The sequence below is a fragment of the Phyllobates terribilis genome, unplaced genomic scaffold (assembly GCF_046119375.1).
Source record: "Phyllobates terribilis strain yellow unplaced genomic scaffold, ASM4611937v1 Scaffold_5__5_contigs__length_657084704, whole genome shotgun sequence".
In the NCBI taxonomy this organism is placed as follows: Eukaryota; Metazoa; Chordata; class Amphibia; order Anura; family Dendrobatidae; genus Phyllobates; species Phyllobates terribilis.
The window spans coordinates 59072199-59648914 of record NW_027362765.1 but is presented as its reverse complement, the minus strand read 5'-3'; the positions used below and the strand labels follow the sequence as shown (position 1 = coordinate 59648914).

Sequence of the window (576716 nt, the reverse complement as noted above, 5' to 3'; positions counted from 1 at the left end):
TAAAGATGACCCAACTCGTGTTATCTGTAACATTTGTCAGCAAAAGCTAAGTAGAGGCCAAAAAATACATAGTTTGAGTACTTCATGCATGAACCGGCACATGGACATGAAGCATAAGTTGCAGTGGGAAGCTCAGTGTGATACAATGCGGCCTAGCCGGCCGGGCCAACCACCGTCTGCCATATCTTGTGCATCCGCGGCCTCTTCATCCTCTGTGACTGGGGGGACAGCAGTCACACCTGTTTTGGGGCGCAGACCTGCCATCTCTTTACCCGCAACAGCCAGCGTGATTGGCAGGTCATCATTTTCTTTGGAGGTGGTAACACCAGCTGGTGTTGAGCGCTGTCCGACATCGATAGCACCACCTTTGGATCAAGGCAACCTAACATGTCCGCCTGCATCTTCCTCACAGACCGGCAGTTTGCCGGGAACACCCTTATCAACCCCGTCTAAGCACAATAGCCAGCCCTCGGTCCCTCAGATGTGGACAAGTAAAAGACCATTTCCTCCTAGCCATGAGAAAGCTAAGAGGTTGAATTTCACCATCTGCAAGCTCTTGGCTACAGAAATGCTGCCTTTCCGCCTGGTGGACACAGAGGATTTTCGAGACCTTATGTCCGTCGCAGTGCCCCAGTACCAGATGCCCAGTCGGCACTACTTCTCAAAGAAAGGTGTGCCTGCGCTCCACCAGCATGTCGCACACAACATCACCGCTTCTTTGAGAAACTCTGTGTGTGACAGGGTGCATTTCACCACAGACACTTGGACGAGTAGGCATGGACAGGGGCGTTACATGTCGCTGACTGGGCACTGGGTAACTATGGTGACAGCAGGACAAGGGGCTGCTGTCCAAGTCTTGCCGTCCCCACGAGTTGTGCCTCAATCCTCTTTATGTCAAAGTTCCTCCACTGCTTCTGCCTCCTCAACCTCCGCTCGGTCTTCCACCTGCACCCAAAGCCTGTCTGGTCATGCCACAAGCTTGTGAGTCACACAGCTGAGGAGTTGTGGTCAGCTCTGGAGAACCAATTTCATGAATGGTTGTCTCCACTAGACCTGAAACCAGGGAAGGTCGTGTGCGACAATGCTGCAAACCTGGGTGCGGCCCTTCGCCGGGGCAATGTCACACACGTGCCTTGTATGGCTCACGTGTTGAACCTGGTTGTCCAGCAATTTTTAGCCCACTAACCCAGACTAGATGGCCTTCTGCAGAGAGCACGGTCGCTGTGTGCTCACTTCCGCCGTTCGCATCCCGCAGCTCAGCGACTTACATCTCTACAGAAGTCGTTGGGCCTGCCACTTCACCGGCTAAAATGCGATGTGCCTACCCGGTGGAATTCAACTCTGCACATGTTGCAGCGACTGTGGCAGCACCGACAAGCCCTGGTGCAATACGTTCTGACGTATAGCCTGGGCCAACGAGATCCAGAGGTGGGGCAAATCACGCTGGAGGAGTGGTCTCAGATCAGGGACCTATGCACCCTTCTGCACAGTTTTGAAATGGCGACGAAGATGTTTAGTGCTGACGATGCCATTATCAGCATGACTATTCCGGTGATTTACATGCTGGAGCACATGTTAAACAGAATTCGGAGTCAGGTGGTGGCACAAGAGGAGGTGGAGGAAGTAGAGGAGGAGGAGTTGTATGTGGAAGGGCTAACATCTGCAAGGTCCAGACGGTCGGCAGCACCAAGGCGGCAGGCATGTGAGGGTGGGGGAGATGGTTTTACCAGGGCGCATGGTAGCAGCCAAACTAGTGAGGAAGGTGCAGGAGCCCAGGAAGAAGTGGAGGACGAACTGATGGAAGACTCATCAGATGAGGGAGACCTTGATCACATTTCTGTTGTGCGAGGTTGGGGGGAGAGGACAGAGGAAGGAAGCATGATTGTTACCTCGCCACCAACACAACAGGGACTTGGTGCTCCTGGATGCGCAACACACATGAGTGCCTTCTTGCTGCACTACCTGCAACATGACCCTCGAATTGTGAGAATTAGAAATAATCCTGACTACTGGGTTGCCACACTGTTAGATCCCCGGTACAAAAGTAAATTTGCAGAAATTATTCCTGCCATAGAAAGGGATGCACGCATGCAGGAGTATCAGCAGAGACTGTTGCAGAATCTTACATGTGCTTTTCCACAAAACACCAGTGGTGCACGTAGTCAATCTCACAGTTCCAACTTGCCAACCGTGGGACCGTCAAGTGTTCAGCACTCAAACCGTAACAGAACCACAGTATCTGCTGGTAACATCAATTTTGCGGAATCATTTCACCACTTTTTTAGCCCATCCTTTGCAAGGCCACAGGAGACAAGAAGTCTGACACATAGTCAACGCCTAGAGACGATGGTACAGGAGTATCTCCAAGTAAACATTGAAGCCATGACTGTGTCACTGGACCCTTGCTCTTTTTGGGCTTCCAATCTGGATAAATGGCCGGAGCTAGCCACTTACGCCTTGGAGATCTTGTCATGCCCCGCAGCCAGCGTTCTGTCTGAACGTGTGTTCAGCGCTGCTGGTGGTGTGCTGACAGATAAGCGCACGCGGCTCTCCACTGATAATGTAGACAGACTCACGTTCATAAAGATGAACAAATCATGGATCCGAAACGACTTTTCTACCCCTGTGTCATCCTGGGGAGAGTAAAAGCTTGATGATTGGTTAAAATCACCCTACCAACCGTTTTAAGCTTTCAAATTACTAATCATGTTTATCTGTATCTTGGCTGGAAAATAATTTGGGCTTTGTAGCAGTGTGCAGCACTGATTCTATTAGGCCATCTATAATAAGCTCCACCAGATTTAAAATTACTAATCATGTTTATCTGTATCTTGACTGGAAAATAATTTGGGCTTTGTAGCAGTGTGCAGCACTGATCCTATTAGGCCATCTATACTAAGCTCCACCAGATTTAAAATTAATAATAATTTTTAGCTGCATCTAGCCCGGAAAATAATTTTGGGGCTCCGAGATGCGCAAGACACATAAGTGGCTTCTTGCTGCACTACCTGCAACATGACCCTCATATTGTCAGAATTCGAAGTAATCATGACTACTGGGTTGCCACACTCTTAGATCCCCCAAACTTTTCGATCAACCTTTTCATTTTAATAAAGACCAAAAAAATGGTCATTTTTGAAATTATAAGCATTAGCAGGTTATTAGAAACTGAAATCAAACAGTTTTCAACTCAAAACTTTATTCTAGGTGATGTTACATTTTCACATAGGACCCCTTGTTCGAAAGGAGCTTCTGAACTCTCTCGTCCATTGAATTTGTCAGGTTTTGGATGGTTTCTGCTTCAATTGTTTTGCATGAGGACAGAATACCCTCCCAGAGCTGTTGCTTAGATGTGAACTGCCTCCCGCCATCATAGACACTCCTTTTGATGATGCTCCAGAGGTTCTGAATGGGGTAGAGGTCAGGGGAGCATGGGGGTCACACCATAAGTTTGTCCCCTTTTATGCCCATATCAGCCAGAGATGCAGATGTTTTATGTGCAGCATGAGATGGTGCATTATCATGCAAAAAAATGATCTTGCTGTGAAATACACGGTTCTTCTTCTTGAACCATGGCAGGAAGTGCTGTTTGAGAAAATCCACATATATTATGGAGTTCATCTTTAGCGCCTTCAGGGATCCTAAAGGGGCCGACAATCTCTCTCCCCATGATTCCAGCCCAAAACATTACTCCACCTCCTCCTTGTTGGCGCTGTAGCCGTGTTTGCGTGGGGTGTCCATCAACCAGCCATCCTCCACTCCATCCATCTGGACCATCGAGCGCTGCACGGCACTCATCCGTGAACAAAACAGTTTTGAAATCAGTCTTCATGTAATGTTTGGCCCACTGGAGCCGTTTCTGCTTGTGTGAAGTGGATAGAGGAGGTCGACAGGATGGCGTATGCACAGCTGCAAACCTCTGAAGGACCCTGCATCTTGTTGTTCGGGGGACGTTGGAGGCACCAGCAGCTTCAAAAACTTGTCTGCTGCTATGACAAGGCTTTTTTGATGCTGCTCTTTTAACCTGACGTAATTGCCTGTAGGAAAGAGTCCTCAATTTGCCCTTATCAGCACGCACACGTGTGTACTGTGAATCAGCTACATACTTCTTGATTGCCAAGACACTTCATCCTGATCATCACACAATGTTGATTGTAGTCATGCCTTGACCTAAACACTCCACAATTTGTTGCTTCTCAGCAGCCGACACATCCTTTTTCTTTCCCATTTTGGCAGAAAATGTAGGCTGCTTAATAATGTGAGACAGCCTTCTTAAGTAGTCTTGCCTTTCATTGGACACACCTGCCAAACTAATTAGCACAGGTGTCTGCAATTGCTTACAGTGATATAAAGAGCCCTGACACACATCACCATCAATGAGTTTAACTGACAAATGAACAAATTCTTCCCTTATCACTCCTAAACACTTTTTGCATAATAATTTGGAACACAGTGTACATGTGCTTTTCCACAAAACACCAGTGGTTCACGTAGTGAATCTTACAGTTCTAACTTGCCAACCGTGGTCTGTATGGAGTTGTTCAATAAAGGGCCCAAAATTAAGATAACATAGATGGGAGAGGTCTCTATGAATAGGAATTCCTAAGTATTTGATACCCTGTGAGGGCCAGGCAAAGGGAAAGTTGGACTGGATGGAATCCTATATGGATTTGGGGAGGGAGACATCGAGGGCCTCAGACTTGTTTCACCCACTGGAGCCGTTTCTGCTTGTGTGAAGTGGATAGAGGAGGTCAACAGGATGGCGTATGCACAGCTGCAAACCTCTGAAGGACCCTGCATCTTGTTGTTCGGGGGACGTTGGAGGCACCAGCAGCTTCAAAAACTTGTCTGCTGCTATGACAAGGCTTTTTTGCCGCTGCTCTTTTAACCTGACGTAATTGCCTGTAGGAAAGAGTCCTCAATTTGCCCTTATCAGCACGCACACGTGTGTACTGTGAATCAGCTACATACTTCTTGATTGCCAAGACACTTCATCCTGATCATCGCACAATGTTGATTGTAGTCATGCCTTGACCTAAACACTCCACAATTTGTTGCTTCTCAGCAGCCGACACATCCTTTTTCTTTCCCATTTTGGCAGAAAATGTAGGCTGCTTAATAATGTGAGACAGCCTTCTTAAGTAGTCTTGCCTTTCATTGGACACACCTGCCAAACTAATTAGCACAGGTGTCTGCAATTGCTTACAGTGATATAAAGAGCCCTGACACACATCACCATCAATGAGTTTAACTGACAAACGAACAAATTCTTCCCTTATCACTCCTAAACACTTTTTGCATAATAATTTGGAACACAGTGTACATGTGCTTTTCCACAAAACACCAGTGGTTCACGTAGTGAATCTTACAGTTCTAACTTGCCAACCGTGGTCTGTATGGAGTTGTTCAATAAAGGGCCCAAAATTAAGATAACATAGATGGGAGAGGTCTCTATGAATAGGAATTCCTAAGTATTTGATACCCTGTGAGGGCCAGGCAAAGGGAAAGTTGGACTGGATGGAATCCTATATGGATTTGGGGAGGGAGACATCGAGGGCCTCAGACTTCGCTGCATTGATTTTAAAATTTGACCATGTAACAAAGTGATCTATTTCAGCCATAACAGCATGGATGAATATATGTGATTGAGTGATATATACTAGGACATCATCAGCAAATAGAGAGCACTTGTACTCGGTGCCTCCCACCTCAATCCACCTAATATTGGGGTTATGGCGAATTGATGAGAGCAGGTGCTCCGTCACTAGGATGTATAAGAGAGGGGACAGAGGACATCCCTGCCTTGTCCCATTGGTGATTGTGAAAGGTGATGAAAATGTTCTGATGCACCCCCTGGGCCTTGGGACACCCGGAGCCGGACCCTTTTTGGTGGATGCTGGTGGTTGTAGTCTTCGTGGCGGCGACCCGGTTCCGTGGCTCAGGGTGGTCAAACCAGTGGCGGAACTATTTATGTGGTTTTGATGTTTAAATGTCCGACTACGCCACCCGTGGATTGCGGTCAGAGTGAACCGCCGCTGCAGGGCAGACCGCTGAGGCTGGTGTTGTGGGTGCAGCAGAGCGTAGCATAATTCCCCACGGGTGGAGTATAGCCTCAGGGCAGTGTATGCGGAGGATGGGGGTGATGGTGCAGGGCAGCAGCAGTAACGACACGGAGTCAGTGATGCAGTCCAGGGCCTTTACTCACAGTTCTTATTATCCAGACCACGTCTGCAGGTAACGGCTGCCCACGTCGTACTGTGCTCACCAGGTGAGGGGCTCAGACAACTCCCAGATAACTTTGGAGCGCTTCACAGGACCCCCTTTGTGTGTCCTTTGTCTGGCCTTTCTTACCAACCCTTCTGTCCGGCTGCCTCGGGCCTCCTCTTGGTAAACTTGGCGCCAGTTTCCCTGACCCTATGTGGTGCCTTCCTAGCGGGTGTAGCGAGGGGCTGCGCCACATAAAATGTCACAGCCTCCGGTTTCTAGCTGAGGGTCGTTTCCTGCCTCCACTAGTTTCGGGGACCGGTCTCCCCCTTTGGCCTGACCCCTCCACGCAGGTGAATTCGGGCGTGCGGTGGCGACTCGCCCGTCCGCACCCCTGGGATCCCTTCATTCCTCGTTCCTGGAGCCTTCTCCGCTCCTCTTCCTTCCTTCTCCCTCTTCCAGGCCTGGGCCTCTGTTACTAGGCCCGCCTCCGGAGCAGAGCTCATGCAGAGCCCCTGCTCCCTGCCACCTCTGCTCAGACTTCTCTGCACTGAACTAAGATGGTGCCCACCTTTTATACTCCCTTCTCAATGCACCCAGGAACTGCTTCCTCCCTGCTCCTGCACTACAGGGTTCCCCTTCCTCAGTGTTCCCTCCCCCCACTCCAGCCAGGGACAGGGACAGGGACTGTCGTGCCCATCTCAGAGGCATATTGGTCGCCCTGCCCCACGGCAATGTGGTGTAATGCATGCAGGTGTCGGGTCCTGATCCACACTCCATCCTTACCGGAGAGTGAGATATCACACCTCTGGGTGAGGTGCAATACCTCTGTAGCAACCGAGCCCTCAGGGTGCTACAGTTCCATTTATCTTCAGCCTAGGTGACGTATTGTGATACAGGGCCGTGATTTTGGCTATAAAAGGGTCCCCTAGACCCCTACCCCAAGCTTTTTAAGAGAATCATATATGGCGTGCCAGGAGACTCTATGGAATGCTTTCTCAGCATCCAACGAGAGTATCTAATTACAAATTTTTAACTGCATCTAGCCCAGGAAATACTTTGTGCCTAGTAGCAGTGTCTTCTAGTCAGCGGATTATCCCGGCTGTTAAGCAAGCTACACCACCTGTAGTTTGGACACTTAATTTTTTCAAAGGAAATGCTTCGGGACCACGGGATACTCAGTGAAGAGCATCAGGAGGCACCCCAAGGCATAGGGGCTGGGACTGGCAGTAGGATGCCTTGCGGTGGACAGCCGAGCTCGATCCTTATAAAAGCTTTTTAACTGCAGCAGCTTTAGTGGACGCTACTGGAGCTGGAATTACGCGGCTGCTGGCATGAGACTTGCCCTCCAATAGATCCTTGTAAATGGATTTAAAGTGTATTCATTCAAATTAGAGAGACAATTTAAATTAAAAAGCTTAGAGCTGCCTCCACCACAGGGGGGCTCGCTCGACCCACCAGCGGACAGGCACCAGTATTGGGAGAGGGGGGCTGGCCGTCAGGGTTCACCGCGGCTCTGGCACAAACCCGGTGACACGGAGGTGGCACGGGCAGGAGCGGACTGAACGTGTCGGCTTCTCACTTTTTGGATTTTAGAAGGGCATGACATGCCTATATCTGTGTCTCCCCCTCCTTTTACTCCTCCACCTCTTTTCTTTTCGCATGACTATATGTACTTGTCACTTTTCCATGTGTTAGTTGTGTCTTCTGAGCAGTTTGTCAGCTTTTGGACACCTTTGAAGGTGTTTTCTATGTGTTTCTATGTGTTTTTGTTTGCCTGCCATTGGTTTTAACGGTGTTCGAAGGTGTTCGACGAACAGTTCGACGAACAGTTCGGCGAACACACGGGTGTTCGACGAACCGAACCGAACTCGAACACTACGGGGGTGGCTCAACACTAGTGGTGACATCATGTGGGCTGGTCTCCAGCCTGTACATTTTTATTAAAAAAAGCTGACTTCTGCGATAACATATCGCTCATGGATCGCAGGAGCTTGCAAACTACGCCATTTTTTCCGTTATGATTTTATCTTCAGTTAGAGACCGCACATTGCATAGCTGCAGTCTGCTATTCTGGTGTTTTTGCGCTTCAGCTTTATGTAGCGTTTCTCAGCGGCAGAAAAATATCCCTATCATTCCCTGGCTGATTTTACCTCTAAAAATATAGGTCCCGTTATTGTCAGAATTATGAAACATCAGTTATTCCATATTTCATATCGGAGTCGACGTGGCTGGAGACCTCTTTGTTAAGCTCGGGAAAGCAACTTTCCCAGTTACAAGCAAATTAGTGCAATCCTGCCACTAATTGCCCCCTGCGTCTTTCAGGGACAAGATGCTCGCATTCTAAGTAGCTTGGTGGCACCTCTTGGCTGCCAGTTGTTTGTGTAAGCTCTTACTCATGGCTGTATTAATTGGGGCTTTGTGTTGGGCACAAGGGGAATGAGGGAGGGGGGTGAAGAGAGAGGCCTGAGAGAAATGGCCAACATCTATATCAGACTTTCAATATTCCTCAATATTTCCCTGACAGCCCATTTTAGTTTTTGGAGTTTGTAGCTGGGAGAGAACAGGGTGGAGATTTGGGCGCAGCGAGAAGGCAGGAGTGGGAGTGATCCAGAGAGGTTAAGAACCTGGCAGATCTGGCTCTAGTGTCTTTTTTCCTGGGGAAGCCGTGACGTCACGTGGTGTGGAAGGCATGCGTCAACCAAGAGAAGGCCCACAAGCCTCCCATGTGGCAGCCTTTCCCCTGAAAGCCAGGTTGTCCATCTGACCGGTAACTGACTCATAATAACTGCTTTATATCTTTTGTACCTGTCACGCAAGGTGTGGGAAAGACTTAGTGCAACACAAAGGGAAGAGGGAGAGGGAGCCCAGACTCTAGGGATAGGAGTGAAGTGGAGACCTCCTAGGTTGATCTAGCGTCACTCTGTCTCCCCTAACGTACCTGTATTGGCTCTTCAGAAATCGCCGCACGCGTGCCTCGCCATGTCTTTCCCTGGCATATGGCTAAAGCTAGGAAAGGGGGGAGATAAGCACTAGTCGATCTTCACAAGAAGTAATGACTATCGCCGGCACCTCCCCCTGAAACAAGGCAGGTATTTATACACCCAGGCAGGGTGTTAATTAGCCAGAGGAAGGTAGCCGCTGGCTCATAGAGACAGCCTCTAAGAAGATGTCTGTAATGCCAAACGTAGAGATCTCCTGCAACCAACTGCAGGGTAACAGTCACTTCTGACACACCTGTGACAGTACCCCTACTATTGTGTTTGCAACTCTGACCATTGTGTATGTATAATCGTTATGCATATCGTGTAATGTCAAGTGTGCCCCTAAGGCGATTAAATATATAATTTAACCTTGGGCTGCTCTTTTATCTCGATCCACGAACTCTCACGTCCGTTGTTTGGTCCAACAAGCCCGATATAAGTCTGTTATAGCTAATAAAAACTGGTGGCAGCTCTCCCAGACCGACCAGGCTCTGCTTCACTGGGGCTAGTGAAGGAGACCCTCAGTCTGTCAGGGGTGTGAGCGAGTGTGGTGCTATGTCAGTGACTTGGAGTGGTCCACCTTTTCTCACTCCCTGGTGCCTTTCTGTACCCATGTGGACAGGGGGTGTCTGTGTAGAACTGTACCAATCTGACCTTACGCGTCCTCGAGGGGGTGCGGAACGTCACATAGGTGCAGAGGGCAGATCCGTACCACGTGCTCCGTCTGACGTAATTGTGACGTCAGGCGGGGTGTGGATCCATCACAAGTGATGGCAGTGGTGGGATTCTGCGGGGTCTCTCTGTTGCCATTTCTTCACATTGGTGGCAGCAGTGAGATTCTGCGGGGTCCCTCTGGTGCCATTTCTTCACATATGGTCCATCTCATCCTGCCTTGATAAGAAGATTTCAGGACTTATCACTGCATAAGCCCTACATCGTCCCCCTGGAAACTATCCATAGTATCTCTCAGACCATTAATCTGTGCATCTGACACCTATGTCTAAACATCTGCAACAGGTCAGTTGTGTCAAAAAATAAGATGTTGTTAGTTACTAATTATTAAGTGTATAACACCAAGAAGCAAAGTATGAATTGCGGTTCCGCAATGAGCATAGGGGTCAATACATTAATCAATACAAACTGCTTGAGGCAAAAAAGAACCACTAAACTAAAGACGTAAATTACAATTTAACTCTTATTGTATTTGTTAATATTTGGGATAAAATGCATTTAATTCAAAAGCACACATGGCGAGAGGTATTCTTGCATAGGGATTACCTTATTTTTCGGACTATAAGACGCACCTTTTTCCTCCAAAATTTTGGAGGAAAATGGGGGGTGCGTCTTATAGTCCAAATGTTGGGGGGGGGGGAGCAGGGCACAGGAGGCAGCAGCCGCCCGTTGCAGCCTACACTGTCCCCGATGCTAGAGAAAATGAATATTCACTCCTCCCCATGCCCATGGGGCGTGGGGAGCACTGAATATTCATACTCCTTAATAGCGGGACACAGTGTAGCCGCGCTGCGGCTCCTGCTGCTGCCGGAATCGCCTGTGCCCGCTGTTAAAGGACATGAATATAATGGGCATGGAGAGGGGTGAAAATTCATGCCCTTTAATAAGCGGGCACACGCTATAGCCCGGCAGCAGCAGGAGCCGCAGCGCGGCTAAGCTGTGTGCTATGAAGGAGAGTGAAGTCACTGCTCCCCGTGCACACAGTCCCGGCGTGGGGAGCAGTGACTTCCGGCAGCTGATCTCTCCATGTGAGCCGCGCATGGCAGTGACGTCATGCGTGGCTCACATGGAGAGATCAATGCGGGCAGACAGGATGCGGCGCTGGAGGAGAGAGAAGAAAGGTGAGGAGTGTTTATTTTTTTTATGTGCAGCCTGATGGGGATTAGGGGGACCATGCATACTAGGGTATGGATGAGGGGGCCATACAAACCAGGGTAAGGATGAGGGGGCCATACATACCAGGGTAAGGATGAGGGGACCATACATACCAGGGTAAGGATGAGGGGGCCATACATACCAGGGTAAGGATGAGGGGGCCATACATAACAGGATAAAGATGAGGGGGCAATACATAACATGATAAAGATGAGGGGGCCATACATAACAGGATAAAGATGAGGGGGCCATGCATAACAGGATAAAGATGAGGGGGCCATGCATACCAGGATAGGGATTATGGGTGCCATGCATACCAGGATAGGGATTAGGGGTGCAATGCATACCAGGATAGGGATTAGGGGTGCCATGCATACCAGGATGGGGATTAGGAGTGCCATGCATACCAGGACGGGGATGAGGGGTGTCATGCATACCAGGACAGGGATGAGGGGTGCCATGCATACCAGGACAGGGATGAGGGGTGCCATGCATACCAGGATAGGGATGAGGGGTACCATTCATACTAGGATGGGGATTACTGTGCCATGCATACTAGGATGGGGATTGCTGTGCCATGCATACCAGGATGGGGATTGCTGTGCCATGCATATCAGGATAGGGATTAGGGGTGCCATGCATACCAGGATGGCGATTACTGTGCCATGCATACTAGGATGGGGATTACTGTGCCATGCATACCAGGATGGGGATTGCTGTGCCATGCATATCAGGATAGGGATTAGGGGTGCCATGCATACCAGGATAGGGATTAGGGGTGCCATGCATACCAGGATAGAGAAGAAAGGTGAGTAGGAGTGTTTATTTTTTTTTATGTGCAGCCTGATGGGGATTAGGGGGACCATGCATACTAGGGTATGGATGAGGGGGCCATACAAACCAGGGTAAGGATGAGGGGGCCATACATACCAGGGTAAGGATGAGGGGGCCATACATACCAGGGTAAAGATGAGGGGGCCATACATACCAGGGTAAGGATGAGGGGGCCATACACAACAGGATAAAGATGAGGGGGCCATACATACCAGGGTAAGGATGAGGGGGCCATACATAACAGGATAAAGATGAGGGGGCCATACATAACAGGATAAAGATGAGGGGGCCATGCATAACAGGATAAAGATGAGGGGGCCATGCATACCAGGATAGGGATTAGGGGTGCCATGCATACCAGGATGGGGATTAGGGGTGCCATGCATACCAGGATGGGGATTAGGAGTGCCATGCATACCAGGACAGGGATGAGGGGTGCCATGCATACCAGGACAGGGATGAAGGGTGCCATGCATACCAGGACAGGGATGAGGGGTGCCATGCATACCAGGATAGGGATGAGGGGTACCATGCATACTAGGATGGGGATTACTGTGCCATGCATACCAGGATGGGGATTGCTGTGCCATGCATATCAGGATAGGGATTAGGGGTGCCATGCATACCAGGATAGGGATTAGGGATGCCATGCATACCAGGATAGGGATTAGGGGTGCCATACTAGGATGGGGATTGCTGTGCCATGCATATCAGGATAGGGATTAGGGGTGCCATGCATACCAGGATAGGGATTAGGGGTGCCATGCATACCAGGATGGGGATTACTGTGCCATGCATACCAGGATGGGGATTGCTGTGCCATGCATATCAGGATAGGGATTAGGGGTGCCATGCATACCAGGATAGGGATTAGGGGTGCCATGCATACCAGGATAGGGATTAGGGGTGCCATGCATACCAGGATAGGGATTAGGGATGCCATGCATACCAGGACAGGGATGAGGGGTGCCATGCATACCAGGACAGGGATGAGAGGTACCATGCATACCAGGATGGAGGGGTTCCATGCATACCAGGATGGAGGGATGCCAGGCATACCAGGATGGGGATGGGGACCACGTTTAAAATGAAGGGTGGGGAAATATATACCAGGATAGTGCATATTGTCAGAATTGGGGGATATTACCCCTATACTAGTGTCAGCAGAAAACGCCTCCCCCTTAAAAGTGCATCATGAACACATTTTTTGCTTACATTTTTTTATTTTCCTCCTCTAAAACCTAGGTGTGTCTTATGGTCCAGTGCGTCTTATAGTCCGAAAAATACGGTAGTTCATCTTATTTGGAGATCTCCCCATTGATTTCCCTAGCTGAAAAATATGTAGCAACTAATTATCAGATTATTAGACCAGATGGCCGCAGACCACTATAGTATTTTTCTAATCTTTGTTGATTATACCCTATCATCGTCTATGCAATTAAAATGGAGAAGTATTAGCCTCCCCAACATGTTTCACCATACTGGCATCATCCGGGGACTGAGACTACAATGAGCTGGTCCTCTGACAACCAGTCCTTATAAACCTTTGGTTATGACCTCACTAGCTTATCAACCAGTTAGTAACCTTCTTTCTGAATAGCCAATAAAATCCCTATACCAAGGGGCCGGTCTTAACCTATCAGCGCACTCCTCTTATAATGTTCTAGTTCAGACTATCCACATTAGGCATCCCTAATATCAATCAAGCCTATCCTCCTATTGCGAGACACATCTGTCTGTCCAATAGAAGACCCATAGACGTCACGAGCCGGAAGCGTCATACCATCAATCCCTGAACAGTCACCAGACCTGAACCCAATCGAGATGGTTTGGGGTGAGCTGGACCGCAGAGTGAAGGCAAAAGGGCCAACAAGTGCTAAGCATCTCTGGGAACTCTTTCAAGATTGTTGGAAGACCATTTCCGGTGACTACCTCTTGAAGCTCATCAAGGGAATGCCAAGAGTGTGCAAAGCAGTCATCAAAGCAAAAGGTGGCTACTTTGAAGAACCTAGAATATAAGACATATTTTCAGTTGTTTCACACTTTTTTGTTAAGTATATAATTCCACATGTGTTAATTCATAGTTTTGATGCCTTCAGTGTGAATGTACAATTTTCAAAGTCAAGCAAATACAGAAAAATGTTTAAATGAGAAGGTGTGTCCAAACTTTTGGTCTGTACTGTATATAAAGCAGGCCACATCTGAGCAGGCCACACTATCTGAGCAAATAAATACTGATTGGTAATTTAGTGACAGGTGACTGATGGGTCTGGGCATAGGTTTGTTAAACAGCTGGTTAAAAGAGGGGATGGGTACATCCAACAAGAGTGGGGAAAATCAAGGTCATGGTGGAAGGGGAAATTGGCTTGGTGTTCAAGGTGTACGTGGGGTAGGTGGTAATGTTAGTCAAAGCTCTACTGAACAAACACTGTCAATTTCTATCCAAAGACAACTGACAACTTCTGTTACTGGATGTACTACTCCACTCCCTTTCTTTGGCAGCCGCACAGTGGTACGCTTTGTAGATGAGGGCCAGAAAGAGCATGTGCTCCAGTGGATGGCAAGCACTACATCAAGTGGACTCTCCTCCTCTTCCTCCACCTCAACATCACAAATAGTATAGTCCTCAGAGGTGACACCCCAATTACCTTTGTTTCCCCCCACTTCACAACTTTCGAACCACCCAACTGACTGTAGGGAACCACAGATGGGCGAGTCTACAGAGCTGTTCACACATTCTATGCCATGGCCATCAAAGGTCTGCTCCAAAGATTCACAGACTCAAGTGGAAAAAATCTTCTGCACCAATGCCCAAAATTATTTTCTTTTGGATCCGGAACAGGATGAAGTAGGGTCCGAGCAGAATCCTGACCCTCATCACCAAACGTTAACCCCCGGAAGTAGGTGATACTGACGAGATTCAGATACCTGATTCGCACGCGGACAGTACTGTGCTGTCAGGGAGCACAGAGAGGATGATGATGAGGTTGTAGATCCCATTTGGCGTGAACCCAGAGGCACGCAGCTGAGTAGCTCAGCAGAGGAGGTGGAGGAGGAGAAAGATGAGGAGGTTACATTGCGGCCACCTGCACAGACATGGAGTGATGCAATCACGACGGGCACTGCATCCTCAGCCACAACTCTGGCTGTGACCAGAAGAGGTCATGGGTCTGCAATTCGCAGGGGCGGCAAGGGTTGACGCACCTCACAATATCTGCCAACTTTGCAAAAAAAGACTGAGTGGAGGGAGAAATTGCAATAATTTGACTACTACATGCATGAACTGGCACAAGCGCGATCAACATGCGTTAGTCTGGGAATCTCACTGCGATAAAATGCGAACCAGCAGACCTCACCAACCATTGGCCGCCCTATCAACCGCATCTGCTGCTTATTTCTTCTCCGTCAGCGTGCCAAGTGTTCTCACACAGGTCTCCGGTCGCAGAATCACCAATTGCCTACCCACTCCAGTTGGGGTGAGTGAGAACCTGTCAGCTGTAACAGATGTAGATATGACTGCTGTTTTTGTTTCACCGAGCACACCAGATCTTTCTCAATCCACCATAACATCTCCAACTGCATCTCACTCACAGTCCAGCAGTTTGTTGTGTTCACCCTACTCCACCCTCTCTCAGCACAGCAGCCAGCCCTCGGTCCCACAGTTGTGGTCACGTAAAAGATTGTTTCATCCTACACATGACAAAACGAAGAGGTTAAACTCCACCATCTCCAATCCGTTGGCCTCGGAAATGCTGCCTTTCCGCCTGGTGGATAAAGACGGTTTCCGAAAGCTGATGGCCGTCACAGTCCCCCAGTACCAGTTGCCCAGTCGTCGTTACTTCTCTAAGAAAGCTGTGCCTGCGCTACACCAGCATGTCGCAGACAACATCACCCATTCCTTGAAAAATTCTATGTTTGCCAGGGTGCATTTTACCACAGACACCTGATCGAGCAAGCATGGCCAGGGGCATTACATCTCACTGACTGGGCACTGGGTGAGTCTGGTGGCTGTGGGGACAGGCCGCAGAGGGTCTGCTCCACAAGTCTTGGAATCCCCAAGGCTTGCGGGCAAACCTCTCAATGTAACACTTCCTCCACTGTTTCCGCCTCATCCCTCTCCTCTGTGCCTTACTGAGACACACGTTTCAACAGTGCAGCAAGAATCCCCCCCACCCCCATACTGGACAGCTAGGGCTCACCGCACTCAAGCAGTGTTAAAATTAATATTCCTTGGAGATCGCAGTCATACAGCTCAAGAGTTGTGAACAGCTATTCATGCCGAGTTTTAGCAATGGCTGTCTCCACTGAACCTGGAGCCAGGGAAGGCCGTGTGCGATAACGGTGTAAACCTGGTGGCGGCCCTATGCCGGGGCAACCTCATACACGTGCCTTGCATGCTCACGTCCTCAACCTGGTGGTACAGCAATTTCTCCACCACTATTCTGGTCTGGATGCGCTGCTGCAGAAAGCACAGTCACTGTGTGCTCACTTCCACCGTTCGTAACCCGCGGGTCATCAATTTGCATTGGTACAGAGTTCTTTGGCCGTACATTTTAACCAGTTGATATGCGATGTGCCAACACGGAATTCCACTCTGCACATGCTGCAGCGACTGTGGCAGCAGTGACGAGCCCTAATGCAGTATCTCATGTTGCATAGCCTGGGCCAACGCAGTACAGACGTGGTGCAAATCACGTTTGTGGAGTGGGCAAAAATTAAGGGCCTCTGCACCCTTCTGCACAGTTTCAAAATGGCTACTAAGATGGTTAGCGCTGACGATGCCATCATCAGCATCACTATTCCGGCATCTACATGCTGGACCACACTTTGAATAATCTGCGGGAGGAGGTGGTGGTCCCAGAGGAAGAGGAGGAAGCAGAGGAGGATGCGGAAAGGATAACAATGTCTCTAAGTTCCAGACTGTCGTCACACAGGCGGGTGCCAAGGGAGGGTGGATTACAGCGATCAAGGAGGGCTTGTGCTACCAGACAAACTTACAAGTGAAGGTGCAAAAACTGAGGAACAAATGGAGAAGGACGAGGAGGAAGAGGTGATGGGCAAGCAACAGTCAGGAGATGAAGAGGATAATGATCCCCTCTCTGTTGTCAGTGGTTGGCGGGAGGGGACGGAGGAAGCAAGCATCAGTGTTATCAAGCCAGCAACACACCATGGACTTGGACCTCATGGAAGAGCTTGACACATGAGCGCCTTTTTGCTGCACTATCTGCAACATGATCCCCGTATTGTTAGGGTTCGAAATAGTGCTGACTACTGGGTTGCTACTCTGTTAGATCCACGGTACAAGAGTAAATTTTGCCAGATGCTTCTTGCCCTGGAAAGGGACGCGCGCATGCTGGAGTATCAAACACGCTTTTAGACAACCTTAAGAGTGGTTTTCCCCAAGACAGCAGTGAGGCACACAGTGTGCATCGCAGCTCTAGAATTCCAACCTCGGTAACGTCAATTCATCAATGCAAAAACATTAGCAGCAGCAGCAGTGTAAGTGGCAGAAGCAATTTCTGAGAGTCATTTCACACATTTTTTAGACAAGCCTGTGCACCAGTGAGTACAAATCTGACACGTAGTGATCGACTGGAGAGGATGGTGTAGGAGAATCTTGAGCTCAATATCAATATCATCAGGGAGGGTTTGGACCTTTTTACATTTTGGTCTTCAAAAGAGTCGCTTGAGCTCACCTGTCACACCTTGGAGGCTTTATCATGCCCGGTAGCCAGTGTTCTCTCAGAACGCGTCTTCAGCACTGCTGGTGTTGTCCTGGCGGATAAGCGCATCCGGCTGTCCCCTGAAAATGTAGACCACCTAACCTTAATAAAGATGAACAAGTCATGGATCTCCAAGGACCTTTGCATCCCAATTGCAGACTAGGCAATGGTGTAGTTTTTAGTGTGCTGCATTGATCTCGCGTTATTGCAGTCTGTCATGGCTTCTGTGCCTGCTGTTGCTCCTGCTGCTTATATTACCAATAATTTTTTGAAATGTGGTGACTTCTGGTTGGGTCTCCATCTGGTGTGTCTCCTGTAGTAGAAGGGGTGTCGGTCCCCATTATACTATTTCTACTCTGGTGAAATTGATGGTGGTGTATGCCAATAATTATTTGTAATGTGGAGACTCCAAGTTGGGTCTTCTTCATGTGTGTTGCCTGAAGCAGGAGGGCTCCCAGACCGTCAGGCCTGTACTTACTTTCAGTCAACTACGAGTGTTACTATCCATTTTTTGCTGTGTACTTTAAGAGTCTTATCTTCCAACAATATGGGCCAATATTTACCGATACATTGTTTCATCAAATTCCATTGGGAATGATATTGTGTGATAATTCTAATTTTAGAATCCATGGGGCATGATATCGGGCCGTAAATAAGATCATGGCGCTTAGAGTTTTTAGCCCTATTGTATGCAAATTTAATAGAGCGGTTGCTATAGCCAAGCTCCTGAAATTGTTCCTTTACATCTGCCACCCTCCTCTCGAAAACCAGGTCAGAGGAGCAAATGCGGTGGATTCTTAGAAACTGCCTTGTGGGTACCACATTGATTACATGTGGAGGGCGTGACGATGCGGCACGAAGAACCGCATTCACAGAGGTCTCTTTGCATAAAAGATCAGTTTGTGACATACTACTTCTGTCACGCCTCACCGTTGCATCCAGAAAATCAATGCTGGTGCCACTAATCTTGTATGTAAGACACAGATTTAAGTTGTTATCAATATACCAGAAAAAAAGCTGGTGTCTCCGGTAAATCTTGTCAACTTTATTACATTCACATTAAAATCAGGTCACAAACAGGACAGTGCTCTGGTGTTGATGCATTTCGACTTTAGCAGTCTTAATCGTAACATGTCCCTTGAATATTGCTTTCTTATTTAAAACCATTAACACACTCCCCCAGCAGTGACATCACTAAAATTATTTATATGCAAACACATGTGTAGAGGATCAACAAATTCAAGTATTAAAACAAACATAATATTCAAAATGTAAAACATTGTTTCACATAGCAAACACAAGAATAAACTAAAGGCAAAAAAGAAAAAAATCAAAAAACATTTTTACATTTCTTCTCTTTCTCTCTCCTTTGTTATTTTTCCAATTTTCTGTTCGACATTCTTTATCATTTTTTTTGTTTGTCATAATCTCTTTATCTTAACCTTTCCTGAATCATATATTATTCAGAAAAACCGCAGATATCGTGAACAGATACAGATCATTTTACCACAGAGGATAACATTCAAAATGTGTCTGGGATAACGGTCAGATGTGCAAATACAGGTGGTAATCCAATAAGTATAAGCAGATGATACATAAGTCAGTTAATGTCTTCATGTTGGGAAGTGTGTGGTGCTAGCTGTTTTAAGTTTCTTCCAACATGACACACGGCATGACCTCCCTTAGAAGTGAACACTGGGTCCCAGCCTTACACGACTACTTAACCCCTTGGTCGGTCACTCCCTTTTTTGCCCCCGAGATGGTCCTATTTTCCCTCCCCATGGCTCTGGTAGCATAAACCCCGAAACCTATGATGGATCATAACTTCTCTACGGAGGGTCATAGAGCAGCGCTTTTGGCGCTATCGGATCTGGCCGGGCCCCAGTTATGCTTAGAGAACTAATATGGCTTCACTACCTGGCTTTTAGTAACCGTTCTACGTATCTCTCCACCCCGGAGTGCTAGAACAGACCCCAATGGGCGTTCAGCCCAGTTCTGCAGAGGTTTATCCTGCCAGGAAGGCCTTGGTACCAGCTAGGCTCACTTGGAGCTGTTGAAACTGGACCACCTTCTAAGCCGTTTATCCTGTCTCAGCTTCAGACTTTGAAGTAGGCCTATAATCATGGACTGGATATGATACAGTTGATGGCATGCAATTATATCCCCCATATTCTTCACAATGTGTAAAAAAATATGGTGAAAAGTTGTTAGATTTAAAAAACATTTTAATAGACAAAGGACACTGTCTTTGTCTAGAGAAAAAAGGTTCACTCTCCAGGGGCTGACATTTAGAGTGCTCCTTCGCCTTTACTGAAACTCTAGCTCTCAGCTCATGAAACGAGATGTTACCACTGACATCCATTTGTTTAGCTGGGCAGTGAAGTGACGCGCGCTCTGAAAGTCAGCACTGAAGGGAGCATGTACTATATTTTTATAGGGACTAGTTCAGTATTGAAGTCACTTTGGGGGTCCTAAATGTTGGAAACCACCCAAAAGTCATACCATCTTAAAAACTGCACCCCTCAAGGTATTTAAAATTGCTTTGCTTTCAAGTAGTTCATTAACCCTTATGGTTCTTTTCAGGAAGTAATGGGAAATGGCATGACAAGAATGAAAAAGTTTATTTTTACCACCTAAATTTTGATAACTTCTGAACAGGCCGCTATAGCCGCAAGACTCTAAGACCATTATTTGGCTATGAATTGCCAAGGCAAACATCGAGACCACATAATCAAGATCTCAGGGTGCCGATGAGGTTAAAGAGGGAGCCCCCACACTCTTTTAAACTATTTAGATTCTGTAGTCACTATTGACAACAGAATCTAAGGGGTTAAAAGTCCATGGTCGGTGCCAACACTGATCGTGGCTGATGCAGCAAGTTGTCAGCTATAATGTACAGGTGACAATTACAGGATAGTCACCTGTCAGGGAACTCTAGTCTCTTAGAACTCATTTCAGTAAAAAGACGTCTATTGGCCACTAAGGGTTAAATTACAAAAGGTATTAGTTTTTAAAGATTTATTAATTGAAATTTGCTTTTGGGTTTCGGACTAACCTTTTAAGTCTGTTGCGTTGAAAGCAAGTTTTGAGCACAGCAGATATAACTGTGATTACTAATACATCTCTGGACTGGTAGTTTGGGTGAAGGAGAAGTACAGCACAACTGACCATGCTAGGACAGGAGGAGAGCTGATTATGGAGCGTGGAACCAAAACATCATTGTTTTGTACTGATTCTCTTTATTTGTCATACAAACCAAAGTCTCAGTAACTCTCACCCAAATTGTTTGCCAGGTAGGAAGTGGTGATTCTCTTCCCAAATAGGTCTCCCATTTAATCATATATGTGTGTCAGGATGCCAGGGAATATAGGGATGAGTGAACATGCTGTCACGCAAGGTGTGGAAAAGACTAAGTGTAACAGAAAGGGAAGAGGGAAAGGGAGCCCAGACTCTAGGGAAAGGGGGGAGTGGAGACCTCCTAGGCTGGTCTACTGTCACTCTGTCTCCACTAGCAACCCTATATTGGTGTCTCCACTAACAACCCTATATTGGTTCTTCACCAATCGCTGCACGCGTACCTCGCCCTGTCTTTCTCTGGCATTTGGCTCAGGCTAGGGAAGGGAGGAGATGAGCACTATACGATCCTCACTGAACACGAAAGACAACAAGGGAGGACAAACCCGGGGAAATTGCTTAGCTTTAGATGACTCCAGACAAATGAGTATTTATACACCCAGGGCAGGGTGTTTATTAGCCAGAGGAAGGTAGGCCCTGGGTCCTAGAGACAGCCTCTAAGAAGGTGCCTATTATGCCAAATATAGACACCTCCTGCGACCAGCTGCAGGACGACTGTCTGTCACTTCTGACACACCCGTGACACATGCTCGGTGATACTCGGATATCACTCGAGTATCTTGGTGCTCAGATGTGCTCGGCACTCAACGAGCATTGGCTAGTGCTCAGATTTGAATCTCGAATCCCCTGTTACACAGCCAATAAACATGTCTATCAGTCCCTGTAATGCTGTAGCCATCTTGGTAGTGGCATTACTGCGATTCGCTGGCCGCATTACATCATCAGGGGTTATAAAAGGACAGGTACAACAACGTTCGGCTCACTGAAGCCATTGCACAGCTCAGGGACAGTTGTGATTTGATGGAGAGAGCAGTTATTCAGGCCTTTGTGTGCACAGTTTAACTAATCAGTATCAACTAGTGTTGATACTGGTGCTGATGCTGAACCATCATACTAACAGTCCTTCTGAGGGCTAATCTTGTGCTTTCCTGTTTGTATCAGATACATTCTGCATTTAGCCTAGGGAGGGACAGTTGCAGGAGCAGTGAGAATGTCAGAATACAGCCTCTAGGCAGGGCCTAGGGCTTTGCAGTCCGTTGCGAATACACTGTGTGCAGAATTATTAGGCAAATGAGTATTTTGATCACATATCTGAGAACTATGAAGCGTCTTAGTAACAGACATACCACGTTGCATAGGCACCTCCCATCAGGTAGAAGTGCCTTAAATAATTAATGTCATTGGATGGGGACACTTTAGGACAGCACCCTTTTAAGAGGATGGGACCGTGCGTGCCCTAAGCACAGTGCCCAGGGATGTGTGTGCTGTGCGCGCACCCTGAGCAGGAAGTGCTGGACGGGGGTTGCGGTGGTGAGTGAGTCGGCGTCTCTGCCGGGGGAGAGAGGCAGAAGGCAGAGGCGCTGTCACTACAGTACTCCTCTTTAACACCCCATCGTTTTCAAGCCTGCAAGAAATCTCTCCAATAGGAGAGGGGCATAGATGTTCTCCTTGGGCTCCCAGGACCTCTCCTCAGGACCAAACCCCTTTCAATCCAACAGAAATAAATTTTTTCCTCTTACCCTCTTGGTGGCCAGAATGTTCTCTACCTCGAAAATGTCTTCAGTGCTGACTGGAGCAGGAGTGGTACCAGGATCTTTAAAAAATGGACTGAGGATGACAGGCTTGAGGAGAGACACATAAAAAGAATTGGGGATCCGTAGAGGGGCCGGGAGCTTGAGCTTGTAGGCTACTGGACTAATCTGCTTCAGAAGCTCAAAAGGACCAATGAAGCGAGGACCCAGTTTATAGGAGGGTACCTTGAGACGTACATACTTAGATGACAGACCGACCTTTTCCCCAGGACGAAACAGATGCAGATCCAGACGTCTCTTGTCTGCGTGTATTTTCATTCATTCAGTGCACTTCAATAATGTGGACAAGGTGTCCTCCCAGATCTTATAAAACCCTTGACGAGGGATTCAGCAGCAGGAATATCGGAGCTAATAGAAACAGGGAATGGAATATTGGGTTGTTGACCGTACACCACAAAAAACGAAGATTATGAAGAGGATTCACTGACATGGTTGTATGAAAATTTCGCCCAATGCAGGAGTTTGGCCCAGTCACTGTATTGGGCATTGACGAAGTGCTGCAACAAGTTGGTCAGGGTCTGATTGACCTGCTCCACCTGGCCATTAGACTGGGGATAGTAGGCCGAAGAAAAATCCAGAGTGACGTTTAGTAATTTGCAGGTGGCCCTTCAGAAGCGAGAAGTAAACTTTACTCCTCTATCCAAGACAATGTGGAGTGGTGGACTATGAAGGAGGAAAATATTTAGAATAAACTTCTCTGCGAGCACTGGAGCAGATGAGAGACCGGACAGCGGAGTGAAAAGGGTCATCTTGGAGGAGCGATCTACAACCACCCAGATGACGGTATACCCGGTCGATACTGATAGATCAGTGAAAATATCTATTGCAGTATCCTGCCAGGGAGCAGATGGCATGGGTAAAAGAAGTAGCCGACCGATCGGAAGCTGTTTCAGAGTCTTGTTCTCGGAACAAGAGGGACAAGCGGATATTAAATCAGCAATATCCTAACGCAGGATCGGCCACCAATAATGTCAGTAAATGAGAAGAGACGTTTTCTTCTGTCCGGCCAACTTAGACAAGAGACCCCACAGAAAAACTCGCTTGCTGTCATATTCAGCAACATAAATCTTTCCAGAAGGGAGCCGAGACAAATCCAACGGATCAACGTAATAATAATAATTGCACAGGAGCTGAGGAGAAGGCCTGTTTCAGAGACACTTTATTCAAATATATTTAAAATCAGACCCAAAAGTGCAAAGTGCACCACATGTATAAAATATACCATGTAGTACTAAAATGGTATAATGAAATACCCAATAGGGCAAATTGTACCCAAATTTAATAGGACAAACAAAAAAACCCTATATAGGTGTGATCCTATATTATAGATGTGCCTACCTCATGAAGGTGAAAAGGTAGAGTCTTAACATAGATAAACTCCACCACCAGATTACACCAGAATTAGCATGATTCCAACGAAATAGTAGAACACAAGCAAAGCAAAATTCAATATGCAAGGTCTACTCTCTAAGTATGGCCATATGGAACCAACCAGCTAACTTAGTACATTATAGATCAGCCAAACAAATGTAGATGTTTGAGGCAATCAATATTAGTTATGGTTAAAGTCAACACATAACCACACATGAATCATTCCACCATATATTTATAGTATAAAGGAGCACCATCAATATATAATCTACTTATCTGATCCTCTATAACTGGTGGTATAAAATAGGCGGGCTCCCGACGCGTTTCCCTTTAGTCATCGGGGGAGTTCATTTGCCCAGACTTATGCCCCCATCCTCTTGGATGTATTAGAAGGCTGATGTGTTCACAGAAATGACCACAGTGCAATTTATGCATGTGCTGCACGCTAAGGCCGGTGGCGCACTTCTGGGTATGACGCAATATCCTATGCGCGGCCCATACCGTCGCCAGACATGACACAAGATCCGGTCGATGTACCGCGAGTAGCGGCCGTAATAGTTCCTCGTCTATTCTCATTCCTTCATTCCCACTTTGTCCTTCTGCCCTTTTTCCACCTTGGTCGGGTTCATGCGTGCTCAGGGACCCCTACTGCATTTCATTTGTGTTATCATATTTCTTTTGTAATGTGAGATTATACATAGGTCATCTCTATTTTCTGGACTTCAGTGATCCTTGCGTTTTTTCTGTGTATCCATTCAATTACTGTGACTAGGTACTGCACTTTACTCCGTGGTATGTGATCCCTTATGACCTCAAGCATATTGTGATTTGAGTTCCTTGGATCACATTAATATTGATGCAGATATATCAGAAGGAGCTCTGCATCCGGAGCATCACTGTGGAAGGCCTGTATTAGTTAACATGCCCCCTGCTAGCGCGTGGTATGAAGAAGGAAATCTGTGAACACATCAGCCTTCTAATACATCCAAGAGCATGGGGGCATAAGTCTGGGCAAATGAATTCCCCTGATGACTAAAGGGAAACGCACCGGGAGCCCGCCTATTTTATACCACCAGTAATAGAGGATCAGATAAGTAGATTATATATTGATGGTGCTCCTTTATACTATAAATATATGGTGGAGTGATTCATGTGTGGTTATGTGTTGAGTTTAACGATAACTAATATTGATTGCCTCAAAATCTACATTTGTTTGGCTGATCTATAATGTACTAAGTTAGCTGGTTGGTTCCATATGGCCATACTTAGAGAGTAGACCTTGCATATTAAATTTTGCTTTGCTTGTGTTCTACTATTTGGTTGGAATCATGCTAATTCTGGTGTGATCTGGTGGTGGAGTTTATCTATGTTAAGACTCTACCTTTTCACCTTCATGAGGTAGGCACATCTATAATATAGGATCACACCTATATAGGGGTTTTTGTTTGTCCCGTTAAGTTTGGGTACAATTTGCCCTATTGGGTATTTCATTATACCATTTTAGTACTACATGGTATATTTTATACATGTGGTGCACTTTGCACTTTTGGGTCTGATTTTAAATATATTTGAATAAAGTTTATTATTTTTATCCCTCTGCTATTTATCACTAAATTGGTTGGGCACCACGCTAGCTTCTTTGTTTCAGAGACACAAAGGCGTTTTTTGCTTCTGGAGTCCACACCTTAAGATTGGTCCCCTTGCGGGTCAGGGTATAAATAGGAGTGCTCTGAGAAGAGAAATGCAGAATTAATTGGCAGTAGTAATTTGCAAACCCGAGAAACCGCTGGATAGCCCTTAGACCGTCTGGACGTGGCCACTTCAAGATGGCAGATACTTTTTCGGGATCTATTTTCCAGCCGGTCTCGGAGACGATGTACCCCATAAACGGAAGAGAGATCTGCTGGAAGACTCATTTTTCATATTTGGAGCACAGACGATTCCTCCTTAACCCCTGAAGAACCTGGTAAACATCCCTCCTGTGCGTTGGCAGTTCAGGAGAGAACACCAAGATGTCATCTAGGTAAACTACCACACATGTGTAGAGGAGGTCCCGGAAGTTGTTTACCAGTTCTTGGAAGACTGCTGGGGCATTACAGAGTCCAAAAAGCATAACGCAATTCTAGTCATGGCCGTCGAGGGTGTTGAAGGCCGTCTTCCATTCGTCTCCCTGGCGAATTCGAATTAGGTTATACGTCCTTCGTAGGTCAAGTTTCATGAAGACTCTGGAACCTTTAAGGTGATCAAATAGCTCGGAGATGAGAGGCAGAGGATATTTATTCTTGATCGTGATTTGATTGAGACCCTTATAATCGATGCAAACGGGCACAGCTTATAGGCAGGCGGGCATGGGTGATATATAGGCAGGTGGGCACGGCTGATAGACAGGCAGCTATACTGGATACGAGCACTGGGACTTGAGAACCAGCAAGCGTGTTAGTAACAGACATACATTGCACAGGCACCACTCATCAGGTGGAGGTGCCTTAAATAATGAGTATCTCCCAGCCATTGGCTGGGGACACTTTTGGACGGCGCGCGCTGTCCCTTTAAGTGCACACCCTAAGCAAAGGCATCAGCAGCCGGAGCAGGGAGTGTGGGACGGGGCCGCGTCGGTGAGTCAGCATCTCTGACAGAGTAGAGAGCAAGAAGGGAGAGACGCCAGCGCTACAGATTCTAGGTCGCTTATCATTTCAAATGAATCTCATTATGGTGGCTTGTAGATATTTACATTCCCCAAGGGGTACCTTAACAGGGAGAGTCTCAAAATAGTAAATTAGCTTAGGTAAAAGGGACATTTTTCCAATAATATTTATTTAACTACATCTGGGACTGCAAGCCTCCCTGGTATTGGTTGCATACTAAAACTTGCAAAGCATTTTTGTTACATTCTGAGCACGAATATGGCTACTCCCCGGTGTGAGATCTCTGATGTTTAACAAGGTGTTGTTTTTGTTTATAACATTTCCCACATTCTTGACATGAAAATGGCTTCTCCCCTGTGTGCCTTCTCCAATGTTGAACAAGATATGATTTGTGTGTAAAACATTTCCCACACTCTGAACATGAAAATGGCTTCTCCTCTGTGTGTATTTTCTCATGTTTAGAAAGAGTTGATCTATTTGTAAAGCACTTTCCACATTGTGAACATGAAAAAGGCTTCTCCCCTGTGTGAATTCTTTGATGTCTAACAAGATCTGGTTTCCTTATAAAACATTTCCCACACTCTGAACATGAATATGGCTTTTCCCCTGTGTGACACCTCCAATGTTCAACAAGATATAGTTTTCGTGTAAAACATTTCCCACATTCTGAACAGGAATATGGCTTCTCACCTGTGTGTCTTCTCTCATGATTAACAAGCTTTGATTTCTCTGTAAAACACTTTCCACATTCTAAACATGAAAAAGGCTTCTCCCCTGTGTGTCTTCTCTCATGTGCAACAAGACTTGATTTTTGTGTAAAACATCTCCCACATTCTGAACATGGATACGGCATCTCACCTTTGTGTCTTTTCTGATGTGTAACAAGACTTGATTTAGCTGTAAAAAACTTTCCACATTCTAAACATGAAAAAGGCTTTTCCTTTGTGTGTCTTCTCTCATGAGCAACAAGATATGATTTTTGTGTAAAACATTTCCCACAGTCTGAACAGGAATATGGCTTCTCCCCTGTGTGAGTTTTCTCATGTTTAACAAGACTTGATTTAACTGTAAAACACTTTCCACATTCTAAACACGAAAAAGGGTTCTCCCCTGTGTGTCTTCTCTCATGTGCAACAAGACTTGATTTTTGTGTAAAACATTTCCCACATTCTGAACATGAATATGGCACCTTTCTTGTGTGAGCTCTTTGATGTTCATCATCAATTCTGTTATTTTCATCTTGCATACTAGTCTGTGATGAATCAGAAGATAGGAGCTGTTCAAAAGGATCAGATGGTAGATCTTTACTGTAGAGGGCTGTCGATAAATCTGGGATATGTTCATGTTCATCATATGTATCCGGTATGATAGTATGATCATGTGTGTTCAAATCTGAAAATGTAAGATTTCCCCCTGATCTGCTGGTACAGTCATCTGCCAAGAATAAAACGTAAATGTTAACATTATTCCCCACAAAAAGAAAAAAGGACATACTGGCGCTCACAAACTGTTGGTGGTTAAAGCTGCTGGTAGTTTGGCAGGCCCTGTGTGTATAAAATAATTGTAATATAACAAGAACAAAAACTACCACACAAAAAAATGAATAAAGGGTAAGTCAATACTGTGGAAAAAAATATGGTATAAAGCAGGTATGTGAATAGATCCAATAGGATGATGCTAGAGATATGCTAATAGACAGCTGATAGAGGAGATATATGTGTGACTTCACTAGACTAGTGATGGTGGGTTACACCATCAGTAATGAAAGGGCACACAACATAGAGTGGATACAGTAAATAGTAAAAAGGTTCAGCGTGCCAAACAGTTCTCGGACCAGTCACAGAGAGGATTAACAGCCAACAGATCTTTTATAGAAGTGCCGCATAGATGGTTATTATAATTGTTGTAAGTGAGGTACTTACTTAAGTGAAGAACCTGCGACATGTTTTAGTGTACCTGTCACAAAACTTTTATGAAATATAAAATATTTATTTATATTTAGTGAAATATTCGGTAAAGAATAATAGAGGTCAACCTCCCAAAAAATCCTCAAAACTATCCCAGCACATTCATTTTCCATATAACATACATAGAACCAACAAATGGAGAAATTTTTTATGTAACATTATACAGCACTTATAACAACATCGAAGTGCAGTTGAATGAACCACAGAAACGACACGTGCTAACCACTAAAAAACACAGAAAACTAGTCTGAGCCCAGAGACACAAAGGAGGTATATATACAGGGTGGGCCATTTATATGGATACACCTAAATAAAATGGGAATGGTTGGTGATATCAACTTCCTGTTTGTGGCACATTAGTATATGGGAGGGGGGAAACTTTTCCAGATGGGTGGTGACCATGGCGGCCATTTTGAAGTTGGCCATTTTGGATCCAACTTTATTTTTTTCAATGGGAAGAGGGTCATATGAAACATCAAACTTATTGAGAATTTCATAAGAAAAACAATGGTGTGCTTGGTTTTAACTTAACTTTATTCTTTCATGAGTTATTTACAAGTTTCTCTTTGTTTACAGCCATTGACATGTCGCAGAGGTTAACATGTGAGGAGCGGATAGAAATTGTGTTGATGTTTGGTGAACGCAGTACCCGGGTCATTGCAGCAGATTTCAATGCAAGACACCCTACGAGACCACCCATCTCCCATGCTACAGTTAGCAAACTGCTTGCCAAATTTTGCGAAACAGGTTCAGTGTTGGATTGGCCAAAATGTGGACGCAAGAAAACTCACTAATGAAGAAACATCAGTGGCTGTCCTAGCTTCATTCAGCAAGACCCCACAGCGTAGCACTCGCCGCATGTCACTGGAGAGTGGCATCAGTCGAACATCCCTTCGGCGGATATTAGCTACTCACAAATGGCACCCTTACAAAATCCAGCTGCTGCAGCATCTCAATGAGGATGACCCAGATCAGCGCACTGAATTTGCAGAATGGGCAAAACAAAAATTGGAACAGGACCCTCAATTTACACAGAACATTATGTTCAATGATGAGGCAAACGTTTTTGAGACTGGTGAAGTTAACACACAAAACCACCGATATTGGTCTGACACTAACCCACAGTGGAAAGATCCCTCCAAGACTGTTGGAACACAAAAATTGATGGTATGGTGTGGTATATGGGGTACAAAGATAGTGGGGCCATTCTTCATCAATGGAAACCTCAATGCTACTGGATATCTGAAATTGCTACATGATGATGTGTTGCCCTCTTTATGCACTGAAGATGGCACGTTCCCCGAGTTTTTCCAACAAGATGGTGCACCACCACATTATGGGTGTCAGGTCCAAGCATTCCTACATGAACAGTTTCCTGGAAAGTGGATTGGTCGTCGTGGGCCAGTTGAATGGCCACCAAGGTCTCCCAATCTGACCCACTTAGACTTTTATCTTTGGGGTCATCTGAAGGCAATTGTCTGTGCTGTGAAGATACGAGATGTGCAGCATCTGAAACAAGGAATACTGGAAGCCTGTGCTAGCATTTCTTCTGCGGTGTTGCTATCAGTGTGTCAAGAGTGGGAGAAGAGGGTTGCATTGACAATCCAACACAATTGGCAGCACTTTGAACACATTTTATAAGCGGTCATAAACTTGTAAATAACTCATGAAAGAATAAAGTTACGTTAAAACCAAGCACACCATTGTTTTTCTTATGAAATTCTCAATAAGTTTGATGAGTCACATGACCTTCTTCCCATTGAAAAAAATAAAGTTGGATCCAAAATGGCCAACTTCAAAATGGCCGCTGTAGTCACCACCCATCTCTCATATACTAATGTGCCACAAACAAGAAGTTGATATCACCAACCATTCCCATTTTATTTAGGTGTATCCATATAAATGGCCCACCCTGTATATAATATATATATATATATATGTATATAATATATATATATATATATATATATATATATATATATATATATAATACACACAGTGGGGAAAGTAAGTAATTCATACATTGCCGATTTTGCAAGTTTTCCCACCTACAAACAATGGAGAAATCTGTCATTTTTATCGTAGGTACACTTCAACTAGAGAGAATCTAGAAATAAAAACCTGAAAATCACATTGTATGATTTTTAAATAATTAAATTACATTTTACTGCATGAATTTACTGAATGTATTTGATCACCTACCAATCACCTACCAATCAGCATGAATTCTGGCTCTCACAGACCTGTTAGTTTTTCTTTAAGAAGCCCTCCTACTCTGCACTCATCATCTGTATTAATTGCACCTGTTTGAAATTGTTACGTGTATAAAAGACACCTGTCCACACACACAATCAATCACACTCCAACCTCTCCACCAACGACAAGACCAAAGAGCTGTCTAAGGACACCAGGGACAAAATTGTAGACCTGCACAAGGATGGGATGAGCTACAAAAAATAGGCAAGCAATTTGTTGAGAAGGCAACAACTATAGGCACAATTATTAGAAAATGTAATATGCAAATTGTCTCTTTAGAGAGAAAGAGGACTTGAACTCTATAGCACAACCGACTGGAAGCAGCAATCTACAAGTCACAATCAACCCTTTAACGAGACTTGCAATATGACTTAGGATATATAAAATGGAAGAAACAGAGGACGACGGTCAATCTTCCTCGGTCAGGGACTCCATGCAAAATGTCTCCTGGTGTGGTAAGGATGATTCCGAGAAAGGTCAGGAATCAGCCCAGAACTACACGGGAGGACTTGGTCAATGACCTGAAGAGAGCTGGGACCACAGTCTCAAACATTACCATTAGTAACACACAACGCCGTCATGGATTAAAATCCTGCAGGGCATGCAAGGTCCCCTTGCTCATGCCAGCATATGTCCAGGCCCATTTGAAGTTATCCAATGACCATCTGGATGATACAGAGGAGGGATGGGAGAAGGTGATGTGGTCAGATGAGACCAAAATAGAACTTTTTGTTATCAACTCCACTTGCCATGTTTGGAGGAAGAAGTAGGAGGAGTACTTCCCCAAGAACACCATCCCAACCATGAAGCATGGTGGGGGAACATCATACTTTGGGGGTGCTTTTCTTCAAAGGGGACAGGACGACTGCAGTGCATTGAAGGGAGGATAGATGGGGTCATGTATCAAGAGATTTTGGCTAACAACCTCCTTCCCTCCGTAAGAATATTGAAGATGGGTAGTGGCTGGGTCTTTCAGCATGGCAATGACCCGAAACACACAGCCAGGGCAACTAAGGAGTGGCTCCGTAAGAAGCATTTCAAGGTCCTGGAGTGACCAAGCCAGTCTCCAAACCCAATAGAAAATCTTTCGAGGGAGCTGAAACTCAATGTTGCCCAGCAACAGCCCCAAAACCTGAAAGATCTGGAGAAGATCTGTATTGAGGAGTGGGCCAAAATCCCTGCTCCCGTGTGTGCAAGCTTGCTCAAGAACTACAGGAAACGTCTGACTTCTGTAATTGCAAACAAAGGTTTTTGTACCAAATATTAAGTTCTGTTTTTCTATTGTATCAAATACTTATTTCATGCAATAACATGCAAATTAATTATGTAAAAATCATACAATGTGATTTTCTGTTTTTTTATTTTTAGATTCTGGTGAAGTGTACCTGCGATAAAAATTACAGACCTCTTCATTCTTTGTAGGTGGGAAAAGTTTCAAAATCAGGAGTGTATCAAATACTTATTTTCCCCATTGTACGTGTTACCAATAGCAAAGGAGCTTCTATCAGAACAGTATATTCAAAATACATCCTATAAAACCTGTTCAGAAATTAACCCCTTAAGAACGCAGCCTATATTTCATTTTCCATTTTCATTTTTTTTGCTTCTCTTTATCCAAGAGCCAACTTTTTCATTTTCCTGACAACATAGACGTTGTGAGGGCAGTTGTTTCTTTTTTTGTTTGCGGGATGAGTTTTTGTTTTGTATGACACCATTCACTTTACTATATAATTTACTGAAAAACGTGAACCTAAAGTCGGGGAAAGTCGGTAACTACACTTAATGGCAATTTTATTTGTTATTGTTCTCATCCACTACGTGTTGAGGGTTTTTATAACGTGATGTTGGCAAAAAAAAATTGTTTAATAAATAAATGTTTAATTCTTTTATGGCAATTTTCTTTTTTGCATTTTCAGTTTCAATTTATGTTTTGCATTTTCTTTCTTCTTCTCTTTGCAAGAGCCATAACTATTTTGTATTTCCATGTGATGTCTTAATTATTTTATTGAGGGACGAATTCTCATTTTAAATATTTATTTTATCATACAACATACTGGAAACCAGTAAAAATAATGTTACCATTGCTGTTTGATGATTCTCCAGTTCAGAACAATTACAGCGATGCAAAACAATTTTATTGTTTTTTACCTCGTTTATTTTCAGGAATAACAGCAATATTTTTTAGCACCTCAGGGGACTTAAACCTGCAATCACATGAGCCCTTCTTCTGTATTTTTTGTGTGGAAAAAACAACATTTCATTCAGTCAATTTAAAAGTTTGCCATCAATTTTTCTTACAGTCCAATCACACATCAATATTCTATGTTACAAAGCCTAAAAAGACTAACACATATTTCAACAATCCAGGGACTGAGGAGAATCTGTGACTTATCTACATTTAGTGGTCACTTCTCACCTGTGGGGTTATCTGTGGGAATCTCCTCTTTACACCGCTCATCACCCCTCACATATGTCTCTGTAGCATTAATATGGGTCACATCTTCACCCTGAAAGAAATATTGTAAAAGTCACAGACAGATGGGGAAGTCGTGTGAAATGATTTAGAAGAACAGAAAAGATGAAATAGTTGTAGGTCTCCTGTATAAATCCAATCTGTCAGCTCCTAATTCTAATCAGCAGTCTCCATAACCAGAAAATTGTGAGAAGATCCAGACAACATCTAATGTCTATGATAAGTGTTATCCTGTCATCTCCATACCATGAATGGTCACATTATTAGAGACACCCATCTAGCAGCACTTGGACCTCCTTTGGCTTTCAGAACCTCAGCAAATTGTTATGTTGTCAATTGTAAAGAGTGTTAACCCTGCATGACTATTGTCCCCTGGGGACAGGATAGGTTTTTACAGTTGCCACACTATAGATGCAGGTTCTGACAATTTGGAACAACTTCTTCTTACCTGTAATGCAGAGGTTCCATAGGATTAAGATCTGAACACTATAAGGGTAGGGTAAGCAAGAAAAAATGTACTGTCATGTTCCTGGAAGCAATCCATGACTATACGGCCATTGTGGCATCGAGCACTGTCCTGCCATAAGTGTCCTTCTGCCAGAAAAGGATGAATTTCGTGGATCACTGGCTACAAAGCCTACTTAAGCTCCTGTGCTGAAGAGTTCTTTATTCGGACACTTTAGTTGTAGATCCAGCATTGTATTTAGCTGCAGGACATGACTGCGCCTCGCTTCTTAGACTATCTCTTGACAAATGCCTCTGATTTCTATAATTGATGAGTTCCTTGTATTCGTAGGATCTGTTTTTGCTGAATACTTTTCTTCAATCACCAAATTCTCAGTATAATCTCACCACTATTGTATGTAATAAATGCTCATAGTCGATCAGATCACTTTATCTTCCCATTGTAATGAAGATTCACATTGCACATATCCACAGAAAACTGATCATTGGATTTCCTGCTGCACCCTGGAGTCACTGGTCACATTTCCATTCACAAAAGTTTATATTAGAAAGGTTTCAGTGTCTCTAAAAAATCTACCATTCAGTGTATAACACTTATGGATAAAACAAGACTGAACACAAGACCTTCACAGCCTTCCACATATCATTCAACCCCCCCCAACTGACCTATCTATCAACGTCAATGGCTGCCCACTCTCCCCAGTCCCTCAAGCTCGCTGCCTGGACTAACCCTGGATTCTGAACTCTCCTTCAAACCACATATCCAAGCCCTTTCCACTTCCTGCCGTCTCCAACTCAAAAATATCTCCCGGATCCGCACATTCCTCAACCATGAATCTGCAAAAACACTAGTGCACGCCCTCATCATCTCCTGCCTCGACTACTGCAACCTCCTGCTCTGTGGCCTCCCCTCTAACACTCTCGCACCCCTCCAATCTATCCGAAACTCTGCTGCTCGACTAATCAACCTGTCCCCCCGCTATTCCCCGGCCTCTCCTCTCTGTCAATCTCTTCACTGGCTCCCCATTGCTAACCATGAAATACAAAGCCATTCACAACCTGTCTCCTCTATATATCTCTGACCTAGTCTCCCGTTACATACCCGCACGCAACCTCCGATCCTCACAAGATCTCCTTCTCTACTCCCCTCTTATCTCCTCATCTCACAATCGCATACAAGATTTCTCCCGTGCTTCCCCCTACTCTGGAACTCTCTACCCCAACGTATCAGACTCTCGCCTACCGTGGAAACCTTAAAAAGGAACCTGAAGACTCATCTCTTCCGACAAGAGTACAACCTGCAGTAACCACAGCTCCACCATACCGCTGCACGACCAGCTCTACCCTCACCTACTGTATCCTCACCCATCCCTTGTAGATTGTCAGCCCTCGCCGGCAGGGTCCTCGCTCCTCCTGTACCAGTCACTGTCACATTGTGTTCAAGATTATTGTAATTGTTCTTGTATTATACCCCTTTTTTCACATGTAAAGCGTCATGGAATAAATGGCGCTATAATAATAAATAATAATAATAATTGGGAAGATTTCATAACACCTTCTCTCCATCTACCTTATGATCCTGAGGAATATTGGGATCTTCTTGTTTACAGTCCTGTGGAAGAAGAGGACGGGGACATCTCTCTGGTGTTGTCCTCTTACTGGATAGAACTGGAGGAAACACATACAGGGACTGAATTCATTCTTTACATAAAGATAATTATAGACCGTGTGTATTTAGTCCTGTCTATTACCTGGTGATGTGAGGGGCTGGGGAACATCCATCATGACGTCCTTGTACAGATCTTTGTGTCCTTCTAAATACTCCCACTCCTTCATGGAGAAATAGATGCTGATGTCCTGACACCTTATAGCAACCTGACACATACAATGATACCGTCATCACCCCGACCCCTTCATAGCGTTACTATATAATGTCCCAGCATTCCCAGCAGTGTCACCTCTCCAGTCAGCAGCTTAATCATCTTGTAGGTGAGTTCTAGGATCTTCTGGTCGTTGATGTCCTCATGTATCAGGGGGTGAGGTGGAGGCCCCGTGATTGGGCTCAGGGGTCTTCCCCATCCCTCAGACACAGGGGCCTGACAGCGCTCACTAGAGGTCTTCTTCACTACTGTGTAATCCTGGTTATGGAGAGACACATTAATAAATCTCCCTACAGACATTTCCAGAGTCCTCACCTCTCCAGTTCTGTCCATCTGTTATTCCCATAGATAAGAATGATGTAATGTGACGTCATCAGAATCTCTCACCTCTCCAGTAAGCCGGAAGAGGATCTCTAGGGTGAGGTGTAATAGCCTCTCCGCCATCTTGTCCCTGTCTCTATCCATCCTTGACGGGTCAAACAGGAAGATTCTCTTATATAGAAGATCTCCACTGAGAGGATCCGATATTGTAGGCACCTGAATGGGGAGAAGATGACGATGTAACATCATAAAGATCCCATGTAAGAAATCTCCGGAGCTGTTACCGGCTTCACATGATCACTACATCCAGTCATGGCCCCGTCCTGCCCCCGGTATAACACACAATCACATTATAGTCACATACAGAGATTTATCACAGGCTCAGCACTGAGGGGGTTAATAGTAATGGGGGATCTCCACATACCTCCACCTGCAGAGCCGCCACCACATATATGGCTGTTCTGTGCGCACAGGACCTGTGATGAGGTCACAGGAGGGGAGGAGTCAGGGGTCACATGATCAGGGGCCTCAGTGGATGCAGGACTCTGCTGTGCTGGTTGTCATGGTGCTGGATGAGGTGAAGTTTATGTGTGGGGTCAGGAGGGATTTACAGGGGGGATTTATTAATTAAAGCAAAGAAGTTGGATAAAATATAACTTTAATACAATATATAAAATGTCGCTCTCTTCGCCACACGAAGATATAATTATATATTTATAAGTATAAATAAAGAGGCATTATTATAGACAAAGGCACAGATTGAAAAGAAGACAATGAAGAAGTGTATATTCTGAGGAGGAGCTATTATCTTATTATATTTGTAGATGGTGATTTCCTTTTCTATTTCCTGTCCTGAACCTTTCCTATATAATCAATAACTCAAGTTTGGGAAAATAATACAGATGTTTAATAACAAGAAAAACAAGATAATAATAAGGCAATTCAATTAACAATTTACAATCGAACCTTTCTTCAATGTCCTCTAATTAGAGAAAATACAAATACAATTATAAGTATACTTAGCAATGATCCTTCATGGCAGAGAGAGAGAGAGAGAGAGATAGTCTTGACTCTACTTCATTTATACTAAAAATTTCACATCCACACCCACATACAACCCACGACTCCGCCCTTCTTCTCCGGTATCTTCTGTGGCAAATATCCAATCATCTTCAGGGTAGTATGAGCATTGTCATTGGCTGCATTGGTCAACACCTTCCTGCAGATGGCACTCTTGTACTTCTGGAAGAAAGTCCTTGTGTAGGTTCAACTCCATTTGGGCTGGCCCCAAGATGTTCATCAAAAGCATTGTGCACCAATATACATATCCATAGGCTGGAGACAGGATGTCTACCTCAGGAGCAATGGTATACAATTCAAATCCACAGGGGCAGTGTATATATGTAGATTACACTAGATGACAAACAGGATCTGTATTCAAGTTCACCACAGAAGGTGTGTGTACCTGTATCATCCAGGAGGCTGGAGGGCCTATACTCATTCCATATGTAGATGCAACCTTTACTTTATCACTAAAACAAAGGACATCACACAAAGAACACCTTGTACCTAGTATCTCTTGATAGAGTCCTGGAAATATCCAGCACTCAAATTTAATGCAGAGTTCAGTCATTCCTATGATATATATATATATATATATATTGTACCTGTTGGCCTCCAACATGCCCCCCTTTGTGTCTGAATGACACATAACTTTTAAGGAGCCACAAATCCGGAATCCTCTTCGCCACCATAGTTGATTCTTCTTCTTAGGGCAAGGAGTTTTTTTAACACATTCACTCATCATTTGCCAACATTTACTCCAAAAAAAAAAAAAATTAACTTTGTAATAGCTTGATTTCTAATAGGACATTGAAGGAGGCATATAAAAAAAAATACACATCAAATTGTACATATGATCGTCACATCACACAAAAAAAATCATTTAGATCAACCAACAAACAATAACATAATATAATTTCCTATAGGTTTCGCTTTGGAGTCAAACAATCTTTCTTACTGTGCCCTCTTCTGCCGCAGTTCTCACATATTATAATTTCTTCTAATTCAATGGGAATTTGTACATTTGTGTCACATGATGCAATTTTGACACTGGCTTGTTCTTTTATAGTTAAACTCTGTACCTTTTTATATAGGTAACGGGTTACACAGCACATGTATATTTGAAAAAGCGATAAAATTACAGAAACAACAAGTAATATGACAATTGGGTGGATTAAATAATTCAGTATGCCATTTGCCGCATTTGAATGACCAAATATTACCTCCCACCAATAGCCCTTGGCATTATTTTCTAATAGATGGGTAACTTCCTTTAGTTCATTTTGGTCATGATGTAATAGAATTGTGGCATTTGCCTTTTCTTGATTAAGCTTCATCAATAAATATTCATCCTTATTAAATTTTACCAACCATTCTCCAAGTTCTTTTCCCATTCCTAGGCTTAAGGCTTGCAAATTAACTGGAGTGTGATATTTCAGATCCACTGACAGATTAGCAATAGTAGGAATTGCGTAAACCCAGTTGGGTGTCTTGATTTCTGTAACCCCACTAAGAGTGCACCATGCTCCCCTGGTTACAGATGTCATTACAGAACAATGTTGTGTTGTTATAGATACATTGGTAGTATTTAGGAGGAAGAAACAAATTCTTTGATGCCCTAGATAGAAGATTGGTGCTTTGTCTTTTGAGATTGATTCCCCATCTAGAATACACGTGGATGAATTACTCCAGCATTTGTCTTCAACCAACCTAAACTGTCCTGGCGTACATAAAATATTATGATTCCTTTGTATACAAAGTGAAATGTCAACCTGTTTCCATCTTCCATTTTTCCTAATCACCTGAGGATGTTCTAATCTCGGGTGTAATAATGTAGAATCTCCAGTTAAAATACCAATTGAACTAACTCTATGCATGAGCTCTAAAGGTGACTTAGTATATGGAATAAATGAAGAAGCATAGCATTTCTCAAAGTCATAGTTGCTGCACCCAACCCACGTGTTCACCCACCATTTAGAATGTGTAAAGCTCATGAGTTCAGGTAACACAGTAATTGCTTGAGACAACCATTCAAATGGACACTGTCCATCATAAATGGACAGTACCGCTAACTTAATGTTAGTTGATAATTCCACTTGTCCTTGTGTACAGACTAGAGCCCAAGACATATTTCTACCCCTAGTCAGTGTATCTTCCATTAATTCTTTAAAGTGTTGGATAAAATCTTTCGCTACCCCGATATAAGTGTTTACATGATCTTGTTGTAAATTGTTAATTATATCATTGATTTTTCTTTGTACTTCAAAACCTTTCTTGCTATTGGTCGCTATATCTACAAGTTTTGTCCTTAAACTACTGATGTCAGCTTCGTTAATTACACCCATACCTGTTCCTAATCCTCCCAACAGTGCGCTGAAAGTATCCCTTCGCCCTCTGTCATTCCTCGAATTAAATAGTTTATGCTGGTGTTTTATCCGATTTTCTGCATTCTTAGTGGTAAACCACCGATATAGTGCATGTACATGATTTAGTGTATATCCTGCACAAATTGGATAGTAGGTCTTTATCAACCATAGAGAGATATTAACTCGCCAAGTAACAAATGCATATTGAACGTCACTAGCAATGGTTTGAGTAGAATCTAGGTTGACCTGTAAAGGGTGGCCTTCTTCTAAGTACATTGTCAGTTGATTGCTGTCAGATTCATTGGACACGCATGGTTTGATTTGATCTGGAGCAGCATCAATAATGTGCATCTCACCTATTTTATTGGTGGCTTGCCTGCTTCTTCCTTTGCCTTTGGAGCCATATTGGCAGCTGCAAAATTTAAATATTTTTGCACTTGCTCCTGTAACTGAATCAGGAATTTTTCCTTCTCTGCACTTTCTCTCATGGGAGTACTAAGTTTGGGATCTGCAGGATGGCAAAGGTTCATTACTCTACCAGTCATTAATTGATATGGGGTGATTGCTGTGCTCTTTGCATCTGTGCCCCGTATTGCCAGTAGAATTGCAGGCAGGTGACATAGCCAACTATTTCCTGATTGCAACACCATTTTCTTTAATCTCTCTTTTAAAGTCCGATTCATTCTTTCTACCATCCCAGATGATTGTGGATGATATGAGACATGAAACTTCTGTTCTACATTCAACATTTCACACATATTAGTCATGATTTTGCCAGTGAAATGGGTACCTCTGTCTGACTCAATGACTTTTGGGAATCCCCATCTTGAGAAAACTTCCCTCCATAATGCAGTTGCTGCTGCGGTAGCAGTGTCCTTCCTTATGGGCAAAGCTTCCACCCATTTGGAAAAAACATCAACTATCACTAGCAGGTACCGATAACCTCCTGGAGCACTTGGCAAGGGACCAACAAAGTCAATTTGTAATCTCTCCCATGGCCCCTCAGCCAAAGGCACCCTGGAAAGCACAGGTTTTTGTCCCCTCGGCCTAGGGTTCATTTGGGCACAGATTAAACATTCTTGGATAATTTCTGTAATAGTAGTTTTCATGTTCTCCCACCAGTATTTGGTTTGAATAAACTTTAACGTGTTGTCAACCCCCATGTGTCCTGTCAATCTATGGTTTTCTTTAGCAATATCCTTTTGGTACTGAGATGGCGCTACAAATTTAGGGCCTTCTGAAGTCTATCTAAGCAATAGCTCATCTTGCAGGATATATTTTTGGGGCTTATCTGATGATTTTTCCTTAATTTTGCATTTGATTTGATTTAAAACTGGGTCTTTTTCCTGCTCTGCCGCCAAACAAGGTGTAGGTGTTTTAACAACAGGTAAACACTCTAATTCAACCTCATCTTTGTCCTTGTCCTCAAAATCCTGTTCTTCCCAGGCTTGCTTTCCCTCTACATCATAAGAAGTCCACTTTTCTCCTATCATTGCTGCCTCTTTGGCTAATTCATCTACCTTGTTATTACCAACTGTAATTTCGTCACTGCCCTTTTGATGTGCCTTCACCTTTATTATTGCCACTCTTCGTGGTTCTGCACTAGTCCTTTCCCAAATGTTTTTCAAAACTGAACCATGTACTAGTGTCTTACCTGATGCATCACTGAATCCTCTTGTGTGCCATAAAGGCATGTATTCAGTAAGTGATCTTGTGACATATGCACTATCAGAGAAAATTGTGATAGGCCCTGCACTGAAATGCAAAATTGCTTCCCTCACAGCTTCCAGTTCAGCTCTTTGAGCTGAGAATTTCCTTGAGCATTTAATGAGAATTTGTTCATTTGTTTGAGGACACCACAGGGCATAACCTGTGTAAAATTGTCCCTCTTCCCAATACCTTGATCCATCGACCCAAATTTTTAGATCTTCTTTTCCTGTCACTAACCTAAACACTTCCTGTGTCTTGGTCATGTGTAACTCCCCGCAGTCATGTTTTTCCCCTTTGTATTGCATCAACTGTGGCAGGATGTAGTTAGTATTGTGAGTCACTGTGATGTTCCTAGGTGTTAAATCTACCAACCATCTTGCTACCCTTTGAGAAGATACACCACTGAGTGTTCGCTCCAAGAGCATTTTGATAGGAGTGTGGGGTGTTTGGAGTATGATTTTAGAAAATCCTACTATGTACTCTGTGGATAGTATTGCCCAATGCACTGCCAACAGATTCCTAACACAATCATCAAATCCTATTTCAACAGGACTTAACAACCTTGATAGGTATCCAACAGGAACCCATTTTCCTTGCCTCTCCTGCAGCAATACAGCCGTAATTGCTATCACAGAGGCATGAACCTGTAATGCAAAAGGTAGATCTGGGTTTGGATTGCTCAGAGCAGGTGCTTGAGTGAGGCTGATTTTCAACCTTACAAAAGCTCCTTCATGCTCTTCCATCCATTCAAGTGGATCAGCTTCTCCCTTATCACCTTTTAGGAGTTCATAGAGGGGTTTTGCTTTCTCAGCAAATCCCTCTATGAAATCTCTGGAAAATCCGACAAGTCCCAAGAACTGTCTCATTCCTGTTTTTGTGTTTGACCTAGGCAACTTCCTAATAGTTTCACATTTGTTGGGGTCAGGAATTCTCCCCCCTTTTGAAACTATCACTCCCAAAAATGACACAGACTCTCTCATCAGCTGGGCCTTGTTAGGATTAAGTTTGAGACCTGCCTTCTCAAGGAGTGTTAACAGCTCATTCAACAATGTGTAGTGCTGATCTTTTGTGTCAGTTTGGAGCAGAACGTCATCTACATATTGTACAATGCAATCAGGTTCTGAAAAAGATGACAAAATTTCAACCATACACTTATGAAAGTAGGTAGAACTGGACCTGAATCCTTGTGGCAACCGACAAAATGTTAATTGTTTCCCTTGAAATGTGAAAGCAAATTTGTATTGACAGTCAGGGTGTAAGGGAATGGAGAAATATCCATTTGAGATGTCTATTGATGAATATACTGTGGAGGAGGGTTTGAGTGCTGTCATCATGTCAGGCATTTTGGCAACCACATTAGTGACAGGAGGGGTACACTTGTTTAAAGCTCTGTAGTCCAATGTCGGACGCCAACCATTTGGTTTCTTAACTAGCCATAGCGGCGCATTATTGGTGGATTGGCATTCCTTGATGACATTTTGAATCAGCAAATCATCCAGTATTCTCTTAATGTAGGGGACTGACTCTGGTGGTATTTTATACTGCCTTTGGGGTGGGGGATCAGGACCCTCTACCATTACTACCATGTTGGACACTTTGCCACATTGGGTTTTTGAATTTGCCCACACACTGTTATGTTGCCACAAGATGTCAGCCAATATTTCATCATCTGTTCTCAATATCATGGCTGGATCTAAAGATTGAGCACCTTTGATGGAATCAATACCATAATTGTCAGTAACCATTTTTAAACAGCCTTTATACCATGATCCTCTCCACAACATCCAGTTGCATAAATCAAGAATAAGTCCATATTCCTTCATAACATCTGACCCAATAATGGTACCTTCATGTGTTGGTGAAAGATATAAGCCATGCTCAACACATAGATCTCCCAGGTTTATTGTCACTGGTAAAGATTGTTCTGAAGATACTAACTGTCCTCCAAACCCTCTCAGAAAAATGTGTTTACCACCAGGGTCTTTAATCAAATCCAGATTAGTCAAACTGACAGCAGCCCCTGTATCCAGTAAAATGTTTGTACGATGGCCCCCTACCGTACCCTGAATACGGGGTCTCCCGCCCTTATCCCTGCTAAGCTGACTCACTAGGGACAACACTGGGGCCTGACATCCCTATTGTTTTACATAAGGATTTGTTGGAGGTGGTGTCTTTAATTCCTCTGGCTTTTCTGCCATTGCCTTCCCAATCTTCCTCAGTTCATCCAGAAGTGGGCCATATAATGTAACTTCAGGAAGACTATGCTCTCCATCCCTTGCATTATTTGGTTCTTGTCTTTGCTTCCTATTATTAAAAGGTCTATTATTGATAACTCTTCTACTACTTCTACATTCTTTCATAGTGTGACCTGTGTAACCACATTTATAACATTTTCCAACAAACCTTACTTTGCCTTCATTTTTGACTACCTCTGATATCCTCTTTTGGGGCTTGTTGTCATGACTTGTATCCTGAATCCAATCCTTTAATATATTTACAAAGGCTTGATAGGAATTTGCATTCCTCAAGGCAACCTTTGTTGGATAATCAACAAAAGTGCATTTGTTAGCCATTGAATATAGAAAACTGCTATCATCAGGAGACATGTCAGGGCAGTTATAGGTAGAACGATATAATGTCAAATATTCACTGCAAAAAATAATTGGATCATCTCCTCTATTTAATTTTGCATTTTCTAAGGCATTAGTACCTCTCATATCTCGTCCCCCCATAACTCTCTTTAATTCCTGTACTCTGTCACTAGCATTTCCCCAATTACATTCAAGATCTGCAGATAATCCTCTGTGAGCTCCTACAGGGGGCTGCAGTTTTTCACAAAGTTGAGATGGGAGCCATACCCGAAGTAAGGCACATGCAGCTCTATTACCCAGACTGTATTGAGTCACTACTGCCTCTAACTTATTGGAAAGACTAATGGCTGAGGCACTTGTATTAAATTTTCCTAATATCTGGCATAGATTTGTCTTATCCTGTATGGATAGTGTTGTGGATTGGACTAAATTGTTGCTGTTACTAAGCAAATTGTCTCTCTTTTGTCTGCTTCCTCCTGACTCAGGAGTAAAGAGAGAGGAACTATGATCTGGGTTATCCTCAGGGTTATCAGCCGTGCACACAGGCTGCTCCTCCCCTCTTTTCCAATCTCTTTCCTTCTGATCAGCAGACTTGCACATTTGATTACAATAACAATGGTTATTCCCTCTAGTACATTCTTGTGATTTCAAGGACATAATACAATGTTCTTTTAGCTCCAATTTTACATTAGCATCATGCAACTGGTTCCTAAGTATTGTCATATCGTCATTATACTCTGCTTCCTTTCCTTCTAGCAAAGCAATACGCTGTTCCCTAAGTTTACATCTCTCCTTATACTCCTCCAGCTTATCTTCTAATTCACAATTTTGGTAATTCATATTGTCTACCTCATCCAGCACTCAAATTTAATGCAGAGTTCAGTCATTCCTATGATATATATATATATATATTGTACCTGTTGGCCTCCAACAATATTTAATGCTGTTTCCACGCTGGCGGATCCTAGACCCTGGGCCGCCACCAGGAATTTCAGGGCCCCATACTGGCAACATTTTTGGGCCCCCTTGAGACTCTGCCCAGGCTCGACCCTAGCTCTGCCTCCACCCCTCGAACCTTCTACAGTCCCACCGCTCACTCTTGGAAAAACTCCACTTCTATACCACGTCCTCACCAATCACACATTACCAGTTCCCAGTGAACACCAGATCACATACATAGCCAGCAGCTTTTGTTTTGGCCAAAAGATTTTTATAGCTGCCACCACGATAAGGTAGACTCTTGTGGCCGGGCCCCACTTTACTCTAACCTATTAAACATTTCTTAAAATATCCCATACTCTTTTTAGGTATATTTTTCTTTAAGGGAATATGTCATGTACACTTTTTAAAATGACCAGTAATACCACATACAAAGGACAAAAACCGAGACACCATGACCAGACCACATATTACCACCACATAGTGACCGAATAATATCACATACAAGGGACAAATACCGCCACACCATGACTGGACCTCATATTACCACCACATAGTGACCGAATACTACAGTACTGATCATTAATAAAAAAAAAACACAACTAATTTTACCATAAGTGCCATTATACACGGGAACTATGTACATGTTATACAGTGTATAATGTATGTGTACAGGTAATAGTGATCACCGGTGACATTATACACAGGAGCTCTGTATATAGTGTTAGTGTATAGGTAACACATTGATCACCAGTGACATTATACACAGGAGCCCTGTACATAGTATACAGTGTATAGTGTCAGTGTACATGTAATATACTGACTCACCGGTGATGTCTCTAGGTGAAGTCCTTCATCTTCGCTTTTCTCCTTCATCCAGCACAGACCAACATCACTTCTTCCAGCCAGGACTCGTCTCTGCATAAAATAACACATAGTTATCTAGAGCACATTCCCCAACTTCTACATTACACAGCTGAATACAGATGTGCACACACCATTAATATATAATTAGTCATTATGCAACCCACCATTCCAAATATAAATTGTAATCCACCACTGTGTCCCCACTAAGTGTAAATTGCCACTTCCCCACCTAATAAATATATAAATTAATTAGAACCTGTACTCTTTCCCCCAATTTATTACCAGTCACACTCTTGCATCCTCAATGCCCCCCATTCTGTGCCTCCTGCTCCCCCGATTCATTATATTTACATGCACGCTCTGCCCCAATTCATTAGGTCATGTCCGTGCTTTCCCCACCCCAACCCTCTATTCATCATCATTTACTCTCCCCCACTCCCAATTCATCATGTGCTCTCCCCACCCCCCCCACTCCCAATTCACCATGTGCTCTTCCAAACCTCCACTCCCAATTCACCATGTGCTCTTCAAAACCTCCACTCCCAGTTCCATATGTGCTCTTCCAAACCTCCACTCCCAGTTCCCCATTTGCTCTTCCCATCCTCCCTCCACTCCCAATTCCCCATATGCTCTTCCCACCCTCCCTCCACTCCCAATTCCCCATGTGCTCTTCCCACCCTCCCTCCACTCCCAATTCCCCATGTGCTCTTACCACCCTCCCTCCACTCCCAATTCCCCATGAGTCATCGCATACGCGCCTTCACCAGCGCGTCACAGGGGAGGAGGGACTCCCTTGGAGCTGCTGCACAGCCGTTCAGGGTTGAAGGCTGTGAGCGCTCCGGGGGTCCCCGCAGCAGGAGAGGTACGCGCCCCGGGGTCTCCTGACTTCTGATCAGGTGACTGCGCGTACGCGATGTCACGTGACCAGAAGTAAGGAGGAATGTGAAGGAGCTGCTGGCGCAGCTCCAGGAAGGAGCTTAGCGCCGGGGTGTGCGCCGCCGAAGGTGGCGCCCCAGCGCTCTGCTACAGAATTGGGCCCCGAGAGCAGAAGCACACGAGGGGGGGGGCCTGACTGGGCTCGGGCCACCCTCTGTACTGCTGCTAACGGGCCCCATACAGCAGTAAGGGCAGTAATGCCCTGATGGTGGCCCTGCGTGGAACCACTGTGCCACGAGACTGGCTTACCCTGGAGGGGCGAGCTAAGCAGCTACCTGATTTTCACTTGAGCCCCTGATGCTGGAGTCAGGCTTGAGCTGCAGGTAGCCACCAGGTACCACTCCAGGGCAGTCCCCGGTACTGCAGCAGCTGACCCCAAGGGTCATAGTCGCAGAAACATATTCGAAGTCACTGACAGGACTGGATCTGAAAAACGGGTAGAATAGATATTGGAGTCGGTTCAGACAGAACAGGATCGGGCTCGGATAGAAGAGGATGTTCAGACGGGTCGGACTCAGGGCTTAGGCTGGACAGGTTCTGGTTCAATGGCAGATAGTATGCAGGTACAGGTTCAGACAGGACGGGTACACGACTCGCGATCAGGTTCGGTCCAGACAGGTTCAGGGACTGGTTCAACAGACTAGTGAAACAAACACTAACTAGAAACTAAAGTTGCTGAGGTACCTCCCTACAATTGGCGGGGGACATTTCCGGAGTGCGCGCGCAGCCCCTTTAAGATGCAGGGAGCACGCTGCCGGGAGACCAGCACGACGTGCGCAGGCCCTGAGAGCAGAAAGCAGGGAAAGGAAACACCGCCGAGGGGCTGTGGTGGTGAGCATGTCTGTCAGGGGAAGGGAGAGAGACCATGCAGGGACGCCGGCATTACAGTTGTCTTATAAGGTACAGTACAGACAAAAAGTTTGGAAACACCTTTTCATTTAAAGATTTTTCTGTATTTTCATGACTATGAAAATTGTACATTCACACTGAAGGCATCAAAACTATGAATTAACACATGTGGAATTATATACTTAACAAAAAAGTGTGAAACAACTGAAAATATGCCTTATATTCTAGGTTCTTCAAAGTAGCCACCTTTTGCTTTGATGACTGCTTTGCACACTCTTGGCATTCTCTTGATGAGCTTCAAGAAGTAGTCACTGGAAATGGTTTTCACTTCACAGGTGTGCCCTGTCAGGTTTAATAAGTGGGATTTCTTGCCTTATAAATGGGGTTGGGACCATCAGTTGTGTTGTGCAGAAGTCTGGTGGATACACAGCTGATAGTCCTACTGAATAGACTGTTAGAATTTGTATTATGGCAAGAAAAAAGCAGCTAAGTAAAGAAAAACGAGTGGCCATCATTACTTTAAGAAATGAAGGTCAGTCAGTCCGAAAAATTGGGCAAACTTTGAAAGTGTCCCCAAGTGCAGTTGCAAAAAACATCAAGCGCTACAAAGAAACTGGCTCACATGAGGACCGCCCCAGGAAAGGAAGACCAAGAGTCACCTCTTCTTCTGAGGATAAGTTTATCCGAGTCACCAGCCTCAGAAATCGCAGGTTAACAGCAGCTCAGATTAGAGACCAGGTCAATGCCACACAGAGTTCTAGCAGCAGACACATCTCTTCAACAACTGTTAAGAGGAGACTTTGTGCAGTAGGCCTTCATGGTAAAATAGCTGCTAGGAAACCACTGCTAAGGACAGGCAACAAGCAGAAGAGACTTGTTTGGGCTAAAGAACACAAGGAATGGACATTAGACCAGTGGAAATCCGTGCTTTGGTCTGATGAGTCCAAATTTGAGATCTTTGGTTCCAACCAACGCGTCTTTTGTGCGACGCAGAAAAGGTGAACGGATGGACTCTACATGCCTGGTTCCCACCGTGAAGTATGGAGGAGGAGGTGTGATGGTGTGGGGGTGCTTTGCTGGTGACACTGTTGGGGATTTATTCACAATTGAAGGCATACTGAACCAGCATAGCTAACACAGCATCTTGCAGCGGCATGCTATTCCATCCGGTTTGCGTTTAGTTGGACCATCATTTATTTTTCAACAGGACAATGACCCCAAACACGCTTCCAGGCTTTGTAAGGGCTATTTGACCAAGAAGGAGAGTGATGGGGTGCTACGCCAGATGACCTGGCCTCCACAGTCACCAGACCTGAACCCAATCGAGATGGTTTGGGGTGAGCTAGACCGCAGAGTGAAGGCAAAAGGGCCAACAAGTGCTAAGCATCTCTGGGAACTCCTTCAAGATTGTTGGAAGACCATTTTCCGGTGACTACCTCTTGAAGCTCATCAAGAGAATGTCAAGAGTGTGCAAAGCAGTCATCAAAGCAAATGGTGGTTACTTTGAAGAACCTAGAATATAAGACATATTTTCAGTTGTTTCACACTTTTTTGTTAAGTATATAATTCCACATGTGTTAATTCATAGTTTTGATGCCTTCAGTGTGAATGTACAATGTCAAGAAAATACAGAAAAATCTTTAAATGAGAAGGTGTGTCCAAACTTTTGGTCTGTACTGTATATAGAGAGAAGTTATTACCTCATTACATCTAACACCAAAGAACTTGCTGTCAGACATACATCAAGTGCATATCCTCTGTTTAGTAGATAGATAGATAGATAGATAGATTTCAATCTATCTAAGTATGCAGGTGATTATGTGAGAATATCAGAAAGTATTTCTTCATCAGGAGGATATTGATTCCAAAAACCAGTTCCTTTTAAGGGTTGGGGAGGTATAAGGAAAAAGTATACATTAGAGAAAAGTTGTGAAGGTAAAACCCTCATTCAGACCAGATGGACTATTGGAGGCAAGTCTGTTAATCCATCTGGCTTCTTCTTGTAGGATAGCCCTATCCAAACTTCCCTTTCTAGGCCCCAGCTTAATGTGCCTCATGCCCCAAAATTTTATGTCTAGAGGATTGGCTACAAGAAAAGTCCTCTTATGCACAGATAATGGTGTATTAATAGAGCTGATATGTTTGGATATCCTCCTAAATTCTTGGATTGTTTTACCAACATATATTTTGGGGCAAGCGCACATAGCTGCATAGACCATCCCTTTTCAATTACAAACAATACATTCTCTAATGAATTCCAATAGGTGGCACTATAGAGTACAAGTCCTCTTTTTCTCTGAAGAGGCAATTTGCATATTAAATTTCCCAGAGGAGCATTGCATGGTGAATAAGCCTCCTTACCTTGATGTGGCAGAGCTGGTGTGTCACTCTCCATAAGGAGAAACGTTACCCCTTAGACCTTCTCTAATGAAGAAACTCTGATAGTTCAATGGGTTGGTAAGTTCCTTCACTCTAGGTAAGTATTTACAAACGGTAGATGTCACAGGAATACCGCGACAGAGAGGGACCAGAAGATCGTGACGTCTGGTTTCACGAACTCCAGCACTGATTAGAACTGCTTCACCATCTTATTAAACAGTGCAGTTTTTTTCCTTGCTGGAAGTGCAAGTGCTAATCAGTTCAGTTGATCCCATGGAGCTCTCCATCCTGGATTGCCTCAGCTGTTCAGTGCTGGCCACTCCCCTCTGCTATATATGCTCACCAATAGCACTTGGGAGTTGCCAATGATAGTTCTTACTGCATGGTTTGGAGTTGGAGGTGGAAGTTCCGTATTTGGAGTTGGTGGTTGGAAAGTTGTTCTGGAGATTTCTGTGTGGAGTTTGTTTGTGTGTTCATCCTCATCCACTCCTATTTGGTTTCACCTTCCTATACCTCCCCTGTGTTTCACTCTGTTGTTTGGTGATTGTATTTTTGATTGTAGTTTTCATTTATCCCTGTCTGTCTTCCCTTGTCTGTCTGGTTAATGTTATTCTATACACTTCAGGATCACACCTCCCTGGGTGGGGAAGGGAACAGATAAAGATTAAGATGAGAACAGCATGGTACGTGACCCCGGCGTCTCAACCTTCAGGAGTAATCCTGGGGGACAGGTATAGCCTAGAGTGCCCCTAGTTTAAGGGATTGGGTAGGTGCCTACAGTCCCTAGTCACTACGTGACACTACAATTACCACATTGGTTTGAAACCTCCTGTATCTTTGTTAGCCAATATCAAGATACTTCAGATCTCTTGTTAGGTGCAAAATTAATAAGTTGCTGTCTAAGATTTTTAACTTTGTGGTAAGTTATACTTATCACCTCTTTGATATCTGGGTGTGCTATTAAGATAGACCACTATTTAAGTAAGATGTTGTAGGTACCTGTTGCTTGTTTGTCAAAGGTGCTGATGAACCTGATTGTATTATCTGCCATTTTTCTTTGTCCTCAGTTAAGCATGGTACCCCGATTGTTTGGTTTGGTCTTCTGAGTCAACCCAAGAGTTAACTTCAGGACAATAACCTTTCGACTTGATGAGATACTGCAGACAGTGCCTGACACCAACAACTCGCTCACCTCGTACTCCCGATTCTCCTCCAAATCCACCTCAATTATGACTTGAGGACCAGGTGTCCCCGCAAACCTTTTTAAAAGAAAAGAATGGAATGATCTTCTAGACAATAGGAATTGCAACTTAAATGTTACAGGATTTAACATTTTAAGAATTTTATAAGGACCTACAAATTTAGGGTCATACTTCCTAAACGTGACCTTTAGGCATAGATTTTTTTTAAGACAACCACATAAAATCTCTCCCACCCCCAAAGATAAGAGTCGTTCTACGTCTGCGCTTAGCAGCTCTTTTGGCCCAGTCGCTGGCAACCAAAAGACCCTGTTTGACTTCCTTCCAGACTTTAATTAAACTGGAAGAAAATCTCTCCTCCTCTGGCACAGAGGACTGTAACCCTGAAAAGTTATTGCTCTACCTCTTGGTTCATTTTTTCAGTTTGTCTCGGGATGATAATTCAAGGAAAAAGACAGCTTGCTACCCAGTCTAGAGCAAAAACCCCTCTATCAGAAATTATGTCTTTGGGAACACCATGCAATTTAACGATCTGAGAAATGAACAAAGTTGCTAAGCTCTTAGGAGTTGGCAACTTTTGAAGTGGGACCAAATGAACCATTTTGCTAAAACTGTCCACCATCACTGTCAAAGTTAGGCAAATCAGTGACAAAGTCCATGGAAAAATTAGTTCAGGGCTGGAACATTGTTAAGCAAGAGATATCCCGCTGGAGCTTGACGAGAGATTTTAGCCCTGGCACAGACACAGGCGAGAAGTTTTAGCCCTGGCATTTACGAACATACTCTTTAATATTCCTATGAGCATTCTCCAGCAAAAGGACCTAGATAGAGACCTCCAAGTGACAGACGAACCCGGATGCCCAGCTAAAACAGAATCATTAAGATTTTTGCGTTAAGAGGGTGTTACATTAAGTTTGTTCCTAGGTAAACCTTTCGGCGCACTGTCCTGAGCATCCTGAATGCACTGTGTGAGATCTTCACCCAGATCACCAACCATCACTCCCTCACTAAGCATCTTGACAAGATTTTCATCCCTTAACTCTGGGAAAAAGCTAAGTGACAAAGCGTCAGCCTTGACATTCTTAGATCCAGGGATATAAGATATAAGTAACAACAAAATCAAACTGGCAAAAAAAAGGGTCCACCAAGCCTTCCTGGTGTTTAAGCACTTAGTTGTGTCAATATTAGTGTTGAGCGATACCTTCCGATATCGAGAAATATCGGATTGGATCGGACCGATACCCAAAAAGTATCGGATATCGCCGATTCCGATACCGGAAACCAATGCAAGTCAATGGGACAGAAATATCGGAATGAAAATAAACCCTTTCTTTCCTTGTAGGTTAATTCTACATGAAGGAAAACAACTAAGAATAATGTAGAATGTATTGAGGGACGTGGGGGAGACAATAAAGGCGTAGAGGTTTAGCCCAATCAAATGGAATAGCAGGAATTAATATATTTTTTAAGACGTTCTGAGTTACGGAAATATTGACTATGTTAAGTATTTTTATATTTTGTCAGATATTTATGTTTCACTACTTCCATGCTCTTCACCTTCTTTTTTACTTCTCCCACACTTTCTCCTTCATCATCCTCAGCATCAGCATCTTTTTCATCAACTTCTTCTTCACCTTCTTCACCTTCTTCTTCTTCTTCACCTTCTTCGTATTATTCTTTTTTTTACATTCTTCATATTCTTCTTATTCAACTATTATTCTTCATATTCTACTTCTTCATATTCTTCTTCTTCATCATATTCTTATTTGTGACAGGCATTCCTGTAGTTGTTATCTATAAAAGTTTGAACATTACACCTTTCGTTCTGCCCGTCACAAAAGATTTACAACAGGATTTGTCCGCGTTCAGTTTGGCCTGCAACAGCAGGTCTTTTCCAGGGGCACCACGAGGAGGAACGGACTCACCCCCATACACTGCTTAGTCATCTTCTGCTTATAATTTAGATATTATCTTTTGCTCTGATTTTTAGTCTTATGCTTAATGTTCTTCCGCTTCTTGCTCTGCAGCTTCTTGTACTTCTGCTTCTTGGTTTTCTGTCTCTTGTTCTTCTGTATCTTGGTGGTTGTCTTCTTCTTTTTTGTCCTCTTGGTCAACTTCTTCAGGGACATCTTCTTGGTCTTCTTTGGGTCGTCATCTTCAGGGTCGTCATCTTCGGGGTCCTCGTCTTCTTCGGGGTGGTCTTCAGGGTCCTCGTGTTCAGGGTCGTCGTCTTCGGGGTCCTCGTCTTCTTCGGGGTCGTCTTCAGGGTCCTCGTCTTCAGGGTCCTCATCTTCTTCGGGTTGGTCTTCAGGGTCCTCGTCTTCAGGGACCTCATCTTCGGGGTCCTCGTCTTCTTCGGGGTGGTCTTCAGGGTCCTCGTCTTCAGGGTCCTCGTCAGGGAGATCCAGAGTGATTACCAAGAACCATTTCAAAAAGCTTGAACTTGGAAATGTAGCAGAAGGTACAAGAAGGCTGAGGAACTGCCGAGAACCAGCTGATGGTACTGGAACCTGGATGGGTAGCAGAAGGTACAAGAGCCAATGGAACTACAGAGGACCAGCTGACGGTACTGGAACTCGGTTACTAAGCAGGAGGTACCTGTGCCAGAAAGCACTACCAAGGACCAGCAGACGTTGGTGGAACTTGGATATCGAGAAGGAGGCACCTAAGCCAAAGGCACTGCCGAGAACCAGCTGACGTTACTGGAACCCGGATGGGTAGCAGAAGGTACCCATGTAAAAAAAAGTTGCAAGGCCGCGAGCCGGCCGCAGTTACCGAAACCCACAGTCCTACAAGGGGTGCTTGTCTTATTGGCACTATGGAACCAGCCTTCATTGCCAGATCCCGCAGCCCATATAGGAGTCACCTAAACTGCAGGCACCATAGAGTCGGCTAACTCGACCGCAACACGACAGGACAACGCATTGGAGGTAAAGTGACGTTGACACTACCCGGAAACAGCTGGCATGCTGGAACCAGGCTGGGCAGGAAGGAGTACCCGTGTCAAAGACACTGCCGAGAACCAGCTGACGGTACTGGAACCCGGATGGGTAGTAGAAGGTACAAGAGCAAATGGAACTACCGAGGACCAGCTGACGGTACTGGAACCCAGATGGTTAGCAGAAGGTACAAGAGCCAATGGAACTACCGAGGACCAGCTGACGGTACTGGAACTCGGTTACTAAGCAGGAGGTACCTGTGCCAGAAAGCACTATCAAGGACCAGCAGACGTTGGTGGAACTTGGATACCGAGAAGGAGGCACCTAAGCCAAAGGCACTGCCGAGAACCAGCTGACGGTACTGGAACCCGGATGGGTAGCAGAAGGTACCCATGTAAAAAAAAGTTGCAAGGCCGCGAGCCGGCCGCAGTTACCGAAACCCACAGTCCTACAGGGGGTGCTTGTCTTATTGGCACTATGGAACCAGCCTTCATTGCCAGATCCCGCAGCCCACATAGGAGTCACCTAAACTGCAGGCACCATAGAGTCGGCTAACCCGACCGCAACATGACAGGACAACGCATTGGAGGCAAAGTGACGTTGACACTACCCGGAAACAGCTGGCGTGCTGGAACCAGGCTGGGCAGGAGGGAGTACCCGTGTCAAAGACACTGCCGAGAACCAGCTGACGGTACTGGAACCCGGATGGGTAGTAGAAGGTACAAGAGCAAATGGAACTACCGAGGACCAGCTGATGGTACTGGAACCCAGATGGGTAGCAGAAGGTACAAGAGCCAATGGAACTACCGAGGACCAGCTGACGGTACTGGAACTCGGTTACTAAGCAGGAGGTACCTGTGCCAGAAAGCACTATCAAGGACCAGCAGACGTTGGTGGAACTTGGATACCGAGAAGGAGGCACCTAAGCCAAAGGCACTGCCGAGAACCAGCTGACGGTACTGGAACCCGGATGGGTAGCAGAAGGTACCCATGTAAAAAAAAGTTGCAAGGCCGCGAGCCGGCCGCAGTTACCGAAACCCACAGTCCTACAGGGGGTGCTTGTCTTATTGGCACTATGGAACCAGCCTTCATTGCCAGATCCCGCAGCCCACATAGGAGTCACCTAAACTGCAGGCACCATAGAGTCGGCTAACCCGACCGCAACATGACAGGACAACGCATTGGAGGCAAAGTGACGTTGACACTACCCGGAAACAGCTGGCGTGCTGGAACCAGGCTGGGCAGGAGGGAGTACCCGTGTTAAAGACACTGCCGAGAACCAGCTGACGGTACTGGAACCCGGATGGGTAGTAGAAGGTACAAGAGCAAATGGAACTACCGAGGACCAGCTGATGGTACTGGAACCCAGATGGGTAGCAGAAGGTACAAGAGCCAATGGAACTACCGAGGACCAGCTGACGGTACTGGAACTCGGTTACTAAGCAGGAGGTACCTGTGCCAGAAAGCACTACCAAGGACCAGCAGACGTTGGTGGAACTGGGATACCGAGAAGGAGGCACCTAAGCCAAAGGCTCTGCCGAGAACCAGCTGACGGTACTGGAACCCGGATGGGTAGCAGAAGGTACCCATGTAAAAAAAAGTTGCAAGGCCGCGAGCCGGCCGCAGTTACCGAAACCCACAGTCCTACAGGGGGTGCTTGTCTTATTGGCACTATGGAACCAGCCTTCATTGCCAGATCCCGCAGCCCACATAGGAGTCACCTAAACTGCAGGCACCATAGAGTCGGCTAACCCGACCGCAACACGACAGGACAACGCATTGGAGGCAAAGTGACGTTGACACTACCCGGAAACAGCTGGCGTGCTGGAACCAGGCTGGGCAGGAGGGAGTACCCGTGTCAAAGACACTGCCGAGAACCAGCTGACGGTACTGGAACCCGGATGGGTAGTAGAAGGTACAAGAGCAAATGGAACTACCGAGGACCAGCTGATGGTACTGGAACCCAGATGGGTAGCAGAAGGTACAAGAGGCAATGGAACTACCGAGGACCAGCTGACGGTACTGGAACTCGGTTACTAAGCAGGAGGTACCTGTGCCAGAAAGCACTACCAAAGACCAGCAGACGTTGGTGGAACTTGGATACCGAGAAGGAGGCACCTAAGCCAAAGGCACTGCCGAGTACCAGCTGACGGTACTGGAACCCGGATGGGTAGCAGAAGGTACCCATGTAAAAAAAAGTTGCAAGGCCGCGAGCCAGCCGCAGTTACCGAAACCCACAGTCCTACAGGGGTGCTTGTCTTATTGGCACTATGGAACCAGCCTTCATTGCCAGTTCCTGCAGCCCACATAGGAGTCACCTAAACTGCAGGCACCATAGAGTCGGCTAACCCGACCGCAACACGACAGGACAACGCATTGGAGGCAAAGTGACGTTGACACTACCCGGAAACAGCTGACGTGCTGGAACCAGGCTGGGCAGGAGGGAGTACCCGTGCCAAAGACACTGCTGGGAAACAACTGGCGGTGCTGGAACCCAGGGTAAATACTAAAAACAGAGTGGAGCCAGAGGCGGAATTGGAGCAACTTTAAAATCTGTAGTAGTGTGAATGTGGACAGAGCAGGAGAATTTGCTGGACACACAGCTGGGGATCAGCTGACGTTACTGAACCCCAATAACACTGGAGCAAGCGTTGACAGTGCAGACGGCACTTCTGAGCAGCAACTAGCGGTATTGGAGCCCAGGGTAAATACTAAAAACAGAGGAGCCAGAGGTGTAATTGGAGCAAGTTTTAAATCAGTAGTACAGTGGATGTGGACAAAGCAGGAGAAATTGCCGGACACACAGCTGGGGATCAGCTGACGTTACTGAACCCCAATAACACTGGAGCAAGCGTTGACTGTGCAGATGGCACTTCTGAGCAGCAACTAGCGGTATTGGAGCCCAGGGTAAATACTAAAAACAGAGGAGCCAGAGGTGTAATTGGAGCAAGTTTTAAATCAGTAGTACAGTGGATGTGGACAAAGCAGGAGAATTTGCCGGACACACAGCTGGGGATCAGCTGACATTACTGAACCCCAATAACACTGGAGCAAGCGTTGACTGTGCAGACGGCACTTCTGAGCAGCAACTAGCGGTATTGGAGCCCAGGGTAAATACTAAAAACAGAGGAGCCAGAGGTGTAATTGGAGCAAGTTTTAAATCAGTAGTACAGTGGATGTGGACAAAGCAGGAGAAATTGCCGGACACACAGCTGGGGATCAGCTGACGTTACTGAACCCCAATAACACTGGAGCAAGCGTTGACTGTGCAGACGGCACTTCTGAGCAGCAACTAGCGGTATTGGAGCCCAGGGTAAATACTAAAAACAGAGGAGCCAGAGGTGTAATTAGAGCAAGTTTTAAATCAGTAGTACAGTGGATGTGGACAAAGCAGGAGAAATTGCCGGACACACAGCTGGGGATCAGCTGACGTTACTGAACCCCAATAACACTGGAGCAAGCGTTGACTGTGCAGACGGCACTTCTGAGCAGCAACTAGCGGTATTGGAGCCCAGGGTAAATACTAAAAACAGAGGAGCCAGAGGTGTAATTGGAGCAAGTTTTAAATCAGTAGTACAGTGGATGTGGACAAAGCAGGAGAATTTGCCGGACACACAGCTGGGGATCAGCTGACGTTACTGAACCCCAATAACACTGGAGCAAGCGTTGACTGTGCAGACGGCACTTCTGAGCAGCAACTAGCGGTATTGGAGCCCAGGGTAAATACTAAAAACAGAGGAGCCAGAGGTGTAATTGGAGCAACTTTAAAATCTGTAGTTGTGTGAATGTGGACAGAGCAGGAGAAATTGCCGTCCGCACAGCAGGGGAACAGCTGACGTTACTGAACCCCAATAACACGGCAGCAAGTGTTGACTGTGCAGATGTCACTTCCGAGCGCCAACTGGCGGTGTTGGAGCTCAGGGATAATACTGAAAACAGAGGAGCCAGAGGTGTAATTGGAGCAACTTTAAAATCTGTAGTATTGTGAATGTGGACAGAGCAGGAGAAATTGCCGTCCGCACAACAGGGGAACAGCTGACGTTACTGAACCCCAATAACACGGCAGCAAGTGTTGACTGTGCAGACTTCACTTCCGAGCGCCAACTGGCGGTGTTGGAGCTCAGGGATAATACTGAAAACAGAGGAGCCAGAGGTGTAATTGGAGCAAATTTAAAATCTGTAGTAGTGTGAATGTGGACAGAGCAGGAGAAATTGCCGTCCGCACAGCAGGGGAACAGCGGACGTTACTGAACCCCAATAACACGGCAGCAAGTGTTGACTGTGCAGACGTCACTTCCGAGCGCCAACTGGCGGTGTTGGAGCTCAGGGATAATACTGAAAACAGAGGAGCCAGAGGTGTAATTGGAGCAACTTTATAATCTGTAGTAGTGAGAATGTGGACAGAGCAGGAGAAATTGCCGTCCGCACAGCAGGGGAACAGCTGACGTTACTGAACCCCAATAACACGGCAGCAAGTGTTGACTGTGCAGACGTCACTTCCGAGCGCCAACTGGCGGTGTTGGAGCTCAGGGATAATACTGAAAACAGAGGAGCCAGAGGTGTAATTGGAGCAACTTTATAATCTGTAGTAGTGAGAATGTGGACAGAGCAGGAGAAATTGCTGTCCGCACAGCAGGGGAACAGCTGACGTTACTGAACCCCAATAACACGGCAGCAAGTGTTGACTGTGCAGACGTCACTTCCGAGCGCCAACTGGCGGTGTTGGAGCTCAGGAATAATACTGAAAACAGAGGAGCCAGAGGTGTAATTGGAGCAACTTTAAAATCTGTAGTAGTGAGAATGTGGACAGAGCAGGAGAAATTGCCGTCCGCACAGCAGGGGAATAGCTGATGTTACTGAACCCCAATAACAAGGCAGCAAGTGTTGACTGTGCAGACAGCACTTCTGAGCGCCAACTGGCGGTGTTGGAGCTCAGGGATTACAGTTCAGGTTGTAGAAACATGAACACAACAGGAGACCTGGATACTGTTGCCAACCAATTATTTGTTCTGGAAGAGGACTGGCAAATTCATGAGAGATCCAGGCCTTGTTCATTTTGATAAAAGTAAGCCGGTCAACGTTATCGGAGGATATTCGCATGCGACGGTCTGTTAGTACACCACCTGCGGCACTAAAGACGCGTTCCGATAATACACTAGCAGCAGGGCAAGCTAGCACCTCCAATGCATACTGGCTAAGCTCTGGCCATGTATCCAGCTTACAGACCCAAAACTTGAAGGGAGAAGAGCCGTCTGGGAGTACACTGAGAGGGCAAGACATGTAGTCTGTCACCATCTGACGGAAACGTTGCCTCCTGCTGACTGGAGCCATCTGTGATGGTGTAGACTTTTGTGGCGGCGGGGACACGAAACTTTGCCACATTTCGGCCATACTGGTCTTGCCTTGTGCTGAGGCGCTGCTTCTGCTCCCTCTTTGTGCAGAGCTTCCTCCACTGCCTCGACGCACTGAGCTGCTTTGTAAAGCACTAGCAGCACTGCTCTCGATTGGAATGGAGAACATGATGGAATGCACCAGTGCGTCTTGGTACTCCCGCATTTTACGCTCCCGGTTCAACGGTGTTATGAGGCTTTGTAAGTTGTCCCGGTAGCGAGGATCTAGGAGGGTGGACACCCAATAATCAGCCGTGTTGAGAATGTGGGCGATGCGGCGGTCGTTTCTCAGGCACTGCAGCATGAAATCAACCATGTGCTGCAGACTGCCAACTGGCCAAGAAATGCTGTCCCCTGCTTGAGGCGTGATCTCTGCCTGCTCTGCATCACCCACCCTCGCTCTAGATACTGACTACTAGAGCATTGTGTACCTCCCTCCTCTGGACAGATGTCTTCCTCCTCCATTGACTCCTCCTCATCCTCCTCACAAAGTGTCCCCTGCCTAGGCCTTTGTGAGGAACCACGTTGCGCAGACTGTAGAGAAGCAGATGGCATTTGTGACTCCTCATCCTCCACCTCTTCCAAAACCTCCTCCCTTAGTGCTTGCAGTGTTTTTTCAAGCAGGCAGATAAGGGGGATAGTCATGCTGACTAGTGCATCATCTGCACTCGCCATCCGCGTGGAATAATCGAAGGCACGCAAAACGTGGCAAATGTCATTCATAGAGGCCCACTCAGTGGTGGTGAAGTGTGAATGGCGCGCAATGCGACTTGTTTGCGCCTGCTGCAGCTGGTACTCCATTACTGCTGCCTGCTGCTCACACAACCTCTCCAACATATGTAACGTTGAATTCCACCTGGTGGGTAGGTCACATATGATGCGATGTTCCGGAAGACGTAATCGGCGCTGCAGAGCAACAAATGCGCGATCTTGCGTTGCTGGAACGCCGCAAGTGAGCGCACTCTATGCGGACCTTGTGAAGCAGTGCATCAAGATCCGGATAGTCCCTCAAAAAACTCTGCACGACCAAGTTGAGCACATGTGCCAGACATGGGATGTGAGTGAGGTTGCCTAGGCCCAGAGCTGCCACCAGATTTCGGCCATTGTCACACACTACCATGCCTGGCTGGAGATTCGCTGGCACAAACCACACGTCGCTCTGCTGCTTGATGGCATTCCAGAGCTCCTGCGCTGTGTGGCTTCGATTCCCAAAAGAAATTAATTTTAATACGGCCTGTTGACGTTTGGCCACGGCTGTGCTCATATCGGTCATCATAACAGGTAACCCGTTCACGGGTCGATGTGGAGGTAGACCGTGACGGCTCCTGCAGAGCTGATTCAGAGGAACTGGAGTATGAGGAGGAGTCAATGTGTACAGACTGGATTCCTGCAATCCTTGGAGTTGGCAGAACACGTACAGCGCCACTCTCAAGATCTGTACCCGGCTTCACAACATTTACCCAATGGGCAGTGAGGGAAAGGTATCGTCCCTGTCCATGCTTACTGATCCACGCATCGGTGGTCAGGTGGAACTTGCTACTGACGGCGTTTTGTAGCGCATGTTTAATTTTTCCCTCCACATGCTGTTGCAGGGCAGGGACGGCTTGCCTGCTGAAATAAAAGCGGCTGGGCACGTTGTATTGTGGGACTGCCAATGCCATAAAGTTACGGAAGGTGTTAGTCTCCACCAGCCTGAATGATAGCATTTCAAGGGCCAGTAGTTTAGCAATGCAAGCATTCAGAGCCTGTGCTCGGGGGTGATTTGCCGAGTATGGGCGCCTTTTCTCCCATGCCTGTGCTAACGATGGCTGTAGACTGGCCTGGGAGTGTGAGGATGACAGGGATAGTGGTGCTGTGGGTGGAATTACACTGTGTCTCTGTACAACAGTGCCAGAGATTCTTCCATGGCGATCCTGTGAGGAAGCAAAACCAGCTGTGTGTGAGCTGGAGGAAGAGGCTACAACACGAGCTGAAGAGGTGGTAGGTGGTGCTGTAGGTTGGCCTAGGTCTTCAGTGTGTTTTTGTAACTCCACCACGTGCTTGGTCCGCACATGTTTCCACATATTTGTGGTATTGAGGTTGCTGACACTTTTCCCTCTTTTCACCTTCTGATTACACAGCTTGCATTTGACAAAGCAAATGTCATCTGCAACTGTGTCAAAAAAGGACCAGGCACTGCAAGTCTTGGGATCGCCCGCTTTGGATTTTGGAAGAGCCATGCTCCTAATGGGTGCCGAAGAGGAGGCTACAGGCAACCAAGTCTGCCCCCTCCCTCCTTTTTGGGCCGTTCGGGGAATCTCTTCCTCAGAGCTGCTCCCACCACCTTACTGTCCCTCACGCCATGATGGGTCAAGGACCTCATCATCTACACCACCCTCTTCAAACAACTGCTTCTCCTGGGTAGTCTCGACAGCACAGTACGCACCAGAAAGTGGCACCTGAGTCTCATCATCAGATGCGTACTGAGGTGTGCTGCTGACCATAGGCACTTGCCCACCCGCCTCTTCAGATTCAGAGAGACAAAACGGTTGCTCATCACTGCATACTACCTCTTCTTCAAATTCTCGAATTCTGCTTGGCTGGCCCCCTCTTTCCAAGCCAAGAGATTCAGAGAACAGAAGTAGAGATGGCTCCTGTCCAGGGCTCTCTGACTGCCTGGGCAATTTGGCAGGTGGTGAAGAGACAGATGGGTGATCTTCAGTGCTCAGGACCTGAGAGGATCTGGAACTAATTGAAGTCGATGCGTTAGCTGCCATCCATCCGACAACGGCTTCAATTTGGTCCTCCCGCAGCAGTGGGGTACGGCTAGCTCCTACAAAGCTGTGCATAAGGGACTGTTCCCTGGTAAAACTGGGGGATGCTGAGTCACTGGTGCCCGCAGCAGGCACAGAATCCCCACGTCCTCTCCCTGCAGGCACAGAATCCTCACGTCCTCTCTCTGCAGAAACTCCATGCCCACGACCACGACCACGACCACATGCCTTACTCCCTGCCTTCTTCATCTTGGTAGACTGATAAAGATAGGCAAAAAAGTACTAAGGGCTTAGTGTGCTTATTCCTGAACAGCTGCTAACAGGTATAAGAAACACTAATTTTATAAAGTGTGGACTAGACTTTAATATGAGCTAATGTGGCCTACACAACTGTAAAGTGGAGTGTTTGGTGAACTTTATTTAGGTTTTTTTTGTCACAAAAAGACACTGGATGTGCCCAAAGATGTAATACCGATAGTATCACAAACTTTTTGTAGCTATTACAATGTAGGAAGGTAACCTACAATGCAATAGATGAGGCTACAAAACATAGGCTAATACTAATCTGGCTGGGGCTGCAGGGCACAATGCTGCAGAAAGGCTCCTCTAACTACTCCTATATAGTGTGTTTGGAACCAATTTAGCTGAATACGGATGGAACCACTACACTAATAGGAGATATCAGGAAAAATTATGAATTGGCAAAAAAGGACAATGTATGAGGCAGTGACACACACTGAGTGCACTACAACCAGACGTGGCTGAAGCACACACTACAGGGTGAGCTGCACTCACACACACAGACCTTGCAGACAGTGGTGAACAGTGCAGATGCAGAGCACTGTGCACTAGCGCTGCAAGACAAAAAAAATTTCTCTATCTACTCCTATATAGTGTGTTTGGAACCAATTTAGCTGAATACGGATGGAACCACCACACTAATAGGAGATATCAGGAAAAATTATGAATTGGCAAAAAAGGACAATGTATGAGGCAGTGACACACACTGAGTGCACTACAACCAGACGTGGCTGAAGCACACACTACAGGGTGAGCTGCACTCACACACACAGACCTTGCAGACAGCGGTGAACAGCACAGAGAACTGTGCACTAGCGCTGCAAGGCACAGCAATTTATAAAGTAGCTTGGGTAAAGCAGAATAGACCAAATAGGTAGCTAAAACTGTCCCTCAGAACAACAGCGTCCTATCCCTAACTGAATTCACAGCAGAGTGAGCTGAAAATGGCGGCGGCGGCTTTTATAGTGCATCATGACATCATTTCAGCAGCCAATCACAGCCATGCCATTAGTTAAGATGCCTACATGCCTAACAGGATGTGTCCACACTTCTTAGGATCCTCATTGGCTGAATAAAATGAAACTGGCTCATTGCATTATGGGAACTTCCGATTCCGGTATACGACAATGCAAAAATATCGGAATTAAGTATCGGAATTCCGATACTGAAATATCGGGTATCAGCCGATATTCGCGGTATCGGAATGCTCAACACTAGTCAATATACAATAGGTTCTTATAATCAGTTAAGACAGTCACCTTTTGTCCTGCCCGTCCAACCAATGTCTCCATTCCTCAAAGGCCCTCTTAAACGTAATAAGCTCTTGGTTACCTATATCATAATTTGGCTCAGCTTTAGAGAACTTCTAAGAAAAAAAATAAGAAGAATGAAGATACTAACTCTTTTTCTGTGAAAAAACTGCTCCCAATAGCTGACGTGTACCTTGACAAAGAAAGGCAGATCGACCTCAGGTTGGCTGAGAACAGGAGCCTTAGAAAATGCTGTCTTGAGAGCAGAAAAAAATATTTACTGCCTCAGCTGACCAAGTAGAAAAATCTGTTCCCTTCTTAGTCATGTCAGTTATGGACCACTTGCACCTTAACAGGGTCCATCTAAAACCCTGATGCAGACACCAAATGTCTGAATAACTGATTGTCACGTAGAATCTAGAGAACCGGCTAACATGTTCACGTTACTCTTCCTGAGTACACGAAAAAACCAACATGTCATCCAGATAAATTAAAAAATGCAATTTATGAAAATTTTGAAAGACCACCGCTCTGAGCAGCTGCTAATTTATCCACAAGCAGCTCCCACAATGCCCCTCACCTGATGGTTTAGTGTGCCCTATATATTTAGAAGCCCCTTAAGGGGTGCACGCGTGCCGGGTAGTTGCACGTGTCTTCTTGCGTGAAGTGTCTTCGGCGCCAAGTGTGGGCAGTTATTTCGGAGGCAGTTAGTCAGGGCAGGAGTCAGGTAACTCACACTTTAACTGCTTACTCTCTTTTAACTATGTTTCTGTTAGTTTCCACTCTTTCCCCTATAGTCCTCCACTTTCTAATAACCCCCTTAATCCCCACACCTAGTAATGAACTCTTCATCTCCCCCTCCATCATCCCCATCCATCTTACCTCCTCCTCAGAACTATTCCTCCACATTCATTCCTGTGTCTCCAAACACAGACAGCCACCCCATGCTCTCTCCTGCTCCCACCTGCTAACACTTTCTCTGCTCCTCCTCACTGCCAGCGACATCTCTCCGAATCCTGGTCCTCCTCACCATACCCCCACAGTCACTTCCACCTCCTACCCACAATCTACCACAAACTCTCGCAACCTTTCTAACCTCATACCCATTCACTCAGTCCCCACTTCCCCAGCTGCACTAACAAGAGCTCTATGGAATGCTCTGTCTGCAACAAACTTTCCTACACTCATGATCTTTTCATTACTAACAAACTTTCCTTCCTTGCCATCACTGAAACTTGGCTCACCTCCTCTGACACAGCTTCTCCAGCTGCACTTTAATACAGCGGACTCCACCTTTCCCACCCCCCCTCCCCCGCACCAAATGTGGTGGAGGAGTAGGTTTTCTCCTTCAGATACCTGTGCCTTCACTCAAATTCCACTGCCACCCTTCATTACTCTCCCCTGTTTTGAAGTGTTCACATCTTTTCCCCCTCCAACCTCCAACTGGCTGTCATTTACCACCCTCCAGGGCCAGCCACCACTTTCTTCGACCACTTCACCACCTGGCTGCTTCACTTCCTTTCTGCTGACATCCCCACTATCATTATGGGTGACTTCAACATCCCCACTGACACTTCCCTCTCGGCTGTCTCTAAGCTTCTATCCCTCACTTCCTCATTTGGCCTTGCTCAGTGGTCTTCCACAGCCACTCACAAAGATGGCCACACATTGGACCTCATTTTCACCCGCCTTTGTTCCCTATGTAACTTCTCCAACTCACCTCTCCCTCTTTCTGGCCACAACCTACTTACATTATCTGCCCTCTCCTCTCCAGGTCCACAAACCCCACTCCACAAACTTGCACACCCTCGTAGAAATCTCAAACACCTTGACCTACACTCACTCTCTGAATCCCTCCTCCCTCTTACAGAGATAAGATTCTTACACAATGCAGACACTGCTGCCACTTTATATAACACCACAACAGCTGCAGCTCTCAACTCGGTCGCCCCTCTCACACATACCAAAGCTCGCATAATCAATAGGCAACCCTGGCACACCAACCTGACTAAAGAACTGCGACGGGCCTCCAGGATTGCAGAGCACATATGGACAAGGTGCCACTCCAACGAGCACTTCATCGCATTCAAACAATCCCTCACCATTTTCAAGTCCACACTCACTGCAGCAAACAAACCTACTTCTTATCTCTCATATCCTCCCTATCTCACAACCCTAAACAGCTATTTAACACTTTCAATTCTCTCCTCCTCTCATTAATTTTGCGGAAACGCAGCAGAATGGCCGCCATTGACTTGCATTGAGACGCATATAATCCGTGTCAGTACATTTGAACACGCGGATTATATGCGTTTCAATGTGCGTATGGTACCCAGTTCTGGAGGAGAGAAGACTCTCATCCAGACCTGGGTACCATTGTACCTGTGAAAAAAAGAATAAAATAAAAAATAAAGTTTATATTCACCTTCCGACGGCTTCTCTCTACTTGCCGGCAGCGCTGAAGGACCTGAGGTGACGTCACAGTCATGTGACCGCAGGCCCTTCAGCGCTGTGTCTCGCGATATCCCGGCAGCCAGGAACGAGTGCGGCAGCACACGCCGGGGCATCGGGGGTAAGTATAGCTTTATTTTAAACATTCTTTACAGTCACACTATATAAATCCATGCCGGTTGCATGGATTTATATAGTGTGAGCTAGTTGTCAAGCACTTTCCAAGTGATGCTAATCGCCTGGAAAGCGCTTGTCAATCCGCATGCGGAAACGCATGTGGATATGTGACACCCCAGGGGTCTGGTTGCCACAGTGATAGAGATATTACGTCTGAGAGCAGGTGGGATGTCCTTTGGTCAGGGATCCTGTGCATGCCACACCTCCTGCCCAGTCTTGGGAGGGGAAGGACTTCCCCTATATAAACCCGGGGCTGAGGCAGGGTGAGTGAGAAAGAAGACAGAACAAGAGTAGAGAAGAGAAGCAGCATAGCCAGAAACATCAGGAGCTCTGTGGGGAGCAGTGTTACAACGAGTCAGGGGCTGGCAGCTGCAGAGCTCGCCCTGACTGAGAAGATTTCTTACCGGACCCGGAGTCCGAGGCTGTGGGGACTAACTCCTACCCAGCAGCAGAAACCGTCCGGCAGAGGATTTCAGGTCCTCTGGCCCAGAAGCCCGAAGGCACGGTCACACGAGTGGGACCAGCACCGCCATCGTGGAGCGGAAGCCATTAGAAGGCCCCGAGTCACCGGCCATACGGGTGAGCACCACACGGTACACTCAGGGACGTGGGCTACTTATTCCCGCCTCTAGCAAGGTAGCCAGAAGAGTACAGTTAGTTGGGAAGGCCTACAACTCCGCCTGGCCAGGGGAAATCCCATCTGCTCAAGGACTGACCAGGCCCCTATCACTAGCAAGTACTCCGGGAGGGTCTTTCTTTGTCACCAGTAAAGACCCTGAACTACACCGCACCGTCTCTGAGTGGTTCCTGCTACCCCCATCATCCACGTCGGCTGCCCTGAGGCCATACCCCTCCCGTTGGGGGTTATACCATCCACGCTGCACCATCCTTCCACCGGCCTCAGCGGTCTGCCCTGCAGCGGCAGCTCCATAGCTGCATTCAACGGGTGGCGTAGTCACCAACCATCTACTGCTAGTACATCGCCGCTCAGTTTGACTCCCTGGGCACGGACCGGGTCGCCGCCACGAGACTACAACCCTCAAGAGATCCGGCTCCGGGTAAGCTCCCGCGTGCGCATCGCAGCGCGACACAGGCCCAGGGGCGCGTCAACTTTGGCGTAGTCGGCAGGATCTCGTGCCCGCAACCACCGGGTACTGCGTGCCTGAAAAGCAAAGACTGTTCAAACTTACCAGTGGTGAAGATTCCCGCTATCCGTGGAGGTTTCCCGCCATCCGGCGCCATCTTCTACCTTCTTCCCGCCATCCGCGAAGTTTTCCCGCCATCCGGCGCCATCTTCGACCTTCTTCCCGCCATCCGTGGAGATTTCCCGCCATTGGACGCCATCTTGAGGACGCCGCGCGGGAAGAAGAGGGGCGTGGACTCCGAAAGCGCGCGAGAACTGAAGCCCCGCCTCACGTCCGGACGTTGCGTAAGGTCCTGGAAGGAGCCCAGCAGACGCCGACGTCACCGGAGCGCGACGGAAGGTCCTCAACCCTGACGATCCACTGCGGAGCCGCGGCCTACGGAACAGGATCATCGCAAGGTAGGCCACGGTCCACTAGGGGGGAGGAAGATGTCGGATACGGAGGAGAGCTTCACTGCCTCAACCCCCGCCAGCGCCACCGCTGCTGCAGTTATGCCCTTCACCATGCCCTATATCCCGGGAGCAGCTTGGCTACCCCAGTACTCAGGGGAGTCACATACCCTGCATGACTTTAGAGAAAAGCTGGATAGCCTCTTCCAGGTGTACCCCCTCACAGAAGAGCAAAAAGTGAGCATCCTGGTGGCCCAACTAACTGGGGCAGCCAAAAGGGAAGTAAAATCCTGGCCACCTGGGAGGAAGACTGTCGCAGGGATACTAACCCGGCTGAAGGACACCTTTGATACCCGCACCTCAGCTGAGATTAAGCTTAGATTCTACGGGTGCAAGCAGCGAGCGCATGAGAGTATAAGGGACTATGCACTAAACCTACAAGAGGCCCTGAGGGCCATAAAGCAGACCGACCCTGATGGGGTGGGAAACGAGGACAGGCTGTTGACTGAACAATTTATAGAGGGTTTATATTGCAATGCCCACCGAACCCAGTTGCGGGCAATGGCCTTACAGGATCCCCATCTAGACTTTGCACAGTTCAAGGACAGAGCCATCCGGGTGCTCCGAGAACCGGCACCGGGTGGCGTTGTGACCCACAGGCGCCCAGCTATCACTTACCACCAGGAGGCGGCGCCCTTGTCGGCAGGGCCTGTGGGAGCTGATGCGCAGGCTTTGGACAATGACCCGGCTCCAGGCCTACGCCATCAGGTCCAAGAGCTAGCTAAGAGCGTTGCTGCGCTAACCCGAACTGTGCAGTCTTTACAGGTTTCCACCCCAGGGAAGATCCAGTTGGCATCCGGACCGGAGGACATCCCGTGGCGTCGACCAAGGAGGACCCCACCGGCCAGAGGAAGACCCAGTGACCGATACAGCGAGGACGGACGACCCATCTGCCGCCGCTGCAATCAACCCGGACATATGGAAAGGTACTGTTCTTTAAACGGGCACAACCTGGGGTAGAGGGCCAACCCCCAGGAAAAAGATCACCAGGCCCATCGAACTGGCGCGACAGATATGTGGGAGGACGTCCAGTCTTGCCTGTGGTACTGGATGGCATTCCCATGAGTGCCCTACTGGACACCGGGTCACAGGTCACCACCATCCCGTACGTGCTCTTTAAGCAGTACTGGAATGACTCGGATATTACCCGCTACCCTGACGACGACTTGAGTATCATCGCCAGCAATGGCCAGCCCGTGCCACAAATCGGATTTAAAGAGGTGACCATCAAAATCGGTAGAGTCGAACTGGCAGCACAGGGACTGATCATTGTAGACATTGACAAACATGAGAGCCACCCAAAAATAACTCTAGGAACTAATGTAATTGAGAATTGTCTTGCAGAAGTGATTTTCCTTCTACAGCAGGTTGCCAAGAACGCCAGCTCCGGCGAGCAGCGAGTGCTCCAGAAAGAGATCCGGGCACTGATGCGACGGCAACAGGTGGAACTCTCCGGCGGTGAGATTGGTAGCGTAAGAATGTGTGACCCTTTCCCTATTGCCATGCCCCCAAAAAGTGAAATGATGATTTGGTGCCGGGCAGCTATTGGTCTGAGAGGTAGAGATTACCAGGCAATGGTAGAACCAGTTTACTCAGACAGTAGGCCCACCATTTTGACAGCACGGGGGGTGGTCAATGTACGCCATGGGAGGGTGCCCGTTCGCATAATCAATATCGGGGAGAGGGAAGTGTACCTGCCCCGGTATGCCACGCTAGCAAAATTATATACCATCAACCAAAACTCTATACAGTCTGTGGAATCCTTGCCTCCATCTCACCCGGAGGAAGGTAACGGCTCTAAGAAAGTAATGGAGGATTGGTGTCAGCAACTACACTTGGGAACTGACTCCACTCCCTCCCACCAGAAACAGGGAGTCTACCGGGTGGTTCAAGAGTATGAGAGAGTGTTTAATAAACACCCGTTAGACTTCGGGCGAGTCAAGGGGGTAGAACACCGCATCCCCACGGGAGATCATCCTCCCATAAAAGAGAGGTATCGACCCGTACCCCCTGCACATTACCAACACGCCAAGGGGATGCTTAGAGACATGAAGGAGGCTGGGCTAATCCGGGATAGCTGTAGCCCCTGGGCAGCCCCGCTAGTTTTAGTCAAAAAGAAAGACAACACCATGAGGATGTGTGTAGATTACCGGAAAATCAACCGTATCACACACAAGGATGCGTACCCCTTACCAAGGATAGAGGAGTCATTGGCTGCTTTAAGGTCTGCTAACTTCTTCTCTACCTTGGATCTCACTAGCGGGTACTGGCAGGTTCCTGTAGCAGAGGCGGACCGGGAGAAGACCGCATTCACCACCCCGATGGGACTTAGCGAGTTCACCTGCATGCCGTTCGGACTCTGCAACGCCCCAGGAACCTTCCAACGATTAATGGAGTGCTGTCTGGGCCACAGAAACTTCGAGACGGTCCTGTTGTACCTGGACGATGTCATCGTATACTCCAAAACTTATGAGGACCACCTGAAACACCTGGCGGAGGTGTTCGAAGCTCTGGCGAGTTACGGCCTAAAGGTGAAACCCTCCAAGTGTCACCTCCTGAAACCAAAGGTGCAGTACCTGGGACACGTGGTGAGCGCTGACGGAGTGGCTCCCGACCCCGATAAGATCACCGCAATTAAGGGATGGCCAAGCCCCTCCAGCGTAAAAGAAGTGCGGCAGTTCCTCGGGTTGGTAGGCTACTACCGAAGGTTTATTCCCGGTTTCACCAAAAAGGCAGCGCCTATGCAGGACCTCCTGATAGGTCAGTCCCGGAAGGCCAAGAACCAGAAGCCGCCCTTCAAATGGGAAGAGCTAGAAGAAGAGTCCTTCCGCCAGCTGAAGATGGCCCTCACGGGGGATGAAATCTTGGCGTACCCGGATTATAGCCAGCCCTTCATCCTCTACACCGACGCCAGTAACATCGGGCTAGGAGCCGTACTGTCCCAGATCCAGCAGGGGAAAGAACGAGTAATCGCCTACGCCAGCCGAAAACTGCGACCCACTGAAAGGAACCCCGAGAATTATAGCTCATTTAAGCTAGAGTTCCTGGCCGTGGTATGGGCAGTCACTGAGCGCTTTAAGCATTACCTTGCTTCTTCCCGGTTCACCGTGTACACGGATAACAACCCGTTGACACACCTGGACACGGCAAGACTCGGTGCCCTGGAGCAGAGGTGGATGGCCCGTCTGTCCAACTACGAGTTCATAATCAAATACCGGGCAGGGCGCTCCAATACTAACGCGGACGCCCTGTCCAGGATGCCCAACCTGCCGGACGAAGGAGAAGATCCGGAGGGACTGGAAGAGATTGAACTCCCTGCGTTCCACCGTCATGGGACTATCCAGTATTCCCACCGGGTAAGGAGTAAGCAGGCTGCTACGTTGAACCCCTTACCTCACTACAACTGGGCGGAAACGCAAGACAGCGACCCTGCCGTCCGACTGGTGAAGGAGATGCTGACTCGGCCGGAGGCTCGCCTTGAACCAGACGCTCCGGAGGAAGCCAAACAACTATGGGCAGAGAAGAGTCGACTGTTCCTTTACAAAGGGAAGTTGTGCCGCAGAATGGTTAACTCCCGGACGCATGAATTACTCTGGCAAGTAGTGGTGCCACGAAGAGACGCAGCCATGGTGATGGAGGCATACCACGACGGAGCTGGACACTTCGGGTGGAAGAAGCTGGAGTTCCTGCTGCGCGAGCGATTCCACTGGGTAGGCATGAGGGGAACCATTGAGAAGTGGTGCAGAGACTGTGGCCCGTGCAACCTGAGAAGGAAGGACCGCGCCAGCCAGAAGACTCCCCTGCAGTCCATCGTCACCCGGCAACCGTTGGAACTGGTAGCCTTGGATCATGTAAAACTGACCCCAAGCAGAAGTGGCTACGTCTACGCGTTAACCATCGTGGATCATTACTCCCGGTTTCTGGTTGTCGTCCCCGTCAAGGACTTAACGGCTCAAACAGCAGCTAGTGCCTTCCAGCAGCACTTTTGCCGTCCACACGGGTACCCGGACCAAGTGCTGACGGACCAGGGACCTGCCTTTGAAGCGGAGGTCTTCCAGGAATTCTGCAATCTGTATGGCTGCCGGAAGATAAGGACGACACCCTACCATCCGCAGACTAATGGACTTTGTGAAAAAATGAACCAGGTGGTAATGGATCTTCTAAAAACGTTGCCCCTGGAAGAACGCAGTCTGTGGCCTGAAAAGTTGCCCGATCTGGTGGACCTATACAACCACATCCCGGTAGGTTCCACCAACTGTACCCCGGCTTACCTAATGAGGGCAAGACCTGGTAAGTTACCTGTTGACCTGGAAATGGGAGTCCTGACACCCGAGGACACTTCACCAGAAACAGACTGGGACACAGAGAGGCAGCAGCAGTACCGGAGAGTACAGGAGAGCGTGGAGCGAAGTCTCTGTCAGGCTAGGGAAAGACAAGAGAAAACTTACAACCAGTATGCTCCCGCTGTTCCCCTGGTACCCGGAGAGCAGGTCTTGAAGAGGAAGAGACGGCTCCACAAGTTGGACGACCAGTGGGAGAAGGACCCATACACCGTACTGCCCTCAAGCCACGAAAACCCGAAGGTCTGTACCATCAGTAAAGACGGAGGGGAAACCACAGCCATTTTATCCCGGGACCACCTGAAGAAGTGTCCCGAACAACTGAGGAACCCTGAAGAGGAACAAGAAGACCATCGACCCGTAGAGGAAAGGGAAGATATGGTTAGTACCGTGCTCGGGGACTTCCCTCGGTCTTGGACTCAAGTCAATGGTGCAGTTGTGGTACCCGTACTCACCTTCCTCCAACCATCATCCCAAGAACCTACGGAGCAACCGGTAGAGCTGGAAGAACAGCCGGTCCAGGAGGCAGAAGACTCTACACAAGCAGACCCGGAAAATCAACCCTCTGCTTATAGTGAGCCTGCCATACTCCTAGTGAGCCAGAGGGCCCATAGACAGCTGCCCAGTTTACCCTTGACAGCTCCTACACCCTGTAGTTCAGGGCCAGACAGTCAGCTCCGTAGGTCCACTAGGGCCACTAGAGGCCAGCTACCCGCACGTTGGAGGATCTAAATGTTTAAGCTATCTTATAATGTTTACTTGTTTATAGTTGCTTGTGTATAATTTTGTGTTTCTAGTTCTTTTTAGGAGTCCTTGGTGGATTTACCGGGAATCCTTGTACATAGTTGGAGCGTAACCCAGGATGGACTAGAGACTGTTAAGGACTCGGGGTAGGACAGACCCCTACCTGGTTACGTCTCCCAGTTTTGGTGAAATGGACACCTTGCTTTTCAAAACTGCACCCGGTTGCGGACACGCCGTAACCATCTTATGTGTTTTTCTTATTGTATTGTTATTGCTATACCTTGTTATGTTTTTCTAAAAAATATGTTTAGTCCCGGAGTACTAAATTTCACTAGGGGGGAATGTGACACCCCAGGGGTCTGGTTGCCACAGTGATAGAGATATTACGTCTGAGAGCAGGTGGGAGGTCCTTTGGTCAGGGATCCTGTGCATGCCACACCTCCTGCCCAGTCTTGGGAGGGGAAGGACTTCCCCTATATAAACCCGGGGCTGAGGCAGGGTGAGTGAGAAAGAAGACAGAACAAGAGTAGAGAAGAGAAGCAGCATAGCCAGAAACATCAGGAGCTCTGTGGGGAGCAGTGTTACAACGAGTCAGGGGCTGGCAGCTGCAGAGCTCGCCCTGACTGAGAAGATTTCTTACCGGACCCGGAGTCCGAGGCTGTGGGGACTAACTCCTACCCAGCAGCAGAAACCGTCCGGCAGAGGATTTCAGGTCCTCTGGCCCAGAAGCCCGAAGGCACGGTCACACGCGTGGGACCAGCACCGCCATCGTGGAGCGGAAGCCATTAGAAGGCCCCGAGTCACCGGCCATACGGGTGAGCACCACACGGTACACTCAGGGACGTGGGCTACTTATTCCCGCCTCTAGCAAGGTAGCCAGAAGAGTACAGTTAGTTGGGAAGGCCTACAACTCCGCCTGGCCAGGGGAAATCCCATCTGCTCAAGGACTGACCAGGCCCCTATCACTAGCAAGTACTCCGGGAGGGTCTTTCTTTGTCACCAGTAAAGACCCTGAACTACACCGCACCGTCTCTGAGTGGTTCCTGCTACCCCCATCATCCACGTCGGCTGCCCTGAGGCCATACCCATCCCGTTGGGGGTTATACCATCCACGCTGCACCATCCTTCCACCGGCCTCAGCGGTCTGCCCTGCAGCGGCAGCTCCATAGCTGCATTCAACGGGTGGCGTAGTCACCAACCATCTACTGCTAGTACATCGCCGCTCAGTTTGACTCCCTGGGCACGGACCGGGTCGCCGCCACGAGACTACAACCCTCAAGAGATCCGGCTCCGGGTAAGCTCCCGCGTGCGCATCGCAGTGCGACACAGGCCCAGGGGCGCGTCAGATACGCATGTGAATCCGCATGTATTCCGCAGGAAAAACGCATGCACAATCTGCACGGGAGAAATTTTGTATGTGATTGTGGGAAGAGGAGATAAGAGGTGAGTAGAGACGGAGATCTTGTGAGTATCAGAGGTTACGTGTAGGTAAGTACCTGGAGACTATGTCACAGATGTATGGAGGAGACAGGTTATGGATGGCTTTGTATGCCAAGGTTAGGGTCTTGAACTTGAGTCTCTGGGTAATGGGGAACCAGTGAAGGGATTGAAAGAGGGGGGAGGCCAGGGAGTAGAGGGGGGACAGGTGGATTAGTCGGGTAGCAGAGTTTAGGATAGATTGGAGGGGTGCAAGAGTGTTAAAAGGGAGGCCACAGGGCAGGAGGTTGCAGTAGTCAAGCCGGGAAATTATGAGAGCATGCACTAGTGTTTTTGCTGAGTCTTTGCTGAGGAATGTGCAGATCCGGGAGATATTTTTGAGTTGGAGTCGGCAGGAAGTGGAAAGCGCTTGGATATGTGGTTTGAAGGCGAGTTCAGAGTCAAGGGTTATACCAAGGCAACGAGCTTGTGTTACTGGGGAGAGTGGGCAGTCATTTACTTTATTGGATAGGTCAGATGGGGGGGTTGAGTGAGGTGGAGGAAAGATGATGAATTCAGTTTTATCCATGTTAACTTTTAGAAATCTAACAGAGAAGAAGGATGAGATAGTGGACAGACATTGTGGGATTCTGGTTAGTAAGGAGTTGATGTCGGGTCCAGAAATGTAGTTCTGTGTGTCATCAGAATAGAGGTAATACTGAAAGCCGTGAGACTCTATGAGCTGTCCCAGGCCAAAGGTGTATATGGACAAGAGCAGAGGTCCTATGACTGAACCTTGGGGGACACCGACAGATAAAGGGCGAGATTAGGAGGTGGTGTGTGAGTGGGAGACGCTGAATGTCCGGTCTGTTAGGTATGAAGAGATCCAAGATAGGGCCAAGTGTGTGATGCCAAGAGAAGAGAGTGTCTGTAGTAAGAGGCAATGGTCTACTTTGTCAAAGGCAGATGACAGGTCCAGGAGGAGGAGGACAGAGTCGCTTGGATTTGGCGGTTAGTAGGTCGTTGGTGACTTTAGTCAAGACAGTTTCAGTGGAGTGATGCAGTCAGAAGCCTGATTGTAAGCGGTCAAAGAGGGAGCAGGAGGAGAGGTGGGAGGACAGTTCAAGGTGGATGTGTTGTTCCAGTAGTTATGAGGGTACATATTAGCGTGTATATTTAACCCCTTCTTGCTTATGCTTTGTTGAGCTTCTCGTGTGCTGCTATCAAAACTTGTGAATATCTGCCAGCAGATATGTGTCCGGAGACATCTGTCAAGGGTGTGTCCGAAGTGACACAGTCGCCCTGCAGTAGGTTGCAGGAGATCTCTACGTTTGGCATTACAGACATCTTCTTAGAGGCTGTCTCTAGGACCTAGCAGCTACCTTCCTCTGGCTAATTAACTCCCTGGTCTGGGTGTATAAATACCTGCTGTGTACAGAGGGAGGTGCCGGCGATATTCATTGCTCCTTGTGAGACTTCAGCAAGAGCAGTACTTACTCCTCTCTGGAGCTTGAGGACATGTGCGCATTTGTCTGGAGTCATCTAAAAGCTAAGCGATTTCCTCTGTTTGTCCTTCCTTTTTGTCTTCAGAGTTCAGTGGAGATCGACTAGTGCTCATCTCCTCCCTTCCCTAGCCTAGACAGGGCTTTCAATACGTGCGGCAATTGGTTAAGAGCTAATATAGTGTCGATAATTGAGACAGGGTGACACTAGACCAGACTAGGAGGTCTCCACTCCCCCCTTTCCCTAATGTCTAGGCTCCCTTTCACTCTTCCCTCTGTGTTGCACTAAGTCTTTCCCACACCTTACGTGACATTATCGCCAGCCAAACACATTTTGAAAATGAAAAAAAAAAACTGACACTTTGGGATTTCTTTTTCCTGTATGTATTTGGGCGTGGACCTTTTTTTTTTTCCTTTCTCCCTTGGTATGAGTTAAGTTGCAGGGCTCGCAGAGCGGCTGCACAGGCTGTCTCTGGAGGTGAATGACCTCTGCAGTTAGGTACAGCAGCAGCTACAGGTTGTCAATGTGGGGTTCTCTGCAGGTAGGCCTGTCCAGCCTGAACCCAAAGTTGCCCTCCCTGGCAGGTTTTTAGAGGGTAGGGACAAGTTTTTTGTATTCAAGGAGGCCTGCAAACTGTATTTTAAACTTCATCCTTATTCCTCCGGAAATGAGGAGCAACGGGTTGGAATAGTGATCTCTCTACTGCAGGGAGATCCTCAGTCGTGGGCGCTTTGGTTACTGCGGGACTCGGTTTGTCTCCAGTCTGTGGAGGGATTTTTCGGGGCTCTGGCCCTCATCTATGATGACCCTGATCGAGTTGCCTTGGCTGAGTCTAGGCTACGTCGCCTTCAGCAGGGGAATCGGTCAGTGGAGACGTACAGTTCGGAATTCCATAGATGGGCAACAGATTCCAAATGGAATGACTCAGCCATTAGAAGCTAATTTTGTGAGGGGCTTACTGAAAGGTTGAAAGATGCCTTGGCAGTATATGAAACCCCTCAGTCCTTGGAGGCTGCCATGTCATTGGCCATACGTCTTGATAGACGCCTTGGGGATACACGGATGAGACCACCTTCTCCGGGGCTTTCTTGCTGGGGTTGTGTACCTCTGCCGGGGGAGGGATCTTGGGGTGAGCCAGTATTTGGGGAGGTGGAGGAACCCATTCAGTTAGGAGTTGTCTCTGCATCATACATCTGCCTGGAGATTTGCAAGAAAAAAGGGGTATGTTTTTTTGTGGGAAAAAAGGACATTTTGTTGGGACCTGTCGTTCAATTCTTAAACAAAAGGAGACTCGATTAACTCTTGGTAGTGTGGAGTTGGATAAACAAGGGCTGCATTTGTGGCCAAACTGCAGTTTCCGCATTGTTCTGACAGCAAAGGTGGTGCTAGAGGGCAAAACCGAGAACATTTCTGTGTTGGTTAACAGTGGAGCCGGAGTCAGCATGGTTGATGCTGAGTTTGTGAAGACTCATGGTCTTGTTTGCTGTACTTTAGATAAACCTATATCCATTTTTGCCATAGACTTGGCGCCACTTGAACAGCAAGCATTTACTCAGATTGTATATAATGTAAAACTGAGGGTGGGGTCAGTTCATTGTTAAATAATCCCTTGCTATGTTCTGGATAATCTTCCCACACCGATTGTTTTGGGTATTCCGTGGCTTAGATGATGGTCAGCCACGCAGAAAAACCCCTTACGTGCGCTTCTGGAAGAAATGCACGTAAGGGGGTTTTCTGCGTGGCTGACCATCACCTCCCCAGGTGGGTAATTATGCAATAGTAGGCTATGGGTCTTGTCTGTGAGGGTGCTTCCTGGGAGTTTTGAAAATTGTATTGCTATAGTGGCTATTGATTTATATTACTGGTGCCTCTCAATACCTGTGATGGACTATCATTCCAGGACCCCTACCCTCCTTACCAAAACAAACAGATATGGTTGCTAAAATGAAATAAGCATATAAAAATATTCATTCCTATATTGTTGGGTTTTATTATTTAAATTAATTTTGTTATATGAGTTGCAATAAATATTGTATGTTGGATAGTATTTACTTCACACCACTAGGTGGCACCACATTTTATTAATAGAAGATATATTTGCACTAAGCACTTTATATGAATTCTATGCTCAAGTACTGTCAGAAATGTTTTAGCAAATGGTCATGTCACTTGATGCTAGTTTTTGTATCACCTCATGCTTTCTATCATGTTTTTATAATATTTTTTAATCATGCTTAATATAAATGGATTATTTTATGAATAAGGTCTCCATTTTCTATATCGGTTTATTTGTTATTTATTGGGAGATGCTTGAATAAATTGGCCTATTTATCGGTGTGTTCCATGCTTACATAGGACTATCCTAAAGCCCAACTTCCTGTTCTTGGCTGATGCAAATTCCTGGCTATTTTGGAGATTCTGAGTATGAATTGCACGCCATAAGGATTATCCATAGGCCATCCTATTTTCTTCCTTGCACCCATAGATTTCCATTGAGGAGTCTCATCCAATTTACACGTCCACTTACAGCATGCTGTGATTTTTTCCTACTCTGAATACAGCCGAGAAAACATACACTGATCTGTGTTGCCTCATTGAATAACATTGGTCTGAGTGCAATCCGATTTTTAATTAGAGTGCACTCATCTGATTTTTATGCTCATGAGAGTAAGCCCTTGGCAAGACTCTAGCATATCTTCTTTCAAAGCTTCCCTTTCTGGAAGAGAAAGGTTAAAAAACAAGTTTTAGGCATCTTAGCTCCTGGTATGAAGTCAATAGCACAATTATATGACCTATGCGGCAAAAAAAACCAACACACTCAGTTTCAGAAAAAACATAGTTGAAGTACTGAATCAATTCTGGAAGGTGAGTCTTCATGGAAGCCAAAGACCTTGACAGACATCGAGAAAGGCATGAGTCACCCCAAGACCTGATTTCTTAAGTGTCCCACTTGATTATAGGATTGTGCTTAATTAACCATGGCAGGTCTACCACTAACTTTGCAGGTAGAGAAGCAAAAACCATGAATGAAATGGATTCAATATGTAACACTCCTGCTTTTATATATACATTCTCGACTTTCAGAGTAATGTGACTTCATGAAAGAGAAGAGTTATCAATTGACAAAACTTGAATGGGAAACCTGAGAATAGAGACATCATAACCACAGTTTACAGCAAAATCATGATCAATTAGATTCAAGGCAGAAGCTGAATCCACAAATGCAGACATAAATGGAAAACTGGACTTAGTCTCCAGGGACACCTGTAATAAAAACCCAGATGCCTTAACAAGACACAATCTCAGACTCTTGGAACCTGTATCTTCACATTTTAAAGTCTCTTTTTTTCTTTCTTTTAGAAGTTCATTTTTCTATTTGAAACATTGAACCACGACGTGACCTGAACGACCACAGTATAAACAAAAACAAGCTGATGGTCCGAGATCTGTACCCCCTCTGGGACCTCTGTAAGCAACAATTTGCATAGGATCACTGGTTTCAACTGGCAGTGGGGAAGATGCCACTGAAACACCTTTAAATGTGTCTCTATCTCTCAGGCATCTATCTAAACAAACAGCAAGTGTCATAGCCTCCTCTATGGACTGTGGCCAGTAACTGTAAACTGTTAATCCTTGATGTGATCAGAAACTACCTGACAGAACTGACTTGGAAGAGCAGGGTCATTCCAGGAGGTCTCTACTGTCCAGCAGCTAAACTCTGAGCAGTAGTCCTGAGCTTTTCAGCCTCCTTGAACCAACTTATGGATCTTGTATTCAGCCACAGCGACTTTGTTGGGGTCTTCATAAATGAGGCAAAGAGCTGAGAAAAATGTGTCTACAAAGGAGAACAACAGGGAATCCTCAGGCAAAGAGAATGCTTAAGCTTGTGGATCTACACTGAGTAAGGATAAAACAATGCTAACTTGATGACTTTCGGACCCAGCGGATACAGTACATGGGCAAAAGTGTAATTTACACAAGGCAGAAAAAAACAGAAAGCATAGTTCTGTCCCCATCAAAGTAATCTGGCAACTTTACCTGGGGCTGAGCCGTGATGCTCTGTAGGCCCGAGTCCTTTGAGCTGTTGGGGTCACTTAATATTCACAATCTCAAGGAATAAAGATTGCAGTTGTGTGGCCAAGATATTTACTAGATCCATCTTGACACCACCTAAAAGGCTGGCTATAATTTTATGAACATGTTCACACTCACACCAGGGAAGCGCCACACCTACATCCACCTGTCCCTGTACAGACTAAAAAGGTCCTAGCCACACAACTGAAAAACACCACCTCATACCTGGCTCCCTAAAATCCGTTGAGAGATATCTCGTAACTCCTTAGAAACCAGAGGGGAGGCTGCAACACACTACCAACAAGGGGAAAGGAAAGTGTGAGGAGAGATACGAAAAGCCAAGGTGAGAAACTAAGGCACATTCAAATAAGGTGGAGGGGTCAAGGTTAAGGTATACCAAAAATAAAAGGAACAAGAAAAACCTCCCAAGAACCTAACAGTGGTAAAAAGAAAAGGTGCTGGGAGGGAAAGCAAATTAACTTGCAGCAAGTATACAACAGGAGTAAACCCCTAAGATAAATAGCTGTAAGTCTTAAATATACATCCATCAGGAAATATAGCCAGCAAGGAAGTGCATAGAAAGGACACTATATAAAGCACCACCTAGAACCAGATAGGGCAAACCAAAATGGATACATGGAAAGCACCTGTAAAGGAACAAAACAAGAAGGGAGAATAAGGATAATGGAAGAATCAGCATTTGGACGGGGAAGGAAAATAGGCAAAGCTGAATAGCCAACGCTGAAGCAGAAGATCTGGTTATGAAACAACAGATCACCAGATCGAATCCCCAAACCGAGCCATGACACACCATCCTTATATAATCCGCAACATCCATTAAAACTGTCACAGTTTCATATCTGACTGTTGACTAGGGCAATCTGATCCTGGGGCGTGCTTGGCTGTCAGCATTTTGATTGACAGCCCTGCTGTTTAATCTGCTTTAGCCTGCAGGCGATTCCTCAGGTGCCTCACATCCTCAAATGATTTGAAGGGTATTTAACTGGCTAGCTGTTAGTAGTCAGTGTCAGTTGAAGATTTGCTATAGTTAGGTGTTTATACTTGCTCTGTCTCTGACTTCTGATCATGCTGATGACCCTGGATTTTCTTTTGTGACTACTCTTGTGGATTATCCCTTCTGCTGTTGATGTTCTCTGACTTTAGGTATCAGATCCCGGACTTGGCCTCTGACTATGCATTTGTTGTACTCCCTGGTTTTGACGTACCCTCTCGGCATTTGACCTTAGACTTACCTTACCACACCTTTTGTCTCACCCCTCTGTACTATGAGCTCTCCTGGTATCTGAACTTGGACCTCCTGACTACCCTGTTTCGTGGCTTGGCGATGAGTAGTGACTCAGCGTCACAAAATCAATATTTCCCCCTTCATCAGATGACTTAATTATGAGTTTACTATTGTCCTGTAAATATTTTAAGGCACTCAATTCCTCTGAATTTAAATTTCCTGATTATCTTTTGGCAATATTTGCTAATTTTTTAAGGTCACTCTGGACCATGTTGACAAAAGTATCAATGTTATGATACTGAGAGAAGGGGGGGAATGTTTTTTGCTGTTTGTTTTAATACCTCTCAGTTGCAATGTGCTTTTAGATTTAGTGCACTTTATCCCTATTACTAAATGACACAATAACTGTTACATTTTTATCTAGATCTTTAGTTTAGGGGTTCTTTTTTTGCCTTAGACAATTTGTATTGATTAATTATCAATATTAAGTAAGCTAAACCTGGTGGCATAAGGTAAAGACATGTGAAACTGCCTGACTTTATAATGTTACCTGTGAATAAGTGTACCTAAGTGATGTACGATTGATAAAACTTTGACTAATACGCAGTGGAGATTGATGAAGTGAAACCCTTCAATATCTGTGAATATGTGTGAAGAACCGCACCCCGCTGCCCTGACTGACGTCATTAATATGTCGGGGGGAGTGGGACATGGGGCATGGTCTCCCCACTTTCACCAAAGTGATGGTCGGCCAATCCCTTTCTCGCCCCCGAGATGGTCCTAGTTTCCCTCCCCATGACTCTGGTAGCTGAAACTCAAAATCTTTGATGGATCATAACTTCTCTATGAAAAGTCACGGGGCAGCGGTTTTGGTGCTATCGGATCTGGCCAGGCCCCCGTTATGCTTGGAGAAGTAACATGGTTTTGCTACCTGGTTTCTACTAGCTTTTCTATGCTTCTCCTCACCTCGGGGTACTAGAACAGACCCCAGCGGGCGTTTGGCCCATTCCCGAGATCTTGAAAATGTAATCGGAATACTACAAGGATGAACAATAACTCCATAACTCCTTATGAAATTATGGCTTCCATACGTCTGGGGGAATTCTTTCAAGCAGTTAAGCAGCTTGGGCTCCTACCAGGGGTTCATCCTGCCAGGATGGCCTTGGTACCAGCCAGGCGGCTGAGGGTTTGAGTTTTTTCACTTGGAGCTGTTGAAGTTGGACCACCTGCTAAGCCAGATGTCTGAGCTTCAAATTTTGAAGTAGGCTTATAATCTTTGACCGGATATGATATAGTTGATTGGCATACAATTATATTCCCCATATTCTTCACAATGTGTAAAAAAAATATGGTGAAAAGTTGTTAGATTAAAATACCACCTTAATAGACAAAGGACACTCTTTTTGTCTATAGAAAAAGGGTTCACTCTCCAGGGGCTGACATTCAGAGCGCTCCTTCGCCCCCGTCTTTACAGCAGCTTCAGTTGCTCTCCCAGCTCATTAAACCAGCTATCATCGCTGACATCCATTTCTTTAGCTGGGCAGTGAAGTGACGAGCGCTCTGAACGTCAGCGATGAAAAGAGCATGTACTGAGCATGCGTTGGGCTTTGCAACCAACGCATGCACATTAGAAAATACAAAGTCAAGCCTATGAAATGGATGTCAGTGATGATGTCTTCTTTCATGGGCCAAGAGAACAAATGCATTACCGCCCCCTGATGATGCTTCGTTTCAGACGGCAGCTAGCAGATGACGATTTGTTTGAGTATCCCACCATGCACTGGGATTCTCAAACGAATCATCATAGGAAGTGGGTAACATAAACTGGACCCTAAGTTGCAATACAGAGTGAATGGTAGAGAATTTTGCCACGACTTAAATTGCAAAAGTTATTCATTTTTTAAAGATTTATGAATAGAAATTTTGATTTTGGGTTTCGGACTAACCCTGTAAGTCTGTTGTGCTGAAAGCAAGTTTTGAGCGCAACAGATGATATAACTGATTACTGACACATCTCTGGACAGGTACTTTGGGTGAAAGGGCAGTACAGCACAAATGACCGTGCTAGGGGAGGAGGACAGCTGATTCTGGAGTATGGAACCAGAACATCATTGTTTTATACTGGTTCTCTTTGTTATACAAATCAAAGTGTCAGTAACTCTCAGCCAAATAGTTTTGCCAGGTAGGAAGAGATAATTCTAAATAGGTCTCCCATTCAATCATATATGTGTGTTGGGATGCCAGGGAGGGTAGGAAGTAGGGATGAGTGAACGTGCTCGGTGATACTCGGATATCACTCTAGTATCTGGGTGCTCGGACGTGCTTGGCATTTGGCAATCATTGGCTGGTGCTCGGATTTGAAGCTCGAATCCCCACCTTGCATGTTTGGCGCCTGTTACACAGCCAAAAAACATACGGGATTGCCTGCCAGTCACTGTAATGTCGTAGCCATCTTGGTAGTGGCATTACTGTGATTGGCTGGCTGCAGTACATCATCGGGGGTTATAAAAGGACATTCGGCACACTGGCACCATTGCACAGGTGAGGGAGAGATCAGGTCTGTGTGTGCACAGTTTAACTAAACAGAGTTCTCTAGTGTTGATACTGGTGGTGAAGCTGAACCATTATGGGCTCGCTCTCACTTGCGATTAAATCAGATAATTGTAATCCAATAAAAAAATTCGGACCAATTTAATCCTATGATTCTTTGCTCAGTGGCGTTTTTTTTTTCCAGCTCCAATCGGATTTCGATCGGGCTGGAAAAAAAATCGCAGCATGCTGCATTCGAATCGCACGCATCCATATAAGCCTATGGGTGCATGTGAAACATCACACTGCACTCGGATATCGCCTGAGTGCAGTGCGATTCCTGCTGATGCCAGCAACAGAGGAGATGGAGAAATTGATTTCTCCATCCCCTCCGCAGCTGTGCTGCTATCTTCTCTGTGCGAGAGGATCGGAGCACACAGTACAGACATTCAGCAGAGCAGGAGACGAGTGTCATTAGCATATCGCATCCGATGCCATACGCTAGTGGGATCCCGGTCTAACAGTCCTTATAAGAGATAATCTTGTGCTTTGCTATTTGTATGAGGTACATTCTGCATTTAGCCTAGAGAGGGACATTTGCAGGAGCAGGGAGAGAGACAGAATACAGCCTCCAGGCAGGTTTTAGTGCTTTGCAGTCCGTTGCTAAATATATAGCTACTGCACGTGACCACATTCTTTGTTTGGGGGGTGAAAAAATTGACTTTTTTGTCATCCATACAATTTAATGTGCTTAGTGTTACAATATGGTCGTATATAACACTTCAGAAAAGCATTCAAAATTTTTCCTCAATTCAATTTGTTAGAGTATTACGTGCTTTGTGTTACATTTTGGTAGTACATTATCACTCCAAAAAAGCGTTCAAATTTTTTCTGCAATCAATTTGTCATCCATAGAGTATTACATGCTTTGTGTTAAAATAAAATGTTCAAATTTTTTTTCTGGATTGAATTAGTAATTAGTAATCCATACAGTGTAACATGCTTAGTGGGAGACAAAGATGGCCACATCCTGCAAGATTCCTGAGGGACCAACAGGAGGAATATCGGAACCAGACCAAGCTTTAGCAACAGAGGAGGTTGCAGGAGTCTGTGGTCCGGAACCGTCTGCTTTCCCAGAACCACCATGACCCAAACCCAGGACACAGTCTTCACCGCTGGAGTTCTTATGGACTGCGGACAGGAGAGCCAGGATCCAGTAACTGGTGAGGGGGCCTAGGTTGGTCCTAGAAGAAATGAGGCGAGCCAGGAACAGTACTGGAGACATGCTAGCGGGCACATTAGCCGCAAGGTACCGAGAGTTTGCATCCCGGGGGGAGGTCTACACTTACCACTGACAGGGGAGATGGGGGTCCATAGAAGTGTTTGGGACCCGTCATCACATCTTGTTCAATCAGCGAGCAGTAGAGACAAAACACTTGCCTCGAAGGCTGCAAGAAAGGACAGCTCGAACCAGCGTCACACTCCTCAAAATGGAGGGGCGACATCACTGGTATGCAGTGGGTGTGATTCAAGAAGAAAGATAGCAGGATTAACCCTTCTTGCAAACAGAACGGACCTGGGTGAGGCTCCTCGAGATGGGGCTACCACCACCTAGAGATTGGACTGTCCTTGGGGTTCCCCATCTCCTATTCGGGAGCAAGCGATTGTGCAGGTGACACAGGGGTCTGTTACCCATTTCTACATGTGAGGGGTTCCGCAATTACCCGAAGCAGGGTCACTTACAGCCCAGGCACCTGGGAATCAGGCTCAGGAAAGCCGGTGGAGGCAGTCCCCCGAGCCTCCTGAGGAAGAGGAAGAGGCGGACACCTGATAAGGATTTCGCTCTGTAAGGAACAGTTATGTCTGTTGCACAGGAAGGAACCACTGAGAAACTATTCAGCATTCCTGAGGGCAGGAGGCCCTAAAGTGTGCTGGGGATCCCGGTGTTGTCCAGGACGGCCAAAAGAGTTTGTTTTCTCCCTCCCAGTTTGTTTTTGTGCTTGGCTGTGTATTCTCCTGCTGGATTAAGGGACTCTGAACTCTTAAAGTGCACAACACCCTTTCTGTACCTATGGACTGTGCTATTAAAAGGATCTGTTACCAGCAAAAAGGGCAGGGGAGGAAACAAATGACTTGATGATCTAGACATGTCAGGACTCTATGGCTATTTTAATGAGGCCCACAAGTTGTTGCCTACAAGTGTCTATGGATTACTGTACTACCCTCCTTATCATTTTTGCCTGGCTTTGTACTTCATGCAAAGCCTTTATGAGTGTGGGAGTACATCAACTACACTTTCAAAATATTTGAATGAGGCTTGCTTGTTGTTGCGTTAAAGGGTCTATGGATGACTGACTGAATGACCCTCATTATATATTTTTTCTGGCTTTGCGTTGTGAGCAAAGCCTTTGAGTGTAGAAGTGCCACAACTCCACTTTCTTATTTTTTTTAAGAGGCACTCCATTTGGCGCCTTCAAAGGTGTATGGATGACCTTGTTTGTAATTTTTGGAAGGCTTTCCTCTGTGTGCAGAGCTTTTATGAGTGTAGGAGTATCACAACTACACTTTGTTCAGAATATTTGAATGAGGCACTACAGTTGGTGTCTTCAAGGGTGTATGGATGACCCTGCTTGTAATGTTTGGCAGCCTTTATGAGTCTAGGAGTACCACTACAAGACAATTTGAACATAATGTGTATGAGGCCCTTCTTTTATGTCTACTACAGGATGGATCTGATTTCCTTTTCCATCTAATTTTTGGCAGTACTTGCTTACTTCATAAATTACACTGAAATTTCCATTTTTTTATAAAATAATTACATTTTGGTTTACTGAAATTATTTTCGAAAAACCTTTTTAACTTTTGTCTCATATAAAAGTCATTATACAGGAAAGAATGTTTGTTAACATTTTTTTTCCTATAAACTCCAATTTCTATCTAGTTTGAATGTTTTATTGTCAGTCCTTAAAATGGAGTAAATGTGTGATACCATTGTTCTCAGCAGCGATATGGGAGTCAGAGATACTTGCAGGGGTCTTCTCCATGCTGTTCTCCGTCCATTCGGCACTTTTTCCATTCATTTCAACATTTTCATTGGCCCCCAGACCTCCTTGTAGGGTCTGCCAGAAAATTGCTCGGATTTCCCATTGACTCCTATTATACTCCTTACTCGAAATGAGCATTAGGAATTGCTTGGTTCGAGTAACGAGTATCCGAGCATTTTAGTGCTAGCTTATCTCTAGTAGGGAGTCATTTATCATTGAATATATTTTTAAAATTAGCCCTTTAGTAGAAGGGGATCACCAACATATCTTCTCAAAGGCGGTTAGGAGAGAGAATTGAGTAGCGTTAAAAAGGGAAAAAGAAAAATGCTTTATCTGTAATAGTGGTAACACTCTCAATCAGACAGATTAAATATCGCTTTTATAGATTCAAAAGCAGGGCTGTGGATTCCTAAAATATATAATAAAATGTTAGTTGTTCAATCCAGTATGTGCTGCAAATTTTTTTGTAAGAATTTGGGAAAGTTATGAAATTGCCTATAAATGTCTGTTCTATTTATCATCTAAGGATCTAGGCTTTTAGCTTAGATGAATCTGTGCTGCACTTTCTGTACATGCTCAATAGTGAGGCAGTGCTGTGGAATTGGAGTCGTGGAGTCAGAAGTAAGGGAAATTGAGGAGTCAAAGTCTAAGGTTTGGCTTACCGATTCCACAGCCCTGTTTGAAAGGAGAACAGACGGTTCTCATATTGGCATCAACTTTGTCTGCAATCAGAACAGTCTCACCGATGACCAAAGAATTACCACGGCTGAAGTCATGCTGTATGACAAATGTTGATGAAATAAGAAAGATATAGAGGTTAACTTGAGAACAAAGACAAGAGTCTATTACATTTTACATCTCTTTAATAGTATTGGATCCAGTAAGCCTGTTGAGGGGCAGGGGAGTGTGTTACTTGCCATAGTAACACCTCTTCCGACAAGCCTACAACCGCTATAACGCATGACCTATGCATTGTGGACCTTTATGCATGTCACTTCCGCTTCCGGCATGTGCGCCTAGACTGTGCGTTCCACCGTTGGAACGCATACCTTATGCATTGTGGTCCGCTGCCAGCTCGCGTCACTGCCAGATTCCGGTTGGCGTGTGCTGGCCGTGCGTACCATACTGGAACGCACATGGAAATCATAATTATATTCCGCTGACCACCAATAACATTATGGGATACAAATGGGCTAGAAACATCAACCTATGAATAGGTTTATACTTTAGATAATAAACTGACATCTTTTATCATTGGTCAGGGACACATACAGTTGTGCTCAAAAGTTTACATACCACGACAGAATTTTTGCTTTTTTGGCCTCGTTTCAGAGAATATGAATGATAACAAAAAAACTTTTTCTCCACTCATTGTTATTGGTTGGGTGAAGCCATTTATTGTCAAACTACTGTGTTTTCTCTTTTTAAATCTTAATGACAACCAAAAACATCCAAATGACCCTGATCAAAAGTTCACATACCCCAGTTGTTAATACCGTGTATTGCCCCCTCTAACATCAATGACAGCTTGAAGTCTTTTGTGGATGAGGTTCTTTATTTTCTCAGATGGTAAAGCTGCCAATTCTTCTTGACAAAAAGCCACCAGTTCCTGTAAATTCCTGGGCTGTCTAGCATGAACTTTGCGCTTGAGATCTCCTCAGAGTGGTTCAATGATATTGAGGTCAGGAGAACTTTCGCTTTGTTCTGCTGTAGCCATTGATAGGTCGACTTCGCCTTGTGTTCAGCTTCTGGGCTGATGAGCGCAAATTTGCCTCCAGTATTTGCTGACAACGTGCTGCATTCATCTTTCCTCCGACTTTTACCAAGTTTTCTGTGACCTCTCTCCAAATGTAACGTTTATGGTTGTGGCCAAAAAGTTCAATTTTGGTCTCATCACTCCAAATTACCTTGTTCCAGAAGTTTTCAGACTTGTCTCTGTGCTGTTTGGCATATTTAGGCGAGATAATTTGTGGCATTTGTGCAGTATGGTTTTCTTCTGGCGACTCGACCATGCAGCACATTTTTTTTCAAGTGCCTCCTTATTGCGCATCTTGAAAAAGACACACCTCTAGTTTTCAGAGAGTCCTGAATTTCAGCTGATGTTATTTGTGGGTTTTTCTTTGCATCCTGAACAATTTTCCTGGCAGTTGTGGCCGAAATTTTTGTTGGTCTACCTGACCGTGGTTTGGTTGGGGACGTACATTGACTTCATACATGACAACGATCCAAAACACGAGGCCAAGTCGAACTGTCATTGGCTACAGCAGAACAAAATGAAGGTTCTAGAGAGGCCATCTCAGTATATTCTGTATATAATACCCCTCATCACCATCTTCCCCATACTCCTTGAAAAAGCCATCAGGTGAAATGGCATTGGAGGTTGTGGGGCCTTGACCATATGGTATTTATTCCAGTCTATATTTATTTTTGTATATCATGTATTTAATGTAGCACTTCTATATATATATTTATATATCCACAGTGATTTAATTTATTATTTATCTATTTGTATTTTATATAGATTAATTGGTGTTAGCTTTATTTATTGTACTACTGCACTTTTAACATATATTCAGGACTAACCACTTATCATTTATATGCTATGCCTCACATATAAATATTTTGGGAATATTTTTTATCCCTGAATTTTCTCCTTGTTATCCTTTCCCTCCTTGTTTTTAGTCATGTGTACTAATAAAAGCTATTACATTTTACATTTGAAAATTACTTTTATGTTTATTCATTAGTTATTTGAGTAGGTTTGAGTGTATTTTGTAATAAATATTCAGCCATGTATACAAAAATTATTTTCATTGGTTGTTGAGTTGTAAACTGCATGATAATGTAACAATTGTAGTATTTTAGGACTAATTGACCCTTATAATAATAATAATAATTTTTATTTTTATAGCGTCAACATATTCCGCAGCACTTTACAATTTTAGGGGGGACTTAAACAGACAATACAGAATAAACATATCTCATATCGAAAGGAGTGAGGGCCCTGCTCACAAGCTTACAGTCTATGAGGAAATGGGGGAGACACAAAAGGTAGAATGAACATATATTGTATAATGCAGCCTTGATATACTAAATAGGATAAATAATACATAGACTGGTCTCCTGCCAGTATATGTACAGTCCTGACTGAGGCTGTTAAGTACATGGTTGGTATGAACCTGAAATTGAAGAAGATTTTAATATGGGGGAAAACTGGGACGGACAACTGGGATGGACAGATAATGTGTGAAGGCGATACGCCAGTCTAAAGAAATGGGTTTTTGGGATCCGCTTGAAACTGTGGGTATTGGGAATTAATAGAACTGTCCTGGGTAGTGCATTCCAAAGAATTGGCGCAGCATGCGAGAAATCTTGGAGACGGGAGTGGGAAGTTCGGATTATGGAGGATTTTAGTTTTAAGTCACTGGCAGAACGGAGGGCACGTGTAGGGTGGTAGACTGAGACAAAGGAGGAGATGTAGGGGGGTACTGAAGCATGGAGCGCTTTGTGGGTAAGCTTGATAAGTTTAAATTGAACTCTATATTGGATGGGTAACCAATGCAATGACTGGCACAGGGAAGAGGCATCGGTGTAGCGGTTGGCGAGGAATATGATCCTGGCTGCTGCGTTAAGGACGGATTGGAGAGGGGAGAGTTTAGTAAGAGGGAGCCCGATAAGTAGAGAGTTGCAGAAGTCCAGACAAGAATGAATAAGAGCTACAGTAAGAGTTTTTGCCGAGTCAAAGGTGAGAAAAATCCTGATTCTTGAGATGTTTTTGAGGTGTAGATGACATGAACGAGCGAGTGATTTGATGTGAGGAGTGAAGGAAAGATCTGAGTAAAAAATTACCCCAAGACAGCGGGCTTGTTGCTGGGGAGTAATGGTTGAGCCACAAACGGAAATGGCAATATCGGGCACAGGTAGGTTAGTGGAGGGAGGAAATACGAGTAGTTCAGTTTTTGACAGATTCAGTTTTAGACAGAGGGAGGACATAATGTTAGACACAGCAGAAAGACAATCACTGGTCTTTTGTAGTAATGCAGGGGTGATGTCCGGAGCAGAGGTGTATAATTGGGCGTCATCAGCATAGAGATGGTACTGAAAGCCGAATCTGCTGATTGTTTGTCTAATGGGAGCGGTGTATAAGGAGAAAAGAAGGGGGCCTAGGACTGATCCTTGAGGAACCCCGACAGTAAGGGGAAGGAGAGAGGAGGAGGAGCCGGCAAAAGACACAGAGAAGGAGCGGTCAGAGAGATAGGAGGAGAACCAGGAGAGAACAGTGTCCTTGAGGCCAATAGTGTGGAGCATAGTGAGGAGGAGCTGGTGATCCACAGTGTCGAATGCTGCAGAGAGATCAGCAGGGAATAGTGACCATTAGATTTAGCTGTTAGTAGATCATTAGAGACTTTCGTGAGGGCAGTTTCAGTAGAATGTAAAGAGCAGAAACCAGATTGTAAAGGGTCAAGAAGAGAGTTGTAGCGTATTAGACGGGAATGGACCAGGCATTCTAGGAGTTTAGAGATAAAGGGAAGATTGGAAACAGGTCTGTAGTTGGCCGTGCAGTTCTGGTCAAGGGATGGTTTTTTAAGTAATGGATGTATGCTGGCATGTTTAAAAGAAGAGGGAAAGATACCAGATGAGAGGGAGAGGTTGAAAATTTTAGTTAGGTGAGTGGTGACAGCTGGAGCAAAGGACTGAAGGAGATGTGAGGGAATAGGGTCACTAGTGCAAGTGGTAGGGCGAGAAGATGCAAGAAGCCTGATTACTTCATCTTCCGTGACTGGTTCGAACTCAGAAAGTGAGCAAGATACAATGTGGCGGGGGAGAGCATGCATAACGTTTGGGGATTGGGAGAAAATTTCCTGTCGGATATGGTCAATTTTTTCTTTGAAATAATTGGCCAGATCGTCTGCGCTGAGGTTGGTGATCAGGGCCTGTGCTGTTTGATTGAGGAGAGAATGAAACATGTCAAAGAGTCGTTTAGGATTATTGGAAAGTGAGATTATGAGGTTGTTAAAGTAGGTTTGTTTGGAGAGGTGAAGCGCAGAGTTATATGTTTTCAGCATAAATTTATAATGGAGGAAATCTTCGGGCAGATTAGATTTTCTCCACAGCCTTTCAGCACACCTGGAACACCGCTGGAGAAGACGTGTTTGAGGCATGTGACAGGGTTGTCGCCGTCTATGCCGAATTGTTCTTTGTGTAGGAGGTGCAGCTTCATCCAGGGTGCATAGCATTATTTCGCTATAATGCTTCAATGCAGAGTCAGGACATGAGAGGGAGGAGATTGGGGCCAATAATGATTGCAACTTTTTCATAAATTTCTGGGTGTTAATGGCGCGTATATTTCTATAAGTGTGGAAAGTGGGGGGGTCTTGAGTAGAGTCACAGTTCTTGACAGAGAATGAAAGAAGATTGTGGTCAGACAGTGGAAGGGGACAGTTAGTAAAGTCATGTACTGAGCAAAGCCGGGAGAAGATCATGTCCAATGTGTTCCCGTCCTCATGTGTAGGAGAATTAGCAAGCTGTGAAAGGCCGAAGGAGGAGGTTAGTGATAAAAGGTGAGCTGCAGATGGGGAAAGAGGATCGCCAATTGGGATGTTAAAATCTCCCATGATTAGAGTGGGGATGTCGCAGGATAGAAAATTTGGAAGCCAGGCAGCAAAGTGATCCAGGAACTGACGGGAGGGACCTGGAGTGCGATAGACAACCGCCACTCACAGGGAGAAGGGCTGGTAGAGTCTGACTGTGTGGGCCTCAAAAGAGGGGAAGATAAGGGAGGGTACTGGGGGGATAACCTGAAAGGTACATTTTGTTGAAAGAAGCAGACCAACACCTCCACTTGATCTGTTGTCAGGTCTCGGAGTATGAGAGAAGTGTAGGCCACCATAGGAGAGAGCTGCAGCAGCGGTGGTGTCCGACTGCTGGATCCAGGTTTCAGTGAGAGCCAGAAGGTTGAGGGAATTAGAGAGGAAAAAGTCATGGATGTAAAATAGTTTTTTACATGCTGAGCGCGCATTCCAAAGGGCACAGTTGAATGAGACAGAAGATATGCAGGGAATATTAATGAGATTAGCAGGGTTTCTGAATGTAACAGGGAAAGGGTTAGTGTTATTATTACTGGAGGGTCCTGGATTAGGAGAAATATCATCTGCGACTAAGAGAAGGAAGATACAGAGAGTGAGCAGATGGTTGAGTGATTTGTGAGAGCGTTTCCTATGTTGTATGGTGGGAATGAATGGATCTGTGTGGTATAACACTGTGAAGAGAGCATGACAGCTGTACATAGAAGAGAGGAGTGAGGGGTTAATATGGATGAAGTCTGCAGAATTTGTGGGACAACGGTGAATGTGGATGATTGTAGCAGCCAGAATATAAATGGCACAAATACAAATGGTGAATACTGTTTGCAAAACAGATGACCTGGAAGCAAGTTTGTTTAATTGTCTTGCATGTCTTACCTGTCTCCTGCCCTGTCCAACTGCCATATCTAACTGCGGAGACACTTTGATAAATTATGACACTTCGATAAAGTATGCATAAATGCTATATGCATAAATGCCCCTGCATAAATGCTGCCCCTTGACTATGTCTCAATATATAGGGACATATCTGCTTAGATCTACACAGATTTAACTCATTAGAAATCAATCAACTAGCTTAAGACAACAGGAGACCATAAAACTGCAGAAAAAAAAAACAGACTGGCAACTCTACATGGATCATAAACTGTTAAAGTAAGTGTGATGACCTTAAATTATCATGGATTAAACAACATAGAGGAATGAGAAATATATACCAGTGATTAGCTGCAAAGCATTGCAAGGAACATGGAGGTACAATGCAGTTTTCAGAATAGATAACACGTAGTAGAAGAATGAGAAATATATACCAGTGATTAGCTGCAGAGCATTGCAAGGAACATGGAGGTACAATGCAGTTTTCAGAATAGATAACACGTAGTAGAGGAATGAGAAATATATACCTGTAAGAAGAGAAGAAAGATGAATATTAGCAATGCCATATCTAACTGCGGAGACACTTTGATAAATTATGACACTTCGATAAAGTATGCATAAATGCTATATGCATTATAAGAAAGTTGTCTCGCGTGCTGCGCCAATTCTTTGGAATGCACTACCCAGGACAGTTCGATTAATTCCCAATACCCACAGTTTCAAGCGGACCCCAAAAACCCATTTCTTTAGACTGGCGTATCGCCTCCACACACACTATCTGTCCGTCCCAGTTTTCCCCCATATTAAAATCTTCATTTTCAGGTTCATACCAACCATGCACATAATAGCCTCGGTCAGGACTGCACACATACTGGCAGGCGACCAGTCCATGTATTATTTATCCTATTTAGTATATCAAGGCAGCATTACACAATATATGTTCATTCTACCTTTTGTGTCTCCCCCATTTCCTCATAGACTGTAAGCTTGTGAGCAGGGCCCTCACTCATTTCGATATGAAATATGCTTATTCTGTATTGTCTATATAAGTCCCCCCTAAAATTTGTAAAGTGCTGCGGAATATGTTGGCGCTATAAAAATAAAAAAATTATTATTATTATATTGTCCATGGAGCCAAAATAAGACAATCTCTAACCAATTAACCTATGCGAAATTTAAATGCTAACAAATGACAAACAAAAGACAGAAGACTCACACACAATGAGGAAAAAGGAGGGTGAAGTCTATAAGCATGGAGAACTTAAATTGTTAAATTGTGCCCAGAAGTAATCCCAGGAATAGGAAATAAATTCAAAACAGTCCACCCTTGCATTCAGCAGAGCCGTCAAGTATTCCACTCTGCGAACGTCAGAGATCCTGAATAACAAATCCTGATAGGAAGGTGGGTTGAAATGTTTCCAATGGAGAGCAATTATGCATCTAGCACCTGTTAAAATATGCAGTAACAATTTATGAGTTCTTTTCCATCCTTCTAGGGGTGACCTTGAAAAGATAGATTGCGAGATCCACCTCCACATCTATGGAGAGTACCTTTAGTAATAAAGTTTTCACTGACTCCCAGAATCCAACTCAGTCAACTCAGAACAAGTCCAAAAGATGTCATATTGTTTCCCGACCAACGTACACCATGCCAGCAGGCACTCGGAAGCTGGGGATTAAGCTTATGTGGGAATTCTGGGGTGTGGTACAAAAACATCAACATCTTATATTGATTCTCTTTATACCAGGTGCATATGGTAGTTTTGGCCACTTTATTCCAAATACAATGTCAAGTCTGGGGGGACAGCTTTCTCTCCATCAGGGACTCCCACTTAGTCACATAAGAGTGTTTTTTAAAGAGGTCTTATTTCTGTTAATGTTGATGATTATGTCTTACAGCCAATGAAAACACAAAAGTCATTATCTCAGTAAATTAGAATACTTTATAACAACAGCTTGAAAAAAGTATTTAAAATCCGAAATGTTGGCCTACTGACATGTATGTTCAGTAAATGCACTCAATAATTGTCAGGGCTCCTTTTGCAACAATTACTGCAGCAGAGCGGCGTGACATGGAGGCGATCAGCCTGTGGCACTGCTGAGGTGTTATGGAAGCCCAGGTTGCTTTGATAGCAGCCTTCAGCTTGTCTGCATTGTTGGGTCTGGTGTCTCTCCTCTTCCTCTTAACAATACCCCATAGATTCTCTTTGAGGTTAAGGTCAGGTGAATTTGCTGGCCAATCAAGCACAGTGATACTGTTGCTTTTAAATCAGGTATTGGTACTTTTGGCAGTGTGGACAGGTGGCAAGTCCTGCTGGAGAATGAAATTTCCATCTCCAAAAAGCTTGTCAGCAGAGGGAAGCATGAAGTGCTCTAAAATTTCCTGGTAGACGGCTGTGCTGACTTTGGTCTTGATAAAACACAGTGGACCTACACCAGCAGATGACATGGCTCCCCAAACCATCACTGATTATGGAAACTTCACACTAGACCTCAAGCAGCTTGGATTGGGTGCCTCTCCACTCTTCCTCCAGATTCTGGGACATTGATTTCCAAAAGAAATGCAAAATTTACTTTCATTTGAAAACAACACCTTGGACCACTGAGCAACAGTCCAGGTCTTTTTCTTCTTGGCCCAGGTTAGATGCTTCTGGCGTTGTCTATTGGTCATGAGTGGCTTGACACAAGGAATGCGACGCTTGTAACCCATGTCCTGGATACGTCTGTGTGTGGTGGCAGCAGTCCACTCCTTGCGAATCTCCACCAAATTTTTGAATGGCCTTTTCTTAACAATCCTTTTCAAGGTTGCGTTTATCCCGGTTGCTTGTGCACCTTTCTCCACCACACTTTTTCCTTCCACTCAGCTGTCCATTAATATGCTTGGATACAGCACTCTGTGAACAGCCAGCTTCTTTAGCAATGACCTTTTGTGGCTTACCATCCTTCTGGAGTGTGTCAATGACTGCCTTCTGGACATCTGTCAAGTCAGCAGTCTTCCCCATGATTGTGGAGCCTACTGAAACACACTAAGGGACCTTTTTAAACACTTAGGCAGCATTTGCAGGTGTTTTTTGTTAATTATTCTAATTTACTGAAATAATGACTTTTGTTTTTTCATTGGCTTTAATTCATAATCATCAACATTATCAGAAATAAACACTTGAAATTGATCACTCTCTTTGTAATGACTCTATATATAGTTGTGCTCAAAAGTTTACATACCCTGCAGAATTTTTCCTTTCTTGACCTTGTTTCAGAGAATATGAATGATAACAAAAAAAAGTTTTCTCCACTCATGGTTATTGGCTGGGTGAAGCCATGTATTGTCAAACTACTGTGTTTTCTCTTTTTAAAATCTTAATGACAACCAAAAACATCCAAATGACCCTGATCAAAAGTTCACATGCCCTGGTATTTTTGGCCTGATTTGAATGGCTACTAAAGGTAACATCCTCACCTGTGTCCTGTTTGCTTGTAACCAGTGAGTATGCATAAAAGCTGAGTGAGTTTCTAGGATCCAGACAGACTCTTGCATCTTTCATCCAGCCACTGATGTTTCAGGATTGTGAGTCATGGGGAAAGCAAAAGAATTGTCAACGGATCTACGGGAAAAGGTAGTTGAACTGTATAACACAGGAAAGGGATACAAAAACATATCCAAGGAATTAATAATGCAAGTCAGCAGCGTTCAAACTGTGATTAACAAATGGAAAATCAGGGGCTCTGTAAAAACCAAACCACGGTCAGGTAGACCAACAAAAATTTCAGCCACAACTGCCAGGAAAATTGTTCGGGATGCAAAGAAAAACCCACAAATAACATCAGCTGAAAATCAGGACTCTCTGAAAACTAGCGGTGTGGCTGTTTCAAGATGCACAATAAGGAGGCACTTGAAGAAAAATGGACTGCATGGTCGAGTCGCCAGAAGAAAGCCATTACTGCGCAAATGCCACAAAGTATCTCACCTACAGTACGCCAAACAGCACAGAGACAAGCCTCAAAACTTCTGGAACAAGGTAATTTGGAGTGATGAGACCAAAATTGAATTTTTTGGCCACAACCATAAATGTTACATTTGAAGAGAGGTCAACAAGGCCTAGGATGAAAGGAACTCCATTCCTACAGTAAAGCACTGAGGTGGATCGCTGATGTTTTGGGAATGTGTGAGCTACAAAGGCACAAGAAACTTGGTAAAAGTTGAAGGAAAGATGAATGCAGCACGTTATAAGCAAATACTGGAGGCAAATTTGCACCCATCAGCCCGGAAGCTGCGTATGGGACGTACTTGAACGTTCCAACATGACAACGATCCAAAACACAAGGCCAAGTCGACCTGTCATTGGCTACAGCAGAACAAAGTGAAGGTTCTGGAGTGGCCATCTCAGTCTCCTAACCTCAATGTCATTGAGTCACTCTGGGGAAATCTCAAGTGCGCAGCTCATGCTAGACAGCCCAGGAATTTACAGGAACTGGAGGCTTTTTGCCAAGAAGAATGGGCAGCTTTACCATCTGAGAAAATAAAGAACCTCATCCACAGCTACCACAAAAGACTTCAAGCTCTCATTGATGTCAAAGGGGGGCAATACACGGTATTAAGAACTAGGGCATGTGAACTTTTGATCAGGGTCATTTGGATGTTTTTTGGTTGTCATTAAGATTTAAAAAGAGAAAACACAGTAGTTTGACAATAAATGGCTTCACTCAAACAATAACCATGAATGGAGAAAAAGTTTTTTGTTATCATTCATATTCTCTGAAACAAAGCCAAGAAAGTAAAAAATTCTGACGAGTTATGTAAACTTTTGAGCACAACTGTAATATATGAGTTTCACTTTTTGTATTGAATAACTGAAATAAATTACATTTTTTATGGATATTCTAATTTTGTGAGAGGCGCCTCTATGTGTGTGTGTGTGTGTGTGTGTGTGTGTGTGTGTGTGTGTGTGTGTGTGTGTGTGTGTGTGTGTGTGTATATATATCAGTACAGACCAAAAGTTTGGACACACCTTCTCATTTAAAGATTTTTCTGCATTTTCATGACTATGAAAATTGTACATTCACACTGAAGGCATCAAAACTATGAATTAACACAAGTGGAATTATATACTTAACAAAAAAGTGTGAAACAACTGAAAATATGTCTTATATTCTAGGTTCTTCAAAGTAGCCACCTTTTTCTTTGATGACTGCTTTGCACACTCTTGGCATTCTCTTGATGAGCTTCAAGAGATAGTCACCGGAAATGGTCTTCCAACAATCTTGAAGGAGTTCCCAGAGATGCTTAGCACTTGTTGGCCCTTTTGCCTTCACAATGCGGTCCAGCTCACCCCAAACCATCTCGATTGGGTTCAGGTCTGGTGACTGTGGAGGCCAGGTCATCTGGCTTAGCACCCCATCACTCTCCTTCTTGGTCAAATAGCCCTTACACAGCCTGGAGGTGTGTTTGGGGTCATTGTCCTGCTGAAAAATAAATGATGGTCCAACTAAACGCGCACCGGATGGAATAGCATGCCGCTGCAAGATGCTGTAGTAGCCATGCTGGTTCAGTATGCCTTCAATTTTGAATGAATCTCCAATAGTGTCACCAGCAAAGCACCCAGACACCATCATACCTCCTCCTCCATGCTTCACGGTGGGAACCAGGCATATAGAGTCCATCCGTTCACCTTTTCTGCGTCGCCCAAAGACACGGTGGTTGGAACCAAAGATTTCAAATTTGGACTCATCAGACCAAAGCACAGATTTCCACTGGTCTAATGTCCATTCCTTGTGTTCTTTAGCCCAAACAAGTCTCTTCTGCTTGTTGCCTGGATAAACTTATCCTCAGAAGCAAAGGTGACTCTTGGTCTTCCTTTCCTGGTGCGGTCCTCACATGCGCCAGTTTCTTTGTAGCACTTGATGGTTTTTCCAACTGCACTTAGGGACACTTTCAAAGTTTTCCCAATTTTTCGGACTGACTGACCTTCATTTCTTAAAGTAATGATGGCCACTCGTTTTTCTTTAGTTAGCTGCTTTTTTCTTGCAATAATACAAATTCTAACAGTCTATTCAGTAGGACTATCAGCTGTGTATCCACCAGACTTCTGCACAACACAACTGATGATCCCAACCCCATTTATAAGGCAAGAAATCCCACTTATTAAACCTGACAGGGCACACCTGTGAAGTGAAAACCATGTCCGGTGACTACCACTTGAAGCTCATCAAGAGAATGCCAAGAGTGTGCAAAGCAGTCATCAAAGCAAAAGGTGGCTACTTTTAAAAACTTAGAATATAAGACATATTTTCAGTTGTTTCACACGTTTATGTTAAGTATATAATTCCACATGTGTTAATTCATAGTTTTGATGCCTTCAGTGTGAATGTACAATTTTCATAGTCATGAAAATACAGGAAAGGAAGATCAAGAGTCACCTCTGCTTCTGAGGATAAGTTTATCCGAGTCACCAGCCTCAGAAATCGCAGGTTAACAGCAGCTCAGATTAGAGACCAAGTCAATGCCACACAGAGTTCTAGCAGCAGACACATCTCTTCAACAACTGTTAAGAGGAAACTTTGTGCAGCATTCCTTCGAGGTAAAATAGCTGCTAGGAAACCACTGCTAAGGACAGGCAACAAGCAAAAGAGACTTGTTTAGGCTAAAGAACACAAGGAATGGACATTAGACCAGTGGAAATCTGTGCTTTGTTCATCAAGAGAATGGCAAGAGTGTGCAAAGCAGTCATCAAAGCAAAAGGTGGCTACTTTGAAGAACCTACAATATAAGACATATTTTCAGTTGTTTCACACTTTTTTGTTAAGTATATAATTCCACATGTGTTAATTCATAGTTTTGATGCCTTCAGTGTGAATGTACAATTTTCATAGTCATGAAAATACAGAAAAATCTTTAAATGAGAAGGTGTGTCCAAACTTTTGGTCTGTACTGTGTGTGTGTATATATATATATAACAAAAAAGTGTGAAACAACTGAAAATATGTCTTATATTCTAGGTTCTTCAAAGTAGCCACCTTTTGCTTTGATGACTGCTTTGCACACTCTTGGCATTCTCTTGATGAGCTTCAAGAGGTAGTCACCGGAATTGGTTTTCACTTCACAGGTGTGCCCTGTCAGGTTTAGTAAGTGGGATTTCTTGCCTTATAAATGGGGTTGGAACCATCAGTTGTGTTGTGCAGAAGTCAGGTGGATACACAGCTGATAGTCCTACTGAATAGACTGTTAGAATTTGTATTATGGAAAGAAAAAAGCAGCTAATTAAAGAAAAACGAGTGGCCATCATTACTTTAAGAAATGAAGGTCAGTCAGTCCGAAAAATTGGGAAAACTTTGAAAGTGACCCCAAGTGCAGTTGCAAAAACCATCAAGCACTGCAAAGAAACTGGCTCACATGAAGACCGCCCCAGGAAAGGAAGACCAAGAGTCACCTCTGTTTCTGAGGATAAGTTTATCCGAGTCACCAGCCTCAGAAATCACAGGTTAACAGCAGCTCAGATTAGAGACCAGGTCAATGCTACACAGAGTTCTAGCAGCAAACACATCAATTAATAATTGTTAAGAGGAGACTTTGTGCAACAGGCCTTCATGGTAAAATAGCTGCTAGGAAACCACTGCTAAGGACAGGCAACAAGCAGAAGAGACTTGTTTGGGCTAAAGAACACAAGGAATGGACATTAGACCAGTGGAAATCTGTGCTTTGGTCTGATGAGTCCAAATTTGAGATCTTTGGTTCCAACCACCGTGTCTTTGTGCGACACAGAAAAGGTGAACGGATGGACTCTACATGCCTGGTTCCCACCGTGAAGCATGGAGGAGGAGGTGTGATGGTGTGGGGGTGCTTTGCTGGTGACACTGTTGGGGATTTATTCAAAATTTAAGGCATACTGAACCAGCATGGCTACCACAGCATATTGCAGCGGCATGCTATTCCATCCAGTTTGCGTTTAGTTGGACCATCATTTATTTTTCAACAGGATAATAACCCCAAGCACACCTCCAGGCTGTGTAAGGGCTATTTGACCCAGAAGGAGAATGATGGGGTGCTACGCCAGATGACCTGGCCTCCACAGTCACCAGACCTGAACCCAATTGAGATGGTTTGGGGTGAGCTGGACGGCAGAGTGAAGGCAAAAGGGCCAACAAGTGCTAAGCATCTCTGGGAACTCCTTCAAGATTGTTGGAAGACCATTTCCGGTGACTACCTCTTGAAGCTCATCAAGAGAATGCCAAGAGTGTGCAAAGCAGTCATCAAAGCAAAAGGTGGCTACTTTGAAGAGCCTAGAATATAAGACATATTTTCAGTTGTTTCACACTTTTTTGTTAAGTATATAATTCCACATGTGTTAATTCATAGTTTTGATGCCTTCAGTGTGAATGTACAATTTTCATAGTCATGAAAATACAGAAAAATCTTTAAATGAGAAGGTGTGTCCAAACTTTTGGTCTGTACTGTATATATATATACAGTATATATATATATATATATATATACACACATATACACTGCTCAAAAAAATAAAGGGAACACTCAAATAACACATCCTACATCTGAATGAATGAAATATTCTCATTGAATACTTTGTTCTGTACAAAAATGAATGTGCTGACAACAAAATCACACAAAAATCATCAATGGAAATCAAATTTATTAACCAATGGAGGCCTGGATTTGGAGTCACCCCCAAAATTAAAGTGGAAAAACACACTACAGGCTGATCCAAGTTTGATGTAATGTCCAGTCAAAATGAGGCTCAGTATTGTGTGTGGCCTCCACGTGCCTGTATGACCTCCCTACAACGCCTGGGCATGCTCCACACCATTACTGACCCACTGTCAAACAAGTCATGCTGAAGGATGTTGCAGACAGCAGATCGCTCTCCACAGCGTCTCCAGACTCTGTCACGTCTGTCACATGTGCTCAGTATGAACCTGCTTTCATCCGTGAAGAGCACAGGGCGCCAGTGGCAATTTTTCCAATCCTGGTATTCTGTGGCAAATGCCAAATGTCCTGCACGGTGTTGGGCTGTGAGCACAACCCCCATCTGTGGACGTCGGGCCCTCATACCACCCTCATGGAGTCGGTTTCTAACCGTTTGTGCAGACACATGCACATTTGTGGCCTGCTGGAGGTCATTTTGCAGGGCTCTGGCAGTGCTCCTCCTGTTCCCCCTTGCACAAAGGCGGAGGTAGCGGTCCTGCTGCTGGGTTATTGCCCTCCTACGGCCCCCTCCACGTCTCCTGGTGTACTGGCCTGTCTCCTGGTAGCGCCTCCAGCCTCTGGACACTACACTGACAGACACAGCAAACCTTCTTGCCACAGCTCGCGTTGATATGCCATCCTGGATGAGCTGCACTACCTGAGTAACTTCTGTGGGTTGTAGAGTCTGTCTCATGCTACCACGAGTGTGAAAGCACAACCAACATTCAAAAGTGACCAAAACATCAGCCAGAAAGCATTGGTACGGAGATGTGGTCTGTGGTCCCCACCAGCAGAACAACTTCTTTATTGAGTGGGTCTTGATAATTGCCAATAATTTCCATCTACTGTCTATTCCATTTGCACAACAGCATGTGAAATTGATTGTCAATCAGTGTTGCGTCCTAAGTGGACAGTTTGATTTCACAGAAGTTTGATTTACTTGGAGTTATATTATGTTGTTTAAGTGTTCCCTTTATTTTTTGAGCAGTGTATATATAACAGGTAGAGTCTCAAAATAGTAAATTAGCTTAGGTAGAAGGCAGTTTCTCCAAATAATATTTATTTAATTACATCTGGGATAGCAAACCTCCCTGGTATTGGCTACATACTAAAACTTTTACAGCATTTTTTACATTCTGATCATGAACATGGCTACTCCCCTGTGTGAGATCTCTGATGTTTAACAAGGTGATGCTTTTGCGTATAACATTTACCACATTCTGGACATGAAAATGGCTTCTCCCTGGTGTGAATTATTCGATGTGAAACAAGATACAATTTCTTTTTAAAACATTTCTCACATTCGCAACATGAAAATGGTTTAAGTAATGAGAAAGCAAGCAAAGATGTCTCCAGCAGGACGAGGGTTGTATATATCTTGTTAAAACTTCACTTTTAATTTCAAATTATAAAAGCCAAGGATGAGTTACAGAATGAGCAATATAGCGGCTCTTAGGTACAGCACATTCCAACGCGTTTCGGCTAAACCTTATTCATGGAATAATGTGAGAACTAAGCCTACTAGCTGAAGTTAAATAAAACACACTTCTTGGTGATTGCTTCATGTGTTGGACCACAGCCCAGAGGAGAGTTAACCCATTATTGGCAGCTAAAATGAACTACAGCAAAAAAGCACAAAAACTACATAAAATTGGACATGAGATAGAATGGAATACAAAATTAGTGGAAATACAAAATGAGTGAGGGATACATGCAGAAACAAAAACAAAAAGATCTTTTATGCCGTGGAGCAGTAAAACACATAATAATGATCATAATAATCACTAAGCATCCCTTATGTCTGGTGTGCATGACTGTTTAGACACCATTAGAGTATAAATATAGTTAGTATATGTAGTCCTATAAAAAAAATTTGAAAAATTTGAAAAAAAAAAAAAAAAAATTTATGGAAAAAGGATGCAAAAGTCATGAATATAAGCATTGAACAATAAAGCAGTTAAACAGTTAGACAGTGTATTCTATTATGACCACAAAGGAAAAATATTATCGAAGTACTGTCGAACATGAATACGTGAGACTAAGTGCATTGTAAAATGAGATCCTGTCTCACATTCAGACCTTGCGGAAATCTAGTACACAAGAGAAAAATCCAGAATGGTTCTCGGTTCAGGATTTTTCTCCTGTGGTCACCACCTCTCTCCGGCTTAAAAACTTTTTCTATTGCTTTAAATCTGAAGTTATTTAGATCTCCATGGTGAACACAATATTAAAAATATCCCAGTGGGAGAAATGATCAGGTTAAAGAGGAACTCCTCAACAGAAAAGAGCTATCAAGAGGCAGCCTCCAGCACTAAAAACAGACTAGCTTTAATAGGATACTCTAAGGCATTCTAAACAGAGCAGAAAAAATAGTAGCTAATATAGACAGAAAGGATTTATTGAAAACTCGATCCAAAAAAGAACCAAGCAGATTTAAAAATACGAAAAATACGGTTGTGTTTACTACACAATTTAGCCCACAGTTCAACAGTATTGTCAATATCATAAAAAAATATATACCCATGCTAAATCAGGACCCTACTCTAGTGAAAATCATGGACAATTGCTCCATAAAATATATAGCTAAAAAAGCTCCCACCATAGGTTCACTGGTTTCTCCGAGTCTTTTTTGTACAAAAAATTCTCATTTTTCATCAGAAACCTGGCTCACTTTAAAAGGGTTTTATAATTGTGGCCATAGTAGGTGCATCTCTTGCAAATACGCACACAGAAGTGTTTCCTTTCAGTCTGAAATCACCAAAAAAATATACAAAATCAGCACCTTCTTAGACTGCAATTCAGAAGGGGTTATATACCTTGCAGAATGTATTGCTTGTAAGCTACAGTATGTAGGCTGTACCACAGGACCTTTAAAAATACGCATCAGTCATCATATGTCGGATGCATGTAATCCTAACAGCCTAAACAAATCGGCAGTTTCAAAACACTTTGCAAATGTCCACCATGGAGATCTAAATAACTTCAGATTTAAAGCAATAGAAAAGGTTTTTAAGCTGGAGAGAGGTGGTGACCACAGGAGAAAAATCCTGAACCGAGAATCATTCTGGATTTTTCTCTTGTGTACTAGATTTCCGCAAGGTCTGAATGTGAGACAGGATCTCATTTTACAATACACTTAGTCTCACGTATTCATGTTCGACAGAACTTTGATAATATATTTCCTTTGTGGTCATAATAGAATACACTGTCTAACTGTTTAACTGCTTTATTGTTCAATGCTTATATTCATGACTTTTGCATCCTTTTTCCATAAATTTATTTATTTTTTTATTTATTTATTTATTTTTTTAAATTTTTCAAATTTCTTTTTTTTTTTTATAGGACTACATATACTAACTATATTTATACTCTAATGGTGTCTAAACAGTCATGCACACCAGACATAAAGGATGCTTAGTGATTATTATGATCATTATTATGTGTTTTACTGCTCCACGGCATAAAAGATCTTTTTGTTTTTGTTTCTGCATGTATCCCTCACTCATTTTGTATTTCCACTAATTTTGTATTCCATTCTATCTCATGTCCAATTTTATGTAGTTTTTGTGCTTTTTTGCTGTAGTTAATTTTAGCTGCCAATAATGGGTTAACTCTCCTCTGGGCTGTGGTCCAACACCTGAAGCAATCACCAAGAAGTGTGTTTTATTTAACTTCAGCTAGTAGGCTTAGTTCTCACATTATTCCATGAATAAGGTTTAGCCGAAATGCGTTGGAATGTGCTGTACCTAAGAGCCGCTATATTGCTCATTCTGTAACTCATCCTTGGCTTTTACAATTTGAAATTAAAAGTGAAGTTTTAACAAGATATATACAACCCTCGTCCTGCTGGAGACATCTTTGCTTGCTTTCTCATTACTTGAACCTTGGTAGCCCATGACCTGGGCGTCTCCGCTGCAAGACTTCGTTGGGACTGGATGAGTCTGGCTATTACATGGTGAGCTGACATACGTTTTCCCTTTCCCTTTCCCCTTGTTTTTTCATGAAAATGGTTTCTCCCCTGTGTGCATTCTCTGATGTGCGACTACAGAATATTTTTGTGTAAAACATTTCCCACATTCTGAACATGAAAAAGGCTTCTCCCCTGTGTGAGTTCTCTCATGTGTAATAAGATGTGGTTTCTTTATAAAACATTTTCCACATTCTGAACATGAATATGGTTTTTCACCTGTGTGTCTTTTCTGATGATCAACAAGAGTGGATTTCTGTGTAAAACACTTTCCACATTCTGAACATGAAAAAGGTTTCTCCCCTGTGTGACTTCTCTCATGTGCAATAAGATGTGATTTCTCTGTATAACATTTCCCACATTCGGAACATGAAAATGGCTTCTGCCCTGTGTGAATTCTTCTATGTGCAACAAGATGTGATTTCTTTTTAAAACATTTCTCACATTCGGAACATGAAAATGGTTTCTCCCCTGTGTGCGTTCTCTGATGTGCGACTACAGAATTTTTTTGTGCAAAACATTTCCCACATTCTGAACATGAATATGGCTTCTCCCCTGTGTGACTTCTCCAATGTTCAACAAGATATGATTTATGTGTAAAACATTTACCACACTCTGAACATAAATATGGCTTCTCACCTGTGTGTTTTTTCTCATGTTTAACAAGACTTGATTTAAGTGTAAAACATGTTCCACATTCTGAACATGAAAAAGGCTTCTCACCTGTGTGAGTTCTCTCATGTGTACCAAGATGTGATTTCCTTGTAAAACATTTCCCACACTCTGAACATGAATATGGCTTCTCACCTGTGTGAGTTCTCTCATGCATACCAAGATGCGATTTCCTTGTAAAACATTTCCCACATTCTGAACATGAATGTGGCTTCTCACCTGTGTGCTTTTTCTGATGATTAACAAGAAATGATTTTTTTGTAAAACATTTCCCACATTCCGAACATGAATATGATTTCTTTCTTGTGTGAGCTTTTTGATGTTCACCATCAATTCTGTTATTTTTGTTTTGCATAATAGTCTGTGATGAATCAGAAGATAGGAGCTTTTCAAAAGGATCATATGGTAGATCTTTCCTGTGAAGGGCTGAAAATAAATCTGGAATATTGTCATCTTCTTCACATGTATCCGGTGTGATAGTATGTTCATGTACGATCAAGTCTGAAAATGTAAGATGTGCACCTGATCTGGTGGTACAGTCATCTGCCGATAATAAAATGGAAATTATAACAATCTTGAAATTAGATTTATAATTATAATATTTATACTTTATAACATTTCAATACAAACTGTACTAAAATTCAATTCGGTACTGATGAAGGCACTTGTGACAACTCATAGATTATTATGTTAGACCATAGTAGAATAGTGAAAAAGAGGAGCGGCAATCTTGGACCTAATTCTTACCAACAGGGAGGAAGCAAAGGTGGCTGGGAATTTAGGAGGCAACGATCATGCTGTCCTTGAATTTTAGATTACAAAAAAAGACCTGCGAGGACTCAGACTTTAAGGTTGGACTTCAGAAAGGCAGATTTTAATGGACTCGGTAGCTAAGGTCCAATGGGTGGATGTTCTAAAGGACACAAATGGTCAAGAATAATGGGAAATTTTGCTAAATGAAATTCCCACTGCACAATCAGCAGCAATCCCGAAAAGAAGGAAAGATACAAAGCATTTAAAAAAACCAGGATGGATGAACACAGAAATTAAAGACTTGATAAAAAGGAAAAAAGAAATGTATATCAAATTGAAAGATGGGGTATATCTAAAGAAGAATATAAAGCCACGCAGGCGAAACACGCGTTGAGGCGCGCTATCAGCTCCCTCCTGGCAGAGCCTGCTGTAAGGCAGCGCTTGTCATTATCCTGGGGGATACTCGCTTCGCTGCGTCAATCAACTCACATATGATACGCTTTCCGTTTTTAAACAATGCTCAGCAGTTTATTACACTTCATAAACAGCTTCTTTCCGGGTCCAACTCCGTGACCCGCCGACACACTGATAAAGTCCACAAGCCCAAGTGGCAGACCGGCCCACTTGGCTCTAATTACAGCCTTCCGCAAGGTAATACTAAAACAATGTCCATATAAATGTCCATAACACAAGAGTATTACCTTTGCCGACTTCAGCTGTTATAGTCCTCTTCATACGCCACCACTGTGGCTCTACGGCTTACCCCCACGTGGTCTCCAGCCGTCCCTCCCTTTAAGACTTACTGGCATATTACACATATCATACCCAGGCTTCACCTTCTAGGACGCTTGTGTGGCACTCCGAGGCTTACTGGCATTCCCCACACTCTCACACAGGGATCCAGGCTTCACCTCCACCGGATTCCACCAGGCCTCACACGAGCGGTGTTCCCCCCACACACAGGGAACAGCCTCGTGTCTCTCACACGGTGCCCACACAGGAGCTCTCAACACACACAGGAACTCCTACACACCGGAACACACCCACACAGGAACACACAGGGTTTATATATATTGCAGCACACACACACACCCACAGATAGGACCTTAACTGATGTCACAGTCATGTGTCCAGACCTTCTGTGTGCATAAGAACCTGTGTGATGTCACGGTCATGTGACCAGTCAGTTAAAGGGGAAGGTACATGGTCATTCAAACTACACTGAACCATTAAAGGGATGTCTGCTGCATCACATATTCCCCCCCTCTGTTCAAACTTGTGGGGTTGAACACATAATATACACAAACAGCCTATATCCCACAGTTCACACTGAGACCATGCACTTGACCCTTGCGTTGTCCAGCCCCTGGAACATTAGTCATTGACATTAGCCCACTCCTTAGGGACCTACCATCTGTCAATGTCATCAACTCCGTCAAGTCATATTTCCGGGTCGTAAACTTGTCAGACTTCCGCCGCTCCCAGCGGCTCCCCCGCTCCCAGCGGTCAGTCGTAACCTTGTCAGGTTTCCCCCGCTCCCAGCGGTCAGTCGAAACCCTACCAGGTCTCCCCCGCTCCCAGCGGTCAATACAACAGTGTGACTCCACATGGTTCCGTCCTCTATTGGGTCGATTGTATGGGCCACTCAACCCTGAGTCACTGGAGGTCTCACTACCTCCAAACCCACTCCCAGGACATCTTGAAAGGTCCCTAACCTCAGCTGCTCTGATATTTAGGGAGCCCTTTCTCTGTCTGGTCTCACACCTTCCAGACGGCTGCCATCTTCTGCTGCTCAGATGATGCTGTCTATCCACTCGCAGTCTAGCGAGATTCAACTTTTCCACCTCTCGCAGGTAGGTCACTCGGTACCCCACCAGCATGCTCATATCTGCAAGACTTTCTTCCGTTCCTACAGCGTAGAATGACACCATGCCGTCTTCATCCGGTATCCAGTCCTGACGATCACGCGGACTGCTTACTTTCACCACACCAGACTTCTTCACCATCGTCTGCATGGCTCGGCCATTTCTCTCAATGAGCTCTCTCACCAGAACATGAGGCACCCGGATGACCTCTTCCCGCAGACTGTGAGCCTTTCTCATCAGCTCCAGTTGTCTAGCGGCTTGCTCCGTCTTCAACCGGAGAAACCACTTTGTGCGAATACATCGCCAATGTATGTCACTTAGGATCGCCACCCTCTTCACCGTGACTTCGGTTGTGGACAGGACCACCAGCTGTCTAGCCTCTGAGGTTAAGTACACCTTCCAGGCTCCCACGGCCTTCTTAAACTCCTCATGCACGAACTCACGGGTGCATTCTTCCCTCAAGTCCTCGGGTACATCTACGAGGCACTTGTACCGAGACGTTTCGGTCTCACCAGCAGTTTCCAGACGATCAACCAGCTCAGGTTTCAGGGACAACTGACTTCCAGCTTCTTCACCCTGGATGCTTCCCCTGAGCTGACCCACAGCCACAACTTCACAAATTTTCGTATTGACCACCTCCACTTCACCTTTATCTTCCAACACCATACTCTTAGCTCTCCTCAGGTCCACCTTCTCATGGTCTAAGTGAGTAAGTGCAACTTGTTTCCCTTCTCCAAGGAGACCTCGTTCACCACGTGACACTTTGCTAGGCGACCTTTGAGCTCTAAAACTTCTCCTTCCAGCTCAGCTACTCGCCTCTCAGCAGCCCATCTCTGAAGCTCTTCCTGCTTCACCTGCTCTTCCAGCAGCAGAGCTCTCTCAGACCTCTCCGTCTCCAATGCGCCCACTCGGCTCTCAATAGCCAGTCTCTCACGCTTCTCTTGCGTCCACTGGGCTTGTAGCAACTCCTTGAGCTGCTTGATCTCGGCTCCGACATCCACCGAATCCTCCGAGCCCACATCACTCGAGGAGGTATCTGCTCCATACCTCCCATCAACCGGTGGTCAACTCCTGGCCCTGGTCTGTGGCTTTTCCGATGGACTCCTCCATCTTCTCTCGCTCAGCTTCCATCTTGCTGACTGTTTCCTTAAGGTACGTCTCCGCCTTCTGGAGAGTATCACAGGACATCTGTAGCTCCTTCACCTGAGCTTACAGATCTAGGGTCTTTCCCCGGAGATCATCATTCTCCTCACGGATATCTTGCAGAGTGGTCTCAACCACTTGGCACACTCGCTCTGCATCCGCCTTATCCTCCTCTAGTTTTTCCTTCACCTTGAGGAGATCCTCATAATCTCTCTTACTCTGTTGCAGTTCCCTACTGCGTTCACCACACTCCTTCCTGGAGTCACACAGCTCCTGGTTGAGCTGTTTGCGCAGTCGTTCTAGGATTTGTTCACGTCCTGAAACACCATCCTGCCGCGCCTCCTTCTCAAGCTTCAACTGCAAAACCTTTTCCTTGATTTTGCGGCGGTCCTCCTTAATTGCGTGGAACATCTCTTTCCACTGGACAACTTCCTCGTTGCTTCCCTTTAGATCTCGCTGTAAGTTCTTCACAACCTGGTATACCCTCTGCCGTTCAGACTCCAGGCTCCGCTGGTCTGAGGGCACGTTCTCCAGGTCCGTCACCTCCTCTTCTGCCTCTGAAGGAGGATCCACACTTGAAACAATGGCACACACCATTATATTTTCTTTACTTTCACTTTCAGCAAAGAGTACAGGAGCAACCTTTTTGTGGCCCCTGCGCCGTCTACGACGAGAGGTGGACTCTCTCCCCTCGTCTAACCCCTCCTGACTGACCTCTCCCTCTACTTCCGTAGTGTCACCGTCAGCTATGGGGTCTGTGTCACTCCCCATGATGTTGTGGACTACCAGGTCACCTTCCACTTTGACTTCACCCCCTTCCACTGGAGCTACCCCGTTATCAACGGTCACCTTGTCATTTTTAGGAGGTACCCACCCACAATCATCAACAATTTCTAGTTTTCTACACTCCACACTCTTGTGAAAATCCGCCCCCTTCTTAACAACCACACCTGTAAGGGAATTTTTACAAAAAACATCAGCGACAGTCTTAGGACTCAGTTCACAAGATCTCTTACCACCTCCCCGGGCACTCTGGGACAACACGGGTGCCCCCGGAGAGTTCATAGAATGGTCCACCGCCGCCATTCTATACGGTGCCCACAGCTCCTGCGGTTCCCGCACCATGTCCAGTAAGAGTTTCTCAAATACCTGCTCCGGTCCCAACCGGCCCATCAAACGCTCATTAGCTCCAGACACCTCTGTTGCTTTGCACACAGCCATATCGGTACACTGTTCACACTTGAACTTCACCGCTCTCCCCGAAAAAATTTTCGTGGCCCCGCCGAGCCACCGCAAAACAGGATTTGAGTGCAACGTCAATCTTCGCAACCCCGCCGAGTTGCAGCAAGATGCTTTGAACTTTGTGAGCCCCGCCGAGCCACAGCAAACCAGGTTTGAGTTCGACGACAACCTTCACAACCCCGTCGAGTTGCAGCAAGATGCTTTACCACACTCGTCGACCTGTGCAGTTGCTCCCAGCAACCAGACTGCAGTAGCTCCCAGCAACCAGACTGCAGTTGCTCCTAGCAACCAGACTGCAGTTGCTCCCAGCAACCAGACTGCAGTTGCTCCCAGCAACCAGACTGCAGTTGCCCGCACTCTCAAACCACATGTAAGGCAGCGCTTGTCATTATCCTGGGGGATACTCGCTTCGCTGCGTCAATTAACTCACATATGATACGCTTTCCGTTTTTAAACAATGCTCAGCAGTTTATTACACTTCATAAACAGCTTCTTTCCGGGTCCAACTCCGTGACCCGCCGACACACTGATAAAGTCCACGAGCCCAAGTGGCAGACCGGCCCACTTGGCTCTAATTACAGCCTTCCGCAAGGTAATACTAAAACAATGTCCATATAAATGTCCATAACACAAGAGTATTACCTTTGCCGACTTCAGCTGTTATAGTCCTCTTCATACGCTACCACTGTGGCTCTACGGCTTACCCCCACGTGGTCTCCAGCCGTCCCTCCCTTTAAGGCTTACTGGCATATTACACATATCATACCCAGGCTTCACCTTCTAGGACGCTTGTGTGGCACTCTGAGGCTTACTGGCATTCTCCACACTCTCACACAGGGATCAAGGCTTCACCCCCACCGGAGTCCACCAGGCCTCACCAGGCCTCACACGAGCGGTGTTCCCCCCACACACAGGGAACAGCCTCGTGTCTCTCACACGGTGCCCACACAGGAGCTCCCAACACACACAGGAACTCCTACACACCGGAACACACCCACACAGGAACACACAGGGTTTATATATATTGCAGCACACACACACACCCACAGTTAGGACCTTAACTGATGTCACAGTCATGTGTCCAGACCTTCTGTCTGCATAAGGACCTGTGTGATGTCACGGTCATGTGACCAGTCAGTTAAAGGGGAAGGTACATGGTCATTCAAACTACACTGAACCATTAAAGGGATGTCTGCTGCATCACACTGCACATTATATGCAACATGTCACAAGGTAAAAGCTACCGTTATATTTATGAATAATACTAGAGTTATATGGTTCTAGCACATGCATTTAAATATGTATTGCACAACAACTTCTTTATGATTGTCTATCCTGGATAGTTCTCTTATTAACTATACAAATGGACTTGGCACACATGCCTGCTTATCTGCAGACCGTGCTTCAAATATTGATATACCCTGTATAAACAGCATGACCATATTATAATTTACGGCTAAAGTGATCAGGATGAGATAACATCTGATTATTGGATTACTATTTTGTTTGCAATTTTTTTTTGGATATATACCGGTATTATCATATATAACTATTTGCTGATGTTGTAGTGTTCTTCTATGAGGGAGATGGTCTCCTTCATTTGGTTTTTTTCAGCTGCCTAATCTGGTTTTGCTTCTTTCACTAGCCACCACTAATATAATGTAAACTTTTTATGGTTCTTCTATTTATGAAATAATAAATATATATTTTCATTAAGAGCTTTCTCTCTGGCTCCCTTTTTTGGAAATTTGTGTTAATACAAATATAGTTGATATTTTGGATACAAATCTTTCCCCCTGTCTTTGATAAAGAATATAATGCTGTCTACAGGGAGTGCAGAGCTAAAGCCAGTAATTAAGTGAAGCTTACAAGGGAGACCAAAAGCAATAAAAAAAGATTTTTGGAGAGGAAAGTCAAAAGCAAAAGAAAAGTTGAAGATGCTATAGGATTTTTACAGGATGAAAAAGGTGAAGTGGTCAAAATGATTTTGGGTAGGCTGAACTTCCTATTTTGCATTTGGTTTCTCTAAGAAAAAAATGGAACATCAATTCATCTTCACTGTAAAATAATCCACACTATCTATAAACATAGAGGGGGGCGTGGCCTAGCCAGCGATGTGAGAGGACGAGGTCGGGAACTCTCCCGCCGACCGTAGCTGTGTGCGCTGAGCCAGGACGCCGCAAAGCTTTTGAAGTACCGCTGGATCGTGGGGGAAGGTCTCCTGTCGCCCCGGGGAGCGTTCCTGGCAAGCAGGACTGCCGCAATGACCCGCACCAGGCAGCGGGATCGTGGCCCTGGAAGAGGAGGTAGGGGCCAAGATGGCACCGTAGCTCAGGAGGAGGCAGCCAGAGAAAACACAGCGTGCTCCAGGAGGATGTTGGCTGCTGCACGCCTGGAGAGGTTTGCTAGGGTGGAAGCAAGTAATAAAAAAGCTGGACTCTCAGAGGGGGAGGCTGGGGCAGAAAATGACATGGAGGATCAGGAGAGCACAATAGGTGCAGTGGACTGTGAGGCTGATGGCTCTGGAGATGGGCAGGATAAAAATGTGGAGTCTGCTGTTGATCCTGATGTTGGGGAACCCACTTTGAAAGATGTGTTTACTGTGGTGTCGTATTGCAAACAAACGCTTACCAAGCTGTCAAAACAGGTTACTGGTGTGCAAGCAGAAATTACTAATATTAAGGCTGCCATGCAGAAAGCCGATGTCCGCACAGGAGAGGTAGAGGAAAGAGTGAGCACGGCTGAGGACACCATAATATCTGTACAAGCTGCTCAAAAAAAGCAGGACAAGCTGTTAACTGATGTTATTGCTAAAAACGACGACTTGGAAAACAGGTCGAGACGTAATAATGTCAGGATAGTGGGGGTCCCAGAGAAAGCATAAGGATCAAACCCTACAGAATTTATTGAGAATTGGTTGTTGGAAAAATTTGGAGCTGATAAACTATCCAAAGTCTTTGTTGTAGAGCGAGCTCATAGAGTCCCACTGAGACCCAAACCTCCAGGAGTAGCTCCCCGAGCCATGTTGGCTAGGATCTTAAATTATAGAGACCGAGACACTATCCTGCGTATGGCGAGAAAGACTAAGGAGTTAACAATAGATGGTCAAGATATCTCGTTTTATTCAGACTATTCACCCATGGTGCAAAAATTACGTATGAGTTACAGAGATGTAAAGAAAAAATTGAGAGACATGGGACTTGCTTATTCTATGATGTATCCGGCCAGGCTGAGACTGGTTGCACTGGGTAGAGTACACCTTTTGCAATCTCCAGAAGAAGCTCTGGAATGGATTGAAAAGAACTCTAGAAGAGTGCGGGAACACAAGGACAGCTGAAGAGAGGCAGAATATGTGTTTTGTGCATGTGTCTATACTTATCATTTGCTATCCTTTCTCAACTGCATTTAACTGTTTGTTGCAGGATACAAATTTAATTCTGGACGAAGGCGGTGTGCTGGCGATGCATACAGTTTATATACTTGTTATCTAAAATGTTTTTTCATAAGGCGGGAGAGACCTTGGGGAAGACATTCGGTTTTTTGTCTATTTGAAGTTTAGGCGGGAGGGACCATCTGGTGGAATAGGTCGGTTTCATTCACCCACTCTCGGATAGAGAGAGAGAATGGAACGACAAATTGGGAGGAGGATTGGGGATGACAGGGATGGTTAGAGGAGTTATAAGTTATTTTAGTTTTGGGTAAGGGTGGGGGGGGACGGACGACATGGGAGGCACTGTATGATGTGGTTATATATACAAATATTGATTCTGATAAACAATGGCGGGTATGGTTAAGGTATTAAGCTGGAATGTACGTGGTTTGGCGGACCGTAAGAGACGAGCCACTATTCTGCAAAATATTTTAGCTCAGGGGCCCTCCATTATCTGCCTTATGGAAACACACCTGACAAGAGACAAAATTGGTTTGTTAGCGAGGAAGTGGGTCCAAAGAGCATACCATTCTACCTATTCTACATATGCAAGGGGGGTTTCTATCCTGGTGCATGCGGGGACTCCGTTCGAGGAGGTTGAGATTAAAATAGATAAAGACGGGCAATACGTTTTTCTAGTTTGCAGACTTTATGGCAAATTATATTGTGTAGTGGCAGTGTACTTTCCACCGCCATATACTGGGACGAAACTGCTGGAGATTATAGAGCTCACGAGGCATTGGATAGGGATTCCTGTATTGCTGATTGGGGATGTTAACAACATAATGAATAAAATTTGGGACAAAACTAATAGGCATTCGGAAAGAAATGACGGAGAGGAGGAGACACCCTTTGCTAAGTATGTATCAGAGGTGGGCTTGATAGATTTGTGGAGAGTGAGACATGTGGGGGTGAGGACGTACTCCTGCTACTCTTCGACACACGGCTCTATGTCTAGAATAGACCTAGCACTTGGAAATGGGATGATTGACCAAAAAGTTATGCATATTGAGTATCTACCTAGGATACTTTCTGATCATTGTCCATTATTGGTAGAGCTGAGGTCCGGCATATGTGCGGGCGGTGGAAGGTTCACCCAGTTTGGCTGGAAACGGTGGATATTCAAAAAATAGCAGGAGAAGTGGAGGAATTCTTCCAGAATAACTTGGGAAGTACAGCCATAGGAAATGTGTGGGACACAATGAAGGCTTATGTCAGGGGTTTGCTGATCCGAGATATTTCTAGAATTAAAAACCAGAACAGAATGGAGGAGAGGGAGGCATTGGCCGCGCTGAAGAGAGCAGAGGAGGAATTGGTGCTTAACCCCACTGTAGAGGCGCAACTAGTCATGAGAGAAGCTCACAAAGGTGTGGATAAAATATTTCTAGCCAGGGGGGGGGGGGGGGGGGAGAGAGGGAATTTCAAAAAATTGCCTTTTATGAAGAAGGTGAAAAAGTTGGCCACCTGTTGTCTATTATAGCGGCAGCGCAGAGAGAACAGGGATATATATACGGTCTCCTGGATCCAACTGGCACCTTAGTCACTGAAACGCGAGATATCTTGAAGGTGTTTAGGGACTTCTATGGTGATTTATATCATTCTAAGTTAAGTAATACGGGAGATGACATAGACCAATTCTTGAGGGGAACCCAGATATCTAAACTTAGTGAGGAGGCTAGGGATATCTTGGAAGGCCCCCTGACGGCGGAGGAGATGGAGGAGGCTTTGGCTTCAATGGCAAATAATAAAGCCCCAAGAGCAGATGGCCTTCCAACAGAATTTTATAAACATCTTAGAGATATACTACTGCCAAAATTGAGGGATGTGTTTCTGGGGGCCCTGAAGGTGGGAGAATTACCGGAGTCAATGCGGGAGGCTACAGTAGTGGTTTTGCCCAAGGCAGATAAGGACCGGACACAGCCAGATTCGTATAGACCCATATCTCTACTACCGGCTGATATTAAAATTTTAGCTAAAGTATTGGCTAACCGATTAAGCCGTGTAGTTTCTAGTATTATACACTCAGATCAGTCAGGTTTTATGCCAGATAGATCAACGGCCATTAACTTGAGGCGACTATTTGTTAACATGCAATTGGCCGCTGACAATGTTGGGCATAGAGTTGTAGTCTCACTTGACACACGAAAAGCCTTTGATAGTGTGGAGTGGAACTATCTCTGGCGAGTTCTCCAGCTGATGGGATTTGGTCCGGTTTTTGTGGCCTGGGTAAAGTTATTGTATACGCTCCCTGTAGCCAGGATAAGAGTAAATGGGGAACGATCAGATAAATTTGATATGACAAGAGGAACCAGACAGGGCTGCCCCCTCTCCCCGCTGTTATTTGCCCTGGCTATAGAGCCGTTGGCTGCTGTACTGAGACAGTTAGACGTGGTGAGGGGATTCCGGTATGGAATGGTTGAGGAGAAGATAGCGTTGTACGCAGATGATATTTTATTATTCTTACAGGACCCTCAAGCATCATTATATGGAGCAATAGCTGTCATCAGTAGATTTGGCCTGTTATCTGGGTTACAAATTAATTGGGATAAATCTCATATTATGGAAATAGATACCCTGGATGGCTTAGATATTGAACAGGTGGAACGTACACAACTTAAATTAGTACGAGAGTTTAAATATCTTGGAATTATAATATCACTACCAGTAAAAGAGTACCTTCAGTTGAATGTATACCCGACGATTGGGAAATTAAAATGGAGCAAAATGCGCCTCTCGGTGGTGGGACAAACCAATCTTCTTAAAATGGTGCTGATGCCCAAATTGCTATATGTTTTACATAACTCCCCTGTGTGGATCCCTCTGTCGGTGTAACAGCGCATTAATTCAATATTTAGGGATCTGGTGTGGGGTGGAGGACAACCCAGGATAAAGCTGGAGACTCTCCAGAGGCCGAAAGAAGAGGGGGGTCTCGCCTTACCAAACCCGTGGATATACTTCCTGGCAGCACAGACCCAGCATATTAGAGGGTGGGCATTGAAGGCGGTGAAGGGAACTATCCAGGCTTTCTTGGAAGCTCAAATTAAAAAGAATCCATTGGTGGTGGGCCTAGAGTCGGGACTTTTTGGGAAGATAGGCAGGTCATACCCGACATGTGGCCTAGCCATAAACTGTGGATGAGGGTGAAGAGGATTAGAGGTATAATGGGAATGTCTATATATACTCCTATTTTGGATAACGAAAATTTAGGTGAATTTTATAAGATAGGAGAGCTGAGAGGATGGGTGGTAAGGGGTATACAGTACATTTACCAACTGATGGATAATCAAAACATCAAAACCTTAGAGATGCTGAAAGAGGAATTTCATTTATTAGACAGACACAGTTATCAGTATACACAGGTTAAGCATGCGTTTATTAAGCAAAGGAAAATCAAGAACCTGTCTGTTCAAAAGGATATTGTTATTGACTATATTTGTATGGGGGGATGAACAGCAGGCGTCATATCTAGGGTGTATGCTGATCTGCTTCACACCTTTCTATTGAACTATCCTGTTTTGGCGAAGGAAAAGTGGGAAGCAGATGTTGGTACCATTGAAGATGACAGGTGAGAATCCATTTTGGAATATATTCCTAAGTTATCTCTAAATGAACCTGCCAGAATGTCCCAGCTACTTCTTGTACATAGAGCATATAGATCACCCGATTTTTTGTTCAGGATAGGGGTACGGGAGAATTCGGACTGCCCAAGATGTGGGTCAGAAAATGCTGATATATTACATGTTATGTGGAGTTGTCCAAGGCTTGCAAACTATTGGTCTGAAGTAACAGGCCTAATTGAATGACGGTATCATTGTATAATTCCTAGGGATCCGGTAGTTTGCTTGCTGGGATATGTGGAAGAACTTGTGAGGAATGATGTCACAAAACTGGCAATTGCCAGACTCTTATATGCAGCTAGGAAAGTAATAGCTAGGTATTGGGTGCGACCAGAGCCTCCCTCTAGACAGGAGTATATAAGGCAGGTGGATTATGTGGTACGAATGGAGGAAAAAAATTATTTAAAAAGGAAAAACGCCAAACTCAGTGACAACCTATGGGCACCATGGAAGGTGTGTTAATGATAATGCTTTTGGAGGAAAGAGTCCGATGACTACATTGTATTATAAAATACATTGTAATGTTTATCAGATGTTGAAACATATGTTATATAACGATAAGGGTTTATTGTCGTCCGTAAAAGGGGAGGGAGGGTGGGCGAGGGGTTCTTTTTGATAATAAGAAAATGTGAAATTATTGTACTGAAGATGTATTTTATTATTCTATCTTTAAATGAATAAAAAATTATCTGATTAAAAAAAATCTATAAACATAGAGAAGCTAACAAATATAGAGCCAACAAACAACAATGGAGAAAATGTTTGTCACAGTATACAACACTTATAACAACATTGAAGTGCAGTTGAATGAAAGACACAAGCGACACGTGTTAAACACTAGAAAACACACACTAAAAAACACAGAAATAGTCTGAGCCTAGAGCCACAAAGGGGCTGGTGACACAGGTCAGTAAACACCAGCAGATTATTTTTTTGAGCAGTGTAGAAAGCAAAGGGAATACTTAAAGAACAGAATATAACTCTAAGTAAATCAAACTTCTGTGAAATCAAACTGTCCACTTAGGAAGCAACACTGATTGACAATCAATTTCACATGCTGTTGTGCAAATGGAATAGACAATAGATCGAAATTATTGGCAATTATCAAGACACCCTCAATAAAGGAGTGGTTCTGTAGGTGGGGACCACAGACCACATCTCAGTACCAATACTTTCTGGCTGATGTTTTGGTCACTTTTGAATGTTGGTTGTGCTTTCACACTCATGGTAGAATGAGACGGACTCTACTACCCACAGAAGTTGCTCAGGTAGTGCAGCTCATACAGGATGACACATTAATGCGAGCTGTGGCAAGAAGGTTTGCTGTGTCTGTCAGAGTAGTGTCCAGAGGCTGGAGGCGCTACCAGGAGAAAGGCCAGTACACAGGAGATGTGGAGGGGGCCGTAGGAGGGCAACAACCCAGCAGCAGGACCGCTACCTCTGCCTTTGTGCAAGGAGGAGCAGGAGGAGCACTGCCAGAGCCCTGCAAAATGACCTCCAGCAGGCCACAAATGTGCATGTGTCTGCACAAACGGTTAGAAACCGACTCCATGAGGGTGGTATGAGGGCCTGACGTCCACAGATGGGGGTTGTGCTCACAGCCCAACACCGTGTAGGACGTTTGGCATTTGCCACAGAACACCAGGATTGGCAAAGTCTCCACTGGCGCCCTGTGCTCTTCACAGATGAAAGCAGGTTCACACTGAGCACATGTGACAGGCGTGACAGAGTCTGGAGACGCTGTGGAGAGCAATCTGCTGCCTGCAACATCCTTCAGCATGACCGGTTTGGCAGTGGGTCAGTAATGGTGTGAGGTGACATTTCTTTGGAGGGAAGCACAGCCCTCCATGTGCTCGCCAGAGGTAGCCTGACTGCCACTAGGTACCGAGATGAGATCCTCAGACCCCTTGTGAGACCATATGCTGGTGCGGTTGGCCCTGGGTTCCTCATAATGCAGGACAATGCCAGACCTCATGTGGCTGGAGTGTGTCAGCAGTTCCTGCAAGATGAAGGCATTGAAGCTATGGACTGGCCTGCCCATTCCCCAGGCCTGAATCTGAGTGAGCACATCTGGGACATCATGTCCCGCTCCATCCACCAATGTCACGTTGCACCACAGACTGTCCAGGAGTTGGCGGATGCTTTAGTCCAGGTCTGGGAGGAGATCCCACAGGAGACCATCTGCAACCTCATCAGGAGCATGCCCAGGCGTTGTAGGGAGGTCATACAGGCACGTGGAGGCCACACACAATACTGAGCCTCATTTTGACTTGTTTTAAGGACATTACATCAAAGTTGGATCAGCTTGTAGTGTGTTTTTCCACTTTAATTTTGGGGGTGACTCCAAATCCAGGCCTCCATTGGTTAATAAATTTGATTTCCATTGATGATTTTTGTGTGATTTTGTTGTCAGCACATTCAACTTTGTACAGAACAAATTATTCAATGAGAATATTTCATTCATTCAGATCTAGGATGTGTTATTTTAGTGTTCCCTTTATTTTTTAGAGCAGTGTATATATGTATCCCCTTTGTGGCTCTGGGCGGCTCAGACTAGTTTTCTGTATTTTTTTAGTGATTAGCACATATGCTACTTATATATATATATATATACAGTATAGACCAAAAGTTTGGACACACCTTCTCATTTAAAGATTTTTCTGTATTTTCATGACTTTGAAAATTGTACATTCACACTGAAGGCATCAAAACTATGAATTAACACATGTGGAATTATATACTTAACAAAAAAGTGTGAAACAACTGAAAATATGTCTTATCTTCTAGGTTCTTCAAAGTAGCCACCTTTTGCTTTGATGACTGCTTTGCACACTCTTGGCATTCTCTTGATGAGCTTCAAGAGGTAGTCACCGGAAATGGTTTTCACTTCACAGGTGTGCCCTGTCAGGTTTAATAAGTGGGATTTCTTGCCATATAAATGGGGTTGGGACCGTGTAGAAGTCAGGTGGATACACAGCTGATAGTCCTACTGAATAGACAGTTAGAATTTGTATTATGGCAAGAAAAAAGCAGCTAAGTAAAGAAAAATGAGTGGCCATCATTACTTTAAGAAATGAAGGTCAGTCAGTCCGAAAAATTGGGCAAACTTTGAATGTATCCCCAAGTGCAGTTGCAAAAACCATCAAGCGTTACAAAGAAACTGGCTCACATGAGGACCGCCCCAGGAAAGGAAGACCAAGATTCACCTCTGCTTCAGAGGATAAGTTTATTCGAGTCACCAGCCTCAGAAATCGCAGGTTAACAGTAGCTCAGATTAGAGACCAGGTCAATGCCACACAGAGTTCTAGCAGCAGACACATCTCTACAACAACTGTTAAGAGGAGAGTTTGTGCAGCAGGCCTTCATGGTAAAATAACTGATGGGAAACCACTGCTAAGGACAGGCAACAAGCAGAAGAGACTTGTTTGGGCTAAAGAACACAAGGAATGGACATTAGACCAGTGGAAATCTGTGCTTTGGTCTGATGAGTCCAAATTTGAGATCTTTGGTTCCATCCACCGTGTCTTTGTGCGACGCAGAAAAGGTTAACGGATGGACTCTACATGCCTGGTTCCCACCGTGAAGCATGGAGGAGGAGGAGGTGTGATGGTGTGGGGGTGCTTTGCTGGTGACACTGTTGGGGATTTATTCAAAATTGAAGGCATACTGAACCAGCATAGCTACCACAGCATCTTGCAGCGGCATGCTATTCCATCCGGTTTGCGTTTAGTTGCACCATCATTTATTTTTCAACAGGACAATGTCCCCAAACATACCTCCAGGCTGTGTAAGGGCTATTTGACCAAGAAGGAGAGTGATGGGGTGCTACGCCAGATGACCGGGCCTCCACAGTCACCAGACCTGAACCCAATCGAGATGGTTTGGGGTGAGCTGGACCGCAGAGTGAAGGCAAAAGGGCCAAAAAGGGCTAAGCATCTCTGGGAACTCCTTCAAGATTGTTGGAAGACCATTTCCGGTGACTACCTCTTGAAGCTCATCAAGAGAATGCCAAGAGTGTGCAAAGCAGTCATCAAAGAAAAAGGTGGCTACTTTGAAGAACCTAGAATATAAGACATATTTTCAGTTGTTTCACACTTTTTTGTTAAGTATATAATTCCACTTGTGTTAATTCATAGTTTTGATGCCTTCAGTGTGAATGTACAATTTTCATAGTCATGAAAATGCAGAAAAATCTTTAAATGAGAAGGTGTGTCCAAACTTTTGGTCTGTACTGTATATCTCCAAGAGCCCATTTTTTCATTTTCATCACAACATAGACGTTATGAGGGCAGTTGTTTCTTTTTTTTTTTTGCGGCATGAGTTGCTTTGTATGACACCATTTACTTTACCATATAATTTCACAAAAAACGGGAAATAAGCCAAAAGTAGGGAAACATCGGTAACTACACATAATGGTGGATTTTTATTTCCTCAAACCATGAGAGCCCCATATATGCCCCCCATTCTGTATTGTACTCATCTACTATGTGTTGAGAATTAGAAAAAAAAAGTTGCTTAATAAGAGTTTATTTAATTCCTTCGTGGAAATTTTCTTTTTAGCATTTTGTTTCAATTTGTTTTTGCATTTTCTCTCTTGTCCTCCTGCCAAGACCCATAACTTTTTTTATATTTCCATGTGATGGTCTGATTTTTTTTTTTTAAGGAAGAATTCTCGATTTGAGTATTTATCTTACAACATATTGGAGAACAGTAAAAATAATTTAACCATTGCTGTTTGAGTTTTTAGTTAATTTAGCTGTAAAAATTACCTGGCAACTAGTGATGAGCGAGTATGTTCGATTAACCCTTTCGGCGAGTATGCGCTGGCGAGTACCGAGTATCTTCATCGTACTCGGTGATATGTTTGAATCACTACCGTGAACATGATTTGCGACCGTTTGACAGCTTTAATACATGTGAGGAATGCTTGCTTCTTGCGCATTCCTCACAAGATACTCGGTACTCACCCGAGCATACTCGCCGAAAGGGTTAATCGAAACATACTCGCTCATCACTACTGGCAACATGATTCTCCGGGTCAGGACAATTACAGCAAAGCAAAACTTGTAAGGTTGTAAAAGAAAAATTGGTATCTGTTGCCATTTATTGAGACTCATAACATTTTTTTCATAATTGGAGCTGCATGAAAGATTGTTTTTTTCCTGGATAAATTATATTTTTATTGGAAAAATTTTATTGTTTTTACCTCATTTTTTTCCAGGAGTGGCAGCAATACTTTTAACCGCTCAGGCAACCTAAACTTGCAGTCACATGAGCCCTTCTTCTGTTTTTTTTGTGTGGAAAAAACACCATTTCATTTAGTTAATTTAAAAGTTTTTTCATCCAATTTTTCTTACTGTCCAATCACACATCAATATTCTATGTTACAAACCCTAAAAAGATTAACATATATTTCTACAATCCAGTGACTGATTAGATCCTGTGGTTTCTCGGCATTTAGTGGTCACTACTCACCTGTGCTGTTATCTGTAGGAATCTCCTCTTTACACCGCTCATTACCCCTCACATATGTCTCTGTAGTATTAATATGGGGCAGATCTTTACCCTGAAATAAATATTGTAAATGTCACAGACAGATATAAAAGTCGTGTGAAATGATTTAGAAGAACAGAAAAGATGAAATAGCTGCAGGTCTCCCGTATAAATCCAACATGTCTGCTCTTAATTCTAATCAGCAGTCTCCATAACCAGAAAACTGTGAGAAGATCCAGCCAACATCTAATGTCTATGATCAGCTTTATCCTGTCATCTCCACCAAGTATAAAACATACACTGAATGGCCACATTGTGAGAAGATCCAGACAACATCTAATGTCTATGATCAGCTTTATCCTGTCATCTCCACCAAGTATAAAACATACACTGAATGGCCACATTGTGAGAAGATCCAGACAACATCTAATGTCTATGATCAGCTTTATCCTGTCATCTCTACCAAGTATAAAACATACACTGAATGGCCACATTGGGAGAAGATCCAGACAACATCTAATGTCTATGATCAGCTTTATCCTGTCATCTCCACCAAGTATAAAACATACACTGAATGGCCACATTGTGAGAAGATCCAGACAACATCTAATGTCTATGATCAGCTTTATCCTGTCATCTCCACCAAGTATAAAACATACACTGAATGGCCACATTGTGAGAAGATCCAGACAACATCTAATGTCTATGATCAGCTTTATCCTGTCACTCCACCAAGTATAAAACATACACTGAATGGCCACATTGTGAGAAGATCCAGACAACATCTAATGTCTATGATCAGCTTTATCCTGTCATCTCCACCAAGTATAAAACATACACTGAATGGCCACATTATTAGAGACAGCCATCTAGAAGAATTTGGACCTCCTTTGGTCTACAGAACCTCAGCAAATTGTTATGTTGTCAAATTCAATGAGTGTTAATCTTTCTGCATATTGTCCCCTGAGGACAGGATAGGTTTTTACAATTGCCACAATATAGAAGGAGGTTCTAATGTGCTCGTAACAACCCGTTACTTGTAAAGCAGATGTTTTATAGGACAAAGATCTGAAAACTATAAGGGCCAGGTAAGCAAGAAAAAATGTGCTGTCAGGTTTCTGTAAGCAATCCATGACTATAAGACCATTGTGGCATCGAGCATTGTCCTGCTGTAAGTGTCCTTCTGCCAGAAAAGGATGAACTTAGTTGACCAATGGCCACAAAGCCTATATAAGCTCCTGTACTAGAGTTCTTTATTCGGACACTTTAGTGTAGATCCAGTGTTGTATTCAGCGGCAGGACATGACTGTGCACCACCTGATCTTAAAACGACTCTTGACAAACACCGCTGTCTTAATTGATAATTTCCTTGCATTTATAGGACGTGTTTTTAATGGATGTTTTTCCTCAATCATAGCATTCTCAGTATAATCTAAGCACCATACTATATAATAAATATTCAAAGTCGATCAGATCACTTTATGTTTCCATTATAATGTAGATTCACTTGGCAAATGTCCACAGAAAACTGATCATTAGATTTTCTGCGGCACTCTGGAGTCACTGGTTACATTTCCATTCACAAAAGTTTATATTATAAAAGTTCCAGTGTCTTTAATAAATTGGCCGTTCAGTGTATAATACTGGTGGATAAAACAAGACTGAACACAAGACTTTCACAGCCTTCTACACATCATACCGGAGATCTCATGACACCTTCTCTCCATCTACCTGATCATCCCGAGGAACATTGGGATCTTCTTGTTTACAGTCCAGTAGAAGAAGAGGACGGGGACATCTCTCTGGTGTTGTCCTCTTACTGGATAGAACTGGAGGAAACACATACAGGGACTGAATTCATTTTGTACATACAGATAATTATAGGCCGTGAGTATTTAGCCCTATTACCTGGTGATGTGAGGGGCTGGGGAACCTCCATCATGGCGTCCTTGTACAGATCTTTGTGCCCTTCTAAATACTCCCACTCCTCCATGGAGAAATAGACGGTGACATCCTGACACCTTATAGGAACCTGACACATACAATGATACAGTCATCCCCCCGATCCCTTCATAGCGTTACTGTATAATGTCCCAGCATTCCCAGCAGTGTCACCTCTCCAGTCAGTAGCTCAATCATCTTGTAGGTGAGTTCTAGGATCTTCTGGTCATTGATGTCCTCATGTATCAGGGGGTGAGGTGGAGGCCCCGTGATTGGGCTCAGGGGTCTTCCCCATCCCTCAGACACAGGGTCCTGACAGCGATCACTAGAGGTCTTCTTCACTACTGTGTAATCCTGGTTATGGAGAGACACATTAATAAATCTCACTACAGACATTTCCAGAGTCCTCACCTCTCCAGTTCTGTCCATCTGTTATTCCCATAGATAAGAATGATGTAATGTGACGTCATCAGAATCTCTCACCTCTCCAGTAATCCGGAAGAGGATCTCTAGGGTGAGGTGTAATATCCTCTCTGCCATCTTGTCCCTGTCTCTATCCATCCTTGATGGTCAATCAGGAAAATTCTCTTATATAGAAGATCTCCACTGAGAGGATCCAATATTGTAGGGACCTGAATGGGGAGAAGATGACGATGTAACATCATAAAGATCCCATGTAAGAAATCTCCGGAGCTGTTACCGGCTTCACATGATCACTACATCCAGTCATGGCCCCGTCCTGCCCCCGGTATAATACACAATCACATACAGAGATTTATCACAGAATATCTCCAATCCAGCACCAAAAACACAGAACAAATCTAAAAGAAAAATCTAAAATATCTGAATCTTTATTAAATATTTCATAAAAACAAAACATAAAGTTATAAAGTGCCGGGAACATCCACAGAGATCGGGACGGCAGAACCGGGGACGTCAGTATCAGGTAATGATAGAACATTAATATCTCCTGATAGTGACAACATGGAGCGGGCGACGGCCATAATGGAGACTGTACAGTAACAGAGCAGCGAGCGACGTCAGGAGGGAAGTGACCCAATCTAATCCAATACAGACAGATCCTGATATAGAGACACAGACGGGAACACGTTCTGTCTCCTGGAATGTGACCGCAGCACTGAGAGGGTTAATAGTAATGGGTAATCTTCACATACCTCCACCTGCAGAGCCGCCACCACATATATGGCTGTTCTGTGCGCACAGGACCTGTGATGAGGTCACAGGAGGGGAGGAGTCAGGGGTCACATGATCAGGGGCCTCAGTGGATGCAGGACTCTGCTGTGCTGGTTGTCATGGTGCTGGATGAGGGGAAGGTTATGTGTGGGGTCAGGAGGGGTTTACAGGGGGGATTTATTATTTAAAGCAAAGAAGTTGGATAAAATATAACTTTAATACAGTATATAAAATGTCGCTCTCTTCGCCACATAAACAAAAAACCCACACAGACATTTATATAAAAAAAGAGAAATATTCCAAATTAATTATCCAGCCCCATTAATTTGTCAGGACACCGGTCAGTGGTAAACCCGTCTGCGCTGGGATAATTATATGGGATTTATTATTGTGATGAGGATAAATCTCAGATCGTTATAGTCCTATTAATGAGAGATAGGAACAATCTCACCCAAGTCCAAGAAAAGGAGGCTCAAAAATTATCCTTCAAACGATTAGGGGGGGAATTTGCCCAGTGCCCACAGTGCACCCTGGCCAGAAGGATCTCATGCCAGATTATCTCCCGATGGGTTTCCTCTATTTAGAATTTAGATTCATCAGGGGAGTTGTGCTGGTGAAGATAATATCCCTGCTGGGTAATCGGCTGATAGGATGTAAAGTTGCAGCGGCGGCTATTAGTGATACCTCCTCAATCCATCACTAACAGTGTACAGAGCGTAGCCGTAGCCATGTGTGTATGGAGCTGAGTCATGTGTGTGACGTATGCAAGCCGTACATTACCAAACACAATGCCTTTCGTCTTGTTAAGTCGTGTAATGAAGCCACTACTGGACTCTGGAGCAATGGAAACATGTTCTGTGGAGTACTGGATAACACTGCTCGATCTGCCATCTGATGGACGAGTCCAGATTTGGCAAATACCTGGAGAATGTTACCTGACTGCATTGTATCAATTGTAAGGTAAGCCTGTTAAATCCAATGAAGGGATATTTAATGGAAGTAGGAAGCCGCGGCAGAGGAAGGAGAGGGAGCCGTGGCAGTGAGCATGTCAGCTTCTCTGCCAAGGGGAAAGAAAGGGACCATGCAGAGATATCGATGTTCCAGTACCCACTTCTTTATGCTCGCAAGGAATCTCTGAAGAAGATGTGGGGCATGAATATTCTCCCTGGGCTCCACAATCTCTCTTCGGGACCAAATCCTTTCCAATCCACAATTCCAAGTTTTACCCCTCACCTTCTTCATGGCCAAGATGCTCTTAAAGATATCCTCAGAGCAGACTGGTATAGGTGTGGAACCTTGAATAAGAGGCTCAAGATTACTGGCTTGAGAGATACATGGAAACAGTCACACATAACAGTCACACGTAACAAGGCCCAAAGCTTCAACATTGATCTGCTTGATGACCTAGAAGGGACTGATAAAGCGAGGACCTAACTTGTAGGATGGAATCTTGAGACGGATGTATTTTGAGGAGAGTCACACCTTATCCCCAGGCCGAAAACATGTTGGGTCCAAGCATCTTTTATCAGAATGCCTCTTCATCTGTTCAGACGACTTCTCAAGAGTGGCTTTGGTGTCCTCCCAGATCTTAGAGAAATCTTTAGTGAGAGCATCTGCTGCAGGAACTCCAGAAGCGACCGACACCGGAAGAAAGATTCCAGGCTGCTGACCAAAGAAAAAGAAGAACGGTGAATTTGCAGAAGACTCGCTTACATGATTAATGTAGAATAACTCCACCAAGGGCAAAATCTTGACCCAGTCGTCATGGTGCAGATTTGTGAAATGCCGCAGTAAATTAGACAGAATCTGGATGACTCACTCAACCTGACCATCCAAGACCATGTTCAAAAGATTGTAAATGGCTCTCCAGAATTTGGATGTGAATTGGATGCCCCTGCCAGATACTATGTGAAGAGAAAAACCAGTGAAGGCGGAAAATGTGCTGAATAAATTTCTCAGCAAGCTCGGGAGCAGACGGAAGACCAGTCAATGGGGTAAAGTAAGCGAGAAGCAGTCAACCACCACCAAGATGACTTAGCATCCAGAGGGCACAGGGAGGTCCATAGCGATGTGCTACCAGGGAGCTGAAGGCACAGGAAGTGGTAAAAGTCGCCTGGATGGGAGTTGCCTGGGAGTCTTGTTATGAGCACAGGAAGGACAGGCTGAGACAAATTCCATAATTTCCTTTAGCATGATTGGCCACCAATAATGACATGAGATAAGTTGAGAAGTCTTTTTCTGCCCAGCATGACCAGCCACATTTGAAGAGTGCCCCACAGCAGAACTTGTCTCCATTTAGTCTCTGACACTAAAGTCTTCCCTGGATGAATCTGAGACAAGTTTACCAGAGGCACAGCAACCATCTTGGAAGACGCTATTATAAGTTGGGGTTCCTCTTCTTGATCAGTGGGTAGGAAGGACCTAGAAAACGCATCTGACTTGACGTTCTTGTCAGCCAGCAGAAAATGCAAGATGAAATGTAAGCAGGCAAGGAACAGCAACCACCCTGGTTGGCGCGGATTTAGCCTTTGTGCGGACTGTGCGGTAAGCCAAGTTCCTATGGTCAGTGTATATGATGACCGGACGAACTGCCCCTTCAAGAAGGTAACGCCACTCCTCTAAAGCCATCTTAATCGCTAATAACTCACGATCGCCAATAGACTAATTACGTTCAGGAGCAGAGAAGGCCTTGAAGAAGAAACCGCAGGTGACTATTTGGCAATAGGAAGACTCCTCCATGAGAACTGCACGAGAGGATGAAGCATCCACTTTCAGGAAGAATTGTTTCTTGATTTTGGGCCTATGTGGCACAGGAGCAGAGGAGAAGGCCTGTTTTAGGTAAAGAAATGTGTTCTCAGCCTCCAGAGTCCAAGGTTGATGAAACTAGGGCTGGAGTAGATGAAGCAGATGACGACAGGGCGTCTAAATGGGTGTTCACAGATCGCAAGTAGGACAAGATGTTATCTTGCTGGTCTCCTTGACTGGTCATCTCCTGGAACAAATACGAGAGTGGAGGTGTATTGGGATCAGTGATGGCCTGAGCAAACTGTCACACTGGTGGATTGTGGACCCATTGCACCACGGGCCGGGCTTTCCTTGGAGGAGCGTGGCTAAGCGGCTACCTAGTTTTCACTAAAACCCCTGATGGTAGAATTAGGCTTGAGCTGAAAGTAGCCACCAGGTACCACTCCAGGGCAGTACCCGGTACTGCAGCAGCTTACTCCAAGGGTCAGGGTCGCAGACACAGTCTGGGAGTCACTGGCAGGACTGGATCCGGATAACGTGCAGAATAGATACCGGAGACGGTTCAGACAGAACAGGATGGGGTTCAGACAGAAGAGGATGTTCAGACGGGTCAGACTCAGGGCTTAGGCGGGACAGGTTCTGGATCACTGGCAGATAGTATGCAGTTACAGGACTCAGGTTTAGACAGGACGAGTTCAGGAACAGGGACCTGACAACAGACTAATGAAACAAACACTAACTAGAAACTAAAGTTGCTCAGGCACCTCCCTACAGGGGAAGAAAAATATATAGCTGCACTCTAAGTTGCTAGAATGGTAAATTTAGACAATTGGAACTACATTACTGCCATGAAAATGAGATGTGTGCTACATTATGTACATGTGGAATTTTGGAAAAATGGAACCGCAATATTGCTCTAGAATAATTTACAGTAGAAGGAAGGTACTTAGCACATAAATTGGCCAATGTCTATGAGCCCAACAGCTAACATCAAAGCGTACGTTGTTGTTGGGTCCCTGTCCTGATAAGAAACCTCTCTTGGACTAAAAATATGTGGTTTGAAGGAGAGATTAGAATCCAGGGTTACCACAAGAGCTGTTCACTTTACCCTCAATAAATTTCGGCCTCTCGACCGGCCAGCTTCGAGCAGGACAACAGAAAATCATATGTAGCAATTTGAGGAGCCATGGTCACCCGAAGGTGACAGTGGGAAAGTGCAAATACTGTCGCAAGAGGTGGATAATGATGAGACACAATAGACAGAAAGTCAGGAGGAGAACCAGGGTGCGGACGTGGAAAAAAAGCGGTTGACGATGAAGTCACTTACCCAACCTGGCAAGGGAACATGTAGAGCGAGGACAGCAGCACACAGGGAGAGGGAGGCGTAGCACCACAACAGGCAGGATCAAGCAGTGTGGTGGCCACAGACACAAGGCGGGCAACTGCTCCCCGGAACACCAACACGACAGAAGTTGCCAGTACAACTGTTAGGTCTTCCCGAGTCTGGTCCAGAAACAGTATCTGCGGGTGACACCACTGCCTCTTCCGCTGCTGTGCATGCACACTACTCCCCTGTCCATGGCACATGCGAAGATGTCTCCCGCCCTGCACCTGTCATTGCAGACTTGCAACCATCACCTTCCACGTCCTTGTCCTTTTGTAGCGTTCAGTTGTCCTTACCACAGTTCTTGGAATGTAAGTGCAAGTATGCAACTAGCCACCCACCCACAGGTCGCAATACTAAACTGCCATATTTCTGGACTGCTTGTACTTGAAATGTTGCTTTTTAGGCTTGTGGAGGCGGAAGCTTTCCACAACCTCATGGCGGCGGCGGCCGAGTGTCCATACTCGGTCCCCAGCCACCACTATTTCTCCCGGTATCGTCTTCCACAAGCGCAAGTCCCAGAACATTACCTGTGCCCTCCCCAGTGCACTTAAGTGGGAAGGACCGCCTAACACGTGGACAAGTGAATGTGGCCAGGAACGGTTCATCTCACTGACGCATTCCACTGGCTTAATATTATGGAAGCCGGGACTCAGTGGGACCCTGGGACGGAACACGTCCTCTCGATGCAAAGGATTGCAGGCCCTGGGTCAATCAGGGTTACCCCTACATTCTACAGCTCCTGCACCACCTCCTCTTCAGCCTCCATCTCCATCACTTGATTCATTTCTTCAGGACATATTCCAGATTATTTACTTAAACTTCGTGTGTGGCAATAACAATAAGCAGGACTGTATGCTTAGGCGACAAACCGCACACTGTTGTAGAGATGTTGAAAGCTGTATCAGAGAACCTGGTGTCAGCTCTGAAGCTAGGCAAGCTCGCACATATACCATGCCTGGCCCATGTGCTCAACTTAGTGGTTCTGCAGTTTCTCAAAATCTACTTGAATCTGCCAGAGATGCTTGTGAAAGTACGAAGCATGTGTGCCCATTTCAGAAAGTCATCTACAGCCCTGGCAGGGCTTCAGCAGCGTTTGCAGCTTCCAGCTCACCGACTGGTGTGCGATGTGACTACGCATTGGAAATCAACGTTGCAGATGTTTGGAATGATTTTGAGCAGCAGAGAGCAGTTGTTGAGTACCAGCTTAAACACATCCTTCGGCATTCAGGTCAGCCTCCGTACATAAGAGCTGATGAGTGGGCATGGATGTCTGACTAGTGATGAGCGAGTGTATTTGTTACTATTCGCTATTCGCACGGATAGTACGGTATTCGGGTTACTCGTTATTCTGCGAGTATTTGTGTACTTGCCTCGCTATATTCGGATGTCCCGCCCTGCAGTTTTGGCGCCTTCTTTGCAGCCACTAATCGTGCTGGGCTTCTTAACCAATCACAGTAATCCCGCAGACATCTTGGTTGTGGCATTACTGTGATTGGCTGGCCGCCCAGCATCATAAGGTCTATTTAAGCCCTGCCGTCGCCATTTTGTGCACATTGCATCTGGAGCCTGCGTTGTAATAGCCTAGGGAGAAATCGTTGAGCTGCTAGGGAGAGTGTTTAGGCCTCTTGATAAAACAAAAGCCCTTTTAAGGGCTACCTGCAGTGTATCCTAGTTCTGTGTTTAAACGAGCTGCTCACTAGCTCCATAATACCACCAAAAAATAGCTCTTTTCAGAGCTGAAGGCACACAAAAAAGTCAGAGTACAGGGAGGGAGAGATTGTGTATTAGGTAGGGAGTGTATTAGGGTTCTTCCAGTGTCCATCTTAAAACAGCTCTTGTCAGAGGCAAAGCAATATTTTTCCAGCACACAGAGTAGTAGCATTTTGTGCTGCCTTTTTTTTTAGCACCAGTCTATTTTCCCTGCTGTTTTAGGGGTCAGAGCCTGGCTTCTGCTGTCCACATTTGTCCACTTAAAAAGGCGTTTAGCGCCCTACGCAAAGCAGTAGTCCAAATATTTCCTACTGCCTGCTACAAAGCAGGCACCAGGCCATTTTAACCACTATTTTAAGGTGTCAGCCTGCCTTCTGTTCATATTAGTCCACTTAAAAAAGCATTTTGTGCCCTGTACAAAGCAGTAGTCCAAACATTTCCTACTGCCTGCTACACAGCACGCACCAGCCCATTTTAACCACTATTTTGGGGTGTCAGCCTGCCTTCTGCCTTCTGTCCATATTAGTTCACTTAAAAAATCATTGAGTGCCGTGCACAAAGCAATAGTCCAAACATTTCCTACTGCCTGCTACAAAGCACGCACTAGCCCATTTTAACCACTATTTTGGGGAGTCAGCCTACATTCTGTCCATATTAGTCCACTTAAAAAATCATTGCGTGCCCTGCACAAAGCAGTTGTCCAAACATTTCCTACTGCCTGCTACAAAGCACGCACCAGCCCATTTTAATCACTATTTTGGGGTGTCAGCCTGCCTTCTGTCCATATTAGTCCACTTAAAAAATCATTGCGTGCCCTGCAAAAAGCAGTTGTCCAAACATTTCCTACTGCCTGCTACAAAGCATGCACCAGCCCATTTTAACCACTATTTTGGGGTGTCAGCCTGCCTTCTCTCCATATTAGTCCACTTAAAAAAATCAATGAGTGGCCTGCACAAAGCAGTAGTCCAAACATTTCCTACAGCCTGCTACAAAGCACGCACCAGCCCATTTTAACCACTATTTTGGGGTGTCAGCCTGCCTTCTGTCCATATTAGTCTACTTAAAAAATCACTGCGTGCCTTGCACAAAGCAGTAGTCCAAACATTTCCTACTGCCTGCTACAAAGCACGCACCAGCCCATTTTAACCACTATTTTGGGGTGTCAGCCTGCCTTCTGGCAATATTAGTCCACTTAAAAATCATTGAGTACCCTGCACAAAGCAGTAGTCCAAACATTTCTTACTGCCTGCTACAAAGCACACACTAGCCCATTTTAACCACTGTTTTGGGGTGTCAGCCTGCCTTTTGTCCATATTCGTCCACTTAAAAAATCATTGAGTGCCCTGCACAAAGCAGTGGTCCAAACATTTCCTACTGCCTGCTACAAAGCACGCACCAGGCCATTTTAACCACTATTTTGGCTGTGACAGCTAGCTTGGCTTGTGCCATCAATATCTGAAAATCTGTCAACAAAACCCAAAATGCCAAAAAAGACTGTTGTTAAGGGATGTGGACATGCTGTTGTCAGTGGTGCGCGAGAAGGCACCCAGTCTGTGTCAGGTCAGAAGAAGCTTGATGCATCCACTATGTTCCTGGAAAAATTTCACGGTCTGGAATGTAAACGTGTGTGGAAGCCAGAATAGCGAGAGCAGATTCTGTCTTGGATAGCAGGCCTCTACGCATATTGTCAAGCAGCAACAAATCTTCCATGACCACAGTCTACTGTGGATACACAGAAAGCTGGCCCCCATCTAATCCTGAAGCTGGTTCTCCTTCATCCCACCATTATCAGTCACAGGAGACATATGACCCCAAGCTTGGCCACTCCGAGGATCTGTTTGGTACGTATCTTTGGTTGACTCTGGCCTATCACCATGCAGCATTGAAGAGGGACAAGAGAAGGTGGCGTGCGTTGATGCTCAAGTATTTGAGAACCTACGGTCAGAAGAAAGCCACTCGGTGGAACGTCATTTACTGTCTCCAGAGGTGGAGGCTGATGATGATGAGACACAGTTGCCATCAGGTCAGCCACAATGTCAACTGGGAAGGAGGATGAGATGGAAGACGAGGTGGTCGATGATGAGTCCACTGATCCGACCTGAACCGTTGGCATGCATAACCATGACAGCAACACAGAGAAAGATGGATATGTAGCACCAACACAGGCACCAAGGTGTCGTGGTTTGCCCAGAGTGAGAACTGGGTCAACTGTTCCCAAGAGCACCCCCGCTGTGTGCCAAGTCAGGGCAAGAAGGTGTTCAGCTGCTGTGTGGAATTTTTTTCCTGAAAGTCCTTCAGAGAAAAACATTGTAGTCTGTAGCATCTGCCGTACCAAGTTGAGCAGAGGCCAGGGCAAAGGCAACCTAAGCACCACCAGTATGCGAAATTACATGGCAGCCAAGCACCCCAGTAGGTGGGTGGAACACCAGGGTACCAAATCTGCGTCTTCAGGTCAAACCAATGCCATGTTGCCTGGGCTATGTCCTTCAGAATCTGCTGTTCAGGAAGCAGGCGCTCATACCTTCTGCCCACAAGCTGTGGTTGCTCATACACAACAAACATCAACCACATCCACTTCCTTGTCCCAGCAAACCGTCCAATTGTCCGTGCCTGAGAGCTTGGAAAGAAAGCGTAAATACCCAGCCATGCACCCACAGGCACAAATACTAAACTCGCAGATTGCCAAATTGCTAGCTGTGGAGATGCTGCCGTTTAGGCTTGTGGGAACACAGTCTTTTCGTGATTTCTTGGCTATGGCTGTTATGTTCTGCTACCAGAGCTAAGGAAAGAGAGGAAATCTGTCCCTACGATAGAACTCAGCTGAATCCCTACGATGTAACAGGGAACCTGATCCTGCGATCAGACCTGCTAAAGTCCTAAGCTAGTCTGTACGGAGACCTATAGATGTGGGGAAGGAATCCCTACAAGTACTAAGGACTGGGAGGAAAATGGGACACCTCCTAACAGAAATAGTAGCAGACAGACAAACAAACAAAATATATAGAACACTGAGGTCCGTAGACCAAGCAAACTAACAGAGTTAGATACAGAGCACAGGCTAGCTAGAAAGTAGTTATACAATGAAGTCCAGCAAAGCCAGAAGGGCGGAGCAGGATTAAATAGGCCAACGAGGTCATGTGACCAGCAAAGGAAAAAACCTAAGAGCAAGGTTCTAACAGTACCCCCCCTTCTAAGAGGATCCTCCAGATCCCCTAGGACCAGGCTTATCAGGAAATCTCCTTTGAAACGCTCTGATAAGTCTGGATGCGGAAACATCATCTGACCTCACCCAAGAGTTATCCTCGGGTCCGAAACCTTTCCAGGCCACCAGATACTGCAAACTACCTCTATACCGTCTAGAGTTAAGGATGCGAGAAATTTCATATTCCCCGTCCTCCACCACCGGAGGAACAGAGGCAGAGGCGTCACCATCCGACACAACAGCTTTTTTTAACAGAGAGACATGAAATACCGGATTAATTCTCCAGGAGGTAGGAACCTCCAACCTAACAGCAGATTGGTTGACAACCTTGAAGCACCTTAAAGGGCCCTACAAACTTGGGACCCAATTTCTTAGAAGGAATCCTCAACCGCAGATTCCTAGAGGACAGCCAAACCATGTCACCAACAGCGAACAAAACCTCCTGTCGTTTCCTATCAAAGTAGTCTTTAGATTTTCTGTTGGCCTCCTGAAGATTACCACGCACATCCGTCCAAACTCTCTCCAAATCACCGGAAAAATTCTCCTGTGCTTTAAGAATCTCATCTTCCAAAACGGAGTCCAAAGCAGCTATCACAACACCTTCTTGTAAAATGTTCTCCTCTTTCTCAGCACCGACTATGGGAGAAAAACTGCGAGACAAGGCATCCGCCTTAACATTCTTAGTACCAGGGATGTAAGTAACGGAGAAATTAAACCGCGAGAAAAACAGTGCCCACCTAGCCTGACGGGCATTCAGGCGCTTGGCAGCATCAAGATATATCAGATTTTTATGATCCGTAAGAACCTGAATGGGAAATTCCGCACCTTCCAAGAAGTGGCGCCAGTGTTCAAATGCGAGTTTAATAGCCAATAAGTCCCGATTACCAATATCGTAATTCAGTTCAGTCTCCGAAAATTTTTTTGAAAAAAAGGCACAGGGATGTAATCCATCCCCGTTATCCTGAGACAATACTGCGCCAACCCCCACCGAAGAAGCATCAACCTCAACCAAAAACGGCTTAGTCACATCAGGCTGCATAAGGATGGTAGAAGAGGTGAACCTCTCCTTGAGATACACAAAAGCTTCAATGGCCTCAGAAGACCACTGAACCGCATCAGCACCTTTCCTGGTGAGATCGGTCAGAGGTTTGACAATACTAGAAAAATTTTTTATGAATTTTCTGTAATAATTGGCGAAACCTAAAAACCTCTGTATCGATTTCAAACCAATAGGCCTAGGCCATTCCTGTACAGCTTGAACTTTAACCGGGTCCATCTCAAAACCTTCGCTGGAGATAATGTAACCCAAAAAACTAATTCTCTGTACAGCGAACTCACATTTCTCCAGCTTAGCAAAAAGCGAATTGTCCATTAACAATTGTAATACCTCACATACGCTCCGCCAATGAGACTCCAGATCCGGCGAATAAATCAAAATGTCATCCAAATACACAACCACATTTTTGCCGATCAAAGGTCTAAGGATGTCATTAATAAGATTCTGAAAAAATGCAGGAGCATTAGTAAGACCAAAAGGCATAACCAGATTCTCAAAATGACCCACAGGAGTGTTAAAAGCAGTCTTCCATTCGTCACCCTCCTTCATGCGCAACAGATTGTATGCCCCCTTAAGGTCAATTTTAGAGAACCACTTGGCCCCCATTAACTGGTTAAACAGATCAGGAATCAATGGCAGTGGGTAAGGATTGCGTACAGTAATTTTGTTAATCTCACGAAAATCCAGACAAGGACGTAAACCGCCGTCCTTTTTTTTTTACAAAAAAAAATCCAACCTCCACAGGAGACTTAGAGGGCCTAATGTGACCGGCGGCCAAACTTGTCTGTATGTATTCATCCAAAGCCTTCCTCTCAGGAATAGTAAGGTTAAATAAACGACTTTTAGGAAGAGTCGCTCCAGGGACAAATTCAATAGAACAATCATAGTCTCTATGGGGAGGCAAAACTTGCGATTCCTTCTCAGAAAAAACTCTCCAAAAATCCTGAATAGGAACAGGCAATTCTCCCCTATCCAAAGCTGCAATACGCCCGTTACAACACTTGTCATAACATTTATGGCTCCAGGATTTAATTTCATTGGTAGACCAATCCAGTACAGGATTGTGAAATTTTAACCAGGGCAATCCCAATATTACTGGAGAAGGCAAGTTATTCAAAACTACCAAATCCAATTTCTCATGGTGAACACCATTAATAGTGAGAGGAAATTCACAGACCTTGAGAGTAATATTCTTCAAAGGGGAACCATCCACAGAAACCACAGCAATGGGGGATGATAAAGGTTCGGGTTTTAAATTGAGTCTTTCCAAGAATCCCCCATCAATTACATTCAGAGTAGATCCACAATCAACAAACACCCGAAATTCCATTAATTTTTCCTGAGCAATCGTGGAAGCAGCTAAAAATACACCCTTGGAATTTAAACAGGCAATACGGGCATGACTGACCATTTTTTTTTCTTTCTTCATACGAAGCTCACAGCCTTTAATCAAATGACCAGATTTTCCGCAATAGAAACACAAGCCTTCAGAAAATCGACGGTCTTTTTCTTGAGAGCGAGGTGCCACCGATCCAATCTCCATCGATTCACCACTGTTAGTACACACATTCTCATAACCAGAAACTGACATAGCAGAGGATTTGCTCTCATTAACCCTTGCACGCAGTCTCCTATCCACCCGTATAGCTAATTGCATAGTCTGTTGCAAATCTTCAGGTGTAGGATAAGCAATTAGCAGGTCTTTAACCCTTTCATTGAGCCCAGCAAGAAATAGACTTTTCAGAGCAGAATCGTTCCACCCTGTTTGAGTAGACCAACGACGGAAATGAGTACAATATTTTTCCACATTACCTGATCCCTGTCTCAAACGTCTTAACTCAGTCTCAGCTGATGCGACACGGTCAGGATCATAATAGTCCCAAAGCAGAAAAAAAACTATCCACTGATCTGAAGCATGTATCACTAGGTTGCAAAGAAAAGGCCCACTCCTGAGGCTCTTTGCGCAAAAGTGACATTATGAACCCTATGCGCTGGGATTCATCCCCAGAGGACTTGGGTCTCAAACGAAAATACAATAAGCAAGCATTTTTAAATGAAAAAAATTCTCGCTGTTCACCAAAAAATAAATCCGGCAAACATACCTTAGGCTCCAAGAAATGTGCTCCAGGACAGTTACTCACGTGCTGACGGAGCTCGGCCACCTCCAGAGAGAGTCCCTGCAGGCGATGAGCCAAATCCTGAACCGACACCATGATGGAACAGAAAAATCTTTCCTTAGAGAATTTGCAGGCTGGACTTACTGTTAAGTTCTGCTACCAGAGCTAAGGAAAGAGAGGAAATCTGTCCCTACGATAGAACTCAGCTGAATCCCTACGATGTAACAGGGAACCTGATCCTGCCATCAGACCTGCTAAAGTCCTAAGCTAGTCTGTACGGAGACCTATAGATGTGGGGAAGGAATCCCTACAAGTACTAAGGACTGGGAGGAAAATGGGACACCTCCTAACAGAAATAGTAGCAGACAGACAAACAAACAAAATATATAGAACACTGAGGTCCGTAGACCAAGCAAACTAACAGAGTTAGATACAGAGCACAGGCTAGCTAGAAAGTAGTTATACAATGAAGTCCAGCAAAGCCAGAAGGGCGGAGCAGGATTAAATAGGCCAACGAGGTCATGTGACCAGCAAAGGAAAAAAACCTAAGAGCAAGGTTCTAACAGTGGCTGCCCCATGATACAATGTTCCCAGCCGCCACTATTTTGCCCGGTGTGCCATCCCTGCGTTATACAAGCACGTGTTAAACAATCTGAACCGTGCTCTCACCAACGCCGTAACCGGGAAGGTCCACCTAACAACAGACACCTGGACAGGTTGTTGTGGACAGGGACGATACATTTCTGTCACGGCACACTGGTTGAACCTGGTGGAGGGTGGAAGAAAGGCGCAAACGGGAACAACACATATCCTACCCACACCAAGAATAGCGGGCCCAACTTCTGTCAGGGTTTCCGCCTCTTCATATTCCACTTCCTCATCTTGCTCCTCCTCCTCTGCTGAATTACCCTACCCATCACTGCCAAGCTGGGACCTGTGCAGCAACGCATCGGTAAAGCGGCAACACGCTCTGCTGAAGCTGATCTGTTTAGGACAGAAAGCACACACTGCAGCAGAGCTGTGGCAAGCTTTAAAACAACAGGCCGATCAGTGGCTCTCGCCGCTGCACCTCCAACCCGGTCTGGTCGTCTGCGATAATGGGCATAACCTGGTGGCAGCATTAAAGGTCAGCAAGCTGGTACAGGTGCCATGCATGGCTCACGTGCTGAACCTAGTTGTTCAGAAATTTGTGAAAACTTACCATGACTTGCCGTACCTATTTGAGAAGGTGCGTCGTATTAGCGCCCATTTCCGGCATTCCTCTACCTCTTTTGTTGCTCTTACAGCGCTGCAAAAGCGCTTGAATTTGCCAAGTCACCGACTCATTTGTGACCTACCCATGCGGTGGAACTCCACCTATCATATATTGGTGAGAATTAGTGAACAGCAGAGGGCAGTAGCTGAATACCAGTTTCAGCATGCCCGTTCGACTGAGAGTCAGCCACCACACATAACAACTGTCGAGAGGGTGTGGATCGCTAACATTTGTGAGGTTCTTAAGAACTTTGAGTACTGCACCAACCTCGTGAGCGGTGATCAGGCTATTATCAGCGTAACCATCCCGCTGCTGTGTCTCTTTAAACAATCACTGCATAATCTTAAAGAAGAAGCTTTGAGTGCCCAGCATGTTGGTATGGAGCCCAATTTCCCAATGGGTGTTACTACCCAGCCCAGCCAATATTCTGAGGCAACAATGGGTGATGAGGAGGAAGATGAGGAGGGAGAGGACTTGTTTTTCTGTGCTACCGAGAGGACTCGTAATGCTACAGAGGGGACACCCAACCCAAGCTTCATGTCTGTCCAAGCTGGATGGGCTGGAGAGGAGGACAAGGAGGTGGAGGAGGAGGGGGCGAGTCAGCGTGAGGAGAGGATGGGTACTTTTTCTACTGTTGGGGACACAGAATATTTGCCTCTTTGCTGCTTGGCCCACATGGCACAGTTTATGTGTAAGTGTCTGTGGCAAGACCCTCGCGTGATACACATTTTATCCAACAACCTATACTGGTTGGCCACCTTTCTCGATCCACAGAACAAGGAGAAATTTCCTTCTCTCCTTTTGGAGTCACCAAAGAGTTTTACAATGGAATCGTTCAAGAGGACTGTTGTAGATCAGTTGCTGAAAACATCACCCTCAGACAATGGTGGCAGAGGTACCAGCTCTTTTCAACACCAACGGATAATAGGGAAAGACACGAACACCAGCTCCAACAGAGGTGGGGGGAAAATGTGCACAAATTGGGCAATTTTCAATAAACCAGCACAACAGCAAGGGCTATCTGTGCCTGTAACAATGCCAAGGAGGGATAAGTTGCAGAACATGGTCAAGGGGTACTTAAGTGACCATACGTGCGTCCTTTCTGACGCTTCAGTTCCCTTTAATTATTTGGTGTCTAAGCTGAACCCTTGGCCCGACCTCTCCTTATATGCCTTGGAGGTGCTGGACTGCCCGGCTGCTAGTGTGGTGTCTGAGTGTGTTTTCAGTTCCGCTGGGGCAATCATCACTGATAGGCGCACACGCCTCTCCACGGAAAATGCAGACATACTTACTGTTATGCACACGCCCGACTAAGCGGCGTGTGCGTGTGATTGGTAGTGATTCCACTGGACCGTGCCGGAGAGTGAATGCCTGGAGGGGCGTGACTAAGTATTCACCCGATCCGACCAGGGTCGCACGACGGCATACGACGCCAGTGCACCAAGGAGGAACCGAGCAGAGGGACCAGGTGCTACTCCAGGACAGACCCCGGACACGGCTGTTGACCCACACAGGGAAATACAGGAACAGGCTGGTAGGCTGGCACACAGACTGGAGGGTATAGGCAGGCACGACTGGTATGCAGGCAGGCGGGTATGCAGGCAGGGGGGTAAAGGCAAGCACAGCTAGAGTGCAGACAGGGAGGCACTAGCAGGTAGGAACACAGGCGGGATAGGACCCAGTACACACCGGGACTCAGGAACAATACAGGCAGAGGGTTACAGGCAAGCACAGCTAGAGTGCAGACAAGGCTGAGCAGGGAGGACAGGGCTCTGTTCACACGGAACAGACAGGAAGGGAAAGACAGAGCCAGATACTCACACAGTACTTGCAGAAGCAACAAGCAGGAGTTAGGTACGAGTTCAGACTCTGCAGAAAAAGGAAGGGAACGGACATAGAGGCAAAACAGGTAAAGGACAGGAGAGAGTTCAGACTGGAACTGAGTGTACGGAGGAGACCGACACTGCAGCGGGATACAGGAGCGGGTCTGGGAATACGGCCCCCAGAGAGGCGGAACGAACAGGCAAGGAGCGTGTTCAGACAGGACAGACCAGAAACAGGAGCGGGTCAAGGAAATCGGCCACTAGAAGGCGGAACGAACAGGCAAGGAGCGTGTTCAGACAGGACAGACAAGAGAACACAGAAAGGACTCAGTTCAGACACGGGAACTAAAACCGCAAAGCAGGAGACATACAGGACTTAGTTCAGACACGGGAACTAATACCGCAAAGCAGGAGACATACAGGACACAGTTCAGACACGGGAACTAAAACCGCAAAGCAGGAGACATACAGGACTTAGTTCAGACACGGGAACTAATACCGCAAAGCAGGAGACATACAGGACACAGTTCAGACACGGGAGCTGATACCGCAAAGCAGGAGACATACAGGACTCAGTTCAGACACGGGAACTGATACAAAAAGCAGGAGACATACAGGACTCAGTTCAGACACGGGAACTGATACAAAAAGCAGGAGACATACAGGACTCAGTTCAGACACGGGAACTGATACAAAAAGCAGGAGACATACAGGACTAAGTTCAGACACGGGAACTAATACCGCAAAGCAGGAGAAATACAGGACTTAGTTCAGACACGGGAACTAATACCGCAAAACAGGAGACATACAGGACTAAGTTCAGACAGGCCTGGAAATACAGCCTCCAGGAAAGCCAGACAAGGAAACAAAGACGGGACCTGGCACCTTCAGAGTGCAAGCACACACTGAAGGAAAACACTATGCTCAGGCAGGGATAGAAGGGAGCTGCTGAGCTATATACCAAGTGTCAGACAGCAATAGGCTGAGGACGCACAAGGGGCGTGACCCACAGCAGGTACAAAAAGCAGGAAGTGATCGGGCGCCGCCCTTAAGCAGCAGAAACAGACACAAACAGACAGCATGGAGGGAAGCCAGAGAGACATTCTGGACAGGAGATCAAGTGCGCTCTCTTGCACAGTGGGAGATGGACCACCATGCAAGGACGCCGCCAGGTATGTTACAGTACCTCCCCCCTTACGCCCCCTCTTCTTCAGGCCTGCCAGAATCTTCCGCAGGGAATTCGAGGACCAGTCGTTCACTGGGTTGGAGGGGGACAGAGACTTGAGGGTAATCTCTGCTTCGAGGTACATCTTGTCAAGCTCACAGGAAAAAATAGACGGGTTATCAGGTACATAATGAGGAAAAGTCACTGTCTCTTTGTTATCTGGTGGTACCCCGGAGGATTCAGGAAACAACTGGAGGTCCTCCGCCGGGTCAGAAGAGTGCAGAGGCTCAGAGAAAACAACTGCTTCAGAGTACACTAGGTCGGACTCACTGGAGGAAGCAGGCGAGGTATCGGGTACCGAGTATAGGAAAGTCTCTGTCCATTCACCACCAGGTGGCACCCCGAAGGGTTCTGAACACAACTGGAGGTCCTCCGCCTGGTCGGAGGGGTGTAGAGACTCGGGAGTAACCTCTGCTTCGGAGTACACTAGGTTGGACTCACTGGAGGAAGCAGGCGAGGTATCGGGTACCGAGTATAGGAAAGTCTCTGTCCATTCACCACCAGGTGGCACCCCGAAGGGTTCTGAACACAACTGGAGGTCCTCCGCCTGGTCGGAGGGGTGTAGAGACTCGGGAGTAACCTCTGCTTCGGAGTACACTAGGTTGGACTCACTGGAGGAAGCAGGCGAGGTATCGGGTACCGAGTATAGGAAAGTCTCTGTCCATTCACCACCAGGTGGCACCCCGAAGGGTTCTGAACACAACTGGAGGTCCTCCGCCTGGTCGGAGGGGTGTAGAGACTCGGGAGTAACTTCTGCTTCGGAGTACACTAGGTTGGACTCACTGGACGAAGCGAGCGAGGTATCAGGTACAGAGTATAGGAGAGTCTCTGTCCTTTCGTTACCAGGTAGCACCCCGAAGGGTTCAGGAGACAACTGGAGATCCTCCGCCTGGTCGGAGGGGTGTAGAGACTCGGAGGTAACTACCACTTTGGGGTACCCATTGTCAGGCTCACAGGACGAAGCGGACAAAGTATTGAGTACCGGGTGTAGAGAAGTCTCTCTCCATTTGTCATCGAGTGGTATCCCGGAGGATTCAGGAGGCAACAGGGGATCCTCCGCCAGGTAGTAGAGGTGCACAGACTCAGAGGTAACCACAGCTTTGGAGCATCCTTGGACATGCACACCGGTTAAAGAGAGAGAAGCATCTGATGCCGGGTGCAGGAAGTTCTCCTGTGTGGAGTCTGGATGGGCAGAAGTCTCTTCGGGCAGGAGAACTGGTGCACTACCCACGCACATTACCCATTGGGGTTTCTCCGGGATACAGGGAGATGAAGCTTCAGTAGGGACTTCAAGGTTGGGGTCAGGAAGTCTCAGGGAGGACAGACCCTGGCGTGACGGCTTGCCTCTACGTCTAGCACGTCTGGACTGCCTCTTGAGGTTGAGAGAAGTATTCCGGAAAGCGTAGTCACCCTGTGAGGATTCTGGGTGGGCAGTAGTCTCATTGGGCTGGAGGACTATTGCGCTACCCACACACATTACCCATCGGGGCTGCTCCGGGATATTGGGAGGTGAAGCTTCAGCAGGAGCCTCCGGGTTAGGATCATCGAAGACCATTAGAAAGGCCACCAGGAAGGCCATTAGGTCCCGGAGGATCGGATCCTGTGTTTCATATAGGGGGTTGATCCATTCCAAGGCATCACCCGCCAGGTAAGACATCATAAAGGCCACTTTAGCCCAATCGGAAGGAAAGTAGAGAGGGTAGGCCTTAAAGTGTAGCATGCATTGCTCCACAAATGCACGACACTGTCTTGGATCCCCATAGTAACGTGGCGGATCCGCAGGAACGAGAGCTGATAGATCCATCTGGACGGTGCGTAATTTCGCCTGGAACTCAGCTAAGAGAAAAAAAAATTATTTATTTATTTTAATGCATATATTCGCTGGAAAACTTCTCAGAGGGCGAAGGCCGTGGGGCTCAACGGGAACCATGGCCTGAGCATGCTGTTATGCACACGCCCGACTAAGCGGCGTGTGCGTGTGATTGGTAGTGATTCCACTGGACCGTGCCGGAGAGTGAATGCCTGGAGGGGCGTGACTAAGTATTCACCCGATCCGACCAGGGTCGCACGACGGCATACGACGCCAGTGCACCAAGGAGGAACCGAGCAGAGGGACCAGGTGCTACTCCAGGACAGACCCCGGACACGGCTGTTGACCCACACAGGGAAATACAGGAACAGGCTGGTAGGCTGGCACACAGACTGGAGGGTATAGGCAGGCATGACTGGTATGCAGGCAGGCGGGTATGCAGGCAGGGGGGTAAAGGCAAGCACAGCTAGAGTGCAGACAGGGAGGCACTAGCAGGTAGGAACACAGGCGGGATAGGACCCAGTACACACCGGGACTCAGGAACAATACAGGCAGAGGGTTACAGGCAAGCACAGCTAGAGTGCAGACAAGGCTGAGCAGGGAGGACAGGGCTCTGTTCACATGGAACAGACAGGAAGGGAAAGACAGAGCCAGATACTCACACAGTACTTGCAGAAGCAACAAGCAGGAGTTAGGTACGAGTTCAGACTCTGCAGAAAAAGGAAGGGAACGGACATAGAGGCAAAACAGGTAAAGGACAGGAGAGAGTTCAGACTGGAACTGAGTGTACGGAGGAGACCGACACTGCAGCGGGATACAGGAGCGGGTCTGGGAATACGGCCCCCAGAGAGGCGGAACGAACAGGCAAGGAGCGTGTTCAGACAGGACAGACCAGAAACAGGAGCGAGTCAAGGAAATCGGCCACTAGAAGGCGGAACGAACAGGCAAGGAGCGTGTTCAGACAGGACAGACAAGAGAACACAGAAAGGACTCAGTTCAGACACGGGAACTAAAACCGCAAAGCAGGAGACATACAGGACTTAGTTCAGACACGGGAACTAATACCGCAAAGCAGGAGACATACAGGACACAGTTCAGACACGGGAGCTGATACCGCAAAGCAGGAGACATACAGGACTCAGTTCAGACACGGGAACTGATACAAAAAGCAGGAGACATACAGGACTCAGTTCAGACACGGGAACTGATACAAAAAGCAGGAGACATACAGGACTCAGTTCAGACACGGGAACTGATACAAAAAGCAGGAGACATACAGGACTAAGTTCAGACACGGGAACTAATACCGCAAAGCAGGAGAAATACAGGACTTAGTTCAGACACGGGAACTAATACCGCAAAACAGGAGACATACAGGACTAAGTTCAGACAGGCCTGGAAATACAGCCTCCAGGAAAGGCAGACAAGGAAACAAAGACGGGACCTGGCACCTTCAGAGTGCAAGCACACACTGAAGGAAAACACTCTGCTCAGGCAGGGATAGAAGGGAGCTGCTGAGCTATATACCAAGTGTCAGACAGCAATAGGCTGAGGACGCACAAGGGGCGTGACCCACAGCAGGTACAAAAAGCAGGAAGTGATCGGGCGCCGCCCTTAAGCAGCAGAAACAGACACAAACAGACAGCATGGAGGGAAGCCAGAGAGACATTCTGGACAGGAGATCAAGTGCGCTCTCTTGCACAGTGGGAGATGGACCACCATGCAAGGACGCCGCCAGGTATGTTACACTTACTCTGATTAAATTCAACAAGGACTGGATATCTCCATAGTTTGTAATCCCTCCAGATGACAGCAAGCCAACCTAAATTCACCAAAAATGCAGATTCATGCTACTGCTGTGAACGTCACCCCCTTCTCATAAAAATACGTTTCTTTCCTTGGTCAACCAAGACTCAGCCCATAGGGCTAATGTTTACAAACCCTATGCACATTGTGCAGTGCACAAACCAGGACAGTATTCCTACTCCAGCCTAACTACTATTTGTGATTGGAGGCCCTTGGGATGGTGGCTACCTATGTCAACCATGACTCAGCCCATAGGGCTAATTTTTACAAAACCTAAGCACATTGTGCAGTGGACAAACTAGGACAGTATTCCTACTCCAGCCTAACTACTATTTGTGATTGGAGGCCCTTGGGATGGTGGCTTCCTACGTCAACCATGACTCAGCCTATAGGGCTCCTTTTTACAAATCCTATGCACATTGTGCAGTGGACAAACCAGGACAGTATTCCTACTCCAACCTAACTACTATTTGTGATTGGAGGCCCTTGGGATGGTGGCTACCTACGTCAACCATGACTTAGCCCATAGGGCTCATTTTTACAAACCCTATGCACATTGTGCAGTGGACAAATCTGGAATGTACAGTGGTCTACCAAACTCATATTTGTCATTGGAGGCCCTTGTCACAGGTTGTGCCACATTGTGACTGAGATAGGGGATACATATTCAATAGAAATCAGTCACCCTATTTGGCAAAAAACATGCCTGGCTTGTGCCATAATGTGACTGAGGTTGCATTCAGAAAGTATTGGAGAGGAGACAGTTTGTGTAGAGGGAAACCGATTAGAAGAGAGTTGCACTAGTGAAAAAGAGTGACAGTAACAGTTTTTGAAGTATCAAAGGTGAGAAAAGGTCGACTTCTGGAGAAATTTTTAAGGTGCAGGTGATATGAGCGAGTGAGTGATTTTCCAAGTTGAATAAAGGAAAGTTGTGTGTCAAATATGACTCCAAGTAAGGTATAGGTAGGTTAGTAGAGGGAGGAAACCGAAGGAGTTCATTTTTGGAGATATTAAGTTCAGGCTCTTGTTGAAGAATTATAACAAAAAAAAATTCCCATCTGACAACGCTGGCAGCAGAGGTCACAGTCAGACAGTTCACTGGACAACCAAGGAGTACAAGCGAGGAAGACACAAACCAGATGTGGCAGAGGCAGGAGAACGCTGTCAAAGGTCTGGGAGAGTTTTCTCAGACCCTCCCAGTGCCCAGGCCCTGATACACGGGGTACTCTGACAAGGAGGGAAAAGTTTTGGAAGATGCAAGCTGGACACGTGGCATAAACTGTCTTTCTACACCTTGGAGGTCTTGGCCACTAGCGTTTTGTCAGAGATAGTTTTCAGTGCTGCCGGGGGCATTATAACTGATAAAACTGATAGGCGCATCCGCCTATCAACTGAAAATGCTGACAGGCTGACTCTTATAAAAATGAACAAGGGCTGAATTGGGCCAGACTTCTCAACACCACCAGATGATAGCATCAAACATATACTCAAATCCAGTGGTTATTTTTTGGGGGGTCTATTGCCATGCACCCCTTCACACCGAGATATGGGTATACCCTTCAGGAATTGTTCTATTTTATGTCGCCGTCCTCCTTCTCCTCATCCTCCACCACCATATCACCAGGGAGACCGTGATGCAACACCCACATAATTTTTTTAAGGGTGTTTCTGATTAGAGACGAGGAAATATTTCAATATTCGTTTCAGATTACAATAGCCGTTTTTGCAATATTCCCCAATGTAATTGTCGAATATTCGCCGAACATTGCCAAACGCTATTGGATTCAATGGGTGCCAAAACCAAACGTATACACAACACCTTCAAACAGGACCAAAAGCTGCCAAAACACATCAATCTAGGGGCAGTCACCAGGAAAGTGCCATCAATTGACCCAGAGTACAAGTAGTATAATTATTATTAATCATCTTTACATGTGAAAAGAAGTCACTGACTGGTACAAGAGCAGTGAGGACCCTGGCCGTGAGGGCGCACAAACAGTCTATAAGGGATGGGAGAGGATACAGTAGTTGAGGGTACAGCTGGTCGTGCAGCGGTATGGTGGAGCGAGGGTTACTGCAGGTTGTAGGCTTGTCGGAAGAGGTGGGTCTTCAGCTTTCTTTTAAAGGTTTCAACAGTAAGCGAGAGTCTGATATGTTGGGGTACACAATTCAAGAGTAGGCATGAGCGAACATTTCAATGTTTGGTTTGAAAAAGTTAGCCAAACAAATTGATATTCGCCGAATTTATTCGCCGAACATTTCCACATCCCATAGGAGTCAATGGGGGGACCAAAAAAATGCATAGACAACACCTAGAAACGGGACAAAAAGCTGCCAAACACATCAAATTAGGTGTAGACACCAGGGAAGTGCCATCAATTTACCCAGGCCTGGAGGGGCGGGACTAAGCGAGCACCAGACTGTTCACTAGAGCCTCTGATGGTGAGGTTAGACTTGGCTCCTGATGAACGCCAGGTGCCACTCCAGGACAGACCAACGGACGCGCAGCAGCTGTACCCAGTAGGAGAGACTAGATGGTGTAGCAGGCAGAGTCTGTATCAGAGTGCAGCAAGCAGAGTCTGTATCAGAGTGCAGCAGGCAGAATTTGTATCAGGAGAGCAGCAGGCAGAGTCTGTATCAGGAGAGCAGCAGGCAGAGTCTGTATCAGGAGAGCAGCAGGCAGAGTCTGTATCAGGAGAGCAGCAGGCAGAGTCTGTATCAGGAGAGCAGCAGGCAGAGTCTGTATCAGGAGAGCAGCAGGCAGAGTCTGTATCAGGAGTGCAGCAGGCAGAGTCTGTATCAGGAATGCAGCAGGCAGAGTATGTATCAGGAGTGCAGCAGGCAGAGTCTGTATCAGGAATGCAGCAGGCAGAGTATGTATCAGGAGTGCAGCAGGCAGAGTCTGTATCAGGAGTGCAGCAAGGACTGGTACACAACTTAGACTGCAGAACAGGAAGGTTCCACTACAGCCAACCCAATAGATGGAGACCCAATCAGGATTCCCCACATTTAAAAAAATTAGTGGCAGATGTCAGCAAAGTGGCATCAATTTCACTACTGCAGAAATAGTGTAAATAAGACCCACACCTCTTCCAGTACAGCCAACCCAGGAGATGGAGACCTAACCAGGAGTGTTCACATTACCCTAAATGAGGGCCTAACTCCACCAAAGTGGCATCAATGTCATCAGACTACAAGTAGTTTAACACAGACCCATACCTGTCCCACTACTGCCAACCCAGGAGATGCAGACTTAATCGGAAGTGTTTACATTTTAAAAAAATAGGGCCTAAGACCACCATTTCCGTGGCCAACAGATTGGAAATGGTGGAGTTCAACCTCTTTGCTTTGTCATGTGTAGGATGAAACAATCTTTTATGTGACCACAACAGCGGGATTGAGGGCTGGCGGTAGTGCTGAGAGAGGGCAGAGAATTGTGAAACGGACAAACCGATAGACCGTGAGTGAGGTGCAGGCGGAGATGTTATGGTGGATTGAGAAACGTGTGGTGTGCTCAGAGAAACGAACACAGCAGGCATGTCCGCTTCACTTACAGCTGACGGGCTGTCATTCAGCCTAACTGCAGCGGGTATACAGCTGGTTCCGTCGGACACCTGCGTGACACAACTTGGCATGGTAACAGAGGAGGAAGAAGCAGCAGAGGTGCTTGATGGGGCGGCTGATTGTTGTTTATTGAAAATCAATTTAGCGTTATCACGTTTGCGTACCCGTTTGAGGAGAACAATATCTGCACCAAATGCTCAATTTCACTACAGTATAACTATAGAAATGCATGGAGACCAAAACCTCTTCCACTACAGTCAATCCAATGGATGGAGACCCATTCAGGATTCCCCACATTTCCAAAAATTAGCGGCAGACGCTAGCAAAGTGTAATCAATTTCACTACAGTAGAAATTGTGAAAATGAGACCCACATCTCTTACAGTACAGACAACCCAAGAGATGGAGACTTAACCAGGAGTGTTCACATTGCCCTAAATGAGGGCCTAAGACCACCGAAGTGGCATCAATGTCATCAGACTACAAGTAGCTTAACGCAGACCCATACCTGTCCCACTACAGCCGACCCAACAGATGGAGACCCAATCATGATTCTCCACATTTCAAAAAACTAGTGGCAGACCCTAGCAATGTCTAATCAATTTCACTACAGTAGAAATAGTGTAAATAAGACCCAGACCTCTTCAAGTACAGCCAACCCAGGAGATGGAGACTTAACCAAGAGTGTTCACATTGCCCTAAATGAGGGCCTAACACTACTGAAGTGGCATCAATGTCATCAGACTACAAGTAGTTTAACACAGAACCAAACCTGTCCCACTACAGCTAACCCAATGGATGGAGACACAATCAGAATTCTCCACATTTCCCAAAATTAGGGCCTAAAACCTGCAGCAGCAGCAAGACCAGGCACAGAAGTCATATCACAGACTGCAATTTCAAAAGATCAATACAGCACACTCAAAAGGACAACATCGCCTACTCTGTACAGTCTGCAATTGGGGTGCAAAAGCCCTTGGAGATCCATGACTTGTTCATCTTGATGAAAGTTAGGTGGTCTACACTATCAGGGGACAGCCGGGTGCGCTTATCGGTCAAGACCCTACCAGCAGCCCTGAAGACACGTTCAGAGAGCACGCTAGCTGCCAGGCATGATAAAACCTCTAAGGCGTGAGAGGCGAGCTCAGGCCATTCATCCATTTTTGACGACCAAAATGTAAAAGGGTCAAAAACCTCCCTGATAATATTCATATTAAGCTCTAGATACTCTTCCACCATTCTCTCCAGTCGTTCACCACATGTCAGACTTGTACAGACTTTTGCTGGTGCAAAAAATGTGTGAAAGGACTCCCAAAAATTGCTTCTGCCACTTACTCTGCTGCTGCTGCTAATGTTTTGGCGTTGACGAACTGACGTGCTGGAGGTTGAAAGACTACAGCTGCAATGCACACTGTGTGCCTGTAACATACCTGGCGGTGTTCTTGCATAGGGCACCATCTCCCACTATGCAAGATCGCAAACTTGATCATCAGTCCAGTCTGCTAGCCTGGCTTCTTTCCATGCTGTCTGCTTGCCTCTGTTCTGGCTGCTTAGGGCGGCGGCCCGGTCATTTCCTGTTTCTTTTAGCTGCTGTGGGCACACCCCTAATGCTTCCTCAGCCTATTGCTGTCAGTCACTGGATATTTAAACCAGCTTCACCTGGAAGCTGATGCCTGAGCAACTTTATCATTCAGTGTGCTCCTTGACTCTGAATGTGCCAGGTCCTGTTCTGTTTCTCCTGCCTGTCCGCCTTCCTGGAGGCTGTATTTCCAGGCCTGTCTGAACACGCTCCTAGCCTGTTCATCCCGCCTTCTAGGGGCCGCATACCTAGATCTGTTATCTGTGTTTTGTTGCCTGTCTGTCCGCCTTCCTGGAGGCTGTATTTCCAGGCCAGTCTGAACACGCTCCTTGCCTGATCAATTCTGCCTCTGGGGGCCGTATATCCAGGCTCGTTCCTGTATTTCGCTTCAGTAACAGTTCCTGTCTGAACTGTCTCCTAACCTGTTACTTGTTTTGTCTCTATGCCCGTTTCCTCCCTTTTGCTGCAGTGTCTGAACCAGCACTTGGCTATACCTAGGCTCGTTCCTGTATTTCGTTGCAGTACAGTTCCTGTCTGAACTGTCTCCTAACCTGTTACCTGTTTTGTCTCTTTGTCCGTTTCCTCTTTTTTTCTGCAGAGTCTGAACCTGCACCTAACTCCTACTCGTTGTCGCTGTACTTCTGTTTGGAGTCCACTCGCTACTTCTTTGCAAGTACCTTGTGTGTATCTGGTTCTGCCTTTTCCTTCCAGTCTGTTCCGTGTGAACAGAGCCCTGTCCCCTCTGCTCTGTCTTTGCTCACCGCTTTGGCGGTTTATCTCTGCTTTGCCTTACTTACCACTCTGGCGGTTTCTGCCCTCTCTGCTCTGCTTTGTCCACCGCACTTGCGGTTTCGCTCTGCTCAGCTTTGTCCACCGCGCCTGCGGTTTCACTCTGCTCAGCCTTGTCCACCGCACCTGCGGTTTCGCTCTGCTCAGCCTTGTCCACCGCACCTGCGGTTTCGCTCTGCTCAGCCTTGTCCACCGCACCTGCGGTTTCGCTCTGCTCAGCCTTGTCCACCGCACCTGCGGTTTCGCTCTGCTCAGCCTTGTCCACCGCACCTGCGGTTTCGCTCTGCTCAGCCTTGTCCACCGTATCTGCGGTTTCGCTCTGCTCTGCCTTGTCCACCGTATCTGCGGTTTCGCTCTGCTCTGCCTTGTCCACCGCATCTGCGGTTTCGCTCTGCTCAGCCCTGTCCACTGCATCTGCGGTTTCGCTCTGCTCAGCCTTGTCCACCGCACCTGCGGTTTCGCTCTGCTCGGCCTTGTCCACCGCACCTGTGGTTTCGCTCTGCTCGGCCCTGTCCACCGCACCTGCGGTTTCGCTCTGCTCTGCCTTGTCCACCGCATCTGCGGTTTCGCTCTGCTCAGCCCTGTCCACTGCATCTGCGGTTTCACTCTGCTCTGACTTGTCCACCGTATCTGCTGTTTCGCTCTGCTCAGCCCTGTCCACCGCATCTGCGGTTTCGCTCTGCTCAGCCTTGTCCACCGCACCTGCGGTTTCGCTCTGCTCGGCCTTGTCCACCGCACCTGTGGTTTCGCTCTGCTCGGCCCTGTCCACCGCACCTGCGGTTTCGCTCTGCTCTGCCTTGTCCACCGCATCTGCGGTTTCGCTCTGCTCAGCCCTGTCCACTGCATCTGTGGTTTCGCTCTGCTCAGCCTTGTCCACCGCACCTGCGGTTTCGCTCTGCTCGGCCTTGTCCACCGCACCTGCGGTTTCACTCTGCTCGGCCTTGTCCACCGCACCTGCGGTTTCTGCCCGCTCTACCTTGCTCACCGCTCTGGCGTTTTCTCTCTGCTCTGCCTTGCTCACCGCTCCAGCGGTTTCTGCCTGCTTTGCCTTGCTCACCGCTCCTGCGGTTTCTGCCTGCTGTGCTTTGCTCACCGCTCCAGGCGGCCTCGCTCTGCTCTGCCTTTGCTCACCGCTCCAAGCGGTCTCGCTCTGTCCTGCCTTTGCTCACCGCTCCAGGCGGTCTCGCCATGCTCTTGCTCACCGCTCCGGCGGCCTTGCCCTGCTCTGCTCTTGTTCACCGCTCCGGCGGTCTCGCTCTGCTCTGCTTGTTTACCGCATCTGCGGTTCTGTTCCTGAGTCCCAGTCTGTACTGGACCTTATCCAGTCTGTGCTCCAACCTGCTAGTGCCTCCCTGTCAGCACTCCAGCCGTGCTTGCCAGTACTTCCTGCCTGCATACCAGTCGTGCTTACCAGTGCCGCCAGTCTGCATACCTGCCGTGCCTGCCTACACCCACCAGTCAATGTGCCAGCCTAACCTGCCTGTTCCTGTATTCTCCGGTGTGGGTCAACAGCCATGTCCGGGGTCTGCACTGCAGTGGCACCTGGTCCCTCTGCTCGGTTCCTCCCTGGTGCACTGGCGTCGTTAGCCGTCGTGCGACCTTGATCGGATCGGGTAGATACTTAGTTACGCCCCTCCAGGCACTCTCCTGTTCATGGTCCAGTGGGATCACTAAACACGCACACGCCAGTCAGTCCGGGCGTGTGCATAACAGTGCCACACTGTCATCTTGGGGAAAACCTCTATTAAGGTTGCTTAAAAGCTTGTTTTGATACTCCAACATAAGCGGGTCCCTTTCCAGGGCGGGAAGCATCTGGCAAAATTGACTCTTATAATGTGGATCTAACAGAATGGCAACCCAGTAGTCAGCATTATTTCAAATCCTAACTATTCGGGGATCATGTTGCATCAAAAAGGCACTCATGTCAGGCTCTTCCAGGAGGTCCAAAGTCAGGCTGTATTGTGGGCTGCGTAATACTGATGCTTGTTTCCTCATTCCCCTCCTGCCAATCACGTTCAAACGAGAGGTGATGATTATCCTCTTCATCCTCTGACAGCTGCTCTTCCATTAGTTCCTTGGCTCTTGCACCTTCACTAACAGTTTGCCTGGTATCACCAAACCCCCTCAATCGCTGTAATCCACCGTCACTTAGCATCCGCCTGTGTGACGACAGTCTGTAAATTTGAGACATTGGTATCCCTTCCGCATCCTCCTCTTTTTCTGGGGCCACCTCCTGCCACAGGTTATTCAAAGTTTGCTCCAGCATGTATATTACCGGAATAGTGATTCTGATGACGGCATCGTCAGCACTAACCAGTTTAGTGCTGACGATGCTGTGCAGAGGTCCTTCAAAACCGTGCAGAAGGGTGCAGAGGCCTTTAATCTGTTCCCACTCTGCAAACGTGATATCCCCCAAGTTAATACTACGTTGCCCCAAGCTATACGTCATGACATACTGCGTCAGAGCTCGTTGCTGCTGGCACAGTCGCTGCAACATGTGCAGAGTGGACTTACACCGCATCGGCACATCGCAGATCAACCTGTTGACTGGCACAAAGACCTCTGTATCGATGAAAGTCGATGACATCAGGGATGCGAACAGCAGAAGTGAGCACACAGCTTCCGTTCTTTGTGAAGCAGCTCATCCAGGCCAGGATAGTGGCGGAGAAATCGCTGTACCACCAGGTTGAGGACGTGAGCCATGCAAGGCACGTGTGCGAGCTGGCCTCGGCCTAGGGCCGATAACAGGTTCGCACAGTTATCGAACATGGCCTTCCCTGGCTCTAGGTTCAGCGGAGACAGCCATTGCTCAAACTGAGGCTGGAGAGCTGCCCACAACTCTTCACCTGTATGACATCGATCTCCAAGGCATATTAATTTGAAGACTGCCTGATTACGGTGAGCCCTGACTGTGCAGTACGGAGGTGGTATGTATTCGCTCCGCACCCTTGGAACGGGTGTGTCTCGTTAAGGCAGAGTTTGAGGGAGAAGGAGGCCCTAGAGGTGGTGGAGGATGCAGAAGCAGCAGAGGAAGTGGAAAATACAGAGGTTTCTTCTGCAAGCTTTGGGGATTCCAAGATTTGTGGAGCAGCCCCTTCCCCGCCTGCCCCCACAGCCACCAGTCACCAGTGTCCAGTCAGCGAGATGTAAAGCCCTTGGCCATGCTTTCTCGTCCAGGTGTCTGTGATGAGATCCAACCTGGCACACGTATATGTAGACAAGGAACGGTTGATGTTGTCTATGACATGCTGGTGTAGCGCAGGCACAGCTTTCTTAGGAAATAATGGTGATTGGGCAACTGGTACTGGGGGACTGCGACGGCCATCAGTTTTCGGAAACCGTCTGTATCTACCAGACGGAAAGGCAGCATTTCTGTGGCCAACAGATTGAAGATGGTGGAGTTCAACCTCTTAGCTTTGTCATGCATAGGATGAAACAATCTTTTACGTTACCACAACTGCAGGACCGAGGGCTGGATAAGGTGCTGAGTGAGGGCGGTGTATGGTTAACCAGAAAAACTGGTGAAGAGTGAGCGAGGTGCAGATGTTACGGTGGATTGAGAAACATGTGGTGTGCGTGGTGAAACAAACACAGCAGACATGTCCGCTTCCGTTACTGCTGACGGGCTGTCACTCCTGACTGGAGCGGGTAAAGAACCAGAGTTTCTGCAATGGGAGACCTGCATGACAATACTTGGCACGGTAACAGAGGAGGAAGAAGAAGCAGCGGATGTGTTTGATGGGACAGCTAATGGATGTTGAGGTGCGCTTGTCCACATTTCAGCGCGGTAAGATTCCCAGCATAAAGAATGTTGTTTGAGCATGTGAACATTCAAACATGTAATAGTCAAATTATTGCAGTTTTTCTCTCTACTGAGTTTTTTATCGCAAAGTTTGCAGATAACGTGAGTTGGCTCATCCTTTGCATTGACAAAAAAGGCTCATGCTAGGCAACCCTAGCTGCCCCTGCGAGCTGCAGACCCGTGACCGCTGCTGGCCACAGGATGCAGTGCTCCTCGTGCTTGCATGACTCTGTCTGCGCCGTTGGACGAAATGTAACCTCCTCTTCTTCCTCCTCAGATGAGCTACTCGGCTGCGTGACTCTGGGTTCACACCAGGTAGGATCTTCAACCTCGTCATCATCCAATGTGTTATCCCATTCCTCGCCCTCAGAGTAACCCCTCTCCTCTTGTTGCCCTGACAACACAGTACAGTCTGCATGAGCCTCAAGTATCTGAGTCTCATCGGGATCACCTCTCTCCCCTGCGGTTAACATCTGGTGACAAGGGTCAGGAACCTGCTCGGACCCTACTTCGTCCTGCCCCGAATCCAAGCTAAAAAAAATTTAGGCATCAGTGCAGATGCTTTCCTCCCCTTGACTCTCTGACTGTATGGAGTACACTTCTGATGCCCATGGTGTAGAATGGGTGAAGAGTTCTACAGACTCGCCCATCTGTGGTTTGCTACAGTCAGTTGGGCAGTTGTGATGCGGGGGGAAGCAAGAGTTATTGGGGTGCCACCTCTGTGGACTGCGTGTGATGTTGACGTGGAGGAAGAAGAGGAAAGGCCACTGGAAGCAGAGCTTGCCATCCACTGGAGCACCTGCTCTTTCTGGGCCTTATCAACAAGGCGTATCGCTGTGCGGCTGCTAAAGGAAGGGAGTGCAGTAGGCCATCCACTAACATAAGTTGTCAGTTGTCTTTGGATAGGACCTGTTTGTGCCGCACGTACACCTTGAACACCATGCCCTCTCTTTTACCCACTTATGTTGGTAAGATCAGTGGTAGGAGCATGCAGTTAACTAAAGAAAAATATGTTTTTTTCTGGTGCAATAGCTCAGCACACACTTGAATTTCAGCAACACTAAATGACAAGGAAATGGCCTGCCGTATAATGTTACTAACAGACAAAAGAAATTTGTTAGTGTGGATGAGGCCAATAAAACCTACGAGATATTCTCCAAAAATTTCAAACTGAGATGTCCCCTGCTGTATTACTTTAGGAACAGAAGAATTTTTTTTTTTTTTGAATGTGGATGAGGCCAGTATAACATAGAATATACAGTATGCTCCAAAATATTTCAAACTCAGATCTAGCCAGCTGTATCACTTTACTAAGAGCAAAAATTTTTTTTGGGTTACTCTGCATAAGCTCTGCGTCCAGCTGACTTTGAGCGCCACTGACGTAGTAGCTGGCTTATAGCACTGTATGACTTTTGGCACAGGAAAAAATATTTTTTGGACTGGGCGTAGCAAGAGAAAAAATGTATTTTTTACTCTGAAACCACCTGAAGTTCAACTCCACTAAAATAGTATCTGACACTAAAAACACTTTAGTGCACACAGTTTTCAATATCACAATAGCAACAGAAACAAAACTGATTTTGTGCTCAGTAATAAGCACAGCCGATTGTGCAGAGCACAATTTCAACCCCACTAAATGAAAAGGTGCACTGCGCTTGCTTGATCACATTAGCAAGTGCAAAAAAAGATTCAAGGTATACTGAGACATGGAGCTCTATACCAGCGGTGCACAGCACTATTGTATGGCATGGACCCTCTGTTTCTGTCAGAATCTCAGTGCTTGCACAAGAACACCAAAAATGTGCTGCACCAGCGGTTGCAGAGGTTCACAGGCCAGGAATTATCTACACTATCTGACTAAAACGCAAGCGCCCATCTATCTAGTGTAAGGCAGCGCTAGACATCATAATGGGGGATACTCGCTGCACCGGGTAAATCAAAGCACACCAGCAATGTCCTTCCGGTATTTCACAATGCTGCAGTTTATTGCACTTCATAAACCACAGTTCACCGGGTCCAACTCAGTGGCACGCCGACACACATATATATATATAATGTTCACGAGCCAAGTGGAAGACCGGCCCACTTGCTCCAGGTACAGCCTTCAGCAAGGTAACAACATAGCAATGTCCTTAGCAATGTCCATATAACGTAGTGTATTACCTTTGCCGGGTTTAGCTGTCTCAGTCCATTACTCCGCCACCACTGTGGCTTTGCGGCTTCCCAGGTGGGGGTCTCTAGCCGTCGTTCCCTCAAAGGCCACTGACATCCACACAGGATCCAGGCTCTGCCTTTCAGGACTCTTCATCAAGCCTCTGCCTTCCAAGGCCACTAGCATCCACACAGGATCCAGTCTCGACCTTTCAGGCACCAGGCTTCACCCGGCCTCACTCGGCCTCACACGGTCGGTGTCCCACACGCACGGGAACAGGCCTTACGCCTCTCTCACAGAATACCTGTCTCCCATCAAGCAGGGTTTATATATGAATCCCGTGCACACACACACCCACACACACTGACAGGACCTTGCTGATGTCACAGTCATGTGATCAGACAGACATTCTGTGCGCGCAGGACCTGTGCTATGTCACAGTCATGTGACCAGTCACCTGAGGGGGAAGGTACATGGTCAGGTAAAACACATCCTGGACCATTACCGTAATGCCAGTAGTCGCTGCATTACATCCCCCCCCCTCTGTTCAAACTTCTGGGGTTGAACACATAATATACACAATCACTATAACCCCCAGCTCTGTTCAAACTTGTGGGGTTGAACACATAATATACACAATGACATTATAACCCCCAGTTCACATCGAGACCATGTACTTTACAATTGTGCTACTCAGCCCCTGGAACATTAGTCAACGACATTAGCCCATTCCTTAGGGACCTACCATTTGTCACTGTCACTGACTTAGTCAGATCACCTTTCCGGGTCGTAACCTTGTCAGAGCTCTCCCGCTCCCAGTGGTCAGTTGTAACCTTGTCAGGTCTTCCCCACTCCCAGCTGTCGGACGTAACCTTGTCAGGTCTCCTCCGCTCCCAGCGGTCAGTCGTAACCTTGTCAGGTCTCCCCCGCTCCCAGAGGTCAGTCATACAGCGGTGTGACTCACATGCCCTAGTATCAAAGGTCCGGTTCGACTCCGTACTGTCCCGTCCTCTATTGGGTCGTTTGTATGGACTGCTCAAACCTGAGTTACTGGAGGTCTCACTACCTCTAAACCCATGCCCACTACTCTCAGGACATCTTGAAAGGTCCCTAACTCCAGCTATAGTTGTTCTGTTATTTAAGGGGCCCTTTCTCTGTCTGGTCTCATAATTTCTACACGGCTGCCACCTTCTGCTACTCAGATGATGCTGTCTATCCACTCGCAGTCTAGCGAGATTCAACTGTTCTACCTCTCGCAGGTAGGTCACTCGGTACTCCAACAGCATGCGCATATATCCCAGGCTTTCTTCTGTTCCTACAGCGGAGAATGATACCATGCAGTCTTCGTCTGGTACCCAGTCCTGACGATCACGTGGACTGGTTACTTTCACCACACCAGACTTCTTGACCATCATCTGCATGGCTCGACCATTTCTCCCAACGAGCTTCCTCACCAGAACATGAGGCACCCGGATGACCTCTTCACGCATACTATGAGCTTTCCTCATCAACTCCAGTTGTCTAACGGCGTGTTCCGTCTTCAACCGGAGAAACCGCTTCGTGCGAATACATCGCCAGTGCATGTCACTTAGGATAGCCACCCTCTTCACTGTGACTTCAGTCGTGGACAGGACCACCAGCTGTTTAGCTTCTGAGGTCAAGTACACTTTACAGGCTCCCACAGCCTTCTTAAACTCCTCATGCACGGACTCACTGGTGCATTCTTCCCTCAAATCCTAGGGTACATCTACGAGGCACTTGTACCGAGACGTTTCGGCCTCACCAGTGGTTTCCAGATGATCGACCAGCTCAGGTTTCAGGGACAACTGACCTCCAGCTTCTTCACCCTGTATGCTTCCCCTGAGCTGACCTACAGCTACAAATTCACGAATTTTCGTCTTGACCACTTCCATCTCATATTTATTTGTGGTTAACACTCTCTTAGCTCTCCTCAGGTCCACCTTCTCATGGTATAAGGGAGTGAGTGCAAAGTGTTCGCCCTTTTCCTTCTCCAAGAAGGCCTCGTTCACTGAGTGATACTTTGTCAGGCGACTTTTGAGCCCGGAAACTTCTTCCTCTAGCTCCACCACTCGCCTCTCAGCGGCCCGTCTCTGAAGCTCTTCCTGCTTCAACTGCTCTTCCAGCAGCAGAGCTCTCTCAGACCTCTCCGTCTCCAATGCGCCCACTCGGCTCTCAATAGCCAGTCTCTCACGTTTCTTTTGCGTCCACTGGGTTTGTAGCAACTCCTTGAGCTGCTTGATCTCGGCTCCGACATCCACCGAACCCTCCGAGCCCACATCACTCGAGGAGGTATCTGCTCCATACCTCCCATCACCAGCGGTCAACTCCTGGCCCTGGTCTGTGGCTTTTCCGATGGACTCCTCCATCCTCTCTCGCTCAGCTTCCATCTTGCTGGCTGTTTCCTTAAGGTACTTCTCCGCTTTTTGGAGAGTATCACAGGACATCTGTAGCTCCTTCACCTGAGCTTCCAGATCTAGGGTCTTTCCCCGGAGATCATCATTCTCCTCACGGGTGTCTTGCAGAGTGGTCTCAACCACTTGGCGCACTTGCTCTGCACCCGCCTTATACTCCTCTAGTTTTTCCTTCACCTTGAGGAGATCCTCATAATCTCTCTTACTCTGTTGCAGTTCCCTACTGCGTTCACCACACTCCTTCTTGGAGTCACACAGCTCCTGGTTGAGCTGTTTGCGCAGTCGTTCTAGGATTTGTTCACGTCCAGAAACACCATCCTGCCGCGCCTCCTTCTCAAGCTTCAACTGCAAAAACCTCTTCCTTGATTTTGCGGCGGTCCTCCTTAATTGCGTAGAACATTTCCTTCCACTGGTTAATTTCCGCGTGGCTTTGCTCCACATCTCGCTGCCAGTTCCTCATAAGCTGGTGTATTTTCTGCTGTTCAGACTCCAGGATCAACTGGTCTGAGGACACGCTCCCCAGGTTTTCACATAATTGCTGCACGTCACTCTGACCCTGCTGGCCGATAGGCTTCAGCTCTTGGTCGCGACTGGCCGCCTCCTCTTTCAAGGCTGTCAGATCCTTCTGACTCGGTACCGTACCGGAGGTGGCTACTGGCAACGTCACCTCCTCTTCTACCTCTAATGGAGGATCCACACTTGAAGCAAAGGCACACAGTACTACATTCTCTTTATTTTCATTTTCAGACAAGTCTACCGGAGCAACCTTTTTGTGGCCCTTGCGCCGTCTACGAGATGGGGACTTTCTCACCTCATCTAGCCCCTCCTGACTGACCTCTCCTTCTACTTTCGTAGGGTCACCGTCAGCTACGGGGTCTGTGTCACTCCCCATGGTGTTGTGGACTAACAGGTCACCTCCCACTTTGACGTCACCCCCTTCTACTGGAGCTACCTCGTTATCAACGGTCACATTGTCATTTTTAGGAGGTACCAACCCACCACCAGTAATTTTTTTTGATTTTCTATCCTCCATGCTGTTTTGAACAACCGCCCCTTTTTTAGACTCCGCCCCCTTTTTAACAACCACACCGGCAGGGGAATTTTTACACGAAAAATCAATAATAGTCTTAGGACTCAGTTCACAACAGCTCTTACCACCTCCCCGGGCACTCTGGGACAACACTGGCGCCCCCGGAGAGTTCATAGAATGGTCCACTGCCGCCATTCCATATGGTGCCCACAGCTCCTGTGGTTCCTGCACCATGTCCAGTTTCATGTCCAGTAGACGTTTCTCAAATACCTGCTCCGGTTTTAACAGGCAATTTAATCGCTCTAATCGCTCAATAGCTTCAGACTCAGTTGCTGCTCCTTTCAGAGCCATTTTTATCTGCTCCTGCATTTCCTCAGGACACTATTCACACACCACTCTCCCCGGAAAAATTTTCGTGGCCCCGTCGAGCCACAGCAAAACCGGATTTGAGTGCGACGACAACCTTCGCAACCCCGCCGAGTTGCAGCCAGATGCTTTAAACTTCGTGAGCCCCGCCGAGCCACAGCAAACCTGGTTTGAGTGCGACGACAATCTTCGCAACCCCACCGAGTTGCAGCCAGATGCTTTAATCCACACTCGTCGTCCTGTGCCGTTGCCCCTAGCAACCGGGTTGCCGTTGCCGCTAGCAACCGGGCTGCAGTTGCCCGCATTCTCGAACCATATGTAAGGCAGCGCTAGACATCATAATGGGGGATACTCGCTGCACCGGGTAAATCAAAGCACACCAGCAATGTCCTTCCAGTATTTCACAATGCTGCAGTTTATTGCACTTCATAAACCACAGTTCACCGGGTCCAACTCAGTGGCACGCCGACACACATATATATATATAATGTTCACGAGCCAAGTGGCAGACCCACTTGCTCCAGGTACAGCCTTCAGCAAGGTAACAAAATAGCAATGTCCATAGCAATGTCCATATAACGTAGTGTATTACCTTTGCCGGGTTTAGCTGTCTCAGTCCATTACTCCGCCACCACTGTGGCTTTGCGGCTTCCCAGGTGGGGGTCTCTAGCCGTCGTTCCCTCAAAGGCCACTGACATCCACACAGGATTCAGGCTCTGCCTTTCAGGACTCTTCATCAAGCCTCTGCCTTCCAAGGCCACTAGCATCCACACAGGATCCAGTCTCGACCTTTCAGGCACCAGGCTTCACTCGGCCTCACTAGGCCTCACACGGTCGGTGTCCCACGCACACGGGAACAGGCCTTACGCCTCTCTCACAGAACACCTGTCTCCCATCAAGCAGGGTTTATATATGCATCCCGTGCACACACACACCCACACACACTGACAGGACCTTGCTGATGTCAGTCATGTGATCAGACAGACATTCTGTGCGCGCAGGACCTGTGCTATGTCACAGTCATGTGACCAGTCACCTGAGGGGGAAGGTACATGGTCAGGTAAAACACATCCTGGACCATTACCGTAATGCCAGCAAGTCGCTGCATTACACTAGCTAATATCTCTCATTACACAGGAGAACACTCAGCTGCGTCTGTCTCCAGCAGTGACATGGATATAATGGCGCTGAGGGAACATGGCCGCTTTTTATATTGAGAGGACATGTGATTTCTGCAGCCAATTGCAGAGGCCCTTATGTCTGGACAGTGTAGATGCTTCCTGCACTATGATTGGCTGGCCGCGCTTTCCTCAGTTAAAGTTACCACCCACAGAAAAAAAAAAAACACGTGCACCGCTGATCTGACCTGTTCTAAGCTCTCCATGGCCCCCACACTCACCTGGCACATGTCACCGCTCATCGTACACTTGCACTATGCTAACAAAACTGTTCAAAACGCAGTGGTTGCCCTGTATTTGCGGTCCCGCGCAAATTCGTCAAACTTTTCCGATTTTAAGAAAATTTGTCAACTTTGCGATCATGAATCCGAATGTGCCATATTCATGCCGAATTTGAAACTTTAGAACATTCGCCGAACAAATGCGCTCAACACTAGTGGTAAAGCACTCGCTCAGGGAGATTAAATATGGCTTTTATAGATTTGAAGGAAAACAGACTGTTCTCATATTGGCATCGACTTTGTCTGCAAATCATAACAGTCTCACTGATGACCAAGGAAGAACCATGGATGAAGTCATACTGTATGAGAAATGTTGATGAAATCAGAAAGATATAGGAGTTTGCTTGAGGAAAAATAAAAAGTCTATTGCGCTTTACAAATACATCTTTTGTAAATTTAATTGGACCCAGTTAGTCTGTTGAGGGGAGAGGAGGGGTAGGGCAGGGGAAGGCGTTACATGTCATAGGGAGACAGAGTGAACAGGTGCGACCCACAATTTTTTTTATTTTAGTATATTTGTTGAATGAGAGGTCGGAGAAGGGATTATTCACAGGTAGATGGTCCAATAATATTTATTTAACTACATCTGGGACTGGAAACCTCCCTAGTATTGGTTACGTACTAAAACTTGCAAAGCATTATTGTTACATTCTGAACATGAATACGGCTACTCCCCTGTGTGAGATCTCTGATGTTTAACAAGGTGATATTTTTGCGTATAACATTTCCCACATTCTTGACATGAAAATGGTTTCTCCCCTGTGTGAATTGTTCGATGTGAAACAAGATGTGATTTCTTTTTAAAACATTTCTCACATTCGGAACATGAAAATGGTTTCTCCCCTGTGTGAATTCTCTGATGTGTGACAACAGAGTGTTTCTGTGTAAAACATTTCCCACATTCTGAACATGAAAAAGGCTTCTCCCCTGTGTGACTTCTTGCATGTGTAACAAGATGTGATTTCCTTGTAAAACATTTCCCACATTCTGAACATGAAAATGGCTTTTCACCTGTGTGTTTCTTTTGATGATTAACAAGACTTGATTTTTGTGTAAAACATTTCCCACATTCTGAACATGAAAATGGCCTTTCCCCTGTGTGACTTCTCCAATGTTCAACAAGATATAATTTGTGTGTAAAACATTTCCCACACTCTGAACATGAATATGGCTTCTCACCTGTGTGTCTTTTCTTATGTTTAAAGAGAGTTGATTTAAATGTAAAACACTTTCCACATTCTAAACATGAAAAAAGCTTCTCCCCTGTGTGACTTCTCTCATGTGCAACAAGATGTGATTTTTGTGTGAAACATTTCCCACACTCTGAACATGAATATGGCTTCTCACCTGTGTGTCTTTTCTCATGGTTAACAAGACTTGATTTAACTGTAAAACACTTTCCACATTTTAAGCATGAAAATGGCTTTTCCCCTGTGTGACTTCTCTCATGTGCACCAAGACTTGATTTTTGTGTAAAACATTTCCCACACTCTGAACATGAATATGGCTTCTTTTTTGTGTGATCTTGTTCATGTTCACCATCAATTCTGTTATTTTTGTTTTGCATAATAGTCTGTGATGAATCAGAAGATAGAAGCTTTTCAAAAGGATCAAATGGTAGATCTTTACTGTGAAGGGCCATGGATAAATCTGGGATATTGTCATGTTCTTCGCATGTATCCGGTGTGATAGTATGATCACATGTGGTCAAATCTGAAAATGTAAAATGTGTCCCAGATTTGCTGGTACAGTCACCTGCCAAGAATAAAACGGAAATTATACATAACCTTGAAATTAGGTTAATATTTATAATATTTTTACAATTCTATAGCATTTCAATACAAATTGTACTAAAATTCAACTAAGGATTGATGAAGGCACTGGTGACAACAATAGATATCAAAGCTGGAACTCATAGATTATGTTATACCATTAGGTTTATGCTCTTTTTGTTTATCGCTTCGTCACTTTATAGGTCAATGTTTCAGTGTACCTGTCACCAAACTTTTTTGAAATATAAAATATTTTTTATATTTAGTGAAATATTCAGTGAAGACTAATAGATGCCAACCTCCCAAAAATCATCAAAACTATCCTACCACATTCACTTTCAATATAACAAATATAGAACCAACAAACAACAATGGAGAAAATGTTTATGCAACAATATGAAACGCACAAGTGACATATGTGCTAACCACTAAAAAAATACAGAAAACTAGTCTGAGTTACACTGCACAAAAAAATTAATGGGAACACTCAAATAACACATCCTAGATCTGAATGAATGAAATATTATCATTGAATACTTTGTTCTGTACAAAGTTGAATGTGCTGACAACAAAATCACACAAAAATCATCAATGGAAATCAAATTTATTAACCAATGGAGGCCTGGATTTGGAATCACCCCCAAAATTAAAGTGGAAAAACACACTACAGGCTGATCCAACTTTGATGTAATGTCCTTAAAACAAGTCAAAATGAGACTCAGTATTGTGTGTGGCCTCCACGTGCCTGTATGACCTCCCGACAATGCCTGGGCATGCTCCTGATGAGTTTGCAGATGGTCTCCTGTGGGATCTCCTCCCAGACCTGGACTAAAGCATTCGCCAACTCCTGGACAGTCTGTGGTGCAATGTGACGTTGGTGGATGGAGTGAGACATGATGTCCCAGATGTGCTCACTTGGATTCAGGTCTGGGGAACAGGCGGGCCAGTCCATAGCTTCAATGCCTTCATCTTGCAGGAACTGCTGACACACTCCAGCCACATGAGGTCTGGCATTGTCCTGCATTAAGGGGAACCCAGGGCCAACCGCACCAGCATATGGTCTCACAAGCGGTCTGAGGATCTCATCTCGGTACCTAATGGCAGTCAGGCTACCTCTGGCGAGCACATGGAGGGCTGTGTGGCCCTCCAAAAAAATGCCACCCCACACCATTACTGACCCACTGCCAAACCGGTCATGCTGAAGGATGTTGCAGGCAGCAGATCGCTCTCCACGGCTTCTCCAGACTCTGTCACGTCTGTCACATGTGCTCAGTGTGAACCTGCTTTCATCTGTGAAGAGCACAGGGCGCCAGTGGCGACTTTACCAATCCTGGTGTTCTGTGGCAAATGCCAAGCGTCCTGCACGGTTTTTGTTGGGCTGTGAGCACAACCCCCATCTGTGGACGTCGGGCCCCCATACCACCCTCATGGAGTCGTTTTCTAACCGTTTGTGCAGACACATGCACATTTGTGGCCAGCTGGAAGTCATTTTACAGGGCTCTGGCTGTGCTCCTCCTGTTCCTCCTTGCACAAAGGCGGAGGTAGCGGTCCTGCTGCTGGGTTGTAGCCCTCTTACGGCCCCCTCCACGTCTCCTGGTTTACTGGCCTGTCTCCTGGTAGCGCCTCCAGCCTCTGGACACTACGCTGACAGACACAGCAAACCTTCTTGCCACAGCTCGCATTGATGTGCCATCCTGGATGAGCTGCACTACCTGAGCAACTTCTGTGGGTTGTAGAGTCTCTCTCATGCTACCACGAGTGTGAAAGCACAACCAACATTCAAAAGTGACCAAAACATCAGCCAGAAAGCATTAGTACTAAGATGTGGTCTGTGGTCCCCACCTGCAGAACCACTCCTTTATTGAGTGTGTCTTGATAATTGCCAATAATTTCCATCTATTGTCTATTCCATTTGCACAACAGCATGTGAAATAGATTGTCAATCAGTGTTGCTTCCTAAGTGGACAGTTTGATTTCACAGAAGTTTGATTTACTTGGAGTTATATTCTGTTGTTTAAGTGTTCCCTTTATTTTTTTGATCAGTGTATATATGTTTATTTATGTGCGTGTGTGTAAGTGTTACCAGTGGCAACAGAGGTTCTATCAGCACCAGGGCTGTGGAGTCGGAGTCGTGGAGTCGGTGCTCATTTTGGTGGAGTCGGTATAAAATGGACCGACTCCGACTCCTAAAATATATAATAAATTGGGTACAGTAGTTCAATGCAGAATGTGCTGAATATTTTTTTCATAGGAATTTGGGAAAGTTATGAAATGTCCTATAAATGGCTGTTCTATTCCTGATCTAAGGCTACATTCACACACAGTGTTTTTGCTGCGTTTTTTGAAGATACGTTTTTCAGCTGCAAAAGCAGATTAGCTTTTTAAAAAACCGCATCACCTGAAAGGTTTTTGAGCTCATAGATAATGTTTCCAATAGCAAAAGCAGATTAGAAAAACGCCGCACAAACTGACATGCTCATTCTTTGTTAGGATACGTTTTTGAGCCCAAAAACGGATCCTCACAAAACGATGTGTCTGAATGTCATATCTTGAAACCCATTGACTTTGCTGGGATCCCCAGAGTCACTGCATTTTAGTGCAAAAAACGGATCCGCAAAAATGCTGTGTGTGAATCATGGCCGTAGCCAGCGTGGGGCAGGGGGGGCAGCTGCCCCCCCCCCTGAAGCAGGGCCACGCACCTATCAAAATTCACTTGTATGCTGCAGTGCTCCCGTCCTGCACGGGCTCCAGACTGTAGGGGGCAATCTCCCCTCCTCTGTCCTGTCTTCTGCCGTCTTCACCAGAGAGAGGAGGGGGGGGGGCCTGCCCTGCACAGGATCTGATTCCTGGGCCCCAAGCTGCAGAAAGTGAGAAAGTGAAAGTACTACTGCTCATCTCTGTCACAGGAAGGTAACTAATGCTAATATTGTAGGTGATTATTATGTGCTCTCTGTAAATGTGTGAACTATATGTGCGATATGTGCAATGTACTATTTGCTGTCTGTAGCTGTCATCTGTCTATCACACTCTATATATCCCTCCATGTATTCATCTATCTATCCATCCCTCTATCTATCCCTCCATCTATCCCTCTATCTATCCATCCATCCTTTCATCTATCCCTCCAGATATCCCTCCAGCTATCCATCCATATGGCTATCTATTATCTATCTTTCTATCCATATATTTATCCATCCATCCATCCCTGTATCTATCTATCTCTCCATCTATCCATCCCTCTATTTACCTATCCATCCCTCTATTAATCTATCTATTCCTCCATCTATCCCACTATCTATCTATCCATCCCTCCATCTATCTATCCATCCCTCTATGACTTTATCTATCTATCTATCTATCTATCTATCTATCTATCTATCTATCTATCTATCTATCTATCTATCCATTTATCCATATCTGTCTATCCATATCTTATCTGTACCAAAAAGAATGAAGCTCTGACTGAGGTAGCAGTTAGGATGAGTGGCCTACAGGAGGACTGCCAGGCGCAAAAGGACTTGGGTCCTGACAGTGCTACTGCTGCCATATCTTCATCCTCATCACATGAGGAGTTTGACTTTGACAAGTATTTGGATGACATGGAGCAGGCAAATCGTTGCCGCAAGGAAAAAGATTTCACTCTGTCTCCTATAGCAAGCAGATTGACCATATTTCAGCAAAATGTTTCACTTGCTCTCAAAGAAATAGAAAAATTCAACCGTTCATCAAAACTGACTGTGCATGAGGCAATTCCTTTATACCCGGAAATTGTTAGAGATGTTGCCCATGTGGTTACGGCTTTGCCTCCAACCCAAGTTAGTGTAGAGAGGTTGTTCTCTAGCCTTAAAATTATTAGGTCAGATTTGAGGTCATATATGAAGGAGGATCTGATGGAGGCAATTCTATTTCTTAGAACAAATTCATAGACTGCACAAATGTTATTTAGTATGTTTTTGTTGAAAACTGTTTTTTGCTACTTACATAGTTTATTACATAGTGATATATATATATATAGATATATATATATACACACACACACTATATATATATATATATATATATATATATATATATATGTAATCGATATTACATAGTGTATTACATATTTACAAATTATTAGTTTTTTGTGTTCTAAAGTTGTATTCCAATAAATATATATTATGTTCTAAATATCTTGATTATCGTATCATAAAAATGATTAAATGTCTGATGTTCACATTGTACTACAATAAATTTTTCACTTAAATATAAGCAATATATGTGGGAGTCGGAGTCGTGGAGTCGGTGTAAGGGAAATTGAGGAGTCGGAGTCGCAGACTTGGCTTACCGACTCCACAGCCCTGATCAGCACCATACAGCACAAGTACAGTCCAATAAAACCTGCTCAGAAATTAACCCCTTAAAGGGGGTCTAGTTTCCAAAATGGTGTCACTTGTGCGGGGGTTTCCACTGTTTAGGCACATTAGGGGCTCCCCAAATGCGACATGGCATCTGCTAATTATTCAAACAAATTTTACATTCAAAAAGTCAAATGGAGCTCCTTCCCTTCCGAACCCTGCCGTGCGCCCAAACAGTGGTTTTCCTCCACATATGGGGTATGAACGTGTTCAGGAGAAATTGCACAACAAATTTCATGGTGCAGTTTCTCCTATTACCCTTATGATAATGCAAAATTAAGGGATGAAAAACGTTTTTGTGGGAAAAATGTGAAAATTTTATTTTTACAGTTCAATATTATAAACTTCTGTGAAGCACCTGGGGGTTCAAGGTGCTCACCACACATCTAGATAAGTTCCCTAAGGGGTCTAGTTTCCAAAATGGTGTCACTTGTGGGGGGTTTCCACTGTTTAGGCACATCAGGATCTCTCCAAACGCAACATGGCGTCCTCTAATTATTCAAACAAATTTTACATTCAAAAAGGCTAATGGCGCTCCTTCCCTTCCGAACCCTGCAAATTGTGTAGTCCATTTTTTCCTCTTACCCTTGTGAAAATAAAAAAATTGGGTCTAAAGTAACATTTTTGTGAAAAAAAGTAAAATGTTCATTGTTTTCTTCCACATTCCAAAAATTCCCGTGAAACACCTGAAGGGTTAGTAAACTTCTTGAATGTGGTTTTGAGCACCTTGAGGGGTGCAGTTTTTAGAATGGTGTCACTTTTGGGTATTTTCAGTCATGAAGGCCCCTCAAAGTCACTTCAAATAAGATGTGGTCCCTAAAAAAATGTTTTTGTAAATTTTGTTGGAAAAATGAGAAATCGTTGGTCAACTTTTAACCCTTAGAACTTCCTAACAAAAAAATGTTGGTTCCAAAATTGTGCTGATGTAAAGTAGACATGTGGGAAATGTTATTTATTAACTATTTTGTGTGACATATCTCTCTGATTTAAGGGCATGAAAATTCAAAGTTTGAAAATTGCAAAATTTTCCAAACTTTCGCCAAATTTTCGATTTTTTCACAAATAAACACAAGTGATATCGAAGAAATTTTACCACTATCATGAAGTACAATATGTCACGAAAAAAACATTCTCAGAATCAGGGGGATCCGTTGAAGCGTTCCAGAGTAATTACTTCATAAAGTGACAGTGGTCAGAATTGAAAAAATTGGCCTGGTCACGAAGGCGAAAACAGGCTCTGGCACGAAGTGGTTAAAAGATTTATTAATTGTAATACAAATTAGGTTATGTATTGCATATTTTGCAAAGAATGTAAAATAAAATACATTGGTTGCACAATACGTAAATTAAAGAAAAGGATGGCAGAACATGTTACCAACATCAAAAATAAAAATGCATCCTATTCAACATATGTTTTTATTGATCAACGGTTGGTTACCATTTGTTTTTATACCATGTATCATAAGGAATCTGTATCTCAGTGAATAAGGGCTTTTGCCAGAAACGCGTTGAGATGTATTCCCAACCTGTATGATCTTTAAAATTATTTTGTAATAAATTGAGGATTTTAACTATTTTTGGGACTCGCCAAAATTATTTTCTTGGGTGAGTCTGCAGAGCTGTTCACACATTCTATTCCATGGGCATCAGAGGTCTGCTCCAAAGTTTCACAGACTCCAAAGGAGGAAAGCATCAGCACCGAAATTTTTTTCAGTTGGATCCAGGAGGAGGTTACGTTGCGGCCTCCAGCACAGACACAGAGTGATGCAACCACAATAAGCACTGCATCCCCAGCCACAACTCTGGATGTGGCCAGCAGCAGTCCCGGGTCTGTAGTTCACAGGGGCGGCAAGGGTTGCCTAGCCTGGGCCTTTTTTGAGACTGCAAAGGATGACCCAACTCACATTATCTGCCAACTTTGTAAAAAAAAAAGTCAGTAGAGGCAAAAATTGCAATAATTGAACTACTACATGCATGAACCGGAACATACAAGATCAATATTTCTTAGTTTGGGAATATCACTTTGCTTAAATGTGGACTAGCGGGCCTCACCAAGCACCCCATCAACCGCTTCTGCAGCTTCTTGCTAATCCATCACCGTGGCAAGTATTCTCACACAGGTCTCTGGCAGCAAAATCTCCACTTGTTTACCCGCTACAGTCGGGGTGAGTGAGAGCCCATCAGCTGTTACGTAAGTGGACATGCCTGCTGTTTTTGTTTCACCAAGCACACCACATCTTTCTCAATCCACCATAACATCTCTGCCTGTATCTCACTCCCAGTCCAGCAGTTTGTCGTGTTCACCCTAATACACCCTCTCTCAGCACAGTAGACGACCCTCAATCCTGCAGTTGCTGTCAAGTAAGAGATTGTTTCCTCCTACACATACCAAAGCTAAGAGCCTGATCTTTAATATCTCCAATCTGTTGTCCACAGAAATACTGCCTTTCCACCTGGTGGATACAGACGGTTTCCGAAAGCTGAAGGCCATCACAGTCTCCCAGTAGCAGTTGCCCAATTGACATTACTTCTCTAAGAAAGCTGTGCCTGCGCTACACCAGCATGTCGCAGACAACATCACCCATTCCTTGAAAAAATCTATGTCTGACAGGGTGCATTTCACCACTGACATATGGACGAGCAAGGATGGCCAGGGGCATTACATCTCACTGACCGGGCACTGGGTGACTCAGGCTCCACAAGTCTTGGAATCCCCAAGGCTTGCAGTACAAACCTCTGTATTTAACACTTCCTCCACTGCTTCTGCCTCCTCCACCTCCTCTAGGGCCACCTGCGCCCTCAACCTCAGCCTTAATGAGACACGTGTACCAACAGTGCATAGGGAATCTCTCCCAACTCCGTACTGCATACACAGGGCTCACTGCAATCAGGCAATGTTTAAATTAATATGCCTTGGAGATTGCAGTCACACAGCTCATGAGTTGTCGATAGCTATCCAAACCAACTTTCAGCAATGGCTATCTCCACTGAACCTGTAGCCAAGGAAGGCGGTGTGCGATAACAGTGTGAACCTGGTGGCAGCCCTATGCCAGGGCAACCTCATACATGTGCCTTGCATGGCTCACGTCCTCAACCTGGTGGTACAGCAATTTCTCCGCCACTATCCCGGCCTGGATGCACTGCAGAAAGCACAGTTGCTGTGTGCTCACTTCCGCCGTTCACACCCACTGGGTCATCGACTCACATCGATACAGAGGTCTTTCGGCCTACCGGTTAACCGGTTGAAATGCGATGTGCCGACATGATGGAATTCCACTCTGCACATGTAGCAGCGACTATGCCCTGGTGCAGAATGTCATTTTGCACAGCCTGGGCCAATGCAGTCCAGGTGTGGTGCAAATGGGCACAGATTAAGGACATCTACAGTTTCGAAATTGTTACTAAGATGGTTAGCACTGACGATGACATAATCAGCATCACTATGCTGGAGCACGATTTGAATAGTCAGTGGGAGATGCTGGTGGTCCCATTGGAAGAGGTGGATGCGGAAGGGATAACAATATCTCTAAGTTCCAGACTGTCGGCGCACAGGTGGGTGCCAGCCAAACGAGGGTGGATTACAGCGATTGAGGGGGGCTCATGGTACCAGACAAACTGTTAGTGAAAGTGCAGGAGTAGAGGAACAAATGGAGGATGACGAGGAGAAAGAGGTGATGGATGAGTCAGGAGATGAAGAGGATAAGGATCCCCTCTCTGTTGTCCGCGGTTGGCGGGAGGAGACGGAGAAAGCAAGCATCTGTGTTACCCTGCCACCAACACACCATGGACTTGGACCTCATGGAAGAGCCCGACACATGAGTGCCTTCTTGCTGCACTATCTGCAACATGATGCCTATATTGTTAGGATTAGAAATAGTGCTGACTACTGGGTTGCCAAACTGTTAGATCCACGGTACAAGAAATCATTTTGCCAGATGCTTCCCCCCCGGAAAGGGATGCGCGCATGCTGGAGTATTGAAACATGCTTGTAGACAATCTAAAGAGTGGTTTTCCCCAGGACAGCTGTGAAGTACACAGTGTGCATCGCAGTTCTAGACTTCCAACCCCGGGAACGTGGAGTCATCAACACAAAAACATTAGCAGCAGCGTAAGTGGCAGAAGCAATTTCTGTGAGTCGTTTCACACATTTTTTAGACCAGCCCGTACACCTGCAAAACAGAGTACAAGTCTGACACGTAGTGAACGACTGGAGAGGATGGTTCAATATCAATGCCATCAAGGGGGGTTTGGACCCTTTTGCATTTTGGTCTTCAAAAATGGAAGAGTGGCCTGAGCTCATCTGTCACGCCTTGGAGGTTTAGTCATGCCCGGCAGCCAGCGTTCTCTCACAACCTGACTTCAGTGCTGCTGGTGGTGCCCTGACAGATAAGCGCATCCGGCTGTCCCTTGAAAGTGTAGACCGCCTAACTTTCATCAAGATGAACAAGCCATGGGTCTCCAATGACTTTTGCACCTCAGTCTCAGACTGGGCCGACTAGGCGATGGTGTAGCTTTTAGTGTGCTGAATTTATATTGCGTTATTGCAGTCTGTGACACCTTTGTCATGGCTTCTGTGCCTGCTGTTGCTACTGCTGCTGATGTTACTAACAATTTTTTTAAATCTGGAGAGTCCAAGATGGGTCTCCAGCTGGAGGGTTGCCTATAGTGGAATGGGTGTCAGAGCCTCATTATATGTCACTGGTGTGTCAGGTGTAAGAGCTCTGGATCGGGTTGTAGAAGGTAATTGTGCTTGGCATTGCAGACACCTTCTTAATCCTTCTTCCTTTAAGATCCAGTGGCGACCTCCCTTCTGCTGCTATTGACACATCCTTGGATGGGAGTTAAAAACCCTCAATTTGCTCCAGGCAATTGTCGGTGATAATTCTATCTACCTTTGTGCATGCTTGGAGCACTAGCTGTTGACTGGCTTCTTCTCTGGTGCCCTTGGAGGACAGTTGGCGTTACTCCTCTGGTGTCTGCTCAAGCTAAGTTAATCACCTTTGTTTGTCTACCTTGTTGTCTTTAATTTTTTAGTGGGGCCTGACCAGTGCTCACCCACCGCCATCCATTTCTAGGGCCAAGCTCTAGGGACATACAGGGTTTAGGGTCCTGCTCGGCAATAGGTGTGGAACCTATATATGGACAGTAGGGTAGGCAGGGTGTTATTAGATCTTCCTGGGGTCTCCACTTCCCCTTTCCCCAGTGTATGGGCTTCTTCCCCCTATTTCTTTCTATTTCACACTTAGTCTTTCCCACACCTTGCGTGACATTATACTATTTCTACTCTGGAGAAATTGATGCCACTTTAGTGGTGTCTGCCCCTAATTTTTGGAAATGTTTGCACTCCAAATTGGGTCTCCTTCATGTCTGTTGCCTGTAGCAGTAGGGATCCCAGACTCGCAGGCCTGTACTTACTTTTAGACAACTACCTGTGTTACTGTCTTTAAATTTTTCTAGCAATAGTAGTCTACAAAACTGAAATTTGTGCCACCTGAGTGTGGCTGAGCAGAAAAGTTGCTCGAGCTGTTGCATGTGGTATCATGGCTCGCAGCGCAGCAGGCCCATACCAGTCCCTCACCCACCTCATCTTAATTTGAACTTAAATTCAAAGCAGTAAATGCTGGCCCAGACTCTGATACCTCATGCATGACCCATGGCTGACTGCTGCTGTGCCATTATAACATTTTGACTCTGGGTCAATTGACATCACTTTTCCTGGTGTCTGCCCCTAATTTGAGCTCTTTTGGCAGCTTTTGGGCCCAGCTGAAGATGTTGTGCATGCATTTGGTTTTGCCTCCCATTGAATTCAATGGAGTTTGGATTTATTCGATGAAGTGTTCAATGAACGTCAGGAAGTTCGCAGATCGTGACCGAACCGAATGTTGAAAGGTTCGCTCATCTCTAATTAAGAGTGCCTATTGGTTTCGGAATGCTCAAAGTTTCTTCAAAGGAAGCAGGTATAGGACAGCTGCTCATTAAGTCATTTTGGGGATAGGAACTGCATCCTGAAAATCCATTCTGATTCCCTCCTATGGATGGTTTTATTCAGGTTTCCCCCCCTAATTTTAGGTTTAATACAACATACTAAACCAGTAAAAATAATTTTACCATTCCTGTTTGAGTTTTGAGTTCATTTTGCTGTAAAAATTACAAGACAACACGATTTTCCAGGTCACAACAATTACAGTGATGCAAAACTTGTAAGTTTGTAAAAAAAAAAAAAAATTGGTGTAAGTTGCTATTTATTGAGACTCATAAAAAAATTTCCCGTCATTGGAGCTGCATGAGGGATTGTTTTTGCTTGGTGACCTGATATTTTTATTGGAACAATATTATTGTTTTTTCAAGAATAGCAGCAAAATTTTTTAGCACCTCAAGGGACCTAAACCTGCAATCACATGAGCCCTTCTTCTGTATTTCTAGTTTGGAATAAAAGACTATTTCATTTCGTCAAATTAAAAGTTTGCCATCACATTTCTCTGCCAGTCCAATAACACATCAATATTCTATGTTACAATGCCTAAAGAGATCAACACTAGTGTTGAGCGAGCACTAAAATGCTCGGGTGGTCGAAGCTCGGGCCGAGCTCGCCGTGATACTCGGGTGCTCGACCCGAGCAACGAGCCCAATGTTAGTCTATGGGAGACCCGAGCATTTTTGCGGCGGCTCCCCCGGCAGTCTTTTAAAAGCCTAACAAGTGCCCAAAACGATAGTGACAGTGCTCAAATGACATGGGGACAGCATGGGGATCGCCCCAGGAAGCATTTCTGACCCCCAGGTCACTGCTGTCAACAACGTGGTCAGAGGTATTAATACACTTTTACAGGCTCAAAATAAAACGTTCAAAAACGAAAGTGAAAGTGCTTTCCTGTGAAATATGTTAAGGATAGTGTTGAGCGATACCTTCCGATATCAGGAAATATCGTATCGGATTGGATCGGACCGATACCCAAAAAGTATCGGATATCGCCGATTCCGATACAGGAAACCAATGCAAGTCAATGGGACACAAATATCGGAATGAAAATAAACCCTTTCTTTCCGTGTAGGTTAATTCTACATGAAGTAAAACAACTAAGAATAATGTAGAATGTATTACACGAAAAGCCGGCCATACAGCAGCGGCATACACCGGTACCCGACAATTTACAACAGAAAGAATAGAGCTTCACACATAGATTAGATAGATAGAAACATGTCAGTCACATATATAATAAGTACAGTGATAGTGTTGATTACTGTACTTGTCATTTAGTGTAAAGGATTTATTTAAAAAAATAATTGTGTTTTCATGCACTGTCTCTTTAAAAAAGCCGGCCGGCAATTCAGCATCTGTACCCGACAATTTATAACAGACAGAATAGAGCATCACACATAGATTAGATAGATAGAAACATGTCAGTCACATATATAAGAAGTACAGTGACAGTGTTGCTTACTGTACTTGTCATTTAGTGTAAAGGATTTATTTAAAAATATAATAGTGTTTTCATGCACTGTCTCTTTAAAAAAGCCGGCCGGCAATTCAGCATCTGTACCCGACAATTTAGAATAGAAGGAATAGAGTATCACACATAGATTAGATAGATAGAAACATGTCAGTCACATATATATGAAGTACAGTGACAGTGTTGATTTCTGTACTTGTCATTTAGTGTTAAAATAAAGGATTCATTTAAAAAAAAATTGGCGTGGGGTTCCCCTTAATTTTAGTCTCTAGCGGAGGTTAAGCAGACAGCTAGGGCAGATGTTTGAAGCCTGGGAAGGGGGTAATACCCACGGAGCTTCCCAGGCTACTAATATCAGCCCCCAGCTGAATACCTAGCCTTTACTAGCTATTAAAATGGGGGACCCCCTCAAAAAAATGACGTGGGGTCCCCCCTAATTTAATAGCTAGCAAAGGCTAGGCAGACAGCTGGGGGCTGATATTAATAGCCCAGGAAGGGTGCCATGAATATTGGCCCCCTCCCAGGCTAGAAACACCAGCCGTCAGCCGCCCCAGAAATGACGCATCCATAGGATGCGCCAATTCTGGCACTTAGCCTCGCTCTTCCCACTGCCCTGTAGCGGTGGCAGTGGGGTAATAGGGCTGGGGTTGATGTCAGCTTATAATGCCAGCTGACATCAAGCCCAGGTTAGTAATGGAGAGGCGTCTATAAGACACCCCCATTACTAACCCCATAGTCAAAGTTAAAAAAAACCACAAACACCCAGAATAAAGTACTTTAATTGAAATAAACACACAATTCTTTATTGTTCTAAATTAAACTATACTTACCATCACGCCCATTCCAGCTGAAGCCAACGATCTCCTGCAATAAAAGAAAAATAATAAAGCAACCTCATCCTTACCTTTCCATGGTTCCCACGACAGCTTCAGCTCAGCTACATCGAGATGACAGGCTGGACCGCAGCAGAACGCTGCCATCCAGCCTGTCATCCCGCAGACACTGAGAAGCGCAGGCTTGCTTGCGCTCCTCAGTGTCTCTCTGTGACGGCATCCAGATGAGCCGAGTTCATGTCCAATGAACTCGGCTCACCTCATGCACGTCACTGACAGCGTGGGAAAATTCTCCTGCACTCAGCGCTTCAGCGTGAGAATTTTCCCACGCTGTCAGTGACGTGCATGAGGTGAGCCAAGTTCATTGGACATGACCTCGGCTCATCTTTATGCCGTCACAGAGAGACACTGAGGAGTGCAAGCATGCCTGCGCTTCTCAGTGTCTGCGGGATGACAGGCTGGATTCCACTTCGGGGAATTAGGTGTCTAGGTGAGTATAGGTGTAGTTTTTTATTTTTTACTTTATTTTATGTGGCGATTGGCGGGGACAGGTAATGTATGAACTAATTTATTGTAGGTAACCACTGGCCACCAATGACTTGTATTTAACATTTATTGGGGACACAGTAGGGCAATTTATATAGCAGGATCAGGCTGATGGGAACTACTGCTCCCATCGAGCTGATCCTGCTGGCACGAGTGGACCGGGGACAGACATAGGCCGATGGGAGTAGTAGTGTCACATCGGCCTATGTCTGCCTGCACGCACACACCCGCAGACATCGCACAGACACCGCACAGACACCGCACACACTCGCAGACATCGCACAGACACCGCACACACTCGCAGACATCGCACAGACACCGCACACACCCGCAGACATCGCACAGACACCGCACACACTCGCAGACATCGCACAGACACCGCACACACTCGCAGACACACGCAGAGACACCCACACACACCAATCATGACGGGCTGATCGTCTGGGAGCTGACGCTGTGCGGCCAGCCAATCACTGTAATGCCCACAAACAACATGGCTGCGGCATTACAGTGACTGGCTGGCAATCCCTGCATGTTCATTGGCTCTGTAAAGAGCACCAAACATGCAGGGCGGAGACCCGAGCTCCCGCCCGAGTAACCCGGAAATGCTCGGTGCTCGCCGAACATCCTGAGTAGCGTGATGCTCGGGCGAGTACCGAGCAGTGTCGAGCATGTTCGCTCAACACTAATCAACACATATTTCTACAATCCAATGACTGAGGAGAATCTGTGATTTCTCTGCAGTTAGTGGTCACTACTCACCGATGTGGTTATCTGTAGAAATCTCCTCTTTACACCGCTCATCACCCTTCACATATGTCTCTGCAGGAGTAATATGGGTCAGATCTTCACCCTGAAAGAAATATTGTAAAAGTCAGACAGTTGAGGAAGTTATGTGAAATGATTTAGAAGAACATAAAAGATGAAATAGCTGCAGCACCAACCTGTCAGCTCCTAATTCTAACCAGCAGTCTCCATAACCAGAAATTGTGAGAAGATCCAGACAACATCTAATGCCTATTATCAGCTTTATCCTGTCATCTCCACCAAGTATAAACTGAATGGCCACTTTATCTAGTAGCGCTTTGGACCTCCTTTGGTTTTCAGAACCTCAGCAAATTGCTGTGTTGTCAATTCCAATAAGTGTTAATCCTTCTGCATGAATATTGCCCCTTAAGAACAGAATATGATTTTACAATTAATAAAACATAGGTAGAGGTTCTGATATGCTTTCAACATCCTGTTCTTACTTGTAATGCAGATGTTCTATAGGATTAAGATCTGAACACTATAAGGGCCGACAAAAGAAAAAAATGTACTGTCATGTTTCTGGAAGCAATTCATGACTATACGACCATTATGGCATAAAGCATTGTCCTGCCATAAGTGTCCTTCTGCCAGAAAAGGATGAACTTATTTGACCACTGGCCACAAATCCTAGGTAAGCTCCTGTGCTGAAGAGTTGTTTATTGGGACACTTTAGTTGTAGATCCAGCGTTGTATTCACCTGCAGTCCATGACTGTGCATCACCGGTTTTTAGAATGAGTCTTGACAAACGCCTCTGACTTCTTTCTTAGATAAGTTACTTATACTCATAGGATCTGCTTTTGCTGGATGTTTTCCCTCAATCACAACATTCTCAGTATAATCTCAACATCACTGTTTGTAATAAATGCTCAAAATCGATCAGATCACTTTATGTTCCTATTGTTATGTAGACTCATATTGCAAATGATCCACAGAAAAGAGATCACTGGATTTCCTGCTTCACTCTAGAGTCACTGGACACATTTCCACTGAGAAAAGTTTATATTAGAAAAGTTCCGGTGTCCCTAATAAATCAACTGTTCAGTGTATAATACTGGTGGATAAAACAAGACTGAGCGCAAGACCTTCACAGTCATCTACACATCGTAGGGGAGATTTCATGACACCTTCTCCCCATCTACCTGATGATCCTGAGGAACATTGGGATTTTCTTGTTTACAGTCCTGAGGAAGAAGAGGATGGGGACATCTCTCTGGTGTTGTCCTCTTACTGGATAGAACTGGAATAAAAAAAAACATACAGGGACTGAATTCATTCTTTACATACAGATAATTATAGACCGTGTGTATTTAGTTCTGTCTATTACCTGGTAATTTGAGGGGTTGGGGAACCTCCATTATGACGTTCTTGTACAGATCTTTGTGACCTTCTAAATACTCCCACTCCTCCATGGAGAAATAGACGGTGACATCCTGACACCTTATAGGAACCTGACACATACAATGATACTGTCATCCCCGCGATCCCTTCATAGCATTACTGTATAATGTCCCAGCATTCCCAGCAGTGTCACCTCTCCAGTCAGCAGCTCAATCATCTTGTAGGCGAGTTCAAGGATCTTCTGGTCATTGACGTCCTCATGTATCAGGGGGGGAGGTGGAGGCCCCGTGATTGGGCTCAGGGGTCTTCCCCATCCCTTAGACACAGGGTCCTGACAGCGCTCACTAGAGGTCTTCTTCACTACTGTGTAATCCTGGTTATGGAGAGACACATTAATAAATCTCACTACAGACATTTCCAGAGTCCTCACCTCTCCAGTTCTGTCCATCTGTTATTCCCATAGATAAGAATGATGTAATGTGACGTCATCAGGATCTCTCACCTCTCCAGTAAGCCGGAAGAGGATCTCTAGGGTGAGGTGTAATATCCTCTCCGCCATCTTGTCCCTGTCTCTATCCATCCTTGATTGGTCAATCAGGACAATTCTCTTATATAGAAGATCTCCACTGAGAGGATCCGATATTGTAGAGACCTGAATGGGGAGAAGATGACGATGTAACATCATAAAGATCCCATGTAAGAAATCTCCGGAGCTGTTACCGGCTTCACATGATCACTACATCCAGTCATGGCCCCGTCCTGCCCCCGGTATAACACACAATCACATTATAGTCACATACAGAGATTTATCACAGGCTCAGCACTGAGGGGGTTAATAGTAATGGGGGATCTCCACATACCTCCACCTGCAGAGCCGCCACCACATATATGGCTGTTCTGTGCGCACAGGACCTGTGATGAGGTCACAGGAGGGGAGGAGTCAGGGGTCACATGATCAGGGGCCTCAGTGGATGCAGGACTCTGCTGTGCTGGTTGTCATGGTGCTGGATGAGGTGAAGGTTATGTGTGGGGTCAGGAGGGGTTTACAGGGGAGATTTATTAGTTAAAGCAAAGAAGTTGTACGATCCTAAAGAAATTGCAGAAATAATGAATATTTCTCCCTAACTCCTCAGCAGTTAGCCCCCCTACAAAGATTAATCTCAATAATTCTTTTCTAAAATCACGTCGCCTCCGCGTTCTTTCCACAGAAGCAAACTTAGCCCTAAATGCAAACATTATGGAAAAAGAGATCAAAAATATTATAAAAAACCTTCCAAACAGGAAAACACCAGATCCAGATGGTCTACCCTATTTGTATTATAAAACCTTCCAAAGTGAACTTTTCCCTACTCTGATGACCCTTTTTAACTCCTTCCTGAATGGATCTTCTATTCCTGAATCTATGTTACATTCCTATATCACTTTAATACCTAAACCAGGTAAAGATAGATTAGACTGTAAGAATTACAGCCCTTCTCAATTCAGACATCAAAATATTCACTAAACTACTTGTTCTAAGTCTAAATTCATATCTACACTCACTGATCCATAAAGATCAAGCAGGTTTTATCCCTTTCAGACAGGGAGGGGATGTGAAGACCCGGGGTCTTCCGTGGACAGAACACTGCTCAGACAACACAGGGTGAGGGTAAAACAGCGTGGCAATACTTTATTGAACCATAAAGCGGACAATAAACACGTAGAACAGTCCCAGCACATACCCAAGATGGTACAACATTATACAGTCTCACCCTTCTGCTGGCCCACCGAGAATAGATCAGCTGCGACTTTGGGACTTGCGGGGCCAGCTACCTCAACCAGTGGCCCCCCGCTTTTAGCGGGCCCTCACAGAGAGGAGGTAGCGGCAAGTTTAGAAAGCTGACAGTCCATCGAGATACAAGGCCAGGAGACCCACCCTGGCCTCTCCGAGAGTTTCCATGGGGCCAGATGACCTTCTGGTTCCTGTCTGGCTTCTCAGAATGTCTCCATGGGTTCCAGGAAACCGAAGGGTCCCACCTGGCAACCCCAAACAACATATCCATGGGGCCAGGTACCTTCATTGTCCCAACCTGGTCTCCTCAAAATGTATCCATGGGTTCTCTGGTGGTCAATGGAGCAGATCTGTATCCTTCCAGTCAGGGCCGGAATCACACAGAATCCAAATCTATGTCTCTCTGGATCGAGCCATGCTACCAAGCTGATGTCCTTAAGAGTTTGACTGATCTTTCATTCTCATTGTAAAGTCTCTCTTTCAATTCTGACTGCTACAGAGGCATATGTCCCTTAAATAGTTACAATCGTCCTTTGAAATACACATTCACAGGTCAAGGATTATGGAGGGTATTATTAAACAGGGTTTAGGTCTCATTATTTGAGCATTTAATCAATTTACATAGTTAGTATACCAGGGGGCTCTGGTAAATCAACATGTAGCTGGCCTTAGTATAATATGTAATTAGCACAGTAACAAACATCATTGTTTTAAAACCAAGAGAAGTCAACATTCAGGTTTATACACATAATAGTATGTCCTTCTTGACCGGCCACAGAAATACACATTCAAAAGTCAACACAAGCACAATAGTGTATTTCTCTTGGCTTAACAAATCTAGATGTCTGCCTGATTAAGATAAGAAGCTGTTTCGTCACAGGGGACAATACTAGACGAGCAATTGATCTCATAGAAATAGCCCAAAAATCTACTCTTTCTACCCTCCTATTAAATTTGGATGCAGAAAAGGCATTTGATCACCTAAATGGGCTGCTCATGCTCAGGACTCTTGAGAGTTATGGTATGAATGGCCCTTTCTTAAGGGCTATCGAGGGCTTATATTCTAAACCTTCTGCTACAATTAGGCTCCCTCATAGTTCCCCAAATCGTTTACAATAAAAAATGGCATTATGTCACTATTCTAGGATACTGGTGTGAAGATATTCCAGGTAATCCCCTGTCGATCACTGTGCACTGCCAGGTGGGTTTTACAGAGCTCTACAAATGCAAATCTGACACCACTGCAGCTCAAGCAGAGGGGAGGGGGCTGAGAGACACAGTGAGTGACAAAAGCCCCCACTGGCAGCAACTGTGAAGCTGCTGCAGGCACGCCCTTAACCCAAACCATGTGTTCTTTGTGTAAAATACGATGATTCAACAGCGAGTTATGGGAAGACGATACGTCTCAATGATAAATCAACCAGATTTTTGGGAACCTGAGTGAACGTCACCCTAGCTTTAAACACAGTCCAGCATGCCCGGATGAAGAGATACCCAGCACAGCCTTGCAGGGGCCCTTAGGACCCCGGTGTTTGGTATCCCCGCGTAGCAGGGGCCCGGGCAGATCCGATGACACCAGAACCAGCTCCCTAGGATCGTCCAGTAAGGAAGTATAGCCCGTTTTAGTTTTTAGAGTTGTAGCTGAGAGAGACCAGGGGGAGGAGATTTTAGTCCAGTCAGAAGGCAGGAGTAGGCGGGATCGAGAGAGTTTAACAGTTTCAGCAGTCCTGGCTCCATTGTCATTTTCCTGGGGGGTCGTGACACCAAGTCATGTGGAGAAAGGCCTGCAACAAAAAGAAGGCCTACAAACCTCCCATGTGGCAGCCCTTCCCCTGAAAGCCAGATCATCCATCTAACTGGTAACTGACTTGTAATAACTGGCTTATATCTTTTGTACCCATACTTTCGTGTTTGTAACTCTGACCACTGTGTATGTGTAACCCTTATGTATATACTGTTTGTCTAGTGTGCCCTTACGGCGATTAAATATATAATTTAACCTTGGGCTGTTCTTTTATCTCAATCCACGAACCTTACGCCTGTTGTTCGGTCCATCGAACATGCTACTGGGCTGGTTTCTAGCCCGATATAAGTCTGTTATATCAAATAGAAACTAGTGGCAGCTCTCCCAGGCCAACCAGGCTCTGCTTCACTGGAGCTAGTGAACGGAGCCTCTCAACCTGTCAGGGATGTGGGTGAGTGTGGTGCCACGTCAGTGACTGAGTGGGCCTCCTCTCCTCCTTCCCTGGTGCCTTCCTATACCTGTGTGGACAAGGGGTGTCTGTGCACAACTGTACCAATCTGACCTTACGCGTCCCTCAGGGGTGTGTGAAACGTCACATTGGTGCAAAGGGCACCGTGCTTCATCTGTCATAATTGTGACGTCAAGTGGGCGGCGGGGTGTGGATTCATCATAAGTGGTGGCAACAGCGAAATTCTGTGGGGTCTCCCTGTTGCCATTTCATCACATCGGTGGAAGCTGTGTGGGATCGAGATAATAGCTTGTGTGAGTGTGAAACACATACTCACAGACACTAACAACTGCCAGTAGTGGCTTTTGCTCCTCGTGTCTTAAGACCAGCTCATCACTAGACAGAGTACAAATACTGTAAGGTGTGTGGGTGCATGAAGTTGCAGCTCGGTGTCAGTGACCGTAGAGTGCAAGGCTAGCCAGTGGCACCACGGCCAGAACCAAGGAGGTGGCTGATGCTATGGGTGGTGTTAAGGAGGTGGAAGACGAGGTCGCTCTAAAAGAAGGGGAGTCCAACCTAGGCCCCCCAGAGAGAGAGTTACCAGCGGTCGGCTCCGCAGGGGACCACCCACCAAACTGACCCGGATATCGTCATGACAAAAATGGGTCACCATGACAGCGGTCAAGCCCCCTTCCTCTGTCTGCCTCCTAAATGCTGCGATTTATATTGATCGTATCATTTAGGAGGTTGAACTGCCAGGAACGGGGCAGGCAGGCAGTGCCAGGTGTTAGCTGTCATGTCACCTGAACACCCGGCAGTGATTGCGCACACAGCTCCTGTGCCTGCAAAATCGCGTGGACGTATACATACGTTTAAGGTTGGGAAGTGCTTTCCAACCTGGACATATGGATACGTCTAAGGTCGTGAAGGGGTTAAAACTAGAGGTTAGGACCATCCTGATTTGGGTACAAGCTAGTGGGATGGCTTTTATGCTTTTTTGATCAAAAACAGTGTTTACTAAATACTTTATATGTGCTATTGCTTTACTTATTTACTTTCAGTAGGGTACATGTTCATTTTGTTTCTGTCTTAGGTTCACATTTGATATGCGCGGAGATAGGAACCTTGTCGCGCAGGCGCAGCCACGTCACTACCGAAAATCCGAAGCATTCGGTGATTAGCCAAATGACACTTTCGACTTGTGACATCTACGGGCCTTCTATTGGACACATCACAGCCATGTCTCAGGCGAAAACCGAGAAGCATTCAGAAGCATTCAGTGATTAATGGTATGACTCTCTCGGCTCGTGACATCTATGGGCCTTTTATTGGACAAACAGATGTTCATCTAAATAGGAAGATAGGCTTCATTGATATAAGGGATGCCTAATGTGGATAGTCTGCACTTGGACAATATGAGTGCGCTAATAGGTTTAGACTGACCCTTTGGTATAGGGATTTTATTGCCTATTCAGAGAGAAGGTTACTGTAACGATATTTAGGGTGCCCCTAATGGTTCCCCTTCCCCCTTCATGCAGGGATGCCGGTATACTCAGTGCCTTGGCCGCACAGCGTGGTCCCCTGGTGTGCTCCCTGCCTGTTCTGAGTCCCAGTGGAATGCCTAGTGCACGCGCTCCTCTGCTCTTAAACGCGCGCATATAGTAAAATGCCCTCAGCCTATAGCTGAGAGACATTTAGTGTAAGTGTTCACCTGCAAGGTGGCTCCCAGCCAATAGTTGGGAGGCATCTTGTTTAAAAGGCACCTTCCCCAATGGGGATGTGTCAAGCAACACAGTAAATCATTAGCTAGTGTGGAAGTCTACGAGTGAGGTTGTGAGGTTCTCTGGTCCTGGTGTGGCCAGTGTCCTGAACCTAAAGTCCCTGGTCCTAGTGCGGCAAGTCCTGAAACCAAATCCCTGGTCCCAGTGCTGCCAAACGTGAATCTGAAGTCCCTGGTCCTGGTGTGGCCAGTCCTGAATTAAAAGTCCCTGGTCCTACTGCGGCCAGTGCCTCAACCACGTCACCCGATCCGTGTGCGGCCGGTGTCCGTACCAGTACCCAAGAGCGGTGTGTCTGAATGTGAGCATATCCGAGTTTCCCATAAATGTGGATTGCTTAAACCAGTGTCCGAATCAGCCCAGTCTGAACATAGCTCAAGGGGACTGCGTAGGAATGGTACCTGGCAGCTACCTGCAGCCCAGCCTGTCTCCACCATCAGGAGCTCCAGTGAACACCAGTTAGCCGCTTAGGTAGGCCCCTTCCTAGGCAGGCCTGTGTCCCAGTCGGTCCACAAACCCTGTGCACAACCTGTGGGCGTGACAGTTACGTATTCATTGATAAGCTAGTGATGTCATAACCATATCTTTATAATGACTGGTTGTCGGAGGACCAGCCCATTATAGCCTCAGTCCCTTGATGACGCCAGTATGGCGAAACATGTTAAGGAGACTAATGGTTCTCCAATTTAATTACATAGCTGATTTATACCCAATACAAATCAGGACAATACTATAGTGGTCCGCGGTTACCTAGTCTAATAATCTGATAATTAGTTACTAAATGTTTTTCCCTCTTCCATACTGATAGTTATGCTTCACATCACTTGTCTTATCTATTGCATTATTCCTATGCCCTATTGTATATAAATATGTGACTCTTCAGATTTTGTGTTATTTTATGCCTGATGAAGAAACCTGAGTAATCTCGAAAGCTTTCAGTTTGTTAGCCATTAAAAGGTATCAACCACGAGGACTCTCAAAATTGTACTATTTTTCTATGTGCTGGCTAACATAGTAGAAAGATATATATTGTTCTGTATGTAAATGTTTAAAATTATTGTTCTGAATCCAGTCTGATCAACGTTTGGGATCAAATATCAAAGTTTGCCGTTTTGGGGAAGATTGGTTAATTCATTACGGTTTTGCCTTTAACCCTTCATTTTATTCACATATTCTTCCATTCCTCAGGTGAACTTCAGGGAGCAGCACAGCTGAGTAAGCTTTGTCACATTATAAACCCTTCAATCAGCTCTCCTCCTCTCATAGCACTGTCAGCTCTGCTCTATTGCCCCTCCGCCACACTGCCTATTTGGAGATAAATCACACTTAAGTCTGTTGTGCTGAAAGCAAGTTTTGAGCACAACAGATATAACTGTGATTACTGACATATCTCCAGAAAGGTAGTTTGGGGGAAGGGGCAGTACAGCACAACTGCTTAGAGAGGAGGAGAGCTGACTCTGGAGTGTGGAACCAGAACATCATTATTTTATACTGGTTCTCTTTATTTGTTGTACAAATCAAAGTCTCAGTAACTCTCGCCCAAATAGTTTGCCAGGTAGGAAGAGTGACTTCTCTTTCCAAGTAGGTCTCCCATTTAATCATTTACATGTGTCGGGATGCCAGGGAGCGTAGGGAGTTATTTATGATTGAGTATATTTCTGAAATTAGCCCTTTAGTAGAAGGGGACTGTCTACATACAGTAGTGTTCAAACTAATAGCAGTCCAATATGACTAACCAGATTATTAACTGTTTTTGGTATAAATGATCTTACTACATGTCAAACAATTTACCAGTTGGTGCAGTAGATTGTAAGAAAACCAATACACTCAGCATTCATGATCTGCATGTTTTTGAGTCTGTGTATTTTTATAATTAATTGAAAGGGGATGTGTTCAAAATAATAGCAGTGTGGAGTTCAATCAGTGAGGTCAATCATTCTGTTCAGAAACAGGTGTGAATCAGGTGGCCCTTATTTAAGGGTGAAGCCAGCACATGTTGTAAATGCATTTCTCCTTGAAAGCCTGGGTCGTTTAAGACATTGTTTAGAAGAACAGCGTACTTTGATTAAAAAGTTGATTGCAGAGGGTAAAACTTATAAAGTGCAAACAATGATATGCTGTTCAGCTAAAATGATCTCCAATGCTTTAAAATGGATCAAAGAATAGCCAGAATGGCAAAGGAAGGCTCAGCCAATGATCAAAGACAATCTCAAGTTACCTGTGAGTACTGTGATAGTTAGAAGATGCCTGTGTGAAGCTAATCTCTTAGCAAAATGTCCCCGCAAAGACCCACTGTTAAAAAAAAGACATGTACTGAAGCAGATACAATTTGCCAAAGAACACATCAACTGGCCTAAAGAAAAATGGAGAAACATTTTGTGGACTGGTGAAAGTAAAATTGTTCTTTTTGGGTTCAAGGGCTGCAGACAGTTCGTCAGATGACTCCCAAAGTTCGCATTCAAGCCACAGTACTCTGAAGACAGTTAAGCATGGTGGTGCAAGCATCATGAGATGGGCATGTTTCTCTTACTATGGTGTCAGACCTATTTACCGCATGCCAGGGATCATGGACCAGTTTGCATATATTAAAATACTTGAAGAGGTCATGTTGCCTTACGCTGAAGAGGATATGCCCTTGAAATGGGTGTTTCAACAAGACAACGACCCTAAACACACCAGTAAAGAACAAGATCTTGGTTCCAGTCCAACAGAATTGAGATTATGGAGTGGCTAGCCCAATCTCCAGACGTTAATCCGATAGAACACTTGTGGGGTGACATCAAAAATGTTTTTTCTGAGACAAAGCCAACAAATACCAAAATATTGTGGGATGTAGTCAAAGCATCCTGGGCTGGAATAACAGTTGACAAGTGCCAGAAGTTGATTGACTCTATGCAACATAGATGTGAAGCAGTTCTAAAAAACTGTGGGGTATACAACTAAATATTATGTTAGTGTTTCACAGGAATGCTAAATCCTCACAAAAAGAGTATTGTGAGGTTGTAAAGCCAAATGCAGCACTGCTATTTTTTAGAACAGCCCAATGTTAATTTTTTGTTATTTCCTGAAAAGTAGCTAAAAATTATATACATTTCTCTTCGTGTTTTGAATTAGAAAACAGTGTGCAATGTTCCCAATGCATGGAAATAAAAACTAGTATAAAGATTTTGTGCTTAACTCATGTTTTCGAATACACTGCTATTATTTTGAACACTACTGTATCTTCTCAAAAGTGGTGGGGAGAGAGACTTGAGTAGACTTAAAAAGGGAAAAAGCAAAATGCTTTATGTGTAATAGTGGTAACGCTCTCGCTCAGGGAGATTAAATATGGCTTTTATAGATTTGAAAGGAGAACAAACGGTTCTCATATTGGCATCAACTTTGTCTGCAAATCAAAACAGGTTCATTGATGACCAAGGAAGAACCATGGCTGAAGTCATGCTGTATGAGAAATGTTGATGAAATAACATAGATATAGGGATTTGCTTGAGGAAAAAAGTCTATTGCGTTTTACAAATACATCTTTTATGTCTGTTAAGGGGCAAGGGGGAAGGCACTGTAGGGGTTAATTGCCATTGGAGGGAGTTAAGGTGAACAGCAGCGACCCACAATTTTTATATTTCAGTTCATTTATTGAATGAGAGGCCGGAAATGGGATTCTGCATAGGTAGATGGCCAAATAATATTTATTTTACTATATCTGGGACAGCAAGCCTCCCTGGTATTGGCTATATACTAAAACTAGCAAAGCCTTTTTTACATTCTGAACACAAATATGGCTACTCTCCTGTGTGAGATCTCTGATGTTTAACAAGGCTTGATTTCACTGCATAACATTTCCCACATTCTCTACATAGAAATGGCTTTTCACCTGTGTGAATTCTATGGTGTGTAATAAGACGGGATTTCTCTTTAAAACATTTCCCACATTTTAAACATGAATATGGCTTCTCCCCTGTGTGAATTCTTTGATGCATAATGAGATGTGATTTATTTTTAAAACATTTCCCACATTCAGAACATGAATATGACTTCTCCCCAGTGTGCGTTTTTTTATGTGTAACAAGACTTGATTTCACTGTATAACATTTCCCACATTCTATACATAGAAATGGCTTTTCACCTGTGTGAGTTCTATGGTGTGTAATAAGACGAGATTTCTCTGTAAAACATTTCCCACATTTTAAACATGAATATGGCTTCTCCCCTGTGTGAATTCTTTGATGTATAACAAGATGTGATTTCTTTACAAAACATTTCTCACATTCGGAACATGAAAATGGTTTCTCCCCTGTGTGTATTCTCTGATGTATGACAACATGGTATTTCAGTGTAAAACATTTCCCACACTCTGAACATGAATATGGCTTCTCACCTGTGTGTCTTTTCTGATGTTTAACAAGACTTGGTTTCTCAGTAAAACACTTTCCACATTCTGAACATGAAAAAGGTTTCTCCCCTGTGTGACTTCTCTCATGTGTAACAAGATGTGATTTCCTTGCAAAACATTTCCCACATTCTGAACATAAATATGGCTTCTCACCTGTGTGTATTTTCAGATGATTAACAAGAGTTGATTTATCTGTAAAACACTTTACACATTCTGAACATGAAAAAGGTTTCTCCCCTGTGTGACTTCTCTCATGTGCAACAAGATGTGATTTTTGTGTAAAACATTTCCCACATTCTAAACATGAAAAAGGCTTCTCCCCTGTGTGACTTCTCTCATGTCCAACAAGATGTGATTTTTGTGTAAAACTTTTCCCACACTCTGAACATGAATATGGCTTCTTTTTTGTGAGACCTCTTTGATGTTCACCATCAATTCTGTTATTTTTGTTTTGCATAATAGTCTGTGATGAATCAGAAAATAGAAACTTTTCAAAAGGATCAGCTGGTAGATCTTTACTGTGAAGGGCTGAAGATAAATCTGGGATATGTTCACGTTTTTCACATGTATCCTGTGTGATACTATGATCATGTGTGGTCAAATCTGAAAATGTAAAATGTGCCTCTGATCTGCTGGTAAAGTCATCTGCCAAGAATAAAGCAGAAATTATAACATAATATTGAAATTAGATTAATAATTCTACAGTAATATTTATACTTTCTATAACATTTCAATACAAATTGTACTAAAATTCAATTATGAACTGATGAAGGCACTAGTGGCATCAATATATACACTGTGTGCAGAATTATTAGGCAAGTTGTATTTTAGAGGATTATTTTTACTATTGATAACAACTATGTTCTCAATCAACCCAAAAGACTCATAAATATCGAAGCTTAATATTTTTGGAAGTTGGAGTGGTTTTTTTTAGATTTGGATATCTTAGGAGGATATCTGTTTGTGCAGGTAACTATTACTGTGCAGAATTATTAGGCAACTTAATAAAAACCAAATATAATCCCATCTCACTTGTTTATTTTTACCAGGTAAACCAATATCAGTGCATAAAATTTAGAAATAAACATTTCTGACATGCAAAAACAAAAACCAAAAAAATTAGTGATCATTATAGCCACATTTCTTTATGACACTCAGCAGCCTTCCATCCATAGATTCTGTCAGTTGCTTGATCTGTTTTCGATCAACATTGCATGCAGCAGCCACCACAGCCTCCCAGACACTGTTCCGAGAGGTGTACTGTTTTCCCTCCCTGTAGATCTCACATTTTATGATGGACCACAGGTTCTCTATGGGGTTCAGATCAGGTGAACAAGGGGGCCATGTCATTATTTTTTCTTCTTTTAGACCTTTACTGGCCAGCCACGCTGTGGAGTAGTTAGATGCATGTGATGGAGCATTGTCCTGCATGAAAATCATGTTTTTCTTGAACGATACAAACTTCTCCCTGTACCACTGCTTGAAGAAGTTGTCTTCCAGAAACTGGCAGCAGGTCTGGCAGTTGAGCTTCGCTCCATCCTCAACCCGAAAAGGTCCCACAAGTTCAATCTTTGAAGATATCAGCCCATACCAGTACCCCACCTCCACCTTGCTGGCGTCTGAGTCGGAGTGGAGCTCTCTGCCCTTTACTGATCCAGCCTCTGGCCCATCCATCTGGCCCATCAAGAGTCACTCTCATTTCATCAGTCCATAAAACCTTTGAAAAATCAGTCTTAAGATATTTCTTGGCCCATTCTTGACGTTTTATCTTATGTTTCTTGTTCAAAGGTGGTCGTTTTTCAGCCTTCCTTACCTTGGCCATGTCCCTGAGTATTGCACACCTTGTGCTTTTTGATACTCCAGTATCTCTTCTGACCCATTTTGCCAAAGGAAAGGAAGTTGCCTATTAATTAAGCACACCTTATATAGGGTGTTGATGTCATTAGTCAACACCCCTCCTCATTACAGAGATGCACATCACCAGATTTACTTAATTGGTAGTTGGCTCTCAAGCCTATGCAGCTTGGAGTAGGACAACATGTGTAAAAAGTATCAAAATACTCATTTGCCTAATAATTCTGCACACAGTGTAGTTTCTGTCTCTCATTTGCAAAATTGCAAAAACTTGCAAAATTGGCACTGTATCACATACTTATGTTCCCCACTGCATGTGTATGTATGTGTGGGTATACAGTACAGTACAGACCAAAAGTTTGGACACACCTTCTCATTTAAAGATTTTCTGTATTTTTATGACTATGAAAATTGTACATTCATACTGAAGGCATCAAAACTATGAATTAACACATGTGGAATTATATACTTAACAAAAAAAGTGTGAAACAACTGAAAATATGTCTTATATTCTAGGTTCTTCAAAGTAGCCACCTTTTGCTTTGATGACTGCTTTGCACACTCTTGGCATTCTCTTGATGAGCTTCAAGAGGTGTGCTTAATTATTAGGCAATTTCCTTTCCTTTGGTAAAATGGGTCAGAAGAGAGATTTGACGGGCTCTGAAAAGTCCAAAATTGTGAGATGTGTTGCAGAGGGATGCAGCAGTCTTGAAATTTCCAAACTTTTGAAGCGTGATCACTGAACAGTCAAGCGTTTCATGGCAAATAGCCAACAGGGTCGCAAGAAGCGTGGTGGCCAAAAAAGGTGCAAAATAACTGCCCATGAATTGAGGAAAATCAAGCGTGAAGCTGCCAAGATGCCATTCGCCACCAGTTTTGCCATATTTCAGAGCTGCAACGTTACTGGAGTATCAAAAAGCACAAGGTGTGCGATACTCAGGGACATGGCCAAGGTAAGGAAGGCTGAAAAACGACGACCTTTGAACAAGAAACATAAGAAAAAATGTCAAGAATGGGCCAAGAAATATCTTAAGACTGATTTTTCAAAGGTTTTATGGACTGATGAAATGAGAGTGACCCTTGATGGGCCAGATGGATGGGCCAGAGGCTGGATCAGTAAAGGGCAGAGAGCTCCACTCCGACTCAGACGCCAGCAAGGTGGAGGTGGGGTACTGGTAAGGGCTGGTATCATCAAAGATGAACTTGTGGGACCTTTTCGGGTTGAGGATGGAGTGAAGCTCAACTCCCAGACCTACTGCCAGTTTCTGGAAGACAACTTCTTCAAGCAGTGGCACAGGAAGAAGTCGGTATCATTCAAGAAAAACATGATTTTCATGCAGGACAATGCTCCATCACATGCATCCAACTACTCCACAGCGTGGCTGGCCAGTAAAGGTCTAAAAGAAGAAAAAATAATGACATGGCCCCCTTGTTCACCTGGTCTGAACCTCATAGAGAACCTGTGGTCCATCATAAAATGTGAGATCTGCAGGGAGGGAAAACAGTACACCTCTCGGAACAGTGTCTGGGAGGCTGTGGTGGCTGCTGCACGCAATGTTGATCGAAAACAGTTCAAGAAACTGACAGAATCTATGGATGGAAGGCTGTTGAGTGTCATCATAAAGAAAGGTGGCTATATTGATCACTAATTTTTTTTGTTTTTGTTTTTGCATGTTAGAAATGTTTATTTCTAAATTTTGTGCACGGATATTGGTTTACTTTGTGAAAATAAACAAGTGAGATGGTATTATATTTGGTTTTTATTAAGTTGCCTAATAATTCTGCACAGTAATAGTTACCTGCACAAACAGATATCCTCCTAAGATAGCCAAATCTAAAAAAAAACACTCCAACTTCCAAAAATATTAAGCTTGGATATTTATGAGTCTTTTGGGTTGATTGAGAACATAGTTGATGATCAATAATAAAAATAATCCTCTAAAATACAACTTGCCTAATAATTCTGCACACAGTGTAAAAATAAATAAATGAAAATCACATTTTTACATAATTAATTTGCATTTTATTGCATGAAATAAGTATTTGATACAATAGAAAAACAGAACTTAATATTTGGTACAGAAACCTTTGTTTGCAATTACAGAGGTCAGACATTTTATGTAGTTCTTGACCAAGTTTGCACACACTGCAGCAGGGATTTTGGCCTACTCCTCCATACAGATGTTCTCCAGGTCTTTCAGGTTTCGGGCCTGTCGTTGGGCAACATTGAGTTTCAGCTCCCTCCAAGGATCTTCTATTGTGTTCAGGTCTGGAGACTGGCTAGGCCACTCCAGGACCTTGAAATGCTTCTTATGGAGCCACCCCTTAGTTGCCCTGGTTGTGTGTTTTGGGGTTATTGTCATGCTGGAAGACCCAGCCAGGACCCATCTTCAATGCTCTTACTGAGGGAAGGAGGTTGTTGGCCGCAATCTCCCAATACATGACCCCATCCATCCTCTCTTCAATACAGTGCAGTCAACCAGTCCCCTTTGCAGAAAATCAGTAAAGTATAATGTTTCCCCCACCATGCTTCATGGTCAGAATGTGTTTTTGGGGTTGTACTCATCCTTCTTCTTCCTCCAAACACAGCGGATGGAGTTGATACCAAAAAGTTATATTTTGGTCTCATCTGACCACATGACCTTCTCTCATGCCTCATCTGGATGATGCAGATGGTCATTGGCAAACTATAAATGGGCCTGGACGTGTGCAGGTGTGAGCAGGGGGACCTTGCGTGCCCTGCTGAATTTTAATCCATGACGGCGTAGTGTGTTACTAACGGTAATGTTTGACACTGTGGTCACAGCTCTCTTCAGGTCATTGACCAGGTGTAGTTCTGGGCTGATTCCTGACCTTTCTCAGAATTATCCTTAAGCCACAAGGCGAAATCTTGCATGGAGCCCCAGACCGAGGAAGATTGAGAGTCATCTTGTGTTTCTTCCTTTTTCTAATAATTGTGCCAACAGTAGTTGCCTTCTAACCAAGCTGCTTACATATTGTTTTGTAGCCCATCCCAGCCTTGTGCAGGTCTATAATTTTGTCCATGGTGTCCGTAGACAGCTGCTTGGTCTTGGCCATGGTGGAGAGGTTGGCGTGTGATTGAGTGTGTGGACAGGTGTCTTTTATACAGGTAACGAGTTATAACAGGTGCAATTAATACATTAATACAGGTAATGAGTGTAGAGTAAGAGGGCTTCTTAAAGAAAAACTAACAGGTCTGTGAGAGACAGAATTCTTGTTGATTGGTATCTGATCAAATACTTATTTCATGCAATAAAATGCAATTTAATTATTTAAAAATCATACAATGTGATTTTCTGGATTTTATTTCTAGATTCAGTCTCTCGCAGTTGAAGTGTATCCACGATAAAAATTACGGACCTCTTCATTCTTTGTAGGTGGGTAAACTTGCAAAATCGGCAGTGTATCAAATACTTATTTTCCACACTGTGTGGCAACAGAGCTTCTATCAGAACAATATTTTCAAAATACATCCTATGAAACCTGTTCCGAAATTGACCACTTAAGAACGCAGCCTATATTTCATTTTGTATTTTCATTTTTTTCCTTCTCTTTCACTAAGAGCACACTTTTTCAATTTCCTGACAACATAGACGTTATGAGGGCATTTGTTTCTTTTTTTTACGGGATAAGTTATTGTTTTGTATGACACCATTCACTTTATCATATAATTTACTGAGAAATGAGAAATAAAATGGCCAAAAGTGGGGAAAATCGGTAACTACATTTAATGGTAAATTTGTTTCCTCAAACCATGACAGCCCCCATATATGCCAACCATTCTTTATTGTACTCATCTACTATGTGTTGAGGGGTTTTATAATGTGGTGTTGGCAAAAAAGTTGCTTAATAAACCGTATTTTTCACTTTATAAGACCCACCTGATTATAAGGCGCACATAGGTTTTAGAGGAGGTAAATAAGAAAAAAATATCTTTTGAGTCGAATAGTGTGCTAAAACATTTAATAAAATGTTATCTTATGTGGGATCTGTGGAGGACACACTTATGTGTGATCTGTGGAGGACGCATTGTTATGTGGGAAATGTGGAGGATGCACTATTATGTGGGATCTGTAGAGGACACACTTATGTGGCATCCGTGGAGGACACACTTATGTGGCATCCGTGGAGGACACACTTATGTGGCATCCGTGGAGGACACACTTATGTGGCATCCGTGGAGGACACACTTATGTGGCATCCGTGGAGGACACACTTATGTGGCATCTGTGGAGGACACACTTATGTGGCATCTGTGGAGAACGCAGTGTTATGCGGCATCTGTGGAGGACGCAGTGTTATGCGGGATCTGTGGAGGACGCAGTGTTATGCAGGATCTGTGGAGGACGCAGTGTTATGCAGGATCTGTGGAGGACGCAGTGTTATGCGGGATCTGTGGAGGACGCAGTGTTATGTAGGATCTGTGGAGGACGCAGTGTTATGCGGGATCTGTGGAGGACGCAGTGTTATGCGGGATCTGTGGAGGACACAGTGTTATGTGGGTTCTGTGGAGGACGCAGTGTTATGCGGGATCTGTGGAGGATGCAGTGTTATGAGGGATCTGTGGAGGACGCAGTGATATGTGGGATCTGTGGAGGACGCAGTGTTATGTGGGATCTGTGGAGGACGCAGTGTTATGTGGGATCTGTGGAGGACGCAGTGTTATGTGGGATCTGTGGAGGACGCAGTGTTATGTGGGATCTGTGGAGGACGCAGTGTCATGTGGGATTTGTGGAGGACACACTTCTGTGGGATCTGTGGAGGATACACTTATGTGGGATCTGTGGAGGACACACTTATGTGGGATTTGTGGAGGACACAGTGTTATGCGGGTTCTGTGGAGGACGCAGTGTTATGCGGGATCTGTGGAGGACGCAGTAATATGCGGGATCTGTGGAGGACACAGTGTTATGCGGGTTCTGTGGAGGACGCAGTGTTATGCGGGATCTGTGGAGGATGCAGTGTTATGTGGGATCTGTGGAGGACGCAGTGTTATGCGGGATCTGTGAAGGACACAGTGTTATGCGGGTTCTGTGGAGGACGCAGTGTTATGCGGGATCTGTGGAGGACGCAGTGTTATGTGGGATCTGTGGAGGACGCAGTGTCATGTGGGATCTGTGGAGGACACACTTATGTGGGATTTGTGGAGGACACACTTATGTGGGATCTGTGGAGGATACACTTATGTGGGATCTGTGGAGGACACACTTATGTGGGATTTGTGGAGGACACACTTATGTGGGATCTGTGGAGGATACACTTATGTGGGATCTTTGAAGGACACACTTATGTGGGATCTGTGGAGGACACACTTATGTGGGATCTGTGGAGGACGCACTGTTATGTGGGATCTGTGGAGGGTTGTAGTTATATTATATAGTTAATTATATTACTATCCTGCCCTACAGAGGGAGAGGAGAATTGCTTTCCTCTGGCTTAAGGAGTGTCCCCGGCAGCTGCGGAGCACTGAATACAGAATACGTCATCCTGCCCTGCAGAAGGGGAGAATAGCTCTTCTCTGCCTTAAAGGAGGTTCCCGGCTAAATGGAGGATTATAAGTGGTCCTGGGATTGCCCGCCGCCATGGTACACAGCCTGTACCTTCCGCCTCCCGGTTCACAGCCCGCCGGCTGCTTCACATAACCGCCCACCGCACGGACTGTCCGTCGCAATCTTCCCCTGGGCCTCGGTGAGTGATAGCGCAGTTTGCGCTTTCATGTAATTGTGTCTATTCGCTTCATGGGATGCACTTTGAGGGGGAAAAAAGTGTGTCTTATAAAGAAAAAAATACGGTAAATGTTTATTTATTCCTTTGTGGCGATTTTATTTTTTTGCATTTTCAATTTCAATTTATATTTTTGCATGTTCTTTCTTGTCCTCCCTCCAAGAGCCATAACTTTCTTAATTTTCCTTGTGATGGCTTGATTTTTTTTTTGTATGACACAATTTATTTTATCATACAACAAACTGGAGAACAGTAAAAAATAATTTTACCATCGCTATTTGGGTTTTGAGTTCATTTTGCTGTAAATATTACCTGGCAACATGATTCTCCAGGTCAGAAGAATTACAGCGATACAAAACTTGTAAGGTTGTAAAAAAAAAAAACATTGGTATAAGTTGGTATAATATTATTTATTGAGACTCATAACTTTTTTTTCCCCCCATCAACGAAGCTGTATGAGGGATTGTTTTTGCTTGGTGAGCTGATATTTTTAGTGGAACAATTTTATTGTTTTTACTTCATTTGTAGCAGCAATATTTTTTAACACCTCAGCGGGCCTAAACCTGAAATCACATGAACTCTTCTTCTGTATACTGCAAATTATGGTCGCCTATAAACCCCTCCATTTTTTGTGTGGAAAAAACACCATTTCATTTAGTCAATTTAAAAGTTTGCCATCACATTTTTCTGCCAGTCCAATCACACATCAATATTCTGTGTTACAAACCCTAAAAAGATCAACACATATTTCTACAATCCAGTGACTGGAGAATCTGTGATTTCTCGGCATTTAGTGGTCACTACTCACCTGTGCGGTTATCTGTAGGAATCTCCTCTTTACACCGCTCATCACCCCTCACATATGTCTCTGTAGTATTAATATGGGGCAGATCTTCACCCTGAAAGAAATATTGTAAAAGTCACAGACAGATGAAGAAGTCGTAAGAAATGTTTGAGAAGAATAGAAAAAATGAAATAGCTGCAGATCTCCTTTATAAATCCAATCTGTAATTCTAACCAGGAGTCTCCATAACCAGAATATTGTGAGAAGATCCAGACAACATCTAATGTCTATGATCAGCTTTTTCCTGTCATCTCCACCAAGTATAAAACATACACTGAATGGCCACATTGTGAGAAGATCCAGACAACATCTAATGTCTATGATCAGCTTTATCCTGTCATCTCCACCAGATATAAAACATACACTGAATGGCCACATTGGGAGAAGATCCAGACAACATCTAATGTCTATGATCAGCTTTATCCTGTCATCTCCACCAATTATAAAACATACACTGAATGGCCACATTGTGAGAAGATCCAGACAACATCTACTGTCTATGATCAGCTTTATCCTGTCATCTCCACCAAGTATAAAACATACACTGAATGGCCACATTGGGAGAAGATCCAGACAACATCTAATGTCTATGATCAGCTTTATCCTGTCATCTCCACCAAGTATAAACATACACTGAATGGCCACATTGTGAGAAGATCCAGACAACATCTAATGTCTGTGATCAGCTTTATCCTGTCATCTCCCCCAGATATAAAACATACACTGAATGGCCACATTGTGAGAAGATCCAGACAACATCTACTGTCTATGATCAGCTTTATCCTGTCATCTCCACCAAGTATAAAACATACACTGAATGGCCACATTGGGAGAAGATCCAGACAACATCTAATGTCTATGATCAGCTTTATCCTGTCATCTCCACCAGGTATAAAACATACACTGAATTGCCACATTGTGAGAAGATCCAGACAACATCTAATGTCTGTGATCAGCTTTATCCTGTCATCTCCACCAGATATAAAGCATACACTGAATGGCCACATTGTGAGAAGATCCAGACAACATCTAATGTCTATGATCAGCTTTATCCTGTCAACTCCACCAAGTATAAGACATACACTGAATGGCCACATTGGGAGAAGATCCAGACAACATCTAATGTCTATGATCAGCTTTATCCTGTCATCTCCACCAAGTATAAAACATACACTGAATGGCCACATTGGGAGAAGATCCAGACAACATCTATTGTCTATGATCAGCTTTATCCTGTCATCTCCACCAAGTATAAAACATACACTGAATGGCCACATTGGGAGAAGATCCAGACAACATCTATTGTCTATGATCAGCTTTATCCTGTCATCTCCACCAAGTATAAAACATACACTGAATGGCCACATTGGGAGAAGATCCAGACAACATCTATTGTCTATGATCAGCTTTATCCTGTCACTCCACCAAGTATAAAACATACACTGAATGGTCACATTGTGAGAGGATCCAGACAACATCTAATGTCTATGATCAGCTTTATCCTGTCATCTCCACCAGATATAAAACATATACTGAATGGCCACATTATTAGAGACACCGATCAGCAGGACTTGGACCTCCCTTGGTCTTCAGAACCTTAGCAAATTGTTATGTTGTAAATTCCAGTAAGTGTTACTCCTTCAGCATGTATATTGTCTCTTAACCGGTCACAGTTTTTTTTTCATATAACAACTAAAACTATGACGTTATTCAGCGCCTGTGATGCACTCCATAAATGCATATGTAAGCTCCTGACCCCCCCTGTATATAGCCCAAAAACCTTTTTATAGAAATCAAGTCGGTCCAGTCCGATGGTTATAGTTTCGGGCCTCTCCATCCCTCCCCCAACTGCTGTTCACCGTTCTCCTTCTTTAATCTTCGTGGATGAGACATAGATCACATCACCCACATTGCCAGGTGAAATCTTTTGCCTGCGCACAGAAATCGTGGCTCACGCCCCCACACTATGCTTTGCCCTACTGCGGGCAGAGCCGAAAACATAAGTGCGCATGCGCCCGGTGAATAGTATCCGAGGGGAAGGAAGTAGAGGCCCGATTTCCATACAGCGCTGGAGAACTTAAAAAGGTTTTGGGGTGTATACAGGGGGAGTCGGGGTTATAGAAGCATTTATGCAGGGCAGCACGGTCACTGAATAAGGTTATAGTTTTAGTTGTTATATGACAAAACTGGCGACAGGTTCCCTTTAAGAACAGGATAGGTTTTTACAGTTGCCACAATATAGATGGAGGTTCTTCTGACATGCTCAGAAAAACCCATTCTTGCTTGTAATGCAGGTGTTCTGTGGGATTAAGATTTGAACACTAAAAGGCCGGGTAAGCAATAAAAAATGTACTGTCATGTTACTGGAAGCAATCCATGACTATATGACCATTGTGACATCGAACATTGTCCTGCTGTAAGTGTCCTTCTGCCAGAAAAGGATGAACTCAGTTGACCACTGGCCACAAAGCCTAGGTAAGCTCCTGTGCTGAAGAGTTGTTTATTCAGACACTTAAGTTGTAGATACAGCATTGTATTCAACTGCAGTGCATGTCTGTGTTGTTACGGATCCGGGTGGTGGAACCTCTGTGCTGCGGTGCAAGGAGGGACCAGAGGGGCGTAACTAGGTATCAACTCGGACTGACCAAGGTCGCACGGCGGCTCAATCGACTCCATGAACCAGGGAAGGATGGAGCAGAGGGACCAGGTGCTACTCTGGGCCTGTCCTTGTATGAGAGCAGGTGACTCCCACGGGTAACTGGCAGGAGCCTCCGGGTAGGCACGGCAGGTAACTGATAGGAGCCTCCAGGTAGGCTGACAGATAGGCACGGCAGGTAACTGGCAGGAGCCTCCAGGTAGGCTGACAGATAGGCACGGCAGTTAACTGGTACACTCTCCGGATAGGCAGGCCCATAGACAGACTAGCGGGTTTGGATCGTAGGCAGACTGTCGGGCTGGAGAGTACACTTGGCTGGCTGAGACAGGTAGTCAGGCTGGCGGACTGGGCTGGTAGTCAGGCTGGCGGACTGGACTGGTAGTCAGGCTGTCGGACTGGACTGGTAGTCAGGCTGGCGGACTGGACTGGTAGTCAGGCTGGCAGACTGGACTGGTAGTCAGACTGGACTGGTAGTCAGACTGGCGGACTGGACTGGTAGTCAGGCTGGCGGACTGGACTGGTAGTCAGACTGGCGGATTGGACTGGTAGTCAGGCTAGCAGCGGGACCTGAGGGCTAAAGCAGAGTTTAGGACACAAAGCTACAACCTTGCACGGGCACCTCCATTTTGGAGGAGGTGCCTTTTATATGAGAGGTCCCCCGGCCATTGGCCGGGGACTCCTTAGGACGGCGCGCGCGGCCCCTTTAAGAGGGAGGGAGCACGCGCACGCGCCCTAAGCACAGTGCCCGGAAGGCTGCGCGCGCCGGCAGCAGCACCAGGAGCGCCGGGGGACGCCAGGCGGGGAGTGCAGCGGTAAGAGGGATGGCGTCTCTGCCTGTCAGGGGGCAGAGACGCCAATACTACAGTACCCCCCCCTTCCTTTACGCCCCCTCTTTTTTAGACCTGAAAGAAATTTTTTAAGGAGAAGTGGGGCGCGGATGTTCTCCCTGGGTTCCCAAGTTCTCTCCTCTGGGCCAAACCCGCTCCAATCCACCAGAAAAAAAGTTTTTTCCGCTTACCCTCTTGGTGCCAGAATGTTCTCTACCTCATAGACGTCCTCAGCGGAGACCGGAGCTGGGGAGGTACCTGGATTGTTGGAGAAAGAATTAAGCACAACTGGTTTGAGGAGAGATACGTGGAAGGAGTTGGGAATCCGTAAGGTGGCTGGGAGTTTTAACTTGTAGGCTACTGGGTTGATTTGCTTGAGGACTTCAAATGGACCGATGAACCGTGGACCCAACTTATAGGAGCGTATTTTGAGATGAACATGTTTGGAGGAGAGCCAAACCTTGTCTCCCGGACGGAATTGGGGCGGATCCAGACGTCTCTTATCAGCATGTCTCTTCATCCGCTCGGAGGATTGAAGAAGTGCGGACCTAGTGTCTTCCCAAATGGTGGAAAATTAGCTGACCAGAGACTCCGCGGCAGGGTTGTCCACTGAAGCGGAAACGAAATCCGGGGATGTTGACCGTAGACCACAAAGAACGGGGACTTGCAAGAAGATTCGCTCTCATGGATGTTATAGGAGAACTCGGCCCATGGTAGGAGCTCCACCCAATCGGTATGGTGAGCGTTGACGAAGTGCCGGAGGAAACTGGTAAGGATCTGGTTGATACATTCCACTTGGCCATTGGACTGCGGATGGTAAGCAGAGGAGAAATCCAGGTTGACATCCAGCAGCTTACACGTAGCTCTCCAGAAGCGCGAAGTGAACTAGACCCCTCGATCAGACACAATGTGGAGGGGTAGGCCGTGGAGACGAAAGATGTGATGGATGAAGTCCTTAGCCAGCACAGATGCGGATGGGAGACCAGGCAGAGGAATGAAGTGAGCCATTTTAGAAAAGCGGTCAGCGACCACCCAAATGACCGTACATCCGGCAGAAACAGGGAGATCAGTAATAAAGTCCATAGCAATGTGTTGCCAAGGGGCAGCAGGTACGGGAAGAGGCAGGAGACGGCTGGCTGGAAGATGTCTGGAAACCTTGTTGCGGGCTCAGGACGAACAGGCCATGACGAAGTCTACCACATCGTTGCGCAGGGTAGGCCACCAGTAATGGCGGGTAATGAGCAGGAAGGTCTTGTTCTGGCCAGCATGGCCGGCTAATTTGGATGAATGACCCCAGTGAAGAACCTTCCTACTATCCGGAACCGCTACAAACGTCTTACCGGGTGGGAGACGAGACAGGTCCAAGGGGGCCACATTCAACACTTTGGAGGGATCGATGATATGCATAGGCTCCTCCTCTTGATCGGAAGACAGGAAGGATCGGGACAAGGAATCGGTTTTAATGTTCTTGTCCGCCGGGCGGTAATGTAGGGTAAAGTTGAAGCGAGCGAAGAACAAAGACCACCGGGCCTGACGCGGATTGAGTCTTTCGGCATTCTGTAGATATGCCAGGTTTTTGTGGTCAGTATAGATGACCACCGGGTGCAGAGCCCCCTCGAGCAGGTAACGCCACTCCTCCAGCGCCAATTTGATGGCTAGCAGTTCTCGGTCTCCTATGGAGTAGTTGCGCTCAGACGAGGAGAAGAGCTTGGAGAAGAAGCCGCAGGTTACCATTCTCCCAGATGGAGATTTCTGGGTGAGCACCGCTTCGGCTCCGGAAGAGGAAGCATCAATCTCCAGAAAGAACTGTTTGTTGTTATCTGGACGGTGCAGCACTGGGGCAGAAGAGAAGGCTTGCTTTAAGGAGAGGAAGGCCTCCTCCGCTTCGGACGGCCATTCCTTAGGATTTGCTCCCTTTCGGGTGAGCGCAGAGATAGGAGCAGTCTGGGAAGAGAAATGTGGGCTGAAGAGATGATAATAGTTGGCGAAGCCCAGGAATCGCTGAATCGCCTTCAACCCCTCCGGACGGGGCCATTTTAAGACGGCAGAGACCTTCTCGGGGTCCATCCATAGACCTGTCTTAGAGATAATATAGCCCAGGAACGGAAGAGAGGTCTGCTCGAAGAGGCATTTCTCAAATTTTGCATATAGGTAATTCTGCCTGAGCCTAAGCAGGACCTGACGAACATCCCTCCGGTGTGTGGGAAGATCCGGAGAGAAGACCAGGATGTCGTCCAGGTACACCACCACGCAAGAATATAAGAGGTCACGGAAGATGTCGTTAACTAATTCTTGGAAGACGGCGGGAGCATTACAGAGACCGAAGGGCATCACACATTATTCATAGTGACCGTCCCGGGTATTGAATGCCGTCTTCCACTCGTCTCCTTGGCGGATCCGGACCAAGTTATACACCCCACGAAGATCGAGCTTGGTGAAGATCTTCGCGCCTTTAAGGCGGTCGAACAGCTCAGAGATGAGCGGCAGGGGGTATTTGTTTTTGATAGTAATTTGGTTGAGTCCTCTATAATCGATACAAGGACGTAGCGAACTGTCTTTCCTTTTTATGAAGAAGAATCCGGCTCCAGCCGGGGAGGTAGATTTCCGGATGAATCCCCTATCCAGATTTTCTTCAATGTACTCTGACATGGCTTGGGTTTCGGCCAACGACAACGGGTAAATACGCCCACGGGGTGGAGTGGCACCGGGTACCAGGTCGATAGGGCAAGCATATGGCCTATGAGGTGGCAGTGTATCTGCCTCCTTCTTGTCGAAGACATCTGCATAGGACCAGTAAGGTGCCGGTAGACCAGGTAAATTAGCCGGAGGTCGAGCCGGACGAACCGGAACCAGGCAGGTCTCATGGCAATCCTGCCCCCAAAGGAGCACCTCACCGGATTGCCAATTCAGAACGGGTTCATGTCTCTGTAGCCAGGGTAGACCTAGCAAAAGGGAGTGAGAGAGTCCGGAAAGCACATGGAAGGAGTTCCTCTCTGAGTGCAGCATTTCCCACCTGCAGGGTTAAGGGCTCTGTGACGAGCAAGATGGTCATCGGAAGGAGTCTTCCATCCACGGAAGCGACTGCCAATGGTGCAGCCAGAGGTTTGGAAGGAATCTGATACTTCTCTACAAGGAACTGGGAAATTAGATTCCCAGCGGCTCCGGAATCCAGATGTGCAGTTTCAAAGAAGCGGTTCTCTCCACAGGAGATAGAAACGGATAAAGTCAAGAACATAGAGGATTTACTCTTGCCTAGGACGACCCCTCCGAGCAGTCCTAGACACTGGAGTTTCCCGGCTCCACCGGGCAGGAACGGACAAGGTGCTCCTTACTACCACAGTACTACATGTGTATCGCCTGTTTTTCCTTAATCACAACATTTTCAGCATAATCTCACCACCATTGTATGTAATAAATATTCAGATCACTTTATGTTCCTATTATAATGTAGATTCACATTACAAATGATGCACAGAAAAGTAATCACTGGATTTCCTGCTGCATTGTGGAGTCACTGGTCACATTTCCATTCACCAAAGTTTATATTATAAAAGTTCCAGTGTCTCTAATAAATCAACCGTTCAGTGTATAATACTGGTGGATAAAATAAGACTGAACACTAGACCTTCACAGTCTTCTACACATCATAGGGGAGATCTCATGATACCTTCTCTCCATCTACCTGATAATCCTCAGGAACATCAGGATCTTCTTGTTTACAGTCTTGTGGAAGAAGAGGACGGGGACATCTCTCTGGTGTTGTCCTCTTGCTGGATAGAACTGTAGGAAACACATACAGGGACTGAATTCATTCTTTACATACAGATAATTATAGGACGTGTGTATTTAGTCCTGTCTATTACCTGGTGATGTGAGGGGCTGGGGAACCTCCATCATGACGTCCTTGTACAGATCTTTGTGTCCTTCTAAATACTCCCACTCCTCCATGGAGAAATAGACAGTAACGTCCTGACATCTTATAGGAACCTGACACATACAATGATACCGTCATCCCCCCGATCCCTTCATCGCATTACTGTATAATGTCCCAGCATTCCCAGCAGTGTCACCTCTCCAGTCAGCAGCTCAATCATCTTGTAGGTGAGTTCTAGGATCTTCTGGTCATTGATGTCCTCATGTATCAGGGGCTGAGGTGGAGGTCCCGTGATTGGGCTCAGGGGTCTTCCCCATCCCTCAGACACAGGGGCCTGACAGCGCTCACTAGAGATCTTCTTCACTACTGTGTAATCCTGGTTATGGAGAGACACATTAATAAATCTCACTACAGACATTTCCAGAGTCCTCACCTCTCCAGTTCTGTCTGTTATTCCCATAGATAAGAATGATGTAATGTGACGTCATCAGAATCTCTCACCTCTCCAGTAAGCCGGAAGAGGATCTCTAGGGTGAGGTGTAATATCCTCTCCGCCATCTTGTCCCTGTCCCTATCCATCCTTGTAGGGTCAATCAGGAAAATTCTCTTGTATAGAAGATCTCTGAGAGGATCCAATATTGTAGGGACCTGAATGGGGAGAAGATGACATAACAGTATTATTATTAGAGCACTATTGACTCTCTGGTGCTGTATACATGAAGACGCTTTACATATATATATACAATACAGTAACATATCAGTGACCAACCAGTACAGAGGGGAGAGGACTCCGGCTTCATGGACTCACAATCTTCAGGATTAAAAATCATAAATTGCAGGAAATCTCCAGTAATGAAGGCTTCAGTGAGATAATTCCAATCTAAGAACTCACCTGTCACCTAAAGCTCCGTCAGCGGCTTCTCATGAGAGAAACAAAGATCTACTGCTGCTTACAGGACCTGTGATGAGGTCACAGGAGGGGAGGAGTCAGTGGTCACATGATCAGGGGCCTGGAGTCATGGGGACTCGGTCTTGCAGCATGGGTGCTGTGAGGCACGAGGCCGCCCGCCCTGCTGGTGCATTTTCGCTGTGGCGGTGGTTGGCGCACGGCTCCGCTCCCGTTCAGGCAGGAAATATTAGGACCCACTACGAGGTTTGCCGTGACGTGGTAGTGGGCTTCATACAGTCTGATCAGAATGTTGAACTAAGAACCTCATGTTCAGTTTTATATATTTTTGCAGAGAGGCATTAGATCAACGTATGTTTTTGGAGGTGCGGTCCATGCTCTTTTTTTTGGCAAATCCATAAAAGGAGGCTCAATAATTATCCTTCAAACGATTAGGGAGGTATTTGTCCAATTTCCACAGTGCACCCTGGCCAGAAGGATCTCATGCCAGATTATCTCCTAATGCGTTTCCTCTATTTAGATTCATCAGGGGAGTTGTGCTGGTGAAGATAATATCCCTGCCGAGTAGTCAGCTGACGGTAAGAAGACAAAACACTATGTACACAATGGATATCCATATACAATGGTCAGATATTTATAAACAAAGAATGCCCTTATATTACTAGCATGGCTATGGAGTCGGTGTCCATTTTGGTGGAGTCGGTATAAAATGGACCGACTCCAACTCCTAAAATATATGATATATTGGGTACAGTAGTTCTAGGGAATATTTTTTTCATAAGAATTTGGGAAAGTTATGAAATGTCCTATAAATGTCTGTCCTATTCCTGATCTAAGGGTCTAGACCAGGGGTCCTCAAACTACGGCCCGCGGGCCTCATGCGGCCCGCGGAGGACTTTTATCCGGCCCGCTGGGCTGTGGGCAGAGGAGAGCGGTGTCAGCGCCCGCCCTTCCCCCCGCTTTCTCAGAGCCCCGGCAGCCCGATACTTACCTCTCCCCGTGCCTCTGCAGATCCGCTGTCTTCCTGCTCTGCGCTCCCTGTGATGTCTCAGGTCAGAGGGTGCGGTGACGTCTTTCCACGGCGCCCTCCCCTGAGCCGTCACAGGCAGCGCAGAGAGGGACAACGCCGGAGACGCTGGAGTCCAGACCCGAGCAGCGGCAGCAGGCAAGGAGGGAGGTGAGTATTGGATTTTTTTTTTTAATGTATGGAGGCATGGGACATAATATTAGGGGTGACATCCCGCATGTGGCATTATATGGGGGGTGTGACATCCTGAATGGGGCATTATATATGGGGGGGGTGACATCCTGAATGGGTCATTATATGGGGGGGAGGGTGACATCCTGAATGGGGCATTATATGGGGGGGTGACATGCTGCATGGGGCATTATATGGGAGGTGACATCCAGCATGGGGCATTATATGGGGGGGTGACATCCTGAATGGGGCATTATATGGGGGGGTGACATGCTGCATGGGGCATTATATGGGGGGTGACATCCAGCATGGGGCATTATATGGGGGGGGGTGACATGCTGCATGGGGCATTATAAAGACAGGGGAGTGATATCCTGCATGTGTCATTATATGGGGGGGGGTGACATCCTGAATGGGGCATTATATGGGGGGGTGACATCCTGAATGGGGCATTATAAAGACAGGGGAGTGATATCCTGCATGTGTCATTATATGGGGGGGGGGGTGACATCCTGAATGGGGCATTATATGGGGGGGTGACATCCTGAATAGGGCATTATAAAGACAGGGGAGTGATATCTTGCACGGGGCATTATATGGTGGGAGAAAGAGAAATCCTGCATGGGGCATAATAAGGGGAGAACAGCCTGCATAGGGCATTATAAGGGGGACCTATTGAGGACCTATGCTGCCTATTGGGGACATTTACCTGCCTATTGGGGACATTTACCTGCCTATTGGGGACATTTACTTGCCTATTGGGGATATTTACCTGCCTATTGGGGACCTATGCTGCCTATTTGGGACATTTACCTACCTATTTGGGACATTTACCTGCCTATTGGGGACCTATGTTGCCTATTGGGAACATTTACCTGCCTATTGGGTACATTTACCTGCCTATTGGGGACCTATGCTGCCTATTGGGGATATTTACCTGCCTATTGGGGACATTTACCTGCCTATTGGGGATATTTACCTGCCTATTGAGGACATTTACCTGCCTATTGAGGACCTATGTTGCCTATTGGGTACAGTTACCTACCTATTGAAATACCGGTTGATTTAACTTTACTTTTTCTTCATTTTAAATATTGTATTTGTTCCTGTATTGTTTTTTTTACTACAAAATAAGATATGTGCAGTGTGCATAGTAATTTGTTCATAGTTTTTTTAAAAAACTATATTCCGGCCCTCCAATGGTCTGAGGGACCGTGAACTGGCCCCCTGTTTAAAAAGTTTGAGGACCCCTGGTCTAGACTTTTAGCTGAGATTAATCTGTGCTACAGTAAATTTATCACTTAAACATGAGCCAAGTATGAGGGAGTAGGAGTCGTGGAGTCGGAGTTGGAGTCGATATCATGGGAATTGAGGAGGTTTGGCTTACCGACTCCACAGCCCTGATTACTAGATACCCATGTCTTGGGTCACACTTCAAAACATCTAGAATAATACCAATATTTTCAGGAATATTGTATGCCCCAGTAAATAAGAAGTGATATTTAAATTACTTTCATATAAAATACTTATATTAAGCTCTAGTAAATAAAATCATTAAAAATCAGAAGAAAGGTGCTGTAACTTGGAGGGACATGGACTCTGAAATGTATTAAGCAGAGACTGAAAAGACATTTCTTATACAATGATTACTCACACAATTAAAAAGGTTGTACACTACAGTGTGTACTGGGCAGATCGATTTAAACCTTGGAAATAAGGCTTTCTTCAAATACCTTGCGTTTCCAAATGTGCCTATGGGCGGCGCTAGCGCTTTCCACTCATCCCCATCACGTAACCCCTGGCTCTGATGTCCGGTGATGTCATGTCACCCCCTGGAATTGGAAGGTGACCCGGCATCACCGAGGCAAGACCCAGTCTCCCTGAGTGATTGGACTGTGGGCGTAGGTTCACCGCACGTCACAGCCCAGCATCTATATGGTATTTTCATAGTTTATTACCTTTGGACATGTTGAAAGGGATGTATAGGCTGCTAACACCTCGACGCACGTTTCACCGCCACCTGCGGTTTCGTCAGGACTTCCATCATGTTCACAAGTAATTAACTATGAAATTAATTATTTAATATGATATATACATGGTTCACCAGTGTGATATGCACAGTAGTACATAGATTTATACCTACCTGTGCCACAGGTTATATATACAGTGGTAGTGACTTAGTGAGTCCTTTTCACATTATATTTGTGTTACCATCTGGGCGTTGTTAATTAATATTTAATAGTCTTTTTTGAACATTTTTCTTATGATACCATTATCCTGATTATTGCATGTTTGCTGCGTTTCTTTTGTGTGTGTTCCCCCTTATTTGTTGTGGTTTTGGTGCAGATAGGAAACCGAGTTTTTAATGTTTTTTAGTACTACAGAAAATCTTTGATTTTGCACATAAAATGCAACAGCATTTTTTTTTCAGACATTTTTTTTTTGCCTCTCGAAAAAGTCAAGAGTCACCGGTGAAACGCGCGTCGAGGTTCTTCCTTGCATGTGTCCTGTCCCTGTGCGGTTTCTCTTATTTGTTGGGCTTTCTTATAATGGGTGAGTGAGATTTAATGCAGCATTTGGTCAGAGTGGGCACTAGTATTCAGTATTATTAACTTCAAGTAATTTGACTATGCATTTACCCCTCTGTCCCTGCACAAGCACTCCCTATGATATTTGAGATTATCCCTTCATAGAGGTCTGCATGTAACAACAAAAATAAGGGACTATTTGTCCGCATGTCCTAGTCTGTATTTAAATCTTAAACTGTTGATGTGATACATTAATTTTTAAATTAATTATTTATGAAATAAAGTTTATCATGCCATTATACTCAGTTGTTCTCCTATTTACACATTTTTTTCACAAGAAGCCTATAAAGAAAAAATGCACCAAAACCGCAGAGTTCAGCAATGTCTTCAGACCACAGAGGGCAGAGATTTCATGGAATCACAGCTACTTTGCTTAGACATCTAGACCATGTTCACATGTAGCGTAAATGCATCGTTTATCATTTATCCCGCTTTCTGTTCTTCAAAGCTTGGGAGGTATGCTCTTAGCAAAGCATATAGAGGGACTCAAATCTTAATATATCTGGCACCACCAATTGGGAACCGGCTCAATAAACATGTAGACTTTTGCCTCTTTAGGTTAAGTGTTATAGACACATTATGCCAATCAATAAAGCTGTATGGAAACACTTCAATGACTGACAAATTCATTAAGTTTACCAATGGTTTACACAATTAAAATATCAACATAGGGGAGGTGTGGCTTGCTCATGGCGGGATAGGACGAGCGCGAGCTGAGCTCCCGAAAGACCCACAGCTAAACCGTACCTTTGAGAGCTACTGAAGCCCAGAAATCACGCCAGCATGTCAGTGGGTAAGAGGAAGACCTCTTCTGCCGCCAGCCACAGCTTGGCTCTCACCAATTTCAACATCTCCTGGCTCCTGCATCACAAGGCTGCACGCTTATTGCCGGAGGCACAGGAGAAGATTGCGCCGAAGGTTTCCACGGCGGCCTCCAACACTGGACCCCACATGCAGGTACCTCCAGTCTCCCGGTCGCCTTCTGCGGAATCCACACATTCTCCTACCCTGCAGGACATCTCACATACCCTTGAAGGGGAGTAGGACTGGAGAGAGCACTTAAGAGCCATACTTACAAGGCAGGATCTGGAGGCCATGTTTCTCAGGCTGGAGGAGACACAGTCACGAGCACTGGACTCTGTGAGACAGGACATTACTCTGGTGGGCAATAGAGTGAATGATTTAGAAGAGGATTCCATGTCTTTACATAGGAGGCTGAATGAGCACCACCTTATTATTGGTGAACATACCGCTCAGATATCAGAAATAATCACTCATATGGAAGATATTGAAAACTGGAATAATCTACGCATTAGGGGCCTTTCTGAGGAAGTTTCATCTCAGGACTTGGAGAAAACGGTGAACTCTCTCTTTTGTGACCTTCTTGGGAAAGCACCGGGGCATTCCATTGAAATGGACAGAATTCACAGAACCTTGGGCCCAAAACCATCTCTAACATCCAAGCCAAGGGATGTCATTTTCAGAGTTCACTTTTGAAAGTAAAAGAGTCCATCTTACAATCTGCAAGGGCTAAGGGATCAGTACATTTTATGGGTTGTGACTTACTTATACTCCCAGACTTAGCACGACGCACCCTTCAACTCTGCAGAGCCTTACGCCCTCTCACACAGATTCTGAGAAATATGGGGATTCTTTACTGTTGGGGATTCCCATTTTAATTGCTGGGCAAAAAGATGGACGTTCTGCGGTTTTCAAAAATTTAGGAGACCTCCCTACTTTTATAGCAACTTTTGGTTTACCACATGTCTCCCTTCCAGACTGGCTGTCACTTCGGGCACTCCCTCCGTTGATCCACTGTGAGGAATGGGAGTTAGTCCAATCACCAAGACCCAAAGATGACGTCATCATGCAGCGCGGGCCTGTGTCAGGGAGAAAGTTACCGGAGACGAGGATGCTGCAGGGGGGCGTGCTGAGAGGTAAGTTGTGCTTTGGTTCTTTTTATACTGAAACGCTGGGAGAGGAACAGGAGAATGAGGAGAGGTGGGTGAGAGCAATGATGGGGCTGGGGAGAGCAATGATGGTGCTGGAGAGAGCAATGATGGGGCTGGGGAGAGCAATGATGGGGCTGGGGAGAGCAATGATGGGACTGGGGAGAGCAATGATGGGACTGGGGAGAGCAATCATGAGGCTGCAGAGAGCAATGTTGGGGCTGGAGAGAGTAATGATGGGGTTGGAGAGAGCAATGATTGGGCTGGGGAGAGCAATGATGGGGCTGGGGAGAGCAATGATGGGATTGGGGAGAGCAATGATGGGACTGGGGAGAGCAATGATGAGGCTGCAGAGAGCAATGTTGGGGCTGGAGAGAGTAATGATGGGGTTGGAGAGAGCAATGATTGGGCTGGGGAGAGCAATGATGGGTCTGGGGAGAGCAATGATGGGGATGGGGAGAGCAATGATGGAGCTGGGGAGAGCAATGATGAGGATGGTGGGGATGGGGAGAGCAATGATGGGGATGGGGAGAGCAATGATGATGGTGGGGATGGGGAGAGCAATGATGGGGCTGGGGAGAGAAATGATGGGGCTGGGGAGAGCAATGATGGGGCAGGGGAGAGCAATGATGGGGCTGGGGAATGCAATGACGGGGCTGGAGTGAGCAATGACTGGGATGGGGAGAGCAATGATGGGGCTGGGGAGAGCAATGATGGGGATGGGGAGAGCAATAATGGGGCTGGAGTGAGCAATGACGGGGCTGGGGAGAGCAATGACTGGGCTGGAGTGAGCAATGACGGGACTGGGGAGAGTAATGACGGCACTGGAGAGAGCAATGATGGGGCAGGGGAGAGCAATGATGGGGCTGGGGAATGCAATGACGGGGCTTGGGAGAGCAATGATGGGGATGAGGAGAGCAATAATGGGGCTGGAGTGAGCAATGACGGGGCTGGGGAGAGCAATGATGGGGCTGGAGTGAGAAATGACGGGGCTGGAGTGAGCAATGACGGGGCTGGGGAGAGCAATGATGGGGCTGGGGAGAACAATGATGGGGCTGGGGAATGCAATGACGGGGCTGGAGTGAGCAATGATTGGGATGGGGAGAGCAATGACTGAGATGGGGAGAGCAATGATGGGGCTGGGAAGAGCAATGATGGGGCCAGGGAGAGCAATGATGGGGCTGGAGTGAGCAATGACGGGGCTGTGGAGAGTAATGATGGGGCTGGAGTGTGCAATGGCGGGGCTGGAGTGAGCAATGACGGGGCTGGGGAGAGCAATGATGGGGCTGGGGAGAACAATGATGGGGCAGGGGAAAACAATGATGGGGCTGGGGAATGCAATGACAGGGCTGAAGTGAGCAATGACTGGGCTGGGGAGAGCAATGATGGGGCTGGGGAGAGCAATAATGGGGCTGGAGTGAGCAATGACGGGGCTGGGGAGAGCAATGATGGGGCTGGAGTGAGCAATGACGGGGCTGAAGTGAGCAATGACGGGGCTGAGGCGAGCAATGATGGGGCTGGGGAGAACAATGATGGGGCTGGGGAATGCAATGACGGGGCTGGAGTGAGCAATGACTGGGATAGGGAGAGCAATGACTGGGATGGGGAGAGCAATGATGGGGCTGGGGAGAGCAATGATGGGGCTGGGGAGAGCAGTGATGGGGCTGGAGTGAGCAATGACGGGGCTGGAGTGAGCAATGATGGGGCTGGAGTGAGCAATGACTGGGATGGGGAGAGCAATGACTGGGATGGGGAGAGCAATGATGGGGCTGGGGAGAGCAATGATGGGGCTGGAGTGAGCAATGACTGGGATGGGGAGAGCAACGACGGGGTGCTGGGAGAGAGCAACGATGGGGGTGCTGGGAGAAAGCAACAACGGGGGTGCTGGGAGAGAGCAATGACGGGGGTGCTCAGAGAGAGCAACGACGGAGGTGCTGGGAGAGAGCAACGACGGGGGTGCAGGGAGAGAGCAATGATGGATGTGCTGGAAGAAAGCAATGATGGAGGTGCTGGGAGAGAGCAATGTGCTGGGAGAGAGTAATGACAGGGGTGCTGGGAGAGAGCAATGACGGGGGTGCTGGGAGAGAGCAATGACGGGGGTGCTGGGAGAGAGCAATGATGGGAGTGCTGGGAGAGAGTAACGACGGGGGTGCTGGGAGAGAGTAATGACGGGGGTGCTGGGAGAGAGCAATGACAGGGGTGCAGGGAGAGAGCAATGATGGGGGTGCTGGGAGAGAGCAATGATGGGGGTTTCACTTTGCTTGAACTGTAAAGCCTTGTATATTTTCCGTGTGCACATAGCCTTACAGTTAATAGGGGAGAGTCACAGAGAGTAAATAATTAGGGTAGCGGAGATTATAGTTAATGGGGGACACAGTGCTGCTTATCACTTTATATTTTGATTACTAAGTGACTAATAGTATATTAATGGTGAGGTACATATCTGTAGTCAGGGGACGCTTTGCGGGTGAAACGCATGTATATATACAATATATGTGACTTTGTTATTTTCTAGGCTGGAGATCATCGTGACAACATGAGTTGTGACTGGGAGATGTCAACATGAAGGTCCGACCAGATGGAGAAGAAGCAGCAGAAACCGACTCTGATCAGATGAGACGTCAGCGGTAAGTGCCTGGATGTAAATATTATTTTGTATCTGCACTGTGTGACTTGGAGTGATAATGTTAGCTGTAAAATCCTTTAGGTTGCATTCTCACATTTCTGTGAAATGTCCATGTGCTGCCAGATTTTTTTATCGGATGGTCCACGGACTCGTAGAGTTTTATGGATCCATTCACACATCCATGAAAATCACGGATCTGAGAATGAGATCCGTGAGGGTCAGAGAATGTCCTGTACTGATCCGATTTTGAGGATCAGCGTAGGACATGCTCAATGCGTCTGTAAAAGCGGGCAGCACACTGACGCTGCAGCCATATTATGTATAGCCCCGTCCTTAGTTATATAGTTTCATCTTTTATTATTAGTGTTGAGCGAGTATGTTCTGTTCCGAGTATGCTCGGGCCGAGCTCCGAGTATTTACTGCTGCTCGGTGATATGTTTGAATCTCTCCCGTGTGCATGATTTGCAACTGTTTGACAGCTTTATTACATGTGAGGAATATCTATTTCTTACACATTCCTCACATATAATAAAACTGTCAAAAGTCGCAAATCATGCACACGGGAGCGATTAAAACATTTACGAGCAGCTGTAAATACTCGGAGCTCGGCCCGAGCATACTCGACGAAAGGGTTAATAGAACATACTCGCTCAACACTATTTACTATGTATAACACCGTCCTTTATTACGTAACATCTTCTCTAGATATATATGGTGCCATCTCTTATTATATGTTATGTACAGTGCTGTCCCTTACAAAGTTTATTCTTGTTATTTTTGTCAGTCACAGCACAATCTTTTATTACATAGTTGTCTCTTGTTATATAAACTAAAATGACTGCTGATGGAGCAGCCGGTGACCCGAAGACCAGCCCATCAGCTCCTATATCAGGAAAGAAGATTTCCCATGCTCCATCAGCCGTCATTATATATCTAACAAGAGAGGACGGTATGTAATAAAGACAGGGGGCTATAAATAATCCAATATGTAAGGGACGGTGCTGTAAATAACAAGAGTGGACAATGTGTAATAAGGGACGGCAATATACATAATTAAGGAGGCTATATATGTGTGTGTGGCTATATATACATCTGTAGCTTTGTCACTATAAAAGGTGGGGGGCCCAGACTTTTCTTGCACAGGGGCCCCAAGCAGTCAGTGTCCGCCCCTGATCTAGTTGTTGAATTCATTATGTTCCTATCTGGAACGGTTAGTTTAATGCTGTGTGCGGAGGTAACTCCTTTCCATATTACCTCCTGGTTGTCTGAATTCTTTGGGTTTAATTGTAATATATCAATGTCCCTGTCTTCCAAAATTCCCACGTCTTGTATCTTGTGTAGTATGTTTTTGTCTCTGTCTCCCCCTCTCCCCTTGCTGAGAAAATGTAATGGCTAGCTTGAGTTTCACCTCATATAATGTGAGAGGATTTAATAGTCCTACAAAACGGAGTCAAATTTTATACCATCTCCACAGAAAAAGAATTGCTATCGCTGTTTCAAAAAACTCATTTTAAGACCTCATCGACTTCTAAGTGCACAAACAAATATTATACCATCTGGTCTCACTCCGCCAACGCCATCCATAAAACAAAGGGGGTATCCATTACCTTTCAAGAAACACTACAGATCCAAATCGTTGATTCTAAGGCAGACTCGGAAGGTAAATTTATTTTTCTTAAGGTATTTTGTAATAATAAGACCCTTGTCATAGCTAATGTTTATTTCCCCAATTCAGACCAAGGTTCTTTTGGTGTAAGGGTCTTGCGGTATCTGGATGAATTTGCCGGGGGTTCCTGTATCATCCTGGGAGGAGACTTCAATATTCCCATGATTCTCACAGTTGATTCTTCAGTGGGTAAGTCGTCTGTCCCCTCATCGGCTGTCCGTAGGATAAGGCAAAATTTAGAACAACTTCATCTGATAGACCTTTGCGGGTGCTCCATCCAAACAAGCGAGATTTTAGTCATCACTCATCCATACACAGCACATACAGTCAAATAGATTACCTATTTGTCTCGCAAAGACTCCTAGATACTTCCCCCACATGCGCTATGGGCTCATTTATGTGGTCTGATCACGTGCCAGCAATGGGATCATTGAATATTTACCTCAAAAACCTGGAAATTTTTCTTGGAGACTAAATGATCACCTCTTGAGAGACCAGTCTTGTATCAGCGAAATTGAAGAAGCTATAACCATGTTTATTGAGGTACATAAAAATGATAACATTAGCGCCACCGTAAAATGGGGAAACTTTGAAATGCATATTAAAAGGCATTTTTATAGCTCTTGGGTACAGGATCAAAAAGGAAAATTCTATAGTTCTCAAATCACTCTTGTCCTCCTTGACCTCATTAGAGACGTCAAACAAAAGTACCACTTCGGACATTACTAAAGCTGAAATCTCAAACATGCAAAAACAAATCCTCCAGATTCTAGACCGTAAATCATTATGTAATCGAGACAAAAGACAAAGGTTTCTTTGAATATGGGAATAAATTTGGCAATTGGCTGTCCCGGGCACTACGTCCTTGAATATTTTCTTCCCATATCATGTCCATTAATTCCCCTTCTAAGGGTCTAGTTCACGCCCCATCGGATATTATTGAAAAGTTCAAACTTTATTATTCTTCCCTTTATAATATAAATAAAGACATCAGATAACAAACATAAAAAGATCGAAGAACACTTGGACCTACAGTGGGTACGGAAAGTATTCAGACCCCTTTTTCACTCTTTGTTTCATTTCGTAAATTCTAAAAAGTTCATTTTTTTCTCATTAAAGTACACTCTGCACCCCATCTTGACTGAAAAAAAACCCAGAAATGTAGAAATCACAGTTGTTCCTTGCTCCATCTCATCGTGCTCCGCCTGCAATGCATCCTCTTTAATAGTGAGCAGAGAGCATTTCAGAAGACAGAGAAGCGAGATGGTGATGCTAATTATGGTGTCATCGCCGCCCACCATCTTGGTGGAGTCCTCAAAGTTTTGGAGGATGGTACAGATGTCTGACATCCATGTCCACTCCTGAGGTCCTATATGTGGAGTCTGACCTGAATACTGATGGCCATGTTGATGCTGGTAGTCAACAACTGCCCTCTTCTTCTCACAAATCTTTCCCAACATCTGCAATGTAGAGTTCCAACGCATGGGGACATCGCAGATCAGTCGGTGACCTGGAAGCTGAAAACGCTGCTGAAGCACAGCAAGGGCGGCGGAAGCTGTAGCTGACTTTCTAAAATGGGCACACACGCGGCGTACTTGACAAGCAGATCCAGGTAGGTTTTGAGAAACTGCTGAACCACGAGGTTAAGTACATGGGCCAGTCATGGTACGGGTGTGAGCTCGCCTCGCCTCAGAGCCGCCACCAGGTTCAGGCCATTGTCACACACGACCATGCCTGGCTGTAGGGTGAGCGGTGTAAGCCACAGATCTGCCTGCTCTTTCAGAGCTGTCCACAACTCTTCAGCGTTGTGCGGTTTGTCACCTAAACATATTAGCTGCAGCACACCCTGTTGCAGCTTGGCTGAGGCAGTGCTGCAGTGCTTCCAGCTTGTGACTGATGTGGTCATTTCGGAGATGGAGGCTGAAGAGGAGGAGGAGGAGGTGCAAGAGCTGTAGAATGTGGGGGCAACACTGATTGACCCAGGGCCAGCAATCCTCGGCATCGGGAGGATGTGTTCCATCCCAAGGTCCGACTGGGTCCCAGCTTCTGGGCCAGCGTTAGGGCAGGGCAGACTAGGCATCTGCCTAGGGCCCCAACTCCTTGGGGGTCCCTAGCGGCTACAGCAGGAGCTTCACTGATAATAGCATTATCAATGAAGCTTCCGATGTAGAGACTGGTTGAGGACCTGTAGTGACATCAGTATCATGTGACCACGATGTTACTACAGGCCTTTCAGTCTGAAGAGCTTCAGGACCTTTGGTGAAGGTGTTGCATTGAAAGATGAGCGTGCAGTGAAGGACAGGAGCACTGGCCACTGAACCTCCCCCATCAGAGTGATAGAAGCGCTCATGGGTCCGTGCTCCTGTCCTCCTGCACAGAGGCTGAGGGTGAGGGGGAGCCAGAGACCCGGCACCTACCGAGCTGAGCTGCCAGATAAATTCTTCTGTGTCCATCTATGTGCTGTGCTGCTCCTGCCAGCCTCCTCCTGCCCCGGTCAGCCTCCTCCTGCTCCTTTCAGCCTCCTCCTGCTCCTGTCAGCCTACTCCTGCTCCTGTCAGCCTCCCTTTGTTCCTTCCAGCCTCCTCCTGTCAGCCTCCCCCTGCCAGCCGCCTCCTCCTACTCCTGCCAGCCTCCTCTTGTCAGCCTCCTTCTGCTCCTGTCAGCCTCCTCCTGCTCCTGTCAGCTCTCAGCCGAGGAGAGGGCAGGGAGGTGTCTGTTGGAACAGTGCTGCTGTGAGCAGGAGAAGCTGCAGCTCATAGTGAGGAACATCTTGGATGAAAATGGTGAAATGGTAAGAAAGGATGTGGAGAAGGCCGAACTTTTTAATTCCTATTTTGCATCTGTTTTCTCTCAGAAAGAAAATGTAACATCAACTGATCTTCACTGTCCTATTAAAGGAATAGAAGAATCCAGGTTATCTGTTAACCGAAAGATTGTGAGGGAATATTTAGATAACATAAATGAGTTCAAGTCTCCAGGTCCAGATGAATTACACCCCAGAGTACTGAAGGAGATCGTAGAAGAAATATTAGAACCACTCTCCATAATCTTTGAAAATTCTAGGAGAACAGGAGAAGTCCCAGAAGACTGGAGACGAGCAAATGTTGTTCCTATCTTCAAAAAGGGGAAGAAGGTGGACCCAGGGAACTATAAGCCGGTGAGTCTGACTTCTATACCAGGAAAGATCTTTGAACAAATTATTAAACAACATGTATGTAAGTACCTGGATAAGAATGAAGTGATTAACCAGAGTCAGCATGGGTTTGTAACTAACAAGTCATGTCAAACTAACTTAATTTCCTTCTATGATAGAATCACTGACTGGGTGGATCAGGGAAATGCTGTAGATATAGTATATCTTGACTTCAGCAAATCATTTGACAAAGTATCTCACACCATCCTTATTGAAAAAATGACCAAGTATGGAATGGACAAGGCAACTGTCATAACTGGTTTAGTGAACGTACTCAAAGAGTGGTCGTAAATGGCTTCACATCCAGTTGGCTGAATGTCTCAAGTGGGGTACCACTGGGCTCTGTCCTGGGTCCTGTATTTTTCAACATCTTTATCAATTATTTACATGAAGGAATTGAGGGTAAACTGATTACATTTGCTGATGACACAAAGCTAGGAGGGATAGCTAATACTAGAGAAGAGAGAGAGAGGATTCAAAAAGACCTAAATAAACTGGAGCAGTGGGCAGCACCTAACAGACTGGTTTTTAACAGGGAAAAATGCAAAGTACTACATATGGGCAATACAAATGAAAAAAGCATATATAGAATGGGAGGAATAGAGCTAAGCAACAGTACATGTGAAAAAGACTTAGGTATGCTAATAGATCATAGACTGAACATGAGTCAACAGTGTGATGCAGCAGCAAAAAAGGCATATACAATTCTGGGATGTATTAACAGAAGCATACAGTCTAGATCACGTGAAGTCATTATCGCACTTTACTCCTCTTTGGTCAGACCTCATCTGGAATACTATGTCCAGTTTTGGGCACCACATTTTAAAAAAGACATCGACAAACTGGAGCAAGTTCACAGAAGAGAGACCAGAATGGTGACCGGTCTGCAAACCATGTCCTATGAGGAACGGTTACAGGATTTGGGACTGTTTAGCTTGCAAAAAAAGAAGACTGAGAGGAGACTTAATAGCTGTCTACAAATATCTCAAGGGCTGTCACATTGTAGAAGGATCATCTTTATTCTCATTTGCACAAGGAAAGAATAGAAGCAATTGGATGAAACTGAATGGGAGGAGACACAGATTAGATATTAGAAAAAACTTTTTCACAGTTAGGGTGATCAATGAGTGGAACAGGCTGCCACGAGAGGTGGTGAGTTCCCCTTCAATGGACGTCTTCAAACAGAGGCTGGACAGATATCTGTCTGGGATGATTTAGTGAATCCTGCTTTGAGCAGGGGGTTGGACCAGATGACCCAGGAGGTCCCTTCCAACTCTACCATTCTATGATTCTATGATCATCAATTCCTTCAGCATAAAGCAGTGTGTGTATTCTGTGTATCTGAGGCGTGTGTAGTTAGTGCTGTCTGTGAGAGATCTGTATGTGTTTATATAAATGTTTGTTGTCCTGCATACATGTGCTGTGTGTAATGTGTGTATCTACTGAGCATTTGTTGTGCAGCATGTGTGGGCCGTGTACAAGTGTGTGATGTGTGTGCCATATACAGGTGTGTACCATGTGTATAAGTGTGTGCCTTGTACATGTGTCTATATAAATGTGTATGTTTATATATTTTATTGCATTATTCTAACTTGTATATATGTTAATAGTATATGTAGATGGTCGGGTACAGACACACAATGTGTGTGCATGCGTGCGTGCATGATCCACATTTATAAATCCCGGCAGTGTGCCCATCATTCTTCCTCGACTGGTGTAAAGAGGCCGGGAAACAAGCGTCGAACGACTTCAATATTGTAGATCACACTCATTAAACGGCCTGAACTCAGCGCATGTAAATACAACCGAAATGTTTGAGTGTGATGTTGCAGAATGTCAATATTTAGGGCCACACATTAAACTTTTGCCTAGGGCCCCACTTTGCCTAAAACTGGCCTTGCCACCATGATACTACTCTCCATCTCCTCCTCCCTCTTAATTCCCATCCTCAGCCCATCCATGAAGGAGAAACAGGACAAAGGTTTTGTGGGTACTAGCCTCTGTTGCGCTAGCCACCATCTCCTGTTCCTCCTCTTTCTCAGCCTACATCTCCTCATTGTTATCCAATCTGCGCCGAGCAGATGAAAGGAGGCTGGGTAGTATCTCCCTGTCTCATGTCTTCCTTCATCTTCACCTGGTCCGCATACAAAACTTCAAGTTTAAGTGGGAGCAGCGACTGTTTACGTAGACAAAGAAGTGGGATAGTTGTGCTGACTATGGTATCATCGCCACTCACCATCTTTGTGGACTGTGAGAACTGTACAAATGTCAGACATCCATGCCCACTCTTCAGTTGTTATGTGCGGAAACTGACCAGAATACCAACGGGCATGACAGAGCTGGTATTTAACAACTGACCTCTGCTGCTCACAAAGCCTTGCCAGCAAGTGCAGTGTGGAGTTCCAGTGCATGGGCACTTCGCACACCAGTCGGTAAGCTGGTATTTGCATGCGCTGATGCAGCACTGCCAGAACGGGGGCAGCTGTAGCTAACTTTTGGAAATGGGCGCTGACGTGGCGTACCTTGAGTAGAAGCTCTGGCAAATCTGGGTAAGTTTTCAGAAAATGCTGAACTACCAAGTTGAGCACCCGAGCCAAGCATGGTACGTGTGTGAGCTTTCAAGCTTCACAGCCGTCACCAGATTATGGCCATTATGACACACCACCATGCCTGGCTGGAGGTTCAGTGGCAAAATACTGAGATCTGTCTGGTCTGTTATTCCTTTTAGTGACTCTGCTGCAGTGTGTTTTTTCTCCTAGACAAATTAGCTTCAGCAGAGCTTGTTGCCGCTTTGATGAGGCAGCACTGCTGGGCTTCCGGCTGATGTGGACGACGTGCTCTGAGATAACACATCGGAGATGGAGGATGAGCAGGAGGGGGTGCAGGAACTGATGTAGGAGGTGAAGGAAAGCCTGATAGAAGTAGGGCCAGCAATCCTTGGCATTGGTAGCACATGTACCGTGCCAGGGTGGGGCTTGGCTCCAGCCTCAACAATGTTTACCCATTGTGTCATCAGGAAATTGTAGCATCCCGGGCCACATGCTCTTGTCCACGTGTTGGTCGTTAAGTGAACAATCCCAGTAACCATGTTGGTAAGGACACAGGTGATGTTACTTGACACATGCTGATACAAGGCGAAGACGAAACACTGAGAGATAAAGTGGCGGCTGGGGACCGAGTACCGATTGACGGCTACCGTCATTAGTCGGCGAAAATCCTCTATGTCAACAAGCCTAAATGCAAGATTTCCCGGGCAAACAGCCTGGAAATGTGCCCGTTTAGCAACTGGGCCTGTGGGTGGCTGGAAACTTTCTCTTTTGTTCCAAGGCCTGGGGTAGGGACAGGAGAACGCTGTGATGGGTAAAGGATTTGGAAGTTCCTGATGATGGTGCGTCAGAATGTGCATGGACAGGTGCAAGGCGGGATGCATCCGTGCCAGTGTCTAAGACAGGAGATTGGGAAGTACCTAGCACAGGGAAAGAGGCAGTGGCATCACCCGCTGGCACCAATCGTGGACCCAGATGTTCAACCCACCGAATCGAGTGCTTAGAAGACATGTGCCTTATTATGCTGGTGGTGGTTAGGCTCTTGGTGGTCAGTCCCCTGCTGATCTTGGCATAGCACAAGTTAAAAATTACCATTTTTTTGTCTCAGAACTCTCTTTAAAAAAGTCCCATACTGGGGAACACCTAACTCTTTGATAGACAAATTCACGAGTGTTGGAGCTCTGCGTAACAGTTGGCCACTTTCTCCCTCTGGTTACCCCACTTCCTCTTCCTGCCTGTTTCAGTGCTGCCGATCCCTCCCCCACAGTGCTGCTTGCCTCACTCTGCATGACAACTTCCGAGGATGGTTCAGTGAATTCGTCATCCACCACCTCGTCTTCCACCGCTGGTCCTCCTGACTTCGTGACTTAACAACGACCTGACTTACAGTTGAAACCAGAAGTTTACATACACTTTGAATTTGAATTAGCCCTGAATTGAATCTGAAGTGAACTGAAGGTAAATGGATACTAAGTCCCAGTAAACAATGTTTGTCTTTGTTTTCACTCCCACCCCCACCCCCTTAATCCTTCACTTCTTTCAACCACCCCTAATCCCTACACCTAGTAAGGAACTCTTCATCTCTCCCTCCATTCTCCCCACCCATCTCACCTCCTCCTCAGAGCTATTCCACAACATACAATCCTTTGTCTCCAAACCCAGACAGCCACCTCATGCCCTCTCCTGCTCCCACCTAATAACTCTTTCTCTACTCCTCCTTACTGCCGGCGACATCTCTCCAAATCCCGGCCCTCCTCACCACATCCCTGCAATCACTTCCACCTCCTACCCACAATCTATCCCAAACTCTCGTAACCCTTCTAACTTTATACCTATACGCCCAGCCCCCGCTTCCCCAGTTCCACTAACAGGAGCTCTATGGAACGCTCGCTCTGTCTGCAATAAACTTTCCTACATTCACGATCTCTTCATCACTAACAAGCTTTCCTTCCTCGGCATCACTGAAACCTGGCTCACCCCCTCTGATACAGCCTCTCCTGCTGCACTTTCGTATGGCGGACTCCACCTCTCCCATACTCCCCGCCCCACCGGCAAGCACGGTGGAGGAATAGGTTTCCTCCTCTCAGATAACTGCTCCTTCACCCATATCCCACTGCCGCCCGCAATTACTCTCCCCTCGTTTGAAGTGCACTGCGTGCGCATCTACTCCCCATCCAACCTCCAACTAGCTGTCATTTACCGCCCCCCAGGATCAACCACCACTTTCTTTGACCACTTCACCACCTGGCTACTTCATTTCCTCTCCATTGACATCCCCACTATCCTCATGGGCGACTTTAAGATCCCCATTGACACTTCCCTCTCAGCTGCCTCTAAGCTTCTATCCCTCACTTCCTCCTTTGGTCTTACTCAGTGGTCTTCCACACCCACCCACAAAGACGGCCACACGCTGGACCTCATCTTCACCCGCCTCTGTTCCCTATCTAACCTCTCTAACTCACCTCTCCCTCTTTCTGACCACAACCTACTCACATTCTCTTCTCTCTCCTCCCCGGGGCAACAATCCCCACTCCACAAACTTGCATACCCTCGTAGAAATCTCAAACACCTTGACCTACACTCTCTCTCTGAATGCCTCCTCCCACTTACAGACATTAGTTCCTTACATGATGCAGATGCTGCTGCCACTTTATACAACACCACAACAGCTGCAGCTCTCGATTCGGTCGCCCCCCTCACGCATACCAAGGCTCGCACAATCAACAGACAACCCTGGCACACCAGCCTAACTAAAGAACTGTGACGGGCCTCCAGGGTTGCTGAACGTAGATGGAAAAGGTCCCACTCCCATGAGCACTTCATGGCTTTCAAACAGTCCCTCACTACCTTCAAGTCCACACTCACTGCAGCAAATCAAACATACTTTGCATCTCTCATATCCTCCCTGTCTCACAACTCTAAACAACTATTCAACACCTTCAATTCTCTCCTCCGTCCCCCAGTGCCTCCTCCCTCTCCTCTTATTTCAGCTGAAGACTTTGCCTCATTCTTCAAGCAGAAGATTGACACCATCAGACAAAGTTTTTGCCTAAAGCCCCCACCGCCCCTCCCCACACCTACTCAACCCTCCTCCTCCAAAACTACATTCTCCACCATTTCTGAAGATCAACTTTCCTCTTTCCTCTCCAAATCACACCTCACCACCTGTAAACTTGACCCAATCCCGTCCCTCCTCATCCCAAACCTTACCACTATCTTCATCCCAGCCCTAGCCCACCTCTTCAACCTGTCACTAACAACTGGTGTCTTCCCCTCATGCTTCAGACATGCCTCAATCACACCCATCCTCAAAAAGCCCTCCCTTGACCCATCCTCCGTGTCTAGCTATCACCCCATATCACTTCTCCCCTATGCCTCAAAACTACTGGAACAACATGTCCATTCTGAACTGTCCTCCCACCTCTCCTCCTGCTCCCTCTTTGACCGCCTACAATCTGGTTTCCGACTGCACCATTCTGCTGAAATTGCACTGACTAAAGTCACAAATGACCTACTAACCGCCAAATCTAAGCGACACTACTCTGTCCTCCTCCTCCTAGACCTGTCATCTGTCTTTGACACAGTGGACCATTCCCTCTTACTCCAGACTCTCTCATCTCTCAGCATCACAGACTTGGCCCTATCCTGGATCTCCTCATACCTAACAGACCGGACATTCAGTGTCTCCCACTCACACACCACCTCTTCATCTCGCCCCCTATCTGTCGGTGTCCCCCAAGGTTCAGTTCTAGGACCCCTGCTCTTCTCCATCTACACCTTAGGCCTGGGACAGCTCATAGAGTCTCATGGCTTTCATTATCACCTCTATGCTGATAACACACAGATCTACCTCTCTGGACCCGATATCACCTCCTTATTAACCAAAATCCCACAATGTCTATCTGCTATTTCAGTCTTCTTCTCTGCCAGATTTCTAAAACTTAACATGGACAAAACAGAATTCATCATCTTTAAGCCATCTCATTCAACCCTCCCAACTGACCTATCTATCAACGTCAATGGCTGCCCACTCTCCCCAGTCCCTCAAGCTCGCTGCCTTGGGGTAACCCTGGACTCGGAACTCTCCTTCAAACCACATATCCAAGCCCTTTCCACTTCCTGCCGACTCCAACTCAAAAACATCTCCCGGATCCGCACATTCCTAAACCATGAATCTGCAAAAACACTAGTGCACGCCCTCATCATCTCCCGCCTTGACTACTGCAACCTCCTGCTCTGTGGCCTCCCCTCTAACACTCTCGCACCCCTCCAATCTATCCTAAACTCTGCTGCTCGACTAATCAACCTGTCCCCCTGCTATTCCCCGGCCTCTCCTCTCTGTCAATCTCTTCACTGGCTCCCCATTGCTCAGAGACTCCAGTTCAGAACCCTAACCATGATATACAAAGCCATTCACAACCTGTCTCCTCCATATATCTCCGACCTAGTCTCCCGTTACATACCTGCACGCAACCTCCGATCCTCACAAGATCTCCTGCTCTACTCCCCTCTTATCTCCTCCTCCCACAACCATATACAAGATTTCTCTCGTGCTTCCGCCCTACTCTGGAACTCTCTACCCCAACGTATCAGACTCTCGCCTACCGTGGAAACCTTCAAAAGGAACCTGAAGACCCACCTCTTCCGACAAGCCTACAACCTGCAGTAACCACCGCTCCACCATACCGCTGCACGACCAGCTCTACCCTCACCTACTGTATCCTCACCCATCCCTTGTAGATTGTGAGCCCTCGCGGGCAGGGTCCTCGCTCCTCCTGTACCAGTCGCTGTCACATTGTGTTCAAGATTATTGTAATTGTTCTTGTATTATACCCCTTTTACACATGTAAAGCGCCATGGAATAAATGGCGCAATAATAAATAATAATAATAATAATACACTATATAAAAAGACCCATATGCATGTTTTTATCAATATCTGACATGAAATCAGAATAAACCTTTCCCATTTTACTTCAATTAGGATTATCATCATTTTTAATATTTGCCAAATGCCAGAATAATGAGAGAGAATGTTTTAAGGCATTTTTATTCCTTACTGCAAAGTCAAAAGTTTACATACATTTCATTAGTATTTCGTCCCATTGCCCTTAAACTGAATGACTTGGGTCAAACATTTGGGATATCCTTCCAAAAGCTTCTCAAAATAGTTGGTTGGAATTTGGAACCATTCCTCCTAACAAAAATGGTGTAACTGATGCAGGTTTGTAGGTCGGCCTTGCTTGCATCTGGCTTTTCAGCTTTGCCCATAAATTTTCAATAGGATTGAGATCAGAGCTTTGTGATGGCCACTCCAAAACACTGAATTTGTTATCCGTAAGCCACTTTGTTTCCATTTTGGCAGTATGCTTTGGGTCATTGTCCATATGGAAGATTCATTTCCACCCAAGCTTTAACTTCTTGGTTGATGTCTTGAGATGTTGCTTCAGTATTGCCACATAATCTTCTTTTCTCATGATGCCATCTATTTTGTGAAGTGCACCATTCCTCCCTGCAGCAAAACAACCCCACAACATGATGCTGCGACCCCTGTGTTTCACAGTTGGGATAATGTTTTTAGGCTTCCAAGCTTCTCCCTTTTTCCTCCAAACGTAACAATGGTCATTATGTCCAAAAAAGTTCAATTTTAGTTTCATTAGACAACAGGACATGTCTCCAAAAATTAAGGTCTAAATTCCTGTGTGCATTTGCAAACATTAATCTGGCTAATTTATGTTTCTTTTGGAGTAATGGCTTCTTCCTGGCAGAGTGGCCTTTCAGCCCATGTTAATACAGTACTCGTTTCACTGTGGATATTGACACAATCTTACCAGCTTCCACCATCATCTTCACAAGGTCTTTTGCTTTTGTCCTTTGGTTGATATGCACATGTCGGACCAAAGTACGTTCATCTCTGGGACACAGAACCCGTCTCCTTCCTGAGCGGTATGATGGCTGGACATTCCCATCTTCTTTGTACTTACGTATAATTGTTTGGACAGATGAACGAGACACCTTCAGGTATCTTGAAATTGTACCCAAGGATGAGCCAGACTTGTGCAAGTCCACAATTTTCTTCCTGATATTTTGGCTGATTTCTTTAGACTTTCCCATGATGCTACACAAAGAAGCAGTGTGTTTCAAGTGTGCATCAAAATACATCCACAGGTTTGTCTCTAATTACCTCAGATGTTGCCAAAAAAACTATCAGAAGCTTCCAAACATATGACATCTTCATAAGGACAGTCCAGAATTGTTTAAAGGCATAGTAATCTTAGTGTATGTAAACTTTTGACATTACAGTAAGTAATAAAAATGCCTTAAAACATTCTCGCTCTCTCATTATTCTGGCATTTGGAAATATTACAAATTATGGTAATCCTAAATTACCTAAAACGGGAAAGGTTTATTCTGATTTCATGTCAGATATTCAGAAAAACATACAGATGTGTCTTTTTATATAGTGTATGTAAACTTCTGGTTTCAACTGAATCAGCAACTGTGTCTCATCATCATCTTCCTCAGACAAAATTTCCCGTTTCCCACTGTCATCTTCTTGTGGCCGTGGCTGCTTCAAGTTTTGTGCATCACTAAACAGCATCTCCTCCTGTCTCTCTTGCAGCATGCAGGTTAAGAGGCCACAATAAAGAAATTATGTTGTAAAGAGCTCCTTGGAGTGTCCTAGTGTGGGATCACTAGTCTCCTGGTACTCAACATGGTGGAAGGAAGGGGGATCAGGGTGAGCGTTATGTCATCCACACTGTAGGCTGGTGAGACTGGACCGTGTGGGAGACCCGGTGGTGCTGCCGAGCATGCTGGAAGTATTATCTGCTACCCAACCTGTTCGCACTGCTTTGGCTTCAGAAGTGGCATACCGTGCCTCACTGCAAAGTGGGACAGGAACCTATGTGTCATGGATGGGCATGTTTCTTGTGAACCAGCAACAGGCATAGTCGCACCTGCCCAACGTCCTCGGCGTGCTCGACGTCTATCATCAGCACTTCCACTTCAAAGGTTTCAATGCCAAATATTAAGTTCTGTTTTTATATTGTATCAAATAATTAATTAGCATTTTATTGCATGAAATAAGTAAAAATCATACAATGTGATTTTCTAGATTTTTTTTTAGATACTGTCTCTCACAGGTGAAGTGTACCTACAATAAAAATTACAGACCTCTCTGTTCTTTGTAGGTGGGAGAACTTGCAAAATCAGCAAGCTTATTTTCCCAATTATAAAAGTGTAAAGATGACAAATTCAATCCAGAAACATTTTTGAACGCTTTTTCGGAGTGTTATTTAACACCGAATGTAACAGAAAGCAAATAATACTCTATAGATGACTAATTGAATCCAGAAATAATCTCGAACTCTTTTTTGGAGTGTGATACAGTAGAGGAAATAAGTATTTGATCCCTTGCTGTTTTTGTAAGTTTGGCCACTGACAAAGACAAGGACAGTCTATAACTTTAAGGTTAGGTTAATTTTAATATTAATAGAATATCCCCCCCCCCAAAAAAAAAAAAAAAAAAATCAAGAAAATCACATTGTATAAATTAGATAATCTTTTTTGCATTTTGCAGTGAGAAATAAGATTTGATCCTCTACAAACCATTATGAGTTCTGGCTCCTAGAGACCAGTTAGACGCTCCTAATCAACTTGTTACCTGCATTAAAGACAGCTGTCTTACATAGTCACCTGTATAAAAGACTCCTGTCCACAGACTCAATAAATCAGTCAGACTCTAACCTCTACAACATAGGCAAGACCAAAGAGCTAAGGATGTCAGGGACAAGATCATAGAACTGCACAAAGCTGAAATGGGTTACAAAACCATAAGTAAGACGCTGGGTGAGAAGGAGACAATTGTTGGTGCAATAGTAATAAAATGGAAGAAATACAAAATGACTGTCAATTGACATCGATCTGGAGCACTATGCAAAATCTCACCTCCTTGATCATGACGAAGGTGAGAGATCAGCCTAAAACTACACGGGGGGGGGAACTTGTTAATGATCTCAAGACACCTGGGACCACAGTCACCAAGAAAACCATTGGTAACACATTATGCCTTAAAGGGTTAAAATCCTGCAGTGCCCGCAAGGTCCCCTGCTCAAGAAGGCACATGTGCAAGCCCGTCTGAAGTCTGCCAATAAACACCTAGATGATTCTGTGAGTTATTGGGAGAAGGTGCTGTGGTCAGATGAGACAAAAATTTATCTCATTGGCATTAACTCAACTCGCCGTGTTTGGAGGAAGAAAGATGAGTGCAACCCTAAGAACATCGTCCCAACCGTGAAGTACGCTGGTGGAAACATCATACTTTGGGGGTGCTTTTCTGTAAAGGGGACATGACGACTGCACCGTACTGAAGGGAAGATGGATGGGGTCATGTATCGCGAGATTTTGGCCAACAACCTCCTTCCCTCCGTAAGACCGTTGAAGATAGGTCGTGGCTGGGTCTTCCAGCAAGACAATGATCCAAAATATACAGCCAAGGCAACAAAAGAGTGACTGAAAAGGAAGCACAGTAAGGTCATGGAGTGGCCTAGCCAGTCTCCAGACCTTAATCCCATAGAAAACTTATGGAGGGAGTTGAAGCTCCGAGTTGCCAAGCCACAGCCTCAAAATCTTAATAATTTAGAGATGATCTGAAAAGAGGAATGGACCAAAATTCCGCCTGACATGTGCGCAAACCTCATCATCAACTACAAAAAACGTCTGACTGCTGTGCTTGTCAACAAGGGTTTTGCCACCAAGTATTAAGTGTTGTTTGCCAGAGGGATCAAATACTTATTTCTCACTGCAAAATGCAAATAAATATATCTAATTTATACAATGTGATTTTCTTGATTTTTTTGGGGGATATTCTATCTCTCAATGTTAAAATTAACCTACCCTTAAAATTATAGACTGTTCATGCCTTTGTCAGTGGGCAAACTTACAAAAACAGCAAGGGATCAAATAATTATTTCCCCCACTGTATAACACTGAAATGTAACAGAAAACACAAAAATACTCTATGGATAACTAATTGAATCCAGAAATATTATTCAATGTTTCTTTGGAGTGTTTTATAACCCCGAAACGTATTGCAAGGTACCTAATACTCTATGGGTAACTAATTGAATCCAGAAATATTATTCCCTCGGGAGTCTCGTGTGATTCTGCCATCTTTGTCGCCCACGGAGCATGCAATACTCTATAGATGAGTAATTGAATACAGAAAAAAGTGTCAACGCTTTTTTTGGACTGTTATATAATACCAAAATGGACTGCAACGTACGTAATGCACTATGGGTGAGTAATTGAATCCAGAAAAATGTTTCATCACTTTCTTGGAGTGTTATATAACACAGAAACGTACCATAAAGTAACACTCTATGGGTAGCAATATAGTACATTTTTTCACCCCCCAAAAAATAAAAAAGTGGTTAACTGCCGCAGCTATATATTTAGCAATGGACTGCAAAGCCCTAATCCCTGCCTGGAGACGGTATTCAGCCACTCTCCCTGCTCCTACAATCTCTATCCCTCTCCAGGCTAAATGCAGAATGTATTTGATACAAACAGCAAAGCACAAAATTAGCTTCTTACAAGGACTGTTAGTATGATGGTTCAGCTTCAGCACCAGTATCAACACTACAGGACTCTGATTCATTAAACTGTTCACATACACACCGGCACACACTCTCTCACTCCAATAAGAACTGTCACAGAGCTGTGCAATGGCATCAGTGTGTCGAGCCTGGCGGCACTTGTCCTTTTATAACTCGCGATGATGTGATATGGCAAGCCAATCACAGTAATGCTACTACCAAGCTGGCTACAGCATTACAGTGACTCGCAGGCAATTCTCGCATGCTTATTGGCTGTGTAACACCAGCCAAACATGCGCGGTGGGGTTTCCAGATTGAAATCGAGCACAGGCTAATGCTCGACGTTTGCCGAGCACATCCGAGCACCCAGCCACCCATAGTTGTTAGGTTTAAAAAACACCTTAACAGACAAAGGGCACTGTCTTCGTCTAGACAAAAAAGGTTCACTCTTCAGGAGCAACAAGAGAACTCTGCTGCATAGCCTATCTAAAGATCTTGTCACAGTGGGAACCATCAATGACATAAAAAAATGTTTAAATGACTACTTAGAACAAAATGAAATTAATTCTTATGTAAATGTGTAAAATTATTGTTCTGAAGGCAGTCTGATCAACATTCAGAAACGAAAGTTTGCTATTTTATGGAAGATTGGTTAATGCATTATGGTTTTGACTATACCCCTACCTTTCATTCATATGTTCGCCCATTCCTCAAAGGAACTTCAGGGAGCAGCACAGCTGAGTTGAGCTGTGTCACATTATAAACCCTTTAATCAATTCTCCATAGCACTGTCAGCTCTGCACTACTGCTCCTCCCCCTACACTGTTTGGAGACGAACCACACTTAAGTCTGTTGTGATGAAACCAGGTTTTGAGCACAACAGATATAACTGTGATTACTGATACATCTCTGGACAAGTAATTTGGGGGAAGGGGCAGTACAGCACAACGGACAGTGCAAGGAGAGGAAGAGAGCTGATTCTGGAGTGTGGTACCAGAACATCATTATTTTATACAGGTTCTCTTTAATTGTTGTACAAATCAATGTCTCAGTAACTGTTGCCCAAATAGTTTTCCAGGTAAGAAGAAGAAGTTCTCTTCCCCGATAAGTCTCCCTTTTAATCAGATACATGTGTCGGGATGTCAGGGAGGGTAGGGAGGCATTTATCATTGAGTATATTTCTGAAATTAGCCCCTTAGTAGAAGAAGATCCCCTACATATCTTCTCAAAGGTCGTCAGGGAGATTAAATATGGCTTTTATAGATTTGAAATGAGACCAGACGATTCTCATATTGGCGTCGACTTAGTCTGCAAATCAGAATAGGCTCACCAATGACCAAGGAAGAACCATGGCTGAAGTCATGCTGTATGACAAATGTTGATGAAATAAGAAAGATATAGAGATTTGCTTGAGGACAAAGAAAAGAGTCTATTGCATTTTACAAATACATCTCCTGTAAATTAAATTGGACCCAGAAAGCCTGTTGAGAGGTGGGAGGTGGAGGGGATGGGGGCAGAGGAGGGCGTTACTTGCTACAGGAGGGAGATAGGGTGAACATGTGGGAGCGACCACTTTTGTATTTCAATCTATTTGATAAATGAGAGGCCGGAGAAAAGATTCTGCATAGGTAAACGGCCCAATAACATTTATTTTATTACATCTGGGACTGCAAGCCTCCCTGGTATTGGCTAAAACTTGTAAAGCATTTTGTACATTCTGAACACAAATATGACTACTCCCCTGTGTGAGATTTCTGATGTTTAACAAGACTTGATTTCACTGTATAACATTTCCCACATTCAGAACATGAAAATGGCTTCTCCCCTGTGTGAATTCTGAGGTGTGAGACAAGATGTGATTTCTTTTTAAAACATTTCTCACATTCAGAACATGAAAATGGTTTCTCCCCTGTGTGAGTTCTCTGATGTGCGACAACAGAGTATATCTGTGTAAAACATTTCCCACAATCTGAACATGAAAAAGGCTTCTCCCCTGTGTGACTTCTCTCATGTATCACAAGATATGATTTCCTTGTAAAACATTTCCCACATTCTGAACATGAATATGGCTTCTCACCTGTGTGTCTTTTCTGATGATTAACAAGTTTTGATTTCCCTATAAAACACTTTCCACATTCTGAACATGAAAAAGGCCTTTCATCTGTGTGAGTTCTCTCATGTGCAACAAGATTTGATTTTTGTGTAAAACATTTCCCACATTCTGAACATGAAAATGGTTTTTCCCCAGTGTGACTTCTCCAATGTTCAACAAGATATAATTTTTCTGTAAAACATTTCCCACACTCTGAACATGAATATGGCTTCTCACCTGTGTGTCTTTTCTCATGTTTAAATAGACTTGATTTAAATGTAAAACACTTTCCACATTCTAAACATGAAAATGGCTGCTCCCCTGTGTGACTTCTCTTATGTGCAACAAGATATGATTTGTGTGCAAAACATTTCTCACACTCGGAACATGAATATGGCTTCTCACCTGTGTGTCTTTTCTCATGTTTAAGAAGACTGGATTTAGCTGTAAAACACTTTCCACATTCTAAACATGAAAAAGGCTTCTCCCCTCTATGACTTCTCTCATGTACAACAAGATTTGATTTTTTTGAAAAACATTTCTCACACTCTGAACATGAATATGGCTTCTTTCCTGTTTGAGCTATTTGATGTTCACAATCAATTCTGTTATTTTTGTTTTGCATAATAGTCTGTGATGAATCAGAAGATAGAAGCTTTTCAAAAGGATCAGATGGTAGATCTTTACTGTGAAGTGTACGGGATAAATCTGGGATATTGTCATGTTCTTTCCGTGTATCCGATGTGGTTGTATGATCAAGAGTGGACAAATCTGCCAAGAATAAAATGGAAATTTTAAGATAACCTTGAAATTAGATTGATAATTATAATATTTATATATTCTATAACATTTCAATACAAATTGTGCTACAATTCAATTTGAACTGATATTCAGTGAAGACTAATAGAGGCCAACCTCCCAAAAAATCATCAAAACTATCCCACTGAAAAACAGGAAATCTAAAAGTGGAGATAATCGGTAACTACACTTCATGGTAATTTTGTTTCCTCAAACCATGACAGCCACCATATATGCCCAACATTCTTTTTTTGCACTCCTCCACTATGTGTTAAAGGTTTTTCTAACAATATGTTGGCACAAAAAAGTTGATTAATAAATGTTTATTTAATTCCATAGTGGCAATTTTCTTTTTTGCATTTTCAGTTTCAATTTATGTTTTTGCATTTTGTTTCTTATCCTCCTTCGTAGAGCCATAACTTTTTATTTTTCCATTTGATGATTGATTTTTTGATGTGAAGCCCTAAAGACTTTATCCACATACCATGATTAAGGCTTTTAGCTGAAACCCGTCGGTTGTGTACTATGGATGTCTCATTGTGACTACATTTACTATTTTTTATAACTGGATTAATAAAGATGATTTTTCTACTTTTTAACTGATGTTGTCATCGCTGGAGGAAACTTCCTTTTCCTGCATTCCTTGATTTTCTTTTGTGGGTGTAAAGGGAAATGTCCTAAAATATGTACAGTACAGACCAAAAGTTTGGACACGCCTTCTCATTTAAAGATTTTTCTGTATTTTCATGAAAATTGTACATTCACACTGAAGGCATCAAAACTATGAATTAACACATGTGGAATTATATAATTAACAAAAAAGTGTGAAACAACTGAAAATATGTCTTATATTCTAGGTTCTTCAAAGTAGCCACCTTTTGCTTTGATGACTGCTTTGCACACTCTTGGCATTATCTTGATGAGCTTCAAGAGGTAGTCACTGGAAATGGTCTTCCAACAATCTTGAAGGAGTTCCCAGAGATGCTTAGCACTTGTTGGCCCTTTTGCCTTCACTCTGCGGTCCAGCTCACCCCAAACCATCTCGATTGGGTTTAGGTCTGGTGACTGTGGAGGCCAGGTCAACTGGCGTAGCACCCCATCACTCTCCTTCTTGGCCAAATAGCCCTTACATAGCCTGGAGGTGTGTTTGGGGTCATTGTCCTGTTGAAAAATAAATGATGCTCCAACTAAACGCAAACCGGATGGAATAGCATGCCGCTGCAAGATGCTGTGGTAGGCCATGCTGGTTCAGTATGCCTTCAATTTTGAATAAATCCCCAACAGTGTCACCAGCAAAGCACCCCCACACCATCACACCTCCTCCTCCATGCTTCACGGTGGGAACCAGGCATGTAGAGTCCATCCGTTCACCTTTTCTGCGTCGCACAAAGACACGGTGGTTGGAACCAAAGATCTCAAATTTGGACTCATCAGACCAAAGCACAGATTTTCACTGGTCTAATGTCCATTCCTTGTGTTCTTTAGCCCAAACAAGTCTCTTCTGCTTGTTGCCTGTCCTTAGCAGTGGTTTCCTAGCAGCTATTTTACCATGAAGGCCTGATGCACAAAGTCTCCTCTTAACAGTTGTTGTAGAGATGTGTCTGCTGCTAGAACTCTGTGTGGCATTGACCTGGTCTCTAATCTGAGCTGCTGTTAACCTGCGATTTCTGAGGCTGGTGACTCGGATAAACTTATCCTCAGAAGCAGAGGTGACTCTTGGTCTTCCTTTCCTGGGGCAGTCCTCATGTGAGCCAGTTTCTTTTTAGCGCTTGATGGTTTTTGCAACTGCACTTGTGGACACTTTCAAAGTTTGCCCAATTTTTCAGACTGACTGACCTTCATTTCTTAAAGTAATGATGGCCACTCGTTTTTCTTTACTTAGCTGCTTTTTTCTTGCCATAATACAAATTGTAACAGTCTATTCAGTAGGACTATCAGCTGTGTATCCACCAGACTTCTGCACAACACAACTGATGGTCCCAACCCCATTTATAAGGCAAGAAATCCCACTTATTAAACCTGACAGGGCACACCTGTGAAGTGAAAACCATTTCCGGTGACTACCTCTTGAAGCTCATCAAGAGAATGCCAAGAGTGTGCAAAGCAGTCATCAAAGCAAAAGGTGGCTACTTTGAAGAACCTAGAATATAAGACATATTTTCAGTTGTTTCACACTTTTTTTGTGAAGTATATAATTCCACATGTGTTAATTCATAGTTTTGATGCCTTCAGTGTGAATGTACAATTTTCAAAGTCATGAAAATACAGAAAAATCTTTAAATGAGGTGTGTCCAAACTTTTGGTCTGTACTGTATGTATGTGTATATATATATTGTAAGGCAGCACTAGACATCATAATGGGGGATACTCGCTTCGCTGCGACAATCAATGCACACGTGCAATGTCTTTCCGTTTTTAAACAATACTGCAGTTTATTGCACTTCATAAACCGCATATGACCGGGTCCAACTCAGTGGCACGCCGACACACATATATATAATATTCACGAGCCAAGTGACACACCGGCCCACTTGCTCCAGGTACAGCCTTCAGCAAGGTAATAACATAGCAATGTCCCTATTAATGTCCATATAACACAGGGTATTACCTTTGCAGGATTTAGCTGTCTCAGTCCATTACTCCGCCACCCCTGTGGCTTTGCGGCTTCCCAGGTGGGGGTCTCCAGCCGTCGTTCCCTCAAAGGCCACTGACATCCACACAGGATCCAGGCTCTGCCTTTCAGGACTCTTCCTCAGTAATCCGCCACCACTGTGGCTTTGCGGCTTCCCAGGTAGGGGTCTCTAGCCATCGTTCCCTCAAAGGCCACTAGCATCCACACAGGATCCAGTCTCGACCTTTCAGGCACCAGGCTTCACTCGGCCTCACACGGTCAGTGTCCCACACACACGGGAACAGGCCTTACGCCTCTCTCACAGAACACACCTGTCTCCCATCAAGCAGGGTTTATATATGCATCCCGTGCACACACACACACATGCTGACAGGACCTTGCTGATGTCACAGTCATGTGATCAGACAGACATTCTGTGCGTGCAGGACCTGTGCTATGTCACAGTCATGTGACCAGTCACCTGAGGGCGAAGGTACATGGTCAGGTAAAACACATCCTGTACCATTACCGTAATGCCAGCAAGTCGCTGCATTACATACCCCCCCCCCCCTCTGTTCAAACTTGTGGGGTTGAACACATAATATACACAATGACATTATAACCCCCAGTTCACATAGAGACCATGTACTTTACAATTGTGCTACTCAGCCCCTGGAACATTAGTCAACGACATTAGCCTATTCCTTAGGGACCTACCATTTGTCACTGTCACTGACTTCGTCAGGTCACCTTTCCGGGTCGTAACCTTGTCAGAGCTCCCCCGCTCCCAGCGGTCAGTTGTAACCTTGTCAGGTCTCCCCCGCTCCCAGCGGTCAGACGTAACCTCGTCAGGTCTCCCCCGCTCCCAGCGGTCAGTCGTAACTTTGTCAGGTCTCCCCCGCTCCCAGCGGTCAGTCATACAGCGATGTGACTCACATGCCCTGGTATCTAAGGTTCGGTTTGACTCCGTACTGTCCCGTCCTCTATTGGGTCGTTTGTATGGGCTGCTCAAACCTGAGTTACTGGAGGTCTCACTACCTCTAAACCCACACCCACTACTCTCAGGACATCTTGAAAGGTCCCTAACTCCAGCTATAGCTGTTCTGTTATTTAAGGGGCCCTTTCTCTGTTTGGTCTCATAATTTCTACACGGATGCCCTCTTCTGCTACTCAGATGATGCTGTCTATCCACTCGCAGTCCAGCGAGATTCAACTGTTCTACCTCTTGCAGGTAGGTCATTCGGTACTCCAACAGCATGCGCATATATCCCAGGCTTTCTTCTGTTCCTACAGCGGAGAATGATACCATGCCGTCTTTGTCGGGTATCCAGTCCTGACGATCACGTGGACTGCTTACTTTCACCACCCCGGACTTCTTGACCATCATCTGCATGGCTCGACCATTTCTCCCAACGAGCTTCCTCACCAGAACATGAGGCACCCGGATGACCTCTTCACGCATACTGTGAGCTTTCCTCATCAAATCCAGTTGTCTAAAGGCTTGTTCCGCCTTCAACCGGAGAAACCGCTTTGTGCGAATACATCGCCAGTGCATGTCACTTAGGATAGCCACCCTCTTCACTGTGACTTCGGTCGTGGACAGGACCACCAGCAGTTTAGCTTCTGAGGTCAAGTACACCTTACAGGCTCCCACGGCCTTCTTAAACTCCTCATGCACGGACTCACTGGTGCATTCTTCCCTCAGATCCTCGGGTACATCTACAAGGCACTTGTACCGAGACGTTTCGGTCTCACCAGTGTTTTCCAGACGATCAACCAGCTCAGGTTTCAGGGGCAACTGACCTCCAGCTTCTTCACCCTGTATGCTTCCCCTGAGCTGACTCACAGCTACAAATTCACTAATTTTCGTCTTGACCACTTCCATCTCACATTTATCTGTGGTTAACACTCTCTTAGCTCTCCTCAGGTCCACCTTCTCATGGTATAAGGGAGTGAGTGCAAAGTGTTCGCCCTTTTCCTTCTCCAAGAAGGCCTCGTTCACTGAGTGATACTTTGTCAGGCGACTTTTGAGCCCGGAAACTTCTTCCTCTAGCTCCACCACTCGCCTCTCAGCGGCCCGTCTCTGAAGCTTTTCCTGCTTCAACTGCTCTTCCAGCAGCAGAGCTCTCTCAGACCTCTCCGTCTCCAATGCGCCCACTCGGCTCTCAATAGCCAGTCTCTCACGCTTCTCTTGCGTCCACTGGGTTTGTAGCAACTCCTTGAGCTGCTTGATCTCGGCTCCGACATCCACCGAACCCACATCACTCGAGGAGGTATCTGCTTCATACCTTCCATCACCAGCGGTCAACTCCTGGCCCTGGTCTGTGGCTTTTCCGATGGACTCCTCCATCCTCTCTCGCTCAGCTTCCATCTTGCTGACTGTTTCCTTAAGGTACGTCTCCGCCTTCTGGAGAGTATCACAGGACATCTGTAGCTCCTTCACCTGAGCTTCCAGATCTAGGGTCTTTCCCCGGAGATCATTATTCTCCTCACGGGTGTCTTGCAGAGTGGTCTCAACCACTTGGCGCACTTGCTCTGCACCCGCCTTATCCTCCTCTAGTTTTCTCTTCACCTTGAGGAGATCCTCATAATCTCTCTTACTCTGTTGCAGTTCCCTACTGCGTTCACCACACTCCTTCTTGGAGTCACACAGCTCCTGGTTGAGCTGTTTGCGCAGTCGTTCTAGGATTTGTTCGCGTCCAGAAACACCATCTTGCCGCGCCTCCTTCTCAAGCTTCAACTGCAAAACCTCTTCCTTGATTTTGCGGCGGTCCTCCTTAATTGCGTAGAACATTTCCTTCCACTGGTTAATTTCCTCGTTGTTTCCCTTTAGATCTCGCTGTAAGTTCTTCACAAGCTGGTGTATTTTCTGCTGTTCAGACTCCAGGATCAATTGGTCTGAGGACACATTCCCCAGGTTTTCACATAATTGCTGCACGTCACTCTGACCCTGCTGGCCGATAGGCTCCAGCTCTTGGTCACAACTGGCCGCCTCCTCTTTCAGGGCTGTCAGATCCTTCTGACTCGGTACCGTACCGGAGGTTGCTACTGGCAACGTCACCTCCTCTTCTGCCTCGGAAGGAGGATCCACACTTGAAGCAAAGGCACACAGTACTACATTCTCTTTATTTTCATTTTCAGCCAAGTCTACAGGAGCAACCTTTTTGTGGCCCTTGCGCCGTCTACGAGATGGGGACTTTCTCACCTCGTCTAGCCCCTCCTGACTGACCTCTCCTTCTACTTTCGTAGTGTCACCGTCAGCTATGTGTCACTCCCCATGGTGTTGTGGACTAAGAGGTCACCTCCCACCTTGACGTCACCCCCTTCTACTGGAGCTACCCCGTTATCAATGGTCACATTGTCATTTTTAGGAGGTACCAACCCACCACCAGTAATTTTTTTTGATTTTCTATCCTCCACGCTGTTTTGAACAACCACCCCTTTTTTAGACTCCGCCCCCTTTTTAACAACCACACCGGCAGGGAAATTTTTACAAGAAAAATCAATAATAGTCTTAAGACTCAGTTCACAACAGCTCTTACCACCTCCCCGGGCACTCTGGGACAACACTGGCGCCCCCGGAGAATTCATAGAATGGTCCACTGTCGCCATTCCATATGGTGCCCACCACTCCTGTGGTTCCTGCACCATGTCCAGTTTCATGTCCAGTAGACGTTTCTCAAATACCTGCTCCGGTTTTAACAGGCACTTTAATAGCTCTAATCGCACAATAGCTTTAGACTCAGTTGCTGCTCCTTTCAGAGCCATTTTTATCTGCTCCTGCATTTCCTCAGGACACTATTCACACACCGCTCTCCTCGGAAAAATTTTCGTGGCCCCGCCAAACCACAGCAAAACCAGATTTGAGTGCGATGACAACCTTCGCAACCCCGCCGAGTTGCAGCCAGATGCTTTAAACTTCGTGAGCCCCGCCGAGCCACAGCAAACCAGGTTTGAGTGCGACGACAATCTTCGCAACCCCGCCGAGTTGCAGCCAGATGCTTTAATCCACACTCGACGTCCTGTGCCGTTGCCCCTAGCAACCGGGCTGCAGATGCCCCTAGCAACCGGGTTGTCGTTGCAGCTAGCAACCGGGCTGCAGTTGCCAGCATTCTCGAGCCATATGTAAGGCAGCGCTAGACATCATAATGAGGGATACTCGCTTCGCTGCGACAATCAATGCACACGTGCAATGTCTTTCCGTTTTTAAACAATGCTGCAGTTTATTGCACTTCATAAACCGCATATGACCGGGTCCAACTCAGTGGCACGCCGACACACATATATATAATATTCACGAGCCAAGTGACACACCGGCCCACTTGCTCCAGGTACAGCCTTCAGCAAGGTAATAACATAGCAATGTCCCTATTAATGTCCATATAACACAGGGTATTACCTTTGCTGGGTTTAGCTGTCTCAGTCCATTACTCCGCCACCCCTGTGGCTTTGCGGCTTCCCAGGTGGGGGTCTCCAGCCGTCGTTCCCTCAAAGGCCACTGACATCCACACAGGATCCATGCCCTGCCTTTCAGGACTCTTCCTCAGTAATCCGCCACCACTGTGGCTTTGCGGCTTCCCAGGTAGGGGTCTCTAGCCGTCGTTCCCTCAAAGGCCACTGACATCCACACAGGATCCAGGCTCTGCCTTTCAGGACTCTTCCTCAAACCTCTGCCTTCCAAAGCCACTAGCATCCACACAGGATCCAGTCTCGACCTTTCAGGCACCAGGCTTCACTCGGCCTCACTAGGCCTCACACGGTCGGTGTCACACACACACGGAACAGGCCTTACGCCTCTCTCACAGAACACATCTGTCTCCCATCAAGCAGGGTTTATATATGCATCCAGTGCACACACACACATACTGACAGGACCTTGCTGATGTCACAGTCATGTGATCAGACAGACATTCTGTGCGTGCAGGACCTGTGCTATGTCACAGTCATGTGACCAGTCACCTGAGGGGGAAGGTACATGGTCAGGTAAAACACATCCTGGACCATTACCGTAATGCCAGCAAGTCGCTGCATTACAATATATATATATATATATATATATATATATATATATATATATATATATATACATACATACACACTGCTCAAAAAAAATAAAGGGAACACTTAAACAACAGAATATAACTCCAAGTAAATCAAACTTCTGTGAAATCAAACTGTCCACTTAGGAAGCAACACTGATTGACAATCAATTTCACATGCTGTTGTGCAAATGGAATAGACAATAGATGGAAATTATTGGCAATTATCAAGACACCCTCAATAAAGGAGTGGTTCTGCAGGTGGGGACCACAGACCACATCTCAGTACCAATGCTTTCTGGCTGATGTTTTGGTCACTTTTGAATGTTGGTTGTGCTTTCACACTCGTGGTAGCATGAGACGGACTCTACAACCCACAGAAGTTGCTCAGAAGGTGCAGGTCATCCAGGATGGCACATCAATGCGAGCTGTGGCAAGAAGGTTTGCTGTGTCTGTCAGCGTAGTGTCCAGAGGCTGGAGGCGTTACCAGGAGACAGGCCAGTACACCAGGAGACGTGGAGGGAGCCGTAGGAGGGCAACAACCCAGCAGCAGGACCGCTATCTCCGCCTTTGTGCAAGGAGGAACAGGAGGAGCACTGCCAGAGCCCTGCAAAATGACCTCCAGCAGGTCACAAATGTGCATGTGTCTGCACAAACGGTTAGAAACCGACTCCATGAGGGTGGTATAAGGGCCCGACGTCCACAGATGGGGGTTGTGCTCACAGCCCAACACCATGCAGGACGCTTGGCATTTGCCACAGAACACCAGGATTGGCAAAGTCGCCACTGGCGCCCTGTGCTCTTCACAGATGAAAGCAGGTTCACACTGAGCACATGTGACAGAGTCTGGAGACAACGTGGAGAGCGATCTGCTGCCTGCAACATCCTTCAGCATGACCGGTTTTGCAGTGGGTCAGTAATGGTGTGGGGTGGCATTTCTTTGGAGGGCCGCACAGCCCTCCATGTGCTCGCCAGAGGTAGCCTGACTGCCATTAGGTACCAAGATGAGATCCTCAGGCCCCTTGTGGGACCATATGCTGGTGCAGTTGGCCCTGGGTTCCTCCTAATGCAGGACAATGCCAGACCTCATGTGGCTGGAGTGTGTCAGCAGTTCCTGCAAGATGAAGGCATTGAAGCTATGGACTGTCCCGCCCGTTCCCCAGACCTGAATCCGATTGAGCACATCAGGGACAACGTGTCTCACTCCATCCACCAACGTCATGTTGCACCACAGACTGTCCAGGAGTTGGCGGATGTTTTAGTCCAGGTCTGGGAGGAGATCCCACAGGAGACCATCCGCAACCTCATCAGGAGCATGCCCAGGTGTTGTAGGGAGGTCATACAGGCACGTGGAGGCCACACACAATACTGAGCCTCATTTTGACTTGTTTTAAGGACATTACATCAAAGTTGGATCAGCCTGTAGTGAGTTTTTCAACTTTAATTTTGGGGGTGAGTCCAAATCCAGGCCTCCATTGGTTAATAAATTTGATTTCCATTGATGATTTTTGTGTGATTTTCTTGTCAGCACATTCAACTTTGTACAGAACAAAGTATTCAGTGAGAATATTTCATTCATTCAGATCTAGGATGTGTTATTTGAGTGTCCCCTTTATTTTTTTGAGCAGTGTACAGTACAGACCAAAAGTTTGGACACACCTTCTCATTTAAAGAAATTTCTGTATTTTTATGACTATGAAAATTGTACATTCGCACTGAAGGCATCAAAACTATGAATTAACACATGTGGAATTATGTACTTAACAAAAAAGTGTGAAACAACTGAAAATATGTCTTATATTCTAGGTTCTTCAAAGTAGCCACCTTTTGCTTTGATGACTGCTTTGCACACTCTTGGCATTCTCTTGATGAGCTTCAAGAGGTAGTCACCGGAAATGGTTTTCACTTCACAGGTGTGCCCCGTCAGGTTTAATAAGTGGGATTTCTTGCCTTATAAATGGGGTTGGGAACATCAGTTGTGTTGTGCAGAAGTCTGGTGGATACACAGCTGATAGTCATACTGAATACTGTTATAATTTGTATTATGGCAAGAAAAAAGCAGCTAAGTAAAGAAAAACGAGTGGCCATCATTACTTTAAGAAATGAAGGTCAGTCAGTGCGAAAAATTGGGAAAACTTTGAAAGGCTATTTGCCCACGATGCAGAAATGCTCCGGATTTTTCCTGAGCGTTTCTGCATCGCCCTGGCAGAAAAAAAACACATGCGGATTGTACATGCGTTTTTCCTGCCAGGGACATGCGGATGTAAAGCGTTCTTCACATGCATTTCCGCATGCTGGTTGACAAGCGCTTTCCAAGCAATTTTAGCATCACTTGGAAAGTGCTTGACAACTCGGGTCACACTATATAAATCCATGCAAACGGCATGGATTTATATAGTGTGACCAAAAGAATGGTTAAAAATAAAAAATAAATCTATACTTACCTTCCGATGGCCCCCGCAGTCTTGCTTCGCTCCGTTCTCCCTTGCCGGCAGCTCGCGGTGCACTGCATTGAAGGACCTGCCGTCACATGACTGTGACGTCAGCGCAGGTCCTCCAGTCCATCACGATCTGCCGGCATGAGAGGACGAGCGCAGCGGGGGCCATCAGAAGATAAATATAACATTTATTTTTTATTTTATTCTTTTTTTTTACAGGTACTATGGTACCCGGGTCCGGAGGAGAGTCTCCTCTCCTCTAGACCTGGGTACCATCAGCACATTGAAACGCATGGATTGAGCATCTACATATGCAATGATGCGTAATCCATGCGTTTCAGTACAAGTCAATGGCGGCGAAAACGCAGCGTTTCCGCAAAATTAATAGACATGCTGCGTTTTTTTCCACAATGTTAATCCGCAGCGGAAATTTCCGCAGCATGTGCACAGCACATGCGGATTATCATTGGGGACCATGGCAGGCCTTCTACCATGCATTTTTTAAGCGTTTCTGCAGCGTTTTTGCCGCTGCGGAAACGCTTAAAAAACGCATAATGGGCACACAGCTAAAGTGTCCCCAAGTGCAGTTGCAAAAACCATCAAGCGCTACAAAGAAACTGGCTCACATGAGGACCGCCCCAGGAAAGGAAGACCAAGAGTCACCTCTGCTTCTGAGGATAAGTTTATCCGAGTCACCAGCCTCAGAAATCGCAGGTTAACAGCAGCTCAGATTAGAGACCAAGTCAATGCCACACAGAGTTCTAGCAGCAGACACATCTCTTCAACAACTGTTAAGAGGAGACTTTGTGCAGCATTCCTTCGAGGTAAAATAGCTGCTAGGAAACCACTGCTAAGGACAGGCAACAAGCAAAAGAGACTTGTTTAGGCTAAAGAACACAAGGAATGGACATTAGACCAGTGGAAATCTGTGCTTTGTTCATCAAGAGAATGGCAAGAGTGTGCAAAGCAGTCATCAAAGCAAAAGGTGGCTACTTTGAAGAACCTACAATATAAGACATATTTTCAGTTGTTTCACACTTTTTTGTTAAGTATATAATTCCACATGTGTTAATTCATAGTTTTGATGCCTTCAGTGTGAATGTACAATTTTCATAGTCATGAAAATACAGAAAAATCTTTAAATGAGAAGGTGTGTCCAAACTTTTGGTCTGTACTGTATATATATATATATATATATATATATATATATATATATATATATATATATATATATATATATTTGCATACTACCATGTATGCGAGTGTCTGTATATGTGCGTGTGCATATATTGCCTTATGTGCCTATGGCCCCATGCACATACATATAATTGTGTCTCCACATATATAATTGTCCCCACCTGTATGTCATATTATTCCCCCATGTCCAATGTCGCCATGCTTAATAATGCCACCACTGTTGAGATATGCCTAGGACAAGCAAAGTTTGGGCATATCAAAAGATGGACAGATGTCCCTTTACAGTCTGTCGCTATGTGCGGATATGGTTAATTACCATGTCATGAGATAACCACAGACTGCCAGGACAAAAGGATCAAAGATATCCTGTGTCCTGGCAACAGCCGCAGCCTGCAGAGGTCAGGATGGCAGTACTGATATGATTACATCAGTGCGGGCGCCCGCCACTTCAAAGTGCCCCGCCGACAGGGAGCGCACAGGTGCTTGCAGTGATGCGTGTACCAGGAGCGGTGATGTCACTTGGCTGCGCCGGGCACTCGCAACCTGCAAGCACACATGCAGAAGGTGGGTAAGGGGTGTGTAGCCAAATGGGAGAGCATATCTGGCACTGGCAGCACTCTCTCTTCTCTTCTCCTGCCCCAGTCCAGGTGTGCTCTTCTCTCTCTGCCCCCTACCTTAGCTCATAGGCCCCTCCGTGTCTCCCTACCTCTCGGCCCCATGTGCTCTCTCTTCCTTCTTCCCTGCTTGCCCTCACCTGACCTGCCGCTGTCCTCCCATCTGCACAGCAGCCCACAGCATAGTGTTCTCGGCTCGCCCTCCCCACAGCCCCTTCTCTTCTAACCACATATCAAGTACTCTTTCTCCTCTATGCCCTCCAAGCTACAGTCCCACAAACAACCTCCCTCTTTTCCCCTGAGACCCAGGATCCTCTTCCCACTGTCCAGCACCCCGAGATCTTCAGCCTCACCTGGACTCAGCTAAGTATCACTGTTATTAACCCCTTGTTCTCCATAGGGATAGTGTAGTGATAGACGGGTGGGTTATAACTACTATTGTATGTGTGATTTCAAGGTAAAGTGAGTGGAAATTATAATTAGGTAATTGGGAATTATTTGTATATTAGTATTGTGTACTATTGTGATTATTTTATACTGTGTTAAGTGTGGTAATTAGTAGCATATTAACTGTAGACTTGTGTGTAATAAATATATTTATTAATACACGGTTTTGTCTCAGTTAGTCATTGTTCAGTATAGTACAGAGCAAAGGAATCATAGCAATAACAGGTGAGGTATTAGCCGGATATTAGTTATTGATAGTCAAGCCTGACATTAATAATTAATATACGGAATACCGTCCTATAGCAGTGGGACAAATTCTCGTTTTGAATATTTATTTTATCATACAACAAACTGGGAAAACAGTAACCATCGCTATTTGGGTTTTGAGTTCATTTTGCTGTAAATATTACCCGGCAAGATGATTCTCCAAGTCAGAAGAATTACAGCGATACAAAACTTGTAAGTTTGTAAAAAAATAATGATATTGGTTGCCGTTTATTGAGACTCATAACCTTTTATCCATCGTTGGAGCTGTATGAGGGATTGCTTTTTCCTTGGTGAGCTGATATTTTTATTTGAACAATTTTATTGTTTTTTCCTCAATTTTTCAGGAGTGGCAGCAATATTTTTTAGCACCTCAGGGGACCCAAACCTACAATCACATGAGCCCTTCTTCTGTATTGTTTGTGTTGAAAAAACAGTGTTTCATTCAGTCAATTTAAACATTTGCCATCCAATTTTTCTTACAGTCCAATCATACATCAATATTCTGTTACAAACCCTAAAAAGATCAACACATTTCTACAAGTCAGTGACTGGGTAGAACCTGTGACTTCTCTGCATTTAGTGGTTACTACTCACCTGTGCGGTTATCTGTAGGAATCTCCTCTTTACACCGCTCATCACCCCTCACATATGTCTCTGTAGTATGAATATAGGTCATAACTTTACCCTGAAAGAAATATTGTAAAAGTCACAGACTGATAGGGAAATCGTGTGAAATGATTTAGAAGAACAGAAAAGATTAAATAGCTGCAGGTCTCCTGTATAAAGCCAACCGGTCGCCTCCTAATTGTATCCAATTCTCAATGAAAATGGATAATAAACCTTAACTTTTAATAATTATATAAATAAACAACCCATACAACATACTACACTAGTGAACTACAGTAACTCAAGTCATGGGAGTTGAGGGAATGACTGGACTAACAACACAAAAAAACATATAACCACAAAGTCTCACTAATGCAATAATTCTTCTACTAGCTACTGAACCCGTTCTAAGCCCGGGTTGTGTGCATTTTTATTGGTATATGGTCTCCCATGCTGGTATGTGCTAACCCCATCCTGGTATTTGTGCTGCCCCCCCTCCTGTCCCCACCATCTTATCCTGGTATGCATGGCACCCCTCATATCTATCCTGATATGCATGGCACCCCTCACCCTCAATCCTGGTATGCATGGCACCACTCATCCCCAATCCTGGTATGCATGAAACCCCTCACACCCAATCCTGGTATGCATGGCACCCCTCAACCCGAATCCTGGAATGCATGGCACCCCTCATCCCCAATTCTGGTATGCGTGGCACCCCTCACCCCCAATCCTGGTATGCGTGGTATCCATCATTCCCAATCCCGGTATGCATGGCACCCATCATCCCCAATCTCGGTATGCATGGCACCCGTCATCCCCAATCCCGGTATGCATGGCACCCGTCATCCCCAATCCCGGTATGCATGGCACCCGTCATCCCCAATCCCGGTATGCATGGCACCCGTCATCCCCAATCCCGGTATGCATGGCTCCCTCATCCCCAATCCCGGTAAGCATGGCTCCCTCATCCCCAATCCTGGTATGCATGGCACCCCTCATCCCCAATCCTGGTATGCATGGTATCCCTCACCCTGGTTTGCATGGGTCCCTCACCCACATCCTGGTATACATGGCACCCCTCACCCCCATCCTGGTATGCATGGCACTCCTCATCCCTATCCTGGTATGCATGGCACCCCTCATCCCCAATCCCGGTATGCATGGCACCCCTCATCCCCAATCCCGGTATGCATGGCACCCATCATCCCCAATCCCAGTATGCATGGCACCCATCATCCCCAATCCCGGTATGCATGGCACCCGTCATCCCCAATCCCGGTATGCATGGCACCCTCATCCCCAATCCCGGTAAGCATGGCTCCCTCATCCCCAATCCTGCTATGCATGGCACCCTCACCCCACAATCCTGGTATGTGTGGCCCCCTCACCCCTCAATCTTGGTATGCATGGTCCCCTCACCCCACAATCCTGGTATGTGTGGCCCCCTCATCCCTTTCACGCTGTACACATAAACACCTTTCTTCTCTATACTCAAGCGCTTCGGTGTCCTGTTCAGCCGGAGGCCGGGGAAGGAATGTGGCACCGGAGCATCGCGCTGTCTGGCGCCATTTTGCTGAAGACACACTGCGGATAGCGCTATGTGCATGCACCGATATGACACCTCACTCCTGCCCCGGTCTCCAGCGAAGAGAGAGGCGCTGCGGAAATGCTCCTCCTGGTCAGGTAAGTATAGCGCCGGAGATCGCGGTACGCGTTCAGTGTCTACGCATACCGCGATCTCCGGCGCCATGCACTCCTCTTACCTGTAACGGCTGGATGCGGTCTTCTGTCTGTAGCCAGACTGCGCGTCACGCATGCGCAGTCTATAAAGGCTTCAGACAGAGACATGCTTAGCTGATTATATTATAGATATATTTATATATATACGCATATACATATACAGTGAGTATGGAAAGTATTCAGACCCCTTTAAATTTTTCACTCTTTGTTTCATTGCAGCCATTTGGTAAATTCTAAAAAGTTCATTTTTTTTCCTCATTAAAGTACACTCTGCACCCCATTTTGACTGATATAAAAAACCAAAAATGTAGAAATTTTTGCAAATTTATTAAAAAAGAAAAACTGAAATATCACATGGTCATAAGTATTCAGACCCTTTGCTCAGACACTCAAATTTATGTCACATGCTGGCCATTTCCTTGTGATCCTCCTTGAGATGGTTCTACTCCTTCATTGGACTACAGCTGTGTTTAATTAAACTGATAGGACTTGATTTGGAAAGGCACACACCTGTCTATATAAGACCTCACAGATCACAGTGCATGTCAGACCAAATGAGAATCATGAGCTCAAAGGAACTGCCCAAGGAGCTCAGAGACAGAATTGTGGCAAGGCACAGATCTAGCCAAGGTTACAAAAGAATTTCAGCATTACTCAAGGTTCCTAAGAGCACAGTGACCTCCATAATCCTTAAATGGAAGAAGTTTGGGACAACCAGAAGTCTTCCTAGACCTGGCCGTCCAGCCAAACTGAGCAATCGTGGGAGAAGAGCCTTGGTGAGAGAGGTAAAGAAGAACCCCAAGATCACTGTGGCTGAGCTCTAGAGATGCAGTAGGGAGATGGCAGAAAGTTCCACAAAGTCAACTATCACTGCAGCCCTCCACCAGTTGAGCCTTTATGGCAGAGTGGCCCGACGGAAGCCTCTCCTCAGTGCAAGACATATGAGAGCCTGCATAGAGTTTGCTCAAAAACACATGAAGGACTCCCAGACTATGAGAAATAAGATTCCCTGGTCTGATGAGACGAAGATAGAACTTTTTGGTGATAATTTTAAGCGGTATGTGTGGAGAAAACCAGGCACTGCTCATCACCTGCCCAATACAATCCCAACAGTGAAACATAGTGGTGGCAGCATCATGCTATGGGGGTGTTTTTCAGCTGCAAGGACAGGACGACTGGTTGCAATTGAAGGAAACATGAATGTGGCCAAGTACAGAGATATCCTGGATGAAAACCTCTTCCAGAGTGCTCTGGACCTCAGACTTGGCAGGAGGATCACCTTCCAACAAGACAATGACCCTAAGCACACAGCTAAAATAACAAAGGAGTGGCTTCAGAACAAATTTGTGACCATTCTTCACTGGCCCAGCCAGAGGCCTGACCTAAACCCAATTGAGCATCACTGGAGAGACCTTAAAATGGCTGTCCACCAACGTTCACCATCCAACCTGACGGAACTGGAGAGGATCTGCAAGGAAGAATGGCAGAGGATCCCCAAATCCTGGTGTGAAAAACTTGTTGCATCATTCCCAAGAGGACTCATGGCTGTACTATCTCAAAAGGGTGCTTCTACTCAATACTGAGCAAAGGGTCTGAATACTTATGACCATGTGATATTTCAGTTTTTCTTTTTTTCTTTCTTAATAAATTTGCAAAAATTTCTACATTTTTGTTCTTTTTCAGTTAAGATGGGGTGCAGAGTGTACATTAATGAGAAAAAAATGAACTTTTTAGAATTTACCAAATGGCTGCAATGAAACAAAGAGTGGAACATTTAAAGGGGTCTGAATACTTTCCGTACCCACTGTATAATGTCTGTCTCTACCTCGAGACGTGTTTCGTCACTCTTTCAATAGTAACTCAACAGGAGAACCTGAAATTTTTACACTGAAAATATCCCACAGTTCTAGGGGACTGTTTTAAATGGGCTATTGTGTACTATAGGTTAGTAGTGGAGCTTAAGTAATGGACTGATTAGAGCGCACCTTTACACTGAACATTTGTAGACAGCTACACTCCTTCTATAAATAAAGTCTATTCTTCTGAAAAAAACATGAATGATAGTGGAACTGAAATTCCTAAATATTCCCTATTAGCTAGCGTGTTGTGATACATACAATATGAGGATGTCATTTACCATTTGGCACTTTAAATACCCATTAAATATAGTGAAATTTATGGTATACCTATCACAGCAAATAGTGAATGTCCTCTGTGAATTGAAGAGACACACTGATAAGACTAACTGTGCATAATTATTGTTTTTATGAGCATAAGGCTGCGTTCACACATTGCGTTTTTTTGCGCGCCCTTTTTCAAAATACGCAATGTGCCTTGTGTCTGCCTGCAAAGTGAATGGGAAATTCACTTTGCCGTTCAGACACAGTGTGATTTTACGCAGCGCGAAAAAGCAGCTGCGTAAAGAATTGACATGTCAATTCTTTACGCAGCTGCGTCCTGCGCTTTCTCCTATTGTGCCCATTATAAGCGATGGAATTACGCAGCGGTGTTCACACACTGCGTAATTCCAGCTCTTTTCTATGGAGGCGCAGGAGAAACTATGGATACTCACCTATCCGATGGATGGGAGAGGCGTCCGGTCCGGTCCTGCCGCTTCCAGCATCTGCCGGTGAAGCGATCAGGTAACTGTAGCTTACCGGCTTCCGGTCAGCTGATTTACAATGCGGTCACGTGACAGTCAGCTGATCGCTTCACGGCAGATGCTGGAAGCAGCGGGACCGGACCGGACGCCTCTCCCATCCATCGGATAGGTAATTATCCATAGGTTTTTTCTTTTAAAGCAGTGTATGTACTGCAGCCAGAAGTTGGCTGTACATACACTGCTAGGGGGACACTCACACACACGACACAGGACAACAGGGACAAAATTGTAGACCTACACAAGGCTGGGATGGGTTAAAGGACAATAGGTAAGCAGCTTGGTGAGAAGGCAACAACTGTTGGCACAATTATTAGAAAATTGAAGAAACACAAGATGACTGTCAATCTTTCTCAGTCTGGGCTCCATGAAAAATCTTGCCTCGGGGTGTAAGGATGTTTCTGAGAAAGGTCAGGAATCAAACTAGAACTACATGGGAGGACCTGGTACCACAGTCTCAAACATTTCTATTAGTGACACACTACGCCGTTATGAATTAAAATCCTGCAGAGCATGCAAGATACCCCTGCTCACGCCAGCACATGTCCAGGTCATTTGAAGTTCGCCAATGACCATCTGGATGGTAAAGACCAAAGTAAAGACCAAAATAGATATAGATTGGTATCAACTCCACTCGCCGTGTTTGGAGGAAGAAGAAGGATGAATACAACCCCAAGAAAACTGTCCCAACTGTAAAGCATGGTGGGGGAAACATCATACTTTGGGGGTGCTTTACTGCAAAGGGGACAGGACAACTGCACCGTATTGAAGGGAGGATAGATGGGGTAATGTATCGTGAGATTCTGGCCAACAACCTCCTTCCCTCAGTAAAAGCATTGAAGATGGGTCACGGCTGGGTCTTCCAGCAGGACAATGACCCAAAACACACAGCCAGGGCAACTAAGGAGTGGCTCTGTAAGAAGCATTTCAAGGTTCTGGAGTGGCCAAGCCAGTCTCCAGACCTGAGCCCTATAGAAAATCTTTGGAGGGAACTGAAACTCAATGTTGCCCAGCGATATCCCCAAAACCTGAAAGATCTGGAGAAGATCTGTATGGAGGAGTGGGTCAAAATCCCTGCTGCAGTGTGTGCAAACTTGGCCAAGAATTACAGGAAACGTCTGACCTCTGTGACTGCAAACAAAGGTTTCAATGCCAAATATTAAGTTCTTTTTTTCTATTGTATCAAATAATTATTTCATGCAATAAAATGCAAATTAATTATGTAAAAATCATACAATGTGATTTTCTGGATTTTATTTTTAGATTCTGTCTCTCACAGTTGAAGTGTACCTGTGATAAAAATTACAGATCACTCTAATCTTTGTAGATGGGAAAATTTGCAAAATCGGCACTGTATCAAATACTTATTTTCCCCACTGTAAATGTTCAAAGATGATCAGATACTTTTATGTTCCCAATATAATGTAGATTCACATTGAAAATGATCCACAGAAAAGTGATCACTGGATTTCCTGCTGCACTCTGGAGTCACTGGTCATATTTCCATTGACGAAGGTTTATATTACAACAGTTTAATAAATCGACCATTCAGTGTATAATACCGGTGGATAAAACCAGACTCAACACAAGACCTTCACAGCCGTCTACACATCATAGGGGAGATTTCATGACACCTTCTCTCCATCTACCTGATGATCCTGAGGAACATAGAGATTTTCTTGTTTACAGTCCTGTGGAAGAAGAGGACGGGGACATCTCTCTGGTGTTCTCCTCTCACTGGATAGAACTGAAGGAAACACATACAGGCACTGAATTCATTCTTTACATACAGATAATTATAGACCGTGTGTATTTAGTCCTGTCTATTACCTGGTGATGTGAGGGGCTGGGGAACTTCCATCATGATGTCCTTGTAGAGATCTTTGCGTCCTTCTAAATACTTCCATTCCTCCATGGAGAAATAGACGGTGACATCCTGATACCTTATAGGAACCTGATACATACAATGATACCATTATCCCCCTAATCATAGCGTTACTGTATAATGTACCAGCATTCCCAGAAGTGTCACCTCTCCAGTCAGCAGCTCAATCATCTTGTAGGTGAGTTCTAGGATCTTCTGGACATTGATGTCCTCATGTATCAGGGGGTGAGGTGGAGGCTCCGTGATTGGGCTCAGGGGTCTTCCCCATCCCTCAGACACAGGGGCCTGACAGCGCTCACTAGAGGTCTTCCTCACTACTGTGTAATCCTGGTTATGGAGAGACACATTAATAAATCTCACTACAGACATTTCCTCTGGAGTCCTCACCTCTCCAGTTCTGTCCATCTGTTATTCCCATAGATAAGAATGATGTAATGTGACGTAATCAGAATCTCTCACCTCTCCAGTAAGCCGGAAGAGGATCTCTAGGGTGAGGTGGAATATCCTCTCCGCCATCTTGTCCCTGTCCCTATCCATCCTTGACGGGTCAATCAGGAAAATTCTCTGATATAGAAGATCTCCACTGAGCGGATCCGATATTGTAGGGATCTGAATGGGGAGAAGATGATGATGTAACATCATAAAGATCCCAGGTAAGAAATCTCCGGAGCTGTTACCGGCTTCACATGATCACTACATCCAGTCATGGCCCCGTCTTGCCCCCGGTATAACACACAATCACATTATAGTCACATACAGAGATTTATCACAGAATATCTCCAATCCAGCATCAAAAACACAGAACGAATCTAAAAGGAAAAACCTAAAATATGTACTGTAAATCTTTATTAAATATTCCAGAAGAAGAGATCGGGACTAGGGATGAGCGGACCCGTGGATGTTCGGGTTAGTCAGGTTCAGCCGAACTGTAGTTCAAAGTTTGGTTCAGGAATCAGAAATTGAGCCCAAACCCAATAGAAGTCAATGGGGACCCTAACCTTGGTGCTGTAAAATGGTCGTAGCAAGGGGTATGGGGCTGCAAAGGGAAGGTAAATGGCAGTAAGAGCAGGACAATTGCCTTGCAAACAAATGTGGATAGGAAATTGACTTAAAATAACATAGAATAAAAAAAAAAATCTTGAATCAGGAGGCGGAGGTCCAAGTGGAGGAGGTTGAGGAGGAGGAAGATGTGGAAGAGGCGGAGGTAGCCAACACTGTTTTTGTGTTTTGCTTGTTTTTTTGGGGGGCGGGGTGAGTACACTAAAAACAGGCTCTGTGGGGGCACTCTGCATACAGGCAGTGTAATATCTGATGGCCACACTCTCTCTGTATGCAGGCTGAGGAGAACATCAAATAGGGGACGTGGCCGTGTTGCTGCTGGTGGTGGTGGTGTAGCTGCTGCAGGGAGAGGATGTTGTCTAATGAAACACCTTCCTCTGGTGCACACAGGACGTTCTACTTAATTTCGTAGGCTCAAGTACTACTGGACGAAAGGTGAGGCTTGTACAAGTAGGCGGCTTTAGGTTGGATGGCGGAGAGTGCCTCCAGCTCCTCCATCCAGTCCATTGCTGAAAGCGCAGAGATTGCACCTACAGAGCTCATGGGCATTTTTCTTCCACCTCATCCCCTTGCAAATCAGGCAAGCAGTCTGAGCCACAAGTCATGCAGCAGTCACTTCTGTTTTTTGGACTTGGGAAGGAAACGCGGATATAACGTACTGTTGATGAATTTCATTATAGTGAATGGATCCATTGGGGGTTTCATCTGAATCACGTCATTCAGAGATTTAGATGGAAACCCCAAAGTAAGTGCTCAGGGTAGAAACGCTGCATAAATGTGATCTAAAATGGTATGTAAAATGTTCCCAATAAAAACTTCACATAAAAAGCCCCCACTCAGGTCTGTCATGTGTTAATGGAAATATAGGGGGTTTCCACATTACTGTTAGTACAAAGGCTCTGGAAAAGCGAAATGGCTACTCGTCCACCCCCCCAAAAGAAATTCAGCAAATTCTGTGCTCCCAAATCCCAATCCCTTCTGAGCCCCACAGTGTGTCTAAACCACATTTAGCGTCCACTGTTTGGCAGGGGTATGATTTCCAAAATGGGGTCACTTGAGGGGGGATTTTGCTCTTCTAGCACTTAGGGGCTCTGTATATGGAGCCCGCATACTATTCTAGGAAAATCTGCACACCAGGAGGCAAATAGCGCTCCGTTCCTACCGAGTCACACCATATGGCTAAGCAGTACTGTACAATCACATGTGAGGTATTGCCACGTTCAGCAGAAATGATGTGACACACTTTGGTGCCATTTCTTTACCAATTTCCCCATGTGAAGATGTAAAATCTGGGGCTAAAACAAAATATTTGTGGTAAAAAAGTAATTATTTTATCTGTGGTGTCAATATGATCACTGTATACCTAGATGAATTCATTGAGAGGTGTAGTTTGTAAAATGGGGTCACTTATGGGGGATTCTGCTGTTTTGGCACCTCATGGGCTCTGCCAATATGACATGGCACCATCATACCAGTCCAGCATAATCTGAACTCCAATATGGCGCTTCTTCCCGTCTGAGCTTTGCACTGTGCCTCAAAAGTAGTTTTCGACCACACATTGTGTATTGGCGAACTCAGGTGAAATTGCATAACAACTTTTGAAGTCCATTTTCTCTTGTTACCCTTATGAAAATGCAAAATTTGGAACTTAAAGATCATTTTTGTGGAAAAAAAATGATTTTTTATTTTCACAGCTCTATGTTATAAACTTCTGTGAAGCACCTGGGGGTTCAATGTGTTCACCACACATCTAAGTATGTTCCTTGAGGGGTCTAGTTTCCAAAATGGGGTCACTTGTGGTATGTTTCCACTATTTAGGCACATCAAGGGCACTCCAAACGCAACATGGCGCCCGCTCTCGATTCCAGACAATTTTGCATTCAAAAAGTCAAACAGTGCTCCTTGCCACCTGAGCCCTACCGTGCGCCCAAACAGTGGTTTTCCCTCATATATGGGGTATTGGTGTATTCAGGAGAAATTGCACAACAAATTTTGAGGTCCATTTTCTCCTGATACCCTTGTGAAAATAAAAAAATGGGTCTAAAGTAACATTTTTGTGAAAAAATGTTAAATGTTCATTTTTTCCTGCCACATTGCTTCAGTTCCTGTGAAGCACCTGAAGAGTTAATAAACTTCTTGCATGTGGTTTTGAGCACCTTGAGGGGTGCAGTTTTTAGAATGGTGTCTCTTTTGGGTATTTTTTGTGTCATATAGACCCCTCAAAGTCACTTCAAATGTGATGTGGTCCCTAAAAAAAATGGTTTTGAAAATTTTGTTGGAAAAATGAGAAATCGTTGGTCAACTTTTAACCCTTATAACTTCCAAACAAAAAAAATTATGTTTTAAAAATTGTGCTGATGTAAAGCAGACATGTGGGAAATGTTATTTATTAACTATTTTGTGTGCCATAACTCTCTGGTTTAAGGGCATAAAAATTAAAATTTTGAAAATTGTGAAATTTGCTAAATTTTTGCCATATTTCCAATTTTTTTCACAAATGCAAGTCTTATCGAAAAACTTTTACCACTTTCATTAAGTACACTATGTCACGAAAAAACAATCTCAGAATCAGGGGGATCCGTTGAAGTGTTCCAGAGTTATTACTTCATAAGGTGACAGTGGTCAAATTTAAAAAATGAGGCCTGGTCATTAACCTACAAAGTGGCTCTGTCCTTAAGGGGTTAAAGAGCCAAAGCCAGGAATTTGCATAATTGTGGTTTGGATCTTTAATCTACTCATCATTTGCACGGAATATCCACGTTTCCTTTCCCAAGTCCATTGTATTAGTTGGATGACTTGTGGATATGCAGCAGCTGGAGTTTCTATACTTATACATTGTTTTGTGGTCACAACTTAATCAGGATAACACAACCTTTTTATTTATTTATGCTGATTTATTCCGGGTAAGACCTTATTGCGCTATTCTGCTCCCCAACTCCTAAACATATAGTTTTGCTTTTTGATGACTCCACTGGTTGTAGTTCCGTGGGACATCTACCTGGCCTGGCCCCACATGTGGAAGAGATTGAGTGCACTGATGCCCAACCACTTGTTCTGTTTAACGATGAACATGTGGTAGAAGTAGTGCAAATGGTCCGCGGACCACTGCAGCACATCTCTGATAATGATGACGAAACACAGGTGACAACTGCTGTGGCTTTTTGTTGTGTGCAGACTGGCAAGGAGTGCAAGGTTGAGGAGTGGGTGGAAGATCATGCCTGGGATTCTTTTTATTTTTATAGCACCAGTGATTTCATGGTAATGTAAATGAGGAGGGCTTACATAAAAAACACAAATAAAAATTACAATGAACAAACTAATAGTGACAGAAAGGTAAAGAAGGGAGAGAACCCTAGCCTTGAGGCCTTACATTCTACAGGATAATGGGTAAGGAGACAGTAGGTTTGTCAAGGTAAAATATATACATATTATAGAAAATCAATTACTTTCTTTTAATAGATTACCTAATCAGTGTGAATCAATATAGAGATGATGGAATAATCTATGTGTATGTATGTATGCAAATGTGTATATGCACATGGATTATGTTAATAGTTAATGAATATATAACCAATACCTTCTATTCTTATTGTAGATATGAACAACTAAATGATTTCCTGGGAATGACGTATGCATGTGCACGGCTGATAACAGAGAGATTCATGTCGAGTTGGCAAAGATGGCGCTGAGAGACGAACTCACCCCTCCCATCGGAATTCCTAAGGCGTTACTGAGGTCAAAAGATACATGGACGAACAAATTACAGCATGCCGAGTTATCAGAAAAGAGCAATAAATTTTACTAATCCCACCTAGAAGGAGAATGCTATTTAACCCCATGTCTACGTAATAGAGTATGCCATTTGCGTGGTTCAGTCTCTGAGTGAAGTTTTTCAACCAGATTAGCAGATTTGGTTAATTAGCTTCGCTGCATGCACTCGGACATCTTTAATTTAGAGGAGAGCAGTTACCTAGTGTATCTTAAATTGGTGAAAACCTTCACAAATGATGCCGTGACTCGGATCACACTCGAGGGGAACTCTAGGTCTCGGGGTGCCCATCACCGGACCACCTACGGATGAGCCGGGACTGCTCAAAGCGAGAGCATGATTAACTCTCATCACTGAATAAGGTAAGTCTGCAGATTTAATGAATCCGTAGTATTTACTTGTATTTTGAGCAGTCTCTGGTGAGTTTGTGGTGTCTAGATTGGCCCTTAGGGACAGTCCCGTGCGACTGGGCGGGTCCCCGCTGTGTGATTCCAAGAACTCTGGTTTGTAGTCGCTCCTGACTAACTGCTGCTCTGTGGTATATCAGGGGTCCCGTCCCATTAGAACGATCTTTGTACGCAGGGGCGTACACGTATACACTTGAGAATTTAGGAAAATTTCTTTGTTTATAACGCGGGCACGCGGGGAGTGACGTTGTTGCTGATAAGTCGTGTATTAAGTCGTCATTAGGACGCGGATGCTCGGGGCAGACCAATCCTCTATGAAGTCGTGTATTAAGTCATGGGACACGCGGGGAGTGAAGTTACTGATAAGTCGTGTATTAAGACGTCATTAGGACGCGGGCACGCGGGGTTAACCAACCCTCTATTAAGACATGGAATACGCGGGGAGCCAACTGCATCGTTAAGTCATATATTAAGACGTCACTAGGACGCGGGTGCGCGGGGTGTTCAGTGCTTCATTAAGTCGTAAAAGAATCAATTCAGTGCTTGTTAGGGAGTGTAGGGACTTGTTACAATTCTACTTGTGTATCAGCTGCTTCGTCTGATCATAAGTCTAAGGGGACGGAACGCCTGGAGCCAAAATCATGAAAAAACTAAAGACATTGCTTGTGTCGCAGGGGTCGCTCAATCAGGAGCGACAGGACCCCAAAGATATAGTTGCTAGAAGAGAAGGAAGGAAATATGTAGAGAAAACTAAAAGGTAATGTCATTGTGTGGGTTGTACCCGGGGGATAGATTACAGTAGAGAGATGTTGAAAGCAGCAATTTGAGAAAACAGGGGAAAACTGGATAATGGGTCGTTGCAAAGTGAATACATGTGGAAAAAGGCTGCGCTGAGTTTATCGAAACAAGGGAAAAAGTATGTGCAGAAACTTAAACAGTTAACTAAAATATGCGAGCTACCAGATAAGGGCCGGTTACAGCTGTTAGAATGGCAAGAAATTATGAAAAAGAAAAAGGCAAGCTAGAAGATAAAGGATTGTTACAAACAGCCTTGGCTTGGTATAGAACAGCAGAGAATTTGTCAAAAGAAGGGTGGATGGAGGAAGAAAATACAGACAATAAGGGAAAGACGCTATGTTATGTGTATTACAAAGATACTGCTCTCCAGCCACCGCCCGATAATGGCAGACGGGGGGGATGGACCTGTACAAATTGCAGTCAGCAGAATCCTGATAATAGAGATACTTGTCTTGCATGCGGGGCAACATGTGCCAGACCTCACACTGTTCCTCCCCTCCCCACCATGCCTCCGCCACCGTCCTATAATGGCGGCTCAATGAATTGTTGGGGGTGTTCTATTTGTGGCCAGCAGAATCCATTGTCAGCAGATTACTGTGTTGCATGTCACGCACCCCGTCCAGGAGGCCCACCCCTTGCTACTATCCAAGCCACTCCTAGTGCCCCATCCTCATCTGTTATACCTATGTTCGCCCAAAGTTCTAACCCTTCCTGCAGCGGCCATGTTACCACACCCATTGCATCACCTCCGGCCTCTGACCAGATGTCCCTTTCGGTGGCGGCCATCTTGGCGCACCCGTCCTGTAGTGTGCTTCCTTCCGGTGGCGGCCATCTTGGCACACCCGGAATACAGGCCGCAATACACACTACACCCAGAGTGTGTATGACGAAGATCATCATGATCAGTGTGTGTCACAACTTAGAGCTACAATCAACAATATTCTGATATATGCTGGAACAAGGAACCTTACTTCTATTGCTCTTCCCGCTATAAATTCTGGAATGTATGGATTTCCTATGCAAGCCTGTGCCCAAGCGATAGTACAAGCTATATGGGAGTATAGATGACTAACTATGTTGAAGGAGGTAAGACTAATCAGCAATGACTATCATAAATCTCAAATTCTCACCCGAGCTGTGGAAAGGGTCACAGCTAGATCAGACCCACTCAGCCGCCAGATGACCTCAGAAGATAACCCAAATGAACTATTTCCTAGACAAACAAGCCCACCTCCTGCTGCTGTGTTGCCAGTATCTCCCTCAACATCTTCTCAGTCAGAATCTCCAGTGCCAGATTACCATAATAGATATGAGGCATTCACACCTTCGCAAGTTTATCGAGTGATTAGTCAACTACCTGACCCAGACAGACACCCTATGGCGTTCTACAGAAGAATCAGACAAATTCAACAAACTTATTCAGCCACTTGGAAAGATCTTCATGAAATCACTAGCATTAAAGCGAGAGATGCCTTCTGGCCAATAATTCAAGTAGCTCTGAATGACAGCCAAGTGACAGACAAGGAGACTTACCAATCAGGAGGAATTTTTAGTGAACAACTTCAGCAATGGGCCAAGGAGCAGCTCACAGACTCATACATAGTTACATAGTTACATAGTTTATAAGGCTGAAAAAAGACAAGCGTCCATCCAGTTCAGCCTATTTCTTGTGCACTGCAGCTATTCCGCTATTCCTATACCATGCGGTATAGGCCAATTTACATCATTGAGGAAAAATTCACTTCCCGACACCAATCTGGCAGTCAGATTAAATCCCTGGATTAATTAACTAAGCATAAGATGTAATTTTATTGTTCTCAAGAAAGGCATCCAGGCCTCTCTTGAACTCATTAAGTGAGTTGGACATCACCACTTCCTCTCCCAGAGAGTTCCAGAGTCTCACTGCTCTGACCGTAAAGAATCCCCTTCTATGCTGGTGCAGGAACCTCCTTTCCTCCAGACGCATAGTGTGCCCCCTCGTCTTTGTCACCATCCTTGGTATAAACAGGTCATGTGAGAGATCTCTGTACTGCCCCCTGATGTATTTATACATGTTTATGAGGTCTCCCCTAAGCCTTCTCTTTTCCAATGTAAATAGGCCTAATTTTGACAACCTCTCTGGGTATTCTAGTCCCTCCATTCCCTTTATTACCTTAGTCGCCCTCCTTTGTACCCTCTCTAGCTCCAATATGTCTTTCCTGAGCACCGGAGCCCAGAACTGTGCACAATATTCTAAGTGCGGCCTTACCAGCGCTTTATACAGAGGAAGAACAATGTTCTCATCATATGCCCCTATTCCTCTTCTGATGCATGCCATGACTCTATTTGCCTTCGCAGCTGCTGCCTGACACTGGGCACTCCAATTTAATTTGCTATTAACCAAGACGCCCAGGTCCTTCTCCATGTCAGATTTCCCCAACGGTTTCCCATTTAATATGTATGGGTGACTGCTGTTTTTCTTTCCCATGTGCATGACCTTACATTTATCGGCATTGAACCCCATTTGCCATTTTTTGGCCCAACTCCCCAATTTATCTAAATCCTCCTGTAGCTGTGCCCTATCCTCATCTGTATTAACTACTTTACAAAGTTTAGTATCATCTGCAAATATTGCTATTTTACTATGCAACCCTTCCACTAGATCATTAATAAATATATTAAATAATATAGGGCCCAAGACAGACCCTTGAGGCACCCCGCTAGTAACCCTGACACACCCTGAGCTTACTCCATTGATAACCACCCTCTGCTTTCTATCACTCAGCCAGCTATTTACCCACTTGCACACATTATCCCCCAGACCAAGCATTCTCATTTTATATATCAACCTTTTGTGTGGCACAGTATCAAACGCTTTGGAGAAGTCAAGGTATACAACATCCACTGACTCTCCCCGGTCCAGCTGTGAGCTCACCTCCTCGTAGAAGGCGATCAGGTTTGTTTGGCAGGAGCGATCTCTCATGAATCCATGTTGATATTGAGTTAGACAGTTATTATCATTAAGATATTCTACAATAGCATCTCTAAGAAATCCTTCAAACAATTTACCCACAACAGACGTTAAGCTTACTGGTCTATAGTTCCCAGGGTCACTTTTAGACCCCTTTTTGAATATTGGTACCACATTTGCTTGGCACCAGTCTAGTGGGACAGTCCCTGTCCATAAAGAGTGCTTGAATATAAGATACAGTGGCCTGTCTATCACATTACTTAATTCTTTTAGTACCCGGGGGTGTATGTCATCTGGGCCTGGTGACTTATCTATTTTGATATTATTTAGGCGTTTCTGAACTTCCTCCTGGGTTAGGTGGGTGATATTTAGCGGAGGGTTTACTTTATCACTCTGCATTTCCTCCGATAAATTGTTTTCTTTTGTGAAAACAGTGGAGAAGAAGCTATTGAGTAGGTTTGCTTTACCCTCATTGCCCTCTATGATTTTACCCAGGTTATTTTTCAATGGGCCAACGCCATCAGTTTTAATCCTTTTACTGTTTATATAGTTAAAGAAAGTGTATCAGACTGTTTATACTGTTTATATACCGTTTATACTGCTTATATAGTTAAAGAAAGTGTATCAGACTGTGTATCAGACCAGTGTATCAGACTGTACTCAAGAATCAGGGGAGAATGTCAAAAAATTTTACACCAGAATCTATACTCTGTTCAAGGATCAAGGGTTCGATGAAGGTCAGAGGATCCAACAGAATCTGCTAGTCACTTCATTTGTTAGGGGACTCAGAGAGGAAATCTCAGCAAAACTTACAGACTCCAGGCCAGAATACTTAGACATGTCCCCGAGAAAGGCACTCCTCATTGCTAAAGCTATAGAGAAACAATTGAATGCTGTACCAAGGCCTGCTCCAGAGCCTACTCCAGCACCTACACCGACTCCTGTTCCTGCTCCTGCTCCAGCTGTTCTAGCAGTCTATCAACCTGCAGATAATCAACAAGAACAGTTGCCATATCCCCCAGGATACCCACAACAACTATACCCCTCAACTCCACAATTGATGGGTCCTCAAAAAATGTATAGGACCGAGTTTAAGACTAAGGGAACCAATCTGTTACTGTTGTAATCAACCAGGACATTTCAGAAGAGGATGTCCGGAGAATAGAGGGGATCCTTTCTATGGCTCAATGCCACTCTCCTACACCCTGCAATTTGAAAGAAGAGATTCTCCAAGCTACCAAGGAAATCCACTGTACTCCCGCCAAGAGTATAGACAGCCATCACGGCAGCCACCACAGAGAGAGTATGAGACATTGCCAAGAGAACTTGTGCAGAATTACAGAGACCGGCCACTGCAACAGATGTACCAAAATAACAGGGACCCACCACGCCGGTTTGCGGGGGAAGACCAGAATTACCCCGCATAGGACAGTGACAAACCCGTGCTCACCTTGACCTCAGTTAAAAACGCCCCCACTAAATCTGGACTGATTTCTACTGTCAAAATTGATGTAAAGGACAGAACTTTACCTCTCCTAGTGGACACGGGTGCAGCCAGATCAGTAATACAGTCAAGAGATTTTCCCTATGAATCGCTTATATCTGATGATTTCCTTTCATGTGTGGGAGTGGATTGAAAACCACACTCATCCCGACTAACATTTCCATTGCCTATTGGGAAAGAACAGAAGCTGCTGGCCAGATTGCTCATTTCAGACACCTGCCCACTTAATTTGTTGGGAGCAAATCTACTCCAGAAGTTAAATGCTCAGATATCATATGATGAGAATGGAATGCATCTAGATGTCTCTACTCCATTATTATTAGAGGAACAAGCAAAGGTACATGCCCTCCCATTGTGTGTCATCCAATTTGCAACAACCGCCATACCACAGCATTATCTTGACGGCATACCACCTGAACTCTAGTCTCAAGGTCCTGATGATGTAGGTCGGCTGCCTGTCCCGCCAGTCAAAGTTTTCCTGAATGAAGGTGCACGGATTCCCAGACTACCACAGTACCCACTGAAAGCAGCCCAAGAAGCGTCATTAGATGCCCAGATCCAAGAATTACTCAGGAAAGGAGCATTAATTCCCTGTGTTTCTCCTGCTAATACTCCATTGCCTCCAGTGAAGAAGAAAACTGCAAGAGGAGAACCGGATAAATTCAGGATGGTGCAAGATCCGAGAGCTGTGAATGCAGTTACAATCCTGGAAACCCCAGTGGTGCCAAATCCACATACATTACTCAGTGAAATTCCCCCTGAGGCAACGCATTTTACAGTAATCGACTTGGCAAACGCCTTCTTCAGTGTGCCTCTGCATCCAGACTGTCAGTATCTTTTTGCTTTTATGCACAGAGGAGTACAGTACACCTGGACCGTTATGCCTCAGGGAGCTCAGAACTCCCCTCATCACTTCACACTGGCCTTAACTACCTGTCTCCAACCCTGGAAGAGTGAGAACCCTGAAGTCACATTGATACAATATGTCGATGATCTACTCCTCTGTTGTCCCGACGACCAAACTTGCCACAGGTTCAGCTATTCTTTGCTCCAATTTCTGGCCACCATCGGATGCAAAGTTACTCTGGGAAAGCTACAATGGTGTTGTACCAAAGTTGTGTTTTTGGGTCATTGCATATCCCAAGGTACCAAGCATCTCACCGAAGAGCGGAAAACTGCCATCCGTGACATCCCGTACCCGAGAACTGTCAAACAACTCCAAGCTTTCCTGGGAATGGTCACATACTGCAGGCAGTGGATCCCTAATGTGTCAGCTCTCATGCAATCTCTATATGATCGGGTCCACTCTTCTGAACTTGACCTGCATTTTGATCAAGAAGGTGAAGATGCAATGGACCAGTTGAAAGAACTCATCATTTCAGCCCCTGCACTGGGGATTCCCAATTATGAATTTCCATTCTTTCTATTTGTCTCTGAAGCGTGTGGCCATGCCTCAGGAGTTCTGGCACAAAAACATGGAGGCCACATGAGACCCATCGGATATTATTCCAGTAAATTGTATCCAGTGGCGCAAACAGCTCAAAGCAGTGCTGACAGCTACAGAACTCCTCCGCAGAACAGCAGATGTTGTACTTGGCCATCCTACAACTATATTAGCCCCTCATGATTTGAAAGCCATCCTTGCACAAACCCAGCACAACCATCTATCTATGCAACGTCGTGTCAGAATCCAAAGCGAGCTCCTTTTACCAGAAAATATAGCTCTTCGGTGATGTACTGTCTTGAACCCCTCCACTCTGCTTCCTCTGTCAAGGGGGGACTGCCCTGAAGGCTTAGGGGGGTCCTCAGAAGGCCATGAATACCAGATTCGAGTGACCATGATTGCCTTGAGGTCATGAAGGCAGAAACCTCTCACCTACCTACTGTCTCTGAGCATCCACTGCCTGAAGCGGATCTGATACTGTATACTGATGGGTCCAGATACGCAGATGAATATGGAACTTACCATACCAGATATGCGGTGGTGTCCCCACCAACGGTTGTTTCTGCTGGACCACTGCCATCTTATATGTCAGCTCAAGAGGCCAAAATGTATGCTCTGACCGAAGCCTGCAAGTGTGCAGAGAGTCGAGTGGCCAATATCTACATGGACTCGAGGTACGGATTCGGGATTGCCCACGACTTTGGCCTGATATGGGCCCTGAGGGGCTACAAGACAGCCAGTGGAGCTTCAATCCGTAATGCAGCGGCAGTGAGAAGTCTGCTAGAAGCTCTGAAGTTACCTAGGCAAGTGGCTGTGATCAAAATTAAGGTTCATGGGAAACTGAATTCAGAGGAAGCCAAGGGGAATCATCTGACTGACATTACAGCAAAAGCAGCAGCTATGGAACCAATATTTCCAGAGGAAGCAGGGGTGTCGGGGGCTAAGGAGGTGTTTGTGCTTACCAGAAGTCAGAAACAACAAGGGGATGAGGAAGAAATGGGAATGAGAAATTTGGGGTTGGAAGAAGAAGAGGAGGAAGATGAAGAGGAGCAAAGACTGGAAGAGAATCCGACACACAGGACATAAGTGGACCGGCAGAATGCGGTAACGGAAGAAGGAAAACAAGGATGGATCGGACGGGGAGGAACGTTTTGTAATGACGGAATCTGGAGAGTGGGAAGAAGAATATGTCTGCCAAGAGCACTGTATCCTGCAGTGGCTCAGTGGGCTCATGGAAAGTTACATAGAGGGAAGAATCAGATGATTTCAGCTATCAATAAACTCTATATTGCACCCAAGATCTCAGTTCTTGCTACAAACTATACTAGGAGCTGTGAGATTTGTAACACTTGTAATCCTGGAAGAGCAGAACATGTGCCAAAGAAGAAACTGGCAAAGTCACAGTATCCTTTCCAGAGAATCCAAATTGATCATATGCAATTACCCAGGAGTGGAAGATATGAATATGTACTGGTGGTGGTGTTTTCCGGCCAGACAGAAGCATACCTAGTAGCCAACATGACTGCTAGAACTACAGTGAAAAGGCTTCTGGCAGAACTTATCTGCAGATTCGGGATTCCAGAAGTGATTGAAAGTGATCAAGGACCCGCCTTCACTGCAGAAGTTACCAAATCAATCTGGGAGATGATTGGGGCGGATGTGGGCCAGCATACTCCTTATCATCCTCAAAGTAATGGCAAAGTTGAAAGGATGAATGGCACTTAAAAAAAAAAAAATTCTTAAAGCCAGTAAAGAATTGTCACTTCCATGGCCAGAGGTGCTGCCTATTTCCCTATACTCAGTCCGAAATACCCCGAGACAACCCACAGGGCTCACACCATATGAGATCTTGTTTGGGGGGCCACCTAGAATGGGTCGATATTATCCAGAGCAGCTTAGTTCAGGGAATGACAAGCTTGTGAATTTTGTTGTCGGACTTGCTAAAGAGTTAAAACTAACACATGCTCCAGTGTACTCTTCTATTCCAGACTCAGATCTTGAACCAGGTACTCACAGCATCCAGCCTGGAGATTTTGTCTGGATAAAGAATCACGTGCGAGGCACACTGGATGCCAGATTTGAAGGGCCCTACCAAGTGTTGCTTACATCACCTACGGCTGTGAAGGTCGAAGGCCGAACATCATGGGTCCACACATCCCATTGCAAGAAGGTGGTCTCAGACCCACAACCCTGATGTTCCTTTGTCTGATGACAGGAGCTGGGGGGAAGCCTTTGTTACGGTAACACATGCATTCCAAGCAATTATTACTAAAGAGAATGATATTCCAGTTTTCTGGTACAACACTTCCTTGAATGTGGTGACATGAAGATTAGGATTAGACTGGAGGCCAAATGGACTGAGGAATGTGCCTTAACTAAAGCAATAATGTCTGTTTACCTTATATCTGAGTCCCAGGAATCCAAAAAGGAAATAAAGGCTGCGTTTGCAGGCACATACAGGGCCAAGAGAGAAGTTAACCCCAAAGGCAGTTTTGACCCACATATATTGATGTCCTCGGAGTGTTTAGGGGGGTGCCAGACGAATTCAAGGCCTGAGACCAAGTGAAGGTGGTATTTGAGTCCATAATACCCATAATAACCATTAACAAGAACGTAGATTGGATAAATTACATATATTATAACCAACAAAGATTTCTCAATTACACCAAAGATGCCTTACAAGGGATAGCTGACCAACTAGCACCCACATCTACCATGGCTTTCCAAAATAGAATAGCTCTGGATATGTTACTTGCAGAGAAGGATGGGTATGCAAAATGATAGGTGAGCATTTTGTACGTATATCCCAGAAAATACCGGCCCCACAGGGAAAGTTACTAAGGCTCTCAAAATCTATGAACAAACAGTTCTCCTTAGAACAAAAGTGTTGTACCAGAGAGATTACCAGAAGTAAATGAGTTTGTAAAGTTAATATCCATATTTCTGTGTTAGGGGTGGCCCTCAATTACCCGGTCACTAGATCTTTTAGGGTCTCCATCCCTTTCCTGTAGGTCTTCGTATGAGTTAGATTTAGGAACGTCGGTGGGTCTAAAAGGGACGGGGCGCCCGTCTCATCGTAGGGTTCCAGAATAGCCTTAACATAGGGTCAATTCTTCTCCCCCTCTGATTTTTAGCATATGGATATTAAAAGCAAATAATTGATTTTAGGGGGGTCTCTCAAGGTAAAATATAGATATTATAGAAAATCAATTAGTTTCTTTTAATAGATTACCTAATCAGTGTGAATCAATATAGAGATGATGGAATAATCTATGTGTATGTATGTATGCAAATGTGTATATGCACATGGATTATGTTAATAGTTAATGAATATATAACCAATACCTTCTATTCTTATTGTAGATACGAACAACTAAATGATTTCCTGGGAATGACGTATGCATGTGCACGGCTGATAACAGAGAGATTCATGTCGAGTTGGCAAAGATGGCGCTGAGAGGCAAACTCACCCCTCCCATCGGAATTCCTAAGGCATTACTGAGGTCAAAAGATACATGGACGAACAAATTACAGCATGCCGAGTTATCAGAAAAGAGCAATAAATTTTACTAATCCCACCTAGAAGGAGAATGCTATTTAACCCCATGTCTACGTAATAAAGTATGCCATTTGCGTGGTTCAGTCTCTGAGTGAAGTTTTTCAACCAGATTAGCAGATTTGGTTAATTAGCTTCTCTGCATGCTCTCGGACATCTTCAATTTAGAGGAGAGCAGTTAGCTAGTGTATCTTAAATTGGTGAAACCTTCACAGGTTCAGCGGTTGAAGCAGCTCCGGTGTTGGTGAGGCGGCAGCACTAATAGTGGTGAGGTGGCAGCGGGGTGATTGCAGGTTGTAAGCTGTTATGAAGAGATGGGTTCTCAGGTTCCGCTTGAAAGTTCCGAATGTAAAGGATAAGCGGACGTGTTGGGGCACAGAATTCCAGAGGATGGGGGATACTAGGGAGAAGTCTTGCAGGTTATTGAATGAGGAACGTATGATTGTGGAGAAGAGAAGGAAGATGTGGGAGGACCGGAGCTTACGTGGTGGGAGATATCAGGAGATTAGTTCAGAGATATATGGGGGACACAAATTATGGACGGCTTTATAGGTCAGTGTTAGTAGCTTGAAGTTGATACATTGTGGAATTGGAAGCCAATGAAGAGATTTGCAGAGGGGTGAAGTGGAGGAGTAGAGAGTAGAAGCAAGTAGAGAGGTGGATGAATCCGTCAGCAGAGTGAAGGACAGATTGGAGAGGTGCGATGGAGATCATGAAGTCCTAGACCCCACATGGAGTCAAGGCCATCCGATTGGGCTTGGCAGCTTGGAGGAAGAGGAGATGGTCATGCTGCCCAGCTGCACAGAAAAAAGAGGGAGCAGGGTGCAAAAGCACAGCGGCCGCCCCCTAGCCGGTACATAGGCTGCAACTACCCGCCGTGCCGACAAACTGAGCACACCAAAGCCAGCTCAAAGGCGCTCCCTGGTGTGGCATTTCTTCAGGCAATGTGCTGGCAACAAGACAAGGGTAGTTTGCACACAGTGTCGTCAAGAGACTGAAGAGTGGCATAAATGTTCTCACCCTGAGCACCACCTGAATGACGAGGCAACTGAATGCCAAGCACGAGTTGCAGTGAAGTACACACCTGAAAAACTAGGAAAGATCTGACCCTCCTCCTGCTCCTTCTTTTGCTGTGGTCTCGGTCTCTTCCTACCGCTCCCAAGCATCACGACCACCTGGCTCTCGCAAAGAGAGGATGTGACAACACCACTAGCAGTGTCACCAAGCACCTCCACACCATCCCATGGAAGCCTTCAGCTGTCCATCCCCCAAACAGTGGAGAGAAAGAGGAAGTACCCCCCTACCCACCCACGAGACCTGGTCCTGAATGGCAGCATTTAAAAATTCCTGGTCTTTAAAATGCTGCCTTTCCCGCTAGTGAAAACAGACCAATTATACATTTTGTCACTAAATTAACTATAACCCACAATGTTATGTGTTATGTGTTAAATCATCCAGCCCTTTTTAACATGCGTATGCAGCACTGACTGGCTATCTGAGGAGAGAGATTGATGTCCTCCTCAAGTCTCCTGATGAACCCTGGTGGAAACTAGGGGTAAACGCGTTGGGACTAGGGACTACTAATGATAAGTGTCATTTTCATTGGGGACTATTAATGTTTAAGTGCCATTTTCTGTTTGTATGAATTTTCAGACTGTTGGTTTAAATTTGGGCTGAAAACCTATAGTCATCTGTGCGAAACAGCCTTCTGTATATCATTTTTTTGCTCTGATGAAAAATATTGATCTAACATTATGCTGTATAAGTGATACCTATCTGTGAGGAACCCGCACTGGAGATTTATTGGTATATAGCTAAGATAAGCAAGATTAATCAAGATAGTTGTATATTGGATCATGATACTAGTCACTAAAGTACATCTACCTATGAATTGATTTATCTAAGCAATGTTGAGACAAATCTTGCTTTCAGGTCTCCAGGCGCTGTTATATGCCCCATTGAACAGATTTAGTCTTTTCTATAATTATATGAATATCGGCTTCTAAATCTATACGTTCACTCTTTTCTACCATTTTTCACCATTGTGTTTTTTTAAGAGACACTGACGTGGAGCGGGGGCGCCACAAAGTACAAATTACGGTGCCAACCTCCGCTGTCAGGAAGGCAGAAGAATCAGGGACAAAACAGGGACAGTATTAGTCTGTATTCCTTCCTGTCGGTATAAGACCTGATTCTGATGTTCCATTATTATGAGTGTCATTGTTGTTCGTGTATGGATCTTTCAGTCCTTTTTAGATTTAATTAATAAAAGTTATCTTTTAGGGGTCTTTTTTCTTCTGGTTGTTGCTTAATAATTAGGACCTGTTTCATATTTTTTGCTTGGGTGTTTACGAGACTGAGTATGGGCTGATACAAAGCCAGTGGAACTACTGATGGATTCCAGGTTGGGAACTTAAATACTGAGAGAACTGTATTTTGGCCATTTACCGGGAATTGCGGTATTACCATGGGTGTGATTAATTAAATATTGTTGCATAGTTAACCTGCCTAGGTGATTATTTACAATCCACAACCTCAGATCTTCACAGGTGTATTGTTAAAAAATAACTTTTATTTCAAATATCATTAAAATTACCTAAGGTGCAGTAACAGTGCCATACAGAACAAACAACAAACACAAAAAAAAACAATATGAGATCCCTCTATCTCAAACAATAATGCTAAGGGCACAGTAGCCAAAATATAGATTGGCCAAAAATGTGTAACAGCTGAAAACTGGCTTACTGGCCCTAGTCAGTCTATATCGAATCAGAAAGACTTCCCGATATTAATAGACTATGTGGCATCAGTATGTACAATATATATTGTATGCTATTGTCTCCGCGTGATTGTAAGCTATTATTCAGTTCCAGGGCCGGCTCCAGGTTTTTGTGGGCCCCGGGGCGAAAAAGTCTCAGTGGGCCCCTTTAACACATAGCATGATTCATGATGCACAGATACGACGGAGAAATAAAGATATAGAACAATGCCAAAGATTTCACTTCTTACATTACATGAGCGATATCTATTGTAAATTCTACAACATCTCAGAAACCGGCGAAACCTCACAGCGTACAGTGCAGACCGGACAATATAGTCCTCCATACAGTATTATGGGCACCACTAAGTCCTTCATACAGTATTATGGGCACCACTTACTCCTCATACAGTATTATGGGCCCCATATATTGCTCCATACAGAATAATGGACCCTATATAATGCTCCATACAGAATAATGGACTCCATATAATGCTCCATACAGAACACTGGCCCCCATATAACGCTCCATACAGAACACTGGCCCCCATATAACGCTCCATACAGAATACTGGCCCCCATATAACGCTTCATACAGAATACTGGCCCCCATATAACTATCCATACAGAATACTGGCCCCCATATAATGCCCCATGCCTCCTGGATCCCTGTCTAATGCCCCATGCAGGCACCGCATCTAATGTCCCATGCTGGTGCCCCATATAATGCCCGATGCCTCCTGGGCCCCCATATAATGCCCCATACAGGTGCCCCATATAATGCCCCATGCCACCTGTGCCCCATATAATGCCCCATGCCACCTGTGCCCCATATAATGCCCCATGCCTCCTGTGCCCCCATATAATGCCCCATGCAGGTGCTCCATATAATGCCCTATGCACGTGCTCCATATAATGCCCCATATTATGCCCTATGCCTCCATACATAAAAAAAAAAAAAAAATCGAATACTCCTCACCTGCTGTCGCTGCTCCGGACTCCTCAGCTGCGTTGTCGTCTTCCGCCCTGCGCTGTGACTGCTCAGCAGAGGGCGCGGTGGAAAGACGTCATCGCGCCCTCTGACCTGAGATGTCACAGTGCAGCACCCGCAGAAGATACATGACCTGCTGCGGAGGCACGGTGAGAGGTAAGCATTGTGCCGGGGCCCTGAGCAAGCAGAGGGGGGCGCGGGTGCTGGCACTGCTCTCCTCCGCTCATGGGTCCCACAGCGCACCGGGGTGCCCGATGGCGAGTGGGCCCCCCGCCTGCTCAGGGCCCCGGTACTTGCCCGGGTGCGCCGGCTGCTGACGCCTGTCCCCCATATAATGCTCCATACAGAATACTGACCCCCATATAATGGTCCATACAGAAAACTGGCTCCCATATAATGCTCCATGCAGGCTGTGCCCCCATATAATGCCCCATGCAAGCTGGGCTCCCATATAATGACCCATGCAGGCTGGGCCCCCATATAATGTCCCATGCCTCCTGGACCCCCATCTAATGCCCCATGCAGGTGCCCCATCCAATGCCCCATGCTGGTGCCCCATATAATGCCCCATGCAGGTTGGGCCCTCATATAATGCCACATGCCTCCTGGGCCCCCATATAATACCCCATGCAGGTGCCCCATCTAATGCCCTATGCAGGTGGCCCATATAATGCCCCATGCCTCCTGTGCCCCAATATAATGCCCCATGCACGTGCCCCATATAATGCCCGATGCAGGTGCCCTATATTATGCCCCATGCCTCCATACATAAAAAAAAAAAATGTAAAAATCAAATACTCCTCAGCCGCGTCGCCGTCTTCCCGCTCTGCGCTGTCACTGCTCAGCAGAGGGCGCGCGGGAAAGACGTCATCGCGCCCTCTGACCTGAGACGTCACAGTGCAGCAGCCGCAGAAGATACAGGACCTGCTGCGGAGGCACGGGGAAAGGTAAGTATTCTGCCAGCTGCCGGGGTCCTGAGCAAGCAGTGGGGGGAGGGGTGCAGGTGCTGGCACCGCTCTCCTCCGCTCATGGGTCCCACAGCACGCCGGGGTGTCCGGCAGCGAGTGGGCCCCCGCCTGCTCAGGGCCCCAGCAGTTGCCCGGGTGCGCCAGACGCTGATGTCGGGCCTGTTCAGTTCCCTTGATCAGAACAGCGCACTGGTAGACCCCAGGTGCTATGTACATACTATGTTAATAGAAGAACTAACATAGGTAGTAATCAAAGATATACATAGAGGACTGAGTTATTGTAAGGGAAAACCCAGCCTCATCATACTAAATTATACAGCTTGAACTACCTGTGTTCAACTCAAGGATGCAGCTTCATCAAAAGCGTTACATGAGTAAAAGTATAGATAATACTACTGTAACTCTGTACAACAGTGCTTATACTACATCAAATAGGACGTCTTGTTGCATGAATGAATGACTGTCCTGAAAGAGGATTGATCTCACCGAGTTACTCTATAGTCCTATTGGAACTCGCATCTCCGTGCTTCTGTCCACATTAGAGAGAGAGTGGATTGGTTATCCTCTGAAATCCTCCCAATGTGTTTCCTCAAAAAACTTGATTCATCAGGGGAGCTTTTAGAAAATGGTCTGTCACCAAGAACCGGAGAAGTGCGCCAGTGATTTACACCTCATGTTCGCTGCATATTCGTAGTAGATTATACAGTGTTGGCCAAAAGTATTGGCACCCCTGCAATTCTGTCAGATAATACTCAGTTTCTTCCAGAAAATGATTGCAATCACAAATTCTTTGGTCTTATTATCTTCATTTAATTTGCTTGCAAGGAAAAAACACAAAAGAGAAAGAAGCAAAAATCAAATCATTGATCATTTCACACAAAACTCCAAAAATGGGCCAGACAAAAGTATTGGCACCCTCAGCCTAATACTTGGTTGCACAACCTTTAGCCAAACCGTGTTCTTTTCTTTGAATGCCTCTTTTTTTTCTCTGTACACTCTATGTTGATGCTTTTTCCCAAAAAGTTCTACTTTTGTCTCATCTGACCAGAGAACATTCTTCCAAAACGTTTTAGGCTTTCTCAGGTAAGTTTTGGCAAACTCCAGCCTGGCTTTTTTATGTCTCGGGGTAAGAAGTGGGGTCTTCCTGGGTATCCTACCATAGAGTCCCTTTTCATTCAGACGCCGACAGATAGTACGGGTTGACACTGTTGTACCCTCAGACTGCAGGGCAGCTTGAACTTGTTTGGATGTTAGTCGAGGTTCTTTATCCACCATCCGCACAATCTTGCGTTGAAATCTCTCGTCAATTTTTCTTTTCCATCCACATCTAGGGAGGTTAGCCACAGTGCCATGGGCTTTAAACTTCTTGATGACACTGCGCACGGAAGACACAGGAACATTCAGGTCTTTGGAGATGGACTTGTAGCCTTGAGATTGCTCATGCTTCCTCACAATTTGGTTTCTCAAGTCCTCAGAGAGTTCTTTGGTCTTCTTTCTTTTCTCCATGCTCAATGTGGTACACACAAGGACACAGGACAGAGGATGAGTCAACTTTAATCCATGTTAACTGACTGCAAGTCTGATTTAGTTATTGCCAACACCTGTTAGGTGCCACAGGTAAGTTACAGGTGCTGTTAATTACACGAATTAGAGAAGCATCACATGATTTTTCAAACAGTGCCAATACTTTTGTCCACCCCCTTTTTTAGGTTTGGTGTGGAATTATATCCAATTTGGCTTTAGGACAATTCTTTTTGTGTTTTTTCATTGAAGACAAATTAAATGAAGATAATAATACCAAAGAATTTGTGATTGCAGTCATTTTCAGGAAGAAACTGAGTATTATCTGACAGAATTGCAGGGGTGCCAATACTTTGGCCACCACTGTATATACAAACCCCTGGCTACATTTGGTATACTAGCCGCACCCAACCATTGTTAGACTGCACCGCAGTTTATTTATTCTATTCGCCATTCCCAATGTTTTGGGCCATCCCCAAATTTAAAAAAAACAAATAAAACGTAGAGGCTGTTTTGCAGAGTACACCTACACAGGCTGTTTTCAAAGTACACACACAGTGGCTGTTTTACAGAGTACAAACACAGAACCCAACATTGTCTCTAACTTGATCTGCGTCCTGTCCCTACGCTAGTCAGATCAGAATGGCGGCGCATCAGGCTCTGTTAGGGTACTCTGCACCAGCCGGTATTAGGTCACTGTGCACCAGCCTGTATGACGGGTACTCTGCACCAGGCTATATTAGGTCACTGTGCACCAGCCTATATTATGGTACTCTGCACCAGGCTATATTAGGTCACTGGGCACCACCCTGTATTATGGTACTCTGAACCAGCCTTTATTAGGTCACTGTGAACTAGCCTGTATTACGGTACTCTGCACCAGGCTGTATTATGGTACTCAGCACCTCGCTGCACTAGGTCACTGTGCACCAGGCTGTATTACGGTACTCTGCACCAGGCTGTATTATGGTACTCTGCACCTCGCTGCATTAGGTCACTGTGCACCAGGCTGTATTACGGTACCCTGCACCACGCTGTAATAGGTCACTGTGCACCAGCCTGTATTATGGTGCTCTGCACCAGGCTGCATTAAGATAGTCTGCACCAGGCTGCGTTAAGTCACTGTGCACCAGGCTGTATTACAGGTACTCTGCACCGGGCTAAATTAGGTCACTGTACACCAGGCTGTCTTATGGGTGCTCGACCCCAGGCTGTCTTACAGCACACTGCATCAGGCTTTGTCAGCATAGAATGACTGCAACAGCCGTCATCCGGCATTTATACAGGCCAGGCCACGTGGTAAGCTGGTCAATGAAAGTCATGCCAATGCTTGGCATGGCTGTGATGGCTTCAGAATTGCTCACAGCCTAAACATTTGTTGATTGGCTGAGCAGCCTTATAACAAACTTTATTTGGCATGCGAACCTGAACACGACAACATACTTCTGTAAAAAGTCTGTGTTAGGAGTTCATCACTAGTTCGACACTAGGTTTCCGGTACGAATCCCGAACTTTACAGTTTGGGTTCGCTCATCTCTAATTGGAACGGCAGAACCGGATAATGTCAGTAACAGATAATGATAGAACATTAAACCTTTCCCAACGTGCGGCGTACATGTACTGCTGAAGCAGTACATGTACAGGGCGGTGATTGGGCGGGCTCACGCTGAGCACCGCCGCGATCACATGCGGGTGTCAGCTCTGTTTGAGATCTGACACCCCGCAGCACCACCCAGGATCGATGCTAGCATCGATCGCGGGCGTTTAACCCCTTTGATGCCGCTGTTAGTAGTGACAGCGACATCGCAGGGCATGATAGCGTTGTGTTGATGGTCTCCATGGTGACCCCCGGTCCCAAGATGGCTGCGGGATCCTTCAGGTAGGTGGTGTGTCAGCGCCTGCTCAGAGAGTAGGAGCTGAGATGCCTCCTTCCTGACTGTCAGATGCTGCTCTGATGCTCTGTAGTGCAGATGCATTGCAGAGCATCAGATCAGCGATCTGAAAGTTTGATAATGATGTCCCACCCTGGGACATTGTAAAAAAGTAATAACAGAGTAAATAAAAATTATAAAAAAAAAAAAAAAAAAAAAAAAAAAAATCACAAAATAAAGAAAAAAAAAAGAAAAAATATTAATCCAATAAATATATTTATCTGTGTGAAAAAAAAAACAATAAAAGTACACATATTTGGTATCACCGCATTCGTAAAGACGCGACCTATAAAACTGTCCTACTAGTTAACCCCTTCAGTGAACACCGTAAAAAAAAAAAAAGAGTAAAAAACGATGCTTTATCATCATACCGACAAACAAAAAAGTGGAATAAAATGCGATCAAAAAGACGACTGTAAATAAATATGGTACCACTGAAAACGTCATCTTGTCCCGCAAAAAACAAGCCACCATAGAGCTCCGTCAGCAGAAAAACAAAAAGTTACTGCTCTCAGAATAAAGCGATGCCAAAATAATTATTTTTTTCTATAAAATAGTTTTTATTGTGTAAAAGCGCCAAAACATAAAAAAACTATATAAATGTGGTGCCGCTGTAATCGCACTGACCCGAATAATAAATCTGCCTTATCAATTTTACCACATGCGGAACGGCATAAAAAAATCCCCAAAAAACAAGTCCTGAATTGCTGGATTTTGTTAATTCTGCCTCCCAAAAAACTGAATAGAAAGCGATCAAAAAATGTCACCTGTCCGAAAATGGTACCAATAAATCAACTCGTCCCGCAAAAAACAAGCCCTTACATGACTCTGTTGGCCAAAATATAGAAAAATTATAGCTCTCAAAATAGGGCGATGCAAAAACTTGCTATTACAATAAAGAGTCTTTTAGTGTGTGACAGCAGCCAATCATAAAAACCCCGGCACTCAAGGATTCATTTAAAGTAAATTTAATACAGTCCATAAATTAACAAAACGTTTCGGTCAAACAGACCTTCATCAGTACACTGCAGGACATAAATGAAAGAAAAAGTAACATAAGTAAACCAAAGAAATCATCGACAAACCATTTAAATAAAATTCAAATTAAATTAAAGCAAGGGCAATAATCTAGCCACATGGCAGAAGAGGATGATTTGACATATATTAATTCTGGTGTCAAGTCTGTGGAAAAAGATGTAGGATCCTAACTATAATGTGGGTAAATGAATTAAGATGTAACCTACCAGACTGCTTGTGGGAGATAAGGCATAGATGCAGGGTGAAGAGGACTCAGTGTCTCAGAATTACGCAAATATATCTGGGAAGTAAAAATATGGAGCTTAGATCAAATGTGATAACTTGCAAGGCAGGAGTATAGGGATAGCATACCTTGTGTGACGCATGTTTTGGGAGCCTGGCATGGAACGCTGTATCCACCACTAGTTCCTGGTGCTCAAGGCTTGCATTCCACCGGGCAGGAAGTGGGCATGCCTGGCTCTGAAGATCTGCGTGTCAATCACTGGAAATATGTATAGACCGGGAAATGATAGAAATAGGTAAAACCGCAGGCTGGAAATATGTCTGAGTCGGGGCCTAGCTAGAGATGGGACCAGAGGATGGGATATCTGAAAAAGGGGAGAGAGGGGAAAAAAAAGAAGAATATTATTAAATGACATTAACAACAGTAAAAACACCAGTGAAAATAAATGAATTAAATAACCATATATAAGTGTATATGTATATATAAACATAGGGCAAAGTTTTCGACTTGGTCTGCTATGATTGATGTATAGATTACTTGACAGGTGCAAAATCCTACATTGGGCTGCTTTAGACATGTATATAACTGCTTCAAAGCAAGAGTTAGATACTCCTTAATACAATTGTGACTATTCATACTGTAAGATTCTTAATTTGCTGTGGACAGAACTGTGGAACATTTAACTCAAAATGTTTTGTTTGAAAGGGCAATGTGTTGTGGGGGGGGAGGGACAGAATAGGGACTGGGTCCCTTCTTTGGTTGGGTTGTTTTATTTGTTTCGCTGTTGTGTTACAAAAAAAGTTTTAACAATAAAAAAATATTTGATTTAAAAAAAAAACATAGGGCAAAGTTCTCCTTAGATTGTTGGTAGAACCCACTTATTGACCCGCAAGTCATTGACCTCTCCATTGAACTACTCACCTTAGTACTTACCAAGAATTACTTTTTATTCCAGGACACATATTATCTACAAGTTAAAGGCACTGCCATGGGCTCCAATGTGGCTCCCCCATATGCAAATTGCTATATGGCCGCTTTTGAGAGCCAGGTTGTCTATTCTCATCCTTTGTTCCAAGAACATTCAATTGTTTGGAAAAGATACATTGACGATATCTTTTGCATATGGGGGGGCCCATTGGAGACCTTGGAAGCCTTCCATGCTTTCTTAAATTCTGCCTGGCCCGACCTGGGCTTTACAATGTCTCATGACCATCAGAGAGTGAGCTTTCTTGATACAATGGTGATAAAAGATAAGTACGGGTATCTCACAATGGACCTCTACACCAAATCCACAGACCGGAATGGTCTATTACATTTTACCAGCAATCACCCTAGATCTATAAAAAAAATCCATACCCAAATCTCAATTAAAAAGAGTTGAACGGATTGTGACAGATGAATCCATCCGTAACCAGAGACTACAGGAAATGCGCTCCAAATTTAGCGAAAGGGGTTACCCTTCCTCTGTTTTACAACCACAGAGGGAGGATCCAAAGAGGGTATGCTCAAACAATAAGGACCGCATTCCTTTTGTCCACACATTCCACCCCTACGATTACATTTTACATAAAACCATTCGAAAGCACTGGAACATATTACAGACAGGATACCCCAACATTAGCTCTTTCCAACAGCCGTTCATGCCTTGTTTTAAGAGAGCCCCCAACCTCAGAGATTCCCTGGTACGTGCAGACATTGGCACAACTAACCAAAGGATTAAACAGGGAATATGATTTGCTTTCTTTTTTATAGGTTCTCATGGGGCTTTTTTTCTGGTTAAGTCCTAGTCCCTGTTTTATGTTATGAACGGTATGTAGCATGTTCTATACTCTGCACACTACAGTCTATGACACTATTGTCTAGGTTCTACCAACAATCTAAGTAGAACTTTGCCCTATGTTTATATATACAGTACAGACCAAAAGTTTGGACACACCTTCTCATTTAAATTTTTTTCTGTATTTTCATGACTATGAAAATTGTACCTTCACACTGAAGGCATCAAAACTATGAATTAACACATGTGGAATTATATACTTAACAAAAAAGTGTGAAACAACTGAAAATATGTCTTATATTCTAGGTTCTTCAAAGTAGCCACCTTTTGCTTTGATGACTGCTTTGCACACTCCTGGCATTCTCTTGATGAGCTTCAAGAGGTAGTCACCGGAAATGGTCTTCCAACAATCTTGAAGGAGTTCCCAGAGATGCTTAGCACTTGTTGGCCCTTTTGCCTTCACTCTGCGGTCCAGCTCACCCCAAACCATCTCGATTGGGTTCAGGTCTGGTGACTGTGGAGGCCAGGTCATCTGGCGTAGCACCCCATCACTCTCCTTCTTGGTCAAATAGCCCTTATACAGCCTGGAGGTGTGTTTGGGGTCATTGTCCTGTTTAAAAAATAAATGATGGTCCAACTAAAAGCAAACCGGATGGAATAGCATGCCACTGCAAGATGCTGTGGTAGCCATGCTGGTTCAGTATGCCTTCAATTTTGAATAAATCCCCAACAGTGTCACCAGCAAAGCACCCCCACACCATCACACCTCCTCCTCCATGCTTCAAGGTGGGAACCAGGCATGTAGAGTCCATCCGTTCACCTTTTCTGCATCGCACAAAGACAGGGTGGTTGGAACCAAAGATCTCAAATTTGGACTCATCTGACCAAAGCACAGATTTCCACTGGTCTAATGTCCATTCCTTGTGTTCTTTAGCCCAAATAAGTCTCTTCTGCTTGTTGCCTGTCCTTAGCAGTGGTTTACTAGCAGCTATTTTACCATGAAGGCCAGCTGCACAAAGTCTCCTCTTAACAGTTGTTGTAGATATGTGTCTGCTGCTAGAACTCTGTGTGGCATTGACCTGGTCTCTAATCTGAGCTGCTGTTAACCTGCGATTTCTGAGGCTGGTGACTCGGATAAACTTATCCTCAGAAGCAGAGGTGACTCTTGGTCTTCCTTTCCTGGGGCGGTCCTCATGTGAGCAAGTTTCTTTGTAACGCTTGATGGTTTTTGCAACTGCATTTGGGGACACTTTCAAAGTTTTCCCAATTTTTCGGACTGACTGAACTTCATTTCTTAAAGTAATGATGGCCACTCATTTTTCTTCACTTAGCTGCTTTTTTCTTGCCATAATACAAATTCTAACAGTCTATTCAGTAGGACTGTCAGCTGTGTATCCACCAGACTTCTGCACAACACAACTGATGGTCCCAACCCCATTTAGAAGGCAAGAAATCCCACTTATTAAACCTGACAGGGCACACCTGTGAAGTGAAAACCATTTCCGGTGACTACCTCTTGAAGCTCATCAAGAGAATGCCAAGAGTGTGCAAAGCAGTCATCAAAACAAAAGGTGGCTACTTTGAAGAACCTAGAATATAAGACATATTTTCAGTTGTTTCACACTTTTTTGTTAAGTATATAATTCCACGTGTTAATTCATAGTTTTGATGCCTTCAGTGTGAATGATGAAAATACAGAAAAATCTTTAAATGGGAAGGTGTGTCCAAACTTTTGGTCTGTACTGTACATATACACTTATATATGGTTATTTAATTCATTTATTTTCACTGGTGTTTTTACTGTTGTTAATGTCATTTAATAATATTATTCTTCTTTTTTTCCCCTCTCTCCCCTTTTTCAGATATCCCATCCTCTGGTCCCATCTCTAGCTAGGCCCCGCCTCAGACATATTTCCAGCCTGCGCTTTTACCTATTTCTATCATTTCCCGGTCTATACATATTTCCAGTGATTGACACGCAGATCTTCAGAGCCAGGCACGCCCACTTCCTGCCCGATGGAACGCAAGCCTTGAGCGCCAGGAACGCATGCACTTCATTTGCGATACGTCACTTCCGGTGACGTCACACGGGTACTTCCGGCTAACGCGGCCAGCATACTGCCGCTTTACAGGGATTGGCCAGACTCGACCAGCTGTTCCACCACCCTCCTATAAACAGGGACCCTCCCACCATTACTCACTCAGCACCAGGAACTAGCGGCGGATACCGCGTTCCATGCCAGGCTCCCAATACATGCGTCACACAAGGTATGCTATCCCTATACTCCTGCCTTACAAATTATCACATTTGATCTAAGCTCCATATTTTTACTTCCCAGATATATTTGCGTAATTCTGAGTCCTCTTCACCCTGTATCTATGCCTTATCTCCCACAAGCAGTCTGGTAGGTTACATCTTAATTCATTTACCCGCATTATAGTTAGGATCCTACATCCTTTTCCACAGACTTGACACCAGAATTAATATATGTCAAATCATCCTCTTCTGCCCTGTGGCTAGATTATTGCCCGTGCTTTAATTTAATTTTATTTAAATGGTTTGTCGGTGATTTCTTTGGTTTACTTATGTTATTTTTTCTTTCATTTATGTCCTGCAGTGTACTGATGAAGGTCTGTTTGACCGAAACATTTTGTTAATTTATGGACTGTATTAAATTTACTTTAAATGAATCCTTGAGTGCCGAGGTTATTCTATAATATTGTACGGGTTCGGCCCCTACTCGAGCACCAGTGTCCAGCTGTGCAGCGATTTTCTCTATTAATCATAAAAACCCGATATTAAACTGGTATCGCTATAATAGACTGACTTGAAGAATAAAGTCGTCTAATCCCTTATACCGTACGAGGACAGGCGTAAAAAATATATAAAACCAATTCTTCACATGCTGTTGATTGGTTCTTTGTGCCTCCCAAAGATTGCAGTAAGGCTCGGCTCACAATTATCCGGCACTCTACGCTGAGCGCTTGCATCGGGGTTTCCAAGTAAATCTCTGAAATATGTGATTCAGAGGGATTTCATCTAAATCACATCACTTGGAGATTTAAATGGAAACCCCGATAAAAGTGATCAGCGTAGAGCGCAGGAAAAGCGTGATCCAAAATGTTATGTAAAATGTTCCCAATAAAAGTTTCAACTCCATTCACAAAAAAAGCTCTCACTCAGGTCCATCATCTGTTAACAATAATATAGGAGCTTCCACATTACTGGTAGCACAAAGGCTCTGGAAAAACTAAATGGCTCCTCGCCCTCCAAAAGAAATCCAGTGAATTCTGCACTCCCAAATCCAAATGTCCCCCTCCATTCTGCGCTCCAGTGTGTGTCTAAATCGCAGTTAACGTCCACATGTTTGGCATTCCTGTAGCAATGAGAGCCTGCTTAATTTATGGGTGCATGTCTCCAGAAGAATGAGCTGGGCATAATGTACTGGTCACTACAACGTACTGGTCACTACAGCTTACTGGTCACTACAACGGCAGTTTGCAATCTTCACTTAGCAACATCCACTGCTGCTTGTTTCTGGAAAACACAAATGGAGTCAAAACCATCACTACACCTGTAGATAAATTCACAAAGGGGTATAATTTCCAAAATAGGGTCAATTGAGGGGGATTCTGCTCTTCTAGCACATAGGGTCTCTGTAAATGGAGTCCGCAAACTATTCTAGGAAAATCTGCGCTCCAGGAGGCAAAAAGAGCTCTGTCCCTACCGAGTCTCGCCGTGTGGCTAAGCAGTACTGTACAGCCACATATGGGGTATTTCTACATTCAGCAGATATTGTGGGAGAAATTTTGGTGTCATTTTTACCCATTTCCCAGTGTGAAAATGTAAAATCTGGGGCTAAAACAATTTTTTTTGTGGTAAAAATGTATTTATTTTTTCTTCACTGCCCAATGGTATAAAATTACGTGACTTACCCGTGGTGTCAATATGATCGCTGCACCCCTAGATGAATTCATTGAGAGGTGTAGTTTGTAAAATGAGGTCACTTATGGGGGGAGGGTTCAGCTGATCTGGCCCCTCAGGGGCTCTACCAATGTGACATGACACCCTCAAACCAGTCCAACAAAATCTGAACTCCAATATGGAGCTTCTTCCCTTCTGAGCTTTGCACTATGCCTCAAAAGTAGTTTTTGACCTCATAGGGGGTATCTGCATACTCAAGAGAAATTGCACAACAAATTTTGGGGTCCATTTTCTTCTCTTACCCTTGTGAAAATGCAAAATTTTGTGCTAAAAAACATTCTTGCGGGAAATTTTTTTTTTATTTTCATGGCTCAATGTTGTAAACTTTTGTGAAGCACTTGGGGGTTCAAAGTGCTCACCACACATCTAGATAAGTTCCCTGAGGGGTCTAGTTTCCAAAATGATGTCACTTGTGGGGGTTTTCCACTGTTTAGGCACATCAGCGGCCCTCCAAACACGACATGGCATCCGTTAATTTGCCAGCAAATTTTACATTCAAAAAGTCAAATGGAACTTCTGAACTCTGCCGTGCGCCCAAACAGTGGTTTTCCCCAACATATTGGGTATTGGTGTGCTCAAGAAAAACTGCACAACAAATTTTAGGGTCTATTTTCTCCTGTTACTCTTGTGAAAGTAAAAAAAAAAATGGGTCTAAAGTAACATTTTTGTAAAAAGAAGTTAAATGTTTATTTTTTCCTTCCACAATCCAAAAATTTCTGTGAAGCACTTGAAGGGTTAATAAAGTTCTTGAATGTGGTTTTGAACAGCTTGAGGGGTGCAGTTTTTAGAATGGTGTCACTTTTGGGTATTATCTGTCATATAGACCCCTCGAAGTCACTTCAAATGTGATGTGGTCCCTAAAAAAATGGTTTTGTAAATTTTGTTGGAAAAATGAGAAATCGCTGGTGAGCACCTTGAACCCCCAGGTGCTTCACAGAAGTTTATAACATTGAGCCGTAAAAATAAAATTTTCACATTTTTCACACAAAAATGTTTTTCAGCCCCCACTTTTGCATTTTCATAAGGGTAACAGGAGAAATTGCACCATGCAGTTTGTTGTGCAATTTCTCCTGAGTTAGCAGATACCCCATATGTGGGGGAAAACCACTGTTTGGGTGCACGGCAGGGTTCGGAAGGGAAGGAGCGCCATTTGACTTTTTGATTGTAAAATTTGCTTGAATAATTAGCGGATGTGCCCCTGATGCGCCTAAACAGTGGAAACCCCCCACAAGTGACACCATTTTGGAAATTAGACCCCTCAGGGAACTTATCTAGATGTGTGGTGAGCACCTTGAACCCCCAAGTCCTTTACAGAAGTTTATAACATGGAGCCGTGAAAATAAAAAAAATCTAACTTTTTCCACAAAAATTATGTTTTAGCCCCAATTTTTTTATTTTCACAAGGGTAAGAGGAGAAATGGACCCCAAAAACTGTTGTGCAATTTCTCCTAAGAACGCCAATATCCCATATGTGGGGAAAATACAGTGTTTGGGCGCACGGCAGAGTTCAGAAGGGAAGGAGCACTGTGTGACTTTTTGAATGCAAAATCGGCTGGAATCGAGAGCGGACGCCATGTCGTCTTTGGAAAGCCCCTGATGTGCCTAAATAGTGGAAACCCCGCACAGGTGACCCCATTTTGGAAACTACACCCCTCAAGGATTTTATCAAGGGGCATAGTGAACATTTTGAACCCAGAGGTACGACACAAAATTTGATAACATTAGGTCATCATATTGAATAAGTTGTCATTAGTCTTAAGCGCAAGTGCTCGCTACTTGAGTTTGCATCGGGTACTCAGGTATGCACCATGTATCAAGGGTGCTCGAGTGACATGCTCGAGTCCCCGCCTGCATGTTTCACGATTATTAGACACCCAAAAAAAAACATGCGGGATCGCTCGTGCATGGCAAGCAATCCCCGCAAGGTTTTTTTGGCCGCATATGGGGCGGAGACTTGAGCATGTCACTCGATCACCCACGATACTCAATGCATACCCAAGCACCCAATGCAAACTCAAATAACAAGCACTTGCGCTCAACACTAGTTGCCATATCGTCATCTTTTTTTTTTTTTTACTTTTGAAAAAAAAAAAACAACCCTAACCCTAGCACAACCCTAACCCCAACCCCAGCTCTAGCGTTTATTTTTTACGCCATTTCTAGTGCAGTATAAGTGATTAGACGACTTTATTCTTCGGGTCGGTGCGACTACAGAGATACCAGAATCATATTGGGTTTTTATGATTGACAGCTGTCACACACTAAAAGACGCATTTTTTTGTAAAATCTAGTTTTTGAATCGCCATATTTTGAGAGCTATAATTTTTCCATATCTTGGCCGACAGAGTCATGTGACGGCTTGTTTTTTGCGGGATGAGTTGACGTTTTTATTGGTGCCATTTTCAGGCACGTGACATTTTTTTATCGCTTTCTATTCCGATTTTTGGGAGGCAGAATAAACAAAAACCAACAATTCAGGAATTGTGTTTTTTTACATTTTTTTATTCTGCTAAGCGTGTGGTAAAATTGATAAGGTAGCTTTATTCTTCAGGTCAGTACATTTACAGAGGTACAACATTTATATTGTTTTTCTATGTTTTGGCGCTTTTACACAATAAGGCTATGTGCCCATGATGTAGAAATGCTCAGGATTTTTTCCTGAGCGTTTCTGCATCTCCCTGGCAGAAAAAAACGCATGCGGATTGTACATGCGTTTTTCCTGCCAGGTACATGCGGAAGTGAAGCGTTCTTCACTTGCATTTCCGCTTGCAGGTTGACAAGCGCTTTCCAAGCGATTTTAGCATCACTTGGAAAGTGCTTGTCAACTTGGTCACACTATATAAATCCATGCAACCCTCCGATGGCCTGCGCTGTCTTGCTTCACCGTCCCAGCTGCCGGCAGCGGTGGATTGAAGGACCTGACCTGTCACATGACTCTGACATCAGCGCAGGTCCTTCATTCCATCGCGAAGTGTCGGGAAGCAAGGAGGAGCGCAGCGCGGGCCGCCAGAAGGTAAGTATATATTTATTTTATTCTTTTTTTACAGCTTTTTTAATGGTACCTGGGTGTGGATGAGACTCTCCTCTCCTCTACACCCGGGTACCATCCGCACATTAGAACGCGCCAATTACGCAAGTACAGATGCAGTCTTGCGGAATTGGCGCGTTCTAATGCAAGTCAATGGCGGCGAAAACGCAGCACTTCCGCAAAATAGTTGGCAGTGCTGCGTTTTTTTCCGCAATGATAATCCGTAGCGGAAATTTCTGCAGCATGTGCACAGCACATGCGGATTATCATTGGGGGACATGGCAGGCCTTCTACCATGCGTTTTTTAAGCGTTTCTGCGGCGTTTTTGCCACTGCGGAAACGCTTAAAAAACGCATTGTGGGCACACAGCTTAAAAGCTATTTTATAGAAAATAATTATTTTTTTGCATCGCTTTATTGTGAGAGCTATAACTTTTTGATTTTTCGGATGATGGAGCTGTATGGCGGCTTGTTTTTTGCGGGACAAGATGACGTTTTCAGCGGTACCATTTTTATTTAGATTTGTCTTTTTGATCGCGTTATTCCATTTTTTGTTTGGCAGTATGATGATAAAGCATTGTTTTTTGCTTCGCTTTTTATTTTTATTTTTTACCGTGTTCACTGAAGGGGTTAACTAGTGGGACAATTTTATAGGTCAGGTCGTTCCGGACGCGGTGATACCAAATATGTGTACTTTTATTGTTTGTTTGTTTTTTCATAATAATATTTATTGATGGGTACATTATATTTTTATTTTTGGTGGATTATTTTTTTATTTTTTTACAATTTTTTTTTTCACTTTCTGACAGTTTTTTTATTTTTATACTTTGTCCAACCATGGGACTTTCACTTTTTTTACTCTGATCGCCTATATAGCACAGTAATGCAGCACCATCCCTGTGTCATGCAGGCTGTCAGCGCTGGACAGGGAGAAGATTGTTTGGAGATGCACTGCGCATGACCAAAAAATCTTCCTGCTGTCTGGTGACCCGGATGTGGTCATGACGACATCGGGTCGTCATGGCAACATCCGGGAAGCCGCGGCAGACAGCGCTGGAGGCCGGAAGAGGAGGTGAGTATTGCGATCACCTTCACTTGCCACCGCAATGCTGCGATCGACTTCGATCACAGCATTGCGTGGGTTAATGTGCGGGACCGCTCCCTGCAGATAGTACCGGGTGTCAGCTGTGACAATCAGCTGACACCTGGCGGTGATCGCGCCCGCACAGCCTGTGTGCGCGTGCGATCGCCATGACGTACTAATACGGGTCAGGCTCTTAAAGCCCAGGGCACAGACGTGTGTTAATACGTCATGGGCTTTAAAGGGGTTAAAATTTTGAAATATGCAAAATTTGCTACATTTTCGCCAAATTTCCGATTTTTTCACAAATAAACGCAAGTGATATCGAAGAAATTTTACCACAATCATGAAGTTCAATATGTCACGAAAAAACAATCTCAGAATCAGTGGGATCCATTGAAGCGTTCCAGAGTAATTACCTCATACAGTGACAGTGGTCAGAATTGTAAAAATTGGCCCGGTCAGGAAGGTGAAAACAGGCTTTGTGGTGAAGGGGTTAATATCTCTTGATAGTGACAACATGGAGCGGGCGACGGCCATAATGGAGACTGTACAGTAACAGAGGAGTGAGCGACGTCAGGAGGGAAGTGACCCAATCTAATCCAATACAGACAGACCCTGATATAGAGACACAGACGGGAACACGTTCTGTCTCCTGGAATGTGACCGCAGCACTGAGGGGGTTAATAGTAATGGGGGATCTCCACATACCTCCACCTGCAGAGCCGCCACCACATATATGGCTGTTCTGTGCGCACAGGACCTGTGATGAGGTCACAGGAGGGGAGGAGTCAGGGGTCACATGATCAGGGGCCTCAGTGGATGCAGGACTCTGCTGTGCTGGTTGTCATGGTGCTGGATGAGGTGAAGGTTATGTGTGGGGTCAGTAGGGGTTTACAGGGGGGATTTATTTTGGACTATAGGGCACCCTAGATTTAGAAAGCAAAAAATATAAAAAAAAATGAATACCGTACTCAGTTCTACTTCGATGGTCTGGGGTAGGAGAGGGGGTTTAATAGTTGATATTCCCTTTATACTGCAGGGTAACCATAGCAAGATGGCTCTATAATTGTAAAGCAGTGATATTCTGCTTGTTGCTTCACTGCTTGGCTTCTATGGCCACGGCCCCACTATCAGTATTTGGTCAGTATTTTTTCTCAGGTGAGGCACAATCAGAGAAAAGGTATAATAGAAGCAAGTCACCAATTCTGCATTTATCACGCCGTGGCCAAATAATGATACTGGGGCCGTGACCAAATAATGATACTGGGGCCGTGACCAAATAATGATAGTGGGGCTGTAGCCAAATAATGATAGTGGGGCCGTAGCCAAATAATGATAGTGGGGCCGTGGCCAAATAATGATAGTGGGGCCGTGGCCAAATAATGATAGTGAGGCGGGGGCCTACCACTGTAAATTGCAAACAGAGTTGTGATCAAACATGCCCCCTGCCACTCTGTTCACACAGATTTTTTAAATTAGTGGGGGTCGCTGTGTTTAAATATTCCCTGCAATCACACCTTTGTATGACTCCTGTGGGTAGGCATTGTAGGTCTTCAGTAGGAAAGCACCAAGGTGCTCTTCCAGTTGGTATGATGGCAGTGTTGGGCATCAGTATGAGTAAGCAACATGATTTTGCTGTTTTATTTACATGGAAGTGACGCGCCCCCTGGGCCGTGGGGTACCCGGTGCCGGGCCGGTAGATGCTGGGGGAATGTCACAGTGGCGGTTACCCGGTCCGTGACCCAGGGCGGTCAATAAAAGGGGTTATGGATAGGGGATTTATAGTGTTTTTATAGAGTTTGTGACGCCACCTGTGGAATGCGGCTAAAGGGAGCCGCCTTTGCGGAGCAGTCCTCTGAAGCTGATGTTACTGCAGCAGGGATGGTGTGGCTCTCCACAGGAAGAGCTAGCTCCAGGGCAGTGTAGATGATGCTGCAGGATGTGCTGGGCGTTGTAGTGCAGTGGTTGATGGCGCAGCAAGAAACACAGAGACAAGGAAGTGCAGTCCCAGGGTCTTTACTCACAGTTATTGCAGTCTTAATTACAGGCGCCAAAGTAATCTCCCTCGTCGTGCTGTGCTTACTCAGTGAGGGGTTCAGTCCACCCCCAGATAGCTCCGGAGTACTTAGCAGGACCCCCTTCTGTGTCCTCTCCCTGGCCTTTTCCCTGCACCTCACACCTAGTGTCTCCAATCCGGTACCCGCGGGCTTTGGCGGGTGACGTCTGTTCCGTCCCCTAGGTCCTATATGGCTACCTTCTCGGTGAGACTGGCGTGGACTTGTGGCTACAGGACATAAAGTACTGCAACCTCCGGTTTCTAGCTGAGACTTGCAATCTTCTACTAGCTGAGGGACCGGTTCCCCTTAGATGGCCTGACCCCTCCACCACCTGGCAGATGCGGGCGTACGGGTGGCCTTCTGCACGGTCCGTACCCCTAGGGTCCTTTCTTCTGTTCTTGGAGCCTCTCTGCTCCCTCTCCTCTCTTCTCTCCTTCCTCTCAGACTTGGGCCTCACTGGCTAGGCCCGCTTCTGGAGCAGAGCTCCTGCAGAGCCTCTGCTCCCTTCACTTTCCTCCTCTGACTGATCTCTACTCTCTAAGATGGCTTCCCATTTTATATCTTCCTTCTCCTGTGCTCCCCTAAGCTACTTCCTCTACCTACACCCACTATGTGGCTCCCCCTCTCTGGGTTCCCCCCACTCCAGCCAGGAAAGGGGCTCAGCAAGTACGTGGGAGGCATCTTGCCCCTCCTGCTGGCCTGGAGTGGTGTGTTGGATGCAGGTGTTAGGGTCCTGAGCTGTATTCTTTCCTTACCTGAGAGTGAGATGCCACATCTCTGGCGGAGATGCAACACCTCTGTGGCGACCGAACCCTCAGGGGCGCCACAGAAGCAAAATAGAAGCTAAGAATTGGTGATATCAGCATATTATACACTCCAAGGCCCTGAAGCAAACAGATAAATATAAAATATATAATAAATTGGGTACAGTAGTTCAATGCAGTTTGTGGGGAATCTTTTTTCATAAGAATTTGGGAAAGTTATGAAATGTCCTATAAAGGTCTGTCCAGGGGCGTACATAGGAATCATGGGGCCCCATAGCAGAAGTTGCAATTGGGCCCCCCACCCCTCCAAAAAAAATGTAAATAATTGTCGGGGTCACAGAAGAGCAGCTCTCACAACTTTCCAGCCTTTACATAGTAATTTTCCTCCTGCTGACGTCCTAGATCCCTCTTTCATTGCCCCTAAAGTATGATGCCAACAAAAGTGTCCCCCAAACACAGTATGATACCCCCATGGTGAATTCCTCCACATGCGTAGTACTGTACCCCACCTCAACTCCCAGGGCAAAGTATGCTGACTCCAACACAGTATGATCCTCCAACTGTGAGACCTAGAGCTAGAGAGGATGGTAGGTAATAAGGGAGGGTGTTATACATAATAAAAGATAACACTATATAACTAAGGATGGCGCTATACATAATAAGCGAGTACACTATATACTAAGGGAGTATGCTATACATAATATGGTTACATTCCTGCATCTGTGTGCACTGTCTGTGTGCTGCCCTGTTTTACAGACACATTGAGCATGTCCTATTCTAATCCTCAAAATCGGATCAGAAAATGACTTTCTCTGACGCTCACAGATCTCATTCTCAGATCCGTGATTTTCATGGATGTGTGAATGGATCTATAAAACTCTACTAGTCCGTGGACCATCCGATAAAAAAAATCTGGCAGCACACGGACATTACACAAATGTGAGAATGCAGCCTAAGGGATTTTACAGATAACATTATCAATCCAAGTCACACAGTGCAGATACAGAATAATATTTACATCCAGGTACTTACCGCTGACGTCTCATCTGATCACAGCCGGTTTCTGCTGCTTCTCCATCTGGTCGGACCTTCATGTCGACATCTCCCAGCCACGTCTCCTCTTGTTACGATGATCTCCAGCCTAGAAAATAACAAGGTCACATATATTGTATATATACATGCGTCTCCCCCACACTGCGGCCCTGAATACAGATATGTACCTTCCCCCTTCATTAATATACTATTAGCCGCTATACTATAATCTCCACCGGCCAATAATATAAATTATTCAGTCTCTGTGACTCTCCCCAATTAACTGTAAGGCTATGTGCACATGGAAAATATACAAGCACCCCCATAATTGCTCTGTCCCAGCACCCCCATCATTGCTCTGTCCCAGGACCTCCATCATTGCTCTCTCCCAGCACCCCCATCATTTCTCTCTCCCAGCACCCCCATCATTGATCTCTCCCAGCACCCCCATCATTGCTCTCTCCCAGCACCTCCATCATTGATCTCTCCCAGCACCTCCCGTCATTGCTCTCTCCCAGCACCTCCCGTCATTGCTCTCTCCCAGCACCCCCATCACTGCTCTCTCCCAGCACCCCCATCATTGCTCTCTCCCAGCACCTCCATCATTGCTCTGTCCCAGCACCCCCGTCATTTCTCTCTCCCAGCACCCCCATCATTGCTCTTTCCCAGCACCCCGTCATTGCTCTGTCCCAGCACCCCTGTCATTGCTCTCTCCCAGCATCCCCATCATTGCTCCCTCCCAGCACCCCCGTCATTGCTCTCTCCCAGCACCCTCGTCATTGCTCTCTCCCAGCATCCCCATCATTGCTTTCTCCCTGCAACCCCATCATTGCTCTCTCTGAGCACCCCCAACATTGCTCTCTCCCAGCAACCCCCGTCATTGCTCTCCCAGCACCCCCATCATTTCTCTCTCCCAGCACCTCCATCATTTCTCTGTCCCAGCAACCCGTCATTGCTCTCCCCACCATCCCTATCATTGTTCTCCCCATTCTCACCATCCCCATCATTGCTCTCCCCAGCCCCATCAGTCCCATTATTTCTTTCCCCAGCCCCATCATTGCTCTCCCCAGCCCCATCAGTCCCATTATTGCTTTCCCCAGCCCTATTATTGCTCTCCTCAGCCCCACCATTGCTCTCCCTAGCCCCATTATTGCTCTTTTCAGCCCCATCAGTCCCATTATTGCTCTCCCCAGCCCCAGCATTGCTCTCCCCAGCCCCAGCATTGCTCTCCCCAGCCCCAGCATTGTTCTCCCTAGCCCCATTATTGCTCTCTCCAGCCCCATCAGCTCCATTATTGCTCTCCCCAGCCCCATTATTGCTCTCCCCAGCCCCATCAGCCTCATCATTGCTCTCCCCAGCCCCATCAGCCTCATCATTGCTCTCCCCAGCCCCATTATTGCTCTCCCCAGCCCCATCAGCCCCATTATTGCTCTCCCCAGCCCCATCACTGCTCTCCCCAGCCCCATCATTGCTCTCCCCAGCCCCATCATTGCTCTCCCTAGCCCCACCATTGCTCTCCCCAGCCTCATCAGCCCCATTATTGCTCTCCCCAGCGCCACAATCCCCAACATTGCTTTCCCCCACCTCCCCTCCCCAGCGTTTCAGTAAAAAAAAAAAACAACACTTACCTCTGTGCCCGTTCCCCCGCAGGCCGCAGCATCATTGTCAGCAACTTCCTCCCTCACACAGGCCCACGCTGCATGATGACATCATCAAGCAGCTCGTGCCTGTGTGAGGGAAGAAGCGGCGGGCAGGAACCAGAGGATGGATCTCTGCAGCTTCGCTGCCATTCTCTCCTGTCAGCAGCGGTGCTGCAGGGATCGCTCCCTGCCTTCCGCAAGCGGGGTGAAGCTGCACCGGCGGGCCCCCCGGCGCAGCTGCACCAGCGGCGGTATGTCCGCCCCTGGACTGCTATGGGGCCCCCCGGCTCACGGGCCCCATAGCAGTCGCGTGGCCTGCCGCCATTGGCGGTATTCCACTGTGTCAGTCCACCACTGTGTCTGTCCTATTCCTGATCTAAGGGTCTAGACTTTTAGCCGAGATGAATCTGTGCTACAGTAAATGTATCACTTAAACATGAGCCATGTATGAGGGAGTCGGAGTCGATGTCATGGAAATTGATGAGTCGGAGTCGGAGGTTTGGCTTAAGGTACCGTCTCACATAACGACGCACCAGCGATCCCGACAACGATGTGACCTGGCCGATATCGCTGGTGCGTCGCTAAGTGATCGCTGGTGAGCTGTCAAACAGGCAGGCTCACCAGCCATCAGGGAAGCAGCGACATCGTGGAAAGAATCTTTCCACGATGTCCTGCTCCTGGTTACCAGCCTGCTGCTGAAGCAGGATCAGGCTGGTAACCATGATAAACAGCGGGTTACTAGGGGCACAAGCGCACTTAGTAACGGCACACGCGCACTTAGTAACCCGCTGTTTATCATGGTTGCCACTCTGCTTCGGTGAGCGGGAGGTTACCGCTCACCATAGCACAGTGGTAACCATGATAAACAGCGGGTTACTAAGTGCGTGTGTTCCCCTAGTAACCCGCTGTTTATCATGGTTACCAGCCTGATCGCTGGTCACACACAGCAATGTGTGCTGACCAGCGGGAGGGCAAGGACCAAAAAATGGTCCAGGACACTTTGCAGCGATCAGCGACCTCACAGCAGGGGCCTGATCGCTGCAAAGTGTCACACATAACGACATCGCTGGTGAGGTCGCTGTTGCGTCACCAAAACCGTGACTCAGCAGCGATCTCGCTAGCGATCTCGCTATGTGAGATGGGGGCTTTACCAACTCCATAGCCCTGTGAGCGAAGGTATTGTAGAGATAATTGTCCTGTTCATTGTGTATTTATGACCTATCGGAAGTGCTGATACCCTGCAGCTGAGTTCCTGCTGTCGGTGTGAAATACACACAGGAGCACATTGGGAAGATACCACCTCACTTAGGCCACGGCCCCACTATCAGTATTTGGTCAGTATTTTTTCTCCGGAATGGAAGCCAAAACCAGGTGTGGAACAATCAGAGAAACGGTATAATAGAAACAAGTGCACCAATTCTGCATTTATCACCCACTCCTGGTTTTGGCTCCCACTCCAGAGGAAAAATACTGACTGAATACTGACCAAATACTGATAGTGGGGCCATGGCCTTAGAAACACAAAAAACTACAAAGTGATTTACTGTCACAGCGAGGTAAGAATAGTTACCGGAGAGAGGAGGATCGTAGCAAGATGTCTTCCTTCCACCCGGACATTACGCAGTATGCACGCTAGCACACAGTATGTGTATCAGATGTTCTGTACAGCCTTGGAAAGCCATGCTCCAGTAGTCGGCAAGAGGGAGAAGTTCACCATGATGTGAAGAGGAGACAGCAGACAGGCTGTACAGTTGACAGATCAGAGTAGGAGACAGCGCAGACTTTTTTTAAATTTGCAAGCGGCACGGGTAGACGCTAAACAAAAAGCAATAGTATCCCTGGAAGCCACTAAAGCTTTTGATAGTGTAGAATGGCGTTACATCTGGGAGGTGGTGGAGAAAATGGGGTTTGGCCCTAATAGCATTAAAGGGGTTAAGATACTATACAAAGCTCCAATGGCCAAAATTAAAGTGAATGGAGCTTCTTCTGACAATCTAGAGCTTTTAAGGGGGACACGACCGGGGTGCCCACTGTAACCGCTACTCTTTGCTCTGGCAGCTGAACCCTTAGCTTGTAAAATCAGACAACATCCTGCGCTGGAACGGTTTAGATATGAGAATAAAGAAGAGTCAGTCTCTATGCGGACGATGTGTTATTATTTGTCAACAAGATGATTCACTTTCAATCATAATGGAAATTATTAAAACTTTTGGGGCTTTCTCAGGTTTGACCATAAATTGGTCAAAATCTGTTTTGTTGCCAATGGAGAATAATGATATTCCTGAGAAAGACAGTTTCCTAAATATTCCAGTCGTTTCAAAGTTCAAATATCTTGGAATATATGTTTCAAAAGAAAAAAGGACTATATTCTTCTGAATCTCTGTCCACTAATAACTAGATCCAGACATAAAGTGTACACTTTGGGAAAAGTACCACTATCTGCATTGGGGAGGACAAATCTTGTTAAAATGTGCCTTATGCCTAGCATTTTATACATACTACATAGTTCAACTGTTTGGATTCCTAAATACTGGTTTAGGAAGATACACAATATTTTTAGGGACCTGGTTTGGAAGGGAAGGGTACCTAGGATAAAGTTAGAAAAGTTCATCTGCCTAAAAATATAGGGGGATTAGCTCTACTACGTGCCTGGGGTTACTTCTTAGCATCTCAGTTTAAACATTTTAGATGATGGACGCTAGATGGGGCAGAAGGTGCAGGGGTTTCAATACTAAAATTTCTGGGTGGTGGAGAAAACTTGGTAGATATAAGTTCAAGGGTGAGTCGAGAGATTTTACAACTCTAACGCTTTAAAAAATTTGGTGGTTCTGCAAGAAGTGGTTGGGAATGGATGAGTACTCGAAATACAATCCTATTCGAACCAACCCCTATTTGAAAGAATTGCAAATGTTGGAGGGTTGGGATATGGAAAAGTAAGGGATTGAAATATCTACACCAATTATGTGGAATGGTACTTTTGCTCATTTGAATATTTAAAGCAAACTTTTAATTTAATATAATAATAATAATTTATTTATATAGCACCAACATATTCTGCAGCACTTTACAATTAAGTAGGGACGTGTACAGACAATAAAAACAATACAATGTATCACATTTCAACAGTTACAGCAGGAGTGAGGGCTGTGCTCCAAGCTTACACTCTACATGGAACTAGCACGTTTGAAGACATGGGGGCTAGATATTAGTCAGATCATTTGGGGCAGTGCATTACAGAAAACTGGCGCAGCACTAGAGAAGTCTTGGAGACTGAGGTGTGAGGTTCAGATTAAGGAGTATGTTAGTCTTAGATCAGTTTCAGAACGGAGTGCACTGGAGGGGTGATACACAGAAATGAGGGATGAGATATAGGGTGGTGCAGAACTGTGGAGAGCTTTGTGGATGAGAGCAGGGGTGGTTAAGAGTATTTAGACACCTAAACAAAATATCACATGAGGGGTCTAATAAATAGAGACAACCAGCAGACACACAGCCCCCCTAAAAAATACCTTTTATTAATTATCTCTAAAAAGGACCCGAAAGTCCATAGACAAACAACCATAATACTCTTAATGGTAGGACATATAGACTAGGGTAATGCACCAACCGGGAGGGAATACAAGTTAAAGCTGTCTCTGTTCTGTCCCTAAATCCTCTCCCTACCTGACAGCGGAGGTTGGCACCCTAATTTGTACTTCGTGGCGCCCCCGCTCAACACGGTATCCCTAATGTCCCTACAAGGACCCTTATCTTAGATTAAACAAAACCACAATGGTGAGAAAGGGTAGAAAAAGTGAACGTATAAGTAAAGAAGCCGATAATGAATCAATGGTTATAGATGGCCAAATTCATTTGGTAGGGTATGCATAAATGCTCTAGAGTAGAAGAGCACAGTGTTTTGCCATAGCCAGATCAAATCAGATAACAGCCAGAGCAATCAATGTATAGGTACATGCTCCACTTTGATAATCCAGCTATGTACCCCAAAAGGGCTCCAAAAACCCACCCAGGTAAATGTCTCCCCATACATCAAATGGGATTTTGGTACTGGTATCTGAAAAAACATAACATCTAAAACATAGTATCAGATCCAGATTTTATCTATTATAGATGTACAAAATAGTAGACAGAAAAAACGCTTATCATTTTCAAATGACTAGAAAATGGCAATCAGAATATAGATTTTCATTAGTAAGTAAACAGTAACACTTATCCTTAATGGTCGCTAGTCCCAGCAGTCAAAAAATAGATGCACATCTCGTATCTTCACAGCATAGACAATTGCCTTCAGATGACCCCAAAGATAAAAGTCTAAGAGGGTCAGATCGGGAGACCTTGGTGGCCATTTAACTGGTCCACGACGACCAATCCACTTTCCAGGAAACTGTTCATGTAGAAATGCTCGAACCTGACACCCATAATGTGGTGGTGCACCATCTTGTTGGAAAAACTCAGGGAACTTGCCATCTTCAGTGCATAAAGAGGGCAACAAATCATCATGTAGCAATTTCAGATATCCAGTGGCATTGAGGTTTCCATTGATGAAGAATGGCCCCACTATCTTTGTACCCCATATACCACACCATACCATCATTTTTTGTTTTCCAACAGTCTTGGAGGGATCTATCCACTGTGGGTTAGTGTCAGACCAATAGTGGTGGTTTTGTTAGTTAACTTCACCATTCACAAAAAGTTTGCCTCATCACTGAGCATAATGTTCTGTATAAACTGAGGATCCTGTTCCATTTTTTGTTTTGCCCATTCTGCAAATTCAGTGCGCCGATCTAGGTCATCCTCGTTGAGATGCTGCAGCAGCTGGAATTTGTAAGGATGCCATTTGTGAGTAGCTAATATCCGCCGAAGGGATTTCCGACTGATGCCACTCTCCAGTGACATGCGGCGAGTGCTACGCTGTGGGCTCTTGCTGAGTGAAGCTAGGACAGCCACTGATGTTTCTTCATTAGTGACAGTTTTCTTGCGTCCACATTTTGGCAAATCCAACACTGAACCTGTTCCATGAAATTTGGCAAGCAGTTTGCTAACTGTAGCATGGGAGATGGGTGGTCTCATAGGATGTCTTCCATTGAAATCTGCTGCAATGACCCGGGTACTGCGTTCACCAAACATCAACACAATTTCTATCCGCTCCTCACGTGTTAACCTCTGCAACATGTCAATGGCTGTAAACAAAGAGAAACTTGTTAATAACTCATGAAAGAATAAAGTTACGTTAAAACCAAGCACACCATTGTTTTTCTTATGAAATTCTCAATAGGTTTGATGTGTCACATGACCCTCTTCCCTTTGAAAAGTTGGATCCAAAATGGCCAACTTCAAAATGGCCGCCATGGTCCCCACCCATCTGGAAAAGTTTTCCCCCTCCCATATACTAATGTGCCACAAACAGGAAGTTGATATCACCAACCATTCCCATTTTATTTAGGTGTATCCATATAAATGGCCCACCCTGTACATTGAAGTTATGCATTATTTCTTTCAATTCATCTTTCCTACTTTCTTTATCTTTATTCTGCAAATATGATAAGACTAATATGATGGCCATATACATTGCTTACATTTTCTAGACCTCTATCATACCACATTTCTTCTTATCTTACTTTTGCCCCACTTCCACCCTTATTATGCCCCTATTCTGGTTTTCACACTATTTCATGCCATGCTACACTTTCTATTTTAGAATATTGGCGCTTTATGCCCCACATCCATCGGATGCACGTCACAGCGACCCTGCAATACTATACTTTCCAGGTTTTGCCGCTGATATATTTAACATGCTGTGTGCCACTACAGGTCACATTTCATCAGTACCTTCTCTCTGCCACAGTCTCCTTGTTGTATATCTTAATTTTGACTTCTTCTCCCTCCCCTGGGCTGCACATTAGGTTGAATAATTGCTCCTATGGAGCATGATACTCCTAGAGACTGAATTTCATCTACCTTACCTTTGGTTCTCTTATACAGTCAAAGAAAAATTAAGATCCATAAAATCTCCAGGAGAAAGAGCTGACAAGCCAAGCCCCTTTTGGCAGTAGAACCACATGTTTAACATATGAGAAGTAAATTACGTCTAGCTAAGAAGTGAGGAAAATTAATTAAAATCCCCTTTATATTATATAGTGGCTCCCTGCAGTGCCCAGGTGATTGAAACAGGATATCTATTGTGGGAAACAGACAGAGTCTTAGATTTGTAGATTCCAGAGGCAGAAGCTTCTATGATGAAAGAATCTCTCCAGTTGTGGTGTCTCCATTGTCCAGACGAGAATATTGGGTGTAGCGCCACTAGAATCCCTCCAATTGAATAACTATCTGATAGATTGAGTTATAACTGTCATATTTGGGGTCTGGCAATATCTTTTGCCGGGGAGCTTCAGAGGTGAAGATATCTTGTGAGTTAGGAGTTAGGGATTTAATTACATCCAGAAGGACTGAGAGCATCCAAATCCACCCCCGGCTGAGGTCATCAAGAGGGGGTTGTGTGTGACTTAGGAGCTAATAAAAAATCAATACCAATTATGATCTGTGTTCAATGCAGGAAGATACATAGCTATGTAGGCTTGACCTACGTTCCACCGGATGTTTCTCAATTTAAGTGCTTCCCTTTCCTAAGGTCTGAGCCATTTCTGTGACCAGTGTTTAGCAAGTTTCTTTTGTTAACCCTTTTTATTTTATATAATTGTATATATCGTATTGTTTTGTAAAAAGTAAAAAATGACACTTATCCTTAGTAGTCCCAGATGGCCAAATTCATTTGGTAGGGTATGCGTAAATGCTCTAGAGTAGAAGAGCACAATATTAGAGTACATAGCTGGATTATCAAAGTAGAGCATGTGCCCATACAATGATTGATTGCTCTGGCTGCTATCTGATTTGATCTGGCTATGGCAAAACGACCTGCTAATCGCCTGTACGCAGTAGAAGCAATCAGACAACTGCTGCTTCTAGTCTCCTATGGAAACTATTGAAGCATGCAGAAAGTGTAAAAAAAAATATTTTTAAAAATATTAAAAAAAATATAAAAGTTTAAATCACCCCCCCCCCCTTTTGCCCCATTCAAAATAAAATAATTTAAAAAAAAAACACATACACATGTTTGGTATCACCGAGTTCAGAATCAAAACATCGGATCTGCCCCAAAATGGTATCAATAAAAACTTCAGCCCAGCGCGCAAAAAATAAGCCCTCACCCGGCCCCAGATCCCGAAAAATGGAAACGCTACGGGTCTCAGAAAATGGAGTCTTTTTTTTTTTTTTTTGCAAACTTTGGATTTTTTTTTCACCACTTAAATAAAAAAGAACCTATACATGTTTGGTGTCTACGAACTCATAATGACCTGGAGAATAATGAAGGCAGGTTAGTTTTAGCAATCAGTGAATGTGGTAAAAAAAAGGACCCAAAAAAACTGTGGAATTGCATTTTATTTGCAATTTCACCGCACTTGGAAATTTTTCCTGTTTTCCAGAAACGATATGGTAAAACCAGTGATGGCGTTTAAAAGTACAACTCGTCCTGCAAAAAATAAGCCCTCACATGGCCATATTGAACGAAAATTAAAAAAGTTCTGGCTCTGGGAAGAAGGGGAGCAAAAAAGGAAAACACAAAAACAGAAAGACCCAAGGTCGTTAAGGGGTTAAAGGTGAGAAAATGTCAGATTCTGGAGATGTTTTTAAGGTGCAGGTGACATGAGCAAGTGAGTGATTGTATATGAGGATTAAAGGAAAGTTGTGTGTCCAATATGACTCCAAGACAGCGAGCTTGCTGCTTGGGAGCAATTTGAATAACTCTGAAATTTTCAGATATTTACAATTGCGACACGCCGTTTGAGCTCAGGAATTTCAGACTTGACCATTTGTCTTAATTGGTTACTGGACTCCGTAATAACTGGGAAGAAAACGGGAGGTCTTATCTCTCTAATGTATAATTCTATGCTATTAAAGATTTTGGGGGATCCTATGGCTACAATTAAACCTAAATGGGAGAGGGATGTGGGTTTAGTCACTCAATAGAATATCCTGGAGTCACTAAGAAAAGTATCCATAAATACGACCCAAAAAGATCTAATTTATTTCTTATACACAGAGCCTATAGAACTCCTAGAAATCTATTTAGAATGGGCATTAGGGCACATGATCGGTGTCCACGGTGTGGGGAGGAAGGGGAAGATTTAGTCCATATGTTCTGGTCCTGTACTCATCTAGCTGGGCTGTGGGAAGATGTTGGTAAGCTGATCTCAGAGGTTTCTAATACACCTATTCCTCTAGCTCCCAAGGTATGTGTGCTAGGGTATGTGGGGGAGGTTAGAGGTTCGTCTTCTATACAATTGGCAATAGCCAAGATTCTATATGAAATTAGACAGACTATAGCTAGGCATTGGTTGGCAAATAATGCTCCTTTGATAGAAGAGGTAATGGGAGATCTAAACAGTACTATTTTAATGGAAAAATGGGTCTATATAAAAAGGAGGGCCACAGCTAAATTTTGGAAACAGTGGGGGGATTGGATTAAATACTCAGGGGCGTGTTGGAGGAGTTGGCCAGAGACATAATATTCAATGTGCTTGTTCTTTAATAGCAAAATAATAGGCCAGATAGAAGGTAGTTTATGGGTTTTGCAGTACATGATTAGAGATGAGCAAACATTTCAATGTTCGGTTCAGTTTACGATCTTCAAATTTGCAATATTTGGCGATTAATTAGTCGAACATTCACCAAACGTATCCAAATACCATAGGATTCAATGGGAGGCAACTCCAAACGCATACACAATACCTTCAAACGGGCCCAAAAGCTGCCAAAACAGATCAAATTAGGGGTAGACACCAGGAAAGTGGCATCAATTGACCCAGAGTACAAGTAGTATAATTATTATTTATTATTATAGCGCCATTTATTCCATGGTGATTTACATGTGAAAAGGGGTCACCAACTGGTACAAGAGGAGAGAGGACCCTGCCTGCGAGGGCGTACAAACAATCTACAAGGGATGAGTGAAGATACAGTAGGTGAGGGTACAGCTGGTCGTCCAGTGGAATGCTGGAGCGATTGTTACTACAGATTGTGCGCTTGTCAGAAGAAATGTGTCTTCAGCTTCTTTTTGAAGGTTTCCACGGTAGGTGAGAGTCTAATATGTTGGGGTAGAAAGTTCCACAGTGGGGGAGATGCTCAGGACAAATCTTGTATGCGATTATGGCAAGAAGAGATAAGAGGAAGAGGGAAGTAGAGAAGGAGATCTTGTAAGGATGGGAGGTTGCATGCAGGTAAGTAAAGGGAGACTAGGTCACAGATGTATGGAGGAGACAGGTTTTGGATGGCTTGGTTTGCCAAAGTTAGGCTTTTCAACTGGAGTCTCTGTGCAGTGGGGAGCAGGTACAATGATTGACAGAGGGGAGAAGCCGGGGAATAGCGGGGTGACAGGTGGATTAGTCGGCCAGCACAGTTTGGAATAGATTGGAGGGGTGCGAGAATGGTAGAAGGGAGGCCACAGAGCAGGAGCTTGCAGTAGTTGAGGCGGAAGATGATGAGGGCGTGCACTGGTGTTTTTGTAGATTCATAGTTGAGGAATGTGCGGATCCCGGAGATATTTTGGAGTTAGAGTCGGCAGCCAGTGGAAAGGGCTTGGATCTGACGTTTGAAGGACAGATCAGAGTTAAACTTGTGGGACTGGGGAGAGTGGGCAGCCATTGACTTTGATGGATAGGTCAGTTGAGGGGGATGAATGAGATGGTGGAAAGATGATGAATTCGGTTTTATCCAAGTTAAGTTTTACAAATCTAACAGAGAAGAAAAATGAAATAGCGGACACACATTGTGGGATTCTGGTTACTAAGGAGGTGATATGAGATCCAGAGAGGTAGATCTGTGTGTCATCAGTGTTAGAACTCTCCTGTTAGTTTTTTTCTATTTTTCTGGTCACATGACCTTTTTTTGCCTATTTAATCCTGCTCCGCCCTCCTGGCCTTGCTGGACTTCATTGTAATTTCTACACTTAAGTTAGCCTGGTGCTTAGTTTCCTTTCTCAGTCAGTTTAGCTAGGTCTTCGGACCTTTATGTTCTATGTTGTGTGTTTGTCTTTTACTGCTGCAATTTCTGCTAGGAGGTGTCCAACTTTATCCCAGTCCCTAGTTCTTGTAGGGATCCCTTCCTTGTATCTATAGGTCTTCGTACAGACTAGCCGAGGACTTTAGCGGGTCTGATCGCAGGATCAGGTTCCCCGTTACATCGCAGGGATCTAGCTTAGTTCTATTGTAGGGACAGATCTCCTTTCTTTCCTTAGTGCTTGTAGCAGATCATAACAGTAAGTCCAGCCCAAAAATATCTCTAAGGAAAGACTTCCAGTTTCCATCATGGTGTCGGTTCAGGATTTGGCTCAACGCCTGCAGGGACTCTCTCTGGAGGTGGCCAAGCTCCAACAACACGTGAGTAGCTGTTCTGGAGCACATTTTGTGGAGCCAAAGGTATGTTTGCCTGATTTATTTTTTTGGTGATCAAGAAGATTTTTTTTCCTTTAAAAATGCTTGTTTGTTGTATTTTCGTTTGAGACCCAGATCCTCTGGTGATGAATCACAGCGCATAGGGTTCATAATGACACTTTTGCGCAAAGAACCTCTGGGATGGGCCTTTTCTCTCCAACCTAGTGATCCATGCTTTAGATCAGTGGATAGTTTTTTTTCTGCTTTGGGTTTGTTGTATGATGATCCTGATTGTGTCTCATCAGCTGAGACTGAATTGAGACGTTTGAGGCAGGGATCAGGTAATGTGGAAAAATATTGTTCTCACTTCCGTCGGTGGTCTGCCCAGGTGGGGTGGAACGATTCAGCTTTGAAAAGTTTATTTCTTGCGGGGCTAGGTGAAAGGGTTAAGGATTTGCTGATTGCTTATCCCACACCTGGAAATTTGCAGGAGGCAATGCAATTAGCTTTACGGGTGGACAGGAGACTGCGTGCAAGGGTTAATGAGAGTAAATCCTCTGCCATGTCAGCTCCGAGTCTTGAGAGGGTCTGTACTGAGATTGGAGAGCCGATGGAGATTGGGGCGATGGCACCCCGCTCTCAGGAAAAAGACCGCAGATCTTCTGAAGGTTTGTGCTTTTATTGCGGGAAATCTGACCATTTTATTAAGAACTGTGTGCTTCGTATGAACAAAGAAAAAAAAAAAGGTCCGTTACGCCCGTATTGCCTGTTTAAATACTAAGGGGGTATTTCTTTCTGCTACTACTGCTGCTCAGGAAGAATTAATTGAATTTCGGATATTTGTGGATTGTGGTTCTACTCTGAATGTGATTGATGGGGGATTCTTGGAAAAACTTAAATTAAAACCCAAACCTTTGTCATCCCCTATTGCTGTGGTTTCTGTTGATGGCTCCCCCTTGAAGAGTGTTACTCACAAGGTCTGTGAATTTCCCCTCACTATTAATGGTATTCACCAAGAAAATTTGGATTTGGTGGTATTAAATAATTTGCCTTCTCCAGTAATTTTGGGGTTACCCTGGTTAAAATTGCACAATCCTGTACTGGATTGGTCTACCAATGAAATTAAGTCCTGGAGCCCTAAGTGTTATGACAAGTGTTGTAACGGACGTATTGCTGCGGTGGAAAAAGGGGAATTACCTGTACCTATTCAGGATTTTTGGAGAGTTTTTTTCTGAGGAGGAGTCACAAATTTTGCCTCCCCATAGAGACTATGATTGTACCATTGAATTTGTCGCTGGAGCGACTCTTCCTAAAAGTCGTTTATTTAATCTTACTATTCCTGAGAGAAAGGCTTTGGATGAATATATACAGACAAGCTTGGCCGCCGGTCACATTAGGCCTTCCAAGTCTCCTGTGGCTGTTGGATTTTTTTTTGTTAAAAAAAAGGACGGCGGTTTACGTCCTTGTCTGGATTTTCGTGAGATTAATAAAATTACTGTACGCAATCCTTACCCACTGCCATTGATTCCTGATTTGTTTAACCAGTTAGTGGGGGCAAAGTGGTTCTCTAAAATTGATCTCCGGGAGGCATACAATTTGTTGCGCATGAAGGAGGGTGATGAATGGAAGACTGCTTTTAACACTCCTGTGGGTCATTTTGAGAACCTGGTTATGCCTTTTGGTCTTACCAATGCTCCAGCATTTTTTCAGAATCTTATTAATGACATCCTTAGACCTTTGATCGGCAAAAATGTGGTTGTGTATTTGGATGACATTTTGATTTATTCACCGGATCTGGAGTCTCATTGGCGGAGCGTACGTGAGGTATTACAGTTATTAATTGACAATTCGCTTTTTGCTAAGCTGGAGAAATGTGAGTTCGCTGTACAGAGAATTAGTTTTTTGGGCTACATTATCTCCAGCGAGGGCTTTGAGATGGACCCTGTGAAGGTTCAGGCGGTTCAGGAATGGCCTAGGCCTATTGGTTTGAAATCGATAAAGAGGTTTTTGGGTTTTGCCAATTATTCCAGAAAATTCATAAAAAAATTTTCTATTATTGTCAAACCACTGACCGATCTCACCAGGAAAGGTGCTAATGCGGTTCAGTGGACTACTGAGGCCATTGAAGCTTTTGTGTTTCTAAAGGAGAGGTTCAGCTCTGCTCCCATCCTTATGCAGCCTGATGTGACTAAGCAGTTTTTGGTTGAGGTTGATGCTTCTTCGGTGGGGGTCGGTGCGGTGTTGTCTCAGAAAAACAAGGATGGAGTACATCCCTGTGCTTTTTTTTCAAAAAATTTTTCTGAGACTGAACTTAATTACGATATTGGTAATCGGGAATTGCTGGCTATTAAACTCGCATTTGAACACTGGCTTCATCTCTTGGAAGGTGCTGAATTTCCCATTCAGGTTTTCACTGATCATAAAAATCTGATCTATCTTGATGCTGCCAAGCGCTTGAATGCCCGTCAGGCTAGGTGGGCACTTTTTTTCTCGCGGTTTAATTTTTCCGTTACTTACGTCCCGGGTACCAAGAATGTTAAAGCTGATGCTTTGTCTCGCAGCTTTTCTCCCATGGTCGGTGCTGAGGAGGAGGGGAGCATTTTACAAGAAGGTGTTGTGATTGCTGCATTGGACTCCGTTTTGGAAGATGAGATTCTTAAAGCACAGGAGAATGCCCCATCTAAAACTCCCCATGGGAGGTTGCTTGTGCCTAGGACCTTTAGGAGAGATTTGTTTGTTGAGTGTCATGAGTCTCGGTTGGCAGGTCATCCAGGAATTTCTGAGACCAAGAGACTTGTGGGTCGCAGTTTTTGGTGGCCTGGATGGCAGAAGGAAGTCATTAAGTGGGTGCGTCAATGTACGGTGTGTGCTAGATCTAAGTCTTCACATACTCCTGCAGCGGGGTTGCTTTGCCCTCTGGAGGTTCCTAGTGCACCTTGGACACATCTGGCTATGGACTTTATTACTGACCTTCCCCCCTCTGAGGGTTTCACAGTCATCTGGGTGGACGTGGACCGTTTTAGCAAGATGTGTCACTTGGTTCCTTTCATCAAACTGCTCTGCGCTAAGACACTCGCTAAGGTCTTTGTCAAGGAAATTGTCAGACTACATGGCGTTCCTGCTGACATTGTTTTGGATAGGGGACCTCAGTTCGTGGCTCGTTTTTGGCGTGCTTTTTGTGACAGGTTGGGAGTTCATTTGTCGTTTTCATATCATCCTGAGTCTAATGACCAGACAGAAAGAAAGAATCAGGATGTTGAGCAGTTCTTGCGTTGTTTTGTGGCAGACAATCAGGAGGGGTGGTCTGAGTTTCCGCCACTTGCTGAGTTTGCTCTTAACAACCATACATCCTCTTCTGCTGGTTGTTCGCCTTTTTTTGTTGTTCTGGGAGACATCCGTCTTTTGGGTCATTCTCCAAATTGGTATCGGCTGTGCCTGAGGAGGAGAGTTTTTCCGGTGATTTGGAGAGAGTTTGGACGGATGTGCGTGGTAATCTTCAGGAGGCTAACAAAAAATCTAAGAGGTACTTTGATAGGAAACGGCAAGAGGTTTTGTTTGCTATTGGTGACATGGTTTGGTTGTCCTCTAAGAATCTGCGGTTGAGGATTCCTTCTAAAAAATTGGGTCCCAAGTTTGTAGGGCCCTTTAAGGTGCTTCAGGTATTTAACCAATCTGCTGTTAGGTTGGAGGTTCCTACCTCCTGGAAGATTAATCCGGTGTTTCATGTTTCTCTGTTGAAAAGAGCTTATGTGTCGGATGGAGACGCCTCTGCCACTGTTCCTCCGGTGGTGGAGGACGGGGAATACGAAATTTCCCGCATCCTAAATTCTAGACGGTATAGAGAGAGTTTGCAGTATCTCGTCGCTTGGAAGGGTTTCGGACCCGAGGATAACTCATGGGTGAGGGCGGATGATGTTTCTGCTTCCAGACTTGTCAGAGCGTTTCACAAGAGGTTTCCTGATAAGCCTGGGTCTAGGGGATCCAGAGGATCCTCATAGAAGAGGGGGTACTGTTAGAACTCTCCTGTTAGTTTTTTTCTATTTTTCTGGTCACATGACCTTTTTTGCCTATTTAATCCTGCTCCGCCCTCCTGGCCTTGCTGGACTTCATTGTAATTTCTACTCTTAAGTTAGCCTGGTGCTTAGTTTCCTTTCTCAGTCAGTTTAGCTAGGTCTTCGGACCTTTATGTTCTATGTTGTGTGTTTGTCTTTTACTGCTACAATTTCTGCTAGGAGGTGTCCAACTTTATCCCAGTCCCTAGTTCTTGTAGGGATCCCTTCCTTGCATCTATAGGTCTTCGTACAAACTAGCCGAGGACTTTAGCGGGTCTGATCGCAGGATCAGGTTCCCCATTACATCGTAGGGATCTAGCTTAGTTCTATTGTAGGGACAGATCTCCTTTCTTTCCTTAGTGCTTGTAGCAGATCATAACAATCAGCATAGAGGTGATACTGAAAGCCGTGAGACTATGATCTGTCCCAGGCCAAAGGTGTAGATAAAGAAGAGCAGGGGTCTTAGAACTGAACCTTGGGGGACACTGAAGCATAGGGGGCGAGATGAGGACGTGGTGTGTGAGTGGGAGACACTGAATGTCCTGTCAGTTAGGTATGAAGAGATCCAAGATAGGGCTAAGTCTGTGATGCCGAGACAGCGGTACGCTTTGTAAATGAGGGTCAGAAAGAACATGTGCTCCAGTAGATGACAAGCGCTGCATCAAGTGGCCTCTTTCTCCACCTTAACATCACACAGTACAGTCCTCAGAGGTGGCACCCCAATAACCCTTGTTTTCATCCACATCACAACTCTCCAACCGTGCAACTGACTGTGCGGAACCACAGATGGTCGAGTCTGCAGAGCTGTTCACACATTCTATTCTGGGGCATCAGAGGTGTGATCCAAAGCTTCACAGACTCAAAAGGGGGAAGCATGTGCAGCGATGCCCAAAATTTTTTTCAGTTGATCTGGAGCCGGACAAAGTAGGGTCCGAGCTGAATCCAATCCCTCGTCACCAGACGTTAACCCCCGGGGTGGAGGTGATCCTGATGAGACTCAAATACTTGAGGCACACGCAGACTGTACTGTGCTGTCAAGGCAGGAAGAGGAGGAGGGTGACTCTCAGGGCAAGGAATGGGAGAACAGAGAGGATGAGGTTGTAGATCCCACTTGGTGTGAACCCAGACGTATGCAGCTGAGTAGCTCAGCAAAGGAGGTGGAGGAGGAGGAAGCCGAGGAGGTTACGTTGCAGCTTCCCACACAGACACAGAGTTTTGCAACCACAACAAGCACTGCATCCTCAGCCACAACTCTGGCAGTGACCAGCAGCATTTGCAGGTCTTTAGTTGCCTAGCCTAGGACCTCAAAAAATGACACAAATCACGTTATCTGCCAACTTTGTTAAAAACTACAGAGTAGTGTAAAAAAAAATGCAATAATTTGACTACTACATGCATGAACTGGCACATGCGCAATCAATATGCGTTAATCTGGGAATCTCACTGTGCTAAAATGCAGGCTAGCGGGCCTCGCCAACCACTGGCCGCCCCATCAACTGCATCTTCTGCTTCTTCCTCCTCCATATTGGCAAGTGTTCTCACAGAGGTCTCCAGCCGCAGAACCTCCACTTGTTTACCCGCTACAGTCGGGGTGAGTGAGAGCCCGTCAGCTGTTATGGAAGTGGACATGCCTGCTGTTTTTGACTGATCTCTGGAACCAAGCAAACCCCATCTTTCTCAATCCACCGTAACATCTCTGTCTGCACCTCGTCGTGTTCACCCTACTCCACCCTCTCTCAACACAGCAGCAAGCTCTCAATCCCACAGTTGTGGTCGCGTAAAATATTGTTTCCTCCTACACAGGCTTGAACTTCACCATCTCAAATTTGTTGAACACGGAAATGCTGCCTTTCCGCCTCGTGGATACAGACGATTTCAGAAAGCTGATGGTTGTCGTAGTCCCCCAGTACCAGTTGCCCTATCACCATAAAAAAAGGTCTGCCTGTGCTACACCAGCATGTTACAGACAACATCACCTGTTCCTTGAAAAAATCTAGGTCTGACAGGGTGCATTTCACCACTGACACATGGACAAGGTAGCATGGCCAGGGGCGTTACATCTTGCTGAGTGGGCACTGGGTGACTCTGGTGGCTGTGGGGGCAGGCAGGGAATGGGCTGCTCCACAAGTCTTGGAACCCCAAGGCTTGCAGGGCGTTTGAGGATGGAGAACTAAACCACTACGCACCAAAAGATGGAGAACCAAACTACTAAATAACAGGGGTTGGAGAGCTAAAACGACTAAGCAGCTAGGGTTGGAGAATGAAACAAATACACACCAGAACATGGAGAACTAAACTAATAGACAACAGGGGTTAGAAAACTAAACAACTAAACAGCTAGGGTTGGAGAACTAAACTACTACACACCAGGGGATGGAAAACTAAACCATTAGACACCAAGGTGTCACTAGACACCAAGTCTTAGAATCCCCAAGGCTTGCGGGACAAACCTCTGTATCTAACACTTCTTCCAGTTCTTCTGCCTCCTTCACCTCCTCTAGGGCCTCCACCTGCACCCAAATCCCCTGCCTTAATGAGACACACGTTCGAACAGTGCAGATAGAATCTCCCCCACCTCCATAATGCGCAGCCAGGACTCACTGCAATCAGGCAGTGTTTCAAATAATATGCCTTTGATATCGCAGTCAAACTGATCAAGAGTTGTGGACAGCTATCCATGCCGAGTTTGAGCAATAGCTGTCTCCACTGAACCTGGAGCAAGGGAAGGCCGTGTGCGCTAACAGTTCAAACCTGATGGCGGCCCCACGGCGGGACAACCTCACACATGTGCCTTGCATGGCTCGCATCCTCAACCTGATGGTACAGCAATTTATCCGCTAATATCCCGGCCTGGTTGCGCTGCTGCAGAAACCACGGTCTCTGTGTGCTCACTTAAAAACTATAAAAACACAGCAGGATCTTGTTGTGCACATGCCCGGGCTGACTGGCGTGTGCGTGATTTAGTGATTCCACTGTGCCATGAACCGGAGAGTGCCTGGAGGGGCGTAACTAAGTATCAACCCGATCCGACCAAGGTCGCACGACGGCTAACGACGCCGTGCACCAGGGAGGAACCGAGCAGAGGGACCAGGTGCTACTCCAGGCCAGACCCCGGACACGGCTGTTGACCCACACTGGGGAATACAGGAACGGGCAGGTTAGGCTGGCACGCAGACAGGTGGGCACTGGCACGCACGGCTGGAGTGCAGACAGGAGGATACTGGCAGGCTCGGCTGGTATGCAGACAGGAGGGTACTGACAAGTACGGCTGGCGTGCAGATGGAGAGGTACTAGCAGGTTGGAGCACAGGCTGGATAGGGTCCAATACAGACTGGGATTCAGGAACAGAACGGCAGATGTGGTAGACAAGCAGAGCAGAGAGGAACTACCGGAGCAGTGGGCAAGGCGGAGCAGAGAGGTACCGCCGGAGCGGTGAGCAAGCAGAGCAGGGAGAAACCGCTGGAGCGGTGAGCAAGGCAGAGCAGGCAGGAACCGCCGGAGCGGTGAGCAAGGCAGAGCAGGCAGGAACCGCCGGAGTGGGGAGCAAGGCGGAGCAGGCAGGAACCGCAGGAGCGGTGAGCAAGGCGGAGCAGAGAGGTACCGCCGGAGCAGTGAGCAAGCAGAGCAGGGAGAAACCGCCGGAGCGGTGAGCAAGGCAGAGCAGGCAGGAACCGCCGGAGCGGTGAGCAAGGCAGAGAAGGCAGGAACCGCCGGAGCGGTGAGCAAGGCGGAGCAGGCAGGAACCGCCGGAGCGGTGAGCAAGGCAGAGCAGGCAGCAACTGCCGGAGCGGTGAGCAAGGCAGAGCAGGCAGGAACCGCCGGAGCGGTGAGCAAGGCAGAGCAGGCAGGAACCGCCGGAGCAGTGAGCAAGGCAGAGAAGAGAGAAAACGCCGGAGCGGTGAGCAAGGCAGAGCGGGCAGAAACCGCCGGAGTGGTGAGCAAGGCAGAGCAGGCAGGAACCGTCGGAGCGGTGAGCAAGGCAGAGCAGGCAGGGACCGCCAGAGCGGTGAGCAAGGCAGAGCGGGCAGAAACCGCCAGAGCGGTGAGCAAGGCAGAGCGGGCAGAAATCGCCGGAGCGGTGAGCAAGGCAGAGCGGGCAGAAACCGCTGGGGCGGTGAGCAAGGCAGAGCGGGCAGAAACCGCCGAAGCGGTGAGCAAGGCAGAGCAGAGGGGACAGGGTTCTGTTCACACAGAACAGACTGGAAAGGAAAGGCAAAACCAGATACACACAAGATACTTGCAATGAAGTAGCGAGTGGACTCTAAACTCACAAACGGAAGTACAGCGACAACGAGTAGGAGTTAGGTGCAGGTTCAGACTCTGCAGAAAAAGGGAAGGTACCGACATAGAGAAAAACAGGTAACAGACTAGGAGAGTGTTCAGACAGGAACTGAGTGTTTAGACAGGAACTGACACTGCAGCGAGATACAGGAGCGGGTCTGGGTATGCGGCCCCCAGGAGGCGGGACGAACAGGCTAGGAGCGTGTTCAGACTGGCCTGGAAATACAGCCTCCAGGAAGGCGGACAGACAACAGGCTAGGAGATAGTTCAGACAGGCCTGGGAATACAGCCCCCAGGTTGGCAGACAGGCAAGAACAGAACAGGACCTGGCACATTCAGAGTCAAGGAGCACACTGAATGTTAGAGTTGCTCAGGCCTCAGCTCCAAGGTGGAGCTGGTTTAAATATCAAGTGACAGACAGCAATAGGCTGGGGATGCATTAGGGGTGTGACCACAGCAGCTACAAGAAACAGGAAGTAACCAGGCCACCGCCCTAAGCAGTCAGAACAGAGACAAGCAGACAGCATGAATAGAAGCCAGGCTAGCAGACTGGACTGAAGATCAAGTTTGAGATCTTGCATAGTGGGAGATGGTGCACTATGCAAGCCCGCCACCAGGTATGTTACAGATCTTTAGAATAAAAACCAAACTCACCAATGTAACTTCTTAATCCTTGCAAGCTTCAACACAATGTTCACAAGGTAGACAGCAGCGGTGGTGGGCCACCATCTCCTTAGCTTGCTGGTACTTTTTTGTGGGAATGAGCTTGTCTCCAACCAGCCAGGAATATCCAGTGAATGGCACACCATGGTTTGGTATTAGCACCCAGTACCAGAAGCGAAGCCATCCACAATTTCCATATCTCAGGATTTTATTTGGTAGACTGGCTGCCCAAAAATTAGTTTTTCACAAAGGAGCTGAAGACACTGAGTGGCAGTTGGTGCAAGTTTCTCCAGCATGACCTGTTTGTAAGATATCAGAAGGAGAACAAAATTGGGCTTTGCCAAGGTGTCAGATTGTATCTTAAGTCTTATAAATTGCTGGAGCCAGTCCACAGTAAAAAAGCAGCCATAGAGTGTACGGGAACCTTCACACAGACTTTTCTTAGCCAGGGCTGATTCTCGGTGAGAATTGTATTTCACCACAGCCATATTATTTACATCGGTGAAAGGACTAGCATAGAGGTAGAGGTAAACCATATCTACTCTGGCTGTCATTTCTCCCAGCAAGTCCTCTAATGCTGCTTGTTCCATAAGCAATGGTAGCCCGTCCAACATCAGCTCACATTTCTCAGTGCTTCGACACACAAAGATCTTTACGCCTTGAGTTTCATGACTATAGAGTTGGGCAATGGCCTGATCTGCAATTCGTTTTGAAAAATAACGTGCATAAGCAAAGCCACGGTTTAGGCCACTGAAGGTCATCATTAAGCGAAACTCATAGAGCTTTCCCACAGACTGAAAGAGGGGTATCAAGACTTCCAAGACAGCCAAGACTTCCCTGTCCTCACCAAGAGGTTGACTGTCCATGTTCTCCTCCTCATCCTCCTTATCACCCAATCCGCATTGAGATGAGATGAGGCTGGACTGTGTAACATCACCCTGTATAGTTCCTTGCTCTGCCTGCAAAGCCTCCTCTTTAAATTGTGATCAGCGTGCATTTCAGTTGACAGAGAAGCAGGATGGTGATGCTAATTATGGCATCATAACCACTCACCATCTTGGTGGAGTCCTCAAAGTTTTTGAGGACGGCACAGATGTAAGACATCCATGCCCACTCGTCAGCTCTCATCTGCAGAGTCTGACCTGAATTCCAACTGGCGTGTTGAAGCTGGTACTCAACAATTGAACTCTGCTGCTTCCCAGCATCTGCAATGTTGACTCACAACGTGTGGGGACATCGCACACCAGTCAGTGAGCTGGAAGCTGCTGAAGCACTGCCAGGGTGGCTGCAGCTGTAGCTGACTTTCTGTAATGGGCACACAAGCGGCGTACTTTCACAACCAGCTCTGGGTAATTTTTGAGAAAAAGCTGAACCACTAATTTGAGCACATTTAGTGCTCGCTCATCACTAAGGTGTACCCCTGTATGGAGAACAATATCAGCACCAAAGAATTAAAAGATGAAATGTAGCCTGCTTTATATACCATGGTAGAAAGAAAACCAATTTTGATTGCATCATGTGTACAAATGTGTGGAGAACAATATCAGCATCCAAAAATCTGAAACTGACATCTGGCCCGCTGTATGATTTTTACTGTGGATGAGGCCTGTATCACATAGAATATGTTACGCACATGCCCGGACTAACTGGCGTGAGCATGATTAGTGATCCCACTGCACCATGAGCCGAGAAGTGCCTGGAGGGGCGGAACTAAGTATCAACTCGGTCCGATCAAGGTCACACGGCGGCTCAGTCGACTCAGTGAACCAGGGAGGAACAGAGCAGAGGGACCAGGTGCGACTCCAAGTCAGACCCCGGTCACAGCTGTTGACCCATACCAGGGAATGCAGGAACAGGCAGGTTAGGCTGGCATACAGACAGGTGGGTACTGGCAGGCATGGCTGGTATGTAGACAGGTGGGTATTGGCAAGCATGGCTGGCATGCAGACAGGCGGGTACTGGCAGGTAGGAACGCAGGCAGGATAGGGACCAGTACAGACTGGGACACAGGAATGGAGCCGCAGGTGCAGTAGACAAGCAGAGCAGAGCAAAACCCGCAGATGCAGCAGACGAGCAGAGCAAAACCCGCAGATGCGGTAGACAAGCTGAGCAGAGCAAAACCCGCAGGTGCGGTAGACAAGCAGAGCAAAACCCGCAGGTGCGGTAGACAAGCAGAGCGGAGCAAATCCCGCAGGTGCAGTAAACAAGCAGAGCAGAGCAAATCCCGCTGGTGCGGTAGACAAGCAGAGCAGACCAAAACCCGCAGGTGCGGTAAACAAGCAGAGCAGAGCAAAACCCGCACGTGCGGTGAACAAGCTGAGCAGGGTGAAACCGCAGCTGCGGTGAACAAGCTGAGCAGAGCAAAACTGCAGGTGCGGTGAACAAGCAGAGCTGAGCGAAACTGCAGACGCGGTGAACAAGCAGAGCAGAGTGAAACCGCAGGTGCGGTGAAACAGCAGAGCAGAGAAAAACCGCAGGTGCAGTGAACAAGCAGAACCAGATACACACAAGGTACTTACAATGAAGTAGCAAGTGTACACAAAACTCACAAACAGAAGTTCAGAGACAACGAGCTGGAGTTAGGTGCAGGTTCAGACACTGCAGGAAAAGGGAAGGTTCGGACATAGAGACAAACAGGTAACGAGCTAAGACATAGTTCAGACAGGAACTGAACCAGAAACAAGATACTGGAATGAGCCTGGGAACTCAGCCCCCAGGGTGGTGGAGACAGACTAGAAGTCACAGATACAGGTAACAGGCCTGGGTATACAGCCCCCAGGGTGGCAGAACAGACTAGAAGTCACAGATACAGGTAACAGGCCTGGGTATACAGCCCTCAGGGGCGGAAACAGACAAGATACAGGACAGGACCTGGCAACTCAGTTGCACAGAACACACTGAATGAAAGTGTTGCTCAGGCCCCCCCCCTACTGGGTGGAGGAGGTTTAAGTATCCAGTGACTCACAGCAATAGGCTGGGGAGGCATTAGGAGTGCGCACACAGTAACTATAAGAATCAGGCAGTAGCCGCGCCGCCGCCCTAAGGAATCAGACAAGAGACACAGCAGGTACTGGAGCAAAGTGTGCAGCCTGGATTGATAGGTAAGATGGCGGTCTTGCATGGTGCGGGGTGGTAAGCCATGCCAGCACGCCGCCAGGGATGTTACAGAATATATGGCTCCAAACAATTTCAAACTGAGATCTCCCCTGCTGCATCACGTTAATGACAGAAAAAAAGATTTTTTTTTACTCCGCATGAGCTCTGCATACGGCTTAATTTCACCGCCACAAAATAACAAGGTGAGATATGGCTTGCTGTATCACGTTAGCTACTGAAAAAAAATAGTTTTTTTACTCTACATTAGCTCTGCACAAAGCTGAATATCAGCAGCACTAAATAACAAGGTGAGATATGGCTTGCTGTATCACGTTAGTAACAGAAGAAAGTATTTTTTACTGTGGATGAGGCCTGTATAACATACAAGATATGCTACAAGTAATTTCAAACTGATATCAAGCCTGCTGCATCATGTTAGCGATGAAATGAATTGAACAAGACAGTGAAATGTATGATTTGAGAGTAATCCAAATGCAGTAGTTTCACATTGGTTGTTTCATTACAAAGAAAAGTCACAAAACTGATCAAATAAAATAAATTGAAGAGGACAGTGAAATGTACGAGATGAGAATAATCGCTTTATGTAAATATTAACAAAGTTACATACATACACTGTAAACCATCAATACACCTGGTCCTAGTCTGATTGAAGTGTCAGAGACCAGATTTTACAGCAAACAAACATTTTTATTAGTACAATACATAAACAAAAACATAATAAGATAAAAAGCACCTCCAAACTGTGAGGAAGTCTGAATAGATGAAACGTGCGTAGGGGATTGAGGGGTCCTGCACTATATGGTTGCCCATTATATGACCAGCCTCTAGGTATGCTTACCATCTTTTTTACTATTTTGCATCTGCTGTGTTAGAGTTGTTTATACTCACTACTTGCAGTATAGCACCATATGGCGGTATATATATTGTACTTTTACATACTACTATGATACTGTGGCACTGTACCTAAGATGCTACCCCTCACAGTTTGGAGGTGCTTTTTATCTTATTATTTTTATCTTATTTTTATCTTAGTTATTTCTTTACAAATAAAAGTCACAAAACTGATAAGATGCATAAAGGATCTAAATGTCCATTTAGATGAGCTCACTATCGGCAACTGAGCATTTCTCAGAACGCTCATTACAATTTTCAGCCTGTGTAAACATGCAGACAATCACACGACGAGCAAGAAAAATGCTCATTGGTTTGGTGATTGTTCATTTTGGCATCACTGTTGTTCATAAAACTGACTGTTCATAAAAATCACTGTTATCATCGGCACATCATTCTGTGTAAAGAGGTGATGTGATACCAAATCCATTATATTCTCTTAGTACAGAGCGATCTTATCACACAGGTCAGTAAACACCAGCAGATTACTTTCTATATCGTCAGTCGTTTTGAAATCGGTCAATATCAATGGGCCTATAGTTTTGAGTGAAGATTAAAAGAAGGAAATTTATTTAGTCTTGAAAGAGACATCTAAAGGGGGAACAAACAATTATAAGTTTGTACGGTATATGGCCATAGTAAAAATATGGTGAAAATTTGTTAGATTTAAAAACAATCTTAATAGACAAAGAGCCCTGTTTTCGTCTAGACAAAAAAGGTTCACTCTCCAGGGGTGACTAGATAACTCAGCTGCAAAGCCTATCTAAAGATCTTGTCACAGTGGGAACCATCAATGACTTCAAAAAAGGTTTAGATAAATTCTTAGAACAAAATAAAATGAATTCTTATGGAAATGTGTAAAATTATTGTTCTGAAGCCAGTCTGATCAACATTCGCGATCAAAAACAAAAGTTTGCCATTTTAGGAAAGATAACCCTTCCTTTCATTCATATGTTCTCCCATTCCTCAGGTGAACTCCAGGGAGCAGAACAACTGAGTTTAGCTCTGTCACATTATTAAGCTATAGCAAGGAAATGCCCGTCGTGTGGCACAAACAAGGGAAAGGAGGTAAAGGGTGCCCTGACGATAGGATAGGGGTGCATTATTGTTCCTACACGTTTCCTTCTACCCATGCACCGTCACGTGTCTAAGCCCTGGCTGCCCTGAGCTAGCCCTAACTAGTGAGTAGGGCAGCAAGCACTAGTCTCACTACTAAGGTAAGGAAACACAAAGAAGGAAGCAAACAGGGAGAAATCAAACAACAAATGGAACTCCACAGCTTAAACAGGAACAAATTCTCCAGGGACTGGAACAACTTCTCCAAGGAGGTCAGCATAGGAAACCTATAACCGGCATAGGAGAGAGCTAAAAGAAAGTTTAAATAATGGAAAGGAGTGGCAACAAGCTGCAGCAGTTGAGATTAGAGCTATATGGAATCCCTGGAGGATTAAAAAGGAACCCTTAATCCCTTCTACACTAAGTGAATATCAGTCTTCACCACTCAAATTTAAGCGCCGAGTGGACTCCAAAAGAGGACTTGCGATCTGCCAACCACTGCGACCTTCTGATCCCAGATACCCCAAAGGTCTCAGCTGGATGTGGCACACTCGTGACAGTATCACCCCATTCTACGAATGACCTCAGGACCGGATGAGCTGCATGGAAAGAATGAACCAACCTACAGTACTGCCATTTACTTCCAATGCTAATACCCACATTCTCTCCTCTGGTCCATAAAACTTGCAATGCACCAGGTACTGAAGGGAACGGCGAACAAAACGAGAATCAACAATTCTTGCTACTTGAAATTCCAAATTACCATCCACCATTACTGGAGGAAGTGGTAAGGGTGACATTTCCGATGACGCAACATATTTTTTAAGTAACGATCTATGGAACACATAATGGATTTTAAGTGCTTGAGGTAACTCAAGGCGAAAAGCAACAGGATTAATGATGGCGACCACCCTATACAGACCTATGAACCTGGGACATAATTTCCAAGTGTAATGCTGGTGCCTCTGCCTTCTGACTCCCTCTCCCAATAGAGACACCGACTCACTCATCGCTTCGGTCCCCGTCCAGCACTTCCTGGTGATGCTACTGATGCCCGGCGTGTGCGCACCACATGCTGATCCCCGGGCACTGTGCTTAGGGTACGCTGTCTCGTCCTCTTAAAGGGACAGCGTGAGTCATCCTATAGTATCCCCAACCAATGGCTGGGAGACACTTATTATTTAAGGCACCTCCACCTGATGGGAGGTGCCTGAGCAAAGTTGTATGTCTGTTTCTAACACACTTGATAATTCTTAGGTCCCAGTGCTTGTATCCTGTATACCTACCAGTCTATTAGCCGTGCCTGGCTGCCTATCAGCTGCACCTGCTGGCCTGTATACCTGCCCGTCTGCCTATTAGCCCTGCTAGCCAGCACCAGCCTGCCTATACACCAGTTGTGCCCATCTGAACCTGCCTATCAGCAGGGCCCGCCAGCACCAACCTGCCTACACACCAGTCGTGCCCACCTGTACCTGCCTGCCTGTGTGTCTGGCGTTCCAGTCACTATACCATTGGTGTCATCCCATCTACCACTCCTGGCCGTTCCTGCCTCCTGTCCCTTGGGGGTCAGCTGCAATCCACCAAAGGTCAGTCCCGGAGTAGCCCCTGGTCCCGCCTTCCTTCACCCGTCCACGGATTGCGGTATCGTCAAGCCGCCGTGTATCAAAGTTTGGACTTGGTGAAGTCCCTAGTCTCGCCTCACCAGGCTCTCCTCAGATCACTGCACAGTGGTTCCACCACCCAGACCATTGCACCAGTAAGGAACTTTCAATTTAATATTTCTGGTAGACAACTATACCTATTCATTTACACACATGTCCAGACCTGGCATACATTTTTTTTTATCAGCGATACGTTTATATCCGTCCCCCATAACCCTCAAGTGGTTCTGTACCCCTTGCCATACAGAAAAGAGCGACTAAGAAAAATGTCCCTCCTAGGAACCTGAAGACCCCTCACTACAAAAAATACAAAACTGAGGGTGAAAACCGTATTCACCAAAAAATGGTGAATTACCAGTGGACTCATGATGACGATTGTTTAATGAAAATTCTGCCAAAAGTAAGTAAGCTGACCAATCTTCTTGATTCTCTGAAATGAAACACCTAAGGTAGGTCTTCAAGCACTGACTCATGCGTTCAACCTGACCATTCAATTGAGGATGAAAGGCCAAGGAAAAAGATAGATGCACTCCCAGGCGGGAACAAAAAGCCCTCCAAAATATAGATACAAACTGGGTCCATCAATTAGAAACCACATTGGAGGGAACCCCATGAAGCTTCACAATCTCACTAATAAACAGTTAAGCCAAAGTTTTGCTATTCTGAAGAGCTGATAAGATAATGAAGTGTGCCATCTTGCTAAACTTGTCCACCACCACTAAGATCACTATCTTTCCATTGGAGAAAGGTCGGTAATAAAATCCATAGACATATGTGTCCATGGTCTATCAAAAATAACTAATGATAGGAGAGACCTGAACGGACGAGACGCACAAATATTGCAGATAGACACGAAATCAACAACATTCTGATGTAACTGTGGCACCCCAGGGGTCTGGTTTTCCACAGTAATGTAATGTTATGTCTGAGAGCAGGTGGGAGGTCCTTTGGTCAGGGATCCTGTGCATGCCACACCTCCTGCCCAGTCTTGGGAGGGGAAGAACTTCCCCTGTATAAACCCTGGGCTGAGGCAGGGTTAGTCAGTCAAGGAGAGTAGAGACAAGAAACAGTCACAGGAAGAAACAGCAGAAGCTCAGTGGGAGCAATACTACTACAAGTCAGGGGCTGGCAGCTGCAGAGCTCGCCCTGACTGAGAAGCTTTCTTACCGGACCCGGCGTCCGAGGCTGTGGGGACTAACTCTTACCCAGCAGCTGAAGCCGACCGGCAGGGGATTTCAGGTCCTCTGGCCCAGAAACCCGAAGGCACGGTCACACGCGTGGGACCAGCACCGCCATCGTGGAGCGGAAGCCATTAGAAGGCCCCGAGTCACCGGCCATACGGGTGAGCACCACACGGTACACTCAGGGACGTGGGCTACTTATATCCGCTTCTAGCAAGGTAGCCAGAAGAGTACAGTCAGTTTGGGAGGCCTACAACTCCGCCTGGCCAGGGGAGATCCCATCTGCTCAAGGACTGACCAGGCCCCGTTCACTAGCAAGTACTCCGGGAGGGTCTATCGTTGTTACCAGTAAAGACCCTGAATTACACCGCACCGTCTCTGAGTGGTTCCTGCTACCCCCATCATCCACATCTGCTGCCCTGAGGCCATACCCCTCCCGTTGGGGGTTATACCATCTACGCTGCACCATCCATCCACCGGCCTCAGCGGACTGTCTTGCAGCGGCAGCTCCATAGCTGCATTCAACGGGTGGCGTAGTCGTCCTACATCTACCGCTGTTACATCGCCGCTCAGTTTGACTCCCTGGGCACGGACCGGGTCACCGCCACGAGACTACAACCCTCAAGAGATCCGGCTCCGGGTAAGCTCCCGCGTGCGCAACGCAGCGCGACACAGGCCCAGGGGCGCGTCATAACCTTGGCCACCAAAATGATAAGAAAGAAGGTCCAAAGTTGCTTTGCTATTCGGGTGATCTGCAACAACCGAGTGATGATGTTCTCTTAAAATTTTAAGATGGAAATTTAAAGGCACAAATAATTTTTCTGAGGGACAGGAAGCAGGGGCTTCCCCCTGATCCTTCAACACCTCCCCCTCAAGATCTGAGCAAATGGTGGAAATGACCACTTCCTGATGGAATAGGAACATTCATCTGCACTACCTCCCCCAAGAAAACTCTGAGACAAGGCATCAGCCTTGACTTTCTTAATCCCAGGATGGTAAGTGACAAAGAAATTAAATCTACTGAAAAATAAAGACTATCTAGCTTGTCTCAGAGTGAGACGTTTAGCAGATTCCAGGTACAACAGATTTTTATGGTCAGTAATCATGTCATGCCAGAGCAAGGAAATGCAACGCATGCCATGAAAACAAGGGAAAGAGTCTATTGCATTTTACAAATACATCTCTTGTAAATTTAATTGGACCCTGTTAGGCTATGTGCCCACGATGCAGAAATGCTGCATATTTTTTACGCTTCTCCCTGGCAGGAAAAACGCATGCGGTTTTCCCGCCAGGTAGAAGCATTTGTGAAGAGTTTTTGCATGCATTTCTGCATGCGGGTTATCAAGCGCTTTTCCAAGCGATTTTAGCATCACTTGGAAAAGTGCTTGACAACTTGTTCACACTATATAAATCCATGCAACCAGCATGGATTTATAGTAGTGTGACCAAGTTAGTTAAAAAAAGAATAATGGTGAAAAATAAAAAAAATAAAGTTTATACTCACCTTCTGATGTCTTCCCGGTGTTTTGTCTGCTCCGTCCAGTGTCTTGCACTGCTCGAGGTGGTGTGAAGGACCTGCGGTGACGTCATTGAGCAATGTGATGGGTCACATGACTCAGTGACGTCATGGCAGGTCCTTCACAACAACGCGAACATTGCAAGACACTGGACGGAGCAGACAAAACACCGGGAAGACATCAGAAGGTGAGTATAAACTTTATTTTTTATTTTAAATTCTTTTTTTTTACAGGTTCTATGGTACCCAGGTCTGGATGAGAGTCTCCTCTCCTCCAGACTTAGGTACCATCTGCACATTGAAAAGCATATAATTCGTGAGTACAAATGTACTGACACGGATTATATGCGTCTCAATGCAAGTCAATGGCGGCGATTACGCCGCGCTTCCACAAAATTAATGGACATGCTGCGGATTTTTGAGCGCAGCATAAACGCTGCGGAAAAAAACGCAGCATGGGCATTGAAAGTGCGGCTTGTCATTGGGGACCAAGGGTTTTTGAAGCGTTTATGCTGCGGAAATTCCGCAGCATAAACGCTTGAAAAACGCATCGTGGGCACACAGCCTAAGTCTGTTGAGGAGGGGGTCCATTTATTGAATGAGAAGCCCAAGAAGGGATACTGCATAGTTAAACGGCCCAATACTATTTACACTGTGTTCTGAATTATTAGGCAAATGAGTATTTTGATCACATGATACTTTTTATACATGTTGTCCTACTCCAAGCTGCATAGGCTTGAGAGCCAACTACCAATTAAGTAAATCTGGTGATGTGCATCTCTGTAATGAGGAGGGGTGTTGACTAATGACATCAACACCCTATATAAGGTGTGCTTAATTATTAGGCAACTTCCTTTCCTTTGGCAAAATGGGTCAGAAGAGAGATTTGACGGGCTCTGAAAAGTCCAAAATTGTGAGAAGTCTTGCAGAGGGATGCAGCAGTCTTGAAATTTCCAAACTTTTGAAGCGTGATCACCGAACAATCAAGTGTTTCATGGAAAATAGCCAACAAGGTCGCAAGAAGCGTGTTGGCCAAAAAAGGCACAAAATAACTGCCCATGAATTGAGGAAAATCAAGCGTGAAGCTGCCAAGATGCCATTCGCCACCAGTTTTGCTATATTTCAGAGCTGCAACGTTACTGGAGTATCAAAAAGCACAAGGTGTGCAATACTCAGGGACATGGCCAAGGTAAGGAAGGCTGAAAAACGACCACCTTTGAACAAGAAACATAAGATAAAACTTCAAGAATGGTTCAAGAAATATCTTAAGACTGATTTTTCAAAGGTTTTATGGACTGATGAAATGAGAGTGACTCGTGATGGGCCAGAGGCTTGATCAGTAAAGGGCAGAGAGCTCCACTCCGACTCAGAAGCCAGCAAGGTGGAGGTGGGGTACTGGTATGAGCTGGTATCATCAAAGATGAACTTGTGGAACCTTTTCGGGTTGAGGATGGAGTGAAGCTCAACTCCCAGACCTACTGCCAGTTTCTGGAAGACAACTTCTTCAAGCAGTGATACAGGAAGAAGTCAGTATCGTTCAAGAAAAACATGATTTTCATGCAGGACAATGCGCCATCACATGCATCCAACTACTCCACAGCGTGGCTGGCCAGTAAAGGTCTAACAGAAGAAAAAATAATGACATGGGCCCCTTGTTCACCTGATCTGAACCCCATAGAGAACCTATGGTCCATCATAAAATTTGAGATCTACAGGGAGGGAAAACAGTACACCTCTCGGAACAGTGTCTGGGAGGCTGTGGTGGCTGCTGCACGCAATGTTGATCGAAAACAGATCAAGCAACTGACAGAATCTATGGATGGAAGGCTGTTGAGTGTCATCATAAAGAAAGGTGGCTATATTGATCACTAATTATTTTGTTTTTTGCATGTCAAAAATGTTTATTTCTAAATTTTGTGCACTGATATTGGTTTACCTGGTGAAAATAAACAAGTGAGATGGGATTATATTTGTTTTTTATTAAGTTGCCTAATAATTCGGGACAGTAATAGTTACCTGCACAAACAGATATCCTCCTAAGATAGCCAAATCTAAAAAAAAAAACACTCCAACTTCCAAAAATATTAAGCTTGGATATTTGAGTCTTTTGGGTTGATTGAGAACATAGTTGTTGATCAATAATAAAAATAATCCTCTAAAATACAACTTGCCTAATAATTCTGCACACAGTGTATTTACCTACATCTGGGACTGCAGGCCTCCCTGGAATTGGCTACATGCTAAAACTTGCAAAGCATTTTTTACATTCTAAACATGAATATGGCTACTCCTCTGTGTGAATACTTTGATGTGTAAGAAGATGTGATTTAGCTTTAAAACATTTCTCACATTTGGAATAGGAATCTCGTTTCTCCCGTGTGCATTCTCTGATGTGTGACAACATGTGATTTCAGAGTAAAACATTTCACACATTCTGAACATGAATATGGCTTCTTACTTGTGTCTTCTCTGATGCTTAACAAGACTGGATTTCTCTGTAAAACGCTTTCCACATTCTAGACATGAAAAAGGCTTCTCCCCTTTGTGACTTCTCTCATGTGCAAGAAGATTTGATTTTTTTGCAAAACATTTCCCACATTCTGAACATGAAAATGGCTTCTCACCTGTGTGATTTCTCTCATGTGCAACAAGATTTGATTTTTGTGCAAAACATTTCCCACATTCTGAACATGAAAATGGCTTTTCCCCTGTGTGACTTCTCTCATGTGCAACAAGATTTGATTTTTGTGTAAAACATTTCCCACACTCTGAACATGAATATGGCTTCTCCCCTGTGTGAACTCTTTGATGTGTAAAAAGATGTGATTTATTTTTAAAACATTTCTCACATTCGGAATATGAAAATAGTTTCTCCCCTGTGTGCATTCTCTGATGTGTGACAACACTGTATTTCTGTGTAAAACATTTCCCACATTCTGAACATGAATATGGCTTCTCACCTGTGTGTCTTTTCTGATGCTTAACAAGGCTTGATTTCTCTGTAAAACACTTTCCACATTCTGAACATGAAAAAGGCTTCTCCCCTGTGTGACTTCTATGATGTGCAAGAAGGTTTGATTTTTTTGCAAAACATTTCCCACATTCTGAACATGGAAATGGTTTCTCACCTGTGTGATTTCTCTCATGTGCAATAAGATTTGATTTTTGTGTAAAACATTTCCCACATTCTGAACATGAAAATGGCTTCTCACCTGTGTGATTTCTCTCATGTGCAACAAGATTTGATTTTTGTGTAAAACATTTCCCACATTCTGAACATGAAAATGGCTTCTCCCCTGTATGATTTCTCTCATGTGCAACAAGATTTGATTTTTGTGTAAAACATTTCCCACATTTTGAACATGAAAATGGCTTTTCCCCTGTGTGATTTCTCTTATGTGCAACAAGATTTGATTTTTGTGTAAAACATTTGCCACACTCGAAACATGAATGTGGCTTCTTTCTTGTATGAATTCTTTGATGTTCACCATCAATTTTGTTATTTTTATTTTGCATAATAGTCTGTGATGAATTAGAAGATAGAAGCTTTTCAAAAGGATCAGATGGTAAATCTTTACTGTGAAGGCCTGGAGATAAATATGGGATATTGTCATGTTCTTCACATGTATCTGGTATGATAGTATGATCATGTGCAGTCAAATCTGAAAATGTAAGATGTGCCTCCGATCGGCTGGTACAGTCATCTGCCAAGAATAGAATGGAAATTATAACATAATCTTCAAATTAGACTAAGAATTCTAATATTTATACTTTCTATAACATTTCAAAACAAATTGTACTAAAATTCAATGAGGAACTGATGAAGGCACTGGTGGCAACAGTAAATATCAAAGCAGGGACTCCTAGATTATTATGTTAGACCATTAGGCTTCTGCTCTTTTTGTCTTTCACTTCACCACTTTGTAGATCCAGGTTTTAGTGTACCTGTCACCAAGCTTTTGTGAAATATAAAATATTTACTTATATTTAGTGAACTATTCAGTGAAGACTAATAGAGGTCAACCTCCCCAAAAAAATCCTCAAAACTGTCCCACCATATTCCCTTTCCAACCATGGAGAAAATGTTTATGTAACAATATACAACACTTATAACAACATCAAAATGCAGTTGAATGAAACACACTAATGACACATGCTAACTAGTGATGAGAGAGCACTAAAATGCTCGGGTGCTTGTTTCTGGGGTCGAGCAAATCGTAATGCTTGGGTGCTCGACCCGAGCAACGAGCCCAATGTAAGTCAATGAGAAACGCGAGCATTTTTCCGGTGGCTTCCCCCCCAGAGGTCTGCAGGGGGCCTAAAAATTGCCTAAATCGATGGGAACAGTTCTGAATTGACATAGGAACAGCATGGGGAAGACCCCTGGAAGCATCTTTGACTCCCAGGTCACTGCTGTGAACAATGTTGTCAGAGTATTACGCCAATTTTATGGATTCACAATAAAACATTTTCAGGGTAATGACTTGTATATAAGGCAAAAAAAAAAATCACACACAAAAAAAAAAATTGCACCTCCACACCTTGGGTTATGTTCACATGTAGCGTTTTTGATGTGTTTTTGCACTTTTGCATTGCTTTCAATGATGAAAAATACATTCACCAGTAAATGTCATTTTAACATTTTACTACCTTAACTGGTCATGTGGTGTGTGAGACATGATCAGACACATCAGGTTTCATTTATTAATGGGGGACTCTGAAAGTCACAAAGCCTATTTTTATAGGGCCATCATGCGGCCCTTACTATTGTTAAAGGGCCAGCAGTCGGCCCTCACTATTGTTAGAGGGCCATCAGCCGGCTATACTTTGTTGTTCCCATTATTAAAGAGGGGGTCTCCTATACTGTTATTGCACATGCAGTGTTTGCAAGGGCTGCCAAAAATGTTGACACACCCCAATACCCCTTTGAAAAGACATAGAGGAGGGCCTCAGTGAAAAAAAGTTCCCATTATAAAGGAGTGGGTCTTGTAAGGCGGCGGTGTTCACACTGTGCAGTAACTGAGGCAGTGACCCAAGCAAGTTCAACATAAACAGCTTTTATTTCAGCAACTCATGGGTTAACAGAAAGTCCTCCGGTTCGCAGCCGGGTTAACAGAAAGTCCATACACAATGGTTGCCGAGGGCAAAGGCCGAGCCTGACAGGTGCAGAGGGATCCCAGGCAGGGGTTCAGCCACCCTCAATCCTGCTGAGGTTTCCTGCTGTGCTTCTAGCAGGTTCCAACATAGAACAACACTAATCCTTAGTGCAGGGGTTTTAAAGGACTTGTGGCAAGAGCCACTGGAAAACCCGGGTTGGAGGGAGGAGGCCGCCCCACGGCCTCCTGTGACCTCCTCCCAGAAATCAAGGCCCTGCCAGCTTTTTACTAATCTGCCTTAGCCAGATAGCCTGACTAGGTCCATGCTCACCTTCATTCCTGCATTGCAGCCGCAGGTGTGTCTGTGACTGCAATGTACTCCAATGGTTCTAATAGGTCTCTGTGCACGTTCTGGGGGAGATATAACGTCCCTCGTATACGATCCCGGTCACTGCCTCACATATCCCCCCCCTCTGTTCCAACTTGTGGGGTTGAACATTTGCCATCATACAGGGTGCCCGGGACAGGGCATCCGCGTTTCCCTGCAAATCCCAGGGCGATGTTCTACAGAGAAACTGAAATTTTCCAGTGACAGGAACCACCTGGTGACTCGCGCATTCCTCTCCTTGTCATTTCTCATCCATACCAAGGGTGAGTGGTCCGTCACCTAGCGGAACTGACGCCCGAGTAAATAATAACGTAGCGATTCCAAGGCCCACTTAATAGCCAAACACTCCTTATCTACCACGCTATAGTTTTTCTCTGCCGGGACAAGTTTTCTACTCAAGTAGGTGACCGGGTGCTCTTCACCATTCACTTTTTGTGACAATACCGCTCCTAGGCCTACCTCCGAGGCATCTGTGTGTACAATGAAGGTTTCCTTGAAGTTGGGGCTAATGAGGACCGGCTGTCCACACAGGGCCAACTTCATGGACTGAAAAGCTTCTTCTGCCTTTGGCTTCCACTGAACCATTACCGATTTTTTCCCTTTCAAGAGATCAGTCAGGGCCGCTGTTCGCCCAGCAAAAGTAGGTATAAACCGGTGGTAATACCCAAGGATGCCAAGGAACGCCCTCACCTGCTTTGTACTTGATGGTTTAGGCCAGTTTTTTATGGCCTCAACTTTATTGATTTGGGGCTTAATAGCTCCTCGGCCTATCACATACCCCAAATATCGGGCTTCCTCTAGCCCTATCGCACATTTTTTTGGATTTGCCGTTAACCCCGCAGCTCTGAGAGAATCCAGAACCGCTTGTACCTGGGATGGGTGCGTATGCTAGTCAGTGCTATAGATGATAATGTCATCTAAATACGCGGACGCGTACTCCTGATGAGGCTTGAGCACTATGTCCATCAACCTCTGGAATGTAGCCGGGGCCCCATGTAACCCAAAAGGTAAGACCACATAGTGGTATAGACCCTCCGGAGTTACGAAGGCGGTTTTTTCCTTTGCCGAATCTGTGAGAGGTACCTGCCAGTAACCCTTGGTGAGATCGAGTGTGGTAAAGTACTGGGCCTGCCCCACTCTCTCAATCAGCTCGTCCACCCTGGGCATTGGATAGAGGTCAAACTTTGACACTTCATTCAATTTCCGGAAATCGTTACAGAAGCGTAACGATCCGTCTGGTTTTGGAATCAGTACGATGGGGCTAGCCCACTCACTCCGTGACTCCTCTATGACGCCTAACTGAAGCATTTGTTTTACCTCTGCCATGATGGCTTGCCTCCGGGCTTCGGGTACCCGGTACAGTCTCATTCGCACCCTTACCCCGGGTTCGGTGACAATGTCATGTTGGATCACCGTAGTCCTACCCAGTAGCTCTGAGAACACGTCGGTATTGTGCTGCACCAGCGAGCGAGCCTCCCCTCGCTGCTGTTTAGTGAGGGCATCACTTATCCTGACATCCCCCTCAGACGCTTTCCTGGCTGAAGGTAGAGAACTCTCTGGCGATATGCCCGGGGTGACGTCTGTAACTAAACACTCTCTGTCTTTCCAAGGTTTTAGCAGGTTTACATGGTAAAGCTGCTCAGGTTTCCTTCTTCCGGGCTGATACACCCGGTAATTTACCTCCGCCACTTTTTCTCAAACCTCATATGGCCCTTGCCACTTGTCCATGAGTTTACTCTTGGTTGTGGGTACCAGAACTAACACCCGATCGCCCTTGTTAAAAGATCTGACTCTGGCCCTTTTATTATATGTGCGCCTCTGGGCTGCCTGGGGATCTAGCAGATGTTCTTTCACAATGGGCATGACCGCCACGATCCGGTCCTGCATACTAGCCACGTGTTGAATTATACTCCTATGTGGAGTCGGCTCTTGTTCCCATGTCTCTTTGGCTACGTGCAACATTAAAGGGGTCCCTTGATCCGTCAGGATCTCCTTAGGTAGTCCAAGGTGACAGAACATAGCAAACAGCTCCCGTGCAATCAGTTTTGCTGAGGTGTGGCGTAGTGGAATAGCCTCCGGGTACCGGGTGGCATAGTCGACGACCACCAGTATATGTTGGTGGCCACGGGCGGATTTTACAATGGGCCCTACCAAGTACATTGCAATCCGTTCAAAAAGTACTTATATCACTGGCAGGGGTACAATGGGCTACGAAAACTTGCGGTGGGTGTGGTCAACTGACATTCAGGGCAAGATTCGCATTACCTTTTGACCTCCACGTAAACCCCAGGCCAAAATAACCGCAGTAAGATACGTTCTAGCGTCTTTTTTACCCCTAAGGGTCCACCCAGCAGGTGTGAGTGTGCCATCTCCAGAACCGCCTGACGGTACGACTGAGGTGCCACTAACTGTTCCACAACCTCGTCCCTGATCTTATCTATCCTATAGAGCAACTCACCGTTGATTACCATGCGTGGAAATACAGTATCTGCACCGGGCTGTTGAGCTACGCCATTTACCTCTAACACCCTTTCCCACGCCTGAGCCAGGGTGGGATCCTGTAGCTGAGCCATCCCAAACGTGGCCCGGGACACTTCCAGCTCGGGGATCGATGGGATCTCCTCGACCTCTCCTGCCAGCACCTCTAAGGGAAACCTATCGGGGTCACACTGTGTCCCTAGGTTGGAAACCCCTACGGCAGGTTCCCCTGACTCAGGTTCATCGGGTACAACGCCTGTAATACATTTTACCGGGGGAGAGTGGATTTTGTTTTTCCACAAAGTCCAGAACAGGGGCAAGTCTCTTCCCAACACAGTCCCATAGGGAAGAGTTTTTACCACCCCTACCACATGTTTTATTTCTCCACACGGCGTGGACAAGACTATCTCCGCAGTTGGGTACTCTCGGAGGTCCCCATGGATGCACACAACCCTGACGGGCCGTCCACTGGGGTTGTCTCCTGCCACCAGCGACCCATGTACCAAAGTCACAAGGCTCCCTGAGTCCAGGAGGGCCTCCGTGGGGTACCCATTAACCAGTACCTGGCATAGTTGGAGTTCACTGTCCCGGGGGTCGGCGCTCGCCGTGCAGACGGTCTGGGCATACATTGAGACCCGGCGGCTATATCCGCAGTCCATGGGTTCCGTAGTCAGGGGGCAATTAGCAACCACATGTCCCAGCCCCTGACACCTCCAGCACCTAAGGGTGGAGGTACTGTTAGGTCTTATGACAGTTTGGGAGGGAACCGGTCTCCTGCCACTCTCACTCCGGGGTTCCCATTCAGCAAAGTTACGGTACTGACTGTTCCCAACAGAGGGACGCGACCACTTTCCCGACTCCTGAGTGGGCAGGGATCGGCGTGACAGCCGCAAGGGGGAAGATTCCCCGATAAAGTCCTTAGTGGCCGAGTAGCGCTCGATCAAGCTGACCACCTGGTCAAGTGTGCCGGGGTCCCCTTGACTCACCCAACGTTGGATAGCGACTGGCAGAGTCCTCACCAGCCGGTCAATCACCACCCTCTCCACCATCTGGGCTGGAGTCAAAGTCTCAGACTGGGGCCACCTCTTTACCAGCTGCAGGAGGTCATAAGCCTGAGACCGGGCGGGTCGAGTCTCCACATAGGCCCACGAAAACACACGCTGAGCCCTCACGTATGTATTGACCCCCAGCCGGGCAAGGATCTCACCTTTGAGTCTCTGGTAGTCCTGGGCGTCCTCTCGACTAAGGTCGAGGCAGGCCTTTTGGGCATCGACGACCAAAAACGGAGCCACCACTTCTGCCCACTGGCCGTGCGCTCATAAATGGTCAGGAAAGCTTCCACGTCGTCCTCCGGTCCCATCTTGCTCATCGCTGAGCGAACCTTGTCCCGGGCCTCGCGACGTTCCGAGGCTGGTGCCATCTGCGTCTCCCGCAGGGCAGCAATCTGTTGCAGCAACAGTTCGTTTGTTTTTTGCTGCTGCTGGTACAGTAGCTGCTGCTGTTGATTATGCTGCTGTTCCCGCTCCTGCTGTTGCCGCTGAGACTGCAGCTGCTGCAGCTGGGTAAGTACCGGCTGCTTTAACAGCTCGTCCATTTTGTCCACGGGGTGAGGCTGAAAGGTGGCAGGCCGGATTGTGGTCATGCAGCGGCCGGTGGGGTATGCCTCAGTTACTATGCCCGCATTCTCCACCAAACTGTAAGGCGGCAGTGTTCACACCGTGCAGTAACTGAGGCAGTGACCCAAGCTAGTTCAACATAAACAGCTTTTATTTCAGCAACTCACGGGTTAACAGAAAGTCCTCCGGTTCGCAGCTGGGTTAACAGAAAGTCCAGACACAATGGTTGCCGAGGGCAACGGCCGTGCCGGCCGCTCTGAGCCTGACAGGTGCAGAGAGATCCCAGGCAGGGGTTCAGCCACCCTCAATCCAGCTGAGGTTTCCTGCTGTGCTCCTAGCAGGTTCCAACATAGAACAACACTAATCCTTAGTGCAGGGGTTTTAAAGGACTTATGGTAAGAGCCACTGGAAAACCCGGGTTGGAGGGAGGAGGCCGCCCCACTGCCTCCTGTGACCTCCTCCCAGAAATGAAGGCCATGCCAGGTTTTTACTAATCTGCCTTAGCCATATAGCCTGACTAGGTCCATGCTCACCTTCATTCCAGCATTGCAGCTGTGTTTGTGACTGCAATGCACTCCAATGGTTTTAATAGGTCTATGTGCATATTCTGGGGGAGATATAACGTCCCTCGTATACGATCCCGGTCACTGCCTCACAGTCTCCTATACTGTTATTGCGTATGCAGTGATTGCAAGGGCTGCCAAAAATTTGGATGCACCCCAATACCCCTTTGAAGAGACATAGATGGGGGCCTCAGTAAAAAAAATTGTTACCATTGTTATGGAGTGGGTCTCCTATATTGGTAATGCCCATGCACTAAGTAGGATGAAAAACATTTACCCCTGAGGGGTATACATGAACACATGAACATACTGTATAACAGAATGTTAGAGGTAGGCCTCTAAAAAAATTCCTACGGACATCATAAACACCCTTAAAAAAAAGGGGGACAACAGAAAATAGACAAAATCAGGAAGCGTATAACCATGTCTGGGTGTGAAGAAGTGCATGGGAATAGACCCCCCAAAAACAAGCCACTGGATTTGACTTTATGTTCCGCTGCTATCATCCGATGGTGTTCAGAAGTCTGGCCTAATCCAGCCCTTGTTCATTTTTATAAGAGTCAACCTGTCAGTATTTTCAGTTGACAGGCGGAAGCGCCTATCAGTTATAATGCCCCCGGCGGCACTAAAAACCTGCTCTGACAAAACGCTAGTGGCAGGGCAGGCCAGGACCTCCAACGCATAGAGCCAGTTCATGCCACATTTCCAGTTTGGAAGTTAAAAGGCACAGAGGAATCACGGAGGATGTTGGTACGGTCAGAAATGTACTCCTTCAGCATCTTCCAAACCTTGTCCCTCCTTCTCAGAGTACCCCGTGCATCAGGGCTAGGGCGCTGGGAGGGTCTGAGAAAACTGTCCCAGTTCTCCTTGTAGAGTAGGTCTAGAAGTGTGACGAACCAGTAATTACTGTCGGCCAAAATGTGTACAACGAGAGGGTCACAGGAAAGGCAGAGGAACATAAAGTCAGCCATGTGTGGCAGACTGGGAACAGCCAAGTGTTCCTGACGAAGAGGATGACTGTCCATGTTCTCCTCCTCATTCTACCTCTCCTCAGGCCATCCATGCTGAACAGACGGTATTCCAGTTGTGTAGGTAGTACTGTGCCCTTAGCCTCGACCTCTGTGTGCACCATCACGTCCACTTCCCCGTCCCTTGCCACACGCCTTGCCCATTTTAAATGGAGTATAATGTTTGGCACGCTCCACTAAATATCTGTATTATTACAGCAGTAATATGGGATCACGTGTGATGACCATAGTTTTAGGCAGTGGCTTATTAGTATGATATTGGTCAGCGACCAAGTATGAATAGGTCGAACAACATACAACTGGCAGACTTTAACTCGAGTGTAATATTTGGCACGCTCCAAAAAATGTCAAGATTATTACAGCAGTAATATCGGATCACGTCTGATGATGGACAAGTTTCTCTGCTTCCACAATACAGCAATGCTACTAAAATAAGAAAAAATCTTGCTGTATTCTGCTAACAAGCAAATGGAGCAGTAAAATTATGTACTGTATTGCTTTTTAAGCAAATAATCAGGATTAAGAGCAACAAAAAAATTAGCCCTGATATCTAGGGCTATGGATATCTGTAACAGCAGCAGACAGAACATGCAATGGACCCTATTCTGCTGTATACAGTGTCTACAAACTCTGCCTGCCTACTCTTGCTATCACCAGTAACATATGCAGCTGGATTAGTCCTTAGAAGGACTGTTAGTTCAGATGGATATACTGTATATCTTGCTGTGGAATACCTATACCTAACTAATAAACCGCCAATTCTGTCCCTCACTCAGCAGCACCTCTCCCTATTCTGCCTGTTTCCGGGGTACACTGTGACAAGCATAGGGTCACCAGGTCTTATATAGACCTGATGATGCTATGCAGCTAGCCAATCACTGTAATGTCACAACCAACATGGCTGCGGCATTACAGTGAGTGGGAGGCAATCCCCGCATGTTTATTCTCTGTCTAAACAGTGCCAAACATGCGGGGCGGGGACCCGAACAACCCGGAAGCAGTGAGATGCTTGGGCGAGTACCGAGCAGTTTCGCGCACGCTCGCTCGCTCATCACTAGTGCTAACTACTAAAAAAATACAGAACTAGTCTGAGTCCATAGACGCTAAGTATACTGTATACATTATACACATATATAATATTATATATATAATATGTGTTACCAGTGGCAAAGGAACTTCTATCATCACAATATGTTTAAAATACAGCCCAATAAAACCTGTTCAGAAATTAACTCCTTAAGAACGCAGCCTATATTTGATTTTGCATTTTCATTTTTTTCCTTCTCTTTCTCCAAGTGCCCACGTTTTAATTTTCCTGCCAACATAGCTGTTATAAGGGCATTTTTTTTTGTGGGATGAGTTGTTGTTTTGAATGACACCATTCACTTTATCATATAATTTACTAAAAACGGGAAATAAAGAAGCCAAAAGTGGGAAAAATCAGTAACTACACTTGAGAGCAAATACCCTGCAGTAAATAAATAGCAATAGTGCATGAAAATAACAGAGTACTTGGTTAACATATTTTGATCAAAAAAACAGTATGACCAGTGTGAACATGCATCTACATGTTGCATACATAGAATATAAATGGAATATAAGTTGCTATTTATTTAGGTTTTTAATCCAATGACTAAGTAGCATTTGTGACTTCTCTGCATTTAGTGGTCACTACTCACCTGTGTGATTATCTGTAGGAATCTCCTCTTTACACCGCTCATCACCCATCACATATGTCTCTGTAGTATTAATATGGGTCAGATCTTTACCCTGAAACAAAAATTGTAAATGTCACAGACAGATGGGGAAGTCACGTGATTCAGAAGAACAGAAAAGATGAAATAGCTGCAGATCTCCTGTATAAATTTAACCTGTCAGCTCCTAATTCTCACCAGCAGCCTTCATAACCAGAAAACTGTGAGAAGATCCAGACAACATCTAATGTCTATGATCAGTTTTATCCTGTCATCTCCACCAAGTATAAAACATACACTGAATGGTCACATTGGGAGAAGATCCAGACAACATCTAATGTCTATGATCAGCTTTATCCTGTCATCTCCACCAGATATAAAACATACACTGAATGGCCACATTGTGAGAAGATCCAGACAACATCTAATGTCTATGATCAGCTTTATCCTGTCATCTCCACCAAGTATAAAACATACACTGAATGGCCACATTGTGAGAAGATCCAGACAACATCTAATGTCTATGATCAGCTTTATCCTGTCATCTCCACCAAGTATAAAACATACACTGAATGGCCACATTGTGAGAAGATCCAGACAACATCTAATGTCTATGATCAGCTTTATCCTGTCATCTCCACCAGATATAAAACATACACTGAATGGTCACATTATTAGAGGACCTCCTTTGGTCTTCAGAACCTCAGCAAATTGTTGTGTTGTCAATTACAATAAGTGTTAATCTTTCTGCATTAATATTGTCCCCTGAGGACAGGATAGGTTTTTACAGTTGCCAAAATATAGATGGAGGTTCTGACGTGCTCTGAACAACCCGTTATTACTTGTAAAGCAGATGTTCTACAGGATTAAGATCTGAACATTATAAGGGCCGGGTAAGCAAGAAAAAAATGTACTGTCATGTTCCTGGAAGCAATCCATGACTATATGACCATTGTGACATCGAACATTGTCCTGCCATAAGTGTCCTTCTGCCAGAAAAGGATGAACTTATTTGACTACTGGCCACAAAGCCTAGGTAAGCTCCTGTGCTAAAGAGTTGTTTATTCAGACACTTTAGTTGTAGATCCAGCATTGTCTTCAGCTGCAGGACATGACTGTGCACCACCTGATCTTAGAGCAACTCTTGACAAACACCTCCAGCTTCTTTAATTAAGGAGTTCCTTGTACTCGTAGGATCTGCTTTTTTCTGGATGTTTTTCTCAAATTCTCATTTCTCAGTATAATCTCACCACAATTGTGTGTACTAGATGTTCAAAGTTGGTCACATCACTTTATGTTTCCATTATAATGTAGATTCACATTGCAAATGTCCACAGGAAACTGATCACTGGGTTTCCTGCTGCACTCTCACTCTGCACTCTTTCCAATGAAGAACGAAAGTTTATATTAGAAAAGTTGGGGTGTCTCTAATAAATTGACCATTCAGTGTATAATACTGGTGGATAAAATGAGACTGAACACAAGACCTTCACAGCCGTCTACACATCATAGGGAAGATTTCATTACACTTTCTCTCCATCTACCTGATGATCCTGAGGAACATTAGGATTTTCTTGTTTACAGACCTGTGGAAGAAGAGGACGGGGACATCTCTCTGGTGTTGTCCTCTCACTGGATGGAACTGGAGGAAACACATACAGGTACTGAATTCATTCTTTACATACAGATAATTATAGGCCGTGTGTATTTAGTCCTGTCTATTACCTGGTGATGTGAGGGGCTGGGGAACCTCTATCATGACGTCCTTATACAGATCTTTGTGTCCTTCTAAATACTCCCACTCCTCCATGGAGAAATAGACAGTGACATCCTGACATCTTATAGGAACCTGACACATACAATGATACCGTCACCCCCCCCCGATCCCTTCATAGCATTAATGTATAATGTCCCAGCATTCCCAGCAGTGTCACCTCTCCAGTCAGCAGCTCAATCATCTTGTAGGTGAGTTCTAGGATCTTCTGGTCATTGATGTTCTCATGTATCAGTGGGTGAGGTGGAGGCCCCGTGATTGGGCTCAGGGGTCTTGCCCATCCCTCAGACACAGGGTCCTGACAGTGCTCACTAGAGGTCTTCTTCACTACTGTGTAATCCTGGTTATGGAGAGACACATTAATAAATCTCACTACAGACATTTCCAGAGTCCTCACCTCTCCAGTTCTGTCCATCTGTTATTCCCATAGATAAGAATGATGTAATGTGACGTCATCAGAATCTCTCACCTCTCCAGTAAGCCGGAAGAGGATCTCTAGGGTGAGGTGTAATATCCTCTCCACCATCTTGTCCCTGTCCATATCCATCCTTGATAATAGGAAAATTCTGTTATATAGAAGATCTTCATTGAGAGGATCCAATATTGTAGGGACCTGAATGGGGAGAAGATGATGATGTAGCGGTATTATTATTAATAGAGCACTATTAATGCTCTGGTATTGTATACATGAAGACGCTTTAGATACGTATATAAATTACAGTAAGGTATTAGTGACTGACCAGTACAGTGGGAAGAGGACTCTGTCCTTATGGACTGATTTAAGAGTCTCCCAAAATGATGTGAGGAAACAGTTTAGGAAACTAGACATAGGTAAAGCAGCAGGACCAGACACACATGTCCTTAAAATGTCTGCAAACCATCTGTGTACTGTCTTTCAATACCTGTTTAACTGCAGTCTACAATCACAGAGGGTACAAGTGTTATGGATGACTTCCTGCCTGGTTCCGGTTACCAAGACTACTTTCCCAGCAACCCTAAATAACTATCGTCCTGTGGCCTTAACATCGTATGCTATGAAGTCCCTGGAAAGATTAGTGCTTGCTTACTTGAATCCGAGGGTGAGGACGCCCCATAGTTTGCTTACTGGAATAGATTGGGGGTGGACGATGCTGTTATGTGTCTGTTACATACAGTACATTCATTTTTGGGTAATGCTGGAACAACCGTATGTGCAATATTCTTTGACTTCTCCAGTGGATTAAATATCTTACAGACACTTTTACTAAGCAACAAGATGACTGATATGAATGTGGAGGAGGGTATGAGAAATTGGATAACTACCTGTCAGATAGGCCACAGTTGGTACAGATGGAAGCGGTCGTGTCTGGTAGGTGATTGAGCAGTGTAGGTGCACCTCAGGAAACGATGCTGTTGCCCTTTCTTTTCATGTTGTATACAGCAGATTTTCAGTATAAGGGCTCGCTCCCACTTGGGGTTAAATCGGACAAATGTAATCCGATTAAAAATCGGATTGCATTCATACCAATTTATTCCTATGCTTGTATTCTCAATGGCGTTTTTTTTCCTGCTCAGTTCGGATCGAGATCGGACGGAAAAATAAACACAGCATGCTGCGATTGCATGTGGAATTCAGATTGCACGCACCCATATAATCCTATGGGTGCGTGTGAAACATCACCTGAGTGCAGTGCGATCATGGAGAAATTAATTTCTCCATCTCCTCTGTAGTTGTTCTGCGATCCTCTCATGCGAGAGCATCAGAGCACAAAGCACTGACACTCGGCTCCCGCTCGCAGCAGAGCAGGAGCCGAGTGTCATTAGCATATCACATCGGATGTGACTCGGGCCTAAATCTGATTTTTGCCACCGACTACCACGGATGACTGAATGTTAATTGGACGTATTAGGGAGGGCTGGGGTGATGGGGAATATAGGAAGGTGTTGTTGGATTTTGTGGATTGGTGCAAGGCTAACTATTTACAACTAAACATAAAGAAAACTAAGAAGCTGGTAGTGAACTATAGCAGGAGAAAGATGGACTGTTCACCTGTGACTATTGCTGGTCAGGAAGTGGAGCAAGGTAGAGAGTGATAAATATCTGGGGGTCTGCTTGGACAGCAAAGTGGACTGGAGCTGCCATACGGACAAGATTTACAAAAAGGGGATGAGCAAACTATACTTCCTATGGAAACCAAGGTGGTTCAATGTTTGCAGTAAAATGTTAGACGTGTTCTACCAGCCCGTAGTGGCAAGTGCCATCTTTCTTGCAATCATATGCTGGGGAAGTAGTGTGCGGGTGTCTGAAGCTAATAAGCTTATCAAGATGGCCGCCATCTTGCCACTTTTGAGGAGGTAGTGGAGGAAAGAATTCAGAAGTGTTTGGCGATAATGAGCAATAACGCACACCCATTATATCATTATATGAGCTGTTCATGAGGCAGAGGAGCATCTTCAACAACCGTCTAATCCTACTAAGGTGTAAGAAGGTAAGATACAGGAAATTGTTCGTGCCGATTGCTATGGGAATGTACAATAACTACCTAAGTGTGAAATTCTCCAAGTGACAGGTGTATTATTGGCGTTCTAATTGTATGTCGTACTGACCGGTCATGAATAGGAATGTATGAGATTATACCTGAAAAATTCTACTGTTATGTTGTAATTCATGTCTATGTTCTGCTGCTGTTTTATTGTAATTTCGCCCTGGATCAATAAAGTGTATTATTATTCTTATTATTAATTTATATAGCGCCATTGATTCCATGGCGCTGTACATAAGAAGGGGTTACATACCAAATACAGATATCACTTACAGTAAACAAACTAATAATGATAGAACGGTACGGAGGGAAGAGGACCCTGCCCTTGCGGGCTTACATTCTACAGGAAAGGGGCGGAGACAGTAGGTTGAGGGGTTGCAGTAGTTCCGGTGTTGTTGGTTGAGGTTACGTGAAGGAATATATCGGGAGATTAGTTCAGAGATGTATGGAGGAGAGAGGTTATGGATGGCTTTGTAGGTCAGTGTTAGTAGTTTGAACTGGATACGCTGGGGGAATGGGAGCCAATGAAGGGATTTGCAAAGGGGGGTAGCAGAGGAGTAGCGAGGCGAGAGATGAACGAGTCGTGCAGCAGAGTTGAGGATGGACTGGAGGGGTGCGAGAGTGTTAGCAGGTAGGCCACAGAGGAGGATGTTGCAATAGTGGAGGCGGGAGATGATGAGGGCATGCACAAGCAGTTTAGTAGATTGAGGGTTGAGGAAAGGACGGATTGTGGAAATATTTTTGAGCTGGAGGCGACAGGAGGTGGCGAGAGCTTGGATGTGGGGTTTGAAGGACAGGGCGGAGTCAAGGGTTACTCCGAGGCAGCGGATTGTCGGCACAGGGGAAAGAGTAATGTCATTTATTGTGATAGAAAGATCAGGTGGGAAAGATATGCGAGATGGGGGAAAGATAATGAGTTCAGTTTTGTCCACATTGAGCTTGAAGTAGCGGGAGGAGAAGAAGGAGGATATGGCTGCTAGACATGCTGGGATTCTGGACAGCAGAGAGGTGACATCTGGGCCAGAGACGTAGATCTGGGTGACATCAGCGTACAGATGGTACTGGAAGCCATGGGATTTTATGAGCTGTCCCAGGCCAAGGGTATAGATGGAGAAGAGTAGGGATCCTAGGACAGAGCCTTGAGGGGCTCCAACAGAGAGGAGGGGGGGGTGAGGAGGTAGTATGGGAGTGGGAGACCCTAAATGTGCGGTTAGAAAGGTATGAGGAGATCCAGGATAGGGCAAGGTCTTTGACGCCAAATGAAGAGAGGATCTGTAGTAGGAGGCAATGGTCAACTGTATCAAAAGCAGAGGACAGGTCAAGAAGAAGGAGTACAGAGAATTGTCTGTTAGCTTTGGCTGTAAGTAAGTCATTGGTGATTTTGGTAAGGGCAGTTTCGGTGGAATGGTGGGGGCGGAAGCTGGATTGTCGGTTGTCGAAGAGAGAGTTAGATGAAAAGTGGGAGGAAAGTTCAGAGTGAACGTGTTGCTGAAAGGGTTTGGAGGCAAATGGGAGCAGCGATATGGGGAGATAGCTGGACAAGGCAGTTGGGTCGAGGGATGGCTTTTTGAGGATGGGCGTGATTGTGGCATGTTTGAAGGCAGCGGGGAAAGTGATAGGTTGAAGAGATGGGATGAGTGTGGGGGTGAGGTTGGGGAGGAGGTAGGATGGGATGGGGTCGAGTGCACATGTGGTGAGGTGTGATTTGGAGAGGAGACGAGTAAGGTCTCTTTCCGTGATGTTGGGAAGGGAGGTTATGGGGGTAGGGAAATGCTGTGGGAAACAAAGGGGTTGTGGTGGTCAGACAGTAAAGACTTGCCGTGTTTGGTCAATCTTGTTTTTGAAGTGTGTGGCAAACTCCTCAGCAGATATGACGGAGGTCGGAGGGGGCAGTGGAGGGCGGAGGAGAGAGTTAAAAGTGTTGAATAGCTGTTTCGGGTTGTAGGATAGGGAGGATATGAGAGTTATGAAGTAGGCCTGTTTAGCAGAGGTGAGTGCTGATTTGAATGCAAGTGTTGCTTGTTTGAATGCAGTGAAGTCATCTTGAGTATGTGTTTTCTTCCAACGCCGCTCCGCAACCCTGGACGCTTGTCAAAGCTGTTTAGTGAGGTTGTTGTGCCATGATGGCCTGTTGACTCATCGTGCTCTGCCATGCACAAGAGGGGCGACCCATTCAATAGCTGATGCGAGAGTGGCATTGTAGAAAGCGGTGGTGCTGTCTGTGTCATGGAGTGAGGATATGGATGTCAGCGGTAGAACAGAGTCAGAGAGTGTGTGAGTGTCTAGATGTGCAAGGTTTCTGCGGGGGGGTGCTAGTTGCCGGACATGGGTGACAGGTGGGGAGGACAGGGATGAGAATGTGAGTAGATGGTGGTCAGATTGGGGTAGGGGGGAGGTTGTGAGGTTAGATAGGGAGCAGAGTCGGGTGAAGATCAGGTCTTGTGTGTGTCCGTCTGGGTGGGTGGCTGAGGAGGACCACTGAGTAAGTCCAAAGGATGAAGTAAGCAACAGGAGTTTGGATGCTGTTGACTGGCGAGTGTCAGTGGGGATGTTGAAATCGCCCATGATGATTGTGGGAATGTCAGCAGAGAGAAAGTAAAGAAGCCAGGAGGAGAATTGGTCAATAAAGGCAGTGATCGGGCCCGGAGGTCAGTATATCACAGACACTTGGAGGTTGAAGGGAGAGTAAATGCGGACAGAGTGGACTTCAAAAGAAGGGAGAATAAGGGAGGGAAGAGGAGGAGTAGGGCTAAAGGTGCAGTTGTTAGAGAGAAGACCCACTCCTCCACCATGTCTGTTTCCAGGGCGAGGAGTGTGGGTGAAGTGGAGGCCACCGTAACACAGCGCAGCAGGGGAGGCAGTGTCAGAGGGTGTTAGCCATGTCTCTTTGATGCCCAGGAAGGAGAGATGACGAGAGGTAAAGAGGTCGTGGACAAAATGGAGCTTGTTGCAGACAGAGCGGGCATTCCAGAGTGCTCCAGAGAGAGGGAGCAGTGGGGTGGGAGTCAGGGGGACCAGTTTTACGTAAGGGAGGTTACTGTAGTTTGCAGTTGGTTTGATGCGATAGGTGGGGGAATTGGTGGAGGGTGCAAGCTGTGGGGGTCCAGGATTGGGAGATATGTCTCCAGCAGTGAGGAGAGAGGGAGAGCAGGTGGGAGAAGGAGAGTGTCCGGCTTGTTTTATGATTTGGGAGGATCGATCTGAGGTTGAGGAGCAGGTCTGTAGATGAGGTTAGGTGGGGAGGTAGGAGGGAAGGAGAGATGATGATTTGGTTAGAGGGTGCTGGGGTTTGGGGATAGCGAAGGAGAGTGAGGATTAGTGGGGCAAAAACAGTAAGGGCATATGTAAGCATGATGAAAGTGTAAGGGAGAATGAGAAAGAGAATCTAAGTACAAAAAGTAGATAGTTATCCATACCTTCTGGTCACTTCTGGCCCATTTCTGGCATATTTCATATTTAGCCCCTTAAAAAGCGACCCTTTCAAAGCCAGACTCGTCTGTACCAGACTTGGCTCCCTTGATTTATTGTATCGTATCGTATTGATTAACAATCTTCAGGATTAAAAATCATAAATTGCAGGAAATCTCCAGTAATGAAGGTTTCAGTGAGATAATTCCAATCTAATAACTCACCTGTCACCTAAAGCTCCGTCAGCGGCTTCTCGTGAGAGAAGTAAAGATCTACTTCTGCTTACAGGACCTGTGATGAGGTCACAGGAGGGGAGGAGTCAGGGGTCACATGATCAGGGGCCTCAGTGGATGCAGGACTCTGCTGTGCTGGTTGTCATGGTGCTGGATGAGGTGAAGGTTATGTGTGGGGTCAGGAGGGATTTACAGGGGGAATTTATTAGTTAAAGCAAAGAAGTTGGATAAAATATAAGGTTAATACATATAGACAATGTCGCCCTCTTCACCACATAAACAGACAAAAACCACACAGACATTTCTATCAAAAAAAGAGAAATATTCTTAATTAATTATCCGGCACCATTAATTGGTCAGGACACCTGTCAATCGTAAGCCCGTTTGTGCTGGGATAATTACAGTCATGGCTAAAAGTGTTGGCACCTTTGAAATTGTTCCAGAAAATTAAGTATTTCTCCCAGAAAGTTATTGCAATTACTCATGTTTTGTTATACACATGTTTATTCTTTTGTGTGTATTGGAACAACACAAAAAAGAGAAAAAAAAACAAATTGGACATAATTTCACACAAAACCCCAAAAATGGGCTAAACAAAATTGTTGGCACCCTCGGCTTAATATTTGGTTGCACACCCTTTGAAATGAATAACTACAATCATTACAATAACTTTCCTATAACCACTAATAAGCTTCTTATACCTCTCACCTGGAATTTTTGACCACGCTTCTTTTGCAAACTACTACAGGTCTCTCATATTTGAAGTTTGCCTTCTCCTAACAGCAATTTTAAGATCTCTCCACAAATGTTCAATGGGATTTAGATCCAGACTCATTGCTGGCCACTTCAGAGCTCTCCAGCACTTTGTTTCCATCCATTTTGGGAGCTTTGTGAAGTATTGGGTCCTTTTTTCTGCAGGAAGCCCCTTGTCCTAGGACTCAAACCCAGCTTTCTGACATTGGATGCTACATTGCGACCCAAAATCCTTTGGTAATCTTCAGATTTCATGATCATGATGCCTTGCACAAAGTCAAGGCACCCAGTACCAGAGGCTCAAAACATCTTTGAACCTCCATCATATTTGACTGTAGGTACTGTGTTCTTTTCTTTGTAGGCCTCATTCCATTTTTGGTAAACACTAGAATGATGTGCTTCACCAAAAAGCTCTATCTTGGTCTCATATGTTTTGAAAAATATTAAAAAATACAAAAAATTCAAATCAACCCCTTTTGCCCCATTCAAAATAAAGCAATAAAAGAAAAAAAGAAAAAATACACATATTTGTGTTACGGATTCGGGTGGCGGAACCTCGGATTCGGGTGCTGCGGTGCAAGGAGGGACCAGAGGGGCGTGACTAAGTATCTACTCGGCCTGACCAAGGTCGCACGGCGGCTCAGTCGACTCTGTGAACCAGGGAGGGACCAAGCAGAGGGACCAGGTGCCACTCTGGGACCGACCTTGTATGAGAGCAGGTGACTCCCACGGGTCAGAAGGCAGGAGCTGACCGGTACAGCGGAAGAGCACGGCAGGCAGGCTGACAGGTGGTCCGGGTAGACAGGCAGTCTGATTCGGCTGGTAGCCAGACAGGTGCTCCGGGTAGGCAAGCTGGCGGGCACAACAGGCAACAGGCAGGTGCTTCCAGGCAAGCGGGCACGGCAGGTAACAGGCAGGTGCTTCCAGATAAGCAGGCTGGCGGGCACGGCAGGTAACAGGCAGGTGCTTCCAGTTCAGCAGGCGGGCAGAGCCTATAGACAGACTGGCAGACTGGACTGTAGGCAGACTGTCGGGCTGGAAAGTAGTCAGACTGGCGGACTGGACTGAAGAACAGACTGGCGGACAGGATTGACTTGCAGAGGACCTGAGGGCTGAAGCAAAGTAAGTGTAACAGAGCAACAACCTTGCATGGGCACCTCCATATTGGAGGAGGTGCCTTTTATAGAGAAAGTCCTCCGGCCATTGGTCGGGGACATTTTAGGACAGTGCCAGGGAAGCTGCGTGCACCAGCAGCAGCAGCAGGGAGGCCGGTAGACGCCGGAGCAGGTCTGCGGCGTTAGGGGAGATGGCGTCTCTGCCTGCCTGGGGGCAGAGACGCTGATGCTACAGTACCCCCCCCTTTACGCCCCCTCTTTTTTAGGCCAGCAAGAAATTCTTTAAGAAGAAGAGGGGCATGGATGTTCTCCCTGGGTTCCCAAGACCTATCCTCCAGGCCAAATCCCTTCCAATCCACCAGAAAAAAGTTTTTTAGTCTTACCCTTTTGGTGGCCAAAATGTTCTCTACCTCATAGACGTCCTGAGCGGAGACAGGCGCTGGAGTGGTACCTGGATCATCAGAAAAAGAATTAAGAACAACTGGTTTGAGGAGAGATACGTGGAAGGAGTTGGGAATCCGTAAGGTGGCCGGGAGTTTTAGCTTATAAGCCACGGGATTGATTTGCTTGAGAAGCTCAAACGGACCGATGAACCGCGGACCCAACTTATACAATGGTATTTTGAGCCGAACATGTTTGAAGGAGAGCCAGACCCTGTCTCCCGGACGAAATTGAGGTGGATCCAGACGTCTCTTATCGGCATGTTTCTTCATCCGCTGAGAGGACAGAAGAAGTGTGGATCTAGTGTTCTCCCAAATAGTAGAAAATTCACTGACCAGAGACTCCGTGGCAGGATTGTCCACAGAAGCGGAGATGAGAAATGGAATCCGGGGGTGTTGGCCGTAGACCACAAAGAACGGGGATTTGGAAGAAGACTCATTCTCATGGTTGTTATAGGAGAACTCGGCCCAGGGCAGGAGCTCAACCCAATCATTATAGTGAGCATTGACGAAATGCCGGAGAAAGCTGGTGAGGACCTGGTTGATACATTCCACTTGACCATTGGACTGGGGATGATAAGCAGAGGAGAAATCCAGAGTGACATCCAGCAGCTTACACGTAGCTCTCCAGCAGCGCGAAGTGAACTGAACCCCGCGATCAGACACAATGTGGAGGGAAGGCCGTGGAGATAAAAAATGTGATGGATGAAGTCCTTAGCCAGCTCAGATGCGGATGGGAGACCAGGCAGAGGGATGAAGTGGACCGTTTTAGAAAAGCGGTCAGCGACCACCCAAATGTCCGTACAAGTGGCAGAAACAGGGAAATCTGTAACAAAGTCCATAGCTATGTGTTGCCACGGGCGGAAGGTACGGGTAAAGGCAGGAGACGGCCGACGGGAAGATGCCTGGGAACTTTGTTACGGGCACAGGAGGAACAAGCCGTGACAAAAGCCGCAACATCCTTGTGTAGAAAGGGCCACCAGTAATGCCGGGCGATTAGCAGGAAGGTCTTCTTCTGGCCTGCATGGCCGGCTAGTTTGGACGAATGACCCCAGAGAAGAACTTTCTTACGATCCAGAACAGCTACAAAAGTCTTACCGGGTGGAAGACAAGACAGGTCAAACGGGGCCACAGTCATTACTCTGGAGAGGTCGATGATATGCAGAGGCTCCTCCTCTTGGTCAGAGGACAGGAATGAGCGGGATAGAGAGTCGGCTTTAATGTTCTTGTCCGCAGGGCGGTAATGTAAAGTAAAGCAGAATCGGGCAAAGAATAGAGACCACCGGGCCTGACGTGGATTGAGTCTCTAGGCGTTTTGTAAATAGGCCAGGTTTTTGTGGTCTGTGTAGATGATTACCGGGTGCAGAGCCCCTTCCAGCAGGAAGCGCCACTCCACCAGCGCCAATTTGATGGCAAGCAGCTCACGATCTCCTATGGAGTAGTTGCGCTCGGATGAGGAGAAGAGCTTGGAGAAGAAGCCGCAGGTTACCATTCTTCCGGATGGGGATTTCTGGGTGAGCTCCGGGGGAGGAAGCATCAAGCTCCAGGAAGAACTGCTTGTTGCAATCCGGACGGTGCAGCACAGGGGCGGTGGAGAAGGCTTGTTTTAGGGAGACGAAGGCCTCCTCCTCTTCGGAAGTCCATTCCTTGGGATTTGCTCCCTTACGGGTGAGCGCGGAGATGGGAGCGGTCCGTGAGGAGAAATGAGGGATAAAGAGGCAGTAATAATTTGCGAAGCCCAGGAATCGCTGAATCGCCTTCAACCCCTCCGGTCGGGGCCATTTTAAGACGGCAGAAACCTTCTCGGGATCCATCCGAAGAACAGTCTCGGAGATAATATATCCCAGGAACGGAAGGGAAGTCTGCTCGAAGAGACATTTCTCAAATTTTGCATACAGACGATTCTGCCGGAGCCTTAGCAGAACCTGACGAACATTCCTCCAGTGTGTGGGCAGATCCGGAGAGAAGACCAAGATATCGTCCAGGTACACCACTAGAATACAAGAGATCTCGGAAGATGTCGTTAACCAGCTCCTGGAAGACGGCTGGAGCATTACAGAGACCAAAGGGCATCACATAGTATTCATAGTGACCGTCCTGGGTGTTGAATGCCGTCTTCCACTCGTCTCCCTGGCTAATCCAGACCAAATTGTACGCCCCACGAAGATCGAGCTTGGTGAAGATCCTCGCGCCTTTAAGGCGGTCGAACAGATGAGAGGCAGGGGGTACTTATTCTTGATGGTAATCTGGTTTAGGCCCCTGTAGTCGATACACGGCCGTAGTGAGCCGTCTTTCTTTTTAACGAAGAAGAATCCTGCTCCAGCTGGGAAAGTAGATTTCTGAATGAATCTCCTAGCAAGATTCTCCTCAATGTACTCAGACATGGCCCGGGTCTCAGCCAGCGACAACGGGTAGATACGCCCGCGGGGAGGAGAAGCACCGGGTACCAGGTCGATTGGGCAATCATACGCCCTATGGGGTGGTAGAGTCTCAGCCTCCTTCTTGTCAAAGATGTCCACATAGGACCAGTAGGGTGCCGGCAGACCAGGTAGATTAGCCGGAGAAGACGGAGGTCGAGATGGATGAACCGGAACCCAGCATGTCTCATGGCAATCCTGCCCCCAACGGAGTACATCACCAGATCGCCAATTCAGGATGGGTTCATTTCTCTGTTGCCATGGTAGACCTAGCAATAGGGAGTGAGAGAGTCCGGATAGCACATGAAAGGAGATCCTCTTCGAGTGCAGCATTCCCACCTGAAGGGTTACTGGCTCTGTGACGAGCAAGATGGTCTCCGGAAGGAGTCTCCCATCCACGGAAGCAACTGCCAATGGTTCGGCCAGACGTTTGGTAGGAATCTGATACCGCTCCACAAGGGCCTGAGAAATGAGATTCCCAGCGGCTCCAGAACCCAGGTGGGCAGTCTCAAAGAAGCAGGTCTCACCACTGGAAATAGAAATGGAAAAGGCAAGGACGGAGAGCATTTACTGTAGCCTAGGACGACCTCTCCAAGCGGTCCTAGACACTGGAGTTTCCTGGCTTCACCGGACAGGAACGGATCAGATGCTCCTATTGCCACAGTAGAAGCAGCTCCCCTCGGCTCAGCGGGTCTCTTGGCGAGACTTGACCATCTTGGTCTGGTCAATTTGCATGGGTTCGGGCGAGCGTGACCGGGGAATTGCTGGTTGGGAGGCAGGTTTCTGGAATACTGGAGCGAGATGAGGAAATCTTCTCTCTCGGGTAGTCTCCTTAACTCGTTCCACGAAACAGATGTCAATCCAGGTAGCTAGTGACACCAGGTCGTCCAGGGTGGAAAAGATGTCACGACCGGCTAGCTCATCCTTGATCCGTCCCCTCTCTCCCATAGAGGGTTTAGCCATGCCAATGCTTCCCCGGTGAGGTGAGACATGTTGAACGCCACCTTGGACCGGTCGGAGGGAAACTGATGTGCCTGGAGTTCAAAGTGCAGCGTGCACTGGTTTAGAAAACCCTGACATAAGACGGGGTCACAGGCAAAACGTGGAGGCACAGAGAGCCGGGGACCAGGGCGGGATGCCATGACACTAGTAGGCTGAGACGCTGCCGGAGCGGGTGCCGCTCGGCTTGAGACGGACACAGGTGGGATGGACAGCGTGTCCAGGCGGGAGTTGACAGACCGCAGGTAGGTCAGGATAGTTTCCTGTTGGGATCTCTGACGAGAAACCTCCTGGTACAGGTCAGAAAACGAAGGAGCCTGGGAGGCACCGGGTTCCATGGCCCGTGCAAACTGTTATGGATCCGGGTGGTGGAACCTCTGTGCTGCGGTGCAAGGAGGGACCAGAGGGGCATGACTAAGTATCTACTCAGCCTGACCAAGGTCGCACGGCGGCTCAGTCGACTCCGTGAACAAGGGAGGGACCGAGCAGAGGCACCAGGTCCCACTCTGGGACCAACCTTGTATGAGAGCAGGTGACTCCTACGGGTCAGAAGGCAGGAGCTGACCGGTACAGCGGAAGAGCACGGCAGGCAGGCTGACAGGTGGTCCGGGAAGACAGGCAGGCTGATTCGGCTGGTAGCCAGACAGGTGATCCGGGTAGGCAAGCTGACGGGCACAACAGGTAACAGGCAGGTGCTTTCAGGTAAGCAGACAAGCGGACACGGCAGGTGCTTCCAGATAAGCAGGCTGGCACAGCCCATAGACAGACTGGCGGACTGGACTGTAGGCAGACTGTCGGGCTGGAAAGTAGTCAGACTGGTGGACTGGACTGAAGAACAGACTGGCGGACAGGACTGATTTGCAGAGGACCTGAGGGCTGAAGCAAAGTAAGTATAATAGAGCAACAACCTTGCACGGGCACCTCCATATTGGAGGAGGTTCCTTTTATAGAGAAAGTCCTTCGGCCATTGGTCGGGGACTTTTTAGGATGGCGCGCGGCCCCTTTAAGAAGGAGGGAGCGCGTGCCCTAAGCACAGTGCCTGGGAAGCTGCGTGCACCAGCAGCAGCAGGAAGACGCCGGAGCAGGACCGCGGTTAGGGGAGACGGCGTCTCTGCCTGGCAGGGGGCAGAGACGCCGATGCTACAATTTGGTATTATCGAGTTCAGAAACCCCTGAGCTATCAAAATGTAAAAATAATGAATCTGATCGGTAAATGGCGTAACAAGAAAAATAATCAAAACGTCACAATTAGGTTTTTTTTGGTCGCTGCAACATTGCAATAAAATTAAAATGCAATAACAGGCGATCAAAAAATGGTATCTACCCCAAAATGGTACCAATAAAAATGATAGCTCGTCATGCAAAAAATAAGCTCTCCCCCAGCCCCAGGTCATGAAAAGTGAAAACGCTACGAGTCTCAGAAAATGGTGCCATTTTTTTTTTAACAAATTTAGAATTTTTTTTCACCACTTAAATAAAATATAAACTATACATGTTTGGTATCTACAAACTCGTAATGACCTGAAGAATCGTAATGGCAGGTTAGTTTTAGCATTTAATGAACGTAGTAAAAAAAATTATTGTGGAATACACAATATGGTAAAACCAATGGTGTTTTTTTCAAAAGTACAACTCATCCCACAAACACAAGCCATATTGTCCTAAAAATTAAAAAGTTATGGCTCTGGGAAGAGGGGGAGCAAAAAACGAAAAAGCAAAAATGAAAAATAGTCTGGGTGTGAAGGGGTTAAGCTTCCTTGTTGTCCTTTGCAAATTATGAATATTGGGTTTTTTATGAACAGTGTAGGTGTGACTGATATGAGAGACATATTTTCGATGAAGTGTCGAATGTAGCACATTGTTATTGTCCATCTGCCAGCCGGTCCTCAGAGGATCTTGCCCCATCTGCCAGCACCCGGACTGCATCTGACTCCTGCCGGTGCTTTAACTGCCACCGACCTGGACCACCTGCACATGCCCCCTGAGGAAGCAGGGTGAAACTGGCATCAGGGCTCCGGACATCACTAGGCAGGCTTCTTTTGCACAGAAATGCATGATCTATTGTCCATCACTTGCTGTTTACACTTATATACTTATTATGACTGTAGAACCTATCCATAGGTGTGCATTATTTATTACTTTAGTGTCAAGTATTCCACAGCAACGACACCGGGGAGATCACGCAATATCTCGCCATTGCCGTCACTCTGTCAGGATTTCATCAGGGATCCTGGAGCACACAGCCCCCACTACTCACTACGGAGGTATCGGCAAGCAGCCAGTGAGCGTATGGAGTCAGACCTCTGGATTCCAACACATGGAATATGTGTTTACACCCTCCGTACGGTCACTGTCAGCTTCACGATAGCCCGATTATTAATATACTTAATAAACTTACTATACGATCACTGAGACGATTCAATATAGCTGGAGGGGGGCTCTCCTCTGATTTGATTGTTATTGAACAGGATCTGTTGCATATAATAACTACATACTCCTGCAATGAATGCTACTCCAACCTCAGCAGACTATTTTATGCTGAAGGGAGAGACTTGCCCACACCCCTTATGCCTACATTACAGGGGCTGGGCTCCACCCTTCATGTTTTTATGAAAAACGCTAACTTCTGCGATAACTTATAGCTCGTTGATCGCAGAAGCTTGGAAACGACGCCATATTTTCCGTTATGATTTTACCTTCATTTAGATACCACTCATGGTGTAGTTGCAATCTGCTATTTTGTTACTTTTGTGCCATAACCCCCGGGAGGGGCTTACAGCTATAGAAAAATAAGCATATCGTTCCTTAGCTGACCCTGTCATTAAAAATATGGGTCCCATCATTATCAGAAATATGGAATTTACAATATTCAATATTTTGTGTCGGTGCCCAAAAGTCTGGAGACTTTGATTAAACTCCCTTTGAAGTCCTGGGAATGAAATTTCAACATTTATCTGTAGATTTATCGCAAGCCTGTGTCTAATTGTCGCCTGCCGCTGCCAGGGGAAATTCACTCGCATTTTAAGTAGGTTGGTGGCACCTCTTTTGCCAGCATTTGTTTACAAGGCCTTACTCATGAGTGTGTTAATTGGGTTTTTGTGCTGAGATTTACATGGAGACAGCTCTTGTACTGACAAATGGTGGATTGCTAGCTCTTCTCTTGTGACAAAAGGTGGATAAGGGAGGGGTGAGAGGGGCTTCAGAGTTTTGGGAGAAATTGTCAATATTTTCTCAATATTTCCCTGACATTTAGCATTTTTCCCTTCATGTAATATGGTCATATAGTTCTGCACAGCGTTGCTCCCCTTGTACAATACATTCTGAATCTCTTGGATTGTAGTTTTATATTTACACTTTTATATTATGTTCATCCTGGACTATACTAATTTTTCTAGTATGGTAACTTACATATAGCTCTATTAGGCCCATATACCTTTATATTTATACACAAATAAACAGTAAATATGCTTATTTTGGGTACCACTATTAGTCTTACTATGTACTAGAGGTTTCCTAATATTAGTCCTTGTGGTTCCATGATCTACTAGTTGTGGGGATTACCTTTATTCCTCTTTCCCTTAGTTTCTAGATTTTTGATATGTATTTGAATTATTCATAGCATTGATTCACCATATTTTGTATCAATAAGGCTGCGTGCCCACGATGCATTTTTCATGCGTTTCCGCTGCGGCATTTCCGCAGTGGAAACGCATCAAAAACGCTTTGTAATCTGCACCACATGGTCCTCAATGGCATTCCGCAATGTCAATGCACATGCTGCGGATTATTCCGCAGCGTTTCTGCGGCGCTCAAAAATCCGCAGCATGTTCATTAATTTTGTGGAAGCGCAGCGGAATTGCCGCCATTGACTTGCATTGAGACGCATATAATCCGTGTCTGTACATTTGTACACGCGGATTATATGCGTTTCAATGTGCGGATGGTACCCAGTTCTGGAGGAGAGAAGACTCTCATCCAGACCTGGGTACCATTGTACCTGTGAAAAAAAGAATAAAATAATAAATAAAGTTTATATTTGCCTTCTCGCGGGCCGGCTGGCAGCGCTTATCTTCCAGGACCTGAGATGACGTCGCGGTCATGTGACCGCAGGCTGTCCCGCGATATACCGGCAACCCGGAAGGAGCGCGACAACACACGCGGCAGCACACGCGGCGGGGGATCGGTAAGTATAGCTTTATTTTTTACGGTCACACTATATAAATCCATGCTGTTTGCATGGATTGATATAGTGTGACCTAGTTGTCAAGCACTTTCCAAGTGATGCTATCGCCTGGAAAGTGCTTGTAGTCCGCATGCGTAAACGCATGCATAAACGCATGTGAATACGCATGTGAATACGCGTGTATTCTGCAGGAAAAACTCATGCACAATCTGCATGCGTTTTTTCTGGCAAGGGAGATGCAGAAACACTGCAGAAATTTTCTGCTTTATTTCTGCATCGTGGGCACATAGCCTAATTGTCCTTCTGCAGGCATTTATGTGGTTACTATGAAGCATCTACCTATTGTATTCCTTGTGTAGGCAACTTTGCTTTTTTATTGTTGTACATTTTTTTAAATGTTTTCATTAATAAATGGTGTTGTTATATTTTCTGAATAGTCGTTGCACCATTTTTTAACTCTCATGACTAGTGTCAATGTGGATTTTCTGCTTCTTATATTAGTACCACCCGCCCGGAGAGGCAGAAGAAGAACCCACATCCGAGGCCGAGGGGCCTAATGCAGCTGTTTTTCTTGTGGAAGGGCCTGTGGAAACCTGCAGTCAGTTACTGTGGACGACACAGTCACTGCGGGGCTCAAGGAAACCACTGAAAGAACCGTTATCAGCCCTGAATTGGTGTCCCCTGAAGAACTTATCCCTGGGAAGACTCTGATTGCCACTGGGATTAGGGGTGTTCACCGACTTTGCTGATGAACCAGATTTTCCTAGATTGGGGTACCAGGAGCGAGTTGAGGAAAGTGGGGGTGTCAGAGAACCTTCCCACAAATGTTTTATTAGGGACCGATCTGGGATGGTTGGTCGCTCAATATGTCACTGATCTGGTGATTCAGAGGTTGATAATGTGGATGTCAATGTTTGGCATGATGATGATGTATTTCATTGTATATGAGAAGTTAGCCATACCATGCAGCAAGTAGATGCTGCTGAGGATCCACTAAAAGGAGTGAGAATCAGTGCTAAGGGCGATGAGGACAGGCACAAGGACCAGGAAGATGGTCTCGTGCAGCTGACCAGTGTCATGACCGGGAAGCCTGTGCCATTCCTGTGTGTAGCATTTCCGATGAGGCGAGCCTGAAGTCCTGCTGGATTTGCAGGTCGCAGCACGGGAAGGAGGGTTGATTGAGGATGCAGAATTCAACCCGCAGGTATCCATGGACCAGAAGTCCCAGCTGCAGGAGGACACAGGGAGACACCCCCCAATCCAGCAACCTGCATACAGTTACTCCCAAGAAGTACAAAAAGACATCAAAAGGGAGATAGATGAAATGCTATGCCTGGGGGTGATCCAAAAGTGTGTGGGTCTCATCTGTAGTCTTGGTTCTGGAAAAGGACTGGACAACCCGGTTCTGCGTGGACTACAAGAGGCTAAATACCATCACAGCCCCTGTTGCGTACCCAATGCCACGCATCAATGAGCTGCTGGATCGCTTAGCCAGTGCCCGTTATTTGACAATCTTGGACTTGAGTCGGGGGGTAGGCAGATTCCTATGTCCAAGGAGACAAAAGAGAGGTCGGCCTTTATCACCCCATTTGGGGTGCCGTTTGGCAAGAGAAATGCTTCTGCAACTTTCCAGCTGCTCGAGGGACTAGATGGGCTTGCTGTCACTTATCTGGACGACATTGCCGTCTTCTGTCACACCTGGGAGTAACACCTGGGGCACGTGTTCAGGCAGAACTAGGGCTTTGGTTTGACTATAAAGCTAGGAAATGGCAAATAGGCATGCAGTGCCTCGGTCACCGAATGGATGGCGGAACTCTGAATCCTATCACATCCTTGGCTACCACCAAGAAGCAAGTATTGTCCTTCTTGAATACAACAGGGTAGTATAGGAAGTTTGTCTTCAACTCTCGTGCCCTTGCCAAGCCTCTTATGGACCTCACAAAAAAGAAGCTACCTCAAACAGTCAACTAGACGGCTGACTGTGAGCAGTCCTTCACAGCAATGAAAGCCACCCTTGCCAGTTCCCCTGTTCTACAAGCCACGGACATAGCTTCAATGCCTTCATCTTGCAGGAACTACTGACACACTCCAGCCACATGAGGTCTGGCATTGTCCTGCATTAGGAGGAACCCAGGGCCAACCGCACCAGCATATGGTCTAACGAGGGGTCTGAGGATCTCATCTCGGTACATAATGGCAGTCAGGCTACCTCTGGCGAGCACATGGAGGGCTGTGCGGCCCTCCAAAGAAATGCCACCCCACACCATTACTGACCCACTGCCAAACCGGTCATGCTGAAGGATGTTGCAGGCAGCAAATCGCTCTCCACGGTGTCTCCAGACTCTGTCACGTCTGTCACATGTGCTCAGTGTGAACCTGCTTTCATCTGTGAAGAGCACAGGGCGCCAGTGGCGACTTTGCCAATCCTGGTGTTCTGTGGCAAGTGCCAAGCGTCCTGCACGGTGTTGGGCTGTGAGCACAACCCCCATGTCGGGCCCTCATACCACCCTCATGGAGTCGGTTTCTAACCGTTTGTGCAGACACATTCACATTTGTGGCCAGCTGGAGATCATTTTGCAGGGCTCTGGCAGTGCTCCTCCTGTTCCTCCTTGCACAAGGGAGGTAACGGTCCTGCTGCTGCTGGGTTGTTGCCCTCCTATGGCTCCCTCCGCATCTCCTGGTTTCTGCTCCATGCTCTGGACACTGTGCTGACAGACACAGCTACCCTTCTTGCCACAGCTCACACTGATGTGCCATCCTGGATGAACTGCACTACCTGAGCAACTTCTGTGGGTTGTACTGTAGACACCGCCTCATGCTACTGTACCTCTATGGGTGAGAGCAATGACAAAATGAAAAAGTGACCAAAACAACAGCCAAAAAGGATGAGAAGAGAGAAATGGTCTGTGGTCACCACCTGCAGAACCACTCCTTTATAGGGGTACCTTGCTAATTGCCGATCATTTCTACCAGTTGTCTGTTCCATTTGCACAACAGCAGAAGAAATTGATTCACAATCAGTGTTGCTTCATAACTGGACAGGTAGATTTCACAGAAGTGTTATTGACTTGGAGTTACATTGTGTTGTTTAAGTGTTCCCTTTATTTTTTTGGAGCAGTGTATTATATGTGTTATCATTCAAGAGGTCCATCAGCATCCTTATATAATCTACAACATTCTTTAAAACAATATTGCCCACTTTATCAAATGGATTATGAGTTTATTGTTGTCCTGTAAATCTTTTAAGGCACTGAGTTCTTTGAATTTAAATTGCCTGATTGCCTTTTGGCTTTGCTTTTGGTATTTGATAATTTTTTAAGGTCACTCATGTTAACAAAAGTATCGATGTTCTGATACTGTGAGAAGAGGGGAGTGCTTTTGCTCTTGGGTTTAATACCTATCAATCGCACTGTGTTCTTTTAAACTTAATGCACTTATTATCAAACAACATAATAAAAGTTAAATTTTAATTTAGGTCTTTAGCTTAAGGGTATGTGCACACGATGCAGAAATGAAGCAGAAAATTTCTGCATCATTTCTGCATCTCCCTGGCAGAAAAAACGCATGCAGATTGTGCATGCGTTTTTCCTGCAGAATACATGCGGATCCACATGCAGATTCACATGCGTTTCCGCATGCAGATTGACAAGCGCTTTCCAGGCGATGTTAGCATCACCTGGAAAGTGCTTGATAACTAGGTCACACTATATAAATCCATGCAAACAGCATGGATTTATACAGTGTGAACCGAGAGAGTGTATATACTTACCTCCGATGGCCCCCGGTGTCCCGCTCAATCTGTTCTCCCTCGCCGGCAACTTTGAATTGAAAGACCTGCCGACGTCAGCGTCACGTGACCCGTCACATGACTCTGACGTCACCGCAGGTCCTACAACTCACTGCAAGTGCCGGGAACCAAGCGGGAGCGCTGTGCGGGCCGACAGATGGTAAGAATACATTTATTTTTTATTTTATTCTTCTTTTACAGCTTTTTTAATGGTACCTGGGTGTGGATGAGACTCTCCTCTCCTCCACACCCGGGTACCATCCGCACATTAGAACGCACCAATTACGCAAGTACAGATGCTGTCTTGCGGAATTGGCGCGTTCTAATGCAAGTCAATGGCGGCGAAATCGCCGCGTTTCCGCAAAATTAATTGACATGCTGCGGATTTTTGACCGCAGCGTTAACGCTGCGGAAAAATCCGCATCATGGGCACAGCACATGCGGATTTCCATTGGGGAACATTGCTTCCCTTCTACCATGCGTTTTTCATGCGTTTCCGCGGCGTTTACGCAACTGCAAAAACGCCGCGGAAACGCATGAAATACGCATCGTGTGAACACAGCCTAAGGCTACTTTTTTGGTTTAGGCAATTTGTATTGATTAACACCAAGAAGCGGCACATAGTTGTATAAGAAGACTAAATATCAATATTAACCCTGCTGTTCTGTTCGTATTGGCTATATATTTGTACTGTTTGGGTCAATATGACCCGACTTATTAAATCTGTTATTTTGACATTTAGCTACTCTGAGCGTATTATTTGAATACAAGTTGCATTATTTAACTGCATGGTTGGTCAAAAAAATGAAAATCCAAACTTCAGTTTGCTTTATTTCCTTTACCAAAAGGTTGTACATATTCTCTTATATTCAGGCATTCTTACATTCTGCACAGAAATAACTCACATGTGCTTTACATAAATATTTACTACAGTTAGAACATGTAATATTTGTTTTGTTATCACATGAAGATGGACAAATTCGGCATCTTTTCCTTTTTAGGCTTTTTCCAATGCTGGTGGAGGCCGTGGGTTCGCTTTGTTGAGCATGCTGCTGGATACGGTTTACTATAGCTCCTGCTCCTTCACGTTTGGGTTTTACGTTTTTCCCTAAAATAGATGGCATAACAAGTGACTTTCCTAATTCTTCCAGAAAGAGTCTTCGTTTGTGCAGTTTATTGGCGTTCCGATCAGGTTTTATTGCACGCCATAAAATAAATGCATTGTAGGCAGATACATCAAGAATGTTATAAGATAAAACCATTTGCCACCAATTAGTTTTGCATTTGCTTGTGTACATAGCTATTAGTTGATCTTGTGTATCAACTGAATTAAAATGATCTGACATTAAACATACAGATAATATATGTATATAAACACATTTCCTTTTAACCCAATTAATGTCAGGTTAATGTTCTGTATGTTTAATGTCAGTCCATTTTAATTAATTTCAATCCAATTACATCGCTATTGTTGAAGTTCCAACCAGGGCGTGGAGTCGGAGTCGTGGAGTCGGAGCCCATTTTGGTGGAGTCGGTATAAAATGGACCAACTCCGACTCCTAAAATATCTAAAAAATTGGGTACAGTAGTTCAATGCAGTTTGTGGGGAATATTTTTTCATAAGAATCTGGGAAAGTTATGAAATGTCCTATAAATGTCTGTCCTATTCCTGATCTAAGGGTCTAGACACTGCTACAATGTCACTGCACATGCGGTGACCGCAAGATACATTGACTGTGCACGCGCTGGGAGCCACAGGTCACAGCGCGTGCGCACTGAAGCGGGGGTAATCACACAGCCTCAGTGCGCACGCGCCGGACCAGCGGCCCAACGTGTGCAAATGCGCATGCGCCCCACAAACGTAGCACTTGCCGGGAGCAGTATTCAAATGTCATGGGCGGCACCAGCAGTCACTGAATGTGGCGCCCGCCCATAACTGAATGAGAGAATCACATCGCTATGACTGAATACGAGCAGGTAGGACAAAGTACATAAAACGTTAGAAAAGCATACTACCACCGATTTTCATGAAAACAGCTCGTTAGTGATGCACATTGCATCACTAACAAACCTATGGGATGCACATTGCATCACTAACAAACCTATGGGGTGGTGATAATAGTGACTAGGACGTGACAGGTTCCCTTTAAATTCTTTATTCTATCATATTAAAAATGCACACATCCAAGTGCAGTAGTTCCATTTGGTTATTTCTTTACAAAGAGAAGTCACAAAACTAATAAAACACAAAAGGATCTAAAGGCCCATGTAGATGATCTGACAGGGCCTTGAGCCTTGTCAGATCAGAACGCTCATTCCAATTTTTGGCCTGTTTAAACATGCAGACAATCACACAATGAACAAGAAAATGGTTCATTTATTGGGTGGTTGATCATTTTGGCTTACATCACCGGTACATCATTCTGTGTAAACATGTGATGTGATACCAAATCCATTATCTTCTCTTAGTACAGAACGATATTATCATTCTGCTCCCATTATTTCTCAGTGACCTATGAACACAGGTCAATAAACACCATCAGGTTGATCTCTATATTGTCAGTCATTTAACAATCTGAAATCGGCCACTGTCAATAGGCCTTTAATTTCAAGGAAAGATTAAAAGAATGAAATTTATTTAGTTTTGAAATAGATATCTAAGGGGGAACATATAATCACAAGTATACACTGTAAATGGACCACAGAAAAAATTTGGTGAAAAGTTGTTAGATTTAAACACCACCTTAATAGACAAAGTGCACTCTCTTCATCTACAGAAAACAGGTTCACTCTCAAACGACGATGAGAGAACGCTGCTGCATCTAAAAATCTTGTCCCGGCTGTAACCATCAATGACTTCAAAAAAGTTTTATATAAATACTAACAAAATGATTTCTTATGTAAATGTGTAAAATTATTGTTTTGAATCCAGTCTGATCAAAATTCAGGATCAGAAACAAGTTTGTCCTTTTAGGGAATATTGGTTAATTCATTATGTTTTTGCCTATAATCCTTCCTTTCATTCATATGTTCTCCCATTCCTTAGGTGAATTTCAGGAAACAGCACAGCTGAGTTCAGTTGTGTCACATTATAAACCCTTCAAATCAGCTCACCTCCTCTGACAGAACTGCCAGCTCTGCTCTACTGCCTCTCCTCCCAAACTGTCAGGGAAGGTAGGGAATTATTTGTCATTTTATATATTTAGGAAATTAGCCCTTTAGTAGAAGGGGTTGCCTACAGCGGCATGTAAAATTTTGGGCACCCCTGGTCAAAAATTACTGTTGTGAACAGTTAAGTAAGTTGAAGATTACATTCTCTCTAAAAGGTCTAAAGTTAAAGATGACACCTTTCCTTTGTATTTTAGCCAAAAAAATAAATAAATTCTCATCTTTTACGTTTTAAAAATTACAAAAAGGAAAATGGGCCAATGCAAAAGTTTTGGCACACTGCCTAGTTATTACCTAGTTTCACCCCCTTTTGCGATTGTCACGGCTTGTAAACGCTTTTTGTAGCCAGTCAAGAGCTTTCAATTCTTTTTTGAGGCATTTCCATCTATTGTTCCTCGTAAAATTCTTCCAGTTCTGTGAGATTCCTGGGTCGTCTTGCACGCACTACTCTTTTGAGGTCTAGCCACAGATTTTTAATGATTTTCAGACCAGAGGACTGTGAGGGCCATTGTAAAACCTTGAGCTTGCCCCTTTTTAGGTAGTCTGTTGTGGATTTTGATGTGTGTTTAGGATCATCATCAGCTTTTCTTTTACAGAAGGTGTAATGATGAGGTTTGCATCAAGAATTTGTTGAAATTTCATTGGATCCTTTCTTCCCTCTACTCGTGATGTTCCTCGTGCCATTGGCTGCAACACAACTCCAAAGCATGATTGATCCACCCCCGTACTTAATGATTGGTGAGATGTTCTTTTCCTGAAATGCTGTGCCCTTTTTTGCTCCACACATACCTTTGATCATTGTGGCCAAAGAGTTTTATTTTAACCTCATCTGTCCACATGACTTGTTTCCAAAATGCATCAGTTTTATTTAGATGCTCTTTTGCATACTTCTGACGCTGGTTTTTATGGTGAGAACGCAGGAGAGGTTAGCTTCTGATGACTCTTCCATGAACGCCATATTTGTGCAAGTGTCTCTGAACAATAGAACAATGTACCACAACTCCAAAGTCTGTTAAATCTTTCTGAAAGTGTTTTGCAGATTTGCAGTCAAGTGGGGGTTCTGATTTGCTACTCTAGCAATTAACTAACAAAGCAGGACACTGCAACGCTAAGTATGCGAACATGAAATACATGAAAATTGAACAGCATTACTGCTCTAGAAAATAGAAATAAACGAGAAATCTTAGTGAATAAATTGGCCAATTCATGTGTACCTGCTAGCCACGATAAGGCATTTCTCAAAATACAAAACCTACCAATGTGAACTCCTCTTTAAGAGACATAAGCCTGCTTGTTTGTGGGATAAGCAAGTTCCTGCTGCAATTAAAACAGCCTGTGGCATAGAGGTAAGTTTGGTATTTTGAGAAGCACCTTATTGTGGCTACCAGTTTCTAGAGCAGTAATGCTGTTCAAATTTCATATATTTCATGTTCGCATACTTAGCGTTTCAGTATGCTACTTTGTTTGTTAGTTATATATGGAGGTAGCTGCTCCTAGTAAGCACCTGTACTCACCTATTTTTTGTTTTGGAAGTGCCTGTCAGTTTTTCTGTTGCTTCTCTAGCAATCCTATGAGCAGCTCTGAAATTTTGCTTGGTCTTCCAGACCTTATCTTGACCTCTACTGTTCCTGTTAACTTCCATTTCTTAATTACATTTTGAATTGAGGAAACTGCAACAGCAACACTTTGCTATGTTCTTATAGCCTTCTCCTACTTTGTTGGCCTCCACCATTTTCATAGTGCTAGGCAGCTGCTTAGAATAACCCAAGACACTGTTTTTTGGCACAAGGTTAGAGGAGGCTGGATTTTTATAAAGCTGGGAAATTTGCATCACTTGGCCTTTCCTAACGATGATAGTGAACAAGTCATAAGTAGTGTTGAGCATTCCGATACTGTAATATCGGGTATCGGCCGATATTCGCGGTATCGGAATTCCGATACTTAATTCCGATACTTTTACAATATCGGATACCGGAATCGGAAGTTCCCATAATGCCTGCGCTCTGCAGTGTCTGTGAAGGATGACAAGCTGGGTGGCAGCGCTCAGCTGCGATCCAGCCTGTCATCAGAATGCGATCCCAGCGGGGGAGAATTCTCCTGATTGTTTAAAAGCCGGCGGGCGGTATAAAGCCGCCGGCTTTTAAACAATCACACAGCCCCATACTGCTTCCCCGCAGCCTCCCACCCCGATCCTCCGCTCCCCTCGCCACCTCCCATCCCGATCGTAAGTTAGGACCGGGCGGGGAGCGCAGCTCCAAGGAGCGGGGAGTGAAGGACCCGGGCGGGGAAGCCGGCAGTGAAAAGACTTCACCGCCGGCTTTCCCGTTCTGTGCTGCGCTTTCCCGCCGGTTATTTCAAATGAACAGCTGAGGTATCAGCTGATGCCGATCAGCTGTTCATTTGAAGTCGCCGCGTTGCCCTCAGAGGGTTCATGTGAGTTCATGCTTGACTGCATGAACTCACATGAACTTTCCCACGGCCGCACAGGTCAGCCTCACCTCCCAGACGATCAGACCGTCATGATTAGTGTGTGTGCAGGGTGTGTGTGCGGGGTGTGTGCGCGATGTTTGTGCGGGTGTGCGCGGTGTCTGTGCGATGTGTGCGGGTGTGTAAGGTGTGTGTGCGGGTGTGTGCGTGCAGGCAGACATAGGCCGATGTGACACTACTACTCCCATCGGCCTATGTCTGTCCCCCGTCCACTCCTGCCAGCAGGATCAGCTCGATGGGAGCAGTAGTTCCCATCAGACTGATCCTGCTATTTAAATTGCCCTACTGTGTCCCCAATAAATGTTAAATACATGTCATTGGTGGCCAGTGGTTACCTAAAAGAAATTAGTTCATACATTACCTGTCCCCGCCGATCGCCACCTAAAATAAAGTAAAAAATAAAAAACTACACCTATACTCACCAAGACACCTAATTCCCCGAAGCCATCGATCTCCTGTAATAAAATATAAAATAATAAACCACAACCTTATCCTTACCCCTCCGTAGCAGTCCACGAGTGTCCCACGAAGATCTCCAGTTCAGAGCAGCCACATAGAATGTGACCGCTCTGAACCGCTGCCGCCGCTAGAATGATGGGGCCGTAAGGGTTCACCGGAGTTCAGGCAGCGCTGCTCCGGTTAGCTCCTTTACGGCCCTGCTGTATCGTGAGAAATTCCCACGGTACAGCAATGCCGTAAAGGAGGTCTCCGGAGCTGCGCTGCCTGAATGCACTCCGGTGACCTCAGTCAGTGGCTCCCGCTGCCGGGAGCGGACGTGTTCCCGGCAGCGTGAGCTTACAGCAGCCATGCACAGCTGTCACCATCTCCAGATGTGACAGCTGTGCATGGGAGATCAGCGCAGGAACGTGGACAGGTAACTATTATTTTTAGTAAACTAAGAATTAAATAAAATTGTGTGTTTTATTTCAAATAAATTATTTTTTTCTGGGTGTAGTGTGTTTTTTCTTTTTAACACTTTGTAGGTTAGTAATGGGGGTGTCTTATAGACGCCCATCATTACTAACCTGGGCTTCATGGCAGCTGGCGCTGACATGAACCCCACCACTATTACCCCCTGCCACCGCACCAGGGCAGCGTGGAAGAGCGAGGCTAAGTGCCAGAGTTGGCGCATCCTATGGATGCGCCATTTCTGGGGCGGCTGACGACTGGTGTTTCTAGCCTGGGAGGGGGCCAATATTCATGGCACCCTTCCTGGGCTATTAATATCAGCCCCCAGCTGTCTGCCTAGCCTTTGCTAGCTATTAAAATAGGGGGGACCCCACGTCATTTTTTTTTGGGGGGTCCCCCATTTTAATAGCTAGTAAAGGCTAGGTATTCAGCTGGGGGCTGATATTAGTAGCCTGGGAAGCTCCGTGGGTTTTACCCCCTTCCCAGGCTTCAAACATCTGCCCCAGCCGTCTGCTTAACCTCCGCTAGAGCCTAAAATTAAGGGGAACCCCACGCCAATTTTTTTTTAAATAAATCCTTTATTTTAACACTAAATGACAAGTACAGTAATCAACACTGTCACTGTACTTCGTATATATGTGGCTGACATGTTTCTATCTATCTAATCTATGTGTGATTCTCTATTCCTTCTATTCTAAATTGTCGGGTACAGATGCTGAATTGCCGGCCGGCTTTTTTAAAGAGACGGTGCATGAAAACACTATTATTTTTTTAAATAAATCCTTTACACTAAATGACAAGTACAGTAAGCAACACTGTCACTGTACTTCTTATATATGTGGCTGACATGTTTCTATCTATCTAATCTATGTGTGAAGCTCTATTCTGTCTGTTATAAATTGTCGGGTACCGCTGCTGAATTGCCGGCCGGCTTTTTTAAAGAGACGGTGCGTGAAAACACTATTATTTTTTTAAATAAATCCTTTACACTAAATGACAAGTACAGTAAGCAACACTGTCACTGTACTTCTTATATATGTGACTGACATGTTTCTATCTATCTAATCTATGTGTGAAGCTCTATTCTTTCTGTTGTAAATTGTCGGGTACCGGTGTATGCCGCTGATGAATTGCCGGCTTTTCATGTCATTCTACATTATTCTTAGTTGTTTTACTTCATGTAGAATTAACCTACACTGAAAGAAAGGGTTTATTTTCATTCCGATATTTGTGTCCCATTGACTTGCATTGGTTTCCGGTATCGGAATCGGCGATATCCGATACTTTTTGGGTATCGGCCCGATCCAATCCGATACGATATTTCCTGATATCGGAAGGTATCGCTCAACACTAGTCATAAGCCTAACAGGCTAATTAAAAGGTCTGAAACCTTGGTCAAAGTTATCTTAGCACACAAATCTCCAAGGGTGCCCAAACTTTTGCAACAGCCCATTTTCCTTTTTGTAACTTTTAAAATGTAAAATATGAAAATATATATTTGGTTTGCCTAAAATACAAAGGAAATGTGTCATCTTTAACTTTAGGACTTTTAGAGATCATTTCATCTTTAACTTGCTTGATTGTTCACAATAACCGTAATTTTGACCATGGGTGCCCAAACTTTTACAGGCCACTGTACATATCTTCCCAAAGACGATGGAGAGAGAGAGACATGAGTAGAGTTAAAAAGGGAAAAAGCAAAATGCTTTATCTCTAATCGTGGTAAAATCGTCGTCGTTCAGGGAGATTAGATATAGCTTTTATAAAATTGAAAGGAGAACAGACTATTCTGATTTGTGGACAAAGTTGATACCAATTTGAGAACAGGCTCACTGATGAACAAGGAAGAAACATGGCTGAAGTCATGCAGTATGAGAAATGTTGATGAAACAAGAAATATATAGGGGATTTGCTTGAGGACAAAGAAAAAAAGTCTATAGCGTTTTACAAATACATCTTTTGTAAATTTAATTGGACCCAGTAAGTCTGTTGAGAGGGGACGGTGGGCAGGGTTGCTCGTTACTTGCCATAAGAGGGAGTAGGGTGAACAGGGGCAATCCACAATTTTAGTATTTCAGTCCATTTATTGAATGAGAAGCCCAAGAAGGGATTAGTCATAGGTAAACTGCCCAATAATATTTATTTAACTACATCTGGGACTGAAAGCCTCCCTGGTATTGACTACATGCTAGAACTTGCAAAGGATTTTTTACATTCTGAACATGAATATGGCTATTCCCCTGTGTGAGATCTCTGATGTTGAACAAGACTTGATTTCACTGTATAACATTTCCCACATTCTCGACATGAAAATGGCTTTTCACCTGTGTGAGTTCTGTGATGTATAATAAGATGTGATTTCTTGTTGAAACATTTCCCACATTCAGAACAGGAATATGGCTTCTCCTCTGTGTGAGTTTTTTGATGTGTAACAAGATGTGATTTCTCCCGAAAACATTTCCCACATTTTGAACATGAATATGGTTTCTCCCCTGTGTGAATTCTTTTATGTGTAAGAAGATGTGTTTTCTTTATAAAACATTTCTCACATTCGGAACATGAAAATGGTCTCTCCCCTGTGTGTATTCTCTGATGTGTGACAACATGGTATTTCAGTGTAAAACATTTCCCACATTCTGAACATGAATATGGTTTCTCACCTGTGTGTTGTTTCTGATGATTAACAAGATTTGATTTCTCTGTAAAACGCTTTCCACATTCTGAACATGAAAAAGGTTTCTCCCCTGTGTGACTTCTATCATGTGTAACAAGATGTGATTTCCTTGTAAAACATTTCCCACATTTTGAACATGAATATGGCTTCTCCCCTGTGTGACATCTTTGATGTCTAAGAAGATGTGATTTCTTTTTAAAACATTTTTCACATTCAGAACATGAAAATGGTTTCTCCCCTGTGTGAGTTCTCTGATGTATGACAACACTGGATTTTTGTGTAAAACATTTCCCACATTCTGAACATGAATATGGCTTCCCACTTGTGTGCCTTTTCTGATGTTTAACAAGACTTGATTTCTCTGTAAAACATTTTCCACATCCTGAACATGAAAAAGGCTTTTCCCCTGTGTGACTTCTCTCATGTGCAAGAAGAATTGATTTTTTTGCAAAACATTTCCCACATTCTGAACATGAATATGGCTTCTCACCTGTGTGTCTTTTCTGATGCTGAACAAGATTTGATTTCTCGGTAAAACACTTTCCACATTCTGAACATGAAAAAGGCTTCTCCCCTGTGTGACTTCTATGATGTGCAACAAGTTTTGATTTTTGTATAAAACATTTCCCACACTCTGAACATGAATATGGCTTTTTTCTTGTTTGAGCTCTTTGATGTTCACCATCAATTCTGTTTTGTTTTTTTTGCATAATAGTCTGTGATGAATCAGAAGATAGGAGCTGTTCCAAAGGATCACATGGTAGATCTTTACTGTGAAGAGCTGGAGATAAATTTGGGATATTGTCAGGTTCTTCACATGTATCCAGTGTGATACTATGATCGTGAGTGGTAAAATCTGAAAATGTAAGATATGCCTCCGATCTACTGGTACTGTCTTCTGCCAAAAATAAAACAAAAATTATACATAACACTGAAATTAGATTAATAATTATAGTATTTATACTTTCTTTTACATTTCAATACAAATTGTACTAAAATTCAATTAAGAACTGATTAAGGCACTGGTGGCATTGATTATTATGTGAGACTAGGTTTCTGCTCTTTTCATCTTTACTTCAACACTTTATAGGTCCATGTTTTAGGGTACCTGTCACCAAACGTTTGTGAAATATAAATACATATTTTATATTTAGTGAACACTAATAGAGATAAACCTCCCAAAAAGAAAAAAAGTAGATTCTCCAGCAAAACATCCTCAGATTAGTAAAACTTGAAGTTTATTTCACAAAAACATTAAAAACAGGAATGATGGCGCATAGCAGACCCGATGACAGATAAATGAAGACTAGTTTCGGTCAACAGACTTAATGATGGTGAAGCTCCCCAAAAATCTTCAAAAATATCGGACCACATTAACTTTCCATATAAACAAATATAGAACCAACAAACAATGGAAAAAATGTTCATATAACAATATACAACACTGATAACTTTCGAAGTGCAGATGAATGAAACACACAAGCCACTAAAAAAAATACAAAAAAGTAGTCTGAGCCCAAAGCCACAAAGGGGGTATATAGATGTGTAACCCGTGGCAACGGATCTTCTATCAGCACAATATTTTCAAATTACAGCCCAATAAAACCAGTTCATAAAGAACCGCAGCCTATATTTTAATTTGCATTTGCATTTTGATTTTGCATTTTCAAAAAGTGTGCTCTTGGAGACAGAGAAGGAAAAAACCTTCTTGTTATCCAAGAGCACACTTTTTCATTTTCCTGACAACATAGACATTATGAGGGCAGTTGTTTCTCTTTTTTGCAGGATGAGTTGTTGTTTTGTATGATACCATTCACTTTACCATATAATTTACTGAAAAACGGGAAATAAAAATGCCAAAAGTGTGGAAAATCGGTAACTACACTTAAAGGAGTTTTCCCACAAACAAAGTTAATATTAATCAACATTTTAATGTATAATAATAAGTTCCACAATTGGATTTGTTTAAAATAAATGTTCCTGTGTTGAGAATCTTATAAATGCGCCCCTGCCATGTACTGTGTAATGGCTATTGCCGGCGCCCCTGCATAGTTCCCCTTCTCCCTCTATGCAGGGATGCCAGCATACTCACCAAACCTGGCCACGCGGCATTGTCCCCAGGGTGCTCCCTGTTTCTGAGTACCGTCGGTGCGTCTAGTGTGCGCGCCCCCCTGCTCTTAAACCTTTTACCCCCAAAAGGTGGTTTGCACATTAATGACCAGGCCGATTTTTACAATTGTGACCAGTGTCACTTTATGAGGCAACTCTGTAAAGCTTCAACGGATCCCCCGATTCTGAGATAGTTTTTTTCGTGATATATTGTACTTCATGATAGTGATAACATTTCTTTGATATGACTTACGTTACCTTGTGAAAAAAATTGGAAATTTGGCAAAAACTTGGAATTTTCATGCCCTTAAATCAGAGAGACATGTCACACAAAATAGTTAATAAATAATTTCCCACATGTCTACTTTACATCAGCACAATTTTGAAACCAAATTTTTTTGGTTAGGAAGTTATAAGAGTTAAAAGTTGACCAGCAATTTCTCATTTTTCCAACAAAATTTACAAAACCATTTCTTTTTTTTCTTTTTTTTAGGGACAACATCACATTTGAAGTGACTTTGAGGGGCCTTTAATGACAGAAAATACCCAGAAGTGACACCATTCTAAAAACTGCACCCCTCAAGGTGCTCAAAACCACATTCAAGAAGTTTATTAACCCTTCAGGTGCTTCATTGGAATTTTTGGAATGAAATGGAAGACAACTAAGAACATTTAACTTTTTTTTCATAAAAATGTTACTTTAGACCAATTTTTTTTTTCACAAGGTGAACAAGAAAAAATGGACCCCAAAATTTGTTGTTCAATTTCTCCTGAGCATGCGAATACCCCATATGTGGGGGAAAACCACTGTTTGCATGCACGGCAGGGCTTTGAAGGGAAGGAGCGCCATTTGACTTTTTGAATGTAAAACTTGCTTGAATAATTAGCGGATGCTACGTTGCGTTTGGGGAGCCCCTGATGTGCCTAAACAATGGAAACCTCTCACAAGTGACACCATTTTGGAAACTAGACCTGTCAGGGGACTTCTCTACATGTGTGGTGAGCAACCTGAACCCCCAGGTGCTTCACAGAAGTTTATAACATGAAGCCATAAAAAAAATATATATATATATATCAAACTTTTTCCACAAAAATTATGTTTTAGTTCCAATTTTTTTATTTTCACAATGGTAAGAGGAGAAAATGGACCCCAAAAACTTTTGTGCAATTTCTCCTGAGTACGCCGATTCCCCATATGTGGGGAAGATACACTGTTTGGGCACACAGCAAGGTTCAGAAGGAAAGGAGCACTTCTGTGACTTTTTGAACGCAAAATTGGCTGGAATTGAGAGCAGACACCATGTCGCGTTTGGAGAGTTCCTGATGCAACTAAATAGTGGAAGCCCCCCACAAGGGACCTCATTTTGGAAACTAGACCCCTCAAGGAGTTTATCAAGGGGTATAGTGAACATTTTGAACACAGAAGTACGACACAGAATTTGATAACATTAGGTCATCATATTGAATAAGTTGTAAGTAGTCTTGAGCGCAAGTGCTCGCTACTTGAGTTTGCATCGGGTACTCAGGTATGTACCATGTATCGTGGGTACTCGAGTGACATGCTTGAGTTTCCGCCCCGCATGTTTCACGGTTGTTAGACACCCAAAAAAAAAAGCATGCGGGGATCGCTCATGCATGACAGGCAATTCCCTCGAAAAAATTTTGGCCGCGAAGCATATGGGGCAGAGACTCGAGCATGTCACTTGAGCACCCGCAATACTCGGTGCATACCCGAGCACCCGATGCAAACTCAAGTAGAAAGCACTTGCGCTCAACACTAGTCGTCATATCGTCATCATTTTTTTTTTTCTTTACTTTTGAAAAAATCACAACCCCAACCCTAACCATAACCTTAACACAACCTTAAGCCTACTACAACCCTAGAGTTTATTTTTTATGCCTTTCCTCATGTGGCATAATTGATTAGACGACTTTATTCTTTGGGTCGGTGCTATTACAGCGATACCAGATTCATATTGGGTTTTTATGATTGACAGCTGTCACACTAAAAGACGCTTTTTTTTTTCAACATCATTTTTATTTGAGTTTCCATGAACAAATACATAACATAAATCAAATCTGGTACATAGAGAGGTACAAGTGAAAAGACGCTTTTTTTGCTAAGACTAGTTTTTGCATCGCCATATTTTGAGAGCTATAATTTTTCCATATTTCGGCCGACAGAGTCATGTGAGGGTTTGTTTTTTGGCGGGACGAGTTGATGTTTTTATTGGTACCATTTTCAGGCACGTGACATTTTTTGATCGCTTTCTAGTCCGATTTTTGGGAGGCAGAATAAACAAAAACCAACAATTCAGGAATTTTTTTTTTTTTTCATGCCGTTCTGTGTGTAGTAAAATTGATAAGGCAGCTTTATTCTTTGAGTCAGTACGTTTACAGCGATACCACATTTATATTGGTTTGTAATGTTTTGTTGCTTTTACACAATAAAAGCTATTTTATAGAAAAAATATTTTTTTTGCATCGCTTTATTCTGAAAGCTATAACTTTTTTATTTTTCGGATGATGGTGCTCTATGGTGGCTTGTTTTTTGCCAGACAAGATGACGTTTTCAGCGGTACCATTTTTATTTACATTCGTCTTTTTTATCGCGTTTTGTGCCATTTTTTGTTTGGTGGTACATCGTTTGGGTTTTTTTTGTTTTTTTTTTTACAGTGTTCACTAAAGGAGTTAAATAGTGGGACAGTTTTATAGGTCAGGTCGTTCTGGACACGGTAATACCAAATATGTGTACTTTTATTGTTGTTTTTTTAATTTCAGAATAATATTTATTCATGGGTATAGTATATATATTTTTTTTTTTTGGATTATTTTTTAAAATAGTTTTACAATTTAGTTTTTTTTAGTTTTTTTTTCACTTTCTGAGACTTTAACTTTTACACTTTGTCCCACTATGGGACATTAATTTTTTGCAGTCTGATCGCCTGTATAGCATAGAGATGCTGCAGCATCCCTGTGCTATACAGCCTGTCAGTGCTGCACAGGCAGAAGTTACTTTGATCGAGCACTGCGCATGATCAAAGTAACTTCCTGCTGTCTGGTGACCCGTATATCGTCATGACGACATTGGGTCACCATGACAACCACCAGGACCCGGCAGACACAGAGAGGAGGTAAGTATGCGGCGCTTATCTCCCCTTGCTCCCGGAATGCTGCAATCGACTTCAATCGCAGCATTTTGGAGGTTAATGTGTCGGGAGCGGTGCGGAACCGCTCCTAGCACATACAGTGGTGGCCAAAAGTATTGGCACCCCTGCAATTTTGTCAGATAATACTCAGTTTCTTCCTGAAAATGATTGCAATCACAAATTCTTTGGTATTATCTTCATTTAATTTGTCTTCAATTAAAAAACACAAAAAGAATTGTCCTAAAGCCAAATTGGATACAATTCCACACCTAAAAAAGGAGGTGGACAAAAGTATTGGCACTGTTTGAAAAATCATGTGATGCTTCTCTAATTTGTGTAATTAACAGCACCTGTAACTTACCTGTGGCACCTAACAGGTGTTGGCAATAACTAAATCACACTTGCAGCCAGTTAACATGGATTAAAGTTGACTCAACCTCTGTCCTGTGTCCTTGTGTGTACCACATTGAGCATGGAGAAAAGAAAGAAGACCAATGAACTGTCTGAGGACTTGAAAAACCATATTGTGAGGAAGCATGAGCAATCTCAAGGCTACAAGTCCATCTCCAAAGACCTTAATGTTCCTGTGTCTTCCGTGCGCAGTGTCATCAAGAAGTTTAAAGCCCATGGCACTGTGGCTAACCTCCCTAGATGTGGACGGAAAAGAAAAATTGACGAGAGATTTCAACGCAAGATTGTGCGGATGGTGGATAAAGAATAGTGTTGAGCCACCCCCGTAGTGTTCGGGTTCGGTTCGGTTCGTTGAACACCGGGATGTTCGAGGAACTGTTCGTCGAACACCTTAGAACACCGTCGAACACCGTTAAAACCAATGGCAGGCAAACAAAAACACATAGAAACACATAGAAAACACCTGCAAAGGTGTCCAAAAGCTGACAAACTGCTCAGAAGACACTCTCTTTAAAAAAGCCGGCCGGCAAATTCAGCAGCGGCATACACCGGTACCCGACAATTTAGACAAGAAGGAATAGAGCATCACACATAGATTAGATAGATAGAAACATGTCAGTCACACATATAAGAAGCACAGTGACAGTGTTGGTTACTGCACTTGTCATTTAGTGTAAAGGATTTATTAAAAAAAATATTAGTGTTTTCATGCACCGTCTCTTTAAAAAAGCCGGCCGGCAATTCAGCATCTGTACCCGACAATTTAGAACAGAAAGAATAGAGCTTCACACATAGATAAGATAGATAGAAACATGTCAGTCACATATATAATAAGTATAGTGACAGTGTTGCTTTCTGTACTTGTCATTTAGTGTAAAGGGTAATAGGGCTGGGGTTGATGTCAGCTTATAATGCCAGCTGACATCAAGCCCAGGTTAGTAATGGAGAGGCGTCTATAAGACACCCCCATTACTAACCCCATAGTCAAAGTTAAAAAAAACACAAACACCCAGAATAAAGTCCTTTAATTGAAATAAACACACAATTCTTTATTGTTCTAAATTAAACCATACTTACCGTCACGCCCATTCCAGCTGAAGCCAACGATCTCCTGTAATAAAAGAAAAATAATAAAGCAACCTCATCCTTACCTCTCCATGGCTCCCAGGACGGCTCCAGCTCTGCTACATCGAGATGACAGGCTGGACCGCAGCAGAACGCTGCCATCCAGCCTGTCATCCCGCGGACACTGAGAAGCGCAGGCATGCTTGCGCTCCTCACTGTCTCGCTGTGACGGCATCCAGATGAGCCGAGGTCATGTCCAATGAACTCGGCTCACCTCATGCAAGTCACTGACAGCGTGGGAAAATTCTCACGCTGAAGCGCTGAGTGCAGGAGAATTCTCCCACGCTGTCAGTGAGGTGCATGAGGTGAGCTGAGTTCATTGGACATGAGCTCACCTCATGCACGTCACTGACAGCGTGGGAGAATTCTCCTGCACTCAGCACTTCAGCGTGAGAATTTTCCCAATTATTTCAGGAAATTCATGAAATAATTTAAAAAAAATTGACGTGGGGCTTCGCACTATATTTGTGTCCAGCCAGGTACAGCAGGCAGGAACGGGCTGCCCCCAACCACCAGCTGCCTATTTGTACCTGGCCGGACACAACAATATAGGGAAGGCCTTTTTTTCTTAATTATTTCATGAAATAATTTAAAGAAAATTGACGTGGGGCTTCGCCCTGTTTTTGTGTCCAGCCAGGTACAACTAGGCAGCTGGGGGCTGGAATCCGCAGCGCAGGGAGGCCCAAGCTTTCTGGGCCACCCCCGCTGCAAATTGCAGTCCGCAGCCACCCCGGAAAATGGCGCGTTCATAGAAGCGCCATCTTCTGGCGCTGTACCCAACTCATCCAGGGCCCTGATGCGGTGGCTCACTGGGTAATAAAGGGGTTAGGGCCAGCTTGGCATTATCAGCTGGCCCTAAGCCCGAAATTCATGGGGTCACGCCAATATTAGACATGACCACCATGAATTTCTAGTAAAGTATTTAAAAAAAACACAACACCCAGAAAAAAGTCCTTTAATTGAAATAAACACACAATTCTTTATTGTTCTAAATTAAACCATACTTACCATCACGCCCATTCCAGCTGAAGCCAACGATCTCCTGAAATAAAAGAAAAATAATAAAGCAACATCATCCTTACCTTTCCATGGTTCCCATGACAGCTTCAGCTCTGCTACATCGAGATGACAGGCTGGACCGCAGCAGAACGCTGCCATCCAGCCTGTCATCCCGCAGACACTGAGAAGCGCAGGCTTGCTTGCGCTCCACAGTGTCTCTCTGTGAGGGCATCCAGATGAGCCGAGTTAATGTCCAATGAACTCGGCTCACCTCATGCACGTCACTGACAGCGTGGGAAAATTCTCCTGCACTCAGCGCTTCAGCGTGGGAGAATTCTCACGCTGAAGCGCTGAGTGCAGGAGAATTCTCCCACGCTGTCAGTGACGTGCAGGAGGTGAGCTGAGTTCATTGGACATGAGCTCACCTTATGCACGTCACTGACAGCGTGGGAGAATTCTCCTGCACTCAGCGCTTCAGCGTGAGAATTTTCCCACGCTGTCAGTGACGTGCATGAGGTGAGCTGAGTTCATTGGACATGAACTCGGCTCATCTGGATGTCGTCACAGAGAGACGCTGAGCAGCGCAAGCAAGCCTGCGCTTCTCAGTGTCTGCGGGATGACAGGCTGGATGGCAGCGTTCTGCTGCAGTCCAGCCTGTCATCTCGATGTAGCAGAGCTGAAGCTGTCGTGGGAACCATGGAAAGGTAAGGATGAGGTTGCTTTATTATTTTTCTTTTATTGCAGGAGATCGTTGGCTTCAGCTGGAATGGGCGTGAAGGTAAGTATGGTTTAATTTAGAACAATAAAGGATTGTGTCTTTATTTCAATTAAAGGACTTTATTTTGGGTGTTTGTGTTTTTTTTTAACTTTGACTATGGGGTTAGTAATGGGGGTGTCTTATAGACGCCTCTCCATTACTAACCTGGGCTTGATGTCAGCTGGCATTATAAGCTGACATCAACCCCAACCCTATTACCCCCTGCCACCGCACCAGGGCAGCGTGGAAGAGCGAGGCTAAGTGCCAGAATTGGCGCATCCTATGAATGCGCCATTTCTGGGGCGGCTGACGGCTGGTGTTTCTAGCCTGGGAGGGGGCCAATATTCATGGCTCCCTTCCTGGGCTATTAATATCAGCCCCCAGCTGTCTGCCTAGCCTTTGCTAGCTATTAAATTAGGGGGACCCCACGTCATTTTTTTGGGGGGGTCCCCCATTTTAATAGCTAGTAAAGGCTATGTATTCAGCTGGGGGCTGATATTAGTAGCCTGGGAAGCTCCGTGGGTATTACCCCCTTCCCAGGCTTCAAACATCTGCCCCAGCCGTCTGCTTAACCTCCGCTAGAGCCTAAAATTAAGGGGAACCCCACGCCAATTTTTTTAATAATAAATCCTTTATTTTAATACTAAATGACAAGTACAGTAACCAACACTATCACTGTACTTCATATATGTGTGACTGACATGTTTCTATCTATCTAATCTATGTGTGAAGCTCTATTCTGTCTGTTATAAATTGTCGGGTACCGCTGCTGAATTGCCGGCCGGCTTTCTTAAAGAGACGGTGCATGAAAACACTATTATTTTTTTTAATAAATCCTTTACACTAAATGACAAGTACAGTAAGCAACACTGTCACTGTACTTCATATATATGTGACTGACATGTTTCTATCTATCTAATCTATGTGTGATGCTCTATTCTTTCTGTTATAAATTGTCGGGTACAGATGCTGAATTGCCGGCCGGCTTTTTTAAAGAGACGGTGCATGAAAACACTATTATTTTTTTTAATAAATCCTTTACACTAAATGACAAGTACAGTAAGCAGCACTTTCACTGTACTTCGTATATATGTGGCTGACATGTTTATATCTATCTAATCTATGTGTGAAGCTCTATTCTTTCGGTTCTAAATTGTCGGGTACCGGTGTATGCCGCTGCTGAATTGCCGGCTTTTCATGTTTCACTGTTGGCACTGTTCCCATCGATTTGGGCAATCACTGTAATGCCACAACCACCATGGCTGTGGCATTACAGTGAGTGGCAGACAATCCCTGCATGATTGGTGCTCTAAATAGCGCCAGACATGCAGGACACGCTTTTGGTGCACGAACAGTTATCGAACATAACCTCGAACAGCCGAATTTTTTGCAAATCGTTCGGGTTCGTCGAACAACTTGAACACCGCCCAAAACAGCTCGAATTTGAGATTGGCGAACAGTTCTAGTCGAACACCGCTCATCTCTAATAAAGAACCTCGACTAACATCCAAACAAGTTTAAGCTGCCCTGCAGTCCGAGGGTACGACAGTGTCAACCTGTACTATATGTCAGCATCTGAATGAAAAGGGACTGTATGGTAGGATACTCAGGAAGACCTCACTTCTTACCCCGAGACATAAAAAAGCCAGGCTGGAGTTTGCCAAAACTTACCTGAGAAAGCCTAAAACGTTCTCTGGTCAGATGAGACAAAAGTAGAACTTTTTGGGAAAAAGCATCAACATAGAGTGTACAGGAAAAAAAAAAGAAGCATTCAAAGAAATGAACACGGTCCCTACAGTCAAACATGGCGAAGGTTCCCTGATGTTTTGGGGTTGCTTTGCTGCCTCTGGCACTGGACTGCTTGACCGTGTGCATGGCATTATGAAGTCTGAAGACTACCAACAAATTTTGCAGCCTAATTTAGGGCCCAGTGTGAGAAAGCTGGGTCTCCCTCAGAGGTCATGGGTCTTCCAGCAGGACAATGACCCAAAACACACTTCCAAAAGCACTATAAAGTGGTTTGAGAGAAAGCACTGGAGACTTCTAAGGTGGCCAGCAATGAGTCCAGACCTGAATCCCATAGAACACCTGTGGAGAGATCTCAAAATGGCAGTTTGGAGAAGGCACCCTTCAAATATCAGGGACCTGGAGCAGTTTACCAAAGAAGAATGGTCTACAATTCCAGCAAAGCATTGTAAGAAACTCATTGATGGTTACCGGAAGCGGTTGTTCGCAGTTATTTCGGCTAAAGGTTGTGCAACTAAGTATTAGGCTGAGGGTGCCAATACTTTTGTCTGGCCCATTTTTGGAGTTTTGTGTAAAATGATCAATGATTTGATTTTTGCTTCATTCTCTTTTGTGTTTTTTCCTTGCAAGCAAATTAAATGAAGATAATACCAAAGAATTTGTGATTGCAATCATTTTCAGGAAGAAACTGAGTATTATCTGACAGAATTGCAGGGGTGCCAATACTTTTGGCCACCACTGTAGCACCGGGTGTCAGCTGTGACAATTAGCTGACACCCGGCGGCGATCGCACCCACACAGACTGTGTGCGGGCACAATCACCAGGGCGTACTAATCCATATCTGGCCCAAGAGGCCCAGGGTGGAGATATGTATTAGTACGTATAATATCAGAAAGGGGTTAAAAACAGGAAGCAAAATGTTTTGCCTCACAAAATAAATCATTTGAGATCCCATGCTGTCCTATCTGTATACTCTCTTTTGTGTCCTCCCCTGCCCAGGAGCTGTGGTATGATCAGACCATGTTCCTGCCCGGTCAGACACAGCCATTACATAATACATAACAGGGGCACATTTATAAGATTATCTCGGCACAGGGACATTTTTGTTTAACTCATCCAAATGTGGAACTTATTTTTATTCTAAGATCTATTTATTAAATTGTATTGTATTATTAAAATGTATTATTTTGTTTGTGGGAAAACCCCTTTTGTTTCCTCAAACCATGACAGCCCCCATATATGCCCTATCTTTCTTTATTGTACCCATCCACTATGTGCTGAGGGTTTTTATTATGAGGTATTATCAAAAAAAAAAAAAAAAGGTTGCTTAATAAATAAATGTTTATTTAATTCCTTCGTGACAATTTTCTCTTTTTGCATTCTCAATTTCAAATAACGTTTTTGCATTTTCTTTCTTGTTCTCCCTCCAAGAGCCATAACGTTTTTATTTTTCCAAATGAGGGATTGATTTTTTTTTCTGGGACAAATTATTATTTTTTAATATATTTATTTTATCGTTTTTGAGTTCATTGTGCAGTAAAAATTATCCGGCAACATGATTCTCCCGTTCCGAATAATTACAGAGATGCAAAACATGTAAGGTTGTAAAAAATTTGTATGTTGCCATTTACCATTGAGATTCATAACTATTTTTTTTTCCATCAACAAAGCTGTATGAGGGATTGTGTTTTCCTGGTCAGATGATATTTTTATTGCTACAATTTTATTGTTTTTTACCTCATTTTTTTCAGCAATATTTTTCAGCACCTCAGGCAACTTAAATCTGCAATCACATGAGATCTTCTTCTGTATACTGCAAATTATGGTCACCTATGAAGCCCTGCATTTTTTGTGTGGGAAAAACACCATTTCATTTAGTTAATTTAAAAGCTTGCCATTCAATTTTTCTCGCAGTCCAAACACACATTAATATTCTGTGTTACTGTGGCGCCCCTGAGGGTTCGACCGCCACAGGGATGCTGCACTTCTCTAATGGAGTGTGGTGTTCCTCCTCTGAGGTAAGTCCAGTGTGATAGTCGTGACCCAACCTTTTGCATCCAACACCACATTTCTCCACCAGAGGGAGCTAGTATGCACTAGGTGCTGCTCCCCTGGTTACAGGGAGACTGGGGAACACAAAGTGGTAGGAACCAGTTAGTGGGTGAGGGTGGAGGACTTACAAGTTAGTTACACTTTAGAATTCATATTTAATCAAAAGCCATCTTTGATCTTGGTCGTTGTCGTTCTCTGGCTGTCTTGGTTGCTGTCAGACTACTGTGTGTAATGTGACCTCCCTCCGAGACCGCAGATCCTGTGTGGGCTTGCGCCGGCAAGGGACACAGCCCTCGTACCCTGGCCTTGGGACGAGAGGCAGGTTGTATACCAGGAATGTCTCAACCCGGCCAATGACCAGGATCAAGAAGGCCCGGAGCTTAAGAGTGTGGCTCCACAGCAAATGGATCCCAGGCAGGATGCAGACTGAGCGGTGTACGCCACCTGTCCACGCCGACATGATATATTCAGAGGGACTCCGGCTGCAAGAGGGGTACCGGCCCCCGACACCCGACCTTGCTACTCTATGTCCTGGACGGGAAAGCCCGGTTAGGCCCTGAGGATCCCACTGGGTGGCGGACGGAGCGGAGCTGCCACCCGTGCCCTTGTTCTGACAGGAGTTCAGAGGGAGTCCTGGCCTATTTGCACACACACGGACAGGAAAGGATTCGGTCTGTAGTTCAGGAACACTCTGGTGTAAGGTCACGACTGAATGCTGGACTTACTCGGAGGTTGTCGGACCCCCGTCCCTGGTGACCGCAGGACCCCGTGGGGAGCAGGGAGTCGCCTTCCTTCTGCCATCTCTAAAGTGAGTAAAGCCTTGGAAGTTCACCCCTATGGCCTCCGGACTGTTTATTCTGCGCCACACCGCACAACGCGGCGCCCGTCTCCCTCTACTGCCACCTAATCCTCCTGTCCCTCTGCCCTGAGGCCTTGCTCCGCCTGTGGGGAACAGTGAGAACTTAGGCCGCCATGACACCAGGCCTCGGTGGACTGTAGCGGCGCTGGTGACCCTTCACCAGGCACCACGGGTGGCTTAGTCGCTAAATAAGCCGCTCAACCCTTACGAGCCCACAACATCTTCCTTTTCATGTGACGGCCCTGAGCACGGGTCGGGTCCGGGCCATGGCTGCACTCCATCTCTTCATCTTAGGACCCGACGCAGAGTCCCCCATCACCCAGGGTAAACTCAAAACTAAAAGGGCTCTTTCGAGAATGAGGTGTCACAACCTGGCGTAGTCGGCAGGATCGCGTGCCCTCAGCAAAGGAAGAAGTGCCCATTGCTACCGGGTACTGTGTGCCTTACACCTTGAACTGTTGTTTTACACTTAAAATGGCGCCCGCCCAAGAAGAACAGGCGCCAAAATGCTGTGAAAAGACTGTCTTTGAACGCCTCCCATCGTGGGCTGGGCTCCCGCTTGGCGCCAAAAATGTGGACTACCCCTTCCATCAGAGACTGTCCGTGGGGTAATGCCCGTCAAACCGGATGGGCTGAACGAAGGCGGGCCGGTCAGCATTCCGCACAGGAACCGCCCCGGAAAGAGGAGGAAGAAGAAAAGCAACAAGGTGTGGCCATTGCAGTCGGAGCTTGGCAATCAACAGAGGCAGACATGGATGCCTCTGGGGAGCAAGTCCACGTGTCTACTGAACCCGGTTCAGGCCTTTCACCCGGCAGAGAGCAAGGCGGCAGCGTGTTGACCTCGGGAGATTTTGCATTTCTCCGGCAGGAAGCTCCGGGACTCTTAAGAAGGCAAAGAGAGGCCCAGGAGGCGGCGACGGCTGCGTGGCGGGAGGAGATGCTGCTGCGTATCCGGGACCACCGCCAAGGAGTCGAGGTTCCAGGACAAGGCGACGCGGTGACAGAGGTCGAGGGCGGCCCAGCGGCGGGTGAGTGTGCAACCCCTGCCCCGGCTGCAGAGCCTACCGTGACTATCCTGGACCTCATGACGGAGTATCTAATCCCCCACGCGGTCACCTGGGAGCAAGCGTTGGCTCCAGAGCTGCAATCGGCAGCTATGAGTGGGGACCTGCGATGCCGCACAAACCCTGATTCGAAGGTGCCTGAAGCTGCGGAGGAAACTACCGGCTCCAACCCGGACTGGTCCGCGCCTACAGAGGAACCGCAGCAACCCGTTCTTACCCCGCTACCCGCACCAGCAGTGACCTGGCCCGAGGCTGAGGAGTGGGCCTGGGAAAACCAGGGGGGCGACCTAATGGGCTTCCCCCGGGAGACCCGGGCTGAAGCGCGGAGGAGGAGCCAGTGGTGCAGTGATCAGATCTTCCAGCTCGCTCGGGAGCAGCGTCAGCGGGAGCAGTGCTGCGAGCGCCTCGAGGTGAGGGCTAAAGCTGCTAAATCTCGGGCACGTCAGGAGGAGGCCACCGTCCCAGTCCCCGAGTGGAAGGCCAAGTTGTCCGTTTTCACCATGAGGCGGGGTGGGGGTTCATAAGAAGTCCCCAGTACTAGGACGATGTGTTCGTCAGCCGGCGGGACGTAGAGCCGCGTTTAAGGAAGGGAGACCCTGGTCGGAACCTCTTCCCGGGAGACACTGTGACTTTCTCTCGCCACCAGGGGGAGCGAGGGTGGTACGCCCTGGACGTACACAGTGTCCGGAAGAGACGCCACCCCGCCCTCAGCCTCAGGGGACCGGCTAGCCTCCGTTGGGAGGAATGAGCCCTTTCCAAGGAGAGAGCCCGAGGTTTAAAGCAGCCCCCGGCTGTTTCTGTTCTTGTTTACAAGTTTAATCTGTTGACTTTCTCTATTATGCTTAATTTCTTACCCGGTTTCTAGAGACACGTGTCCCTGCGGACTGGCAGCAGACAGACTCTTTCCCCTTGTATATAGTTTGCATCTCTTTAGGTGCTCCATATTGGTTTTATACAAAACCGCGGATATTTTCTACCTCAAGACCTCAGAAGAAAAACCTGTCAGGGTGGCTCTCCGGGAGGTCCAACTCGGGATCTTCATGCCCTGCAGCCACCCCAGGGCCCACGTTGAGGGTTTAGGGCAGGTCCCTCACACTTCTGAACTGACTCTGCGTCCTTGCACTTTTATCTGTCTGTTTGCAGTAATGTCTCTGGAAAAATGCTAGCACTTTTATACTTATATTTTTATACTGTATGTCATGTTATGCAATGTTCAAGGATATGTGCCTCCCATAAAGGGAAGGTAGTTTTGTTATATTAAAAAGAAAATTTCCTGGGTGTTACTTCTTTTGCAGCCCGCGGACGTGCTGTGTTTTACCAGGGGGGAATGTGACGCCCCTGAGGGTTCGACCGCCACAGGGATGCTGCACTTCTCTAATGGAGTGTGGTGTTCCTCCTCTGAGGTAAGTCCAGTGTGATAGTCGTGACCCAACCTTTTGCATCCAACACCACATTTCTCCACCAGAGGGAGCTAGTATGCACTAGGTGCTGCTCCCCTGGTTACAGGGAGACTGGGGAACACAAAGTGGTAGGAACCAGTTAGTGGGTGAGGGTGGAGGACTTACAAGTTAGTTACACTTTAGAATTCATATTTAATCAAAAGCCATCTTTGATCTTGGTCGTTGTCGTTCTCTGGCTGTCTTGGTTGCTGTCAGACTACTGTGTGTAATGTGACCTCCCTCCGAGACCGCAGATCCTGTGTGGGCTTGCGCCGGCAAGGGACACAGCCCTCGTACCCTGGCCTTGGGACGAGAGGCAGGTTGTATACCAGGAATGTCTCAACCCGGCCAATGACCAGGATCAAGAAGGCCCGGAGCTTAAGAGTGTGGCTCCACAGCAAATGGATCCCAGGCAGGATGCAGACTGAGCGGTGTACGCCACCTGTCCACGCCGACATGATATATTCAGAGGGACTCCGGCTGCAAGAGGGGTACCGGCCCCCGACACCCGACCTTGCTACTCTATGTCCTGGACGGGAAAGCCCGGTTAGGCCCTGAGGATCCCACTGGGTGGTGGACGGAGCGGAGCTGCCACCCGTGCCCTTGTTCTGACAGGAGTTCAGAGGGAGTCCCGGCCTATTTGCACACACACGGACAGGAAAGGATTCAGTCTGTAGTTCAGGAACACTCTGGTGTAAGGTCACGACTGAATGCTGGACTTACTCGGAGGTTGTCGGACCCCCGTCCCTGGTGACCGCAGGACCCCGTGGGGAGCAGGGAGTCGCCTTCCTTCTGCTATCTCTAAAGTGAGTAAAGCCTTGGAAGTTCACCCCTATGGCCTCCAGACTGTTTATCCTGCGCCACACCGCACGACGCGGCGCCCGTCTCCCTCTACTGCCACCCAATCCTCCTGTCCCTCTGCCGAGGCCTTGCTCCGCCTGTGGGGAGCAGTGAGAACTTAGGCCGCCATGACACCAGGCCTCGGTGGACTGTAGCGGCGCTGGTGACCCTTCACCAGGCACCACAGGTGGCGTAGTCGTTAAATAAGCTGCTCAACCCGGACGAGCCCACAACATCTTCCTTTTCATGTGACGGCCCTGAGCACGGGTCGGGTCCGGGCCACGGCTGCACTCCATCTCTTCATCTTAGGACCCGACGCAGAGTTCCCCATCACCCAGGGTAAACTCAAAACTAAAAGGGCACTTTCGAGAATGAGGCATCACATTACAAACCCTAAAATGATTAGTATTTCTACAATCCAGTGACTGACGAGAATCTGTGACTTCTCTGCATTTAGTGGTCACTACTCACCTGGGTAGTCATATGTAGGAATCTCCTCTTTACACCGCTCATCACCCCTCACATATGTCTCTGTAGGATTAATATGGGTCAGATCTTTACCCTGAAAGAAATATTGCAAAAGTCACAGACTGATTTCATAGTCATCTGAAATGATTTAGAAGAACAGAAAATGGTGAAATAGCTGCAGATCTCCTGTATCAGGCTGTGTGCCCACGATGAGTTTTTAATGCGTTTCCGCAGCGTTTTTGCAGCTGCGGAAACGCATTAAAAACGCATGGTAGAAGGGCAGCAATGTTCCCCAATGATAATCCGCATGTGCTGTGCACATGCTGTGGAAATTTCCACTGCGGATTATCATTGCGGAAAAAAACGCAGCACTACCAAATATTTTGCGGAAGTGCTGCGTTTTTGCCGCCATTGACTTGCATTAGAACGCGCCAATTCCGCAAGACTGCATCTGTACTTGCGTAATTGGCGCGTTCTAATGTGCGGATGGTACCCGGGTGTAGAGGAGAGAAGAGTCTCATCCACACCCAGGTAACAGTAAAAAATCTGTAAAAAAAGAATAAAATAAAAAATAAATGTATATTTACTTTCTGGCGGCACCCGCGCTGCGCTCCTCCTTGCTTCCCGGTACTTCGCGGTGGATTGAAGGACCTGCGCTGACGTCAGAGTCAAGTGACGGGTCACGCGACGCTGACGTCGGCAAGTCCTTCAATCCACCGCTGCCGCCAAGGGAGAACGGAGTGAGCAGGACACCTGGGGTCCATGTCGTTTGTATGGATTTATATAGTGTGACCTAGTTGTCACAAGCACTTTCCAAGTGATGCTAATCGCTTGGAAAGTGCTTGTCAATCCGCAGTGAATAACGCTTCATTTCCGCATGTCCCTGGCAGGAAAACGCATGTACAATCCGCATGTGATTTTTTCTGCTAGGGAGATGCAGAAACGCTCAGGAAAAAATCCTGAGCATTTCTGCATCGTGGGCACATAGTCTAAATCTAACCTGTTGACTCCTAATTCTAAGCAGCAGTCTCCATAACCTTAAAATTGTGAGAAGATCCAGACAACATCTAATGTCTATGATCAGCTTTATCCTGTCATCTCCACCAAGTATAAAACATACACTGAATGGCCACATTGGGAGAAGATCCAGACAACATCTAATGTCTATGATCAGCTTTATCCTGTCATCTCCACCAAGTATAAAACATACACTGAATGGCCACATTATTAGAGACACCGATCAGCAGCACTTGGACCTCCTTCCTATAAGTAATCCATGACTATACGACCATTGTGGCATCGAGCATTGTCCTGCCATAAGTGTCCTTCTGCTAGAAAAGGATGAACTTATTTGACCACTGGCCACAAAGCCTACGTAAGCTCCTGTGCTGAAGAGTTGTTTATTCGGACCTTTATTTAGCTGCAGGACATGACTGTGCACTGCCTGTGCCATACAACTGGCTATAAAAGCCCATGGTACAGAAAGGGGGGTGCTCTCTCTTGCTCTTCCCACACCACAAGACACAGAAGAAGGATCTTCATGCTGAGAAGCAGCTGACATGTAGGCCTGGACACGTGCTGGACAAAGACATGATTTACCAGCCAGGATCCAAGGAAAGATGGGTGAATCTCAACAATTAAGCTAATTATGGACAAATGGATAATTACTTTAGAACTAATTATTGTATGTACCTGCTGCAATCTGATTCTTTTTAATGGACAATCCAAGAATAAATCGATACATTTTTTTATAAGAATATCGTGATATTGATACTTTGCGAAGTCCTCAGTAGAGAAAAATAATACAGAAAGAAGTATTATTTAACACTATCACAGCAGTGTCAGTATAATCTCAACACCACTGTATATAATAAATGTTCAAAGTCGATCAGATCACTTTATGTTTCCATTATAATGTAGATTCACATTGCAAATGATCCACAGAAAAGTGATCACTAGATTTCCTGCTGCACTCTGGAGTCACTGGACACATTTCCACTGACAAATGGTTATATTAGAAAAGTTCCGGTGTCTCTAATAAATAGATTGTTCAGGGTATAATACTGGTGGATAAAACAAGACTGAACATAAAACCTTCACAGCCTTCTACACTTCATTGGGAATATTTCATGACACCTTCTCTGCATCTACCTGATCATCCTGAGGAACATTGGGATATTCTTGTTTACAGTCCTGTGGAAGAAGAAGACGGGGACATCTCTCTGGTGTTGTCTTCTCACTGGTTAGAACTGGAGGAAAAACATACAATGACTGATTTCATTCTTTACAATGACGTGGCATGCGTCACTTCTGGCCAGAGACCCGCATTGATTGGATGACTTTACATTAAAATATGCCCACCCTTGTGTTTTGTTGATGCCCCCTGAAGAAGGCCGTGCCGAAACGCGATTTTGGTTGGACACACTATCCTCCTTTAAGCTCCAGCACCACGTGGTCCTTCCGTTTGGTATGTTAGTACTTATTCCTTAATGATTTGTACCACATCATAGATTGTTCAAAATGTTCACTAGTATAGTGAGCTTTCAGTCTACATGTCTGCTATTCTTTGTGGTACATCTATACATTAGAGACCACGCTAAGTATATTATTACAATGCTATGATGCAATATATGGATATGTAATGTTGCTAGGGTTCCACAGCGAGTAGTGTTGTCTATTTTCTATGTTTGTGTATGCCCGCACCATTTTGTTCCATCTACCGGTATACTAAGGTTTTTTAACCTAAATACTCAATAAAATTTATATTTTTATAGTTCATACAATTGGGTTGTTTGATCGTCGTTTTGTTTTTTTGTAGATATAAACAGATAATTATATTTGTATTTAGTCCTGTCTATTACCTGGTGATGTGAGGGGCTGGGGAACCTCCATCGTGACGTCCTTGTACAGATCTTTGTGTCCTTCTAAATACTCCCACTCCTCCATGGAGAAATAGACGGTGACATCCTGACACCTTATAGGAACCTGACACATACAATGATACCGTCATCCTCCCGATCCCTTCATAGCGTTACTGTATAATGTCCCAGCATTCCCAGCAGTGTCACCTCTCCAGTCAGCAGCTCAATCATCTTGTAGGTGAGTTCTAGGATCTTCTGATCATTGATGTCCTTGTGTATCAGGGGATGAGGTGGAGGCCTGGTGATTGGGCTCAGGGGTCTTCCCCATCCCTCAGACACAGGGGCCTGACAGCGCTCACTAGAGGTCTTCTTCACTACTGTGTAATCCTGGTTATGGAGAGACACATTAATAAATCTCACTACAGACATCTCCAGAATCCTCACCTCTCCAGTTCTGTCCATCTGTTATTCCCATAGATAAGAATGATGTAATGTGACGTCATCAGAATCTCTCACCTCTCCAGTAAGCCGGAAGAGGATCTCTAGGGTGAGGTGTAATATCCTCTCCGCCATCTTGTCTCTGTCCCTATCCATCCTTGACCGGTCAATCAGGACAATTCTCTTATAAAGAAGATCTCCACTGAGAGGATCTGATATTGTAGGGACCTGAATGGGAAGAAGTTGACTATGTAACAGTATTATTCTTAGAGAACTATTGACTCTCTTGTGCTGTATATCTGAAGACTGTTTACATATGTATATAAAGTACAGTAAAATAACGGTTTCCAGTTGGATGAACACATATGTGAACTGCCCTGCTGGAGTAAATCAATTATTCAGAAATGATGATGAGAATGAGGTCTTTTATTCACAACGTGTTTCAACGCCGTACAGCATCTTTATCAAGTGAATAAAAACACTTGATAAAGACACCTGTTTGGCATTGAAAAGCGTTGTGAATAAAAATCCTTCTGGAGGATGTTATCCAATAGCCACGGGACAACAATGGAGTTGTGCCTCTCACAATTCCATAGCTCCCAACTGTCCCAGATTCAGCGGGACTGTCTGGATTTGAGGGTTCAGTCCCGCCGTCCTGGCATGTCAGGGCTGTGTCCCGGCTTCTAATACTATCTCTCGTTGATGTCTTCATCGCGCCGTAGCTCCTCTTCCTCAGGCAGCAACTCTCACTATGAGCCACATCCCATAATAATAAAGATTAGTGATGAGCGAGCACTAAAATGCTCGGGTGCCCGTTATTCGGGTCAAGCAAATCATAATGCTCGGGTGCTCAACCCGAGCAATGAGCTAAATGTAAGTCAATTGGAAACGCAAGCATTTTTCCACCACCCCCCACCACTCCTGGAGGTCTGCAGGGGGCCTAAAAATTGCCCAAATGGATTTAAACAGCACAGTTAACACCCCTGGAAGCATCTCTGACTTCCAGGTCACTGCTGTGAACAATGTCGGAGTATTACGCCACTTTTACGGACTCACAATAAAACATACAAAAATGAAGTCAAAATGTTTTTTTCCTGGAAAAAATGTTAAGGGACATTCTTTCCATGGTAATGACTTGTATATAAGGCAAAAAAAAACAAAACCATTACATACACGTGCATCTCACTAAATTAGAATATCATCAAAAAGTTAATTTATTTCAGTTCTTCAATACAAAAAAGTGAAACTCATATATTATATAGAGTTATTACAAACAGAGTGATCCATTTCAAGTGTTTATTTCTGTTAATGTTGATGATTATGGCTTACAGCCAATGAAAACACAAAAGTCATTATCTCAGTAAATTAGAATACTTTATAACACCAGCCTGAAAAATTATTTTAAAATCCAAAATGTTGGCCTACTGAAATGTATGTTCAGTAAATGCACTCAATACCTGGTCGGGGCCCCTTTTGCATCAATTACTGCATCAATGCGGTGTGGCATGGGGGCGATCAGCCTGTGGCACTGCTGAGGTGTTATGGAAGCCCAGGTTGCTTTGATAGCAGCCTTCAGCCCGTCTGCAGTGTTGGGTCTGGTGTCTCATCTTCCTCTTGACAATACCCCATAGAGAATCTATGGGGTTAAGGTCAGGCGAGTTTGCTGGCCAATCAAGCACAGTGATACTGTTGTTTGTAAACCAGGTATTGGTACTTTTGGCAGTGTGGACAGGTGCCAAGTCCTGCTGGAGAATAAAATTTCCATATCCAAATAGCTTGTTGGCAGAGGGAAGCATGAAGTGCTCTAAAATTTCCTGGTAGATGGCTGCGCTGACTTTGGTCTTGATAAAACACAGAGGACCTACACCAGCAGATAACATGGCTCCCCAAACCATCACTGATTGTGGAAACTTCACACTAGACCTCAAGCAGCTTGGATTGTGTGCCTCTCCACTCTTCCTCCAGACTCTGGGACCTTGATTTCCAAATGAAAATTGGAACTCTGGGACCTTGTGGAGTGTGTCAATGACTGCCTTCTGGACATCTGTCAAGTCAGCAGTCTTCCCCATGATTGTGGAGCCTACTGAAACAGACTGAGGGACCTTTTTAAATGCTTAGGATGCCTTTGCAGGTGTTTTTTGTTAATTATTTTAATTTACTGAGATAATGACTTTTGTGTTTTCATTGGCTGTAAGCCATAATCATCGACTAACAGAAATAAACACTTGAAATAGATCACTCTGTTTGTAATGACTCTATATGAGTTTCACTTTTTGTATTGAAGAACTGAAATAAATTAACTTTTTGATGATATTCTAATTTAGTGAGATGCACCTGTATATATAAGTACTTTTGAGGAATGAAGTCTGCTAACATGTAACCTCAAAATAAAAAAACAATTTTATTGAGAACGATTAAAAATGGACTGTACATACATACATCAAATCTGTCAACATACAGAGGGCACTGGTGAGTAGCCTGACTGACAAAAGGCAGCAGAAAGAGAGATATGGATTTAGGGGTATACCCAACTATGATCCCCTCAGATTATAACAAAAACAACCTCTGAAACCCTTACTAATATTATACCAATCTCATAATACTACTGTCACACACTAATATTCAGGATTAAACCCAACCTGTAAATGGTTTACAGTGTCCTCAAAGATACCTAAAGTGCAAAGTGCAAAAAAGTGATACAGTGCACATATAAAATCAAATATCAGATAAACCTTCAATTGGTTTCCCAATCAGGAAAAACCCTAAAAGGCTAAATAAACCCTATGCTAAATCTGCCTGTATAATCATTCCTTCCTGACAGCGGAGGTTGGCACCCTAGTTAAAGATGGCGATATGGCGCCCCCGCTCCACGACGGCTGTCCCTGGCTAACCCTGGACAGCCCTATAACAATGTTGCATTACAATACAATGCAACCTCCTGACTTATCTTTGATGTATTATAGATGAATGTCCCAGGATAATTTCTTCAGAAATAAGCCTCATAAGTCTCAATGAGTTTCCTCATAATCTGGTTCCTCAGGAGGCAGATAGATATATGGTATAACCACAGGGATATCTGATGTAACAGATTCCTATGTCCGTATTGATAATAAAATAGCTACCTGGGAGGACTCGGATAAGTCACCCACCCTGTTAGGTTTCTTATATATACCAAAGGCTCCTCCCATCGATTGGCTCCATAACACACAGGTAGATGATATAATGTCTGATATTACCTGTATAGAATGAAGGGGTGCCATCTCCATGATCCTTCTGCCATGCACCTCCCATACCTCATGCTGTATATTGTATCTGTGAGGAGGTTGCATTGTATTGTGATGCAACATTGTTATAGGGCTGTCCAGGGTTAGCCAGGGACAGCCGTCGTGGAGCGGGGGCACTGTTATGATCTGCAACAAGTACTAAGGAAAGATAGGGGAAAGCTGTCCCTACAGTAAGACTAAGCTGAATCACTACTATGTAGCGGGCTGCCTGTTCCTAGCGAACAGACCCGCCTTAGTCTTCGGCTAGTCTGAACGAAGCCCTATAGCATAAGGGGAGGGGTCCCTAAAAGAACTAAGGACTGGGACAAAAATGGGACACCTCCTAAACAGAAGTTGTTGCAGAACACAAAAAGACAAACCGACAAAAAGGTACTAGAGGTCCCAGAAGGACCAAGCGAACTGACAGAGAATGGCACCGAAGCACCTGGCTAGAGAAACAGTCAAACACTGAAGTCCAGCACAGCCAAAAGGGCGGAATATAAATGGAATATAAAGGCAGATGGTCACAAAATTGAAAAAACAAACAGGAGGGTTCTAACAGGCGCCATATCGCCATCTTTAACTAGGGTGCCAACCTCCGCTGTCAGGAAGGCTGATTTAGCATAGGGTTTATTTAGCCTTTTAGGGTCTTTCCTGATTGGGAAACCAATTGAAGGTTTATCTGATATTTGATTTTATATGTGCACTAGATCACTTTGCACTTTAGGTATCTTTGAGGACACTGTAAACCATTTGCAGGTTGGGTTTGATCCTGAATATTAGTGTGTGACAGTATTATTATGAGTTGGTATCATATTAGTAAGGGTTTCAGTGGTTGTTTTTGTTATAATCTGAGGGGATCATTCTTGGGTATACCCTAAATCCATCTCTCTCTTTCTGCTGCCTTTTGTCAGTCAGGCTACTCACCAGTGCCCTCTGTGTGTTCACAGATTTGATGTATGTATAGTCCGTTTTTAATCATTCTCAATAAAATTGTTCTTTTATTTTGACGTTACATGCAGGGCTGTGCAGTCGGAGTCAGAGTCGTGGAGTCCGAGTCGGTGTCCATTTTGGTGGAGTCTGAGTTGGTATAAAATGGACCGACTTCTAAAATATATAATAAATTGGGTACAGTAGTTCAATGCAGTTTGTGGGGAATATTTTTTCATAAGAATTTGGGAAAGTTCTGAAATGTCCTATAAATGTCTGTCCTATTCCTGATCTAAGGGTCTAGACTTTTAGCTGAGATGAATCTGTGCTACAGTAAATTTATCACTTAAATATGAGCCATGTATGAGGGAGTCGGAGTCTGAGTTATGGAGTCGGTGTCATGGAAATTGAGGAGTCGGAGATAGAGTCAGTAAGCCAAACCTCCAACTCCACAGCCCTGGTTACATGTTAGCAAAAAAAAAACACAAAAATGCTCCTCCACACCTTGAGCTATGTTCACACGTAGCGTTTTTTGACGCGTTATTACACTTTTGCATTGCTTTCAACGGTGAAAAATACATTCACCAGGAAATGTCATTTTAATATTTTAATACCTTATCTGGCCATGTGGTGTATGAGACATGATCAGACACATCCTGTTTCATTTATGAAGGAGGGATTCTGAAAGTTACAAAGCCTATTTTTACAGGGTCATCAGACAGCCCTTACTATTGTTCAAGAGCCAGCTGATGGCCCTCACTGTTGTTAGAGGGCCATCATCTGGTTATGCTTTGTTATTCCCATTATAAATGAGAAGGTCTCCTATACTGTTATTGCGTAAGAAGTGACTGCAAGGACTGCCAAAAATTCGGTAAAACCCCAATACACCTTTGAAGAGACAGAGGAGGGCCTCAGTTAAAAAAAAACGTTACCATTCTAAAGAAGCGGGTCTCCTACACTGGTATTGCCAATGCACTAAGTGGGCTTAAAAACATTTACCCCTGGGGGTATACATGAACATACTGGATAGCATACAGAATATTAGAGGCAGGCATCTTAAAAAAAAATTAGCTAAGACCATCATAAACACCCTTAAATAAAATTATTATGTGGGAGTTGCATCACAGTCACCCTGGTGATATGATGGTAGAGGATGAGAAGGAGAAGGAGGAGGACAACACAAAATAGACAAAATCAGGAGGCTTATGCACATGTCTGTGTGTGAAGAGGTGCATGGGAATAGTCTCCCCCCAAAAAAGCCACTGGATTTGACTTTATGTTCTAATGCTATCATCCGGTGGTGTTGAGAAGTCTGGCCCAATCCAGCCCTTGTTCATTTTTATAAGAGTCAGCATTTTCAGTTGACAGGCATATGCGCCTATCAGTTATAATGCCCCAGGTGGCACTAAAAACCGCTGACAAAAACGCTAGCGGAAGGGCATGCCAGGACCTCCAAGGCGTAGAGAGCCAGTTCTTGCCACGTGTCCAGCTTGGATACCCAATAATTATAAGGCACAGAGGAATCACGGAGGATGTTGGTACGGTCGGCAAGGTACTCCTTCAGCATCTTCCAAAACTTTTCCCTCCTCGTCAGAGTACCCCCACGCATCAGGGCCTGGGCGCTGGGAGGGTCTGAGAAAACTGTCCCACACCTTTGACAGTGTTCCCCTGCCTTTGTGTTTCCCTCGCCTGTACTCCTTGGCTATCCAAGGAACTGTGACCTCTGCCACCAGCGTTTTCAGATGGGAATTTTTTTTTAATAATTCCGCAACAAGCGCCTTCTGGTACTGCAACATTTTACTAGACCTCTCCAAAGCGGGTTGGAGAGATAGAAAGTTCTCCTTGTAGCGTGGGTCTAGAAGTGGGACCAACCAGTAATTACTGTCGGCCAAAATGCAAGGGTCATGAGAAAGGCAGAGGAACATAAGGTCAGCCATATGTGCCAAACTGGTAACAAAAAAGTCTCCCCTGTCCTGACCAAGAGGACAACTGTCCATGCTCTCCTCCTCATCCTCCTTGTTCTCCCTTTCCTCAGGCCATCCACTGTGAACAGACGGTATGGCAGTTGTGTGGGTAGTAAAGTCTGTAGCGCAGGAAAACAGCTCGTGTTCCTCCTCCTCCTCATTATCACCCAATCTGCGTTGGGATGAGATGAGGCTGGGCGGTGTGGCATCACCCTGTATGGTTCCTTGCTCAATCTCATCGTGCTGTGCCTGCAATGCCTCCTCTTTAATTGTGATCAGCGAGGATTTCAGTAGACAGAGAAGCGGGATGGTGACGGTAATTATGGCGTCATCATCGCTCATCATCTTGGTGGCGTCCTCAAAGTTTTGGAGGACGACACAGATGTCTGACATCCATGCCCACTCATGAGCTCTTATTCTGTGGAGGCTGACCTGAATAATGACAGGCGTGTTGAAGCTGGTACTCAAAAACAGCCCTCTGCTGCTCACAAATCCTTCCCAACATATGGAACGTTGAGTTCCAACTCATGGTAACATCGCACACCAGTAGGTGAGCTGGAAGCTGCAAACGCTGCTGAAGCATGGCAAGTACGGCGGAAGCTTTAGGTGACTTTCTGAAATGGGCATACACGCGGCGACAAGCCGCTCAGGCAGATTCGGGTAGGCTTTGAGAAACCGCTGAACCAGTAGGTTGAGCACATGGGCCAGGCATGGTACGTTTGCGAGCTCGCCTAGCTTGAGGGTTGCCACCAGGTTCCAGCCATTGTCACAAATGCCCATGCCTGGCTGTAAATTCAGGGGTGACAGCCACAGATCTGCCTGCTCTGTTACAGCTGTCAACAACTCTGCAGCGGTATGCGGTTTTGTCCCTTAAGCATATTAGCTTGAGCACAGCCTGTTGCCGCTTGGCCGAGGAAGTGCTGCAGTGCTTTCAGCTTCCGGAGATGAAGACTCAGGAGGAGGAGGTGCAGGAGCTGTAGAATGTAGGGGCAACCCTGATTGACTCAGGGCCCACAATCCTCGGCATCGGGAGGACGCGTTCTGTCCCAGGGTCCAAATGGGTCCCGGCTTCCACTATATTAACCCAGTATGCCGTCAGCGAGATGTACCATTCCTGGCCACAAGCACGTGTCCATGGTTAGGTGAACCTTCTCAGTAACAGCGCTGTTGAGGGCACGACTAATGTTCTGGGACACGTGCTTGTGTAATGCGGGGACGGCACCCCAGGAGAAATAGTGGTGGCTGGGGACTGAGGGACGGCCGCAGCCATCAGGTTGCGGAAAGATTCCGTCTCCACAAGCCTAAAAGGCAAAATTTCAAGTGCAAGCATTCGAGAAATGTGTGAGTTTAGTAGTGTGGCCTGTGGGCGTAGGCTGCGTATTTGCGCTTTTGTTCAAAGGACTGGGGTAGGGACAACTGAACACTGCGCTGGGACAAGGAAGCGAATGCTGATGGTTGAAAGTGTGCAAAGACTGGTGCAGAGAGAAAAGCATCTTTGCCTGCGCCATGGACAGAGGATTGGGGTGCACACACAACAGTGCAACAGGCAGTGGTGTCACCCGCAGACACTGTTTCTGGACCCTGGCATTCGGCCCAACTAGTCGGATGCTTTGCTCTCATGTGCCTGATCATGCTGGTGGTGGTCAGGCTGGTAGTCTTGAGGCCCCTGCTGATGCTGCATGGCAGATGTTGCAAATGGCCTTTTGGGGTTTTCTGGATAGTCTTTAAAAAAGAGCCAGACTCTGGAAGACCTAACAGTTAGACTGGCAACTTCCCTCATGTTGGTGTTCTGTGGAACAGTTGCCCGCCTTGTGTCTACGGCCACCCCACTGCTTATTCCTGCCTGTTGTGGTGCTACACCTCCCACCCCTCTGTGCTGCTGTCCTCGCTATGCATGTCACCTTGCCAGGTTGGATCAGTCCACCACCGCATCTTCCACGTACGCACCCTGGGCCTCCTCCTGACTTGGTTGCAATTGTGTCTCATCATCATCATCATCATCATCCACCTCTTGCAACAGTTTTCCACCAGTGCCTTCGTGTGACCATGGCTGCTCAAATATTTTGGCATTGCTACATGTGATCTCCTTTTGCCCTGCTTGAAGCAGGCCAGGCGAGAGGCCCGAATCTATAAATGGGAAAGTGAACAGCTTTTCGGAGTGTCCAAGTGTGAGATCACTTGTCTCCGGGCACTCGGCATTGTGGGACCAAGCAGGATCAGGGTGAGGAATATGTGGTGACTTGACCGTGTAAAAGACAGAGTGGTGGCAAACTGACTGGAAGCATTATCTGCTATCCAACCAACAACCTTATCACACTGCTCTGGCTTCAAGAGTGGTGTTCCGCAGCCCCCTAGTAATTGGGACAGGAAGGTAGTTCGACATAATGTGGGTGTTTGTTGTGCTTCCTCAGCAGACACAGTTTCATCTTGCCCATGGCCTCGGCGTGTACCATCATGTTCACTTCCCGGTCCCTTGCCACGTGCCCATTTTAAATTGAGTGTAATATTTGACCAGCTACAAAAAACGTCACGATTATTAACGCAGTAATATGGGATCACGTCTGATGACCACGGTTTTAGGAAGTGGCCTTATAGATGTGGTATTAGTCAGTGACCAAGTGTGAATAGGTTCAACAACACATAGCTGGCTGACTTTAAATGGAGTATATTTGGCAAGTTCCACAAAATGTCTGTATTATTACCGCAGTAATATGGGATCACATATGATGATGGAAAAGTTTCTCTGCTTCCACAATACAGCAATGCGAATAAAATCAAAAAAATCTGGCTATATTCTGCTAACAAGCAAATGGAGCAGTAAAATGGTGTACTGTATTGCTTTTTAAGCAAATAATCAGGATTAAGAGCAAAAAAAACCACTAAATTACTTACCGATAATGTGTTTTTCCTGAACCCATGACAGCACCTACAACGAGAGAGGGGATCCGCCCTTCCAGGACAGGAAACCTACAGAATAAAAGGGCGGCGCCTCTCCACCACCTCAGTTGTTTACAGAGCATGAGAGGACACTACTTAATAGTTATATATCCCATGATTTTTCCTTCTACACACCACGTGAATCAAACACCATGAAGGAAATGAAGTGATCAACTTCTACCAGTGATTGGAGGGAATATAAGGGTGCTGTCATGGGTTCAGGAAAAACACATTACCGGTAAGTAATTTAGTGTTATCCTATCACCCATAACAGCACCTACAATGAGAGATTTACAGAGAAAAAGCTTTATAGTTAGGGTGGGATCACAGCCTGTAGAACAGTTTTCCTAAAGGAAAGGACAGCAGAGGATCCCAGATCAAGCCTATAGTGTCTATAGAAGGTGCAAGGTGAAGACTGAATCGCAACCTTACATAATGCTTGATGGGGACATCCGCTTTCTTATTGTTCTGCCATGGATTCCTCGGATTAGCACAGAAAGTAGGGTGCACAATTTCCTGACTTCTATGGAAATTGGAAGCTAAAGTAGCTCCGGAACCGACCCATCTTCTAGGATCTGTATAAACAAAGGATTAACCGAAAAAGCTTGAATGTCACTAACTTACCATGCTGAAGTCAGGGCCACCGGGATAATAGTCTTTATTGTGAAGACCCTGAATCCATGGGTTCAAGCGAAGACTTATTACAGCCATAAGCACTGGACTCACATCCCAGGGTGCCATCTTTGGACTGAAAATGGGCCTAGATCCAAAGCTCACTTTCACATTCCTTGCTTATTCAATGAAGGTTGGACACTGTTCCAGTAGTCTACAGCTAAAAAGGTCCACTTGCAATTCTCTTCCTCTTTATATGAGGTGCTGTTAAAGATAAAAGGTGAGACTTCGCCATCTGAACTGATTAGACATGTGTCATTAGGGATCTTGGCAGAGTGCCTCCATAATGGTTTATGTAAGGTAAAGCTACTCTATTGTATGACAAGACCTTTACATGGTGACCATGTATAGATGAATGGAGCTTTCTTATATACTGCCTAAAGCTTCTTTAGGTTAGAGGAACCGGGTCTTTAGAGGCAGCCCACGGGTGTGTACCCGTGACCATGATACTACTGGAATGTAGGAGATTAGTTATTAACAGCAATATTGCCTTGTTCAGAGTTGTGGCCAGACTGCTTATTAATTTTGACACATAGCAGGACTCCTTATTCTACCTTGGGAGACCACAACTCTTACTCACTGCCCAGTGAGTTCTGCAGCACTCGATGGATCTGCCCATAATCCCGAAATAGTTGAGGTAAACTATTGTCAATGCCTCTTCCTTCGATATGAGAGTTGTCCTAACTACTATAATCCTCCATAAAGCCTTAAGGCTCATTAACATCTGAATGGAAGGACACAAACTTAAAGCCTAAATCCTCATTTTATGCCAAGAACTATTCTCAGGAAATTTGATGTTTCATGTGAATTGGAACCTGATTGTATACCTCCTTAAACGCCTATACTACTATACCGCAATCTGGAACTGCAGATTTACTAGCAGTTCTTCTAGAGTCCATTTCCAATGATTTAACTCTCAGAAATCTCAACAGCCCCTTCGGGTTGTAGCAAACCCAGGTAGGACTGGGTTAAATAATAGCTTTACAGGTCTTGATTAGGGTCCCTGGAGAGCTAAGCACCAGAGCAGGCTAGACATTCACCTTAATCAGACTGCTGGAGAGCAGAGCAGATGGTATGTGTCTTGGAGCTAATCAGAGACACAGGCCAGACTCCACAAGTATCAGTGATTACCCTGGATAAATATTGTTTTGTTTGATCAAGCTGGGTTAGCTGAGCTGTATATGAGTAGTCAGGGTCTGTTCTATTTAGTCAGAGCTTGGACAAGACCAGAAATAATGTTTACGACTTCTGTGCAACCTGTAAAAAGCAAGAAAACTGCGCTCGATTGGACCAAACCCACAATGGCTGTATGAGCACTACATGATGCCTCCTACCTTTAAGAGTGAAAACCTACAAGGTTTATTATTAACCTGCAAAACTAAGGAAGCGCTCGTCAACTGCCTCCAATCGGCATTCCACCGAGCCAGCTGAGCACCAGCCAGGAATACTGCTACCCTCTGTCTCAAAATAGAGGCTAGTATATTTTTCCCCCTGAATTCGGTAAGCTGGCCATGCACAGTTTACAGTCGCTGAACTTGGTTTTGTCAGACATAAACTTAGTTGTGGAACCAGTACCTTTACAAAGAGGGACTATGAGGCACAGACACCCTATAAAAGCACTACAAGGCACAGGGGCAGCCTGAAGCACTGAGTGACACTATGAGGCCCCATTAGGTACTAAAAGGCACTGTGAAGCGCTATGAGGTACTAACAGGCGCTATACGGCACTATGAATGCACCATAAGGCACTATGATATGTTCTGCTATGAAGAGCCATAAGGCGCTATGAAGTGCTATGAGGCACTATGCCATGAGGCACTATAAAGCACTATGAGACGCTATACGGCACTATGATGTGCTTTGAGACACTATAATGTGCTTTGAGACACTATACACTGTGTTACAAATTATTATGCAAATAATATTTTCTCAGATTTTCCCAAATTACCTATATGAATTGCAGTCATTGTAATTTTCCAGTCAAATAACTATTAGAGTACAATTGAAAGGTTTTTGTACAAACTGCCTATGATAACAGTATATTTTTTAAAAAATAAACTCAAACTGCACTCAAAATGCATGTTCCAAATTATTATGCACAGCAGAGTTTTCAACCTTTTCATTTTAATAAAGAACAAAAAAAATGGTCATTTTTGAAATTATAAGCATTAGCAGGTTATTACAAACTGAAATCAAACAGTTTTCAACTCAAAACTTTATTCTAGGTGATGTTACATTTGCACATAGGACCCCTTGCTCGAAAGGAGCTTCTGAACTCTCTCGTCCATTGAATTTGTCAGGTTTTGGATGGTTTCTGCTTTAATTGTTTTGCATGAGGACAGAATACCCTCCCAGAGCTGTTGCTTAGATGTGAACTGCCTCCCGCCATCATAGACACACCTTTTGATGATGCTCCAGAGGTTCTCAATGGGGTAGAGGTCAGGGGAGCATGGGTGCCACACCATAAGTTTGTCCCCTTTTATGCTCATAGCAGCTAGAGATACAGATGTGTTAGGTGCAGCATGAGACGGGGCATTATCATGCATGAAATGATCTCGATGGTCCAGATGGACGGAGTGGAGGATGGCTGGTTGATGGACACCCCATGCAAACACGGCTACGGCGCTAACAAGGAGGAGGTGGAGTAATGTTTTGGGCTGGAATCATGGGGAGAGAGATTGTCGGCCCTTTTAGGATCCCTGAAGGGGTAAAGATGAACTCCATAATGTATGTTGAGTTTCTCAAACAGCACTTCCTTCCATGGTTCAAGAAGAAGAACCGTGCATTCCGCAGCAAGATCATTTTCATGCATGATAATGCCCCGTCTCATGCTGCACATAACACATCTGCATCTCTGGCTGCTATGGGCATAAAAGGGGACAAACTTATGGTGTGGCACCCATGCTCCCCTGACCTCTACCCCATTGAGAACCTCTGGAGCATCATCAAAAGGAGTGTCTATGATGGCGGGAGGCAGTTCACATCTAAGCAATAGCTCTGGGAGGGTATTCTGTCCTCATGCAAAACAATTGAAGCAGAAACCATCCAAAACCTGACAAATTCAATGGACGAGAGAGTTCAGAAGCTCCTTTCGAACAAGGGGTCCTATGTGCAAATGTAACATCACCTAGAATAAAGCTTTGAGTTGAAAACTGTTTGATTTCAGTTTGTAATAACCTGCTAATGCTTATAATTTCAAAAATGACCATTTTTTTGTTCTTTATTAAAATGAAAAGGTTGAAAACTCTGCTGTGCATAATAATTTGGAACATGCATTTTGAGTGAAGTTTGAGTGTTTTATTTTTTTAAAAATATACTGTTATCATAGGCAGTTTGTACAAAAACCTTTCAAGTGTACTCTAATAGTTATTTGACTGGAAAATTACAATGACTGCAATTCATATAGGTAATTTCGGAAAATCTGAGAAAATATTATTTGCATAATAATTTGGAACACAGTGTAATGTGCTATGAGGTACTATGATGCGATATGAGGTACTATAATGCGATATGAGGTACTATAATGTGCCATGAGGCATTGTGCTATGAGGCACTGTGCTGTGCTATGAGGCACTATGCTATGAGGCACTATGCTATGAGGCACTATGCTATGAGGCACTGTGATGTGCTACGAGGCATTATGCTATGGGCCACGAGGCGCTATGAGGCACTATTAAGTGACATGAAGCGCTGTGCCATGAGGCACCACGCTATGATGTGCCATGAGGCACCACGCTATGATGTGCCATGAGGCACCACGCTATGATGTGCCATGAGGCACTATGCTATGAAGCGCTATGCTATGACGCACTATGATGTGCCATGAAGCGTAATGCTATGACGCACTATGATGTGCCATGAGGCGCTGTGAGACACTATGATGTGCTATAAAGCGCTATGCTATGAGGCACTATGCTATGATGTGCCATGAGGCACTCTGATGTGCTATGAAGCGCTATGCTATGAGGCACTATGCTATGATGTGCCATGAGGTGCTATGAGGCACTATGATGTGCTATGAAGCGCTGTGCTATGACGCACTATGATGTGCCATGAGGTGCTGTGAGGCACTATGATGTGATATAAAGCACTATGATGAGCTCTTTGTGAAGTGCAAAGAGGCTTTATGAGGCCCTGTGAGGCACTGCGCTCAGATTTTTATTTAAAAGAGTAATCTATCTGAATGAAGGATAAACCTTTCCTTTGGGTGGTAAATCTCAATTGTCAGACTAGCCCCACCTGAAGGAGCCAACTGATGAGACGCAGCTGGACAGCAGACCTTCACAGAGACCATGTGCTGTATTAACACCATGTGCCGTCCTATGGATGGAGTAAACAGACTGGAGGACAACAGTAAAATCCTCAGTGTTAGTTTAACATTTACTGAGCAGATTGAAGCTCATTTTTGTGGTAAATTCTGACGGCCAATCATGAGGCTCTGTGCGGCCCAGACATGTGGCTAACTTTAGCCTAGAGGTCCAAGGTCCAGCTTCCGTCCTGAAGCCAATTTTAAAGCACGATGCCCTTGGCCCAGATGGGGTCTTACAGAGCGCACACACACACACATTTTTGAGTTTTGCGCTAACATCCTTCAGCCTTCCTAGTATCCATAACAAGGAAAGGGCCCCATAAACAAGGTAAACATTCATGAAGATCACTCACCACCAGCTGTACAGATTCGGAGGCTGGAACGAGTCACAGGCCAGTTCCTCTCCATCTGTCCATGCCTGAGCAATACTGGGGTGGTCAATCCCAGGCAGGGGCGCCTCCAATAGTGAACCGATCAAAGCTGGAGCTGCTACCCCCAGGCAGGGGCGCAGCTCAACAGGTGCTCCCATTGAGGTGAAGAGCTGGAGCTGTTGATCCCAGACAGGGGCGCAGTTCCACAGCAGCTTCTCCACTGATGCACGGAACTGGAGCTACCGACCCCAGACAGGGGCGCAGGTCCACAGCTGCTCTCTCACTGACGTGCAGAGCTGGATCTGCCAACCCCAGACAGGGGCGCAGTTCCACAGCAGCTTCTCTACTGGTGCACGGAACTGGAGCTGCCGACCCCAGACAGGGGCGCAGGTCCACAGCTGCTCTCTCACTGACGTGCAGAGCTGGATCTGCCGACCCCAGTCAGGGGCGCAGTTCCACAGCAGCTTCTCCACTGATGCACAGAACTGGAGCTGCCGACCCCAGTCAGGGGCGCAGTTCCACAGCAGCTTTTCCGCTCAGTCATATGCGGATCTTCAACAGGTAAGCCTGTCTAAGGTTCTCCCATTGGGAATAATATTCTCATTTCTTCTGCCGCCGTTTTAACAAGGTTCCCCGTCAAGGACAGGAAACCAACTGAGGTGGTGGAGAGGCGCCGTCCTTTTATTCTGTAAGTTTCCTGTCCTGGAAGGGCGGATCCCCTCTCTCGTTGTAGGTGCTGTCATGGGTGATAGGATAATAGCCCTGATATGTAGGGCTATGGATATCTCTAACAGCAGCAGCAGACAGAAAGTGCAATGGACCCTATTGTGTTGAATACACTGTCCACAAACTCTGCCTAACTCTTGTTATCACCAGTAATATATGCAGCTGGATTAGTCCTCAGAAGGACTGTTAATTCAGACATATATACATATATATCTATCTTGCTGTGGAATACCTATATCTAACTATTAAACCAACAATTCTGTCCCTCACTCAGCAGCACCTCTCCCTACTCTGTCTGTCTGAAGGGTACACTGTGACGAGCATAGGGTCACCAGGTCTTATATAGACCTGATGACGCTATGTGGCCAGCCAGTCATTGTAATGCCCCAACCAACATGGCTACGGCATTACAGTGAGTGGCAGAAAATCCCTTCATGTTCATTGGCTCTCTAAAGAGCACCAAACATGCGGGGCGGGGACCCAAGCTCCAGCCCGAGCATACCGGAAATACTCGCCGAGCATCTGAAGCATTGAGATGCTCGTGCGAGTAACGCTAAGTGGAGAGCACGCTTGCTCATCACTAATAAAAATAGGAGAATTTGGTAATCTTGAGATGTATTGCAGGCATTGACCCCAGAAGCAGATTATACATGTACATTGTATACCGCAGTATATTTCTTTGTACTTGCACTGAGGTGAAGAAAAATTTTTTTTGTTAAGCTATGTGCGCACGATGCAGAAATGCTGCGGATTTTTCCTGAGCGTTTCTGCATCTCCCTGGCAGAAAAACGCATGCGGATTGTACATGCGTTTTTCCTGCCAGGGACAAGCGTAAGCGAAGCGTTTTGCACATGCGATTTCACATGTGACTCGCCCCCAGGGCCGTGGGGTACTCGGCAGCCGGGCCTCTGGCTGCTTGCAGGGGATATCACGGTGGCTGGCCCGGTCCGTGACCCAGGGCGGTCAGTCAAAAGGGGAAATATATATAGGGGATTTGGGAAAGTTCGTGACGCCACCTGTGGATTCTGGTAAGAGGTTGCCAGCGCTGCGACAGTCCACTGAGGCTGATGTTAGGGGCAGCTATGATGGGATGGCTCCCCACAGATGGAGCAGGCCTCAGGGCAGTGTAGAGGTGTAGAAAGATGGTGGAAGCAGGAGGGAGACGGCAGGACGGTCCCAGAGGAAGTACAGGCACACACACAAGGGTAAACTTCAATACCTTTACTGGTGGTGATGCAGGTACGGTCCAGGGCACTCAGTGCGAAGTGTACATTTCTGGACTCTCCCCAGTGAGCGGGTGTAAGGCCTCCTGATCTGTGTCTTTTACTCTTTAAGCTTCGGGCCCGCCTGGAGCTAGGCCTGGCTTGCTTACTGCTTCCTTCTTGTACCTACTGACCTGGCGGTAGGGTTTTCTCCTGGTTCCCACTATTCCTGGTCGCTGGAGCCTTCATGGTACCTAACCCTGTTGCTGTGGTCAGCGGTTGGTTAACCTGGGACTTGTAGTTCTCCAGGGATTCCGGTTGTTCCTACTGGTCATAGAGATCCCTGTAGGCGCGGACCCGGTGTCCGGTATATATATCGGGGTGAGCCTGGTATGCTCCTCTGCCCCCTATGCATTTCTCCTTCTCCTCAGTCTGCAGACTCTCTCATGCAGACTCCCTGAGCAGACTCTCTGAGTTCTGTCCCTGTCTGTGCCTGACAGGAACTCTCACTTGCCTTCTAGCCTGCTCCAGGCTCTCACTGGCCAGACTAGCCCGCAGCTTGGGCCTAGCCTGGCCTTCAGCCACACAGACTTCAGCTTGTCTGGAGCTGCAGCATGGTGTCACACTGTCTGCTTCCCACTGACTGACTTCCTGAACTCCACCCCCCAGTATTTATATACCTGACAGGGCTCCATCTAGTGGACTTGGGTGGAGGTGTCTGCATGTATTGAGGCCACTGGGGAGAATTCCATCCATGCACCCCTCTGGGATCTGTGGCACCAGTGCGCAGCAGGGTGCCACACATGCGGGTTGTCAAGCGCTTTCCAAGCGATTTTAGCATCACTTGGAAAGTGCTTGTCAACTTCGTCACACTATATAAATCCATGCAACCGGCATGGATTTATATAGTGTGACCAAGTTACGATGCTGCAAATGCAGCATCAAAGCATCAATTGTAAAAAAAACCATTATACTCACCTTAAGATGGCCCCCGGTCTCCTCAGCGATGCGTCCGGTATCTTCGGCAGCGGTCTGCAAGGACCTACCATGACGTAATTTAGTCATGTGATGGTCACACGACCATCACCTGACCGCTGACGTAAGTGGTCGCGTGACCGTCACATGACTAAATGACGTCACGGAAGGTCCTTGCAGACCACGGCCAAGAGCCAAGGAGACAGCAGCGCCGCTCAGAGGAGACCGCAGGGCACCGGAAAGGTTAGTATAAGTTTTTTTTTTTAAATTTTAATTATTTTTTTAACTCCAGGTGCTATGGTACCCGGGTCTGGAGGAGAGTCTCCTCTTCTCCAGACCCGAGTACCATCCGCACATTGAATCGCATAATATCTGCATAAGCACGTGTAGTCATGCGGATATTATGCGATCTAATGCAAGTCAATAGCGGCTGAAACGACGCGATTCCACAAAGTTAATGGTAGTGCTGCGGATTTTTCTGCAATGATAATCGGCAGCGGAAATTTCCGCAGCATGCGCACATGCGGATTATCATTGGGGAACATGGCAGACCTTCTACCAAGCGCTTTTTAAGTGTTTCCGCGGCGGAATTGCCGCTGCAGAAACGCTTAAAAAACGCATAGTGGGCACGCAGCCTTATTGCGTGTTTGCTGCATCTCTTTCTGAATCAGATGTAAATCCGCATTTTTATTGCTTTCTTTAATGCTACAGAAAAGCTTTGAATCTGCGCTTAAAAATGCAATGGCAATTTTTTTCCCTTTTTTCAGGCTCCACATAGAAGTTTATAGAGAAAAAAAAGCAGCAAAACCATAGAGTTCAGCAGTGTCTTTAGATGCACTGCAGACGGAGATTTCATAAAATCACATCCACTTTGCTTGGACATTTAGACCATGTTCACATGTAGGGTAAATGCTGCGTTTTTTCTGCTGCTTTTTTTGCACAGAAATTCTGCTGTGTTTAACCGTGCAAGCAAAGTGGATGTGATTTCATGAAACAGGGCCGCAGTCTAAACAAACATCTGAACTGTGCGGTTTTGGTGCTTTTTTTTCCTCTCTGGAGCCTAAAAAAAGCATGTAAAAAACTGCAGATATTTTTCAAGTGCAGAATCAAAGCTTTTCTGTACTATAAAAATCACTTAAAATGCAGCTTCATATCTGCACCAAAAACACATCAAATAAGTGGGGAAAAGGCCTAAAGATGGAGCAAAAATGTAATAATCAGACAAAATTGTTATTTTGTAGTCTGGTGTGGACACCTGCAGAAAACAAAAAAACACAGTATTTCTGCAAGGTGTGAACGCGGCCTTACAGACACAAAAAAAACGGATGTCGTATAGTGAAGCTACATACATTTGAGAAAGTCCTGGTGCGTCCAACTGTGAATAAAGGAAAAAAAAATAATCTACAGGTCCCAACAAGAGATGAGCAAGAAGCACAGATGACGTTGCGCTGCCCTGGGCAATCAAAAGCTGCCGGGGACTCCGGAAGGTTAGAAATTCACAGGCCTCAAGTCAAGCTGCCCGGTAGCTAAACCTCCGACTCAGACTCCTCAATTTCCATGACACCGGCTCCAACTCCTTCATACATGGCTCATGTTTAAGGCTATGTGCCCACGATGCAGAAAATTTCCGAAGCATTTCCGCATGTCCTTGCCAGTAAAAACGCATGCGGATTTTACATGCGTTTTTGAAGTGTTTTTACATGCGGATTTGCCATGAGTTTTTCAAATGCATTGAGTAGTCAAATCCGCACAAATAATGGACATGCTGCGGATTTTTCCGCACTGAAAATCCGCAGCGGGAAATTCCGCAGCATGGGCACAGAACATGCGGATTATCATTGGGGACCATGGGGTACGTATTACCAAGCGTTTTTAAAGCGTTTCCGCTGCGGAAATTCTGCAGCAAAAATGCTTGAAAAACTCATAGTGGGCACGCAGCCTAAGGCTAAGTGCCCACGATGCAGAAATGCTGCGGAGCGTTTCTGCCAGGTAGAAGCGTTTGTGAAGCTTTTTGAACTTGCTATTTCACATGTGGGTTGTCAAGCACTTTTCCAAGCGATTTCAGCATCACTTGGAAAAGTACTTGACAACTTGGTCACACTATATAAATCCATGCAACCGGAATGGATTTATGTTGTGTGACCAAGTTACGATGCTGCAAATGCAGCATCAATAGTAAAAAAAAGGAATAAAAATGTTGAAAAATAAAAAAAAACATTATACTCACCTTCCGATGGCCCTGGTCTCCTGTACGGTGCATCCGGTGTCTTCGGCGGCTCGCGGTGCTCTAAAACCGACCTTCCATGATGTCATTTAGTTATGTGACAGGTCACGCGACCGCTGACGTCAGCAGTCGGTGACCTGTCACATGACTAAATGACGTCATGGAAGGTCCTTTTACACCACCGCGAGCAGCCGAAGAGCCAGCAGTGCCGCCGGGATCAGACAGGGGGCCATCAGAAGGTAAGTATAATGTATATTTTTTTATTTGAATTCTTTTTTAACTACAGGTACTATGGTACTCGGGTCTGGATGAGAGTCTCCTCTTCTCCAGACCAAGGTACCATCCGCGCATTGAATCGCATAATATCCGCATGAGCACATGTAGTCATGCAGATGTTATGCGGTCCAATGCAAGTCAATGACGGCGATTTCACCGCGATTCCGCAAAATTAATGGTTGTGCTACAGATTTTTCGGCAATGATAATCCGCAGCGGAAATTTCCGCTGCATGTGCACAGCACATGCGGATTATCATTGGGGACCATGGCAGACAACTTAACAAGCGGAAATGGCGCCACAGAAACACATTAAATCCACATCGTGGGCACGTAGCCTTAGTGGTAAATTTACTGTAGCACAATTCATCTCAGCTAAAAGTCTAGACCCTTAGATCAGGAATAGGACAGACCTTTATAGGACATTTCATAACTTTCCCAAATTATTATGAAAAAATATTCCCCACAAACTGCATTGCACTACTGTACCCAATTTATTATATATTTTAGAAGTCGGAGTCGGTCCATTTTATACCGACTCTGACTCCACCAAAATGGGCTCCGACTCCACAGCCCTGCCGGTAGCACTGATCTGGACACTGGATCGGAGTACTGTGAATCGATCCGCTCATCTCTAGTCCCAACTGTCCCGGATACAGCGGACAGTCCCGGATTTGGGTCTACGCCCTGCAGTCTCGGCATCTGCTGAATGCCCCTCACTACCAGCACTCCTCTGACAACTCCACCTCTGCTGAATGCCCCTCACTACCAGCACTCCTCTGACAACTCCACCTGCCGGGGGGGGGGGGGAAGTAATGGTAAATGGGCGTGGCCAAAATGTGCCACGGCACGGGTAGAACACAGCATGATCTGTCTCTCTTTCCGTTCTTCAAATGTCGGACGGTATGCAACTCCACCAGGTGAGTGTAACCAGCAGACTCCTGCTCTCCCTCCATAGGGGACCACCCTATTGGGAGCTCTGATTCCCACTCCTAGATTTATTCATCAGTAACATATCAGAGACCGACCAGTACAGAGGGGAGAGGACTCCGGCCTCATGGACTCACAATCTTCAGGATTAACTCACCTGTCACCTAAAGCTCTGTCAGCGGCTTCTCATGATAGAAACAAAATACTTGTGTTTACAGGACCTGTGATGAGGTCACAGGAGGGGAGGAGTCAGGGGTCACATGATCAGGGGCCTCAGTGGATGCAGGACTCTGCTGTGCTGGTTGTCATGGTGCTGGACGAGGTGAAGTTTATGTGTGGGGTCAGGAGGGATTTACAGGGGGGATTTATTAATTAAAGCAAAAAAGTTGGAAAAAATATAACTTTAACCCCTTTCTGACATGAGACGTATCCATACATCCCTGTGGCCTGATACTTATTGACCAGAGACGTATGGATATGTCTCGGCGATTTTGTGCACAGAGAGGCTGTGCGCGTGCAATCCACGCTGGGTGTCAGCTGATTCTGACAGCTGACACTCGGCACCAAGTGCCAGGCGAGGTGCCCGTACCGCTCCTGGCACTTTAATCCCCTAAATCCTGCAATCGTAGCATTTAGCGAGCGAGCAGAGGGACAGAAGCCCCTCTGCTCTTGGATTGGAGACCCCGCGACGTCATCTCGGAGTCCCAATCATTGCCGTGGTGGCCCGATGTCATCAACAGGCACTAGTAAGTTAGCTAGATCATGCGTAGCGCATGATCTAACTAACTTGAATCTGCAGGGCTGACAGGTTATAAGGTATAGCAGTGATCTTGCACTGCTATGCATTATAACTGCGATCAGACTGCAGAAAGTGAAAATCCCATAGTGAGACTAAGGCTGTGTGCCCACGATGCGTTTTTTAAGCGTTTCCTCAGCGGCAAAAACGCTGCAGAAACGCTTAAAAAAACACATGGTAGAAGGCCGGCCATGTTCCCCAATGATAATCCGCATGTGCTGTGCACATGCTGCGGAAATTTCCGCTGCGGATTATCATTGCAGAAAAAAACGCAGCACTACCAATTATTTTGCGGAAGTGCTGCGTTTTCGCCGCCATTGACTTGCATTAGAACGCGTGCATTCCGCTTCACTAGATAAGCACATGCGGAATACATGCGTTCAATGTGCGGATGGTACCCAGGTCTAGAGGAGGTCTAGAAACTGTAAAAAAAAAAAAAGAATAAAATAAAAAATAAATATATACTTACCTTCTGGCAGCCCACGGTGTGCTCCTCCTCTCATGCCTGTAGATCGCGATGGACTGGAGGACCTGCGCTGACGTCATAGTCATGTGATGGGTCACGCGACGCTGACGTCGGCAGGTCCTTCAGTGTACCGCGATCTGCCGGCAGCCGGGACCGAGCGGAGCAAGACATCGGGGGCCATCGGAAGGTAAGTATAGATTTATTTTTTTATTTTTTAACATTCTTCAAGGTCACAGTATATAAATCTATGCCGTTTGCATGCATTTATATAGTGTGACCAAGTTGTCAAGCACTTTCCAAGTGATGCTAAAATTGCTTGGAAAGCGCTTGTCAACCCGCAAGCGGAAATGCATGTGAAGAACGCTTCACTTCAGCATGTCCCTGGCAGGAAAAACGCATGTACAATCCGCATGTACAATCCGCATGTACAATCCGCATGTACAATCCGCATGCGTTTTTTTCTGCCAGGGAGATGCAGAAACGCTCAGGAAAAATCCGGATCATTTCTGCATCATGGGCACATAGCCTAAATAAAAAAAAATGTAAAAAATATTTTAAAAAAGAATTCACAAAATAATAATAAAAAACATATATATATTGCAGTCATAAATAAATATTATTATGAAAATAAACAATAAACGTACACATATTTGGTATCGCCGCATCTGGAACGACCTGACCTATAAAATTATCCCACCTCTTTATTGAACACGGTAAAAAAATAAAATAAAAAAAAGCAAAAAAACAATGATTTATCATCATATCGCCGAACAAAAATTAGACTAAAACGCGATCAGGAAGACGGATATAAATAAAAACGTCATCTTATCCAGCAAAAAGCAAGCCGCCATGCAGCTCCATCAGCGGAAAAATAAAAAAGTTATAGCTTTCAGAATAAAGTGATGCAAAAAATTTTTTTCTATAAAATAGTTTTTGTGTAAAAACGCCAAAACATAAAAAAATATAAATGTGGTATCGCTGTAAACGTACCGACCCAAAGAATATAGCTACCTTATCAATTTTACCACACGTGCAACTGCATAAAAAACATAAAACAATTCCTGAATTGTTGTTTTTATGTTAATGCTGCCTCCCACAAATCGGAATAGAAAGCGATCAAAAAATGTCATGTACTCGTAAATGGTACCAATAAAAGCGTCGACTTGTCCCACAAAGAAACAAGCCCTTACATGACTTTGTCGGCCGAAATATGGAAAAATTATAGCTATCAAAATATAGTGATGCAAAAACTAGTTTTTGCAAAAAAAAGCATTTTTTAGTGTGTGACAGCTGTCAATCTTAAAAACCCGAAATAAATCTGGTATCGCTGTAATCACACCCACCCGAAGAATAAAGTCATCTAATCACTTATACCGCACCAGGAAAGGCGTAAAAAATAAATAAAACCGGGGGCGTGGCCTAGCACTCCATGTGAGCAGACTGCTTTCAGGACTCCTCCGCTGTAATCCTGATTTTATCCGGTTAAAAGTACCTCCAGAGTACCGATACCGCCGTATACCGGTGGCAGAAGATCGCAGGAACCGGCCCTGACGTGCGGTGTAACAGAGGACTGCGGCAATGGTGAGAAGAAGGCGGAGGGACATGGCAGCAGGAGCAGGGAGCCAGGTCCATGATGGCACCGACAGTGCGGAGGCAGTGGAGAAATCCAGTGCAGCTAATGCAGCATACACAAAGTGGCTTGAAATTGCTGCTAAACTTGAAAGATTTGCGTGGGTGGACGGAGCAGCACAGGAGGTGGCTGAAGGGGATGAGGAGGAGATCAGGGAGAAACTGGATGGAGAAAATATGGAGGACTATGCAGTACAGGAGGGGTCAGAAGGAGAGGAGAGACGACAGGAGCAGGAAAGCATGATGCTGGAGACTTCTGAGGAGCCTGTAGTAGGGGAGCCCACAATGAGGGACATATATGATCTGGTTAAGTTTTGCAAAACTGCATTAACTACCCTTACAAAGAGAGTGGATGGTATAAAGGAGGAAATTATCAATATGAAGGCATCCATTAACAAGGCTGATACCAGAGTGGGGGTGGTGGAAGAAAGAGTGAGCACACTGGAGGACCAGCTCTTTAAGCTGCAGAAGTCTCATACTCAATGCCTGCAGCGGTGTGCCCATCTGGCTGATAAAAATGACGATTTAGAAAACCGCTCTAGGCGGAACAATGTGCGGCTGGTGGGTATCCCTGAAAAGGCAGAAGGGACTGATAGGACTCGCTCCGTAATAAAATTGGCGCTAACAATCTGACCAAACTGTTTGCAGTGGAGAGAGCACACCACGTTCCCATGTGGCTCCTCCCTCCTGGTTCCTCCTCCCCGTACCATCCTGGCCAGGATTCTTAACTATAGGGATAGGACATTATCCTACGGAAGGCAAGTACAGGTAAGGATTTGAGTATTAATGGCCAAACAGTGTCCATATACCCCGACTACTCGGCTGAGGTTCAGAAGCAAAGAATGCGGTATGGTGGGGTGAAGAAAAGGTTGAGAGATATGGAACTGGCGTACTCTATTTTGTATCCTGCTAAGATCAGGGCTGTGGCCCTGGGCTCTGTCCATTCCAACTCCGGAGGAGACCACCAAGTGGCTGGACTTGAATGAGAAAAAGATCAGAGCTGTTAAAGGAAGGGAGAAGTGAGAAGACGCGCTGAGAGACTTGGTGGGCTGTATACTTGCGAAGGATGAAAGATGGATGATGCTGTTATATAGAGACTTTTTGTTCCTGCATTCTAGTTATCATGGACAATGGAGGGACTGTAGATGATAGCACATATAAGCGGAGGAGAAATGGCGGGATTGAAAGTAATTCACAGTTTTGAGATAACGTTTGTAAGTTTGCTAGGTATAGAGTCACCAGCTCTCTTGTTTAGAGGGGAGAAACACATTGGGAGTCTTTGGTAATGGTTTGTTATGTTCAACAACAGTGCAGAGGGAGGGGTGTGGGAGGGGGGAGGCCCTTCAGGCTATGGATTGGTTCTAGGGGTTCTTGGGAGAAGAATTGTCCTCTATGGGATTGGGAATGGATACGTATAGGGAAATATGGCGGGTGATAAGATTAAAATTCTTAATTGGAATGTGAAGGGATTGTCTGATGGAAAACGAAGAGCAGCAATTATGGACTACATTAGGAAGGAGGGAACGGATGTGATATGCTTTCAAGAGACACATTTGATTAAGGAGAAAGTGGAGGTGTAGAAGAGAAGATGGATCGGGAAGGCATATCACTCCACGTACTCCTCATATGCCAGGGAGGTCTCGTTGTTGGTGGGAGCATCCACACCCTTTGAGGAAATTGAAAGCCATATCGACAGTGAAGGCCAATACATTTTTGTAATCTGTAAAATTTATGAACAATTGTTATGTATAGTGGCCATGTACATACCACCTCCGTACTCGGGGAAGAAGATCCAGGAGGTGATAGAGTCGTACAAAAGGGATGTGGGACTACCATTATTAATTATTGGCGATTTTAATAATGTGATGGATGAGGGATGGGATAGGGATAAACAGGGAATAGCAAAAGGTGGCCAGAAATTGACATAATTTGGGAACTATGTGAAAGAGCTTGGAATGGTAGACCTGTGGAGAGTAAGGAATGAGGATGTGGTGTGTTACTCCTGCTACCCTGCTACTCATGGATCTCTCTCACGAATTGATTTGGCGCTGGGTAATGTATTGTTGACACAATTGATTTGTGGGGTGGAATATCTCCCGAGAGTGTTCTCGGACCATAAACCCCTGGAGCTGCTTATTAAAAAGATGGGGGGGGGGGGGGTCTAGACAAGGGTGCGGGTGGAGGCTTCATCCACTATGGCTGGAACATATTAATATGGAAGCAATAAAGGGGGAGTTAGACGAATATTGGCAGATCAATGAAGGTAGTGCTGATACACGAGTGGTGTGGGATGCCATGAAGGCATATTTGAGGGGTCTTCTGTTTCGAGAAATTTCTAGATGTAAGTCTAAAACTAGATCAGAAGACAGGGCAGTGATGGAGGCTTTAGAAAGGGCGGAAAGGGAACTGATAGTGATCCCATCAGTGGAGAGTCAAAACGGGCTCAAGGAAGCTCAGAAGGGAGTCAACAAACTATATATAAAGAAAGTATAGAGGAAAAGAGCTTTCCCGAAGACACAATTCTACGATAAAGGTAAAAGGGTGGGGCATTTGCTATCAGTAGTGGCGGCAGCACAGAGGGAATCCTCATTTGTATACAAGCTGAAGACGGAAGAAGGGACGGAAATGGTGGATACGGAAGATATACTGGAAAATTTTAGACGGTTTTATGAGCAGCTATATTCTTCTGAATCAGGAGCCTCATCAGCAGAGATAGAAGGGTTTGTTGGGGCGGTGGGACTCCCTAGGATTGCAGAGAGTGACAGGAGGAGACTGGAAGAGCCTGTAACACAGGAGGAGGTTGAAACAGCTATAATGACAAATAATAGGGCTTCAGGGTCAGATGGACTCCCGGGTGAGATCTATAAACAGTTGGTTAAGATAGTAGCACCTAGACTAAAGGCGGTCTTTGAGGAGGCTTTGGAATGTGGTGCACTGCCGTTGTCCATGAGGGAGGCTGTGGTAGTGGTCATCCCTAAGGAAGGTAGAGACCTGAAGTTGGCAGAGTCCTACAGGCCCATTTCGTTGCTGACGGTGGATGTAAAAATTCTGGCCAAAATAATAGCCAACCGATTGGTGAGTGTTGTGCAAGATCTTATCCACCCCGATCAATCCGGATTTATGCCAGATAGGTCTACAGCAATAAACATACGTAGACTCTTCCTTAATCTGCAGCTGCCGTCGGATAACGGGGGTCGTAGGGTGGTAGTGTCGTTGGATGCACGTAAAGCAATGGAGCTATCTTTGGAAGGTGTTGGAGTGCTTGGGATTTGGACCAACCTTCATATCGTGGATACGGCTGTTGTACACATCCCCAACTGCTAGGGTCAGGGTTAATGGGCAGACATCCAGACAATTCGCTCTTCATAGGTGGAACAGACAGGGGTGTCCGCTGTCTCGGCTGCTTTATGCATTGGCAGTGGAGCCCTTGGCGCAGACAATTAGAAAGGCAGCCTCAGTCAAGGGGTATAAATATGGATCTATAGAGGAAAAAATAGCTTTATACGCAGATGTGCTGCTTTTCCTGGAAGACCCTGATGAGTCCTTGTGGGGTGTGATGAGCAACCTTAGGAGATTTGGGGCTATGTCGGGCCAGGAAATTAATTGGGAGAAATCCAACATTCTAGCTGTGGACGGTACTGGTGAAGACCTTAGGATAGAGGGGGATGGTAGTAGGTTGGCGGTTGTCCAAGTACCTGGGTATTCAGGTATCTCTCCCACTCTCGAGCTATATAGACCTGAATCTAATCCCACTACTGGGTAACTTCAGAAGCAAAGTGGGGGAGTGGTGTAGATTACATCTATCAGTGGTGGGATGGACAAATCTGATTAAAATGGTGCTGATGCCCCAGGTGCTGTACGTGCTGAACAATGACCCCATATGGTTACATAAACGGTGGTTTCTTACAATCAATTCTATATTTAGGGATCTTGTATGGGGGAAAAAACAACTGAGGATTAGATTGGAAATATTACAGAGGCCCAAAGATGAGGGGGAGCTGGCACTCCCGAGCCTGTGGATTTACTATCTAGCAGCTCAGGGTCAACAGCTGAGGGGATGGAGAGAGGCCGAGGGCACGGGTTCAGTGTGGCGGATATTGACTCGGGTACTGGGGAGAGATCCATTGGTTCAAGGACTGGAGGCAGGTAGTTTTAGGAAACTGGGACTGTTATGCCCCACTCTGGCCCTGATACACAAGGTATGGGAGGAGATTAAAAGGATTAGGGGAGTGGAGGCCCTGACTAATTATTTCCCTATATAGCAAAATGAAAAACTGCCAGAGTTTGACAAAATGGGGGAATTTAAAAACTGGACGAGGAAAGGAATTCAATACATGGCCCAATTACAGAACTCACGAGGACTAGTGACTTTTGAGAAACTACAGGAGGAATATGAGTTATCTGAGATCTGTAGATTCCAGTATAGACAGTTCTGTCACGCTTACATAGCGAAGGGTAAGATGGTTTCTATGAGGGTCCAAATAGACATATTGGTGGACTGTGTGTGTAGTGATGGGGGAGCAAAAGGAGTTATGTCAGGTATTTATAAGGACTTAATGCACACCTTTTTAATCAATTACCTGATTAAGGCTAAATGAAAGTGGGAAGACGAATTGGGACCGATAGAAGAGGATAAGTGGGAGGCGATTATGGAATACATACCCCAATTGTCACTGAGTGAGCCAGGTAGACTCTCACAAATATATATGCTCCATAGAGTATACAGGAACCCCTGAAAGACTATATACAGCAGGACTGAGATAGACTTCTGAATGCCCTCGTTGTCAGGCTGATGGGCAGGGCCGGCGTCAGCACCCGACGCACCCGGGCAAATGCCGGGGCCCTGAGCAGGCAGAGGGGCCCACTGGCGGTCGCGCAACCCGCTGGGCTATGGGCGGAGGAGAGCGGTGTCAGCGCCCGCCTTTCTCCGCCGCTTGCTCAGGGCCCCGGCAGCTGGATACTTACCTCTCCCCATGCCTCCGCAGATCAGCTGTCTTCCTGCTCTGCGCTCCCTGTGACGTCTCAGGTCAGAGGGCGCGGTGACGTCCTTACACCGCGCCCTCCCCTGAGCCGTCACAGGGAGCGCAGAGCGGGAAGATACCGGCGTTGCTGGAGTCCAGACCAGAGCAGCGGCAGCAGGTAGCAGGTGAGGAGAAGGGAGGTGAGTATTTTTTTTTTTTTTTTTTAATGTATGGAGGCATGGGGCAGTATGAAGAGAAGGGGGGGGGGGGACATCCTGCATGGGGCAGTATAAAGAAAAGGGGGGGGGGGGACATCCTGCATGGGGCAGTATAAAGAGAAGGGGGGGGGACATCCTACATGGGGCATTATAAGGTGGGGAACAGCCTGCATGGGGCATTATAAAGGGGGGGGTCAGCCTGCATAGTGCATTATAAGGGGGGGGCAGCCTATATGGAGCATTATAAGGGGGGAGCAGCCTGTATGGGGCATTATGTGGGGGGTAACAGCCTGCATGGAGCATTACAAGGGGGGGGCAGCCTGTATGGGGCATTATGTGGGGGGTAACAGCCTGCATGGAGCATTAAAAGGGGGGGGCTGTATGGGGCATTATGTGGGGGGTAACAGCCTGCATGGAGCATTATAAGGGGGGGACAGCCTGTATGGGGCACTATGTGGGGGGTAACAGCCTGCATGCAGCATTATATGGGGGCCAGTATCCTGTATGGAGCGTTATAAGGGGACCGGTATCCTGTATGGAGAGTTATATGGGGGCCAGTATCCTGTATGGAGTTTTATAAGGGAACCAGTATCCTGTATGGAGCGTTATATGGGGGCCAGTATCCTGTATGGAGCTTTATAAGGGAACCAGTATCCTGTATGGAGCGTTATATGGGGGCCAGTATTCCGTATGGAGCCTTATATGGGGGCCAGTATTCCGTATGGAGCCTTATATGGGGGCCAGTATTCCGTATGGGGCCTTATATGGGGGCCAGTATTCCGTATGGAGCCTTATATGGGGGCCAGTATTCCGTATGGAGCCTTATATGGGGGCCAGTATTCCGTATGGAGCCTTATATGGGGGCCAGTATTCCGTATGGAGCCTTATATGGGGGCCAGTATTTCGTATGGAGCCTTATATGGGGGCCAGTATTCCGTATGGAGCCTTATATGGGGGCCAGTATTCCGTATGAAGCATTATATGGGGGCCAGTATTCCGTATGGAGCCTCATATGGGGGCCAGTATTCTGTATGGAGCATTTTATGGGGGCCAGTATTCCTTATGGAGCATTATATGGGGGCCAGTATTCTGTATGGAGCGTTATATGGGTGCCAGTATACTGTATGGAGCGATTTGCCGGTTTCTGAGCTATTGTGGAATTTACAATAGATATCACTCATGTAATGTAAGAAGTGAAATCTTTGCATTGTACTATATATATATATATATATATATATATATATATATATTTCTCCGCCGTATCTCTGCATCATGAATCGTGGTATGTGTTAAAGGGGCCCACTGAGACCCTTTCGCCCGGGGCCCAGAAAAACCTGGAGCCGGCCCTGCTGATGGGGCCGGGATCTTACATATGTTGTGTGCAGTGCTCCAGACTGGACTTATACTGGACAGCGGTTATTAACACTATAGAGGGAGTGTATGACTGTAGAATTGAGAGGGATCCTGTGGTTGGTATTTTAGGTTATGTGGAGGAGATCCAGATTCAAAATCAGTTCAGATTGGCGATAGCTAGGTTGTTATACATTGCACGTAAATTAACAGCCAGGCATTTGATAAATGAAGAACCGCCGACGATACAAGAATTTTTTAGACAATCAGACTTTATTGTATATATGGAAAAAGGTATTTATGCCAAAAGAAAAAGGGAAAAAAACGTTCAGTGCATTGTGGACACCGTGTGTGGAGAGATGATGATCCCGAAAGGAGGATGTACTTCTGAGTATTTGTTGTTGATGTTTTTATAAGGAAGGGGAGGGGGGGAGGGATGGGACTGAGCTGTAATTGAAAATATGTAACCTTGTTGGACATTGTAATGTCTGGACTCTGTTTCTTTGTTTGAATTCCGTTAATAAAAAATCTGATTTAAAAAAAATAAATAAATAAAACCAATTCTTCACCTGCTGCTGATTTGTTCATTCTGCCTCCCACAGATCTCAGTATGGTTCGGCTCACATCTATTCTGCGCTTTGTGCTGAGCGCTTACATCAGGGTTTCCATGTAAATCTCTGAAATACGTGATTCAGACAGTACCCCCGGAGGAAGATTCCCTGTAATGAGGCAGATGGAGGCACTGTGATCTGATGGTGTCCATCTTTTTATTAGGTGTGCATAAAAGTGCCATCGGCCACAGTTTTGTGGACCTCTGAAAAAAAAGGACACGCCAGATGGAGTCCAGAGTAACTCTACTGCCTCATTATAGTGAATGGAGATCCCTCGGGGGTTTCATCTGAATTACGTCACTTGGAGATTTAAATGGAAACCCCGATATCAGTGCTCAGCGTAGAGCACAGGATAAATGGGAACATTTTACATAACCTTTTGGATCACACTAAAAGCTTCTACTCAATCCACAAAAAAAGTAAGTCCCCACTCTGGTCCGTCATCTGTTAACGGAAATATAGGGGGCTTACACTTTTCTAGTAGCACAAAGGTTCTGGAAAAGCGAAATGGCCCTTGCCCCCCGAAAGAAATTCAGCAAATTCTGTGCTCCCAAATACAAATGCCCCCTCCCTTTTGAGCCCCACAGTGTGCCTAAACTGCAGTTAGTGTCCACATGTTTGGCATTTCTGTAGTGATGAGAGCCCCCCTAATTTACGGGTGCATGTTTCCAGAAGCACAAACTGGGAATAACGTACTGGTCACTACAACGGCAGTTTGCAATTTTCGCTCAGCAACATGCACTGCTGCTTGTTTCTGGAAACACCCATGTAGTTAAAATCCTCACTACACCTGTTGATAAATTCCTAAAGGGGTATAATTTCCAAAATGAGGTCACTTGAGGGGGAATTCTGCTCTTCTAACACTTAGGGTCTCTGTATACCGTATGGAGTCTGCATACTAGTCTAGGAAAATCTGTGCTCCAGAAGGCCAATAGCGCTCTGTCCCTCCCGAGTCTCACCGTGTGGCTAAGCAGTACTGTGCAGCCACATATGTTGTATTCCTACATTCAGCAAATTTTGGTGCCATTTTTACCCATTTCCCAGTGTGAAAATGTATGATCTGGGGCTAAAACAAAAGTTTGGTGGTAAAAATGTAATTATTCTTTCTTCATCGCCATCTTTCTTGGTATAAAATTCTGTGAGGCACAAGTGGTGTCCACATGCTCACTGCACCCCTAGATGAATTAATTGAGATGTGTAGTTTCTAAAATGGGTCTCTTATGGGGAGTGCTGCTGTTCTGGCACAATAGGGGCTCTGCCAATGTGACTTGGCACTGTCAAACCAGCCCAGCAAAATATGAACTCCAATATGGCTCTTCTACCCTTCTGAGCTTTGCACTGTGCCTTGAAAGTAGTTTTCGACCACATAAGTGGTATCGGCGTACTCAGGAGAAATTGCACAACGAATTTTTATGCTCATTTCCCCCTGCTATCCTTGTGAAAATTAAAATATTGGGGGCTAAAACAGCATTTTTGTGGGAATTTTTTTTTTTCATTTTTACAGATCCACGTTGTAAAATTTTGTGAAGCACCTGTGGGTTCAAGGTGCTCACCACACATCTAAATAAATTCCTTGGAGGGTCTAGTTTCCAAAATGGGGTCACTTGTGGGAGTTTTCCACTGTTTAGGCACATCAGGGGCTCTTCAAACGTGATATGACACCCGCAGACCATTCCATCAAATTCTGCGTTCCAAAATGTCACTCATTCGTTTCTGAGCCCTGCCGTGCGCACAAACAATAGTTTTCCCCCACATATGGGGTATCTGTGTGCTTAGGAGAAATTGCACAACAAATTTTGGGGTCCATTTTCTCCTGTTACAGCTTTGAAAATAAAAAAAATTGGGGCTAAAAAACATTTTTGCAGGAAATCTGGGATTTTTTTATTTGCACGGCTCCACGTTATAAACTTCTGTGAAGCACTTGGGGGTTCAAGGTGCTCACGACACATCTAGATAAGTCCCCTGAGAGGTTTAGTTTCCAAAATGGTGTCACTTGTGGGGAGTTTCCACTGTTTAGGCACATCAGGGGCTCCCCACATGGCATCTGCAAATTATTCAAGCAAATTTTAGATTCAAAAAGTCAAATAGCGCTCCTTCCCTTCCGAGCCCTGCCGTGCGCCCAAACAGTGGTTTTCCCCCACATATGGGGTATTGGCTTACTCAGGAGAAATTGCACAACAAATGGTTTGGTAAAATTTCTCCTGTTACCCTTATGAAAATGCAAAATTTGGGGCAGAAAAACATTTTTGTGGGAAAAATGTGAAAATTGTATTTTTACATCTCAATGTTATAAACTTTTGTGAAGCACCTGGCGGTTCAAGGTGCTCACCACTCATCTAGATAAGTTCCCTGAGAGGTTTAGTTTCCAAAATGGTGTCACTTGTGGGGGGTTCCACTGTTTAGGCACATCAGGGCCTCAGAAAGGAAGGAGTGACATTTTGGAAGGCAGACTTTGATGGAATGGTCTGCGGAGGTTATATGTTTGGAAAACCTCTGATGTGCCTAACCAGTGGAAAACCCCCACAAGTGACCCCATTTTGGAAACTAGATCCCTCAAGGAATTTATTTTGGATGTGTGGTGAGCACCTTTAACCCACAGATGCTTCACAGAATTTTACAAGTGGATATGTAAAAATTAAAAAAATATATTTTCCCCACAAAAATGTTTTAGCCCCAAATTTTTTCATTTTAACAAGGATAGCAGGAGAAAATGGACCCCAAAATTTGTTGTGCAATTTTTCCTATGTACACCAATACCCCATATGTTGTTGAAAATTACTTTTGATGCGCAGTGCAAAGCTCAGAAGGAAGAAGCACCATATTGGAGTTCAGATTTTGCTTGACTGGTTTGAGGGTGTCATGTCACATTTGCAGAGCCCCTAAGGTGCCAGAACAGCAGACCCCCCCATAAGAGACCCAATTTTGCAAACAACTCTTCTCAATTAATTAATCTAGGGGTGCAGTGAGCATATTGACACCACAGATGGATCACATAATTTTATACCATTGGGCAGTGAAGAAAAAAATTATTACATTTTTACCACCAAAGTTTTGTTTTAGCCCCAGATTTTACATTTTCACACTGGGAAATGGGTATAAAATGTCACCAAAATTTGTCCCACAATTTCTGCTGAATGTAGAAATACCCCATATGTGGCTATACAGTACTGCTTAGTCATACATCGAGACTCGGAAGAGCGCTATTTGCCTCCTGGAGCGCAGATTTTTCTAGAATAGTATGCAGACTCCATATACAAAGCCCTAGAGTGCTAGAATAGCAGAATCCTGCCTCAAATGACCCTATTTTGGAAATTATACCCTTTTGGGAATTTATCTACAAGTGTAGTGATGATTTTGACTCCATTGGTCTTTTCCAGAAACAAGCAGCAGCAGGTGTTGCTGAGTGAAAATTGCAAACTGCCATTCTAGTGATCAGTACGTTGTAGTGACCAGTACGTTGTGCCCAGGTCATGCTTCTGGAGACATGTACCCGTAAATTAGGTGGGCTCTCATTGCTACAGAAATGCCAACCAAGTTGAAGCTAACTGCAGTTTAGGCACACTGTGGGGCTCAAAAGGGAGGGGGCATTTGTATTTGGGAGCACAGAATTTGCTGAATTTCTTTCGGGGGGCAAGGGCCATTTCGCTTTTCCAGAGCCTTTGTGCTACTAGTAACGTGGAAGCCCCTTATATTTCCATTATTAGATGACGGACCTGAGTGGGGACTTGCTCTTTTTGTGGATTGAGTTGAAACTTTTATTGTGATCCAAAATGTTATGTAAAATATTCTCATTTATCCTGTGCGCTACACTGAGCACTGATATTCAGGTTTCCATTTAAATCTCCGAGTGATGTAATTCATTTGAAACCCACGAGGGATCCATTCACTATAATGAGGCAGCCGAGTTACTCTGGACTCCGTCTGGCCTCTGTTCAGCGGTGTAATTTTTTTCAGAGGTTCACAAAACTGTGGCCAATAGCACTTTTATGCCACTGTTTTACTTTGTCCCACTATGGGACTTTCACTAGTCTGACCGCTGCTATAAGGCATAGCAGTGCAGGATCACTGCTGTGCCTTATAGCTGTCAGCCCTGCAGACACAATTTAGTTAGATCTTGTGCCTGGTTAACCTTGCTATCATGGCAACGATCGGGACCCCGCGATGATGTCGAATCAACTGACACCCGGCGGCAAACACGCGCGCACAACCTCTGTGCGAGCGCTATCACCGAGACGTATACATACGTCCCTGGTCAATAAGTACCAGGACACAGGGACATATGGATACGTCTCATGTCAGAAAGGGGTTAAACACCCAAAGGAGGGGAACATTTCCTTGTCAAAATTGTAGCTCAATCATTTAGGCTGAGACCTGAGAGCATAGCCATCACTAACATTATTCTTATTTAATTGAAAAGCAGAAAACATTAATGATTTGACCAAAAATACGTATAAACTATGGATATTCCAAGACTGAAAAAAACTCTCTTTCATGACACGAGCTTATCAATCCAATGATTCGACTTTAGGGCCTCCAGAAAGTTCCCTGGCTCCTCTGTTCTAACTTCGTCAGTTCCCCGTGAATCATAGCGTATACACTGTAAGGTGGCTAATGGTTGCGTAGTCGATGGGAGGTATGTGTCACAGAGATGGCTGGCCTCTGTGATGCAGGCCAGAGTGTTCTCTAGTGCACATAAACACTAAGAGGATCGTTTGGTGCACCTGGGAGCCGGGTTACAGGTAGCTAGGAGAGAATGGGCGGGTCCAGCTACCCACATACCTCACATCTGGGTGTGGTTAACAGCCTATATAATGGAGGCTGTTGTTTGGCACATGGTCTGTGTGTTTGCAGGGAGAAGGCCTCCCATGTATGTTTGTCTTCAGACCAAGCCAGGACACTGGACACTACCCCAGCCTGTGTGCCACACAGGCCTGAGTGAGCAGAGTCCTGCAAAGGACATTTTCTTTGTTTTTGCCTGCCCTAAAGGCTGTTTGTTTGCATTATTCTTTTGAATGGTTTATGAAGCCAATAAACCGTTAAGGACATTTAAAGGAACATGCCTCCTGTTTGTCTATCATCACACCTAAGTGAGTACAATGCCTACTGGAGGCGGGCAACCGAACGTAGTCTACTACATCTGAGTGTCTGCCTCCAGTAGGTGTATACGCCCGAAAATTATGCACGGCAGAGAGCAGGTTCACTCTGTCGGCACCTTTATAGTCTTTGGCCCTGTCGGCGTATACATCCAAATCCAGTTTTACGGGGGGTTTGGACATAAGTCCCGATGTAAGCCACTGAATGGGTGCCTAAACGCAACATGAAAGCACTCTTAGTGCTAGCGAGTCATCAATAACCCAGCAGTCTCCCTCTGTATCTGCAGTGTAGGCACAATATACACAGCTCAAAAAAATAAAGGGAACACTTAAACAACAAAATGTAACTCCAAGTCAATAACACTTCTGTGAAATCACCCTGTCCATTAATGAAGCAACACTGATTGTGAATAAATTTCTCCTGCTGTTGGGCAAATGGAACAGACAACCGGTAGAAATGATGGGCAATGAGCAAGACAACTCCTATAAAGGAGTGCTTCTGCAGGTGGTGACCACAGACCATTTCTCTGTTCTTATCCTTTTTGGTTATTGTTTTTGACATTTTTGAATTTCGTCATTGCTCTCACCATTATGGGTACAGTAGCATTAGGCCAGTGTCTACAGTACAACTCAGAGGTTGCTCAGGTAGTGCAACTAGTGCATCTAGGATGGCACATCACTGCGAGCTGTGGTAAGGAGGATATCTGTGTTTGTCAGCACAGTGTCCAGAGCATGGAGCAGATAAAAGGAGATAGGCCAGGAGACCTGGAGGGGGCCTGTAGGAGGGCAACAACCCAGCAGCAGGACTACTACCTCCTCCTTTGTGCAAGCAGAAACAGAAGGAGCAGTGCCAGAGCCCTGCAAAATGAACTCCAGCAGGCCACTAACATCCATGTGTCTACTCAAATCATCAGAAACAGACTCCATGAGGGTGGTATGAGAGCTCGATGTCCCCAAGTGGGTGTTGCGCTTACAGCAGGGTGACTGGCATTTGCCAGAGAACACCAAGATTGGCAGATTCAACATTGGGGCCCTGTGCTCTTCATGAGTGAGAGCAGGTTCACACTGAGCACGTGACCGACGTGACAGAGTCTGAAGACAGTGTGGAGAACGTTCTGCTGCCTGCAACATTCTCCAGCATGATCGGTTTGGCAGTGGGTCAGTAATAGTGTGGGAAGTCATTTCTTTGGAGGGCTGCACAGCCTTCCATGTGCTAGCCAGAGGTACCCTGACTGCCATTAGATACCTGGATGAGATCCTCAGAACAAGTGTGAGACCATATGCAGGTGCTATGGGCCCTGGGTTCCTTCCGATGCAGGACAATGCAAGGCCTCATTTGGCTGAAATGTGTCAGCAGTTCCTGCATGATGAAGGCATTGATGCTTTGGACTGGCCTGCCCATTCTCCAGACCTGAATCCTATCTAGAACATCTGGGACATCATGTGTCATTCCATCCACCAACGTCACGTTGCACCACAGACTGTCCAGGAGTTGACTGATGATTTAATCCAGGTCTGGGAGAAGATTGCTCAGGAAAACATCCGCTCCCTCATCAGGAGAATTCCCAGGCGTTGTAGGGAGGTCATACAGGAATGTGGAGGCCACACACAATACTGAGCCTCATTTCTTTGTCTTGAGGCATTTCCATTGAAGTTGGATCGGCCTGTAATTTGATTTTCCACTTTGATTTTTCTTATCATTCCAAATCCAGACCTATATGGGATATTATTTTTGATTTACATAATGCAACTGGAATATTTAATTCAGTGATATTTAGGATGTGGTATTTTAGTGTTCTCTATATTTTTTGAGCAGTGTGTAAATGTTATTAGCATGCTGCTTTTTGTGAGCCAATGACATGTAGAGTTGCTGCTATTCGGGTATCTCCTTAAATTACAAGACAGTGAGCTGGAGTGCTGCCCCTGCTCATCCTCCTTACAGCTCCCTCCTCTGTGCCAAAGCCTTGTTTGATGTCCTTGCTGAGGGCTGCTTATTCCCCCCCCCTTCATAAACCTGCATCCAGCACCAAATTTAAGATCTTCCGAAGACCAGCCTGCCAGAGTACTGATTGTATACCCCCCCACTGTGTCACAGCATCAAAGAGGAGATACATGCTGCTGACAACAGAGAAACTGCCTACTGAAAGAAGAGAACTGCCGGAAAAGAGACTTTGCTTCTGAGGATAAGTTTATTCGAGTCACCAGCCTCAGAAATCGCAGGTTAACAGCAGCTCAGATTAGAGACCAGGTTAATGCCACACAGAGTTCTAGCAGCAGACACATCTCTACAACAACTGTTAAGAGGAGACTTTGTGCAGCAGGCCTTCATGGTAAAATAGCTGATGGGAAACCACTGCTAAGGACAGGCAACAAGCAGAAGAGACTTGTTTGGGCTAAAGAACACAAGGAATGGACATTAGACCAGTGGAAATCTGTGCTTTGGTCTGATGCAGAAAAGGTGAACGGATGGACTCTACATGCCTGGTTCCCACCGTGAAGCATGGGGGAGGAGGTGTGATGGTGTGGGGGTGCTTTGCTGGTGACACTGTTGGGGATTTATTCAAAATTGAAGGCATACTGAACCAGCATGGCTACCACAGCATCTTGCAGTATATAATTCCACATGTGTTAATTCATAGTTTTGATGCCTTCAGTGTGAATGTACAATTTTCATAGTCATGAAAATACAGAAAAATCTTTAAATGAGAAGGTGTGTCCAAACTTTTGGTCTGTACTGTATATTCAACCTCTCTCCACACCCATGGGCGTGGGGAGGGGGTGAATATTCATGCCCTTTAGTAAGCGGGCACACGCAATAGCCCGGCAGCAGCAGGAACCGCAGCGCAGCTACGCTGTGTGCCGGCTATGAAGGAGCATGAAGTCACTGCTCCCCACGCACACAGACCCGGCGTGGGGAGCAGTGACTTCCGGCAGCTGATCTCTCCTTGTGAGCTGTGCATGGCAGTCATGCCATGCGCAGCTCACATGGAGAGATCAGTGCGGGCAGACCGGACGCAGCGCTGGAGGAAAGAGAAGAAAGGTGAGTAGGAGTGTTTATTTTTCTTTTATGTGCAGCATGACGGGGATTAAGGGGGTCATGCATACTAGGATAAGGATGAGGGGGCCATACATACCAGGGTAAGGATGAGGGGGCCATACATACCAGGGTAACGCTGAGGGGAGCATATATAACAGGATAAAGATGAGGGGGCCATACATAACAGGATAAAGATGAGGGGGCCATACATACCAGGATAACGCTGAGGGGGGCATACATAACAGGATAAAGAGGAGGGGGCCGTACATAGCAGGATAAAGAGGAGGGGGCCGTACATAGTAGGATTAGGATGAGGGGCCATACATAGCAGGATAAGGATGAGGGGTGCCATGTATACCAGGACAGGGATGAGGGGTGCCATGCATACCAGGACAGGGATTAGGGGTGCCATGCATACCAGGACAGGGATGAGGGGTGCCATGCATACCAGGACAGGGATGAGGGGTGCCATGCATACCAGGACAGGGAAGAGGGGTGCCATGTATACCAGGGCAGGGAAGAGGGGTGCCATGCATACCAAGATGGGGATTAGGGGTGCCATGCATACTAGGATAGGGATGAGGGGTGCCATGCATACCAGGACAGGGATGAGGGGTGCCATGCATACCAGGATAGGGATGAGGGGTGCCATGCATACTAGGATGGAGGGATGCCAGGCATACTAGGATGGGGATTAGGGGTGGCAGGCATACTAGGATGGGGATTAGGGGTGCCATGCATACCAGGACAGGGATGAGGGGTGCCATGCATACCAGGACATGGATGAGGGGTGCCATGCATACCAGGACAGGGATGAGGGGTGCCATGCATATCAGGATAGGAATGAGGGATGCCATGCATATCAGGATAGGAATGAGGGGTGCCATGCATACCAGGATGGGGATTGCTGTGCCATGCATACCAGGACAGGGATGAGGGGTGCCATGCATACCAGGACAGGGATGAGGGGTGCCATGTATACCAGGACAGGGATGAGGGGTGCAATGCATACCAGGATAGGGATGAGAGGTGCCATGCATACCAGGATAGGGATGAGGGGTGCCATGCATACCAGGATAAGGATGAGTGGTGCCATGGATACCAGGATGGAGGGGTTCCATGCATACCAGGATGGAGGGATGCCAGGCATACCAGGATGGGGATGGGGACTACGTATAAAAGGAAGGGGGGCATATATACCAGGATGGGGGATATTGTCAGAATTGGGGGACATTACCCCTATACCAGTGTCAGCAGAAGACCCCCTCCCCCTTAAAAGTGCATCATGAACACATTTTTGCTTACATGTTTTATTTTTCTCCTCTAAAACCTAGGTGCGTCTTATGGTCCGAAAAATACGGTACACATATATGCAGTGTGTGTATATGTTCTATGTGCGTATATACTGTATATGTATGGGTGCAGTGTGTGTATGTACTGTATATATGTGTATCTGCAATATGTAAATTTGTAATGTATATGTGTGGTGTGTATAATGTGTGACTATATATGCACACATTGCTGTATTTAGCAGAATAATCTGCTGTAGAAACATGCAACAAAGGGTATGGTGGAAATTTCTTGCAGGTCAAACCAAATATTGATTTGATTTACATTCCTCTTTTGTTCATTTACTTTGCATTTTGCTAATTGCTAAAAATAAACTATTAACACTTCTATTTTTTTTAAACCATTCTTACTTTGCAGCATTTTTTTCTACACCTGCCTATAAATTTTGCACAGTAATGTGTATATATAATATTTCTTATAATCATGATATATAGGAGTGTTTGTATATGCATCTTTTTTTTTATATGTACATATACATATACATTTATGTGTGTGTGTGTATATTCATACATACACTCCTCAACAGTGAAACTGCAAAACCAAGAAGAAAAAGCCGTGGTATTAGGCTAATCACAGTATGGATAGACATGTTACTTATCTGCAAATGCTGAAAAAATGGAAGCTAAAATTTCAAAACATCTCGATTTATTCAGTATTCTGTATGAGCGCCACGTGCACAACTCCCTGGTAAGATTATCAATGGTCGTCTGAGGAATGTTCTGCTACCTTGAATGCATTTTGGCAAATCATCAAGATCCACTGCTGGCAGCTCCCTGTGCCAATTGCCAATGATGCCCCAGATGTGCTCAATGGGAGACAAGTCTGGAGACCCTGCGGGCCATGGTAGCACGTTTAGACCACACAGGCTGCTCACAATAACACCAGCAACATGTGGCCCAGTGTTGTGTTGAAAAAATATTCATGGACACTTTGAACTAATAGTGCAAACTGCTGGTTCCACAACCAAATACCTGGAATGAAGACTAAAAGGGTCCGGCTACTGTACTTCATGCTACTCCACACCATAATCCCTGGAGTAGGAGCAGTGTGATGTTCCCTCATGAAGGTAACTTCATGGCGTTGCCCACGTGGTCTCATCAGATTCTAAGACTGGCGAATAGTGATCTATTCCGTATTGCAAGTGAACCTAGATTTCAGATAACAAGCCTACAATGTCAAACAATGTCTACACAAATCAACAGGAGATATAAATGTGAATTTGGGTAGTACCTGCTGTGTTTACTCTGCAGGCCTTTGCTCAGGTTCTACACGCAGTATATAAGGTCAGAAAGCACAGTGTAAGAGATGGCTCTATGGAGGCACTGATGAGGAAATTTGTGCTAGAAGCAAAGATCAAGTCTTCACAGGTGATTGGAATAAAAAGAAATTTATTTAGAATAAGAGTTACAATTAAAGAGGGATAGATATGCATAAGAGATGAAAATAAATAACTGTCTTTTAAGACTGGTCTGGTTTGTTAGCTAAAGCCTGCAGTATTTAAAGGGAACGGGTCACCTGATTCATGCAGCCTAAACCCCAGGCAGCATGAATCAGAGCCTGGCTGCACAACTTCAGCCACGTATATACATTAAAGATCCGTCCGGGGACCACAACCTGAGAAAAGACTAGTCCAGTTCTTCCCTCGGATGGCTTTTCTGAGAGCTTCTAGAAGTGATTGAAAGGTCTCTTGCTATTGGAAAGACTTGGAGCAGTGCCAGTCACCTGGAGCAGTGCTGGGAAAAGTTGGACTAGTCTCATCTCCTGCTATGGTCCCCGGCTACATCTTTAAAGGGGTTGTCCACTACTAGGACAACCCCTGCTCTAGGTGAATGTTTGACCCTGTTAAAATAAAAACACCTATCTATACTCACTTCTCGGGCCGTTCCAGCATTCGCATTCCTGGGGCTGACATGAGTTTATGTCATGTGAGCCCTGCGCCCAATCAGCACTGGCATTGCTGTCCCCGCCTTTGGACATATAAGTAATCAAGAGGAAGTGAGAGCTGTGGCCGGCCGCTCACTTGCTCTTGATTACTTATATGTCCAAAGGCGGGGACAGCAATGCCAGTGCTGATTGGGCGCAGGGCTCACATGACATAACAACCTCACGTGAGCCCCGGGGACACGTGTGCCAACACTGCTGGAATGGCGCCAGCAAGAAAGGGGAGTATAGATAGGTGTTTAATTTTAACAGGGGCAAATATTCAGATCAAGAAAGGGTTGTCCTAGTAGTAGATAACTCCTTTAAAGTATATTTTCTCTGAGATGGAAGAGCATTTTAGAGAAACATGTAATGGGCGGCAAGGCTGTGATTCATACTGTCTGTGGTTTGGGCAGCATGAATCAGGCAACATGTCCCCTTTCAAGTCAAAATTGTGGCTCACAGACACAGACACCAAAATATTTTTTCTTATCAGAAACAATCAAAACAATTAATTAAAAATGTTCAGTTCTCAAGAATAGTTTCATACTATTCTCATACTGATAACCAATTCAACATTAATCTTCAGTTACAGCCAAGAAGTCTGCATCTTAAGTTATTCTTATCAAAACATTATAGCAATTGAACAGAGAAAAGTACAAAGTAGTTGACATTGTATATATATATATATATATATATATATATATATATATATATATATATATATATATATATATATATATATATATATATATATATATATATATATATATATATATATATATATATATACAAACATATATAAGCAAAATTAGCTTCGGATATACATACACTGTGGGAGCATCATATTATGTGGGGGGGATGCATCATGGTGGGCATCATAATGTGCATGTGGTGAGCACTGTAGGGGAATTCACTGTGAGGACATCATATTGTGTGTAGATGAATGTGGGGGCATCATACTGTATGGTTACAATCAAAGGGTGTAGTGGATGATACATTAAAGCGAATCTGTCAAAGTTATTGCTTTGTAATCTGAGGACACCAATATGTAGTGGAAGAGAGCCTGATTACAGTGATGTGTCCGTTACTGGGCTGTGTTTGCTGTCTCACTTCAATCAGTGTTTTATCAGAGATTATCACTGCAGCACTAGGTGTCTCGCTTCCAGGTCCAAACATGCCCCCCAGCAATGATGAAGTGTACACAGAAAGCTGAACAAATGCTGAATCCGCAACACAGAAAACTGTGACTCTAATATAACTGCTGCACCTAGTAAACTAAGTGATACATCACTGTAAACAGTGTCTCTGCCCCTATCTACATAGCATTCCGCTCTTATAGGTGTGGTTTTTATTTGACTTTAAAGGGAACCTGTCACGTCCTAGTTGCTATGTACACTGCCCCCATTGCTTTGTTAGTGATGCAATGAAAATCGGTGATAGTATAATGATGTTATAACTTTATATACACTTTGTCCTACCTGCTCGTATTCAGTCATAGGGGTGTGATCCTCTCATTCAGTTATGGGCAGCGCCGCATTCAGTCACTTTTGGCGTCGCCCATGTATTTGAATACTGCTCCCGGCGAGGTTGTGTCTAGATCGGAGGTGATTTTTTGTGCTCCTCACTTTAGCCTCCGCTGCTGGAGTGAGGGCCTCAGTTCAGCACTGCCACCACTAGATGTCACTGGTTGCAGGCTCCTCATACACTCTGCTGTGTTGTCTTCTCTTCTGGCTTTTCGATGCTTTTTTATGCAATTGCTCATGTTTTTAATGGAGCAAACATCATAAGTCAGAAATGATTTTTTACACTGTTAGGATATGTGCAGATGATCCGGAACAGACTGCGGCCCCAAGGCTGCGGAGAAGCCGCCTCCAGCTTCCGCTCATTATGCGAATGATTGGCAGCCCTTTTTTTGCTTTTTTTCCTCACAGGCAGGCTTTCCCCATAGAAGTTAGGTCTATGGGGAAAGCCCACATGCGGACCCGCAGAAGGAAATAGACATGCAGCGGTCTGGAAAGACGCCCAATCCGCAGGCAACACTGATCGTGTGCACATACCATTATATAATTTATGTATTTTTACACTGTTATATATTTTATGGATTTGGGCAAAATTATAACAGCAGTGTTCTCCAGTGACCCTGGACATGCCTGTAATAATTTGTCACTTCTATGTTGTACATTATGGTGACTGTCGGGGGCGCTCTTTTACGCCCCCCCTCCCCCCCCGCGGAGCTCCTCCCACTCTTCACAATGTCGGTGCTGCGGACAAGACTGTGGACAAATGGGAAGAGTCACATTCTGGGAAACTGAACAGTCAGCGATAAGGGGAATTCTTTATATTACATAAAGCAACAATAAAAATGTAAGTTTCATTAATCAGGAAAAAAAGAATTTTGCCCAAATCCATAAAATATATAACATTATATTAATTATTTTTGACTTGTGATGTTTGCTCCATTAAAAACATGAGCAATTGCATAAGAAAAACATTAAAAAGCCAGAAGAGGCGACTAGACAGCAGTGAGTATGAGGATCCTGGAATCAGCTCCATCTAGTGGTGGCAGTGCTGAACTGTCTACATCGGAGGGGATTTTTTGAGGCCCTCACTCCAGCAACTCCGATCTAGTCTCCTCAGCAGTGAAGCGTCCAGATCAGAGGCTAATGAGGAGCACAAAAGAGCAACTCCGATCTAGACACAACCTTGCAGGAGCAGTATTCAAATATATGGGTGGCGCCATTAGTGACTGAATGCGGTGCTGCCCATGACTGAATGAGAGAATCACACCCCTATGACTGAATACGAGCAGGTAGGACAAAGTATATATTTAGTTCTAAAATTATTATACTACCACCGATTTTAATGAAAAAAGCTTGTTAGTGATGCACATTGCATCACTAACAAAGCAATGGGGGCAGTGTACATAACAACTAGGACGTGACAGGTTCCATTTAATGTGTATTATTTTCTTGTAAATATTGTTAATTAAATGATTAAAAAAAGAAAATGGCTATTTCGGCATGTGAATTTTCCGATGTATATTAAAATTAGATTTCTGATTAAAACATTTCCCACATTCGGAACATGCAAATGGTTTCTCTCCTGTGTGAATTTTCAAATGTGAAACAAGATATGGTTTATTTATAAAACGTTTCCCACATTCTGAACATGAAAATGGCTTCTCCCCTGTGTGAATTTTCTGATGTGTAACAAGATTTGATTTCTGATTAAAACATTTCCCACATTCTGAACATGAAAATGGCTTCTCTCCTGTGTGAATTCTCTGATGTGTAACAAGATTTGTTTTTTCTGTAAAACATTTTCCACATTCCAAACATGAAAATGGCTTCTCCCCTGTGTGAGTTCTCAGATGTGTAGCAAGTTTGGACTTTGTGCTACAACTTTTCCCACATTCTGAACATAAAAATGGTTTCTCTCCTATGTGAATACTCTGATGTTTAACAAGTCTGGATTCCGTGCTATAACATTTCCCACATTCCGAACATGAATATAGCTTATCCCCTGTATGAGTTCTTTGATGTCTAATAAGATCTGTTTTGCAGGTAAAACATTTCCCACATTCTGAACATGAAAATGGCTTATCCCCAGAGTGATTTCTCTGATGTCTAATAAGATCTGTTTTCCAGTTAAAACTTTTCTCACATTCTAAACATGAAAATGGCTTTTCTCCTGTGTGAATTCTCATATGTGCATTAAGTTTGGATTTCTCACTATAACGTTTCCCACATTCTGAACAAGAATGTGGTTTCTCCCCTGTGTGAGTTCTCTGATGTATAACAAGATTTGTTTTCCACTTAAAACATTTCCCACATTCCGCACATAAAAATGGCTTATCCCCTGTATGAATTCTCTGATGTGTAACAAGATTTTTTTTCTGATTAAAACATTTTCCACATTCTGAACATGAAAATGGCTTCTCCCCTGTGTGAATTCTCTGATGTGTTACAAGTCGGTATTTCTCGCTATACTGTTTCCCACATTCTGAACATGAAAATGGATTCTCTGATGCGTGACTTCTCAGATTTGATTTCTCTGTTAAACATTTCCCCGATTCTGAACATGAAAATGGTTTCTCCCCAATGTGAGCTATTTCATGTGCAAAGTCCCTACTGTGACTATTGTTTTGCATATCGGTCTTTGATGAAGCAGAAGAAAAGACCTGCTGAAAAGGATCAGATGAAGTATTTTTTCTTTGAAGGACTGGAGGTCTATCTGGAATAATGGCATGTTCTTCATATGTATCTGGTGTGATACCATGATCATCTGCTGTAAAATGTGAAAATACCAGATGTCCTTCTGAGCTGCTGGCATAGGCATCTGCCAAGAATAACACCGATTTTATTAATTTTCAGTAACACTGCATTGGAATTTTATTCATTCACATATATTATAAATTTTTACAAGATTTCCTTACAAATTGTAATTCAATTATCAACTGAGTAATACAGTAGACCACAAAGCATGGACTACTAGATTATGATATTAGGTTACCAGGTCGTGCGCTATCAATTATTCTCTAGTCTCCTGAAGCTGTGCCTGTCACCAATAAGGACTATGTCGGACCTGCATGTTTTTTATTTATTTTTAATTGATGAACCAGGGAAAGTGGAGGGGTCTTTATTCAAATTAAATATTTTTTTGTGTGTCTGTGTTTTTCATTTTTATTACCGGGTTAGACACCTCTCCGTTACTAACACCAGGGCTTGATGCCAGCTGTGATTTTTGGACAATTCACAGCTGACATCAACCCAAACTACCATTACCTCGATTGCAAACACAACAGGGCAATGAGGAACCAGGTAAAGCACCAGAATTGGAGTATTTCATGTGATGCGCCACTTCTGGGGTGGCTGGGGGCTTGTGTTTTAGGCTGGGAAGGGCCCAATATCCAGGGACCTTCCCAGCTTGATAATATCAGCCCCCAGCTGTCTGCTTTACCTTTGCTGGTTATCAAAAATAAGGGGGAGGGGGGACATAATTATTTTAATTTATTTATTTGCTTAATACATGTACAGCAATCTACACACACATGGCACTACTTAGATAAATATCTATCTCTTTGCACATATTTAACATCTAAATATTTGTCATTTCTATTCTGCACGGACGGCACACGGATGCCGCACATGTACCACAAGTATTTCACACAGACACACAACCTTGATAACACCGGCACTGGTTTTTGCAGTGCCGATAAAATCAAGATATGTGAAGGGGGCCTAATAATGTGTTTGCTTTGTTTTAAGTGCAAAATTTTTAAGCATAAAATCCACATAAGAAACCATGTGAACAAGCCCTAAAAAAAATTCAGCAAATAATTCTGCAAGTCAGCGACTGAGTAGAATCTGTACATACACGATGCGTCAGCACACTACAATTAATGAATACATGAACTCTACTATTGCAGTAAATGTTAAAAACATAAGGTACTTAGCAGTTTTTAATCCAAGACGGCAAAAGCCATCCAACCACGTAAAAGTGTACCTAAATATGGATGGTCCCTAACAATGTGCCAAACCAGGCCTCATCTGAAGTGAAAGAAAGCCAGTCACAGCTAGTAATTAAAATGTATTGTGCATTAATTTAATACTAAAGGTCTCATCCATTTAGGGCTCCTCACCCTTATCTACACATCCTTCCCAGTTAAGGTTTTAATTGCAAGCTGTATACCTGGTTCTCTTTCACTTCCCATTCAGATGAAGTTTAGTTTGGCACAAGGAGAGTTAGGACAATAGCGATAGGGACCATCGATATTTCGGAACATCTTGACATAGGTGGATGGCTTTTGCACTCTTTGAACAAAATATGCTAAGTACTTTACCTTTTTTAATGTCTACATCAATATTGGAGTTTATAAATTCATTAGTTGCCATGTGCTGACGCATTACATATGTACATATTTATACACTGCTCAAAAAAATAAAGGGAGCACTTAAACAACAGAATATAACTCCAAGTAAATCAAACTTCTGTGAAATCAAACTGTCCACTTAGGAAACAACACTGATTGACAATCAATTTCACAAGCTGTTGTGTAAATGGAATAGACAATAGATGGAAATTATTGGCAATTATCAAGACACCCTCAATAAAGGAGTGGTTCTGCGGGTGGGGACCACATATCACATCTCAGTACCAATGCTTTCTGGCTGATGTTTTGGTCCTTTTGAATGCTGGTTGTGCTTTCACACTTGTGGTAGCATGAGACGGACTCTACAACCCACAGAAGTTGCTCAGGTAGTGGAGCTCATTCAGGATGGCACATTAATGCGAGTTGTGGCAAGAAGGTTTGCTGTGTCTGTCAGCGTAGTGTCCAGAGGCTGTAGGTGCTACCAGGAGACAGGCCAGTACACAAGGAGACGTGGAGGGGGCCGTAGGAGGACAACAACCCAGCAGAAGGACCGCTACCTCCGCCTTTGTGCAAGGAGGAACAGGAGGAGCACTGCCAGAGCCCTGCAAAATGACCCCCAGCAGGCCACAAATGTGCATGTGTCTGCACAAATGGTTAGAAACCGACTCCATGAGGGTGGTATAAGGGCCCGACATCCACAGATGGGGGTTGTGCTCACAGCCCAACACCGTGCAGGACGCTTGGCATTTGCCACAGAACACCAGGATTGGCAAAGTCGCCACTGGCGCCCTGAGCTCTTCACAGATGAAAGCAGGTTCACACTGAGCACATGTGACAGACATGACAGAGTCTGGAGACGCCGTTGAGAGCGATCTGCTGCCTGCAAGATCCTTCAGCATGACCTGTTTGGCAGTGGGTCAGTAATGGTGTGGGGTGGCATTTCTTTGGAGGGCCGCACAGCCCTCCATGTGCTCGCCAGAGGTAGCCTGACTGCTATTAGGTACCGAGATGAGATCCTCAGACGCATATGCTGGTACGGTTGGCCCTGGGTTCCTCCTAATGCAGGACGATGCCAGACCTCATGTGGTTGGAGTGTGTCAGCAGTTCCTGCAAGATGAAGGCATTGAAGCTATGGACTGGCCCGCCTGTTCCCCAGACCTGAATCCGATTGAGCACATCTGGAACATCATGTCTCGCTCCATTCACCAACGTCACATTGCAACACAGACTGTCCAGGAGTTGGCGGATGCTTTAGTCCAGGTCTGGGAAGAGATCCCACAGGAGACCATCCGCAACCTCATCTGGAGCATGCCCAGGCGTTGTAGGGAGGTCATACAGGCACATGGAGGCCACACACAATACTGAGCCTCATTTTGACTTGTTTTAAGGACATTACATCAAAGTTGGATCAGCCTGTAGTGTGTTTTTTCACTTTAATTTTGGGAATGACTCCAAATCCAGGCCTCCATTGGTTAATAAATGTGATTTCCATTGATGATTTTTGTGTGATTTTGTTGTCAGCACATTCAACTTTGTACAGAACAAAGTATTCAATGAGAATATTTCATTCATTCAGATCTAGGATGTGTTATTTGAGTGTTCCCTTTATTTTTTTGAGCAGTGTATATTGGTCACATAATGGATTTGTGCACCTGTGCATTAATTTAACACTAAAGGTGTGCAGGCACAATTTTTTTTAGTAGAATTTGTGACTTGCCTGCATTTAGTGATTACAACTCACCTGAGTTATCATCTATAGAAATCTCCTCTTTACACCGCTCATCACCCCTCACATACGTCTCTGTAGTATTAATATGGGTCAGATCTATAACCTGAAACAAATATTATAAAAGTCACAGACAGATGAAGAAGTTGTGTGAGATGATTTCGAAGAATAGAAAAGATCATAAATTAACATGACGAACAAAAATGACAGCAGTAGTTATCACATAGCTGCAGGTCTCCTGGATAAATCCAATCTGTCGGCTCCTAAGTCTAACGGTCAGTCTCCATAACCAGAAAATTGTGAGAAGTCCCAGGGTAGCTTTTTGCAGTTGCCTCAAATTAGATGGACAGGCCCTTTTACCTGGTCCAGGACATGCTGTTCAAGATTAAGATTAAGGACCAGTGAAGATTGGGGTAAAAACTTTGCTATCCCAGATGCAGTCAGTGACTAAATGACTCTTATGGCATGGCGCACTGTCCTTCTGCCATAAAGAGATAAACCACAATGTTTGACCACAATGCTTAAGTAAGCATTACTGTCCAGATGAACAGATATCAGGGCACCCAAGATGTGCGACAAAAAACTTCTCCACATCATTACCTCACCTTGACCAGCCTTAAATGTTGACACCACACAGGAAAGGCACATGGATCCATGCTACTTGTGCCCAATTATGACCCTCCCATGAGCATGGAGCAACAGAAATCTTAATTCATCTGACCAGACAATGTATGTCCACATATAGTTTTTACTCTCTTTTGCCCACTGAAGACTTTCTTTTTTTGAGCCCTAAGACATCAATGACACTGGAATTATCGGTGGCCATCTATGATGAAGAGTTGTTAATTTGGATATATTAGTTGTAAGTCTAGAGTACTATTCATCTGCAGGACATGAATGTGTACCGCCTGTTCTTAGAACAATTCTTACTTTGAAGGGCGTGGCCTGGATCTTGAGATGTGAGGATGTGCTTCACATCAGCTCCCGCAGCATTGTCCTCTCCTGGGGCTTTTAACCCCCCAAAACTTTGGAAAAGAGAACTACTGCAGCTCTAGATCCCCCTGCAACCCGCTAGATGTGACTGTGGATAATCCAGCTGCCCACAGACCGAAGAAAAGGATGGGACTCCGGCTGGGGCCTAGGAGCATTGGTGCCGGCATGGTTTGAGGACTCTTTTTTTCCCTCTCCTCACCCCCGCTCTTCTCCCTCCACCACCCTCCTCCCACACTGAACCCCCCCGATTAACTTATCACCCGTGGTCACACGGGGGAGTGGGACCTTGCTGACTCCTGGAACCCAGGAGAGTGTGGTGGTGGCTGAGCTTGGAGGACCCGGGGTGAGTGGTGTGCGCAACGACCGCAAATTGGCGGAGGGATCCGGTCGCGGTGGTCATTGCCATCTCCCCCTCTCTTCCCTCGAGCCCACCAGGGTCACCATGGGAGAAAGGCGATTGCCGAGACCGAGGGGCCCACTGCCGCAATCGAGACCCGGAGGACCGGTGAGTACAAAGAGAGCCTGTGGTGGTTGAGCAGAGGGATATAGGCACAGATGCAGTGGCCATTTTTCATCTCCCCGCATGCAGCTAAACAATCCCCACACGCCACTGCCCCATCACAGCAGTTTGCAGGGCCAGATCTGACCATAAGATGTACAGGGGCTTAACCCCCCTCACTGGCTCTTCATATTCCCTGGACTTTTCAGCACTTTATCCAGACCTGACAGACCGTCAGGGATCAATAAGGGGGGGGGCCTCCATCCACAACCCTCCTACCAGTGAAGAGGAGAGAGCAGCTGCTGAATAAAGATACATACCGCTCTCACTCTGGACTGCATCCAGCATAAACCCCTCACAGCAGACCTTTCTGGTTCTTTGGGACAGACAAGGCTGCATGTCCGCTGATGAGGGAGAGTTTGATGTTGTGAACTACACCTTACAGACCACCTCGGCAAATAAAAAAAATTAAAAGAGGAGAGATAGAATTATTCAATCGATTCCTCAGAGCAGACCCCATCATATAGGTCGATAGGGCCACCTAGTGGACATTCTAAGATCTGCACCAAAAGTTATATATCTGATCAAAGCATAAAAATTCTTATCTTGCAGTAAGAATTAAGTAATAAGACACCTACCATAAGACATCAATCCTGAAGATGTAACAGCCCCTCCCCGCCTCCTCTACACATTGGGGAGCATGATAGGTGTCATGACAATTCTTCTCCAAAGCTTACTTGAATACTTCATAATGGTCAAAATTAGCAATAAGGCATCAGGGGCAACCTCTGGGTCAAATGCTTCTCTCACTCAAATAGACATAAAGAAATATCTCAAAAAACACCAAGCAAAATCAACCACATCTAAATCTAAGTCCCTGCCACCTTCAGATCTACATTCACAATGCGACTGATTCGGAGATGGAAATCGATGCAGATGACTGCAGATCTACAAGGGAACACCCAGTATCTCGTTCCTTCATAAAAAGGATACTAGCCAAATCCTTAGAACCTGTTGTGAAGGATCTTTCCGACATTAAGCAAGAAATCACGCAAATAGGCCAAAGGGTGGAGTCTCTAGAAGCTACTCATTCTACTCTAATTCAACAATCCAATGCCAATATATCCTGCATCCAAAACCAAGAAGGCTAAATTAACCAAATATACTCCATCATAGAGGACCACGAAAATAGAGAAAGACGAAATAACCTTTGCATAAAGGGCCTCCATGAATCGGTAGCATCTGAAGCAGTAACCCCAATACTAATAGAAATTTTCTCTAAAATCTTAAATTCAGAAGGACCCCCCCCCCCACATTGAAATAGTGAGAGCACATCGAGCTTTGAGGCCCAGACCTAAACCAGGGGACCCACCATGCGACGTCATCTGTCGTCTATTAGACTTTCGCACTAAAGACCTACTATTAAAACGGGCAAGAGAAGCAAAAGACATCACTTTTGAAGACACGCCGATCTTGATTTTTCAGGACCTAGTCTCTTCAACCCTCAATAAGAGACGCCTACTGAAACCGTTTACTGATGCCCTATGCCACAATCAATACCAATATTGCTGGCTTTACCCCTTCGGCATAGCAATAACACCTAAAGACAAGCGTATTCAAGTCAGGACCTAAACAGAGATCCAGGATGCCTGTAAAGAACTTGGAATCACTCTTGAAAAATACCCAGACCTGGAAGCAACTCACTCAGCATCCTCCCTAAATCACTCGCCTATACCCACACCTTGGAGCGTTTTTTCACCTTCCAAATCGCAGCGTTCCAAACGCAAACTAACAAAGCACTCTTCCGCTCCTAAAGACAGCTAATATGGATGAGACAAGGAGCCATGAATCAGGTCTAATTTGACCTCTCTTATCTCAACCTTTGCCTTAGCTTCCTGCAATACGTTGATTGTTCAAGTTCAAGAACTATTACTCTTATGCTCCCTCCTCTTTCGTTGAGTGGGGTACAACTTGTGATGACTCCTTGCCTTTTGACAACATAAGCCAAAGGAATGTCTTACCTGTACCTTAAGCTCCATACAATAGCTCCCGATTATAATTTCCTCCCCTGCGGGACCCCTCTTGCACCGTCTGTGATGCCCTTAAATTTAGATTCAGGGGCAGGTTTGGTCTCGGGGGCTTAGAAATGATTACATTTGCAGAGAGCATATCGATTTGACACCATCACGTCCCCCTCTACTGCTTATTATTCTACAGTACTATGCTATACAATACTGTTGTGGTTGGTATTTACAAATGTTTTTGTATCTCTCTTGTTGTTACTGTTTCTATTGTTTTAATGAACCTGTATTTCCCCAGTCTTCCGCCTCTCCTGTCTCTCTCCCCTCCCAGGTCCACCTCGAATATCGTTAAAGATAAGTGTCTACGTTCCAACTGTTTCCCTCATGGATTCCAGACAAGGTCATTTCAAATTAGCAAACTTTAACACACACAGCCTCAATTCACCTATATCAAGATCCAAAACACTAGACAGGTTTAGAAAAGAAAACTTCAACATACTCCTCTTACAAGAAACTCATTTCCAAACAAGGAAACTCCCCTCTTTCGAAAAGGCCTATTATAACCAATGGTACTATGCTACTTCCCCTCAAAAAAGGCTCTAGAGGTGTGTCAATACTTTTTACTAAAGATACCCCCTTTCTTCTAAATGACTCTCTGATTGATTCGGAAGGGTGATTTATTTTTGTGAAAGGCCTTCTGGCGGGAACCCTGGTAACGATTGGCAACCTCTATGCCCCCAATAAAATACAAATCAAATGGATCTTGTCCAAACTGAATACATAATATTCCCATGGATCCTTCTTTGGATTCCGCCTCAAAAAATGTCAGGATTCTTATCGAGATCTAGCCAGATTAAAAAAAATAAAAAAATAAATCGCTCCATACACTCTCACTTATTGATATTTGGCGATACCCCCACCCCACTGATCTAGACGATACATATTTCTCCCATTCCCACAACTCCTATCATGGGATTCATTACATCTTCTTCCCAAGGCTTCTACTGTTAATGGCTTTAAAAGCAGAAATACTCCCTTTGGTTCACTCTGACCACTCAAGAGTCTCAGTTTGTTTCTCACTCTCCAAACCCCACTCTATCGCACATGGAGACTAAATGAATCAATCCCATTGTCAGATTTCAACAAACAATGTATTCAGTCTACCTTATCAAATTTCTTTGAAACTAACGCCACACAAGAAATAAGTTACCCAATCCTGTGGGAAGCTCACAAAGCAGTGGTCAGAGGTGAACTGATTTCCATAGATTCTCATTTAAATAAGCAGCGCAAAAAAATTACACAAAACCTCTATGAAGAAATAGCCAAACTAGAATCACAACACAAAAGAACTTTATTGCATCAAAGTCTGGAAGCTCTAACAGCCAAACGCCTACAACTAAAAGATCTGCTAAATAAGCAGTCTGCAAAACTGTACCTTAACTGGAAAGACCGCATGTCTGTACATGGCGATAAAGCTTCTAGGCTTATGATGTCGTTAATTAAAATAAGACAGGCCAAAACCTACATTCACTCCTTAAAAACTTCCAGCGGCCAAAACACAGCAGACCACAACAAGATTTCTTCAGAATTTTTAAAATACTGCTCAAATGTATACAATCTTCACCCAGACGAATCGAACCCAGACAAAGACTGAAAACGCTTAGATACATAATCCTTTCTAACTAGACTTAAACTGCCTAAACTCACCAGAACAACAAACATTACTTTCCAAACCGTTTGACATAAGCGAGAGCCGTTCCACTCTGTCAAGTAGCCCCAAGGGAAAAGCCCCTGGCCCGGACGGCCTCCCTTTCATATATTACAAAACCTTCTCCAAGATCCTAGAATCTCATTTCCTTAAAATGTGTAACAAGGTACTCCAGGGCGACCCTCCCCCCTCCTCCCCCCTAGACTCTGGAAGCCCATATTTCCCTCATTCATAAAGAAGATAAAGATCCAGAACACTGTAGCAACTACAGACCGATTCCTTTACTAAACGTGGACCTCAAAACCTACGCAAGCATGCTTGCAAAACGCATTACAGAGTTTTTGCCAAACTTGATCTCACCAGATCAAACGGGCTTCATCAGGGGAAGGGAGGGCAAGGAAGGGCAAGGAAAACGCTTGGAGAGTCCTTCACTTGACGCAATACTCTATCTACCACAAGCTCCCATTGGTGCTTTTAGGCACCGATGCGGAGAAAGCTTTTGACAGAGTGGATTGGACCTTCTTACAATAAGAAACTCTCAATTGCTTCAATTTCCTCCATTAGTAACAGCAGCCATACTCCAGATGTACTCTCACCCCTCGGCTTAAATTAAACTGAACAACTCCCTGACTAAACCATTTACTATACATAATGGAACAAGGCAAGGCTGCCTTCTTTAACCACTATTATTTATAATGGTGATGGAACCCTTGATCAAATCTATTAACGAGTGTGAAGACATAATTGGCGTAAAACTACAAGGAATACGCCACAAAACCATGGCCTTTGCTGACGATCTCCTAGTCGCCATGACGCAACCACACAAAGGCATCCCGGCCCTTATGCAAATTCTAGAGTTATATGGCTCTTTGTCTAACTTTAAAATAAATCTGTCCAAATCTAAGGTCTTAGGAATAAACATACCCACACACACTTTAGCCCACCTGAAATCTAATTTCCCCTTCCGCTGGTTAGACAAATACATTACTTATCTAGGCATGAAGATAAGTACATCCCATAAAAATCTATTCAACCTAAATTATGAACTACGCCTCACATCCATAGTAGATCATACCAAAAAATGGAAAGCCCCTTATCATTCATGGATGGGCAGGAAAAACTTAATCAAAAGCATTCTCCTACCTAAATTCATTTATTTATTCCAAATGTTACCCATCACATTATCAAATGCATTCCTAATTAAAATTAATTCATACTTCTTTAACTACATTTGGAATAAGCACCGCTCGAGGCTTAATTCGCATACCCTATCGCTTCCTAAGAGACTAGGTGGTATCGGGGCCCCCAATATTCATAACTATTACCTAGCAGCCACTTTCTAGAACTATTGAGTGCACCAGGAAACCAAAAGAGAAACCTTGGCTCTCTATAGAAGGACACATGTCCCCCCTACCTCTAAGATCAATCATACTCTCATCCCCTGCTCTTGTACACAAAAAGACGTTCCACAACCTCCTTACACATACAGCACTTAATTGTTGGAAATTAGTAACAGATTATCTCTCCCCACCCCCTTCCCCACTAGCTCGAGTATCGGACTTTATTACTTTAAATTCTGAAAAAAACACATCAGGCCATAAGAAAGGGAACGCTGATGCCTCACCCTTTATAGACCATTTATTTAACGAAGGCACCTTTGTCTCCTTTCAAGAAATGTCCAACTACACATTCATCCACTACGAGTCCTTGAGGAAGACATTGCGCCAAATCATGATTAACGGACTAGACCGCTCACTCCTTACGAAACCATATGTTCACAGATAAGCTCTCCGAGAAAGGTGCTCTCATCCCTCTACAACATCTTACTCTCAAGAGATACCTCGCTGAAAAGAGCTTTCTTTCTGAAATGGGAAAAAATCTAGGCTGCTCATTCACCGAACCCCAAATCAAACACATTTACAAATCTTCACACGGCCCCTCACAGTGCGAAAATAATTACCCATTGGTATACCACACCTCTCCAAACCCACAAATGGCTTCCTACCACACCAGATATATGCTGGAGATGAGAAAGAAGTAAGGGATCCTACCTCCATCTATGGTGGTCATGTCAGACCATACAAGAATTTTGGAAAATTGTATCCCAGACTACATCTGAGCTGTTACACACTAACATAACCCTAACCCCCAAACATATTTTTCTAAATTTCCCAATCGAACCAGATAAAAATTTCTTATCTAAGGTGCCCTCTTTTGTGTTAACAGCCAGCACACTTCTTATACCTCCTATCTGGCGCACATCAAATATACCAAACAAGAAACAGCTGATCCTCAAAATTGATCAATAATACCATACCGAATAACTGGCTACACTTTCACATCAAAATCTCACCTCCTTCCACCATGTTTGGAATCTTTGGCACACCTACAGAAATTCCACTAATTTGCAATCCTCAACCACTTAATGCTGTATCAATGGACCTATGACCCATCTTAATCTCTACGGGAACAACCCCCCCCCCCCCCCTCGCTCTGCTACCTCTTTCTCCTACCCCTTGTTATGTCTTACCCTCCCCTCCTCCCATTTACCCCATAACTGTCTGTGGTTATACCAGAGTCAGTGTAGTTGAATTTCCATCATGTTGTTGTATTATATAGGTACAAGAGAAAAAAATTTGGAATCATTTACTTAATTTTCATTATTTCTATATGACAAATCATTCCACCTCTTTTTGTGTTACTCAAGTAATATGCCTTTGTCTATACTCACCTCAAGTCCATGTTGGACCTGTTATATTTCCTCAAGAAATTTATGTAAAAGGTTGTTACTTATTTGTCATTATATATTGATTCTCAATAAATAAAACATTGAAAACAAAACAAATAAACTCCTTTGACTCCTTTCATTGATGAGTTGCTTATGTCCACAGGATCCATTATTTCTACGTTTTTCCCTAATCACAATATTCTCTGCATATTCTCTATAACAATACAGTGATACCTTGACTTACGAGTTTAATTTGTTCTGTGACCCAGCTCTTAACTCAAATTAAATTTCCCCATTAACATTAATTGAAATGCTATTAATCCGTTCCAGCCCTCCAAAAACCACACCAATTTTTTTTGTTAGGTGTTTTTAAATAAGAAAAATTGATTATTAATATCAAACACAGTAATGTACAGTATGAAAAACGAATAAACGTGTAATAAACTATTGTAATGTACTTTTTTTTATTTTTTTTTATGCATTTTTTTAATAACTTCACTTAACCCCTTGACCCCCGGACCATTTTCCATTTTTGAGCTTTCGTTTTTTCCTCCCCTTCTTCCTAGAGCCATAACTTTTTTATTTTTCTGTCACTATGGCCATGTGAGGACTTATTTTTTGTGGGACAATTTGTACTTTTGAAGGACACCATTGGTTTTACCATATCTTGTACTGGAAAATGGGAAAAAAAATCCAAGTGCAAAAAAAGTGCAATTTCACAATTTTTTTTTCTTTTACCACGTTCACTGAATGCTAAAACTCACCTGCCATTCTTATTCTCCAGCTCGTTACGAGTTCATAGACACCAAACATGTATAGGTTCTTTTTTATTTAAGTTGTAAAAAAAAATCCAAAGTTTGTTAAAAAAAAAAAAAAAAGTCACCATGTTCAGAGACCCGTAGGGTCTCAATTTTTCGAGATCTGAGGAAGGGTGAGGGCTTATTTTTTGCAAGCTGAGCTGACGTTTTTATTGATACAATTTTGGGGGTAGATACAATGTTTTGATCTCCCGTTATTGCATTTTATTACAATATTGTGGCTACCAAAAAGCCGTAATTCTGTTGTTTTGATTTTTTTTTTCTCATTATGCAGTTTACCAATCAGATTTATTCTTTTTATACATTGATTGGGCGATTCATAATGCGGTGATACCAAATATGTGTATATTTGTGTTTTTTTTATTGTTTTATGTTGAGTGGGTGAAGGGGGGGGTGATCTGAACTTTTATATATTTTTTGTATTTTTAAAAACATTTTTTTTAAACGTTTTACTGGTTGCGATCAGCTCGCCTGTGTGTAGCAGAATTGCTCACTCGCTATGAGCGCCGACCGCCACTCATAGCATCCTGACAATGACAATCGCAAGGGTTCCCAGTGCGGCGATGTTAAATGCCACTCTCAGAGATTGACAGCGGCATTTAACATGTTAACAGCAGCGAGCGGATCGCGATTCTACCTGCAGCTGTTGCGGGCACATGATTGCTGTACAGATCAGCTGTCATGTTCCCGGAAAGGTGCGGGCTCATTGCCGGAGCCCGCGATGAAGGGAAACACACGACATGTGCCTTAAATGTACAGCACATATGGGAAAGGGGTTAATCATCTTCTCATAAATATAGCAAATATTGAAACCTAAAGCCAACACTCTAAAGAGTCAGAGAGTGTACATAATAGTGCAGTATAGTGTTCCTTGTTGGACATGTGAACTAACGTACAAAACTGCCACAGAAAACAGCAGAAGCATAAAGCAAAAAATAATCATCATCCTATATATAGCCCTATGTCAAATGCATGCAGAGCTAAAAAATAGAGACCACCCCCGAAAACCGATTCACAAGAAAAGGTCAAAAGTGCACAGCAAAGACAGAGATACTTGCACAGCTCGTAACTCAGATCTCCACTCACATCATAAACCAATAAAATCAACTGAGCGACGGCTCATATCTCGGAAAAATTCGTAAGTAGATGCACTTGTTAGTCAAAGTATCACTGTACACGTAAATAGAGTACACAGCTGCCCAGACACCTTGATTTTCCAATTTTTATGTGGATTCACACTGCAACCGAACTTCAAAACCTGCTGTACTCTGGGGTCAAGGGTCTAATTTAAATACAGATGTCTCTAATACATTGTCCATTCAGGCTGCGTGCCCACTGTGCGTTTTTCAAGCGTTTTTGCCGCGGAATTTCCGCAGCGAAAACGCTTAAAAAACGCTTGGTAATACGTGCCCCATGGTCCCCAATGACTATCATTGCGGAAAAATACGCAGCATGTCCATTAATTTTGCAGACACGCAGCGTAATTGCCGCCATTGACTTACATTGAAACGCATAATATCCGTGTCAGTACATTTGTACACACGGATATTATGCATTTCTATGTGCGGATGGTACCCAGGTCTGGAGGAGACGAGACTCTGGGTACCATAGAACCTGTTAAAAAAAGAATTTAAAATAAAAAATAAAGATTATACTTACCTTCTGATGTCCTCCCGGTGTTTTCTCCGCTCCGTCCGGTCGGCTGTATGGGTCGCGACCTGACACATGACTCAATGACGTCACCGCAGGCCCTTCACACCACCGCGAGCCGCCCAAGACACCGTACGGTGCGGAGAAAACACCGGGAGGACATCGGAAGGTAAGTATAATCTTTTTTTTTTTTTACCATTCTTATTCTTTTTTTTTAACTAACTTAGTCACACTACTATAAATCCATTCCGGTTGCATGGATTTATATAGTGTGACCAAGCTGTCAAGCACTTTTCCAAGTGATGCTAAAATCGCTTGGAAAAGCACTTGATAACCCGCATGCAGAAATGCATACAAAAACGCTTGACAGACGCTTCTACCTGGCGGGAAAAACGCATGTAAAAACTGCATGCGTTTTTCCTGCCAGGGAGAAGCGGAAAAAATATGCAGCATTTCTGCATCGTGGGCACATAGCCTCAGAGTGTATTACATGTGGATAAAACAAGACTGAACACAAGACCTTCTCAGTCTTCGACACATCATAGGGGAGATCTCATGACACCTTCTCTCCATCTACCTGATGATCCCGAGGAACATTGGGATTTTCTTGCTTACAGTCCTGTGGAAGAAGAGGATGGGGACATCTCTCTGGTGTTGTCCTCTTACTGGATAGAACTGAAGGAAACACATACAGGGACTGAAATCATTCTTACATACAGATAATTATAGGGCGTGTGTATTTAGTCCTGTCTTATTACCTGGTGATGTGAGGGACTGGGGAACCTCCATTATGATGTCCTTGTACAGATCTTTGTGTCCTTCTAAATACTCCCACTCCTCCATGGAGAAATAGACAGTGACATCCTGACACCTTATAGGAACCTGACACATACAATGATACCGTCATCCCCCCGATCCCTTCATAGTGTTACTGTATAATTTCCCAGCATTCCCAGTAGTGTCACCTCTCCAGTCAGCAGCTCAATCATCTTGTAGGTGAGTTCTAGGATCTTCTGGTCATTGATCTCCTCATGTATCAGGGGGTGAGGTGGAGGCCCTGTGATTGGGCTCAGGGGTCTTCCCCATCCCTCAGACACAGGGGCCTGACAGCGCTCTCTAGAAGTCTTCTTCACTACTGTGTAATCCTGGTTATGGAGAAACACATTAATAAATCTCACTATAGACATTTCCAGAGTCCTCACCTCTCCAGTTCTGCCCATTTGTTATTTCCATAGATAAGAATTTATGTAAATCAGGGCTGTGGAGTCGTAGTCGTGGAGTCAGTGTCCATTTTGGTGGAGTCTGAGTTGGAGTCGGTATAAAATAGACTGACTCCTAAAATATATAATAAATTGGGTTCAGTAGTTCAGTACAGGATGTGCTGTAAATGTTTTCATAAGAAGTTGGGAAAGTTATGAAATGTCCTATAAATGTCTGCTCTGTTCCTGATCTAAGGATCTAGGCTTTTAGTCAAGACAAATCTGTGCTGCACATGCTCATGGAGTCAGAGTCGTGGAGTTAGAGTTGGAAGTCAGGGAAATTGAGGAGTCGGTGTCAGTGGTTTGGCTTACCGACTCCACAGCCTCGGATGTAATGTCACGTCATCAGAATCTCTCACCTCTCCAGTAAGCCGGAAGAGGATCTCTAGGGTGAGGTGTAATATCCTCTCCACGATCTTGTCCCTGTCCATATCCATTCTTGATGGGTCAATTAGTAAAATTCTCTTATATAGATCTCCACTGAGAAGATCCAAAATTGGAGGGACCTGAATGGGGAAAAGATGATGTAACAGTATTATTATTTGATGCAGGCTCACACCCTGAGCCGGCATCTTTTTCCACACAGGACTGCTGATTTAATCAGCCATCAAGTGCCTTTAAACATCTGCGGGTGGTGCGGTGCTTCACTCATGGCTGTTAACCAGTTAAATCCCGCTGTCAGTCACAGACATCGGGATTTAACATGCGCCAGCCGGGAGGGTGTCATAAATTCAGCCAATCAGCGCCCCTGTCACATGATCTCGGAGCACTGATGGGTTGTCATGACAGCCTGGGTTATGTAGAAGACCCCCATGCCTGTCATTGTGAATTCCCTGTGAATGCCGGCTCATGACTTGGATTCATAGGAGATCGTGATTTTTGCTATACATATAATATGAACTGGAATTGTCAAAGGAAGCGTCATCACACAAAGTATAAAAAAAAAATAGAATAGCAGTTAGATAGTGTAGTTAGGGAACGGTAGGGAATTTTTAATACAAGTACATTAGAAAATAGCTTAGATTATTGCACTAAATAGATAGGAATTTAAAATGAAATTTAATCTGGACCACCCCTTTAACCACACGCCTGTTTTCATCTTCCTGATGAGGCCAAATTTTATAATTCTGACCAGTGTCACTTTATGAGATGACGCAATTTTCAAACTTTTAATTCTTATGCCCTTAAACTAGAGTTATGTCACACAAAATAGTTTAATGAATAACATTTACCACATGTCTATTTTACATCTACATCATTTTTGAAACATCATTTTTTTTTTTACTAGGAAGTAAAAAGAGTTCAAATTTGACCAGCAATTTCTAATTTTTTCCAAAAAAATTTACAAAACCATTTTTTTAGCGACCACATCACATTTGAATCCACATTGGGGGAAAATAACCAAAAGTAACACTATTCAAAGAATTGCACCCCTCAAACTGCTCAAAACCACATCCAAGAAGTTTATTGACCCTTCAAGTGCTTCACAGAAATGAATGCAACATGAAAGGAAAAAATTAACATTTTACTTTTTTCACAAAAAATTTAATTTAGCCCCATTTTTTTTATTTTCACAGGGGTAACATGAGAAAATGAACCCCAAAATTTGTTGTTCAATTTCTCCGGAGTACGCTGATACCCCATATGTGGGGGAAAACTACTGTTTGGGTGCATGGCACAGTTTGAAATGGAAAGAGCAACGTTTGACTTTTTGAACACAAAAATGGCTGAAATCGAGAGTGGACGCCATGTCGTGTTTGGAGCCCCTGATGTGCCTAAACAGTGGAAACCCCCATAAGTGACCCTATTTTGGAAACTAGACCCCTCAAGTAATTTATCTAGATGCGTGGTGAGCACCTTGAACCCCCAGGTGCTTCACATAAGTTTATAAAGTAGAGGCATGAAAATAAAAAAAATAAAAAAAATCACATTTTTCCCCCAAAAAGGTTCTTTTAGCCACAATTTTTTTATTTTCACAAGCGTAACAGGTGAAAATGGACCCCTAAACTTGTGCAATTTCTCCTGAGTAAGCCGATGCCCCATAAGTGGTGGGTAACTTCTCTTTGGGTGCACGGCAGCATTTGGAAAGGAAGGAGTGACGTTTTGGAAAGCAGACTTTGGTCTGCAGGTGTCATGTCACATTTGGAGAGCCCCTGATGTGCCTAACAAATGGAAACCCACAGCAAGTGACCCCATTTTGGAAACTAGACCCCTCAAGGAATTTATCTTGATGTGTGGTGAGCACCTTGAACCCACAGGTGCTTCACAAAATTTTACAACGTGGATCTGTAAAAATGAAAAAATATATATTTTTCCCACAAAAATTTTGTTTTAGCCCCCTATATTTTCATTTTTGCAAGGATAGCAGGAGAAAATGGACCCAAAAATTTGTTGTGCGTTTACTCCTGAGTACACCGATACCCCATATGTGGTCAAAAACTACTTTTGAGGAACAGTGCAGAGCTCAGAAGGGAAGAAGCGCCATATTGGAGTTCAGATTTTGCTGGAATTCTTTGAGGGTGCCATGTCACAGTGGCAGAGCCCCTGAGGTGCCAGGACAGCAGAAACCCCCATAAATGACCCTATTTAACAAATTACATCCCCAATGAATTCATCTAGGGGGGGTGGACGGTGCGCTATTTACCTCCCGGAGCACATATTTTCCAAGAAGAGTTTGCAGGTACTCTATGTACAGAGCCCCAAAGTGCTAGAAGAGCAGAGTAGCCCCTCAAGTGACCCCCATTTTGGAAATTAAACCCCTTTTTGAATTTATCTACAGGTGTAGTGATGATTTGACTTAATGAGTATTTTCCAGAAACAAGCAGCAGTAGATGTTGCTGAGTGAAAATTGCAAATCTGCTATTTTAGTGCCCAGTATGTTGTAGCGCCCAGCTCATTCTTCTGGAGACATGCAACCGTAAATTAGTCGGGCTCTCATCGATACAGAAATGCCAAACATGTTGACACTAATTGTGGTTTAGGCACACTGAGGGGCTCAGAAGGGAGGGGGGCATTTGGATTTGGGAGTCAAGAATTTGCTAAATTTATTTTCGGGTGCGAGAAGCCATAGAGCTTTTTCAGAGCCTTTGTGCTACCAGTAACGTGAAAGCACCCTATATTTCCGTTAATGTATGACGGACCTGAGTGGGGAATTTTTTTGTGCATTGATTTGAAGCTTTTATTGGGAACATTTTACATAACAATTTGGATCACAGTTATCCTGCGATCTACGGTTAGCACTTACATCAGGGTGTCCATCTAAATGTCCGAATGACGTAATTCTGATGATACCCAAGAGGGATCCATTCACTAGAATGAAGCAGCAGAATTACTCTGAACTCAGTCTGGCCTCTGTTCAACGGTGTCCTTATTTTCAGAAGTGCACAAAAATGTGGCAGATCGTGCTTTTATGCACGACTTAAAAGACGGACACAGCCAGATCATAGGCCAGATGGCATCCACAGTTCTTCCATCTGCTTTATTATAGCAAATCTTCCATCGGTGGTTCCATATGAATATTTAAGAGATTTAGACAGACACCCCGGTGTAAGCGCTCAGCGTAGAACACAGGATAAATGTGAGCCAAGCCTTACTGCGATCTTTGTGGGAGGCAGGATGAACAAATCAACAACATTAGGTGAAGAATTGGTGTTATCATTTAAACTGTTCCTCGTGCAGTATAAGTGATTAAACTACTTTATTTTTCAGATCGATGCGATTACAGCGATACCAGATTTATATAGTTTTTTTTTTACATTTTTGGCTGCTGTCACATACTAAAAGACGCTTTTTTTTTTTTTGCAAAAACAAGATTTTGCATCACCATATTTTGAGAGCTATAATTTTTTCCATATTTCTGCAGTCATACATGCAAGTTTTTTTTTTCTGTGGGATGAGTTGACGTTTTTATTGGTACCATTTTCGGTCACATAACATTTTTCAAGCGCTTTCTATTCCGATTTTTGGGAGGCAGAATTAACAAAAACCAGCAATTCAGGAATTGTTTTTTAATGCCATTGCACGCATGTTAAAATTGATAAGGCAGCTTTATTCTTCAAATCAGTAAGATTACAGCGATACCACATTTATATAATTTTTCTATGTTTTGGCAATTTTACACAATAAAAACTATTTTATAGAAAAAAATAATTACTCTTGCATCACTTTATTCTGAGAGCTGCCTATAACTTTTTTATTTTTCGGCTGATGGAGCTGTATGGCGGCTTGTTTTTTGCGGAACAAGATTAAGTTTTCAGCGATACCAAATTTATTTTCATTCGCCTTTTTAATCGCATTTTTTTACGGTGTTCACTGAAAGGGTTAACTAGTGTGACAATTTTATAGGTCGGGCTGTTCTGGATGTGGCGATACCAATTAGGAGTACTTTTTTATGTATTTCTATGTAAAAAAAAAAATAATAATATCTATACACCTTTCTCAGGACTGGATAAATTCCCAAAGAAAAAGAAGCCATGTAGTACACTAAAAAATCATCTTTATTTAACATTGATAAAAAAACACCCCAATAAATCAAATAATTGATCAACATAAAAAAGCATAGTACATATATATATAGATCTCTATATCTACAGTGCTGGCCAAAAGTATTGGCACCCCTGAAATTCTGTCAGATAATACTCAGTTTCTTCCTGAAAATGATTGCAATCACAAATTTTTTGGTATTATTCTCTTCATTTAATTTGTCTTCAATGAAAAAAAACGCAAAAAAAATTGTCCTAAAGCCAAATTGGATATAATTCCACACCAAACCTAAAAAAGGGCGTGGACAAAAGTATTGGCACCGTTTGAAAAATCATGTGATGCTTCTCTAATTCGTGTAATTAACAGCACCTGTAACTTACCTGTGGCACCTAACAGGTGTTGGCAATAACTAAATCACACTTGCAGCCAGTTAACATGGATTAAAATTGACTCAACCTCTGTCCTGTGTCCTTGTGTGTACCACATTGAGCATGGAGAAAAGAAAGAAGACCAAAGAACTGTCTGAGGACTTGAGAAACCAAATTGTGAGGAAGAATGAGCAATCTCAAGGCTACAAGTCCATCTCCAAAGACCTGAATGTTCCTGTGTCTTCCGTGCGCAGTGTCATCAAGAAGTTTAAAGCCCATGGCACTGTGGCTAACCTCCCTAGATGTGGACGGAAAAGAAAAATTGACGAGAGATTTGAACGCAAGATTGGTCGGATGGTGGATAAAGAACCTCGACTAGTCAACATCCAAACAAGTTCAAGCTGCCCTGCAGTCCGAGGGTACAACAGTGTCAACCCGTACTATCCGTTGGCGTCTGAATGAAAAGGGACTGTATGGTAGGATACCCAGGAAGACCCCACTTCTTACCCCGAGACAAAAAAGCCAGGCTGGAGTTTGCCAAAACATACCTGAGAAAGCCTAAAACGTTTTGGAAGAATGTTCTCTGGTCAGATGAGACAAAAGTAGAGCTTTTAGGGAAAAAGCATCAACATAGAGTGTACAAAAAAAAAAAGAGGCATTCAAAGAAATGAACACGGTCCCTACAGTCAAACATGGTGGAGGTTCCCTGATGTTTTGGGGTTGCTTTGCTGCCTCTGGCACTGGACTGCTTGACCGTGTGCATGGCATTATGAAGTCTGAAGACTACCAACAAATTTTGCAGCATAATGTAGGGCCCAGTGTGAGAAAGCTGGGTCTCCCTCAGAGGTCATGGGTCTTCCAGCAGGACAATGACCCAAAACACACTTACAAAAGCACTATAAAATGGTTTGAGAGAAAGCACTGGAGACTTCTAAGGAGGCCAGCAATGAGTCCAGACCTGAATCCCATAGAACCCCTGTGGAGAGATCTCAAAATGGCAGTTTGGAGAAGGCACCCTTCAAATATCAGGAACCTGGAGCAGTTTGCCAAAGAAGAATGGTCTACAATTCCAGCAGAGCATTGTAAGAAACTCATCGATGGTTACCGGAAGCGGTTGTTCGCAGTTATTTTGGCTAAAGGTTGTGCAACCAAGTATTAGGCTGAGGGTGCCAATACTTTTGTCCGGCCCTTTTTTTGAGTTTTGTGTGAAATGATCAATGATTTGATTTTTGCTTCATTCTCTTTTGTGTTTTTTCCTTGCAAGCAAATTAAATGAAGAGAATAATACCAAAGAATTTGTGATTGCAATCATTTTCAGGAAGAAACTGAGTATTATCTGACAGAATTGCAGGGGTGCCAATACTTTTGGCCAGCACTGTATCTATATATATATATATATATATCTCTCTATCTATCTATATCTATCTACAGTACAGACCAAAAGTTTGGACACACCTTCTCATTTAAAGATTTTTCTGTATTTTAATGACGATGAAAATTGTACATTCACACTGAAGGCATCAAAACTATGAATTAACACATGTGGAATTATATACTTAACAAAAAAGTGTGAAAAAACTGGAAATATGTCTTCTATTCTAGGTTCTTCAAAGTAGCCACCTTTTGCTTTGATGACTGCTTTGCACACTCTTGGCATTCTCTTGATGAGCTTCAAGAGGTAGTCACCGGAAATGGTTTTCACTTCACAGGTGTGCCCTGTCAGGTTTAATAAGTGGGATTTCTTGCCTTATAAATGGGGTTGGGACCATCAATTGTGTTGTGCAGAAGTCTGGTGGATACACAGCTGATAGTCCTACTGAATAGACTGTTACAATTTGTATTATGGCAAGAAAAAAGCAGCTAAGTAAAGAAAAACGAGTGGCCATCATTACTTTAAGAAATTAAGGTCAGTCAATCCGAAAAATTGGGAAAACTTTGAAAGTGTCCCCAAGTGAAGTTGCAAAAACCATCAAGCGCTACAAAGCAACTGGCTCACATGAGGACCGCCCCAGGAAAGGAAGACCAAGAGTCACCTCTGCTTCTGAGGATAAGTTTATCCGAGTCACCAGCCTCAGAAATCGCAGGTTAACAGCAGCTCAGATTAGAGACCAGGTCAATGCCACACAGAGTTCTAGCAGCAGACACATCTCTTCAACAACTGTTAAGAGGAGACTTTGTGCAGCAGGCCTTCATGGTAAAAAAAAAAACTGCTAGGAAACCACTGCTAAGGACAGGCAACAAGCAGAAGAGACTTGTTTGGGCTTAAGAACACAAGGAATGGACATTAGACCAGTGGAAATCTGTGCTTTGGTCTGATGAGTCCAAATTTGAGATCTTTGGCTCCAATCACTGTGTCTTTGTGCGACGCAGAAAAGGTGAACAGATGGACTCTACATGCCTGGTTCCCACCGTGACGCATGGAGGAGGAGGTGTGATGGTGTGGGGGTGCTTTGCTGGTGACACTGTTGGGGATTTATTCACAATTGAATGCATACTGAACCAGCATGGCTACCACAGCATCTTGCAGCGGAATGCTATTCCATCCAGTTTGCATTTAGTTGGACCATCATTTATTTTTCAACAGGACAATGACCCCAAACACACCTCCAGGCTGTGTAAGGGCTATTTGAACAAGAGGGAGAGTGATGGGGTGCTACGCCAGATGACCTGGCCTCCACAGTCACCAGACCTGAACCCAATTGAGATGGTTTGGGGTGAGCTGGACCACAAAGTGAAGGCAAAAGGGCCAACAAGTGCTAAGCATCTCTGAGAACTCCTTCATGATTGTTGGAAGACCATTTCCGGTGACTACCTCTTGAAGCTCATCAACAGAATGCCAAGAGTGTGCCAAGCAGTCATCAAAGCAAAAGGTGGCTACTTTGAAGAACCTAGAATATAAGACATATTTTCAGTTGTTTCACACGTTTTTGTTAAGTATATAATTCACATGTGTTAATTCATAGTTTTGATGCCTTCAGTGTGAATGTACAATTTTCAAAGTCATGAAAATACAGAAAAATCTTTAAATGAGGTGTGTCCAAACTTTTTGGTCTGTACTATAATATATATATATATATATATATATATATATATATATATATATATATATATATATATATTTTGAATATATCAAATATAAATACCCCCCTCTTATCTCCTCCTCCCACAATCGCATACAAGATTTCTCCCGTGCTTCCCCCCTACTCTGGAACTCTCTACCCCAACGTATCAGACTCTCGCCTACCGTGGAAACCTTCAAAAGGAACCTGAAGACCCACCTCTTCCGACAAGCCTACAACCTGCAGTAACCACCGCTCCACCATACCGCTGCACGACCAGCTCTACCCTCACCTACTGTATCCTCACCCATCCCTTGTAGATTGTGAGCCCTCGCGGGCAGGGTCCTTGCTCCTCCTGTACCAGTCGCTGTCACATTGTGTTCAAGATTATTGTAACTGTTCTTGTATTATACCCCTTTTCACATGTAAAGTGCCATGGAATAAATGGCGCTATAATAATAAATAATAATAATAAATCAATATTCACACGATAGTACATGGTATTCCTTGATCCGTATTAGTAAAATGAAAACAAGATATGAAAGGCTGTAAAGATTAATATAGCCAGATTCACAAAAATATAATTTCAACTATTCATCAAATTCATCACATAATAGGCTTATTGCACATAGCCCATATCCAAAAACATGCTACTAGAATCTCCCAATGGAGTAATACATCTTAGTGCCTGAGTACTAGACCCTAATCTCCTAAATGTAGAGGATCAATAGTTACCGAATAGTATTAGCTCTGCTTTTTATGTTGATCAATTATTTAATTTATTGGAGTGTTTTTTATCTATGTTAAATAAAGATGATTTTTTAGTGTACTGCATGGATCGCTTCTTTTTCCTTGGGAATTTATCCAGTCCTGAGAAAGGTTTATTGATTATTTATCACACAGCTAAAATAACAAAGAAGTGGCTTCAGAACAACTCTGTGACCATTCTTGGCTGGGCCCTGACCTAAACCCAATTGAGCATCTCTGGAGAGACCTGAAAGTGGCTGTCCACCAACGTTCACCATCCAACCCGACGGAAGTGGAGAGGATCTGCAAGGAAGAATGGCAGAGGATCCCCAAATCCAGGTGTGAAAAACTTGTTGCATCATTCCCAAGAAGACTCATGGCTGTACTAGCTCAAAAGGGTACTTCTACTCAATACTGAGCAAAGGGTCTGAATACTTATGAGACATCAGACGCAGAGGGGGGAAAGATGGGAGAGGCAGCGTCAGCTGATGCTCCCTCCTCCATCATTGCTTTCGACTGCATTTTCATTTAGGATTCCAATATAGTTGAAAGTGCAATGCCAGGCGGGGGACCAGGCCAAAGATACTCAGGGGACCCGCCCGGAGTCCCAGGCCAAATATACTCACCCCGTGGGCCAGATTTGGCCCGTGCGCCAGAGTTTGACATATGTGATTTAGGGGGTTAAACTGCCTGGCAGTGAGAGCCAGGTGTCGGCTGTGATGTTCGCTGAACACCCGACGGCGATCGCCCGCGCACAGAAACGATCGCCATGACATATATATATACACTTAATTGGTCTTTAGATTTTACAGGCATAGAAATGTGATCTGTGGCGTTTATGTGCCCATTTGAACAAAAAAAATCCTCCAATCATGTCATTGCAATCTATCCCCTTATTCAGAAGGAAGTCCCAAAACACGCGGCAGAAACGCAGTATGAACAAAGCCCAACAGGGGCACGAGTACATAATAACCCAACATGTTCTCAGTACCTAGGGGGTTAATAGTAATGGGGGATCTCCACATACCTCCACCTGCAGAGCCGCCACCACATATATGGCTGTTCTGTGCGCACAGGACCTGTGATGAGGTCACAGGAGGGGAGGAGTCAGGGGTCACATGATCAGGGGCCTCAGTGGATGCAGGACTCTGCTGTGCTGGTTGTCATGGTGCTGGATGAGGTGAAGGATAATTTTTGAGCCTCCTTTTCTTGGACTTGGGTGAGATTGTTCCTATCTCTCATTAATAGGACTATAACGATCTGAGATTTATCCTCATCACAATAATAAATCCCATATAATTATCCCAGCGCAGACGGGTTTACCACTGACCGGTGTCCTGACAAATTAATGGGGCTGGATAATTAGGAATATTTCTCTTTTTTTTTAACCCCTTAACATCCACTGATAAGCTTTAGGATTAGCTATATTGCACCCCATAGGAAGCAAAAATCCAATGAGTAACAGCTGTATATGACAGCTGACACCCTGCGGCATTGGCCTTGACCAGTTTTCGAACTGATTTGGGCCGATTAACCCCTTAAATGCAGCTCTAAATCGCGACATCGGCATCTAAGTGGTTAAAAGTGGGTTAAGGCTATGTGCCCACGATGCAGAAATGCTGCATATTTTTTGCGCTTCTCCCTGGTAGGAAAAACGCATGCGGATTTTACATGCATTTTTCCCGCCAGGTAGAAGCGTTTGTCAAGCGTTTTTGCATGCATTTCTGCATGCGGGTTATCAAGAGCTTTTCCGAGCGATTTTAGCATCACTTGGAAAGTGCTTGACAACTTGGTCACACTATATATATCTATACAACCGGCATAGATTTATAGTAGTGTGACCAAGTAATAGTTAAGAAAAAAATAATAAGAATGGTAAAAAATAAAGATTATACTCACCTTCCGATGGCCCCCGGTATTTTCTCCACTGCGTCCGGTCTGTTGTATCGGTCGCGGTGGTGTTTAAGGACCTGTGGTGATGTAATTGAGTCATGTGACAAGTCACGCGACCACCGACTTCAGCGGTCGCGTGACCTGTCACATGACTAAATGACGTCATGGCAGGTCCTCGCACCACTGCGACCCATACAACAGACCGGACGCATCGCTGAGGAGGCTGGGGGCCATCGGAAGGTAAGTATAATGTATTTTTTTATTTTAAATTCTTTTTTAACAGGTTCTATGCTACCTGAGTCTGGAGGAGAGTCTCCTCTTCTCCAGACCCGGGTACCATCCGCACATAGAAACGCATATTATCCGTGTGTGCAAATGTGCTGACACGGATATTAAGCAATTCAATGCAAGTCAATGGCAGCAATTACGCTGCGTGTCAGCAAAATTAATGGACATGCTGCATACTTTTCCGCAATGATAATCCGCAGCGGAAATTTCCGCAGCATGTGCACAGCACATGTGGATCATCATTGGGGACCATGGGGCACGTATTACCAAGCGTTTTTTAAGTGTTTTCGCTGTGGAAATTCCGCAGCAAAAACGCTTGAAAAACGCATAGTGGGCACGCAGCCTAAAACTCCCACTTTAACACTATCAGATCCCCAATAACATTATTTATGCCTATGGTTGCCATTTCACCCCAACATCATCTGATGTCCCCAGGGTACGGCGGCCTGTTAGGTACTGCTATAAGCAGAGTCTAACAGGTTGAGTAAGGCCACATTCACATGCTAAGTATTTGGTAAGTTTTTTACCTCTGTATTTATAAGCCAAAACCAGAAGTAGAACAATCAGAGGGAAAGTAATAGAAATATGTACCCCACTTCCATCAGCCTCATTATAGTTAGTGGTTCTATCAGGGGTTTCGTCTGAATTGCATTTTTATGGGATTTACATGCAAACCCCAATGTAAGTGCTCAGCATAGAACACAAGAATGTGATCCAAGCCTTATACTAAAAGCGTTAAAAAATAAATAAATAAATAAAAACCTTAACTTATCCCGCACAAAACAAGCCCTCACTCAGGTCTGTCATCTGTCACTGGAAATGTAGTGGGTTCCCAAATTACTGGTAGAACAAAGACTCTGGGAAAGAGACTCTGTGCTCTCAAATCCAAATGCCCTCCTTCTAATAGTCACTTCAGCTGTAGATGAATTCATTGAGAGGTACAATTTCTAAAATGGGATAACTTTTTGGGGCTTTCTGCTGTTCTGGCACCTATAGGTTTAAAATGCTTAAAACACCCCTAGATGAATTCATTGATAGTTCTAATTTCCAAATGGGGTCGCTTGAGGGGTTTCAGCTGTTTTGGTACCTCAGGGGCTGTAATGCTGAGGAGTGTGGATCCACTGTGCCATGGATCGGGCTTACCCTGGAGGTACGTGACTAAGTATTTTGGACGCAGATATTAGCTGCTGGCCTCTGATAGGTCGCTGGCTGGCAATGGTATTGCTGTGCAGAGAGTCGGTCTCTGCACATCAATACACTGCACTACAGCGCTGATGTCGGCGGCTCCTTGTCCGGGCCGTGATCATCAAGGGGTCTATATGCCATGCAGACCACAGGTGCAGAAAAGACGCCGAGGGAATGGAGGACAGGTGAGAATAATCTTTATTTATTTATTTTTTCTGTCATGCCTATGTGAAATACAGGACAGGGGACCTGTGTGCAGTATGGGGGGGGGGGGCACTGTGCGCAGTATTGGGGGGAGGGAACTTGTGCGCAGTATTGTGTGGGTGACCTGTGCGCAGTATTGAGTGGGTGACCTGTGCGCAGTATTGGGTGGGTGACCTGTATTCAGTATTGGGAGGGAACTTGTGCACAGTATTGGGAGGGTGACCTGTGCGCAGTATTGGGAGGGTGACCTGTGCGCAGTATTGGGAGGGTGGCCTGTGCGCAGTATTGGGAGGGTGGCCTGTGCGCAATATGGGGGGGGGGGAACCTGTGCGCAGTATGGGGGGGGAACCTGTGCGCAGTATGGGGGGGGGGGACCTGGGTGGGGACATATGCGCAGGATAGGGACCAGTTCAAAATGTGTATAGGAAAAAAATGGTATCACTAAAAATGTCACTTTGTCCTGCAAATAATGCGGCCCCCCAGATTAAATGTTTTTCCGTGTGCGGCCCATATACCCAGCTGAGTTTGAGATCCCAGTTCCCGGGACTGCAGCAGCTGACAAGAGGGTCAGAGACTCCAGTACGGGGTACAGGTGGGCGACACAAAAGCGAGATCAGACGGTCTGAGGTCGGGGCAGGCAGCACAAATTCAGAATACATTGCCGAGGTCAGGTGCAGAGACATCAGGATAAATGAGAAGACAAGCCAGGTCGATAACACGTGAGACAAAACAGGAATAAGCCAATACAGGAACTAAAGACAGAGCTACTAAGAACCCAAGTTCAGACGAGGAATGGAGAGTGAAGTCGTCTGATATATCACCTGGCTAGCTGAAAGATAGCACAATGCAGCTCAGAGCTATAGTCTGGTATCTGGTAGAGTAGAGCAAAACACGTGGTGTGTGGGGCGGCAGTTAGAAGGCGTGAGAGTAGCTGGAATAACAGTGCCCTCCTTTACACCCCCTCCTTCTTTGGCCAGACCAAAGGAGAAATCTTTCAAGAGAAATCTTTCAAGGAAGGGGCACAGATGTTTTCCCAAGATCTCTCCCTGGATCAAAACCCATCCAATCGACTCAATAGAATGTCTTCCCTCGGACCCTCTTGGACTCTAAAATGTCTTTGTCCTCAAACACATCTGAAGGTCCCTCAGAAATGGAAGTTGAGGCAGGAATATGGACCTTGAAGAAGCGTTTCAAGACCATAAGCTTCAGGAGTGGGACATGAAAAGCTTTTGGGATCTGTAGCATCGCAGGGAGTTGAAGATGGTAGGTCACTGGATTAAGTTGCCTGAGGATTTTGTACGGACTGAGGTAAAGGGGCGCAAACTTGTACAAAAGCACCTTCAGGCGAAAATTCCGGATGGCAGCCAGAGACACTGGAAGGCTGGGGCCAGCTTGGGGGGGGATCTTTGGGCTTGTTCCTGAGCATGCTCGTCAAAGCTGAGGCCAATCCTAGAAGCCAGATTTATAAGAGCATCCAGGGAGGATGGTATATCCCTGCCTGTCAACTCATCCTTATTTCGACCAGACAGTCCCTGCCAGAAGGTTGCCACCAGGGCTTGTTCGTTCCAAGCTAGCTCTGCAGCCAGGGTATGGAAGCGTCGAGCATACTGTGCCATGGCGTCCACACCTTGTCATATAATCAACGGGGTTGAGGCAGCTGAGGAGGTGCGTCCTGGTACCTTGAACACCACTCAAAACAGCTCCAGGAACCTCCCCAAGTCGAGGGTCTCTGGACCTCCATGCTCCCAAATGGGTTTTGCCCAAGCCAGGACTTGTCCAGACAACAGAGAGATCATAAACGCTATTTTAGTTTGGTCTTCTGAAAACAGGTGGGCTTGGAGAGAGAAGTGTATCTGGCACTGATTAATGAAGATGCCGCTCTCCTTGTGATCTACATTGTAGCAGGACATGAGAGGGAGCTGAAGTGTAGCCGTTCCACCACAAACTGGAGTCATTGTTGTCGAAGAGGCAGGAGACAGGGAGGACATTACAGTGGTCAGATCTTGCAACTGAGTTGCCACCACATTGATAGCCTGCATCAGCTGGTCTTGACGCTCTCATTGAAAACGAACCTCCTCGTACATCACGTGTATGTTACACTTGAGGTTGCTGGATCCCGATTTGGGTCCATGGATTGAACTTACTGTAATGCTGGTGGGTGTGGACTGCGCCATGTGCTGGGCTTACCCTAGAGGGGCTTGACTAAGTGTCTACCGGGTATTCACTTGAGCTTCTGATGGTGAGGATAGGCTTGGCCGCCGGTAGACACCAGGTACCACTGCAGGGCAGTCCCAGGGTCTCCAGCAGCTGACTGAAGGGTCAGAGATACGGGTACAAGGTACAGGCAAAGACGTGGTCAGACAATCTGAGATCAGGGCAGTCAGCACAGGTTCAATATATATATAGCAGAAGTCAAGAGCAGAGAGATCAGGATAAATGGTAAATGAGCTGGGTCAATAACAGGAGAGACAGAACAAGCATGCACAAACATCAGAACAGATGAGGAGTGGAGGGTGGAGTTGCCTGATATATCACCTGCAGAACAGAGTGGACACAAATTCCTGCAGTATGGCTGTGTATCTCTATAGCCGGGTGAAGACCCATAGCCATAGGCAAAAATAAGTAGGGCGGCACTTAGAAGGAGTGAGAGTCGCTGGCATAACACATGATTCATGTATTAACAGGAATTATTCTTCCGACGGTAATTTATTCCATATACGTAAAAATTTATACACACACACTCTTTACTGTAATGTACCATAGTATGTGTGAAGAAGATTGGTCCTCTATAACATCTAAAGAAATAAGAGATATAGATCCAAATGCAAAGATATAAGCTTAGTAAGCGGATATTTAATAAAGATTGTTAACAAGTTTTAAAAGAATTGTTCACCACTTCTTTCTTCCACTTTGTCTGAGATCAAGCGGGGGAAGATGCTACTTGACATGATTGGGACAGTTGCCAAAAAAACTATTTGATTCTTATCTAGTCTCATCCAGTGGCGGTAGACCACGCGGCCACTATGAAGCCTGAGAGCTGGGTGGAGATAGAGCCCAGCATCAAACAGCTTTGCCCGTCATCCCAGTTTCACAAGGTTCATATATATTTTATTCACTTATATAGCACCGTTATTTCCACAGCTCTTTATATACGTACATCATCATCACTGTCTCCATTGGGACTCACAACAACCTAAATTCTTTAACATCATGTCTCTGAAGTGTGGGAGGAAACCGGAGAACCTAGAGGAAACCCACGCAAACACGGGGAGAACATATAAACTCCTTGTAGATGTTGTCTGTGGTGGGATTTGAACTCAGGAACCCAGCGCTGCAAGGCAGCAAACAGTGCTAACCACTGCTGAGTCACCGTACTACATTCTCACAACGTGATATAGTTGGGAACATTAGTGGAGCAGGGACCAGTCGGCTCCTTACACCATTCAGCCTGTGTTTTTGAGTTCCAGAGCAAATGCAATATTGTCACTAGATAACAACTGGATACATACATACATACATAGCTCAACAAGGTCAAGGTTATCACTCCCAGAGTAATTTTAAACAAACAAAAAAACTCAAACTGTATAGGCCAAGTTTAAAGGAAGATAAATAGACACATATAAAATCAATATAATTTATTTCAATAGTTTTAAAAATATATTTTTTATATAAAAAAACAGGTGCCTTCAAATATTACAACAACCAAACCTCCAACATAGCTATATTAGTACATGAAAATTAGCCCATCCATGGCAATTTTGATTCATAGATCCAATATTGCACTAACCCTATTATAAAGTGCTGTTGCCAATTAATCCGTGAATGAAAAATGCATATAGAACTCCCCTGAAACAAGGTAAAGTGAAAGTGCAAGTGCAAAAAAAGGGGGGGGGGGGTTGTTTTAAGTATGTGGAAAGATTAGCATCAAAGTAGCAGCACAACACAAGAATATTTTACAAACAGAAGTTCAAATATTGGAGCATATAGCCCCTACAGTGCCTACAAGTAGTATTCAACCCCCTGCAGATTTAGCTGGTTTGATAAGATGCAAATAAGTTAGAGCCTTCAAACTGCAAACGAGAGTAGGTTTTATGAACAGAAGCATAAATCTTACAAACCAAAAAGTTATGTTGCTCAGTTGAATTTTATTAAATTTTAAACATAAAAGTGTGGGTCAATTATTATACAACCCCTATGTTTAATATTTTGTGGAATAACCCTTGTTTGCAATTACAGCTAATAATCGTCTTTTATAAGACCTGATCAGGCCGGCACAGGTCTGTGGAGTTATCTTGGCCCACTCCTCCATGCAGATCTTCTCCAAGTTATCTAGGTTCTTTGGGTGTCTCATGTGGACTTTATTCTTGAGCTCCTTCCACAAGATTTCAATTGGGTTAAGGTCAGGAGACTGACTAGGCCACTCCAACACCTTGACTTTTTCCCTATTGAACCAGGCCTTGGTTTTCTTGGCTGTGTGCTTTGGGTCGTTGTCTTGTTGGAAGATGAAATTACGACCCATCTTAAGATCCTTGATGGAGGAGCGGAGGTTCTTGGCCAAAATCTCCAGGTAGGCCGTGCTATCCATCTTCCCATGGATGCGGACCAGATGGCCAGGCCCCTTGGCAGAGAAACAGCCCCACAGCATGATGCTGCCACCACCATGCTTGACTGTAGGGATGGTATTCTTGGGGTCGTATGCAGTGCCATCCAGTCTCCAAACGTCACGTGTGTGGTTGGCACCAAAGATCTCGATCTTGGTCTCATCAGACCATAGAACCTTGAACCAGTCTGTCTCAGAGTCCTCCAAGTGATCATGAGCAAACTGTAGACGAGCCTTGACATGACGCTTTGAAAGTAAAGGTACCTTACGGGCTCGTCTGGAACGGAGACCATTGCGGTGGAGTACGTTACTTATGGTATTGACTGAAACCAATGTCCCCACTGCCATGAGATCTTCCCGGAGCTCCTTCCTTGTTGTCCTTGGGTTAGCCTTGACTCTTCGGACAAGCCTGGCCTCGGCACGGGAGGACACTTTCAAAGGCTGTCCTGGCCGTGGAAGGCTAACAGTAGTTCCATAAGCCTTCCACTTACGGATGATGCTCCCAACAGTGGAGACAGGTAGGCCCAACTCCTTGGAAAGGGTTTTGTACCCCTTGCCAGCCTTGTGACCCTCCACGATCTTGTCTCTGATGGCCTTGGAATGCTCCTTTGTCTTTCCCATGTTGACCATGTCTGAGTGCTGTTCACAAGTTTGGGGAGGGTCTTAAATAGTCAGAAAAGGCTGGCAAAAGAGATCTTTAATCCACACATGTGAAGCTCATTATTCTTGGTGCCTGAACTACTTCTTAATACTTTAGGGGGACCGAACAGAATTCTTGTGGTTTGAGGGGTTGAATAATAAATGACACTCTGAATTAACTTTTTACGTTTTTTAAAAAAAAAAAAAAAAAAATTTGCTGCAGTGCATTTCCCACTTCCAGGCTGATCTACAGTACAAATGTCACAATGCCAAGTTAATTCCGCATGTGTCAACCAGCTAAATCTGCAGGGGGTTGAATACTACTTGTAGGCACTGTATATGCTATCAGTAAGTCAGCAGATAAGTACAAGGTATAAAGGCATCAGGCTAATGCATATTAAATGTACTAATTACTAAGGCTGTGCATATAGTGTAGCTACTTATAGGGTGTGTTATAACAAAACATTAAAGCCAGTGGAGAGTACTCACATATAGTAATTCAATAAAATATAAAAATATATATTTTTAAAACTATTGAAATAAATTATATTGATTTTATATGTGTCTATTTATCTTCCTTTAAACTTGGCCTATACAGCTTGAGTTTTTTTGTTTGTTTATACATACATACAGTGGGGAAAATAAGTATTTGATACACTGTCGATTATGCAAGTTTTCCCAACTACAAAGATTGGAGAGGTCTGTAATTTTTATTGTAGGTACACTTTAACTGTGAGAGAATCTAAAAAGATCGCCTACTAGTGGCGTACCGCCAATGGAGGCAGACCACACCACTGCTATGGGGCCCATGAGCCGGGGGGCCCCGAAGCAGCGGGGGAACGAGGAGGATAGGTGTGTATTGGGGGGAGGGGGGGGTTGCGGCGGAGCGGTGCACACGCAGTAGCCGCTGCTGCTACCACCTGTGCCCGCTGCTAAAGGGACATGAATATTCCCTCTTCTCCACTCCCATGGGGGGCCACGCATACCAGGATTGGGGTATGAGGGGGGCCACACATACCAGGATTGGGGGATGGGGAGGCCACACATACCAGGATTGGGGGATGAGGTGGCCATGCATACCAGTATTGGGGGATGAGGGGTGCCATAAGTACCAGGATTGGGGGATGAGGGGTGCCATACGTACCAGGATTGGGGGATGAAGGGTGCCATACGTACCAGGATTGGGGGATGAGGGGTGCCATACGTACCAGGATTGGGGGATGAGGGGTGCCATACATACCAGGATGGGGAAATTTACCAGTAGCTGCTGCATTTCCTACTCTATACTTGAGTCAATACGTTTTCCCAGTTTTTTGTGGTAAAATTAGGGGCCTCGGCTTATACTCGGGTCGGCTTATTTAAAATATATGTATTTTTAAATCAGTGAGTACGTGGTGCCCAAAATACTGCAGGACTGTGGGGTGCATTATACTATATGGGGGTTGCATTTTACCCTACGATGTGTAAAATATACTGTATGGAGGACTATGGGGAGTGCATTATATTCTATGGAGGACCATGGGAAGTTCATTATACTATATGGAGGGCGCATTATATTCTATGGAGGACCATGTGAAGTTCATTATACTATATGGAGGATTATGGGGGGCGCATTATACTATATGGAGGATTATGGGTGGCGTATTATACTATATCGAAGGCTATGTGGGGCCATTGTAATATTTTGAGGGCTATGTGGGGGGCCATTATACAGTATGAAAGCAATTATACGGTGTGAAGGTTTGTGTGGGGCCATCATACTGTTAGGAGGGCTAGTGCAGGACATTATACTGTCTGGAGGGCTGTGTGGGAGTCACAGTTGGGGGATCATCCTGTGTTTGGATCACCATACTTTGCCTTGGAAGTTGAAGTACAATAGGGTCATTATACTGTGCATGTGGAGGCTAAAGTGGAGGAATGCACCATAGGGGTATCATACTGTGTTTGGGGGGCACTTTTATTGGCATCATACTTTATGGGGCAATGAAAGAGGAATCTAGGACTTCAGCAGGAGGAAAATTACTATGTAAAGGCTGGAAAGTTGTGAGATCTGCTCTTCTGTGGCACAGACAAATATTTGTTTATTTTTTTTTGAGGGGGCCCAATTAGAGCTTCTGCTATGGGGCCCCATGATTTCTATGTATGCCCCTGTCGTCTACCAACCAGCAAGAATTCTGGCTCTCACAGATCAGTTAGTTTGTCTTTAAGAAGCCCTCCTACTCTGCACTCATTACTTGTATTAATTGCACCTGTTTGAACTCGTTACCTGTATAAAAAAACCCTGTCTACACACACACACACAATCAATCACACTCCAACCTCTCCACCATGGCCAAGACCAAAGAGCTGTCTGAGGACACCAGGGACAAAATTGTAGACCTGCACAAGGCTGGGATGGCCTACAGGATAATAGGCAAGCAGCTTGTTGAGAAGGCAACTGTTGGCACAATTATTAAAAAACTGGAAGAAACACTACATGACTGTCAATCTTCCTCGGTATGGGGCTCCATGCAAGATCTCACCTCGTGGGGTAAGGATGGTTCTGAGAAAGGTCAGGAATCAGCCCAGAACTACACGGGATGACCTGGTCAATGTCCTGAAGAGAGCTGGGACCACAGTCTCAAACACTATGCTGTTATGGATTCAAATCCTGCAGGGCACGCAAGGTCCCCTTGCTCACACCAGCACATGTTCAGGCCCATTTGAAGTTCACCAATGACCATCTGGATGATCCAGAAGAAGCATGGGAGAAGGTCATATGAAACCAAAATAGAACTTTTTAGTATCAACTCCACTCGCCGTGTTTGGGAGGAAGAAGAAGGAGGATGAGTACAACCCCAAGAACACCGTCCCAACCATGAAGCATTGGGGGTGCTTTTCTGCAAAGGGTACAGGATGACTGCACCGTATTGAAGGGAGGCTGGATGGGGTAATATATTATGAAATTTTGGCCAACAACCTCCTTCCCTCAGTAAGAGCATTGAATATGGGTCGTGGCTGGGTCTTCCAGCATGACAATGACCCGAAACACACAGGCAGGGCAACTAAGGAGTGGCTCTGTAAGAAGCATTTAAATTTCCTGAAATGGCCTAGCTAGTCTCCAGACCTGAAACCAATAGAAAATCTTTGGAGGGAGTTGAAACTCAATATTGCCCAGCGACAGCCCTGAAACCTGAAAGATCTAGAGAAGATCTGTATGGAGGAGTGGGCCAAAATACCTGCTGCAGTGTGTGCAAACTTGGCCAAGAACTACAGGAAACGTCTGACCTCTGCAATTGCAAACAAAGGTTTCTGTACCAAATATTAAGTTCTGTTTTTCTATTGCATCTGTAATGCACACGCCCGGGCTGAGCGGCGTGTGCGTGTGATTCCACTGGACCGTGCCGGAGAGTGAATGCATGGAGGGGCGTAACTAGGTATTCACCCGATCCGACCAGGGTTGCACGACGGCATACGACGCCAGTGCACCAAGGAGGAACCGAGCAGAGGGACCAGGTGCTACTCCAGGACAGACCCCGGACACGGCTGTTGACCCACACAGGGGAATACAGGAACAGACTGGTTAGGCTGGCACACAGACTGGTGGGTATAGGCAGGCACGACTGGTATGCAGGCAGGCGGGTACAGGCAAGCACGGCTAGAGTGCAGTCAGGGAGGCACTAGCAGGTAGGAACACAGGCGGGATAGGATCCAGTACACACTGGGACTCAGGAACAGAACCACAGATGTGGTGGACAAACACAGCAGAGTAAGGCCGCCCAGAGTGGTGAGCGAGAGCAGGGCAAGACAAGACCGCCTAGAGCGGTGAGCGAGAGTAGAGCAGGACGAGGCCGCCTGGAGCGGTGAGCGAGAGTAGAGCAGGACGAGGCCGCCTGGAGCGGTGAGCGAGAGGTCAGAGCTGAGCGAGACTGCCGGAGCAGTGAGCAAGGAGTCAGAGCAGAGCGAGACTGCCGGAGCAGTGAGCAAAGGAGTCAGAGCTGAGCGAGACTGCCGGAGCAGTGAGCAAAGGAGTCAGAGCAGAGCGAGACTGCCGGAGCAGTGAGCAAAGGAGTCAGAGCAGAGCGAGACTGCCGGAGCAGTGAGCAAAGGAGTCAGAGCAGAGCGAGACTGCCGGAGCAGTGAGCAAAGGAGTCAGAGCAGAGCGAGACTGCAGGAGCAGTGAGCAAAGGAGTCAGAGCAGAGCGAGACTGCCGGAGCAGTGAGCAAAGGAGTCAGAGCAGAGCGAGACTTCAGGAGCAGTGAGCAAAGGAGTCAGAGCAGAGCGAGACTGCCGGCACAGTGAGCAAAGGAGTCAGAGCAGAGCGAGACTGCCGGAGCAGTGAGCAAAGGAGTCAGAGCAGAGCGAGACTGCCGGAGCAGTGAGCAAAGGAGTCAGAGCGGAGCGAGACTGCCGGAGCAGTGAGCAAAGGAGTCAGAGCGGAGCGAGACTGCCGGAGCAGTGAGCAAAGGAGTCAGAGCGGAGCGAGACTGCCGGAGCAGTGAGCAAAGGAGTCAGAGCGGAGCGAGACTGCCGGAGCAGTGAGCAAAGGAGTCAGAGCGGAGCGAGACTGCCGGAGCAGTGAGCAAAGGACTCAGAGCGGAGCGAGACTGCCGGAGCAGTGAGCAAAGGAGTCAGAGCGGAGCGAGACTGCCGGAGCAGTGAGCAAAGGCAGAGCAGGCTAGAACCGCCGGAGCGGTGAGCAAAGGCAGAGCAGGGTAGAACCGCCGGAGCGGTGAGCAAAGGCAGAGCAGGCTAGAACCGCCGGAGCGGTGAGCAAAGGCAGAGCAGGCTAGAACCGCCGGAGCGGTGGCGAAAGGCAGAGCAGGGGGGACAGGGCTCTGTTCACACGGAACAGACAGGAAGGGAAAGGCAGAACCAGATACCCACAGGGTACTTGCAGTGAAGTAGCGAGTGGACCACAAACTCACAAACGGGAGTACAGTGACAACGAGCAGGAGTAAGGTACGAGTTCAGACTCTGCAGAAAAAGGAAAGGTACGGACATAGAGAAACACGGGAAAACAGGCTAGAAGAGTATACAGACAAGAACAGACACAGTAGCAAGATACAGGAGCGGGTCTAGGAATGCAGCCCCTAGAAGGTGGGAGGAACAGGCCAGGAGCGTGTTCAGACAGGACAGACTAGATACAGGAGCGGGTCTAGGAATGCAGCCCCTAGAAGGCGGGAGGAACAGGCTAGGAGCGTGTTCAGACAGGACAGACAAGATACAGGAGCGGGTCTAGGTATGCGGCCCCTAGAAGGCGAGACGAACAGGCAAGGAGCGTGTTCAGACAGGCTTGGAAATACAGCCTCCAGGATAGGCAGACAAGAGAACACAGAAGGGGACCTGGCACATTCAGAGTGAAAGACCACACTGAATGAAACACAATGCTCAGGCAGGGATTCATTGGAGCAGCTGGGTTAAATACCAGATGACAGACAGCAATAGGCTGAGGACGCACAAGGGGTGTGCCTGCAGCAGGTACAAAAATCAGGAAGTGATCGGGTGCCGCCCTTAACCAGCAGAAAGAGAAGCAAACAGACAGCATGGAGGGAAGCCAGGCTAGCAGACTGGACTGGAAATCAAGTGCGCGCTCTTGCACAGTGGGAGATGGACCACTATGCAAGGACGCCGCCAGGTATGTTACAACATCCAATACTTATTTCATGCAATAAAATGCAATTTAATTATTTAAAAATCATACAATGTGATTTTTTGGATTTTTTGTTTAATTTCTGTCTCTCACAGTTGAAGTGTACCTACGCTAAAAATTACACATCTCTCCATTCTTTGTAGGTGGGAAAGCGTGCAAAATCAGCAGTGTATCAAGTACTTATTTACTCCACTGTGTGTGCGTGTGTATATATATATATATAGTCACCGGAAATGGTCTTCCAACAATCTTGAAGGAGTTCCCAGAGATGCTTAGCACTTGTTGGCCCTTTTGCCTTCACTCTGCGGTCCAGCTCACCCCAAACCATCTCGATTGGGTTCAGGTCTGGTGACTGTGGAGGCCAGGTCATCTGGCGTAGCACCCCATCACTCTCCTTCTTGGTCAAATAGCCCTTACACAGCCTGGAGGTGTGTTTGGGGTCATTGTCCTGTTGAAAAATAAATGATGGTCCAACTAAACGCAAACCGGATGGAAGAGCATGCCGCTGCAAGATGCTGTGGTAGCCATGCTGGTTCAGTATGTCTTCAATTTTGAATAAATCCCCAACAGTGTCACCAGCAAACACCCCCACACCATCACACTTCCTCTTCCATGCTTCACGGTGGGAACCAGGCATGTAGAGTCAATCCGTTCACCTTTTCTGCGTCGCCCAAAGACACTGTGGTTGGAACTAAAGATCTCAAATTTGGACTCATCAGACCAAAGCAGATTTCCACTGGTCTAATGTCCATTCCTTGTGTTCTTTAGCCAAAACAAGTCTCTTCTGCTTGTTGCCTGTCCTTAGCCGTGGTTTGCTAGCAGCTATTTTACCATGAAAGCCTGCTGCACAAAGTCTCCTCTTAACAGTTGTTGAAGAGATGTGTCTGCTGCTAGAACTCTGTGTGGCATTGACCTGGTCTCTAATCTGAGCTGCTGTTAACCTGCGATTTTTGAGGCTGGTGACTCGGATAAACTTAGCCTCAGAAGCAGAGGTGACTCTTGGTCTTCCTTTCCTGGGGCGGTCCTCATGTGAGCCAGTTTCTTTGTAGCGCTTGATGGTTTTTGCAACTTCACTTGGGGACACTTTCAAAGTTTTCCCAATTTTTCGCAGTGACTGACCTTCATTTCTTAATGACCACTCGTTTTTCTTAACTTAGCTGATTTTTTCTTGCCATAATACAAATTCTAACAGTCTATTCAGTAGGACTATTAGCTGTGTTTCCACCAGACTTCTGCACAACACAACTGATGGTCCCAACCCTATTTATAAGGCAAGAAATCCCACTTATTAAACCTGACAGGGCACACCTGTGAAGTGAAAACCATTTCCGGTGACTACCTCTTGAAGCTCATCAAGAGAATGCCAAGAGTGTGCAAAGCAGTCATCAAAGCAAAAGCTGACTACTTTGAAGAACCTAGAATATAAGACATATTTTCAGTAGTTTCACACTTTTTTGTTAAGTATTTAATTCCACATGTGTTAATTCATAGTTTTGATGCCTCCAGTGTGAATGTACAATTTTCATAGTCATAAAAATGCAGAAAAATCTTTAAATGAGAAGGTGTGTCCAAACTTTTGGTCTGTACTGTATACATATATATATATATATACATACATACATATATACATACACAGTTGCATGTAAAAGTTGGGGCACCCCTGGTTACTACGAACAGTTAAGCAAGTTGAACATGAAATGATCTCTAAAAGCCCTAAAGTTAACACATTACCATTGTATTTTAGGCAGAAAAAAATATATTGTCATCTTTTACATTTTACAAATTACAAAAAGGAAAATGGGCCGATGCAAAAGTTTGGGCACCCTTGGAGATTTGTGTGCTCAGATAACTTTGACCAAGGTTTCAGACCTTAATTAGCCTGTTAGGGTTATGGCTTGTTCGCCATCATCGTTAAGAAAGCCCAGGTGATGGAAATTTCCCAGCTTTAGAAAAACACAGCCTTCTCTGACCTTGTGCCAAAAACAAGAGCCATGGGTTCTTTTAAGCTGCTGCCTAGCACTCTGAAAATGAAAATGGTGGAGGCTAACAAAGCAGGAGAAGGCTAAAAGAAGATAGCAAAGCGTTTTCAAATTGCCCTTTCCTCAGTTTGAAATGTAATTAAGAAATGGCAGTTAACAGGAACAGTGGAGGTCAAGATAAGGTCTGGAAGCCCAAGCAAAATTTCGGCGATAGCTGCTCGTAAGATTGCTAGAGAGGCAAATCAAAACCCACGGTTGACTGCCAAAGATCTTCAGAAGTATGCAAAATAATATCTAAACAAGCCTGGTGCTTTTTGGAAACAAGTCCTGTGTACCGATGAGGCTAAAATAGAACTCTTTGGCCACAATGATCAAAGGTATGTGTGGAGAAAAAAAGGGCACAGAATTTCAGGAAAAGAACATGTAGTCAACTATTAAGCATGGAAGTAAATCAATCATGCTTTGGGGTTGTGTTGCAGCCAATGGCACGGGGAACATTTCCCAGATAGAGGGAAGAATGGATTCAATGACATTTCAACAAATTCTTGATGCAAATATAACACCATCTGTAAAAAAGCTGAAGTTGAAATCAGGATGGCTTCGACAAATGGATAATGATCCTAAACACACATCACAATCCACAATAGAACACCTCAAAATGTGGAAACTGAAGGTTTTACAATGGTCCTCACAGTCCCCTGATCAGAACATCATTAAAAATCTGTAGCTAGACCTCAAAATAGCAGTGCATGCAAGATGACCCAGGAATCTCAGAGAACTGGAAGAATTTTCCAAGGAAAAATGGATGGAAATGCCTCAAACAAGAATTGAAGGACTCTTGGCTGGCTACGAAAATTGTTTACAACCTGTGATACTTTCAAAAGGGTGTCCCCAAACTTTTGCATCTGCCCATTTTCCTATTTGTAATTTTTAAAATGTAAAGGATGGCAATAATTTTTTTGCCTAAAATACAAAGGGAATGTGTCATCATTAACTTTAGGGCTTTTAGAGATGATTTCCTCTTCATCTTGCTTAACTGTTCACAATAACACTAATTTTGACAAGGGGTGCCCAAATATACACACATATATACTGTACATACGTATACACAATAAAAATAAAGTAATTGATTAACGTAAGCAAAATTGGCAATTTATGTTATAGCTATAGAGTGATTATTTTCTTTATCAGTATATACTGTGGGTTCATCATGTTGTGTGTGGGGGAATGCACAATGGGGGCATCATAATGTGCCTGTGGTGAGTACTGTAGGGCAAAAATGTGAGGAATTCAGTTTGGGGACATACTGTGTGGAGGGGAATCAAGAGGGCATAATGCTGTGTGGAAACAATCAAAGGGGTATTTTAATAGGTGGGATATTAAAGGGAATATGTCACCAGGTTTTTCTTATGCAATCTGAAAGCACCATGCTGTTGTGGAATAGAGCCTAATTACACTTATGTGTCACTTATTGGGCTGTGTTTTGCTTTCACCTCAATCAGTGTTTTATCTGCAGGTGATTATCACTGCAGGACTAGGTGTCTCGTGCCTCCTGGTCCAAACACTCCCCCAACACTAAAACATTTTCCACATTACGAACATGAAAATGGCTCCTCCCCTGTGTGAATTCTCTGATGTGTAACAAGATTTGATTTTTGATTAAAACATTTCCCACATTCTAAACATGAAAATGGTTTCTCACCTGTGTGAATTCTCTGATGTGCCACAAGATTTGTTTTCTCTGTAAAACATTTCCCACATTCTAAACATGAAAATGGCTTCTCTCCGGTGTGAGTTCTCAGATGTGTAACAAGTTTGGATTTCGTGCTATAACTTTTCCCACATTCTGAACATAAAAATAGCTTCTCCCCTATGTGAATGCTCTGATGTTTAACAAGTTTGGATTCTGTGCTATAACTTTTACCACATTCGGAAGAGAAAAATAGCTGATCACCTGTATGAGTTCTTTGATGTCTAATAAGATCTGTTTTGCAGGTAAAACATTTCTCACATTCTGAACATGAAAATGGCTTAGCCCCAGTGTGAGTTCTCTGATGTCTAATACGATCTGATTGCCACTTAAAACATTTCCCACATTCTGAACATGAAAATGGTTTCTCCCCTGTGTGATTTCTTTGATGTCTAATAAGATCAGTTTTCCAATTAAAACATTTCCCACATTCTGTACAAGAAAATGGCTTTTCCCCGGTGTGAATTCTCAGATGTGCATTAAGTTTGGATTTCTCGCTATAACATTTCCCGCATTCTGAACATGAATATGGTTTCTCCCCTGTGTGAGTTCTCTGATGTGTAACAAGATTTGTTTTCCAGTTAAAACATTTCCCACATTCAGAACATATAAATGGCTTATCCCCTCTGTGAATTTTCTGATGTGAAACAAGATTTTTTTTCTGATTAAAACATTTCCCACATTCTGAACATGAAAATGGCTTATCCCCTGTATGATTTCTCTGATGTGTTACTAGTCGGTATTTCTCACTATACTGTTTCCCACATTCAGAGCATGAATATGGTTTCTCCCCTGTGTGCGTTCTCTGATGTATAACAAGATTTGCTTTCCAGTTAAAACATTTCCCACATTCCGAACATAAAAATGGCTTATCCCCGGTGTGAATTCTCTGATGTGTAACAAGATTTTTTTTCTGACTAAAACATTTTCCACATTCTAAACATGAAAATGGATTCTCCCCTGTGTGACTTCTCTGATATTTAAAAAGATGTGACTTCTCAGTAAAACATTTCTCAGATTCTGAACATGAAAATGGTTTCTCCCCAATGTGAGCTATTTCATGTTCAACAGCCCTTCTGTGACTTTTGTTTTGCATATCAGTCTTTGATGAAGCAGAAAAAAAGACCTGTTGAAAAGGATCAGATGAAAGATTTTTTCTTTGAAGGACTGGAGGTTTATCTGGGATAATGACGTGTTCTTCACGTGTATCTGGTGTGAGATCATGATTATCTGGTGTGAAATCTGAAAATATCAGATGTCCCTCAGATCTCCTGGTACAGTCATCTGGCAAGAATAAAACTGATTTTATTATTTTTCAACACTACCTTAAAATTGTATTAATATAAATTATAAATTGTATAAAATTTCATTACAAATTATAATGCAATTCAATTATCAACTGAGTAAGACAGTAAACCAAAACGCATGGACTACTAGATTATGAAATTAGGCTACCAAGTTGTTCTCTTTCAATTATTCAATACTCTTCTGAAGCCATCTTCTTCAATGTGCATGTCGCTAATCATTGCCATTACATGGTTAGTAAAGGCTTATAAAGGAGGCCTTAGGCCTCAATCAGACACACTTTTTTTGGTTAAATATGAAAACTGAATTTTCAGTTTGATGGATCCATTTTTGGTCCATGTGCATTTTTTTACAATCTGTGTATCATCTGTTTTTTTTCTCATATATATTAAAAAAACATAGTAATGTTTTATTACTAACTACTCAGTGAGAATCAACAGCACTTATGTGTCATTTTTTAGAAGGGAAAACAACTTTCTCAATTATGCTGTTTTTTATCACTCTAAAAAATTAAAAAATGACAGGAATAAAAGCAATTGCCACATGTTTATTCAACTAATAATAATAATATGTCAAATTGTTGTACCAATTGCTACGACTACAGGGACACAAAATATGTCCATATTTATTGTAATTGTTTTAGCTTTATTTTTAATAGTATCGCTATAGACAAAGAGTGTGTGAAATTCCTTTTCAGCACTTATAAAGTACTGTTATATAGAGATATCTGTACATACCAGTATCTTATGCTTGTAAAGAAGAATGCTATTGAGGTTTTTAAGCTGAGAAAATTCTCGTACACGACAGTGGTTGGCTGGTAATGTCTTGCTTTCCACATCAGTGGTCCTGAATTAGGATCAGTGACCCTAATATGCTTCAAAAGTATATTTAGGGACATCTACTAAGCACAATGTCTGGTTTTAGACAGTATTGTGAATACAGAAGTATCTCTTCTACAGCAGCTCAGAAGAGTGTTATGGCTGCAGAATAGAAACCTCCATATAAAACGGTGTAATAATGTGTTTGTTTTGTTTAATTGCAAAATTTTTAAGCTTAAAATCCACATAAGAAACTGTGTGAACAAACCCTAAGAATTTCAGCAGAAAAATTCTACAAGCTAGTGACTGAGCAGAACATGATGCGTCAGCACACTGCGATTAACGAATACATGAACTCAACTATTGCCATAAATGTTAAAAATATAAAGTACTTACATTTTTTTTTATCAAAGAGAGCAAAAAAAATCCAACCACGTCAAAGTGTACCTAAACTTGAATGGTCCCTAACCACTATGTGTTCTACCTCTCTATGTGCCAAACCAGGCCTCATCTGAATGGGAAGTGAAATAAAACCAGTCATGCAGTTCGCAATTAAAACATCTTTGTGCACCTGTACATTAATTTAATACTAAAGGTCTGCAGGCCCTATTTTTTTGTAGTATACATTGGGGTGTGTGGCCCCATCCAGGGCTCAGCACCTTTATCTACACATCCTTCCCACATAAGGTTGTCATTGCTAGCAGTGTACCTGGTTTTCTTTCACTTCCTATTCAGATGAGGCCTGATTTGACCGATGGAGAGGTAGGACATTAGTGTTAAGGACAATACATATTAAAAGGTCACCTTGATGTGGTTGGATGGCTTTTCCACTCTTTGATCAAAAAAAGCTAACGAAGTACTTTTTTTCACGTCTACAGCAATAGTGTATTTATGTATTCATTAATGGAAGTTTTGCTGATTCAACCTGTTTGTATGTTTGGATATTGGCCACATAGCGTATTTGTGTACCTACACATTAATTTAATTTCATAGGTGTAAAGGTCTATTTTTTTGCAGTAGAATTTGTGACTTTAGTGCATTTAGTGGTCACTACTCACCTGTGAGGTTATCTGTAGGAATCTCCTCTTTACACCGCTCATCACCACTCACAAATGTCTCTGTAGTATTAATATGGGGCACAGCTTTACCCTGAAACAAATATTATAAAAGTCACAGACAAATGAAGAAGGTGTGTGAGATGATTTTGAAGAATACAAAAGATCCTAAATTAACAGGACGAACAAAAATGACATGACAGCAGTAGTTATCACATAGCTGCAGGTCTCCTGTATAAATCCAAACTGTCAGCTCCTAATTCTAACCAGCAGTCTCTGTAACCAGAAAATTGTGAGACAATCAAGACAAAATCTAATGTTTATGATCAGCTTTTACCTGTCATCTCCAACAAGTATAAAACATATACTGAATGGCCACATTGTGAGAAGATCCAGACAACATCTAATGTCTATGATCAGCTTTATCCTGTCATCTCCACCAAGTATAAAACATACACTGAATGGCCACATTGTGACAAGATCCAGACAACATCTAATGTCTATGATCAGCTTTATCCTGTCATCTCCACCAAGTATAAAACATACACTGAATGGCCACATTGTGAGAAGATCCAGACAACATCTAATGTCTATGATCAGCTTTATCCTGTCATCTCCACCAGATATAAAGCATACACTGAATGGCCACATTGTGAGAAGATCCAGACAACATCTAATGTCTATGATCAGCTTTATCCTGTCATCTCCACCAAGTATAAAACATACACTGAATGGCCACATTGTGAGAAGATCCAGACAACATCTAATGTCTATGATCAGCTTTATCCTGTCATCTCCACCAAGTATAAAACATACACTGAATGGTCACATTGTGAGAAGATCCAGACAACATCTAATGTCTATGATCAGCTTTATCCTGTCATCTCCAACAAGTATAAAACATACACTGAATGGCCAAATTATTAGTGTAGTGAACCCATCCAGTAGCACGTTGGACCTTCTTTGACCTTCAGAACTTCAGTTATCATTGCGTTATAGATTCAACTAGGTGTTGAAATAGATCTACAGAAATATCGAACCATGCTCAAAGGATAGATTCTTCCTGTTGATGCAAATTGGATGGAGGGTCTTACATGCTCTAGCAATAGTGAAGGACGAAAAATTATAATGACCCTGACAGCAATCCATGACTCTACAACCCTTGTGAAATGGTGCATTGTCCTTCTACCGTAGGGTAAACAGCTGCCATGAAGTGATGAACTTAGTCAGCCACCATACTTAAGGAAGCCCTAGTGTCCAAACATCCATCCACAGGTATCAAAGGACCCAGGATGAGCCAAGAAAACATCCCTCTCACAATTACTCCACCTCCACCAGCCTGAAATGATGAGAGTAAAAGTACATGGATTCATGCTGCCTGTGCCTAATTCTGAACCTTCCCTTAGTATAATGCAACAGATATCTGGATTCTTCTGACCGGATGATGTTTTCTACTGCTCAGTGATATCAGTTTTTGATCTGTTTTTTTTCTATTGCTATTAGACAGCAGTGGCGCTGGAACTGAACATCTGCTACTACAGCTCATCTGCGATAAAGAAGGACAAGTGTATTTGGACACATTAGACACCAGTGTTGTACTCAGCTATGATTTGCATATCTGCACCATCTGTTTCTCAAAATGATTCTTGATATCTTCCTTTATGATTTATTTAAGTCCACTGGGTCCCCATTCATTGGTTGTTTTTCCTTAATCAGAACATTCTCAGCATAATATTGACACCATTGCATGTAAAAACCCCAGGAGGTTGGCAATTATTGAAGTAATGATCATGGCTAATACAGCTCTGATGGCCGTTCCCTATAGAAGTCGCTCAGATCGCTCAATCTTCCCATTCTAAAGTGGATTCCCACTGAAAACTGATCACTTTATTTTCTGCTGCACTCCAGGGTCTAATTTCCATTCAGGGAATTTTCATTTGGTAGAGTGACGATGTCTCTCATAAATTGGCCATTCAGAGTATAATATTGGTGGATAAAATAAGACTGAACACATGATCTTCACAGCCGTCTACACATCATAGGGGAGATTTCATGACAAATTATCACCATCTACCTGATGATCCTGAGGAACATTTGGATTTTCTTGTTTACAGTCCTGTGGAAGGAGAGGATGGGGACATCTCTCTGGTGTTGTCATCTTACTGGATAGAACTAGAGAAAACACATACAGGAACTGAATTAATTCTTTACATACAAATAATTATAGGCCATGTGTAGTTAGTCCTGTCTATTACCTGGTGATGTGAGGGGCTGGGGAACCTCCATCATGACGTCCTTGTACAGATCTTTGTGTCCTTCTAAATACTCCCACTCCTCCATGGAGAAATAGACGGTGACATCCTGACACCTTATAGGAACCTAACATATACAATGACACCGTCATCCCCCGATCCCTTCATAGCGTTACTGTATAATGTCCCACCATTCCCAGCAGAGTCACCTCTCCAGTCAGCAGCTCAATCATCTTGTAGGTGAGTTCTAGGATCTTCTGGTCATTGATGTCCTCATGTATCAGGGGGTGAGGTGGAGGCCCTGTGATTGGGCTCAGGGGTCTTCCCCATCCCTCAGACACAGGGGCCTGACAGCGGTCACTAGAGGTCTTCTTCACTACTGTGTAATCCTGGTTATGGAGAGACACATTAATAAATCTCACTACAGACATTTTCAGAGTCCTCACCTCTCCAGTTCTGTCCATCTGTTATTCCATAGATAAGAATGATGTAATGTGACGTCATCAGAATCTCTCACCTCTCCAGTAAGCCGGAAGAGGATGTCTAGGGTGAGGTGTAATATCGTCTCCACCATATTGTCCTTGTCCCTATGCATCCTTGATGGGTCACTCAGGAAAATTCTCTTATATAGAAGATCTCCACTGAAAGGTTCCGATACTGAATGGGGAGAAGATGATGATGTAACATCATAAAGATCCCATGTAATAATACAATTATTGGAGATAATAAGTGGAAACATATGAGGAGATAGAACGTGTAGATGTCGTATTCTCTCTTTGTATGAACTGGACTGTCTAATATCTTATGAAGGCATCTCCTTAATGTTTGAGATCAAAGTATGTCACAACTTTACATGAACACTACAGCTAATCACTGGCGGCAGCATGTAGGGCTCATGATCTCTGTAAACCATCATGGAGCAGAACAGTCACATCACAGACACACTGACATCACCATGGCAACCAATATCATCATCACAGTGATGAAATAAATCACTGGGGCATCGGCGCTGGAGTGCAGGACAGTCAGATCACATAGTGTAAGACTTCATTGATTTTTCAACGAGGTAGATGCATTTTCTAAAGGTTTGCGATACTTTGTGTTATTTCATTGGGAATGGGTTGGATTTGGGTACAGGAATCCACTTGAATTGTTAACAGTTTATAGATTAACACTATATGAACTGTTCAGGTCACAGGGATTCCAGAAAAATAACTGGCAAAAACTCAAGGAGTGATGAAACTTGTAGGGTCCCGGAGAGCGGCCATAAAGAGAATTACAGGATTCATTAATTATAACTGCCACAATTATAAGTGTCACCTCATGAAACCATGTGGGAGACAAAGTAGCAAAAAGTGAGGATTTGAGTAGAGTCAAAAGATCCCTTGTCTGATACAGTGCCACTTTATTAATATTTAGTTAATGCATTTCAGGGTCGCACTGATCCTTAGGTCGGGACATGGAAATATACAGATACATAGGCAAAATAAATATTAAAAAATGACGCGAGTCTTCTGATGATGTGTGAGAGGTGTCCACAAAGAATTAAAAATTAAAGAAGAGAAACACAGAATCAGAAATACATAAATATATATGTAAACAGAAAAGAAACATAGACATGACATGGATGTGTGCATAAGATAAGTTTTTCCAATAGGTATTAAGTACCAAATCTATTACTATATAACACTGCTTTGTTTTTGTCATTCATAAAATAATGATAACGAGAGAAAAAAATCTGTTCTCATTGTGTGCAAAAAAAGCCATAGAAATATAAATATTATAGATCCGTATTCCCAAACTCAAGGCCCACCAACAGGTCATGCTTTCAGGATTTCCTTAGTATTGCCCAGCTGATGGAATTATTGCCTGTGCAGGTGATGGACAGGTGCTTCTCACAAAATTAGAATATCATCAAAACGTTAATTTATTTCCGTTCTTCAAAAAGTGAAACTCATACATTATATAGAGCCATTACAAACAGAGTGATCTATTTCAAGTGTTTATTTCTGTTGCACAATGCACCACAGTGCAATTAGTAATCGAGACGACAGAAAGCCGGATCAATTTTACATTATAATGCCACAAAAGGGGCAGTTGATACTCTAGATCAGGGGTCTCAAACTCGGCTGGGTATATGGGCCGCACACGGAAAAAAAATTAATTTGGGGGGCCGCATTCTTTGCAGGACAAAGCGACATTTTTAGTGATACCATTTTTTTTCTATTTTTGCTGTTTTATTTTATTTTTTATAGCTTGGGTCGTTACGGATGTCCCCATCCTGGTCCCCATATTGTAGGAAGGTCCCCATCCTGGTCCTCATTTTGTAGGAAGGTCCCCATCCTGGTCCCCATATTGTAGGAAGGTCCCCATCCTCATCCCCATATGGGAGGAATGTCCCCATCCTGGTCCCCATGTTGGAGGAATATCCCCATCCTGGTCCCCATGTTGGAGGAATATCCCCATCCTGGTTCCCATGTTGTAAGAATGTCCTCATCCTGGTCCCCATCTTGTAGGAATGTCCCCATGTTGTTGGAATGTCCCCATATTGTAGGAAGGTCCCCATCCTGGTCCCCATATTGTAGGAATGTCCCCATCCTGGTCCCCATATTGTAGGAAGGTCCCCATCCTGGACCCCATATTGTAGGAAGGTCCCCATGTTGGAGGTATGTCCCCATCCTGTTCCTGTCATGGGTGTGTCGCCACGAAGATCGTCGCGACTACACAGCCTGACTTCTCGCAGCTGAATTTTTGGTGCTTTGTGTTTATTGGTTGTGAGGGAGTTAATTCTCTCTCTCTGTGCTTGACGAGGCCCAGCTGCAGTTAATGCTGCAGTATTGGGATTCCTTCAAATACCTGCTGGTCTGATAGGGAAGTTGTTGGTGAAAGCATTTCTTGCAGACCTTCAGAGTGGATCGCTGTTTGGTGGAGTTCGGAGCGAGGAGTATGCGGTGTGGTTTGTTCCCTTCCTCCCTTTATCATTTATCTCCTAACCTGTTGTTGTTCCCTCTGTAATTGTGGTGTTAGTTTTTGTATGCAAGGTGGTTTTTTTGTTTTCCCCTTGTACTGTCTCGTTTGTCTAGTACTGTGTTTTGGGCATTTTCTATCCTGTTCCCCATTGTTGTGATCGGGGTCCTTCTCAGGACTAGATTACTTAGGTTCAGGGATATTCAGGAGTTTAGGGTTACGCTGGCGGCCTGGACCTCTGTACCATTAACAGTACCTCCAGGTTGAGGGATTAGTCAGGGCCCCCGTCTAGGGTCAGCTCAGGCCCCTGACCCCCCTGTACGCTGAGACAGCGTGACAGTTCCCCATCTTGTAGGAAGGTCCCCATCCTGGTCCCCATGTTGGAGGAGTGTCCCTTGTGCCGTTCTTCACATACACATACAAGAGAAAAAAAAAAAAGATTCTTCTCACCTCTCCTCCTCCGTTCCCTCAGTGTCCTATCTGCACCTGTGGCCCGCAGGCACCATAGCCCCCTTGACGATCGCGGCCCGATCCAGGAGCCGCCGACAGCTGCGCTTCAGTTCAGTGTATTGCTGCGCAGAGACCGGCTCTCTGCACAGCAATACCAATGCCAGCCGCCGGCCTATCAGAGACCAGCAGCTGACATCGGCACGTGTCAGTGACGTCATACGCCGCTGCGCTGGGACGCAGATGTCAGCTGCTGGCCTCTGGTAGGCCGGCGGCTGGCATTGGTATTGCTGTGCAGAAGAGAGCCGGTCTCTGCGCGGCAATACACTGAACTGAAGCGCAGCTGTCCGCAGCTCCTGGACCGGGCCACGATCGGGGTCCAGGGTGACTGCGGGCCGCATGAAGCAGCCTGAAGGGCAGCATGCGGATCGCGTGTTTGAGACCCCTGCTCTAGATCAACTCATAGGCACTTGCATCTGTAAACGCAAAACAAATCGGTGGCCAATGGTTGTTTTTTACAACATTCTTGATGTGTCGGCATACAATGCATTTGTGTTATGGCGTGAAATACACCCAAACTGGAGCAAAAATAAACTTTATAAAAGAAGAATTTTTACAGAGGAGTTGGGAAAATCACTGGTTAGCCAATATATTGAAGAAAGAAAGATAACACCCAGAGATGATGGAGCGGCAGCCATTGTCCACAGGATCCAACAGCATTCTAAAGAAAGTGAACCAACGGCTTCCATCGGCACTGCTACGATACCCACGGCCTCCACCGGCACTGCTACGATATCTACGGCCTCCACCAGCAACGCAACCAGCCTAAAATGGAAACGATGCGCCTTCTGTCCAACATCAAGTAATCACAGAACAAATGTGATATGTTGCAGTTGTGCAAAGTACTTATGCAAAAGACATGTAAATTATACTTGTGAAAAATGCAAACAGTAAATATAGCACCGTGAACCTTATTTACCATTTTAAAAATTGAACTTTTTATTTATTTATTTTTTAAATATATTTACATACAGTTTGATGTTATTAGTTATAGTAAGAATATTTTTTTTTTAGGTGCAAATGTGCAATATGCATGAATATTGCAATAAGGCCATGTAACATTTTTTGATACAAAAAAATAAAAATTACGTTTTTGGTTTCATTTTTCATTTGTTTATGAACAACCATGTTCACATACAGTATAATAATGTAACAGGTATTCAAATAAAACACTTAAATTAGCTAAAAATAAAGACTTTAATAGGTCCCGTCAAAAATGACTGGAACATTATAAGTGTATAGTACACCCGAACAGAACAGCAGGGTTAAATATAGTGTCCAATCTATTTCTATACAAGGTATTGTGCCCGTCCATTTTGATCACTCATAAGGGGCATTCATTTCCATGACTTGCACCACCTCACATACGTTTAAATAATGAAACATCAATTTACGTTTCAGTTCAGACTCCCAGGTTTTTTCTTTGTAGTTTAGTGTGCTTAAGTGCATATAAGGGTGTGGCCGCCCTTTGTCTGAGCTGAAAGGTTCATTCTGCCTCTCAGGTCCATGCTTCTACTAGGGGTTCAGTCTCTCTGCCTTTATCCATATGTATGTCACTTGACAACTGGTAAGGTTTTAATATTAGAGTTAGGACTGTCCCATAAGGGTTGCCGTAACGTTGCGGGATGGCTTTTACATTATTTTGATCAAAATTATGTTAACTAAATACCCTTTATTATCATATTTTTTTGCACTGTGCGATTTATCCATTTACTTCCAGTTATTTGGGTATTTTGCTCGTCTTTGGTTTTTCTCTGTCTAGTGGCCTCATGTGAATATGCATTTACATTTTGCATGCACATCAATTTACGTTTCAGTTCAGACTCCCAGGTTTTTTATTTTTAATGTGTGCAACATGTTTATGTAAAAATTCTAACAGCGAGGTGGGTTTTCCGTTCTGGCGGAGGCAGGAGGGGAAAGAACAAATAATGTGTGTTATTTTAGCAGCTCAAGCTATAACAAAATGCTGCCTCAAATGGGAGCACAAAAAGAAATTTGGCAGTCCAAATATGCAATGAAGAAAGTATAGCTTTATTAGAACTGCAATCCAAGCAACTGTGGCGTTTTGGTCTAACAATAAGACAAATGGCAAAGACAAAAAGTAACAAGCTGGCAAACATGTAATGTTGGTGGGTGTGGACCTGGGCCGGGCTTACGCTGGAAGGGCGTGACTAACTGTCTACTAGGTGTTCACTTGAACCTCTGGTGGTGAGGATATGTTGGGCTGCGAGTAGACATCAGGTACTACTCCAGGGCAGTCTCCGCGATTGCAGCAGCTGACCGGAGGGTCAAAAGCATGGGTATGAGGTAAAGGAGCGTGAGACAGAGGCAGGGCCAGCTCAAGATTTTCGTGGACCCCGGGCGAAAGAGACTCAGTGGGCCCTTTTAACACATACCACCATTCATGATGCACAGATACAGCGGAGAAATATAGGTATACAACACAGGGCCCAGCCTGCCCCCTCATCCTTCACATATGCAAACATGCACACATACACAGTAGGCAGACATGGAGACACACAAAGTACGCAGACAAGCATGCACATGCACAGTAGGCAGACATGCACGCACATGCAGAGTAGGCAGACATGCACGCACACATGCACACAGTAGGCAGACATGCACACGCACAGTATGCAGACATGCATGCACAAACACAGTATGCAGACATGCATGCACACACACAGTAGGCAGACATGCACGTACAGTAGGCAGACATGCACGCACACAGTAGGCAGACATGCACACACACAGTAGGCAGACATGCACGCACAAAACAGTACGCAGACATGCACGTACACACACAGTACGTAGAAATGCATGCATACACACAGTACGCAGACATGCACACACACAGTACGCAGACATGCACGTACACACACAGTACGCAGACATGCAAGCTCACGCACAGTAGGCAGACATGCACGCACATGCATAGTAGGCAGACATGCACGGACACATGCACACAGTAGGCAGACATGCACACACACAGTATGCAGACATGCACGCACAAAACAGTATGCAGACATGCACGCACACACACACAGTACGTAGAAATGCACGCACACGCACAGTACGCAGACATGCACGTACACACAGTACGCAGACATGCAAGCACACGCACAGTACGCAGACATGCAAGCACACGCACAGTACGCAGACATGCACGCACATGCATAGTAGGCAGACATGCACGCACACATGCACACAGTAGGCAGATATGCACACACACAGTATGCAGACATATACGCAGACATGCACGCACACACACAGTAGGCAGACATGTACGCACACGCTAAGTAGGCAGACATGCACGCACACATGCACACAGTAGGCAGACATGCACGCACACAGTATGCAGATATGCACGCACAAAACAGTACGCAGACATGCACGCACACACAGTACGCAGACATGCACGCACACACACAGCACGCAGACATGCACACACACAGTACGCAGACATGCATGCACACACACAGTACGCAGACCTGCACGTACACACACAGTACGCAGACATGCACGCACACACACAGTACGCAGACCTGCACGTACACACACAGTACGCAGACATGCATGCACACGCACAGTAGGCAGACATGCACGCACATTCATAGTAGGCAGACATGCACGCACACATGCACACAGTAGGCAGACATGCGCACACACACAGTATGCAGACATGTACGCACACACAAAGTAGGCAGACATGTACGTACAGTAGGCAAACATGCACGCACACATGCACACAGTAGGCAGACATGCACACACAGTATGCAGACATGCACGCACACGCACAGTAGGCAGACATGCACGCACATGCATACAGTAGGCAGACATGCACACACACAGTAGGCAGACATGCACCCACAAAACAGTACGCAGACATGCACGCACACACATAGTACGTAGAAATGCACGCACACACAGTACGCAGACATGCACGCACATACACAGTACGCAGACATGCACACACACACAGTACGCAGACATGCACACACTCACACAGTACGCAAACCTGCATGTACACACACAGTACGCAGACATGCAAGCACACACACAGTACGCCGACATGCAAGCACACACACAGTACGCAGACCTGCACGTACACACAGTACGCAGACCTGCACGCACACACACGGTACGCAGACATGCACGCACACACACGGTACGCAGACATGCACGCACACACACGGTACACAGACATGCACGCACACACACTGTACGCAGACATGCACGCACACAGTACGCAAACATGCACGCACACACACAGTACGCAGACATGCACGCACACAGTACGCAGACATACACACACAGTACGCAGAAATGAGCACACATGCAGGCATGCACACACATAAACACATGCATATGGTACACAGATATGCACACATGCAATATGCAGACATGCACATACACAGATGTACACATACAGACATACGTATATATTTGAACACAAATTCTTAAAAACACATAAAACAGACATAAATATATATATATATACAGTATATATACACACACACACACACACACACAGTCATACACACTGACATGCACAGACATTCACATCATACACACTAGAAATATTTTTAATATGGGGATTGGGGAAGCAACAAGCTTTGCTCACCTGCCCCCTGGCCTGTGTCCAGTCCAGCTCCACAAGCATGTGGCTGTGCATGGCCGACGGCGTGTCTTTGATGGCCATCACAGACATGGCCCTGGACCATCAAAGGGGCCCACTCGCCGTCGGGGCCTGGGCCGCTCCCCCAGGATCTGTGCAGGGCCGCCGGCGCTGCTTGATTGCCGGCACGGGCGTGTGCAGTGCGGTGTGTGGCTGTGTGTGCTGGTAATGACGCGGTAAGAGGGACACACCAGCACAATTAAAGGTGCAGTGCCAACCCTGTCATGTCACTACTACCAGACACTGCCGAACAGCGCAAGGCTATGTCTGGTGAAGTGCCGGCAATCAAGCAGCGCCGGCGGCCCTGCAGAGAACCTGGGGAAGCGGCCCGGGCCCCGATGGCGATTGGGCCCCTCTGATGGTCCAGGGCCCCGGCATTTGCCCGGGTACGCCGGGTGCTGACGCAGGCCCTGGACAGAGGCATAGTCAGGCGGTCCAAGATTGGGGCAGGTAGCACAGGATCAGAGTATGAAGGCAGAGGTCAGGAGCGGAGAGGTCAGATAGGACGGTATACGGTCCGGTTCAATAATGGGAGAAGCAAAAACACACATGCACTAACAGGTCACTAGCACGCAAACTGACTAGAAACCAATGTTCAGGCCAGGTGTGGTGGGAGGAGCTGCCTAATAAAGAGCCTGCTGGCTCTGCAGGACACAGCAGGGTTATATTCCTGCAGAGACTGGCCACGCCCCCTAAGCCAAATGGAAACACATTCAGATGCAGCAGTGCTGAGGAGCGCTGCAGGATGCAAAACTCAGCGAGCCATCCTGACATGAAGAGAAATCGCATGATAACCACGGTGAGTAGGGCGGTGCTGAGGAGGCATGCAACATTGCAGACATCAGTAAATGACTAAAGCGAGCAACTTGAGCAGACAAAGAACTTTATTACCAAAAGATATGTACAGAGATAGAAAGCAAATATCTAAATGGCAAAACCAGAAAGGCATACCCAAAGATCAAAGACATACTATACGACAAACGTTTCGATCAAGAGTGAGCATGTTGAAAGGCACGAATGGGAAACAAACTAACTGAGCCAGAACAGATCAAGGAAAGATGGAAAGAAGACACGGAGCACCTCTGCAAGAACAACTCAGTGACATGGGAAGAAACTGAGACTGAAAATGAACCAAACATCTTGAAAGATTGAAAGACAAAGTTGGTGCTGCGATAAAGATTCTGTCAAAAAACAAAGCACCTGGATGTGACAATATTCCAATAGGGCTAATAAAGTTTTCTGAAGCAGCAGTTGATGTCATCAGATGCCTGTGTCAACAGATATGGACAACAGGTAAATGGCCCAAGGACTGGACAAGGTCGGTGTTTATTCCTATTAGAAAGAATAAAGACTGTGGAAACTATCGTACTATTGCGCTCATACCTCATGCCAGTAAAATGCTACTGAAGATTTTATGAAGACGGTTTCAACCTTACTTTGACAAAGAGCTGCCAGAGAAACAAGCAGGATTCAGAAAAGGCAGAGTAACAAAAGATAAGATTGTTATCATTAGATGGATAATGTAAAAGACCAAAAAATAAAACAAGGAGATCTATTTTGGCTTCATTGACTACAATAAAGCCTTCTATACTTTGTTGATCACTAGAAACGTTGGCCTGGTTCAAAGTAGAGTGAGGAGTCAGACAAGACTGCATCCTGTCACCATTTCTCTTCAATCTATATTCAGAAGCTATTTTCAGAAAGGCTGGACTGGCCAAAAAAGAAGAAAAATAAAAATTGCTGGATGAGTACCAACAATCTTAAATATGCAGATGATACATTGATAGCAACAAGCGTAGATCAAATGAAGGACTTATTACAGAGTTTCAAGATGGAAAGCTCGAACATGGGACTCCTACTCAATACAAAGAAGACAAAGATACTGATTACTGCCAGGTACACATTTCAGATGGACTGTGATGAACTGGAAGTTGTAAAGGACTTCAACCTACTCAGATCTATGATCACTCAAGATGCACTGACGACACTGAAAGTCAATAGGAGAATAGCTATTGGCAAATCAACGATGAAGTCACTGGACAAGGTTTTCAAATTGAGGAACATTTCACTGACGATGAAGACATGGCTCATACAGTTTAGTCTTTATGTAGTAACATATGGATGCAAAACCTGGACGATAAAGAAACAAGACAGAAGAAGAATCAACGACTTTGAAATTTGGTGCTGGAGAAGGATGTTCTCAATACCATGGATGTTAAGAAAAACAAATCAATTTTGGAATAAATCAAGCCAGCCATGTCACTCTAAGCAAGGAACACCAAGCTACTTGCTACATTAGAAACATCATACGAAATGAATGGAGATGGACATCATGGTCAGAAGAATAGAAGGAAAAAGGTGAAGAGGAAGACCAGTAACCCAATGGCTTGATACTATCAAGATAACGATGGAGAAGACCCTAGTGGACCTATCTAGGCTTGCATAAGATCGAACTTCCTACAAAGTATTCATCCATCAAGTCACCATTACTCAAAATTGAGCCGACAGCTGATAAAAAAAAATTGTCATTCATATGTCAGTTTTTAAACACCAGCAGTTAAAGGAGTTTTCTTAGGTTACAAGCCTGTAGTCACTCTATGTGACTGCAGACTTTTGAATCCTCACATCGCACGCATTGTGTGCTTTGATGATTTTCCGGAGCCGGCAGTGAGCGGTCATGTGACAGCGAGTATACAATTTGTATACTTCCATCCAAATTCCAACTAAATTGTGTCAGGCCTTACTCAATACACTTAAGCAAGGTCGCGCCCGTCTAGTCGGCATGTAACTGCATGTATGCAAATCGCATACTTGTGGTCACGCGTCCGTTGCCGTAGAATCCTCACAGTGCGCTGAGTGACTGCAGGCTTGTAGTCTAAGGCCGGACAACCCATTTAAAGAAAATAGAACTGTGTTAATAACTGCAATGTATCAGTAAAAATCAGATGCAAAACTGATAATCTGTATGGGATCCATCTTTTTTTGTGTACCCATCGACTCGAAGAGGCGAGTTTCATATGAAATAAGTTAGAAACAAGTGCACGCTGTGATTTTTGGCACACAGATGTTCAGCCCATGTGAAAAAAAAACCTGTCATCTGATCAGATCAATTCAATAACATAGGTCCGTGTGCTGTCAGTACGAGGTCAGCTTTTATTCATGGACACCTCTCGGACGGAAAATACGGTTTTGTGAATGTAGCCTAAGGCTCTTCAGTATTTACAAATCAATGTCAAGCGACATCAAGATACGATTAATTCTGATTCTTCATTGAGACCCTCAGGGATTCATGTTTTCATCTTAGAAAATCAGTACAATTCCCTATTTTTCAGAGTCTGATATTGGTTATAAATGTGTCTGAAATCCAATCTATAGGGGTTAACGTTGCGTACAAATTACTTTCATGTTCCAACCTACGATGCTGGGCCAGATTGGTTTTTGATGGTCGCTGTATGTGTCTGTTAATATGGTTGTAAAGCCTGAATTGTGCAGTCTATAGATTGTCTCCCACGTAGGCAGATCACTAGATCACAGCTACACTGGCGGTCAAGATGAAACTTGATATCAAAAATGTCACCTGTCTTACGGGAAAGGAACAGAAATTATTTTGTGGTCGACGTTCCGGCAGCTGAGAAATCTTTCTTTCGCTGTATTTGGAACTTCTCTCAGTATCAGATTTATTATCCTGTTTGTCCTCATATCTGCGCTTTCAGAGACGTCACACCTGAACATTACAGATAATCACTGGTGGCATCGGTGATGGCAGCACCATGGGCATCAACCATCAGAGAGCAGAACAGTCACATCATAGACATACTGACATCACCACGGCAACAAACAACAACATTGCATCGGTGTAAACAGAGACTGGAGGAAACGACGGGGTCAGCGCTGGACAATCCGATCACAAAGTGTAAGACCCCATTGCTTTTCTACATACTATCTGCATTATTAGAGGTCAGTGACACTTGGCGCTGTGTCATTGTGAAAGGGTCGGATTTGGGGACAGGAATCCTCCTTATATTTCCCCAATATTAGAAGCCGAGGATGGTGGAGACGCAGAGAGCGAACTATGTGTCATAAAGATGGAGCGCGGCCTGAACGTCAAGTGTTTTATGTCCGTCCCCAGAATCTGACGTCTACACGGAGAATCTAATGTACACAAATACCGGACCTCCAAACATCTACATTACAGGGAAGTAGAAATTCTGTTCGGTCTCCTGGAATGTGACCGCAGCACTGAGGGGGTTAATAGTAATGGGGAATCTCCACATACCTCCACCTGCAGAGCCGCCACCACATATATGGCTGTTCTGTGCGCACAGGACCTGTGATGAGGTCACAGGAGGGGAGGAGTCAGGGGTCACATGATCAGGGGCCTCAGTGGATGCAGGACTCTGCTGTGCTGGTTGTCATGGTGCTGGATGAGGTGATGGTTATGTGTGGGGTCAGGAGGGGTTTACAGTGTGGATGTAGCAGAGCCGCGTGTGTATGAGGTGTACGGAGCGGAGCTGCGTGTGTACGAGGTGTACGGATAGAAGGCGCGTGTACGAGGTGTACAGAGCAGAGCCGCGTGTGTACGAGGTGTATGGAGCGGAGCCGCGCTTGTACGAGGTGTACGGAGCGGAGCCGCGTGTGTACGAGGTGTACGGAGCGGAGCCGTGTGTGTACGAGGTGTACGGAGCGGAGCCGCATGTGTACGAGGTGTACGGAGCAGAGCCGCGTGTGTACGAGGTGTACGGAGCGGAGCCGCGTGATGAAAGGGTAGTTATCCAGCAACTCGTGAAATTGACTTAAAAAATAGCCTTTATTTTGAAAAAATTAAAACCATGAGACCATAGTGCAAATAAAAGCGTACAGAGGCTTACGCGTTTCGGATACGTAGATCCTTATTCATAGCATAATACAATGTTGAAATGGAAAAACTTTTAAGGCATATGGAGAAAGTAGTCGCCCACCGACATCACCTGTTCAGAAGCACAATTACACATGAGTCCAGGCTCCTGACAAACTACGGGTAGTGGGATTTAGGACATCGTATATGTGTTCTGACAAACTTTTTCTCAAGCTGCGGCTTGTGGGCCCAACATACTGTTTATTACACTGTGTACAGAAAATCACATAAACACAATGATTACTGCCGCAGTTCATAAATGTCACTAGACTGTATATTTGTCCCTCATTTTTAATTACCGATTTGTTGTTATTAATCATGTACGGACACAAGCCACATTGCCCTTGTCCACACTTAAATGAGCCTTTTGTGGACAGCCAAGTATTCCCCCTCTTTCTATGTTCGTTATTTCTAAATTCACTAGGAGAAATAATGTTCCCCACTGTGTATGACCTCTTTGGAACAAATTTGCATCCATTTTTCAAAATTTCCTTTAGAGTACTATCGGTATAAAGCAATGGCAAGTATTTCCGTACAACACCAATAGAATTATAATTTTTGTTATATGTGGTTGAGAATATCACTTTTTTCGGGAATTTATTCTATTTGCATTTTTGGAACTCTGTGCTAAATATTGATCCCTGGTTTTACCATTAGCTTTATCTTTTGATGATTCTATGGTTTTAGTGTCATACCTTCGATTTCTTAGCCTCTCTTCAATGATTTGACATTCCTGCTCATATTTGACGCCATCAGTGCAACACCTGCGTGCCCTTATGAACTCTCCTGTGGGTATGTTGCTCATAACATGTTTAGGGTGCTGGCTCGAGGCGTGCAATATAGAATTGCCAGCTATTTTTTTACGAAAAAGGTTGCATTCCACCCTATGGTTATTAATATTACCCTTTAATTTCAAATCTAAAAAGGAAATTTCTTCCTTTCTTGCTTCAATAGTAAAGGATAAATTCAATTCATTGGTGTTTAAGTAATTTTCAAACCCGAGAATGTCACTCTCCTGTCCGCTCCAAACAATTAAAATCTCATCTATGAAGCGCATGTAATGCCGCAGGTAGTCTGAATAAGGGTTAGAAATAGCATAAATGTATTTAGATTCCCACCAGTTCATGTACAGATTTGCCAGGGATGGTGAAAATTTGGCCCCCATGGAACATCCCTGGCACTGTACATAAAACTGATGGGAAAACCTGAAGTAATTATTTTGAAGCAAGAAAAGAGTAACATCAAGAATGTATTCCTTCGGAGGTGGTGTGTCTGAAGGCCGAAGGAGACGGACGTGTGGAGCAGCGCTCCTGCTAACATCTGCGTCCTTTCTCGACTATCTCCAGCTATATCCCGCTTACCGGGAACCGCACCGTGTGGACGTCCGGAGTCGGTGATGACGTCGGGAGTTGGTCCGGAGCTCTGAGGAGGCTGTGGTGTTGCACTGCAGGGCCGGCGGCCTGGTCAGGCGGCTTCCCGGATTGCTGCTCCTGCCCGCCTTTTCCCCGGGGCTGTTCGGCACTTCAAGGAGGTCTGCGGTCTCTGGGGCATCGGCAGCGCCGGAGACAGCCACGGGGGCGCGTGCCGGAAACTTGTGGTCGGAGTCGGCGGTGAGTGTGGGAATCAGGAGGGGAGGAAGAGGGGGCGGCGGCCATCTTGCTCAATCCCTCTCCTCCGGGTGCTGAGAACAGGGCCTGCGGCATTCTGCCCCTCACTCCACAACAGGTGCTGGACTGGCCAGGACTGTGGTTAAAACCTGACCCCACACATTGTTCTTCTTGCACTGTGGTTCCATTGCTCTGGGGGCAGCTGGGTGGAGTTTTCATGTTACAAGGTGTAGTCTCCACACCACTGCTGTGAAAATCTTCCCCTGCGTTTCCTAATGCAAGTCTGCCACCTGCTGAACTTTTGGGAAAAACAGAAAACACCAAGTTATTCCCTAATATATAGTGACATGGCTTTGTCCTGTGCCTAATCTCATTATGTTGGTCCCAAGATGAGGAGACTCCTACTGCGCAGACCTCTATAAAAGCGGCACGACGCATTTCTATTCACAGAGAGCAGTGAAGCTAAGCTAATACTCCAAGATTACGCTTAATACTTCCATATCCTGATTCCATTAATAAAAGTGAAAATGACCAGGGGCAGACCTCGTAAAACAGCATCACCTACTAAACTGACTGAATTTTTCTCACGGGGAGCGGCACAATCTACATCCAATCAGAGTGAAACACAACGAGACTCCTCGCCACCCTCTGGTCGCTCCTCTTGTGAAAGTTCAACTATGGAAGAAGACCCAGGGACTGCAGATGCTCCATTAACTAAAAACATGATGCAAGAATTACTGAGCACTCTGCGTAAATCTTTAAAAGATGACATGAAACAAATGGTGAGTGCCTTGAAAAAAGATGTGAGAAACCTGGAGGAGCGTACCTCACGGTTGAAGGACAAAATGGTAGATTTTGCGGACTCTCACAATTCTCTGGTTGATGCATACTACGAATTAAAAGATACCTCAGATTACCTCAAAAATAAAATGGGGGACCAGGAGGATAGATCACGTAGGAACAACGTGAGACTACGTGGGATTCCTGAAAGTGTTAAAAACTCTGATTTGCCCCAATTTTTTCACAATCTGCTGCAGTCCGTACTTCCATACGCATCTACCTCTGAGTTGATAGTGGACAGAATTCACAGGGTTCCTAAACCTAAACATGTAAATCCCTCACTGCCTAGAGATACTCTGGCAAGGATTCACTTTTTCACCATCAAAGAAAAATTTCTACGCTGCATCAGAGATAAACAAGATCTACCTGCTCCATTTCAAGGGATCACTATTTTTCAAGATCTGTCAGCCGCTACTTTAGCAAAACGCAAGGAGTTTGCTCCTCACACAGCAATTTAGAGAAACGTCGGCATTCCCTACCGCTGAGGACACCCGGTCAAATTGTTAATCATTAAAGACGATGACGTGGTGCTCTGCCTGTCACCGCGGCATGCAGAAAAACAACTCGGCAAATGGAAGCTTCTTCCGGAGGGGTTTGTCTCTCCTCTTCCCCCAGAACAACAATATAAAAAAATTCCAACTGAATGGATCACTGTAAATCGTTGAGGTCTGCAATCTTTTCTTTCTGGGAGTCCACCTCTATTTTCCGATTCTGTATTTTTTGTTTTCTCTTGTTGCCTCTAGGCACGGGAGTGCGGACCTGACGACTTCGGTTGTCTTTTTTTGTTGTGTCCTTACCCCTTGAATACCCCCATTCGATAGCGTATATCCAGATGGTTCGCTATCATTTGAATATTTGTTCCTTATGTGTGTTTTTGGTTGTTCTATTTTTTTTTTTTTCAAGATATGTTTATGTTTGGTTAATTAACCCTCACCCACTGGGTCCCTATTCTCCAAATGCTCGAAATTGTATTGTTCTACCTCTCTCCATGTCAGGAATATGTATTGATGTACAAATGTTTTCCTCTTTGATCGTACTCGAGAATTTTGATACACTGTCATGGGTATTGAAGTCTTATCTCTTAATGTGAGGGGTTTAAACTCCCCTTTTAAAAGATCTCTCCTCTGGAAAGAAATAAGGTCATCTAAATGCGAAGTTATTTGTTTGCAAGAGACTCATTTGCTTCTCCGAGACGCATCTAGATTATCCAATATTCACTTCCCCACAATAATTCAAGCCAATGCCCCACATAAAAAAGCGGGTGTTGCGATACTTATAAAACATACTATATCATACTCCATGTTGTCCCTTTATACTGACCCCAGAGAGAGATACATAGTCCTATCTTGTTTATTGTTTACTAAATAACTCCCAATACACGATTGTGACCTTATACAGCCCTAATAACAAACCCAAAATTTTCTTCTCTAAAGTTCTTCAAAAAATTTGCTCTATCTCTCAAGGACCATTGATAATTTGTGGAGACTTCAATGCCCCTATATCTAGAAATTTAGACACGGACTCGGATCGAGCAGCGGGTCGGGAGGATTTAAAAGGAATTATATCAGAAGAAGCTCTCCACGATGTTTGGAGATACCACCATGCCAACGAAAGGGATTATACGTACTTTTCCCCTAGGTTTTCACCACTTTCTCGAATAAATTATTTTTTAGTAAATAGAACAGCTTTATCACTATGTAAATCCTCACATATAAGTTCGATAACCTGGTCCGATCATGCCCCAATTACATTAGAACTCGACAATGGCAGCGCTCCACCCTCTGCGTTTACTTGGCGTTTGAACACTTTTATTTTAAAATCTGCTCATAATAGGGAATATCTCTCTAATGAATTGAAACCTTTTCTCAAAATTAATGACAATGGAGAAGTTTCCGATGAGACGTTATGGCTATCGCAAAAAGCTTTTATGAGAGGTTTATGTATAAAATTGGCCTCATGAGAAAAGAGACGCAGAGAAGGTGAAGTGCAATCAGTCATAAATAAAATTAAAATCTTGGAAAACAACCAGAAACAAAACAAGACCCCGGCAGTTAATAGTGCTTTGCTGGAGAGTAGAAATGACCTTCGGAAACTCTTATTATTCAATTATGAACATAATTTAAAACATGTTAAAGCAAAATACTATGCTTTGGGGGATAGAGCGAGCGCTGTACTGGCCCGTAGAGTGAAAAAACTGACTGCTAAGGGGAGGATTGACCATTTGCTTCAGACGAATGGGGACAAAATTTATGACCCAATAGAGATTTCCAACGCATTTGCGGACTATTATTCTCATTTGTATAATCTGAATATGGATCATACCATCCGACATCCTCGTCTCCACATATAGAACAATTTTTAAAATCTATGGATTTACCAAAAATCTCACAATCCCAACTTGAATCTTTGAACTCGCCTATACAGGTTGGAGAAATAATAAGTTCAATTAAAGCTTCTAAATTACACTTCACTCCAGGGCCAGATGGCTTTGCCAATGAATTTTATAAACTGCTTTCGGAGCAATTGTCCCCGTACTTGTAGCGATTATTTTTGGACTGGAGAATCAAGGGTAAAATCAATTCATTATTCTTGGAAGCGACTATAGTTACCCTCCCAAAACCAGGCAAACCCCCAAATAGGTCGAAAATTCTCAAGTCTATTTCACTATTGAATTGTGATCTTAAATTGTACTCTAAGATTCTAGCTCAAAGAATTAATACGGTCCTTCCTCAGCTGGTAGCGCCAGATCAAATGGGTTTTGTGCCGGGTAGACAAACCATAGACACCACTCGACGCGTCCTAAACTTTATCCATAGAACAGAAAAATCTGGGGTCCCCAGTGTGCTCGTTTCACTGGACGCAGAAAAAGCGTTTGATCGAGTACACTGGGGATACCTTCAAGCAGTCTTGACTAAATTCGGGTTCATTGGACACATACAGAAGGATATAATGGCGTTATACTCCTCCCCGAGTGCGAAGGTATTAGCAGCAGGCTTTAGCTCAGAATGGTTTCATATCTCGAATGGAACTCGCCAGGGGTGCCCGTTGTCGCCTGCAATTTTTGCATTGGTAATGGAACCCTTGGCGCAGGAGATTTGGAGATTCGTACTTGTAAGGATATTTTTGGAATAAAAATAGGATCTGTGGCCCACCCAGTTGGTCTGTATGCAGATGACGTCATTATCTCTGTAACACACCCCGAAACTTCCCTCCGAGCACTGTTATCTATTCTCTCTCAGTTCTCAGAAGTATCTCTCTACAAATTGAACTCCGCAAAATCAATGGTCCTTCCGATTGGCTGTCCCCCTGGATTAATCTCTAATTTAAAAAAGTCTCTGTCATTTACATGGGCTAAAAATTCCATTCCCTCTCTGGGAATTCACCTAGTCTCCCCTTCTAAAAACTTAGTCTCTAAAAATATTTCAGAATTACTAAATTCTATCAAACCAGAACTCAAAAGACTGAGCACCTTAGAACTTTCTTGGATGGCCCGTATACAAAAGTGTAAAATTACATTTTTACCTAAAATTCTATATCTTTTAAGATCATAAATCATGAGGAAGGCGAAAAAGAGGAAAAGAGTGTGAATAGATATAAAATATAACTTTTAATATTAATTCAATTAAAATACTAATATTTTTATATAGCTATAAAATCAAATTCTTACATAAATCTAAATGGATGCATATGGGGTCGATATTAAATTGTAAGCTCAGACCCTGTAAGTCCTGGATTGTGTATCACAGCCAATAAATTTATACAGATCCACCACCTATGTCCCTCAAAGTTAGAGGTGGGGAATTATATTGTATTGTCCCTATTAGGTGTATGTTTCCCTATTAACTCCATATTAATCACTATGAAAAATAATTGTGGGTCACCGCTATATTCTAATTGAGATGAATATAAATAAATAAATATACAGTTTGGAAACTGTGGATTACCGTAAATGTGACAGCTGTAACTGTTATAAGAATATCTACTGTCACATATTAATAAGGGTCACTCTTATATTACAAGTGACTCCACAGATGAATGAAGCGGGATCCCCGCAAAAATCAACCCAAAAGATATTACGGGGGTATATTGTCCCCGTTAATAACGGTGTACAGCACCCTTATTCTCAAACCCCGCAGCAGTGTGAGGAGCGGACAGAAATCTGCCAAGGCAGCTATGTGCAGAGCTACACTATCACTCCTCAACCTCCGCAACGGTGTAAGGAGCGAGCAGTAATCTGTCAACAGCAGCTATGATCGTAGCTGCATTCTCGCCCCTAACACCGGCAAGCAGTCTCGCACGCTGACCGCGTACACGTGGTATGCACGCGGTCAGTGTAATCATCTGACTCAAATGAGACGCTATGCCATATAACCAGATGGGGACATAGTGGGTGGATAGGGAAGGGGGCATAGGATTTCAGGCTGGCATGCCAATGCACAGGACAATATACCCCCGTAATATCTTTTGGGTTGATTTTTGCGGGGATCCCGCTTCATTCATCTGTGGAGTCACTTGTAATATAAGAGTGACCCTTATTAATATGTGACAGTAGATATTCTTATAACAGTTACAGCTGTCACATTTACGGTAATCCACAGTTTCCAAACTGTATATTTATTTATATTCATCTCAATTAGAATATAGCGGTGACCCACAATTATTTTTCATAGTGATTAATGTGGAGTTAATAGGGAAACATACACCTAATAGGGACAATACAATATAATTCCCCACCTCTAACTTTGAGGGACATGGGTGGTGGATCTGTATAAATTTATTGGCTGTGATACACAATCCAGGACTTACAGGGTCTGAGCTTACAATTTAATATCGACCCCATATGCATCCATTTAGATGTATGTAAGAATTTGATTTTATATCTATATAAAAATATTAGTATTTTAATTGAATTAATATTAAAAGTTATATTTTATATCTATTCACACTCTTTTCCTCTTTTTCCCCTTCCTCATGATTTATGATCTATTTTGGTGATGTTCACCAGTGTGGATATTGTCCAATAAATCGGACTTTATTGAGTTTAACTGACTTTGTGTCCTGCTAGGACATTTCTGTGTCCGCTTTTTGGACCCTATTTTGGGTGTAACTAACTTTTATGACAGTTTGTATAGGGATTTGTGCATTAACCTTCCGATATGGCTACATCAAAAATTTCCAGCCAATTGTAGTCTAGATTAGCACGTTAAAAAAATGATATGAGAACCATTTTTAATGAAAAATGTCCAAATGAGAGAGAAGTATTCACAGAGAGCTTAGAAGTGGATGATCTCTTAAAAAGATTTAGGTATATCCAAATTAAGCATATGCAGGCAACATGGACTAAGATGAGCCTAGAACAGTACTTGGAACAAGGATTAATTTCTAGAGGGCTGTGGGTATCTATATTTCCCTCTTATGACCTTACTAAACCAAACTTGAAGGATAGATGGGAAGCAACCCTCACTGAATGCTCTCGTGAACTAATGAAACTTCTTGTTTAGGATGAGGTATATATTTTAGAGAAGTTGGAGAAGGAATTGGAGGAAATTTCCCCCAATATGGACAAATTGGAGGGCAAACCTGAATTTGAAGAAGGCTTGAAGCAGACGTTGCAATATATTGACAAGGTTGAAACTAAAATTAAGATGCGTAAGAGAAAGAAATATTTAAGGGACAAAATGGATCATTCCAAAGGCGAGGTTTATAATTGGGGCAAAAATTTATCCCAGCGTGTTAGGAAACAAACCTTGAGTAGACAAGATTACCAAAAACGTGAATTTTCTGGGACTGACGCAGAAAGCAGCAATCTGTCAGAGTCTGACTCCGAACAACCTTCCCATAGTACTAGAAGGAAGGACATGGATAATAATCATAACCCCACTGGGCCTTTTTTAAGGGACAGAGGCAGATGGGGGTTCAGGGGCTCTACCAAGAGCAGGAACAAAAGAAATTGACGGAGTCAATTGGTGTCAAATCTAACTCTTTCAGAATTATTAACTTATCTAAACACACTATTACTGGGTCTCAAGCAAATGTCTTAAAGAAGGGTTTGAATTTTTGTCTCCCAGCCCATCTTAACAAATTCAACATTGTTAAAGATTTGCATCTTTTTGGGAGAAAATTGATATTTAAAAAGATGTTCTCAAAGGAGTCTACAAATGAAATCTTATCTTCAGGAATGGACATAATTCCTAATTTTTCTAGCCAAGATCTGCAGATTTTGAAAATACTTGAGGAACTTGACACGGATAATGGAATGGAGAAGATAGAATCTGAGGAAGGAACAGGGTCGACCTGGCATAAAAAACTTTTGAAGCCTAAGTCTACTAACATGCCGTCATTACAAACCTGTCCAGCTGTTAAAGTCTTCATAGATATGGTTACAAGGGATATATTAGCTTTACCTGACAAAACCTCAGGACCACATTTGGATTTTGAAGATAGACGGGCAATAAATGAACTGAAACGACTGGATGATGTCGTTTTCAAGCCCAGTGACAAAGGTGGTAATATCGTTGTTTGGCCACAAGATAAATATATTCAGGAAGCTAAGAGGCAACTCAACAACAAGGACTGTTACAAGTCCCTTTGGAGTGATCCCACGGACCAATTCCTGAATGAGTATAAAGATATCGTATTCCAGGGTTGGGAAAACGGGGCAATCACTAAAAATGAGAAAGACTTTCTTGAGGTCAAGAATCCCAGGATAGCCACATTTTATATGCTACCCAAAGTTCATAAAGACATCAATAATCCACCAGGGAGACCCATTGTCTCTGGTATAGGAAATTTAACTGAAAGGACCAACCAGTGGATTGACCAGGAATTAAGGGGATATGTATATGATCTTCCCTCCTATGCCAGGGACACCATGCAGGTTCTTCAAGAATTACAAGGTAGCAGACTGGATGAGCACGAACTTTTAGCGACATGTGATGTCGAAAGTCTATATACCAGTATAGACCAAGACATGGGCTGTAAGGCGGTAGATTTTTTCCTCTCTAAGGATCAAAATTACAATCCAACTAGACAACAATTCCTTCTTGGCCTTATTAGGTTCATTTTGAAGAGGAATTATTTTGTGTTTGATGGTCGATTTTACCTCCAAACGCGGGGCGCCACGATGGGGGCGGCAGTGGCACCGACATTTGCCAACCTCTACCTGGGATGGTGGGAAGAGGAAGTTGTGCTTGCGGAGGACATGTCTATCTATGTAGATCAGATCGTAACATGGAAACGCTATATAGATGATGTCCTGATCATCTGGAAAGGCACAGGAGAAACTTTACAAAATTTTATTGACGTCCTTAATGATAATCAATACAATTTGAAGCTTACACTTTTATATCATCAAGATAATATCCCTTTTTTGGATATTATGATCAAGAGAGATGCAGATATCATGATTCAAACTGATCTCTATAGGAAAGATACTGCTACCAATAGCATTTTGGACGCCAGAAGTGCCCATTCCATAGCAACCATCAGAGCCATTCCCAAGGGGGAATTTTTGCGGTTACGCCGCAACTGTTCCACATTTGAGGGATTTAAAGTAAGAGCTGATGACCTTAAAGAAAGACTGTTGGAAAGGAATTATTCTAGGAGCAATATTAAAAGAGCGTACAATATTGCCTTGAGAACCGAAAGGAGAGACCTTTTGACCCCGAGGAAACGGAAAGAACTGGGTAATGACAATGTGAGATTCATTACTGAATATCACGAGGATTGGTCCGAGATGATGAATATCCTCAATAGATATTGGGGTATCCTGAAATCGGATCGAGATCTCAATTGTTGCCTTACACCACAGGCATCTGCAGGTTATCGCAAAACCACCTCTATCTCGAGTCTGTTGGTGAGCAGTCATTTCAAACGGAATAATAAACCCGTGACAGTTCGAGATCCGGGCTTTTTTCCTTGTAAGACATGCATGGCTTGCCAAATTCTAGTTCCCAAGAGGTCTCTTAGAGATGCCTTTGGAAAAACCTTTACCTTGCGTCAACATCTTAACTGTTCCTCTGCTGGAGTGGTTTACTGTTAGGAATGTACATGTGGACTACAATATGTGGGGAAAACCACGAGAGATTTGAAAACCCGGGTGAGAGAACATATTAGAAGCATCGTCAATTATGATAAGGATGAACATACAAATCAAGAACAACGGAAAGTTTTTGCACCCACCCCTATTGCCAGACATTTCAAGGATGTACATGCCCTAAGGTGGAAAGAACTGAAAGGGTGGGCTATTTTCCAACAGAAAATGGATATCAGAGGGGGCAGTTTGGATTCAATCCTTCTAAAGAAGGAAAGCGAATGGATTTTCAGATTGAATACGGTCCGACCTCATGGACTCAATGAGAACTTTAATTTTGGTTGCTTTCTCTGATCTTGTTCATGGGATCAGGGTATTTTGTGGATATGACTGGTTTTGATTTTATCTGTCCAATATAAAAATATACATATTAATATATATCACATATCTCTTCATGATATATTCTTTTATGACATATCTTTAGATTACTCACCATCTCTTTGATATGTGATTATTTTGGCAGTTTTACATTGAGAGTATAATCAAACCATATATGTATAATATGTATTGCATGTCCTTTGGAGAATATTCTCCTTAAATTAGGAATCTATTTGCTGATAATTCCATTTTATCCTTGTAGAATTTATAGCCTACCTCATGATCTTGCTACAATTTGTCCTTTCCTTTCATATATATTTAATAGCTATCACATATCCTTTTTATATCTCTTCCTCATATATAATCTATCCTGAGATTATTTATTCTTTCCCTATACAAACAATTAAATGAACTATTTTTTATATATCTACTAATTGATTTAAAACTTTTCTAGGGCTTTGATGTTTAGAATCTATAATGAAATATTAATTTGGTTCATAATTTTGTTTGTTGCACCTTGTATTAATTGGTCTTAACAAATCAGTATCTTTGATTCAATTGGCTGCTATACCTGTCAGTCAGGATGTATAAATAACTTGAGAAGGCGGCCGATCCCGCCCTTAGAAAAAGCCGGTACCCCCGGCGAAACGCGCGTCAGGGACGACTATGTCCTGTGCATTGGCATGCCAGCCTGAAATCCTATGCCTCCTTCCCTATCCACCCACTATGTCCCCATCTGGTTATATGGCATAGCGTCTCATTTGAGTCAGATGATTACACTGACCGCGTGCATACCACGTGTACGCGGTCAGCGTGCGAGACTGCTTGCCGGTGTTAGGGGCGAGAATGCAGCTACGATCATAGCTGCTGTTGACAGATTACTGCTCGCTCCTTACACCGTTGCGGAGGTTGAGGAGCGATAGTGTAGCTCTGCACATAGCAGCCTTGACAGATTTCTGTCCGCTCCTCACACCGCTGCGGGGTTTGAGATAAGGGTGCTGTACACCGTTATTAACGGGGACAATATACCCCCGTAATATCTTTTGGGTTGATTTTTGCGGGGATCTCGCTTCATTCATCTGTGGAGTCACTTGTAATATAAGAGTGACCCTTATTAATATGTGACAGTAGATATTCTTATAACAGTTACAGCTGTCACATTTACGGTAATCCACAGTTTCCAAACTGTATATTTATTTATATTCATCTCAATTAGAATATAGCGGTGACTCACAATTATTTTTCATAGTGATTAATGTGGAGTTAATAGGGAAACATACACCTAATAGGGACAATACAATATAATTCCCCACCTCTAACTTTGAGGGACATGGGTGGTGGATCTGTATAAATTTATTGGCTGTGATACACAATCCAGGACTTACAGGGTCTGAGCTTACAATTTAATATCGACCCCATATGCATCCATTTAGATGTATGTAAAAATTTGATTTTATATCTATATAAAAATATTAGTATTTTAATTGAATTAATATTAAAAGTTATATTTTATATCTATTCACACTCTTTTCCTCTTTTTCCCCTTCCTCATGATTTATGATCTATTTTGGTGATGTTCACCAGTGTGGATATTGTCCAATAAATCGGACTTTATTGAGTTTATATATCTTTTAAGATGTATACCACTTCCCATACAAAAAAAATTGGTAGACGAAATTCAAGCTCTACTACTTCGCTTTATTTGGGGTGGCAAAAAATCCAGATTGATTCCAGAGCTCTTTGTTGTTTTATAGAATGGGGGAAGAAGGTTTGGGATTACCGAATATCCACATCTATTATAAGGCATGCACGATTGATGCTCTTAGAGAGTGGTGGGACACTACGTCCAATCTCTCCTGAGTTCAAATGGAAGAATCAGATACCAAACTTCACTCTACTAGACTCATGTTGGAGGCGGAATTTCTGCTCTCGGGGTCTCAGTCTTGCTCACTCCCTACAATGATGCATGCTCTTAAAATGTGGAGAGAGTTGATTTTTAAAAAGATTATACACATTCCGTTGAAATATATCTCGCTTAAGAGCGTTGATTTGGTGGTCCCATTCTCCCAATTTCATCATTGGGAAGATTACGGCATTCCTAATTTGCAGTCTATGTTTTCAGCTAGTTCTATCAAAACGTTTGACACTATCCTCCATATATCAACTCCCCGGTAATCTTTACTTTTCCTATGTTCAACTGAAGAGTTTCCTATTTTCTTCTCCAGCAATTGTGTCACGGCTGGCTCCGACCACAATACAACACTTTGTTTTGGGGAAGAAGGGATTCTCCAGGGGTGTCAAAGTAGCATATAATTTTCTCAATTCTCCCTCTGATAATACTAAGCTCCCGTATAAGGTTAAATGGGAATCAGATTTGGGCACTTCGTTTACTCATGACCAATGGCAATTAGCCTTATCCTGGCCCCTTAAAAGTTCGTCATGCATAAACCACCTAGAAATTGCAAAAAAAATCCAACTCCGTTGGCATTTACCCCCAAACCGTATAGCTCATCTATCCCAGGGAACATCTCCTTTATGCTGGAAAAATTGTGGAGAAATAGGCACTCTCTTGCATTCTTGGTGGTCACGCTCTAAATTAAATAGCTTTTGAAAGGAAGTATTTAAGATATTATTATCCTATGCTGGATGTGACATTCCAATGAATCTAGCATTAGCTTTACTAAACATAGGCATTACCGACCTCCCGTACAAGAACAGATGGCTCTGTTCTTTTGTATTAACTGGGGCCAGACAAGCTCTTGCCTCCAAGTAGAAATCCCTCTCTGCTCCATCAACGGATGACATTTGGTGGAGAGTCGACTCATATAACTCTCATGAAATTATTCTGTCATGGGACGCTTCAAAAAAAGATAAGACCCAACAACGGTGGTGCGCATGGCCGGAAGTTAAACCATTTTTTCATAGCCAAAAATCTTAGGTATAATATGTTCCTTATTACAGTTATACCATACTTTGTTTTTCTGTCGAAACTAGATTTAGCTCCCTTTCAGTGTACGATCCCTGACGGTATCTATTTTGGAGAATATACCCTTCCCTGGTTTCCCCCCCTTCCCCTCTCCCTCCTTCCCCAATTGAGAGGTCGGCTTATATCTTGCTGCCCTTCCTCTCTTGTTCCTCAGGTTCATGACATTAGAGATTTCTTGCTTTTTGCTCTCAGATGCTTTATTGTATACTAAATATCGTATGTGATGTACTTGATGTCCTTTTTCCCTTGTTATGTTTGGAAAACTCTAATAAAAATTCATTGTTAAAAAAAAAAAGAATGTATTCCTTCATTTCATCAGAGTAATTAGAATTCGCATTTAGTTGTTCCGTTAATGCTTGAATGGCCAAACTGCGCGGAATGCAGGAATATAAAGTTCTGACATCACAGGTCATCCAAGTTAGATCCTCACTCCATTTCACACCATTCATGATTGTTAGAACATGCTTACTGTCCCTCAAATAACTGGGTGATATCACTACCAATGGTTGTAACCTATCATCCAACCATGAACCCAATCTCTCCAGCAGTGAACCTATAGCTGAGACTATAGGTCTTAGAGGGGGTGGAAACTGGTCCTTGTGCGTTTTTGGTAAAGCATGAAAAATCGGTATTCTTGGATTACTAGGTTGTAAATAATCCTTTTGCTTTAAACTCAGGATACCCAGGTCCACCCCTTCTTGTAAGATCTTATCCAATTTTTCTCCTATGATCTGTGTGGGATCATAACTTATCTTACGGTATGACTGTTCATCATTCAAAATTTTATTTACCTCTCTAGCATAAAGCTCTTTATCCAATACTACCACTGACCCCCCTTTGTCAGAATTCTTCACTATAATATTGGGATTATTTTTGATGTTAATTAGAGCTCTTCTTCCCCCCCCTTGTTAGATTATCCTTATCTGTTTTTTTAGAATAGATTTTTTTTAAATCATTTTCTACCATTAACTGAAAATCATCCATGATGGGACCTCTCAACTGTATGGGATAAAAATCCTCATTAGATATTCTAAAAAAAAACATGCCATCATTCACAAGGTTTTCTTTCATGTCATTATCTGGCAGGGTATTCAGTTGTATAAGGGAAAACTGTTCCTGAAAGGAAAGTCCTTTATAAATATTCTCCGGTAGCAAAATATCATTAATATCAGTTATTTCCTGATCCTGATTATAGAAATATTTTTTTTAATAGTGAGTCTCCTTATAAATTTGTTCACATCTAAAATCGTGGAAAAAAAGTCCCCATTTTCCGGAACAAAATTCAGTCCTTTGTCCAAAACATCTAAATCATTCTTAGTAAGGATATTGGCAGATAAAATTAAAACCGTGAATTGATTTATTTCCGAAATCTGGTGCTGTAATTGTGTCTCCTCTCTCTTATGTTTGTGCTTGCGCCCCTATCTTCTAATAGGTCTCTGTTTTGATCCTGATTTCGATGCGGATTTCGATCCTGATTTAAAACAGTCCCGTTTTTTGATGTGCCAGACTTTTCACTGGATATTATAAAGCCCACTTCATCACTGCCTTCTGCTTCTCCATCTGTAGATTCATATTCAGAGGAACTGAAGGTAACCCTAGGTGTTTCCCCAATCGCAGGAAATCTATTACCACCAGGGTTTTTCAAGATAGACTTAGGCTTTTTCAGATTTTTCAAATTTCTATTCGGTCTGCGCAGAGGTCGCCAATCTTATACATGGCCTGTTTCAGAATCATTACAATCACGGTTATATTTTTTCTGTTTATTCTCAGCTATGGAGTTTTCTAGTGCTTTAAGCCTCTCCATTATGTCACATCTCATTTTTTTATACTCTTCATTTTCCACATGTTCGGTCATAGAGTTCTCAATTTCTTTTATTCTCAGATCTAATTCTTTGACCTTTCTCTGCTCATAATGGATCAGCAAGTCCATTAAATTCAAAGAACAGACTGTTAATATATCATTCCACTCTTTTTGGAATTTTTCATCAAACTGGATGGTTGATTGTTTCTTTATCCTTAATCCACAATGGATCATAAGGTTTTCCACATATTTCTCAAACATTATATGGTCCCACCACGTTTTGAGGCGTGCAGACAAATATTTCTCAAGTTGGTTCATGCTCTGTCTTAAGGCCCCGTCACACTTAGCGACGCTGCAACGATCCCAACAACGATACGACCTGTCAGGGATCGTTGCTGCATCACTATGTGGTCGCTGGTGAGCTGTCAAACAGGCAGGCTCACCAGCGATCAGGGGAGCAGCGACATCGTGGAAAGAATCTTTCCACGATGTCCTGCTCCTGGTTACGAGCCTGCTGAAGCAGGAGCAGGCTGGTAACCATGGTAAACATCAGGTTACTAGGGGCACACGCGCATCTAGTAACCCGCTGTTTATCACGGTTACCACTCTGCTACGGTGAGCGGGAGGTTACCGCTCACTTTAGCAGGCTCGTAACCATGATAAACAGCGGGTTACTAAGTGCACGTGTGCCCCTAGTAACCCGATGTTTATCATGGTTACCAGCCTGATCGCTGCTCCCGCTTGTCACACACAGCAATATGTGCTGACCAGCGGGAGGGCAATGACCAAAAAATGGTCCAGGACACTTTGCAGCGATCAGCGACCTCACAGCAGGGGCCTGATCGCTGCAAAGTGTCACACATAGCGACATCGCTGGTGACGTCGCTGTTGCGTCACCAAAACCGTGACACAGAAGCGATCTCGCTAGCGATCTTGCTATGTGAGACGGGGGCTTTATTCCCTCATGGCCATCATTATTGGTGGCTGGTTTGTTCTTAGAAATGATAGAAGCAACTCTGTCCAGTCTCGCTTTATCATTGAGGCTCAAAAAGGTGGTATCCTTAAAAATAGTTTCCATTTACTCCAATTTGTTTATAATCATAGACGAGAAGGAACCAAAGAGAATGAAACAAATGCTAACATCTCTTATGAGCAGCTGGCATGTTCTAATTTATAGGGGTATATAGCAGTGAACTTTTCCTCCCTATATCAATGATGTTACACCAGGGAGCACGAAAAAATGTTCAGACGGTCAATAGTAAGTAATATACAAAAATATATATTTCAGCTCACCTGGGTCAGCCAACTCGGTCCACTTTATCATGAGGCACGGTGCTCGGATTGTAAAAATCCCTGTCTGGTAGACATTAGGTAGTGATGAAAGGGTAGTTATCCAGCAACTCGTGAATTTGATTTAAAAAATAGCCTTTATTTTGAAAAAATTAAAAACGTGACCATAGTGCAAATAAAAGCGTACAGAGGCTTAAGCGTTTCGGATACGTAGATCCTTACTCTCAGCATAATACAATGTTGAAATGGAAAAACTTTTAAGGCATATGGAGAAAGTAGTCGCCCACCGACATCACCTGTTCAGAAGCTCAATTACACGAGTCCAGAGTCTCAGAAAACTCTGTTTTAACCCTAAATGAACTGACTGTTTCTATTTAAAAGGAAAAAAAAAAAAAAATTGGAAAGTTACCAAACAATTACAAACTCCATATAACTCGCTTTATATATAAAGTACACCTCGTATACAAGGAGCCGCGTGTATACGAGGTGTACGGAGCGGAGCCCCGTGTGTACGAGGTGTGCAGAGCAGAGCCGTGTGCGTACGAGGTGTACAGAGCAGAGCCGTGTGCGTACGAGGTGTACAGAGCAGAGCCGTGTGCGTACGAGGTGTACAGAGCAGAGCCGTGTGCGTACGAGGTGTACAGAGCAGAGCCGTGTGCGTATGAGGTGTACAGAGCAGAGCCGTGTGCGTATGAGGTGTACAGAGCAGAGCCGTGTGCGTACGAGGTGTACAGAGCAGAGCAGTGTGTGTTCGAGGCATACGGAGCAGAGCCGTGTGCGTACGAGGTGTATGGATTGGAGCCGTGTGCGTACGAGGTGTACGGAGCAGAGCCGCGTGTGTATGAGGTGTACGGAGCAGAGCCGCGTGTGTACGAGGTGTACGGAGCAGAGCCGCGTGTGTACGAGGTGTACGGAGCGGAGCGGGGTCGCGTGCGTACGACATTTTTGGAGCTGGGCCGTGTGTGTACGACGCGTTTGGAGCGGGGCCGTGTGTGTACGAAGTGGAACCATGTGTACAATGTACAATGTGGAGCTGTGCATGGAAGACGCATACGGAGAAGAGCAGGGTGTGAATACAAAGTGAAGTAGAGCCGTGCGTCTACGACGTATATGAAGCACGCTCATTTGTACAGAGGGTGCATCCGTGTCTGTATTCCAGAAACTCTGAAGTGATTAAAAGAAGTGAAATGTTTATTCTTCATTCACCTTCCAAAATAAAGTGAAAGATGCTGGTGGCAATGCCTCTACAAAACCGACAGCAAGGCCTCCTGCAAAGTCGCCTTAGGAAAGTGCCTGGGTTTTCCTCATCTTACAAAATTATAATGTATCCATAAAAATCTAATGCCATGCTTATGGTCTGTACGGCATTTGATTTTTTTTCTCACACCCATCAGATTTCGAAGTGAAATCGCCGCATGCAACAAATTTTTCCTCACACCAAATACAGCTGAGAAAAAAAACGCAGATCTGCACTGCCTCATTGAATAACATTGGTCCGAGTGCAATCACTTTTTTTATCTGATTGCACTCATCCGATTCATCTGCTCATGTGAGCGAGCCTTTAGGGTTCGCTCACATCTGCGTATAAATACACTGACTGCAATGCCAGAAAAAATTGCATTCCACCAATTTTAATTAATGAGTCATTGCTGATCGGCAAGTTTTTCCTCAGTTGTAATTGGGCTGAGAAAAAAATATATCGCAGCATGTTGCGTATGGTCGTGTATATTGGACGAGACTCGCCAATGCAAGTCAATGGGTGCTATAAAAAAAAAAGGATGGAACATGGCGTTCGATTTTTACGTACAAATCTCAAAGGAACAAGGAAATGGCATCAGCAATTCACAGCCAGAATCCTGAGAATAGATGGATAGAGCCCTGAGCCGCCCCAGAAGTGGATCATCAAATGAGATGTTCCATTTCTGGCACTTCACCTTCATTCTTCTCGATTGCCCTGGTGCATTGGCAATCAAGGTAATGGGGCTTGGGGTTGATGTCAGCCGTGAATTGCCCAGAAACACAGCTGATATCAAGCCCTGGTATTAGTAATGGAGAGGTGTCAGGTTTTTGGAAACCTGAAATGGAATTGAAAACTGAAAATCATAGAAAGAGAGAAATAAAAACAAGACACTGTCCCTCGTCCACCAATTTATTATAAAATAGGGGTCCCACGCAGGTTTGACGGAATTCAGCTTCCCACGACGTTCCCCAAATCCATTGTTAAAAGCCTATGAAGTGAGGCTACATAGGTAGGCCTTTAGCAGCAGCCACTCCGGCCTCACACTGCGCTCCGCGAGGCAGCTCTATCCAATATTAATCTATTTATTATCTATCTATTATATAGCTAATATCTTTCTATCATCTATCTATATCTTTATATAAGATTGCTTTATTAGTTTTGCAAACTAGCTTTAAGTTATATAGAGCATTATAGTATGCAAAAGATTATGTTAAAAACACATTGTTATACACATGTCACACAGATGGTATACGGATGATAGGTGAGAAAAAAAATCGTACACTCGCATGACATATGGAATGACAACTTTTCAAGATGAACATCGGAGCAATTTTTAATACACTGATGTGGCTCACACTTGCGTATAAATGACCCAGGTATGCAAAATTTGGGTTTGTGAAAATTGTTTCAAATCCAATGACTGATTCTTATGTTTTCTTATGCCCTGCTTTAAAAAAACACTTCTAGTTTTAATCATCAAGTATGGATTTTGCACAAAACGCACGTGAAATTACGTACAAGTGAGATGAACAAGAAAAATCTTTATTGTAGCCAAAAATGTACACAATATTATATATAAAAATTTATTGAAAATTCATTTTGCATCTTTATTGGAAATTAATTCTTGCCCCTATTCCTTTTCTCTTCAAAACTTCTCTCAATACTTTTTCTCTAATAGAAGGTCTGCAGATCCCCCCTCTTGTTGATTTTCCATCTACCTTGGTATCATTGTTCCATCTCCTTGATATCCTGATGAAATCTTTCTCCATGCTCTTCAGTAACAGCACCAAGGCTTCCAGGAAATTAGCCCTATTAGGAATGTAAAATATGTAACTTCAAATTCATTAGACAATCCAAGGTTTTGAAACGTTTCAGCATGTTCCTTCACAATGGACTTAAATTTTGGGTCTTTGTTGTGACCTAGAAATTTGTACATGACTTCTTTAAAATAATCCCAAACCCTTTTCTCAACAGCTTTCATTTTTGTTTCGAACACTTGGTCCTTCACAAAAATGCCTTCCTTCAGTTTTGCTGCAGACAGTCCCTGAAACTTGGTACACAGGTACTTAAAAGTCTTTCCTTTCAGTAGAGCTTTCAAAAACTGCTTCATCAGTCCAAGCTTAATGTGGATTGGTGGCAGGAGAAATTTAATGAGATCAAATAAACTTTGTTCTTGAATCCGGGTTGCAAAGATACTCTCATTGGCCAACTTTTGCGGCGCCAGTGATGAGTCCTGTCCCGGCTGTCCCATTTACACAATAAATGGGTACTCTGTGTATCCTCCTTGCTCCCCAAGGAGCAAAGAGAGAACTTTCAGATCACCACATATTGACCAGCCTTGATCCTTGTAATTAAGTTTCTTGAGAATAAAGTCTAAATTCTCATAGCTTTCCTTCAACTGCACAGAATGCCCTACACACACTGAAGCATACTTGCTGCTATTGTGCAGTAGCACTGCTTTCAGACCTTTTTTTTGGATGAAGCAATAAAGAGTCTCCACTCTCTCTGTTAAGGGGACGGTTGCAAACAATTTTATTCAATAGGAACGCAACCGACCCCGGGGTCCGCGATGCAGCCTGGTGGACTGCTGCCGAACACTTCCCGGGTGGAAAGGGAAGTAACCAACTAAAATGATACCCTTCCGTGTTAACAACACACGGAACCGGGTATAGCGGTATGCTCTATCTCCGTTTAACTGCAAGGAAGATGAGCGTCCGGCGACGCACCTACAAACTGCCTAACCCCTCCGTGTTACTGCCCACGGAACGGGTATAACAGTTCACACAATCTCCAAGAACCGCAGGGAGAAATGTGACCGGGGAAGAAGCAGTAGCCCTGTCTTCGATACAGGCGCTACGCTATAGGAGTTGGCGCTAGGGTGCGGGTATAACGGTTCACACAATCTCCAAGAACCGCAGAGAGACGTGTGACCGGGGAAGAAGCAGTAGCCCTGTCTTCGATACAGGCGCTACGCTATAGGAGTTGGCGCTAGTGTGCGGGTGTGATTCCCGCCGGGTATTCGTGCACTCAGCCGGCGTGCTACCGGACTGAGCCGACCCACTCAATATGGCTCTTCGAGGAGCTCAAGAGGAAAGCGTGCACACCACAAACAACCAGCTCAAATGATCTGAGCGCGCCACCATGTTTGTGGGCGGGCCTTTTAAAAACTAAGCCCTGCCCCACTGTCGCACCATTGGTGACGTCACCTGTGACCAATCAGGCGGTGCCAGGTCACCGAATCAGCTGGTTCCTGAACCACCAATCACGGTCCGCCATGTCACGGGCATGCTCAGTGCGATGCATCTTGGACTTAGGCTGCAGTAGCCTAGTCTCTCTCTGCAACCTGTGCTTCATGTTGTTAGGCACAAATACACGAGATAGCACTTGTACCTCTCGTGCATTGGCTAGGCGTTGGGACCGACGGTGATACTGTGCAGCATCAGCCCTGGCTAGACCAGAATGGGAGACCACAGAATCCACTGATGACTCCGAACCCATTTCTGATCCAGCAAGCGCCCGGCACCTAACATTATCCCCCTTCTAACCTCCCCCTCCACTTGACGCTCATATTCCTCAATGAGCAAGGGGGCATGAATGTGGTCCACTGGCTCCCAGGAGCGATCCTCAGATCCATGACCTCTCCAGTGTACAAGGTAAAAAAATTTCCCCCGAACCATCTTAGACCCCACAATCGCCTGTACCTCGAAATCATCACCCCTGGTGTCTGGAGCAGATTGGGGTTCCGAAAATTTGGTCAGACGAACCGGCTTGAGAAGCGACACATGAAAGGTGTCGTGAATCCTCATGTGTCGAGGTAATTGTAACCGGTACACTACGGGGTTTATTTGGGCCAGGATTCTGAAAGGACCAATAAAACGGGGAGCAAACTTAGCGGATTCCCTGCGTACTCTGATGTTGCGAGCCGCGAGCCACACTCTGTCGCCCGGGGAGAATATGGGGGCTGGACGACGATGAGCGTCAGCCGACTCTCTCATCCGATTCTTAGAAGCCAAAATAGCCTCCTGGGTATGATCCCAAACCTCCAGAGCCCAATCTCTGACCCCAGGTTCCACAGAGGAAACCGGCATAGGAACCGGGACTCGCGGATGTTGACCATTATTTAGGAGAAAGGGAGTCTGACCCGTGGAATCCGCCACTGCGTTGTTTAAGGCAAACTCTGCCCAGGGAAGCAATATCGACCAGTCATTCTGGTTGGCCGAAACGAAATGGCGCAAGTATGTCACCAGCGTCTGGTTAGTGTGTTCCACCAGACCATTGGTCTCCGGGTGATAGGCATTGGAAAGAATTAGTTCAATGCTGAGCAAATTACACAATTCTCTCCAAAACCGGGAGGAAAACTGTGGTCCGCGTCACAGACAATCCTATCAGGCATCCCGTGGAGACGGAAAACGTGACGAATGAACAATGATGCCAGAACCCGGGAGGAAGGGACCCTAGGCAGAGGGACCAGGTGAACCATCTTAGAGAAATGGTCAGACACCAGCCATATAGTCGTGTTTCCCCGGGACTTAGGCAACTCAACAATAAAATCCATCCCAACCAGCTCCCAAGGTCTATACGCCACGGGTAACGGATGAAGAAGACCAGCCGGCCTCTGACGGGACGATTTATTTCTCGCACAGGAGACACACGCTTGGACATACTCCTTAACGTCCTGGGATAACCGAGGCCACCAATACGACCGTTGGAGAAGCTCTGTGGTACGCTTGACCCCAAAATGACCTCCGATCCTGGAGGCATGTGCCCAGGACAGTACCTCATTCTGTAAATTTGGAGGAACGAACATCCTCCCGGGAGGAACCTGGTTTAGAGACACTGGAGCCAGCGTCCGCATACACTCTGGCGGAACAATGAGCCTTGGCTCGTCCTCAGCCGTATCCATAGACCGGGACAAAGCGTCCACCCGAGGGTTCTTTTCTCCTTTTAAAAAATAAACAGAAAAATTGAATCGGGAAAAGAAAAGAGACCACCTGGCCTGCCTCGGGTTAAGACGCTGCACCGTCTGTAGGTATGAAAGGTTTTTATGATCAGAATATACCACGAAAGGATGCTTAGCTCCCTCCAAGAGGTACCTCCATTACGAAAAAGCCATCTTAATAGCCAGCAATTCCTTGTCACCAATCGTATAATTCTTCTCTGCTGGAGAGAAGGTCTTGGAGAAGAAAAAACATGGTCTTGTCCGACCCTGTTCATTCTTTTGGGAAAGAACCGCTCCTGCTCCGACAGAGGAGGCATCGACCTCCAGGAAGAATGGCTTGCCCACATCCGGGCGATGGAGAATGGGAGCTCTAGCAAAGTAGGATTTAATCTCCCGGAACGCCTCGGATGTCTCCTGAGACCAGTCCTTGGGATTGGCATCCTTCCGGGTTAAAGCGGCTAAGGGAGCCACCAGGGTGGAAAAATGTGGTATGAACTGCCGGTAGTAGTTAATAAAGCCCATGAAGCGTTGTACCGCTTTAAGTGAATGGGGCTCCTACCAGTTCTGTACCGCCACCAACTTTTGTGGATCCATAGCCAATCCCTTACTGGATATGATGTAGCCCAGGAATGGTAATGACTCTCGTTCAAATTGACACTTCTCCAGATTACAGTACAAAGAATTTGCTCGCAATCGCTCGAAAACCCTGCGAACATCCTCTCGGTGTGTGGAGAGATCCGGGGACGAAATAAGAATATCATCAAGATAGACTACCATGGAAGATAGCAGCAAATCCCAAAAGATATCGTTGACAAAATCTTGAAAAACCGCAGGGGCATTGCATAATCCGAAAGGCATGACGAGATACTTGTAATGGCCATCACAAGTGTTAAAGGCTGTTTTCCACTCGTCGCCCTCACGGATTCGCACTAGATTATATGCCCCTCGCAAGTCCAGCTTAGTGAAAATATGAGCCCCTCGCAATCTGTCAAATAGCTCAGAAATAAGGGGCAGAGGATATTTTTTCTTGATAGTGATGGCATTTAATCCTCTGTAATCAATGCAGGGACGCAAATCACCCCCTTTCTTCTGGACGAAGAAAAACCCCGCACCCGCAGGAGAGACTGATTTTCTGATAAACCCCCGAGCCAGATTCTCCTTGATATAGTCAGACATGGCCTGGGTTTCGGGTACAGACAGAGGGTAGACCCTACCGCGAGGGGGCTCAGTACCGGGAACCAGGTCAATAGGGCAGTCATACGGTCGGTGGGGAGGTAAAGTCTCAGCAGCTTTTTTAGAAAAGACATCCGCAAAGCTCAGATATTGCACAGGCAGGGCGGACAAGTCGGGAGAAGGCTCTGAGACTGCCCCTCAGGCGGCTGTAACCATACACTGGGGCACACAATCTTTACCCCAGGAAGAAATTCTCCCTGTACTCCAGTCAATGTGTGGAGAGTGACGGCGTAGCCAAGGAAGGCCCAATAACACCTCATCTAATCCCCCGGGGATAATAAGGAAGGAGATAACCTCCCGGTGACCCTGAGGAAACGACATGGTGAGGGTAATAGACTGGTGAGTGATTTGTGTATCCAGCAGAGAACCATTGACCACCCTGATGTTCATTGACCTAGACAGTAACTCCATAGGAATGGCATGCCTCTGGGCAAATGCTGAAGACAAAAAATTGCCATCAGCTCCAGAATCCACCCACGCCTTGGAAGTAACCATGGTTGTTCCGAAGGACAACGTCACCTCATAAAATAATTTGGAGGACGAAACCCCTGAATCTAACACACCCCCTCCAACGGTGGTTAGACACCCTCATTTCCCGACTGCTTGGAAACCTTATTAACGGGGTACTCCAAGGAATGTGCAGGTCGGGAACGGGGGGGCTTAGACTTAGTCCGGGATATGTCCATAACCTCAGGCTCCGGGTTGGGAACCGCGGGTTTGGAGATAGGCCTAGAGAAAGCGGGTGCCAACCGAAACCGAGGTCTGGAAACCTCCAGCTCTAACTTGCGTTCTGCATGACGCAGATCTATTCGGTTAGCAAGTGTAATTAACTCTTCCAGAGAGTTTGGAATCTCCCTGGTAGCTAGGGCATCTTTAATATGCCCAGCCAGCCCCCTCCAAAACACTGGGATTAGCGACCGCTCAGCCCAATCCAGCTCAGCCGCAAAGGTTCTGAACTGGATGGCATAGTGACTGGCGGTGCCCGAACCCTGGCTCAACGCAAGAAGCTTGAGAGTCGTATCATGCGTAACCTGAGGCCCCAGGAATACACTCTTTAGGGTTTTAAGGAAAAGACCCGCATTAGCCACTACCGGGTCATTTCGCTCCCACAGAGGAGTAGCCCACTCCAGAGCCCGGTAGGAGAGTAATGAGATGACATATCCCACTTTGGCTCTTTCGGAGGGGAACCGTGCCTCCATCATCTCCAAGTGTATGGAGCATAAATTAATAAAACCCCTGCAGAATTTACTGTCCCCAGAAAATTTTTCTGGAAGGGCAAAGCGGGGTAATGGAGCACTTGCAGTGGTCGCAGCCGAGTTAATCATATTGGCTGCTAGAGAAGCTGCCTGGGTAGCCACTGCAGTGGTATGAGCAACCGGGGCAGCTTGTTCCAGAGATCTAAGTCTGGTCTCTAGTTGCTGTATGTAGCGCTGCAGCTGCTGATTGTCGGCCATGTTCGGCAAGACCCTGGCGCTCAGATACTGTTAAGGGGACGGTTGCAAACAATTTTATTAAATAGGAATGCAAACGACCCCGGGGTCCGCGATGCAGCCTGGTGGACTGCTGCCGAACACTTCCCGGGTGGAAAGGGAAGTAACCAACTAAAATGATACCCTTCCATGTTAACAACACACGGAACCGGGTATAGCGGTATGCTCTATCTCCGCTTAACTGCACGGAAGATGAGCGTCCGGCGACGCACCTACAAACTGCCTAACCCCTCCGTGTTACGGCACACGGAACGGGTATAACGGTTCACACAATCTCCAAGAACCGCAGGGAGACGTGTGACCGGGGAAGAAGCAGTAGCCCTGTCTTCGATACAGGCGCTACGCTATAGGAGTTGGCGCTAGGGTGCGGGTATAACGGTTCACACAATCTCCAAGTACCGCAGGGAGACGTGTGACCGGGGAAGAAGCAGTAGCCCTGTCTTCGATACAGGCGCTACGCTATAGGAGTTGGCGCTAGTGTGCGGGTGTGATTCCCGCCGGGTATTCGTACACTCAGCCTGCGCGCTACCGGACTGAGCCGACCCGCTCAATATGGCTCGAGGAGCTCAAGAGGAAAGCGTGCACACCACAAACAACCAGCTCAAATGATCTGAGAATGCCACCATGTTTGTGGGCGGGCCTTTTAAAAACTAAGCCCTGCCCCACTGTCGCACCATTGGTGGCGTCACCTGTGACCAATCAGGCGGTGCCAGGTCACCGGATCAGCTGGTTCCTGAACCACCAATCACGGTCCGCCATGTCACGGGCATGCTCAGTGCGATGCATCTTGGACTTAGGCTGCAGTAGCCTAGTCTCTCTCTGCAACCTGTGCTTCATGTTGCTAGGCACAAATACACGAGATAGCACTTGTACCTCTCGTGCATTGGCTAGGCGTTGGGACTGACGGCGATGCTGTGCAGCATCAGCCCCAGCTGGACCAGAATGGGAGACCACAGAATCTACTGATGACTCAGAACCTATTTCTGATCCAGCAAGCGCCCGGCGCCTAACACTCTCACATTGTACTCCATGTTACATTTTTCCATCAGCCCAGGAACATCACTGCAATACACTAGAACACAGTTTTGAGAAAAGTATGGAAAGTATATAAAAATCACCTCTTACTTTTCAAACAATTTTAATTTTGCAGACCTGTGCAATTTGTCCCATTCTCACCCAGGTGATTGGGAAGATATTTTATTCTCACTTGTCATCTGTGTGCTGTCCGTATGCAATCCGTTTTTTTACTCAGCAGCTATTAATCTTTTACAAGACCATTTACAGATTCCTGTGTTACAGAATTATCCAGTATCAGTAACAATCAGATGCCAATCGACTGCTGCGATTTTTTCTTATGCCGAACACAACTGAAAAAAATATGCAGATCTGCACTGCCTCATTGAATAACATTGGTCTGAGTGCAATCTGACTTTTTATTGGATTGTACTTGTCCGATTTATACGCTAGTGTGTGGAACTGGAGACATCTGGGCGGCAAACTCTACAAGAAACAATCATGATCGGGAGAAGCAGTAATGAATGTCTGAAGAGTTGAGATGATAAGAAAAAAAATAACACCAATCAGTATGATTGTCACCTGCAACTCACTGGATGTCACATCTGCTCGGTCCTGTAGTAACTGCACGTTCTGCATCGTGATGACGGATGATAATTTGAGATGAGCGAATTGGTTCTATGCAAATCAAATTTGTTTAAAATTTTTAGAATTTCGCTGAACCTGAAAAATTCAAGCAATTGAATTTAAGTGACTGTTCACACTGAGCATTTATCTCTCATGAAGCATACATGCACATACTCTATGTAATGCTTTATGGGACCATTCACACTGGATTTGTCTCTCTTAAATAATATGCATATGTCTTGTGCCACAATGGAGATGCTAGATGTTCTAGAGGGGCCAGCTGGGACATGTAGATCCACTTGTGACATGTAGATCCACTTGTATCAGATGGCAGTATCATGGTAGCTGGAGTAGAGTGCTGGTGTAAGGTGCGCAGGGCAGTACTCATGGGCGAGGGGCTGCTGTGTTCCCACACCCTGGCACCCTAAAAATAATTGTCCTATGCTATGCATGTGGTGCGTAACACTCATGTTTTGGTTGCAGGCCTCTGCTGTCTCTGGTTCTTCAACTTCAGGAACCACAGAACACACATTAGTGGACATCAAATTTGTTTTATAATAAAGAAGTTTACTTAACTGTCCATTTTCATCATATTGAAACACTCAGTATTGGGAACAAACGTTTTGGTTTTCAAAGTCCATAGAACAGCACGTTCTGATATCCACTCTTCGCTCATCCTGAGCTATCCCTTTCTCTCTGGCAACTATGACCCCTGGGATACTCCATCCGGCTCTGCAGCTGCCATGAGTCCGGTCCCATCTCCTTTATGCGATTCCCTGTCCGTCTTCCTCTCCTAGAAAGATATTGAGGCATGATTCTCAGTGCCTCAGTTGGACCATATGCCCCGGACGTTTGAGGAATTTCCGCTCCTAATTTATGGCTGATGTTCTCTTGCTGCTGAACAGCAAGGTCTCGACATGCCCTCAGACCTCCAACTACTGCTCATCTCCATCTAATCTCTTACTCTCCTAGCACTAACTAAGAAGTGTTCCCCTGGTTTACTGGCCCTGCCCCTCCCACACTGGAGCTGTTCCTGAACACATTAACTGCTTCTATCCTAAACCTGTCTACTTCATTAACTTAGTGTGCACACCACTGCACTATACCCAATCCTATTTTACAGCTAAATCTTAACCTATGTCTATGTACTAATCTTATCCTTTCCCTATATCTAATACATTTATCAGAACACATTGAGTCATCCACATAACATAGCAATATATTAACTGTGCACCTTGGTGCCTATAATATTCTATGCAATATAAAACACTTTTTTGTATACACAGGTTATAACCGTTTTTCTAATCAAGGGAGAAGCACATGACCGTTCCGGTCACCCTCTTATACTGGGTCTCTAAAGACTTCTCTCATGTCCAAACTATTGTCAATAGCGGAATTTTGCACTTTTGGAGACAGTCTATGACCCCGGGTGCTTTTCTATAGAGGTGAGGTCTGCGTGCAGGTGTTGGCGTGCACGTGAAGTTGATGCAATTAAAAGCAACCAGAGATACAGTGCTGGCCAAAAGTATTGGCACCCCTGCAATTCTGTCAGATAATACTCAGTTTCTTCCTGAAAATGATTGCGATCACAAATTCTTTGGTATTATTCTCTTCATTTAATTTGTCTTCAATGAAAAAAACACAAAAAGAATTGTCCTAAAGCCAAATTGGATATAATTCCACACCAAACCTAAAAAAGGGGGTGGACAAAAGTATTGGCACCCTTTGAAAAATCATGTGATGCTTCTCTAATTCGTGTGATTAACAGCACCTGTAACTTACCTGTGACACCTAACAGGTGTTGGCAATAACTAAATCACACTTGCAGCCAGTTAACATGGATTAAAGTTGACTTAACCTCTGTCCTGTGTCCTTGTGTGTACCACATTGAGCATGGAGAAAAGAAAGAAGACCAAAGAACTGTCTGAGGACTTGAGAAACCAAATTGTGAGGAAGCATGAGCAATCTCAAGGCTACAAGTCTATCTCCAAAGACCTGAATGTTCCTGTGTCTTCCGTGTGCAGTGTCATCAAGAAGTTTAAAGCCCATGGTACTGTGGCTAACCTCCCTAGATGTGGACGGAAAAGAAAAATTGACGAGAGATTTCAACGCAAGATTGTGCGGATGGTGGATAAAGAACCTCGACTAACATCCAAACAAGTTCAAGCTGCCCTGCAGTCCGAGGGTACAACAGTGTCAACCCGTACTATCCGTTGGCGTCTGAATGAAAAGGGACTGTATGGTAGGATACCCAGGAAGACCCCACTTCTTACCCCGAGACATAAAAAAGCCAGGCTGGAGTTTGCCAAAACTTACCTGAGAAAGCCTAAAACGTTTTGGAAGAATGTTCTCTGGTCAGATGAGACAAAAGTAGAGCTTTTTGGGAAAAAGCATCAACATAGAGTGTACAGGAAAAAAAAAGAGGCATTCAAAGAAAAGAACACGGTCCCTACAGTCAAACATGGCGGAGGTTCCCTGATGTTTTGGGGTTGCTTTGCTGCCTCTGGCACTGGACTGCTTGACCGTGTGCATGGCATTATGAAGTCTGAAGACTACCAACAAATTTTGCAGCATAATGTAGGGCCCAGTGTGAGAAAGCTGGGTCTCCCTCAGAGGTCATGGGTCTTCCAGCAGGACAATGACCCAAAACACACTTCCAAAAGCACAATAAAATGGTTTGAGAGAAAGCACTGGAGACTTCTAAGGTGGCCAGCAATGAGTCCAGACCTGAATCCCATAGAACACCTGTGGAGAGATCTCAAAATGTTTGGAGAAGGCACCCTTCAAATATCAGGGACCTGGAGCAGTTTGCCAAAGAAGAATGGTCTACAATTCCAGCAGAGCATTGTAAGAAACTCATTGATGGTTACCAGAAGCGGTTGTTCGCAGTTATTTTGGCTAAAGGTTGTGCAACCAAGTATTAGGCTGAGAGTGCCAATACTTTTGTCCGGCTCATTTTTGGAGTTTTGTGTGAAATGATCAATGATTTGATTTTTGCTTCATTCTCTTTTGTGTTTTTTCCTTGCAAGCAAATTAAATGAAGATGATAATACCAAAGAATTTGTGATTGCAATCATTTTCAGGAAGAAACTGAGTATTATCTGACAGAATTGCAGGGGTGCCAATACTTTTGGCCAGCACTGTATGTTGGAATTTTCAATATCCACAAAGAGAACATCAGGTTCCTGATCTTACATGGATATTGGGACAACAAAACTTTCACACCACTTATCTAAACTAACCAAGGATTCACTCTCTGAGCTCAGTTTGTTATTTAAATGTCCATTTGTTATGCTATGCATCTGCTCTTTTTGTGTATATATTTGTGTTTCTTCAGATACTTTGTTATACCATGCCTGATGAAGAGACCTAAGCAGTCTCAAAAGCTTGCTTCGTAACATCAACTATTTTATTTTTGCTAGCCATTAAAAGGTATCATAACTATAAGATTATTATTTTGTTTCTCCCATTGAGAACAATCAAATCAATTTGCAAATGTAACACTTCTTTACTGAAGGCAATTTCTATATTAGCAAACAAGAGATTACAAGAAATTAAAGTAAAATGGAGCCATTTACTTAGGTTTTGTTGTTTGATCCTTTTTGGGAAGAGAGGTACTGTGGTTCAAAACAGTGACAAAATGTAATTCTAGTGTAATAAAAATTGTACGGCAAGTGAAAAAATGGCAATGAACCTGATAATATATGTATAAAAAAAAACATTGCAGCATCTGTCAATAAGGATGTGGGAGTCACAAGTAGTGTCACCACCACTGGCATCAGCTGTCTGGCACTAGTACTTGCAAAAGTAGGTCACAATTGTCCTCCTTAGCTTTCAGCAAGTGTATTAGTGGAGTGGAAGTGGATTATGTGGCTACACTCTTGTCCAGCCTCCAATGTACTGTCAGAAAATGTGTTCAGTACAGCAGGAGGCTTTGTCATACCAAAGTGGACCAGATTGTATTCCACAAGTGCGGAAAACCTTACATTTTTGTCAATTAATCAGGTATGGATTAGTGAGAATTTTCAATCACCTATAGCTGATGTCAATGATTAGATTGGCTATTTCACCTATCTGCTTTTCAATCATTTTCTATAGTATACTGCTGCCACCAATGGTGAAGCCCCTACAAAGCTGGGTATCTCCTGCTTGATCATCATGTTCAACCTGTACCTTGCTGCTTTTGAAGCAGTTACTAGTTGTCCTACACAGCCGCACATATCCTACCTATCTTTGTTGTACACTTTGCTTTTTCAAACTTTGCCACTTCTAAGAGACAGATAAGCAAATGTATTAGTATAAAACTGAATATACAAAAACAGATCAGCATTTTTTAGATTATTCTAAATTCACTTCTTGCGGATTAGGCAAAATCACTGTTACCTAGTAGCTATTTTGCTAAACCGTAGACTGCGGGCAAAAGTAAAAAAAAAAAACAAAAAAAACCTGACCTCGCTCACATGTCTGGCCCCTCCACTTTTCGCTGCTTTGTCCTCAGAGCCATCTCTTCATTACCACATTGTGGGCCACATCTCCCAGTCTGTTCACTCTGGGTTGGGAGTTCCGGTTGCTACCTGACCGCAGAGGTCACTGCACTTCGCATGTCACGGATGTGTTACACACAGTGACTTTTGAGGCCTGAAGTCCTGGCCTACAGTGAACAGGTTGAAAATGCAACAGAGGGAAAAAATGACCGGACGACGAGAAGAACTGCCTGACATCTGCTCCTCAGGATCTCTTCTTTATCTCATCGTAACTCAAGAATAACACATGACTTTGTGATTTCAAGGTTTGGCAGATTCACTCATCTTTAACAACCACACATCTCTTACATGTCCATTAGGTTTTAGATTTATACTGTACTGCTGTTGGGGACCCTACCCTGCATAGGATGAACTTAAGAAACCTTAAACTGCACCTAAAGAAGAAATAATGTGTGGACGGTTTTTTATAAAGCCATTGCTTCTACAATTAAGAAAAAGAAGAAATACTGCTGTTCTCAAAAGAAGGAATAATTTTTGGATGGTGTTAAAAAAACATTGCTTCATTTTCCAAACAATAAATCTGTTTGAGATTGCAAAAAAACCCACACATTTTTCCCTACACTTTGACAGAACCATACAGAGAGTATCCGCCCCAGGTGTTCCTGTGAGAGGAGACCTACAGCCCTGCAGGGTGAAGTTGGAGATACCTGGAGAAATTTCTTCAGGAGTTGCAGGAGACGTCCCCGGGACCTGCAGCCAATGATCCTCTAGTTCCACTCATGGGGTCTGCTGTCCTTCCCTGTCCTTCAGGGCAATTGCTGGAATAAGGAGGGGACGCCGCTCTGCTACCGGTGGGTCACTTCCGAGTTCGGAAGTCAGGGCCGGAAGTGACATAGTACGCAGGTGTGTACACTTCCGGGGCAGGGAAGTTCACCCGGGGCACACAGCCAAGCTGGGTGAAGGCTGGGTCGGATGTGGCAGCAGACTGTGAGCTCTGCAAAAAAAAGTCAGCTTTCGAGTTTGGAAAGTGGGACCTGTAAACACCTGGTTGGAGGTCAGGGAGTGAGCCCATCTCCAATTGGAATAAAATGCCACCCTCCTCCTTACTTTCTCCCCTCCTCTATCTTCAATGTAGAAGAGCTGCAGTTACTCCTTTCGGCGGGCAGTGGATTCACAGCTACAAAAGTGGCAGTATGGACACTCCAGGGATGCCCAGCGGTTATTCGGTAAATGACCCAAAACCTCCTCCTGGCACAGTAGTTTCCAAGGCATAGAATGGAGTGAGTACTAATATTATAGTTTACATACTTTTTGGTTGTTATTGATATATTTCCTAGGATAAGCCTAGGAAGGCTAAAGCAAAGAGTAAAAACAGAGTATGTGACTTAAGTAAAGAAAGGTTGTCCAACTCGTATATTAAGAAGCGCTGTACTGTCGCTCCTATATTGAGAAAACAGTAGCTGAAGAGTCTCCATCCTTGTTCCAGGATATTAAATCATAGAATAAGGAATAAGTTAAAAATACAGTTAGGAAAGAGATGCGACAAATCAACGCTCCCTCCTACTCTTCAAGTAAACGTCATGTCTCCGTTGAAAACATTTCTGAGGAAGATTCCAGTGAATTAATTGCCAATTATTCTTCAGAGTCATCCTCCTCAGATGATGAATATCGGCGTCCATGCTTCTTGGGTAAAGATACAGGAAAATTGAGTAAGGTCGTCAGATCTACCATGGGAGTGAAATCACCTAGAGAAACCTTAGTACTCCAGGAAACTATGTTTAGGGGGTTAGAGAAGCGTAGATATGAAGTATTACCGGTACATAAGAATCTACTTTCCCTCATTAAGAAAGAGTGGAAGAAACCTGTTGGAAAAGGTCTTGGCCCATAATGCACTTAAGAGGAAGTACCCATGTAAGGAAGATTTGTGAGAGCTTTGGGAGAAACCCAAAAATTGATGTGGCGGTGGCTAAAATGTGGCACTCCTTTTTGATGATCTAGGTTCCCTTAAAGACCCCTTAGATGAAAAAGCAGACACTTTTCTTAGGGGAGCATGGGAAGTAGTAGCTGTTTTTTTAAGCCTAGTATTTTGGCTACTTGTACAGCTAGGTCCCTAATTAAATGGTTACAGCAATTAGACTGCCAAATAAGAAATAATGTCCAAGATATCAATTCTTAGAAGCCCTGCATGCGATTCAGAAAGCGGCAGATTTCCTGGCAGATGCATCTGTAGATAGCATTAAGTTTTCCGTCCACCCCTGTGTCCTTTCTAACTCTGCCCACAGAGCTCTCTGGCTTAAGAACTGGTCGGGTCGGCAGATATTCAGTCTAAAATGAACCTTTGTGCTATTCCCTGTCAGGGGGGTATTTGTTTGGCTCTGCTCCCTTTCTTTCTTCCTAGATTCAAAAGATCCTTTCAGGGCTTCGAGAGAAACCAGAGGAATGACAGCGGGAGGGGCAGGGGGTTCCTGTTCAATAAGCCTAACCCCAATAGGGGAAGATCTATGCAACCATGACGCCATTTTTCGGGTAGGGGGGAAGGCTAAAGCTCAGTCTAGTTTTTTCCTCCACTCCGTCAAGAAGAATGGTAGAAATGCGAGTAGGGACAAAGGACCAGAGGTGATTTTTTTAGAAAAACAGGTACTGATCAAAGTACCAAAGTCAGAAATCGGAACAGGATTTTACAGCAATCTGTTCTCGGTATAAAAGCCAGATGGTTCTCATAGAACTTCAATCAATCTAAAAGCTTTAAATTTTCATTTATAAACCACAAAATTCAAAATTGAAAGCCTGAAATCCACCGTAAGGCTATTATACCTGTTTTGTTTCATGTCAATGATAGAACTGAAGGATGCATATTACCATGTCCCGATCCATCCTGACCAGTAAGGATCAGAGGAAACTTGCTCCATCTGCAATATCAATGCCTTCTCTTCAAGGTTTCCATAGCACCTAGATTGTAGCTGAAATGTCTTCCTACTAATAGAAAAATACATTTTGATAGTGTCTTACCTGGATGATTTCCTAATTATAGGAGATTCGGAGGAAAACTGTACAAAAGCAGTCAGGTCCTAGCTATCTTGTCAGAGCTGGCTTTGATAGTGAATGAAGGCAAGTCAAAGTTGAGACCTCTACAGGTTCAAATTTTTCTAGGTATCTGTCTGGACTCAACCCGTCAATGTTGTTTTCTCCCGCAGGAGAAAGTTTTGAAAATCAGACAAAAAATCCTGAAAGTTCAGACGAACCAGGAGATTTAGATAAGGGGAGTAATATCCTTATTAGGTTAACTTACAGACACAATTCCACCAGTCCAGTGGGCCCAAATTCATAAGAGACACCTTGAATGGGAGATACTGTCAGTGCAGGCCGGGATGACAGATCATCTAGAGCAAAAAATCCAGTTATTTGCAGAAGTTCGAGGCGCAATAATCTAGTGGTTGGACAAAAGGAACCTCCTGAGAAGAGTTCCATGCACGGCTCAGGAACTGGTAGTAATTACCACGGACACAAATTGAAAATGGTGGGGGGCCCACCTAGATGGTCACATTTTTCAGGGTCTATGAGGCATCACAATGAAGAAAAATTCATCAAATCTAAAGGAATTAACAGCAGTGAGGAAAACGTTACAGATTTCACTGAAATGGATTTCAGGGAAAAACAAGGTGGTCATGTCTGACAACAAGACAATGGTGGCCCACAGAAATCATCAGGGGGAAACCAAATTAGGCCCTCTGATGGATGAAGTGATGAAGACCTTCCAGTTAGCAGAACAGAATATTTCCTCAGCCAATACCTAAGCCGTCATGCGCTCAGCCAAGGGGAAGGGACTATAAATCGGGGAATCTTCAGCCATATCTGTGCCTTGTGGGGTCTTCCAGAAATAGACTTATTCGCTACAAGGGAGAATTGACAGGTTGCAAAAATTTTTTTCCTGAATTTAGGGGAATCCTCAAGTGGGGTGGATGCTCTGCTACAGAAGTGGAACTTTCATTTGGCCTATGCATTTTCACCCTTTCATCTAATTTCAATGGTGGTAAAGAAGATACAGGAAGAGGGAGCCAGGGTCATACTGATCGTCCCCTTCTGGCGGAGAAGGGCTTGGTTCACTTGGCTGAGAATTATGTCCGCCTAGGATCCCTGGATATCCCAACAGTCCCAGTCTTTTGTCCCAGGGGCCAGTACTCCACCCTCAGGTTCGCAATCTACATCTCATGGCTTGGAACTTGAGAGGGGATTATTATCAGTCAGTTGGTTCTCACAGTAGTTGAGTTTCCACTCTCCTTTTAAGTAGGAAAAAGGTTAACTCTTTAAAATATGCTAAAGTATGGGATAAATTCTTAGAATATTCCAGCCAGAGTTGAGCAGCACAACGGCAAACACCCTTAGAGAAGTATTAGAGTTTCTTCAAAAGGGTCTAAATAAAGACCTGTTTACCAGTACACTAAAGGTTCATGTTGCTGCCTTGGGAGCTCTGTTTGATCAAAAACTCGCTGAACACCTGTGGGTAAGTAGATTTATTAAAGCTTCCTTTGCGTCCAGTAAGGGGCCCTAATGTACCTCCCTGGGATTGAATCTAGTACTGAATGCCCTTATGCGGGATCCATTTTAGCAAATTTCATCTGCCACTATTATGGTACCCACCCTGAAAACAGTCCTGTTAGTGGCCCTAACCTCAGCTAGATGGGCGGGTGAATTACAGGACACCTCAGTTAATCCATCCTTCACAACCTTCCTGGAAGATAGAGTGATCATAAAGACTGATCCAGCTTTTCTTCGGAAAGTAGTTTCCAGTTTTCATAGATCTCAAGAAATAGTCCTACCGTCTTTCTGTGAGAATCAAAGATCTTAGGGCGAGTTAGTTTTTCATTCTTTGGATGTCAGAAGGTGCCTGCTTAAGTACCTCAAAGTCTCAGGCCCATGGCATAAGTCCTCGTCAATGTTTGTGTCATGTGTCTTTGTTTGACCCTTGAGCCTGTGCTTTGTGGTCGGCTTCTCTATCGGCAGAGCAACAGCAGATACACATTGGGAAGAGCTGGCCATGGACTAAAAACTATTGGAGCAATGAACGTAGAGCGGAGTCCATGGCTCTAAGGGATGCAGTCTTTTTCCAGCACAGAGCACTGGATACGTCAATCTTATTGTTGTGTTTTATGACAGATTTGCTTGCTCGTCAGTTTACGGTGCACAATAAAACATTAATGGATCGGGAGAGGTGCAGTGGGAGACCCAGTTCACACGTACACAACCATGCTCATCCAGACCCCGGAGCCATAAGGCCAGACACGAGATTGGTAATTAGGTAAAGCAATCATTCCATGACTCTCGGTAGTGTCCAAGGGGCCTCAATTAAGCCATTGTTCTCCCAGCCACTAGTCCCATTATATGGATGGGGATAGTAGACCCAGTAGAGCAGTCACCACAGGGGTCTCACATGCAGTCCCAGGTGAAGGGCTCGGCCTCAGGAAAATACCTCTACTAATGCACAGTTAGTTTTGGGGTGCGTTTCCCGAGGCCCGAGCTCGATTCCGAGGGGTGGCTTGTATTACTTAGGACACTGACAAGGGAAAGGGTTGTTGTTGCCGGCTGAAGCTAGATACACGGGCTACAGTCGTGGTATCTGGAGGAGCATAGGCTGTGACTGCTGTCTATACCGGTGGGAGATACAAAAGCTGTGGGCCAACCAAAAGTTGGGAGATAGTGGGTATCGCTTGGTACAGGGGCAGTGGAACTACCGGTCTCGGATTGGGATCTTGTGGACTGGGGGCATCTTATTGTTGCCATCTACCCAGAGTTGCTGTAAGACCGTGGATGCAAGAAATAAAACTAATTGTATAGTTTACCTGCCTAGGTGGTTAATACAACCCACAACCTCAGATCTTCACACACCTTTTCTCCGGGTGTTTACTGTCGGTTATCCTTGCTTTAGTCTTTTTAGGTTAACAGGCATTCATTTATTCATTTGTCTGCCCAGTCATCTTTCGGGTGCAGCTATACATACTTTCCCCCACTAGTATTTCCTGCAGGTGATATTCTCATTTGGATGTCCTGCAATACTGCCGTTGTTTATGTCAGTTAGTGAAAGAACAGTTAGGGTTCTTCTCTATGCTTTTCACCCTGTATCTATCTTCTGTTTCTTGTTTTGAATTAGGCAGCATACTCTCAAGCAATTTGTACCTTATCTTTTCATTTTGTATTTTTGTGGTTTGCTTTAACACACTCTGGGATCTCTTCCAATCTCAGCACTCCTTCCCTTCTGTAGGTAAATTGAACACTGTTCTGGCCACCGGTTCATAAGGAGGAACGTGAAGCGCTCAACGGCCTTTCAGGCAGCATAGGTCCGAGCTGCCATCATTTAGCTTGTTGTTAGGGCTATTCCATCCCACGTAGGAACCCTTAGGGACTGCGAGGTCAGAATCTCTAGTCTGAACAGAAACCGGCTGGGTCAGTTGGAGTTTTTTTTTGTGTTTTACCTTTTTCCCCATGTGAGTTGTTACACAATCATCATAACAGTTTGTATTGTTTTAGACTGCGTGCCCACTATGCGTTTTTCAAGAGTGGGCAGCGAAAAAGCTTAAAAAACGCTTAGTAATGCATGCCCCATGGTCCCCAATGATAATCCGCATGTGCTGTGCCCATGCTGCGGAAATTTCCGCTGCGGATTATCATTGCGGAAAAATACGTAGCATGTCCATTAATTTTGCGGACACGCAGCGTAATTGCCGCCATTGACTTGCATTGAATCGCATAATATCTGTATGAACACATGTGCACATGCAGATATTATGCGATTCAATGTGCGGATGGTACCCGGGTCTGGCGAAGAGGAGACTCTCCTCCAGACTCGGGTACCATAGAACCTGTTAAAAAAAAGAATTTAAAATAAAAAATAAAGATTATACATACCTTCTGATGGCGCCCGGTGTTTTCTCCGCTGCGTCCGGTCGGTTGTATGGGTCTCGGTGGTGTGAAAGACCGTCCATGACGTCATTTAGTCATGTGACAGGTCACGCGACCGCTGACCTGTCACATGACTAAATGACATCATGGCAGGTCCTTTCACACCACCGAGACCCATACAACAGACCGGACGCAGCGGAGAAAACACCGGGGGTCATCAGAAGGTATGTATAATCTTTATTTTTTACCATTTTTATTCTTTTTTTTAACTATTAACTTAGTCACACTATATAAATCCATGCCGGTTGCCTGGATTTATATAGTGTGACCAAGTTGTCAAGCACTTTCCCAAGTGATGCTAAAATCACTTGGAAAAGTGCTTGATAACCCGCTTGCAGAAATGCATGCAAAAACGCTTGACACACGCTTCTACCTGGCAGGAAAAACGCATGTAAAATCAGAATGCATTTTTCCTTCCAGGGAGATGCGGAAAAAATCTGCAGCATTTCCGCATCGTGGGCACATAGCCTAAAGGTCCAAAATAAGGGTAAGGAGGGTACTAAATCCACCATAGCTAGGTGGGTTAAAACAGCCATAACCTTAGCTTACTCAGCATCATGTCAGAATCCTCCTCTGGAGGTTAAGGCTCAAGCTACAGGAGCAATGACTACCTCTTGGGCAGAGAGGGCTAATGCTTTCGCTGATAATTAAATTGCATTTTATTGCATGAAATAAGTATTTGATCACCTACCAAACAGCAAGAATTCTGGCTCTCACAGACCTGTTACTTTTTCTTTAAGAAGCCCTCCTACTCTGCCTCATTACCTGTATTAATTGCACCTGTTTGAACTTGTTACCTGTATAAAAGACACCTGTCCACACATTCAATCAATCACACTCCAAACTCTCCACCATGGCCAAGACCAAAGATCTGTCTAAGGACACCAGGGACAAATTTGTAGACTTGCACAAGGCTAGGATGGGCTACAGGACAATAGGCAAGCAGCTTGGTGAGAAGGCCACAACTGTTGGCAAAATTATTAGAAAATGGAAGAAATACAAGATGACTGTCAATCTTCCTCGGTCTGGGGCGCCATGAAAGATCTCGCCTCGTGAGGTAAGGATGATTCTGAGAAAGGTCAGGAATCATCCCAGAACTACAAGGGAGGACCTGGTCAAGAACCAGAAGAGAGCTGGGGCCACAGCCTCAAACATAACCGTTAATAACACACTATGACGTCATGGATTAAAATCCTACAGGGCACGGAAGGTCCCCATGCTTCCACCAGCACATGTCCAGACCTGTTTGAAGTTCACTAATGACCCTCTGGATGATCCAGAGGAGGCATGGGAGAAGGTCATGTGGTCAGTTGAGACCAAAACAGAATTTCTGGTATCAACTCCACTTGCCATGTTTGGATGAAGAAGAAGAATGAGTACAACCCCAAGAACACTGTCCCAACCGTGAAGCATGGTGGGGGAAACATCATACTTTGGAGGTGCTTTTCTGCAAACGGGACAGGACGACTGCACCGCATTGAAGAGAGGATGGATGGGGTCATGTATCGCAAGATTTTGGCCAACAACCTCCTTCCCTCAGTAAGAGAATTGAAGATGGGTCATGGCTGGGTCTTAGAGCATGACAATGACCCGAAACACACAGTCAGCGCAACTAAGGAGTGGCTCCTTAAGAAGCATTTCAAGGTCCTGAAGTGGCATAGGCAGTCTCCAGACCTGAAAGCAATAGAAAATCTTTAGGAGGGAGCGGAAACTCAATGTTTTCCAGCGACAGCCCCGAAACCTTAAAGATCTGGAGAAGATCTGTATAGAGGAGTGGGCCAAAATCCCTGCTGCAGTGTGTGCAGACCTGGTCAAGAACTACAGGAAATGTCTGACCTCTGTAATTGCAAACAAAGGTTTCTGTACCAAATATTAAGTTCTATTTTTGTATTGTATCAAATACTTATTTGGTGGGGAAAACTTGCAAAATCGGCAGTGTATCAAACACTTATTTTTCCCATTGTAGCACTTGTCTTAGTTCCAAGTATGTTTGTGCTGTCTTTAACAGTGCTGCTACCTCTTATGCTCTGTAAACGCACTGAAGCGTATGGAGAGGTTATGCCTTTTTATTCTGTAAATTTCCTGTTAATGGGGCGGATACTCTCTCTCCGTACAATGGTGTCATGATTCGGAAAAAATCCAATTACAAGTAAATAATTATCATCTTTTGGACAGCTCGTTAAAAAGACTTTCCTTCTTCACTTTCCAAGGAACAAAACCTGTCACATATCCAAAAAAAGGGAAATTTTTGGATGTTTAAGAGCCATTGCTTCTTCATGGGTCGTTCTTTCATTTTACAGTGATCAAATTTTTTTTCAATTTTTATAATAAACATGTTATGGCTAACAAAATAAATGTCACTTTATGAACCAATACCAAACCTGGTGTTACTCCTCAAAAAGGGATAATTAATTTTTGTGATGGCTAAAAAAGCCAAGCCATAGCTTTTACAGTTTGCAAACAAACCTGGTGATACTCTCCAAAAAGTGATAATTTTTCGTCCTCTGCTTATCAAAAAGCCTTGACATGTATATAAACACACGGCAAGCATCTGCCCCATAAAAGGATAATTTTAGGAACATTTTTTACCCTTTAAGTACTCAGTAATTATTGTTTTTACCATGTACTGAAAAATGAGAAAATTATTCCAGTTTTGTTTTTACAATGTTCATTGTATACTAAAATTGACTTAGAAATATGATCCTCTAGGTCAGCATGATTACAATGATAAACATAGATTTTTTTTTATTTAAGTGGTAAAAATAAATTAGTTTTTTTGTTTTCTGAGACCTGTAATGTTTTAAATTTTCCATAAATATACCTGTATGAAGGTTTCTTTTTTGGAAGGTGTTTATATTGATACTTCTTAAACCCAAGAAGAAGAGGTCATAGGATTATGGAAATGACAGGATCGACAGACATGTTAATGATATGAATGATTAAAGGAAACTAAATTTTCAAAACATCTAGATTTTTTTCAGCATTGAATATGAGCACAACGTGCAGAGATACACACATTTAGACTCTTAACATTCTTTTAAATGAGGTTATTAATGGTTATCTGAGAAATGTTATGCCCCGCTGAATGTATTTGAGCACGAAAGTCATCAAAGTACATCGCTGGCAGCTCCCTTTGCAACTGTCTACCAATGATGCCCCATCTGTCCTCGATGGAAGACAAGTCCAGAGATTTTGCTAGCCATGGTAGCATGTTTAGGCTGCTGAATTTAGCACGAGCAACATGTTGCCTTGTGTTGTCGTGTATAACTTTAGGGAAACTTTAGAGAAATGACCGTACCGCTGGTATACTGGAACTGAAGGCTATAGGTGTCAAGCTACCATACATTATGCCGCCCCATACCATAATGCCGGGAGTAGCACTGGTGTGACATTCCCTTATGAAGGCCTCTCCATTGCACTGCCCACATGGTCTCCAGCTGAATCTCTGTCTATCATTAGATACAAGACAAAAGCAGGGATTGTCAGTGACTAAAATAGACCTCCATAACCATCTTGCACTGCACCATGAAAGCCTTTGAGAGCACTGATGTGAGATCAGCTGTAGCATTGATGTGGAAAAGCAGTAGCTGGATGTCTGGCTCATAGCACATTATAATGTAAACGCCTTATGATGGTTCATGTATACAACTTGCTATGTTGGTTCACTATGCGCAGTTCTTCTAAACTGATGATCCATTCATACAGAGGTTAACCTATGTGCATCTCTTACTTCCATTCTAATTTGTTATCCCAACCACCGAGATATACAGTGTTGAGCAGTGCTAACGTCTTGGCCTACAAGTGATCTGCCACAGTGATTAACCAAGGTCTCTCAGTCAAGGATTATGGCTCTCTCAGTTTGTCCCAAGTGGCAATAACTGGCATGTTGATGAATATGAGGCATCACACAATCATCCTACACGACTTGATCCAATTTTTGAGGTTCCATGTGGCAAAAAAATGCATAAATCTGGCTGAATTGAAGCTATTGAAAGTTTGATCATTTGCAGATCTTAGTGACACTTGCTACTTCCCCGATTTACAAAATCTTATGGCTTGTCCTTCTTGGTTGTGCAATTTCAATGTTGAGGAGTGATTACTTGGATATCAATTAAGTTTCAATAACAAATAGTAATTGAATATAGTTTCTAATAATAAATTAATGCTATAAATAGTTTTTTTTGTAGTCATGTGACTTTACTAAAACCTCTTTTTTTTGTACGTGTTGTCAATAAGATGATTAAAAATAAAAATGGCTTCTACTCTGTGTGAGTTCTTTGATGTGCAACAAGATTTCTTTTCCGACTAAAACATTTCCCACATTCTAAACATGAAAATGGTTTCTCCCCTTTGTGAGTTCTTTGATGTCTAACAAGATCTGTTTTATCGGTAAAGCATTTCCCACATTCTGAACAGGGAAATGGCTTCTCCCCTGTGTGAGTTCTCTGATGTCGAGCAAGATTTGATTTCTCATTAAAACATTTCCCACATTCTGAACATGAAAATGGTTTCTCCCCTGTGTGAGTTCTCCGATGTTTAACAAGATCTGATTTCACATTAAAACATTTCCCACATTCCGAACATGAAAATGGCTTCTCACCTGTGTGAATTCTCTGATGTCTAACAAGATTTGATTTCACATTAAAACATTTCCCACATTCCGAACAGGAAAATGGCTTCTCCCCTGTGTGAATTATCTGATGTGCAACAAGCCTTGACTTAATATTGTAATATTTCCCACATTCTGAACATGAAATTGGCTTCTCGCCCATATGAACTATTTCATGTTCATCAGCACTTCTGTAACTTTTGTTCTGCATACTGGTCCTTGATGAAGCAAATGAAAGGAACTGTTGAAAAAGGTCAGATGATAGATTTTTTCTGAGCTGGGCTGAAGGAATATCTGGAATAATGAAATGTTCACCACATGTATCTGAGGTGATACCATGATCATCTGCAGCAAAATCTGAACATATCAGATGTCCCTCTGAGATCCTGGTACCATCATCTGCCAAGAATAAAACTGATTATTATTATTTTTCAACAAAATTGTATTTAAACTATATGAAAATTTATATCCTACATTTTTTAACATTTTCTTACTAATTGTAATACAATTCAATTATCAACAGAAGATCTCAAAATAGTGATTAATAGATTATGATGTTAGGCCACCAAATTGTGGTCTTTCAATTTTTCACATCTATGTTGAAGTCGTCTTGCCCATAGGTTCATGTTTCATTGTGCCTGTCACCAATCATCTCCAGTTACAAGTTCAGTGGAGACTCATAAAATTAAATCAGTGCTGTTAGGTGGAGTCCGTCTCGTGACCTAGCTGAAGCAGTCTATCAATCATAGTCTGCATATTTTTTATTTTTGTTTTATAAAACTATGCAGTGGATTTAAGAAATGAGAGCAAGACCCTTATACTCATTTATACATGATGTAAGCCAATGGAAACATTGGCTTCCATCACAAATACAGGTGCATCTCACTAAATTAGAATATCATCAAAAAGTTAATTTATTTCAGTTCTTCAACACAAAAAGTGAAACTCATATTATATAGAGTCATTAGAAACAGAGTGATATATTTCAAGTGTTTATTTCTGTTAATATTGAAGATTATGGATAACAGCCAATGAAAACACAAAAGTCATTATCTCAGTAAATTAAAATAATTAACAAATAACACCTGCAAAGGCTTCCTAAGCATTTAAAAAAGGTCCATTAGTCTGTTTCAGTAGACTCCACAATCATGGGGAAGACTGCTGACTTGACAGATGTCCAGAAGGCAGTCATTGTCACACTCCACAAGGTCCCAGAGTTCCAATTTTCAATTGGAAATCAAGGTCCCAGAGTCTGGAGGAAGAGTGGAGAGGCACACAATCCAAGCTACTTCAGTTCTAGTGTGAAGTTTTACCTTATTAAATAAATTAAAATGTAACTTTTATTACATATCTATTAAAATACTGTTTTCATCACTAAAAAAAAAAAATCAGTGCACAATTCAAAAATGTAATTGTGCACGGATAGTGTGCTTTTTTGTTTTTAGTATTTTAATAGATATGTAATAAAAGTTACATTTTAATTTATTTAATAGGGTACAGTTTCTGTGAGATTTTGTATTTACTATTACTAATAGAATTTACTTCTTTACTGTGATCTAGTGTGAAGTGTATGAAGTTTCCACAATCAGTGATGATTTGGGGAGCCATGTCATCTGCTGGTGTAGGTCCACTGTGTTTTATCAAGACCAAAGTCAGCGCAGCCAGGAAATTTTAGAGCGCTTCATGCTTCCCTCTGCCGACAAGCTTTTTGGAGATGGAAATGTCATTCTCCAGCAGGCCTTGGCACCTGTCCACACTGCCAAAAGTACCAATACCTGGTTTACACACAACAGTATCACTGTGCTTGATTGGCCAGCAAACTCGCCTGACCTTAACCCCATAGAGAATCTATGGAATATTGTCAAGAGGAAGATGAGACACACCAGACCCAACAATGCAGATGAGCTGAAGGCTGCTATCAAAGCAACCTGGGCTTCCATAACACCTCAGCAGTGCCACAGGCTGATAACCTCCATGTCACGCCGCATTGATGCAGTAATTGATGCAAAAAGAGCCCCGACCAAGTACTGAGCGCATTTACTGAACATACATTTCAGTAGGCCAACATTTTGGATTTTAAAAACATTTTTCAAGCTGTCATTATAAAGTATTCTAATTTACTGAGATAATGACTTTTGTGTTTTCATTGGCTGTAAGCCAGAATCATCAACATTAACAGAAATAAACACTTGAAAGAGATCACTCTGTTTGTAATGACTATAGAATATATGAGTGTCACTTTTTGAATTGAAGAACTGAAATAAATTAACTTTTTGGTGATATTCTAATTTAGTGAGATGCACCTGTATATATAGGAACACTTGGGGAATTGAAAAATTGAAAAATAATTTGCAGCTTTATCCTCTACAAATCAAGGTTTCCAGTCTTTGGTTCATCCATAGGTCACCTAATTTAAAGGATACAGACACTTTTATGCCCAAAAATAAACACACATATGACTAGGAATACGACCTCCATCATTAAACGACTGCAGATCTGTAAATAATTATCAATTGGTGGTTGTTTAACAGCCTGCTTAAAAAGGCAGACTAAACTATGCACTCTGAATGATCAGACACAGTTCACTCAGTGCGTGTAGGCTGCCATTGTCCTCAGCAGCACGAGTCCTGTTTACACAGTTATGTGTGGAAAGCAACCTTTTTTCCAGAGTGCTTGATCCATTTTTGGTTCGCACCTCACTTTTTACTATCTGTGTATCATCTATTTTATCTCATATGGAAAAATAAAAAAAGAGGCTTTTCAAAGCTTCTCATCTACTGCTGAGAGAAGAATAAACAGCACAGATAACACACACACACACACACACACACACACACACAGCATCTGAGTGTCATACGTTTTTTCAACACTATCATTCACTTGAACAGGCGAGTTTGATTGGCAAATGAAATAAAAACTGGACAAGCACAACTCCTATGTAGGCATAAAAAAAAACAGCTGCTGCCATGTGGCCGGTGGATAAGATCCTCTAGGAAACATTGGATCCAGTTGGATGAAAGTGAGCTGCACTGCTGGAGTAAACTGATTCTTCAAAAATGATGATATGTTTTTTTTTTTAATTCACAATGGGTTTCAACGCCATATCGGTGATGGCGTCTTTATCAAGTGTTTTTTTTTTCACTTGATAAAGACTCGATTGAAACATGTTGTCAATAAAAAAAATCTTATCAGGCTGCGTGCCCACTATGCGTTTTTCAAGTGTTTTTGCAGCGGAATTTCCGCAGCGAAAACGCTTAAAAAAAGCTTGGTAATACGTGCCCCATGGTCCCCAATGATAATTCGCATGTGCTGTGCACATGCTGCAGAAATTTCCGCTGCGGTTTATCATTGTGGAAAAATATGCAGCATGTTCATTAATTTTGCGGACACGCAGCGTAATTGCCTCCATTGACTTGTATTGAATCACATAATATCTGCATGACTACATGTGCACATGCGGATATTAAGCGATTTAATGTGCGGATCGTACCCGGGTCTGGAGAAGAGGAGACTCTCCTCCAGACCCGGATACCATAGTATCTGTAAAAAAAAAATAATAATTTAAAATAAAAAAAAACATTATACTTACCTTCTGACGGCCCCCGATCTCGATAGTCCTGGCTCCCCGGCAGCTCGTGATGGTCTTAAAGGACCTTCCATGACGTCATTTAGCCATGTGAAGTGTCACGCGACCGCTGACGTCGTCGGTCGCGTGACCTGTCACATGACTAAATGACGCCATGGAAGGTCCTTTTAGACCATCGCGAGCCGCTGGGGAGAACGGAGAAGGAGACCAGGGGCCATCAGAAAGTAAGTATAATGTTTTTTTTTATTTTTTACCATTTTTATTCTTTTTTTTAACTAACTTGGTCACACTATATAAAATCCATGCCGGTTGTATAGATTTATATAGTGTGACCAAGTTGTCAAGCACTTTTCCAAGTGATGCTAAAATCGCTTGGAAAAGTGCTTGATAACCCGCATGTAGAAATGCATGCAAAAACGTTGACAAACGCTTCTACCTGGCAGGAAAAATGCATGTAAAATCCGCATGCGTTTTTCCTGCCAGGGACATGTGGAAAAAATCTGCAGCTTTTCTGCATCGTGGGCACTTAGCCTCATCATCATTGTTAAAGAATCGGTTAACTCCAGTACAGCGCAGCCCACTTTCATCCACCTGGATCCAATGGCTCCAGTAGAGACTCCTTTGTACAAAAAAAAGTGCAAACAAGTAATTTTTTTTTACAGAATTCGAAGTTTAAAATAAACATTGAAAATTCTGTGTGAACAAACCCCCCAAAAATTGTCATTTAATTCAACAAGTCAGTGATAGAGAAGAATCTGTGAGTCCTCTGCATTTATTGGCACTCACCGATGTGGTTGTCAGTAGGAATCTCCTCTTTACACCGCTCATCACCCCTCACATATGTCTCTATAGTATTAATATGGGTCAGATCTTTACCCTGAAACACATATTGTAAAAGTCACAGACAGATGGAGAAGTCACATCTATGATCAGCTCTAATCCTGCCATCTCCATCGTTCTCATTACACAAGTATAAAACATATAATACTGGTGGATAAAACAAGACTGAACACAACACCTTCACAGTCTTCTACACATCATAGGGGAGATCTCATGACACCTTCTCTCCATCTACCTGATGATCCTGAGGAATATTTTCTTGTTTACAGTCCTGTGGATGAAGAGGACGGGGACATCTCTCTGGTGTTGTCCTCTCACTGGATAGAACTGGAGGAAACACATATAGGGACTGAATTCATTCTTTACATGCAGATAATTATAGGCCGTGTGTAGTTAGTCCTGTCTATTACCCGGTGATGTGAGGGGCTGGGGAACCTCCATCATGACGTCCTTGTACAGATCTTTGTGTCCTTCTAAATACTCCCACTCCTCCATGGAGAAATATACTGTGACATCCTGACACCTTATAGGAACCTGACACATACAATGGTACAGTCATTACCCTGATCCCTTCATAGCACTACTGTATAATTTCCCAGCATTCCTAGAAGTGTCACCTCTCCAGTCAGCAGCTCAATCATCTTGTAGGTGAGTTCTAGGATCTTCTGGTCATTGATGTCCTCATGTATCAGGGGGTGAGGTGGAGGCCCTGTGATTGGGCTCAGGGGTCTTCCCCATCCCTCAGACACAGGGGCCTGACAGCGCTCACTAGAGGTCTTCTTCACTACTGTGTAATCCTGGTTATGGAGAGACACATTAATAAATCTCACTACAGACATTTCCAGAGTCCTCACCTCTCCAGTTCTGTCCATCTGTTATTCCCATAGATAAGAATGATGTAATGTGACGTCATCAGAATCTCTCACCTCTCCAGTAAGCCGGAAGAGGATTTCTAGGGTGAGGTGTAATATTCTCTCTGCCATCTTGTCCCTGTCACTATCCATCCTTGATGGGTCAATCAGGAATATTCTCTTATATAGAAGATCTCCACTGAGAGGATCCGATATTGTAGGGACCTGAATGGGGAGAAGATGACGATGTAACATCATAAAGATCCCATGTAAGAAATCTCCGGAGCTGTTACCGGCTTCACATGATCACTACATCCAGTCATGGCCCCGTCCTGCCCCCGGTATAACACACAATCACATTATAGTCACATACAGAGATTTATCACAGAATATCTCCAATCCAGCACCAAAAACACAGAACAAATCTAAAATATCTGAATCTTTATTAAATATTTCATAAAAACAAAACACAAAGTTATAAAGTGCTGGGAACATCCACAGAGATCAGGACGGCAGAACCGGGGACGTCAGTAACAGATAATGATAGAACATTAATATCTCCTGATAGTGACAACATGGAGCGGGCGACGGCCATAATGGAGACTGTACAGTAACAGAGCAGCGAGCGACGTCAGGAGGGAAGTGTCCCAATCTAATGCAATACAGACAGAGACCCTGATATAGCGACACTGACGGGAACACGTTCTGTCTCCTGGAATGTGACCGCAGCACTGAGGGGGTTAATAGTAATGGGGGATCTCCACATACCTCCACCTGCAGAGCCGCCACCACACATATGGCTGTTCTGTGCTCACAGGACCTGTGATGAGGTCACAGGAGGGGAGGAGTCAGGGGTCACATGATCAGGGGCCTCAGTGGATGCAGGACTCTGCTGTGCTGGTTGTCATGGTGCTGGATGAGCTGAAGGTTATGTGTGGGGTCAGGAGGGGTTTACAGTGTGGATGTAGCAGAGTCGCGCGTGTACGAGGCGTACGGAGAGGAGCCGCGTGTGTACGAGGTGTACGGAGCGGAGCCGCGTGTGTACGAGGTGTACGGAGCGGAGCCGCGTGTGTACGAGGTGTACCGGGCAGAGCCGCGCGAGTACGAGGTGTACGGAGCGGAGCCGCGTGTGTACGAGGTGTACGGAGCGGAGCCGCGTGTGTACGAGGTGTACGGAGCGGAGCCGCGTGTGTACGAGGTGTACGGAGCGGAGCCGCGTGTACGAGGTGTACGGAGCGGAGCCGCGCGTGTACGAGGTGTACGGAGCGGAGCCGCGCGTGTACGAGGTGTACGGAGCGGAGCCGCGCGTGTACGAGGTGTACGGAGCGGAGCCGCGCGTGTACGAGGTGTACGGAGCGGAGCCGCGCGTGTACGAGGTGTACGGAGCGGAGCAGCGCGTGTACGAGGTGTACGGAGCGGAGCAGCGCGTGTACGAGGTGTACGGAGCGGAGCAGCGCGTGTACGAGGTGTACGGAGCGGAGCAGCGTGTGTACGAGGTGTACGGAGCGGAGCAGTGTGTGTACGACGTGTATGGAGTATTTATGGATCCAATAACAAACCTTACTTTCTAATCCTATAGACCAGGGATGTCAAACTCAAATATAATCACCCTACGGGCCAGAGACATATGTACTATAGACCCTAATTTAGGCGTTTAAGCAGGACAGTATCAAATGCCTTTGCCATGTCCAAAAACATGACATTGGTATCGTCAGTTCAAGGTGGGTTAGCCCGCCCCCAACTTAACTCTGCCGCCCAAAAACGACAGACACCATGGCTTGGGTGTAATTGGCCACAGTGGCATTTTATTAACGCAATAATAAAAAACGTGAAATATATAAAGACGCGTTAAGGTCCTTGAAGCTAAGAAGGGTCTGGTGATCCCAATGACACCATTCCACCTGCTCCCAGCTGCGCACCACAAGCTCGGGATCACCATGATTCGGGGGTTCAAAAACGGTTTGAAACCGCCACACCTGGGACTTGACATTCCTTTGTCGTAAGTCCCACAAATCACCAGACCCAAATACCACACATATAACCAAGGGATCTATGTCATGTAGACACTCCCATACCAATTTATAACCAACTTCAATGACCCTAAGCACGCATGTCCACTAGAGGGCTGCCCGGGCAAACCTTCGACTCACTAGTTGTCCTACAGCACTCAGGAATGGAAAAAAAACCTTTGGGGGAAACCTCCAGAGAACCATGGCTGATGGACTGCCCTTCCCCTAGGCTTAGAAGGATGCTGTTTTTACATGACACAGTGTACACAATGATTAATTATTAAATACATCGCAAATCATCTCCCGTACCCTGGTTATGCTGCTCATCGTACTCAATTGCCACTATGACCCGTGAATTTTTGCAGTCTACAGAGAGGGCGGGCGGGACTTGTGTTGTGTCCTAAAGATGTGAGAAAAGACCAGACCACACCAATGGTGGCCTTATAAGCGGCCTCCTCTGATCCCACCTTCTCTATACCTGTCCCCACCTATGCCGCACCCCCTTCATCACGGCTTCCGCCCCCATTGCCTTAGGCCATTGCTCCAGCCTTTTCTTGACCCAACTTAACTCTACCGCCCAAAAACGACAGACACCATGGCTTGGATGTAATTGGCCACAGTGGCCTTTTATTAACGCAATAATAAAAAACGTGTTGTGTATATATATATAAAGACGCATTAAGGTCCTTGAAGCTAAGAAGGGTCTGGTGATCCCAATGACACCACTACACCTGCTCCCAGCCATACATCACAAGCTCGGGAGCACTACGAACCCCTCGAACCAGGGGTTCAAAAACGGTTTGAAACCGCCACACCCGGGACTCGACATTCCTTTGTCGTAAGTCCCACAAATCACCAGACCCAAATACCACACCTATAACAGAGGGATCCATGTCCTTGTGGACACAGGAAATGTCTGATTGCTACTCCCCCGTTCCCGCAGACACATTTTTGAAACTGCCCTATTCACTTTCCTCCGGGCCCTGTTCAGCCTTTCTATCGACCTGGCGTTTCACTAACTCTTACGGGGAACAATCTCCGACCAGACTGTTACCATTCCCGGAAAAGATGCCCAAAGCCGTGAAAATCGTGCCTGACGTATCTAATTAGTTCCCTACCTGGCCGAACTCTTAAGTCATTACCTCCTATGTGTAGTAGCAGCATGTCTGGGGGGCGATCTAAGCGCACAAATTTATTTACTTCCCGCAATACCCTGCTCCACCTCATCCCTCTAAACTCCAGCCAGCGTATAGTGGCTATGTTCCTTGAGATGCCGAACTGCCTTCCATCTCGTCTCACATCTGCCCGCAGTGCGGCCCAGTGTACGTAGGAGTGGCCCATTATCCAGACCAGTAGAGGTGAACCTAAGCAGAAGACAATATACACTGTGTGCAGAATTATTAGACAAGTTGTATTTTAGAGGATTATTTTTATTATTGATCAACAACTATGTTCTCAATCAACCCAAAAGACTCATAAATATCCAAGCTTAATATTTTTGGAAGTTGGAGTGGTTTTTTTTTAGATTTGGCTATCTTAGGAGGATATCTGTTTATGCAGGTAACTATTACTGTGCAGAATTATTAGGCAACTTAATAAAAACCAAATATAATCCCATCTCACTTGTTTATTTTCACCAGGTAAACCAATATCAGTGCACAAAATTTAGAAATAAACATTTCTGACATGCAAAAACGAAAACAAAAAAAAATAGTGATCAATATAGCCACCTTTCTTTACGATGACACTCAACAGCCTTCCATCCATAGATTCTGTCAGTTGCTTGATCTGTTTTCGATCAACATTGCGTGCAGCAGCCACCACAGCCTCCCAGACACTGTTCAGAGAGGTGTACTGTTTTCCCTCCCTGTAGATCTCACATTTTATGATGGACCACAGGCTCTCTATGGGGTTCAGATCAGGTGAACAAGGGGGCGATGTCATTATGTTTCTTCTTTTAGACCTTTACTGGCCAGCCACGCTGTGGAGTAGTTGGATGCATGAGATGGAGCATTGTCCTGCATGAAAATCATGTTTTTCTTGAACAATACCAACTTCATCCTGTACCACTGCGTGAAGAAGTTGTCTTCCAGAAGCTGGCAGTAGGTCTGGGAGTTGAGCTTCACTCCATCCTCAACCCGAAAAGGTTCCACAAGTTCATCTTTGATGATACCAGCCCATACCAATACCCCACCTCCACCTTGCAGGCGTCTGAGTCGGAGTGGAGCTCTCTGTCCTTTACTGACCCAGCCTCTGGCCCATCAAGAGTCACTCTCATTTCATCAGTCCATAAAACCTTTGAAAAATCAGTCTTAAGATATTTCTTGGCCCATTCTTGACGTTTTATCTTATGTTTCTTGTTCAAAGGTGATCGTTTTTCAGCCTTCCTTACTGTCCTGTCCTGACAATAAAGCCAGGCTATTGAAATACATGTTTATGTTCATTACACATTCTTATGTATTGAACTTTGTTTGTTTGGTAACAGCACCATCTGCTGACCATTTAATGTAAATGTTTTAGTTTCAGTTTGCAATGTATTGTGGGAGTTTCTGAGGCATTCTGGGAATATTGCAATGCATTGTGGACTTGATATTATGACACTGCAGAAATACCAGCAGCCATTTCCTGCATTCTCTTGAAGAGGTATCAGACCACTCATCTCCTGTCTTATGCTCCTCAAACAGCCTGTCCTAAGCATAGTTGGTAAGTTACTATCTATGTGTTAGTATGCAGTGTAAGAGGTACAAAGCACATTAGATGTATGTTGATGTATTAACTAGGTGTCATCAGTTTGTATTACCTCATGTTACACTGTATTGCAGATTACCTGTATCTATGTATTGTACGGTATATGTTCTGAATACCTTGTTATTACATCCTATAGTTTCACCCTTTCCTGTCAAATCTACAATCAATAAAAGAAGGTTACAAGTTCACAGCCTCTCTTTTTCTTAAAGAAGACAGGGGGTTTAGCTATATGTCTCACTGCACACCGTTCTATCGTGTGAGGACAGAATACTTACCTTGGCCATGTCCCTGAGTATCGCACACCTTGTGCTTTTTGATACTCCAGTAACGTTGCAGCTCTGAAATATGGCAAAACTGGTGGCGAATGGCATCTTGACAGCTTCACGCTTGATTTTCCTCAATTCATGGGAAGTTATTTTGCGCCTTTTTTGGCCAACACGCTTCTTGCGACCCTGTTGGCTATTTGCCATGAAACGCTTGATTGTTCGGTGATCACGCTTCAAAAGTTTGGTAATTTCAAGACTGCTGCATCCCTCTGCAAAACATCTCACAATTTTGGACTTTTCAGAGCCCGTCAAATCTCTCTTCTGACCCATTTTGCCAAAGGAAAAGAAGTTGCCTAATAATTAAGCACACCTTATATAGGGTGTTGATGTCATTAGTCAACACCCCTCCTCATTACAGAGATGCACATCACCAGATTTACTTAATTGGTAGTTGGCTCTCAAGCCTATGCACCTTGGAGTAGGACAACATGTATAAAAAGTATCATGTGATCAAAATACTCATTTGCCTAATAATTCTACACACAGTGTATATTAGAGCACACCAATACAGATTTATCGCAAGTTTCCTAATGCCTCTGGTCTCACGTATGATAAAAAACATTTAGATACCGACCTCCCTATGCGGTTTACGGTTTCCACGCTCAGACCGCACGCCGCCGCTTCTGTAGCTGCTCCTATCCGTTAGGATTGGGGGGCAAAACTGACAAGATCCAACCCCACCTTACTCAGACATTTTCTAAAAATACTGGTGAATTGGTACTGTGATAGACATGTCCCATCCTCGTGACATAATATGGGACCAGTTGAATTCCCACTAAGCCTCTTGAAACGCTCAAAGGTTTTTAACGGACACATCTCTGAACCCCGCACCGCTCCCAACCATACCTTCTTCCCTCTTCCCAGCTGGTCTGTTTTAGAGTGTCTTAACCAAAATTCCACCCCCTCCTTTGTTGCGAACACGTCCCTTCCTGGCACCCCCACCTTTTTTCTTAGATGGGGCTATAAGCTTGCTAATCCGTAGAGCCCTGAAAAAGGCCCGTGAAAAGGCCAGACGGAAGAGCGTCACCTCATACTCTGAGCTGCAGATAACTAAAAGTAGTTCCCCAAACATTCCAGGAGTTTGAACGATGCCGGGCGCCGACCATCCCTCTGCGCCTGCCCCTGACGAAACCCTTTAACCGCCTGCTTTACTAGGGGATTCTTTGTCAGGTCTCTAAGTCCCCTAGTCCTAAAGCCGAATCCCAGACCTGCGATTAACCGATTTACCTTTGAAACTGACCAATCCTCCTGAGCTCCTTCGCTTAACCAAAGGAGCAGTAAGCCTACCTGATCATCTTCGGACAAAGCATTACCTACACCCCTTTGTCGACCCTCCTACAGCTCCCAAGCTGTCTGATAGGCCTTCCATGTGCTAAGGGATAAGGACAATTTAATTAATGGCTGGGCTGCATGAATGCCAACTTCCACAAGTGTCGCGGGCACTCGAGCTCCCTCTCTTCCGCCTCCAGGGCCACCGACCGAAAGCGATCCCATTGAAAACGAGAAAGGGCGTCAGCAATCAAATTCTTTTCACCTGGTATTTGTGAAGCTGTTATACAGGCGTTTATCGATAAACACTCCAATACCAGTTGCCTTAATACCCTTATTACTGGTGGTTATGATGCCGACAAATTATTAACTGCCAGAACTACCCCCATATTATTGCAGCGGAAGCGAATGCATTTATTGCGCAACTGCTGGCCCCACAGTGTAACCGCCACCATTATTGGGAAAATTTAGAGCAATGCTCTTTTTTACCAGCCCTGTCATCTTCCAGTCATCGGGCCATTCCCCCGCACACCATTGGCCCCTGAAATAAGCGCCAAACCCTGTGCTACCTGCCTCGTCCATAAACAGTTCTAAGTCGATATTGTCTGTCCTCTCTTCCATTATCAATGAATGCCCGTTATACCCTTCAAGGAATGTAGCCCATACCGTCAAGTCCTCCTTATGCTCTTTTGACAATCTGATGTAGTGATGAGGAGCCTTCATGCCTGCCGTCGCCCCTGCCAACTTTCTGGAGAAGATGCGTCCCATGGGCATAACTCTACATGCAAAGTTCAGCTTGCCTAGTAGCGATTGTGTCTCCCTTAACGTCATCTTTTTTAGTCGCCTAGCCCTTGCTACTTCGGCCCTTAGTGCCACCACCTTTTCCTCCGGTAACCGGAGTTCCCACTTCTCGATAACGCTCCCCAGGAAGAAATTTGCGACGTTGGGCCCACAGTTTTTCCGGGTTCCAGGGGGACCCCAAATAACTCCGCCACCCATTCCATGGTGCGCAATGTAGATTTGCATCGTGGTGAGTCTTTTGGGCCAAAGAACATAAAATTATCAAGGTAATGAATGATTGGTGCCTTCCCGGACACGTCGTTGACGACCCATTCAAGGAAGCAACTGAACGCCTCGAATACGGAGCAGGAAATGGAACAGCCCATGGGCAAGCAGCGATCTATGAAGTATGCTCCCTCCCAAACGCAATCCAGTAGTCAAACACTATCGGGGTGTACCGGCAGTAACCTGAATGCCCTCTCAATGTCTGTCTTGGCCGTAAGCATACCTTTTCCCAATTTTTTGACCCACCTGACCGCTTCGTCAAAGGAGGTATATACCACCGAGCTTAATTCCGCTGCGATGCCTTCTTTCACTGAACTACCCCTTGGATACGATAGATGGTGGATTAATCTAAATTTATTGGGTTCTTTTTGGGGGACGACCCCCAATGGGTACACCACTACATTTTCTAATGGTAACTTCCTGAATGGTCCTGCCATTCTGCCTAACGCCACCTCCTTTTTTAATTTTTCCGAGATTACTGCCGGGTACTGATAGGCGGATTTTAAGTTTTTATTGGTAGGGTCTCAACTAAGACGGAGGGGATCTTGAAACCCACCTCAAAGCCTGCCACCAGCAGCTACGCTATTTCCCTATCTGGGAAACTATTTAGGAAAGGAAACATTTTTGCTAGTTTTACCAGCGTCAATCCTTTGGGAATTGCCGAAAGTGGCCACCCCTTTTCCTTTCCTAAAACATCTATCCGCCCTGTGTGAGGACCTATTACAGAAAGAGCAGGCGTGCCTGTATTTACATTCGGCAGCGAATTTGTACTTGCTCTCATTGAACTGCCAGCATAATCCTGCCTTCTGCCCGCCAGCTTGCCCCTCCCCGTCCCTTATCTCTACTTCTGCTTCCGTGGCCGGATGACCCGGCCCCACCTAGAAAGGGGTGCTCAAACCTAGCCGGGGCCATTACCCTCAATCACAGCCCTATATCCTTCTGATTCCATCGGAATTGTTCGTCGTATCTCAGCCAGGTTTGCCCCCCATACACTCTATACGCCTACCCATAGCATCTTGTTGGCAAAATAGGACCGAGCAGTTCTCTGGTGCCTTCTCCCCTATGATACTTACTAGGATAGAGACAGCCTGCAACCAATTGGTGAAGGTTTGTAGGATTAACTACCACCTCCGTTTCTTTTCGTCCTCTTTCTTATTATCATCGTTTTTATTCTTGTCTAAATTAAACTTCTCCAACGGCAGAAGAGAAAATATTTCGACATACTCGTCCTTCCAGATTTGCTCTTTTACCTCCTTCTTTAAATAGGCACCCAGGGGTCCCTTGTAGCATACATATACCTCGCCCATCGCCCTATCATCCAGGTGAACCTTATCCCCTTTATCTTTAGTGTTCTGCTCTGACGCGGGCGCCGGATTCGCCGATGCTGGCTGCGGATCTCCTTCCCCCTGCCCTACCTCCTCGCTCCTCACTAACTCGCCTCCTAATGGGACCCAGGCTGACACTGGAGCCGGTGGTAGATTGTCCGCCTATAGCAAGGCTACACAATTTTTTTGGATAGTCAGCATGTTCTGGATACCCGCCCCTTCCTGTGAAGGCCTCGCTGGGTTCCCCCCTCCCCTTACTACCTGCTCTAACTCCCCTGCCCTATGACTGTGCCCAACACCCTGCGACATTAGTATGGGAGGAAACGGACATGACAAAGATTCATACTCACCAGGCCGCGTGGGCTGTCCCGCCACACCGGCCGGAAATCCCGCATCCAGTCGTCCTTCCCGGTCACATGTTGTTGTTCACCCTGGTGTTTTTGACGCGTTGATGGCATCCACTGCCGCGGTTGAAGGGGGGAGAGTGAAAACCCCTGGGGTCAAAAGTGCAGGGCCGGCCTTGTGTAAGTCTAGGGGGCAGAGTGGGGCTAGTGGGCCGAGTTAAGATAAACTTGTGCGTGCCCGACAGGCAAGGGGGGCGCTGTGGGGGCTGCAAAGATCTGCATGTGGCTGCCAGCAAAGAGTGCAGTGCAGTGGCTATGGAAATCTGTGCAGAAGACAAGGGGGTGGTGGATGCTGCGGGGCGGGGGGTGTTTGATACATGCACTAGGTGGTGGGGACTATGCAGGGGCATGGAGGGGGTTCTGCAGTCTTGCCTGCAGCTATATCCACCGTTGGCCGCCAGGTCCTGGATCCAGATGAAGGCCCTGGCTGCAGAGCCAGGCCGCCGATGTTCTATTCCTTGCCCGTGGTCCCGTGACCACTGGTCCATGCGGCCACGTGACCGTGGGTGCTGCTGCTCATTCTCCCCAGCCCTGGGTGGGCCAGGCCGCTCCTGCAGTTGCTCCTTCCCGCAGTCACATGACTGCAAGTCTCCCTGGTCACGTGACCATGGGTCTCGCCGCTCATGCTGCAGGTCCTGCTCGCTCTCCCCAGCCCTGGATGGGCCAGGCCACTCCTGTGGTTGCTCCTCCCCGCAGTCACGTGAATTCAGGTCCTTCAGGCCACGTGACTGCGGGTCTTGCCGCTCATGCTGCCACCAGCCCCTTCTTCTTGCGTCGCCGTGCCCAGCCCCTTCCTGGCCAGGCATTCATGGCCGCCAGGCCGACCTCTCCCCGTCACGGCCGCCTTGCTCCAGGCCGCGTCCACATTGCCGGGCACAGACCCCGCCCATTTGTCAGGCAGGGGCCCACTCGCTGCCGCAGCCCTAGCCAGCTGATTTTTTCTGCCATGGGGTCTTCCAGGAGTGGGGGACACTGAAGGGGCTCTGCGGGCACGGGGGGTTCCTAGAGGGACGGGTGTTGGAGGTTCTCCGTGGGCACAGGGGTTTGGAGGAGAATGGGACACTGGAGGGTCCCTAGAGGGGTTCCCCTGCTGGCACCTATGTCTCGGGGCCCAGTCTGGGGACAACCTTACCGGCGGCCTCGCATGACGGGGACGCCGCACTCGTGATGAAGAATCTGGTCCACTGCCGATGATCCGGGCCACTTGTTCTAGCCAGCCAGAGAGGTGCTCCATGGCCGCCGTCCTCAGGGCCTCAAGTAGCTGCTCAGCCGACATTGTCCAGGTAAGACTTGTGTTGTGTACTGAAGATGGGAGAAAAGAAAAGACCACTCCCCTGGAGGCCTTATAAGGTGTATTCCTTTTTTCTTTTAGGTGTGTGATGTGACTTGACTATAACTTGTATTTTTTTTTTTGCAATAGTAGAAAAGTATATACGAATAAATCTGCTGCACTTCTGATCAAGAAGATATCCAATGGAGATGATGGTGTTGTGTTGAACAAAGAGCAGTTTTATTAATCTACATATTTTAGAGTTTAACAAACTCATTCATCAGGTAAATATATTGTAATATATTGTCAATAAAATGATTTAAAAAAAGAAAATGGCTACTTCTTGCTGTGAGTTCTCTGATGTCTAATAAGATTTGTTTTCCGATTAAAACATTTCCCACATTCTGAACATGAAACTAGCTTTTCCCCGGTGTGAATTCTTTGATGTGTAACAAGTTTGGCTTTTTCGTTATAACTTTTCCCACATTCTGAACATGAAAATGGCTTCATTCCTGTGTGAATTCTCTGATGTGTAAGAAGATGTGTTTTCCGAATAAAACATTTTCCACATTCTAAGCATGAATATGGCTTCTCCCCTTTGTGAGTTCTTTGATGTCTAACAAGATCTGTTTTACCGCTAAAACATTTCCTACATTCTGAACATTGAAATGGCTTCTCCCCTGTGTGAACTCTGCAATGTGCAACTAAACCCGATTTCTTCTTAAAAAGTTTATCACATTCTGAACATGAGTATGGCTTCTCCCCTGTATGAACTCGCTGATGTCTAAGTAGATCTGATTTCTCAACAAAACATTTGCAACACTTTGAACATGAAAAAGGTCTTATGTGAATTCTCCGATGTGACACAAGATATGGTTTACGAGTAAAACATTTCCCACATTCTGAACATGAAAATGGCTTCTCCAATGTGTGACTTCTCCGATGTGTAACAAGATGTGATTTCTCTGCAAAACATTTATCACATTCTGAACAAGAAAATGGCTTCTCCCCTGTGTGAGTTTTCTGATGTCTAACAAGATTTGTTTTCCGATTAAAACATTTCCCACATTCTGAACATGAAAATGGCTTTTCCCCTGTATGAATTCTTTGATGTTTAACAACACTTGATTTCCAAATAAAGAATTTCCCACATTCTGAGCAAGAAAATGGCTTTTCCCCAGTGTGAATTCTCTGATGTATAACAAGTCTGGATTTCTCACTATAACTTTTCCCACATTCTGAACATAAAAATGGCTTTTCCTCTGTGTGAATTCTGTGATGTGCAACTAAACAGTCTTTCTTTTTAGAAAAATTCCCACATACGGAACATGAACATGGTTTCTCTAGTATGTGAGCTATGTGGTATTCAACAGCCTTTCGGTGATTTTTATTCTGCTTATCAATCTTTGAAGAAGCAAAAGGATCAGATGATAGATTTCTCCTGAGAAAGGCCGGATGTATAACTGGGATAATGCCATCCTCTTCATATGAATCTGGTGTGATACCATTATCTCCTTTAAAATAGGAAAATATCAGATGTCCACCTGAGCTCCGGGTACAGTCATCTGCCAAGGATAAAAATTATTTTATTACATTTCAGTAACACTACCTTGAAAGTATATTAATATTTATATTACTATATTTCATAGTATATTTCCATATACAGTACAGACCAAAAGTTTGGACACACCTTCTCATTTAAAGATTTTTCTGTATTTTCATGAGAATGCCAAGAGTATGCAAAGCAGTCATCAAAGCAAAAGGTGGCTACTTTTAAGAACCTAGAATAGAAGACATATTTTCTTTCAGTTGTTTCACACTTTTTTGTTAAGTATATAATTCCACATGTGTTAATTCATAGTTTTGATGCCTTCAGTGTGAATGTACAATTTTCATAGTCATGAAAATACAGAAAAATCTTTAAATGAGAAGTGTGTCCAAACTTTTGATCTGTACTGTACATTATAATTAAATTCAATTATCATCTAAACACAGTTGGCCAAAAAGCAAAGATTAATACATTACACAGTTCTAAATATTTAAAAAAAAAATGTCAGGTTCAGTTTTGAAATGAGCTATTTCTTAATTATTTTGACCTCCTGAATTCAAATCTAACAATGACAATTTTTAATTGGCTCTTGTTTCTATGAAATAAAGTTTTTCTTTTACTGCTATATATAATTAGTGCATAAAAGTTTCAGTACTTTGAAACATTATTATTTCAGCAAAAATAAAGATGCAGAATATTTTGTTATGCCAATGTTCTGATATTTAGTTAGAGGAACTTAGCAACAATTCAAATAACTAAAGCATGTCTAAACACTGTTGTGAATTATAAATAGTTACAGAAATTGCACTACAAAATTTGGTCCTCATCCAATGACAACTCTTTTTTGCTTGTTTCTTGTACTCCTGCATCGCATCATCTCTTACAATTGTCCAACAGTAATCTGAAAGCATTGAAGGATTCCATTTTCCTTGATATCTTTTCTTTATAGCCGCAATATCTTGGTGAAATCTCTCACCGTGCTCATCGCTCACTGCTCCGCAATTTGGTGGAAAAAGGTCTAGAAGTGAATGTAAGAAATACATTTTTAAAGGACACTATACCTGTTACCTGACTACGCCTTTGTCTCACCCCTCTGTCTATGACATACCGTCCTGGCTTTTGACCTCGGACCTCTTGACCACCCAACCTCACGGCTTGTCCGTGAGTAGTGACTAGCGTCACATTACAATTAGTCTGTACATTTGTCTTTTTCCTCAGAATGGATCCTGTCCCTCCACCTGTTCACGCTCTGAGACCAGGTGGAGAATCTGATGCAGATGATTCAGGATTTGACTAATGAATACCAGAGTCTTGAATCGTTGCAATATCAGTTGCAGGGTGAGATAAATAGTTGGATAAAAACTTCCCATAGCTCTCCACTGCCAGCAGTGGCTGTGACGACAGTATCCTCTGATGTGCAGTTAGTTTCTCCCGAACCAATATTGGCCCTTCTTGATAAATTTTCAGGGGAGAAAGACCAGTTTAGGGTGTTTAGGGAGAGCAGTAGACTATTTTTTACCCTGTGACCCCGGTTATCAGGGAATGAGTCCAAGCGGGTGGGAATAATCATGTCCTTAATGTATGGACATGATTTGGGGGACATGATGTTTGTCCCTCCAAGCCCCAGAATGGTCACCTGTTGGCCTTTTTTTTGACGCCTTAGGGTTAATGTACAACGAACCTGACAGGATCCAGGTCGTAGAGGCAAAAATCATGAACATGACATGGGGGCCACACAACTGAGGACTATAGTAATGAGTTCTGGCAAAGGTCCACTGAAGTCCTGTGGGATGATGCAGCTCTCAGGAGTCAGTTTCGTCTAGACTTTTCGGATACACTGAAGGACGCTGGAGCTCTGCATACGCCACCCTGTTCCTTGGGGGAGGCCATTTGATTGGATCGTGTTATTTGGGAGAGGCGTGATGAGCGACAGGATGTTTCGGTCATTTCCACTGAATCTATCCACCTACCTGAGGTGGAACCGATGGAAGTTGGAGCTGCCAGTTCTCGGACCGTTGAGAAGAGACGTTGGCATAATCTTGGACTCTGCCTCTATTGTGGTTGCGCTGGGCATTTTCTCAAGGACTGCACGATATGCCCTCAAGCAAGCAGTCTGGAAAATGCCTAAGTCTGGGTGATTGTCGAGGAGGTCACTCAGACTTCCAAGTAGCTTTTTACTCCTCAGTTAAAGCACTGCTGAACATTGAACTACTTTTCCAAAACCAGTCATTGTCAGCTGTAGCTTTCATTGACTGTAGGTCTGCTGCCAACTTCATCTATTGAGGACTGGTCCTGAGATTAGGATTAGGGACAGTTAGGTTGGAAAGGCCCATTCAAATTGTTGTCATTGACAGGACACCATTACTCCAGAACCTTATCCAGCTGGTAACGATGGAATTCATACTTAAATTCACACTTCTCTCTGAGTCCATCTACTGCAATGTTTTAGATAATTTGCCGGCTGGATTGGTATTGGGGTTTCCATGGCTGTATATTCACAATCCTGTTATTGTTTGTTGTCAGAAAGATATTGTTTAGTGTAACCACAACTGTCATAAGACATGTCTTCGTTCTGTACAAATTTGATTCACAAGTCTGGAGGGTCTATTAGGGTATCTGAAAGACTTCGGAGATGTGTTCTCAGAAGATATTACCTCCCCATCGTCCTTATGACTGCGCTATTAATCTTATCCCTAATACCAAATAAAGCTCACTTGTATAATTTATCGAGTCCTGAACGTACCGCCATGAAAGAATATGTAAACGAAAGTTTACAAAAGGGTCATATGCGTCCTTTCTCCTTGCCTCTAGCTGCTGGGTTATTCTTTGTTAAAAAGAAAGATGGGGGTCTCCGTCCTTGCCTCGATTTCCGTGAATTAAACAAAATTACGGTTAAGAATACTTCCCCACTTCCACTCATCCCTGATCCATATAATCAGCTTACTGGGATAAATGGTTTTCTAAACTTGATCTTAGAGGGGCCTATAATTTGATACGAATCCTGAAGGGTGATGAGTGGAAAATGGCATTTTTAATGTCTGAGGGTCTTTTTGAAAACCTTGTCACGCCTTTTGGGTTAACCAATGCACCAGCAGTTTTTCAAAAAATTATTTGATATCTTTTCTGATTGTATTGGAAGGTTTATTGTGGTATATCTTGATAACATTCTAATTTTTTGTTTGCTAAATTGGAGAGATGTACTTTTTTGCTTCAAGAAATATCGTTCTTGGGGTTCATTGTATTGGCTGAAGGGTTTAAGGTGAATCCTGGGAAGCTGCAGGCCATAATCGTGACCTTAAAGCATTGCAATATTTTCTAGGATTCGCCAATTAATACAGAAAGTTTATTAAGGATTTTTTGCAGATCATTAAACCTCTTACTGATCTCACATTTAAGGGGGCGGATCTTTGGCTTTGGTCATTGGATGCTATTAAGGCCTTTAATAAATTGAGTGTTTTATGTCCGCTCCAGTTTTAATCCAACAAGATCTCCAGAAGCCATTCATTGTGAAGGTGGATACTTCAGAGGTCGGGTGTAGCGCTGGCGTCCCTGCCCTCTGCTAGGCAGGGACGCTGCTCCCCTCACCGCTCTGCTCCGTGCCCGGCGTCCTCTCCCCGCTCTGCTGTCAGCGCGCGCTCCTTCCCGGCGTCCTTCTCCCGCTCTGCTCTCAGCGCGCGCTCCTTCCCGGCCCCTGTGCTTAGGGCGCGCGCGCGCGCGCTCCCCTCCTCTTAAAGGGGCCGCGCGCGCCGTCCTAAGGAGTCCCCGGCCAATGGCCGGAGGACTTCATCATATATAAGGCACCTCCTCCAAAATGGAGGTGCCCGAGCAATGTTGTTTGCACCTGTGTCTCACCTGTGCTTCAGCCCTCAGGTCCCGTTGCCAGTTACCTGCCAGTTTCCTGCCAGTTTCCTGCTAGTTACCTGCCAGTTACCTGCCTGATTCCTGCCTGAATACTTGTTACCTGTCTGCCAGTCTGAGGTCCGACGGTCTGCCTTACTACTCCTGTCAGTCTGTCTAAATGACCAGCCTGCCCGCTCACCTGGGAGCGCATACCAGCTACCTGCCTGCTTGCCTGAGGTCCGACGGTCTGCCTTACTACTCCGGTCAGTCTGTCTATGGACCAGCTTGCCCGCTCACCTGGGAGCGCTTCTCCGTTTTCTGCCTGCTTGCCAGCCCGGAGGCTCCGTTGTCACGTGCTGTGACCACCAGCTATCTCAGAGACTCTTGCCCGCTCACCTGGGAGCGCATCTCCGTTACCTGCCTGCTTGCCAGCCCGGAGGCTCCGTTGTCACGTGCTGTGACCACCAGCTATCTCAGAGACTCTTGCCCGCTCACCTGGGAGCGCATCTCCGTTACCTGCCTGCTTGCCAGCCCGGAGGTCCCGTTGTCACGTGCGGTGACCACCAGCTATTCCAGAGACTCTTGCCCGCTCACCTGGGAGCGCTTCTCCGTTACCTACCTGCCTGCCAGCCCGGAGGTTCCGCCGTCACGTGCCGTGACCACCTGCTATTCCAGAGACTCTCGCTTGCTCACCTGGGAGCACACATCTACCATCTGCCTGCTAGCCTACCCGGAGGCTCTGCCATCACAGGTCGTACCTACCCCTTACCCAGAGACTGCCCTGATCACTTGCCGTAACTCCCAGTCCGTTCACCCAGAGACTGCCACCCGCTCCCTTACAAGGGCCGCCCCCTTGTATAGTAGCTCAGAGGTTCCGCCTCCCGGACCCGTTACAGTTTGCTCGGGCCATGGAACCCGGTGGCACCCAAGCTCCCTCGCTCACGGACCTGTGTCATGAACTGTCCCGTCAAAGGTCCCAACAGGAGTCCATCCTGGGTCACCTGCGGAATGTCAATACTCGCCTGGACACTCTGACTGCACCACCTGCAGCCACTGCCAGTACCATGACTCGCAACCCGGCAGCTCCGCTACCCACTAATACCATGGTAACCTATCCCGGTCCCCGGCTGTCTGCACCTCCTCGCTTCGGAGGCGACTCCGTCCAGGCTCGGGGCTTCATAAATCAGTGCACCCTGCACTTTGAACTTTTGTCCCATCAGTTTAATTCCGATCGGGCCAAAATTGCCTTTATCATGTCCCATCTCACCGGGGAGGCCCTGGCCTGGCTAAATCCTCTATGGGAGAGAGGAGACCCCCTGGTGTCCAACTTGCCTGCTTTTCTCTCGGCTTTCCGGAAAGTCTTCGACGAACCCGGACGGAAGACCTCATCCGCATACTCTCTGCTACGCCTCCGTCAGGAGGGTCTCACCGTGGGCCAATATGCCATACGGTTCCGCACCCTTGCCTCGGAGCTGGCCTGGGATAACGACGCTCTGGTATCCGTCTTCTGGGAGGGTCTGTCCGGTCGTATTAAAGATGAACTTGCTGGTCGGGACATTCCTACCTCTCTCGATGATCTAATAACCCTTGCCACCCGGAGTGACCTACGGTTCCAGGAGCGTGCCAAAGAGGTCACCCGTGAGAGAAGGATTCCACGTTTAGCTCCTACTTTCCAGAAACCCGTCATTCCCTCCATCTCTCCCCAGGTACACTCTCCTGAGCCTATGCAGGTCGACCAGACCAAGATGGTCAACACCCGTCAGGACTCACGCCGTGCCGAGGGGAGCTGCTTCTACTGTGGCAGTAAGGAGCACCGGATCCGTGCCTGCCCGGAGAGGTCGGGAAACGCCTGTGTCTAGGTTCGCTCAGAGAGGTCCACCTAGACAAGAATAAATCCTCTCCATCCCTGCTGTTGTCAGTTTCGATCATCTACGGGGAGAACCGTTATTTCGAACTAGCCCAACTTGACTCTGGAGCAGCCGGGAACCTTATTTCACAGTCCCTGGTTGAGAAATACCGCATCCCCACCAAACCTCTGGCTGTACCCTTGTCTGTCGCTGCCGTGGATGGGGGCCTCTTACCTCGCCCCATTCAACTCATCACCGAATCCATTACCCTGCAGGTGGGAATGCTGCATTCTGAAAGTATCTCCTTTCATGTTCTGCCTGGACTCTCTCACGCCCTCTTGCTAGGTCTGCCCTGGCTCCAGAGACATGCACCCGTGCTAGACTGGCAAACCGGAGAGGTCCTTCGCTGGGGACAAGACTGTCATAAAACCTGCCTGGTTCCCGTCCATCCCGTCCGTCCCTCTCCTACCCCAGCTAATCTACCTGGACTTCCGATTCCTTATTGGTCTTATGCAGATGTCTTTAATAAAAAGGAGGCAGAGACATTACCACCACATAGACCATACGACTGTCCCATCGATCTGCTACCCGGTACTACTCCTCCCCGTGGGCGTATCTATCCTTTATCCGCTGCTGAGACCCGGTCAATGTCCGAATATATTGAGGAGAATCTGGCCAGAGGATTCATCCGGAAATCTACCTCCCCGGCGGGAGCAGGCTTCTTTTTCGTCAAAAAGAAGGACGGCTCTCTCCGTCCCTGTATAGACTATAGAGGCCTAAACCTGATCACGGTGAAGAATAAGTACCCCCTTCCGCTCATTCCAGAATTATTTGATCGTCTGAGGGGGGCTAGGATCTTCACCAAACTGGACCTTCGTGGGGCGTACAACCTGGTTCGTATTCGTCAGGGGGATGAATGGAAGACGGCATTCAACACCCGGGACGGCCACTATGAATACCTGGTAATGCCCTTTGGTCTCTGTAACGCTCCTGCCGTCTTTCAAGAGTTGGTCAATGACATCTTCCGGGACCTTCTCTACTCCTGCGTAGTGGTGTACCTGGACGACATCTTGGTCTTCTCTCCGGATCTCCAGACTCACCGGAGGGACGTTCGTCAGGTCCTGCTCAGGCTAAGGCAGAACCATCTCTACGCTAAATTTGAGAAGTGCCTCTTTGAGCAGACCTCGCTTCCGTTTCTGGGCTACATTATCTCTCAGACCGGCCTACAAATGGATCCTGAGAAACTGTCTGCCATCGAGAAATGGCCCCGACCGGAGGGGTTGAAGGCCATTCAGCGATTCCTGGGCTTCGCCAACTACTACCGCCTCTTCATACCACACTTCTCTTCCCGGACGGCCCCAATTTCTGCGCTCACCCGTAAAGGTACTAATCCCAAAGAGTGGCCACCCGAAGCAGAGGAGGCCTTTCTTTCCCTTAAACAGGCCTTCTCTTCCGCCCCGGTGCTGCATCGCCCAGATGGCAACAAGCAGTTCTTCCTGGAAGTTGACGCCTCCTCCTCTGGAGCCGGAGCGGTACTTACTCAAAAATCATCTTCCGGGAGGATGGTAACTTGTGGCTTCTTCTCTAAACTCTTCTCCTCCTCTGAGCGCAACTATTCCATAGGAGACCGAGAGTTATTGGCCATCAAACTGGCATTGGAGGAGTGGCGTTACCTGCTCGAGGGGGCTCTTCACCCGGTAATAATTTACACTGACCACAAGAACTTGGCTTACCTCCAGCATGCCCAGAGACTTAACCCGCGCCAAGCCCGGTGGTCCTTGTTTTTTGCTCGTTTTGATTTTGTCCTTCATTTTCGCCCGGCTGACAAAAACGTCAAGGCGGACGCCTTGTCTCGGTCCTTTCTGGTGTCTGATCTCGAGGAGGATCCGAAACATATCATCGATCCCGCCAGAGTAATGCAGGTGGCTCCCGTGAGTCTAAATCGTCTTCCTCCTGGTAAGACGTTCGTACCAGTACCTGATCGGGAGAAGATCCTACACTGGGGTCATTCGTCTAAACTAGCTGGCCACGCCGGTCAGAAAAAGACCCTCCAGCTTATTACCCGGCACTACTGGTGGCCTAACCTGCACAAGGATGTAATAGACTTTGTTTCTGCCTGTGTGTCCTGCGCCCGCAACAAAGTTCCGAGACACCTGCCGGCCGGCCGCCTCCTACCTCTGCCAGTACCTGCTGCCCCCTGGCAGCATATAGCGATGGACTTCATTACTGATCTGCCCGTCTCTGCCGGTTGTACGGTCATTTGGGTGGTCGCTGACCGCTTCTCCAAGATGGCTCACTTCATTCCACTGCCAGGTCTTCCGTCTGCACCCGAGCTGGCTAAAGACTTTATCCGCCACATCTTCCGTCTTCATGGCCTGCCCCGTCACATCGTGTCGGATCGTGGGGTACAGTTCACTTCCCGTTTCTGGAGAGCCACTTGTAAATTGCTGGACGTCACCCTGGACTTCTCCTCCGCTTACCACCCACAGTCTAATGGTCAAGTGGAGCGGATCAATCAGAACCTGACCAGTTACCTTCGGCACTTCGTTAATGCCCACCATTCTGACTGGGTGGATCTCCTGCCATGGGCCGAATTCTCGTACAACAATCACGAGAGCGAGTCTTCCTCCAAATCCCCGTTTTTTGTAGTCTACGGTCAGCATCCTCGGATCCCGTTTCCCGTCTCCACCTCGGCGGACAATCCGGCTGCGGAATCTCTTGTTAACAAATTTTCCTCCATATGGGAGAGTACCCGGTCCGCACTCCTTCTGTCATCCGAGCGTATGAAAAGACACGCTGACAAAAAACGTCTGGACCCTCCTCAATTCCGCCCTGGGGATAAAGTCTGGCTCTCGTCCAAATATGTCCGGCTCAAGATCCCTTCCTATAAGTTAGGGCCTCGGTTCATCGGCCCACTGGAGGTCATCAGTCAGATCAACCCGGTGGCCTATAAATTGAAACTCCCGGCCAACTTACGGATCCCTAACTCCTTCCATGTGTCTCTCCTCAAACCTGTGGTGCTTAACTCTTTTTCCAAGTCTACAGGTACGCCTCCTGCTCCGGTTTCTGCTGAGGACGAGTTTGAGGTAGAGAACATTCTTGCCACCAAAAGGGTAAGAGGAAAGACCTTTTTTCTGGTAGATTGGAAGGAGTTTGGTCCTGAGGAGAGAACGTGGGAGCCCCGGGAGAACATCCATGCCCCTCTCATCCTAGCTAAATTTCTGTCTGGCCTAAAAAAGGGGGGGCCTAAAGGGGGGGGTACTGTAGCGCTGGCGTCCCTGCCCTCTGCTAGGCAGGGACGCTGCTCCCCTCACCGCTCTGCTCCGTGCCCGGCGTCCTCTCCCCGCTCTGCTGTCAGCGCGCGCTCCTTCCCGGCGTCCTTCTCCCGCTCTGCTCTCAGCGCGCGCTCCTTCCCGGCCCCTGTGCTTAGGGCGCGCGCGCGCGCGCTCCCCTCCTCTTAAAGGGGCCGCGCGCGCCGTCCTAAGGAGTCCCCGGCCAATGGCCGGAGGACTTCATCATATATAAGGCACCTCCTCCAAAATGGAGGTGCCCGAGCAATGTTGTTTGCACCTGTGTCTCACCTGTGCTTCAGCCCTCAGGTCCCGTTGCCAGTTACCTGCCAGTTTCCTGCCAGTTTCCTGCTAGTTACCTGCCAGTTACCTGCCTGATTCCTGCCTGAATACTTGTTACCTGTCTGCCAGTCTGAGGTCCGACGGTCTGCCTTACTACTCCTGTCAGTCTGTCTAAAGGACCAGCCTGCCCGCTCACCTGGGAGCGCATACCAGCTACCTGCCTGCTTGCCTGAGGTCCGACGGTCTGCCTTACTACTCCGGTCAGTCTGTCTATGGACCAGCTTGCCCGCTCACCTGGGAGCGCTTCTCCGTTTTCTGCCTGCTTGCCAGCCCGGAGGCTCCGTTGTCACGTGCTGTGACCACCAGCTATCTCAGAGACTCTTGCCCGCTCACCTGGGAGCGCATCTCCGTTACCTGCCTGCTTGCCAGCCCGGAGGCTCCGTTGTCACGTGCTGTGACCACCAGCTATCTCAGAGACTCTTGCCCGCTCACCTGGGAGCGCATCTCCGTTACCTGCCTGCTTGCCAGCCCGGAGGTCCCGTTGTCACGTGCGGTGACCACCAGCTATTCCAGAGACTCTTGCCCGCTCACCTGGGAGCGCTTCTCCGTTACCTACCTGCCTGCCAGCCCGGAGGTTCCGCCGTCACGTGCCGTGACCACCTGCTATTCCAGAGACTCTCGCTTGCTCACCTGGGAGCACACATCTACCATCTGCCTGCTAGCCTACCCGGAGGCTCTGCCATCACAGGTCGTACCTACCCCTTACCCAGAGACTGCCCTGATCACTTGCCGTAACTCCCAGTCCGTTCACCCAGAGACTGCCACCCGCTCCCTTACAAGGGCCGCCCCCTTGTATAGTAGCTCAGAGGTTCCGCCTCCCGGACCCGTTACATCGGGGTAGGGGCTGTATTATCTCAAGGTTCCAAAACTCTGATCAACTTGCAGCCATGTGAATTTTTCTCTAGGAAGTTTTCATCCGCTGAGAGAAATTATAATGTTGGGAATCGCAAACTGCGAGCTATTCATCAGGTCACTGTGGTGGTAGATCATAAAAACATAGGTTATATTGAATCAGCTGAATAATTAACCCCAAGACAGGCTAGATGGTCCTTGTTTCTTTCTAGATTCAATTTTTCTATCAAGTTCAGGCTGGGGTCCAAGAATGTGAGGGCTGATGCCTTATCATGCAGACTTGATTCAGTTTCTCCTCCAGAATCTCTAGCTTCCATTCTTCTTCAGGGTATTGTGGTTCCTATAGTATCTTTGGGGTTGGAAGAGGAGATCCGTAGAGTACAGTCCTTGGCTTCTTGCTACTCCAAGGTCCAAATTATTTGTGCTTGTGTACTTAAGATTACATCTGTTGCAGGAGTTTCATGATTTTTTCTTGAGTGGTCATCCTGGGGTCACAGCTACACAAAGCTATTGCTAGACTCTTTTTGAGGCCATCTATGATTCATGATATTATAGACTTTGTATCCGTTTGTAAAGTTTGCGCATGTGCTAAAGGTTGTCATAATCGGCTGGCAGGAGAAATTGGCTCCATTGACAATTTCAGAAAGACCGTGACCTCATTTGTCCATGGATTTTATCATGGATTTGTCTTTCTCTGGAGGGAAAACGGTTATTTGGGTGGTAGTTGACAGATTCAGTAAACAGGCTCATTTTGTTCTGTTATCTGGGTTACCAAATGCTTAAACACTTTCCAGATTGTTTATCAATCATATGGTGAGATTGCATGGAATCCCTCTGGAAGGTGTAATTTGTGTCCAAACAGACAAAAAGTACAAATCAATTGTTGGAACAAATTTAACGGTGTTTCATTGTGGTTCAGCAGGAGGACTGGTCCTCATTTTTACCTCTTGCTGAGTTCGCCTTTAACAATCGGGTCATTCAGTCCACTGGAACCTCGCCTTTTTTTCCAATTATGGGTTTCATCCCCATTTTAGTGAATTTTCTAGGATGACTTCTGGGTGTCCTGGAGCAGAGGTTGCCATACAAAAACTTGGGAATGTCTGGACGGAGGTTCAGAAGAATATTGGGGTGGCTTAGCTTCGCCAAAAATGGAAGGCCGATAGGAAACGTTCGACAGGTCCCATCTTCAATGTAGGTGATAAGGTTTGGTTATCATCCAAAACCATTAAGCTGAAAGTACCGTCAGCAAAGCTGGGTCCAAATTGTATTTGCCCATATGAGTTCCTGGAGGCAATTAATCCAGTGGCCTTTAAATTAAGACTTCATCTGACGCTTCGCATCCCAAATGTATTCCACAAATCCCTGTTAAAAGAGTTTGTCCAGTCAGTGTTGTCTGCCTTGTCTCTGCCTCCTCTGGTTTGGACTATGAGGTGCAGAGGACCGTGGACTCTCGGAGAGCCCGAAATTCTCTCCAATATCTCGTTCATTGGATACGGAATAGAGTAGAGATCCTGGGTTCTGACTCATTTCGTGAACACTGATCATCTCATCAGGGCCTTCCATTGTAGGTTTCCTGGGAAACCTGGGTGTCCATTGCCCCCCTAGACGAGGGGGTACTGTCACGATTCCTTCTATCAGTGTGTCGGCATGCAGTGAATGACAGTTCTGCCGTCAAATCTAGGACTGGGGCGCACCGAGCTGTCAGTATGATGATTGACAGCTCAGACATCTAATCGGATGCTGGGGCGTGCTGAGCTGTCAGTGTCTTGAGTGTCAGTTTAGCCATCGAATCAGGACCAGGGTGTTCCTTGGCTTCATCCATGTGTCTCCTGTTCAGTGTAATTACCTGGCTGTAATTATTTAGCCAGCTCTCTCTGCCCAAGATTGCTGCCAATTGTAGCTTTGCTCAAGAGGTGTGTGTTTGCTCTGTGCTCCTAGTCTTTAATTCTGATCTTTGCTGCTCGACCTTGGATTTGCCTTGACCATTAGTTTGCCTAGCCCTTTTGTCATCATCCACTAACTTCTTGAATTCTGACCTTGGACTGTTACCTGACTACGCCTTTGTCTCACCCAACTGACTATGACGTACCCACCTGGCTTTTGACCTCAGACCTCTTGACTAGACAGCCTCACGGGTTGTCTGTGAGCAGTGACTAGCGTCACAAGCCCAAGCTCTGAACATCTCACGTAGAACTGTTCAAGCCATCATCCAAAAATAGAAGGAGTATGACACAACTGCAAATCTACCAAGACATGGCCGTCCACTTAAACTAACATCCCAAGCAAGCAGAGCACTAATTAGCGAAGCTGCAGAGATCCACAGCTCAGGTGGGAGAATCTGTCCACAGGATAACTATTAGTCAAATACTCCACAAATCTATACTTTATGGAAGAGTGGCAAGAAGAAAGCCATTTTTGAAAGCGAGCCATAAGAAATCCCGGTTGCAGTTTGCAAAAAGCCATGTACGGGACACAGTTAGCATGTCGAAGAAGGTACCCTGGTCAGATAAGACTAAAGTAGAACCTTTTGGGCTAAATGCAAAACTCTATGTGTGGCGGAAAACTAACACTGTGCATCACCCTAAAAACACTATCCCCACCATCAAACATGGTGGTGACAGCATCATGCTGTGGTGATGCTTTTCTCCAGCAGGGACAGGAAAGCTTGTCAGAGTTGATGGGAAGATAGATGGAGCTAAATACAGGGCAATCCTTGAGGAAAACTTGTTAGAATCTGCCAAAGACTTGAGACTGGGTTCACCTTCCAGCAGGACAATGACCCTAAACATACTGCCAGAGCTACATTAAAATGGTTTAGAGCAAAGTATATTCATCTCTTTGAATGGCCCAGTCACAGGCCAGACCTAAATCCCATTGAGAATCTGTGACAACTTGAAAATTGCAGTTCTCAGACACTCTCCATCCAATCTCATTGAGATAGATCTAGTTTGCAAAGAAGAGTGGGCAAAATTTTCATCCTCTAGATGTGCCAAGCTGGCAAAGACAGGCACCAAAAGACTTGAAGCAGTAACTTCAGCAGAATATGGTCCTACAAAGCATGGACCATGAGGGCTGAATACAAATGCACATCCTAATTTTCAGATTTAGATTTTTTAAATATTTAGAAAACCTTGTATCATTTCCTTTACAGTTCACAATTACTTGCTACTTTGAGTTGGTATATCACATAAAATCCCAATAAAATATATTTAAGTTTGTCGGTGTAATGTGAAGAAAATGTGGAAGAGTTCACAGGGTATAAATACTTTTCAAGGCACTGTATAAGAAAGGAGAACAAGTCCTTTATACCTTTTTTTTCATCTGTGATGGTCCCCTGCTAGCCATTGTTGTCAGTATCTGGTTCTTTTGTAGATGACCTACTTTAAAGGCTACGGACACCTCTGTGCACGAAGAATCAGTAACCAGGTATGCGACTAATTTCCTGTAGTTAATGAAGTTGGAATTATCTGGGGTTTTGGCTTTTCATTTTTGAGATGAGCTTTTTTTTTACCTTTTTAAATTTTTGTTATTCTTCCTCTGAGGTTGTTTTCCTAGCATCTGTCATATGGTATAGCATGGCACCAGGGAGAAGACAGGAACGCACCTAAAGTGAACCTGTCAGCTAATACATGCTTCCCAATCTGTGGGCAGCATGTATCAGGCACTGGTTGCATTATCTCAGCTAGGCATGTCTAGTCATTTCAGAGAAAAACATACTTTAAAAGCCTCCGGAGACCGAGGCTATGTGAACGTAGACTAAGATCTCAATCAGGCATCAGTTTTTTTCATTTATGGTCAGTTTTATAGTCTGTTCTGAGTGCTCACCATTTTTTTCACAGAGCTATTCTTTCGAATGGGTGCGTTTGATCGCAAATAAAATCAAGATCAAACATGTCTCCTTTTTTTTTGGGCTGACACCCTTAGGCTTTGTTAACACTTAAGTTCGTGAGTTTTTTTTATGTTCGTGAGTTTAGGAAAATAGAATTAAAGGGAATCTGTAAGCAGATATTGGTCTATAATCTGACAGCAGAATGAGGTAGGGACAAAGACCCTGAATCCAGTGATGTATCACTTAGTTTACTGGGTGAAACAGTTATGATAGTCACAGTTTTCTCTGCTGCCGATCTAGCAGAGTTCAGTTGTTGAGCTATGTTAAACCCTGCGCACACCACAGCTTTCTGTGTACATTGAGAGCTGCTTATCAGTGTTGGGGGTGTGGTTGGACTAGGAGGCACGAGGTAAGTTGTCCTGTAGTGATAATCTCCTGCTGATAAAACACTGATTATATTGAAAACAACAAAACACAGCCCAGTAAGTGACACATCACTGTAATCATGGTCTCTGTTCGTACATCATGGTACTCTCAGATTACAGAGCAAAAAACCTGGTGACAGATTACCTTTAATATCCAAAACAGATCTATTACCCAAATGATGCTAGCAGAACCAGAGTAGCCCAAATTCATTATTATGGAGTGTAACCGGGTCCCATTGTGTGTCCATTTTAAAAAATGGAAAGCAAAAATTCCTGCATTATATTTTTTTGTTTGTCATAAAATTAGTTAAAAAAATAGTCTGCCATTTTTATTCATTCCATTTACCAATCCCCATAAATAATGCACTCACTGTATTATACAGGTGGTTACGATTACAGGGATACAAAATGTTTACTGTAATTGTTTTGCGCATTTATTGTTAGTACTAATTCTATAGAAGAAAAAATTGTTAATTATTTTTCAGCACTTCTACTGGCAAAAAGAAAAATCTGAATATCCCAGTAATTCTGCTTAGAAAGAAGAATGATGTTGAGGTTTTTAGGCTGAGAAAATTCTCTTGTACATAACAGCACAGTCTGTGGCTGACAGGTAATGTTTCTGCTTTCCATATTATTGGTCCCCGACATGAACAAGCATCGGAACTACATTTAGAGACACTCACTGAGCGCACTGCCAAGACAGGACTGTGGATGCAAAAAATCTCTCTTATACAGACAAAATAGTAAAAAAAAAAACAACTTTTTATTTAAGAGTTAAATCTTTAAAGATAAAATCCACATGAACAAAATTAAACAAATATATGCAAAAAAATTCAACATCTAATTCTACAACCAGTGACTGATAAGAATCTGTGACTTCTCGGCATTTAGTGGTCACTACTCACCTGTGCTGTTATCTGTAGGAATCTCCTCTTTACACTGCTCATCACCCATCACATATGGCTCTGTAGTATTAATATGGGGCAGATCTTTACCCTGAAAGAAATATTGTACAAGTCACAGAAAGATGGGGAAGTTGGGTGAAAAGATTCAGAATAGAAAAGATCATAAATGAACACGACAACCACAAATGAGAGTAGTAGTTATCACGTAGCTGCAGGTCTCCTGTATAAATCCAACCTGTTGGCTCCTAATTCTAACTAGGAGTCTCCAAAACCAGAAAATTGTGAGAAGATCCAGACAACATCTAATGTCTATGATCAGCTTTATTTTGTAATCTCCACTAAGTGTCCGACCGCTGGGACCAGCACTGATCGGCAGAAAGGAGAACTTTTTTCACTGATGGAATGGGGCACAGGTGCGCATATGTAACCACTGCTCCATTTTTACCCTATGGGGCTGCCGACTGCTACACTCGGCTTTTTCCATTTTGTAGTGGGAATAAAAGTTCCGACAAGGGATGAGTTTGGAGGAACAGTGAGGTGTGCAGATGACATTGTAAACCCACAACCTTGTTGACCATGCCCTCGTCTCAGCAGCGTGCGTGCCTCTCGGCAGCAATGAGGGGGGATCATAATGTCCTTCGCACGGCTTGAAGCAGTAACAATAAAAAAATAGTGTTACTCCTAAATTATAAGCTGCATATGGGGTTAAGGCCTCATTCAGACATCACTGATCTTTCTAGAGCACAAAAAAAAAAAAAAAACGGTCCAAGTATCATCAGTGTTTGGTCAGTGTCAGTATTTAACATTAGGGTTTCATCAGTTATTTCATGTATGGAAAATAAATTACAACTCTTCTTCTATACATTGCAATGTTAATTATGGTCGGCACATGGATCTGTAGAGTTGTATTGGTACTGATCATTGATGAGGATAAAAAAGGGACAGGTCTACATGATATTTCGGCCTGCAAAAAAACACGGACATATGAACAGTGCCATAGGCTATAATGGGTATGTGTTTTATCGGTGAAACATACACTGATTAATGTACGTGAGAAACAGAATGAAGCCTTAGATATATGAAATGTATTAGCTATACACAACATGGAAAAAACAGCACAGGCCTAAGGCTAAGTGCCCACGTAGCGTTTTTCAAGCGTTTATGATGCGGAATTTCCGCAGCGTAAACGCTTGTTAAACGCTAGGTAATCCGCACCCCATGGTCCCCAAGGGGATTCCGCATGTTCTATGCACATGCTGCGGATTTTTCCGCAGCGTTTATGCTGCGTACAAAAATCCGCAGCATGTCATTTAATTTTGCGGAAGCGCAGCGGAATGGCCGCCATTGACTTGCATTGAGACGCATAGAATGTGCGTCTGTACATTTCTACAAGCGAATTCTATGCGTCTCTATGTGCGGATGGTACCCAATTCTGGAGGAGAGAAGACTCTCATCCAGACCTGGGTACCATTGTACCTGTAAAAAAAGAATAAAATAATAAATAAAGTTTATATTCACCTTTCCGACGGCTCTCTCTGCATGCCGGCATCGCTGAAGGACCTTCGGTGACGTCACAGTCATGTGACCGCAGGCCCTTCACCGCTCTGTCTCGCGATATGCCGGCAGCCAGGAACCAGCCAGGAAGCAGGGCTGCAGCCACGCCGGGACATCGGGGGTGAGTATAGCTTTATTTTATTTTAGTTTTACGGTTCACACTGTATAAATCCATGCTGTTTGCATGGATTTATACAGTGTGACCTAGTTGTCAAGCACTTTCCAAGTGATGCTATCGCCTGGAAAGCGCTTGTCAATCTGCATGCGGAAACGCATGTGAATCCGCATGTGGATCCGCATGTATTCTGCAGGAAAAACGCATGCACAATCTGCATGCGTTTTTTCTGCCAGGGAGATGCAGAAATGCTGCAGAAATTTTCTGCTTCATTTCTGCATCGTGGGCACATAGCCTAACAAAGGTGGCAGTGATCAAAATGAGTCATTTAGTGTGGGGACCAGATCTGCAGCCAGCATTGAGTGCTGCTTCTCCTGTATGTGTAGCCTCCACGCTCAGTCACATAAATGCCATACTAGTCACCCCTCCTTCACTGTAGAGCTGTTGACCTCCCTGCATCTCTTTCCTATGTCCTGGACTCAGTAGTACTCATGGTAATAAACCTATCAGGAATCCTGACATTCGGCCCGGCAGACAGCACTACTTACCCTTGCAGTGTCGACTCCATAGTAACACTTCTCACCCCCTTCTGTCGCGGAGTGAGTGGTCACACAGCTTTCTCTGACCTCATGTTCAGCTCCTGGCTTTGCTTTCATCTTCTGTTCGGCTTTCAGTTTCATGCGTACTAATACTCATGAGGCTGATATAAAATCATAAAATAGATTTACAGGTATCATAGATGCTTGTAGAAGCGTAATTGCAACCTCTGATCATGAGGTTTGCAACTTGTTGAAACACTTGCCCTAGCACCAATGAACATGTCACATTTGATGTCACTCAGATTCTGCAATCTTCCCAGTCTAATGTGGATTCACACTGAGAACTGATTACTTGATTTTCTGCTGCACGGGGTAAAGGTTCTAATTTTGTTTCCGAAAATTTTTAATTGGTAGTAGGCTGGTGTCTCTAATAAATTGTCCCAGTGTAAAATACTGGTGGGTAAAACAAGACTGAACATAAGACCTTCACAGCCGTCTACACATCATAGCAGAGATCTCATGACACCTTCTCTCCATCTACCTGATGATCCTGAGGAACATTGGGATTTTCTTGTTTACAGTCCTGTGGAAGAAGAGGAAGGGGACATCTCTCTGGTGTTGTCCTCTTACTGGATAGACCTGGAGGAAACACATACAGGAACTGAATTCATTCTTTACAGACAGATAATTATAGGCCGTGTGTATTTAGTCCTGTCTATTACCTTGTGATGTGAGGGGCTGGGGAACCTCCATCATGACGTCCTTGTACAGATCTTTGTGTCCTTCTAAATACTCCCACTCCTCCATGGAGAAATAGACAGTGACATCCTGACACCTTATAGGAACCTGACACATACAATGATACAGTCATCCCCCCGATCCCTTCATAGCGTTACTGTATAATGTCCCAGGATTCCCAGCAGTGTCACCTCTCCAGTCAGCAGCTCAATCATCTTGTAGGTGAGTTCTAGGATCTTCTGGTCATTGATGTCCTCATGTATCAAGGGGTGAGGTGGAGGCCCTGTGATTGGGCTCAGGGGTCTTCCCCACCCCTCAGACACAGGGTCCTGACAGCGCTCACTAGAGGTCTTCTTCACTACTGTGTAATCCTGGTTATGGAGAGACACATTAATAAATCTCACTACAGACATTTCCAGAGTCCTCATCTCTCCAGTTCTGTCCATCTGTTATTCCCATAGATAAGAATGATGTAATGTGACGTCATCAGAATCTCTCACCTCTCCAGTAAGCTGGAGGAGGATCTCTAGGGTGAGGTGTAATATCCTCTCCGCCATCTTGTCCCTGTCCCTATCCATCCTTGATGGGTCAATCAGGAAAATTCTCTTATATAGAAGATCTCCACTGAGAGGATCCGATATTATAGGGACCTGAATGGGGAGAAGATGACGATGTAACATCATAAAGATCCCATGTAAGAAATCTCCGGAGCTGTTACCGGCTTCACATGATCACTACATCCAGTCATGGCCCCGTCCTGCCCCCGGTATAACACACAATCACATTATAGTCACATACAGAGATTTATCACAGATTATCACCAATCCAGCACCAAAAATAGAGAAAGAAATAATGTAAAAAATTTAATATGTCATTGAATGTGACAACACAAAAACACCAAAATAGTCTCAGTGCTGAAGGGGATAATGTCCCCCACTCCCAATAATGGGGAATCTCCACATACCTCCACCTGCAGAGCCGCCACCACATATATGGCTGTTCTGTGCGCACAGGACCTGTGATGAGGTCACAGGAGGGGAGGAGTCAGGGGTCACATGATCAGGGGCCTCAGTGGATGCAGGACTCTGCTGTGCTGGTTGTCATGGTGCTGGATGAGGTGAAGTTTGTGTTTGGTATCAGGAGGGGTTTACAGTGTGCGTATAGTGGAGTTGTGCGTGTAGGACGTGTATAGAGTGGAGTCATGTACGTTTACTGTGTGTATGAGGGGCTTCCTCTTTTAGCCCATTGACTTCACCACAGCACTATCTCAGAATACCGATGGTTGCTAGTATGGTCTAAGATTCTGTTTGTCATTGTAAAACTGACAGGTCTAGCAATTTGATTAGTTCAGCCCTGGTCAGGTGTTCAGTGCGGTCCTCCCAACAGGTTTTCTGAATCAATCATTCCGGATGCTTCTGGTGCTTACTGAGCCCGATGACGCACCGAGATTTTTTTTTCACAAAAACAGAGACAAAAAATAATTTGTCTGAATCATCAAGAACTTTATACAGGAACTTTCAGTATTTTTACACCAGTCCCAGCCAGCTGCGTCAATGTTTTGAAAAGTTGTCATTTCCAAGTG

The 576716-nt window shown here is 45.0% G+C and overlaps 3 protein-coding genes, 1 long non-coding RNA gene and 2 pseudogenes across 4 annotated transcripts; 1 reads left to right on the top strand and 5 right to left on the bottom strand.

Moving 5' to 3' along the window:
* Window positions 1-25509: 25509 nt before the first annotated feature.
* Window positions 25510-36453, bottom strand: LOC141271990 (uncharacterized). Its single transcript, XM_073682251.1, has 7 exons — window positions 36381-36453; window positions 36023-36172; window positions 35714-35893; window positions 35507-35630; window positions 35326-35423; window positions 33234-33324; window positions 25510-28028 (listed from the first exon to the last, which is right to left on the bottom strand). Exons 2-7 carry the CDS (start codon window positions 36098-36100, stop codon window positions 26857-26859), a joined length of 1743 nt encoding a protein of 580 aa, XP_073538352.1. The 5' UTR covers window positions 36101-36172; window positions 36381-36453; the 3' UTR covers window positions 25510-26856.
* A 68763-nt stretch (window positions 36454-105216) lies between these two features.
* LOC141271448 (uncharacterized) lies at window positions 105217-410319 on the bottom strand (annotated as a pseudogene).
* Window positions 208455-230870, top strand: LOC141272045 (uncharacterized). Its single transcript, XR_012321957.1, has 10 exons — window positions 208455-208612; window positions 208701-208944; window positions 211996-212117; window positions 213931-214089; window positions 216617-216728; window positions 218202-218387; window positions 218463-218582; window positions 219865-220005; window positions 221248-221550; window positions 230754-230870. It is a non-coding gene; the product is annotated as an uncharacterized lncRNA (long non-coding RNA).
* LOC141271985 (uncharacterized) lies at window positions 325437-346152 on the bottom strand (annotated as a pseudogene).
* A 24047-nt stretch (window positions 410320-434366) lies between the features above and the next one.
* LOC141271974 (uncharacterized) lies at window positions 434367-495537 on the bottom strand. Its single transcript, XM_073682229.1, has 13 exons — window positions 495475-495537; window positions 483564-483703; window positions 483256-483435; window positions 483050-483173; window positions 482869-482966; window positions 480798-480888; window positions 478743-478900; window positions 451149-451295; window positions 450496-450675; window positions 450289-450412; window positions 450108-450205; window positions 439129-439219; window positions 434367-435853 (listed from the first exon to the last, which is right to left on the bottom strand). Exons 2-13 carry the CDS (start codon window positions 483639-483641, stop codon window positions 434526-434528), a joined length of 2697 nt encoding a protein of 898 aa, XP_073538330.1. The 5' UTR covers window positions 483642-483703; window positions 495475-495537; the 3' UTR covers window positions 434367-434525.
* On the bottom strand, window positions 473938-576183 carry LOC141272042 (uncharacterized). The gene is made up of 10 exons (XM_073682329.1): window positions 576099-576183; window positions 575635-575784; window positions 575326-575505; window positions 575119-575242; window positions 574938-575035; window positions 572189-572279; window positions 556156-556874; window positions 539314-539695; window positions 514956-514960; window positions 473938-478613 (listed from the first exon to the last, which is right to left on the bottom strand). The coding sequence occupies exons 2-10, from the start codon at window positions 575710-575712 to the stop codon at window positions 477459-477461; spliced, it is 2832 nt and encodes a 943-aa protein (XP_073538430.1). The 5' UTR covers window positions 575713-575784; window positions 576099-576183; the 3' UTR covers window positions 473938-477458.
* Between the last annotated feature and the right edge of the window lie 533 nt (window positions 576184-576716).

Coding starts and splice junctions, on each gene's coding strand:
- LOC141271990 (XM_073682251.1), bottom strand. CDS start 36,100: ATGGATAGAGACAGGGACAAGATGGCGGAGAGGCTATTACACCTCACC. Junction 35,424..35,506: donor CCAGCCCCTCACATCACCAG/GTAATAGACAGG, acceptor TGTTTCCTCCAG/TTCTATCCAGTAAGAGGACA. Junction 33,325..35,325: donor ATATTCCTCAGGATCATAAG/GTAGATGGAGAG, acceptor TATTTCTTTCAG/GGTGAAGATGTGACCCATAT.
- LOC141271974 (XM_073682229.1), bottom strand. CDS start 483,641: ATGCATAGGGACAAGGACAATATGGTGGAGACGATATTACACCTCACC. Junction 483,436..483,563: donor TCTTCCGGCTTACTGGAGAG/GTGAGAGATTCT, acceptor CTCCATAACCAG/GATTACACAGTAGTGAAGAA. Junction 450,413..450,495: donor TTGAGCTGCTGACTGGAGAG/GTGACACTACTG, acceptor TGTATGTGTCAG/GTTCCTATAAGGTGTCAGGA.
- LOC141272042 (XM_073682329.1), bottom strand. CDS start 575,712: ATGGATAGGGACAGGGACAAGATGGCGGAGAGGATATTACACCTCACC. Junction 575,243..575,325: donor TTGAGCTGCTGACTGGAGAG/GTGACACTGCTG, acceptor TGTATGTGTCAG/GTTCCTATAAGGTGTCAGGA. Junction 572,280..574,937: donor ATGTTCCTCAGGATCATCAG/GTAGATGGAGAG, acceptor TATTTCTTTCAG/GGTAAAGATCTGCCCCATAT.